Source organism: Mesoplodon densirostris, chromosome 3 (assembly GCF_025265405.1).
Source record: "Mesoplodon densirostris isolate mMesDen1 chromosome 3, mMesDen1 primary haplotype, whole genome shotgun sequence".
Classification (NCBI taxonomy): Eukaryota; Metazoa; Chordata; class Mammalia; order Artiodactyla; family Ziphiidae; genus Mesoplodon; species Mesoplodon densirostris.
Window position 1 is genome coordinate 32,232,336 of NC_082663.1, and position 576,716 is coordinate 32,809,051.

The 576,716-nt window shown below is 41.8% G+C and overlaps 2 protein-coding genes and 1 pseudogene across 5 annotated transcripts; 1 reads left to right on the plus strand and 2 right to left on the minus strand.

Moving 5' to 3' along the window:
* The first annotated feature begins 44,580 nt into the window (after nucleotides 1–44,580).
* Nucleotides 44,581–234,782, plus strand: EGFLAM (EGF like, fibronectin type III and laminin G domains). Of its 3 annotated transcripts, XM_060091647.1 has the most exons (24): nucleotides 44,581–44,677; nucleotides 99,613–99,722; nucleotides 100,903–100,986; nucleotides 104,260–104,286; nucleotides 112,368–112,485; nucleotides 113,704–113,839; nucleotides 140,209–140,375; nucleotides 183,207–183,322; nucleotides 183,918–184,236; nucleotides 184,902–185,002; nucleotides 186,264–186,364; nucleotides 188,382–188,526; nucleotides 191,799–191,988; nucleotides 201,479–201,604; nucleotides 202,723–202,966; nucleotides 206,241–206,352; nucleotides 211,184–211,300; nucleotides 213,688–213,868; nucleotides 219,509–219,532; nucleotides 222,045–222,123; nucleotides 225,118–225,261; nucleotides 231,879–231,962; nucleotides 233,485–233,588; nucleotides 234,628–234,782. In XM_060091647.1, exons 1-24 carry the CDS (start codon nucleotides 44,581–44,583, stop codon nucleotides 234,780–234,782), a joined length of 3,081 nt encoding a protein of 1,026 aa, XP_059947630.1. The 3 variants fall into 3 exon arrangements, with proteins under 3 accessions (XP_059947630.1, XP_059947633.1, XP_059947634.1); XM_060091650.1 differs by lacking the exon at nucleotides 219,509–219,532; XM_060091651.1 differs by lacking the exon at nucleotides 104,260–104,286.
* LOC132485763 (protein PRRC2A-like) lies at nucleotides 138,489–139,664 on the minus strand (annotated as a pseudogene).
* Nucleotides 234,783–251,741: 16,959 nt separating the features above from the next.
* LIFR (LIF receptor subunit alpha) lies at nucleotides 251,742–340,964 on the minus strand. Of its 2 annotated transcripts, none has more exons than XM_060092822.1 (20): nucleotides 340,694–340,964; nucleotides 310,987–311,147; nucleotides 308,993–309,107; nucleotides 306,428–306,564; nucleotides 300,154–300,317; nucleotides 295,149–295,323; nucleotides 292,668–292,922; nucleotides 289,180–289,309; nucleotides 288,567–288,736; nucleotides 286,416–286,561; nucleotides 279,580–279,742; nucleotides 277,371–277,441; nucleotides 266,678–266,891; nucleotides 264,258–264,437; nucleotides 261,467–261,568; nucleotides 260,722–260,889; nucleotides 256,575–256,736; nucleotides 255,243–255,336; nucleotides 253,525–253,603; nucleotides 251,742–253,142 (listed from the first exon to the last, which is right to left on the minus strand). In XM_060092822.1, the coding sequence occupies exons 2-20, from the start codon at nucleotides 311,126–311,128 to the stop codon at nucleotides 252,519–252,521; spliced, it is 3,291 nt and encodes a 1,096-aa protein (XP_059948805.1). In that variant the 5' UTR covers nucleotides 311,129–311,147; nucleotides 340,694–340,964; the 3' UTR covers nucleotides 251,742–252,518. The 2 variants fall into 2 exon arrangements, with proteins under 2 accessions (XP_059948805.1, XP_059948804.1); XM_060092821.1 differs by lacking the exon at nucleotides 340,694–340,964 and adding an exon at nucleotides 321,018–321,059.
* Nucleotides 340,965–576,716: the final 235,752 nt, after the last annotated feature.

Here is a 576,716-nt window from a genome sequence, read left to right on the forward strand (position 1 = left end):
ATACATGGACATTTCCTGCAAATAGAGAACACGAAGTGGCCAGGGTTCAAGGTTCCTGGGGTTGAAGGAGAACTGAAAGAGAAAAAAAGGAGGATGAGGAGGGAACAACACAAAATTTTAAGTGTCAGTCAGACCCAGGATTGGTATGAGTTTTAAGGTTAAGGATGTAAAAGAGAGAGGTTGAGCATTTTGTTATTTTTGTCAATTCAGTTTGAAAAAGATTCAACTTGGCACCAATAAAGGTGAGGGGTGGGCAACAGATATTATTTGAATTGTAAGCATGATGTGTTGTCCCCATAAGCCATTTATTTTTTTCCCTTCCCATTTTTTGTGAGAATACCTTCAGGTTGCATTCTTCAATTTACAGTGCAGGACATCTGATGGGCACAAGAGTCCTGTGGCTCATATGGGTAAACTTTCACCACATTTGGGCATTGGGTGGAGTTATTTTATCAATACAAGTTGGAGGGCTTTTGCATGGTTCTAGAATGGGCAACTAATGTCTGTTTTAAGATGAGCCATGGGCCATCTAAGGTGTAGGTGGCCTTTTGTGTGACCAGCAAAGCCAAAGCCAAATGGCAGCCACATTAGAGGGCCAGGTGTCTGAGCAGTGGACGAGCCACGTGACTGTGCGAGCTGCTGCCCTGACCCCTCCCCAAGAGCAGCAAATGTGCCCTGAGCACCGACGCTGTGACAGCAGACAATCCTCCTCTGAGAATGTTGGCTGCCAGGCCCCATGATGCACAGCTCCCAAGGGACCATCCACTTTTGTTAAGGGCTGCATTGGTGCTCTTCAGACAGAACGCAGCCTGAGTGTGCTCCTGGGAGTTGTACAAAGTAGTGACCTTTGTCTCTAACCTCTTATGAGCATCTCACCTCCCAGATACCATGGATATTGACAAGCTTTTACAAGCCATGGGCCAAGTTTCCAAGGCCAACTCTTCTGGGGTCAAGGCAGGAGAGAGAGGGGTCTCTCAAGAAACTGAGTGGGTGGGAAAAGATGGAGTGTGACCTTGCACTCATGTTGTATATAGGAGACAAAGGAGGCTCTAGGGCTAGAATGGGATAAGAGGCTTTGGAAAGTGCAGGAACCCCCTCCTTCCTGAGCAAAGGTGGAGGCAGGAACCCTCCTGGGAAAAGTCTCAGGAGTCAGGACACTATTTCAAGGTATCCAAATGAGTAGTACATGTGGCTAACATATTTCAGGAGTTTCGAGGAATGAGAAGGCTTTGTGGACTAAATGATGTCATTCCTTCAAATATTCTCTAAAATTTTTTTTTTTACCTTTTGTATATATTGCTTTTATAATCAGAGATGGCAATAGCTACTCCTTTTTGACAAAATTAACTCGTGTGCTGAAAAAAGAGGTGGCAATGTAATATATACCATTAATTCTTTATTAATTATTTACATTGTTTTATAATAATGACAATAATTATACATGCACATAATTATACATAATTATAATTTTAAAATAATTATTAAATTAATAATTAAAATAGTTAATTTATATGAATTATTGAGAATGCTAAGAATGAATGAGCATTAGCTATGGCCTGGGATGTATCCATTTTTTCCAGATGTGTACTGAAGGGTAGAAAGTATTTCTGGCATCTGGACCATCAGGACATGTGAGCTTCTTGCTTCCAAAAGTTTGTCATATCATGTGAACATCTGTGCTTGGTATATCCAACCCCTTAGTAATTATTAACTGAACTGAAAAGCACAGTTTTGCTATCCAGTAAGCCTCTGGTTTGAGGCAAGTTTTTTGTTATGGAAATTTGTTTTCCTGACCCACCAGTATTACTCTGATGTGCTCTGATTTGAGATTTAGAGACCTAAATGCTACCCACGTTTCTATAGAAAGCTGACAATCTTTGCAACATCTAGTATATGCATTTGGAAATGTGAGCTTTCATATTAATAAGATTTTGCCTTAGTTGTTTGAACTCATATTGCATCCCATAACAAAGAGAAGAAGCCCCATCATGTCTGAAGCCCTGGGAAGGTGGGATTTTTAGCTCACACTATTCTCTTGTGGGGCAGAATTTCTTTATATCATTATACACATGAAAAATGTGAAAAAGATCTGCATTTCCTGTCATTTCTCCCTTGCATTTCCCCCACCCTCCTTTCTCCCTTGTTTCTATAATTCCGTAATTACAGATGCTTTGTAAGGTGCTTAGAGATACGGTTTATAAGGAAGATGTCATATAAAATGAAGTTGCCATGCGTGTGGCTCTACTATCTTAATGTGAAGCATTTTGAGCACGAGGAGACTTTTCAACAGCAAATGAAAATGAAATGAACAAAATATTTTTGGTTCATTCTAATAACACTGGTGAGTGATTTCCTGTAGCACCATGAGGTCAGAAAACCATGCTTAGTTTCCTCTGCAAGATGGATCAGAAATGTAAAAAGAAATATTAAGCCTGGAATGGTAGTAACTTCCAAATTTGGAGCTAAAAGGAAACTTGAATTCATTCAACCTTTTCATAGATGAGAAAATCAATACCTACATAAGTCAAAAGCTTTGCTGAAGATTGTGCAGGCAGTGGGAGAGTCAAGCTCAGAACCCTGGGCTCTTAGTTCCCAGCCAAGTATTTGTTTCAGTAGACTATATTGCCTTGCTTTACCTGCAGCCAGGGTTTGAGGTCATACAACCTCTCTCTTCCACTAGGATCTCTTCACTGTGCTTCACTGCAGAATCAGAATTTGGGGATCATCTTGACCTAAACCTTAACAGATATAGGCTTCCAATCTTTGTATGTTGCATAAAGGGCATTGGAAAAAGAAATGCCACCCTGCTGGATAAACCCACATGATGGGAAAAATGAGGAAGAATTATGAAAAAAATGAAGACATCGGGTTGTAAGAAGTATGGATATCAAAGCTTTGATTTATGCTCATGATCATTTCCAAGCAAATTTTTCATGTTTTCAATTTTACTTCTTCACAGACTGAAATGTGCACCAGTTGGATTCCATTTCAAAGTTAAAATTCCAATTCAGTGAAGTTAAGATGAAGATCTGAGTTGACTCTTGTTTCAGTATGACCTAAGTCTCCTATCCATGCCAACTTTTTCATTTTTTTCTTTTTTGTGCATTAATGATGGCTTCTTTCCTCCTTGAAGTTGAACTCCATAAAATATCCTCTATAACTGTTCTACTTGTCACAGTCTAAACAATTCTCCAATCAAATTGTCCTGCCTAGCACAATACCTTCTCTCAGAAAGCCAAAAAAATAGTTATGGAGCAAACAAAGTGCAGCTGTGTTGAAGTTGTTTAATAGCCCGCCAATGTACAGTCCACCAATTGCACGGTGGGAGATGGGGGACGGTCAGAGGTTGGGGGAGGGGTAGAGAGACTAGCATAGACACCCAAAGAAAGAGTAACAATTTTGATTTCAGAAACAAATTAAAGAGCACCTTTTTTTCCAAAAGATACTTGGGGTAAGAATGCAAATTGTGATCTAATAATATAGGCTCCAGCATCAGGACTGCCCAGGGAGAAATCTTATCTGGAAAAGTTAAGCAGGTGGGTGGCTGTTTCCATGGAGACTGTTAGCTGCCTAGGGTGAAGCTCTCTGGGAGTCTTTGTGACATTCTGTGGTGTCCATTAGATGGGTGAGGGTGTCTTACCAGCCCTATAAGATCCCATTGGCATGGCCAGACAGTCTTAACGTCCTTGAAATTAGCTGCACATCATCAGAAAGTTAATTCTTTAGTGGTCAGGAAAAAAGAAAGGAATTTTGGTTGGGGGCAGGGGAATATGGAGCTGGCTGGTAAAAATGGCCTGAAGCTACAGAGAGTATTTTACAATAATCCATTGATGTTGAAGAATTTCAGAGCTGAGGCAGAGACGTTATTAGCCCATGGATGGGTTGTGAGACAAAGCAGAATGGGATTATAGCAAGTGCCCCCAATACGAATACTGTTCTGGCTTTTCATCTTTAGGTTTCTGTGGAAATGTATGCTTCCCGATTCACATGTGCAAATCAGCCAACTGTCAGAGAAAGAGATGTGTCCTCTCTCCTATTGAGTTCCATGAAGCACTAGATGGAGGGGTGTTTTGAAATCAAACTGTAACCTTTCTTTTGGTAAGATTCACTTGCTGAAAATAACAAAAGTCTTCAAATATTGTTGAATAATGTTTCAAGGGTAAAAATTGAATTCTTAGAGGTTTAGTTAGTCACTTACGTTCTATTTTAAGGAAACTTAAATCTTTATTTTTTTCTTCATTGCTAGAATATCTTTCCACTTTATTTGATGAGCTTTGTCCAGGTGACTCACAGATATTTGTGACAGTTTTGCTGGTTTCATATTTCTGAGCCAGGCTCAATTTTATAGGCCAGTTAGTTTTACCATCTGTCTCAGTAATTCTCAAATATTGGAATGTGTCAGTACCCATTGAAAGCCTGTTTTCGTTTGTTTGTTTTTAAAATTTTTTAATTGAAGTAGAGCTGAGTTACAATATTGTATAAGTTTCAGGTGTACAGCACTACAATTCTGTTATACATACATATATATATATATATATATATATATATATTCTTTTTCAGATTCTTTTCCCTTTTAGGTTATTACATAATATCGAGTATAGTTCCCTGTGCTAAACAGTAGGTCCTTGTTGGTTATCTATTTGTATAGAGTAATGTGTATATGTTAATCCCAAACTCTTAATTTATCCATTCCCACTCTCACTTTCCCCTTTGGTAACTATAAGTTTGCTTTCTATGGTTGTGAGTCTCTTTCTGTTTCATAAATAAGTTGATTTGTATCTTTTTTTCTTTTAAGATTCCACATATAAACAATATCATATGATATTTGTCTTTCTCTGTCTGGCTTACTTCACTTGGTATGATAATCTCTAGGTCTATCCATGTTGCTACAGGTGGCATTATTTCATTCTTTCATATGGCTGAGTAATATTCCACTATATATATACACACATATATATATATATATATATATATATATATGTATATATATATACCACATCTTCTTTATCCATTCATCTGTCAATGGACATTTAGGTTGCTTCCATGTTCTGGCTATTGTAAATAGTGCTGCATTGAACATTGGGGTGCATGTGTCTTTTCGCATTATGGTTTCCTCTGGATATATGTCCAGGAGTGGGATTGCAAGATCATATGGTAGCTCTATTTTTAGTTTTTTAAGAACCTCCACACTGTTCTCCATAGTGGCTGCACCAATTTACATTCCCACCAGCAGTGTAGGAGGGTTCCTTTGAAAGCCTGTTAGATTGTGGCTTCTTGAGCCCTACTACCAGCAATTCTGATTCAGATGTGGGACCAAGGAACCTGCATTGTGACAAATGCTCTAGGTGATTCTGATTCTGATGCAGTTGGTCCACCAGCGGCACTTTGAGAAACCCTGCCTTGCCTCCGCCCCTTCTACTTGCTGTCCCCTTCTGCATGTCCTGCCCTCCCTCAATTTCCCACCGCCAGACAGAATTCTTTCAGGATTCATATCAAGGGGAAAGCCAGGGGCTCCAAACTTTCTCAAAGTCCATCACTCATATCATCAGAACCCAATTTCCCAATTATTCCAACTTCAATTCTTCCATTCTTTGGAATCAGTCTCTAACTCCCCCTGCTCTAGAATGTCCTCTAGAAGCAGGCAAAGTGAGAGATTAGGAATAGCTTTTCTTTAGGCAAATCACAGTTATCTCTTTATTTATTTATTTTTATTTTTTATTTTTTAATTTTTAATTTTTTAAATTTTTTGCTTTATAACAAATTTAATCAGTTATACATATACATATGTTCCCATATCCCCTCACTTTTGCGTCTCCCTCCCACCCTCCCTATCCCACCCCTCCAGGCGGTCACAAAGCACCGAGCTGATCTCCCTGTGCTATGTGGCTGCTTCCCACTAGCTATCTACCTTACGTTTGGTAGTGTATATATGTCCATGCCGCTCTTTCACTTTGTCACAGCTTACCCTTCCCCCTCCCCATATCCTCAAGTCCATTCTCTAGTAGGTCTGTGTCTGTATTCCTGTCTTACCCCTATGTTCTTCATGACATTTTTTTTCTTAAATTCCATATATATGTGTCAGCATACAGTATTTGTCTTTCTCTTTCTGACTTACTTCACTCTGTATGACAAACTCTAGGTCCATCCACCTCATTACAAATAGCTCAATTTCATTTCTTTTTATGGCTGAGTAATATTCCATTGTATATATGTGCCACATCTTCTTTACCCATTCATCCGATGATGGACACTTAGGTTGTTTCCATCTCCGGGCTATTGTAAATAGGGCTGCTATGAACATTTTGGTACATGTCTCTTTTTGAATTATGGTTTTCTCAGGGTATATGCCCAGTAGTGGGATTGCTGGGTCATATGGTAGTTCTATTTGTAGTTTTTTAAGGAACCTCCATACCGTTCTCCATAGTGGCTGTACCAATTCACATTCCCACCAGCAGTGCAAGAGTGTTCCCTTTTTTCCACACCCTCTCCAGCATTTATTGTTTCTAGATTTTTTGATGATGGCCATTCTGACTGGTGTGAGATGATATCTCATTGTAGTTTTGATTTGCATTTCTCTAATGAGTAAAGATGTTGAGCATCCTTTCATGTGTTTGTTGGCAGTCTGTATATCTTCTGTGGAGAAATGTCTATTTAGGTCTTCTGCCCATTTTTGGATTGGGTTGTTTGTTTTTTTGTTATTGAGCTGCATGAGCTGCTTATAAATTTTGGAGATTAATCCTTTGTCAGTTGCTTCATTTATAAATATTTTCTCCCATTCTGAGGGTTCTCTTTTGGTCTTGTTTATGGTTTCCTTTGCTGTGCAAAAGCTTTAAAGTTTCATTAGGTCCCATGTGTTTATTTTTGTCTTTATTTCCATTTCTCTAGGAGGTGGGTCAAAAAGGATCTTGCTGTGATTTATGCCATAGAGTGTTCTGCCTATGTTTTCCTCTAAGAGTTTGATAGTGTCTGGCCTTACATTTAGGTCTTTAATCCATTTTGAGCTTATTTTTGTGTATGGTGTTAGGGAGTGATCTAATCTCATACTTTTACATGTCCCTATCCAGTTTTCCCAGCACCACTTATTGAAGAGACTGTCCTTTCTCCACTGTACATTCCTGCCTCCTTTCTCAAAGATAAGGTGACCATATGTCCGTGGATTTATCTCTGGGCTTTCTATCCTGTTCCATTGATCTATCTTTCTGTTTTTGTGCCAGTACCATACTGTCTTGATTACTGTAGCTTTGTAGTATAGTCTGAAGTCAGGGAGCCTGATTCCTCCAGCTCCATTTTTCGTTCTCGAGATTGCTTTGGCTATTCGGGGTCTTTTGTGTTTCCATACAAATTGTGAAATTTTTTGCTCTAGTTCTGTGAAAAAAGCCAGGGGTAGTTTGATACAGATTGCATTGAATCTGTAGATTGCTTTGGGTAGTAGAGTCATTTTCACAATGTTGATTCTTCCAATCCAAGAACATGGTACATCTCTCCATCTATTTGTATCATCTTTAATTTCTTTCATCAGTGTCTTATAATTTTCTGCATACAGGTCTTTTGTCTCCTTAGGTAGGTTTATTCCTAGATATTTTATTCTTTTTGTTGCAATGGTAAATGGGAGTGTTTCCTTGATTTCACTTTCAGATGTTTCATCATTAGTATATAGGAATGCCAGAGATTTCTGTGCATTAATTTTGTATCCTGAAACTTTACCAAATTCATTGATTAGCTCTACTAGTTTTCTGGTAGCATCTTTAGGATTCTCTATGTATAGTATCATGTCATCTGCAAACAGTGACAGCTTTACTTCTTCTTTTCCCATTTGGATTCCTTTTATTTCCTTTTCTTCTCTGATTGCTGTGGCTAAAACTTCCAAAACTATGTTGAATAAGAGTGGTGAGAGTGGGCAACCTTGTCTTGTTCCTGATCTTAGTGGAAATGGTTTCAGTTTTTCACCATTGAGGACGATGCTGGCTGTGGGTTTGTCATATATGGCCTTTATTATGTTGAGGAAAGTTCCCTCTATGCCTACTTTCTGCAGGGCTTTTATCATAAATGGGTGTTGAATTTTGTCGAAAGCTTTCTCTGCATCTATTGAGATGATCATATGGTTTTTCTCCTTCAATTTTTTAATATGGTGTATCACGTTGATTGATTTGCGTATATTGAAGAATCCTTGCATTCCTGGAATAAACCCCACTTGATCATGGTGTATGATCCTTTTAATGTGCTGTTGGATTCTGTTTGCTAGTATTTTGTTGAGGATATTTGCATCTATGTTCATCAGTGATATTGGCCTGTAGTTTTCTTTCTTTGTGACATCCTTGTCTGGTTTTGGTATCAAGGTGATGGTGGCCTCGTAGAATGAGTTTGGGAGTGTTCCTCCCTCTGCTATATTTTGGAAGAGTTTGAGAAGGATAGGTGTTAGCTCTTCTCTAAATGTTTGATAGAATTCCCCTGTGAAGCCATCTGGTCCTGGGCTTTTGTTTGTTGGAAGATTTTTAATCACAGTTTCAATTTCAGTGCTTGTGATTGGTCTGTTCATATTTTCTATTTCTTCCTGATTCAGTCTTGGCAGGTTGTGCATTTCTAAGAATTTGTCCATTTCTTCCAGGTTGTCCATTTTATTGGCATAGAGTTGCTTGTAGTAATCTCTCATGATCTTTTGTATTTCTGCCGTGTCAGTTGTTACTTCTCCTTTTTCATTTCTAATTCTATTGATTTGAGTCTTCTCCCTTTTTTTCTTGATGAGTCTGGCTAATGGTTTATCAATTTTGTTTATCTTCTCAAAGAACCAGCTTTTAGTTTTATTGATCTTAGCTATCATTTCCTTCATTTCTTTTTCATTTATTTCTGATCTGATTTTTATGATTTCTTTCCTTCTGCTAACTTTGGGATGTTTTTGTTCTTCTTTCTTTAATTTCTTTAGGTGCAAGGTTAGGTTGTTTATTCGAGATGTTTCCTGTTTCTTAAGGTGGGATTGTATTGCTATAAACTTCCCTCTTAGAACTGCTTTTGCTGCATCCCATAGGTTTTGGGTCGTCGTGTCTCCATTGTCATTTGTTTCTAGGTATTTTTTAATTTCCCCTTTGATTTCTTCAGTGATCACTTTGTTATTAAGTAGTGTATTGTTTAGCCTCCATGTGTTTGTATTTTTTACAGCTCTTTTCCTGTAATTGATATCTAGTCTCATACATTGTGGTTGGAAAAGATACTTGATACAATTTCAATTTTCTTAAATTTACCAAGGCTTGATTTGTGACCCACGATATGATCTATCCTGGAGAATGTTCCATGAGCACTTGAGAAAAAATGTGTATTCTGTTGTTTTTGGATGGAATGTCCTATAAATATCAATTAAGTCCATCTTGTTTAATGTATCATTTAAAGCTTGTGTTTCCTTATTTATTTTCATTTTGGATGATCTGTCCATTGGTGAAAGTGGGGTGTTAAAGTCCCCTACTATGATTGTGTTACTGTTGATTTCTCCTTTTATGGCTGTTAGTATTTGCCTTATGTATTGAGGTGCTCCTATGTTGGGTGCATAAATATTTACAGTTGTTATATCTTCTTCTTGGATCGATCCCTTGGTCATTATGTAGTGTCCTTTGTCTCTTCTAGTAGTCTTTATTTTAAAGTCTATTTTGTCTGATATGAGAATTGCTACTCCAGCTTTCTTTTGGTTTCCATTTGCATGGAATATCTTTTTCCATCCCCTTACTTTCAGTCTGTATGTGTCTCTAGGTCTGAAGTGGATCTCTTGTAGACAGCATATATATGGGTCTTGTTTTTGTATCCATTCAGCCAATCTGTGTCTTTTGGTGGGAGCATTTAGTCCATTTACATTTAAGGTAATTATAGATATGTATGTTCCTATTCCCATTTTCTTAATTGTTTTGGGTTCGTTATTGTAGGTCTTTTCCTTCTGTTGTGTTTCTTCCCTAGAGAAGTTCCTTTAGCATTTGTTGTAAAGCTGGTTTGGTGGTGCTGAACTCTCTCAGCTTTTGCTTGTCTGTAAACGTTTTAATTTCTCCATCAAATCTGAATGAGATCCTTGCTGGGTAGAGTAATCTTGGTTGCAGGTTTTTCTCCTTCATCACTTTAATTATGTCCTGCCACTCCCTTCTGGCTTGTAGAGTTTCTGCTGAGAGATCAGCTGTTATCCTGATGGGGATTCCCTTGTGTGTTATTTGTTGTTTTTGCCTTGCTGCTTTTAATATGATTTCTTTGTGTTTAATTTTTGACAGTTTGATTAATATGTGTCTTGGCGTATTTCTCCTTGGATTTATTCTGTATGGGACTCTCTGTGCCTCCTGGACTTGATGAACTATTTCCTTTCCCATATTAGGGAAGTTTTCAACTATAATCTCTTCAAATGTTTTCTCAGTCCCTTTCTTTTTCTCTTCTTCTTCTGGGACCCCTATAATTCGAATGTTGGTGCGTTTAATGTTGTCCCAGAGGTCTCTGAGACTGTCCTCTGTTCTTTTCATTCTTTTTTCTTTATTTTGCTCTGCAGCAGTTATTTCCACTATTTTATCTTCCACCTCACTTATCCGTTCTTCTGCCTCAGTTATTCTGCTATTGATCCCATCTAGAGTATTTTTTATTTCATTTAGTGTGTTTTTAATCGATGCTTGATTCATCTTTAGTTCTTCTAGGTCCTTGTTAACTGTTTCTTGCATTTTGTCTATTCTATTTCCAAGATTTTGGATCTGGGAAATAGAATCTTGGATCATCTTTACCATCATTATTCTGAATTCTTTTTCAGGTAGACTGCCTATTACCTCTTCATTTGTTAGGTCTGGTGGGTTTTTATCTTGCTCCTTCTCCTGCTGTGTGTTTTTCTGTCTTCTCATTTTGCTTATCTTACTGTGTTTGGGGTCTCCTTTTTGCAGGCTGCAGGTTCGTAGTTCCCGTTGTTTTTGGTGTCTGTCCCCAGTGGCTATGGTTGGTTTAGTGGGTTGTGTAGGCTCCCTGATGGAGGGGACTAGTGCCTGTGTTCTGGTGGATGAGGCTGGATCTTGTCTTTCTGGTGGGCAGGTCCACGTCTGGTGGTGTGTTTTGGGGTGTCTGCGGACTTTTTATGATTTTAGGCCACCTCTCTGCTAATGGGTGGCGTTGTGTTCCTGTCTTGCTAGTTGTTTGGCATAGGGTGTCCAGCACTGTAGCTTGCTGGTCGTTGAGTGAAGCTGGGTGCTGCTGTTGAGATGGAGATCTCTGGAAGATTTTCGCCGTTTGATATTGTGTGGAGCTGTGAGGTCTCTTGTGGACCAGTGTCCTGAAGTTGGCTCTCCCACCTCAGAGGCACAGCACTGACTCCTGGCTCCTCAATTTGGGATGATTTGTTGTCTATTCATGTATTCCACAGATACAGGGTACATCAAGTTGATTGTGGAGCTTTAATCCGCTGCTTCTGAGGCTGCTGGGAGAGGTTTCCCTTTCTCTCCTTTGTTCTCACAGCTCCTGGGTCTCAGCTTTGGATTTGGCCCCGCCTCTGCGTGTAGGTCGCCGGAGGGTGTCTGTTCTTCGCTCAGACAGGACAGGGTTAAAGGAGCAGCCTCTTCGGGGACTCTGGCTCACTCAGGCCGGGCGGGAGGGAGGGGCACGGAGTGCGGGGCGAGCCTGCAGCGGCAGAGGTCGGCGTGACGTTGCACCAGCCCGAGGCGCGCCGTGCGTTCTCCCAGGGAAGCCACCCCTGGATCCCGGGACCCCGGCAGTGGCGGGCTGCACAGGCTCCCGGAAGGGCGGTGTGGACAGTGACCTGCGCTCGCACACAGGCTTCTTGGCGGCGGCAGCAGCAGCCCCAGCGTCCCACGCCCGTCACTGGGCTCCGCGCTTTCAGTCGTGACTCGCGCCCATCTGTGGAGCCCCTTTAAGCAGCGCTCTTAATCCCCTCTCCTCACGCACCAGGAAACGAAGAGGGAAGAAAAAGTCTCTTGCCTCTTCGGCAGCTCCAGAGTTTTCCCGGACTCCCTGCCGGCTAGCTGTGGCACATTAGCCCCCTTCAGGCTGAGTTCTCGCCGCCAGCCCCAGTCCTCTCCCTGCGCTCTGACCAAAGCCCGAGCCTCAGCTTCCAGCGCCGCCCGCCCTGGCGGGCGAGCAGACAAGCCCCTCGGGCTGGTGAGTGCCGCTCGGCACCGATCCTCTGTGCGGGAATCTCTCCGCTTTGCCCTACCCAGGTATGTGGGGAGTTTCTTGCCTTTTGGGAGGTCTGGGGTCTTCTGCCAGCATTCAGTAGGTGTTCTGTAGGAGTTGTTCCACGTGTAGCTCTATTTCTGAGTCTAGTCCTGGGGTAAGGGACGCTCCTCTCTCGTGGTTCTGTACCTGGTTCTAAGTCCACAGTTATCTCTTTAGCCTTTTGGTCCTTCAGCTACAAAATGAATCGGTTGGACAAGATCAATGGTTCTCAAGATTGTTTGGGAGGCAGAGTACCTATGAGCCTTTGTGGAAAGCTATAGAATACAGAACTATTCAGTTAAGTCCAGGAACAATTTCACTAAAAGAAAACTTGGCCATGCAATATAAAATCACAACCAGGACCACATGAGGAGCAGACTGTCTTTCCCAAACATGGCCACACCCAACTACACATCCCTTCCCATCTGTTCTTTTTATAATGTGTCTGACACTCCTTTCACTGAGAGGTGGGCTCTGTGTTAGCTCCCCTTGAATCTGGGCAGAAATTTGTGGCAGCTCTGGTCCACAGAGTACGGTGGAAATGATATTTGTGAGCTCCAAGTCTAGGTCATCAAAAGAATATACTTCTACCTGGCACTCCCACCTCCCAGTGTACTTGTACCTGTCCCAGCCTCCATACTGTGAGGAAGCTCAACTATAACATGAGGCAATCATTCTGCCATTAAGGAAGTGGTGCCACCCAGGTGTCATGGCTGGATTAAGGGAAGGAGAATTTTTGCTCTGCCAGCATTAGGACAATCTCTTGTTATCTACATCTTTGCTGCTGAGCTTAGGAGTTTTCCAATTATATGCATTTAGGAGTTTTCTATGGTAGGCCTGGTCATCACAATAAGGAGTTTTTATTTTATTCTAAGTGTAATGGGAAACTGTTGGTGGATTTCAAGAAAAGGCATGACATTATTTATGTTTTAAAAAGATAATTCTGACAGGTTCATGAAGAATAGGTTGCGTAGACAAACATGGAATCTGGGTGGCCTGTAGGAGGTTATTTTAGGAAAAAAATTATGGTGGCGTGGACAAAGGTGGTAACAGTAGTGATAAAGATAAGTAGATGGATTTGGGATGTGCTTTGGAAGGAGAGATGACAGGATGTCCCAGTGGATTTGTCATGGGAGGTGGTGAGAAAATCAGCGTTCTCTTAGCTTTTCATCTTGATTACCCAGTTGGAAAATAGCGTCATTTACTGAGATGGTTAAGAAGGAGGGAGGAATACCTTTGTGTTAGGGAGAGGTAGAAATCAATAGTCATCTTTTGAGATCCTATTAGTCATCCACACAGATATATCAAGTCCAAAGAAGGATACAAGTGTGGAGTTGAGGAGAGAGGTGAAGGCTAGAAATGTAAATAGAGGCATCATCAGCACATTGATGCTATTTAAAGCCATGGGGCTGGCTGACATCAGGGAGAGAAGGGTAGCTGGGAAAATCAAGTGGGTCAAGGCAAAGCCCTGGATAATCCCTGTTTGGAGAATTGGTAAACAAGATGGAGCTGGCAAAGGAGGCTGAGAAGGAGATGCCATTGACAGGAAAACCAGGAGGGGTCAGCATGTTTACACGTGCTTAGAGCATGCCGATGGGAATAGATGAATAGAGGGGAAAAAAAGGCAGAAGAAAAAGGAAATAACCACAGAAGCAAAGTCCTTGAAAAGGTGAGGGAGGAGAGATCCAAGCACAAAGGAGAGTTGGTCTTTCATAGGAACAGGGAAAGCTTTGTGACTGACCAGAGTGCAGACAGACTGTGCATGCGCAGAGGCTGCAGACTGGTAGATTTGATGTGGGAAGATGAGAGGGTTTGACTTGAATCACTTGCTCTAAACCCACTTGGTTTGTTTATTTGATAATCCTATGGGAAACCTGTTTATAAAAGTCAGCTATTCTGGGAGAGTTCCATTTGGCATTGCTCAAGGCGTTTGTATTGCAGATGAGCTCAAAGCTAAGATGGGCACTGAGCAAATGGTGAGGTAGATAAGGCTTATCTTTAGAAACCCTCCCTCCCCCAACTCCTTCACCTCCTCATCCCTTTGTTCAGCATTCTCAAAGGACCTTGGTAACTCAGGTCAAAAAGAAAACATCAGGACTTCCCTGGCGGTCCAGTGGTTGAGACTCCGAGCTTCCACTGCAGGGGGCACGGGTTTGATCCCTGGTCGGGGAACTAAGATCCTGAATGCCAAGGTGTGGTCAAAAAAAAAAAAAAAAAAAAAGCATCGGACAAACTTCTCTATACCAAGCTATAAGGGCTTAAGTGACACCCTTCCCAGGACTGTTTGACTTTATAAAGAGAGTTCTGGGAAAAGGGAAGACAGTTCCCAACCCAAATTCCCATGGGGAAGATTTGGGGGGAGTGGCTTTCCTCCCTCGAATCCCAGTGGGGACAACAGTCATAAACAATTACAAGACTAAGAAACAAAACATCAACCAAACTGCTGTTTACAAATCTGATGACTGCTCACAGATGCTTTCTGTTTCATCTTTCAAGGTATTTAACTGTGACATACTGTGAACCCTCATGATGGGGGGAAACAATAAGGGAAGGAGGAAGGAAGCAGGAGGGAGAAGAGAGGAAGGAAAGAAAGTATATTGTTTGGCATAGTTTGCGGCTCTGTTATAATACCTCTCTAACAGTCCATTTGTATATTTAGCAGCAGTTCTAGTTGGAGTATCCAAGCACTGGGATTATAAGGTGATCTAGAGCAAAATGGACTTTTTATGAAAGTTGGTTTAATGATTACCATCAGTCACCACACTAATCTTTAATAATAAAATATAAAATTTCAGTTAAAGCATTTGTGTGCCATATCAGACACAAAGGAAAGAAACAGAGCTTGGCTTTTGCATAATAAGGAGGAAAGCAGAATAATTCTAACAACAACAGTAATGATAATGGCAGTAGTAGCAGCTATGATATCGGGCATCTACTATGTGCCCAGCACAGTGTTAGGTAATTGATATTACCCCATTTAATTATTCTTGTTTCATCTTGTTGATATTTTAAAAGCACATACTTTCATAAAATAAGTAGCTGTAAAGTTTGCAGACTTGGAAAGATCAGGAATAAGGTGGCTCTCGAGACCTACAAAGGTAAAGGGAGGGACAGTGATCTTTAACAGTAGGATTTTGTCAAATTCAAAGAACATATGTTCTCTGTGTTGATTTCTGCCTCAACTGTCCCTTCTCCACTCAAGTCAGAGGAAACAACACTTAGCATCTGCATTCACTATTCTGTCTCAGGTCTAGATATTTCCCAGACTCTCCATGGATGGTGAATGCTGTGGAATGAAAATAGCTTAAGGTCAACCTATCCTTACTGCAGAAAGTTATCACTCAGCATAAACCCACGCCTGGCTCCCCCACCATTAGCCAACAGGTGACACTGAGGTTTATGCTATTTTGCATGGGGTGGCTCTCTGGTGGACTGAAGTCGGCAGCAGGTGTCACACCAAGCCTGCATTTGCATCTCATCTCTGCTATTTATTAGCTGTGTTACCTTGGGCAATTTCCTTAGCCTCTCTGATGCTCAATTTCCTCATTAGTAACATAAGGAAATCCTGGTTTCTTGTTAGGATCAAATCAGAGAGTGTATATGAGCATACAGAATTTGTAAATGGAGAAGGAACACTGAAGGAAGTGGGGCAACAAAGAAAAGGAAGGAAGGCGGGGAGAGAGAGAAGAAGAAGAAGGAGGAGAAGAAGAAGAAAGAAGAAGAAGAAGAAGAAGAAGAAGAAGGAGGAGGAGGAGGAGGAGAAGGAGAAGAAGAAGAAGAAGGAGAAGAAGAAGAAGAAGAAGAAGAAGAAGAAGAAGAAGAAGAAGAAGAAGAAGAAGAAGAAGAAGAAGAAGAAGAAGAAGAAGAAGAAGAAGAAGAAGAAGAAAGAAGAAGAAGAAGAAGAAGAAGAAGAAGAAGAAGAAGAAGAAGAAGAAAGAAGAAGAAGAAGAAGAAGAAGAAGGAGGAGGAGGAGGAGGAGGAAGAGAGAGAAAGAAATTGCTTTGAAGACTGTAAATTGTTTTGCACATATGGGAAACATTTGTTTACTGGCTAAAATGCTGAATCAATTTCAATGAAAAGAATCATAATGAATAGCTAACAGTTTTCTCTTTCTCTCCTTTATCCCCAATAGTTTCCAATATCTGTCCCACCAAAACGTTTGTAAAGAGGTAAAATCGCAGTTTACAACATCACCGTCTTGGGGCAATCCTAATGAGGGGAAAAAGAAAACAGTATGGAGGTTTTTGATAAGTCAAAAGCTGAACAATCAGCCCCTGAATAATTGAGAGCTGGCGGCTTCTGCAGCACTGCTTCATGCTAGTAAGAGAGCTGGACACACAGTGAGGCATTGTGTACCCACCCCCCCTCGCCTGGCCCCAAACACAGGGATGAGTATTTGACCTTGGTGCAAACTCCACCAAGTCCAGAACAGTCTGATCTGCATGTGGTGCAGCATGCTCTGTGTGTGTTCATTGTGTATACTTCATACATGTTTAAAATATAAGTCTACCATGCTCTCTAATGACTGCAGGGAAAATCAGGCTACCTGTCTGCATACATCACTTACTTGAAGCAGTATTAAGAAAATATTTCCACTTGACTTCCTGAAAAAGTGTCAATGGAATGATTTTTAGGCCATGAATTTAGTAACAGGCAATAGTATAATTATTAAGTGAAATCTATAATATGTATTACATATATATTATAAATCTAATTATAAATTAAATATATATAATACATCTAATTATAAATTAATATAGATTTAGAAAGTAAATGAATATATAATTAAGTGAAATCTATTTAGATTTTACTGGAGTTGGTTTTGCTATCTTGACTTCTGCATAAAAATGGGTATTTAAACTCCCACAAGAATCAGTAAAAAAAATAAAATCCCTCCAATTCTTATATTCTTCTGGACACTACTGCAATGGAATAAATAATCCTATCAGTCAATGCTTGTGCTATGAAGGCTGTGATTTCTTTTACTCTGCAGCAGAAACCACGTGTCAGCGGGCTTATTAGTACAGGGCAGATGCCAGTACCATTCCAGAAGCGTGTGGGTACAGAGAAGTAAATGCTTTCTGAGAATAAATGGGGTCAGCAGCCACTGCTACATTTCCAAATCTTTGGCCTTTCTCCTTAGTCTGGGAATGGAATGAGGTGTTTTTCTCAGAGGTCATTCTGTCACCTCCTTCATCCCACAGGAGGTGAGAACTCATCCCTGGGCTGGAGGTGAAGACGGGAGCAGGGACTGGCATGGTCCCAGATATCGGCATGAGGCTGGGCTCATGATTTCCAGGAAGCCCAGCTCACGTTGTGTAGGGCTCCATCACTGCCTTACTCCCTGGTAATTCTCTTCTCTGCTGATTTGTCAGGTTACGGGAGAGGCAACAACTTTGGAAACAATACAGACCTACTAGAGATGGACTTGAGGATATGGGGAGGGGGAAGGGTAAGCTGTGACAAAGTGAGAGAGTGGCATGGACATATATACACTACCAAACGTAAAACAGATAGCTAGTGGGAAGCAGTCGCATAGCACAGGGAGATCAGCTCGGTGCTTTGTGACCACCTAGAGGAGCGGGATAGGGACGGTGGGAGGGAAGGAGATGCAAGAGGGAAGAGATATGGGAACATATGTATATGTATAACTGATTCACTTTATTATAAAGCAGAAACTAACACACCATTGTAAAGCAATTATACTCCAATAAAGATGTAAAAAAATAAAAGATTGGATACACGTGTATGTATAACTGATTCACTTTGCTGTACACCTGAAACTAACACCAAGATTGTAAAGCAACTATACTCCAATAAAAAGTTTTTTAAAAAGAATAAAAAACAAACACTGGATTGATGTGCCACAGACTACCTTCTATCATGTGTAGGAACAGGGATAACTGCTGAGGGCCAAGAAGGGATAGGATACGGGGTCTATTTGAAATGGAGCAAGTGTGTTTGCTGTGGAAAGAAGTCCCCGGGGTTCTAACACTGGCTAAATGGTGGCTGAAATCCTAAAGCCCGGGGCAGACGCCCCTGCTTAAGGTCTTGACCCTGCTGCATCCACAAATATTTCTGTGATCAGAATCATGCTCTGTCCATGAATTAGCCTATAGAGAATTACTAAACATTCAGACTATAAAAGAGTCAATGACCAAAACACACACGTTCTTTCATTGTGAGAATGAGAAGGGAGGCCTTCAGATTTAGTCTTCAAAACAGCTCAGTGTCGGTTCACTCTGTTGTGACCCTCATGTGTTATTTCTTTGAAACCATCGGGTCTTGCCAAATGCAGGGCAGGGCAGGAGTATCAGAGGGAGACCTTGGCAGGACGAGGGGGACCAAGGACAATCTTGAATAAGTATCGATCAAGCCCTGAACCTTCATCCTAGGGCTCAGATTCTTCAAAAATGGCTCCTTGGTATCTAAATTACCAAATTTGGATAAATTCTTTTTAAAAAACAGTTCATACATATAAAATAATTTTCCTTAAAATCAAAGTATCTAGAAAAGAGGCTTGTTGTTTATAGAAGTATGTTTCCTCCCTGAAGTGCACAGTAAGCACCACTTTAGGACTTTCTTCTACTCTCTTGCTTGAATCATGAAGTCTCTTGTGGCAGAGACTATGTGATCTCTCACCAAACCATTTCCATTTTCCTCCCAGGCACGCGGCTGGGGTGCGTGTCCCAGCCTCCCCTGCAGTCAGGTGCAACCATGAGACTGAGCTCCACGCAACGTGGGCAAAAGTGATGTTTGCTTCCACTGCCACCCCCAAGCCTGGTCCATAAAACCTCCTTTGCAATCTTCCAGGCTCCCTCTTTTACTGATCACTGGCTGGAAGCAGAGTAGTCAGGAGAAGATGGGGGGTTTAACCTGGGGTTCTCAGACCCCCAGAGAGGTCTGTGGACAGAGTTCAGGAGACCTGAGAAGTTGAAAGGGGAATTAATATGTATCTTTATTTTCTCCAGCTAACAGACATATAATAGTTTCTTCAATTATGAATGAAAGCAACAAACCACAGTAAAATTAACAGCATCTGTAGCTTTGTCACTAATAGAAATGACAGATAGTTTCATATCACATTACAGTGGTTGATGAGATCCCAAAATGCTGTGTGATCATCACCACTGTGACGTTATGGTAGTTCTTATTATAACAAGTGCATATATCACCATTTCTTTAATATTTTGATAACTATCTCAGTCTTTTTGATGTTGCTATCTGAAGTCATTCACTGTATGCATTTAAAAATAATATTTAAAAAATATTATTCTGGGGTTGGTCCTTAAGCTTCACCAGACTGCCAAGTGGGTCCATGACACAAAAAAGTTTGAGTTCCTGCCTTGTGGGGGGTGGGCCCATGAGATAGAAGGACCCTGGAGTCCTGAATGACTGCTTGGAGCAGACCCCTCCCTTTCTCCTACTCCCTCGCTCGTTCTTCCATCAATTCACATTAACCTGTGATGTGAGAGGGAAATAAACCATTGCTTCAACAGTTAGTCTACTACCGATTTGCTTCCACAGGAAGGTAAGTAAGGAGGAAGTTAACATTCGTGCTGAGGTTAACATTGTGAAACTCAGGTTGCCAGGTCTCACTGGCAGGCATCCCGCTGCTGGACTCTCACCTTTGTGATGCTCAGCCAGGGCTCCTTGGGCTTCAGCAGGATGAGAGCACCTCGTTCCCCAACATTCTCAGACTGTGTTCTCCCTCAACTGCATCCAAGTTCAGCTTGGGAAGGGGCATAATGCAGCTGGTGTGATTGCTCATGAAAGTGGCCTATGTACACCACAGTTGTGTAAAATCACCCAGCTGACCAGCTCTTTAACCAGGAGACTTAAAGCAGTGAGCCATGGAGCACTCCATAGCTCTCTGTCTTTTTCCTTTCAAAGTTAATATTTCTTTCATTGGGGAAGCCATTACTTCTAAAAATTATATACACTTATTTATTATTTTTTCTTTATAAATTTATTTATAAATTTTTATAATTTTTTATAAATTTATAAATTTATAAATTTATTTATTTTATTTCTTTTCGGCTGCATTGGGTCTTTGGGCAAGCAGGGGCTACTCTTCTTTGCGGTGCCCGCGGGCTTCTCATTGATGTGGGCTCTCTTGTTGCAGAGCATCGGCTCTAGAGAACAGGCTCAGTAGTTGTGGCATGTGCGCTTAGGTGCTCCGCAGCATGTGGGATCTTCCCAGACCAGGGCTCGAACCCATGTTCCCTGCATTGGCAGGCAGATTCTTAACCACAGTGCCACCAGGAAAGCCCTGTATTTATTTTTTAAGTTGGTTTTAAAGCAAAAAAAAATTCTGATGTGTTCATCAAATTTGGTAATTAAATGAGTGAAGAGATTGTGATGACCAGTGGCCAAGCATACGCTTCTTGTTACAAGTTTAGCTGAAAATCGCTTTTTCTTTCCTTTTCTTTTCCTGATTTAACAGAATATCTTCCCACAATTCTATTTTAATGGGCTCCTAATGATGTTCTGTGTATTTGCTTGTACGTTATTGGAGGGCAAGGGGTTTATAAGCTTAATGAAGTTGATGATTATAGAAGTTCAAACCAAAATCACATCTGTAACATATGCAGTTCTTTTTTAACCTCAATGTACTTGGCAGTAGCTAAGGCATCAATATTGTTTGACTTTTAGCCTTTTACATAGGCATATGGGCAAACAAAATACTGTAACTACATTCCTAGGTTCCCAACAGTTAAACTTCAAGGAAGCATATGACACACTTAAAATTAGTTTTATAATTTAATTTATTGTTTGAATATATAATGTAATGCAGACAATATGCAAACAACATAAAAGATCATCTAGTGAAAAAGCAAGTCCTTCTCTTTCCCTTGCCTTCTAGAAACCCAATTTCTCTGAAAACTACCACTATTACCCATTTCTTATATATCTTTTCAAAGGTATTCTATATATATTTAAATAAGCATGTATATATTTATTTTCCCACACAAATATGATATTATACTTAAATGCTTTTTTGGAACCTTTCTTTTTTAACCTAACAATATCATCCAGAAGTTCTTTCCATATCAATGTATAAAGAACTTTTTCCCTTTCTGTATAGTATTCCATCCATTTTAGGGATGTACCATGTTCTGTTTAACCAGTGCCTATTAATGGACATTTATGTGGTTTCCAATCTTTTCCTATTATAATATTGCAATGGGTATATTTGCCCAGTAATGTCACTTTGCACATATGAGAGTGCCTGTCTGTTAACCAAATACCAAGGAGCAGAAGATATGAGCATTTTTATTCTGAGAGATACATAAAGGACTATGATTATACAATCATGTCTTTATAATGACCAATGTTGGACTCTTCCACTTGGGAGGAATTCTCATGATGCAAGGAGCCAGCAATTCGCTTGGCCTCTCTGGACCTTGCTGAAGGGCTAAGTAGGTACAAGAGTCTAGACCTAATGATGGTCAACCAGAAACGAATTTGAAGGACACAGAGACATCTGGGAGCTTGGGGTGGGGAAGCTAAGACAGGGGTGAGAGGAATGGGCTAATGACATATAGAATTAAGACCACCTGGCTGAAGATGCCAGGAAATGCAAGGGCAGCTACCTGGAAAAGATCATTGTGCCGTTGTGGTGAAGGGGAGAGACAGAGAGAGACAGAGACAGAGACTGAACACGGAGCCTGGAGTTACAAGACCCAGCTTTGAACTCCAGCTCCACCACTTATGAGAGCTGTGTGAATCTGGGACCAATTATCAAGGCAAGGTTGTTGTGGGTGATACAGAAAGGGTGCATGTGAAAATGCTTGGTTAACAGTTTGAACTCTTTTTTCTTTTTTTCTATTTACTTCATTATTTTTTTTTTATTGAAGTAGAGTGGATTTACAATGTTGCATTAGTTTCAGGTATACAGCACAGTGACTCAGGTATATCTATATCTATATCTATATATAAATCTATATCTATATATATATGTATATATGTATTCTTTTTCAGATTCTTTTCCCTTATAGGTTATTATAAAATGTTGAGCGGAGTTCCCTGTGCTATACAGTAGGTCCTTGTTGGTTATCTATTTGATATATAGTCGTGTGTATATGTTTTTTTTGGGGGGGGCGGTTTGCGGGCCTCCCACTGCTGTAGCCTCTCCCATTGCAGAGCACAGGCTCCGAACGCGCAGGCTCAGCGGCCATGGCTCACGGAACCAGCTGCTCCGTGGCATGTGGGATCTTCCCAGACCGGGGCACGAACCTGTGTCCCTTGCATCGGCAGGCGGACTCTCAACCACTGTGCCACCAGGGAAGCCCAGTCGTGTGTATATGTTAATCCCAAACTCCTTAGTTATCCCTCTCCCCCAACCCCGCACTTTCCCTTCTGGTAACCATAAGTTTGTTTTCTATGTTCGTGAGTCTCTCTGTTTTGTAAACAAGTTCATTTGTATCTTTTTTTTTAGATTCCACATATAAGCAATATCATATGATATTTGTCTTTCTCTGTCTGGCTTACTTCACTTAGTATGATCATCTCTAGATCCATCCATGTTGCTGCAAATGGCATTATTTCATTCTTTCTCATAGCTGAGTAATATTCCATTGCATTATATATATATATATGCACACCACATCTTCTTTATCCATTCATCTGTTGATGGACCTTTAGGTTGCTTCCGTGTCTTGGCTATTGTAACTAGTGCTGCTATGAACATTGGGGTGAACTTAACAACTGTTAGTGGAATCTGAATGAATTTACGTTTCAACATGTTTAGGCACAAAGGAATACTAACTTCAGAAAGTTCATCGGGACATCAACTCCATAAGAACTGGAGCTGTGTCTGGCTTGTTCACTGCTGTGTCTGCTGTGCCCAGAATTGTGGCTGGTGCTGAACAGGTGCCCGATGAATATTCTCTGAAGGAGGGAAGTTCAGGCCATTTCTACTTCACTGAGGAAGGAAATGAACCAGAGAGAGAAGGAAATTAACCAGAGAGCCTGGTTAAGGCTGGAGATAGAGTTTTGAGAGTTACACACTCACAATTATTAGTCCTAATCATTTTTTTTTTTTCTTTTTTGTGGTACACGGGCCTCTCACTGTTGTGGCCTCTCCTGTTGCAGAGCACAGGGTCTGGATGCGCAGGCTCAGCAGCCATGGCTCACGGGCCCAGCCGCTCTGTGGCATGTGGGATCTTCCCGGACCGGGGCACGAACCCATGTCCCCTGCATCGGCAGGTGGACTCTCAACCACTGCACCACCAGGGAAGCCCTTTTTTTTCCTAATCATTCTTTATAAGGAAAACCTAACAATGCAGGTATTTTATGAAAATTTGTCGATTGCATAAATGAATGGATGCATGAATGAATGAACTTTTCAGAGTACTTTCAGAAAATATTTCATGAAGTCGATGAGTTCCCCCAACCCGAGAGGAAGAAAAAGATTATTTTTATTTGAAATATTTATGTTACAGTGACTTGAACGGTTGACAAAGTTATTCTATATTTTACTTTTTTGTATGTTTAACTATTTTTTGACCTATGTTTTGCTTGGGATAAATTAACAGATATGTTGTTGGCCACATATTTCTAAAGTCTGTTTTATGTCTTAATGTAGTTTGTCTCCATATGGAAATACACAGATAAGGAGGAAATTCCTCAAACTTTCTCACAGATTAGGGTTGTTTTTTGTTTTTTTGTTTTTTTTCTGCGGTACGCGGGCCTCTCACTGCTGTGGTCTCTCCCGTTGTGGAGCACAGGCTCCGGACGTGCAGGCTCAGTGGCCATGGCTCACGGGCTCACGCTCCACGGCACGTGGGATCTTTCCAGACCAGGGCACGAACCCGTGTCCCCTGCATCGGCAGGCGGACTCTCAACCACTGTGCCACCAGGGAAGGCCCTGATTAGGGTTTTTGAAATTAAATGAGGAAATTGAGGTAAATGATCTCAAATGACCACTTTTGGCCTAAAATTATAGAATTTTGAGAATAAAAGCACAAGGGGAGAGTGGAGGTTAAAAAAAAAAAAGCCCGGGATCCCTGTGGGACAGAAGTCACGTTATACTTGGAGGATGATAATAAACACCTCACATTTATAGGGTGTTGACTAAAGGCCAGGCCTACATACCTTGTTTCACTTAATCCTTACAATCCCTATAAAACGGGTGTTGGAAATTCTGCCTGGTGTCCAGCAACTGGAAGGGAGGAGATCATTCTAAGCACAGACCACGATTCGAAGCAGCAAAGTTGCCAACAATAACATGCTTTGTAAAAGTAATTGCTGCCCCAAGTCAAAGAACTGTTCCCCCCACCCTTCCCCCAGCTGAAAGGGCTATTAAATCTGGGGGTGGTCTCTCCAGCTACAAAGACACACAGAGATAATGTCATCTTTGACTCTGAGGGACAGGGTTCTGTGTGGTTATGACTTCATGGAACGGGGCTTTTTTGCTTGCTGTATCCCTTTCTCTAGAATCAGTTCTTTCCTTAATTGGTGATACTCTTTCTCCTTTCTAGTTTCTACTTCTGCTGTGAACTGACCTAAGCCAATGTAGCAGCATAGAGTTCTCAGGTTCTTTTTATTCACAGGGGGTGTATATCAGTGATCAGAAGTAGGTGAGGACTGCAGATCTCTGAGCCCATCATCACACTACAGGTAATAAAAGCAAGGCTCAGACAAATTCTGCTCCCACACAATTATTTATTATTGATAAAATTTAGTTATTGACAAACAGGCATCAAAGCATGTAACTTAATGACTTCTAGTTCTTGCCCTTCCTGATGCTCCAATTACTTCCTGTTTGAATGGCACATTTGGGGCAAATGCCGCAACATCCTAGAGGTGCAGTTCAGTTAACCTTGTAGTTATCAGACAACCAGAATCCTCCAAGCCAGCAGTGGACTTGGGACTATTCTGGAATTCAGCCTTAGGAACCATTTTATTGTGTGATGAGATTTATATTCTTAAACCCTGTCCATTCAAGGACAGGCAGTGTTTCTACTTATTCTAGCCTAGTAGCTGGCAAACTTGGTGCAAAGGCCCAATCTGGTCTGTGCCTATTTTGTAAATAAAGTTGTACTGGAACACAACCATGCCAATTCATTTAGTATTGTCTATGGCTGATTCTGTGCTATAACGGCAGAGTTGAGTAATTGTGACAAAGATGGTTTGCCCGCAAAGCCAGAAATAATTTACCATCTGACCTGTTTCCAAAAAAAAAAAAAGTTTTCTGACCCCTGCATTAGCCAATCCACATATATTAAGCACGACTGTTTTCATCAATGAAAACCCATTGCTAATATCCATTTTGCTAATTAGCAAAACCTCTGGTGCAGATCAGAGATAAATATAGCTGAAGTGCTTACAGCAGCTGCTTCTGGAGTGTGGCCTTCTTATTAAGTATTAGAGGACACCCCCAAAATATGCAAGTTCTACTAGCGTAATAGTAGACTCAGAGTATTTATTAAAACTAACACACATTTATAGAACATCGTCAATTTTGAAATTTTAAAAGTAAGTTGCAGTCATCATAAGACTTTCTTTTATTGCTTCTCAAAGCTCATTTTTGTTAATGATTATGATTAAATTTTCAGGTACTCTCATATCAATATTAAGCCCAGAGTTTGAAAACTATGTTATCCAATTGGATCTCAATGCAATAACTAAGATAGAGCAGTTTATTATTATCCCATTTTACAGAATGCAAAACCTAAGGTCCAAAAGTATATCTACTTTTCTCACAGTTGCAGAACTGATGAGTGATAGAGTGAGGCTTGAATCTGAAGCTTTTCATTTTCCATATCTTATCATCTCTTCTCTACACCATGATAACTTTCCAATAGCAACAATCAATTGATCTTTTTTTTTTTTTGGGAGCAAACTGCAGATTCTAACTTCAGCCAATAGAAATATATTCTGTCTTCAGAAAAAAAAGAAAAACATTCTCAGAAACTTCTTGATTATTTTGCAAACAGACTTTGTCTCCCTTCTCCACATTGTTTATTCTTAAAGTTGTAGAGCCACCATTGGGTTGCGGGATTGGTTACTAGAGGTGGGGAGAAATTTCCCAGAGGAATCAAAGGAATGAAGGTAAATACTTGAAAATGGATCTGTTTCAGCAACCCCATAAAATGAGACCCTACAGAGTCAAAGAAGTCTTTGAAGGACCACCCGGACTTAGAAATCTGTAACTGTAGCACAGCATAACAAGGCTCCAGGGCTAGTCATAGACTCAGACATGTTAGAAAAGGAAGAAGCTCATTATTAGGTCAGCGAGTTCACTCCACCTCGCTGTACAATGCTGGGTTGTTCTCCCAGCTGTGCTGGGCTGCATGGGAAATTCATTTATTATTGATTAGCGGGGGTTATGAGAACTGGTGTGGCATCTCCTCAGCCTTTTCTCAGCCACTCTTCCCCATGACTGTGACCTGCAATTCCCCATAATCTATTCCTTCCCATCCTATGGAATCATCTTGGTTGGATTTAAGCCCATAATTGGTGCTGGTGCATTTTGCTTCTTCTACCTGCAGGTTCTGAGTTGGAGACGGGAGAGTCTTTCCTCCAAGACTGTCCCTTCATCTACATGGGCTCTAATAGGCCTCCATCATTACCATAACTGGGGGAGAAGAAAAAAGGGCAGGTATTGTAGTCAGGAATAAGAATGTTAAGCTATGAGCCCAAGAAGGAAGCTAGAGGGCATCTTTCCAGACCCTAGTGTGATTGTCTGCAGGCGACTTGGATGACAAGTCATAACCTTATGGATTCTAACAGCCATTGAGAACCCGCATTGGAGACTTTTAAAAACAACTTTAAAGCAACAAGTCAGTAGTGTAAAGAGACAAAAATGAGTTCAGGTGTAAGTCTACCAGTAGATGGTAAAAAAGCAGTAATGTTAGGAGAAGTCCGTGTGTGTGTGTGTGTGTGTGTGTGTGTTGAGAAGACTCTAGTCTTTTAAAGATAGCTTCTCATTTCTGAACCTCTGAGAATCTTCTTTGTGATTCTTCTAGTTGACTTTTTGGTGATGCGTGGAAATAGCAGTGCCAATGTTGGGAGCAAGACAAGGTTTTCAAAAGTTTGAGTTTGAGATTAAATATTTATGATCCAGCCTAAATAGAAGAGTGGAGGGGGAGGACAATGACAATGTTGGGAGAAAGACAAGACTTTCAAAAGTTCGGGATTGAGATTAAATATTTATGATCCAGCCTAAATAGAAGAGTGGAGGGGGAGGACAATGAAATCTTGAATACTGATTTTGGGGGAGAAGACTTATTCCTCTTTTAAAGATAATTTACTTGCCACATAATACTAACTTTAGGACTATGCAGTGAATCATTCAGGATGGGTTAGGTTGTCCTGTGAAAATACACAACTTCAAAATCTCAGTGGCTTAAAACAACCAAGGTCTATTTTTCATCCATGGAACATACCCATTATCAGTGTTGACTTCGCTCTGGAACACAGGATTACAGAACAGCTGCTCTATGGAACAGGTCTGATCATTGTGACAGAGAATAAGAGCTTTGGAAGGACTTGAATCAGCAATTAAATGCTCCAGCCCAGAGTAACTATGCTCACAACTCACAACTCATTGGGCAGCAGTGGTCATGTGCTCCATTCAATCACAAGGGCCAAGGAAGTATAATCCTACCAAGTACCTGAAAGGCAGCTGAGAATATTTGTAAAATAGTACTAATGACTTCCACATGTCATTAAGATTGACAGGGCAAATTTTGACCTGTAGTATATTCAAAATCACACATGTCAAATGCTTCTGGTAAGGCTGACTTTTAAAAAGCAGACACAGTATCTGGAGGATCTACCCGATGGTTCTCTGCACTTGGAGAGTAAACATGGGGATCTCCTGGCAAGTTTGCAAAACACTGATGCCTGGGTCCCACTCCAGGGATTCTAATTTAATTAGTTTGAGGTGCAGCTTGAGCATCAGGATTTTTTAAAGCTCCCTGAAGTGATGCTAAGGTACGCCCAGAGTAGAAAGTCAGTGATCTCTTCTTAGCATCAGGGCTTTACCGTGATTTTCAACTCCAATACTATCTGTCCATCTGTGTGGTCTTAAGTCAATTAACTACTCTGGGTCTCTGTTTTATTATCTGTGAAATTAGGGGTGGAATACAATGACTTCTACAGATACTTCCAGCCTTAAAAATCTCTCCTAGACTACTGATATCTATTTATACGGAGTTTCAGAGCTCAAGTTAATGTGTAAGTGCAGCTAAATTACTCTGTAAGTTCATCTGGTTAAGCTCCTCTATCTTCGATAATGGAATAAAGGCAATAATTGGCAGGAGTCTTTACCAGGTAAGTAGCTGCGTTTTTCCAGGAAACCTGGCCAGACTTGGGGATAAAGTCATGTTATAAGAAAATATATGCAGTTAACTTGATCTCTTGGTTATTTGTGGACTGAGGGTGAACTTCCTGCTCTAAGATGAAAAACTTGTATGACCTAAGGCTATTCAGATAAAAATAAATTTTAAGAAGCCACTTCCCTCAATTCTTCTTGCTGAAAATGAAAGTTAAAAGTTTCACAATTTCTTCACCATGTAATCCTATCTCAGTGCTGTCAGTGTCTTAATAGCGTATTGATTGTCTCGCACTCCTGCTATCTTTAGAGAAGCATTATTACTCTGTTGGGCCAAACATAAAAAACTACTTTTAAAGACCCTTTTAAGAGTTTTTTTGATTTTTCAAAAGCTTCTTAGGGGCGTATTGAGCTTCCCTGGCAGCTGGAATTAACTCTACAATGCTCCTTCTCTATTTCTGACACAATGAATTCATCTGAAGCCGGGCAGGTTATCAATGACTCACAGGCGGGAGAAGATAAGGGGGTCCTGGAGATAAATTAATGTGGTAATTAGTTACACGAACACCTGTATTTTTAGGTTCTTTCTAAGTGCTACCATTGCATTGGAAACTCGTGATAATTATCAATAGCCATCTTAAATATGTGAAGTTGAGTAGTATTAACAGGTAGGAAGTGAGGAGAGGAGAAGATGGATTGTAAAAATGAAAACTGTTAGTGTGTAAAATAGCATTAAACTGCTTTTCAATTATCAAAATGCCTGACAGCTGAAAAAAGACAAACTTCATTTATAGCTCTCCTATATTTATTCAACGTCTGCAGCTCTCTTCTTCAGTTATTAGAAAAAAGCATCAGAATAATTTTTATTGAATGCTTAGAAAAATATTTGATGATAATACACCACCAGAATGTTATCACTGTGGGCGATGGTATTGTGGGTGAGTCTTTTTTCTTCTTTTGGGAATCTCTATGTTTCACTACTTTTCTCTGTTAAGCAAAACATTTTTTACCTTCACTCCTTCACTGTGTTTTGGGAAAAATTACTTAACCATCTTGAGCCTCATTCTGTACCTCAGAATGAAGATAATAATAGTATCTACCTCAAAGAGTTGTGGTATTAGATTAAATCGCATGAAACAGCTGATACTTGATCTTTTTTTTTTTTGGCGGTACGCGGGCCTCTCACTGTTGTGGCCTCTCTTGTTGTGGAGCACAGGCTCCGGATGCGCAGGCTCAGTGGCCATGGCTCACGGGCCCAGCCGCTCCGCGGCATGTGGGATCTCCCCGGACTGGGGCACGAACCAGTGTCCCCTGCGTCGGCAGGCAGACTCTCAACCACTGCGCCACCAGAGAAGCCCCTTGATCATCTTTTGACCTATGAACTTGGCAACTTGAAATGGTTCAATGTAGTAGTAAACATTTAGCATTGTGCCTGCTAAATACTAAGCACTCAGGTACTATTCACTGTGAAAGAATGTTAAGGAAATACAGAGAGAACAAATTTAAAAATAGATAGGATATAATATGCAATTTAAAACATTACGTTTATGGAGGTATCATTTGCATATAGTATACAGTTCTAGAAAAGCTGACAAACGCATACAATAGGATAACCACAGTCAAGATACAGAGCAATTCCATCATCACCCCCAAAATGCATCGTGCCGCTGCTAGCCAGCCCCTCCCCCTCCCCCCCTCCCCAGCCCCTGGCAACTGATGATATTTTTCTGTCCCTATAGTTCTGCCTTTAATATGAATTTCCCCCCTTACTTGAATTAACTAAATGTATTCATTTGCCTCCTTCCTACGTGGACCAACACTTTCACAGGCAGAAGGGAAGTGCCGTCACTCTGGCCAGCCGCTGATGAAGTTCCTTGAGAGAAGCCACTTTTAATTTGCTCTGAAGGGTGAAGGATGCTGGGGTTCAGGGTGTGAAGGGGGCAGGGACAGGCATTTGCTGAGGCTCGACTTCCAGGAGTAGAGGTTCATTCCTCGTGAAAGGAGGCGAGAATGTGCCCAGGCAGCCCGTTTTGGTTACTTTTCCTGGGATCCAGTGTGGTTTTGGACTCGATTTTTCTGTTGATTGTAACATATACACAGCTTGTTGGAGGTCTCAGGACCTAGGGGTCATTTTAAATTCTGTATTTCCAAATAGCGTTTAGCAAAGAGCCCTCTTCAGTCCGGTTCGCCTTTTAGAAAAGTGCCCAACCTGTGGATGTAGGCGAAGCTCTCCTTTCTTGGATGCTGGGGCACTTTTATCAGGGTCAAGCTCATTGTCATGCTCTTTAAGGTATTTTTTCTTGCCCTCTTAGCAACTCTTCATGATATCACTTGGCTGCATATTATTGGCCATAGCATCCAGTTGACTGATCTTTATCATCTTGAAAATAGAATGTCACTCCCCTGTGACAAGCCTGCAGTGCTCCCTTGGGCTCACAGGATGAAACCTGGCTTCCTTTGCCTGGCAAATAAACCCTTCACCATCTGACCCCACCCGGATTTAAACAGCACCATTAATCAGTTTGATTTGGGGGGGCATATAGAGCCCAGTACCCACCAAATAGAGAACCTGGAACTTTTGCAAGCATAGGTCACTTATTAGCTAGAAAACAAATTACAATAAAATTTTTTGGTATCACAGAGACTGCTTCCCATAGTGGAAAAGTGCACCGACTTGGGAGCCCACCTGCTTTTCTTTGGATCCTGACCATTCCTCCTACTAGGCCTATGAGCTTGGGACAGTTACATAACCCTCTATGCCTCTGTTTCCTCATCTGTGAAACTCAAAGGCTTGTGGTGAGGAAAATGGTAGTCCCTTAATCATGTCACACTCTCCAGGATTCTCTACCTTTGTACTTGCTGTTTCTGCCTTGGAACATGCCTTCTCTGCCTCTTTGAACACACAGGGAATCCATCTGGCAGGTTTATTGTATGGAAGTTGCTGGGATTGTTGTCTTCCCACTGATCTGTACCCTCCCTGAAGTAGGAATAGCACCTAGAACTTAATGAGTATTTACTGAGTGCTTATTACAGGCAAGGCATTATTTACCTTTTACATATATTAATTCATTTATCTCCATAAAAACTCCAAGAGCTGGGTACTATCGTTTTGCCCACTTTACAGATAAGGAAACTGAGGCTACGTAATTTACCTAACTTCACCCAGCTAGGGAGAGTTTAAGATGGATTTCAAAGAGTCTACATTTGTAATCATTGGGCTGTATCGAGAGTAGGATCAACTAACTAAATAAAAACTACAGTCCAGTGCTTCTCAAATAATTGTGTCCATGAGTCACCTGGGGACTTTGTGAAAATGCAGATTCTGATCAATAGGTCTGAAGCGGCACCAAGATTCTGACTTTCCAATAGGCTCCCAGCCAGTGGACTACACTTTGAGAATCAAGGCCCTAGACTTGTGGTTCATAGCTTTGTTTGTTGTTTTTTTTGGTCTCAGGACCCTTTTACACTATTAAATATTATTGAGGACACCACAGAGCTTTTGTTTACATGGGCTACATATGTCGATATTTACTGTAATAAAAATTAAAAATGAGAAATTGAAAAAGTATTTTTAAAATATTTAAGGAAACCCATTACATGTGAATAAAAATAATGCATTTTAATGAGAAATAACTATATTTTTCAAAATAAAAGATTAGTGAGAAGAATGGCCTTGTTGCACATTTTTGCAAATCTTTTTAATGTCCAGTTTAATAGAAGATGGCTGCATGCTCACACCTGCTTATGCAATCTATTATCATATGACGTGACATGCAGCCTCTGAAAAACCCCATTGTGTTCTCAGGAGAGAATGCAAATCAAAAAAAGCAAATGGCATCTTAATATTACAGGAATAGTTTTAACCTTACAGACCCCACCAGAAGGTCTCAGAGACCCCACCCAAGGGTCCCCAGACACTACCTTAAAAAAAACACTGCTCTAGACCACTCTTAAGAATCCGAGAAAACTCTGAAAGTCATTACGTTCACTGTGGAATTGGACTATTGACATTTCGTAAAATTTCTGACTTCTAAAATTCTGTGAGGATACTCTTTCTGAATCTAGATTTTGTATCTATTCCAGTTGCAGTTTTCATCCTCATCTGCATCCTCTGATGGTGCCTGATCATAGTCTCAACACAGAGAAGACTCTCTTCAGAAAACCATCAGCCAAAAAGGTAGTACTCTCTCTCTTTTTTGAAAAAATTTTCTTTTCTTTATTTATTTATTTGGCTGCGTTGGGTGTTCATTGCTGCACGTGGGCTTTCTCTAGTTGAGGTGACCCGGGGCTACTCTTCATTGCGGGGTGCAGGCTTCTCATTGCGGTGGCTTCTCTTGTTGCGGGGCATGGGTTCTAGGTGCGTGGGCTTCAGTAGTTGTGACACATGGGCTCAGTAGTTGTGGCTTGTGGGCTCTAGAGTTCAGGCTCAGTAGTTATGGCGCACTGGCTTAGTTGCTCTGCGGCATGTGGGATCTTCCCAGACCAGGGCTCGAACCTGTGTCCCCTGCATTGGCAGGCAGATTCTTAACCAGTGCACCATTAGGGAAGTCCCGGTAGTACTCTCCTTAGATAGAATATTGATAAAGAAGAAGGTCAAGTGGAAAAACATATTTTATTGAATTCCTTAAAGATTTTTAAAAATTGCTTTAGAATAGATCATCCTAAACTAATGTATTAAATGACTTAAAGCTAGTAGGATTTTATGCTATATACATTTACTACATTTATCTTTAGTTTTTTTGTTCACACATAGTTTCACAATTTTTAAAATAAAAGATGTAAATTGAAATCATTTGATATGCTTAAATATCATATACCCACTTCTTTTCCCTAATTTTTAATAGCTTACTCTTATGCCTGGAGTTCCAAGTTTATAGCAGGTGTTCTCAGGAGAACATTTGAGTAGGTTCCTGGGCTGTTTGATTTGCACTCCCCTTTGAGATCTGAAATGTTTCCTTAACACATTTGCTTCTCCGCTGGGTCTGTATCAACTGACTCCTCTAACTGTATGTCGAAGGAGTTATGCTCATTGGCAAATCTGTTCATCATTATGTTAGGGCGAGGAAAATAGGACCCTGTGAGTTCAAGCCTTCAGGCTGTCTCTGGAAGAATATCTCCTCAAGCCTTGATGCTCTCAATTCAGAGAATCATAGAATCTTACGATGAGGAGTGATCTTCAAGGTCATCTAGACCCTTGCTACTCAAGGGTCAAGGCACAGGCACCACCTGGGAACTTGTTAGAAATGCAGAATCTCAGGAGCCACTCAGACCTACTGAATCAGAATCTTCATTCTAAGAAGATCCAAAGATATGAAGTATGCATGTTAGTGTTTAAGAAGTGCCGCTCCAGACCAGCCCCCAATCCAGTGGAGAAATCCTATCTGCAGCGTCGTCTGCTGGGGCTGCCCCTCAGTGCTCATAAGTCTTTACCTTCAGGCTTTGGGATACAAATCAAAGATTCTAGATCAATGATTCCCAAGTTTGATTACACATTAAAATCACTTGGGGATCTTTTAAAAATCCCTATGTTGAGGCCCTATCTCTGACTAATAAAATCTGAACCTCTGGCATTGGTATTTTATGAAGTTCCCACAATACTCTAAATGTGTAACCAAGTATGGACTGGTGATCAAGAGCTATCCATTTGCATCTTAAGCCATTTACTTCATTCCTTGCTTTAATTTTCTGTGAAAATGCACATATCCCCTCATTTTGCCTGGAAGTAGTTTTTTTAAAATCAGCATAAATAATTTATTGCAAACATTTTCATATCATACACTTGTAGGCTTGACAATTCACACAGCAGTATTCTGGGTTGGAGGAACCAGGAGTTAGGGAATGAGAAGAAAGTATATGATGGGATGTTAGGTTGCTGAGGGGCAGACTTCATGCCTAGTTCTTGGTCATGACCAGTTCTTGGCCAGCTAAGCTGCCTTGGGCAGGAAGGGGCTAGGTCAGGCCAAGAAGGGGAAGTTCTCCTTTGGCCAGCCCACTTCTGGTTTCCAGCCTTTCCTCTTGCTTCTGCATTCGTGGTTCTCTGGGGGTGAGGGAGGTGTAAGGAAGCAAGAACCTCTACAGCTGTCGGGTAAGTGGGCTCCATCAGCTGAACATGGGGTGCCCAGTCTAGTCCTTGGCCTGATGGGTCTAAGAGAAATTTTGCTAATGTCATAGTCTTGCTGGCCTCAAAAGTGACCGGATGTTTTTCTCCACTCAATAATCCTCTTGAGTAATAAGCACTTTCATCTGTGACATGACTGTTTAAGAAACCGAAAGCTGCATTTTTCCAAGATTATGGGAGAATGATTTTGTTGACGTTTATTACCTTTTAAACTATCTAGTTTTATTTTAATAGTGCTGCATTAGACTAATTGTTGCTTGGAAATATATAAATCTTGTTAACAGTAATTCTGAACAGACTAAATACATGATCAAGTCAAAAGTTTGAGGAGTAGGGAGAGAGTGTTATTTTAAAAGGAAATTCAAATTACTACCCATAGTGATTTTAATTTACTATTACTAAAAATATAACACAAAGTGAACTCAATAATAATTAAGTTTGGAAGTTCTAACATTCTAGATTCTAATGAGTATCATTCACATATTAAAATAAAATTTAGAAAATGTACAACTTACAAACTTTCCTTTTTACATATGTGTTTTGAAAACTAAATAATAGTCAAATTAATTTGGATATTCGAGGAGGAAGTGCCATCACATCTTCTTCTCCCTCCCATCCCTGCTTACCTAGGCTTCAAATCTGGATAAACATATTCAAGTGTTGTTTAATCATGAATATGACACATTAGACAGATTTATAGATACATGAAGGATTTAAAAATTTGATTATTCTCAGTTCTTTAAACATCCCAATAAGTAATCTAGAGATAACATTGACGTTTACTCTGTAGACTAAGCAAGTATTGTAGGAAGAGAAGATTGTGTTTTGGATGCCTGAAAAGTACAGAGAATTTTAGAGTATTTCTGTTCTCCATTAAGGAACATGTAATTTGGCTTCCTAAAAAAATGTGAGAGAGGAAGATGGAGAACATTTTAAGAAGGATATTTTTTCTAAGTATAATTCTTGTCTTCTATTACTGTAACATTTGTATTTAATATGTTTTTAATGAAATCTCAATTTTGGTACATATTTTCTAGTTTCTTCACTGGCTTACATTTTCATTTCAATAATACTTTATTTTTGGACTTCCCTGGTGGTGCAGTGGTTAAGAATCTGCCTGCCAATGTAGGGTACACGGGTTCGATCCCTGGTCTGGGAAGATCTCACATGCCGTGGAGCAGCTAAGCCCGTGCACCACAACTACTGAGCCTGTGCTCTAGAGCCCGTGAGCCACATCTACAGAGCCCGTGTGCCACAACTATTGAAGCCTGCGCACCTGGAGCCCATGCTCCGTAACAAGAGAAGCCACCGCAATGAGAAGCCTGCGCACCGCAACGAACAGTAGCCCCCGCTCGCCGCAACTAGAGAAAGCCCACGCACAGCAACAAAGACCCAATGCAGCCAAAAATAAAAATAAATAAGTTTATTTTTTTAAAGACTAATGCTTTATTTTTACATTTGAATACAGATAAATTGAAACTGAAGCTAACACTTTAGTTTGTCTATTCTACTTTCAATTAAAACATTTGGGAAAATTTCCCTGTAGTGACTACTTTGTAAAATTGTTTAAAAATTGTGAAAAAATCCCAATCATCCCCCAAATGAATATTTTACATATATTCAGATTTCTTAAAGAAGGGCACACCTGTAAAGAGCCACCTATTTGAACTGGTAATTTTGTTTATCTACTTGACTGGTTGTTAATATGTTAAATTGTTAAAATTTGAAGTCGTGCTATCAAACTTGTGAGCTAATTCTGTGGACTTTCGGGAACATCTGTGAGAATAATGCTCTTCCCATTCTCTGTATCTTCCACTTCATTTCCTTGACTTCTGGGTTTCTTCTTTGTCCTAATTTCCTTACATATAGCTCTCTACTGTTTGAGACGGGCCCAGGTATATACCTGCATGGGTGGGGATCCATGGGGACACTTTCTTACATATTCAAAGTCATTGTATTGCTGCTGTCTGATTTTCACCTCAGTAAAAGTGAATAGCTTGAATTGTGTGTCATTATTATTGTTGTGTCCACTAAACCCATGATTATAAATAGAGCCTAGAACCAAAGAACAATTAAAGCCATCCCTCTCTGTTCACCACACAAATACTTTCAGGACTGCCGTCTTCATGCAAGTCAACATCTCCACATTCTCCAACTGCTTCTTGGTTTTTTCCCCATCATCTGGACTCAGCAACCACTTTGGTCTATTCCTTTAGCTCAGACACCAGAGCCGTGGCAGCATTTCCCAGGATAAGCCATTGGGGTCTGGACATAATTGAGGAGGATGTGCCTGGGGCCATTATGCCCAAACGTGGATTCAAGAATGTCCAAGTGGGGAAAGATCTTGTGCTCCATTCAGTTCAGCTCAGGAAACTGATGTCAGGGAGGCAATGTGACTCATCCAGGGAATATAATAAGTAATAAGCAAGGAAGAAAACAGGGAACATGGAAAGTATGCATACTGGATCAATTAAGAGACACTAAAGCTGAAGGAAAATATGAATGGGCCTCAGTGTTCCCAGGAGCAGAGAGGACTAATTGGCGGCTACCAGTGGTAGTTGTATCCTGTGTGTATCTTTATTTGTTTTGATGGCTCAGCCATTCTTCCTTCCCTGGAGAATCCCTATCTAGTATATCATTATCTTTTGGGAGATATCTTTCATTGTCCCAAAATACACAACTTGATTTTCCATTATTTCCAGTTCACATTGAAAGTATCTGGATCAAAGCTTTATCTTTGGTCTCGAGTCTTATTTGCCATCCTAGCAGTAATCCACTAGTGCTTCTAGCATTTAACTCTGGAGAGGACTTAGCTTGTCTCTGTGATAAATGTGAGAGCGACGGAATGAAATAAAGCCAACATTTAGTGAATGCCAAGGGTATGGTATGTATAGTGCACTGGGTTATCCCATCTGATGGGCACAGCCTTTAAAGTGGGTGTTACATCCCATTATACAGGGGAGGAAACCAAGGCTAATTTCTCCCTCATCCTTCACCATTGATCTTTCTTTATGTCAACAATTAACTTAAAAACATGGATCTAAGCCATCCCTCTTATTTTTTGGATTTTCCTTTGAAGCTATCCCATTCCTCTTTGCTTCCAGCAGCCCTGCTATCCTGACGGGCTACACGACTTCTTCTCTTGCTTAAACCTTTTCCTTTCACACCTCTCCTCCCTGGGGGCTGGGTACAAGCCAAGTCTCCTCTTACTCAGCTACTTTGCACCTCCTTGACACCTCCCACTTGGTGACATCAGACTGTATCTTCAAATCTCCCAGTCCTCTCCTCATTTCCTCCTTTAAGAAACATCCAAATACAGATATAACCAAACTCAGATGGAAAAACTGGCCTTTCGCTTCCTTCCACAGGTTTTCTCTTGGCATCAGAAAATCCGAATTTTCTGGTTACTTAATGCACTGTCATTAAATAACCCCGAAACTGAGCCAGCATTCCTCTGCTTCCTACACCCACCTCCCCACACTGGTCTCCCCTGCCCCTCCTTTCTCACACCTCCCCATTTCCTCTGTCTGGATGGACTGGATATGGCCTGCTTGGAAACTGTGAATCTGCATCCTAAGCCTTCTCAGAGGCTTTTGTCCTGCTTTCTTTCTTTCTTTTTCTTTCTTTCTTTCTTTCCTTCTTTCTTTCCTTCTTTCTTTCTTTCTTTCTTTCTTTCTTTCTTTCTTTCTTTCTTCTTTCTTTCTTTCTTCCTTCCTTCCTTCCTTCCTTCATTCTTCTCTCTCTCTCTTTCTTTCTCTCTCTCTCCCCCCTTCTTTCTTTCTTTCTTTCTTTCTTTTAACAAGACCCTGCTTTCCAAATTCAAAGTTTTTCTGAGAAGAAACTTTTTGCAAGAGTTCTTGCTGTTTTTAAGTAGTGACATCTGTCTATCCTGGGGAAAGTAAAGAGGTTCTTCCACGATGCTGAGACTGTGAGCCCCAGGACTAGCGAAGACATCCTCTCATCCAACACCGTCATTTGATAGAGGAGAAAAATAAGGTCTAAAGAGGTTGATTGAATCACTAATGTCCCATTGACTGTTCATGACAGGGCTAGAGCCACAGGGAAGGTCTCCTGACCTCTAGTCCACCGAGATTTTCTTGAGATTGTGTCATTTCACAAACAAGCCCTGCATTTTGAAGTTGCATGCTGGCTCTCGAAATAGATGCCCGTTAGTATGCTGAGCACTTGCCTGTGGGCACTTCAGGCTTCCTGCATTTTGTTGTGTTGTGTGTGGTTCACAGGTCACTGGAGACCCCAACATCGTCAATGTTCTGCGGGTTCCCTGCATTTCCAGGAAGACGGTAGCTCCAGCTCTCTCTTTCTTACATTAAATCTGGCAGCACCAGACAGAATCACATGATCTGTGAGGTCTGCCTTTCATGCCCCCTCCTCTTTGAAGGGACTGCCTGTCTCAAACTTCTTCTCTCCTTCTAAGATGTCTGGGGTCTGTATCTCTTCTCTTGGTTTCTCAGTCCCTGCCATTCCTCCTGTCCCACCAGATACTCCACCTAGGCTGCCCTATATTCTTTTAAAATTCATTCATACTTTCTTTTTCTTTTTTCTTTTTCTTTTTCTTTTTTTTTTTTTGCAGTACACGGGCCTCTCACTCTTGTGGCCTCTCCCATTGCGGAGCACAGGCTCCGGATGTGCAGGTCCAGCGGCCGTGGCTCATGGGCCCAGCCACTCTGTGGCATGTGGGATCTTCCTGGACTGGGGCACGAACCCGCGTCCCCTGCATCGGCAGGCGGACTCTCAACCACTGCGCTGCGAGGGAAGCCCCATACTTTCTTTCTAACCCCAATAAAGACATTCCTATGATTAAAAATATAAGTAGTAAAAACATCATCCCAGACCCCTCAGTCCCCTTCCCACACTCAATTAACACTTGCACTCTGTTCTGCATCTTGCTTTGTCCACTTTGTCCACAAGTTTGGGAATACCAGGTGATATACCTTGGTAATTCCAGTTCTGTCCCTGATGAATCCTATTATGTATATAAGCATGATTTAAACACTCATGATGCTGAGTGCTGTATTTTATAGTATAAGATTACATAACTTATTATTTGAAATACAGGGTCTTCCTCTCCTGACACACAACAGCATGTTGCACTCTTACCTGGTGCTTCCTTTGCTCTGCTTTGTGCGCAACTGTCTTCTCTCAACAAAACTGTGGTCTTCTTGAGTGCAGAAGAAAGACATTGTTGTCTTTTCTTTCCTGTAGTCATTCTGTTCTCAGCACAGAGCCTTGCACATAATGGGATCACATCTTTATTAATGCTTGTTTCATACTGAGGATGGGAAGTGTTTACACTTTTTGCTGATCTATTTTTATTTGTGTATTCTAATTAAAAGTGAATGGGAGGTTTGAACTCTCCTCATTCTTCTTCTTCAAAAATATATACATCTAGGGCCTCCCTGGTGGCGCAAGTGGTTGAGAGTCCGCCTGCCGATGCAGGGGATACGGGTTCGTGCCCCGGTCTGGGAGGATCCCATATGCCGCGGAGCGGCTGGGCCCGTGAGCCATGGCCGCTGAGCCTGCGCATCCGGAGCCTGCGCGTCCGGAGCCTGTGCTCCGCAGCGGGGGAGGCCACAACAGTGAGAGGCCCGCATACCGCAAAAAAAAAAAAAAAAAAAAAATACATCTAGGGGCTTCCATGGTGGCGCAGTGGTTGAGAGTCCGCCTGCTGATGCAGGGGACACGGGTTCATGCCCCGGTTCGGGAAGATCCCACATGCCGCAGAGCGGCTGGGCCCGTGAGCCATGGCCACAGAGCCTGCACGTCCAGAGCCTGTGCTCCACAACGGGAGAGGCCACGACAGTGAGAGGCCCGCATACAGCAAAAAAGAAAAAAAAATGTATATATATATATATATACGTATATATATATATATACACACATCTAGAGATGAAGCATGAGGAGGGATTACTGGGGGTGCTGGTCATGCTGTAGTTCTTGGTCTGGATGGTAGTTATACATGTGTGCTCACTTTGATATAACTCATCAATTGGCACAGTTCTTATTTGTATACTTTTCTTCATATGTTGTATGTCTATTAGAACATGTAATATGTATGTGTATAATATATAGTTCTAGTTTGATAAGATACTGTGTTTGTGAGAGTTTGTGGAAATAGTCATGCTTGTGTATTGCTTGTGGGAGTGTAAATTGTATAATGTCCTTGGGAGGAAATTTGGCCAAACTATCATAATGAAAAGGCGCTTACCCTCTGGCTGAGCAATGGCTAGCCTAGAGATGTATCCTACAGTCTATTATAACATGTGCAAACTGTTATACATTCAAGATCATTTACTTGTCTATAATAATAAAACTGGAAACAACAGAAGGAAGAACAAACAGATTGCTGTACATCCTACTATAAAATATTATTCAGCAGTTAGTAAAAGGGAGGCAGATCTGTTACTTCTGATTTGGAAGCATCTTTGGGTTAAAAACTGTGTACAAGATGCTCCTGTTTGTGTTACGTATGTGTATATATATTTGCTTGTATGTTCATAGAATATCTCTAGAAGGATACACAAGAAACTGATAATAGTCATTGCTTCTGAGACAGGAAGCGGTAAAAGGAAACTTATTTTTCACTATACACTCTGCTTGATGTACATTTCAAATTTTATATGTACCTGTAACCTATTCAAAAAATTAATTAAATCCAAAGCTGCTTCTTTGCAGCTGACTTTTCTTCATTCTCATTTACGGGCTTCCTAAACATTCTAGAATTGGTGAGTTTGCCTTTATTTTCTTCCAACAGCCTCCAAAACAATTCCATGAAGCAAAGATCATACTCTTCTTCCATGATATTGAGCAAAGCAGGCAGGTCACTCTTCTGCTGGTGACCTTATTAACTGAGTTTAGACCTCAAGTGAATTTGAACAGATTTTTGTGTTTTTTTAAGGAAACATTCAAAGCCTCTTTGCCCTCTTTAGTTCCTCTCCTCCCAGAAGGCAGGAAGAGAGTGAAAGACAAGTGTTCCATTTGTCTTTAATCAGATTTACAAGTGCCGTAAACTGGCTGTCAAACTAGAAGAAGAGAAAACCTTGGGGGATGTGGTTTGAGTAGCAAAGGAAGGGAATAAGTCGGGTCTAACACGTGCCCTAGATTTATAACAAGTAGATCTCAAGAAGTAAGGTTTTATCTCAATAGCCTGAGAATCCAGAGCGTTTGGAAGCCCTCAAAAGTAAAATATAACAATATAATCAAAGGTAACCCTTGCAAAGAAGAAACAAAGGGGCCTCTGAAGAAGCCAAGCCAGCTTCCAAATTGCCCATGGTCATCTGCAGAAGATGGAAGGGAGGCCCGGGGCCAGGGATGAGGAGGTGGTACGGGTGCTTGCTGAGGATTTCAGCAAGAAGGCTGAAACTCAAGCTTGCAAAATTCGCCATGGACAATTTGTACAGGTCTTTGAAAAGGCACATCCAGAGCAAAAATGGCTTGGATTAGATGGTGCTGTTTTATTAGATAATAAAGAGAAAGCAAACCCTGAAACTTAGCGATGATTTCGTCCGGCTCCTTCATTTTGCCAAGATGCACTATAGGCAGAGCCTACTATTAAACACCCAGATCTCATGATTCTTGGTCCACTGTTGCATCTGCTCTCCACCTGTCTTCTTAAAAGTCTGGACTCTGGAACCAGACCACCTGGACAGAGCTCTGTCTCTCAGGAGCTGCATGATTTGGGGCAGGTTACCTAATTTTACATGCTTCAGTTTCCTCATCTGTCAAATGGGGATAATGCTAATAACAGTAACTACCTGGTATGGTTGTTAGTGGGATTATAAAGCCCTTCAGAGGGTCGGGTACATGGGAGGTGTTATATAAATTCTAGCCATAATATTAATGGTTAGTATTACTTCCAATTTCTACATCAGGGAGAATCATTTTTAAGTGGGAAAGACCACAACACCAACATGGGAGGTGTCTTCATGGTAATAGTTACTTGGCTCTGGGTGCCACCTGAGGTCTGATATAAGAAATCCCTTTCTCATAAAAAGAGCTATCCAACAACTTCTGGGCTGGTGGTAAGGTAGATGCTCTTTGTCACAGGTGGAGTTCAAGCCAAGGATGCAGAAGGCAGATTCCTGTGTAGAATGGAGGCGGGACCCAGATGACCTCTAGGGGCTCTGATCCTAAGGGTCTAGGATTCTGCTACCTTTGAGACTAGTAGCCTTGGGGACAGTCACATGGCTGGTCTCCTGGACATGGAAGTGAAGTGCACAGTTTGTAAGACTTTTCTCCTCCAGCTCCGTGTAAAAGGACAAGCTCTGGTGTGACATCTAAGACTTCCAAAGACTCATGACTTTGAATTTCTTTATGGAGAGCTGCACAACTGAGAATGCCAACACAGAAGGGAACATATTCTTAGATCTGGCTCAGTACAAACCCTCTAGCCAGGGGGGATACTTCATTCCTAAAAGAGGAGTAGAAATCTTTGGGGGGTTGGGGGGAAGGGAGATACATTGGTCAACATTGTTCCCTCCGGGTCCCCAAACCCAGGTTAACAGTGAAGGGCCAGGATGCCAGGAGCCTCTGCCATGCTGCCAGGTGGGGCCAGGCCAGCACGAAGTCCCATTCCAGCGACCTCGGCTCCCTCTGCGGGGTACTTCCTAGGGCCTTTAATGTTTCCCCAGGAACTGGCGAGGGTTGCTTTTCTCTCAGGGTTTATTCCCTCTTGGTTTATTTATTGTATCTGCCTTCTCATCTCGCTGGCTTGAAGATCAGCACGCAGGTGTGCAACGGGACTTAAGTCCACGGGTCTCCTCTAGCAGCGCCACCTGGAAACCCGGCAACAGGCGCATTTTACTGAGTTCTCGGGCAGCAAATCCGGAGGGGAAGGGGTCTTTTTCGGGCCAGCTAGCCGATCTGGGAACCCTGGTCCCAGGATCAGTGGCCAGGACTCCCCGTCGGCCTCCAGCCCCAGCGTGGCCGGCGCGCGCCCCCTCCCAGCCGGGTCTTCTCGGTCTGCCAGGGGGCTCGAGTTCGCTTCCTCCCCCCCCCCCCAACCCCCCGCAAAGCCAGGCTTAACCCAGAGCTTCATCTCCTCCCCTGGAGGGTCTCAAGTTGCCTTCCTCTGGTGGGAGGGCACCACACTTCCCCGTGCCGGGCCCTAACCTCCACCCGGCGTTTCCAACAGAGTGGCAGGCTTCAGCTCTCCATCTGCGCGCCTTAAATCCCATTTATCTTCTTAGCGCCTGTGTCCTGGCTGGCCCCGCCCCCTCTTCCTCCTACGCACCCTCCCCCCTCCCCCCCCCGCAAATCACAGACCCTCTCCTCCTCCCTCTGCAATCCCCCTTACTCCTAGTGCGGTGGACCGGCTAGAGCAAGCTTTGGAGGTGTTGGGTAAAGTACCCGAGGAAGGTGGAAGCGACCTAGAGGGGCGCGGCCGGAGGAGAGTATACCAGGGGAGGGGAGGCGCCGCACGATTTCAGGCTCAGGACTAAGGCAGAGGGTCCTGGACTCGCAGTCACCTAAATCCTGCCCTGCGTCTCTAGCGGTTGAAGTCGGCCCCTCCTAGCGCCCCAATCTAGGTCACCAGCCGGGAAGGGCTGCGCTGGGGGTCGCTAGAGGGGTGATGCGCGGGCTCTCTGCCCTAGAGATGGGCGAAGAGTAAATTGTCTCAGGGCCTGCCCCTCTCACTTCCACTCGATTGTAATTCCATCCCCGGGTCTGTCGAGCCTCCCTCCCTCTCTCCTGCGGCCAGCCAGTCCCTCCCCGTCGGCTTCCCTCGCCGCCCCCATCCCCGCCCTCCAACCCCCCACCCCGCCCGGAAAGCCCTGCTGCTCGAAGCCCGCTTCACTCCCGCACGCGGATCTCCCGGCTGCTGTCCTGCCTCCGTGGACTCCTCCGTGGTTCCCGTCCAGCTCCCTCAGCCCTTCACCTCCTCAGTTCGGTCAGGGGATCCGCGGGGGCCGCGTCCTCCGACGTATCTCAGGAGACGCCCTTTCCCTGTGCGCCCAGGACTTGGTGAAACTTCGCAGGCGCCCGCGGTGAAATGGATTTAACTCGAGGCGTCTTGCTCCGGCTCTTGCTCCTGGCTTCCAGCCTCGGACCCGGCGCTGCGCCGCTCAGAGCAGCTCTCAGAAAACCAGGTAATGCTCTCGATGCTCCCGGGAGCACCACGTCCGGAGCGCCCAGGTCCCCGTCTCTAGCGAGGACCCAAAGCGGGCAACGCACCGCCTCTCTCACCCCTGACCAGCGGCACTTAACTAGGTTCTTCTCGGCCCAGAGCCGAGAAAAGACGCCAGCCTCGCCCTCCCCGTCCCAGGCCAGGCTGTTCCAGGGATATTTGTTTGTTAAAAGAATGATCTATTTTCCAGACGCAGTAGAGGTGGAGGGTTCTGTATTTGACCACAGGGAGCTGAGAGTTGGGGCAGCGATCATGCTGTCTCAATTACAAGGATTGCAACTGTGCAAGAAAAGTCAAACAGCTCCTCCTGTGTCTCTAAACAGCTTATTGAATTCATATTGTTCAGAGCCCAGCGATTTCCTGTTAAGTGTCTGAAGATTTGCCTGGTGTACCCTATGCCCATCTCCAGCCCTTCCCACGCACTGTGTAGGGATGTGGCCTCTGCTGTTAGGATCCTCTTCCACTCTGGGGCCGTTTTCTCAGAAAGGAGCACCCAACGGGTTAATTTTTACCGTGATTTGAGCTCCTGTCTTTGCTCTGCGATTTAAACAAAGATGTACAGCGTTGTGGGCTCTTACAATGAACTGCTGAGAACCCGAACACACTAACTTGCATTTTCTCTAGTTACACAGGCAGAAAGTCTTACTGTGTTTTTGCCTACTTTGGTTTGGCCTGTGTGGTGAGATTATTCAGAGTAGAACATTCTAAGCAAGAAAGTTCTAAACATTGTTTCTCGGATAATGAGTTTTATTCCTCTTTGCTGAGACTATATTTAGAATTCTGAAAAATCTGTTTTTTCTTAGTTTACTTTGCAAGCGGGGTTGTCTTATGGTAGTAATTACATCGTATGAACAATGGAAAACAATATAACTTTATTTGAATACAGTCTGCAAAACTTTGCAGAAAGCACAGTTTGTCTTCACAAATAATGTTGCCGTTAGAAAGAGGCAAACAGGGGAAATTTATCAGAGGGCAAAGAAAATAATCTTGGCAGGTTCCCATATGGCTGCTTAAATATTTTCACTGCTCCGGGATCTCTCCACTTGGAAATATGACTTGTTGCCTTTCTGCTCTGGAAGATGCCTTCACTCTTCAAGCTTCATCTATTATCACCTGCGCCTTGCTACCTGCCTTGGAATTTATAATTGTTATTATAATCTGAAGCCCACTTAAATTATGAGCTATTCTAGTCCCACTGATCATTCACTTTGGAGAAAATAACAGCAGTCCCAGGTGATATTATATTAAATTGTTTCTTTCCTACACGCACATAGACACACATCTTCAAGGATTTCAATGAAGGACTTCTTTCTAACTTTCCTCCTTAAAATACCCACACGTGATCATCTGCATTCTGTGGGTTTATTTACATAAAATCATCTAGTCACAATTTTTGAACAATGCATAGTTATACCTGTAGTTCTTAAGCATGAGCAGTGTATGTAGTGTTCTTTTAAGGATAGATTTCAATTCGTTTAAGCAGAATTTTTTTAAAAAGTATTTCACGAAAGCCTGCTGTGTAAAAACTGCTCGTATGGTTCACCATATTTCCTTTCTTATTTTCTGTAGTTCCTCTCCTCCAAATATTTCCTACCTGGTTCATCCAGGGTTTCACTCTGTTATTCATGCCATGAATATGCCATGTTGGTCTCTTTGGTTTTATTTGAAGCATAGATAGGGAGTTGATAGTGGAAACTCTACATTTTAAATATTTTAGCACATTAAATATATCAAATTTGAGGTAAAAGGAGTGTTTGGACTAGGTTCAGCCCAGGAGAGTTTTTCATTACTTGATAATTTTATCCAGACACTGGCTTTCAGGTTGGAAGGCTGCTCAGATTAAAATGACAGCTACTTCATAAACTTTGGGGGCCAATATCCTCCTGGGCTCATTTACAACCCTTGGAAAGATTAGTTTTTGATCCAGAGAATTGGTCGAGATTAAAGACTGAATGTGCCCCACTTGGCTCTGATGTGAACAGCAGCCAGCTGATTTATAATCTTCCCCAGACACCAGCAGATCCTGCTAGTATCCATACAGGAGTTTCTTTGTACCTTGTTTCCTCAATAGAAATTGATTTGTGTGCAGTACATTGAAGGTAGCATGGCTACCCCTAAGGTGTACTGCAACAGTCCTGTTTTATTTGGCTGACCCTGTCTTTCTCCTCACACCCCTAAATCTCCCTTTGACAAGTTCGGCTTTGTTAGAGAAGTCTTGGATTCAAAATCCACCTGAAAATTTCCCATCCCCATCTACTCCTGGTGAGAAAAAACCAAGCAGCAGCTTCAATTGTGAGTCTCATTTGGGTCCAACATGGACAACTTTTCCCTCCACCCCAAGATAGATACTCCTCTGTCACCGAGTGTTAATAAAGAAACCTCTGCATTTGCTGAGACTCACAAGAAAGAACAGTTCGCAAGTTAAGTCAAATTAAATAATAAAAAGGAGCATTAATTAATTGCTTTCTACACTGTCCTAAGAACTTGACACATACTGATTTATTTAATCAACCCAACAGGTCTGCGAGATGGGTACTATTACTACCCCTGTTTAACTGAAGAGGAAATTGTGGCTTAGAGAAATTAAATATCTCGCCCAGGGTCACCCACCTAGTAAGAGCCTGAATGGGAATGCAGGCTCTGATACCCAGGAGCAGAAAGGAGTCCTTAGCAGCCCGGTTAGGAGAGGTGTGCAACCCCTCAGGGAGGGTGTCTTCCCCCTGGATGAATGGGGCAGGGCTCCCAAATTCGAATCACAGACCTGACAGGAAGTGAAACACCCTATTGTACAGCTGGGCTGAGCATGACCAAGGGACTTGCCCAAGTTAACCTCAGAAGCTCAGCTGGGACTAGTACCCAGACCCCCTTGAGCGGTCTCCAGTTCTTCCCTTACCCAGAGTCTCACCAGGACCTGTAGGGAGGACTGTTGTGCCTCTGATGTAGGGCAGGGGGGAGGGAAAAGGAAATCCAGACACATCTGCTGGGACCAGCATGTGTCAAGCCACGTGTGTTCCCACAGGCAGATTGGTAACTTAACGGTGTTAGCTTAACTCTCTGGCACAGAGAGAGGGGCTGGAGGGCTGCGTGAGGGCCCTGCCTTTCCTCTGCCTTTCCGGCTGCCTGAGGTCCCAGGGTCAGTGGGACAAGGTCAGGTCAGGGTTCAGAATTCAAGGCTTTCCCCTGGAGGACTGGAGATCCACAGTCATTTTGGGGGGGAGATGCAGGTCTGTAATCTTTTCCTTTCCACTTTTTCCTCAGTGTTTCTCTATCTGAAAAAGTGGACTAAAACAAAGATCCAGGGAAACTCAGAAAGAAAAAAAAACAAAAGCCTGGAGGACCAGAGCACAGTTAGCGCAAGGGCAATGTGCCTTGTCGGTTGCTGGTGAGGAATACATGCGCCTCTAGGTGGTTTCTGCTGCTACTAGTGTGAGGCTGAATGGCTAAAGGGTGAAGCAAAGGTCAGGGGTCATCCTCTTCTACGTCCCCCACCCACCCGGGATAACCTGAAATTCACAAGAGACTGGTTATGTCCTCACTTAAAGCTCTCACCCAAGTCTCTTTCCCAAAGCATGTAATCTGGGGGGACTCAGCTCTTCCGGATGTCACCACCCCCTTTCCAACCAACCCTACTCCTCCGCAAGGCTGATCCAGATTGTCTTGCTTCTTGATGAAAACTGGAGCGACAAACGCCCTAAGGGGGATTATATATATTTCTCCCCAGCACCTAGCTACTAGTGTCCTATGCAGTTCTGGCACCATAGCAGAAATATTTCCCTCTGATCCTTCCTTCCATCAGCCCTCCTACCCTCCCATTTGTTTCCACATCATACCTCATCCCTATAAGGAAGCCCCTGCCTCTCTTTCTCTTTCTCTTTCCTTTGATCCTCTATGAGGTAAAGGGACAGAGAGGTCACGGTCAGGAGTAAATGTGTATAACACGAGGCAGTACTTTTTTCTCAGAATTCTTTCTCATGGGAGAGTGACTTGACCAGAAAGGAATTGAGTGGTGTTTTTCTTTTTGGCTTTGTTTTTGTTTTTGCTTTTTGTTGCTTCCCTGAGCCCAGGGCTTTAATAACCTTAGAATTCTTTTGGGAGTAATTGTCCATCTGTTCATGGGTTACTGTAGCTCAAAAGTGGTCCAGTGAACCAGAGCTAGATTTCTGGAAAACAGGGACTCAGGTGTCTGAGGTGGAGGTGGGATCTCAACTCCTGCAGTGTTATCCTGGGGAGCTCCTGTCTTCTCCTACCTGACCCACTAGGCAAGCAGGACTGTATTTCTCCCAACGGACTAAATGAGTGACGTGATATCATGATTGCAACAGAGAATCTTTTGAGCTGGTCAAGACCCTTGCCACTTGTTTTGGTCACAGCAAGTTGCAGGTAGTAGAAGTGCACCTGCTATTTCAGGGATAAAAAAGGGAAAGGGTGAGGAGATGCTGCAGAGACTAAATGGCAGTTTGTAGGAGAAACCCCCCAAACCCATCTTTGATTGCACTGGTTGTGAACCGTCGTTTCGAAGAAGGACCCCAAAGTGTGCTTCAGCCTCCTGAAATGAGCTGGAAGACATTTGCTTCCTTGAAGAACCCCGATCTCATGGGATGGGGGTCTGGGCCTGGGGGCAGAGAGAGACTCAGGTGAAAATCAAATCAAATTTCTGCCAGCAGAGGGCGCAGTTTCCAGAGCTGGCACAGAGCCGATCTTAGACTTCTGACCCAGGCGAGTCACTGCTGAACTTCTATGTGGATAAGAATTCTTGGAGTGCATCCCAGACATCTGCTTTTTTAAACAAGAACCTCAGGTCACTTGGTGTATGTGGTTCACAGTCCACACTTAGGGACGTGACGGAGGAGAACTTGGGCTCCTCCCATAGCCTCCCTGCCTCCACCCCAGGTACTCTCCGGTACCCCGACAGCCTCCACTTCGACAGCAAGCATCTGTATTTCAGCCAAAACAACCCCAGTGTTTAGACTCTCTGCCAGGTTTCCGAATGTTGGATTCGGGACTTGAGGTCCTCTGAAGGACCCTGAATCAGGACATCTCTTCTGGGCAGGTCATCCTTCTACTCACCCTCTTTCCCAGTAACCCCGTCATTGAGAGATGGCTGCACACGGTGGGGACACCCTTCAGTAGCATCAACCAGAAGCCAGGCTGTATATGACCAGCCCCTGCCCCTCATTTCCCCCAGGCCCATTCCATCCCTGCTCCCACGCAGCTCCTTCTTTCAGGCAGGCTTCTCCTGGCCGAACCAGAAGGCTTGGGTGAAAGCACAGACTCTGCTATTCGACAAATTTGGGTTCAGGTTATGACACTTTTTAAAAATTATTATTATTAGTTACTTGGTGACATAGGGCTAGTTATATTAGCTCTGTAAACCTGGGTTTCCTTGTCTGTAAAAATAGGATAAGGAAAGAACCTACCATTTAAGGATTAAGTGAGGTAATACATACACCAAGGCATTCAAAAAGGATTAGAAGCCTGAAGCTTGAAAACAATGTTTATGAAATTGGGATTGTTTAATCTGGAAGGGGGTGTGGGTGGGAGAAGAATGTGTATATTTCCAGGCATCAGAATAATGAACATAGACACTTATGAGTGCATGTACTTTTATCCTTTCTTGTACATGTTAATGTATGATTGACAACACAATTTTAATTTTACTGAGTTGTACAATTTTTTAGATAAACTGACAAATAAGAAAGACTCTTTGGTCAACCACATGCCTTGGTTTGGGGTTTAGAAATGTGGCTGTGAGGTTTGTGGTCTTGCTTGAGTAGATTCTTTTGAGAAACAGTATCCCCAAGGGTGATGGACAATTTTTGTCTCGTAATTGTCATGTGGAGGTTTCGTTCCTGAAAGAGAATTATCCAGACTGACATGTGACTGGGAGTCTGTGAAGATCTCCATGAAGCTAGAGAGCTAAGAAATGGTCAGGGTCTGCTCATTGATCATCAGTTTGGAGTAATTTATGAGCCACTACCAGTGACATAGAAAGATAGAGACTGGGCTCCATTGGCTCTTCCGTTCTTATTAATGATTCGTGCACTTCCAGAGCTGTAAAAAAAACCCACTTACCCCAGATAACCCCACCAGCTTATTTTAAGAATCAAAGGAAATAAAGCAGACTAGGGCTTTGAAAGAACTGAAGTGTTACACAAAGATGGGATGTTACTATCTAATAATACTCATACTAATTATTATCACCTTAACCAACCAGACCAACCAAGGACACACTTTCTGAAGCTTTGATCTCTTTTCCAGTCTCTTCCTCCCCATCCCTGTAAAGACACTTGAAGATTCTTTCTTTGTCTGACTCTGCAAATCCTGAGCAATTTAAATCTTAACACTTGTGTTTGCTGACAGGGCACCCAAAATCCCGAATCAGATTTAATGCAGTGTTAATGCTATTTATTTTTCTTGATGCAACAAGTGTATATTAGCCGGTTAATGGTTTACATTGTGCAAAAGGAGTTGTATCAGCAGGTACTTTTCTGTAACATCTGGGCAGTTGGAAACATAATACTTAAATACAACCTGAGTTTAAAGCCTTCTTTGGACAGATGGCTAATTTTATTGATCTAATCTTACACTTAGGAATAGGTCCCATGATCCTTTGCTGGTAATTCTTAGAGTGAGCAGAGACGTAAATAAGCTGGATGACGGCTGTGAATTAGACGCTTGTTTGCTTGTAATTTATTTTTTAAATACTTCAGTATAAACAGTCATGGTGTGAATTACTTTAATCTCTGCCCTAAGGGTGCTTAATTAACATTTGAAGTAAACCAGGATAGAAGGTACCTCTCTGGCATAAGAGTTTACATCGTTTTTTAATGCCTTGGTGGCTGTGTCATACCAGTGGTTAAATATTTTGAATTCACCTCTGTGCTGGCCAAGAGTCTACACTCCAGGGCTGGTTAGTTACCACTTGAAGAGCTTTACTATGATGTCTACTCTCAAAGGTGGCTGGGAAGATATTTCAAGTGATGCTATCAAAAATCCAGGCTAGAGGGATTGTTAATTGGCACAAACAAATTATGTTAGAAATAATGTTTTCATTGGTGAAATATGTGATTGGCTAGAAAGATTGTACATGCCCCTCTATTTTTGCATGGACAAAGAGTAACAATTCAGTAAGCCCAACAATCAAGCTGCTTTGGCATTGGGCCAGAGCTCCATTCAATCCTGTATCTTCCTCACTTAACAGTAGATTCCTTTGCCTGATCACTCTGGATGATTTGTTGATTCTGCCCTTAGAACACTGATGCATCTGCCTCAGCAAGGTGCTTGCAGCTGTAACAAACAACTCTAAATCTCAGTGGCTTGACATAAGATTTATTTTTCATTTACTCCAAGCCCAAAGTGAACGTTTCTTGTTGGGCAGCTCTCCTGGGCTGCCCTTCTCCAAAGGGTGACTTGAAAACCTGAGTCACTCTGTCTTTAATACCTTCACCTTGTAATGCCACCATCTTTATTTTTTTATTTTAATTAAATTTTTTTTTAATTTTTAAATTTTTGGCTGCACTGTGTCTTTATTGCTGCACGCAGGCTTTCTCTAGTTGCAGCAAGCGGGGGCTACTCTTCATTGAGGTGCACGGGCTTCTCATTGTGGTGGCTTCTCTTGTCATGGAGCACGGTCTCTAGGCATGCGGGCTTCAGTAGTTGCAGCATGTGGACTCAGTAGTTGTGGCTCGCGGGCTCTGGAGCACAGGCTCAGTAGTTGTGGTGCACAGGCTTAGTTGCACGGGCTTAGATCTTTCCAGACCAGGGATCAAACCCATGTCTGAATTGGCAGGCTGATTCTTAACCACTGAACTACCAGGGAAGTTCCTACCATCTTTAAAATGGGCCTCCAAGGTGTCATGGAAGGTAAAAAGAAAGAAGGCTTGTGTGGGAGATGTTTATGTGTCGGGCCAGAACGCGGTCACAGGGCCTCAACCTAACTGTAAGGAGGTCGGGAAATGTAGTTCAGCTGTGTACACAGCAAGACAAGGACCAGACGTTGTGGATTGTCTCTCATGCAGTGCTTTGGAGTTCCTAAAAGAACAAACAGGGATGTTAAAAGAGTAAGTTATTTGAGAATTTTTGCAACTTCCTGCCCATCAATTGTTCATATATATGGCAGAATTTGGCCTAGAATTTGCTTTCATTGTAGTGTACAACGTGGCTGAAAAGCAGATAGTTACCACCTATCTTGACTTGTTGGAGGCTACCATGATTTAATAAAAGATCCTAAAAACCAGGCAGCCAAATTGACTTATATCAGTTTGCAGTAGGGTCCAAAAATAGGTATATGTTTACGTGACTACATGCTGTTTGTTGCTACATATTTCCTACATTTTACAAAAAGTAAAATAAATCCCCTTTAAAAGGTAAAATAACTACTCAGTGGGTTAGAGTGAATTTCTAAGGAACGTCAACTAGAACTTCAGTTTTTACCACAGTTTTCTAGAAGCTCCTTCTATTTGTATCCCATAACAAAAAGGAGTATTCATGGTAGAATAATTTATTCAGTGAGAGATGCATCTTAAAATATAAAAATCATTTTTTAGACACCACAGCCTGCTTTGATGGGGATGAAGATGATCCCCCCAAAATAAATTGATATGTTTTGTTGAACCACTGCACTTTTCAAAGCACTTTTAGAGAAATGATCTCATTTGATCTTGTAACACTTGCCCCACTGGGAAGTCAAGAGCTGATGACTTAGCAAAGAGGAAACAGGCACAGCCAGGACATGAGCCCAGGTTGTCAACCCATAACCCCTGATGCTTCCCATCAATCCAGAGGTTTTCTTGCAGCTGATGGATAAGAGCGTGATCACTGTGATGGCCCTGAGTCTAGCTCTGCAGCCAGGAGGGACCCTGCCAACAAGACTTGCCCACGTTTTACTTGCAGAGGCTTCATGCGTATCACAAGACACTCTGTAGAATGAACTGGTACTGCTTTCAGTCATACTCCTGACCAGTTGGTGTGTGTTTTGCAGAATATGTGATGACTGAGGGACTGTTTGCAAATGCGAAGCAGCTGTAGTGGCTGGAGGATAGCTCCAGAATCCTCCCAGTGTCTCCTATAGAAGATCCTTTTGGGGTCTCAGGGACACCCAGGATACTCAGGCTGGCTTTGTTGTTCCTCCCAGCTTCCCATTCCTCCACTATTTAGCCATCTTCTTTAGTGGAAATAATATTTGCTACACCTTCAATGTGAGTATTTCAAGGTTTATCATTCAAGTCTCAAGGCTTTCTGGTAGCTTCTTCAGCATCTTTTTGATGTTCTAGGAGTTCCTAATGGCTGTAGTTAAACAAGTAAATCATTAGGTTGGAAAAAGAAGTCTTCCTTTGATAGCTATTTTAGAGTAATTGGTGGGCTTTGGCCACAACCTACACACATAACACACATCCCTGCAGCTTGGAGGAATTGTAACAAGAATCCAATCAAACAGACAAGGGTTTGAATCCTAGTTTTAAAATTTATGGCTGCCTGATCTCAGACAGAGTATTTAATCTCTTTATACCTTAGATTTCTACCTGAAATATAAGGCTCATAATACCTACCACAAGGGTTTTATCTGATAAATCAGTGAAATAATATGATGACTGGAAATGCAGCTAGGTAAGTACTTAAACATTTGGTACATAATGGGCACTCCAAAGTTAGTCCATATTAACTAGGTTCTTTTTGATTTATAGAGTTTATGTAGTAGTAGAGATGGTAGTTTTCCCATATTTGATATAATCCCAAATATTGACAACATTGACACAAATGTATAATTGAGCTTAGGCTCCCATGAAAATGGAATTGAAAGGAATTTCATTTCCTTAATCTCATATTATAGATTCTTCAAGTTTATATCATCAAATGATGACTTTTGGTGTCTAGATCAGTCATAAAGTTCATTTTATTGATAAAAGATCTGGAACCAGCATCGAGTTTAATAAAAATAGCTCACATCCTTTTTGGCCTTTGTATAAAACCAAGAAGAAAGATCCTGTATCAAGATTATATATAGCTACTATAGTAGTGATAGATTTTCATGTATCAGCTATATGGCTCTGTACCCCAAAAGAGGTTATTTTCAGTTGGAATATAAAGAAAATTTTCCTTAGCTACCTTCTTTACTGTGGTATTAAGATAACAAGTATAAAAGATGCTACTTCTATGATATCTGCTCTCTCCCCATTTTGAGTTAACCATACTCTCTGCCAGAATACTCTTTCTAAAATGCAGTTCTAATCCTGTCACTCTTGGGTTTAATATTCCTTTCTGGCTCTCTACTGCCTTCTAAATTCTAAAGCTGAGCATCCAAGGTCTATTAGAGTATGGCCTCCACTTCCTTTTCCTGTCTTCTCACTGAATACATAATCTGTATTCCAACCAAGCTCGATTATTTGCTCTTCCACAGTCTTCCTCTTTGCTTCCCAGTGGTGGACCTGTCCAGTTGATCCATCCCCTTGGAACATCCTTCCCTCATCTCTGCCCAAGGAAATGCAGTGACTCTTCCAAGCATGGCTCAGTGCCATTCTGTGAGGTCTTCACGTACCCTCCCAGCCAGAAGCCCTTACGCTTTTCTTCCATTTTGTCTTGTATTATGTTTTTGATGTACTGACCCATGCCTTGTCTTAGATTTGTAACTTGTGGAGGAAAGCCCTATGATGTCTTCACCTGTGTGTCCCCTCCATCGCCTGCTGGAGTGTCTTGCATTCACCTGGTCTTTCCCAGACAGCTATGCAGTGGAAAACGATGGCCTCATTTGGGGCAAATACTTTTTAACATGGTGTGATTAATTTGATCATGTTCCCAGCTCCCAAATTCACTTCCTTCCTCCCTCATGATACAGAAAAGGTGTCATTTCTCTGTGCCAACATTTTTTCTCAGCCTGAGAAGACATTTGAAAACCCACACTGCCGTGTGATTTAGAGAAGGAAATGGCCCAGGAGTCAGTCTGTAGTAGTATATAATTTAAATCCTACCTCCATGCTGCCAGAGGCTATTGGAATTGTGGGTTTTTAAGGAGCGTCTGATCAAGTCCATACTCTGAAATATGTCATTTTCAATACCCAGAGAAGAGGTAGAGTTGGAAGTAACATGTGGGGCTGCCTTAGACCTGCTTTTTATCATGTTTTGGAAGGTTAAGAAGCAAAGGCAATAATGCTGTTTACTCATACATCAAAAGATAGTGGGGGAGGATGAGCTAAAACAGTCCAGTGTTCAGTTCCCCTCCTTCTTCCAGTTGTCTTTGAAAGTAAAGGAACATAAGATGTGTGTGGGAATGGCATTGGCGATATGATAGAAAACGTCAGGTTGCAGGGGAAGGGATAAAGCCAGTCCATCTCTCATAACGAGATCTGACTGTGAGTTTGGGAGGAAAACAGTACTCAACAGTTTTCTTCAGTTTTATTGTGCTGACCCTGGCTTACTTACGAAGATCAATCCTTTAATCCCTGGAAAGTAAAGCAGCCCAATGCTAGAGTGTTTGCAAAGGTTTTTCTGGTCTTTGTTTTGTAAGGACTGTCATACCTGATAAAATGAATGCTCCTGGGTGGCCCAATTGAAAGCAACCAATTGATTGACCCATTCATTGATTAATTTCTTGATATATACATACACATACATACATATATATATATATGTGTATGGAAAATAAACTGCATTGTAGTAGAATTAAAAATGAACAAAGTAAATGATATGATGCTGAAGTATTTAAGGGGAAGTAATGTCTGAAATTTACTTTGAAATACATTAAAAATCAGATTCACTGATGGAGACAGGGATAGATTGTTGATATAGGTGCGATCAAAGAAGTATAGTAAAATGTTTATGGTAGCATCCACGTGGTGATTATACACATGTTCATTCTAAAACTCTTTCACTTTTCTGTAGTGTCTGATTATTTTCATAATAAAGTGATGGAAAAATGAACTAAGTATTAAGAAAACCAATGAAATGACTACAGAGTTTTTCCCACACAGAGTGAGGTTCCAACATGCTCTGCCCTGCACCCAAATAACGATGGGTTTTCTACTTTCGTCCTGCTCTTCCCTCCACATTTCCTCTCTGTCCTTCTCTGCCCTGCTCCTTGCTGCCTGGGGCTGGCCTTACTGTATCACTCAGGCTGCTTTGCCCTTTGGCTTTTTGGGGTTCAGCTAACGAGAGGCATCGGAAGGAGATCAGAGGAGAGCAGCGGAGAGACTCTGGTGTACGTCTTACCTGATTCCACCCTGCTTTGGTACTGCTTTGCTGGCAGCAGTTGCATTTCTCTAAAACTGCATCTCCTGGCTGTCCTTGGCTTCCAACTCTGGCTGGCGCCAGGAACAGTATTTTCTGCTCTTGTACTTTCTGCCCTGGGTACCGGCAGCATTTCACTGCTGCTGGTCTCTGGGTGCATCAACAGCCCTAGTTGTTTCTCAGAGCTGTTCTTACCTCTGTAAGATATCTTTTATTTTTTTTTTTTTTTTTAATTTTTTTTTTTATTTTTTTTTTTTTTGCGGTATGCGGGCCTCTCACTGTTGTGGCCTCTCCCGTTGCGGAGCACAGGCTCCGGATGCGCAGGCCCAGTGGCCATGGCTCACGGGCCCAGCCGCTCCGTGGCATATGGGATCCTCCCAGACCGGGGCACGAACCCGTATCCCCTGCATCGGCAGGCGGACTCTCAACCACTGCGCCACCAGGGAGGCCCTGTAAGATATCTTTTAATTACAATCTTTTTAGATTAAGTAAATTCTTCTTCCTGCTGGGACCCTAATTGCTACCTTTGGTACCACTGCTTTGTGATACATGCTCTGTTTCTACTATTTTCCTCCTTAGGTGTAACCATGAGGTTTTGATTTGTGCTCAGCTTGCATTCAGAACTCTCTGAGGATCAGGTCTGATTTAGCTTAAGGATGCCTGCTGTAAATTCATGAAGCAACTGCAAGAGCAATAGAAACCTTGATCTTTTGAGAATGAGCTTGTCCTCTGGGCCCAAATCTGCTGGCTTCTTGGCTAAGAGCACATTGAGATTGACCTATTCATTGCTGTGTGGTATTGAGAAATGATTGCGGTGATGTCCAGGGTTCTTAACAGAAATTCTAGGAACTCAAAGGTTTCTGGAACACATATGAAATGAATGGAAGATAATTCTTCATCTCTTGAGAAAACCCCCTGAACCCAAATTAACCTCTTACAACTCCAGGGAATTTGACCTAAAGGGGAAGACCACAGTGAGCTTGGACTTTCTCCCACTTCTGTTAGGTTTGTTGCTAGTTTTTATGATGATGATATTTTTTTCAACTCTGTTCTGATTTCTTGGCTATAAATATCTTGTACCTGATATTCTACAGATCAATGCTTATTATTCAAACTTTAAAGAATTAATTAGGTAACACCTATTGTCTTCATTTGGATTTCCCAGGAACAGACCATAGGATAAAGATTTGAATTAAAATAAGTTATATGAAAGATAAAACAAAACAAAACAGAACAAAAAAAGAGTGGGAAAGTGAGACAGGGAGTCTACTGAAAAGGCAGTCAATGAAGGTTTTCTCATCAAGTGAGTTAACACTGTGATGATTAGAGCTTATACTCATGGGAGAAACTGTGGAAAATGGAAGAGAACACATAGCACAGAGTTTTCCTACCTGAGGGGTGAGGGAGCTGGGGTATTTACATCAATTCCATCTGTCACCAGGGGAGGGCTGCTTCAGGGATGGGTGTTAATTTCCTGACACTTCTGGCCTGCCAGGCTTATGGGTAGAGCAGTTTTCTATGTCTTCTGAGAAAATTCTTAGGACAAAAGGTACAAAGATTGGTAGCTAGAAGTGGGTTGGCCAGCTTTGAAGTGGTAAAGCCTGAGGGATTATGGTGGGTACTAACAGTTCTTCTACACCCATAATTGACTAATTATATTTGGAAACTCAAGACTGAATGTCATTTACCATTTTGATGGACAACCTTGCCCCCTCCCCTGCCCCCACAAGGAGTTTAATATATTATGAGAAGAAGGGGAAAGATGTTTGGATGCTCCAAGGAATTCGAGTTCTTAGTCTCAACCTATATCAAGATTTTCAGGGGAAAAAAATTTATATTGCAGTACAAAATAGACTTTTGATTAAACCAGTTCTCCAATTGGAGATATTCAGGAAGGGTGACTGTTTGGGTTTTAGATTCAAGAACTACCATCACAGGGCTTCCCTGGTGGTGCAGTGGTTGGGAGTCCGCCTGCCGATGCAGGGGACGCGGGTTCCTGCCCCGGTCCGGGAAGATCCCACATGCCGCGGAGCGGCTGGGCCCGTGAGCCGTGGCTGCTGAGCCTGCGCATCCAGAGCCTGTGCTCTGCAACATGAGAGGCCACAACAGTGAGAGGCCCACGTACCGCAAAAAAAAAAAAAAAAAAAAGAACTACCATCACCACCAACCACCCTCTACCCCCCACCCCAAAAAAGCTTTATTTATTTGTGCTAACTGAGAAGGCCAGTAGACATTGGAGTCTTCATTGCTTATGGTTATGCTCTGTTATTTATTTATTATTATTATTATTATTATTTTGTGGTACGCGGGCCTCTCACTGTTGTGGCTTCTCCCGTTTCGGAGCCCAGGCTCCGGATGCGCAGGCTCAGCGGCCATGGCTCACGGGCCCAGCCCCTCCGCGGCATGTGGGATCCTCCCAGACCGGGGCACGAACCCATGTCCCCTGCATCGGCAGGCGGACTTTCAACCACTGCGCCACCAGGGAAGCCCGATGTGCTGTTATTTAGAACTTGAGTTTAGGTTGTTGATTGTTACAGTGGGGAAGAACCCACATTTACATTTAAAGGCATGCCTTGTGCCTTCACAAAGCAGTAGTGACAGCTAACATTTATATAGTGCTTGCTATGTGCCAGGCACTGGTAACAGCACAGCCTCCTAAGGCTGGTATCATAGAATCCAAAAATTTTAGCACTAGAAGGGACCTTAGGGGTAGCTGTCTAAACCTATATGGCTTAGTGAAGGTAAGTCACTCGCCTGGGGTCATGCATCTTGTTAGTATCAGAATCAGCACCAGGACCCAAGCCTTCTGACCCCTGACCTAGTGCTCTGTCTACTAGACCCCCCACCCCTATGACCATGGGGTAGGTAAAGACTCATGTTCTATTTTCATTGACTATCTCTTTCTTTTTGAACTTGGTCTTGCTTGTATGTTTAGAGGTAATGAACCCTTAGCCCAGGCTCCTGTGACAGTGCCATGCCTGGAGAAACAAATGAGCTGTGAAAAGGCAGCCCAAGCTACCTTCTCAGCTCAGCTCCGAAATACAGGGTCTGTGAGAAGCACCATCTTCTAAGCCACAGAGACCCACAGGTAGACAGACAGTGGTATTAGGGCAGAGAAAAGAGTCCATTTGTATAGGATCAAAATTCCCATCTGAAATTATTTCCACAGCATGATTTTAAGTGAATCCTTCTAGGAGGCACCCTTGAAGGGGAAATTGAGGGGAAATTTGTGTCATAAGACAGTGTCAGTGGCTTAGTTAATCACTTGGCTTGCTTCTCATTGTTGGGGATAACCTTGAGGAATTAATCCACTATGGCAAAGTTCCAGGACATTTTTTTAAAACACAATTACAGTCATACTTTGTCAAGACTGACTTGTACAGAATCGATCCTTTAGAGCTGAGGTTAGCAAACTTTTTCTGAAAAGGGCCAGATAATGAATATGTTATTTATTTCATTTTTATTTATTGGGTCTGTATCACAACTACTCAGCTCTGCCATTGTAAAGCAAAAATAGCCAAGGGCAATATGTAAATAAATTTACATATGTTTCAATAAGGCTGTTTCAATACAACTTTATTTACAAAACAGGCAGAGGGCCACATTTTGCCAGAACCCTAGTCAGCCTAAGCCTTCAGATAGTGTACATCACCAGGCCTGTTGCTTTCTTTTGTTTGCTGCCTCTATGGTGTCTGTATTCATTATTAACATTATTGATAACCTTTTTTTTTCCTGATGAAAGTTTCCTGTGTCCTGGCAAATAGCTTGGTTCAATTCCCAAACACAACAAAGATGGGGGTATTACAGCAAGTCCAGGGGAGTTAGCCTTAGAGAGATGTGAGGTCTTCCCTCAAGCTCTCCATTTGATATAGGTAATGGGCCATATATGACTATGTCCAAAATACACACACATAAAAAGCATTGCAGATTTGACCCATATCCTATAACCCCCATTCTGCTCATATTTTAAAGTAATGACAATAACTCTGTCTTAAAGGAAAAATAAGGGAGTTCCCTGGCGGTCCAGTTGTTAAGACTCCTCGCTTCCACTGCAAGGGGTGCCGGTTCGGTCCCTGGTCAGGGAACTAAGATTCCCATATGCCTCGAAGTTGTTATCAAGAGTAACTATTCTCATAGAATTATGGTAGAAACTCTCCTATCTGCTCCAATTTGGATTGATCAGTTAATTGGAAGAGTCAGTTAAGTGGACAATTTAAATATAGTTACATTTTATTTTCAGTTGAGAGATAGTAGTGGGAGACTTATTTGACAATGCTTGGATGTAAGGATAATGCTTCTTCTTCTTTTTTTTTTTTTTAACATGGGCCCACTGATTGGAGTTCTTAGTCATCCTTCAAGCATAAACTGCAGCAATAGGGCATTATCTGAGTATAGCAAGGCTCCAGATTTTTCAGTCTTTTAGAGTAGCTGCAGGTGTTGCTTAGAAAACACCTTTATTGAGTTATCCCAAAGCAGTCAACCTAGTTTTTATAGAAACAATTTTTTCTTGTTATGTTTGTATTTCATCCATTTACAGAATGGAAGGCCATGTAATTAAAATAACAACCAGGAACAATGCAACTGACCTTTGGTAAGCATACCACTCAGCTGTGGGGCGAGTGGATGCCCAAGGGCCATACAGAGAGTGGAGCCCTGCCAGCGCAAGCCTTCCGGGGCACTGGGGCCATCAGTATCAAGGACACTTGAGAGGGAATCTAGGATGTTGGTTAATACAGGAAGTAAGTAGGACTTTCTTTTGCTCACAGTACTTTAAAAAGTTGTTTCATTTGGGTTTGTTAAGACAAGTTTCCTGCCCACTTGTTCAAACTCATATTTTGCACAGGTAATTTCTTTGCAGTAGGCTGTACACAAGCTTCTGCCAAACGCTGATGAAATTGTCAACTAACTTGGCCTTGGTGGAGTTCAAATCAATGAAATGCTTTTCAGTGAGTTGAGTACCCTTTGTCCGTGAACCTGTGTCTTCTCTAATGACACATGTAAAAAAAAAATACAGTCATTAGTAAACTATTTCAGAATTAAAAAACCTTAAGACTCATACAGCTCTACTACATGCCAAGTATTATTTCAAGTGCTTAGAAATAATATACTATTATTCCTCTTAACATCCCTTAAATGTAGATCTTATCTCATGACCATCTTGCAGATGAAGAAACAGGCAGAAACTTGAGTGACAGAGCTGGGCTTTCTTCTTAGTCATTTCTTTCTGCCTCTCCAGAGCTGAAGTTGCCTGCAGAGGATGGGTTGGAAACTTGACCCAAATGAGTACTCTGACAGTCAGATCTTTTACATCTTATAGTTCTCTCCAATAAGCACAAATGATGGGTTGTCAGCCAAGTGTATCATGAGGTATCAGCCCAGGGGTGGGGTGTAAGGTAAACACAACTTCCCAAATCTCCAGTTCCACAAGGAAGACACATTTGACTTGGTGGCCAAGTCAAGAGGAGGTCCTGCCAGGTCATGAGAAGCCCTGAGTAGGAGCTGACAAAGCCTCTTTAATCCTCAGCCAAAGACCCTGAAACTCCAGGATACTTAGCTTTTATGGATATAAAATTGCTGTTAGAAAGCTAGATCACTGGACTGAATATCTGAGTGCAGGGTACTGTGTCACCAGCACCATCTTGCTATGCTTGACCCAAATTTATAAAATCGTGAGTAGGCATCACTCCTGAACAGTAACTTGGCACCAACATGACCAACATATGAACATGCTCAGACAGTCAGGTCTGATCTAAACAGACCAAGAATCGGTTGAACACAGCAGGCCTGGCCAGAGCCTACCACAGAGATCAGGCAAATTAAGGACTCCACCAATATATTAAGTGATTTTCGTTGCCATCAGACAAGAAGTATCTATGAAGGCAATGATAGAAATATAGGAGACTGACAGATTATGATGATAGTGCTTATGTGTATGGTGCTCAGAGTTGGCAAAACTCTTGTCTATATCATTAGCATTGCTACTGATGATAGATTTTGGAGTCAGATAGAGCTATTTTACAATCCTGCCTCTTAGACTTGTGACTTTAGGTCAAGATCCTTAATTTTTCTGAAGGTCAGTTTTTGTTTCATGTGTGAAATGTGAATAAATCCTTTACCTTTTGGAGTTTCATGAGTTAAAGCCTATAATGCCTATGAAGTGCCTAGCACAGAGCCTAATTTGTAGTAGGTTTAATGATCTCCTTTACACATCTCTTTACACAGAAAGAGTCACAGGAGTGGCAGGACCTGACCCTATGTCTTCTGATTCTTAGGTCAATCGTCCTTGTCCTTAATCACATGTTCTCTAGAGGCAGGCACATTTCTGTTTAATGAACTGTAAGGCAAAGGATCGATCCAGTCAGAATGGGCACCCAACTGATAGAAGAAAATAAATCAGTGCTCTGAGTTGAGACACAGAAGTGAGTATCATTCATCCCCTGAGTGGGGCGAGGGGAGCAATGACAAATGAACGTGCTTTTGCCAATCACTTACTCATGATTACATATTCATTTATTTATTCAGCAATTGTTTATTTAGCAAGGACCATATGCCAGGTATTGTGCTAACTAATGGGAATAAAGTGAATAAGAAATATAGTCATTTCTCTAAAACTCATTAACGCTCTGCAGAATTCCAAAGGTATAATGATTGCTGTTGGAAATAGAAATTACTTAGTCTGTAATTTAACTATATTAGATTTAAATCATCTGATTAAAGATTACAGAACTAATTATAAAGCTGAAAGATACATTATGAACTTCTTTTTCAGTATAATTTCTTAATATATACCATTATTAATTTATTTTTACATAAATGGGAATTCAGTGCACACATTAGATGGTCTAGAGATTTAAAAAGAAACTGTTAAAGATAAAAGGTCTTAAATATATGGTAAGGCTGTTTTATTGTATTACTCAATTTTCTTGACATCTTCTAAGACTTTTAGTGTAATTAGTAAAATAGCTGTAACTTCTGAGGTTATGAAAGAAAGACGGTCATTTTGAAAATTGGAAAATGAAAAAAACATATTGCTGGGAAAGAAAAGACCTCCACTTTAGTATTATTTATTTTCATCTTCTGGTCAAATAGAAAGCCCTTATTTTGCAATTGAACTTTAACTAGGAAAACTAAATAATTTCATAAAATTTTATCAAAGAGTCTGATTGAGGAGTCCATATTTAAGGTTAAGAGTGGAGTTTTCAATTCCTGAGACTTTGGTCCACAAGTTGAGAAAATATAGGGCTCCTATCAGTTCTTAGAGAGAAGTGGTAGTTTTTGGTTACAGAATAAAGCTTAGGGCAACCTAAATGCTAATTTTTCATGTGGTAAAACATTTTCAACTATAAGAAGGAAAAAGATGACAAGCATTTGCTTTATTTTCCTTACAAGTTACACAATTCAGTTGTCTAGACAATATTACATTAACCACATTGTTGAGTAACCCCTCCTCTGGTTGTGTAGACCAGATGTGTGTTATTTCTTCAATACTGGGGCAGTTTTAAGGGATAGGAAGAGTACTGGGTTATAAGCCAAGAGCCCTGAGTACAAGCTATCCCATCATTATGTCCTATAATTGGGTCCATGATCACCCCACATTATTATGAGGGAAATACTAGGGAAACCCTTTGTTGCTTACCCGTTATTAACCCCCAATTCCTGCCTTCTGTGGAGAGAGGGCATAGGAAGGCTTCTTTTGATGATACTGTATAAAGTAGAACGTCTTTAAACTCATGTCTTATATCAAACCAGCCTCTCCAAGATCCACTCTTCCTCTAGACTTGCCCTTTTCTTTTAAGATACCATCTTCCAGTTTTCCAAGCTTGAATCCCAGGAGTCATCTTTAAGTCCGTTTCTCTTCTCCCCTACTTGCTGATTTGTCTTCCTTGGAAGTTGCTCTTTTATTTCCCTCCCTCCACGTTCCAGTTTCTAGATCTTAGTTCAAACTCTTCTTACTCGAGGCTTACCATAGACTCCTAACTAACCTGCCTTCTGTCATTCTGCCTCCTTGCCATCTGTATTAGTCAGGGCGAGCTAGGTTATGCTACAGTGACAAACAATTAGAAAATCTCAGTGGCTTAAAACAAAATTTACCTGTGGTTTATGTTACCTGGTTATCATAGATTCTAGGGGTTGACTTCCATTGCCTCTTTACTCAATGACCCAAGCTCCACTCTTTCGAATTTCATCAGTTTTCCAAGGAGAAGGGGGTGTTGGATGATCTTACTCTGACAATTAAATGTTCTGTACCAGAAGTGACACACTAACTTCCACTCACAGACATTGGCCAGAACTAGTCACATGGCAGACATGTGGAGTCCACTCATGAGCTTGCAACAAGTGGAGAAATGGATATTGAGGAGCACTAGGGGGCTGCACTCTTCCATCCTACAGTAAAGGCCAGAATCCTCCACTAAAGACCAAGTCCTCCAATGAAGGCCATTGGAGTTTCTACAAAGCACCCCTTTACCTAAAACCTTTCAGCCATTCCCACTCTATCAGATGGCCTAGAATTCATGGATCTCTAACATGTATTGAATAGCCAGTAGTTCTCAAGCCTTTGCTATGTCAGATACCCTGCTACATTCTTTAATCCATTATCTTATCTATCTCTTACAACAAATATTCAAAGTAGGCTTTATTATCCCCATATGACAGATGAAGAAACTGAGACTTAAAGAGTGTCCTAGTTTGGGTTTCTCCAAAATCCGACCACTTGGCAAGGACTTGGGTACCAGAAAGCCCAGTGAGGGAGGGGGCTTGTGATAACAGCAAGAGAAGCATGTCAATAATGGGACAATGAGTGGGTTACCACAGGGGGCAGCTGCAGACCCTCTGAGAGACTGCAGAACAGGGCTCTACACTGCGGGCCAAGGAACTCCTATACGTCATTGCTTGAGGGCTGCTCTTGAGACGTGAACTCCCCAGCACCTTTGCCCTACCCTACCCGCAAGCCAAGCACATGCTGTCAGCCTTCTGCAGAGGCAAACAGGTTGCCAATTTTCTGGAACAGTGTTGATTCCCTGAGGGGATATGGGCATTGGCAGCTTCTGCTACAGAGAGATGAATCTACTTGCCCAAGGAATACAGTGAATAAGATTTAAATCCAAATACTCTTTTCCCCCACTGTCCACATGGACCTCTCACTATTTACTAACACTGGAGGTGGATCCGGGCTCGAGCCAAAAATGTATCACTGACCACTCTCCAAGCCCTCTTGTCCTTTTTCTTTCTATCCCTGGATTCATACCATTTCTTTCTTTTTTTTAAATAAATTTATTTTACGTGTTTTTATTTTTGGCTGTGTTGGGTCTTTGTTGCTACACGTGGGCTTTCTCTAGTTACAGCGAGTGGCTACTATTCATTGCAGTGCACGGGCTTCTCATTGCGGTGGCTTCTCTTGTTGAGGAGCATGAGCTCTAGGCGCACCGGCTTCAGTAGTCGTGGCTCGCGGGTTCTAGAGCACAGGCTCAGTAGTTGTGGCACATGGGCTTAGTTGCTCCACGGCATGTGGGATATTCCCAGACCAGGGCTCGAACCTATGTCCCCTGCATTGGCAGGCAGATTCTTAACAACTGCACCACTAGGGAAATCGCATACCATTTCTTCTGCTGGGAATTCTCTCTGTCCCGTGCCTCCTATTTAAGTTCTATCCATATTCTCTGCTCAGCTCAAATGGCACCTTCTCCATGAAGCCTTATTTGATCATCAGAAATCCTGCTCTCCCCTCTCAACCCTACTGTGGTCAGCTTCACTCTTCTAGCACTTCCCCTGTCCTTTCTTGCGTGGCAGAGATGCATGGACAGGTCTCTCTGTGGATTAGACTGTAGGCTCTTTGAGGGCATGAATCCTATTTTATTCAGTTGCTTCAAACACTTGGTGGAATAAGGCAGATAAATATGACTGTACATGTGCGCACGTCCACATGCACACTCATTTCACATTCAGTCCAGGTTGGCTGAATTTGCCAAACGTCACACTGAAGTCTGGATTCCGGAGGAGGTGGTTTTCTGCTTTTCTGCTTAATGCGCCACCATCAGCTTCTCTACTCACCTGACTTCCAGCCCCTGTGTTGCCACTTGCCATGTCCGCTCCAGAGAGGGACAGGCGAAGGAGCTGACCGATGAGGACAGAGTGGCCTCCAGCAGTTTGTACACGTCGTGTCTGGGGGATGCGTACTTGTCATTATTCCCATTTGAAATGGCAGCAGAATGAAGATGCTTTGCCTAGTTCAGGTGACATGACCAGGAGAGTGTAATTAACCTTCAGGGGACACACCATATCACCATAAACTATGTGCCAAGAGTTTCTAGTGGTTGGGAGGCAACAAAAACCTTCAGCTTTGCGTGTTCAGAACTTGGTTTACCTGCAGTCTCGGTGGTGCGGTGAAGAAGGGAATTCCCCTGGGCTCTCCCTGGCTTCCAAAGAGACACTGTCCTGTTGCTGAATAGCAACTTTCAGATTTCCATTGCCCACTGGAGCTCCTTGACAAGAAATAACATCAGAATAGATGGCCCTGGCCTCCATGGTGTTGCTGTTCCCGTGAGGTTTTCTCATATGGCAATCCCAACCCCTCCTTGGGAATAGTACTGTTCATTTCTGAAACGCTAAGCCCAAGGAGGTACTTTGGCTACAGGTGGTAGTTCATTCTAAACAAAGATAGGTGACCTTTCTCATCTTCCCCCCCGCCCCCAATTATGGAAACAGATTATATTCTTAGTCAAATCCTTTTTGAAAAAACTATGTCTAATAACTTGCCTTAACAATTTTCTGCACAGAAAATTCTTAATTATGCAGTGGACCAAAAAAAAAAAAAAAGGCATTTTCTTTTATCTGTTTTGAACGAGTTGCCTTTTAATTTCATTGACTGCCCCTTTGTTCTTATAGGGCTAAGAGTTTGTTTGAAGAATGGCTTCGTCGTGTTTCCTATGGCTGTCTCCATGGCCTAGATAAAAAGTCTACCAGAAAAACACTGAAAAAATCAGCTTGTTAGTTGTGAGTCTCTTGCAAGAGCAGACAACCTAAAAGTTTGCTTTTATCTTTCAGATTCTGAAATCCATCCCATTTATAAATCGCTCATGTCCCCCCATTTGCTATTTGGCACTAACCAAGTACCCACAGTCAGTGAGTTAATAATTATTTCTGTATCAAAACCACAAAGATTTCAGATGTACAAAGGGGACAGTGCTCACATGTATGTGTATAGGCAATTTAAGTCCACTTTGCAAAGGTATGTGTTGATATTAGGAGAATTTTGTATATATGTGTGTAAGCAGATTGGCCAGGGCTGGGAGGGCGGGCAGTGATTCATCAAGGTGAACTTTCTGGAGGAGTCAAAGTCTGTGCCAGTGTTGGAAGGAAAGGGCATAATTCCATAGCGAGTCATATAAACATTTATTATTATTATACTTGGTGAGACAGTTGATATTTCTATGGAGAACCATTAACAATTGTTAAAAGTAAATCAATTCCTGCTCTCGGTCTTCTCCTCTCTCTATGGAACATACAACAGAGATTTGCCGTTGTGAAAAACTGCTCTGTTGGAAAGCTCCTTTCCTGTGTTCTGTTTGTTTTTAGGTTGCAGCTTTTATTTCTGCCTTTAAGCCTCTGACTCCATATGTTTTTCATTTCCACTCAGAGGAGTTAGGACTGCTGTTGACCGAGAATGTCTAGTCTAATAAGGCTTTTTATTTTTGACCTTTTAATTTGTCTAGTGTTTCAAACTACGAAGACCCTTTGCTTTCTAATCTAGGCTGGTTTGCAGTTGTCCTCGTAGGTGGTGTGGTGGGAAGAACATGGGATTTGAAGGCAGAAGACCTTGGTTTGAGTCCCAGTCTCAGCTGTGTGACTTTAGACAAGACCTTCAACCTCTCTGAACTTCTGTTTCCTTGTTTGCAAAGTAAATTAAATAAGGAGGACAATACTTATTGGCCCCAGAATGACAGTAAGGATTACATTTAGTCACATACATTACGTAAATTTAAATGTGTTATTTTAAATGATCAGTGCTATAATTGTACAGGCACTGAACGGAGACTGGGCTGCCAAGAATTTTCCCTTTAAGGTCTTCTTCCATTCCTGAAATACTTTAACTGTAAACAGTTACACCGAAAGCATATTTTTCCTTAGCAGTTGTCCCTTGTCAGTCCCCAAAAGTGTCTTCACATGTGGTTCCTCAAGATGTAAGTGCTGGAGTTATAGGTTTTATGGGATTATTTCCTAATGTTAGTGCATCATATCAAAATTGCACAAGAAGCCAACATTATTCTTGAAAGTCTTTATTATTATTATTATCCATAAAGTGGAGTATATAAGCTTTGATGTCTACACATGTGACTCCCATTTAGGGAGCCATTTGTAGGAAAAGTATTTCTCTTAAGCATTCTGTGGGGTTGATACCCACACTGGGAGATGCATGTGGAAATTGATACCTGTTAAGGAAAAGTAGATTCCAGACCCCCATCTCACACTCACTCCATGTGCTCACTCATTAGGAACGCTTTATATTGATGTTTCTTTCTTTTTCTTTTTCTTTATTACTCCAACTGTCAGTTATTACTGGATAGCAAACCACTCCCAAACTCAATGATTTATAAGAGCTATTATGTATTCTCACTCATGTCTCTGCAGGTTGGCTGGCATCAGACTGATCTTGGCTGAGCCCAGCCGGGCAGTGCTGTTTCAGGCTGCAGGTTTTTCTGGGCTTGATGCGTTGTAACAGTTTAGGTTCAGGTCCACCCCACGTAGGTCTTATGTTGATTCTGGTTGAAGGGGTTGTCATGGCAATGACAGAGGCACAAGAGGCAAGTGCAGGACTTCCCTGGTGGCACAGTGTTTAAGAACCTGCCTGCCAGTGCAGGGGACATGGGTTTGAACCCTGGTCTGGGAAGATCCCACATGCAGTGGAGCAGCTAAGCCCGTGCGCCACAACTACTGAGCCTGTGCTCTAGAACCCGCGAGCCATGACTACTGAAGCCCGCGTGCCTAGAGCCCATGCTCTGCAACAAGAGAAGCCACCACAATGAGAAGACCACGCACCACAAGGAAGAGTAGCCCCCACTCGTTGCAACTAGAGAAAGCCCCAACAAAAACCCAATGCAGCAACAATGGTCATTGTAAAAAAAAGCAGCAAAAAGACCCAATGCAACCGAAAGTAAGTAAGTAAATAAATAAATGTATTAAAAAAGAAAAGCAAGGAGTATTAAAAAAAAAAAGAGGCAAGACCAAGGGCACAGAACGTATCAAACATTTTATGGCATCATGTCTGCTAACACTCATTGGTCAAATACTGCTAAGCTTAAAGACAAGTAGCAAGGAAATAGATACACACTGCTTACCCTGAAACCAAAGCAAAGCACATGGCCACGCCCAGTGTCAAAGGGGCGGGGAAATATACTCTTTTCATGTTGGAGCATGGGGAGGTTACATATTTTTTGTCAATAATCTAATAGTCCTACTGCCAAGTACATACATTGAATTCCTATACACAAGATACATATGTGTGGTGCAACTCTACAGTATAAACATGGAAGTTCCAATACCCCTCTACAATGGCCATCCTGAAATGACACATAGAGGATGATTCTCCTGTACAGAACCATTTCCACTGTTAAAAAAAGATAAGATAGGCTATAGATTTTATAGGTTTGTCTTGGGTCTATCTATAATTCTACCATCCTGCTCCCTTTCTAAAAAGTATATCTACCTTGATTTATTGATTTATTTATTTATTTATTTATTTATTTATCTATTTTGGATTCCTTTTATTTCCTTTTCTTCTCTGATTGCTGTGGCTAAAACTTCCAAAACTATGTTGAATAAGAGTGGTGAGAGTGGGCAACCTTGTCTTGTTCCTGATCTTAGTGGAAATGGTTTCAGTTTTTCACCATTGAGGACAATGCTGGCTGTGGGTTTGTCATATATGGCCTTTATTATGTTGAGGAAAGTTCCCTCTATGCCTACTTTCTGCAGGGTTTTTATCATAAATGGGTGTTGAATTTTGTCAAAAGCTTTCTCTGCATCTATTGAGATGATCATATGGTTTTTATCCTTCAGTTTGTTAATATGGTGTATCACATTGATTGATTTGCGTATATTGAAGAATCCTTGCATTCCTGGAATAAACCCCACTTGATCATGGTGTATGATCCTTTTAATGTGCTGTTGGATTCTGTTTGCTAGTATTTTGTTGAGGATTTTTGCATCTATGTTCATCAGTGATATTGGCCTGTAGTTTTCTTTCTTTGTGACATCCTTGTCTGGTTTTGGTATCAAGGTGATGGTGGCCTCGTAGAATGAGTTTGGGAGTGTTCCTCCCTCTGCTATATTTTGGAAGAGTTTGAGAAGGATAGGTGTTAGCTCTTCTCTAAATGCTTGATAGAATTCGCCTGTGAAGCCATCTGGTCCTGGGCTTTTGTTTGTTGGAAGATTTTTAATCACAGTTTCAATTTCAGTGCTTGTGATTGGTCTGTTCATATTTTCTATTTCTTCCTGATTCAGTCTTGGCAGGTTGTGCATTTCTAAGAATTTGTCCATTTCTTCCAGGTTGTCCATTTTATTGGCATAGAGTTGCTTATAGTAATCTCTCATGATCTTTTGTATTTCTGCAGTGTCAGTTGTTACTTCTCCTTTTTCATTTCTAATTCTATTGATTTGAGTCTTCTCCCTTTTTTTCTTGATGAGTCTGGCTAATGGTTTATCAATTTTGTTTATCTTCTCAAAGAACCAGCTTTTAGTTTTATTGATCTTTGCTATCATTTCCTTCATTTCTTTTTCATTTATTTCTGATCTGATTTTTATGATTTCTTTCCTTCTGCTAACTTTGGGATGTTTTTGTTCTTCTTTCTCTAATTGCTTTAGGTGCAAGGTTAGGTTGTTTATTCGAGATATTTCCTGTTTCTTAAGGTGGGATTGTATTGCCATAAACTTCCCTCTTAGAACTGCTTTTGCTGCATCCCATAGGTTTTGGGTCGTCGTGTCTCCATTGTCATTTGTTTCTAGGTATTTTTTAATTTCCTCTTTGATTTCTTCAGTGATCACTTCGTTATTAAGTAGTGTATTGTTTAGCCTCCATGTGTTTGTATGTTTTACAGCTCTTTTCCTGTAATTGATATCTAGTCTCATAGCATTGTGGTCGGAAAAGATACTTGATACAATTTCAATTTTCTTAAATTTACCAAGGCTTGATTTGTGACCCAAGATATGATCTATCCTGGAGAATGTTCCATGAGCACTTGAGAAAAATGTGTATTCTGTTGTTTTGGGATGGAATGTCCTATAAATATCAATTAAGTCCATCTTGTTTAATGTATCATTTAAAGCTTGTGTTTCCTTATTTATTTTCATTTTGGATGACCTGTCCATTGGTGAAAGTGGGGTGTTAAAGTCCCCTACTATGATTGTGTTACTGTCGATTTCTCCTTTTATGGCTGTTAATATTTCCTTTATGTATTGAGGTGCTCCTATGTTTGGTGCATAAATATTTACAATTGTTATATCTTCTTCTTGGATTGATCCCTTGATCATTATGTAGTGTCCTTCTTTGTCTCTTCTAGTAGTCTTTATTTTAAAGTCTATTTTGTCTGATATGAGAATTGCTACTCCAGCTTTCTTTTGGTTTCCATTTGCATGGAATATCTTTTTCCATCCCCTTACTTTCAGTCTGTATGTGTCTCTAGGTCTGAAGTGGGTCTCTTGTAGACAGCATATATATGGGTCTTGTTTTTGTATCCATTCAGCCAGTCTGTGTCTTTTGGTGGGAGCATTTAGTCCATTTACATTTAAGGTAATTATTGATATGTATGTTCCTATTCCCATTTTCTGGGAATTTTTTGGGTTCGTTATTGTAGGTCTTTTCCTTCTGTTGTGTTTCTTGCCTAGAGAAGTTCGTTTAGCATTTGTTGTAAAGCTGGTTTGGTGGTGCTGAACTCTCTCAGCTTTTGCTTGTCTGTAAAGGTTTTAATTTCTCCATCAAATCTGAATGAGATCCTTGCTGGGTAGAGTAATCTTGGTTGCAGGTTTTTCTCCTTCATCACTTTAAGTATGTCCTGCCACTCCCTTCTGGCTTGTAGAGTTTCTGCTGAGAGATCAGCTGTTATCCTGATGGGGATTCCGTTGTGTGTTATTTGTTGTTTTTGCCTTGCTGCTTTTAATATGATTTCTTTGTGTTTAATTTTTGACAGTTTGATTAATATGTGTCTTGGTGTATTTCTCCTTGGATTTATTCTGTATGGGACTCTCTGTGCCTCCTGGACTTGATTAACTATTTCCTTTCCCATATTAGGGAAGTTTTCAACTATAATCTCTTCAAATATTTTCTCAGTCCCTTTCTTTTTCTCTTCTTCTTCTGGAACCCCTATAATTCGAATGTTGGTGCGTTTAATGTTGTCCCAGAGGTCTCTGAGACTGTCCTCTGTTCTTTTCATTCTTTTTTCTTTATTTTGCTGTGCAGCAGTTATTTCCACTATTTTATCTTCCACCTCACTTATCCGTTCTTCTGCCTCAGTTATTCTGCTATTGATCCCATCTAGAGTATTTTTTATTTCATTTATTGTGTTTTTAATTGATGCTTGATTCGTCTTTAGTTCTTCTAGGTCCTTGTTAACTGTTTCTTGCATTTTGTCTATTCTATTTCCAAGATTTTGGATCATCTTTACCATCATTATTCTGAATTCTTTTTCAGATAGACTGCCTATTACCTCTTCATTTGTTAGGTCTGGTGGGTTTTTATCTTGCTCCTTCTCCTGCTGTGTGTTTTTCTGTCTTCTCATTTTGCTTATGTTACTGTGTTTGGCGTCTCCTTTTTGCAGGCTGCAGGTTCGTGGTTCCTGTTGTTTTTGGTGTTTGTCCCCAGTGGCTAAGGTTGGTTTAGTGGGTTGTGTAGGCTTCTTGGTGGAGGGGACTACTGCCTGTGTTCTGGTGGATGAGGCTGGATCTTGTCTTTCTGGTGGGCAGGTCCACGTCTGGTGGTGTGTTTTGGGGTGTTTGCGGACTTTTTATGAATTGAGGCAGCCTCTCTGCTAATGGGTGGCGTTGTGTTCCTGTCTTGCTAGTTGTTTGGCATAGGGTGTCCAGCACTGTAGCTTGCTGGTCGTTGAGTGAAGCTGGGTGCTGGTGTTGAGATGGAGATCTCTGGAAGATTTTCGCCGTTTGATATTATGTGGAGCTGGGAGGTCTCTTGTGGACCAGTGTCCTGAATTTCGCTCTCCCACCTCAGAGGCACAGCACTGACTCCTGGCTACTCAATTTGGGATGATTTGTTGTCTATTCATGTATTCCACAGATGCAGGGTACATGGAGTTGATTGTGGAGCTTTAATCCGCTGCTTCTGAGGCTGCTGGGAGAGGTTTCCCTTTCTCTTCTTTGTTCTCACAGCTCCTGGGTCTCAGCTTTGGATTTGGCCCCGCCTCTGCGTGTAGGTCGCCGGAGGGCGTCTGTTCTTCGCTCAGACAGGACAGGGTTAAAGGAGCAGCCTCTTCGGGGACTCTGGCTCGCTCAGGCCGGGCGGGAGGGAGGGGCACGGAGTGCGGGGCGAGCCCGCAGCGGCAGAGGTCGGCGTGACGCCGCACCAGCCCGAGGCGCGCCGCGCGCCCTCCCAGGGAAGCCGCCCCTGGATCCCGGGACCCCGGCCGTGGCAGGCTGCACAGGCTCTCGGAAGGGCGGCGCAGACAGTGACCTGCGCTCGCACACAGGCCCCTCGGCGGCGGCAGCAGCAGCCCCAGCGCCCCACGCCCGTCTCCGGGCTCCGCGCCCTCAGCCGCGACCCGCGCCCGTCTCTGGAGCTCCCCCACGCGGCGCTCTCAATCCCCTCCCCTCGCGCACCGGGAAACCAAGAGGGAAGAAAAAGTCTCCTGCCTCTTCGGCAGCTCCAGAGTCCCCCCGGACTCCCCCCCGGCCAGCTGCGGCACACCAGCCCCCCTCAGGCCGAGTTCTCGCCGCCAGCCCCAGTCCCCTCCCCGCGCTCTCCCTTGATTTATTTTTTAAAAAAACAACTCATGGAGCTCAATAGCAAAAAAACAAACAACCCAATCCAAAAATTGGCAGAAGACCTAAATAGACATTTCTCCAAAGAAGATATACAGACTGCCAACAAACACATGAAAGGATGCTCAACATCATTAATCATTAGAGAAATGCAAATCAAAACTACAATGAGATATCATCTCACACCAGTCAGAATGGCCATCATCAGAAAATCTAGAAACAATAAACGCTGGAGAGGGTGTGGAGAAAAGGGAACACTCTTGCACTGCTGGTGGGAATGTGAATTGGTACAGCACTATGGAGAACAGTATGAAGGTTCCTTAAAAAACTACAAATAGAACTACCATATGACCCAGCAGTCCCACTACTGGGCATATACCCTGAGAAAACCATAATTCAAAAATAGTCATGTACCGGGCCTCCCTGGTGGCGCAAGTGGTTGAGAGTCCGCCTGCCGATGCAGGGGATACGGGTTCGTGCCCCGGTCTTGGAGGATCCCATATGCCGCGGAGCGGCTGGGCCCGTGAGCCATGGCCGCTGAGCCTGCGCGTCCGGAGCCTGCGCGTCCGGAGCCTGTGCTCCGCAACGGGGGAGGCCACAACAGTGAGAGGCCCGCATACCGCAAAAAAAAAAAAAAAAAAAATAGTCATGTACCAAAATGTTCATTGCAGCTCTATTTACGATAGCCCGGAGATGAAAACAACCTAAGTGTCCATCATCCGATGAATGGATAAAGAAGATGTGGCACATATATACAATGGAATATTACTCAGCCATAAAAAGAAACGAAATTGAGCTATTTGTAATGAGGTGGATAGACCTAGAGTCTGTCATACAGAGTGAAGTAAGTCAGAAAGAGAAAGACAAATACCGTATGCTAACACATATATATGGAATTTAAGAAAAAAGAATGTCATGAAGAACGGAGGGGTAAGACAGGAATAAAGACACAGACCTACTTGAGAATGGACTTGAGGATATGGGGAGGGGGAAGGGTAAGCTGTGACAAAGCGAGAGAGAGGCATGGACATATATACACTACCAAACGTAAGGTAGATAGCTTGTGGGAAGCAGCCGCATAGCACAGGGAGATCAGCTCAGTGCTTTGTGACCACCTAGAGGGGTGGGATAGGGAGGGTGGGAGGGAGGGAGACGAAAGAGGGAAGAGATATGGGAACATATGTATATGTATAACTGATTCACTTTGTTATACAGCAGAAAGTAATACACCATTGTGGAGCAATTATACTCCAATAAAGTTGTAAAAAAAAAGCAAATCATTCTTAAACTTTGGTACTTTAGGTGTGATTAGTCATTAATTGCTTACAATAAAGCTCATACTGATGACAGCATGCCGTGACTAAGGACCACAGGTAGATTCCACTAACCACTAACCAGAATGTGTGGATAGTTTATTACAAAAGGACGTCCATGGAACATTGTAGTGATCTGGGCTTTTTTGATGGACTTTTTATTTGGACTTGAAAAGGGAAGCATGTTTGTGCTAGTAATCAAGACAGAGAGGACCATGTTTGATCTTTGAATAAGTAGGTATTTTAACATAATATGCTTGAAAAATTTTAAAATGTATATGGCTAATGAATAATATATAGATGGACAAACTGTCTAATAAGGATGACCAAATAGAACATCCCTTCTCTTCTTTAAGTTGTATGTTAGAAGAGTCCCAGTATATCAACACATGGAAAAGGTTAGAAAAGTATCCTTTACAAATAAGAATTTAATTGATTTTTTAAAAATTTATGCTGGAACTGAGAGGGGGATCCTGATTTGACTTGGTAAGTAATATAACTGTATACCTTTCTACATTCCCGAAATGCACCCAAACAATAAATAAGATTATGATGATAGTTATCAGACAACTAGTGAAGGCTACCTTACACATTTCTAGTAGGAAAAAAAAAAAGCCTATGTAAAGCAGAATGTAATCCATTGCTAAGCCAACCTCCTTTTTCAATTGATACTGGGTTGAAAGACCACATAGCTTTACACTACCTACATTGTGAAGGCAGTATCACAGTTTAGGTAGTTCAAGTAGCAATTCTGAAATGTGGAGGAATACTTGTTATATATTTAGCATTTGTGCTATTTAAACTGCAAAATACAATCAGAAACAAGAATAATTGTTCTGATTTTTGTTTCCAAGAATAATTGTTAAGATACTTTGAGGAGTTTAACAAGTCTACTTCTGGCTAAACACAACACTCCTAGACGTGCAATTCTTTTTTTTTTATTTAACATCTTTATTGGAGGATAATTGCTTTACAGTGGTGTGTTAGTTTCTGCTTTATGATAAAGTGAATCAGCTATATGTATACACATATCCCCATATCCCCTCCCTCAAACGTGTCCCTCCCACCATCCCTATCCCATGCCTCTAGGTGGTCACAAAGCACTGAGCTGATCTTCCTGTGCTATGCGGCTGCTTTCCACTAGCTATCTATTTTACATTTGGTAGTATATATAAATCCATGCCACTCTCTCACTTCGTCCCAGCTTACCCTTCCCCCTCCCCGTGTCCTCAAGTCCATTCTTTACATCTGTGTCTTTATTCCTTTCCTGCACCTAGTTTCTTCAGAACCTTTTTTTTTTTTAGATTCCATATATATGTGTTAGCATACGGTATTTGTTTTTCTCTTTCTGACTTACTTCACTCTGTATGACAGACTCTAGGTCCATCAACCTCACTACAAATAACTCAATTTCATTTCTTTTTATGGCTGAGTAATATTCCACTGTATATATGTGCCACATCTTCTTTATCCATTCATCCGATGATGGACACGTAGGTTGCTTCCATATCCTGGCTATTGTAAATAACACTGCAATGAACATTGTGGTACATGCTTCTTTTTGAATTTTGGTTTTCTCAGAGTATATGCCCAGTAGTGGGGTTGCACGGTGGTATGGTAGTTCTATTTTTAGTTTTTAAAGGAACCTCCATACAGTTCTCCATAGTGGCTATAATCAACTTACAGTCCCACCAACAGTGCAAGAGGGTTCCCTTTTCTCCACACCCTCTCCAGCATTTATTATTTGTAGATTTTTTGATGATGGCCATTCCGACTGGTGTGAGGTGATACCTCATTGTACTTTTGATTTGCATTTCTCTAATGATTAGTGACGTTGAGCATCCTTTCCTGTGTTTCTTGGCAGTCCGTATACCTTCTTTGGAGAAATATCTATTTAGGTCTTCTGCCCATTTTTGGGTTGGGTTGTTTTTTTTTTTTGATATTGAACTGCATGAGCTGCATGTAAATTTTGGAGATTAATCTTTGTCTGTTGCTTCGTTTGCAAATATTTTCTCCCATTCTGAGGGTTGTCTTTCATCTTGTTTATAGTTTCCTTTGCTGTGCAAAATATTTTAAGTTTCATTAGGTCCCATTTGGTTTATTTTTGTTTGTTTTTATTTCCATTTCTCTAGGAGGTGGGTCAAAAAGGATCTTGCTGTGATTTATGTCATACAGTATTCTGCCTATGTTTTCCTCTAAGAGTTTGGTGGTGTCTGGCCTTACATTTAGGTCTTTAATCCATTTGGAGTTTATTTTTGTGTATGGTGTTAGGGAGTGTTCTAATTTCATTCTTTTACATGTAGCTGTCCAGTTTTCCCAGCACCACTTATTGAAGAGGCTGTCTTATCTCCACTGTATATTCTTGTCTCCTTTATCAAAGATAAGGTGACCATATGCGCTTGGGTTTATTTCTGGGCTGTCTATCCTATTCCATTGATCTATATTTCTGTTTTTGTGCCAGTACCAGACTGTCTTGATTACTGTAGCTTTGTAGTATAGTCTGAAGTCAGGGAGCCTGATTCCTCCAGCTCCATTTTACATTCTCAAAATTGCTTTGGCTATTCGGGGTCTTTTGTTTTTCCATACAAGTTGTGAAATTTTTTGTTCTAGTTCTGTGAAAAATGAGACCGGTGGTTTGATAGGGATTGCACTGAATCTGTAGGTTGCTTTGGGTAGCATAGTCATTTTCACAATATTGATTCTTCCAATCTAAGAACATGGTATATCTCTCCATTTGTTGGTGTCATATTTAATGTCTTTCCTCAGTGTCTTATAGTTTTCTGCATACAAGTCTTTTGTCTCCTTAGGTAGGTTTATTCCTAGGTATTTTATTCTTTTTGTTGCAGTGGTAAATGGGAGCATTTCCTTAATTTCTCTTTCAGGTTTTTCATCATTAGTGTACAGGAATGCAAGAGATTTCTGTTCATTAGTTTTGTATTCTGCAACTTTACCAAATTCATTGATTAGCTCTAGTAGTTTTCTGGTGGCATCTTTAGGGTTTTGTATGTATAGTATCATGTCATCTGCAAACAGTGACAGTTTTACCTCTTCTTTTCCAATTTGGATTCCTTTTATTTCTTTTTCTTCTCTGATTGCCATGGCTAGGACTTCCAAAACTATGCTGAGTAATAGTGGCAAGAGTGGACATCCTTGTCTTGTTCCTGGTCTTAGAGGAAATGTTTTCAGTTTTTCACCATTGAGCATGATGTTTGCTGTGAGTTTGTCGCATATGGCTTTTATTATGTTGAGGTAGGTTCCCTCTATGCCTACTTTCTGAAGAGTTTTTATCATAAATTGGTGTTGAATTTTGTCAAAAGCTTTTTCTGCATCTGTTGAGATGATCATATGGTCTTTCTTCTTCACTTTGTTAATATGGTGTATCACATTGATTGATTTGCGTATATTGAAGAATCCTTGCATCCCTGGGATAAATCCCACTTGATCATGGTGTATGATCCTTTTAATGTGTTGTTGGATTCTGTTTGCTAGTATTTTGTTGAGGAATTTTGCATCTATGTTCATCAGTGATATTGGTCTGTAATTTTCTTTTTTTTGTATTATCTTTGTCTGGTTTTGGTATCAGGGTGATGGTGGCCTCGTAGAATGAGTTTGGGAGTGTTCCTACCTCTGCAATATTTTGGAAGAGTTTGAGAAGGATGAGTGTTAGCTCTTCTCTAAATGTTTGATGGAATTCACCTGTGAAGCAATCTGGTCCTGGACTTTTGTTGTTGGAAGATTTTAATCACAGTTTCAATTTCATTATTTGTGATTGGTCTGTTCATATTTTCTTTCTTCCTGGTTCAGTCTTGGAAGGTTATACCTTTCTAAGCATTTGTCCATTTCTTCCAGGTTGTCCATTTTATTGGCATAGAGTTGCTTGTAGTAATCTCTTAGGATGCTTTGTATTTCTGTGGTGTCTGTTGTAACTTCTCCTTTTTCATTTCTAATTTTATTGATTTGAGTCCTCTCCCTCTTTCTCTTGATGAGTCTGGCTAATGGTTTATCAATTTTGTTTATCTTCTCAAAGAACCAGCTTTTAGTTTTATTGATCTTTACTATTGTTTTCTTTGTTTCTATTTCATTTATTTCTGCTCTGATCTTTATGATTTCTTTCCTTTGGCTAACTTTGTGTTTTGTTTGTTCTTTTTCTAGTTCCTTTAGGTGTAAGGTTAGATTGTTTATTTGAGATTTTTCTTGTTTCTTGTGGTAGGCTTGTTTTGCTATAAACTTCCCTCTTAGAACTGCTTTTGCTGCATCCCATAGGTTTTGGGTCATCGTGTTTTCATTGTCATTTTCTCTAGGTATTTTTTGATTTCCTCTTTGATTTCTTCAGTGATCTCTTGGTTATTTAGTAACATATTGTTTAGCCTCTATGTGTATGTGTTTTTTATGTTTTTTTCCCTGTAATTGATTTCTAATCTCATCACGTTGTGGTCAAAAAAGATGCTTGATATGATTTCAATATTCTTAAATTTACGAAGGCTTGGTTTGTGACTGAAGATGTGATCTATCCTGGAGAATGTTCAGTGTGCACTTGAGAAGAAAGTGTAATCTGCTCTTTTGGGGTGGAATGTCCTATAAATATCGATTAAATCTATCTGGTCTATTGTGTCATTTAAAGCTTGTGTTTCCTTATTAATTTTCTGTTTGGATGATCTGTCCATTGGTGTAAGTGAGGTGTTTAAGTCCCCCACTATAATTGTGTTACTGTCGATTTCCTCTTTTAGAGCTGTTAGCAGTTGCCTTATGTATTGAGGTCCTCCTATATTGGGTGCATATATATTTATAATTGTTATATCTTCTTCTTGGATTGATCCCTTTATCATTATGTAGTGTCCTTCATATCTCTTGTAACATTCTTTATTTTAAAGTCTATTTTATCTGATATGAGTATTGCTAATCCAGGTTTGTTTTGATTTCCTTTTGCACAGAATATCTTTTTCCATCCCCTCACTTTCAGTCTGTATGTGTCCCTAGGTCTGAAGTGGGTCTCTTGTAGACAGCATATATATGGATCTTGTTTTTGTATCCATTCAGCGAGCCTGTGTCTCTTGGTTGGAGCATTTAATCCATTTAAGTTTAAGGTAATTTTTCATATGTATGTTCCTATTGCCATTTTCTTTATTGTTTTGGGTTTGTTTTTGTAGGTCCTTTTCTTCTCTTGTGTTTTCCACTTAGAGAAGTTCCTTTAGCTTTTGTTGTAGAGCTGGTTTGGTGGTGCTGAATTCTCTTAGCTTTTGCTTGTCTGTAAAGCTTTTGATTTCTCCTTCGAATCTGAATGAGATCCTTGCGGGGTAGCATAATCTTGGTTGTAGGTTCTTTCCTTTCATCACTATAAATATATCATGCCAGTCCCTTCTGTCTTGTAGATTTTCTGCTGAGAAATCAGCCCTTAACCTTATCGGATTTCTCTTGTATATGATTTTTTGTTTTTCCCTTGTTGCTTTCAATAATTTTTCTTTGTCTTTAATTTTTGTCAGTTTGATTACTGTGTGTCTCAGCATGTTTCTCCTTGTGTTTATCCTGCCTGGGATTCTCTGTGCTTCCTGGACTTGGGTGGCTATTTCCTTTCCTACATTAGGGAAGTTTTCAACTATAATCTCTTCAAATATTTCCTCAGGTCCTTTCTTCTCCTTCTGGGTTCCCTATTATATGAATGTTCTTGAATTTAATGTTGTCCCAGAGGTCCCTTAGGCTGTCTGCATTTCTTTTCATTCTTTTTTCTTTATTCTGTTCCACAGCAGTGAATTCCACCATTCTGTCTTCCAGGTCACTTATCCGTTCTTCTGCCTCAGTTATTCTGCTATTGCTTCCTTCTAGTGTATTTTTCATGTCAGTTATTGTATTGCTCATCTCTGTTTGCTTTTTGTTTAATTCTTCTAGGTCTTTGTTAAACATTTCTTGAATGTTCTCAATCTTTGCCTCCATTCTTTTCCCGAGGTCCTGGATCATCTTCACCATCATTATTCTGAACTGTTTTTCTGGAAGGTTTCCTATCTCCACTTCATTTAGTTGTTTTTCTGGGGTTTTATCTTGTTCCTTCATCTGGTACATAGCCCTCTGCCTTTTCATCTGTCTACCTATCTGTGAATGTAGTTTTTGTTCCACAGGCTGCAGGATTGTAGTTATTCTTGCTTCTGTTGTCTGCCCTCTGTTGGATGAGGCTATCTAAGAGGCTTTTCAAGTTTCCTGATGGTAGGGACTGGGGGTGGGTAGAACTGTGTGTTGCTCTGGTGGGCAGAGCTCAGTAATACTTTAATCTGCTTGTCTGCTGATGGCTGGGCCTGGGTTCCCTCCTTGCTGGTTGTTTGGCCTGAGGCAACCCAACACTGAGCCTTCCCAGGCTCTTTGGTGAGGCTAATGGCAGACTGTGGTAAGGCTCACACCAAGGGGTACTTCCCAGAACTTCTGCTGCCAGTGTCCTTGTCCTCACAGTGAGACACAACCACCCTCTGCCTCTGAAGGAGACCCTCCAACACTAGCATGTAGGTCTGGTTCAGTCTCCTATGGGGTCACTGCTGCTTCCCCTGGGTCTCAATGTGCACACTACCTTGTGTGTGCCCTCCAAGAGTGGAGTCTTTGTTTCCCCCAGTCCTGTCGAAGTCCTACAATCAAATCCCGCTAGTCTTCAAAGTCTGATTCTCTAGGAATTCCTTCTCTTGTTGCCGGATCCCCAGGGTGGTAAGCCTGACCTGGGGCTCAGAACCTTCACTCCAGTGGGTGGATTTCTGTGGTATAATTGTTCTCCAGTTTGTGAGTCACCCACCCAGCAGTTATTGGGTTTGATTTTATTGTGATTGTGCCCCTCCTACCACCTCATTATGGCTTCTCCTTTGTCTTTGGATGTGGGGTATCTCTTTTGGTGAGTTCAAGTGTCTTCCTCTTGATGATTGCCCAGCAGTTAGTTGTGATTCCAGTGTTCTCACAAGAGGGAGTGAGAGCAGGTCCTTCTACTCTGCCATCTTGATCCAATCTCCTTTTTCATTTTTTTCTGATCTGATCTTTATGATTTCTTTCCTTCTGCTAACTTTGGGGTTTTTTTGTTCTTCTTTCTCTAATTGCTTTAGGTGTAAGGTTAGGTTGTTTATTTGAGATGTTTCTTGTTTCTTGAGGTAAGATTGTATTGCTATAAACTTCCCTCTTAGAACTGCTTTTGCTGCATCCCATAGGTTTTGGGTTGTCATGTTTTAATTGTCATTTGTTTCTAGGTATTTTTTGATTTCCTCTTTGATTTCTTCAGTGATCTCTTGGTTATTTAGTAGTGTATTGTTTAACCTATATGTGTTTGTATTTTTTACAGATTTTTTCCTGTAATTGACATCTAGTCTCATAGTGTTATGGTCAGAAAAGATACTTAATGTGATTTCAATTTTCTTAAATTCCCCAAGGCTTGATTTGTGACCCAAGATATGATCTATCCTGGAGAATGTTCCATGAGCACTTGAGAAGAAAGTGTCTTCTGTTGTTTTGGGATGGAATGCCCTATAAATATCAATTAAGCACATCTTGTTTAATGTATCATTTAAAGCTTGTGTTTCCTTATTTATTTTCATTTTGTATGATCTGTCCATTGGTGAAAGTGGGGCGTTAAAGTCCCCTACTATGATTTTATTACTGTCGATTTCCCCTTTTATGGCTGTTAGCATTTGCCTTATGTATTGAGGTGCTCCTATGTTGGGTGCATAAATGTCCACGATTATTATATCTTCTTCTTGGATCGATCCCTTGATCATTATTTAATGTCCTTCTTTGTCTCTTGTAATAGTCTTTATTTTAAAGTCTATTTTGTCTGATATGAGAATTGCTACTCCAGCTTTCTTTTGGTTTCCATTTGCATGGAATATCTTTTTCCATCCCCTCACTTTCAGTCTGTATGTGCTCTTAGGTTTGAAGTGGGTCTCTTGCAAATAGCACATATATGGGTCTTGTTTTTGTATCCATTCAGCCTGTCTATGTCTTCTAGTTGGAGCATTTAATCCACTTACATTTAAGGTAATTATCGATATGTATGTTCCTATTACCATTTTCTTAATTGTTTTGGGTTTGTTTTTGTAGGTCTTTTCCTTCTCTTGTATTTCCTGCCTAGAGAAGTTCCTTTAGCATTTGTTGGAAAGCTGGGTTGTGTAGGCTTCCTAGTGGAGGTAACTGGTTCCTGTGTTCTGGTGGATGAGGCTGGATCTTGTCTTTCTGGTGGACAGGACTGTGTTCAGTGGTGTGTTTTGGGGTGTCTGAACTTATTATGATTTTAGGCAGCCTCTCTGCTAATGGGTGGGATGATGTTCTTTTCTTGCTAGTTGTCTGGTATAGGGTGTCCAGCACTGTAGCCTGCTGGTCGTTGAGTGGAGCTGGGTCTTAGCATTGAGATGGAGATCTCTGGGAGAACTTTCACCATTTGATATTACATGGGACTGGGAAGTCTCTGGTGGACCAATGTCCTGAACTTGGCTCTCCCAACTCAGAAGCTCAGGCCTGACACCTGGCTGGAGTACCAAGATCCTGTCAGCCACATGGCCAGGTACGTGGGGAGTTTCTTGCATTTTGGGAAGTCTGAGGTCTTCTGCTAGCATTCAGTAGGTGTTCTGTAGGAGTTGTTACACGTGTAGATGTATTTCTGATATGTTTTTTGGGAGGAAGGTGATCTCCACGTCTTACTCCTCTGCCATCTTGAAGGTCCCCCATGGTGGCTAGTTTTTTATGGGCTGCGTAATTTCATAGGCTAGTGAGTAGGAGGATTATTCCAACTAATTTGCATAAGAGGTGAGATTTCCAGGAATTGGGCCACCACCCACTTTTTGACCTTGTGTGGTGGCCCTTGGAACTGTCATGGTGCCTATGGGTGTGTCACTTAGATGCTAATGTATTACGATGAGCATATAATGAGGTTCAAGGTCTACTGAAGGTTGAACCTTCTGCAGTCTTAGGCCTAGTTGGTTCTAACCAGTTTTGTCATGTCCTATGGCTATGTCATTCTTTTAGAGGTTGTGCCCTGCCCCCTTCCCTCCTATTTCACTTCCATACCCTCTTTGGAAAGATGACTATGTTTCCTGCAGCAGACCCCTGCTGCTTAGGGGTATCTGTGTCTCTATCTGAGGTCTATCTCTTTAGACCTCACATTGGGAATGACCCACAGGTCTCAGTGGGTCTCTGACCTAGAGCAAATGGCCTCTGGTCTCAACCAGAGATCTAGTGATGGAGATGTGACCCATTCTTGCCACCATGATTTCTTTTTTCTAGCAGTCCTTGTGGTAGCTTGCGTACCTGGGAGAGCAAATTCAGGTTTGTAGCTAATTTGGGGATGTTAGTACAGTTTGACAGGAGGCTGAACTAAGGTCATGGCAGTAGCACTAGAAGGAAGATGTGGATTTATTCAGTCAGTCATTTAGTCAATCAGACAGCAAATATTTCTGTAATGCCTATTATGTTCTAGAGACTACTATAGGTGCCAAGGATAAAGGATGATCACAAAAGACCTGGCCCTCATGGAGCTTACATTCTATGGTCTACTGGGGACAGCATGGTGGGTGGTGTTGTATCTGGAACGTAAGAGAGAGGGAGGAGTTAAAGATGCTCCCAGATTTTTGGATTGTGGAGAACATGGGAGAGGAGATTTGGAGACTGAAGTTGGTTTTAATCTAGAACATTTGGAGTTTGAGGTGTCTGTGAGCCATCAAGGCTGAGATGCTTAGTTAGATATGCAGGGCTTACTTGAAAAGATACACTGGGCAGGTGCTTGGAGATACTGTGGGAATGGATGAGACCACCTGGAAGAATGGGACTCACAGTAGGGCTCAGCCAGGGGCAGGTGTACATCAGGACCACCTGGGGAGCTTCTTCAGACTCTGTGCATCAGTGTCCTTGACCCAGACATTCAGATATTTTGAAATACCCCATATGGGCATCCTCCCTAAACTACCACCATTGAGATGTCCTCTAAGGGGAATGCAATTACACTGAAGCAACAAAGAGGGTTGAGAATTACTGGTACAATCTGCGAGGAGGCCAGCATCCAACTGACAGCCTCTACATCTTTGTGAAATTTGGAGGTACATGCCAGAAGCTCCAAAGCTGCTGACTAGGGACTGAACAAATCAAGGCTTTAGTGTCAGTTTTTCACTAGCTACTGAGATCTCACACGGCACTTAGCTGCTCTGTGTTTTAATTTCCCCATCACTAAAATCGGGGTAGGCCAAACCAGTGGTTCTCACCCTGTGGTTTAGGAACTAGCAGCACCAGTATCCCCTGGGAACATGTTAGAAATGCAAATTCTTGGGCCCCATCCCTTACCTCCTTAATCAGAAATTCCAGGTGGGGCCAGCAATCTGTTACTCCAGCCTGTCAGGTGATTCGGATGCTCCCAAAAGTCGGAGAACCACTGGATGAGATGAATTTGGAACTCCCATCTAGCTTAAAATCTTCTGCTCTATACTTTTTTTTTTTTTTTTTTTTTTGCGGTATGCAGGCCTCTCACTGTTGTGGCCTCTCCCGTTGCGGAGCACAGGCTCTGGATGCGCAGGCTCAGCGGCCGTGGCTCACGGGCCCAGCCGCTCCGTGGCATGTGGGATCTTCCCGGACCGGGGCATGAACCCATGTCCCCTGCATCGGCAGTAGGACTCTCAACCACTGCGCCACCAGGGAAGCCCTTCTGCTCTATACTCTTGTCCAGATGCTTTGGTCAAGTTTCACAGTCTAAGTCTCTTTGTCCCTCTCCCGTGTTAAATGATCTTAGCATTTAATCACTGTTAATAATGAATCATTGTAAAATGATTTAAATGATTTCTGCTTGTGGTGGGGAGGATGCGCATGTGTGTATGTGTATGCCTGTGTGTGCATGCGTGTGCACGTGTGTGTGGCAACAGGAGGCTGGCGAGTGGAGACTCAGCCTTCCTGCTTGCTTTTTCGGATGATGTGGTCAGAGTGAGCCCGCACCAGTGAAAGCAAAGTGTCACAAGGTGTGGTCGACCACAGTAGGCACTCAGAGGCTGGTTTTGGCCTTAACCCCCTCTAACACACCTGGAGTTAGGGGAGCGCGGGGCCTCGAAGTTCTTACTAATTGTTACTCCAGTAGGTGGCCAGCTCTCTGGTGATACCACTGTCTCCAGCATCCTTCTCCATTTCTGGCACGTGTGCTTTGTTTGGCTTGCTGACTGTTACTGGGAACGGCTGTTAGAGGCTCTCAGCTAGATTTCCCTTTGCTGGAAGTCCACAGATGGGCCGGAAGGACTCCTCGGCAAGATCCCCTCACAACCCAGCTGAGCCCAGTTTATGAAGCTGCGTGATGCTCGAGCTGGGCCTGCCCCTAATGCGAGTGCATCTAGAGCAAGAGTTCAAATGGACACCTACATACCACCTGTCAAAACTTATAGTTCATTCACAAAATAAACAGTTAGATGCAAGATTTTCTCTCCTTCTGACTTGACAAATATACTTTCATAATGACCTGGAAGACCAGGTTCAAATTTAGATTTCTCAGCCTCCCTGAATTTCCACTTTGAAAGAGGCAGTGTGGACAGGACTGGTCCCTGAGGCCCGGTCTGCTGCTCTGCTTGCTCCGCCTCTCCCTGGAGGCTGCGCCTGTGCACACACGTGGACACCGCAACCAACAGCCCAGCTCCATCCACTGGCCGTCCTGGCAAACAGCGACCCACTGGCCACCCCATCACTGAGGGTGCACACACCGGCAGCACAGGTCCCCCTCAGAAGGACAGACCCAGGGAAGAGGCCACTGAGGACCAGGATGCAGGCTCAGGACTATCCGGGCAGGGAACCCAGCATCTTGTGTGCTCAGGGAGTGGTCCACAAGCGAAGGGCCTCAGGCTCTTCTGGCCTGGGACACACACTCCAGCCAAGGGGCACGGTGTGGCCAAAGGAGGATCCAAACTGGGTCTTCTAAACCAGGGCCCACGTTTGTCTGGGTCTAATTGTGCCAGGAACTGCTCTGAGTGATTCTCTTCCCTGTCATCTTTAGTGTTCTGTGGATGCTTCCCCATGTGCTATTCAGGGAAGTATGAATGTCAGAGCAGGAGGGACATTAGAAATCATAGAATCCAGCCCATTGGTTAGCAGACGAGTAAATCGAGGCACTGCGCAAGGGTGGATTACATTCTGGAAAGATGCATTACTCCCTGGAATTGTACTCTGGAGTGGTGGATTGTGGAATTACATGCTGGAACGGTGGATTTCAGAGGGAAGTATGATTGTGAGGTGAACCATAAACCCCCCACTAAAAGAAGCTGGGAGGGCTCTGGAAGACATTTCATGCTGCCCCTCAGTGTCTGAGAATTTCCTGAATCCCTAGGTCACTAGAGCAAATACTGTTCTGTGTCTTAAACCCACATTTTTACTACTGCCTTGAAGGCATCACCTTGAAAGTGGCTCTAGTGGCGGATCCTGGTTACATTTTCATAGTGCTGCTTTAGTAATATTAGTTGGAGCAAGCTTCAAAAAGATGGAGATAAGGTTTCTTTCCTATTCAGAATTTCCTGATTATTTTTAGTCAGTCTGGGCATTTTCCATTGCATCAGTGAATATAACTCTGTTCATTCCATGAAAATCAAATAGCTAAAAAGCGAGCAATGTATTTCTGTCGCAGATGACATTTTTGTTTGCATTTTGGAGTGTTTTTATGAATTGGATTACAAAACTAATTGAATCGGAGATGAATTTTACGCAGGAAGTTGAAGTATTTTATGAAATAAAATTACCATAAGAAATCGACTTAATCATTCAGAAGTTTCTAATGCAAAAACATGGTTTTGAAAGCCCTCCAAAGAAGAAAGCCCAAGAATACAGCTCCCTCATGGCAAAGAAACGCACTTTTTATTTATTTATCTCTTAAGAAGTATGGCTTTTAGCTTATAAGAACACAGCTTCAGGATAGATTGTATAAATGCATTATACTAGTTTTAAATGCTACAGTTCTTCAAAACTAGTTTTTTATTGCATAATATATAATCCAACATTCTAACCATAGTTGCTTAAATATGAGTTATTCTTGTATTTAACTGCTTAAATCTTGTTTAGTCCACATGTAAGTGGCCTACCATTTTAATTTTTTTTAATGTTGAGGAAGCACTAATACATTTTTATATCATAATAGATAAAAATCCCAGAAGACCTCAGTGTTATAACTATTATCAACATTTTTTTGCTTCCTTAAGAGTTTTTAGAGAGAGTAACTTGGGCTCGACTTGCCCTGTCAAATGACTGAACTTTCTCCTGATGACTCAGAGGTTGTAGAGATGTGAGGAAAGTCTCTTTAGTTTCACTCCTAATCTTTCATTCCCTAGCTGGAAGAGACTGAGAGAACTAGTTTGCTTGGTTCATTCCGGTTGGGACTATACTCCGATGTCTCTTTATCTCCAAAGCTGATACCAGGCCAAGCCTCAAGACTTCCCAGCTGGTTTCTCTGGCCTTTCCAGGTCTGCAACCGCCTGTCTGGAATCTATCTCCAGCTCAGAGGGGCCCTACTGGGTGGTTTACTCCTGCCTTCAGCTTGCCCGCTCTATAGATACTCCAATAATAATACAAGGTCTGTATAAATATTGTGCTTGCCCTACAAATACAGCTTCAGATGGCCCCCAGCTGGACACCTGCCTTTCGTTCAAGGACACCCCAGACAAACTCACAAAGAGAAAAATGCTGTGCTCACGATGCAAATATGCCTTAAGACAAGGCCTCTGATGCTTCCTTCCAACCAGACGGCCCTTCACACGCCCCTCCTACTCATACGATTTAGTCACCAATCCTATGGCCTTCAACTGCTTTGCTGAAAAAAGTTCCATTTAGTTTACTAACACACATTCTTCTGAGGAGGGCGCAGGCTGAGGGAACTGTGGGAGGGAAACTATATCCCTTAGAATCTGGAAAGGCCAGAGAAACCTTGGGGGAAGTCTTGACAAATGGCAAATAAGTTCCATTGTGAGCACAGCTCTGAACAGTTGGTGGTGCTGCTCCAGGCACTGGGTTGAGGAGGATTCTGAGGCCTCCATGAATAGGAGAGAATGGACTTCCATGTGATCAGTTTGATGCCGAGGGTGACTTTCAGGTTTCTGGACATCATGGTGGATGATGATACCACTTACCAGAACAGGGATTACTGGAGGGGCTCAGGTTAAAGAGAAAGATGATGAATTCACTTTTGATCTGTTGAATTTGAGAGGCCTGTGTGACATCTGGGTCCACTTGGCAGTTGGGTACGTAGACCTGCCCTCTGGAAGAGAGGACTGGGCTGGGGAAATGGAATGGGGGGGAGGGGGGAGCCCACCAGCATATATGTGGCAATGACTGGCAGGGATGAGAGCACCCAGGAAGAGAGTGTAGTGGAGCTGAGAAGAGGGTGTTCAGCAGAATCACCAAGAACACAAACTTTAAGGGGTTGAGAGAAGAAGATCATCTCTTCTCTGTTACTACTCACTGTCTCTATCCCCTGCCCCGTTGATAAGATCTTACATCAGTAGACTCTAGACCTCAGTTTCTTCATCTGTAAAGTGGGAATAATGTCTCCTTCCTCTATCCCATACTCTTATGAGGATCAGTTGATTTCTGGTGACACGTTGTAGGTTGAACAAACATATTTACTACCGGTCCCTAAAAAAACCCACTAAAATGCTTGTCAGCTGGGGCAAAGAGCATTAACCAGCAGGACAAATGGATCAGCAGATGGCAGTGATGAAATTTTGGAAACTGAAATGCCCATGGACAAGTGGCAATGTATTTGTAAACCAAAGAATGGTGGTTGCTAAGCCAGCAGTGAGGGGAAGATCAGAAGCTGGCTAATACTTGAATAGTGCTTTAAAATACACAAAAGTTTTCTTCTCTCTCTTTTTCATTCTCTCTCTCTTTTTTCTCAGATCTCTTTTTCTCTTTTTTTTTTTTTTTTTGCGGTACGCGGGCCTCTCACTGTCGTGGCCTTCTCCCGTTGCGGAGCACAGGCTCCGGACGTGCAAGCTCAGCGGCCATGGCTCACGGGCCCAGCCGCTCCGCAGCATGTGGAATCTTCCCGGACCGGGACACGAACCCGTGTCCCCTGCATCGGCAGGTGGACTCTCAACCACTGCGCCACCAGGGAAGCCCCTCTTTTTCTCTTTAAAGGAATAAATGTTCAAGTAGAAAAGATACTGATACATTGTATGAATAAACCAGTTTATCCCTTCCTTTACCAGTGGACAATTAAGTTATTTCCAGTAAAAATATTAAATAAGAAATGTGCAGATAAAATCAGAGTACACAAACTCACATGGGGATAGGACACCAAATGGTTGTTACCTCTGGAAGAGAGGAATGGAGAATGGCGTTTCAGCTATATTTTATCCCATCCCCCAACATACATTTATTTATTTGTTTATTTATTTATTTATTTATTTCCAGCTTTATTGAGATATAATTGACATATAACATTGTGTAAGTTTAAGGTGTACAGTGTGGTGGTTTGATACATAGAGAGAGAAATGATTACCACAGTAAGGTTAGTTGACACATCCATCACTCACATAGTTAGCATTTGTGTGTGTGTGTGGTGAGAACATTTAAAATTTACTGTCTTAGCAACTTCCAAGTACTATTAACTATAGTCATCTTGCTGTACCTTAGATCTCCAGAACTTACTTATTCAATTTATAACTGAAACTTTGTATGCTTTGACCACCTTCACCCACTCTCCCTGCGCCCCCCCTACCTTTTCACCTTCTCCCACCTCTGACAACCACCAATCTACTCTCTGTTTTTATTATGTTTGGCTTTTTTTGTATTTCACATATAAGTGATATAATATGGTATTTGATTTTCTCTGTCTGACTTATTTCACTTAGTATAATGCCCTTAAGTTTCACCCATGTCATCACAAATGGCAGGATTTCCTTTTTTATGGTTGAATAATATTCCATTGTATGTATGTGTGTATATATCTATATCTATATCTACCACATATTCTTTATTCATCCATCAATGGACACTTAGTTGTTTCCACGTCTTGGCTATTGTTAATAGTGCTGCAATGAACATGGGAGTACAGATATCTCTTTGAGATCCTGTTTTCATTTCCTTCAGATAAAGATAACTGCCCAGAAGTGGGATAGCTGGATCACATAGTAGTTCTATTTTTAATTATTTGAGTAACCTCCAGACTGTTCTCCATAGTGGCTGTACCAATTAACATTCCCACCAACAGTGCACAAAGTTTCCCTTTTCTCCACATCCTTGCCAATCCTTGTTATTTCTTGTCTTCTTTTTTTTTTTTTTTTTTTTTCTTTTTGCGGTATGTGGGCCTCTCACTGTTGTGGCCTCTCCCGTTGCAGAGCACAGGCTCCGGATGTGCAGGCCCAGCGGCCATGGCTCACGGGCCCAGCCGCTCCGCGGCATATGGGATCCTCCCAGACCGGGGCACGAACCCGTATCCCCTGCATCGGCAGGCGGACTCTTAACCACTTGCGCCACCAGGGAGGCCCTTGTCTTCTTGATAGTAGCCATTCTCGCAGGTGTGAGGTGATATTTCCTTGTGCTTTTGATTTGCGTTTCCCTGATTTATGATGTTGAGCACCTTTTCATGTATCTGTTGACTATTTATTTGTACATCTTCTTTGGAAAGATGTCTATTCATGTTCTTTGTCCTTTTTTTTTTTCCTTTTTTTTTGCGGTACGCGGGCCTCTCACTGTTGTGACCTCTCCCGTTGTGGAGCACAGGCTCCGGACGCACAGGCCCAGCGGCCATGGCCCACGGGCCCAGCCGCTCCATGGCACGTGGGATCCTCCCTGATCGGGGCACGAACCCGCGTCCCCCACATCAGCAGGTGGACTCCCAACCACTGCGCCACCAGGGAAGCCCCTTTGTCCATTTTTTAATCATATTATTTGGTTTTTTGCTATTGAGTTGTATGAGTTCCTTATATACTTTGGATATTAACCTCTTATCAAATATATGGTTTGCAAAAGTTTTGTCCTATTTTGTTTCTTTTTAAAAAAGATTTGAAAATTCAAATAATAATAATAATAGCATTACATGTTAATTATTTTGAGAAAGGGAAAAGAAAATCTTCCAATCAGTATTCAAGGATACCTGAATGAGTATACTATAAAGGCAGCATGCTCAGAGCACTGGCTTCCTGACCAGCTCTAGTTTAGAATCTTCATGAAGCTGTGAGGCCAAGACCATGGTCGTGACCCCATCTCTCCTCCCCTACACATCGTGAGATCTGGCTGGGCCAGCCTCTAGGCCTTCCTGTCCTGTGAGGCCCTGTGTTGATGCCCCCTTGGACACAGTTACATCCAAAGGGACATAATTGTGAGATGTAATTTAGAATCAGAACTGTCTGAGAACTGAGGGCATAGGGAGCAAAAAATTGGGGGAAATACTGTTCTAGGTTATGGCCAGCCACCAAAGTAGGGCGGAGCAAGAGAGTGCCTGTTCTGTGTCCTTTATAATATCAGTTCCCCCCATTAGTGCTTCAGTCACTGTTGATTGACAAATCTGTGTGGCACTGTTTTCGGCAGCAATAGCCTCTTTCCTGGACACCTTCATTTTACTGTGATGTTGACTTGTGATATGGGAATATTATTTTATGCAGGTACATTACCTTTGGTTAAAGAGCTAGTAAATCTGCTTCTTTAATTACAAACTATTTTTAACTTTACTGTTAGATTGAGAGACAGACAACAAACATGAGACAATGCAGCCTCCCCTAAACCGACTGGTATAAACTAGTACAAAGGCTTCATGAAGCGTTATTTTATAGATTTCCTTTCGTTCTGAAGGAGCCTGGTCATACTGGCACCCATGCAACATTTGGTCTTTGAATATAAAAATACTTTTCCAGGTAATTTTTTCAAATTATGAAAAACAATATAATAACATTCTGTAAAGCTTACTAAATAGAAGAAAACAGGAAAAAAAATCATCCTTAATCTCAACTACCTTAATATAACAATTAGCCTTTTACTCTTGGCTTCTAGTTATTTTACAAATGAGTATTTCGTATGACTCTAATAAGAGTATTGATGGTAATTAGGTATACTTTTTATTTAACACTACATCCTAATTGTTGCTACAGAGTGATACAAGCCTCATTCTTAAAATAAACTTTTAATTTTGAAATTAATTTAGATTTATAGAGAGTTGCAAAAAATAATAGAATTCCTGTCTTTTACCCAGTTTCTCCTCATGTTAACATATTATATAACCATGGTACATTTGTCGAATCTAAAAAATTAACTAGTGCTAGTACTAACTAGTAATAGTACAATATTATCAAATAAACTACTGACTATTTAGATTTTACTCATTTTCCCACTATGTCCTTTCCCTGTTCCAGATCCTAAGAAACCATAATGTGTTTAGTCAAATCTCATTTTTGATGTTTGTATAACAGTCCATCTTGGTAATGTACCATTACTGACTTGACTTTTGCCCTGTTTCTAAATATTTAGATTGTTTATGGTCTTTCCATATCACAAGTGATCCTCTAAAGAACATCTTCAGGCGAGCAGCCTTCTCTTCTTTTAAGATTCTTTCCTCACGACAGACTGTAATCCCACCTCAGAGAGTCCAAGGGAAGGAACATACCTGTGGCTCTGGATATTGCTGCATTTTGCCAAATTGTCTTCCAAAATGCCTGCGCTCATTTACTCTGCCATAAGTAATTTTTTGAGACTAGCACATTTATGTACTCTTGTCAGCATTAGTTACTATCACTTAAACATTTTTGGCTAATTTAATAGGTGAAAATGACATCTCAATTTTAAGAAGTTGTATTTATTTGATAACTAGCAAATTTGAATATTTTGCCATGTGTATTTATCAGCTATATTTTCTCTTATGGGAGTTGTCTTTTCATATTTTATTTATTAGAGCCTGAGTATGTTTTTTCTCAGTATGTATGAGTTTTATAATAAAGGGATCCCTTAGCCTGCATTTTGCTGCAATTATTTACCTTTTGATCAGTTGTTTTTATTTTTTCTTTTGTAATCTTTGAAGAGCATAATGAAGTTTTATGACGTGGATCCATCACTTTTGATTTATTTTCTTTAGCACTTTTAAGCTTAGAAAGGTTTATCTTCAAAAAAAAAGTATCTGATTTTAAAATTCAATTCTTTTCCATAATTTGATTTCCCATCTTTAACCATTTGATTCATCTGAGATAGTTTTGGTGTTTGGCCCAAATGTCTGACCTGGCTACCTCTCACTCACCAGCTGCCGACTACCACACCTCCTACATCAGCAGCAGTCAAAGCTGCCTTTGTGATCCTAGATGAGTCGATGACATGCACCCCTCCCCTGCGCTGCCCAAGGCAGAATCCTTGGAGCTTTCATGACTCTCATTCATCACCCCACCCACATCTACTCAATCATGGCGCTCTGTTATGTGGTGTTTCCCCCGACTCTTTGAGGAAGAGTGTATACTGCTCCCTCTGCTTGGGACACTTCTCCATCCCCACTTTGTCACATTCTTATTAGTCTGCCAGGTGGAGTCAGGTGTGTCCTTGCTATGTGCCACCAAAGTGCCCCATCCTTCCTTTATGTTACTCACACCCAATTGTAACGTCCTGCTAACTTGTTGATGGTCCCCTGTGTCTCTTCATTATTAAGGTAGCCTCACTGACTAAGCCAGTGCCTGATACATATAGGAGCTCAATAAATATATGTTAGGTGTGTGGAAGATTGAATAAATGAAAGACTATGCCGATAAAAATAGAAGTCATATCTAGCTGTGTTCCAGCAGGGCTTGATTTGAATACGTTCTTAGAGAATATGAACATAAAGGGGATAGTATATTAGAATTCAGGCTTTTCATGGTACCAGCATGTCACAGATACTGTGGATTGGCTTGTTCAACAACATCCATTTTACCCCCCTTCTAGGTGTCATTACTGTAATGCAAAGGCTGGAGAAATAAAAACATTTCCCAGACTGCCTTGCAGTCAGTATTCTGGATGTAAATTAGGTCCCATCAATTAGATGCATTCTTAGGACTTACAGAAGACAGGAATGGGAGGAAGGCCACTTTCTGGCTGCTGTTTCTCCTGCCAAGCAAAACCATCAAAACATGACAACTCATCATTCCAAGGTTCACCACCACTTTCATGTGTGTCTGGAGGCAATTGTAGTGGTAAGAATGGCAGGATCAAGTGTGAAGGCTGGGGTTTCTTGCTTTTGAATCACTGCAATAGCGAATTAGCTAGTCATCGTCTATCTACCTATTATCTCTCTCTCTTTCTCACCTATTTATTTACATATTTATAAAATAGAGCTAATGGAGACTCCTGAATTCCAGTCCCCTAGTCTTTCCACCAATTTTGTAACCATGTTTCTGCTTAAAATACCAAGAGAGTTTTCTGTTTTCTGTACTGAACAGATCCACAAGGGATACAAGGACTGGTTTCCCACTCACTGACCCAAGTAGCCCAACTTGATAAGTTGTAATTTTTCCTAAAATGAAGAGAGTAGTGCTATTCCTAGGACCTAGGATGAGATTGTGCTTACTGGTTATTCTGTGCTCTGTGAGGGTTCTGTAAATCATTTCCACTATCTTTTCCCCCATTCCCAGCTTCCTTTGAGATTTTGATAGCATAGACCTCAACTCAGCAATAAAACTGCCTAGCAATAAATAATTATACAGCTGGACCCAAATGTAAAACTACACAGGAAAAAGTATAGGTAAATGACTCAGATCTTTGAACATATTAAGAGCTCTTTTAAATCAGTGGGAAAAAAAATAACCCAATTGAAAAATGTACAAAACACATGAAGGGAGGAAGAAAAATAGCCAAAGAAGAGATTAAAATATTTCTCTTTCTTTCTAGTCAAAGTAGCAACGATTTTAAAGTAATACTCAGATCTGGGGAAGATGTGTTCCTTATACTGGGCATTCTCATACACCTCCATAAGCTTCTAAATTGGTTAATTTTCTAGACGTAAGTTTGGTTATATTTATAAAAATCTTTAAAACATTCATTCTCTGGATCAACAGTTTTCAGCCGGAGTCAATTTTGCCTGCCATGGGGCATTTGACAATGTCTGGAGATGTTTTCGGTTTCCACAGCTACAGTTGGTGGGTGCTACTAGCATCTAGTGGGCAGAGACCAGGGATGCGTCTCAACATCACCCTACAATGCACAGGACAGCCCGCATGAAAAAATATACAGCCCGAAATGTCAGTAGAGTGGAGGTTGAGAAATTCTGTCTTAGACACAAAAACTCTGCTTTGAGAATTTACCCAAATGAAAAAATTGAATGTACTTCTAGATTCATTTATTAAATCCTTTTTGGAGAGCAACAGGTCAGTAGCTATTAAAAATTAAGATGCATATGCTCATAATTTTTAATAGATATCCATCCTAGAAATGCTCAGATTTTGTGCATGAAAAGGCACACACACAGATGTTCTTCTCAGCCTTATTTTTAACAGTGAAGTTCTGGAAACAACCTAAATGTCAATTACTGGAGTAACAGTTAATGTCCGTGCATGCTCTGCATAGCAGAGTATTTGGCCATCCCACTGCCCACTACTCTTTTCCTATCATCCTGTCCTCCTTTGGGAAACTCCTGTACAGTGGATAGGCTTGGTGGAAGAACTATTTCCGGGACTCCATTCATCCTGTCCGTTTCCAGTTTGGAAACCAGAAAAAACTGATCTTTCCTCTCTGATCCTTTGGTCACATGACATGTTTGTCACATGACATAAGTTTGGCCAATCAGATGGGACTTTAAATCTTGAACCAAGGCAGAGCCCGAGAATAGTTGAAGATCAAATCCCTGAGTGGCAGCACTGGTGGCAGTGGTAGGTGTCTATGGCAGTTATTGCCAATTGATGACACTGAACCTCTGTTACTTGGTCCACCAGAAAGGCCTTCGATTTTGTTATTGAAAATATTGGTGGTGGAAGGCCCCAGCAGTAGCCCAGTAAATAGACACATTAGATCTCTGTGAATTGCAAACAAAGTATCTCAGCTGATATGCTGGAGAATTATACACAGTCACTAAAAAGAAAGATCATCAGGACATATTAGTAAGTGGAAAATCAAACTGACGAACACTCGTTCACTAAAGGAACGTTTATTGAACTCTTCCATTTATTAGTGTCTGTGCTCTGAACAGGACATACCTAGTTGCTGCCCTCATGGAGCACTATTTTAAAAAGCAAAATATCAGAAATAAATTGTGTCTAACAATAGTGGAATGAGAGACACTATAAATTATGGCACATGCATTATATGGAAGAGCTAACAGCCATTAAAAATAAAAATAATTATTTTGATTAGTAAATACATACTATCAGTTTATATATATATTAATATTTATATATATACACTATATATACTAAGTCAAATAAGAATATATATGAATATATATTGAATATATATTGAATATATATAATATGAATATATATGAATATCATATGTAATGAACACAATAAACAATTAAAGTTATATATACATTATATAAATAAAAATATACATATGTTTGTATGTGTGTGTGTGTATATATATATATATATATATATATATATATATATATATATATTTCAAAAAATTCCATGTAACCAAAAGGAGGTATACTATATAAAAATGTTGGCAGGACTCATTTCTTCTTTTTTTTTGCGGTACGCAGGCCTCTCACTGTTGTGGCCTCTCCCACGCTGCAGAGCACAGGCTCTGGACGTGCAGGCTCAGTGGCCATGGCTCACGGGCCCAGCTGCTCCGCGGCATGTGGGATCTTCCCGGACCAGGGCACGAACCCCTGTCCCCTGCATCGGCAGGCAGACTCTCAACCACTGCGCCACCAGGGAAGCCCAGGACTCATTTCTGAATGATGGAATTTTTTGTTTTTGTTTTCTAAATTTTGAGATCTGTGTATGTTGTTTTTATAGACATAAAATTTATTGTTTATAACCATAAAATTATTTAAGGTAAGAATACAGTAAAACGTTTGAAATTTCCTAACCCCATTTTATACTAAACCACATTTTTGAAATATTCAGCAATAAGAATATACGAGCTATATAAACAGAATCTATATAACATATCTATAAAACATATATGTTACTGAGTAAACCAAAAAAAATTCACTATCTTGCTTTAATACATTCCAAGCGCCTTGGTCTGTGCTGCCCTGAATCTCCCTTTGCTGGTCCTTGAGGTATTAGGAGTTACAGAAGGGACTGTGGGCGATAGCTGGGCTGATTTCCCTCCCATTGCCAGTTCGGGAGGGGTCCGTAGAGGTCTGGTGAAGTCAGCTGCCACAGGTGTGGCCTCCTGGAGAGATGTCTGAGTTTCTGGCCTGTGAAATCATCTTTAAGTATGCTCTCCATCTATAAGCACACACTCTTATATCTCGTGTTAAGTGTCCTCAAGCTGGGATGCGTGGAGCTTTAACACCATCTCTTTTGCTTTGGGGCAGGCAAGGTGGGGCCGCCTCTTGATATCATGCTGGAGGCACTGAACTGTACAGCTTTCAGCGTCCAGTGGAAGATGCCAAGGCATCCTGGGAGCCCCATCATGGGGTATACTGTGAGTACCTGGCACGGGAATTTCTGTAGTGGGTGTGTTGGGGTAACTTCCTCCTTCCCATCTCCTGTATACGGCCTCCTGATACCAGCCTTCCCGTGTGGGACTTCATTCTCCCTCCGTGAAACCAGAGGAGATGTTTCCTTTTAAGGTCATTTGTAAGTGCCCTGAAATTCAGTTGGCTCTACTGAGTCCTTGCTCTGTTCAGGGATGGGAAAATATAAACTCAGTAGAAGACATGCTTCCTGATCTCCAATTGCCCACAGTTAAATTTGGAGACTAAAGCAGAAACATGGGAAATAATAGGGAGTCACTGTCCTATTTTGTCAATCAGACAAAATAATGTAAAATCTGAATGAAAGTGACCGGGTGGACAGGCAAAGTGGAGAAGGGAACAGAGAATGCATTCCTACCTCCGAGAGTTTACAAACTGACCCTTTTTCAGTTTACCAAAATCTTTTCTTTGAACAATGTTTTCTAAAAATGAGTCAACTTTTAGAAGTTAGGATTGGGATTGACATATATCCACTAATATGTATAAAATGGATAACTAATAAGAACCTGGTGTATACAAAAATAAATAAAATAAAATTCCAAAATTCCAAAAAAAAAAAAAAGAAGTTAGGAGATTTCAGATAAATACCTGAAAGGCTGAAATCTCTGGGACTATCCAGAGAGCTGGCCACCCCAGGCTCACCTTCCTATGGGGCGCCAAGCCCACTGGAGCTGAGCTGCCCACCGGGATGTAAACCCCCCATAAGACCCCAGACCCACCATTCCCTCCTGTCTCCCCTTCACCAAGGGAGAGAAGCCATGTATCATGACCCTTGTCCTGTTGTCCTCTTAAAGTAGAGAAATGGATTTCTAGACTCAGGTAGAATCAAAAGTGGGAAAATGAAAGATTACCTGAGAGAATCATGGCTTCAGGGAAAATACTAGGAGCCGGGTCCAGCCCTCTCCATTCCACTTTACTCCGTGTCTTCCTCTGGGTCTCGGCAGGCTTAGGAGTTTGCAACTCTGGCCAGGTATGTCTGATGTTTGCTGACAAGGGACTAGTGTGAGAGAGGTAAGGCAGCGTGCCTCAGGACCCGCTGTGGTTGTGAGTACAGTTCGAACCACGGGCCCTTGGTCTGGTGGAGACGTGCTGGCCCCGCTCTCACCCGGATGTCTGCATCTTTTCCAGGTCTTTTACTCTGAGATCGGTGTAGATAAATCCCTGCAGGAGCGGTCCCACGGTGTGCCACTTGGCCTGGATACCCTGACCACAGTGAGTAGCTCCATCCTGGAAGCCTCCTAAAAGCACATCCCTGGTTGGCATTTCATTGATATTCAGAAGGATTTCTAATTTGGTGTGTATATGAATGTATAATAATAATAATAATAGTGACAACAACGAAAACTAATATTTGTATAGTCCTTTGGAATTTAGAACGTCTTTCGTGGCCATAAAGCCATCACGTGCATGTGTATCTCCAGAAAGGCAGCCATATGAGGAAAGCTTCCAGAAAGGCAGCTTCCATGCTGGACTCAGCCCACCCCATTTATCCTGCGAGAAAACAGCTATCTTACAGCTGTTTTTTTCCCCTTCTTTTCTCCATAAAATTCAATTCTGATTTTTTTTGAAATCCCAATAAAGCTTTATAAATAAATATGACACATTTGTATCTTCTCAACTCCCTGCAGACACAATGCAGAAGAAAACGATGTAATTGGAAATGTATATTCAAACGGTGCAAGTTGTTTATTTTTCTCCCCCAGCCGGCATCCTGTCCTTCCACTAACCAGTTGCTGGCTCTTCATCTATTTCTTTTCTGTTTCCTGTCAAGGTCTCTTGGGGTGAATTTCTCTGCCTTAGGCACGTTCTGTTTTCTTTTCTTTCACTCGCAGCCTCCTTCCCCATTCTACTACAATTATTCTACAGGCTAGAGCCTTTCTAATTGCTCTACAAGGAGTCAGCATCAGTGCCCAGAATACCGTAGCTATAATGGTGGAGGAAGAGGTGGTGTTTGTAACTCCTATTTAGTAAATGCCTGCGGGGCACAGCACCTAGAAACTTATTTGTCATCCGTGAATGAGTAGCTGTCACTTACTGAGAGTCTGTTACCTGCCAGGCACTCTCCCTCATGCTTTTACATTTGTTCTTCCATTTCATCTTTACAACTATCCTGTGACCGCATTTTCCTGACAAGGATGCTGAGACTCAGAGAGGTGAAGTAACGTTCTTCAAACCATACATCAGCAAGTAACCGTTGACTGTAAACCTAGGGCAGACTGAATTCTGGGTCCTGCTCTGGCTATTTTTACCAAAGCTCTCATGACTCAAAAAAGAAGAGATGCACGTGTTCGGCTTATTTGTATTTTGCATGCTGCTTTTATTCTCAGACTTTTGCTTAAGTACCCCTCATTTGCCTCAGGAGCCCTCAGCCCCAGCCTCTGTGGTTTAGTCTATCCTGAGGTTGGGAGATCGGGTTGGCTGCACCTAGGCCACCACGGGTTGAGGTGCCATCTCCCCTTGACAGTACTGGAACTTTCAACGAGCCCCTGGACCCCACTTTGGGACTGACATCATCCCTAGTGGTGTTCCCAGCTGCCCAGCCTCCTGTCCTGCAGTGAGTGTGGCTCACGCACAGCCTGTGCAGAGAGGGCACAGTGCTGGTGACAGGGGTCCTGGACCCCGCATAGTGCCTCTGAAATCAAGATCCTGCCCCATTACATGAAGCCCGGCCCGACACTCTGGCATTTCTGGGAAGGCCACTGCAGTGCCAACAGAAAGCAGAGGCCAGGAAGGGAGACAGGCACCCTGGGCTTCCAGACCTCCTTCCTCCACTTACAGGTTGGGTAACTTTGGCCAAAGCTACTTAAACTATCTAAACCTCAACTTTCTCCCATGAAAGGGGTGTAATACTTATACTGTTGTGAGTGGCAAATAAAATTGTGCATGTAAAAGCCTTTAGTAAAAAGTAAGAAGCCATATAGATGTTAGTTGTTATTCCTGATGATCATTGCCTTTATGTTAAATATATTCTCTCCATTAACTACACCGAGGTGTTAGAATATGCTACCAAATTATAGCATTTGATTACCTTGCCGATTTCAACAAACCTGCACGGTTGCTACTCTCTACCCAGCATGAGATAACACACGGTCGCTGTTCTTGGGCAGCTTTTGGTCTCATTGAGAAAACCACACTTACATTGATAAAACAATTAGAGAGCAACATGAGACCAGATGTCATTTACATGCCACTTACTAGACAGACTGAGGTTTTGAAGACGGAGAGATTAGTGTAGGAACAAGTGGTCAAGAGGTAAAAGTGGGGGCTGAGAATTGAAGCAGGGGCAGTTTCTGGAAAGGCAGAGGAGAGAGAGGGGCACTCAAGTCGAAAGGAATGGTTTGAACCGAGGGAATGAACACATATGTGTAGTACATGCTCGTGGGCTTGTGTGTTTGGGCAGAGGGGCAGGGGAGGTGCAGAATACAGAGAATGGAGAGAGGAAATGATGACTAGACATAAAGGCAGCAAGTCAGGAAGGGGGAGGGGAGTGGTCTGGTACAGCAGAGGGGGCTCTGGATTTAGATGACTTGCATTCAGATTCCTGTATGACGACAAACCAGCTGGGTAACCTTACGGGGTCTCAGTTTCCTCATCGACAAAACAGGAACTGGAATAGGAGCTATATCACGGGTAGCGTATCTGTGGTTCCCAGCCTGTGTGCTTCAGGGCTCTGCAGCAAACTCACAGGGGTCTTGTGGAATATTTGAACTTTGCACGGGAAACAGCAACATCTGTGTAAACTACTACTACCAAATCTTTTGGGTATAACTATTGAATAAATGGAACTGTTAAGGATTTTTTCTGGATTAGAGGTGCTTTAAAAATAATACTGTGGGGGCTTCCCTGGTGGTGCAGTGGTTGAGAGTCTGCCTGCCGATGCAGGGGACACGGGTTTGTGCCCCGGTCCGGGAAGATTCCACATGCCGAGGAGCGGCTGGGCCTGTGAGCCATGGCCGCTGAGCCTGCGCATCCGGAGCCTGTGCTCCGCAACGGGAGAGGCCACAACAGTGAGAGGCCCGCGTACCGCAAAAAAAAAAAAAAAAAAAAAAAAAAAAATACTGCGATACTAAAGGTGCCATGAACAGAGAAAGTTTGGGAACCTCTGTACTCCATCACATCATCCTGTAGCATCCTACAGACCTCAATCTGTCTAGTAAGTTGCATGTAAATGACATCTGGTCTCATGTTGCTCTCGAATTGTTTTGTCAGTGTAAATGTGGTTTTCCCAATAAGACCAAAAGCTGCCCAAGAACAGCAGCTTTTAATGTTGTGGGCATTAAACAAGGTCATGGTCGTAGAAGCCTCAGCACCACATGCAGCACAGAATAAGAACTGAGTGAGGGTTCAAGAGAAACCACATTGCCAAGGTATGTGTTTGCTGCCGTTGGCAGTACGTGGTGGAGGGGCAGCTACTCTACGTGTTCATTTTAGTTCCTGCAAGCTTTCCTTTCCTTTTCATATTGTTCTGTTTTTTCTCCTCTCCAGGGACGATTGGATCATCAGATGATTTTTGTAAGTATGCTTGCGAAAAGTTAAACCCTTGTCCCAACCCTGGATTCAGGGGGTCTCTTTTCATCAAAATGTTGATTTTTCTGCATCTCCCTCGCTGATGAAGGCCCACGGAGAGTGCTTGGTTCTGGTGGAAGCAGCAGTCGCGGAGCGTACCGGGTGAATTTTGAATCATTTAGAGAGAAACTGGTTTTTTTTTTGTTTTTTTTTTGCGCCATGCGGGCCTCTCACTGTTGTGGCCTCTCCCGTTGCAGAGCACAGGCTCCGGACACGCAGGCTCAGCGGCCATGGCTCACGGGCCCAGCCGCTCCGCGGCACGTAGGACCTTCCCGGACCGGGGCACGAACCCGCGTCCCCTGCATCGGCAGGAGGACTCTCAACCACTGCGCCACCAGGGAAGCCCGTAGAGAGAAACTGTTTTATCTCACATGGTAGAGTAAGGTTAAGAGTAACGTTTTTAAAGGTTGAAGTAATTTAAGTTCTGTTCCAAGACGAGGTGAAAAAGATTGAAAAGGAGAGAAGATATTTCAACTAGCGAGTCCCACTGTGAGGGGAGCTCCTTCACCCCCTTTTCTAGTGAGCCCCAGTGCGAGGGGAGCTCCTTCATCCCCTTTTACTTCTTCTTTCCTCACTGCCTCTAACAATCCTAGACCTTCTCAATGAGGCAAAACCGGGTCACCTAAACCTGGTTGATTGACTTCCTGGAAGAATGCAGAACAGAGGATTGGTTCGATTCAACTGAAGAAATGACCAAAATAACCTGGTGGATTATGTGGAATCCTGATGCACTCTTTGATAGTCTGCCTATATAAAGGCTTCTGATTTGATTAGCATTTGACACTTAACCTTTTCTTAGAAGAACAACCAGCAAGTTTCATCCCGGAAAAATAAACAGTAAAACAAATCAGGACAATTTGGTGATGTTTTTAGAGTTAGAAATAGAAATGGATGCTTAAACTGGTGGTCTTCAACACTTTTTGTTCATGCATACCATCAGTTAAAAAATATTTGAACATATACCAATATATGTATATGTATGTATTTGTAAATTATACATCTGCTACTCTACATATATATTGTGTACATTATAAAATCCCACAGCATTTTAAAGGAGGAGATAAAATAGAAGCAGAAAGTTCTTATGTTTTCTTCCAACATCTCAGTAGATTGTCTTGCTCTCTCAGGGGGATGCACCACTGCCCTGCTTTGGAGTCCACTGGTCTGGCTGACCCAGAATAGTGATTCTGTTTGGGTCTTATCCAGGGTTAAGGGATAAAGCAGACAGGAATCATGAGACTTGCATCTAGTCCCAGCTCTGTCACTAGAGCAAGGGTAACTGTGGGCAAGGTCACTAAACCCCCTTGAACCTCTCTTTGACTATAAAATGAAAAGGCCAATTAGTAATGGTTGCCAACTGGGCGATTCTTTGTTCCCTGTGGGCATATGGAAATAGGTGTGGGCGTTCGAGTGAACTAGCTTCAGGGATACTGACTCTCCTGCAATATGCAGGGTAGATCCATACGAGGAAGATTTGTCCAGCCCCAATGCTGCCCCTCTTGCAAAACCCTGGAAAATACTCTATGTTTCTGTGACCACTCAGGGAATGGAAATCCCTCCACTCTGGCCTGCACAGCCTTCCTCTGGACCTTTGGAAGAAGGCTGTTTGGAAGAGAACCCTTTTCTATTTCCCTGTGCCTTCCACCTAATGATGCTAAATATTCCCAACTTCTACTAAGGCAGCCGAGGCACAGACTTAACTTACAGAGTCAACTGTGAAGTTGAACCCAAGGTTACTAGCTACCAGTGAAGGTTATTTTAGAACAATTGTAGAATTTCCATGTTGAAACTTTGGCCCAGAGAAGTTAAGTGACATCCCGAAACCACACAGCTCTTTGGCTCTAGAGTCTGGGTCTCCTGGCTCCTAGTCCAGTGCTGTCCCACTTCATGCCTCCTCTTCGCTGTGCTCACTGGATGCCCTCCCAGTGTAGGGGCTACTTGTCCAGACTAGTGAACAAGACAACATACAGCTTCATTTCTGGAAACAAACCACCTGGGTTTCCAGCAGTAGGAGAAAAGTGCAGCATGGAAGCGGGTAAAGGTGAAGTTTGATTCAAGGTCAGAGATTTAAGTTCAGAGCCATTCAACACGGTTTCATCATTGCAAAGTGAACAGAGATTCAGTTAAGAATTGTCCCATCTTTTCAGGGGCTCCTCTTACATAGCTATCCAGGTTGTTTTTGAACACTGAGTCTAGCATGAATTAGAATGAAAGTTTAGCAGTCCCCAGATCCCAAATAACAGTGATCTTAACAAGATGTGCATTCCTGTTCTGTCATGTAATGGTCTGGATATAACCAGTTTAGGGCTTTTCTGGTGGCTTCCTTGTGCCAGGTTTCTTCCATCTCATTGCTTTGCCAACCCCTCTGGCCTGCTTCCCCATCGTCCAAAATAGCTTACTGCCTCATCCACATTCTAGCCAAAAGATGAGGAAAAGGGGAAAGGGAACATATCACTATTGAAGGAATAATTCAGAAATTGCCCTCAGCGTTTTTGCTCACATCCTATTGGACAGAATTTAGTCACATGGGCACATCTAGATGCAAGGGAGGCTGGGAAATGTAGTCTTTGAGTGGCTGTGGTCCAACGAAATGTACAGGGGTTCTATTACAGGAAAGGAGAGAATGGATACTAGGGGCAGAGCGTCATTCCTATCACAGACTGTGAATGGAGGGAATAGATCTGGTGCAGTAGACATGGAAAAGGCAGTTGGACATCTGAAAAACAAGGTGCTAGCCTGAGGATTAGATGTACTCCTTTCTGAGTCAGGCAATCGGAAGCGTATTAAGTCGTGCATTTTATCAGTGAAACCAGACCCATTTTTTTGCCCCACCCAGAGTGTAGTTATATAAACTTTCTGGATCCAGTTTCATCATCTATAAAATGAGGAGGATAAGACTGACATCTCAGAGCTGTTGTGAGAATTAAATGTGGCACTGGTACACAAGGATTTTATAAATTCCAAAATGGAGTATAAGTTATGATTATATTATGATTATACAATCATAAGATAAAAGTTTGTTGCTTCTGGTAGTCTGTGAGGGAGGCAAGTGTCCTGGGGATAGCTCACTTGGTTGTAAAGTTGTTGGAGCTTTCTTCCTGGGCTCAGTGAACTAACCAACTAGGCTTGCTTTTATCTTCTACAAATATAAATTTTCTGATCACAGGACAGCTACTGGTGGTGTTAAAAGACAAAGGAGGCAACCTTTGGAAGGGGTTTTGTATTTCAGAAAGGGACACAAAGTAGGGTTATTTTGCAGCAATGCACCCAACTTTGCTCCCTGCCCCCCCAAAAAAGTATGGAAGGGGCCAGAGGAGACTGTGGAATCACTCTGGCTTCTACCCCAAGAAAGCAATTTCTCTGACTTTGTTTCTCACCATCTTGTGCAGAATTAGGTCCAAGAGAGATAAATATTTTGACTCATTTTCAAACTTCCACAAGGTAAAAAAAAAACACTTTTTCTACTTTGAAAAGGGTATATTTAGCATCTTATCTAGTTTGATGAAGGCTGAAGTAGTGGCCATAAGACATTGAAGGACAGAAATAGAAAGACTTGTGGAATTGTGCAGCATTTTACTAAAACATTCAAGGGTTATCACAAGTCACACTCCTCTGAGGGATTCCATTTGGAAGGAGAGATATTAGAGGAAGAAGTGACAGTTAAATCACTGAATCCAGCCCCTCTTTTTACGACCCCAACTACTCAGTCCCCTTGACCCTTGCTCTCTTATGCTAATCTACCAGCCTGTCAGCTCAGGAAAAGACACCAGAAAAGACTGGAAATAGTTAGCTTCTGGGAGGGTGACCCTCCACCTCTCAGAATATACCTGGGCTAAAGGTAGCACTGGTCTTCAAACAAAAAGATTAGTTGTTTTTTAATCCACATTAAGAACTTCTACAAGTGTAGTTTCCCTTGGTTTTCAGTGATCACTTTTAAATTGCCGATACATACCTTTCCATGTTTATAGATAAAATAATTATCTGGTCTTCAGTGTTTATGATAAGAACTTTTGATTCAAATATTATTTAATATTTTTCATTCATGTATTATCCAATTAGAACTTGGTCCCTGGAGTCAAACAAAACAGGATTCAAATCCCCACTTTGCCGCTTAATAAATATACAGCCTTGAGCAAATCATTCACTTTTCAGAGATTCAGTTTTCTCCTCTGGAAGTGAAAATAAGAGTGATACCTACCTCATAGGCCTGATGGAAGGCTCGGGCTATATATGTTCCTGGAACAGAGAAAACAGTCAATAAATGGTAACTAATGGTAGCTGTATTTGGTATTGGTGCATAGCTAGTATCTACAATAATCTATGAAACCACATCACTACCCCTGTACTTCATACAGTGTAATGACATCACAGGAGGAAGGGATTCTACAGCAAAGGCTGTGAGAGCATTGGGTTGGTTTGAAAGTGTGATTCTGCTTCCCTGGGAAAAAGCCTGGGAGTGGCAGTTGGTAGAGGAGGGAGACAGGAGTCTTGTATACACCTGGGGCCCCCAGCCTCCTAACCACCCAACTTGAAATGAAACCAGGAGACAGATGGTGGAATTAGGATGCACAGTTGCAGAGAATTAGAGCAGGAGTGAGGATGGGGGACAGGGAGAAGTGAAAGCAGGACCATATGTTCAGCAAAGACCCCTTGTGCAGTATATGTAGGATGCAGTCAGGGGGAGAGAGAAGGAAGGGAAGATTGGAGACACTCTCTTGGAGGCTGTAGAAATGGCCCAAGTAAGGATTCAAGGGAAGCAGAAGAAGGGAACAGGTCTGAAAGGCATGTGGAGGTGGCTGGGGGGAGGTGGGTAAGAGGCAGTCAGCCTTGTCTCTGGGGTTACTAACCGGGGTCTGGGGCAGAGATACAGATGCTGTTAATCAAGTTGGAGGGGTCAGTAGGAGAAGTTGGTTCTTGATGAGGTAATCTGTTTATATCCTACATCTTGGTTTGATTTTTTTCATTCTCTCAGTAGTTCATTTATTCATTCATCCAAAAGCACTGTTCTGAGCATTTGCTACATGTCAGCTAATGCTAAGCTTTGAGATGCCGGAGGAATAAGAACTTGCTTCCTGCCCTCAAGCGGGTGGGGAGAAGGTGACCAGTAAACAGAAAATGACAGTATAAGGCGAGTGTTGCTACGATTGAGGTACACCAAGGACACCAGGGAAGCATAGAGGAGGGACGCCTAACCAGACTGGGGGCTAGGGGGTCAGAGAAATGAGGTAATGTCTTAGCTGAACTGAGTCATGAAGGATGAGCAGGGGTGAGCCAGGCAGGAGCAGGGAGAAGGACATTCCATGGAGAGGGAGCAGCCAGTTCAAAGGCCCAGAGGCAAGGAATTGAATGGCATAAACGTGAGCCCTGCCAAGTTCTTAAGTATGACTGGAATGTAGAATGTAAGGAAGGGAGGTGGCATGAGATGATGCTGGAAGGGTAAACAGGGGGATGCAGAGATGCTCTTGTAAGTGGAAGTGACATGATCAGATCTGGGTTTAGGAAAATAACTTAGCAGTGTGGAGTACATATTGGATGTGCAGGAAGTATTCATGGCCGGGAGAGTCAGAGCCATTGTCATCATTATGAGGGCTTGGACTTATGTGGCTGTGAGGATAAAATGACATAAACAGATTCAAGTGGTACGAAAGAGTATTGGTAACTGATTGAATGGTGGTTAGGGAGGAGGGGTGGTGAACATAGAGAGGAAAGTGTTGAGAATTTCTGGTTTAGGTAATGAGAGAGAGAACACAAAGGGTGAAGCAATTTCTCATTTTGTTTTTGGTAGTCAGAGGAGGGATGGTTAGTTGAGCTTTGGTTATGTTGAACTTGAGTTGCATGGTAGTTGCTGGGTAGAGAAGTTCAAGAGGCAGTCACAAACCCATGTCTGGAGATCAAGAGGCAGGTTAGAGCTGGAGATGGTGGGAGATGTCATTCAAAGGTGCTAGAATCTAAGGGAGTGGTAGATGAGCTCACCTAAGCAAGGCTACAGAGTGGGAGGAGATGGTGAGGGGTGAACTTCTGGGAAAGACCAACACCTAAGGAGCCAGCAGAGAATGGGGAGTGGGTGGAGGGTACTTGGAAGGAGCAACAAGAGAAGTAGAAGGAGACATGGAGGAGCAGTCACAGTTTCCAAGGAAACCAAGAGATTTCAGAAGCAAGGGTGGGCAACAGTGTTGAAAGCTGCAAATAGGCAAAGATGGAGACATTCCCACTGGGTTGACTGCAGAGTTGTTGTGGTGACTTTGGTAGGAACATCTCAGTTGTTTGCAGCGAGGAGAGGCCAGACGGGAGCAAGTTGAGGAGTGAATAGGAGGCGAGAAGGTAGAGACAACTTCTTTAAGAAGGTTGCATCTCTGGAGAGGAGACAGGGGCACATGCGCAGTGGGGAATAATTGATTGTCTAAGATAAGAGTGACTTGAGCACAGTAAATACTTATGGAAGCATCAGGTAGATAAGGGAGAGGTTGGAGATACAGGAGAAAGAGGAGGGGAGACAGATGGAGTTCAGAGGCCAGGAGGTGAACCAAGCCCTAGACCAGTGGTTCACAAACCTGGCTGCCCATATTAGCATCACCTAGAGAACTTTAAACAAACTGACACCCAGGCTCTTCCCCCGCAGCGGTGCTGATTTAAGTGGTCTGGAGTGGAATCTAGCACTGGTATTTTTTTAGATCTTTGAGTGATTCTAACGTGCTTTCAGGGTTAAGAACTACTGTAGTAAGTATTCAATAACTATTTGTTGAATCTTTTTAAAAGTTTTGTTGATCAGTTGATTAGTTCTTAGCAACAATGAATGTTTAATCATTTGCAGAGGATGTTGTGAAGAAATATAAGACAGGATACCTGCTCTCAAGTGGCTTGCAATTCCATGGGAGAAATAGTAATAATTTTTAATATGTATAAGTGCTAATTTAGTGGCACAATACTTGGTAGGGTAATATCAGTTCTGTGTGGTCAGCTGTCAAGGGGAAGATTTTGGCCTCAGAGAAGGTGGAACCTAGGTAAGTGGAGAAAAAGAAGGGTTTCACATGCCTAAGACAATAATCATTACAATCCTGTTTCTTGAGGACATCCTTGGTACCAGCTACTTTACATACATTATCCCAAATATTGTAACTATGCAAGATAGTTATACATCATCCCCATTTTACAGAAGAAGAAACTAAGGCTCAGGGAATTTAATATCAAGGCCATAGCTAGCAATAAGTGACAGAGTCAGAATTCAAGCCCAGGACTGATTGATTCCAAAGTCAGTATCCTTTCCACTACAGTGTACTGGGACCAGTGGCACCAGGCTCCCACTATTTGGTACTGTAGTCTCAAGGTGGAGCAAGTCATCTTCAGCTGGGACTTTTTGGTCAAGGCTGTTTGTGCAGGTGAAGTTCACACACACATCCATCATCAGTCCTAGTGGTTCTCAATGTGGGCGTTGAACCACCAGCAGCATCACTTGGGAACTTTTTAGGAATGCAGATTTTCAGACCCCTTCCCAGATTTAATGAATCTGAAACTTTGTGGGCCAGGCTTAGCAATTTGTTTTAAGAAGCCCTCCTGGTGATTCTGATGCAGTTTAAAATTTGAGAACCAAAGTTTGAGTCCCTACTTTGTGGATATAAATCAAGAACCTCAATTTGCTGTTGTGGCTAGTCCCTGAGCATCTGTGATATGCAAATGGAAAGAAAGAACTGGGGGATTCTAACCCTGGAAAAGATTGTTACCTGAATTCCATCAGCCTAGTACTCTCATTGAAGAACTCAGATGTTATGAGAAACATCTGATAGGGTGAATGAGTCCCAGTTCTACGACAGTATATTGATTCCAATAAAGGATAATTCATTAGTCTTGGGAAATATGTCATGGTGTTTTCCTCTTTGCAAATTAAAAAACTTGGCCAATCCTAGAGGAAAGCAAAACAATCTCCCAAGCAAATTTCACAGGGGCCTCAAGATGCAGCCCTCATGAGATTGTCTGGTTTGCCTCAAAAGAACTTCTGATCATTGACACATTTCCTGTTTGGTCATTAACAGGAGGAAGTGATCGGAGATTTGAAACCAGGCACTGAATACCGAGTAAGCGTGGCAGCTTACAGCCAGACTGGCAAAGGGCGGCTTAGCTCTCCTCGGCACATTACCACTTTGCTCCAAGGTAAAATGCGTTCAATTCATTAATAATAAGAAAGTGATGGGTGCTATTCATTCATACCTTCATTCAGTATATCAGTGAGGACCTACTACGTACCAGGCACTGTGCTATGCTAGGCTCTGGGAATTCAGTGGTGAACAAAAACAGGCACAGCTCCTGCCCTCTCAGAACTGAGTGGCGTGGGTCAAGACATTATCTGATTAATGTGTGGCCGTGGATAGTGAGAGGTGCTTCCCATAATGCTGTAAGATCTTCCGTTGTAAGATCCGATATAGGGGTGCGATAAGGATTCCCTGAGGACATGACTGCTAAGTGGGAATTAAGTAAGTGGGAGTTAAGAAGGCGAGGAAAGGGAGTGAGAGAAGAGATCTTATAGGCCAGGGGAACCCATCAAAGCCTCATTGAGGTGGTCTGCACTGGACACTGGGGGACAAAAGTGGCTTGAAGACATCGTTGCTCATAGGAGCTCCTTGTGGAGGGAGAAGCACATGGTAGGCAGGTAGATCCAGTGCATCCGAGGTCTGCCCAGCTGGCTCTGGAAGCACTCAGACGGAGCGCGTTCTCCACCCCAAGGCTCAGGGGGTGTTTCAGAAAGAACCGTATCTTTGGCCCAGTTTTTGAAACCTGCATAGGGTTTTGCTAGGAAGAGAAAGCAGAAAAAATATTTCTGGCCGAAGCAATAAAGAAAGGCTGGGAAATGTGAACGTCTAGATATGAAAATAGTAACAGCAGTTACCTTGGGATGATAGGATCATCCTAAATCTTTACCCATAAGGCTTTTTCCAAATGTCCTACCATTGATATGTATTGTGATGATAGGGGGCAGGAAGGGATACGCAAAAGAATTGAAAGTAAGTGACAGTAACGCTAAGCATTTAATTTTCCTTGTAGGTAAACATCAATTCCGACATGCTAACAGAGGTTCTAAAGGGTACACATCATTGTGTGTCCTGGGGTCAATAGTCTGGACATAATGTAGTTGGATTTCCAGCCTGGGGTGCTTGAGGAGAAGGGAAGACCAGCTCTCATTGACAAACCTTACATGAATCCAGTTGAGAATCCAGTTGTGATTTTGTGTGTGTGTGTTTATTTGGTTTGAAGTGTGTGGCAGTTCTGAACAGAGACGTTTAGGCTGTAGAAAGCACACATGTTTTTTTATACATGAAACCTCTCCAGCAGCAAAGACCACAGCCAACTCTAGTTGTTCGCTGTCCTGCCTAGATTCCTGCCTGCTTCCAGTAGCACCTCAGCAGCTGCACGTCACTGTGGTTTCTGATTCCGAGGTGGCCCTATCTTGGAAACCTGGAGAGAGTCAAGGAAGCTCCCCTATTCAGTACTATTCCGTGGAATTCATCAGGTAAGTTAGTGGGTCACATTCAGAAGCCAAATGTACTGACCTCAGTCAGTCCAAACACAATAGAAGACTCCATTGCCTGTGAATTTAAGAGACGACAAAGGCTTGGAGGCCTATATTTATACTCTGAGTTGGGCCAGCACCTGTCCCCAGCCCTCTTTGAGGGTGGGTCATCTGGTTAACCTGTCTGTACCCACCTGACCTCTTCGCCACTTCCCTGCCACAGTCAGACTGTCCTAGGCCCTGAAAACTCCCGAGGGACCACTGCCAGCCTGCCTGCATTTCAAGCTCAAAACTTGCCTCCCTGGTTTTGAAACATTATGTCTGAAGTATATATTTGATGGTGACTTTTCTCGAGGGAGAGGAAAAAAAAACCTTTAAAAACAAGTGCAATGTATTATTGCCTTTGCATCCATATTGCCGTGGGAAAAGTTTCTTGGTTTGGTTTCAGCTTTCTTCTCTTGTCTACCTCTCCAGCTCTCGTATTCAGCTTATCAGAGGTAGAAGAGTGATTAGAAGTTCTTCTAAGAACTTACAGATGTAAAAACATGGATTCTCAATGCTTCTATGTAATTTTAAGCAAGAACAAAACTGAAAAAACACCCACCCAACCAATGAGCAAAAATAATTCCCCATCTAGGGCTCTTCCTCTGAACTCTAGTTGCAGTTGAAGTTTGAATTGAAGCCCCTAGCTGATGAAACAATGTTGTTCTCTACATTAAAGGTGATTGGGTTTGTCTGAGACCAGTTGCTTCATGGATTCATAAAGTCTTGCTCAGCACCTCATTCCTTAGGCTCTCTGAAGCTGGGGCAAAGGATTCTGCCATGATTTGATTAGCTCTGCTTCTGTTTCTTGACTTCCTAGCCTATTTTTTGGTAGTAGAAAACAGATATTTGTTTCTTCAGAGAAGTACTGCACTGAGTCTCTTTAATGCTTGAGTACAGAGCTCGTTTCAGGCAGGACTGACTGAATTGCAAGTGGCAGAATCTTGAAAGAAGATGAGGCCGTAATGTATTGGCCCCTATGAGTGTCAAGTCCTGTGACAACTCTAAATTTGGGGAAGACTTGTTCCATATCACATCAGCAGTCTGTCTCCATCCATCTCTGTGCTATGATCCCCCCTTTATTGGCTTCAGTTTCACGCTCTTCCAGTATGGTGGCAAGATGGCCACCAGGCACTGAAGGCTTGCTGTCTACTAGCTCAGCTCCCCACTGGAAAAGAGTGGCTCTTTCTCAGTGGACCCAGTAGAGTCTCAGTATTCATTCTAGCTGGCCAGGCTCTGGTACCTCTTCATTCGCTGAGCCAATCACTGCGGCCAAGGAGAACAGTACACTGATTGGGCAGATACTCATCATATTCTGAGCTCTGGGACTAAAGAATGGTGGGTCATTCAGGCCTGAAGTACACAGATTGAGAGTTCAAGAGGGTTGGTTCCTCAAAGCGAAGTTGTGCAATTAATGGAAAAGGGAGGAAGAGATGCTGGGAAAATTAAACAATAAATAAATAAAAGATGCCCCCAGCCAAGCTCCAGACCAATGCCCTTCAGTGAGGATAATCTACAATCCTGTTGTTGAACAGATTTGGTAGGCAAAGCCCAGAATGTGCCTGGAGTAGAAAAGATTCTAAGCCTGGTTCCAATAGTAGTTAAACTGCAACAGTGAAAAGTCCTAAAACTTCAGCTTTCTCATCTGTAAAACTTGGAATGAAACTTAACATTTCTAATTTACTTATCTAACATCAGCAAAGCAAAATGTAATACTTTAAAATTTTGAAAACTGAGCAACGTTTTTCATAGTAGCCCAGCAGGTCATCTGTGTAACCCTCAGCAAAGATGATGGTTATCCTTTACTATTTTTTTTAACATCTTTATTGGAGTATAATTGCTTTACAGTAGTGTGTTAGTTTCTGCTTTATAACAAAATGAATCATTAATTTTGTGGTAAAACATGTATTTCTTTTTTAAACTTCAGTCTGGCATATTGGTAAAAGGTGGAAATTGCAGTTTCTTAACCTGTGTGTACAACTGAAAGTAGAAAATGAGATGGATTTAGAGCCAGAACTGGAAGGGAGTGCTTGCTGCTTCCTCTACTGCCAGCAAGGGGCCCTGTGCAAGTCACTTTGCCTCTGTAGTCTCAGTGCCTCACATAGTTTAGGGTCTCCAAAAGGAGAGCGTTTTACAAGGACTTGGGTGCAAGTAGTTTATTTTATTTTTTTTGTTTGTTTGTTTGTTTTTTTATTATTATTATTTTTTTTTACAAATTTAATCAGTTATACATATACATATGTTCCCATATCCCCTCTCTTTTGCGTCTCCCTCCCACCCTCCCTATCCCACCCCTCCAGGCGGTCACAAAGAACCGAGCTGATCTCCCTGTGCTATGCGGCTGCTTCCCACTAGCTATCTACCTTACGTTTGGTAGTGTATATATGTCCATGCCGCTCTTTCACTTTGTCACAGCTTACCCTTCGCCCTCCCCATATCCTCAAGTCCATGCTCTAGTAGGTCTGTGTCTTTATTCCTGTCTTACCCCTATGTTCTTGATGACATTTTTTTCTTAAATTCCATATATATGTGTCAGCATACAGTATTTGTCTTTCTCTTTCTGACTTACTTCACTCTGTATGACAGACTCTAGGTCCATCCACCTCATTACAAATAGCTCAATTTCATTTCTTTTTATGGCTGAGTAATATTCCATTGTATATATGTGCCACATCTTCTTTACCCATTCATCCGATGATGGACACTTAGGTTGTTTCCATCTCCGGGCTATTGTAAATAGGGCTGCTATGAACATTTTGGTACATGTCTCTTTTTGAATTATGGTTTTCTCAGGGTATATGCCCAGTAGTGGGATTGCTGGGTCATATGGTAGTTCTATTTGTAGTTTTTTAAGGAACCTCCATACCGTTCTCCATAGTGGCTGTACCAATTCACATTCCCACCAGCAGTGCAAGAGTGTTCCCTTTTTTCCACACCCTCTCCAGCATTTATTGTTTCTAGATTTTTTGATGATGGCCATTCTGACTGGTGTGAGATGATATCTCATTGTAGTTTTGATTTGCATTTCTCTAATGAGTAAAGATGTTGAGCATCCTTTCATGTGTTTGTTGGCTGTCTGTATATCTTCTGTGGAGAAATGTCTATTTAGGTCTTCTGCCCATTTTTGGATTGGGTTGTTTGGTTTTTTGCTATTGAGCTGCATGAGCTGCTTATAAATTTTGGAGATTAATCCTTTGTCAGTTGCTTCATTTGCAAATATTTTCTCCCATTCTGAGGGTTGTCTTTTCGTCTTGTTTATGGTTTCCTTTGCTGTGCAAAAGCTTTGAAGTTTCATTAGGTCCCATGTGTTTATTTTTGTCTTTATTTCCATTTCTCTAGGAGGTGGGTCAAAAAGGATCTTGCTGTGATTTATGTCATAGAGTGTTCTGCCTATGTTTTCCTCTAGGAGTTTGATAGTGTCTGGCCTTACATTTAGGTCTTTAATCCATTTTGAGCTAATTTTTGTGTATGGTGTTAGGGAGTGATCTAATCTCATACTTTTACATGTCCCTGTCCAGTTTTCCCAGCACCACTTATTGAAGAGACTGTCCTTTCTCCACTGTACATTCCTGCCTCCTTTATCAAAGATAAGGTGACCATATGTCCGTGGGTTTATCTCTGGGCTTTCTATCCTGTTCCATTGATCTATCTTTCTGTTTTTGTGCCAGTACCATACTGTCTTGATTACTGTAGCTTTGTAGTATAGTCTGAAGTCAGGGAGCCTGATTCCTCCAGCTCCATTTTTCGTTCTCAAGATTGCTTTGGCTATTCGGGGTCTTTTGTGTTTCCATACAAATTGTGAAATTTTTTGTTCTAATTCTGTGAAAAATGCCATTGGTAGTTTGATAGGTATTGCATTGAATCTGTAGATTGCTTTGGGTAGTAGAGTCATTTTCACAACGTTGATTCTTCCAATCCAAGAACATGGTACATCTCTCCATCTATTTGTATCATCTTTAATTTCTTTCATCAGTGTCTTATAATTTTCTGCATACAGGTCTTTTGTCTCCTTAGGTAGGTTTATTCCTAGATATTTTATTCTTTTTGTTGCAATGGTAAATGGGAGTGTTTCCTTGATTTCACTTTCAGATTTTTCATCATTAGTATATAGGAATGCCAGAGATTTCTGTGCATTAATTTTGTATCCTGCAACTTTACCAAATTCATTGATTAGCTCTAGTAGTTTTCTGGTAGCATCTTTAGGATTCTCTATGTATAGTATCATGTCATCTGCAAACAGTGACAGCTTTACTTCTTCTTTTCCCATTTGGATTCCTTTTATTTCCTTTTCTTCTCGGATTGCTGTGGCTAAAACTTCCAAAACTATGTTGAATAAGAGTGGTGAGAGTGGGCAACCTTGTCTTGTTCCTGATCTTAGTGGAAATGGTTTCAGTTTTTCACCATTGAGGATGATGCTGGCTGTGGGTTTGTCATATATGGCCTTTATTATGTGGAGGAAAGTTCCCTCTATGCCTACTTTCTGAAGGGTTTTTACCATAAATGGGTGTTGAATTTTGTCAAAAGCTTTCTCTGCATCTATTGAGATGATCATATGGTTTTTCTCCTTCAGTTTGTTAATATGGTGTATCACATTGATTGATTTGCGTATATTGAAGAATCCTTGCATTCCTGGAATAAACCCCACTTGATCATGGTGTATGATCCTTTTAATGTGCTGTTGGATTCTGTTTGCTAGTATTTTGTTGAGGATTTTTGCATCTATGTTCATCAGTGATATTGGCCTGTAGTTTTCTTTCTTTGTGACATCCTTGTCTGGTTTTGGTATCAAGGTGATGGTGGCCTCGTAGAATGAGTTTGGGAGTGTTCCTCCCTCTGCTATATTTTGGAAGAGTTTGAGAAGGATAGGTGTTAGCTCTTCTCTAAATGCTTGATAGAATTCGCCTGTGAAGCCATCTGGTCCTGGGCTTTTGTTTGTTGGAAGATTTTTAATCACAGTTTCAATTTCAGTGCTTGTGATTGGTCTGTTCATATTTTCTATTTCTTCCTGATTCAGTCTTGGCAGGTTGTGCATTTCTAAGAATTTGTCCATTTCTTCCAGGTTGTCCATTTTATTGGCATAGAGTTGCTTGTAGTAATCTCTCATGATCTTTTGTATTTCTGCCGTGTCAGTTGTTACTTCTCCTTTTTCATTTCTAATTCTATTGATTTGAGTCTTCTCCCTTTTTTTCTTGATGAGTCTGGCTAATGGTTTATCAATTTTGTTTATCTTCTCAAAGAACCAGCTTTTATTTTTATTGATCTTTGCTATCGTTTCCTTCATTTCTTTTTCATTTATTTCTGATCTGATTTTTATGATTTCTTTCCTTCTGCTAACTTTGGGATGTTTTTGTTCTTCTTTCTCTAATTGCTTTAGGTGCAAGGTTAGGTTGTTTGTTCGAGATGTTTCCTGTTTCTTAAGGTGGGATTGTATTGCCATAAACTTCCCTCTTAGAACTGCTTTTGCTGCATCCCATAGGTTTTGGGTCGTCGTGTCTCCATTGTCATTTGTTTCTAGGTATTTTTTAATTTCCCCTTTGATTTCTTCAGTGATTACTTCGTTATTAAGTAGTGTATTGTTTAGCCTCCATGTGTTTGTATGTTTTACAGCTCTTTTCCTGTAATTGATATCTAGTCTCATAGCATTGTGGTCGGAAAAGATACTTGATACAATTTCAATTTTCTTAAATTTACCAAGGCTTGATTTGTGACCCAAGATATGATCCTGTAGAATGTTCCATGAGCACTTGAGAAAAATGTGTATTCTGTTGTTTTTGGATGGAATGTCCTATAAATATCAATTAAGTCCATCTTGTTTAATGTATCATTTAAAGCTTGTGTTTCCTTATTTATTTTCATTTTGGATGACCTGTCCATTGGTGAAAGTGGGGTGTTAAAGTCCCCTACTATGATTGTGTTACTGTCGATTTCTCCTTTTATGGCTGTTAATATTTCCCTTATGTATTGAGGTGCTCCTATGTTTGGTGCATAAATATTTACAATTGTTATATCTTCTTCTTGGATTGATTCCTTGATCATTATGTAGTGTCCTTCTTTGTCTCTTCTAGTAGTCTTTATTTTAAAGTCTATTTTGTCTGATATGAGAATTGCTACTCCAGCTTTCTTTTGGTTTCCATTTGCATGGAATATCTTTTTCCATCCCCTTACTTTCAGTCTGTATGTGTCTCTAGGTCTGAAGTGGGTCTCTTGTAGACAGCATATATATGGGTCTTGTTTTTGTATCCATTCAGCCAGTCTGTGTCTTTTGGTGGGAGCATTTAGTCCATTTACATTTAAGGTAATTATTGATATGTATGTTCCTATTCCCATTTTCTTAATTGTTTTGGGTTCGTTATTGTAGTTCTTTTCCTTCTGTTGTGTTTCTTGCCTAGAGAAGTTCCTTTAGCATTTTTTGTAAAGCTGGTTTGGTGGTGCTGAACTCTCTCAGCTTTTGCTTGTCTGTAAACGTTTTAATTTCTCCATCAAATCTGAATGAGATCCTTGCTGGGTAGAGTAATCTTGGTTGCAGGTTTTTCTCCTTCATCACTTTAAGTATGTCCTGCCACTCCCTTCTGGCTTGTAGAGTTTCTGCTGAGAGATCAGCTGGTATCCTGATGGGGATTCCCTTGTGTGTTATTTGTTGTTTTTGCCTTGCTGCTTTTAATATGATTTCTTTGTGCTTAATTTTTGACAGTTTGATTAATATGTGTCTTGGTGTATTTCTCCTTGGATTTATTCTGTATGGGACTCTCTGTGCCTCCTGGACTTGATTAACTATTTCCTTTCCCATATTAGGGAAGTTTTCCACTATAATCTCTTCAAATATTTTCTCAGTCCCTTTCTTTTTCTCTTCTTCTTCTGGAACCCCTATAATTCGAATGTTGGTGCATTTAATGTTGTCCCAGAGGTCTCTGAGACTGTCCTCTGTTATTTTCATTCTTTTTTCTTTATTTTGCTCTGCAGCAGTTATTTCCACTATTTTATCTTCCACCTCACTTATCCGTTCTTCTGCCTCAGTTATTCTGCTATTGATCCCATCTAGAGTATTTTTTATTTCATTTATTGTGTTTTTAATCGATGCTTGATTCGTCTTTAGTTCTTCTAGGTCCTTGTTAACTGTTTCTTGCATTTTGTCTATTCTATTTCCAAGATTTTGGACCTTGGAAATAGAATCTTGGATCATCTTTACCATCATTATTCTGAATTCTTTTTCAGGTAGACTGCCTATTACCTCTTCATTTGTTAGGTCTGGTGGGTTTTTATCTTGCTCCTTCTCCTGCTGTGTGTTTTTCTGTCTTCTCATTTTGCTTATGTTACTGTGTTTGGGGTCTCCTTTTTGCAGGCTGCAGGTTCGTATTTCCCGTTGTTTTTGGCGTCTGTCCCCAGTGGCTAAGGTTGGTTTAGTGGGTTGTGTAGGCTTCCTGGTGGAGGGGACTAGTGCCTGTGTTCTGGTGGGTGAGGCTGGATCTTGTCTTTCTGGTGGGCAGGTCCACGTCTGGTGGTGTGTTTTGGGGTGTTTGTGGACTTTTTATGATTTGAGGCAGCCTCTCTGCTAATGGGTGGCGTTGTGTTCCTGTCTTGCTAGTTGTTTGGCATAGGGTGTCCAGCACTGTAGCTTGCTGGTCGTTGAGTGAAGCTGGGTGCTGGTGTTGAGATGGAGATCTCTGGAAGATTTTCGCCGTTTGATATTATGTGGAGCTGGGAGGTCTCTTGTGGACCAGTGTCCTGAATTTCGCTCTCCCACCTCAGAGGCACAGCACTGACTCCTGGCTCCTCAATTTGGGATGATTTGTTGTCTATTCATGTATTCCACAGATGCAGGGTACATGAAGTTGTTTGTGGAGCTTTAATCCGCTGCTTCTGAGGCTGCTGGGAGAGGTTTCCCTTTCTCTTCTTTGTTCTCACAGCTCCTGGGTCTCAGCTTTGGATTTGGCCCCGCCTCTGCATGTAGGTTGCCAGAGGGCGTCTGTTCTTCGCTCAGACAGGACAGGGTTAAAGGAGCAGCCTCTTCGGGGACTCTGGCTCACTCAGGCCGGGTGGGAGGGAGGGGCATGGAGTGCGGGGCGAGCCTGCAGCGGCAGAGGTCGGCGTGACGTTGCACCAGCCCGAGGCGCGCCGTGCGTTCTCCCAGGGAAGCCGCCCCTGGATCCCGGGACCCCGGCAGTGGCAGGCTGCACAGGCTCCCGGAAGGGCGGTGTGGACAGTGACCTGCGCTCGCACACAGGCTTCTTGGCGGCGGCAGCAGCAGCCCCAGCGTCCCACGCCCGTCTCTGGGCTCCGCGCTTTCAGCCGCGACTCGCGCCCGTCTCTGGAGCTCCTTTACGCGGCGCTCTTAATCCCCTCTCCTCGCGCACCAGGAAACCAAGAGGGAAGAAAAAGTCTCCTGCCTCTTCGGCAGCTCCAGAGTTTTCCCGGACTCCCTCCCGGCTAGCTGTGGCACGTTAGCCCCCTTCAGGCTGAGTTCTCGCCGCTAGCCCCAGTCCTCTCCCTGCGCTCTGACCGAAGCCCGAGCCTCAGCTCCAGCGCCGCCCACCCAGGCGGGGGAGCAGACAAGCCTCTCAGGCTGGTGAGTGCCGCTCGGCACCGCTCCTCTGTGCGGGAATCTCTCTGCTTTGCCCTACCCAGGTATGTGGGGAGTTTCTTGCCTTTTGGGAGGTCTGGGGTCTTCTGCCAGCGTTCAGTAGGTGTTCTGTAGGAGTTGTTCCACGTGTAGCTGTATTTTTGGTGTATCTGTGGGGAGGAAGGTGATCTCCGCGTCTTACTCTTCCGCCATCTTACCCGGAAGTCCAGTTTATTTTATTTGGAAGCAGGGATGAGAAGGTTGGGAGAGGGATGGAGGACATCTGACTGTGTGTTACAGAAGTCACTTCTGCATGCAACGGGGACCCCTATAGGGGCTTAATTCTATGGAGATCTCTCTGGAGCACACAGAATTCCTCTCTCATTTGCCTATCAAAAAGACAAGAGCCATTTACCCGCTGGCTTCTGTCCTCTTTTTGTTGACTGAAAGTTTCCCCCAGGGGTACAACTTCCCACCCTTCTAGGCTCTGCTGGCTCTTGGATTAAGGAGGCAGGTCCAGGGAAGAAGGAGGAGTGATGTGAGCACAGCATGTGCTTGAGCTTCGACGCTGGCCTTGCGAGGCAAGTTGGGCTCACGTGAAACTCTCCACATGACAGCCACAGCTGAAATCAGAACTGGGAGAAGGGGAGGTGACACAGGCCCCAGAGACATTGACTACAATGTCCTTACAATGCAAAATATGGGTGATAACTTCTTCCAGCCTTGTAGCGTGTCCTCATTAGGAGGATCAAGTGAAATCGCATATGAGAAACAGCTTTCTACAAAGCTCTTTTGAAATGTCCATGTCAAAAACCAAGCTAACGAAAAGGAAACAAACAAGCAAAAAAGCAAAAGCCCTATACACCTGTAAGGTATATATGGGTGTTATGTACCTACATTTAACAATTTTAATTCTTCTCCAACAAAAATACATCTTAACATTCAAACCTCTAACGTTTGAGGGGCTCAGACCCCAAATTCTTATGTATAAATATTTTTAAAGTATATACCATTTTAACAAACTGTTAAATATTTTTTGTATCTGTTTATCTTAACAAATATACCTCTACAATGTCCTGGAGACATTGTAGATGTCTTCATATTTAGAACTCCTGGATATCTCGGTGTTCCAAATGGAACATGGTCGCATAAGGAAAGCCAGCTCCTGGCTCCAGCCCATATACTAGGAATTCTGCTCCTGCTATCTCTTCCAGAATATGTAACCTCGGTCAAGTTATTTAATCTCAGGACCTCCATTTCCTCATCTGTAACATCAAGTTCATGCGACCCTCACAGCAGGGTTGTTGCTGATAGTCTTCATAAAGTGTTTATACATAGTAGACATTCAATATCTGTTTATTTCCTTCCCCCCCCCCCCGCTACCACTATTGCCCCTTTACAAAGAAAGAAATTGGGACTCAATTGCTTAAGTTGCTTTGCCAAGGTAAAATGACTGGTTAGGGACAAAATTAAAATTAGAACTGAACTCTCTCGACTTCCAGCCCAGTGCTCCTTCTACAAAACCCCCTGTCCCCTTCATGTCTGTGATCCACCTTCAGAGATGGAATGCTGGACTCAGCCCGCCTGGAGCTCTGCTGGCTGGGGAAATGGGAAGCCTCATCTTAGGCTGCTGTTTGCCATTATTCCAGAAGGAAAGCTCTTGCAGCTTGTCGTGGCATTTAATGTTTGGCTGCAAAATAAATCCCCACATTCATTTGTAAACATCTCAGAGTCTATCCCATTTCAGTTGAGAGCCTGAGGATATGTGTTTAAAGAGAGCTTCCCTGGGCTCTAAATCAGAAACTGCAGTTAGTGTGAAAAGCTTTGGGGGCCTACAGTTATCTATTTTTCCCAGAGAGGTCTGTTTAATGTTTAACACTGAATTCTTTTTGCCCAGATACCTACCGTGTACACAAACACCTGTGACAGGTCTCTGGGTGAGCCAAAAGTGTCTTTTCCTATCCCAGAGGCAGGCCGTTGACAGGCCAAGGCTAGGAAAGTGTAGAGATCAGTGTATTGCCAGAAGTTATTCTCAGATTTCACCCATCTGAATGTGAAGTTCTTGTCTGAGTGCTGTCGCTGGAGGATTAGCTTCCAGTCCTCTGTCTCGGTAGGTGCTTATTCATCAGTTGCCCTTATTCAGTGAGGATAACGGTGTCAAAGGCATTGTTGGGGAATAGTCTCAAAAAACTTTTAAGGAAAAATGTAAGTGGCTAATAAGAGATTAACCTGAAAAATTACACTAGACCAGGGTATGGGGTCTCATATGGAGAGGGTATGGACTGCTTACTTGCTAGTTTTGTTCATATTTTGGGTGGACATTCCATGTGTTTGTGATGCTGTCTTAGGTCATGGGCTTAGGACCAAGCAAATTTTTGTTCTTCAGCCAGCTTCTGCCTCCTGTAAAATGGAGGATGCCCACAGGGTGAGCACCTTGAAAGGTGCTCTCAGTGATTGTATCAGAGAGGAGACTTGGTCTCTGGCGCAGGCAGGATGAGAGTAATCTTCATAATGTCTCCCAAAGTTGGCCTGGGGACTGTTCATCAGCTTCCTTCTTTACAGTAGATTTAAAATTTTTAATCAGTGTAGAAAAGACTTGAAGAGGCAAATTCTAAGTAAGCCTGCAGGCTGTAACATATTTTGCAAAGTTTTTAAAACTTTTTCTTCCTGCTTTTCTAAAACAGAAAAAAACATGCACTTGAAGTAGGAAGAATATATATGTATATATTTTTTGCCTGCTGTTGGGTCTTCGTTGCTGCACACGGGCTTTCTCTAGTTGTGGCGAGCGGGGGCTACTCTTTGGTGCATGGGCTTCTCATTTTGGTGGCTTCTCTTGTTGCGGAGCATGGGCTCCAGGAGCGTGGGCTTCAGTAGATGTGGCACGTGGGCTCAGTAGTTGTGGCACGTGGGCTCAGTAGTTGTGGCTTGCGGGCTCTAGAGTGCAGTCTCAGTAGTTGTGGCATGTGGGCTTAGTTGCTCCGCAGCATGTGGGATCTTCCCGAACCAGGGCACGAACCCGTGTTCCCTGTATTGGCAGACGGACTCTCAACCACTGCACCACCAGGGAAGTCCCAGGAAGAATATTTTATTTCTAAAGTGATACTGAAAATTTCTTTGTGGGCAGCAATCTTAGTGTTCATTAAAATAAGAACCAGGCATAAATATAGCTACCTATGTTTTGAAATATTTTGTCTATAAATATCTGAGAAACTTTCCTCCTTCTGCCTAAGAATTTCCTCAGGGTAAGTGCTTTTCTCATAAGTGAAAAATATATACTATGTTGGCAATGAAAACCCAAAGGCCTGGACAAATAGTCCTTACCAGTAATGTTTCAATTGGGGTGCTGTGTTCCATATATGCTATCTATCAGGTTGGTTAAAAGTGAAAACAGTTTTCATTTAACTTACCTATACAGTTAAGTCCCCTACATATGAATGAGTTCCGTTCTGAGAGCACGTTTGTAAGTCCAATTTGTTCGTAAGTTCAACAAAGTTATCCTAGGTACCTAACTAACACAATCAGCTATATAGTACTGTACTGTAATAGGTTTATAATACTTTTCACACAAAGAATACATAAAAACAAACACAAGAAATGAATAAAACATTTTTTAATCTTACAGTACAGTACCTTGAAAAGTCCAGTAGTACCAGCTATATCACTGCTGCTTTAACACTTGCTTCCGGACATCCTGGGCTTGAAATAAAGATACTGTACTACCGTCTCTATACAGTACTGTACGGTTAAGTACACAAAAGCACAACCACTTGTAGAGGATGCATGCATGTGACAACGTACGCCAGACACATGAACTAGCTTACATGATTGGACAAGTGAACGCATGTTCGCATCTTTGAAAGTTCCCAACTTGAAGGTTCGTATGTAAGGGACTTACTGTAGCTTTTCTCTAGGTGTAACCTGATTGGTTAAAACTGCTTCAGTGTTTTGTATTGTCAGTTTTTGGAAAGGACAGATTAAAGCTTTCAGTGGCTATTTTTAATATAAAGTCCACCAAGGCTAATTTTGGGTGCATGTGAAAGTTCAAAATATTTCTGTGTGTTTTAGGGACATAGGTCAAGAAATGATCTCAAAATCTCAGCCCAAGACACTAATACTAATAAATATGAAAGAGCAATGCTTCCTTTCTTTTCCCTTTCACACCTTTCTGCCTAAATAATTCCCTGGTCCCTTGCAGATGCCTTCTATAATAAGACTTGCAAAATTCATCTTCACGCAGAGCTGCTTTTAAGCTGATGGCAATGTCTACATATTGGTTTAACTTGAGAATCTCAAGGTCATGCACACCTGGCTGGTACATTGAAATTATTATTTCAAAATAATTTTGAAAATTATTTTACAGATTGATATTTTTGTCAAAAGTCATCTGTCTTTCCATCCCATCATCAGCCTACAAGTAACAAATGAATTTAATTAGTTTCCTCCTAAGAAGTGACCCTGCAAAGTCTGTTACTGACATGAAGATCAAGTCCGGGATTCAGAGCGGAAGCTGAACGGCTTATGGATTCTCCTTGAACAGTTTTAAGGGGTGATGTGATATGACTTATGGTCAAGGGCACAGGCTATGAAAGTTAAAGAAGTGTTTCATTCAGAAGCGAGACTTACAGTCCAATGCTTGGTATCATCTCTCAGGTTTAAGTTTGTCCAAATGTGGAATCAGAAGACACAGCTCTGAGCTGGCCACTAATCCTGGGGACAAATGGCTTGATTCCAGTTTTAAGCTTCCTTACATATGAAATAAGGCTGGACTGCTTGACCTCTAAAATCTGGTGGCTCTGATTTTCTGTCCTCATGACAAAGGTGAGGAAGTATAGGCGGTTTACTACACAGGGCTCTGGACCTAGCTTCCTGGTCCAACCCTTACCTCCACCACTTTTGAACCATAAGATTTTAGTTGCATTATTTAACTTCTCTGTGCCTCAGACAGAAGAATGGGGATAATAATTTACTTACCTCATCGAGCTGTTGTGAGATAAAGTGAATTGATGCACACAAAATGCACAGAAGAGCACCTGTTATACAGTAAGTGCTCAATCAATGCAAGCTGTTCTTATTAAGGCTTTTATGATAGGTCTTTCCTGCTTTCCTTTATAGCCATGTTCTTTCTCCGCTAAAGGTCTTTATGCTTGCTATATCTGCCAGGATATATCTTCTACTTCTTTACCTAGTTAACTCTTGTTCATCCTTCAGTTCCCCTGCTTAAGTACCACTTCCTCCAGGAAGCCTGCCCTGAACCCTGCCCCCCACCTCAGACTAGGTTAGGTACACCTGCAACATTTATGAGCAACACTCAGCACACTTGTAGTTAATTACTTGTTCGAAGTCTGTCCTCCCTGCCAGGACATGAGGGCAACGTCTTGACTGGCTCCCTTCTGTGGAATATGGCACCTACATGAAGTAAACATAGCACGTGTCAAGTAGGTGCTGGAGAACATTTGGATACAGGCAGTGATGTGATTGAATCCAGATAGTGACAACTAGCTGCCACCTTGTGCAAGGCCCTTGACCTCTCTGAGCCTTACTTCCCTTGGCTGTAAAGTAGGGATGATAATAGTGGACACCTCAGTAGGGTTGTGAAGATAAATGATGTCTGTACAGTACTTAGAAGAGTGGCTTATGGAAGAATATATATATATATATTTTTAACTTATTTATTTTTTTTGCAGTAAGTGGGCCTCTCACTGTTGTGGTCTCTCCCGTTGCGGAGTGCAGGCTCAGCGGCCATGGCTCACGGGCCCAGCCGCTCTGCGGCATGTGGGATCCTCCCAGACTGGGGCATAAACCCGTGTCTTCTGCATCGGCAGGTGGACTCTCAACCACTGTGCCACCAGGGAAGCCCTGGAAGAATATTTTTAAGTGTCAGTTCTTTTCCTTACCTTGAGCCCCATGGTAATGGAAGTGTATTGACATACTAGTCACAGGAGATTGAATGAATCCTTTACCGCTGATTTCCAAGGCCACGGCAGAAACCAATATCATTCCTTACTAACTGCAGAAATAAAAGGCAAACAAAATCCAACCTGGATCTGCATGCACGTCCCCTTTCCTTCCCCCCGACCCAAAGTTACTTATTGCTTTTGTTTTCTCATCATAAAAGGGATAGTGGTATGTGGTAAAGCTTCAAATAATACCTAATGTATAAGACTAACTGGAAAGCTGCCATTGCGATTTTATTTCATATTAATGATAACTTGTGTTTCGGAGCCCTTCATACCTGCAAGTGAATTGCCAACTTTTTCCATAGTGTTTTACTAGAACTTATAGCAATAACTGGGCAAATGGCTGCAATATTTAACAGTGATGTAGCCCTGTGTTGGTTTTCCTGCCCCCCAAAATTATAGAGCTTGATATACTTAAAGAATTGTTCTTATACAATTAATCAATTTTGAGGAGAAAGGGAAAAAACAGCAACAAAAATCTCCCTTTCTTTTCAAGAAATTGTCTAGGAAGTTGTGCTGTTTAAGTATAAGCCTTCCTTACAGCCAACAATAGAATTAGAAATAAGCAAGAGTGGGCTTGTTTGGGTGTCAGCTGACATTTCATATTAACAAGTGGTGTTTTGTGAAAAATTCCTTTTTCTTACCTTTAGTTTCCAAATTGAAAATCTCAGAACCACTTTCCAGAGTGGTAGGTAGTCCCAGAAATTCTGGTAGCCATCAAGTTCCTCCATTCAGGATCAAATGGAAGGGCAATTCTGAACATTTTTGCAGAAGTTTGACCTAGAGTTCTACAAATTGATCCCTTAAAGCTTCAATTCTTCCTACCGTGAGCTTTCCTGATGTAATCCCTGGTCAGACTGATGGGAGTTGACACAAATTGAATTCTTGGGTACCAGTGTTGGGAGCCATTTGTAAACTGTAAATGAAAGTGTGCTCTGCAGTTGCCCCATCAGGGACAAATTGCCAGCTGAGTTTATCATTACCTCATTTTATCCATCTGTTTGTCATTTGGTTGGGTGGAATCAATTCATAAATAAAGAAATATGGCTGAAAGCTGCAGGTCAAATAATACATCTTTCTTTTTTTTTTTTTTTTTCTTAACTGTGATTACTTAGTGGTTTTGGACTTCCCTCTGCAATTTATTTTAGTGTAGAGCAAATCCTGCATAAAACCAAGTCTGTAAAATTGAGAGAGACTTGGAGGCCTTTCCGAGCAGGAGGTTTTCTTTCACTCCTGTCGTATTTACCCTGGATAACTATGGGATCTTAAAGCAGGCTGCTTAACCTGTAGTCTGTGGATCCCCAAGGGGCTCATGGATGGAAGTCAAGGGGTCCCTGAACTTTGGTTGGACAAAAATTACGCTCTTAGTTTTACCGACTGAAATGTAATGTTTTCTTCAAATATGAATGTAATCAACAAGCTGCAGTGGCATTAGCAATTCCTGTGACTTTGTCACCATTAGAATCACAGATATGTTCTTATCCCATTACAATTGTTGCACATATCACTCACATATTTATGGTTATCACTACTATGAAATTATTAAATCTATTGCTAAGTATTGTTATTTAATGTGTTAATGAAGATGTATATTAATATATCATAATTTTTTATTGTTGTGGTAATTGCTTCTAGTATAACTGGTTTCCTTTGTGATCCTATGCATTTAAAAATATTATTCCAAGAAGGGATTCACAGATTTCCGCAGACTGTCAAAGTAGCACAAACAAGGTTAAAGACTGTTGTCTTAAACTTTTTTTTTTTTTTTTGGGGGGCTGCATTGGGTCTTCGTTGCTGTGCGCAGGCTTTCTTTAGTTGTGGCGAGCAGGGGCTACTCTTCATTGTGGTGCGCAGGCTTCTCATTGTGGTGGCTTCTCTTGTTGCGGAGCACTGGCTCTAGGCGTGTGGGCTTTAGTAGTTGTGGCATGCGGGCTCAGTAGTTGTGGTGCACTGGCTTAGTTGCTCTGCAGCATGTGGGATCTTCCTGGACCAGAGCTCGAACCCTTGTCCCCTGCATTGGCAGGTGGATTCTTAACCACTGTGCCACCAGGGAAGTCCAAGACTGTTGTTAGACCAGGGGTTGGCAAATTTTTCTGCAGGGTCAGGTAGTAAATATTTTGTGCTTTGCCAGCTATGTGGTCTTTTTCTAAACTATTGAGCTCTGCCACTGTAGCAGGAAAGCAGCCTAGACAATACCTAAACAAACAGTTGCGGTTTCATTTCAATAAAAGTTTATTTACAAAAACTGGCAGGCAGCTGAAGTTTGCTACCTGCTGGTTTAGGGCATTGTGTTATTGCTAATGTCTAAGTTTGAAGATATTTTAATTCAGCTCAATTCACCCTTTACTGGATACTTACTATGTGCATACATTCATCCAAACATGTATGTATTGAGTATCTTCCATGTGCAAAGCATGTGCAAGAGATTTCGGGGTGAATCAGCTATTGCCTCTCCTTGGACAGTCCAGTGGGGAAGGCAGGTGAGCAGAGTCCAGAGCTGTGAATGTTGTGGGCAGGGGTGGGGGCCAGGGGCCTAGAGGAACACAACCTTGACATCTAACCCAGTTTTGAAGGAATCTGGGAAGGCTTCTTACAGGAACTAAGGAGGACATATCAGCAATAACCAGGCACAAGGGGAGGGAGGAAGCCATGTGAAAAGGCTCAGGCCAGAAGAAGCTACTCAAGCAGTGGCTTGGAGGCAAAAAGAAAATGTTCTTGGACTTGCTCAGAAGCCTGGAGCTCTGTGTAGTGAGAGATAAGGCTGGGTAGGTAAGCAAGGTTTGGAGCAGGAAAGTCTTTATAAGGATCTCCTTTTGTCCTGACAGGAATAGGGAGCTATGGGAAGGGTTAAGCAGAAAAGGAATTGGTAGTATTTGCATTTTGAAAGATCATGCAGACATTCCAAGGAGCACGGAAATGAATAAAACAATCAGCATGTTAATGCACTCACAGCCTAGTAGGGAAGACAGAAATGTAAAATTCCATTAGAAGGTGGAATATTCAGTGTAATGGTAGAATCAGATTTAAGCGGTAGGAGAATCCAGAGAAGAATCTTTTCAATTCTGTGTCTGAAATGATGCTTAGAAGGAATAACATGAAGGAAAATATTGAAGGAAGGAGCCTCCAAATAGCCCAAGGTCCTCCAGAAAACATTAAACCATGGAATGCTAGGTCCCATACTGAGGGAGGGAGGACACACATGGTCCCGTCCATCTCAGACCTACAGAGTGATCTCCACTGTCAAGGCCATTCTGGATGTTCTGTGGATCCCCTAGAGGGCTATTTTCTTCTCCAAAGAGTTCCTCTCTCAGAAGTATTTTCTTAGCTGGATTTAACCATTCCTAGCCCAGTTTCCTAGTTAATGTCTCTAACATGCTTGAATATCACTCCCCACCTCAGCTTGAACTTTCTAGAGAAGGGGTTCTCAACCCCGTGGGCTCATTAGAAGGTAAAGAAATCAGCTGAGGGGGTCCTGACCAACAGGTTTTCAAAAGTAAAATGAAACAGAAAAAAAAATATCAGAAGGCATCACACGTAATAAAAATAAGAATTATTTTGTGAAACTTGTGTTTCAGCTGTGTGTGCATATTTGTGGTGTGTACCGGGTCACAATGTTCAATGTATGTCTTATTGTGGATCATTCACAAATGTTGAAACACAGTGCTCTAGAGAGTGATGTATCTAGAGCATACTTGGAGTTTAACAGGCTGCATTTCCACTTTATGAACATTTATCTGTAAGTCATAAATTTGTCTTCATGGCTGAAAAAATCTGTTTTCTTTATTCTCGGAGTTTTAGAGTTGGAAGCACCATCTAAGTTATTCTAGAAGAAAAACTTCTTGTCCAGTGTTTTTCAAATTATGGGTCACAACACTTCAGTGGGTGGTGAAATCAATTTAGTGGGTTCTTCTCAGAATTTTTAAAAAAAGAAGAAAAGAAAGGAAAAGAAGAGGAAATAGCAAAGTGAATAACATAGTAAGGATAAGTATTTTTTCTTGAAACTTTTCTTTCAGTTTTGTACTCACATGTGAGTCATATACATATAGTATACATATATGGATAGGTATATTGGGTTGCTATACAAAAATATATTTCCTACTGTGAGTTGAGGTCAGAGACATTGAATGAAGTCCAACCTCTTACTGTGTTCAGGAAGTAGCTGGTTACATTTCTGATGGATGGCCACCCAACCTCTTCTTCAAGACAGCTGCTGATGCAGAGCTCAGCCCTTTCATGCAGTTGACTTTGTTGTCAACCATTCCTAATTGCCATCAAAGGGTCTTCTTTATAACGCACTGCCATTGGCTTCCCTGTAAGGAGCCATTGGGCCTCCTAGTCCAATATGGAAAACACAGAAGGCATCTTCACCATCTTCATTTGACTGTCTATCTCTTATCTAACGACACTGGCATATGTTCACTATATCCTCTCTACCCCAAGCCAATCAATACCAGCCCTTTGAACTCTGCCTCAAGTGGAGATGGGTCTAGAGCACTTCTGCCAAGTGATCAACCTAGAAAACCACTTTTTCCTAGGATATGGACACTAGGCCTTTTCAACAGCAGGTAGTCCAGAGAATTCATATTGAGTTTGTGATCAATGCCCCCTGCCTTCCCCATAGATCTTTGCCACACCAGGTTTTCTCTGCCTTATTTCTAGGCCATTGGCTTTTTCAAAAAACCTGATATAAGATTTTACATTTATCATTTGAGTTGGCTTTGCCCTTGTGTTTCTGCACACGGAGGTCATTTTGACGTTTTATTCTGTCATGAATGTCTTGTGAGGTCACGTCCCAAGCAACTATTTGCATTTCCTAAAGTTCTTCTTTTTCAGATAGTTTGTTAGTGTATATAAATGGAACTGATTTTTGCTTTGTTTTGTTTTTTGTATCTTGCAACTTTATTGAATTTGTTCATTAGTTCTAACAGTTTTGGGGTGGAATGTTTAAGGTTTTCTATATATGATACCATGTCATCTGCAAACAGAGACAATTTAACTTCCTCCTTTCCAATTTGGATGGCTTTTATTTCCTTTTCTTGTGTAATTGCCCTGGCTAGGACTTCTAGTAGTAGGTTTCTTAGAAGTGGTCAGAGTGGGCACATTTGTTTACCCTTGTTCCTGATCTTAGAAGAAAAATTTTCAGCTTTTCACTGTTGAGTATGATGTTAGCTGTGGGCTCATCATATATGGTCTTTATTATGTTGAGGTAAATTACTTCTATACCTAATTTGTTGAGAGTTTTTATTGTGAAGGGATGTGGAATTTTGTCAAATGCTTTTTCTGCATTTATTGAGATGGTCCTCTGGTTTTTTTCTTTCATTTTGTTAATGTGGTGTATCAGATTTATCGATTTGACTATGTTGCCTCCCAGGGATAAATTCCACTTGATCCTGTAAAATCATTTTAATGTGCAGTTGAATTTTGTTTGCTAGTATTTTTTATATTTCTGTGAAAAATGCCATTGGAATTTTAATAGGGATTGCATTGAATATGTAGATTGATTTGGATAATATGGACATTTTAACCACACCTTGAAGGTATCACCTACAATTTCTACTTATAGTTTTTTCAAGTTAAAATTTTAAATTCACTTGCAAAGTTATCTGACTACAAAATCATTCTAGAATTTTATAATCTTCTTTTCACTCTTTTACAGTTGCCTTGCTTTCACTTACTTCAAAGGAAATTATGTTTTAATGGTTCAGCTTTACCAAGTCTTTCAAAACCATTAAACATAGCTATCACTTATATTTTTTACTCATATTCACTAGTTTATATAATATGGCATTAAATAACATAATTACAATAACAAACATGAAAGTCATAAATAAATTTAGAAATAAACACAATGGACTCTTGATAAGCCAACACCTGAATTAGTGGGAACTAATGAGGATCATTGGTTAATCTAACAAACTGGTAGAGGCTGACAAGGAAAGCTTTGACTCTGTGTGATATGCAGAGGTGCCGTATATTCATTTACCTACTTACTTATGGCTAATGTTTTTATATATTATACCAATCTTTTATATAGGTTTATTGATCATTCATGTTAGGAACCCATATTATTTATTCTCTTTGGATATTCCACACTATATTTTACATGTAGTTGGTGCTTAATTTATCCACATTCATACATAGAGCTAATGCTGCACTCATCTCTTCTCCACCCAGAGATGCCCTATTCCTTTTCAGTTATCACAACTCAAATATATTTGAAATCTAACTTAAATTCTTCTTGGTCTCATATACGTTCCCCAGGATGCCAGTTCACATTGACCTGTTCAAATATGGCTCTTGAAATATGCAACTTTGCACTGGCTTCCTAATGGTCCTTAGATGTATTATCTACCAATTAAATTATAAATTCCCTGAGAATGGAATTGTGTTTATAGTTCCTTAGAGCCTCCCAGAATATAACTTCTGTGATGGATGCATGGTTGATAAACATTAATCACTTGCCAACTGAATAGCCCAAGGCAGTCACCTACTGAGTTTGATGGTACCAAGAAAAATGATTGTCCACTAAGGGTGAACTTGGCAATAGTTGAGGTGGTCAAAATGCCACAAGAAAGGGAAGAAAACAGAAAATATACCACCCTGTGGTATTATGACTTTGGATAAATTATTTTCCTTCAGTGTCCACGTGGGTAGAATGAGAGAATGGACTAGACAGTGACTCTAAAAGTTTTGGGATCACGATTATCTTTGAGAATCTGATAAGAAGCTGAGGACACTTTTCTTAGGAAAATGAAATGAAGTTCACACATAGAATCTTGCATGTAATTTCTGAGAGCCCTCAGACACTTGGACCAAACAATCTCTAAGATTCCTGATAACCAGGTTGGATGCTAATATTGCCAGTGGTAATGCTTCCTCCCACCAAAACGAACCAGTGGGTGTTTTGATTACTTGAATCAGCTAACTGGGTTTTGAATAGTCACTGCTGACCGTATTGTATCTGTCCCACCTGAACTCCCCCGCCCAACCACCTTCCAAAGGTGTCCTACAGAACTCCTGAGATACAGGATGCACAACCAAACCCTATCCCGCTATTTGGAAAAGTTTTTAAGAGCCTGCCCTACTGGTGGCTGCCCATCTTTACCTGGGATGGCTGCACTTTCTTAGGCTGCTTCTTCCCCTCTAGGCTTTTCCTGGTTGGGGAAATTGGGAGGCTAGTGTTGCTATGGTGATTTGACTGGCAACTTTGTAGTTAGGATGATTTTCTTTAGTGAAAAAAGATAAAGTTATTGTTTGAGGATGAACTAAGACAATACTTTTGCCTGATTATCTCTCTCTCAACCTTGCCTTTGCACTTTTGTACCTCAAGAGACTCTAAAAACATTTAAATGCAAAACCCATGACAAAATCAGAGGCAAAATATTAAAGGTTTTGGACTGGTATTCAATCTACATGAGCTTTCCTCTCTCACTGTATGTAATGAAATTAAATGTTAATGATGTCAATCTCTTATTCGCTGAAAATGTAGCTTTCGTTCTTGCATTAAATGAGCAAATAGAAAATAATCTCTTTTTTGTGGGGGATGGGAAGCTGTGATTTTTTACATGAAAATTGTTGCAGATATTTGCAGGTAGCCCTGGGTAGACAGTGGCACACTCTGAGAGCAGTGACAGGTCCTTTCCTCTATAAATGCCACAAGGGAAACTTAGCAAAGGATAACAGGAGAGTTTTATCTAAAGATCATATCTTTCCTGACGTTACTGTTAGGCATCCCTGTGGCTTTCCTCTGTGAAGTGATTTTGTTCTAATTTGAGTTTGTAAATGTGTTTCCTTCCACTCACTGAGGTTTTCTCTTTGATGACAAAGTTAGTTTACGTGAGAAATCCATCTTTAGGGAAAGGATACCGAGAAAGAGAAATGAGCCCTACATCCTAGAGTGGACATGCTTGTGACCTCTGCTCCTCCAAACACTTGAATTCTTGTGAGATATGTGCCCCATAAACTTTTCTTCAGCACGGTGAGCCCAAGGAAGCACCTTTTGCTGGGCTTAAGGACTCCATCTGGCTTTCAACAATTCTTGCTAATGAAAAACTAGGAGAGCACATATTAGAGAAATCCTTGTACCATCCAGGCATCTCCTTTTAGCAAAATGAGTCTTTACCTCCTTGCCTATTAAGTTGTTCATAAAGGGCAAACATCAATATTTTTTGCTTCCTGCCTTCCTCTAAATATCTGTGAGAAGAGGGGTTTAACAATAGAAGAGCTGAGAGGTTGGTCGGGGAGCAAAGTAAAAGATGGAGAATCCCCCAATCCCTATCACCCCAATTTTTCATTCAGCATCAAGGATCTTCTTAATCTAATCTTCCCCCATCAACCCAATTTGGCCTCACCATTTATCAGCTGTGTGACCTCAGGCAAGTTACTTACCTATTCTGTGCCTTAATTTCCTCTTCAAAGAAATGGGGGGCTGTTTAATATTAGTATTTACTGTATAGAGTAATTGTGAGAAGTAAATGAGTTAAACTATTAAAAAAATGCTTGATATGCATTGAAGAACATGATAAATGATAGCTATTATTAGTTATTAACAAAACCTCTCCACTCCAGTTAGGCCATTTGCACTCTCCCCCAGCCATGCACAAACATTCCCAAATTTCATTTTGTAGTTCTTATTACCTGGAAAGCTCTCCTTTCTCCCTCCAACTAGGAAGTCCATATAGAATAGCACTGGCCAATAGTAAATGCAAACCTATATGAAATTTTAAGTTTTTTGATAGGGGCATTTAAAGGGTAGTAAGAAACAAGTGAAATTAATTTCAATAATATGTATTTTTAACTCACTGAATCCAAAATATCATCATTTCAACATGTAATCAATATAAATATTAATGAGATATTTTACACTTAAAAAAAATCCATTGTACATTTTACACTCACAGCACATCCCAATTCAGACAAGCCACATTTCAAGTACTGACTAGCCACGTGCACTAGTGCTACTGCATTGAAGCTCATGGGTATAGAGTGAGCAGGTGGCCAAGGGTTGCCTGCCAGCTCTGTGAGGTGGGTACATCCCTTACATAATGGCTAATCCATGCTGAGCATTTACAGTGTGATGCTGTTACCGCACCAAACTTGGGTCTGCTTGCCCGAGCGCAGTAAAGCCGATCTACTGACACCAGGTTGTGGTGAAGGAAAGTGCAGCATTTATTGCGAGGCACCAAGCAAGGAGTCCAGGTAGCTAGCACTTAAAAGACCCGAACTCCCCGAAGGCTTTCAGGGAAAGGATTTTAAAGGCATAAGGGAAGGGGGTTGTGGGGTGTGTGATCAACTCATGGACACTCCTCTGATTGGCTGGCGGTGAGATAATTGTGAGTCAATATCATCAACCTTCTGGTTTCAGCCAGTCTGGGCTGTACGTACCTGTGAGCAGCAGACAGTTAACTTCTTCCACATGGTGGGTGTTTCAGTTTCTGCAAAACATCTCAAAAGATGTGGCTCAGAATATTATCTATAGCCCTTGAGGAGGAACTAAAGGACTTTGACTTTGTTGAATGGCTAAACTATTATTATTTTAACTTGTTTGACGTTTTTTTCTCCTTTCTCACTTTTCTGATTAAATTTATTCTTTGACTAAAGTTTTTCTACAGGCAAAAGGGAGGCTGAGGACATTGGGAAGAGGGGGCTCCTGTTCTGGGAGGGCCCCATAGGGCCCTGCTCAGTTACATTGCCAGGCACTGTGCTGGGATACAGAGCTCATTTCTCCTTTATGACGGCCCTCTTAAGTAGGTACTTTTATCACCCCATTTTACGGATGAGGAACTAGAGACTTAAAGAGGTGAAATAGCAGCTAGTGATCAATAGAGGCAGGATTTGAACAGCTCAGCCCAACTCCAGAGTTTGTTCTCTTACCCCCTGTATGCTGTCCCCCAGATGGAAGCTGGACTTTTTTTTTTTTTAATCCTTTTATAATTCTTTTTTAACAAATGGCTCCAGGGATAGGGGACCAGGGGAGGGGGGAGGAGGGGAAGCAAGGCCCCAGCCCCGCAACCCTTCCCCACCCACCCCTTTCCCCCTTATATATTTATAATCTATATACAAGCCCCAGGAGGTGGGGGCAAAGGGTGCTCCCTCAGTGGGGTGGGGGCAATCCAGGCTCCTTGTCCCATGGGGACCCAGGCTCCTGTGCCCTTCAGGACAGTGCTTCTTGAGAAGGTGGCCCTGTCCGCTCCCAGTGCTTCAGCGTCTAGCTTAGGGCATCCGGTGGGGAGGCCTGCTGGTAGAGGTCGATGCTCTGGCTGTGGAAGACTCCACTGTAGGTGGAAGGTGAGACCTTGAGATGGGAATTGAGGCCAGAGAAAGACCTTCCAGCTGGAGGAGTACGTGATGACCCAGGTCCCCCAAGGTTGCTGTTCAGATTTCGATAATCCTGGAATGGCTTTAGTTCTACTGGGTGCAGCTCTGCTTGCCCCAAGCTAGGGCCGAAGGGCCTGGCAGGTGAAGGCAGCACCCATGTAGCAGGAGCAGGCAGGGGCCACACAGCCAGGCTGGAGGGCCGCAGAGCAGGGCCCACAGGTAACAGAGAAAGGGGGGGTCAGGCAGGAGGCAGCGCTGGTGGCAGGGAGCCGCAGTTCACCACAGGCAGCTGTGAGTCCACCGTGGGTGGAAGCTTCTTCTGGGCAGGGGCCCCGGAGGGAAGGAAGCCACTTTGGCTGCCAGGTTGCAGAGGAGGAGAATAAAGATCTGAAGGGGATGGCAGATCCTGTCGCACCTGAAGCAAGGGTAGGTCTGGCAAAGGGCTGGAGCAGAAAGCTGGAGGGTGGAGGAAGGAAGGTGGAGGGTAGAGAACTCCTCCAGCTGGTGACTTCCCCAGCTCTGTTGCTTGCAGTGTGGAGAAACCCAGAAACTGGCCCTTGACAGCTACCCCAGAGAGCAGTGCCGAGGGTCAGGCAGGGCCTGGGAGGAGGTACGGGGCTGTGATCTGCAAGGGTGCAATGAGGGTGTCCCAATGGTGGAAACCTCCGTCTTTGGGATATAGCTGAGAGGCTGTGGCTCCCCCTGAAACCTGAGAACTGGGAGGCCCAGGGCTTCCATAGAAGACCTCAGGGTACAAGCATTGGCCTGATGAACTGGTCTCTGGGCCACAGTGCCCGGAACCCAGGTGCTTGGATTGTGGATCCGCTGAGGCAGAAGCACTGGGGAACAGCTCCCAGTCTCGGGCGATGCGAATGGCCTCAGTGACTGATACCGTTAGCTCCTCCTCTGCTTTTCAACCGTCTCCCACCACTAGGCACAAGTCCGAGTCCATGCAAACATTCGGCAAGTTGGCACACTTGTAGTTTTGTGAAGAGTAAGAATGGCCGTGCTACAGAATCTTCTTGGGTTTTCCCATGGCAGTTCACTCAATTAGTCACCCTAGAACATTTATATTTGTTTATTTTGTGAACAGATTGTGAATAGATGGAATCTGTGCTCTCCTGACCCCTGGGAATGGGAACTATCAGGGGAAGGCTTGTTTACGAAACATCTGGAAGGCAGAGTCCTTGAAACCAAATTCCTATGTGGGGATCTTTTTACCACAGTCAAGGCCATGCAAGGAAAAGTGGGTGATCTTTAAACAGTGCTTAAAACTGGCCCTAAAAAGGATCTACTTTCTTTTATTGGCAAGAGCTTAAAAATCATGACCTGGGATTTCAAATCCAGATCACTTTTAGGTGGGAAATGTTCATTCATTTTGATGTCTTGCTTCCAGAACTCAAACGCTGTTAGTTGACATAGCCAGCAAACTTTCCTTCCCTCTGCTGTAACTGAACTACTGCTTCTCATTCTGTTTTGTTTTTTAATCAACAAAGGCCAGATTTTGACAAGAGTTGGACCTTAATCCAAGAGCAGCTCCAGATGGATTCCATGGTCATCAAGGGCCTCGATCCGGACACCAGCTACCAGTTTGCCGTGAGGGCCGTGAACCCCCACGGTCTCAGCCCCCGTAGTCAGCCCAGTGACACCATCCGAACCGCCCGTGAGTACTGCGGTCCTTCTGAAGGACAGACAGACGTAGCTGCATTGCTGGGATTGACTCCTGAGGACCCACTTGACGGAGGTTGCTTAGCACCCCACAAAAGGGCAGTCTGGAAGGGGGTGTCCTCAGCCTTTCCTGCTGTGGTTTTCCCAGGTCTTTGGAAGTTAGAGGCTCTCCACAGGGCCAGGCTGCTTCCTTGTATGGGAGGTCAGCAGAAGGTTTATTTCTGCATTATCCTTAGGGAGTTTGAGGTCAGTTTTCTTTCATGGGTACAAAACAGATCACATACCAAGATGATATGCAGCCCCTGCCCCTTTCCATCTTTTGGAAAAAATGGGTTCAGCTTAGAATCATAGGAGAAAAAATGTTGCTCCCAGACCCTTCAGGGTTATTCTTCACTGGCAAATCAAGGACGCTCAAGTAACATCAGCCCCTCGGAAGGATGGTGAAGGAGAATCCAAGTTGCTAGCATGCCGATGTATAGCTGGGGGCCTGTAGCATAGGCTCTGTCATAGTGCCTCTCTGGGGGCCTTGGGGAAGCTTGGGCCAGTTCATCAAACCATCTGGAATTTTGTGAAAAGTCAGATTCAGATTGTGGTCTGGGGTTTAAGAGGCTCCCACACGATTCAAGAACTATATTTCGATTGCTTAGTCCACCTTGCCAATCTGGCTTAGAAACCTCTGTCTTTTGGAAGTGGGAGGTACATGTACACAAACCTAGAACCCTGTGTCGTGGGGAGATCTCAGAACTGAACTGTTGGCAACTTCTTTTGTTTGAAAACTGTAATCTTTTCAATTTTGCCAGTAAATTCCTCCAGGTTCTTGTGTCTGAAGAGCCCCACTACCATCCCTGGGTCTCTTCAGCCAGGAAAGGAGCTCTCAGAAAAGAAGCCTACGTAGCACCGCCAGAGGCTTGCCTTGGCCAGCACAGAGCCCTGCGTTCATTGGTTAGCTGATCTTTCTAAACTCCTCCCCTCTGCTTCACAGCAGCCCTACAGCTGACTTCCGTGCCCACCTGCTGTTTCCAGGGGTGGAGATTCACCAAGTTCCCTAAGTCCTAGGAACTTTGGCTCTTCTAAAACCAGCCCTTACCCTAACCTTGAATGTTAGGACTCCATCCTTCAAATTGAATTGTTGCGGAATATGGGGATGTAGTGAGTCCACACCCTACATACATACACACACACACACACACACACACACACACACACACCTACATACACAGTAACTACCATCACCCAACAATTGTTTCACTGCTTTTTAGAATTTAGAAGCTAAAACTCCCCATTCATGCGGCAAGGGATGAAGCTCCTTCTTTCTAGAAGAAATGTTGACAATTTTATTTCAAATCAAAGGAGGGCCACCTTCCACTCTTGCTGGATGAGATCTACTCTGTAATCTTTGGTTAAGCTTTGTGATGCATGGCCAAAAGATGGGGCAACAGTAGCTGAGGCAGGCCTCAGGATCTGACTGTGTTTTGAAACACGTAGTTTGTCTCTCTGTATTATAAACCCAGCAGGCACTGTGTGCTGTGTGCCTACCCACCCTTCCCCAACGCTGAACTCGTCCGCTCCCATTTTGTGAGCTGCCCCAGGTTCACTTCTTTCCTTCTATCCCCTAGTATCTCCTTCTCCACAGAGGCAAGAAAGTGCAAAAAGGATGAGCTCTAACACCTCAGCTGGCCCTGGACGTGGATGTGGAGACTGGAGTCAGGGGAGGGGGCGTGGAGGGGCATCTCTTGAACTTTTTCTTTTTAAACTGAAACACTAGTCTGGTCTTGGAGTTTCTGATAATTATTTCCCCTTTGGTAGATGCCAGCTCTGTGAATTAAGTGGGATAAGGTATGTGAAAGTGCTTTACAGATATGTAACATTTTGTTACAATTGGTCTCCTTTGTGAAGTAAACTTTATCCTTTCAAAGTAATTGTGTGCAAGAGATGTGGCTGATTCAGTGAAAGCTCTCAATTATGAAATATTCTTAAATAAGTCAAATTTAACTGTTTATGTATATACGGTTACTCAAATCAGGATAACAGAAATAGAATTTATTAGATAGCCTGTTTCATGAATATATAAGAATGCGCTGTCATTGGTATTTCAATTGTGATTTTTTTGGTCATGACCATTTCTAATGTTTTAGAAAAACCTGTATTCTGGCAAATTCATACTTCTTATTCTGCTGTTTGTCTAGACTATTATTTTACCTCCAAAACCCACTTTTCCATATATAAAAATGCCTAATTACCAAATAGCCCTTATTGGAATTATAATAAATTCTGAATATCAGAGCTACCATTGGGAAAGTCTCCTATGAGCCAGCAGCATCTCGAGCACTTACCTGGGCAGCCCCATATTAATCCTTACAAAAACCCTGTGCCACAGGAATAGTATCCCTTTTTAATAGTATCCTTTTTTAAAAAAAATAGATTTTAAAAAATTGAGTCTTTGAAAGATTACGTATTTTCCCAAGAATAATAATTGTAAAGGCAGGATTTGAACTTGGGTTTGGCTGACTGCTAAACCACTTCCCTGAGGGAGATTCAAATTAAAGAATGTTCTTCTTCTTCTAGTGCAAAATGGCATGAGAAAGGTAAGGTCAGCAGTTAAATAAAGTACAGGGGACAGTCCTTGTAGAATCTATGGACTAAGGAAGTTCTGACAGCACAAAACAAGAATTTTAAGAATTTTTTTTCTTTTAAAACCTGTAAGGCGTATTGCACATACCAAAAAGTGAGTAAAACATACATACAGGTCTGAAATGCTACCAGCAAGCATCAGTATAGCCCTGGTAGTTTACAGCTGGCAGCCCTTGTGATTGGTTAGACCCAAGCCAAGAAGTTGTTAAATATTTTGAACACCTCCTGAAGGAATTTGTGAGATGAGTATTTCTACATGCTGGGCTTCCCCTTTCTCATAATTCCTACTCCTCCCCACCTCGGGTCCTTCCTTCATGGATGTTTTGCGGGTTGATGCTCCCCGAACCGTGAACCTCAGGACAGATGTCAAGTGCACTACCAAGGTGCAGCGGGCTCGATAGGAACCCTTGGATCACACCCCAGACACTGCCACTCGCTGAGCTCCTCTGTCACCTGTTTTAGGCTTGCATCCACCTCCTTTCATAAAAATATAACACAGCACCTCTAGTTACTCACAAAGCATTGACTTCCCCTGGACCTATTAGGGCCCGACCCTGTTAGCAGACCTCGGGTGCTCTGTGTCTGTAGTTACTGAAAGCCAGAGCCCAGCGTTTTCCTTAATTGGTGCCCAGCCAGAGTGAGGAAGAGTGAGGGTTTTGATGGCTTCAACGGGGAATTGTGAGGTGTGTTCAACGTCCACATCTTAGCTCAGCTCCACAACCTTACAGGTAGAAAGGGAAGGAAAAATTAAGATGTTTTAGTGTCCAGATCCTCTGCTGAGAACTAGATCATTTCCGACGTTGACTAATAAAGACGCTACCCTGTATTGACTCCCAGCCTCTCAGCAGAGATTTTCCACACGTCAGCACCTCTTCTCTTCCTCTAAGGAAATACAAGAAAGACAAAGATCATGATTCCTCATTCTTTACCCCATTCTACTCTACTTTTCTTCTTCCAGAAAGAAATGCCAAAAACATTATAATTTGCCTATTATTCCATGGCATTCTATTTTCCCTTGGTTGATCTTATAAATTAGTCAATCAGAACTGGACTGCTGGAGCCTCACGAACACAGGGGCACATATGTGGCTTTGTAGTAAGACACGTATTCGCCCCGTCTGGTGGTCACTTATTCTCTGAGATCCAAGCTTAGCTTGATCAAGAAGGATGGAACAAGTAATAAGGGATATGAATTGTAAATAATAGAAATAGCAGAAGTCAGAAAGTCATGTGTTTTCTTTCTTTTTCCCAAAAACAAATGAAATGAAATGAAAAATCACTCATACGTGTAACCAACTCTAGGATTATATAACCTTCCCTGGGTATGGAACTTGGTCCTACCACCCTAAAGCATTTAATTTCTCGTGTTCTATCCTCATGATACAAGCAGAGAAAGAACCAGTAAGTTTTTCACTGAAGTGAAATTGGTATCCTCAGGGAAGTCCCCAGTAGAAGGTGTTCTTTTGTTCCCAGCAAAAGTCATTTTGCTCCTTTCTGCCTCAGGGCTTTTGTACCTGCTGTTTCCTCTGCTTGGAACTCTCTCTCCCCAACCTTTCTATGTCCCTATGACCTCCCTCCCTTTCTTCTTTTATATCATAGCTCAGATGTCACTTCCCCAGACAGGCTCCCCTAAACTTCACACACTGTCTCCTCAGCCCCGTTCCCTGCTTTGCTGTGGCCCTTTCACTGCCTGAAACTCTTTACTTATCTGTCTCCCCCCTTCAGTATAAGCTCCATACTGGAGTTGGAGCTACTCATTCAAGGTTGTGTTCCTAACACCCTGCACAAAGTAGGCTCTCAATAAAATATTGATTGAGTACATGAATGACTGAATGTGACTTCACAAGCCAAGAGCCCGTGACTACTTTGGTGGCTGGATAACTTTCTACTGCTGCTGTCTGGGAAATTTGAAGAGAAGATGTGAGGAGAAAGTTGGTCTAGAGACCCACCAGGCCAAAAATGGGTTTGCCCATTGGCAAGGTTTATAGGCAAAGTTGAGCTCCCAGAATTGCAATGAGACACAAGTAAGAACAACTTAGAGTGAAAGAAGGAGGGAAGAAGGAAGGGAGAAAGGAAGGAAGGAAGGGAGGGAGGGAGGGAAGGAGAAAGCAAACCCAGGGAGCTTAAGCTCAAGGCAATAAGGATGGAAAAGAGGCCTTTGAGAGAGATTTCAGTGATCAGTAGAGTTCCATTTGCTAATAAGGAGGTTGAGGAAGGGAAAGACATTTTCCAACTCTTTTGAATCAAGCCCTTATTTTACCACTGTATTCTTTTTTTTTTAATTTTTCCATTATGAATTATGATCATTTTCATAATTGAAAAGATGATGGATCTGAAGATTTAGGAAGCTGGTTAAGGATATTATTACATTGATATTTTCCATTTTCCTACTAGCAGTAAATTTTTGAAACCCTTATGTCTTTTTTTTTTGAATTTTATTTAATTTATTTTTTTATACAGCAGGTCCTTATTAGTCATCAGTTTTATACACATCAGTGTATACATGTCAATTCCAATTGCCCAATTCATCACACCACCACACATAACCCCCACCCCCGGCTGCTTTCCCCCTTGGTGTCCATACGTTTGTTCTCTACATCTGTGTCTCAATTTCTGCCCTGCAAACCGGTTCATCTGTACCATTTTTCTAGGTTCCACATATATGCGTTAATATACGATACTTGTTTTTCTCTTTCTGACTTACTTCACTCTGTATGACAGTCTCTAGATTCATCCACGTCTCTACAATTGATCCAATTTCGTTTCTTTTTATGGCTGAGGAATATTCCATTGTATATATGTACCACATCTTCTTTATCCATTCGTCTGTCGATGGGCATTTAGGTTGCTTCTATGACCTGGCTATTGTAAACAGTGCTGCAATGAACATTGGGGTGCATGTGTCTTTTTGAATTATGGTTTTCTCTGGGTATATGCCCAGTAGTGGGATTGCTGGATCATATGTTAATTCTATTTTTAGTTTTTCAAGGAACCTCCATACTGTTCTCCATAGTGGCTGTATCAGTTTACATTCCCACCAACAGTGCAAGCGGGTTCCCTTTTCTCCACACCCTCTCCAGCATTTATTGTTTGTAGATTTTCTGATGATGCCCATTCTAACTAGTGTGAACTGATATCTCATTGTAGTTTTGATTTGCATTTCTCTAATAATTAGTGATGTTGAGCAGCTTTTCATGTGCTTCTTGACCATCTGTATGTCTTCTTTGGAGAAATGTCTACTTAGGTCTTCTGCCCATGTTTGGATTGGGTTGTTTGCTTTTTTAATATTGAGCCGCATGAGCTGTTTATATATTTTGGAGATTAATCCTTTGTCCGTTGATTCATTTGCAAATATTTTCTCCCATTCTGGGGGCTTTCTTTTCGTTTTGTTTGTAGTTTCCTTTGCTTTGCAAAAGCTTTTATGTTTCATTAGGTCCCATTTGTTTATTTTTGTTTTTATTTCCACTACTCTAGTAGGTGGATCAAAAAAGATCTTGCTGTGATTTATGTCAAAGAGTGTTCTATGTTTTCCTCTAAGAGTTTTATAGTGTCCAGTCTTACATTTAGGTCTTGAATCCATTTTGAGTTTATTTTTGTGTATGGTGTTAGGGAGTGTTCTAATTTCATTCTTTTACATGTAGCTGTCTAGTTTTCCTGGCACCACTTATTGAAAAGACTGTCTTTTCTCCATTGTATATCCTTGCTTCCTTTGTCATAGATTAGTTGACCATAGGTGCATGGGTTTATCTCTGAGCTTTCTATCCTGTTCCATTGATCTATATTTCTGTTTTTGTGCCAGTACCGTATTGTCTTGATTACTGTAGCTTTGTAGGATAGTCTGGAGTCAGGGAGTCTGATTCCTCCAGCTCCGTATTTTTTCCCTCAAGACTGCTTTGACTCTCCGGGGTCTTTTGTGTCACCATACAAATTTTAAGATTTTTTGTTCTAGTTCTGTAAAAAAATGCCATTGGTTATTTGATAGGGATTACATTGTATCTGTAAATTGCTTTGGGTAGTATAGTCATTTTCTCAATATTGATTTTTCCAATCCAAGAACATGGTATATCTCTCCATCTGTTTGTATCATCTTTACTTTCTTTCATCAGTGTCTTATAGTTTTCTGCATACAGGTTTTTTGTCTCCCTAGGTAGGTTTATTCCTAGGTATTTTATTCTTTTTGTTGCAATGGTAAATGTACTCCTGTGTTCTTTCTTGATCATTAGAATAAACTTTAATATTTCTATGCTAAGTTAGAGTACATTTTCCCTCTGGTCCTCATGAGTCTAATTATGGTCTCAGATCCTTAGAGATTGTGTAGGGAGGTGTGAGAGGTGTCTGGTTGGGGTTTGGTCTTTGCCATACTCTTCTCCCCACAATCCATTTTCTTCAACAGTTTCAGAAACTTCTTCTGCTGAGCTGAGACAACCCTCCTTGACCCCAATCAATCAAATTTCTACAATAAACCTGATTCCATGATGTTCTTTGCCTCCCCCACTCCCCCATCCCCCTTTTCTTGTCTCTACGGTCCTGCTTACTCAGACATTGCTCTGTTCAGCTGTTGTTGGGTGTGTATCTGTTTATGTCCTTTTGTCATACAAGTGTCCATGTGTGAATCTGACCTAGTTTTGCTCTGAGATTTGGACCCTTGTTTTTAATTGCCTGCCTCTCCAGAGACCAGCTTGGCATGCTGGGTCTCCTGGTTTCTCATATATGTAACCACAAAATAGATTTCCTTTATCCCCAGTCACTAGAAATGGCCCCTATTTGGTGTCAGTGCCCTGAACTGCCTGCATCTGTGAGCAGAGGGGAAGCAAGTGGGGGCAGAAGGCAGTGACATCCCTAGGGGTGGGAGGAACATTCAGGAAGGGACTGGAAGTAGCTTCTTCCAAAATCCCCATGACTTATCATCACCCTCCTGCAGCTTCCATACAACCTGCTCCCTCCTTTGGTCAATGTCTATGGAAAGTCCTCGGCAACCCTTGAAAACTTCTTATTGCCCCCAAACACAGTACCTTTGGACAGGGCAGAATCTGGCAGCCATGGCTGCACCTGGAGAACTGTCTTCTTGGACAGACACAACAGGTAATAACCTTGTTGTGAGACCTTCTTGGAAAGTCACTTTATCTCCTTAGGCCTCAGTGTCCTCATCTCTAAAATGGGCACAGTAATGTCTGAGAGAGATGATATTTTCTACTTCTCAAGATTATTTTGAGGAAAATACATGTGAAACAGAGATTATGATGTCAGTCCACTTTTCAAGATGAAGGAGAGGTTGATACTTGTTTCCTCACATAGTTACTGAAGGATGGTATAACTGACCTCGGTGACCACCAGCTGGTCTGTTGCTTTTTCTTTATGACTCTGTGCCCTGAGCTGTGCTCTTGGGACTTGAAGTCATTAGAATGTAAGATTTTAGGAACCAAGGGTCAGGAGCGAAAACATTCCTGACAGAAGTGGAAGAATAGAAGAGACCACGTGAGTTAAGTCAAGCAGAATCATTAGGATGGGTTTTGGTTGGTTGGTTAGTTAGTTTTAAAAGACTGCAGATTTAGAAGACATCAGAGAATTAAAACTGCTAGGCACAATGAGCCATGCTAACAATATAATTTCATGTCTCTCACCACTCAAGCACATCTTGGATTCAGGCAAAGAGAAAAACAAAACAGAACCCCTCAGAGTTATAGTACTGTACCTCTAGTTTTCGTTTGTTTGATTTTAACCTTCCAAAAACTAGACTTTTCCCTCCTTCTTCTTTTTTTTTTTTTTTTTTTTTTTTGCCGTACGCAGGCCTATTACTGTTGCGGCCTCTCCCATTGTGGAGCACAGGCTCCGGATGCGCAGGCTCAGCGGCCAGGCTCACGGGTCCAGCCGCTCTGCGGCATGTGGGATCTTCCTGGACCGGGGCACGAACCAGTGTCCCCTGCATCGTCAGGCGGACTCTCAACCACTGCGCCACCTGGGGGGGAGCCAAAACTAGACTTTTACTTAGACAAGGTCAGCAACTTTTTCTGCAAAGTGCAAGATAGTAAATATTTCAGGACTTTGGGTCACCTTTGCTGTTGTAACCTGAAAGCAGCCATAGACAATAAATAATGTGTGTGACTGTGTTCCAATAAAACTTTATCAATGGACACAAAAAATTGAATTTCATATAATTTCTACGTGTCACAAAGGATTATTCCCTTTTTAACCTTTTTCAGCTATTTAAGAGTATAAAAACCCTTCTTAACTTGCATACTGTTAAACATGGTTAAAGAAGACAATTTAGGTAATACAAACAAACTTAAACATTTCATGAAGTAAGCAGTGTCCATTCTCGAAGGACCAGAGGACTGCAAAATGAGGCAGGAGGCAGGAAGCTTTTATAAGATAAAGAATGAGGAACAAGGATGAAAAAAGCAGAAAATGAAGAAAGAAGAAGGACATGAGTATAGAGCTCAGAGTTGCCTTGGCATTTGGAGATTGGCTGACTGGATACAGGCAGATCTCGAGACATTGCTGGTTGGGTTCCAGACCATCATGATAAAGCAAGTATCATGATAACTCGAGTCACAAGAATCTTTTGGTTTCCCAGTGCATATAAAAGTTATGTTTACACAATATTGTAATCTATTAAGTATGCAAAGGCATTATCTCTAAAAAAAACAATTTAAGTACCTTAATTAAAAAATACTTTATTGAGGGGCTTCCCTGGTGGTGCAGTGGTTGAGAATCTGCCTGCCAATGCAGGGTACATGGGTTCGAGCCCTGGTCTGGGTAGATCCCACATGCAGCGGAGCAGTCAGCCCCGTGAGCCACAATTACTGAGCCTGCGCGTCTGGAGCCTGTGCTCTGCAACAAGAGAGGCCGCGATAATGAGAGGCCCACACACCGCGATGAGGAGTGGCCCCCACTTGCCGCAACTAGAGAAAGCCCTCGCACAGAAACGAAGACCCAACACAGCCATAAATAAAATAAAATAAAATTTAAAAAAAAGCAAAAGAAATCTGAATGAAGTATGGTCTTTAAAAAATACTTTATTGTTAAAAAATGCTAGTCTTCAATTTGAGCCTGCAGTGAGTTGTAATCTTTCTGCTGGTGAAGGGTCTTGCCTCAGTGCCGATGGCTGCTAACTGATCAGGCTGGTGTGGTGGCTGAGGCAATGTCTTAACATAAGACACAATGAAGTTTGCAGCATTGATTGACTGTTCTTTTCACGGTCGATTTCTCTGTAACATGCAAAGCTATATGATGGCATTTTACCCACAGCAGAACTTCTTTCAAAATTGTAGTCAATCCTCTCAAACCCTGCTGCTACTTTATCAGCTAAGTTTATGTAATATTTAAAACAATTTTTAAACATCTTTATTGGAGTATAATTGCTTTACAATGGTGTGTTAGTTTCTGCTGTATAACAAAGTGAATCAGCTATACATATACATATATCCTCATATCTCCTTCCTCTTGCATCTCCCTCCCACCCTCCCTATCCCACCCCTCTAGGTGGTACAAAGCACCAAGCTGATCTCCCTGTGCTATGCAGCTGCTTCCCACTAGCTATCTGTTTTACACTTGGTAGTGTATATATGTCCATGCCACTCTCTCACTTCGTCTCAGCTTACCCTTCCCCCTTCCCGTGTCCTCAAGTCCATTCTGCACTGCACGTCTGCATCTTTATTCCTGTCCTGCCCCTAGGTTCTTCAGAACCATTTTTTTTAAGATTCCATATATATATGTTAGCATACGGTATTTGTTTTTCTCTTTCTGACGTACTTCACTCTGCATGACACACTCTAGGTCCATCCACCTCACTACAAATAACTCAATTTTGTTTCTTTTTATGGCAGAGTAATATTCCATTGTATATATGTGTCACATCTTCTTTATCCATTCATCTGTTGATTCTTTGTTGTCATTTCAACAATTTTCACAGCATCTTCATCAGGAATAGATTCCATCTCAAGAAATCAGTTTCTTTGTTCATCCATAAGAAGCAACTCCTCATCAGTTAAAGTTTTGTCATGAGACTGCAGTAATTTAGTCACATCTTCAGGCTCTACATCTAATTCTAGTTCTCTTTCTAATTTTACCACTTCTGCATTTACTTCCTCTGCCGAAGTCTTGAACCCCTCAAAGTCATCCATGAGGGTTGGAATCAACTTCTTCCAAACTCCTGTGAATGTGGATATTTTGACCTCTTCCCATGAATCATGAATGTTCTTAATGACATCTAGGATGGTGACTCTTTTCTAGAAGGTTTTCAATTTACTTTGCCCAGATCCATCAGAGAAATCACTATCTATGGAAGGTATAGCCTCACAATATGTATTTCTTAAATAATAAGACAAGTCAAAAGGACCTTTTAATCCATGGGCTGCAGAATGAATGCTATGTTAGCAGGCATGAAAAAACATTAATCTTTTCTTTTTTTTTTTAAAGAGGCAATGAAATTTATTGATTGTTAGGAATGAAATAAATAGGGAGGGAGGTGCAACTGTGTTATGTAAATTGCCCACCACTCTATACACTGGCAGCAGCTATCCAGTTCAGGGTTTGTGTTTGTTTGTATTCACAGATGTGCTCATATTGTGTCTTTTCTAATATTTTGTCATCCCATGACTTTGAGCTTGTAAATGGCTTCCTGTGCTCCTTAGGATGAGAGGAGAACTGCTTAAAATCATGTACAAACCTGACTGGACAGACCCTCACTTATCCCCAACCCCCCAGTCCAGCTCACAGTATTTTGGAAACAACATTACTCTTGTCTGTCTCCATCAGAGCTCTTGGGTGACCAGGTGCATTGTCAGTGAGCAGTAATATTTTGAAAGGAATCTTATTTTGTTTTTTTCTTCTGAGCAGTAAGTCTCAACAGTGGGCTTAAAATATTTAGTAAACCATGTTGTCAGCAGATGTGCTGTCATCTGGGCTTTGTTGTTCCATTTATAGAGCATAGGCAGAGTTGATTCAGCATAATTCTTAAGGGCCCTAGGATTTTCAGAATGATAAATGAGCATTGACTTCAACTTCAAGTCACCAGCTGCATTAGCCCCTAAAAAGAGAGTCAGCCTGTCCTTTGAAGCTTTGAAGCCAGGCATTGACTTCTCTTCTCTAGCTATGAAAGTCCTAGATGGCATCTTCTTCCAATATAAGGCTGTTTCATCTACATTGAGTATCTGTTGTTTAGTGTAGCCACTTTCATTAATGATATGAGCTAGATCTTCTGGATAACTTGCTGCAGCTTCTATATCAACACTTGCTGCTTCACTTTGCACTTTGATGTTATGGAGACAGCTTCTTTCTGTAAACCTCATGAACCAACCTCTGCTATCTTCAGATTTTTCTTCTGCAGCTTCCTTAACTCTCAGCCTTGTTCTGGATTAGGCTTTGACCTAAGGGAATGTTGTGGCTGGTTTGATCTTCTCTCCAGACCACTAAAACTTTCTCCACATCAGCAATAACACTGTTTTGCTTTATCATTTGTGTGTTCATTGGAGTAGCACATTTAATTTCCTTCAAGAACTTTTCTTTTGATTCACAACTTGGCTACCCATTTGGCACAAGAGGCCTGGCTTTGGGCATATCTCAGCTTTAGACATGGCTTCCTCACTAAGCTCAATCATTTCTAGCTTTTGATTTAAAGCGAGAGACATGTGACTCTTCCTTTCACTTGAACACTTAGAGACTATTGTAGGTTTATTAATTGGCCTATTAGGCCACTGTTGTGTCTCAGGAAATAGGGAGGCTGAGGGAAAGGAGAGAGATGGGGGAACAGCTGGTCAATGGAGCAGTCAGAACACACACATCTATCGATTAAGTTCGCCGTCTTATATGGGCACAATTCATGACCCCCCCATTACAATAGTAACATCAAAGACCACTGATCACCATAACAAGTATAATAATAATGAAAAACTTTAAAATATTGCAAGATATGTCAAAATGTGACACAGAGATATGAAGTGAGAAAATGCTGTTGGAAAAATGGTGGCAATAGACTTGCTCGGCAGAGGGTTGCCACAAACCTTCAATTTGTAAAAAGTGCAATATCTGCAAAATGCAATAAAGTGAAGCACAACAAAACGAGGTGTGCCTATAGGCTGTATTTTTGGTTGAGTGGAACATTTTCAGGGACATGAAAGTTATCTGAGTTTTGGTTTACTGATGTGGTAACCCTGGCAGAAGTGGCTTCATCTTGGGCCTAGAAATATATTTCACCAGTACAAAAACAGGTGGCCTTCCAGATTTGGCCTGTGAGATGTAGTTTGTTGACCACTGTAGTACATTGCTGGGAGTTATCTCCCAAATTTTGGGAGATTCTCCAGGAAGTCTGGGAAATCCTCTCTTTGGTAGTAATTTTGTCAAAATTGGAAGGAATCAATTAGTGCATACTAAGGAAATTGTCCCCTTGATAGAAATCCCTGCCATTTAATTTTCACATGAATGTTCTGAAATAAATAAGAGGCCTGGAGAGCCTGCAACCTAACTATATTCAGACAGGTTTGTACTGCTGTAAACAGAGAGAGAGGAGAGAGAGAGAGAAGAGGCATTGTTTGGTGTTACTCCAGGGACTTGGGATGGACCTATTAATTGGTGAGCTTCGTGGATTTGTAAATCTTTAGAATGTAAGATGAAAAAGTGAACAGGAAGAAATCATTTGTTTCACTCCTCGCCTAGACAAATCTGCATTTTAAATGTGCAGTTTGTGCATAAACATAATTTCAAGTGTGATTTTACACTCAGGTGCCCTCCAAGGTAACCTCTCCATTGACTTGCTGACGCTATGATGCCTGTAAAGCTGAGGAACATTCATTTGTGCAACTTTATTGGTTCTAAAGGGAATGATTCACTTTGCTGCTTAAATACCTGCTACCTATTAATTGCTCTTCTGAGACCTTTATACATCCTACGTTACCATACATTTACTTACCATCGGTGCACCGATATTTTACCGCCTCTGGCTAGATATGGATGAATGACTAAAACAAATGATAAAAAAACATAATTTTCTAAAGAAATGGCACTCACGGTGCTCTAGTTTCAACTGTAGCATCTCTTTGATCAGTCAGCTAGTGTTTTGCATTCACACGGTGAATATGCTATTTATTCACTCCGTCTCAATGGATTTTTAAACGTTAGTATATTGAAGTAATACACAAATGTTCTTAACTATTTTTCCTTTTGTTTCCTCCTACTTGCTTATTATTCGTTTTGTTCTCCTTCTTTTATACTCATCATTTCATGGTTAATCTTTTCTGCTCTTTGGAACACTTCTTGCTCGTCCACAATTCTCCACTGGGATCGTTTCTTAGCATCTAAATCCCTGAATCACTTAGGTGCTCTGATGAGGAAGGAGGGCTGCATTCGTGGTTTGGCACAGAGAAGGGGGTGTAGGAAATCAGCTTGACCCAGTGACAGACGTGTGGGAGGGACACAGTGCACTCTGGCTGAGTCTGGTGGATCTCGTCTGATTATGCAACCACATAGGAAACAGATTTGTGCAAGTAAGAAGCAATGAAGGGAGAAAAGATGACTTTTTTAATGATCTCAGGTGTCACCAGGCTCCCAATGGGGAACAGGGGCTCATGCAGTTTGGTAATTTTTTTTTTTTTTTTTTTTTTTTTTTTTTGTGGTACGCGGGCCTCTCACTGTTGTGGCCTCTCCCGTTGCGGGGCACAGGCTCCGGATGCGCAGGCTCAGTGGCCATGGCTCACGGGCCCAGCTGCTCTGCGGCATATGGGATCCTCCCAGACCGGGGCACGAACCCATATCCCCTACATCAGCAGGCGGACTCTCAACCACTGCGCCACCAGGGAGGCCCCAGTTTGGTAATTTGAAGTGAGTTTAGCAAAGGGACTCTTTGCAAAAGTTTGAGTAGATGTAAGGAAACCAAGAGGGGGCAATTACCAGCATCTGGAGACAGACAGGGAGGGCAAGTGCTGCGACCTTCACACACGTGTTCCGTGACAACCACCTAGGGAGGAAGTAGGAGAACAAACACTCTGACTCTTTTCCTCCCTCCTTCACTCCCCTCCTGGGGCCTCTGGCTGGGCAGACACTGTGGGAAGCCAGACAAGTCTGCCTCCCAGGGCCCAGGGCAGAGGTAGATCAGAGGGAGGAATCTCCCATAAGAAGTAATAGGATCATCTCCCATAATAAGAGGATGGTGCCTTTTAGATGGATTGCAAAAATATTGATTATTTTTGGTCTTTCGCTCTTAGAGAGCACAGACCTCATCTCGTTCATCTTTGCCTATTTAGTTTTGTTGACTGAAAAAAAAATGTACAACGTGAGAGTTGTGAGTTAATTTTTATTTGGGGCAAAGTGAGGACTGTAGCCTGGGAGACAGCATTTCAGAGAGCTCTGAGGAACCGCTCCAAAGAGGTAAGCGGGGGAGGTCAGTATACATGTGATTCTGGTGAAAGGGGAGTCCATGCACTCAAGCACATACTTTTTGCAGAAGGTTGTTGCTAATCTCATGAAGGTTCCTGCTGGTCACCAGGAGCAGACGTCACCTTGAAGGATTTTAGTGCTTTTCTAGATATGAGGAGATGCAAGAATTGGGCTCATCAAATTTTCTCCTGAGAATATCTAACTATCTGAAGGCCTTTTCTTCCAGGTCTTCCCAGAGCACAGAATGCCTCATTCCTGATCTCCACCCTGAACTCCTTTCAGGGGGTGTTGAAGGTCAGAGGCTGCAGCGGTTCATAATTTAATCCTCGTAGAGGTAGATGGCAAGTGCCAATCTGTAGCTGGCAGCTTATTTCCTTGAACATAGGAGATAATGAGGTCTCACAGCTAATATTCATTTACTGAGGATTTGTAAACTCATAGAGCTGGAAAGGACCACCTCCACCTTCAACACATGGGGAAACTGAGGCCCAGAATACCCCAGCAGCCCTCTCAAGGTCACTTGGTGGCAGATCCCGGGCAAGAACCCAGTTTGGTGATCACTTTGTTTTCAACTTGATTCCCAATGTTAGTGGGATTCCTATTTTCTAAAGAATCAGTTTCTCAAGTTATTTTATGATATCTCCATTTCCTCTTTCAAACAAATATTTCATGCCCACTATGTGCCAGGCACTGTTTCAGATGCTGGGGATTCAGCAGTGAACAAAGCAGGCAAAAGGAATTCCTGACCTCACAGATCTTACGTTCTAGTCAGGGCAGACAGAAGGTGAACAGATAACATTAAAAATGTAAATAGTGTGTCAGTTGGTGAAAAGGCTATGGAGAATAACGAAACAAGGAAGGGGATGGGCAGTCAGAGAAAGCCTCCTGAGAAGGGGACATCTGAGTAAGAAGGACGGGGTGATAAACCTGGATCGGTTGATCTATGTATCATCTATCCATCCACCCGGGGGGAGAGCGCTCCAGGTAAATGCTGAGGCCTCGTTAAAGGAGCATCCTGGGCTGTTCATGGAAGAGCAGGGCTGCCTGTGTGGCCGGGTTACGGGGATGTGAGGGAGAAGAGTAGAAGATGAGGTCAGAGAGGGAGGTCACAGTCGGTGGAGGCTGATTAGGACCTTGGAGGCCAGTGGAGGCCACTGGACTTTGCTTTTTCTCGGAAAGAGATGGGTAGACTGGGAGAGTTGGGAGGTAGGATGGGCTTGACCAGAGGGGCAAAAAGACCTTACTTAGGTTTCAACAAAATCACTCCTCAGTGGTATGTGAAAGAAGGACTGTAGCTGGGCAAGGGCAAGAGCAGTGAGACTGATTAATGAAACCTCTGCAATAATCCCAAAGCAGAAATAGCTTTTTTGTTGTCTCTAAATAGTAAACCATACTTATTATTAGGAAAAAAAAATGAACAACATATAAAATGCAAAACAAAAACAAATCAAGATGAAAATTATCTGTAATCTCAGCATCCAAACATAACCACTATTAACAGTTTGGTATATAATCATCCAGAATTTTAAAAACTCCAGTATGAGATCATAGAACATATACTTCTTCTGTATAACAAAATACGGTACACATCTTTAAATATAGATTAATATAGATCTACATCATTAATTTTAGTGACCACAGTATATATCATTGTAAATCTCTACCATTTATTTAACTAATTTATTATTGATGGGCTTTTACATTGTTTCACTATTATATACAAAACTAGGCCACTTGATGGTTCCCTTACTTATCTTTTGTCTTGTCCAAGTTTGTATTTACCCTTTTGATATCTCTATGAAGGAGGGTGGGTCAGGACTTTTAGTTGTCTCTCCCTAATGTTTATCCATGGGTAGACCAATGTGTGCAGCCAATTTGCACTATGGATGGCATTTGAAGCCCAACTGTCTTCCTGCTATTCTAACCATTATTAAATGTTTTGATAGATAGCATCCATACTAAAGCATGGTGTTCATACACACTTTTGAGACAAAATCTTAAAAAAAAAATAACCTGCTGTAAGGATGAAACTATCTAGTTTTGAAGTTTAGGTCTCATATTGGAGGTTTTGGTGGTTCCAGCTTCCCTTTCCCACTTGCAAGGAGAGTCATTAGTGTTGCCATCTAACTCCAACCATACCATTTCCCATATTTTAAAATGTAAATGTATGTCCATTTTGGCCCAGTGAAATGTTTCTTCCATCAGTAGTCTTGATCACGTGGTCATGGTGGGATTCCAGAGACCCACAGATTCTGAGGATCACAAACACGTAGGGAATGACCAGCTGCTCCTCGGGAGGAAGGACGAAGACTGATGCCCAGGTGGTGGTAGTTCACAAGTCAGCCAGCAGATGGCGATAGTTCACAGACTTCCAGAGCCGGAAGAACCCTTTAGAATCAGTTTGGAGTCCCTTGTGGTGGTTGAGATGAGGACAAAACGGAGAGGTTCCATTATGTTGCCTCAGAGGACTGACTTCTTCCATGGTTAACTAGTCCCACCAAAATGGGAGAGGGCAGCTAATTTTAGATTTTAGTTTTTGCAATGGAAAGAAAAGTTCACAAGCAGAAACTGAAGTCTCTTCAGTGATCTGAGACGTTTATAATATCTTACTTCACATCAGTGCTGAGCCCTAATGGTAAAAAGAACTGATACAATAAATTTATCTCTAAAATAAAATGAAATAAAGGGCTGTGAAATTCAGAAAGAATTTAAACAATGAAAAACAGAAGAGTGAGAGAGAAGAAAAACTGCAAATGACTGGAAGTTAAGTCAGGCCTTTTTTGATTGTTTTTGCATCAAACATCACCACTGGTAATTATTTACATTAATCTGGAAAATGTTTTGGTGATGCTCAAGAAAGTAAAGAATTTAGTTTCTGAGTCTACAGTGATTATTTCTCTTGTTTAAACATTCATTTGCCAATTCATTTTTTATAAATGTATTTATTTATTTATCTTTAATTTTGGGTCTTCGTTGCTGCATGTGGGCTTTCTCTAGTTGTGGCAAGCAGAGGCTACTCTTCGTTGCCGTGCTGCGGGCTTCTCATTGTGGTGGCTTCTCTTGTTGCGGAGCAGGGGCTCTAGGCATGCAGGCTTCAGTAGTTGTGGCTCACAGGCTCTAGAGCTCAGGCTCAGTAGTTGTGGTGCACGGGCTTAGTTGCTCTGTGGCATATGGGATCTTCCCAGACCAGGGCTCGAACCCGTGTCCCCTGCATTGGCAGGTGGATTCTTAACTAGTGCGCCACCAGGGAAGTCCTGCCAATTCATTTTTTTAAATGTGTATTTAATACCAATGATATGCCAGGCAGTTTCTAGGTGCTGGGTTCTTAGCAATAAGTAAGATAGACAATCTCTGCATTCATGGAGCTTATATGTGGAAGAATAAGTCTCAATAAATAAGTAGATAATAAATACTTATTACATTATCCTACATAAATAATATGTTAAGTGTTAAGAGGAAAAGAGAGGGGATGAGAGGGCATAGAGGATGCAGGAGCTGCTGTTTGGAATAGGCTACCAAGGAAGCCTTCTCTTAAAAAGAGGTTTGAGCAGAGTCCCTCCTTGTGGGGGGAGCAGCAAGTGCAAAGGTCCTGGGGTGAGTGCAGGCTTGAGATATTCTACAAACAGTAAGGAATATGGTAAGTGAGACGAATGTTAGGAAATGAGGTCAGAAAGGTAGCCAGAGGCCAGGAGTCAGATCATGTCCAGTCTTGTAGGTTCTGGTGAGGACTTTGGGTTTTATTCCAAGTTAGATGCAAAGATCTTGAAGTGTTTCGAGCAGCAGAATGATCTGATCTGATCTACTTTTTGAACAGGATCACTATGGCTATGGTGTGTGGACCCCAGCAGAGAGGAAGGGAGACGAATAGAGAGGCAATATATTGCTCGAAGGAGCATATATATGAAAAGAAAAGGTAGAGAGCCAAACCCAAATCATGGAATTTTGGAACCAGCAGCTTGTTTAAGGACCTAGCCAAACTTCCACAATTTTCTGATAAGGAGCTGAACTATCACCAGATTATGTGACTAGTTCTAGGTCACAGTTAGTTGCTGTGAGTATTAGATTCACAGGACTCTCTGTCCAGGGTTCCTGGCATTCCCTACCCTCCTCCCTGTGCAGAGATACCACTTGCATGCGTGGTTGTGCCCTTCCGTGTAAGAGCAGTGCCACTTCTTAACATCTGATACTTAATTTGTCACCCATCTTCTGGATGCCTGTAGCTCCTTTTTAGAGCAGGGGGACTGTTGTTTCCATGATCCCAGGTGCAAACCTTACACGTGAGCTTCCTGAGATGCTTCTTCCATTGCAGGGCTTTATGTCTTTCAGCCAGAAGTGCTGGGATTCCTTCTCTTCTCTTGGTGCTTCCAAGAACACCTTCTGACCCTAAACACATTCTGGGTCCTACTGCACAGCCCCCAATGGAAATCCTGTGCTTAGACCGTTAGCATTCTGTGCAGTCAGACAGTGGTCTACAGGTACCTTGTTGTAAACCTGATGGAGATTAAGAATCTGTAGGGATCAGTGTTCCCAGATCTTCTGTTGCAATGGGCTATTATTTTGGGCACCATAGGGTATAGTTCTCAACTGGGGGTGATTTTGCCCCCTATAGGGCTCTTGGCAGCCTCTGGAGACATGTTTGGCTGTCTCAGCTGAGGGGAAGGTGCTCCTGGCATCTTGCAGGGAAAGGCCAGGGATGCTGCTAAACAGCCTACAATGCACAGAACCCCACCGTCACCACACACACACACACACACACACACACACACACACACACACACACACACACACCAAAAAGTGATCCAGCCCCATATGTCAGTAGTGCCAAGGCTGAGAAATCCTATTACAAGACAAAAGTAAAATTAGAAAATCTAAGCCTTGCTCAAAATAAAATGGCAATCAGGCTGGAAAATTAACTGACATTCAAAAAATCAACTCAAGTGAAGACTTTTTCTCAAACTTTTTTGGGACTGCAGCACACAGTAAGAATATGCAATTTGTACTGCAGCCCAGAGCACACAAACATATCTAGAAATACATGTGTGTACGTGCAGATGCCTCATCGAACAATACTCACCGATGCTAAATTCAGAGCTTTATATTTTCATACCATTTGGTTCCATTTTTGAAAACTGTGGTCAGGCCCCAGTGAGTTATTTTTACTCGCCCCTAATGGGTTTAAAATGTGCAGCTTGAATAATACTGAATCAGATATATAAGGAAATTGAATAGTTTCATATAAATGACATATCAGCACTGAAAGGCATAGAGTGAGGGTAGATTCTGTATAGAAGCCACCAAAAGGATCAGCCATTCATTCCACAAATCGTTATTTCTGCCACACCCTTGTCAGAGTTGAGCCAGTCCTTGCTTTCCAGGGTTCAGGAGCCAGTCCAGTGAACAGACACGTGGCGTGCGCTCTACGGAGGTACTCTGCAGCGTGGGGAAGGGGAGGGGTTGATTTTGTGGGTGTGGGAACTGAGAGGTGGGTTGGCAAAGACTCCACAGTGAGGTCACACTGGGCATGGCTGGGAAGAATCGAGTGGGATTTCTCCAAAGGGACAGTGGAATAGGAACAGGAGAATCCAGGCAGAAGGATTTCTGGGTTGAGTGATGAGGGAGATCTTCAAGGGTATGAAGGAGGCCAAAAGATACAAGCGTGCGGAGGGAGAAAGTAGAACCTCCCCTGCACCCCGTGTTGGGTAATGTAAAGCCACCTTCATTAGCGTGTTGCTCTCCTGCCCCCTCCTTGTTTACAGGATAAAGGCCACACTCCCTAGCCCAACGTTCAGTATCTTCCATGGTCTAGCCCCAGCCAACCTCTCTCCCTTACCGCTCTTGACTTCATAGCATGAGGCCTCCATCCCGGCAGATGGATCCCAGCTACACCCACTGTGCCCAGGAGGCTGCCTGCTCTGTCAGTTCCTTCTCCTCCCTTGCTCAGCAGATTCTAGGTGGTATCTTCTCAAGGTGTAGGTTTCAAAACCCTGCAGAAATTCTTCCCTTAGAAAGCGACCCATGGCAATTCCACTGGATAATTCCATTCAGTGAATTCTCAGCATTGGCATTTCATGAGTTTCTCTCTGATGAAGAAAGGTTTGTGAGGCTTCAGTGCTTGGAAACTCTCAGGGCACCCCGGCTCCTCCTCGACTCTCTGTGTCTTGGTTTAATCAATCTGCCACAATGTCTACTGCAAATGAGAACAGATTACTCTTGTTTTCATTCATTTTGAAAAGGTTTCTTAGGCACCACTAATCTCATGGCCCAGAGAGAGGCTGGCTTGCTTCTGTCACAGGCTCTTATGGAGTTGTCGATTAATTGTTGGGCAGGATTGCGGGTTGGACTGCCTCCCCTGATTTAAGACTGGTTCTGCTCCCATGACAATATTCACAAGGTAGGAGCTGTTTTCATCATGATGGGACCTCCCCAGCTTAGTTATCACCAACAATCTTGTCCACAATATGGCTATCTTCTGGGGCCATGCAAGCTTTGGGAATGTGAGTTTACTCAAGACATTGGAATGTATTTTTTTCTTCCGGTTTTATTGAGATATAATTGACATACACACTGTGTAAGTTTAAGGTGTGAGGCATAATGATTTGCCTCACATACCTCATGAAAAGATTATCACAATAAGTTTAGTGAACATCTATTATCTCATACAGACACAAAATATAAATTTAAAAAAATAGAAAAAAGTTTCTTTGTCTTGAGAACTCAGGACTTAACTCTCTTACTAACTTTCATATATGACATCCAACAGTGTTCATTAGATTTATCATGTTGTCCATCACATCCCTCGTACTTATTTATCTTTTAACTGGAAGTTTGTACGCTTTGACTGCCTTTATCCAGGTCCCCCTCCCTCAGTCCCCACCTCTTATAACACAATTCTGATCTCTTTTTCTATGAGTTTGTTTGCTTGTTTGTGTTTGAAGTGTAATTGACCTACAACACTATGTTAGTTCCTCACACACCATAGTGATTTGACACATCTAGTTATGATGTGTCACCATACAAAAATGTTACCTGACCTAGAAGGTATTATGCTAAATGGAATACGTCAGACAGAGAAAAACAGTTACTGTCTGACTTCACTTACATGCGGAATCTAAAAATCAAAAACAAACAAACAGACATAACAAAACAGAGTTGTAGATACAGAGAACACACAGGTGGTTGCCAGAGGGGAGGGGGAGCGGGGGGCAAAGAAATAGGTAAGAGAGGTTAAGAGGTACAAACGTCCATTTGCAAAATACATGAGTCACAGGTATGAGATGTACAGTGAATGTATTTTTAAGTAATTTGTATTTCACCCATGCACAATACCACTTTGAGGAAATTTACGTACATACACACACACACTGTCTCACACACACACACACTGTCTCACACACACTCATTCACACACACTGACACACACTGACACACACACACTGTCTCACACACACTCATTCACACACACACTGACACACTGACACACTCACACTCACACACCTTAATTAAAAAGAAATATGATAAGATGATCAGAAACCAGATAGAGATAGGTAACATAATTGTATGAGATGAGACAGTTAAGTCCTGGATGTCACTAAACGCCAAACTTCTTATTAGCAAAGACAAGAAAGAAATCAAGGTCTTATAGAACTCTCAATGTCTGACCAAAGGATGCAAACTAGTTTTTCAGTGAAAATATTTTTTTTTTCTGGATACAGTTACAGGAAGAAATTACGGAAGAAATCATTATATGAAGAATATTGAACATTATAATGAATACTGACTGTAATGGTGTTTTTAATAGTGGTTTAATGATGAGGAAATTTTTTTTGCATGGCTCGATTTGGACTGATCCTCCTAAAAAATTGCATTGTTGAGTAATGGCCTGTCTATGGGAATGATCAAAATTGACAGAAAGAAAAACCTTCGAAAATTAGATGCAGGGATAATATGTCCCTTAGAATTATTCAGTAAATTCCTTGATTATATATATATATATATATATATATATATATATATATATATATATATATTTTTTTTTTTTTTTTTTTTTTTTTTTTTTTTTTTGCGGTACTCGGGCCTCTCACTGTCTTGGCCTCTCCCGTTGTGGAGCACGGGCTCCGGACGCGCAGGCTCAGCAGCCATGGCTCACGGGCCCAGCCGCTCCGCGGCATGTGGGATCTTCCCAGACCTGGGCACGAACCCGTGTCCCCTGCATCGGCAGGCGGACTCTCAACCACTGCGCCACGAGGGAAGCCCTGATTATATTTTGAAGACCAACACCTAACATACATTTTGCTATTGAATACCAGAGATTTTTTTTTTGCAGTACACAGGCCTCTCACTGCTGTGGCCTCTCCCGTTGCGGAGCACAGGCTCTGGACGCGCAGGCTCAGCGGCCATGGCTCACGGGCCCAGCCGCTCCGCAGCATGTGTGATCTTCCCAGACCAGGGCACGAACCCGTGTCCCCTGCATCGGCAGGCAGACTCTCAACCACTGCGCTACCAGGGAAGCCCAGAGATTTTTCTTTTAAACTGGAGTTCAAAAGGATATTTCAAAAGTATCTTAATTCTTTTTCTTTCGTTTATTATTTTTGTATGGTGGTAAAATATACATAACGTAAAACTGACCATTTTCACCATCTATAGTGTACAGTTTGGTGGCATTAAGTTCATTTACAATGTTCACAACTGTCACCATCATCTACCCCCCTGAACTTTTCCCATCACCCCAGACAGAAACTCTGTCCATTAAGCAATGTAATAATTCTCCATTCCTTCCTCTCCCCAGCTCCTGGTCCAAATTATTTTGTCTTTTTTTATTGAGGTATAGTTGCCATACAATATTATATAAGTTTCAGGTATACAACATAGTGATTCACAATTTTCAAAGGTTATGTTCCATTTATAGTTATTATAAAATATTGGCTATATTCCTTGGGTTGTACAATATATCTGTGTAGCTTATTTATTTTATACATAATAGTTTGTACCTCTTAACCCCCTACCTCTGTCTTGCTCCTCACCCCTTTCCTCTCCTTACTAGAGAAAGACAAATACTGTATGATATCATTTATATGTGTAATCTAAAAAATAAAACCAACTAGTGAATATAACAAAAAAGAAATAGACTTACAGACATAGAGAACAAACTAGTGGTTATCAAAAGTATCTTAATTCTTTTTAGTTCAGACACACTCTCTCTGAAGATAGTAGAACTTCCGTTGCCTTCCTAATTTGTCTTTACTAAACCAGAAACAATCTGTATAAATCACCTCCTGTACTATGTATTTCAGCATCAAGTATTTCTTTACTTGACCAACTGCTTGTCTACACAGAAATCACCATCTTGATTCCTGAAGTTTTTCTTTATCCTGTCGAAATTTTGCCAGTTTATGTCTAGGTGCAGATCTTATTTCAGTGGAAATATTAGCCCTTTCAAAATATATTCTCCTGCTTTTGTTCCAGCTCAGACAAGTTATATTTTTATATATATTTTTTATTTGTTTGTTTGTTTGTTTGTTTTGTGGTACACGGGCCTCTCACTGTTGTGGCTTCTCCCGTTGTGGAGCACAGGCTCCCGACGCGCAGGCTCAGCAGCCATGGCTCACGGGCCCAGCCACTCTGCGGCATGTGGGATCCTCCCGGACCGGGGCACGAACCCGTGTCCCCTGCATCAGCAGGCGGACTCCCAACCACTGCACCACCAGGGAAACCCCTATTTTATGTTTTTGATTCTCATTTCTGTTCCCATTATTCTGGTAAATACCAAAGAAACACCCATAATCCCTCAGTTTGGATCTTGTGCTCTATATCCACATCCATATCTATTATTTTCTTTCATATATTTTTTAATCTCTTTGACATTTTTCTCAGCATTCTGGGATAATTCCTCAGGTTCATCTCCAAATCACTGGTTCAAGTTTCTCCAGTATCAGTTTTGTTCCTTATTATCTTAGGTGTGGATTTTCAATCTCCTAATAAAATTCAGTCTTTGTTACATTGCTTTCTTTTTATTATGGATAGTTTCAAGCAGAGTGAAAAATATCAGGAATCCTTTGGATCCATGACTTCCCTGGTGGTCCACTGGCTAAGACTCTGTGCTCCCAATGCAGGTTCGATCCCTGCTCAGGGAACTAGATCCCACATGCATGCTGCAACTAAAGATTCCACATGCTGTAACTAATGATCCCTCCAGCCGCAATGAAGATCCCGAGTGCCACAACTCAGGGCACTGGCAAAGCTTTCTTGCCGAATCTTAACAGTTGCCGTATTTTCTTCAGTGTTACCAAACAAACAAAAATTACAGATATTGGGGCAGCCCCTGTGTACCCCTCCCCACACCATTCTTCTCCCTTCTTTCTGAGAGGTATTTGTATTTAGAGTTTATGATTTCCCTACATTTTAATCATTATATGTAACATGTATATATATATATATATATATATATATACATACAATATAAAACAATGTGGTGTTGTTTTGATTGTTTTTACATTTCTTATAAATGCAATGACATGGCAAGTATCCTTCTGTGACTGATTTTATTCCACTGCATTATGTTTTTGCAAATTAAATTGTAAAGTTCTACTTCATGCAGTGTCACTGCTGTATAGTGACACTGGTGTATAAATATATCATAGTTTATCCATCAATTATTTTGATGTTGGACATTTAAATTGTTCCAATTTTTTGCCATTACATTGTTGCAATGAACAATCTCATATGTTTCCCTGAGTATGTGCTTACAAATGGAATTGCTAGGTTGTAGTGCATGCATATCTTCAGCTCCATCGCCTTTGAGAAATTTGTTCCTCAAAGTGATTGTAGCTATCTTCACTCCCCCTGGAAGTGTGTTCAAAACTCTTCTTGCTGTATGTCCTTGCTGACACTTGGTATTAGTCAGACTTTTACACATGGTTAGTCTGATGGATATAAAATATGTCATTATTGCTTTGATTTGCATTTCTCTATTGTTAGTGAAGTTAAACATAATTTTATAACTATTAGTCATCTTATGACTTTTTATATGTTTTGCCTATTTTTATTGGAATAAACATGTACTTAATTATATATATAGTGTACATTTACATATAAATAAATATTAATAAGCATTAATATATGTAGAGTTAAATTCTTATCCTTAGCCAATAATGTGTTGCAAATATCTTCTAGTCTGTGGCTTATCCTTCACTTCACTGATGATATCACTTATGATATCAAGTATTGAATAAAAGTATATTTTAATGTAGTTAAATATCTCAATTTTCTTTATAATTTATGCTTTCTGTATTTTTTTTAGAAACTACTTCCTTTCCCCAAGTTCATTAAGCAAAATCTTCTGTTTTATTCTAAAATTTTGAAAATTCTGCTTTTCATATTTAGAATCTTAATGTATCTAGGATTTAGTTTTAGGCATGGAGAAGTAGGAGACTAATTTAATATTTTTTCCCATACAGACAACCACTTGCCCCAGCACCAATTATTGAATTATTCATCTTTTCTCCTGTTGATTTGCAACAGCATCTTTCTGATGTATCAGATCTCCATACATCTGTGAATCTGTTCCCGAGTTCTACAGTCTATTTCTTTATCAGTACCACACTGACTTCCCTGGTGGTCCAGTGGTTAAGACTCCATGCTTCCACTGCAGGGTACATGGGTTCCATCCCTGGTCATGGAACTATGATCCTGCATGCCACACAGTGTGGCCAAATAAATAAAATAAAATAAAATAGGATACCACACTGTCTTAGTTTCTACAACTTTATAAAGTCATGATATCTGGTAGGTAATTCTACTGCACTTTGTTCTTCAAAATTGTCTGTTCTTGACCCTTTGCTCTTCAATATAAGTTTTAGAATCAGTTTTCCAATATGGTGAAAAACCTGAAGGGATTTTAAAAATCAGACTTATGTTGAATTTTAAAAATTAGAATTATATTAAATTTATAAATAATTTTTGAAGAATTAGTATCTCTGTGATATAGAATCATCCACTTCATGGCTATATCTCATCTGTTCATTTGGATATTTTTCAAAGGCTTTTAATAGACTTTTCACATTTTTTTCGTAAAAGTCCTTCATAGCTTTTGTTAGATTTATTCCCAAGGCTCTTATATTTAGAAGTCTGTTTTACATTTTTGGAATCTGTGGAATTTTCTTTTCTTTTTCTGTAGTTACAATTTTCTTTTCATGCACTTTTCCCATGTACTTTTTTTTAAATTAATTAATTTATTTATTTTTGGCTGTGTTGGGTCTTTGTTTCTGTGCGAGGGCTCTCTCCAGTTGCGGCCAGCGGGGGCCACTCTTTATCGCGGTGCATGGGCCTCTCACTATTGTGACCTCTCTTGTTGCAGAACACAAGCTCCAGATGCGCAAGCTCAGTAATTGTGGCTCACAGGCCCAGTTGCTCCACAGCATGTGGGATCCTCCCAGACCAGGGCTCGAACCCGTGTCCCCTGCATTGGCAATCAGATTCTCAACCACTGTGCCACCAGGGAAGCCCCCCCACCATGTACTTTTGAAAAGAATATGCATCCTCTTATTTTGGTGTCTAGGGTTTTATATATGTCCTTTTGATCAAGCTTTTTAATATCATTGTTCAAATCTTCTATATTATCAGCTTGATCTAACAATTACTGAGAGAGATATGTTAAAATTTTCCATTGTATCTCCCTGCACCTCTCTCAATTTTTTTATTGATATATATATGAGGTTGTAATATTAGATATGTACACATTTTGTATTCCTGATGGTTTCTTTACTCATTACTAAGTAAGAATTATTGTAATTAATAATACTTCATTTTTCCCTTAAAGTCTATATTGTCCAATAATAATGTAGATCCACGAGCTTTCTTTTAGCTATTGCTTGAAACATCTATTACTTTTTTTTTTTAAACATTTGATCTCTCTGTGTCTTATGTTTTAAGTACTTTTGGGAAACAACCTAATGCTTAACTTTTAAAATTCCAGTCTGACAAGCACTGTCTTTTAACTGGTGAGTTTATTACATTAATAGTTATTATAATTGTTGACATTTTTTTATATCTACCATCTTATTTTGTACTATTTACTCTGCTTTTTCCATTTTCTTGGAGAGGGCATCTTTATCTTTGCTCCTTTCCTGTCTTCTGTAGAATTGACTGTATTTTCTTTTTTTTTTTTTATTACATTTTTTTATTTTTTTTATTTTACAAATTTAATCAGTTATACATATACATATGTTCCCATATCCCCTCCCTTTTGAATCTCCCTCCCACCCTCCCTATCCCACCCCTCCAGGCGGTCACAAAGAACCGAGCTGATCTCCCTGTGCTATGCGGCTGCTTCCCACTAGCTATCTACCTTACGTTTGGTAGTGTATATATGTCCATGCCGCTCTTTCACTTTGTCACAGCTTACCCTTCCCCCTCCCCATAGCCTCAAGTCCATGCTCTAGTAGGTCTGTGTCTTTATTCCTGTTTTACCCCTATGTTCTTCATGACATTTTTTTCTTAAATTCCATATATATGTGTCAGCATACAGTATTTGTCTTTCTCTTTCTGACTTACTTCACTCTGTATGACAGACTCTAGGTCCATCCACCTCATTACAAATAGCTCAATTTCATTTCTTTTTATGGCTGAGTAATATTCCATTGTATATATGTGCCACATCTTCTTTATCCATTCATCCGATGATGGACACTTAGGTTGTTTCCATCACCGGGCTATTGTAAATAGGGCTGCTATGAACATTTTGGTACATGTCTCTTTTTGAATTATGGTTTTCTCAGGGTATATGCCCAGTAGTGGGATTGCTGGGTCATATGGTAGTTCTATTTGTAGTTTTTTAAGGAACCTCCATACCGTTCTCCATAGTGGCTGTACCAATTCACATTCCCACCAGCAGTGCAAGAGTGTTCCCTTTTTTCCACACCCTCTCCAGCATTTATTGTTTCTAGATTTTTTGATGATGGCCATTCTGACTGGTGTGAGATGATATCTCATTGTAGTTTTGATTTGCATTTCTCTAATGAGTAAAGATGTTGAGCATCCTTTCATGTGTTTGTTGGCTGTCTGTATATCTTCTGTGGAGAAATGTCTATTTAGGTCTTCTGCCCATTTTTGGATTGGGTTGTTTGGTTTTTTGCTATTGAGCTGCATGAGCTGCTTATAAATTTTGGAGATTAATCCTTTGTCAGTTGCTTCATTTGCAAATATTTTCTCCCATTCTGAGGGTTGTCATTTCGTCTTGTTTATGGTTTCCTTTGCTGTGCAAAAGCTTTGAAGTTTCATTAGGTCCCATGTGTTTATTTTTGTCTTTATTTCCATTTCTCTAGGAGGTGGGTCAAAAAGGATCTCGCTGTGATTTATGTCATAGAGTGTTCTGCCTATGTTTTCCTCTAGGAGTTTGATAGTGTCTGGCCTTACATTTAGGTCTTTAATCCATTTTGAGCTAATTTTTGTGTATGGTGTTAGGGAGTGATCTAATCTCATACTTTTACATGTCCCTGTCCAGTTTTCCCAGCACCACTTATTGAAGAGACTGTCCTTTCTCCACTGTACATTCCTGCCTCCTTTATCAAAGGTAAGGTGACCATATGTCCGTTGGTTTATCTCTGGGCTTTCTATCCTGTTCCATTGCTCTATCTTTCTGTTTTTGTGCCAGTACCATACTGTCTTGATTACTGTAGCTTTGTAGTATAGTCTGAAGACAGGGAGCCTGATTCCTCCAGCTCCGTTTTTCGTTCTCAAGATTGCTTTGGCTATTCGGGGTCTTTTGTGTTTCCATACAAATTGTGAAATTTTTTGTTCTAGTTCTGTGAAAAATGCCATTGGTAGTTTGATAGGTATTGCATTGAATCTGTAGATTGCTTTGGGTAGTAGAGTCATTTTCACAATGTTGATTCTTCCAATCCAAGAACATGGTACATCTCTCCATCTATTTGTATCATCTTTAATTTCTTTCATCAGTGTCTTATAATTTTCTGCATACAGGTCTTTTGTCTCCTTAGGTAGGTTTATTCCTAGATATTTTATTCTTTTTGTTGCAATGGTAAATGGGAGTGTTTCCTTGATTTCACTTTCAGATTTTTCATCATTAGTATATAGGAATGCCAGAGATTTCTGTGCATTAATTTTGTATCCTGAAACTTTACCAAATTCATTGATTAGCTCTAGTAGTTTTCTGGTAGCATCTTTAGGATTCTCTATGTATAGTATCATGTCATCTGCAAACAGTGACAGCTTTACTTCTTCTTTTCCCATTTGGATTCCTTTTATTTCCTTTTCTTCTCTGATTGCTGTGGCTAAAACTTCCAAAACTATGTTGAATAAGAGTGGTGAGAGTGGGCAACCTTGTCTTGTTCCTGATCTTAGTGGAAATGGTTTCAGTTTTTCACCATTGAGGACGATGCTGGCTGTGGGTTTGTCATATATGGCCTTTATTATGTTGAGGAAAGTTCCCTCTATGCCTACTTTCTGCAGGGTTTTTATCATAAATGGGTGTTGAATTTTGTCAAAAGCTTTCTCTGCATCTATTGAGATGATCATATGGTTTTTCTCCTTCAATTTGTTAATATGGTGTATCACATTGATTGATTTGCGTATATTGAAGAATCCTTGCATTCCTGGAATAAAGCCCATTTGATCATGGTGTATGATCCTTTTAATGTGCTGTTGAATTCTGTTTGCTAGTATTTTGTTGAGGATTTTTGCATCTATGTTCATCAGTGATATTGGCCTGTAGTTTTCTTTCTTTGTGACATCCTTGTCTGGTTTTGGTATCAAGGTGATGGTGGCCTCATAGAATGAGTTTGGGAGTGTTCCTCCCTCTGCTATATTTTGGAAGAGTTTGAGAAGGATCGGTGTTAGCTCTTCTCTAAATGCTTGATAGAATTCGCCTGTGAAGCCATCTGGTCCTGGGCTTTTGTTTGTTGGAAGATTTTTAATCACAGTTTCAATTTCAGTGCTTGTGATTGGTCTGTTCATATTTTCTATTTCTTCCTGATTCAGTCTTGGCAGGTTGTGCATTTCTAAGAATTTGTCCATTTCTTCCAGGTTGTCCATTTTATTGGCATAGAGTTGCTTATAGTAATCTCTCATGATCTTTTGTATTTCTGCAGTGTCAGTTGTTACTTCTCCTTTTTCATTTCTAATTCTATTGATTTGAGTCTTCTCCCTTTTTTTCTTGATGAGTCTGGCTAATGGTTTATCAATTTTGTTTATCTTCTCAAAGAACCAGCTTTTAGTTTTATTGATCTTTGCTATCGTTTCCTTCATTTCTTTTTCATTTATTTCTGATCTGATTTTTATGATTTCTTTCCTTCTGCTAACTTTGGGATGTTTTTGTTCTTCTTTCTCTAATTGCTTTAGGTGCAAGGTTAGGTTGTTTATTCGAGATATTTCCTGTTTCTTAAGGTGGGATTGTAGTGCCATAAACTTCCCTCTCAGAACTGCTTTTGCTGCATCCCATAGGTTTTGGGTCGTCGTGTCTCCATTGTCATTTGTTTCTAGGTATTTTTTAATTTCCTCTTTGATTTCTTCAGTGATCACTTCGTTATTAAGTAGTGTATTGTTTAGCCTCCATGTGTTTGTATGTTTTACAGCTCTTTTCCTGTAATTGATATCTAGTCTCATAGCATTGTGGTCGGAAAAGATACTTGATACAATTTCAATTTTCTTAAATTTACCAAGGCTTGATTTGTGACCCAAGATATGATCTATCCTGGAGAATGTTCCATGAGCACTTGAGAAAAATGTGTATTCTGTTGTTTTTGGATGGAATGTCCTATAAATATCAATTAAGTCCATCTTGTTTAATGTATCATTTAAAGCTTGTGTTTCCTTATTTATTTTCATTTTGGATGACCTGTCCATTGGTGAAAGTGGGGTGTTAAAGTCCCCTACTATGATTGTGTTACTGTCGATTTCTCCTTTTATGGCTGTTAATATTTCCCTTATGTATTGAGGTGCTCCTATGTTTGGTGCATAAATATTTACAATTGTTATATCTTCTTCTTGGATTGATCCCTTGATCATTATGTAGTGTCCTTCTTTGTCTCTTCTAGTAGTCTTTATTTTAAAGTCTATTTTGTCTGATATGAGAATTGCTACTCCAGCTTTCTTTTGGTTTCCATTTGCATGGAATATCTTTTTCCATCCCCTTACTTTCAGTCTGTATGTGTCTCTAGGTCTGAAGTGGGTCTCTTGTAGACAGCATATATATGGGTCTTGTTTTTGTATCCATTCAGCCACTCTGTGTCTTTTGGTGGGAGCATTTAGTCCATTTACAATTAAGGTAATTATTGATATGTATGTTCCTATTCCCATTTTCTTAATTGTTTTGGGTTCGTTATTGTAGTTCTTTTCCTTCTGTTGTGTTTCTTGCCTAGAGAAGTTCCTTTAGCATTTGTTGTAAAGCTGGTTTGGTGGTGCTGAACTCTCTCAGCTTTTGCTTGTCTGTAAACATTTTAATTTCTCCATCAAATCTGAATGAGATCCTTGCTGGGTAGAGTAATCTTGGTTGCAGGTTTTTCTCCTTCATCACTTTAATTATGTCCTGCCACTCCCTTCTGGCTTGTAGAGTTTCTGCTGAGAGGTCAGCTGTTATCCTGATGGGGATTCCCTTGTGTGTTATTTGTTGTTTTTGCCTTGCTGCTTTTAATATGATTTCTTTGTGTTTAATTTTTGACAGTTTGATTAATATGTGTCTTGGTGTATTTCTCCTTGGATTTATTCTGTATGGGACTCTCTGTGCCTCCTGGACTTGATTAACTATTTCCTTTCCCATATTAGGGAAGTTTTCAACTATAATCTCTTCAAATATTTTCTCAGTCCCTTTCTTTTTCTCTTCTTCTTCTGGAACCCCTATAATTCGAACGTTGGTGCGTTTAATGTTGTCCCAGAGGTCTCTGAGACTGTCCTCTGTTCTTTCCATTCTTTTTTCTTTATTTTGCTGTGCAGCAGTTATTTCCACTATTTTATCTTCCACCTCACTTATCCGTTCTTCTGCCTCTGTTATTCTGCTATTGATCCCATCTAGAGTATTTTTTATTTCATTTATTGTGTTTTTAATCGATGCTTGATTCGTCTTTAGTTCTTCTAGGTCCTTGTTAACTCTTTCTTGCATTTTGTCTATTCTATTTCCAAGATTTTGCATCATCTTTACCATCATTATTCTGAATTCTTTTTCAGATAGACTGCCTATTACCTCTTCATTTGTTAGATCTGGTGGGTTTTTATCTTGCTCCTTCTCCTGCTGTGTGTTTTTCTGTTTTCTCATTTTGCTTATGTTACTGTGTTTGGGGTCTCCTTTTTGCAGGCTGCAGGTTCGTAGTTCCCGTTGTTTTTGGTGTCTGTCCCCAGTGGCTAAGGTTGGTTTAGTGGGTTGTGTAGGTTTCTTGGTGGAGGGGACTACTGCCTGTGTTCTGGTGGATGAGGCTGGATCTTGTCTTTCTGGTGGGCAGGTCCACGTCTGGTGGTGTGTTTTGGGGGTGTTTGCAGACTTTTTATGATTTGAGGCAGCCTCTCAGCTAATGGGTGGCGTTGTGTTCCTGTCTTGCTAGTTGTTTGGCATAGGGTGTCCAGCACTGTAGCTTGCTGGTCGTTGAGTGAAGCTGGGTGCTGGTGTTGAGATGGAGATCTCTGGAAGATTTTTGCCGTTTGATATTATGTGGAGCTGGGAGGTCTCTTGTGGACCAGTGTCCTGAAGTTCGCTCTCCCACCTCAGAGGCACAGCACTGACTCCTGGCTCCTCAATTTGGGATGATTTGTTGTCTATTCATGTATTCCACATATGCAGGGTACATGAAGTTGATTGTGGAGCTTTAATCCGCTGCTTCTGAGGCTGCTGGGAGAGGTTTCCCTTTCTCTTCTTTGTTCTCACAGCTCCTGGGTCTCAGCTTTGGATTTGGCTCCGCCTCTGCGTGTAGGTCGCTGGAGGGCGTCTGTTCTTCGCTCAGACAGGACAGGGTTAAAGGAGCAGCCTCTTCGGGGACTCTGGCTCACTCAGGCCGGGCGGGAGGGAGGGGCACGGAGTGCGGGGCGAGCCTTTTGGGAGGTCTGGGGTCTTCTGCCAGCGTTCAGTAGGTGTTCTGTAGGAGTTGTTCCACGTGTAGCTGTATTTCTGGTGTATCTGTGGGGAGGAAGGTGATCTCCGCGTCTTACTCTTCCGCCATCTTACCCGGAAGTCTGACTGTATTTTCTTAGTCCCCTTTCCTCTCCATTGGGATGAAATTATATATTCTTTTATTTACTACCCATAAATTGTTAACTTTCAAACTTTTATGGTCTAAAGCTAATAAACATCTATTACCCTCTTCACAAACAATAAAAGGACCGTAGCAGCTTTGATCCAAATCAATTCCTTCTTGTCTTACATGTTACTTTTCAGCATTTTTGTCACACTTTGTTTAATAGGTACAAGTTTAGGCTTTTTATTTATTTATTTTTATAGTAATGCTTGTTTAGATTTATCCATACAGTTTCTCTGCCCACTGCCCTTTGCATCTTACTCTTTCCTTCTTCCTGAAGTATACTTCTCAGTAAATCCTTGAAGGTCTGTTAGGGACAAACTCTCTCAGGCTTTGCGATCATGTTTTTGTTTCACTCTCACTGCTGAACAATCATGTAATCAAACACAGAATTTCGTGATGGTAATTATTTTCTCCTAGCACCTTTTCTCAGAGGAGAGAAGAGGGATGATAGGGTGTAAGTGTCTTTGGTTTAAACCATTTGCCAATCAGAATACCTACAAGAGAACTGAACCACAGTTGGTGCTCCACTCTGAAGCCACTTTAAGGAGCACAGAAAATCCACAGAGACACTGGAGCTCACTCTCACAATAGCATCAGTCATCTTGCCCTGCAGTTGTAGGTACATGTGTCTTCCTCCTCACTGGATTGTGAGCGACTGGCGAGCTGCATCTCCTCTCTCTTTCTCATCTCAGTCTCTCTATTCTACCTCCTGATTCCCAAGTGCAAGATCTGAACCAAGCCCTGTCCTGTACAATACTAAGCCAATTGTAGATCACACCAAATACATCTTTTTTTGTTTGCTGCCCCCCAATCTCTCCTACATGATCCATCCTTTACTCTCTGCTTTTCTAGATCATTCCCATCAGCATGCAACCATGTATTCCACACTCACAGAAAAGACTTCCTAGATCCCACAACCCTTCCATCTACCATTTCATTTCTCTGCTTTCCTTCAGGCTACAGTTATTGTGTTGTCTACATTAACGATTACTACTTTTTTCCCAACCTCCTATTAACTCTTCAACTCACTCCAATGTGCTTCCAATCCCACCACTCATGTAAAGAGAGCCAATGACCTCCATATTTCCAAACACAAATTCATCCCATGAACATAGAACATGCCATTAAATTTCTTAAAGTAATGTTTAAATGATGAATGTTTTTATACATCTGACCATTTTCTTAGGACAAATTCCTAGTAGTAGAATCAGAAAATCAAATAACTCAAACACTTAGTATATACTGTCAAATTATCTTGCAGAAAGAGAAAAAGAGGGGTGGGGTGGAGAGAGAGTAAACTCTCACTTTTTAAGCCCTGTTATCTTCCTGACACTATGGACAGTAGTTTTCTGTTATTAATAGTTACCTGAGAATTACTACTAAACTCCCAGTGAAAATGACTGATTAGACACTTACAGCATTGCCAATGACCAGATTAAAGCTAGGGTCTTTCAACAAACATTTTTTTTTGCATTTGTCATGTGCAGAGCACCTTGTAAGAAGATTTAGCTCTTATAGAGAACATTCAGTCATTCACCCACTCTCTTATCTAAGTAATACGCACTGAGGGCCTGCTGTATACAAAACCCTGCCAGCCACTATTTCAGCTGTTTAGAACTATTTTACTTGCCTATCTAAATTGTACACTGCCCACTCCACCTCAAGTCCTGAGTATCCCCACAGAATGTTGTCAACAAATTAGTATTCATTATTCTCTGAAGTTACAAAGAGTCCACACCTGAAATTTTCAGCACACCATGATGAAAACATGGCCATAGGTTGTCCTGCTGTGTTCACAGCCACCTCTTGCGTTATGCTTTGCCTATGTATCTCCTCCATCAGCAGGTAGTAGAGAAGCAGGTACCTAACACTTTGGTTTCTGGCCATCTGCTTAGCTTTCCACAGCCCCATTATCTTTAGAAAGGGAGACTCCAAGGGAGAAGGCTATAGCAGGTTGTGCTTGGTTGACTGGTTTGTGTTCTTTAAAAGACAACACTCCACAGGGGTTGTGCAGTTGATGCTTCCCCTGTGTGTGCAGGCATAAAGATCATAAAGGTAAAGGAGTCAGGGAAGTTTTGAGGTGGGGGCTCTAGAAGTCATTTTGTGCCTGGGGTGCCATTCTTGGGCTGTTGTCAAGTAAGGGTTTCATGAAGCATGATGAATGGAAAAGAGCAAACATATCTGCCTATAGCTGGTTCTCTAGAGCCATTCTCTCCCAACCATCCCACCCCTACCACCACAGAAACGTATCCTAGGATGATTTAGTTTCACTCAGGTGGAAAGAAAAGAACCAGACAGATTATCTGTGGGAAAGGGAGGAGCAAAGGAAACCATTCAGCATTCTTGCAGAGCCTCTGAGTCCCTGTTGCTAAGGCTGATGTTGGGGTTTTGAGGATACTCAACTAATAACACTTCTTCTCTTTGTCCATTTTCTGAACCAACTGAGAAATAAGACAACAAACTCAGATGATAAAGAATCAAATGCCATCCTCATCCTTGTTTATGATAAAGGCTAGATCAGAGAACATAGTTTACTCTAAGGCACAAGCTCCCTTTTGCAAACTCCCTTTTGCCCAATCCAGGCCATGGAACCCACTTGAGGGAAAGTTTGGGTTTACAGAGAGATCACGCCTGCCCAGGTCACTGCTTTCCACTTGTCGAGGTAGAGAGGGAAGGTGGGAGAGACCAAATTTGCCCCAAATTCCTCCTCCCTCCCCCAGGTCCTTTGATAGATTAGCTTCACTCAGTTCAGAAATATGGACCAAATGCTTCTACTCAGCATCTAGTTTCTGTCTCTACCTCTGTAGGGAGACGAAAATGTTGGACGAGCATTCAACAGTATTTCAGGAAGCTCTTCTCATGATTGCAGCTTCAGGAGTGAAGAATAAGTGCTCCTCTCTCATCATTGCTAAGAGCTGTTAAGAGACCCAAATACAACCTGGTCCTTATGAATGAAGATGAATTCTGATAAATGATAACTCACATCTTCTGGGAGGCTTATATTATTGAACACAAAGTTACAATCCCCAAGGCGTGTAACTTCCATGCTGAACTAACTCCTTTTTTCATCCACATAAGTGAAATTCCCTAGTTGTTTCTTTTTCAAACTTCACTTGGAGTAACAGATGCTTGCAATGTGTCTGAATTAAAAGTGTAAACTTTAGGGTCGCAGAATGTTAGTGCCAGCAGGTCATCAAATCCGGTTCAGTTCCTTGTTTTATTAGAAAACATGAGAACCGGTGAGATTAAATGACTCATTCAAGGTCACACAGTCATTTGTGTCCATCTCTCTCCCAATTTTTGGTTTCCATGACTAGGGGTATTTCCAACTCTACCACGATACATCAGAGAAACTTACTGTTTATAGAAAACCGGTGATGCCTCAATAAAACCAAGCATACAGGTTTTTTTTTTTAAATAAAAGTCATCCTGTAATATAGTAATAGAAATTTGTCCTTTCTGTATTAATTTTTCTTGTAGTGGAATAACCCTTGAACTTGTTTTGTATTCAGTTAATGGTTTGACTATTCTGGTTCTAAATAAATGACTCCTTTTTAATGTTCTCTTTTCCTAATTTACAAAGTGTCAAGTAGAGAGAGATGAGTTATGCACTTTAATTATAATAACCCCAGGCTACTGGGAGAATTCTTATCAGTGGCTTGGACTGTACATTCTGTGCTCACTTAGAAACAGCATTGGTAAAATCTTCAGGAAAGCCATGGATTTGAGATCTGAGGTGGTGGGGTCATCAGGAAACAAGAGTGGGGAACTTCATTCCAGATGTCTTCACACCATACTGTGTCTGGTCCTCTCTCTGCTCATTTCCTTCCTGTTAAAAATGGGAAATGACAATTAGCCTGGATAATTATGAGAAACAGGAAGAGATGCTGCAAAGAGTATTGGAGTGCAGCATCAGGAGTCCAGAATTCTAGACCAGCTCTGCCACTGAACTGTCTCTGTGGGCTAGTCGCATGGTCTCTCTGAGCCTCGGTTTACTCCTCTGTAAAATGGACTTGTGCTAGCTGATCACCAAGGCCTTTCTACAAAAGTCAAGATGTCTTTGACTCTAAGTCCTTCTAATTCCATATTCTTATCCTATCCTTATCTCATACCCTTTGTTTCCCCAAACTGAGCAGTAACCTCGGGCTTCAAAGAGATAGGTTATATGCAGTATCAAACAGAAGCAATGATTATAAGACCCAAAGAACCTTATTCATTGAACAATATATGTCTTATTTTATTTGTCAAAATGAGCAGAGAAGGTAGAGTCATTTCCATTCTCATCATGGTACCATTTCATAGCCGAAGCAATTCATTTGTGGTCCTTTCCTCTAAGAGTTTCCTTCAAGGTAGACTTCCTAGGGTGGGTTAAAGGACAGGACGAGAACTCAGTTACCCACACTCCAACCCCTGGTTCTTCTATACCCTTCTGGCTAAAGTATATTAGATACTCGGTGTCAAAACATGTGTATGTTATTTTGCGTATTGAACTAAGGGTCATATGGTTTGGTTCTGGTCCTGAATTTTCCACTAATGAGATGCATGACCTTGGTTTTAAGTCACTTCTCTTCTGTGGCCTGAGTTTCCACATTTATGAAATGAGACTTTTGGACTGGATGGTGTTTAAGTCCTCTTCCAGCTCTAAATTTCTTGCTCTGAGTTGGGGAAAGAGACAGGGATGGTGGCAGTTTGGGGAGAATGTCTTTGGATTTGGGGACAAAGTCTCACCATACAAGGATTTGTCCCCAATATTCCACCACTTAAACAGGCCTGCCCAGCTGGGCCAGGACAGGACAAAGTCCCACCATAGTGCAGCACTGTGGTAGTATCTCCCGTGCCTGGTGGAAGCCTTGGCTGTTGGTGAGCATGTGAAGTATTAGTTAAATGGAGGATGGGGAGGCATATCAAGAAGTCTAAAATATGGTTCCTGCCCTCAGGGGTTCACAATTGAGTTGAGAAACACAAGGGCAACATTCCGAGACCAGGAGTCCAGAAGATGTAAAAACCATCTTAAATATCCATTGAGTTCAATAAATTGTGGAAGCTTATTCTGAGCTCATGATTAGGGACATATATTCGTGGGTGGATGGCACCATCCAGGAGGAGTTGGAAGAATGTCCTACAGGCCTTGGCTGCTCCATCTTTTCTGGAGTCACCATTTTTTTTCCAGAAGAGTCTGTTGTTCTCTTTTTAAAATATCACTTGATTTTGGTCTTTGGATGATACACATTCAGCTCTATCTCCACAGAATGCGTGCAGCTGGAAGGATGGGTAGACTATGTATAAGGACACACAAGAGGGAAAAGGAAGGTGATGTGGACAAGAGCATTAACCAAAGTCTTGGGGTAGGAAAACACAAGACGTGTTCACAGGTCAACTGTTAAACCAGTTTGGCCATTAAGACTTTGGAAGAGGGGAAAAAAAGAGTCAAAACCATGATTTGGAGTCCGATTATAAGTGGCATGATGTAATCAAAAAAGAGACCAAGGATAAATCTAGTGCTGCTGTTTATTGTCTGTGTGCCTTTGAGCAAGTTATTTAATCTTTTTCAGTTTATACCTTCACATGGTAAAATGGGAGTAGTAATACCAATTTCACAGGATTTTATGAGAATTAATAGAAACAATCTATGAAAAGCTCTTGGTACAGTAAAAATGAGCAATAAATGTTAATTTTCTAAATCCCAGGCTCTTCCTCTCTCCACAGTGATTTCTTCTCCTACAGGCACTGGGAAAGCAGCAACCAGACAAACTTGGTTTTGAGTTAGGCTTGGCCAGTTACAAAGGCTTTCATCTTGATCAAACGACTTAACTTCCCTGACTTCAGTTTCTTATCTACCAGATGAAATTTACTACACTTACCTTTCAGGATTATTGTAAGGTTTAGAAATGTATGATATGAAGCAAACAACAGTACCTGTCAGTAGGAGAGAGGCAGTGGGTTTCAATAAATAGTGGTGATAGGAGAAGGGAGGGAAAAGAGGAGTTGTGATCATTGGGATTCTCGACCAAGGAGCATGGACATCTATCTTGTTGGCAGTTGAGGTCTTTGAAGATTTTTTTTCCAGATAGAGTATTATAAGATGAAATGCAGAGAACCTTGACATGATGAGAATAGTACAAGAATGGCTAGAATGTGCAGGGAAGCTGTTTTCAAGGGCCTCTGGCTTTTTGTGTGAAGACATCTGGCACACAGCTGTGATGGCTGGATGCAGGTGGCTTAAGAGAATTTTCATCCAGGTATAAATCTGACATCAACAGGCTTGGATTTTCAGCTGACATGTGGGCTATTTTAAATAAAACTGGGGAATTGGTGTGGAGGTGGTGAGAACACCTCCACCAAGATGTGCCTGATACCTGAGAACAGGACCTTCTCTGATGCCTTTGGATCACCTGCCGACCACGTCTCCCTCTTCCTGGTGCAGGAGGAGATATCCAGTCAGCAGCGTGCCCACTGAACAGGCATCCCACACTCCCTTTCTGACATTTCCTTTAGTTTCGTGTTCAATCTGCTTGCTCTTTGCTTAGAAGAGGGTGAGTTTGCTTTTGTGAGAAAGGTGTTTGGCTTAGCTTATTCTGAAAGCAGAATTGTCTTTAAGTTCAATTTATGTTTTTAATGTCATTTTTTTCTTTTTTTAACTAATCATTCAATAACTAATGGGCATCAATGACCTACAAAAGTCAGTTGCTGTTGCCAGAGTTGTTACAGCCGTAAAGCCTGGTGTCTGGTTGTGACTGGATTAGAGAAGACAGCTGGTACCTGTGCCTACCCAAAGCCACCAGGAGGAAATGGGGGCGCTATGGAGCAGCACTTTGAAAGACTCTCAGATCCTGTGGGTAGGGCTTCCTGTGTCTAGCCTAAGTCAGGACTTCTGTGGATCAGTAGACTTTGTGGATGACAACTGAATAAAATTGTTCATCTGACCATCCCCAAAGAACAATACCCTGTATTGTCCCCTATGAGTTTTTCTCAGCCCACCTTCCAGTTCTGAAAGATCCTGTTGTCCTGCTAAGAGGTTTGGAAATGGTTGACCTCCAAGATGCCACCCAGGGACACTTTTTTTTTTTCTGGGTGTGGGAGTGTTTGCTCTAGTATAATGTCTCTTTCTTATTTTGAAGAACTTTTAATGAAATATCTCATACATCAAAAGTATATATATATATATATATATATATATATATATATATATATATATATATATATATATACTTTTATATATATGTGATATTACTTTTATGTTTTTATATAATATATAAAAATAATATGAACACTTATGGGTACCCAGCATCTATCTTAAGAAATAGAATATTATAGAGTACTATCAAAGGCCCCTGTGTGTCACACCTCATTCATATCCCTCTTCTAACCTTTCCCATGTATTTTTGGTCCTTGCCTTACTTTTCTTAAGAGTTTGAATATAGTTGGCCATCCATATTGATCCGTGGTTGGTTGAATCCGTGGATGCAGAATCCGCAGATACCAAGGACCGACTGTACTCTGCCATGTTATATAAGGAACTTGATCATGTGGAGATTTTGGTATCTGAGGGGGTCCTGCACCAAAACCACCCCTCAGATGCCAAGGGAAGAGGGACAACTGTATATATATATATACTTAAATAATATATAGTTTTTCTTCCTGTTGACTTTTATATAAATGGCATCAAACTGGATATGCTCCTGTGCAACTTGCATTTTTTGCATGAAATCTTGTGAGATTAAACCATGTTGATTCATTAAATATCCATTTATTCATTTCCTGTGTTACATAGTATCCCATTCCATAGATATACTATAATTCATTTATCCATTATCTGTTGATAGATTTTTGGGGTATTACTTGATATTATAAAAATAGCAAAGTTGGGTTTTTTTACAATTACAAATTCTGATGCTATGAATGTGTTATGCACATGTCTCTGCACATGTGGAAAAGTTTCTCCAGATTTTGTAAGTTGGGGTGACATTGCTGCATCAAAAGGTATGAACATATTCTACTTCATTAAATATTTCTAAGTGTTTTGCAAAGGGGATGTACCGGTTTACACACCTAACATCAGAGTGTGAGTCTGCACTGATCCCATCCTTGGTAATATTTTTTATTGCCCAACTTCTGTATTTGCCAGTCTTGTCAGTATAAAATGGCAGCAGCTCTTTCTGGTTTTAACAGGCATTTCCTTGTTTTATTTTATTCTTTTTGTGGTACGCAGGCCTCTCACTGTTGTGGCCTCTCCCGTTGTGGAGCACAGGCTCCAGACACGCAGGCCCAGTGGCCATGGCTCACGGGCCCAGCCGCTTCGCGGCATGTGGGATCTTCCCGGACCGGGGCACGAACCCGTGTCCCCTGCATCGGCAGGCAGACTCTCAACCACTGAGCCACCAGGGAAGCCCTAACAGGCATTTCCTTGATTACTTATGAGATGAAATGTTTTTATATTTTTTGCTCAGTGCTGCTTCCTCTTTTGTGTTCAATTCCTTGTGTATTTCCGATACATCTCCATCCATTCATCACAGCTCTGTATGTGTCTGCATTAGCATAAAAAAGGGAGTGAAGGCACGTGTTGACTGCGGTGTGCTGCTTTTCTCTGTGAAGGCCCCGAGGAATCAGGAAGTGGGAGCTATGGACCCCATTATATAACCGACACAGAAGTCAGCGAGGATGATGACACATATGAAGATGACTTAGATTTGGATATTTCCTTTGAGGAGGTAAAGAAAAGTACTGCTTTAAAACCTGGGTGTTTTTGTTTCCTTGCTGAACAAGGTGATTTAGTCAATGGACCACTAACGTTTTACTTAAAACTTACTTAACTTGGCTCATTTGCTTTTAACACGTTTATTCCCTCTGACGATTAGGCACCAGGTGATCATAAATTAATAGTAACTAAGTACCAACCATGCTGATGTTCTGTAGTCAGCTCCTGCCTGCTGACTTCACAATCTGGCAAAAACATATTTAGATTCCCACCAAGTGAAATTTTATAAATTCAGTTTTTATAAGGAAATGAACAACTCCTTGACAAGGTAAATACATCTTTGTGATATTGTAATAATAATAAATCACATAATATCAGCTTTAGCACTGATTTTCTGAGTAAACAGGAGAAGGTACTTAAAATCCTTGAGCCTCAAGTTCTTTCTCCATAAACTGGAGTCAGTACTATTTGCCCTCTGTACAGCCCAAGGTTTTGGTAAATATCAAAATTGACTATATTTTCAAGTATTAGGCGTCAGCTATAAATAAGGCAGTCTAGTTACTGTGCTCTGTGTTAATCCTGAACTTCTTTTCCTTCTCTGTCTTTAGGTTAAACCGCTTCCTGCTATCAAAGAAGGGAATAAGAAATTTTGGGTGGAATCCAAGATGGCGCCCAGATTGAACCCAATAACCATTTCTAGGCTTGTCCCCGCTACTCCAGCATCTCTCCCCATGACTGAGGTTGCTCCTCAGCCCGCTCCAGTGGAGAGGAAAGGGAAGAATGGTGCAGCTATGATGCCAAGGCTTTTTGACGTGTCTTGTGATGAAATTCTCTGCTCTGCTGGCAGCTTTTGTGTCAATGACTACACCTGGGGGGGCTCTCGATGCCACTGCAACCTGGGCAAAGGTGGTGAGAGCTGCTCAGAAGGTAGGCCCTTGGGGGGTGGCGTGGGGAACATGGTGGTGGGTTGGCCCTACTGGGAGCCAGAGGGCAGGTTTGCATCCACACGTGGTTCCTTCAAGTCCTTTTTCTAAGATAAGCCCCTTCTCCCATGTTTTAGTCACTAAATTAGCTAGTTAGCTACACAGGGCAAATGTGAGGCAACTTCCATTGCTTCTAGTTAGATAGCAGCCCTATTCTTATATCTGCCAAACATGTAGTCCTTTTGGAGCAATTAATAAGTCATCCTGATGGCATCTTAGGGGTGGGTTTACTTTTATCACACCTCTACTAAGAAAATGCAGCAGAAACATGTGTGTGAAGGTTAAGAAGGATAATAATTGAGCCAACTTATATTACACAGATGTTCAGCTAGAAAGCAGGTGTCAGTGGCCTTAAAGCCATTGATTTCTCTTTAGGGTGGCAAGTAACCATCTCCAAAGATCCAGTTTCTCCCTAAGAATTTCAGAAACTCAAAGTCCCCAGGAATGAGAATCCTGGGGGTAAAGAGTAGAGTGAAGAAGACGGTAAGCTAGGTTTAACAGACTGTCAGGGGTTTTTACTTAATAACATCCAGGCAATGGTGTGTACTGATTTTTTGCATTTGAAGTGAGGAAACAGCATGCTTTTATTTTGTCTTTTTCTCTTTTCAGATATCGTTATACAGTATCCTCAGTTCTTTGGCCACTCCTATGTAACCTTTGAACCTCTGAAGAACTCTTACCAGGCATTTCAAATTACTCTTGAATTTAGGGTAAGAAGGATTAATCCTTTGATGAGTGCTTACTGGACACCGTAACACAGCAGTGTGCTACATCAAAGGGAGGAGGAGAGGGGAGAGGAAGCAGGGGGTAAACCCATTCACAGGTTAGTGAGAACGATGGGCACACTTACACACTCAAGGGCGGCAGCAAAGGGAGGGTGGGTTCTGTATGTTACTGAACTATGGAAATGGTTGGCCTGAAGGTTCCCATGAAGAATATTTGGGTCCCACACATGTTGCTCATGTTGACTGAAAAAAAAATGCACAACCTAAAAGTTGAGAGTTATGTTTTATTCAGCAAATTTGCTGAGGACTTAAGCCCAATAGCTCTAAGGGACTGTTCCCCAGGCTAAAGTCCTCAGCAAGTCCACCAAATAAAACATAATTCTCAACTTTTAGGTTGGGCAATTTTTTTTTCGGTCAACACTCATAATAGTGACACTTCTCAGGCCAGGATTTCAGAAGGTATAAATGCATTCTCCAGCCCCAAATTCCTTTTAAAGGAAGCCCAAACAACGTTCATTATTATGACTGTAACTGAACAGATAGAAAAACGACTATATGCAACCCTGGCACACAGTGAGGGCCCAATAGATGCTCTCTGATCTGAATCAGCTGTGGATCAGAATTCATTGCCTTCAGCTTAAAGTGATTCTTTTGGGTATCTCAGATGACAGGAAAAGGTTTGGAGATATGGAAACAAGTCCCCTTCAGGTCACGGTCAAAGTGTTGATGGTCCCAAAGATGATCTGTCCCAGTCTAGGACAGACAACATGGGTGAAAACTAAACAAGTCCATGGGCTGTTTGTATTGCCATGTTCTCCTAATGGAAGGAAAGAAGCAAATTTACATGGGAAATTTAAAAAAAAAAGGAAAAACTAAAATGCTCTTTGGTGAGCATAGAATTTGATGAGCATGAGAGCAGCCCCTGTGTGACTGCGGTCTTTGTGCACATGGTTTCCCAGAGCCTCTGCTGGTGGATCCATGAAGCCAAGTAAAGAGTGGGTCAGGTATGGGGCCACCTTCCTCTCACGTCACTGCAAAATTCCTCAGACACTGTTTATACTGCTGCCCTCTGTTTAATTGAAAGTGAACTGGGACTAGGTACCTGGGAAGTAATTGGAGTCCACATGCTTGTAAATAGGAACACAGTGGAGATGCTCAAGTTTCGTATTCATGAGTGTTTCCAGGTGGCCCTTTATGGAAGAAGAAGTGCTCATTGTTCGTGTGACTTTCATTCCTATAATAACAGGCAGAGGCGGAGGATGGCTTACTGCTCTACTGCGGGGAGAATGAGCACGGGAGGGGGGATTTCATGTCCCTGGCTGTCATCCAGCGCTCACTCCAGTTCAGGTAACTCCTGCCAAAAACCCCTCAGATTTTTAATACTACCCTACGTTATGTTTTCCTTTTTATAGTGTGAACAAAATCTATACACAATGGATCCCTGTAAATAAAGGAACAGTGTGTATAAGATGAGCGTGGACCAGTTTACTAAATCCTGGGGTATCAGGATTGCAGGGTTACCCCTCGAATTTGAGTGTAGAACCTTGTAATCATTTATTCATTCAACAGCAAATGTTTCTGAGCCGCCACAGTGTACCAGGCACTGCTGCAGCGCCTGGGAATGTGGCGGTGAGCCAAAGCGATCGAGTCCTTTCTCTCCTGGAGCTTTGGTGGATGAGATGGGAAGAAGGCTGGGACTTCCTCCTTGTCCCCTGCGGTAGATACGGCTGACAGCGTGGAGCCCAGAGAGGAGCCCATAGCCTCCTAAGGGTTTCCAGAGCCTCAGACCCCATCCTTGTCTTTCCTCAGGGCTGTGGTGGACTATTTGACTTACCTCCTCTGCCCTGATCATTTGTGTCCCAACGCACCTTGGAAGCCACCATTGGTTTATGTGTGGTTTTCTGCATGCAGAGTTCTGTGGACGTGCGAGTGTTTTAACCACCCTCATGGAGGTGCACACGGCACCTATTTGAGGACAACCAATGGGGATCAGCTGGGTGCTTCTCCATGGCTCACTGATTAAGATCCTGAGGACACTATTCTCCTGCAGCCTGACCGTCAGCAAATGACTTAACCTCTCCGAGCCCATGTTTCCTGCAGGACTACTGTGAGCATTAAATGCATGAAAACATAAGAGTACTTAGAGCAGTGCCTGACCCATAGCAAAAGCATTGAGTAAGCACCAACCATGATTGTCTTTTGACTATTTTAACACAAAAATTACTTTTGGTTAAGAAGGATAAGACTGTCAAGCATCTCACGTGGGGTAGAAAATGCCCCCACTCCCGTCCCCACATCCTTTGCTAAACGCGTTGATTGATGGGAGATTGAGGTCAGCCAGCAGGATCTGGGCTAACCTTATGCGGATCTAACCCTTGGAGGATCTGATTGACTCCCACTAGCCCCGCTGGTTATTTGCTGGTAGCACCTCTCCATCTCTGCAACTCCTACTGCGTGATTCTGAGATGCCCCCTTCTACGTGAGCCTGTTTTGCAACGCCTCTCCACCCCATTCCACTCCACTGACGATCAGGAGACAAAGGGAGGCCATGAGAAGTGGGCTGCAATTAGTGCACATCCTGATAAGGACAACACCCACCATGCTTCCTTCCCCACCGGCAGTCTCAGAACCCATGGTGACATGGCATGGTGGCTGCTTGGAGGTTGGCTGGAAAAGGTCAGAATCCTACATGTCACGCATAGTGACCAGAGGGCACCCCAGGCCATACGGAGGTTGGGAAAAAAAAACAAGAATAATGCAACTGTCTGAGAATGCTCGTTCTCCACCCACATGCCCTCTGAGCTGGAGACTCCCATGGAAACCATCCCTGCACTCAGGCCCAGCTGAACACAGATGGCAGTGCTGGCCAGCTTGTCAAAACAAGTGTGAAGACTTGGTTTCTTTTTTTTTTCTTTTTTTTTTTTTTACATTTTATTAACATCACTGAGCCTGTCATTTCGGAGCTGTGGGAAGTCCCCAGAGAAACCCCCGGAAGCAGAATGGTTCAAGCTCTAATCCTCTGAACCTTGAGTCCATGTTCAGCATCTGGTCATTGCTGAGAAGGAGAGGGAAGATCTTAGTTGCCCAGGATTCTCTAAGCTGCAGAGAAAATTGGGTTAAAGGAGACCCCACACTGAAAGTTTCTATAGGCAGATTAAAGACAACCAGGCTGAGGAGGTCTCAGGGAAGGAGGCGTCTAGCTCTTCCCTGTGTAGATTTAAACAGCTCTTGATATTTGTAAACCTAACTCTGAACGGACTGGCTCTCAAAGAAGCCATTACCCTGGAAGTGATGTCCATGGAGTCTGAAAACATAATGAACTGGTTGATCTAAGAATTTTCCTTTTCTTTTCTTCCCCCACCAGGTTTAACTGTGGAACTGGGCTTGCCATCATCGTAAGTGAAACCAAAATCAAACTAGGGGGCTGGCACACGGTTACGCTCTACAGAGATGGGCTGAACGGGCTGCTGCAGCTGAACAATGGCACCCCGGTGACAGGCCAGTCCCAGGTGAGTGCGAGCCTCACTCCCTGCCCCCCTGCCCAGCACGTACCACAAGCACCCTGGCAGGGTCCCACTGCAGAGAGCTGGCAGCCCTGGCAGATGGGCTGCTTTTCATGGCAAACCCATGCAACCTGGCTCTGATGTGCCCCTGCCAGCTTTCCACCCTAGGTGGGCTTTCAGGGCACGTGTCCATCCCACGTCTACCGAGGAGGAGGATGACTTTGCCAGCATCATAGCCCTGGGTGCACAGGGACGTGCAGTAGGCTCTGTGCCCGGGGACATGTTCTCTTTCTACAAGGACATCAATGTCAGGGGGTGGAGGAAGGCCCATAGTGGAGGAATTGAAGGCATTATTAGTGCCAAGCACAAAGCTTGCTTATAAGGCAGAGGTGTTGCAATCCTGTGGCTTTAGAAAATCGTCCCGGGGCTTCCCTGGTGGCACAGTGGTTGAGAGTCCGCCTGCCGATGCAGGGGACACAGGTTTGTGCCCCGGTCTGGGAAGATCCCACATGCTGTAGAACAGCTGGGCCCGTGAGCCATGGCCACTGAGCCTGTGCGTCCAGAGCCTGTGCTCCGCAACGGGAGAGGCCACAACAGTGAGAGGCCCGTGTACCGCAAAAAAGAAAAAAGAAAGAAAAAAAACAGAAAATCGTCTCGAAAGGTTCAGTTGGTTCAATATTCAGGAGTAATCCATTCATCCACCTTTTTGGGGCCATGATTATAGGAAGTGGTAAAGCAGCGTAACTGTTGGGCTACTCAGCAAATCACCTAGGTATTCACATATTTGTCATGCTCTGAGCAATTTTAGGACTGTGTTTAGAATAAACAGTTGGGATTAGCAACCTGCCAAGGAACCGAGCCTGTAATTCTAATCAGGCAGGTATCTGTATTCTCTGAGGAAAAAAGTAGCAAGAAAGCCTTTGTGTATATGTGTATAGCTTTCTCCTTGCCCGGGCTCTTCACTATTCTTTGCTGACAAGACATGTTATATTAAGGGTCATGACTTGCTGATTAAAAAAAAAAAAGAATAGAAAAAATAAATCTCACTCATTTGAATCCCAGTGGTTCCAAAAGAACAAGAATCCAAATATAGTGAATGTGAATCCAGGAAGATCATTTATGCAGATATGCATATATTTCTAAGGAAGGGAAAGATGGGATAAATGCACTGCAGAATCACATAAATGCCAGAACAATAGGCCTACTATGGTTAAAATTAAATTTGACAGGAATAAAGAAACTTTGAACTTGGGTCCAAAATACTAACATGAATACAGGTGGAGAAGCTGTAACAGAAGTAACACATGTGTAAATGTCTATGGTTTAAAACAAGGAAATTCAATAAAGGTTAATAAATAGGGCCATGTGATAACAACAAGCTAAAGAAATTATAGGCTGCATTAATAGAGGCATAGCATCTAGGAAAATGGAGGTGATAATCCTATTCTATTCTGGTGCCTATGTGTGTAGTTTGCCATACTCTAACAGGGACTCTAATCCTCGAAGAGGATTGCCTTCAGAGTATATGATTTTAATGCATGTAAGCATTAATTACAAAAAGCATATAATTTTGTGGATACTCAGGGCAACATCTGCCTCTCGACTACCAAGACTTGCTAAGCAAGTTGTATAAGCAGGACTGCAGATGTGGAATGTTTGAGAAAACTGTCTCAAGAGATAGTGACTCTGTCTTAAGTCAGGGTTCCCCCAAAACAGACCTGAGATGAGGAGTCTTATGCAAATAATGCACTAAGAAAGGGATCCCATAGGAAACCTGTAAGAGAGGGGATTAAGATGAATGGGGGAGGGGCAGAAGTCAGTAAGAGCGAGATCTCAGGCAAAGTTCATCAGGGTCTGGCTTTAGCCTGATCCCACAGGGGAGCTCTGGAGTGTAAGTAGTACCACGGAGTGATGCCAACCCAAAGCAAGGGAATTGGACTTTCACACTTAAGCACCCGTTAAAACTTGTTAAGGACTGTGCCAGGGGACTGCAAACTCCAGGATGCCACCAGTTCTCTGCACAGGCAGGCAAAGCAGCCTCCAGAGGCCCAAAGACAACCCTCATTAGAGGAAGGTAAAGGCTAGGCTCAAAGACTATTGCCTGGGATGTTGTGAAGGGAGCTTCAGAGGAGCTATCCACCCCTCTGATGCACTTAATGTTCCAAAAAAAGAGAAAAGGATTTAGCTGTCGGTCTCCTGCTGTGGTCCTGGATCAGGGAATAGGGCCAGAAGGGTGAGGAAGGGATCCAGAAGAAGTAAATCCTGAGGATCTTGGTGAAATAAGCCAACAGGGCACTCAATTCATCTAACGAAAGCTATATGCCAGTGGCTGGCCAATAATTAATCCTTAAAATCCACTGTAAATAATTTAAAGCTGCCTAGCTCATATTTAATATACTATTTACAAATGATTCTTATCTATTCATTAGAAAAGATAAAGCAATGATTAGATGTTTTACTTATTGATAACAAAAGGATAAAGGGTAAAGATTACATTTCAGTGGCTTACATTCTAGACATTTTATAACTTCTGGCAGCATACCTTTTCCCAACCTCCTTCTATACCCTTTAATCCAAGCAAATGAGATATTTCTGCCATAAAAATAACAAATAACCAAGAGCACCTTAATTCTGTCCCACCTAATGTTCAGCTCTGTATTTTGTAACCTCAAAGTCTACAATCCAGGTTGTGGTTTAGTCTAAGATTGGAAATGTCCCTACCTAGCTGTAATAACACTTTAAAAAAATTGTATCCATGAGCAAATTTCAAAATATTTTGCAACTCAGTCTTGGCAATTTCCCTCTCCCTCACAAATGCCTCTTGCAGGATATAGTATAAAGGTGACTAGGACCGTAAAATGGTAAACGTTAGCCCACGTATACACAAAATTAGTATTATCACCTTTTGAGACACAGAATAGCCCTATGACCTATCCAAGATACACAGTACATTGGTGTCAGGACTGGAAAGAGAAAGGTTTTTTTTTGGTTGCCCATCATGGTACACTGACTGTTGGGTTGCTCTTGGCTCCAACCCACCTTCCCTTCCCTTCTAGGTTCCAAAATCATCCCTTCTCGAAAGACAGCCCTGTGAGAAGCTCTCTTGAGTTTTCTATGGTAACCGTGGGTTTAATTTTCCAGTAGGACAGCGACTTAAATACAGATGGAAGAAAACACTGGCGCTATAAATTGCATCTGAACCATGTCCCTCATGAAAATCTGTTGTGTTTTAGCTTTTGACTTTGTGTAGTGAGTTACTGTTTCCATCTTTCTTAAAGGGCCAGTACAATAAAATTACCTTCCGGACGCCTCTCTATCTTGGTGGGGCTCCCCGTGCTTACTGGTTGGTGAGAGCAACAGGGACAAACCGAGGCTTTCAAGGCTGTGTACAGTCACTCACTGTTAATGGGAAGAGAATGGACTTGAGGCTCTGGCCGCTGGGGAAGGCACTCAGTGGGGCTGATGTGGGTAAGTGGTTGCCCAGTGGGTGGGATGCTCTCGTGGGACTGCCTTTCTGCTTTGGGCCAGGGTGGGGAGAAGCTTCATGGGCTACAACCCTAGGCAGATGGTTACTGCAGAGCTTTAGGAGGGAGGTGGGCCTGAGGGGTGAGGTTGGTGCTCTGAAGACGTGATGACCTTGACTCTGAACACTCAGACGTGGTACATAAGACCAAGGGTGGACCAAAACCTTGGTTGTGTCCTGCTCCCATCTTGGCCCTCTTCATGAAACGTAGCCTGGTCTCATCTGACAAGGCAACAGCAATTCAGCCCTTTCACCCTTCCTCACCCAGTCCAGTGGAAGAACCAACACAATAATGTAGAAAGATCGTTTGTATACTCTTTGCTTCTAAAAGAAGTGGCCACATTCCAATTCTTGACCACCGTGCCAAACACGTTCTTGACGCCCTCTCATTTATTCCTCATACTGACTCGAGGAGGTAGAAATTATTATTATACTTATTTTACACATGAAGACACTGGGACTTGTAAAAGTTAAAGAACTTATCTAAAATAAGGCAGAACTAGGATTGTGTTTTTTTTCTTTTTCTCTATTTTCCTTTTTTTAAATTAAGATTATTTTTTGAGTAGTTTAAGGTTCACAGCAAAATTGGGGGGAAGGTACAGAGATTTCCCATATGCCCTCTGGTCCCACACACACGTAGCCCCCCACCCCCCAATTATCAACATCCCCCATTAGAGTGGTATATTTGTTACAATTGATGAACCTGTTGACACATCATAATTGCCCCAAATCCTTAGTTTACATTATGGTTCACTTATAGTGTTTTATGTTCTATGGGTTTGGACAAATGTATACTAACATATATCCATCATTATGGTATCATACAGAGTATTTTCACTGCCTTAAAATTCCCCTGTGCTCTGTTTATTCATCTCCTCCCCCCATCTCCAACCTCTGGCAACCACTGATCTTTTTATATTCTTTATAGTTTTACCTTTTCCAGAATGTCATATAGTTGGAATCATACGTTATGTAGCCTTAATAGATTGGCTTCTTTCAGTTAGTAATATGAATCTAAGTTCCCTCCATGTCTTTTCACGGCTTGATAGCTCATTTCTTTTTAGCACTGAATAATATTCCATTGTCTGGATGGACCACAATTTATCTGTTCACCTACTGAAGGACATCTTGGCTGCTTCCAAGCTTTGGTAATTATCAATAAAGCTGCTATAAACATCCAGGTTTTTGGGTGGACATAAGTTTTCAGCTCTTTTGGGTAAACACCCAAGAGTGTGATCGCTTGATCATGTGGTAAGAGTATGTTTAATTTTGTAAGAAACCACCGAACTGTGGACTGTATCATTTTGCATTCCTGCCGTGAATGTATGAGAGTTCCTTTTGCTCCACATTCTTGTTAGCATTTGATGGTGTCAGTGTTCCATATTTTGGCCATTCTGATAGGTGCATAGTGGTATCTTGTTGTAATTTGCATTTCCCTGATGACATATGATATGGAGCATCTTCTCACATGTTTATTTGCCATCTGTATATCTTCTTTGGTGAGGTATCTGTTAAGATCTTTGGCTCATTTTCAATTGAGTTGTTTGTTTTCTTATTATTGAGTTTTAAGAGTTCTTTATTTATTTTGGATAACAATCCTTTATCAGATGTGTCTTTTGAAAATGTTTTCTTATCTGTGGCTTGTTTTCTCATCCTCTAAACATTGTGTTTCACAGAGCAGAAGTTTTAAATTTTAATGAAGTTCAGCTTATCAATTATTTCTTTCATGGATCCTGTCTTTGGTGTTATACCTAAAAAGTCATTGCCTTACCCAAGGTCATCTAGGTTTTCACCTATGTTATTTTCTATGAGTTTTATTGTTTCATGTTTACATTTTGGTCTGTGATCCATTTTGAGTTAATTTTTGTGAAGGGTGTAAGGTCTGTGTCTAGATTCTTTTTTTTTTTTTGTATGTGGAAGCCCAGTTGTTCCAGCACCATTTGTTGAAAAGACTAGGATTGTTTTTAAAGCAATAAGGACATTTATTCCAACACTGAAGGCAGCAGATAGATAATTCTAAGGTTGGTTAACTCAGTGACTGTTTTAGTCAGCTAGGGCCACCATAACAAAATACCACAGACTGGGTGGTTTAAACAACAGATATTTATTTTCTCACAGTTCTGGAGGCTGGAAATCCAAGATTAAGGTGTTGTCATGTTTGGTTTCTCCTGAAGCCTCTCTCCTTGGCTTGCAAATGGCCACCTTCTCACGGTGCCCTCACATGGCCTTTTGTCTGTGCTTGAATCCTGTGTCTCTCCCTTTTCTTATAAGGACACCAGTCAGATTGGATTAGGACCACTCACATGACCTTATTTAACTTTCATTACCTCTTTAAATGCCCTGTCTCCAAATACGGTCACATTGGGAGTTAGGGCTTCAACCTATGAATTTTGGGAGGACACAGTCCAGTCCCTAACAGTGACTCAATGATGTTAGAACTCTGGGTTGGTATCTCAGTGGTTCTCTTGTTTTTCACTCATAATCCCAAGATGGTGCCCCAACTGTGAGCATCACATCCTCATATGACATTGTTATTGCAAGAAGTGGCAAGCTCCTTTCTTGGGTCTCTTTGTTCTCCATCTTCAAGATGTCATTTTGAAAGAATGCATGGTGAATACCACGTGCGCATGATCTTGCTTCTACCATTCACATTTGGCTGCATTTGCTCTACCACATATGATCCTATTCCTCCCTCTCTCCATTTCTGAGTCAGAGCTAGGATTCGATCTTCATGACTCCAAGTACAGTTTGTTTGTTTTGTTTCTTTGTTTTGAAGCTAATATTAGTTGAGTACCTACTACATGTAGCCACCATTCAGAACTACTTTAATCTTCTCGAGATTCCTACAAAGTAGGCGCTATGATTAGTCTTAGTGTTTACAGATGAGAGCTGGTGGTTCAGAACAGTTAAGTAACTTGCCTAAGGTCACACAGCTAGTAGGTGGTAAAGCTGGTAAATGGGGACCTCAGCAATTCTGGCACCAGTGTCTGCCCTCTTAACCACATCTGCCACATCAGAGGCTCCCAAATTGGTTTCAAATTGCTTGCTTCTACTTTTCTCACTCCTAAAGGTGACAGCATTGTTAAAACTACAAAAGATGGAGTTTACTTGAAAGGAAAAGGTTACTCTCCACCTGTTATTCCCTATGTTACTTTTTCCCTCAATTGATCACTTGGTCAAGGCAAGCAATCAACAGTAGTGACTAAAGCTATTACAAAGGCTCCCGCTGTGGTAAGGTGAGAACCAGCAGGCCCACGAGAAGTCTCCCGTGGTGTTGAAAAGTCTGGACTCTGAAGGCAGATTGCCTGGATTTGGCAGGTCAGTTAACCTCTTTGAGACTCAATATCCCCATCTATAAATAGTAACTGCCTCATAAGATTATTTTGTCTGGATGAGTCACGGTGCATATAGAGTACTTAGAATAAAGCCTTGCACATAGGAAATATGTTGTAAATGTTTCCTGTTGTTGATATTCTTATTAATATTCTGACTCTACCAATCCACAGGGTATAAGCTGTTTCTTCTCTCTTCATTGGACTAACAGGGAAACAGCCCTGAAGGACAGATCTGGCAGTCTTGTAATCTCTGACCGGTAGTTAAGAAGTTGCAAAATTGAGTAAGGGCCAATTTCTGACAGCGTTTTAAATTCTCACCCGGTACAATACTAACCTCTCCATTGAGCAGATGAACCCGGAGGACCCACCTTGCTGGCTCTGGGATCCCTGGGGGCAGCTATTGGATTATTCCATGGCTCTCTGTCAACCTTAGTGGCAGGCATTGGTCACATGGCCTTTTTTTTTCCATTTCTTCCCATTTTCCCCCCTGGGTACAAGAGCAGGGCTGGCCATCCTTCCTCACCTCCATATTTGCTTTCCTTTGAATAAGTCCTCTGGAAGTTCAAGTTCCTATAACTTAAATGCAGTCTCACCATGGAGGAGACTGGGCTCTTGGAAACAGCGGTGAATTTCCCATGGAGATGCAGGCTTCCAGAAGAGGGTGAGGACAGTTGCACGTCATGGCTCCTTCCCTCTGATCTCTAACTTGGCCTTGCTGGCTTCAACCACAGTTTTTTCTCTGTCCCACCTCCCCAAACCCAAGAAACTTGTTTCCAAGGGGCCTTTCATTACTCGACCCCTCCCACCTCATCTCCTTCATTAAATTATTTCCAGCTATTGGATTCTCTGTGAACTCACATTCTAGAATAGTCAGGAATCTCAGCAAAATTTTGTATTCTCTGGCCCAGACTTTTCTTTTATTATTTCCACCCAAATTCTCCAACCTAAGCCACCACCACTCATTTTTTTCAATCCCTTCTTGGATCCCCGCCCTGCAGTGTCACAGAGCCAACTTCCCAAGTTATTCGAGACTCATGAGGTCTGCAGGGGCCACGGGTCTCACTATGGCTTATCACTCTCTTACTCTTTATTCCATTTGGTAAATACTTATTTAAGCTCCTGTGCTGGTCACAGCACTGGGTGCTTAAGATAAAGCAATAAACAAGACAGGATCTCAGCTCATCCCTCCTGTCATAACTCTCCCTAGGAGAGACCAAATTAATCAAATAAACATCCCAGAAATAGATGTAAAATTACAATTTGGAGTGTTACAAAGGGGACGTGCAATATAATGTATAAGAGGGAGATTTATGGGCTGGGGGTCAGGAAAAGCATTTCTGAGGCTGTAATGTGAAGTTGATATCTGAAGCAAGAGTAGGAGTTAAAAAGCAGAGAGGAGAGGGAAGTGCACTCCAGGCAGAGGAAATGCCCTGTCCCATGGGAGTATGAGGGGAGGTGGGTCTCATGATCTTGTTTGTGTTTTGCAACGATCCCTCTGACGATAGACAGCTTTTTGGAAAGGGTCTTCATGGGGGGCATGTAGACCAGCTGGGAGGCTGTGCAGGAGTTCAGATCAGAGACGATGGTGATTTGATCCAGGGTGTAGTGGTGACACACTTCACAGATCCTTAGGAGGGGAAGTAGACAAGGACGAGGCACAGGGAGGCTGCTCGCCATCCATGGTCTCCTCAGTGTATTCCACTCCACCTTCTCTTCCCTCCCTGGGAGCCTGATCTCTCTCCTGCCCCTCACTTCATTATCTTGCGTAAACTTACATAACAGCTAGTGTATAGGAAGTATCAGTGTCAGTAAAAGTTATTTTATATATTGATGACGCGGTCCTGCCAGCTCCCTGTACACAGGATCTGACACCTCCTTCCTCCTACTCTCAGAGTTGAGAGTTCTCCTTTCTCAGACTAACCTTTTCATCTACACTCTGCACCCATCCTCCCCTAGGTTCCTGGGACCTTGCTGCCGAGGTTGTCGCTTCTCAATAGCCCAAGGCTTCTTTTTTTTTTTTTTTTTAACGTCTTTATTGGAGTATAATTGCTTTACAATGGTGTGTTAGTTTCTGCTTTATAACAAAGTGAATCAGTTATACCTATACATATGTTCCCATATCTCTTCCCTCTTGCGTCTCCCTCCCTCCCACTCCTCCAGGAGGTCACAAAGCACTGAGCTGATCTCCCTGTGCTATGCAGCTCCTTCCCACTAGCTATCTATTTTACGTTTGATACTCTATATATGTCCATGCCACTCTCTCACTTTGTCCCAGCTTACCCTTCCCCCTCCCCATATGCTCAAGTCCATTCTCTAGTAGGTCTGTGTCCTTATTCCTGTCTTACCCCTAGGTTCTTCATGACATTTTTTTTCTTTTTTATTTACTTTTTTTTTTTTTTTTTTGCGGTACGCGGGCCTCTCACTGTTGTGGCCTCTCCCGTTGCGGAGCACAGGCTCCGGACGTGCAGGCTCAGGGGCCATGGCTCACGGGCCCAGCCGCTCCGCGGCATATGGGATCCCCCCAGACCGGGGCACGAACCCATATCCCCTGCATCGGCAGGCGGACTCTCAACCACTGCGCCACCAGGGAGGCCCCCATTTTTTTCTTAAATTCCATATATATGTGTTAGCATACGGTATTTCTCTTTCTCTTTCTGACTTACTTCACTCTGTATGACAGACTCTAGGTCCATCCACCTCATTACAAATAGCTCAATTTCGTTTCTTTTTATGGCTGAGTAATATTCCATTGTATATATGTGCCACATCTTCTTTATCCATTCATCCGATGATGGACACTTAGGTTGTTTCCATTTCCTGGCTATTGTAAATAGAGCTGCAATGAACATTTTGATACATGACTCTTTTTGAATTATGGTTTTCTCAGGGTATATGCCCAGTAGTGGGATTGCTGGGTCATATAAGCTTTCGTATGCTATGGACCCTTTTGGCAGTCTGGTGAAGTCTATGGACCTCTTCTCAGAAGGATGTTTTCAAATGCAGATAATACATATACATGATAGGAAAAAATTATATTGAAATAAAGCTATATAATAAAGTTCTGTTATTAATGTATGTGCTTCTTTATAAAGCATTAAAGAACAGGATTCTTCAATGGTGGGTGCAATAACGACCATGCTGTCAAAGGAGTGATGAGAATAAATGATGTTTTGAGATACCCGCAGCAAATGGAAAGTGATTCACCCCGTTCTCAGGTCCATTGGGCACAATTCACAAGAACTGCTAATACTGGAGATTCGTTGCCTCCATTAATAAGTAAGGGAAATACTCAAGTCCAGTTAGAGATCATGGAAAATAAAGATAAAAGTTTTTCCTCATCAAAGTTCATGGACGCCTTGCTCTAGCTTATTCACACCCACTCAGGTCCTCTCCAGCTTCAACCAGTGCCATGTTTGCGTGACCCTGGACCCTTTTGATTCGGGAACCCTGTGGACTTCTCTCCTCTCTTTCAAAACCTGAGTCCAGCAACCTTCCAGGCCCCCTGTCTGAACTTCCTGTGATGGGGTTCTGCCTTCCACTGCAAAGCAAAGCTGCTCCCCTGAAGCTGTGAGTGGTTCTCTCTTTGCAAACCCCTCCTGGACCTCTCAGCGGTATTCACTTGACTTCTCTCTTGGCTTTTGCTTCCCCTGAGCTTCTGGGAACCCACCTTGTCTGGGTCCTCTGTGTCCTTCATCTGTTCCCCCTTTGTCTTCTCTGCCAGTTCCTCACCCTCCTTTGGTGCACTGGGATTTCCAGGGGCCCTTCCATCCTGTCCTCTCTCAAGGAGCGCATATGTTCTTGGTATCAGGGTCACCCCTACCTTGCTGTGGCCCCTCCAGCCCTCACCTGTGTGCAGGAAGGGCTCAGCAGCAGATATTTCCACCATCACCTTATGCTTAAGTTGAACGAAAGCCAGCTGCTCTGCTCATTGGAAGCCAGGTCCTGTTCCCAGCCTCCCTCGTTTCCTTCCTCTTGCCACTCTCCTTTCGGTCTTCCAAGCTAGAAGCCTTGAGGTTATGCTGGAGTCTTCCTCCACCTTCAACTTCTAGAATGAACCGGCTACTCCTGCTTGCCCTGTGCCTCTTTGATTGTTCACTTTCTCTCCGTTTCCTCTGCGATCACCCTCTCCAGGCGCAGTTTACCTCCCCGTAGGATTTCTCTCCTCTTTCCCACCCCCATGGCTCACAATCTATCTTGTATACCATTGCCAGCACAATCTTGCTGAAACACTGCTTTCATCAAGTAAACGTCTCTGGCTGGCTTTCAACCCCCCTCCCCGTCAACTCCCACCTATAAAAAATAGTTACAAAGCAAATTTGTAAAATAATTTTCCCCATGTGTATCTAAGATAAGCCAAGGACTCCACTTCCTCCTGTGGGACAAGACCTTCTCTGAGAAAGCCTCCCAGCCCACAGAAATCGGTGGAGCATGGGGACCTGTGAGAGTTTGGCTCTCCAAATTCAAGTTGGCTTCTCTATGGAGGCTGTGGTTGCTGGAAATGTTCTCAGGGCTGTGGCTGAAAAAAACAAGAGACCACTGTCACTTCTGCCTGAACTTCCGGTGGCCCCCAGCTGGAATTCATAGAGGCCAGCCCACCTGGCTGGAGGGGCAAGCCATCTGGAAGGGCTGTAATTAAATCTGTTATCAGCTCCTGGAGTGGGTCTCCTCTCCTGGGTACACAGTATGCCAAGCCCTTCCCCCTCCTCCTGAGGAGGCTTTCGGAAAAGAAAAGACTGGATGCGTTTTAAAAAAACAGATGACTGATGATGAAAGGATGAGAGAGTCACCTGTTGAGATGACACAATCAGGCCACGGGGGTTCCTCATCTCACGGGGTGGTGGGGGGTGGGGGGGAGGGGTGTAGGGGGGCGGCTACCAGCTCCCACGGGTGTCACATTGGAGACTGTGCGATGCAGAGCTGGACCCCTCGCGGCTCAGCCAGAGATGCACCCCCTTTGCCTCCATCCCAAGGAAAAGGGCTTTGGACTCACCTTTGTAGTTCTGGGCCAGGTTGTGGCCCATCTACCTAATTTATTTCTTATACACAAGGAGAAAAGGAAGAGCAAAGGAGCAGAAGAAAAGCAGCCCAGGAGGGCTTCCCTGGTGGCTCAGGGGTTGAGAGTCCGCCTGCCGATGCAGGGGACATGGGTTCGTGCCCCGGTCCGGGAGGATCCCACATGCCGCGGAGCGGCTGGGCCCGTGAGCCATGGCCGCTGAGTCTGCGCGTCCAGAGCCTGTGCTCCCCAACGGGAGAGGCCACAACAGTGAGAGGCCTGCGTACCGCAAAAAAAAAAAAAAAAAAGAAAAAGAAAAAAACAGCCCAGGAAAAGTCAGTTTGTTTTCACTTCATCTGGTGACCTACACTTGAAAATGACCAAGTGTACCTTTCACGGGTCTCTCCGATGTGTGTTTGGTAGAGAGAACTAACCCATCTGATGTTGAACCTTTCGGCACTTTTTACTTCCGGTCACCTTGCTGGCCCTCATAAGACTATAACCTTGAGTTTAGAAGTAGAGATTCTGGAACCCCCTGCTAAGGTATTATGGAGCGCCCCCCCTCCCCTCCCTGCTCCAGACAAACGAGTTGAGTCCAGGCCAGTTAATAAGCTTCTGACGAGTCTCCTTACCTCCTTCTGTGCTTATCTTGCTTGACCCAACGTTCAACCAACAAGGCGGGCAGCACTTAAGGTAATTGGGGCCAAACAAATGAGACCGCTTTTAACATAAACACTCTGGTGACATTGGAGGGACGGTAACACACTCTTGTGAGAACAACAGCGAGATGAGTTACCGGCAGAAACAACTCTGTCATCCCTGTCAGTGGTCATAAAATTGCCCAGTTATTTATTGTTTGATTTCCTGTGTCCACCATGCTTGAAAGCATCCCTGTTCTAAAGCTCTTCATAAAGAGTAAACCAAAATCAAATTAAAATGAAGGGAAGTTCCACTTATCCTGAAAGCTGGTTTGCAGTTCTGCAGAGGAGGAAATCAACAGGAGTGGGGCATGAACTGTATTTGTTCAGAATCGTGAGCTGTCCGCGTGCTCAGTCTCGGACTGGCTCACGTGATGAATTGGCTTTGTCGTTCCCGTTCTGTATTTAGGGGAATGCAGCAGTGGAATCTGTGATGAAGCCTCCTGCATCAATGGTGGCACCTGCACAGCAAGCAAAGCCGACGCCTACATTTGCCTCTGTCCCCTGGGATTTAGAGGTCGACACTGTGAAGATGGTGAGAAAGAAGCAAGCTGATGGCGATTTCTGTCTGCATTGTTAATTCATGTTGATGTACTTTTTCATCAATGTACTTTTAGCAAAGTCCCAGATATTTTTATGGGATTAATGTTGCTTTGTTGGGAGGGATGGGAGAATCTTTTCTTTAACCAGCTTGGAGTGTCTTCAAGTGTCAGAGTGGCAAACCAGCCAAAGACAAGTCCTCTTTAAGATGGTCCTGGGCCAGGCTTTGGTGGGCTCATCTTGGCCCTCAAATAGCTTTGAAAAGCCTATATTTGTGTAGTTTGTGTCGGAATTTGAAGCATTCACAGCTCAGGCTCCTTAGACTATCTGATGGTTTCAGAGAAAATGTTGGGAAGGTACACACAGAAACATTAACAACGTGATGTTTCTTTTTCTTTGTACTGTTCTGCTGAATTATTCTACCTCTCAATACTGTATATGTTGATTATATTTATATATCTACACATATGTATACATACATATAAACACGCACACACAAATACACACATATAATAATGGAAATTTTGAAAGAGTTAAAAGATTTTGGAGAAACCAAGCAGGGTTGAACATGTTTTAACTTTTCTGCCAGTGATTCAGATTTGGCCCTAAGACACCATCCGGGGGAAAAGTTTTTTTTAAACACTGTCTAATCTCAAATTTCTCGTCACCTAGAAGAGGGCGTTGTGAGTCAGAGTAAGCCAAAGCTGTTACACACCATCTTCATATTTCTGTAGCCTAACACACTAAGGGTTGATCTTTGCTCACGTCACTGAAGGCCAGTGGGAGGACTGTACTCTGCCCCATGTAGTCATTCGGGGACGCAGACGCCTGCCTTCTAGTGGCTCTGCTGGGGCCTTAGAATCCTCCACTGATTCCTGCATCCAGCCAGCAGAGGAAGAAGAAAGAGCAAGTGGAGGATGGAGGGAAGCTTTAGGGGCCAGACCTGGAATTCTGTGTACTACCGCCACCCACATTCCAGTGGCCAGAACTCAGCTACACCACCCACCTATCTTCAGAGCAGCTGAGAAAGAGAGTTGAGTTCTGTTCCCAGGAGGAAAAGAAGATGCTGCTTCTGGCACGGAGGGATTTCTAACCACGTGCTCGTTCTTTCAGCTTTCACCTTGACCATCCCTCAGTTCAGAGAGTCTCTGAGGTCCTATGCTGCAACACCCTGGCCACTGGAGCCCAGACATTACCTTTCCTTCATGGCATTTGAGATCACGTTTTGGCCTGACTCAGACGACGGCGTCCTCCTGTACAGCTATGACACGGGCAGCAAAGACTTCCTGTCTATCAACATGGCAGGGGGCCACGTGGAGTTCCGCTTTGACTGCGGCTCTGGGACTGGTGTTCTCAGGTAAGGGCTGAGACCGTCAGGGTCCCCCTCCCCTCAAAAGCCAGACAACAGTCACTTTGAAGAAAGAGAAATTTGTCATCTACCAGCTTGCTCTCTTCCTGTCTTCCCTACACAGTTATCTTTTCTGAAACCTGTCCTGATTCATACAGATGACGTGCTTCCCAGAGATCATGCTCTCCTGCTGGCAAGGTTTCCTCTTCTTGAATAACTACCCAGTCCTCTCCACCTAAGATCATGCAACGCAATCAGCAGAAACGTGATAAATTGTCAATCGGCGCCTTGCTCAGAGCATCACTTAGTGGGCAAATATATGACAACTGGTTTAAAAAGTACCAATAGAAATGTAATGAACAGAAATGTCCTTGGTGACCTCACTTTATTTATTTGTTTATTTTGTCCATTGGAAGAGGTGTGTATCAGAGCCACAATCACTTAAAAACATCAAATTATTATTCATCTGCCCTATTCCCCACAAACGTCCTATTGATAGAAGCTTAACAAGTTGTTTCCATTAGATTAAGAGGATTTCAAAAGGACACCGGCTTCCTCACCAGCACTGGGTGAACACACTGTGGCATTGCATTACACGTGCTCCTACGTGAATAAATACAGAATTGTCACGTAGTCATTCACTGCTATGCATCAATAGATTGGGGTGGCCTCACTTTAAATTTTAACTTTCCTCTTGCTTTATTTCTTTGGTAGCAACTAGTTATCTGGCATGGCTCTTGTTCTTCTGCATATAGAGAAGCTGATAGCAAATCACCAGCAACTGCAAAGACCCTTCCCAGACCAACGTGCTCGTGAAGGCTGTGTGATGACTGGTTTCAATGGCATGGAGTAACTAAGTGCTTCTGAAGCGCTTGCTGGTGTCTGCAGGTTGGGTCCTGGGTTATCAAAACTTTCCTTCTGTGATCTAGTTTGTACTATTCATTGTGGCAGCATCTTTGTGAATCCCTCAGAGCCTTCAGTTGGGAGGTGCAGATATTTTTCTTACTTGTTTATGTCTCCCTCTTCTCACCGTGTTCCTCCCATGGTAGTTTTTACCTTCAAGCAGGAGGCCTGCTAATCTAATGCAGGCATGCCTCTTGTTCCTACATTTGGCGATTTCTTCGCTTTTGAAACACACTGCGGTGTTTTGTTCAACACTGCCCTGCAGCAGGAAATCGGTTAGTCTTTGTTGTTGTTTTAAAGGAAATCCTGGGCTGTATTGAATCACAATTCATATTGCTAGACTGTCATTTCTAGAAAGAGTTTGTCGCTGAGATCTTAGAGCCATGCGTTGCCCTTAATTGCTGATCATTTTTCATGGCTGATGGGAAGTGCTTACTGCATTAGGTTTCAACAGTTCTTTAAAAGGACAGTTTGTTTTTGTCCTTAAGGGCTGAATTCCTACACATCAGTGAGCCCTCCCACCTTAGGGAATGGACAAACACTTTTGTACTTCTGGTTATGCAAGAACATCCTGTGTCTCAAGACAACTTTGGTGGGTATTTAATTGATTTAATTTACATATGATTATGCAAAACAGTCTAAGCAATTCACTTAGAACTATTTGTCAGGTCGAGAAAGGAAGACACCTTGAATATCACCTTGTACTTTCAAATGGCCTCTTCCTGGATGAGGAATGAACAGAAAGGGCTGGGGAGGGTCGGGGCTCATCAGCCCTCCTCCTGCACAGATTGCCCCCTGCCCCCTGCACCTCGACAGTGGCAGCTCCAGCTACGGGGTCACAGTGGAACCTTAGAAGTCCAGCATTTCCCTCTTTCATAATTCTGTTTCTATTTTTGACAAGAGGTGTTTTTCATTTTTTTCCACATAAGTTATTGCTTCCCTGCCTGTCAGGAAATGCTCCTGGAAAAAGAATTCTTTAGTATTAGGTGTGATGAAAAGGAGGCAAGAACTCAGAGATTCCAAGGAACAGACCACCGTCTGCTCCCCTGGGCCATCCCCTCTCCAGTGTAACTGACCGATCACCGTTAGTGTTTCAGACCGCGCTTTGGAAGATGTTTATTCTGAAAACCACTTCCAAGACTTCCTGCTTCATTAAGACAATTCAGTGAAACACTCAACTACAGGAAGCTGCGGAATTGGCCAGATCATTTTAACTTTAGGAAAAGGATAAGGTGGTCTGATTTGTGATGAACTTGATTCAAAAATCGAGACAACGGCCGTGAGCTCATAATGGCCACAATCAGTATCACTCTGCTGAGGGAAGCCGCGTGTCGACAGGGAGTGACCTCTACACAACAAGAACAGGCTCAGGCACCGTTAGTTATTATGGAGATGGGCTGCGGAACAAGATCTTTATTGCATATTGATTGAGCCAAGGTGATTAAATTCTAATTGCTAAGGACAAATGGCAAAAGCATTTGCCAGAGCAAAAAATCAAGTGAGGGGGTGGAGACCTTTCAATAATTGTGCCTATTGGTATTCCTGGTGGGTTTCTAAAGAGAATCCAGGACCAAAAAATAACTGGGAGGTTCAGTGAAGGCCACGAACTATATAGACATCTTTAGAAACACAAATGCAATACTTATACCCTTTTACACACCTCGCTGTAAAGTGTAACCTGTAAAACTCTTATCAATATCATTTAAACTTCAAGTGTTTCCATCTTGAATTAATAATTGAATTGTTAAAGTACTTTTAATCCTTTTCACAATATCAGACAACATGGAAACTGTCTCCCCAGTATTTTATTATGAAACATTTCAAACATATAGAAAAGTTGAAAGAATTGTGCAGTAAAATCCTTATACCCACCACCTAATAGTCTACAATTAACGTTCTACTGTATTTGCTTTATCATGTATCTATTTATCCTTATAGTCCCCATCCATCCATCCACCCATCCATCCATCCATCCACTCATCTTATTTTTATGCATTTCAGAGGATGCTACAGATATCAGTACATCAAGGAATCTGTTTTACATCATAGCCTATATAGTTTTCTCTTCTTCAAAGCTTGTATGCAACTCTGATCACACTTTAGCTTCATGTCACCCCTCATCTTGAAAACCAGACTAATCCTACCCCCATTTCAGACCTGTTGTAAGGAATAAGTAAAATGGTAAGTGAGATACTTACTCCTCCCATGAAGGGGTCCAATAAATGGAGCTATAGCACTGCTGTGTTTACCAAGAAGATTTTACTTTTTGCTGAAGGGAGTGAGGTGCCTAAGGTTGGCACGTTTCACGTGAGCCAGATTGGTGGACGTTATTTCTAACGCCAGTGATGCTAACCCATGCTCAGTTTCCTTCCTTCAACAGGAGTGAAGAGCCCCTCACCCTGGGTCAGTGGCACGAGCTGCACGTGTCTCGCACAGCAAAGAATGGTATCTTACAGGTGGATAAACAGAAAGTAGTGGAGGGAATGGCAGAGGTAAGAAGGATGTCACCTCCTGATGGCTTATGTGAATGTGGTTACTATTTCCTTCCTGTCTTGGAGGTGAAAGTGGCAGCATAATGATTAAACACAGTGCCAGTTTACCTGGGCTAACAACCAAGCTTCCCACTGGGCAAGTTACTTAACTTTGCAATTCCTCAACTGTGAATGGGGATGATGATAAGAGGGGCCTCATAGGGTGGCTGGAAGGATGGAGTGAGCTCATACAAATGTAGCGCTCAGAAAACTGCCTGCCTACGTCCATGCCTCCCAACCTCTGCCTTTGTTCATGTCCGTGTATAAGGAAATTCAGAACACAACTCCAAGGCAGGGCCAGAGATGGGGTGGTCGCACAGCTGACAAGGACACAGACTCTGAAACCAGACTCACGGGGCTCAAAATCTAGCTCCATTCCTCACCAGTATGTGAATTCAGAGCAGTCACTCGATCTCCCAAGTTGGTGTTTTTGCATCTAAAAAATGGGGTAATGGTGACACAATAATGATGTCTTATAGAATTGTGAGAATTAGAATAACTGTGTTTATAAAACACCACAGAACCTGGCATATGATCAGCACTTTGTAGCTTTACTTATTGTTAATAATGTGCTATCATAATAGCCTCAAGAGCTCAGAATTTCCACTCAAGTTTATAACGTTCATCCATGATTTTATTTCCAAGGTCATGTTCAAAGGAAAATGACATTTTTAAGGAGCGATAAGAGAGATTTGCTTTAAACTATAACCTACTGCGATTCTGTACACACATGAAATTTACAGACCTCTAAAGCAGAGGGGACTTTAGATTTGCCAGGATGTTCATTACAACAGTCTTCATTTTGTGCCTCACAGATTTAAAGGGGGGCATTGATGAATGTGGGTGTTCTGATAAGGAAACGAATTGATAGAAAAAAGAAAAGGAAGGAAAAGGGACCCTTGGTGGTAGGAGGTATTTGGTTGAGGAGGAGAGAAGAAAGAAGGACACACATGTCAAGAAGGCAGCTTTGGGGACAGCAATGGTGGGTGGTCCTATCAGAACCAAGGACCTCCTTGGGAATTAGAAGAATCAGAGACTGGGCTCTGCTTCAAGAGGCGAGTACCTTAGAAAATATCCCATATATATTTGTGGAAGGAAGGAAGGGAGAGGGGAAGGGAGGGAGGAAAGGTGGAAGGAAGAAAGGAAAGCAGGGAAGAAGGAAGGGAGACAAATAAAGGAAAATGGATTTTAAAGGGAGAATGGGAGTCACTTCTTGTACAATCCAGAAAACTCTAACAGCTGACTTTAGTCCAAGACAAGATTGGAAGCTCACAGGCATAGATCTGACTGTGTGTTGACTTAATAATATAAATTCAAAAAAGCATTGTATCGCTTTAGGCTCTAGTTACCAACATCTGTAAAACAGTAACAAAAACTTAGGATGAGCCCGTTTGTAAATAGGGAGCTTAAGGCCTTTGATTCTAAATAAGGAACTCTTCAGGAGGCAGTATTTACCATTGGGATCCTACAGTGAAGAGGTAACACAAAGGTAGAAACCACACCTCGGGTTCTGTTACTACCACGCCAGGAAATGAGAATTAGACAATATGGTAAAACCAGTGTCCTCCCTATTGGCTATTTGAACGGATGGAGCTGACCGGAGGGCTGCCCACCTGGAAAGCAGTATAAACATGTGGGAGGGAGGGCGTGGCTGTTCTGTGTGCATTTGAGGGTAGTTCTTGTGAGGCTGCCTTGAGACAGGAGTGGGAAGGCCCAGTGCTTGATCTCCAGGAGTTAAAGCTTAATCAGACCACCCCGCAGGGGTCTCTGCCCCCGCAGCTGTCCTGTCCATACCGTGTTCAAAGGTGTGGCTGAGAGGGGCAGAGGTCTTGGAGCTTAGAGATGGGTGGGGACGGGGATTAGAGGATACTGCTGGGGGCTAACCCAGCCCCTAAGTATCCAGGCTACACTCGAGGCCAGATTGCTGGCTGCAATGAGAAACATCAACAGTGCAGGGTGAGCCAAGCTATGCAGACTCAGAGGAAAGGCAGTGCTTCCCAGGGCTTCAGGAAAACCCAACCAGGCCGTTTGCTCAGGTTTTCCAACCACTCCCAGCCCGAACGGAAGCGGGAGATCCAGTCCCAGAGCATCCCAGGGCAGAACAGGCCCACCTTGGTGGCTCTGTTTGTTTATCTCCTGCGGTCCTGCGTGGGCGTGGCCGCTGCAGCCCCGCCTCTTATCCACCGGCCGGTGGTGGGGGAGAGTTTTGATGGGCAGCCAAAAGGGACGCCTCTCACCCCACGAGACCCCGCCCCGTTCTCTGGACCCAACCAAGAAACTGCAAGTGTTTTCTAAACGGCCTGCTTCTCTGAAATCCCTTTGACCCTGCAGCCTTCCTGCTTTGCTCCTAGTACTTTATTTTAAAGACAAGATGGAGATGGGTTCATGGGGGTGTGTGCTGACAGCTCCTGTCTGGTTCCCTGTTTCATGGGGCCACAAGAATTCGCGAAAGCCCTTCTTTGATGACCACCCTGCTCCACCTCCCCGCTAGCTAAATAAGAACCCTCGAAGCTGCCTGAAGGTTATTGACGGAAGGCAGTTCAATCTGTCTAATCCAAGACCTCTCTGCTTCTACCTGGCTGGACCCCGCCACCGTGAGCGCTCCCCTACATGGAGCTCCCTCCTCTCTGTCTCCATCGCAACCAGATCCCAAATCAGTTCTCCTCCCTCTGGCCAGTTATATTCCTAAAACACAGTCTGACTGTTCTCCCTCCTGCTGAAAACTCATTGCTTTTGGGGTGAAGTGCACAGTTCTATCCATGCATGATCTGGTCCCTCCTTGCCTCTGCCCTATACCTACATGCCCTCTAAGCCCTGACTTGTCCAGTTTCTTTCTCAGTTCTAACTCTCCCTCGTGCACCTCCCCACTCCTTAGGTCTGGGGTAGAGTATGCGATGCCCCCTCCCCGCCAGGTGCACCCATAGTCACCTGGACAGTCCTCACAGGGTTAATCTTACCTGCCCAGTCACTTGTCTGTGTTCACCCCAGCATAAGCCTCTGGAGGGCAGGGACCTGGGCTTTTGTTTTACATCTTTATTGGAGTATAATAATTGCTTTACAATGGTGTGCTAGTTTCTGCTTTATAACAAAGTGAATCAGTTATACATATACATTACATATGTTCCCATCTCTCTTTCCTCTTGCATCTCCCTCCCTCCCACCCTCCCTAAACCCACGCACATGTGGTCACCTTATCTTTGATAAAGGAGGCAGGAATGTACAGTGGAGAAAGGACAGCCTCTTCAATAAGTGGTGCTGGGAAAACTGGACAACTACATGTTAAAGTATGAGATTAGATCACTCCCTAACACCATACACAAAAATAAACTCAAAATGGATTAAAGACCTAAATGTAAGGCCAGACACTATCGAACTCTTAGAGGAAAACATAGGCAGAACACTCTATGACATAAATCACAGCAAGATCCTTTTTGACCCACCTCCTAGAGAAATGGAAATAAAAAGAAAAATAAACAAATGGGACCTAATGAAACTTCAAACTTTTGCACAGCAAAGGAAACCATAAACAAGACCAAAAGACAACCCTTAGAATGGGAGAAAATATTTGCAAATGAAGCAACTGACAAAGGATTAATTTCCAAAATTTACAAGCAGCTCATGTAGCTCAATATCAAAAAAACAAACAACCCAATCCAAAAATGGGCAGAAGACCTAAATGGGCTTTCTTATTTACTGTTGTTTGCGCAGCACTTTGTACCTGGGACATATAGTATGTACCCAATAATATTTGTTAAATTATTAAATGCTGCTACTGTTTGTATTTCTTTTGATCATAAATCAAAGCAAACAATAACTTATGTTACCCAAAGTGTGTTCATCCCCCAGAGGTCTCAAATGTGTATGTTATCTTAGGACATTTTAACATTTTGCTTAATTAAGACTCATGTTTAAAGGAGTTTAGACATTACATCTCACACACTGCTTGTTATCTAGCCCAGCTGTTGGGTTTAGGCTGTTGAAATGACCAGAAGCAGGGGAAGCCTTTGGGGATTGACAATGGGGAATTCTCTGAGAACCTGGAAAAGAATTTCTCTGCCCTTGTATTTGATAACAAGGAATGCCTCCCACCTGCCATACCTTCCCTTTCTCTTGGCCTAAAGTGATTCTATCTTTACCATTAGTGAATATAACAATAGCTGCCATACTGGAACGCAGATCCTGCATCCAACTCTAGGCAAAGTGCTAAATCAGTGGAATCTCAGCCGCCAGGACAGGCTAGACTGTACTGCAGTCAGCACACATAAGCCCAAAATAGCAGCACCTTATAATAAGGAGTTACTTCTCACTCACACTACATGTCCGTCAATGGTCAGCTGCAGCTTTAATCTGAGACCCAGGCTGAAGGAACAGGGCTTGGGGAAAGAGGGCATGGTGAACCACTCCTGGCTCCGAAAGCCTCTGCCCAGAAGTGATTAACTTCTCTTCTGCTCATGCTTTATTGACCAAAGCAAGTTACAGAGCCCCACTTGAGATTGACAGGTTGGAGGTAATCTTCCTGCAGGGAGAGGGGTATTGATGATGGAACAGTCTACCATATTCACTCGCATTTTATAGATGATGAAACTAAGTCTCAGAAATGTCAAGAAATTTAAACAGGTGGTAAGTAGCAATGCAAAACAAGGCAAAGGTCAAGCCAATGTGTAGACAGATTGTCATGATGAGTCTTGAGTCTCTGCCATTTGCTCCCTGACAGGGAACCAAAGGTACCTTTGGTAATCTTAACCATTTTTTTCTGAAGTTGCACCGTGTTTTGTTTTTAATCTGTTGGCAGGGAGGCTTCACCCAGATTAAGTGCAACTCGGATATTTTCATTGGTGGGGTCCCCAATTATGATGACGTGAAGAAGAATTCAGGCATCCTCAAGCCATTCAGTGGGAGCATCCAGAAGGTACAGGCTTCCCTTCCTCATGTGTATTGTGTGACCTTGACGGCAGACAATGGAATTGAGAACTGTGATCAGTGCAACCTGCTGCACCCAAGAAAGAAAGCTTGAGAAATTTTTAACATTTTTTAAATTATATTTTTTAGTGCTCAGAGCATACCTTTCCAACCCCACTTTCTTATAACGTCTGCTCCTAGCTGTATCCTGCAGACATCCCATGAATGCAACTCAGTGGAGATGACTTTGTACAGCACATCCACTAAAATATCCTGGGATTGTTGAGGGAGGCACCTGGCACCAGGTCGCTATAGACACTTCTACAAAAGGGAAGGAAGAGGATGGAGTCTCATAGGGACTCCTGCTTCTCTTTGGGGTCACTTTGCTTTTTGCTCAAGGCAAGACCCAATTGTTTTCGCCACCTCCCCTCCTATCCCCACCACCATGATTTAACAGTTGTTCGTCAATCATGTAACCATATTCTTGAGCACAGATTAGAGTCCTTCTATAGAAGGTCTGGAAAAAAATCCACTCAGCTAGTAAAAGAGACAGGATGCTGACCCCATTCATATCTGTCTCTTATTCCTTCTCTTGGGGCTGGCCATGATCTCTCCAGTCATGAGATCATGTTCTGTCTGCAACAGATATGCAGGTTGACCCACCAACCCAGATGTCCAGGACCACTAAACACTGGGGGACAAGAATTTGAAGAAAAGCACCGCCGGTTCTTGGGTGTTAGCAGTATCCTGTTTCTTTAGCAACCACTGGAGGAATGGGGGCCACTGATCCCTTTCACACCTGCAGCAAAGCAAGGAGAGTCTAAGAGGATGGAGGGACAGTGAGAGAGGAGGGTCCTCTCACGATTTGCACATCGGACTCTGGGAAGCGCCCCTGGGGCTCTGTACTCTGTATCCCAGTGTAGGGCCCAGTCAATATTTCCTCTCTCTGGTGTGCTTCCCTTTGTTGCTGAACTGTGATATCAGTGACACGTCAGTTCGGATCATTGTCCCTCCAGGAATAGAACAGGGACATGGCCCCCATCGGCCACGTGTGTAATCACGGGTTTGAAATGAGGAAGCGGGCTGAGTTGCTAAGAGGCTTCACCTTCCTTCCTACTGTGTCAGGTTTTGCCCCGTCTTCACACAGCACACACAAGCCTTTCCTCCTTACTTCCTGGAAAGGCCCTCCTCCCCTCCCAGTGACCCAGTCATTGGCTCTGCAGTGGGCCGCGCCATTCTTGGCTTGTTCAAGTCCTGCATTCTCAGCAAGAAAAGGAGGAGACTGCGGAAGAATTCTGGCTCTTGTCTGGCAGCTTCTGAGATTCAGAGCTAGGGAAACGTTTTCTCCCAGCTCTCCTGACACTCTCTAACAACTAGGCAAACCTGTGGAAACATGGATTAGTGGCTGGAAGTGCCATTGCTAATCTCTTAGGACCCCCTGCGTGGTGGACCTTCCCCTGGGATGTGTTCTCTCTGTCTCTGAGTTCAGCCAAGCCCGTGAGACTTTGAAATACCAACAGCTCAGGGCCAGTGCACACTCCGTTTATTTGTGGCCGGGGAGACCAGTAACCTCACCCTATAATTCATCAGTTTCACTAAAGCCCCATTGCAGGGACAAAGGGTGACAGCAAAGATCTCTCTCATCCAGTGAATATGCACAGCAGTGCTAAGAATGTGACCTGAGTTTCACTCCAGGGAAGAGGATGTGGAGAGGAAGGGGATTCCAGAGTGTCAGGGGAGGCAGGAAGCAGGAGGGAGGGGGGCGATTGCGGAGGCCGAGATGGTGGAGCTGGAAGAAGCTGCAGAGAACTCTGGCCAGGGAGACACAGCAGCACAATTCCACCACCTCCAGGCGCAATCACCCGCCCTGGGATTCCTGCCTGTGTAGCATTTTGTGTTGGATTCTTCCTTACTTCGCTTTACTAGTAGCATCTCTCAACCTTGGCTGCACCTTAGAATCACTGGGAAGCTTTTTGAAGTTACCGATGACTCCATTTCACCCGCAGAGGTTCTAGTTCACTTGATCTGGGTGGGGCTTGGGCATGAGTATATTTCTTAACCCTCCCCCGCTCCACCTCGGGTGATTCTAATATGCAGAATTAGAACCCTAATTTTGTGGTTATTGGGACTTCTTTACAACCTCACTGAGTAGCCAGGTCTTCCAGAGACAGAGGAAGCTGCGTGTATAGTCTTATAAATGACGCAGAGTGTCCCAAACACCAGGTGTAATCACTTCAGTCCCTGTGTCACTTACAAGACTATAAAAGCAGCAACCGGACTTTCTCTTTTGTTTAAAGCTCCCTCACTAGGCATAGTTCACGTTAGCTGAGGAAAGCTGTAGAAGACCGAAAAGACGTTTTCTGAATTCCTGAATTTCTTCACATTTTCTTTCCTAAGATCATCCTGAATGACCGGACCATCCACGTGAAGCATGACTTCACGTGGGGCGTGAACGTGGAGAATGCAGCCCACCCCTGCGTGGGAGCCCCCTGCGCCCACGGGGGCAGCTGCCGACCCAGGAAGGAGGGCTATGAGTGTGACTGCCCCTTGGGCTTTGAGGGGCTGCACTGCCAGAAAGGTACACCACAGGGAGGGTAGGGGGAGAGGGGACTCAGGTGCTGCTTCTGGGAGCAGAGGGAATGGACGGACCATTTGGGGGACCAGTTGATAACCCCGGGACGGCCATACCAATTATTTTTATCAATGATGTCAATAGCATATTAGATGATGAATTATATATAAACTACTATAATTACTTAATAAGAATTAAAATGCTGAAACAGTTCTGTAAACAGTAAGTAAATAGTTCCCCCCCTTCCCCCAACCTACCATGGCTCCTTCCCTGAGAATCCCCTCATGGTCTAGCAAATCAAAAGGTTAACTCATAGGGAATTCCCTGTTGGTCCAGTGGTTAGGACTCGGCACTGTCACTTCTGGTGCCCAGGTTCGATCCCTAGTTGGGCAGCCAAATTAAAAAGAAAAAGTTTAACTCATAATATGGGTGAGGGAGGTTTCCAGGACTCGTACATCTGAGCCACTCCCAGAGCCTATCCTGACAGTTGGATGCCTGGGCTTTATAGACCGATAAATATCTTGACTAAATATTTTTGACTCCTACCTGTGAATGCTGTAAAGAGAAATCTGAGAAATCTTGCCAAGTATGGCAAAATATGAATTGTACATTAGTTGCTCCAAACAAAAATATGAATAACCTTCTATAGACTGCTATTTTCCATGCTGTCTATGTTTCCTCTGTACCTCAGTTTCCTCATTTGTAGAATGGGAATAATAGAGCAATGTTGTCTAACACAGAGAATTGTAGCGTAGATTAAATGAAGCAGTGCATATTCCTTAGAAGAATGCCTGGTAAGCACTCAACCAATATTAAACATCATTATTCTTGGTGAGAAAAATAAAATGCACCAGCAAGTGCTGTGAGCTGCTCAGCTTTCAACCTGCCCTCGTGTGAAAGCAGAGCAGGTCCCAGACCACAGGCCCTGCTGGACTGAGCTTTCCACACTAGCTCAAGGAGGCGGAGGCCACGGCGGGTCCAGAGGAGGCCTTTGTTGTGCAGCTGTGTCATTTCGGGCCACACGGGCCTTCTTGTTAGAATGCCAGGTGACTTCACCTGTCTGAGAACTAATTTAAAAAGGTAGACAGGCCTGAAGGAAAGAAGGCAGCCATCCTAAGTGAAGGAACGTGCTCTTTCTCTTTCCTATTTGTTTCCAGGTTCCTGATTTTAATGAGAAGTGGGGCTTAGAGGAAAACAGGTAGATATTTCGGTACATGGAGTGCTAGGAGAGGTTGTTTTGCAGCAGTCTTGGAAAATAGGAAAGGTGCCAGTTTTCCAGCTGGAAGACTAAGTAGTAGTATACTGAAATGAATTGTGAAACCTGCATGGCAAATCATACGAAATATATTCATTAACATAGCTCACCTTGGTGACGAACCCCCAAAGAAGAAGAACATTTGTGAATGAGCCTGATTATAATTCTAACAAGCAAATCACTGTTTAGCTAATAGCATGTACTTGAAGAGGTTTAGCTCGAGTGGCCCGTTCATTCAGAAAACTGGATCTGGATTTCACACTGCAGCATTTGAATCTCCTAGGTCTTCCAATTTTACTGCAGGCAAATTCAAGCTTGCTCCTGACTTAAATGCTAACACGAATGGCCAATATATAAAGTCCAAGCTTAAGTGAACATTTAGCTTTGGGAATTAAAGGAGGAAGGAAAGGATAATTTGTGATCTTGTTAACCCTGCTTTCCTGTTACAGAACATTAGCCATACAGATATAAAGTGCTCACGGGTACAGCTTTGTAACTATAGGATCGGGTTCAATGAGAAATAAATCTCCCCAGAATGAAGAGTCAGATCGCTGATGAGGGGCTGGGCCTCCTGGCAAGATCCAAGGGAATGGACAGTGGCAGGGGGGCTCTGGGGGGGTTTGGGGCTCTTTTTCTTCAACATCCTAGGCTCGAGCCAAGAATGAAACCCAGACAGAACATCAGCTGTCCTTGTGTTATATCAGTATTTCCTTGTGCTTTGAAATAAAGATGGTGTTTCTGACAAAAGGGCAGCTGTGGCCAGTCCTAAGAAGATTCATATGTAGGAGGGATGGCCTGTATCCCATAACTTCTTCTCCTGTTATATGGCTTGAGAGGATTAATGGGACGCTGGGTGCAGGTGAGGACTGTTAAGGACAATTTTTCCAGGCCCCAGCAGGCTCTCAGAGGAGCACAGTTACCAAACAGACTTTTGAGGTGAGCATCTAGTCCTGCGTAAGGATCAGAAAGAAAGGGAGGAGCGCTGGTTCCACAGAGACGCAGGAGAACAGTCTAAAAGCTGGGGTATGTTCTTCGTGAGAAAGACAAAGAATGGTTAGAAGCCATCCTTGGTTGTCAATGAGGATCCTGTCCGATCCAGCAAGGTGATTCTTAGCCTCGTATATTTAAGGGTTGTTTCCGTCCCTGATTAACAGATCATGCTTCAAAAGCACGAACCTTGGGGCTTCCCTGGTGGCGCAGTGGTTGAGAGTCCGCCTGCCGATGCAGGGGACACGGGTTCATGCCCCAGTCCGGGAAGATCCCACATGCCGCGGAGCGGCTGGGCCTGTGAGCCATGGCTGCTGAGCCTGCGCGTCCGGAGCCTGTGCTCCGCAACGGGAGAGGCCACAACAGTGAGAGGCCCGCATACCACACACACAAAAAAAAGGACGAACCTTTCCTAGCACTCCCCCACAGAAGTTAAACCAGTCCTTTTCCAGCGGGCAGCACGTTGTAGAAATCCCCAGGGCCAGGCCTTGCTTAGTCCATCCCAAGGCGTACCTTCTCCGTCAGGAAATTAGCTTCTGGGATCCTCAGTGAGTCTGGTTCTTTCTACCCTCCTCAGAGGCAAATTCCACTGGGACCTTAGTCGGGAGACTGGAAACTTGTTCTCACCTCTTGGTGGTGCAGACAGGCTGGGGCCAGAAACTCAGACAAATCCTGGAGCGGCCCAGGCTCCCGGACCATCAGAACGTTGGGACCCCCGTCCTGCCCTTTGTCTCTGGCAAAAATCAGAGGCAGGAGCAGAGCCTGAGCCCAGGTGGAGGTGGGCACCGGGCTCCCACTGAAATGTAGAAAGGTGAGCCTCTCTGTCCCCAACCGGGGCAGGAGGGGCCAGAGGGTCTTCCGACTCCCAGCCGCGACTTCAGGGGCCAGCAAAACCCACAGGGCTTGGTGGTCCCCTCACCTTCCGTTTGGGGGCTGTCACTCTTAGGTGCCTTCTTCCACCTCAAACCTCAGCACTCCATGCTGAGCACCCCCAGTACCGAGGCCCTTTTCTCATCTCACCAGAGGGGTGTCAAAAAGCCGCCCTCCTGGGCCTCCCTGGTGGCGCAAGTGGTTGAGAGTCCGCCTGCCGATGCAGGGGATACGGGTTCGTGCCCCGGTCTGGGAGGATCCCATATGCCGCGGAGCGGCTGGGCCCGTGAGCCATGGCCGCTGAGCCTGCGCGTCCGGAGCCTGCGCGTCCGGAGCCTGTGCTCCGCAACGGGGGAGGCCACAACAGTGAGAGGCCCGCATACCGCAAAAAAAAAAAAAAAAAAAAAGCCGCCCTCCTCAAAAAGATACTCCCCATGCTTAGAGATTTCTGTCTTCTTTCTCTCTGCTCTCATCCACATTTACCCACCTGCGTCCCAGTCCCTCAGGGCTCTTGTTTTTAAGCTACTAACAAGTTAAGGCAGAGTTCCACGAAGCACATGTAAAAAATTAAGTTCCAAGGAATACTGATGGCTGTTTTGTGCTCACACAGAGAGACAGACAGCATACATTCATAGGCACAAAATGGGAGGGGGCTTCTGGGGTCGAATAAATCTGGGTAATCCATGGTAAACAAACCACTGTCTCTTCTGTGGCACTTCTCAGAGCATTTGCTATGTTCTGCGTGTCCACGACAGGGGTGCAGGATGCAGCTGTTTCCTCCTGGGGTTCCCCCAGCCCATAGCAGACAGGCCACTTGGGAAAGAACTCTGAGCCCGGTCCTCCTCTCCCTTCCCTGCATTAGTTTGGGCTCAGACCATGCAGGACCCTGCAGGCCACTAGATGGGGTTGTTTCTCTGTAGCAGCTGAAGCTGCTCCACACTCACTACCGACCCCAAAAGCTAATGGCTTAGGTCACACATTTGTCAGAGATGCGCAGCCCTCAGAGATGGGAACCTGCCTGATCCATACTGATCTCCCATATTCTGGACATTTTATGTTGTGTTTAGTAAATTCACATCGTATTGCTGGGTGTGATTTGGGTGATTTTTTGGGCCGGGGAGAGGGGTCCCAGTGCATAAAACACATAGCATCATTAAGTATGGGCTATAATTTAAGAAAACTCAGTATGAAAAAACACAAGTGGATAAGACATAGAAATTGTGCATACTACAGGGAATTTGTTTTTTGATGGCGTATCATAAACAATGGAAAATTTGGGGGGGTGTTCAACCTAGATGTTCATGTTTAGATAGCTGAAGACTGGTAGTGTTGAAAAACATTTTTTTGCTGTTCTTTATGGCTGCAGAGTCAGTTTCATGGAACCAAGACATCTGCTCCAAGTAGAGCTGTCCAGCAGGGGAGGGTGCTGCCCTATGGGCGAGAGAGCTACCCATCGTGGAAAGTGTTCCCTGGGGCTGGATGACCATCTCTCAGGGGGTTGTTGAGAAGAGTCCTGGCCGCTGGGAAAGCTAGGTTACAGCACCTCAGGTCCTTTCTTCACTGGTGCTGGGACTGTATGAAGGAACCAGCAAGCTCCCTTTAACTCGTCATGGTCCATTGGGAATTTCAAGTCCCTGCAGTGGAAAATGCTTTGCCTAGCTTGCAGGCTGCTATTCATTGGGGTATTATGTGTGTTACCAGAAGGCATGAGCTTTTAGGTCTAAATGTGAGGAAGCACCCAAAACACTTTTCAACTAGTGCCTTTGCCACAGAAAAAAAGACAATATAGAAGAAATTGGATATAAAGGGTTAGGGTCAAATATAGTTGTGCTTACAATATTTAAACAAACCACAAAGGGCCAGAAAGGGCTAGATGGTCACTTCTAGCTGTACTGTTGTAGGACGGAATTAATATCTATCCACATATGCTGACAACACTGAGTATATTTTCACTGGTTTTGTACTCAGTGGTGTCATTTCTAGAGCGTTCCCCTGATCTTTGTTAGTCGCCACATCACCAGAGCTCTGGAGTATTGCAAAGGGGGTGGGGTGGGAATTAGGGTGATATTTTCCACTACGGAGAGAAAAGAGGCAGCTGGCTGGCTTATCATTCCTTTTTCACACATAGCCTGGAGCCAAGAAAATAAACGGTCATTGACAAGGTAAGTAACTTTAGCAAGGAATTATTTCTCCAGGTTTAGATTAAATGGGGATTGTCAGTACAAGCTCAGGGGAGCCTCAGAGGTGTCAGACAACTTATTACATACATCTTCTTGGTCCACCACCACCTGTGCCTCCACTTGTGAGCTGGGACTGGGGAGGTGTGTTGGGTGGCTTGGTGGTAACCATGCAGATTTCCAGTGGTTCCTGTTGGGAATCAGATTCACATTCCGTAAGAGGAATGTGAATTCCTGCAGGGCTTCACGAGGACAGCAAGGCTGGTTCCCAGAAATCTGCAACCAAAGTAATTGGGATTTTATGAGGACTGTGAGATTCTGACCTTCCCTGTTCTGTTTCATGCTGGCACCTGGCAGAGTGTGGGAACTATTGCCTCAATAGTAAGTACAGTGAGTCCTCTGGGAAGCTGTGGCAGTGCCCTGGGCTCATGCCAGGGCAGGCTGCGGGCACAGTGCAGGCCAACCACCTGCAGAGGTAATGAGGGGGACACACCTCCCAGGGTGGTGGGCATCCTCCCACCAAAATCGCCGGCCCTGGGGACACACGTGTCTCCCAGATGGACCTCGGGAAGCCCTGAGCTCCTGAGCTGGCGGGGCTTAGCAGGCACCTGGATGGGGCTCCTACACACCCCTTTGAGGGTCCAGGTGCAGAGCGTGCCCTGACCATTTCAAGGAGTCCAGGGGAATGATGACTGTTGGCCACACACCCACATCCATGGCCAATAACAGCAGGGACAGGCTCTGCCTGAGGCTCAGCCAAACCCAGCAGGGGCGCCGGGGTGATGTTTAGCTCTGGGTGGGATAGTCTCTCCTCCTGTCTCAGCACTAGCAGCCTGCAGTCCGGGGCCTGCCAGCCCAGCTGAGAGCTCTCCTGCCCTCCTGCATTTCCGCACTCTTACTTCTCATCCCCCCTTCTGGCCCTCTCCTTTCTATTTCTGCTCCTCTGGGTGTCTCTCCCAGCCTCACTTTTCCCATCCCCCTCTCCTTCCCCTGCCCGGGGCTGCCATCCAGTTTTACACCTTCTCCACGTTTTCTTTTCTCCTCTTCTGGCGTCTACTTTCCCCTTTTCCCCTCTTCCCACCATCTTTCTGCTCGTGCCATTTTGCATCTTTTTCCTTCTCTCGACGTCCTTGTCTTCCTTCTTCCTCCTACTTGCTTTAAGCAGAGGAAGACGGGCCTGTGGTGCAGCCCAGAATTTAAGATGCAAGAGATGTTCATTTCAGTCTCTAAAAGGCCCTCCGGTCAGCAGGCCCTTGTCGGGCTGTACTGCCTCAGGGGACAGTGAAGCAATTTCTGGGATAGTCACCTCAGAAACTGTCTTTAACATTTTTTACTTCTGTTCTGCATTTCTTGTTTTCTTTCTTTCTCCCTTCCTCCTCTCCTTCCTTCCTTTATTTTTTTATGAAGAGAATGGGAGCATGCTGTGGGTGACCTGCTAACATAGGAACCTATATTCGGGGGCCCAATGTCATTGGGTTTGGGGTTTTGCTTTCCTTCCTTCCTTCTTTCCCTCCTTCCCTCCTTCCTTCTTATGTTTAGAAGTTGAGTTTAAACTCTCCTGTCGTGTGTAGTGTCAATAATTGTACGTTTCCTCCCCTGGGTACAGAGTCCTTAGTTCAGTGTCTTCTTTGTACCAACAACATATTTTTGTGAAACTAGAGCTCGTTTTCTAAGCTGGCTTCTTCCCTCTCGTTTTGCACATTTCTTTAACATGAGATTCACTCTACCTTAATTTATTTAAACTGCCATTTGTGTCTTTCTAAAGAGAAAAGAGATATTGCTATCATCTCTTTAGAAGAAATCCCCTAAATTATCCCTAATTTGTGACACCAAACACAACTCCTTAGCCTATTCTTTTACTGACTGTATGGAAGAAGGAGATTCCTCAAGAAAACAAAGATGAGAAGTTGGGAGGAAGGAAACACACCTCTAAAATACTGAAAAGTAAAAAGTGGGCACAGGACCAGAACTGGGGAGAGCCGGTCTGGCTCATGGTCTATTGCTTTCTTAGCTGTATGATCTTGAGCAAATCCTTGATGATTTTATGCCTCATTTTCCTATTCTGTAAAAATGGGGGCTTCCCTGGTGGCGCAGCGGTTGAGAGTCCGCCTGCCGATGCAGGGGATGCAGGTTCGTGCCCCGGTCCGGGAAGATCCCACATGCCGCGGAGTGGCTGGGCCCGTGAGCCATGGCCTCTGGGCCTGCGCGTCCGGAGCCTGTGCTCCGCAACGGGAGAGGCCACAACAGTGAGGCCCCCGAACCGCAAAAAAAAAAAAAAAAAAAAAAGTGGGAACAATCAAACCCTCCCATCCTCCCCCGACCCCACTCCCTGCTCCTTCCTGTCATTGTGGTGGAAATCTTGTGAACTACAACACCGGAGGAAGGTGATTTGCAAACAATTGTCAAAGCCTCATCCCCTCTGCTTCACCAGTGTCTGAGGTCATGGCTGAAAGGGCTCGGGACCAGATTGGCTTCAGCTAGAGAAATCCTGGTGGGTTTTGTTGGGGGGATTGTTTTCTCTGCCTCCCTTGGAGAACGGGGTTTTCCCCAGCTGCTCCTAGCATGGCCCAAGACCTGCCCTTTGGCTTCCAAGAATAATTGGGCACAGTTCAAGTTTTGGCATATTGCAAGGCCTTCTCGGCAGTGCTGAGACCGATAGGAGTGACGGCCAGCCCCAGAGAGGGGACAGCAGGGAGATGCCAATTACAGGCCATCAGGCCGGGCAGTCCCAAACCAGGCCAAGTGCCTGTGCAGCCAAGAGGAAGGGGCCGCCAAGTTGATAAATGTCCTACCTCCAGGAGCTGGCTTTCTTTGTATTTTCCTGCCACGTGGTGGAGTGCTGGGGTCAAGAGAGCCATGTAGCGTGTAACCTCCATTTTCTGTTCTGTCTCAGCCATCACAGAAGCCATTGAGACCCCTCAGTTTATCGGCCGCAGTTACCTGATATATGACCATCCAGATATCCTCAAGAGGTAAGAAGCTTCCACAGGCACCTTCCTTATCTCCTGGTAGGTCAACTTCTCAATATCTTACCCAGAGCATTTCCTTATCTTCTGTGCCAGAAGATAGTTCTCCAAAAAGGCACGAGAATTTAGCCATAGTCCCAGGGGGGACAAACATACAAAATAAACATAGAAACTAGAACAAAAACAACACAAAAAACAAACTAAAAAATGCAACCTTTGAAACAAGCCCATGACAAACGACCCAAAGCCTTTCTGGTCCAAGGGACGTTCCCAGAGAAAGGGACGTGCCCAGCCCTGGGATTTCTAATATTCAGGCTTTGAGAAGTAGTGAGAACTTGATGCTCCCGAAGCCAGGGTTATATGAGTCCGATTCCCCAGCAGGGCAGTCAGCGTTATGCTGCTCTGTGGCCATGGTCTGAAGAAACCAGCCGAGGAAGGGTTCTGGGGCACCCTCCACCAGACAACAGCCCCAAGTCCGTGTCCTACTTTGCGTCTCCATCGACGAGGTCCACTGTCCTCTTCAGGCTCTTTCCAGTTCGGTGGGGGGCTCCTCAGCTCTCTTCACATGGATACAAGAGCATGATCTAAGGAGATGCCTGAGTCACAGCTGTGGCTTTTAATTGCTGGTGGTAGACGCTCCTGCCCTGCTCCGGGCTCCAAGCTCCTGGTCTGGAATAGCCTATTTTTCATGACATGGGAAAGACTGGCTCTAGGCAAAGTCTTCAATCTAGTGAAGCTTGGCTTTGGCGCTTTCAGTTTACCCTTTTCTCTTTCTTTTCCTTCCCCCCTAGCTCTTTGTAGTTTAGAGTGTGCCATCCCTCACCCTACTGCCAGCACAACCATTCTAGAATTTTTCCATCGTCTTCAGGTTGATCACATCTTCACAGACTAAGGCAATGCTTTAAGCCAAAGGCATCCAGTTCTTAGGGTGGAATTTGGTGGCTTTTCGAGGAACAAAAGAGGTTGAGAGACATTTTCCTAGGGCACTGGATGTCCCTGGTGACTCTGAACACACACCAGACAGACAGGGCTTTGTTTCTCTAATCCCATGTTGTGTTTATCAAGGTTGTCTTGCATGGGCCTTAGGCAAAATGGATTCCCAGCCAAGAAACCCTTTTCTTTCTTAAGCCCTTTTTGCCCAGAGATGGAAGGGTGTTCAGTCCCCAGAAACTGGGAGGGTGTGAACAGGGCCCAAGTTTCTAGCCCCCTGGTGCTTAGTGAGAGGCACTGGGTGGTTGGGAGCCGAGGGGTTTGGTGAAAGTAGGAGGTGCAGTGCCCCAAAGCAGAAAGCCCAATGGCACCTTTGTGCATATATGTAGGTTCATGTACGTGTGCATGTGTGTGAAGCTGCAGGTAAAAGTCAAGTTCAAGGTCTGTTTCAGTTAGATGCCTTTGGCGGCAAGTAACAGGAAACTCAGCTCAAAATGTATTAAACATGGAGGGTATTTATTATTTCGCATAACAAGCTGTCCAGACAGACTGGATCCTGAGTTGATTAAATCAGATAATCAACTGTATTATTCAAAGACCCATTTTCCTGCCTTGTTATCCTCAGCATATTTTCCAATGGTTATACCTTTTCTGGTTATAAGACAGTTGTTCATAAATGCTCATTAAATGGCTATAAATCATGACAATATCCCATGCAAGTAAAAACAACTTTTTTTTTCATGTGACTCTTTTAAAAAGGAAAGGAGTCTTTTCTAGAATCCTCCTGATAAATTTCCTCTGTCTCATTGGACAACAGTGGGTCACATGCCCACCCCTAAACCAGTCACTGCAAGAGAAATGGAACCATTGTGACTGGCTTGTACCAATCAATGTATCCAAGGCAAGTGAGGGAAAGAAGGAAACTTGGACAAAAGATTGGGAAAGCAGCTCTCTAGGGAACAGCCTGGGGCTGGATCACTCTGCACCTGGCCTGGTGAAGAAGTCAGTATCATGGACCCTGCTTCTCGTTCACCACTCTGAGACCCTGCCTGGGGAGGGCAAACTTGATCTCCTCCTGTCTAGCTCAGGCTCTGGGAAGCCTCAGACAAAAGTCCCCTCCACTGTTCACTACTGAATGCACTCTGCAGCTCCAGGCCATGTTCGTGAGACAGAGGGATGGTTCACATGACAGGAAAATGGACAAAGAGCTTTTTCCAATAGTGCCATCTTAGGAGCAATATTAGATTATGTTTACTCTTATCTCACCTTTTATTTAAGGACCTCATGGTTGCTTTTCTCCCTATTGCAGATGAAACACTGGTCACTTTCTAGGGAAACTGGATCTGTGAACTAGTCTATTCCCAAGAATTGTTAAGAACATCCCAGAACTGACAGGGACACATCATCACGTGATCCTATTCCCAGCCAAAGTAGGGCCGGGACCTGACCTTCCTGACCACCCCTTCCTTCCTCTCATCTTCCTGTCCCTCTCCACCCTGCTTTTGCCCCAACACCCCTCGAGACCATTATCCCATCAAGGCACCTTCCTTGTCTGACACTCTGCCCCTTGTCCAGTCATTCCTCCTCTGCCCTCAAGGATGTCACCTCCAGAGATAACCATCCACAGCCACGATCATAGCCCAGAGAAGCTGCCAACTTGAACCTCTTGGTAATTAAGGAAACCACTTCCTTTTGAGGAATAGGGGACACTTTCCCAAGGACCGGGAGTGGTAGGACAGGAAAGAGAGAAGACTGAGGTGTGTATTGGGGGTGCAGGCTGGGACCGTGGCATTGGCCACAGTCTGGCTGGCCTGTGACTCATCAAATGCTCTCTTGTGGCATTTGACCACACCTGGGGAGAGAGAAAGACTCCAAACTGCAGAATGAGGAGGTCAGACCTTTAGACCCGTGGCATGACCTGTGCTGGTGATGCCTTTTCTAATCTCCTGGTAGTAAGAGCCAGAAATGTCAGATTATCCTCATAATTGGCAGACAAGACTGGGATTCCTCAGAAATGAAAGTTGGTGGAGACTAGTTGATTTGATGTAATTATCTGTGTATTTCCTCCAGGGTGTCAGGATCCAGATCAAATGCATTCATGAGGTTTAAGACAACTGCCAAAGATGGCCTGTTGATGTGGAGGGGAGACAGCCCCATGAGACCCAACAGTGACTTCATTTCCTTGGGCCTTCGGGATGGAGCCCTGGTGTTCAGGTAACCCCGACTCCAGCTGCTTTCTACATCACCTTGCGATTTTTCTCAGACAATACAGATCGTGCCAAACAGAGGGTTGCAGAGGGAGCCAGAACACAGTCTGCTAGAATTAACAGCTGCCTGCAGCTCCGAGTTAATTTGAGGCTCCTGGTCTTTCTTTCCAATATCCATCCCTAGAGCAGCAGTTGGTCAGCTATAGCCTGACGGCCAAATCTGGCACACCACCCATTTGTGTGAATGAAGTTTTATCGGAATACTGCCACCCTCATTCACTTATGTATCGTCAACGACTGCTTTCATGAGACAGTGATATACTTGAGTAGTTTCAATAGGGACTGCATGGCAAAGCCTGAAATATTTATTATCTGGCCCTTTAGAGGAAAATTTTGTGACTCCTGTTCTAGTAGGTTACTGCCATATACTCCCCACTTACAAATTAGGAAGTAGTCGAAAAAGGACTTTGATCCTGCCAAGCATGGACTCGGGTACTTGGCCCAGTGCTCTCCAGCTCAGGAAGATCTGAAGATTTAGTCTAGAGACCTTTCTTTATATTCCGATTCTGCTCCCTATTCACTCTGGGGCCTTGGGAAGGAGAATGCCTGCTTTGTCCAATCTCCCACTGCAAAGAACAAAGCACAGATTCATATCTCAGTAGGGCAACCCAACATTTGGATTTTTAAAAGTGCTTCTTGGGTGATAACGGATAAGCCAGTTCCAGAAGTTCTAACATCTTTTACGTCAGTTTAGACTGCTCTCAAATTTGTCAGATGGGTACCTATGAAGTAGCTAAAGGATTACCTGGATGACTTCTCACCACCAGAAGCTGGGTGGCAGCTGGGTGCCAGCAGGATTCCCAGGGGGCAGACACCAGCTGTGTACTATGAAAAAGCTTCTCTACAGATTGTGATAGCACAGCCTCACTTGAGGTTAGAAATGTCTTGTTTAGACCAGTGATTCTCAAATCGTGGTCTCCGGACCCACAGCATCAGCATCTCCTGGGAACTTATTAAAAATACAAATTTGCAGGCTCCACCCCTGACCTACCGAACCAGAAAAATTCTAGAGATGGGACCCAGCAATCTGTTAACTGTTTCTCCATGTGATTCTGACGCCTGCTAAGGTTTGAAACCCGTACTCACCATCTGTTCCATGGGGACAGGAATTTCTCTGGCTTTTCCTTCTTTAATCCCCCCTCTGGTGACTAGCACAAGTGCTCATTAAATGATATGGAATTAATTGGGATTGAAATAGACAGAAAGTGAGAGTGGAACTGCAGAGAAGATGAAGGCTTAATTGTGGGGCTTCAGTGGCTCACGCTCTGGGATTGCTGACAGCCAGGGTAGAATGCTATGTCTCTGCAATTCTAATAAAAGGCATTTTGAAAGGACATGTCACTTGTCCAACAGCACGCTTGCCCCCCCCCCCAGCAGAGCGTGCTCAGCGATGCGACCCTATGGTGTTGAGGACTTTGGGGTGCCGCGTGTGGCTGAAAGCCGGAGAGAGCCGTTCTTACCACCTCCGTCCCCTCCCCCGGGCCCCGAGGTCAAATGCTGAGCTCTTCACACCCCAGTTTCAGGTTGGCTGCCGCAAAGCCATTTTCTTGTGGTTTTCCTGTGGTTAACCTCGCCAAGGCCTCAAGTACTTGATTGTGCCCAGAAAAGGGAACTGAAACAGTAGCTCAGCCGTGGGTGGGAGGCCCAACTTCCCCCTAAACCGCCAGCGAAAACCCAGCTGGACAGGGAGGCTCAATCTGCTCGGGGCCCCTCACAGCCCCCGCTGGCTCTCACACCGGGCCCTGGGCAGACCCCCAGGCCCCAGGGCACCCTTCTTACAACTCCACGCCATCCCGATGTATTTCTTTTCTTACCATCTCTTTCTCAGGTTTCTGGAAATAGGCCCCGTGTTTTCCTCTTAAGCCTGGAGTTCTGGCTGTGCTCTGCGTAACGGGCACACCACTCAGTCCCCACCGGAGGCAGGCAGACATCTGAACTCTTCCCTGGGCCCCAGGCCCGGCGCGGCTGCTTTGCTGCATTTCCTGCCTCTGGGCAGCCACTCCCCCCAACATTACTCACCCAACACAAAAGTATGGAAGCCCAGCAGGAGGCTGGGCACAGAGAGGAATCAGAGTGTGGCCACTGGTTTGAAACTGTCAGCATACAGAGAGTCAGCTGTGGGGCTCGTGTTAGAGGTTACTGGATTCCTGGGCCCACACCAAGAGATGCTGGTGGAGGAAGTCCCGCTGAGCGCCGGAATCTCATTGGAAGCCAGCAGGAACCACCGAGCCCTGAGAAACAGGGTCTGAAGTGGTCACAAGCATGGGCTTCAGAGTCAGACGTGCCGGATTCCCACGGCCACGTGATCTCCTGCAAGTTACCCGACCTCCGTAAAAGGAAATGGTTAGTCATGAGGACTGAATGAGTTAATTCATAGAAAGGCCTTAGTGCAGGGCCTGACATATCTAGTTATTAGTGATGATGATTATCCTTGATCGGGTGTTTTCTATGTTCTAAAAACTCCGATCGCTAACATATGTCAGGAAGTTGGCACGATATATCTACTAAATAAAATTTAACTATTATTATTGTTATGGTTGTTATTATTCTGAATAAGGCCCTGCCCTCAAGCAGCTTACATCAGTGGAACCTAGAGAGTGAACTGGTTGATTGGGTAGAGAACCATTTTTGAGGTTTTGGTGTTTGATCCAGGTCCAAAGCAAACAGTAGGGAACCTAAGATAATACAATATAATCTCAGCTTTCTTCACCTAAATGCTTGTCCTTTTGCTAAGTTAGTGCTCAAAGCACTTCAACCAGATAATAAGGAAAAACAGTGGAATTCTAAACAAAAAATTATGTATGGTTTTGGTGCAAGGTTAAGTGAAAGAAAGGGAATCAAAGTGCTCAGCGATGAGTGTGGTTTTTGCTGTTTGTTTCGTTTCATTTTGTTTAATGATTATGTTTAGGGCATGAAACCAGGTGTGTGAATATCACTTTACGGGTGCTCTTTCCCACTAGTTTTCCATGTGACCTTGATAACATTTTCATGTAGCAGAGAAAGGAAAGCAGTCTGACATTAGCAAAGTACCCTGTGCTATACTTTAAAGGAGGCCTAAGTATAAGTGCCACCATAAGGACCCCACCTGATGGCATTTTCTGGTGGCCCACCTTGGTGCTCAGCCTCCTAGCCTTCCGTGAGCACCAAATTGAGTAGGTACGCTTGGATCAGGATAACCGATTCACGCTAACCGGATACACAGGACATTGATAGAGAAACCAGGTGTGCATTTATTTGTTCATTTATTCGTTCATTCACATGTTTTTACCTTTTTAAAAAAATGGAGGTATAACTAAGTGAAGTGAGTCAGAGAAAGACAAATATTATATGATATCACTCATATGTGGAATCTAAAAAAAACATGATGCAAATGAACTTACCTACAAAACAGAAGCACACTCACAGACATAGAAAACAAATTTATGGTTACCGAAGGGGAAGGGGGTTGGGAGGGATAAATTAGGAGTTTGGGATTAACAGATACACAGTTCTATATATAAAATGAACAACAAGGTCCTATAGCACAGGGAACTATATTCAATATCCTGTAATAACCTATAATGGAAAAGAATCTGAAAAAGCATATACATAGACTGGTATACACTTCACTGTACACCAGAAACTAATGCAATGTTGTAATTCAACTATACTTCAATTTTCAAAAATTGAGGTATAATTTACATAAAGTGCAAAATGCTAGGTGTACAGCTCAATACATTTTTAAACACGTAAACTCCTGTGTAATCACCCAGAACAAGGTATAGAACATTTCCCCACCCACACCCAGGAAGGCTCCCTCATGCCCTCTCCCAATGAAGGCAACCACTATTCTTGGTCATTTATTATTTAAAAGAAAGAGAAGTTCCAGGGTGATGTATCAGGTATCTGGGGGAGCAGGAGGTTATTCGGAGGGTCTGAAATCAGAGAGAGTGGGGGGGCGGTTGGAGAGTCATGCCAGAGATGTGCCAACTGGGCCACACCACCACCTGCAGTGATGGCTGGATTCCTGTCTGCTGGGTTCAGCGTTTGCTCCCTTGAATACAACCTGGCTCATTGCATGAACAGGCGTGTTATCAGGCTGGAGAACAGAAGAAGAAGGCCCGTCCTTTGTCCGAACACAACTGAAAAGCTTTCCATTCACTTGATTACAATCACATTCCAGTCTAGTGCCACTGCAGCTATACCCAAGTCACCTTGATTCTGAGACCTGGGTGTTTCTGGATGTTCTGGTTACATATTTACAGCCTGTTGGTTTACTCACACACATGACTACTCTTCCAGGAGAGGCTTGATAAGTTTATCTCTTGGCGGCAACTTTCTCCTATTGCTAGTTTCCCCAGCTTGTATTGTTTGATGCTATATCCAAGCTGCATTAAATACTGTGTATATTTGGGGCAGTGGGATTATTTGTTTGGCTCCTACTATGTGCTGCACTCTTTACATATGTTATCTTACTGAATCTTCCCTAAGATCCTTCAGGGAAGGTATTATTACCCCATTTCACAGATTGGAAAATTTAGGCTCAGAGAAATGAAGCAAATTGCCCAAGATCACAGAACTAGTAATTGGCGAGGCTGGGAATTGAGGCAGATTCATCTAATCCAAGTGTCTAGGCTCTTCTATCACCCCGTTCTGCCTCTCATAAAAGCCCACATAGTAATTCAGCTACGTTTCTGCCAACCAGCTCTCAGCCCTTCCTTATACTCATTCATTTCTTCAACAAGCATTTGGCCACTAAATAATGAAATCTGAAAATTCCACCTCCAGGCTGCTTCATACAAGGAGACACTTGATGTGGGAAAATTCATTAGAAAACAGTGGATTTTTCTGGGTCAGAGCAACAGCTTTGTCTCAGAGTTTGTCAAGTCACCCGAGTTCTATTCTTGGTTAAATGTCGATGGGCTGTGTGACTTCTTTGAGGCTCCAGTATTAAAGAAAGGACCCACAGTGCTTTCCCTGGGGAAAGCCAAAGCTTTCTATTCTTGCTCCTTTCTTATACTGAGTGCATGCAAGAGCTCAGTGACTAATGTGGGTTTCCTCTCAATATTCCTATTTCTTGGCCAATGAGCTAAAGGAGAGACATGTCCTCTTACAAGATGAGGAGAGGGTTGTCCAGGTGGAATACATTTTCCTTCAAAGGCATGATTACATAGACTTTATTATTTTATCAAGGGGAGGTCTAGGCAGCTGGCCCAGTGCCCGGCCTAGAATCGTCGCTCACCAAATATTTGTTGTATTGAATTAAATTAGAATGATTGAATGAACACTGGACTAAGAGGGTTATTTCTCTCTGGTAAACAACAAACGCATGTCTTCTGATCCCCTTAGCGTATCACAGTATCTGGCAACTGAAATAGGAAATAGAAAGCTACCGAGTAAAATGTGGCAGGGTGGGGGGCAGGTAAGACACCAAGTTCAAGTCCTATATGTTAGCTTTGAGATTTTAGGCAACTTCCCGTAAATTCTTTGGGGCTCAGCTGGCTCTGCAATGTTTTGTCTTTTGAAAAGTAAAAACACATGAATTAGTTTCTGAGGACTGCCATAATAAGTTACCACAAATTGGGTGACTTAAAGCAATAGAAATGTATTCTCGCACAGTTCTGGAGGCTAGAATTTCAACCTGGAACTGTTGGCAGGGTGTCTTCCTCCTGGGAGCTCTGAGGGAGTCTGTTCTATGACTCTCCCCTGGTTTCTGATGGTTGCTGGCAATCCTTGCTGTTCCTTGGCTTATAGATGCATCGTTCCAGTCCCATCTTCATGTGGCGTTCTTCTCCGTATGTCTTTGTCTCTGTGTCAAAATTTCCCCTTTTTATAAGGACACCGGTCATATTGGATTTAGGGCCTCCCTAACCCCATATGACTTCCTCCCTAACCCCATATAACCCCCGTATAACCCCTCTTAGCTAATTACATATGCAAAGACCTTGTTTCCAAATAAGGTCACATTTTGAGATTCTGGGTGGACATTAAATTGGGGGGATACTATTCAACCTAGTATTGATACAACACATTTCAAATGATAAAGCCCTTTTGTTCCTTATACTCTAATACTGTACATAGAGCCTAAAATAAATCAAACTTGAGGACATTATGCTAAGTGGAAAAAGCCAGTTACAAAGAGACAAACACTGTATGACCCTACTTATACAAGGTGCCTAGGGCAGTCAAATTCATAGAAACAGAAAGTAGAATGGTGGTTGCCAAGGGCTGGGGGAGGGCGAAATGGGAAGTTGTTTAATGGGTAGAGGGTTTCAGTTTTACACGATGAAAAAGTTCTGGAATTGGTTGCATAGCAATGTGAATATACTTAACACTATGGAACTGTACACTTAAAATGGTTAAGACTGTAAACTTCACCACAATTAAAAATAAAAAACCAGTTTTGGTCACTCATGGCCTAATCTGGGGACCTAGTGTCTTTATAACATTGTTTTGTTTTGTGTTAAAGAAATGACATCCTGAGCTCCAAAGAACTTCCGCAGTGAGAACCATTTGTGAACGACCCTCAGTCTTACATCAGTGTTTTATTCTGTTCTCTGTCTTGTTCTTCTCCAACGCCTTTAGCTATAACCTGGGCAGTGGTGTAGCATCCATCATGGTGAACGGTTCATTCAGTGACGGTCGGTGGCACCGAGTCAAGGCTGTTCGGTGAGTACCTGCCACAGTGTGTGACAGAGCTGACGGGATGTACTCTCCAATTCCCTTTAGTCCCATTTTCTGTTCCCCATCCTGGCCTGGCACCCAAGTATCCTTGATCCGGGTCATTAGGGCATCTTGGTACCAACTCCCACCTGTGCCCTTTACTAACACTAGCAGACCAGAGAGGCTGAACTCCCAAATCTTCACTCAGCAGAGATCTTCTAGAGAAAGAACTTTGATGGCTAAAGTTGAAGAAGCCCTCACCTTCCAGGGAGATCTAGATATCTCTAGTGAGATAAGATTTCAGGGCAGGTGGACTTTGAGGAGATTCCAGAATGCTGGGAGCCAGGTCTATACCCCACAGTAAGAAGAATAGGAAATCCAGGTATTCCCCCAAGGAAATGACTGAGCCAGATCACAGCACTTTCAATAAAAGCCATCCAGCACACAGGGCTTCCAGTCTGCTTCTTGGTGCTCAACACTTATCTGTGTGGCAGTTGAGGATCACTAGGCATTTGAAAAAAGTTTCCAGTATGAAAGATGGATATCAGAACAAATAGATATAACAAAGCAACTTAGAGGAAACAGAGACTATGAATGAAAAAAATGATGAAAACATGAATATCATCAGTGAGATAGGAGAGGTTATGAACCCAAGAAACAAGAAGTGATTGCTGTAAAAAAGGAACATTAAAAGACCAATAAAGAACTCGTTAAAACAAGAGGAAGAAAAGAGGGAGAAGGAGAAGAAGTGTGGCTGGTTTTTGGAAACCACCTTAAAAAACTGCAAAGCCCTTGCCACAGATGAACACCTCCATTCCACTGTCCTCAGAGTCACTTTTGGGTGACTCTCTGGGTCCTTTAGAAACCTCAAAGCCATTCTTCGTCCTCCCTGAGAGTAATCTTCTACAAACAAAGACTACTGCAGTGGCTTCCCATTGTGCTTAGAATCACATCCACACTCACCATGTGTCACCACGTCACCACCACTCCTCCTGTTAAAGTTCTTCTTCTGGTTCCCTCTCACCTTCAGGATAAATTCTAGCTAAGCTCCTTATGCTCTTCACCATCTGCTTCTGGCTTCATCTTTTATACTCTACTCCCACCTCTAGAATGCTCTATGCTCAGTCTGTACCAACCCCCATGTCTTTTCTCTCATTGCCGTTACCACTTCCTGTCTGCATTAGCCTTCTCCTTCACCTGACCCACCCAGCCTTCAAAACGCACCTCAGAATCTTTTTTCAGAAGCTTTCCCTGGGCTTCTGTTCTCTTCCCGTAGAATTCCACAGCTCCCGGCCATTCTTCTATCATAGAGTGGTGACACTGTGTGATCACCGGCAATTTGATTTTTTGTTTCTCTGAGGAATTTCGGTGGTTTTTTTGTTTGTTTTTGTTTGTTTCATTTTAGCAGCTCCATCATTTAGTATAGTGCCTGGTGCTTAGTAAGGACTTCAATAATACATTTGTATTAAAATGAATGCATGACTGAATTATTGAATGAAGCTCCAAAAAATGGTGGCGGTTTTTACAGGGATGGCCAATCAGGAAAGATAACTGTGGATGACTATGGGGCCAGAACAGGCAAGTCACCTGGCATGATGAGGCAGCTCAACATCAATGGAGCTCTGTATGTGGGTAAGTGACCTTGACCTTTGACGAAACCTAAATTATGCCAGTGCGTTTTCTTCTTAGCCTTCCCTGTGTCATGCTGGGGCTTCCCAAAGCTGTGTACTTCATGAGATCAGTCAAATACTTGGAAATCAGGAAGCTCTCCAGATATTCCATTCTTCCTTTTTCTGAACTTCTGACTCATGGCTGAGGGGTCAGGAAGCACTTAGATGATTTTGTGCTGTGGACCGATCCACCAGGAAAACCCTGCTTTTCTTGTTTATAGAACAGGAACCTGCTAAATATAGCTCCTTGAATTCTCCCTGAGGAAGGAGGATCTGTCTTTCCGGTCCCCCTCAGAGTTAGAATGAGTGGTGTTTTTGTAAATAGCTTAGAACCCACTAACACTAACACATCAACATGAAAAGATACCTCTATCTGTAGGATATTTCCTAAAAGTGAACTTAATCGAAAGCATTCAACATCAGTGTATTTCTCGTGGTTTAAGATAACATCACTTCGGGCTTCCCTGGTGGCGCAGTGGTTGAGCGTCCGCCTGCCGATGCAGGGGACACGGGTTCGTGCCCCAGTCCGGGAAGATCCCACATGCTGTGGAGCGGCTGGGCCCATGAGCCATGGCCGCTGAGCCTGCGCATCCAGAGCCTGTGCTCCGCAACGGGAGAGGCCACAACAGCGAGAGGCCAGCGTACCGCAAAAAGAAAAAAAAAAAAAGATAACATCACCCTTACCACACATACTACATTTTGTTGACATTATACAACATTTCAAAATTTACCAGGTACTATTTGGTTTTAAGTGGTCAACTAGGTCAGAAATCACTTATGAGGTGGATACTTATAGACTCTGATTGTGTATCATATTGATCCAAGTCAGCTTGTCCTTCAAGGACAATTATAAATTAGACAGCTGCAATGTCCTGAGCTCTAGGTACCACAGCCTCACCTATCCTGTCAGCTGAGGGATGCCTTGGTGAGTAGACACTCAGGCAGACTGAAGAGACATCCTTCCCTTTGACTCACGTCATCTTCCTTTGGCTTCCTGGCAGGTGGAATGAAGGAAATTGCTCTGCACACTAACAGACAGTACATGCAAGGCCTCGTGGGCTGCATTTCTCATTTCACGCTGTCCACCGATTACCACATTTCCCTCGTGGAAGACGCCGTGGATGGGAAAAACATCAACACTTGTGGAGCCCAGTAACACCAGTTGGCTCTGCCCAAGGGACAGAACCTTCTATGCTGAGAATCCCGGGGGCCCCAAGACCTTGCCTGACACCACACACAGAGGCACGGGGACCAGGTGTGTTTCCTTTCATCAAGGAGCAAGTACACCCTGATGGGAAACTAGGACCGAGACAAGAGTCCCTGGGTGGCCTTTCTTGCTGACATTCCTTGGGCCAAACCCAACGGAATGCTCTGTGTAGGAAGCATCGGACTTTGTCCATTGAATGTGTAGTGGCCACCAGAGATCACACATCACGGCGAATTTACGAGCCTGTCTGCTGTAGCTCAGTGACTGTGTTGTGATTCATAGTTTGTAAGAAAAAAAAAAAAAGAAAGAAAGGAAAAAAAACAAAGAGAGAGAGACCCAAAGGGCAGTATTAAAATACGTCTCTCCTCCCCTGACTCTTGACACTCTTACTGACAGCAGAATGACTGTAAGACCTTGAACCTCAAATTTCTCTACTTTGGCCCATGGATTACTAGGATTAACCCCTTCCCCTCCTCACTGGCTGGTTCAATGTGCTCTATGAAAATAAGGATTATGGGAGACTAGAGATAGAATCATAATTATAAAGCTACCCCCTGAAAGTTTACCTTTAATGAGAAATCCTTACTTTTTATAATGCAAATCTAAGAAAATGGGCACCATGACTTTGTAGCTGTCCTTTTGTTTTTTTGTTTTTTTGGTTTTTTTTTTCTTGTCCTTTTGTATGTGTATATTTTTATAGCTACAGATTGTCCACACAGTATACTTCTGCAAGTTTGGGTGGACAACCCTGAATTCTTTGCACACTTCCTAAGAATTTTCTCCCAAAGGAGACTTGTCTGGGCCCTGTGTGGCATCAGCAGAGCGGGGTAGGTAACTTGGGGTGGGCACTTCGGGGAGCTGACTGTTCTCTCTCGGTAAATGATGACTCAAGGAGGTGACTGTGAAGCTTCCAGAATAAGCAGATGGAAAGGCACATGTATTACTGAGGTGGGTCACTGTCATTCTCGTTTTAAGTGGGGGGGGGGTGTCTGTAGTGAACTTGAATAAAGAAGATGAACAAGGCTACAGCACATTCATTTAGTCGTTCGTTCACCTGTGTAGGGGTTACTGATCCCTCCCGAGGCGGTGTCTATAAATGGACATGAATACAGTCAGTGTTTCTCAGGCTGGGCTGGGGGCGCCCTCAGCCTGGTCTGAGCATCTGGGCAAGAACCAGAGAAGCAGGGCTGCTTCCTTCTGAGCCATCACAGTGCCACTTTGCTACTCACGCGGTGACCCCGGAGACAGCTGGCTCACTGGCAGATTCCCATGGCAGGACTTGCTCAGGGCAGGTGAGATGAATGCTACCACCAAAGAGGCGGGAAATGTGATCCACCTCACACAAGCGCCTGTAATTAGTCCCATCATGACTCTGCTCTTGTTTGTGCAGCAGGCGGTCAGCGAAGGCTTCGAGCTTTGTGCCAAGCACAGTTTTAGGCACATTAAGGGTTCTAGAAAAATGAATAAATAAACTAGAGATGTTCACCTTAAGCATCACCCTTCCGCCTCCTGTCTTTGGGAACCTTCGATGACCAGGATCCTTCCTCTCAGAGCAATAATGCTCACAACGACAGCAATTCCTCCTCTCCTGCGCACGTCACCTGTGAGTGCGGAGTGGAGAAAGCCACGTGGTAGAGAGTGGGTGTCACCCACAGGTGACCTCCCTGTCACCCTCACCTCAACACTGTTTCCTTGGAGACATCCAGGGTCAGTGCTTCCCAAGATATAACGGAGTTGCTTTCACAACCCCATTTGATTCACATTTTGAATCGATTGCCTCCAGTCAAAAAAAAAGTTGCGTTGATTTTGGCAAAATGTCCAGTTGAGCTGAAGCCAGAAGAGTTGTGCTGTGGATGGGCTGTTATTTCCCTGCAAGTGTCATCCTGAGAAGAAGCCCAGTAACCCGGGGCTGGGGGCCCGGGAGTGATGAGGAGGAGGAATTGCCTTTCCCTACGTGGGCTAGAAAAAGAGGGGTGACACATGATGAAGTCAGAGCCATAGAGAGGCTGCGGGTGAGAAGGCAGCAGAATAGGGGGACCCAAGAGGAGCTGATCATATGGGAGGGCTCAGTGTGGGAGAACAGGGTAAGAGACAGTATATCCCAAGCTCTTTCACCTTCTCAGTGGCCGAAATTCGGGAAACACGGGATGAGTTTATAGCAGAGGTGGTTGGGGGAATATAAACTTTGTCCTGAAGCTGAGGCACTAGACCTGGGTTCAGATGGGCAGGACAGCCGAGGAGAACTCAGCCTGGTTTTGTGGGTCCCCCGGTTTCCTCTGTAAGTGTATCTGCTATCTACCGTCACAATAATGCTGCACGACAAACAACCACAGAACCTCAGTGGCATACCGCAAGGTGTGCTGATTGCTTCCATGCCTCAAGTGGTCAGCTTGGCATTTCTGCTGATCCTGGCTGGGCTTGACTAGGCGGTTCTTCTGGTCTCAGTGGGGCTTGTTCACACGTGTAGGGTGGCTAGCTTATTGTCGCCTTGGCTGGGATGGGGAGGTGACTTGGGTCTGCTCCACCCTCCTGCTGGGACCTGTGAGCTAGGCTGACATGCCCTGCCTTCACACGGTGATGGAGGAGGGTGAGAGCGCCGGAGCTGAGGTCTAAGGCGTTTTACAGCCTGGGATTGGAACTGCCTCGTGTCACCTTTGCCACGTTGTGCTAGTCAAAGTCCGTACGTTCAAGAGATGAAGAAATAGACTCTGTCTCCATTGTGAGAGCAACTACAAAGTCACCCGGCACAGGGCATGGATTCAGGGAGGGTGGAAAATTAGGGCCATTAGTGCAACCAATCCCCCACCGCAAGTCCTGTGCTGTTGGGGAAATGGTGCAACAGGGATGAGGTGACCCCTGACGGGAGTTCATCCGTGGGGTCCCTGGGGCTGGGCGGAGGCCTGGGAGGTGGCGGTCACGGGCCCAGCAGGGGGAGAAGGGCCTGCCTCTTCCAGCCCCACCTGCTGTGCCCCCTTCGTCCACGTGCTGCCTGATACCTGGCAGCCGTGTTGTCATCCTGAGCAGGAGGGGCTGGCAGGGGATGGGATCTGTGCCACGGCTTTTGGGCAGCGGCTCTGTGCAGGTCATGTCGGGGAAGGCTGGCTGCACGCTTGGCTGAAGGAAGAGCTTTAAGGAGGAGCCAGGGAGCCTGAAGATTAACGCCATCCCTGTCCCGCCCACGAAGGATATTATGAAGCCTGGGTTACTGAAAAGCTTTTGTCCCACGATCAGCATCTGAGAAAATTCTCCAGAACTTCCCATGTGTTCTAAGCAAGGACGGCTGGGGTGTTGTCAAGAAGGGGAAGGGTAAGCTGGGACAAAGTGAGAGCGTCGCATGGACATATATACACTACCAAACGTGAAATAGATAGCTAGTGGGACGCAGGCGCATAGCACAGGGAGATCAGCTCAGTGCTTTGTGACCACCTAGAGGGGTGGGATAGGGAGGGTGGGAGGGAGACGCAGGAGGGAGGGGATATGGGGACATATGTATATGTATAACTGATTCACTTTGTTATAAAGCAGAAACTAACACACCATTGTAAAGCAATTATACTCCAATAAAGATGTTTAAAAAAAAGAAGGGGAATGTTCTTGCTTTTCCTACAAAAACTGACTTGCACACCGGCATGTGCTTCCTCTAAGCTCGCCTGGCGGCTCTTTCTCAGAAAGGTCTGCGGGGTCATCTTTGTCCCCGTGCTGCCCCAGGGCCCGAGGAGCGGCAGCTTGGTGACCCTGCGACTCAGGCACCTCTGAGCGGCTGCCGGTCTCCCGCCCTCTTCTTTGCCTTCCATTTCTGGGCCCAGGCCTGTCCAGCCCCCAGGCCCCTCCAACACGAACAAGCCCTCCGCTTTCCACATGCCCACAGCCTGGGCTTCAGAGGAACCGGCGCTTCCCTTCCGGTCTCCTCGCCTCCCTCCCTCCCTCCACCGCCCACCTCTTCTCTCCCCCTTGCAAGGAGCCGGTCTCCTCCCTGCCGAGTGGGTGGAGGGATCTCGGAAATGTGCCCGGAGCTGGCGGGCCCAGTGCTTTCCACTTGGAGGAAGTGCTGCATTTTTCACCTTTCACCCAGAAAAATAGGATTCTCAGCAAGCTTGTTTTTAGCACAGAGAGCTCCCAAAGGAAAGAGAAGAGCGTGTGGGAGGGGCTCGCTGCCCCTCTCAGAGCTCTGACAGCCAACCCCCTGCCAAGGCTGCTCCCCCCTGGGAGGGAAGCACCAAGGGGCAGCCTGGTGGGGGGGGCTGGCTGAGGGGCACAATAAAGGCAGAGAATTCCAGCTCCACATGGAAAGACGATTCACCCTTGAGGGGCTTGGACGGAGCATTTACTGCTTGCTTCCCCGTCCCTGCCTGGTCTCTTCTAGGAACACCCAGTCGCTGCCCTTGCAGGTGGAGGGGGGGTAAGGTGTGTGCCCTGAGACAGCCAGTCCCTTAGCTGCGAAGGGTGTGTGTTTAGCTTGTCAAAGGCAGGAACGAAGAGCTCTAGGACTACCATCCAGAAGGAGTCCAGAGGGACGCGGGCTGCCAGCAAGGAGTCCAAGATCAGAATCCAAAGGAAGGGATTTGTGCTGCTTTCAGCCCAGTCTGCATAGTTACTTGCCAAGATGGAAAAGGGGGGTCATTCAAGTGCCTCGGCACTGGGTATTCTACAGCTCGCACGAAACAAACAAGGGAAATATCAGTGGCCCTGCGTCAGCCTCGGGGAGACTGTGGAGTAGGAGGTCTGAAGGCATTTAAGCTCGTGCATCCTGGTGGAAGTGACAGGCTGTCATTAGGAAGTTCCAGTCTACAGGTGGCTATATTCAGGCAGCAAAATGACTAAGCCAGTTCTACAGCATGGTCTGGCTGCTGAGACAGACCCTGTGAGTAATTGCACTTCAACCTCATGTTCAAAGAATGTTCACGTATTTGATCTCGGCACCAGCCCTCCTCTGATGACAGCCAGAGCACATGGGCAAGGCCAGTTTGACTCACAAAGACGAAAGCTGGCCAGAAAGACCGAGTGACTTGCTCCTGGTCCCACCACAGGACACAACCATAGTGCTTCACTGTGGAACTTTTCTACCCCTTACCCAACCTTCAGTCAGATGCAGCGGCCCGTGGACCCCAGGCTTGTTCAGGGGCTCCTGGGGCTCCCTCCGGTTAGCTGTCATTGGCAAGAGAGTCTTGTGGGTGAGGGGGATTTGGGCAGAGGCCAGTCCCCTAGTGTCTGCCTGCTGGGCTCTCATCATAGCTCCAAGTCTTCTTTCTTCCAAAGCTCCCCCATCGCAAGGACTCTGGGTTGAACCAATCTGAAAGCAGAGACCAGAGCCACTCCATCAGAGAGGGATTCAGGGCCCCCGACGGGCAGTGAGGTCTGGGCTTGAAGTCTTTTCCTTCTCTCCTCTGGCTTCTCCTCCACAAATAACCTCCAGCCCTCAGGGGAGTTCCTGCAAGCTATTTCCAAGTAGTGGTGTGCTCCCCTGGGCCCCTGCCCAGCCCTGGCCAAGCTGGGAGCAGCAAGAGCAGGGCAGGCAGCAGAAACAAACTCCCTGCCTCTCCTCCTGCCCCTGCTAAGACATCTGTATCCTAGAAAGTGCACGGCTCCCAGGAGCACTCGCCTTTTCCTGGAAAGACGTGCGAGGAACTATGTGTCTCAGCGCTTGGGCTGCGTTTGCTGCCTTGCTCGTTGTCCTCTTTGTCCCTCTGACTTGCTCAAGATCCAAAAGGTTTACCAAGGCACAGAGATCTTTGACCACGTGGTAAGGCCTCCCTCACCATGTCCCAGCTGCCCACCTTCAAGCCAGGGCCCGGCCTGGGGCTCTGGCCGCCTCGAACAGCCTGGTGCTAAGGGGCTGCACCTCCAACTTGGCTAAAAGAGGACTTGGATGGGAATATCTGTGAGAAGGAAGGCCAGGGAAGCGCAAGGAATCTGCTCTTCTACGCTCATTTAGAAAAAAAAAACCACCGGCGCCAGGCCAGAGGATTAGCTATGGAAAGCCCTGTTAGGAAATTGGCTGAAGGCAGAGTAAAGGGACTCTCAGACGAGAGGACTGTGGGGGAGAGAGGGTGAGGGTACAAGGCCTGCTGCATGGTGACTCCCAGCCCTGGCGGCAGGCATTCCTTGCTCTCACAGGCCTTAGGGTTCACAGGGCAACTGTGGGCAGGGTGGGTATGAAACGGGGGGCACTGTCCAGTAGAGTAGAAAATGTGCCCACTAGTTGTCCAGGCCACATATTCGCCTCAGAAATAGAATAAGCTGTGTGATCTCCTGGTCCAGCGCCTCAGAGGATTTGCCCAGGGTTGGGGCCTGATTCATGGTCACATGACTACCTCTGGCCTGGAAGCCTGAGGTCCTTAGAGTTTGTTTGGAGGCTTTGGGGTCGATAGGATGGGGTGGGGATGTGAAATGATTTCCTGGATCCTCACAAGCACTGCTGGAGCAGCCCCTCTGTGGATACTCACTGTATGCAAACCAACCTGGACGAGGCACTGGGGAGAGGCCAGTGAAGTCTCTGTCCCTCAAACCAGCATCGGCCAGGCCTGTGGGGTCCTTGGAGACTCGGGCCCTCTTCCAAGCCCACTGGGCACCTGCTTCTTCAAAGGCAGCAAGAGACCGTCTTTCTGAGAGGCCTGGTCTCTCTTGTAAGAGCTCTCCTGATTAGATTAGGCCCAACCTGTGCAGCCTCCCTTTTCATTAACACAGGGTCCACTGATGAGTAACCTGATTGTGGGAGTGCCTTCCTGTCATAGGCACAGGCCGGGCCACACTCCAGGGGGTAGGATTGTAGCAGGTGTGTAGAGCCGGGCCCAGGAGTCCCAGGGACCATCTTAGAATCTGCCTCTGCCAACCCTCTTCACCTCTGACCCCAGTCTCTCCCACCTCCAGACCGTACTTCACCAGAGACCTGCTTTGTTTCCTTCAAGTGCACTTTACGTCATGTGCTATCCCATCCGAAGAATGTGCCACAGTCTGCTACTTCCCCAAACCATGAGCCAAACCAAGACTCCCAGGATAAGAGAACTTCTATTCCCAGAAGCATGGCAGTCTTTTAAAATTTCTCTTTATATCAATAAATATTGCAATATCCTGTTTCCCCTGGGTCCTGGAACCGTCACCAATAACTAGGGGCCCAGCTTGGAGTTCAGTGGATGAGCCCTGAGCAGCCCCTGTTCCAAGCTCCTGCTGGCCGCCCCATCATCTCAGAGGAAACGGCACGTAAGCAGTAGAACTCTGCATTAGGTCAAAATCTTCACTAGTCACTCAGTGGTGAAAACCACATATGACAGCATAGGAAAGCTGGTTTGGGAGTTCTTGAGCATCACGGGCCAGTGGCACCTAGTGTGAATTCAAGTGTGGCTTCTTAATGCTGAAAAAAATCAGTGCCAAACAGCTTCATCTGAGTTTTAAAGTCATCCATTATTTAATGAAAAGTGTGAACAGTACAAATGTCCAGAATGCTGAATTTAAAGAATTCATCTATACTTTGGAATCTTATATATCCATGAAAGAATAATGCCATAAAATATCCTATTGATATTCAAAGATTTTCAAAATGTTATATAAAAGAATCAAGTTTGGGCTTCCCTGGTGGCGCAGTGGTTGAGAGTCCGCCTGCCGATGCAGGGGACACAGGTTCGTGACCCGGTCCGGGAAGATCCCACATGCCGCGGAGCGGCTAGGCCCGTGAGCCATGGCCGCTGAGCCTCCATGTCCGGAGCCTGTGCTCCGCAACGGGAGAGGCCACAACAATGAGAGGCCCACGTACCACACACACACAAAAAAACAGAATTACAAAAAAGAATCAAGTTCCAAAATAGAATATACAATATAATTTTATATATATGCATACAGGTACAAACATATGAAAATATGTGTAAATATATATAAACATACACATTCACATAGAAAAATGTCTGAAAGGACAAAAAGTAAAACGTTAAAAATAGCTAATGCTGCATGAGAAGGTTGAGGGATTATTTTTCCTTTTATCTATTCTCAAGCTTTTCTTCAGGGAGTCTGTAGTGCTGATTTATTGTTCTGTTCACTCAGAATATCACCTTCCTTCTTTTGGGGGACTGGTCCTCTTCCAACTCTAACGATGTGGTACTTGTGGAAGTGGCCCTTGAATAGAACTTCTGTTGGGCCACACGACGGGACCAGTGATGGACACGTGACACAGGCCAGGCCAAGCAGAGTCCTCCCTGGGAGCTGGGAGGAAGGCGCCCTCTTCTCCCTGAACGTAAGGCTGTAGACTTGGAGGAGCCTGGAACCACGGGTCCAGCTCTTTGGGGACGTCTGACCTGAGAGTTTTGGTGTAGAGGAGAGCAATGTGTCAGTTCTGGGTGGAGTATAGCCCAGTGCAGCCTGCAGCAAGTACCAGGGCACCTGCCCATCAAGTAAATGCCTGGGAGATGGGGCAAGGATTGTCTCCTAGAGAAGCAGATATGCGACTGGGGAGAGAGAGATGGGGGCAGGAACGAATCGCTTGATGATGCAAATTGTCACTTGGAAGGATGGAGAGAACCCGACAGAGAGGGTGAAATACATTTTAAAGTGGGAGGAGGTGGGGAATGGGCAGTGGGTGGGAGAAGGGCCCTAACCTGTGGTCACTTCCAATAAAGCCCATTTATCCCCTCTCTGCTCCTGTCAAAGAGATAACAGGATGAGGGCAAATCTCCTCTGAGGAGAACAAAGGGTAGCTGCATGCAACAAATACTGGAGCATCTGCCATGAACAGCAGGATCTTCTCCCAGATGACCTGGGAAGACTCCTTCCTCTTCCGAGGCATGCCAGCTCCACGAGGACTGCCCTGTCTTGCCATCCTTGGAGACTCTTCCACAGGCGTGTCACCTCTCTGTAAGATAACATTTCTAATATCTAGGGAAACATATTAAACTGCTTTTTCTTTCAAGGCGCAGTTATTTAAAGAATATTCATCAAGCACTTGTGATGTGGCGGACACTACGCTAAGTAAGCTCTGTGGATGCAGCCGTTCGACTCCTGCTATCAAACGAAGCCTTAGGATTGTGCTCGGAACGCGGAGAGGTGGGTGTGCTGGGAAGGCAGACGACGGGGCTCCCAGGAGCCTGGAGAGACTTACTCTGAGCAGCGCCGCTTAGACGGAGAGGGGAAGTTACCCAAGTGAAGAAAGGTGAAGGCTACAGCATCGGTCCCGTGGGAAGAGATCCCGTGCTTTAATTAGCAGGGCTCCTGCTGGCTAACTCCCCTCTTGGGTACCTGAGAGATGTCACTAACCTAAGGTGCATCTAAGCCAGTTTTAAGGCATTTACATCTTTAAGGTGCTGGTCAGAAAGTCCGAGGTGCTCCTGAGGTTTCTCAAGGGATAGAGGAGCGTGTAACAACCCGACATCTGTTCTGTCGGGAGCGTTGTGTCCGCTACCCGGCATCCCCGCAACTGCGCAAAGCTAGGTGATCAAGACCCACAGCTCGGAGCTGAGGACAATGAGGTGAGAGGTGGAGGAATTTCTCCAGGGTCGCCCAGGTAGTCAGTGGTGGTGAAACTGGCCGGGAGCCAGGGCTGCGCAGCTCACATGAGGCAGCCGCTGCCCGGGGCGTGACACCTGCAGAAGCCACAGAAAAGGAAAGGAGCCACAAAAGGTGATTGAGGAAGTCAGACTCCAGGTACATCTCTGAAGAGGGTGCGTTGTCTGCACTGGTCTTTGGGCCATTTGGGACCAGGAAGGGCCACGTGTTGTTAATGCTCTGCTTCTTCAAGGCTTCCCGCCTCTCCATCAACTCGAGGAAAATGTGGGTAGGGTGTGTGTGCAAGGCCTCTAGTGCCAGGAAGAGAACCAGACCCGCCCTGCTTCTGAAGGCTGAGTCCAGAGTGAAGACCCAGCTCTGCGGCCGAGATCAAGTTGGCTGGGGACAGCAGGGGGAAAAGGTTTCAATGTCAGCTGAGACTTGAAATTCTTTCACATCTTGCAAACGTGTAGGGATGGATAATTACGAGCTCCATGCACGGCAGTTGTACTCGTTTTAACATGATTCCCACTTAACAGTTTCTATCAAAATCATCCTTAAAAGCTTTTCTTGTTTCTTTAATCTGAAAGTAATTACTCTGGGATAAAAATCATCTCAGGTTTAATCCCAAATCAGTTTAAGACATTCTCTTGTTACTTCAACTTCATTGGTTCTTGCAGACTGACTAAGTACTTTTAATTCAATTCTATTATTAGTCACTCTGGGGGAAGGGTAATGGATTAAATTTATAGGCCATTGAAAACCAGTTCTTACACAGGCCTTTTGTAATGAACTTGTTTGTACGCTAACATTTTAGTGTGATGGTGAATACCATACATGAAAAAACATTACTCATACACCTCTATTTTGCTTTCCCCTAATAACTACATCATTCCTCTCCTTTTGATCCTTTCAAACTTCCTGGGGTTGATGGTGCTATACATTTTGGCTCAAGAACTCACCATCTGGGAAACTAGATATGCACTGAGGTCTCCGTAAAGGACAGACCACAGGTATGAGCTCTTAAATAGTAACATGTGTTTCACAGTTAATTTAAAATTGGTCTACAGTTTCTTCATAATACATCAGTTACTTTGGGTGAGAGTAGGCTACATAAGACTGAAGACTTAATTTCTCTCCTTATGAAATTCTATTTAAGATCACTTCATCCTTTAAAATTACTGAGGTTTTGCTGAATCAATGACTATATTTCCAAATTCAAAAACTTGATAATAAAATTTTGATATATTTCTAGAATTTTAAGAAATGTTTAGGTTATCCTCAGAGGAGAACAATTTAAAACCATACTTTAAGGGCCAGTATTTATTTAGTATGTGTTTTATAATGTTGGCTCCCCACTATCTGATTATTTTCTGGTAACCTGTCTGGTAAATAGAATATAGGTTTAAGAAAACTTATGGAAGGTTATATCAATGGCATAGCCATATATTAAAATATTAAAAATTTAGTCAGAGCCCTATGTGATTGCTTCATAACAACTATAATTCTTATGAGATAGAACCAAAAGTATTAACAACAACAAAGCAGGAGCCACTTCTCCTAAGTGCCTAAAACAGGAGGAAAAAAAAAAAAACCCAAAATAATGTCCAAATCTGTCAGTGTAAGTTGTAAGAAAATATATTTATTTTTCCATGACAATACTATGATAAAATTGTTAAATACATGCATGTTTTAAAAACAAACATAAGTAACATCTTTAGAGTTAACAGCCAAGCATACTAGTTTTACATTTAAGGTGTCTTAGTAATAGGTTACTTATATTCTATGTTCTTGCTATTAACCATGTCTCCCAAAAGATATGGAAACTAAATTCTGAAATTCTACAATGATATAAAATGTCCAAATTTTTCCTTCTAACAGCAACATAATCTCTAAATTTTCATAAGGTAGAAAATACTTCAGTTGTCTCTGTAAGCAGAGTTGTTTTATTCCATATTAAACTCGGACTTTTGTGAATCAGACTGAATATCACACAAATATACTGCAATCTATAGTCTGCTTCCTGCATATGTATATTTAAATGTTTCCTGATATGGTTAAGCACGATTTTAGGTACAGAACATCACAACTGATCAGATTAAAAAAAAAAAAAACGTCTGTAGTGGTAACATTTCAAGAAATGAAGAATGAAACAGTTCTGGATTTGCAGTTTCTCCCTATCTTTCAGCTACATTTGCACACACCTGACCAAACAAAAATTAGTAAACAGTTACTAGTATTTATAAAAAACTGAAAATATTTAACATATAACATCCCCTTTAAAAAAACACTCATTCTACAAACAACCTTATAAAAGACAAAAACTTATATCTGTTCACAGTATGTGTATTTTGTAAACAGTAATTCACTATAATGCAATTTTGAAAGTAAAAAATGGTAACTTCCTAGCATTATAAGGACCTCTGACTTGTGGCCAGCTAATGAAAGAGAAAGAAAGGTAACACACTCCTACTAGGAAAACTGAGTGTTCTAACATGACTTTACCTTTGGACATACCTTAAGGTGGCACCATCTCAAATTTAGGATGTCTCTCTATCCAGGCCAAACTTTTTCAAGCAATTCTGAATTGAAATGTAAGAAAATGCCTTACTCCTTTTGGAGAAAATAATTGGATAAAACAAATCCCAATCCCAGGGTATCATGTAATACCTACCCTTCCACAACAGTGAATGGGATAGGGTTTCTTTTTGTGTGTTGTATTCATAACGTATTCACATTTTTCTGAAACATTATGTTGGAAGGAAAAAATTAAGTTGAAGGATATATCATAAATAATGGGAAAAAGTACTGAAAATCAAATTGGGGACAGAGTATTTGAAAAAAAATTATGAAAATCATTATTCAGTACTGTTTTCTACGATCAACTACAAACATACTAATGTTAAGGTGAAACCTAACAGTTAACTTGTCCATGTTTTTTAATGACAATTGCATTATCACCTAGAAATCTTCCGATCTTTTATAATATACCACCGGAATGCTGAGGAAAAATAGTAAGTTCAGAAATTGAAAGGTACCCATTTAAAATGGAGTAATTCTTAAGGGAAGTACTTTTTAAATGTATAAGGAAATTCAATACATTTAAGTGAGCCATTCAGTCAGGTATACGAAGTATTTTTGGCTTAAATGCAGCATAAGGTCTACATTGTTAGTTTTTTTGTTTTGAAGTTCTGATTGGCTACTGCAAAGGCAATCTTAGAAGATATATGTAAATGTAATAAAAACCAATTCTTTATCAAATTAAACATTCATTTTTTCCCCCATTCACAACTCTCAGTTTTTAGGGTATCAGTTATAGCAACCAAAAAGTAATATGTTATTACTGTTTTGTATTTGGTTAGTATTTAAGAGCTTTTGAATTTATTGTTTCTACGTTTCTTCAACTAGGCACTTGCACATAGGAAAAAAAATTCAGAGGGTTTCCCTCTTAAAAACATCACTTTTCATTTTCATAAAAATGTTGCACAGTTAGAATTTGTCTTGTGCAGGTAAATTCTCTTGACAACATGGACATGTATAATCCAAAATATTAACATTCTTAATAGAGGAAGAAACAAATGTTACCCATGGTTAAAATTAATAGAATCCTGTCATAACTCAGTATCATAATTATAAGGGTTTGGATATATTCAAATCACATCCCCTGAAATTTTACCATATACAGTAAAGCCTGACATTTCAGTGAACAGAATGTTGTTCTTTAATCCATTATCAGCATTAAAAATAGTTCCTTTGTATTATAATTAGCATGAATATGATCATGTAATAGTTAAGACAAAAGTACTAACTGAAAAGGAATAAAAATCTCACCACCCTATTGAAATAAGAGGTTTAAATATTAATAGCCCTGGTACATAATCCACGGAGGTATAAATAGATCAAATTCAAAACAAGCCATTAACAATGATATTCTAAGGTCATGTCTAAAAGCTGCATTTCCAGTAAGTTTAGTCACAACTTATTTTCTTTTGTGAAAGATCTTCTTCTGGATATAAAAAATAAAGATGGGCATGGTACCATGATACATTGTTTCAGCAGGAAATACCAGTTTAAAATAATGCTTTGAAGAGTTTATCAGGAGAATGAGTGCTTATCCTAGTCAGTTAAGCTCACACATCAATGTGTTGTTGATTTACTAGGAACACTTGGTTGGTACAAACATGTCTCATGTTGTGTACCCATCAAATAAAAAAGATACTGTGAACACTTAAAATTAGGTTGGAATAAGGTATCTAGTGATGCTTTTGCATGAGTCTTTCTCAAGTTTTCACTCAAACTGTGGAGTCACTTCTAGAGTAGATTTGAATCTTCAAGCCAATGGTCTCAGATGCACACAAGCTAGATCTTGACACACACCACCTTTCAGGAAAACTCTGCTGAATCTGCACATTCTGGGATGGAACTCAGTCAATAAAAAAATGGACTGAACTTCCATTGATTAGCTAATGATCCTACATTTGACTTCTGCGATGCCCAACTTTATACTTTCAAAATAAGGATAAAAAGGCATTTTAGAAAAGATATACAAATTTTAACATGGTTCAAAACAGAAAACAGTAAAAATTAAATAGAAAAAAAAAGTTTTATCTGGTTATGTGCCTGAGCAGTAGAAAACTTTGAGCTAACATTTTCTGCATATTGACAGGTTAGGGAGTACTTTCATTTCAAGCTATCATAAAATTGATTCCAAATTCCTTTTGGAAGAAAATGTTCCCTAGTCTCCTTCACTAAACTACATCTAATTATTCAAATACAGAAAGGCCTGTAATGTTCTCTAAATATGGACGGTATGAAGACAATTAAGAAATTACAGGACTAATTTCCAACAAGAATACAAGTTGCAAGAAGGTTTAAGAATGTGACTTTTACCACAGTTTCCGAGAGGGCAAGAGGAGTAGACATTCTAAGTGCAACCCTTCAGATCCATGAACCATGAAAGCAATGCTGGTATGGAAAATGAGGCTGAAACTTTTCCGTGAATGGCTGCCTCTGTGTCTAAGCTGCAGGAACAAAGCACCTCTATCACCTAAGCACATAAACACCCAATTCAACTATCCAGATACTCGGGCCATAATGTCAAATCCAGGCTTCTACAGGTTCAGCACACTGAAGACTTCAATCGTATACGGATGCTAATCCATGCAATACATACTTTACAAGGTCTAATGTCAAAAGCCTAGCTAAGTCTTCCAAGAATACTTTTATGTTAAATATTGTTTATTTAAGATGGACACTCACAAGAGAAATGCAGTCAAAATGACCACCAGAATCTCCATTCCTCACAAGGGAAGCTTGATCTGAAACTGGCTGATAAGTTAACTGGCTTGTAGGAGATGTGAACATGTATCCTTTACACAGCACTAATCAAGACACAATGGGATATACTTCTGCTTCAGACATTTAGAATTTTCTAACCAATGACTGGGCTCTAGTTGGAAACTTTAGCAGGAAAGAGGGGTTTCCCAATTATTCTCCCAGTCAGGAAGCGCTGGAGGGAACACATCTAGCCTCCCCTTCTAAGCAGCCTTTAGTTAGCCCTGCCCCAGAAAGAGGCGCTAATGTGACTGGACAGAGAAAGGCCCTATTAGACCACCTGTCACCCGTGTGCATGGTCCTGGCACCAAAAAGCAGTGAACGTTTACCAGGGTCTCCAGTGCCACAAGCAGCCAGAGATATGTGACAGAGGGTGTTTTCTCTCACCCCAGCTCCCTCCCCTCGCCCTGTCCCCATGTGCCCAGGTGGGGCAGGGGTTGGGAAGTAATCCCTTCCCATCTGCAGAGCAGGTCTGGCTATCCTCAATTCACCGGGAAAAGATAAGGAAAACTGTTTTGACCTCAGACCTAAACCACACTCTTCTAAGCATATCACAGGTTCTAAGGAGCCTGCCCAGACTAACAGAGTGATACCCTGCTTCTCACTAACCCAGTGATCCGGCGTATGGATCTCCAGAGGCAGGGGAGAGGTGGGCTGCACTCTGAATCTTTTTCATGCAGAAAAAGCTGTGAAGTCTTGGATGGAGTGATAGGACTCAAGAGCCCCGGTGATATTCACCATTAGCCAAACAAATGAGTCATAATGTAGGTTAGATAGGGCTCTGGATACAGATGGTCACCGTTGAAACGCATATGCATTAATGGCAGAGATCAAACAATCTCTTCTGGCCTTTTCCCGTTACCTCAGGTTTGTGGAATTTAGATCAGTAAACTTCTACCTTGGCCAACACTTATCCTAAAGAGAGGAGGTACATGATTGGTGAGTTTTGATGGGGAAAAGGGCATGAGTTGGGGGCAAGAGGGGTGTGGTAACAACAAGCTTAAGCAGGGAGAGAAGGCAGGCCCAGGTCTGAGTGTCTGGGGTGAAAGCAAAGGGAAGGAGCCCAACAGGAGAAATGAGAAGACAGAGTGAAGTGTTTACAGGTGGCTCTGGTTTGATATAATTTTCATTGTTGAAAATTTCTGTGAGCTATTATGTAGTTTTACTACACTATCTGTATATATAATTAATTGTATTTCACTCCACATGTTCATAAATCAAGAAGCTCAGGAATTTAACTGAATCCTAGCAATTAAAATCAGGATTCATAAACAGAGTACCTAAACAGACTTTCTCCCTTGTCACCCATATTGTGGCTTTTTTCCACAACATGGTTTTTACAACGATACATTATGGGCTAGAAAAAAAAATAACTGATCCATTATGTGCAAACACATTACAGAACCTTAGATGATAAAAAAAAAAGGCATATCTTGACTTCTTTAGATCTTCCAAATTTTCAAGTACTTTGGCCTTAACTCAAAATACATAGACAACCTGAGGGCAGGGAAAATATACACTTTTTAGATTTTCAGTTTGCTTTTCCACGAACTACATTCATTCTAGACATCACTTATGAAAACCAGTGGTGGGCAGAGGATGCTGTGAGGACACAACTCTGGACGACTCCCAGAGCAACTGCTGCACCTTTAATACGGGTATGCCCACGGATTCAAAGCCATCTTATGATATTCCACATAAAATAGTCCTTGAGTAACTGTCCCTATAAGAAGCATTATCTTTTTAGTTTTACATGTAAAAATCTGAGGACTGAATCAGATAGTCTGGACTGATGACCCTTTAAGAGGGAGGAACTGCTAAGATGCACAGTGAGGAGGAACACCTGCTAGAAGGTGTCCGAGATCGTCACTGCCTGGGCAACCGGGGCTCAAAGCGTGGTCTTCTCAGGAGGGACTGAGACCAATCCGAACTATACAGATGGCTAATGCCGCCAGATATTGCTTAGTAGTCGTCTCAAATAGTAAGTCACTGGAATTACATGCTTATGAGGAATATTGAATTTGCTCATATATTTATAAAGCTGACACTGTCACCAAAAAACAAAACAATGAATTTTTTTAAAAAACTTAAGATCTATAGTCCTAGAAATTTAGTTTTAAATATTAGGGCAACCTAATAAGGGAAGCTAGCATAAAAGCTAAAAAATAATGGAACGGTGTGAAAAATTTTCCAAAGCAAGAAAACAGGATTCTGATTTGAGCTGGTCAGTGTCATGCTTGTTTTCCAAGTTTGTACCCCTGAGAAAACTGTTTGATAACCATTATACAGTAGGCACAGAAATCAACATACTTTATCAAACAAAACACTAAATAGGTGTTGCTGTTGGTACATTAAAAATTATATTAGTTTTCTTAAATGCTGTGGATAGAGAATAATGTTAAAAGTTTTAAAATCTGTGCTTGTTTTTCATCTAGAATGGAGCAACTGTCAGGCAAATAAACATCATCTGCTACTCTGACATTTTTCTCCCTTGCCTGCAAATCTGCTTACAATTCCATAAGGTATATGCATGAGAAAACCTGATGAACAACAGAACAGAATACAGTTGCTGTGGGATTTGTTTTGCACGTATGGACCAGGCAGTATCCGTTACTGAAATGCTTCCTAAAGGTAAAGCAATGTGAGAATTCTTTGGCTCGAATCACAGATAGCTCCAAACTGTGAGTTGTGTGGACTGAATTTCGGAGTTACTGTGTTTTGGCTTTGAGACCACATCAGAAGCACATTAATGCTTTCAGTGTAACTTGCATGAGTGAAGTCCACCTGGCTTAGCAACACTTCACAAGGATCCCTCCAAGGCGCCCAGTGCTGACCCGGCAACAGGAGCTCATTGAGATGGTAGACTGAAGTGACAGGGAGACACTGTTAATCGTTTGGTTTGTTCTGAAAAAAGTTTGTGAAGGACCAGCCTCCTCCATTAGATTTAGGAGAATCTTCATCTTTAGGAGGAATCAAAAATTGTCGGGAGTTAATGGAGCATGGACTTCCAAAAGAGACAATTTCACTGTTGCTGTCTGTGGACCTAGGTGAGTCTGGAGATACTAAGTTCCAAGTATTTACATTTGCCTGAGGTCTGTATCCTGCAGTTTTGTCTAAGTCATCATCTGCAGCCAGATCTTCTACAGTAGAAGTAACGAGGAGGTGCATTTGTGGCTTATAGCCCGTCCCCCCTACAGGGTCATTTTCGGGTTCTTCCTCTGGTTTTGCCTGAGGCTGGTACATGGACTGAATGTCAATGTAAATGACTTGTGAGGCCCCTCCGGCTTCATCCGCTCCTGGGTTCACTATCTCTTCCTCAATGACCGGTGGACAATAGGATACAACCACATGGTTTTCCGGTTGCACATCAGTGCTATCTTCTGGACGCTCAGCTACTGGAGAAATTATTTCTGTATCTTCTATTTTAGGAACTGTTGATCGAGTTTCCAGAACCTCGACATTATTTGGGGTACAAGGATTCATTTCCAATGTTTTAAGAGTGTTGTTTCCCTAGAAGTAAGTTTTAAAACAGGGATTAGGATGCCACGAAAAGCTGCTGCAATGCCTCTCCTACAAAAAGAAGCATTGTTTTATATTGTTTTTCACAGCTGCTTATAAAAATGTGTCTCTACTATTCTGTAGTGCATACTAGAGCAAAGCTACTTTCTTTTCTACATATCAGTATTTTCCTTGGTCTTAATAGTAGTGAAAAAAAGACCATGTACAAACAATTTAAAATTAATAATTTTAGAAGTTCAGCAGATGTTCAAGCACTGCTATTTTCTCAATACATTTTACTCTGGATGACACTGACATGTTAAAAACTTTTCACAAAAAACTAAAAAAAGGAAGTCAGTACTTCAAAGGCAAACGTAAGAAAATAAAGGATTACCTCACAGACACTCTTTTGAAACTGTAAAGCTTTACAATTTTCTGGATTTGGAATATCAGGGTAGAAGGTTTCTTTAATCCTTTAAATAAAGATGATTAAGTACATTTAATAATGATAAGATTATCAATTAGACAATAAATAAGTTAATAAATTATCAGGCTTATTTTGACGTTTCATATGAATACTCTAATGAATATCTGAGATAAAAATGGAAGATCATTTTCAGCGTGATCAGTCACTAGAGCTTTCAATATAATGCACTGAGAGGTTCCTATCTGAAAAGCAGAAACAGTACTTCTATTCCTAGAACTACAGTATCTTATGTATCTTATGGAAATGGAAAGCAAAGAATTAAAATGGTGATTGTGCTATCAAGTCAAAAGTCAAATACAGGCATTACTCATGACCAAAATATTCATACTGCAGACTGGATTCAGCGCAGTCAACTACTTGGGAACATGTTTGCATTATGTAGTTCTCTACTGCTCAAAACAGGCTCTGGATTATCAGAAAAAGGAAGGCTATTAATCTTGAGCAAAAACTAAACACAAACAAAAATGAAATTTGCTTAGTGCCCTATCACATTTATAGCTGTTAAAAACCTTTATTATTTGAAATTCCTGCAGGAAAAAGAAATGTTGTTAATATAAGTTCGAAATGCTCTAACTTCTAAACTATCTCCTAACTTTATCTTTTTTTTTTTGTATTGAAATCATTTTTAAAATGTGATTTTGGGTAATGAGAAAATGGTTACCAAACAGGGTATTCTACAGTTCTAAACTGTTACTATTTTGATTTATAAGCCAGGATTGCTAGAGTACATTCTCTTCTTTATCATGAATGACGGCATTTTTAAGGCCAGTGAGGACAGTCTATGCATGGACATAGCCAGGTGCCCCAAGCCCAGCCCAGGGCAGCTCCGCTGGCTGGCCACGAGGCGCTCTCTCCTGAGCCCCATGCTTACCCTACCTCACCTCACTCAGCTCACACCACTCCCTCGGCTGCTGCACCCAGACACACACTTCTCACTTCCTCCAGAAGATCAAGCTCTTTCCAGTTTCTGGGCCCTCACGGAATCCATTCTCTCTGCCTGGTGCATTCTCTCCCTCTCCTTCCCCTTTGGGACCCTGCTGCAGTGGAACGTCCACAGGGAAGCCTGACCACCTCCTGTGACGTGATTCCACGCTATTGTCCTCTTGCCGCCCGTGCCCTTCCTAGCACCCACTCACAGTCTGTACCCATATATTTATTAAATGCTTACGGGTTTCACGTCCATCCTCCCCACTATCCTATAATTCTAATGGCCATTCCTATTTAGTTTGCCACTATGTCCCCCTTCACATGGGAGGGGTCATTCTTATTTGTTGAATAAATGACCAGATTTTCTAAATAGGTCACCAGGACAAGTGATACCTCAATCATTAAACTACATGTAATCTTGCATATAGCTATTCACCTATTTATGCCTATAAATATTTTTTTAGTCCAACTGCTATTACTTTAATTAGTAAATATAGTAGGGAAAATTTTACACTTTTACTTTGTTAATTTTAAAACCTTTAAATAATGTGCCATGTTCTTGCCTAATTCCAATATTAATTCTGACCAATACAAATATTTTTACTACCTTGTTTCCCCCAAAAAGTTGTACTTATTTTTTAACACATAAAGTAAATAATCATGCCCTTAAGAACAAAACAGCAAGAGTAAATCATTACCATTCTCGTTTCCGATAGCAAAGGATACTCGTTACCACTCCGACAATGACAGCCACTGCCACGGGGATGAGAATGGCAATAATCAACGCCACAGCTGAAAAGAGAATATTGCAGATATAAAGTCAACATTTTTAGTATGAACTAGAGAATAAATTTGCATTATAAGATATTTAAGTCAGTAGATTATTTGAAGAAAAAATCCAAACTGCTCCAGGGAAACTGAAAAACTATTAAAATATAACCTTAAAAAGTATTGTAGGGGCTTCCCTGGTGGCGCAGTGGTTGAGAATCCGCCTGCCAATGCAGGACACACGGGTTCGAGCCCTGGTCTGGGAAGATCCCACATGCCGGGGAGCGGCTGGCCCCGTGAGCCACAACTACTGAGCCTGCGCGTCTGGAGCTTGTGCTCCGCAACAAGGGAGGCCACGATAGTGAGAGGCCCGCGCACCGCGATGAGGAGTGGCCCCCACTTGCCACAACTGGAGAAAGCCCTCGCACGGAAACGAAGACCCAACACAGCCATAAATAAATAAATAAAAATTAAAAAAAAAAAACTTAAAAAAAAAAAGTATTGTAATAATTTTTATACTAACACTTAAATTCTTCAGAGCAGTGTTTCTCTACCTTGGCACTACTGACGTTTTAGGGCAGATACTTCTTTCTTGTGTGCTTTGCAGGGAGGAGGCTGTCACATGCATTGTAGGAAGTTTAACAGCATCCTTGGGCTTCTAATGACCAGATACCAGTAGCACCAACCAAAAATGTCACCAGACACTGCCAACTGTCCCCTAGGAGGCAAAATCACCCCCGGCTGAGAACCATCTCCACATGGTCCTTTATTTAACGGCATACGTGAACTCCAGCCCAGGGCTAGAGAATAAGCCCATGATCAAATGAAAGTTGTTTGCTGTTGACAAGCTAGTCAAGTCCGTCACTCTTCTCTACTTTCCATCTCAAATTTATGAGTGCTGTGCTTTATGCTTTTTCTTAAGGCTATTTCTTACACTCTTCCCTGGATATGTCAAAAATCACAGAATATTTCGGGTAAAAAAATTTTAAACCAGTTGACCGTTATATAAGTTCAACATGAATTTAGAACTCTAGACTTCAGAGGTACCCTTAATTCATTAATTTATTAAGTACGCATTAGGCAATAACTGGTAAGAATAAATATGAAGTCATCTCATGGCCTTTCATTACTGCCCTCCACCCACTATAAAAGTGTAACAAAATGTGAAATTTTAAAAAGGGGCGTTCCTATATAAACAAAAATCACTAGAAATATAATGCACTTAAGTTCGGAAAGCAGCTCGATGACAACATTTAACTCACAATTTTCCTTTGTCACCACAAACATGCTCTTCTCTGGCCCCATTCCTCCATCTGTATAGGCTCGCAAGACCAGATGGTAACTTGTTTTACCTTGAAGATCAGCAATTCTCAGTGTCTTCTGGGATATGTCGGTAATATTCTTAACCTTTATGTCAGAACGACCTATTTTTAAAGTGAAGAAGAGTATTACTGATCTCTATACCATTTTCATCACATGGTTACTCAAACCTGTCACATTCACATCCTTTTTAAATGAGTCTGAATGCTGGTCGCCCAGCCAGAGCCATGTTCAAGTACTACCTCGGCCAGGTAGTAGCTATGTTATCTGTACCTATTATTTAAACACCTCTAAACCTGAGTTTCTCTAACTATGAAATAGAATATCATGACTTAGCTCTCAGGGCTCTGTGAAGTTTTCGTGCACATTCTCTAAATAATACCTGGCCTATAGCAGGCAATCAATAAAAGTCTCTTCTCTTTCTTTTACTAACAGCATGAAAACCCACCACAACCAAAACCCACGGGGGCAGCGACACTGTCACTCCGGCTGATCGTGCCTGTGAGTCAAGTGAGAAACTCAAGGAAGCAAGATCATAAGTCAACAGAGATCGCTCCAAACCACGCAGGAAATGAGGCAGTGCATCTGAGTTCTCAAATGAGAGATCAGAGAGGACGCCCTTGAACCATTTTGAAAGGAAATGTGGAGAATTGTTTACATTATTAAATTATTTTTAAAATTTTAACCAAAAGAATGCAGTTTAATAGCTTAAAACTAAATTGTATTATATGGCTAAAAACAAAAAGTAGCAGTTCCCTGCCAGCATCTTTCCCCACCACGAACAATCACTTCAAAATCAAGTTACCGGTCTCTTTGGGTACTGACTTCCATATCTTGAAATAAACTTAAGTTGACAGTGCTTGATTTTTAAATATTAGACATTAGTTCTAACACACAACCACTACCCCTTCTCCCCTCGAGCCCACATCATTCATAGAGAAACATCAAAAAATTTGGTAACTTCAGTGTTCACATTGTAATGATCATATAAATACAAATGACTACTAAGACAAACTGCTTGATATGATCATATTTCCTTTCTTATTTTTCTGTTGTTATAACTGCTTTTCTTCCTTATTTGCTTAATGTACCAATTACTGATTCGTCCAACACCCTCCAATGAATATTCCATACAAGTTTCCATGTGGTCCAAAACAACATCATCCCAGGGCCGCTGCTTCCCCCACCTGCTGCCCACTCCCCCCAGGCTGCTTCCTGGGGCGTCTGCTCTGGACTGCAAGTCTTCTAGGTGCTCTCATCCTAGAACTCCCTGCCCCACTATTTCCTCGTATTGACACACGCTCTTCTAGGAGCTTCTGGAGAAGGGATACATGGGGGAAGTAATATGTGCAGCCTTCCATGTCTAAAAATGTCTTCATTCTACACTCATAGATAGTAGTACAGATACTACTGTATCTGTAGATAGATTGGCTGAGTACAGAATTTTAGGTTGAAAATAATTCTCACTCAGTATTTTGAAGATGTAGCTGTGATATCTTCTAGTATCTGGTACACTGTTGAGAGGCCTGCTACCATTCTTATTCTTGATCCTTGCACAAGAGATGCTTTTCTGTTTCTAGGATTTTTTCTTTATATATCAGGTGCTCTGAAAATTCAGGGTGACATACTTCAGCATAGATCTTTTTCTCTATTTATTTTACTGTGTGTTTAATGGCACCTTTCACTGTATATACTGAGGTCTTCCAGTTTTGGGAAATGTTTTTCTTGTGCTATTACTTTGATAATTTCCTTCTCTCCATTCCACTCTTCTCTCTTAACAGAACTCATATAAAGGAGGACAGTGCAGGTCTTTGACTCAAACTCCAACTTTCTAATCTTTTACCTCCAAGTCTTCTCCTTTGCCTTTGTCTCATTTTCAGAAGAATTTCCCCATTTTTCATTTAATTTCTCCACTTGTATTTAATTCCTTAAAAACTTCATTGATCACATTTTTAATTCTGAGGAATTCTTAACTGTCTTCTGTTTGTTCCTTTTTATAACATCATGTCTTTTCAATAAATACAGTATACGTCAACTATCCAAGCATAGTTTTGTTTTAAATTTCTGTTTTCCCACATTGCATCCATTTCCTCTGGTTTCTCCTGGTGTCTGTCTTTCAGGTTAGAAGCTTTCTCAATCATCTGGTTATCCCTGGCTGCTCGTCATGTTCGAGAGTGAGCCACTAAAAGGCTCACTGGAAGCCTGGTGTACACAGGTGGGGTTTACTGGGGGCTGGGCTTCACTTATATCATGAATGAGGAATGACCAGGTGGGTTCCTGGCTTTTCACTGGGATAATCTCCCAAATATCAGCATCTTTTATGTCTTTCCTCAGGAACCACTTACTCTAATCCTCTCATGTCCTGCCCAGAAAACAGGCCTAGCTGAAGATGTCCTATTAAGCAGGTGGGAAGGAGGAAGAGGGAGAGTCCCACGGTTTGCTACAGTGTCCCTTGTCTGGAAGCTCTCTGGTCCAGGATAAACCTCTTGTTCTCATGCAGGAGAGACAGCACTCACGTGAGCTACATGAAGCTGGTGTAGGACTTGGGGGTTCTACCTGCTCCTTACAGACTTACAATCAACTCCCGCTGTCCAGCCCAGATTCATCCTAACCCTTGGCCTCCACTTCTGGTGCTGCAGGATGAACCAAGTTACTTCTCACTGATGCCCAACTGTCCACCTAGACTGCCCCGCCCTCCACTCCTCTAGGTCACTCGGCCCTCTTCCACACCCAGTGTTTCCAAATCCTCTTTTGTGCCTCTCCAGTTCTCTGTGTCTTTGTGGCTTTATGCATTGTTGTTGTTTTTTTCTCTACTTTGCTCTAACTTTAGTGACCAATCCACCCTAATTAGAAGTCTACATGTTAGAATTTTAACTGGTTCAAGTGTAAACTTTCTGAGCACCTGAGGGAAATTACACTAGAGTCTGGATGTTTGCAGAATCTGATATTTAGGGTTTCCCTCAACTTTGAAGGTTCAGGAAATGCAGAACTTAGTGGTCTGTGGGAGGCTCATGTTTACGCAGCTGCTCTCGGGACGTGACTAAGCTAATGCCCAGTTGGTCAGCATCTCCCCGTGGCGTTGTTGTTCTCTACTTCTCAGGCATAAAATATTATAATTAAAATGGTTTCTTTCCAAGGAAAGGTCATTAAGGAAAATAAAAGCTCTCAAATTGAAGAGATGATACGTTTGTGTTGTTCAGCCATGAATAAAAAGCATCTGGCTTCCAACAGAAATGTAATTTAGGGTTTAAAGCCCAAAGTCTGCACAAACATTTCTGTATTTGTAAATTTGAGGATTCTCAAAGGTCTGTGGACATACACTTACCACTTGTCAAGGACTAACTGTACTTTTTAAGATTTAATAGATACACACATCCCCAATCAAGTCAATTAAGTTTCCTAGCTCATTAAGGTTGTGGCTAACTGTGTGGATGGCTCTTTGTCAGCTAAAAGGAGACTCTGAAGCCATTCTTTAGGTTCCTGAGTTTTCTCTTCCATTAGTATAAGTACAGGAAGACCTTTTTTTTTTTTTTTTTTTTTGTGGTACGCGGGCCTCTCACTGTCGTGGCCTCTCCCGTTGCGGAGCACGGGCTCCAGATGCGCAGGCTCAGTGGTCATGGCTCACGGGCCCAGCCGGTCTGTGTCATGTGGGATCTTCCCGGACCAGGGCATGAACCCGTATCCCCTGCATCAGCAGGCGGACTCTCAACCACTGTGCCACCAGGGAAGCCCAGACATTTTTTTTTTTTTTTTTTTAAATAACCTTCATAAAATGCTATGTTATGGATCATGCAAGATTAGAAAGAGATACTCTCTGTCCTGTAGGGCTCATGATCAAAGGCCTCAGAATAAATGATATAAATGATTTCTGAAAGACTACATGCCATTGATCACATAATAAAATCTTAAAAATCTCATATTCATCAAATGACTGCATTTTCACTTCCTTATTTTTCAGAGCGTTCTGGAAATCTGTATAAACTACTCAGTAGCTTCTTTACTTCTTTTTTTTCTTTCCTCCTCTTTTTTTTTTTGTAGTTAATAAAGAACTTCTAAGAAACAGTATACTTATTCTAGTAATTTACTTACCCGATTCCAAAACCCTCATCTTAGCTGTGTCTCTCTCTCCTTTTTCAAAGTAAAATAAATACCCTCTTAAAAAGCCTCTAAGCTCTTCCACAGGAATTTCTTCCCATTTCACTAATATCGAATCTGCAGACGTATCCTCAACAGTAAAATTTGGTGCAACAGTTGGAGCTGTAAAAGGAAAAAAGTCAATAGCTAAAGGAGGGTTTACTAATACAGAGCAAGATATTAAGGTTTAATGAGATTTCTAGCCTCAAAAATAGCTAAACTTGTAATTAGAACTTTACTTAATCATAAACTTTCACAGATATTATCACAAGCACTTTTGCTGTGAAGATACAAAGGCAGAACTTACAACTTTCAGACATAAAACATATCTAGGGAGGTAACCTATGCAAAATTTTTAAATGGCTACTAGAATAGGCTTTACTAATATTTCCCCTCTTTACTGATAGTCTTGAATAAGTTAATAGTCTTAAAACTTTGTATAAGTGTAAATTAGTATTTTTGACATCCAAATTAAGATTTAATTTTCTTAATGACAACAGTAAAATTATGAAACATAAACATTAAACAAATGAAAAGTAATTATAAATAATTTTACAGTTATCATATAAATTATTTTTCTTCCTTGAACTAATAAACATCTCAATTCAATCTATTTTTAGAATTCAATCTTAAAACTGATGTTGTTTTATAATTTCTCATATTACCTTGAACTCTAAGAAAACTTACCCATTTAACTTACCCAATTCTTCTACATATCCAATTATAGAACGTAGTAATTGATATCCTTGATTTCTGCACCCATACACGAAAAAATTGTATCTTACACCTGGTCGAAACTGATCTATAAGATGAACACAACCAGTAAACGTTCCTAAATACATATTACTAAAAATATCTATTTTAGAAATATAAAATTTATAATAACTCACTTTGAAATTTCTAAAACTAATTTTAAAAAGGTTACAGAAAATCCACATTTTCAAAATTGGTAAATATTCAGAGTGAAAACTGACTCAGCAAAAATTAAACTCACTTCTGTTGTAATGAAAAGTTTAGTATTATAACGACATTACCTTGAAGGGAAAAAGTGGTAATCAAGGCTTTCATTTTGTTCCTTCAAATTAAGCAATGACAACTTCTTCCCAGATTTGGTCTAAGGTCAGTTTTCTAACCAATCCCAGGCCCATGTCATGCCTCTGAAAACGCCCTTCACTAACTAGTGTTATTTGTGGGTTGGAAAGAACCCACTGCTCTTCCCTTGTTCCAAGAAGCAGATACTAAAATGTCCACTCTACTTGGACACTTCAGTGTTAAAGGAAATGGGCCATAGAGTCTATTCCTCTTTATAGCATCAGCATTTAGTGCCCTTGAGTTAACTCCACAAGACATACAAGAGAAGCACCATAACTTCGATCCAAGTTAATCACTTTTAAATGCCTCCTCGATACAATGCAAGGTGTGAAGTGTTAGGACCACAGAGGTGGATATATAACAAGGCCCCTGGCCTGGAGCAGTTGGCAGAGAGGTGGCAGGACAGATGAGGAGGGGTAAGCATAAGACCCTGTGTTAGACTAGAGGGGTCTATCACAGAGCCTGTGGCCCCTTCAGTGAGGGACCAAGTGAGCCTAAGAAGATCAGAAAAAGCCACCAGGAAGTGAGCCTTGAAGGGTACTTAGTAGCTCACCTGCAGTGATCAAGGAAAAAGACACTGCCTGGGGGAAAAATGGCAGCCTATGGGATTGCATTTAATTTGTGGAATACAATTATTCTAGTGTGGTTAAAGCACTTGCTCTCGGAATCAGAACACCAGTGGTCTTCAGGCTCAAAAGTGAGATGGTTACCTCTAAAATCACTCTGCAACTTTTTCTGGGGGGGACAAGTATACTTGAGGTTCTGATTTTACACCACATGTATGTTAGTAAATCTGTACCTAGCTTTATATTATGGTTATGCATACCAATATTCTATGGGGTTCTTCCGCCTGAAAAAGAAAAAGAGCCTGAGGGGTTAGAGCATCAGGAATGTGTTTTGAGATCATAAAAGAGAGAGGATAGTTGAAAGAGTGGGTGACTGAATAAGAAAGGAACAGGAAACGTGCAGGGTTTGGCCACACCCTGTCCTAGCAGCAACAAATAAGAGACAAAATCCCCAGCCACTTAAAGCTCTGAATTGCTTTAAAGTTAAATCCTGGTGTGATCACATACTAGTTTCGTGACCTTGGGCAAGTTACCCAACTTCTCGGAGCCTTTGTCTTCTGAGCCACTACAGGGCCTTTGTTCACCTGCCTCAGCATCAAAAGTGCTCCTTTTCATCCTACAGGTCTCAGCTTAAACGCACATCCCAGATATTCCATCTAAAGAGACGCCTCTTCACATCACTCCACCCTGCCCCAGTCCATTCTCATTATTCTCAAAGCCCAGGTGAGAAAGGAGGGAAGAGGGCTCAGAATTTATACAGAGTACACTACAACTGTGTAAGGCTCAGGCAGCTACACATGTTGCTGGTTAGTGACGTCAGCTGTAAAAAGGATAAAGGCGACCATCAAGTCAGTGGCTAGTTATCCACGTGAAGGAGTTTGGCTGTATTCCAAGTAGAACTGGAAAATAATCTGAAGCCACATGTAGGAATCCAATGACTGGGACTCATCCTCACCATCTGACAGTGAGCAAAGTAAACGAGTGGAACGTGTTCTCTGGAGGGACGGGATCAGCAGCCGCTTGCTCGCCTGAACTTCACTAACACGAGGGAGAACCGAGAGCGGGAATGACGTCAAGAAGCTTCACTACCAACTGGTTCCAGAATTCCCACAGGTAAAGGCACAATCCACCCTCACCAGTTACTCAGAAGGAACAGTGATAGTGGAGAGAGGGCCAGAATTCCAAAGGTCAAGGCTGGTTCAGCCTGTAGGTTACCACATACCCCTCCTGGTTGCGTCATCTCAAGGGCAGCCCACTGTGCGGGGCTCGCGGCTCCTGAGCAGTCAGGCACTGGGAGCTGCCCCTTCCCTGTCACGCCCGTGCCCGCCCCCCCCCCCCCACGCCCTACATCAGGGTACATGGGAACGGCTGCAAGTCCTTTGTGCTCAGTAACCTGGGCCCTGGGCAAACAAGGGCAAAAGGATGGTGAGTGACGTCATTACAATGATAAATAATGCTGTGTTGAACACTCAGGTGTAAATCTGTGCTGCCCTCGGATTATTTCTTAGAATAAACTCCTAGACCAGTAATGACTAGATCAAAGCCTATGAGTCGTTTCACACACATACTGCCACAAACTGCCTTCCAGAAAAGTTAAACCAATCCACACCCAGCCCAGTGGTGAGGGGAACAGTCACTGCATTGCAACCAGTCACTCCGTATGTTGCTCTTTTTAAAAATATTTTTTTGGTGGGGAGCATGCTGTAGTGTATACAGAAGTAGAAACATCATGGTGAACACATGAAACTTACATAATGTTATAAACCAACATTACCCCAATAAAAAGTAAATTTAAAAATTATCTTTAAAAAACTTCAATTGTGAGACACTCACCGGATTCTATTACAGTTTCAGTGCTGTTTGAAGGGACTTTTTTCCAGTCCATGAGACAGGGTTCAGACCGAGATGAGTTACACCATTTAATTACATAGTCACAAGTCACGTTGGGGTCATAATTCCAAGTGAGCAGAATCCCATTTCCCATTCCAACAGCCTGCTCTATTTTGAGATCATCTTCAAGAAAGAAGGATATTTTACCAGTGTTAAAAATAATGTTTTAAAGTAAATCTCATGAAAATGGGCAAGAGTTATAAGAATCACTTCACCGTGCAGACATTGCAAAATAGTGCTAAACTAGATAAACCTTTAGCAAAGTTAGAAGTGCTGCTCTGTTGTTTTCTTTTTAACGATGGCAATTACCTGTGCATATATATTAACTCAGCAGCTGGGGAAAAAAAACAATGAAAAAGCACCTAGGATCAGGCAGTGACATAACTGAGCCGGGACACGAGGATCAAGAGCCATGAAGGATGGGGCAGGGGGAATACAGGCACTAGAGGGTGGCATGGCAGCTCGGGGGCGGGGGGAGAGGCAGGCGGGAGGCTGGGTGTCAGAATCCCCCGTCTCCTCGTCCACTGTGGGTGTGAGCTCCACGAGGGCAGACGGGGGCTTGTGCCTGCAACTCCAGCCCTGAGCACAGGCCATGCAAAGCAGGAGCACGATGATATGCAGTGAATGAGTGGGTGGGCCAGCCCCTCTCTTCCTTTCAAGGGAGACTGTTACCCCCATGGGTGGGCTGAAGGCATTGTGGAGACAGGACAGTGATGAAATGCTGTGGGGTGGGGTGGGGTGGGATGGTCGGTGTGGGCAGAGAGGGGAAAGCATCCGCGAGCACGGATGGATGAGGTGCAGAGGCTGGCAGAAGGGGGCCGTGCTGAGGTTTGGCTTCCTCATCCTGCCAGATCTCAGCCTAGGCGATAAGGGAGGCCCAAGGCTGGGGGTGAGGAATTAGCATGGGTTAGGGCAGCGTGGCCAAAGGGAGAGGGAAATTTTCCAAGAAATAGGGGAAAGAAGTAATTTCTCTAACTGATGTATATTTAAGGGTTCAGTAAAAAGCCATGGAAAGGTTTTTTGAACAAAATTTGCATTCATAAGCAACTACTACTGGACACAGACAACAACTTGGCTGGGAATACAGAAGACTTTGGATATGACAGCTTCTTGATTCAATGTGACTAAAAATCCACAAGGTAACCTGCGCTGAGGCTGCAAGGCCTCTGACTCGGGAAATCCTCAAGGAACAATGATTTGTTCTGAGCTGCAGTAACTGTCTGAAAGCTGATAGCCAGACCATTGCTAGTTCTGTAATTTACTGTGTCCTGACGGACACACAGAAAAGGTAGGAACATAGTTCTTGAATTAAAAGAGAACATAGCGAGAGCCATTAAATACCTAATTTAAATCAGCAGGTTATCTTGCTATGGGCGTTCACATCTCTCTCCCTTTTCTTTTGACTCCATACCACTACCTGCAGACCTCTCTTCTCCGGTATGCACTGATACCTGGGCTCTGGACGATACTGTGTGTCTCAGAATGTACGGTGTGTCCCCAATTCCTTCCTTCTGATGTGCCCACAACTGACTGAAATGAAGAACCAGTTACATAACAAGCAGTAAGACACTACCTCAAGCAAGAACTGGGAAGATACTTAGGACCCAAACTGGACCAATTTTTCTGCCTCTCCGAGTGGGTAGTCATAGAAAGGTGCTCCCATATTAGGGTGGGATAGCAAGGGGGACCAGGGAATGACTCAGAAGAGGAGTTAACTAGGAGAAGAGGCAGGAGTGGCCACTGAAAACTTGTGACTCAAAAAGCTGTCAAGGCAGCTAAGGAGGAATGGACTAGTCACTGGTAATCCATCAAATTTACAGGGGGGGCACTAAGGAATTTTAAAATTACACTGCAGTTGTTTTCTTAAAGCTTACACTGAAGATCTAATTTAGACTTTAAGAAGAATTTCTGATCAATAAAGGCTTCCTATTAATAAAGAATGCCTTATCAACAGAGCTGCCATTTAAAATGAGTAGTTGTTCCTGCCTGACAGTTTGAAAATAGCCCAGCTGACGTAAGTATCAACTGTCATGGTCTTGGGGAGCTATGTGAAAAGGGTATCTGACTAAACTGTTAAGACATTTCTAAGAGTAACATCCACTACCATAGCTCTACAACATTACGTGTTCAAGTCGCTGGGTTTAGTCATATTTTATCCATCCGTGTAGATGCTTCAAGTCAACACTAATGACCGCTGCCTCTCAACATCAATACGTGACATTAATCTGCCTGTTCCTCCTTACATAGCAGCAGCAGCAGGGTATATGAGAAGAAAGCTGACATTCACGAGAGCAAGCAACACCTTCCAAATGTTGCACCTTAATTTCTTTTTCTTATATACTACTTTTATCTTAAGTACTCACCATTTGGAATTTCCATACTAGCTATTTTAGAAGGTGGTGATGAGCCCACAGAATTTTTTGCCACCACACTGATGATGTAGTCACTTTTATCAAGTTGTATTTCTGCCTTATGTTGAGGATCAGGAATTTCAGAAAGGGACTGTGTTTCCTCGTCTGACGAACATGATACATTATAGGAAAGTATTTTTCCATTAGCTTCATTAATGGGTAAAGGCTACAAAAACAGAAAAACAAATTCTGTTATAAAAACGTGCGAGGAGTGATTACATGACAAGGCCAAGGCCATCGAGTCTAAACTGGACACTCTGCTAATCCTAACAAAGTAATGTTAGAAAAGATGAAGTCGTTAACAGTGCACAACACAGATTTAAACTCCACTGAGATAAATCAGGAAGATGATTCTGAAGAAACACTACACCTGCTGTAAGCAGTAAAAGCACACAGAAATATAAAAATTAAGTAACAAAATATTTAGCCTCATATTTTTCAGAAGTAAACCAAAAGGAGTGATGAGCAACATTCTTCTACTTAAAAAATAAAATATTAAAAAGTATGGCATCATGTTTTTTTAAACAGTTATTGCTGTCTCATTTTAAAGGAGTACTTGCTCATTATAGAAAATGTGCAAAATACTAAAAAGTTGGAAGAAAGCAAGAAAAATCTCCCATATTCCCATCTCTTAAATACTCTTACCTTGTGATATTTCAAGTTGTTTGCCTAGATGGAGATTTTTATTAAAATTGTTTCAATCATACTATACAATTTACATTTTTCACTCTTCTATAATAAAAACTTGTGCATAATACAGTTATATACATTTTAATAGCTTTATATTTCACGTAGCATTTTTATCACTTTACTTGAATATTCCTTAAATAAGTGAAATTTAAGCTGTTCCCAATTTTTCACAATACTAAAATGAATCTTTTGGTGCAACATTTTTTTTTCATGGCTAGGATTAATCCTTTAATGTGAGTTTCCAAAATTGGACTTACTGGATAAAAGGAAAAAAAAAAAAGAAAGAAATTTGAATGTTTAATATCTTTACTGGAGATTACTTTACAATGGTGTTAGTTTCTGCTTTATAACAAAATGAATCACCTATACATATACATATATCCCCGTATCTCCTCTCTCTTGCTTCTCCCTCCCAACCTCCCTATCCCACCCCTCCAGGTGGTCACAAAGCACCGAGCTGATCTCCCTGTGCTATGCGGCTGCTTCCCACTAGCTATCTATTTTACAGTTGGTAGTGTATATATGTCCATGCCACTCTTTCACTTCATCCCAGCTTACCCTTACCCTTCCCCATGTCCTCAAGTCCATTCTCAACCTCTGTGTCTTTATTCCTCTCCTGCCCCTAGGTTCTTCAGAAACATTTTTTTTTTAAGATTCCATACAGATGTGTTCGCATACGGTATTTGTTTTTCTCTTTCTGACTTACTTCATTCTGTATAACAGACTCTAGGTCCATCCACCTCATTACAAATAACTCAATTTCATTTCTTTGTATGGCTTAGTAATATTCCATTGTATATAAGTGCCACATCTTCCTTATCTATTCATCTGTCAATGGACACTTAGGTTGCTTTCATGTCCTGGCTATTGTAAATAGAGCTGCAATGAACACTGTGGTACATTACTCTTTCAATTATGGTTTTCTCAGGGTATATGCCCAGCAATGGGATTGCTGGGTAATATGGTAGTTCTATTTTTAGTTTTCTAAGGAACCTCCATACCATTCTCCATAGTGGCTGTATCAATTTACATTCCTACCAACAGTGCAATAGGGTTCCCTTTTCGCCACACACTTCCCAGTATTTATTGGTTGTAGATTTTCTGATTATGGCCATTCTGACTGGTGTGAGGTGATACCTCATTGTAGTTTTGATTTGCATTTCTCTAATGATTAGTGATGTTGAGCATCCTATCATGTGTTTATTGACAATCTGTGTATCTTCTTTGGAGAAATGTCTGTTTAGCTCTTCTGCCCATTTTTGGATTGGGTTGTTTTTTTGATAGTGAACTGCATGAGCTGCCTGTAAATTTTGGAGATTAATCTTTTGTCAGTTGCTTCATTTGCAAATATTTTCTCCCAATCTGAGGGTTGTCTTTACATCTTGTTTATGGTTTCCTTTGCCGTGCAAAAGCTTTTAAGTTTCATTAGGTCCGATTTGTTCATTTTTGTTTTAATTTCCATTTCTCTAGGAGGTGGGTCAAAACGGATCTTGCTGTGATTTATGTCATAGAGTGTTCTGCCTATGTTTTCCTCTAAGAGTTTGATAGTGTCTGGCCTTACATTTAGGTCTTTAATCCATTTTGAGTTTATTTTTGTATATGGTGTTAGGGAGCATTCTAATTTCATTCTTTTACATGTAGTTGGTCAAGTTTTCCCAGCACCACTTATTGAAGAGGCTGTCTTTTCTCCATTGTATGTTCTTGCCTCCTTTATCAAAAATAAGGTGACCATATGTGCATGGGTTTATCTCTGGGCTTTCTATCCTGTTCCATTGATCTATATTTCTGTTTTTGTGCCAGTACCACACTGTCTTGATTACTGTAGCTTTGTAGTATAGTCTGAAGTCAGGGAGCCTGATTCCTCCAGCTTGGTTTTTCTTTCTCAAGATTGCTTTGGCTATTCGGGGTCTTTTGTGTTTCCACACAAATTGTGAAATTTTTTGTTCTGGTTCTGTGAAAAATGCCCTTGGTAGTTTGATAGGGATTGCAATGAATCTGTAGATTGCTTTGGGTAGTAGAGTCATTTTCACAATGTTGATTCTTCCAATCCAAGAACATGGTATATCTCTCCATCTGTTTGTATCACCTTTAACTTCTTTCATCAGTGTCTTATTGTTTTCTGCGTACAGGTCATTTGTCTCCTTAGGCAAGTTTATTCCTAGGTATTTTATTCTTTTTGTTGCAGTGGTAAATGGGAGTGTTTCCTTAATTTCTCTTTCAGATTTTTCATCATTAGTGCATAGGAATGCAAGAGATTTCTGTGCATTAATTTTGTATCCTGCTACTTTACCAGATTCATTGATTAGCTCTAGTAGTTTGCTGGTAGCATCTTTAGGATTCTCTATGTATAGTAACATGTCATCTGCAAACAGTGACAGCTTTACTTCTCCTTTTCCAATTGGGATTCCTTTTACTTCTTTTTCTTCTTTGACTGCTGTGGCTAAAACTTCCAAAACTATGTTGAATAATAGTTGTGAGAGTGGACAACCTTGTCTTGTTCCTGATCTTAGAGGAAACGGTTTCAGTTTTTCACCACTGAGAACAATGTTGGCTGTGGGTTTGTCATATATGGCCTTTATTATGTTGAGGAAAGTTCCCTCTATGCCTACTTTCTGGAGGGTTTTTTATCATAAATGGGTGTTGAATTTTGTTAAAAGCTTTTTCTGCATCTATTGAGATGATCATATGGTTTTTCTCCTTCAATTTGTTAATATGGTTTATCACGATGATTGATTTGCGTTATTGAAGAACCCTTGCACTCCTGCGATGAAACCCACTCGATCATGGTGTACGATCCTTTTAACGTGCTGTTGAATTCTGATTTCTAGTATTTTGTTGAGGATTTTTGCATCGATGTTCTTCAGTGATATTGGCCTGTAGTTTTCTTTCTTTGTGACATCTTTGTCTGGTTTTGGTATCAGGGTGTTGGTGGCCTCGTAGAATGAGTTTGGGAGTGTTCATCCCTCTGCAATATTTTGGAAGAGTTTCAGAAGGATAGGTGTTAGCTCTTCTCTAAATGTTTGATAGAATTTGCCTGTGAAGCCATCTGGTCCTGGGCTTTTGTCTGCTGGAAGATTTTTAATCACATTCTCAATTTCAGTGCTTGTGTTTGTCCTGTTCATTTTTTTTTTTTTTTAAAGAAACTGCTTTATTTATTTATTTATTTATTTTTGGCTGTGTTGGGTCTTCGTTTCTGTGCAAGGGCTTTCTGTAGTCGCGGCAAGCAGTGGCCACTCTTCATCGCAGTGAGCACGCCTTTCACTGTCACAGCCTTTCTTGTTGTGGGGCACGGGCTCCAGATGCACAGGCTCAGTAGTTGTGGCTCACGGGCCTAGTTGCTCCGTGGCATGTGGGATCTTCCCAGACCAGGGCTCGAACCCGTGTCCCCTGCACTGGCAGGCAGATTCTCAACCACTGCACCACCAGGGAAGTCCCCATATTTTCTATTTCTTCCTGGTTTAGTGTCAGAAGGTTGTGCTTTCTCAAGAATTTGTCCATTTCTTCCAGGTTGTCCATTTTACTGGCATACAGTTGCTTGTAGTAATCTCTCATGATCCTTTGTATTTCTGCAGTATCAGTTACTTCTCCTTTTTCATTTCTAATTCTGTTGATTTGAGTCTTCTCCCTTTTTTGCTTGATGAGTCTGGCTAATGGTTTATCAATTTTGTTTATCTTCTCAAAGAACCAGCTTTTAGTTTTATTGATCTTTGCTACTGTTTTCTTCATTTCTTTTTCATTTATTTCTGATCTGATCTTTATGATTTATTTCCTTCTGCTTTGGGGTTTCTTTGCTCTTCTGTCTCTAATTGCTTTACGTGTAAGGTTAGGTTGTTTATTTGAGATGTGTCTTGTTTCTTGAGGCAGGATTGCATTGCTATAAACTTCCCTCTCAGAGCTGCTTTTGCTGCATCCCATAGGTTTTGGGTTGTCATGTTTTCATTGTCATTTGTTTCTAGGTATTGTTTGATTTCCTCTTTGGTTTCTTCAGTGATCCTTGGTTATTTAGTAGTGTATTATTTAGCCTCCATGTGTTTGCATTTTTTACAGATTTTTTCATGTAATTGATATGTAGTTTATAGCGTTGTGGTCGGAAAAGATACTTGATAAGATTTCAATTTTCTTAAATTTACCAAGGTTTCATTTGTGACCCAAGATATGATCTATCCTGAAGAATGTTCCATGAGCACTTGAGAAGAAAGTGTATTTATTCTGTTGTTGTTAGATGGAATGTCCTATATCAATTAAGTCCATCTTTTTAATGTATCATTTAAAGCTTGTGTTTCCTTATTTATTGTCATTTTAGATGATCTGTCCATTGGTGAAAGTGGGGTGTTAAAGTCCCCTACTATGATTTTGTTACTGTCAATTTCCCCTTTTATGGCTGTTAGGATTTGCCTTATGTATTGAGGTGCTCCTAGGTTGGGTGCATAAATATATACAATTGTTATATTTTCTTCTTGGATTGATCCGTTGATCATTATGTAGTGTTCTTCTTTGTCTCTTGTAATAGTCTTTATTTTAAAGTCTGTTTTGTCTGATATGAGAATTGCTACTCCAGCTTTCTTTTGATTTCCATTTGCATGGAATATCTTTTTCCATCCCCTCACTTTCAGTCTGTACGTGTCCCTAGGTCTGAAGTGGGTCTCTTGTAGACAGCACATATATGGGTCTTGTTTTTGTATCCATTCAGCCAGGCTATGTCTTTTGGTTGGAGCATTTAATCCATTTACATTTAAGGTAGTTATCGATATGTATGTTCCTATTACCATTTTGTTAATTGTTTTAGGTTTGTAATTTTAAGTTTCTCCCTTTTCTTGTGTTTCTTGCCTCAAGAACTTCTTTTAGCATTTGTTGTAAAGCTGGTTTGGTGTGGTGCTGAATTCTCTTAGCTTTTGCTTGTCTGTAAACGTTTTAATTTCTCCATCAAATCAGAATGAGACCCTTGCTGGGTAGAGTAGTCTTGGTTGTAGGTTTTTCCCTTTCATCACTTTAAATATGTCCTGCCAATCCCTTCTGATTTGGAGAGTTTCTGCTGAAAGATCAGCTGTTAACCTTATGGGGATTCCATTGTATGTTATTTTTTGCTTTTCCCTTGATGTTTTTAATATTTCTTCTTTGTATTTAACTTTTTTTTTTTTTTTTTGCGGTATGCGGGCCTCTCACTGTTGTGGCCTCTCCCATTGCGGAGCACAGGCTCTGGAAGCGCAAGCTCAGCGGCCATGGCTCACACGCCCAGCCGCTCCGCAGCATGTGGGATCTTCCCGGACCGGGGAACGAACCCGCGTCCCCCGCATCGGCAGGCGGACTCTCAACCACTGCGCCACGAGGGAAGCCCTGTATTTAACTTTTGATAGTTTGATTAATATGTGTCTTGGAATGTTTCTCCTTGGATTTATCCTGTATGGGACTCTCAGCACTTCCTGGATTTGATGACTATTTCCCTTCCCGTATTAGGGAAGTTTTCAACTATAATCTCTTCAAATATTTTCTCAGCCCCTTTCTTTTTCTCTTCTTCTTCTGGGACCCCTATAGTTCGAATGTTGGTGCATTTAATGTTGTCCCAGAGGTCTCAGAGACTATCCTCAATTCTTTTCGTTCTTTCTTCTTTATTCTGCTCTGCGGTAGTTATTTCCACTATTTTATCTTCCAGGTCACTTATCTGTTCTTCTGCCTGAGTTATTCTGCTATTCATTCCTTGTAGAGAATTTTTAACTTCGTTTATTGTGTTGTTCATCATTGTTTGTTTGCTCTTTAGTTCTTCTAGGTCCTTGTGAAACGTTTCTTGTATTTTCTCTATTCTATTTCCACGATTTTGGATCACCGTTACTATCATTACTCTGAAATCTTTTTCAGGTAGACTGCCTATTTCTCTTCATTTGTTTGGTCTGGTGGGTATTTACCTTGCTCCTTCATCTGCTGTGTATTTCTCTGTCTTCTCATTTTGCTTAGCTTACTGTGTTTGGGGTCTCTTTTTCGCAGGCTGCAGGTTCATAGTTCTCGTTGTTTTTGGTGTCTGCCCCCATTGGGTAAGGTTGGTTCAGTGGGTTGTGTAGGCTTCCTTGTGGAGGGGACTGGTGCCTGTGTTCTGGGGGATTAAGCTTGATCTTGTCTTTCTGGTGTGCAGGACCGCGTCCAGTTGTGTGTTTTGGGGTGTATGTGACCTTATTATGATTTTAGGCAGCCTCTCTGCTAATAGGCGGGATTGTGTTCCTGTCTTGCTAGTTGTTTGGCATAGGGTGTCCAGCACTGTAGCTTGCTGGTAGTTGAGTGGAGCTGGGTCTTAGTGTTGAGATGGAGATCTCTGGGAGAGCTTTCGCTGTTTGGTATTACATGGGGCTGGGAGGTCTTGGTGGACCAATGTCCTGAACTCGGCTCTCCCACCTCAGAGGCTCAGGCCTGACACCTGGCCTGAGCACCAAGACCCTGTCAGCCACATAGCTCAGAAGAAAAGGAAGGAAAAAAAGAAAGAAAAAAATAAAACAAAATAAAGTTATTAAAATACGAAATAAAAATGATTATTAAAAATAACAAAAATTGGGCTTCCCTGGTTGCGCAGTGGTTGATAATCCATGTGCCAATGCAGGGGACACAGGTTCGAGACCTGGTCTGCGAAGATCCCACATGCCGTGGAGCAACTTAGCCCGTGTGCCACAACTTCTGAACCTGTACTCCAGAGCATGCGAGCCACAGCTACTGAAGCCTGCGTGCCTAGAGCCCGTGCTCCGCAAGAAGAGAAGCCACTGTAATGAGAAGCCTGCACACAGCAACAAAGAATAGCCTCCACTCTCCACAACTAGGGAAAAGCCCGCGCACAGCAAGAAAGACCCAACGTAGCAATCAATCAATCAATCAATCAAAATAATAATAATAATAAAGAAAGAAGGGAGCAACCAAACCCAAAAACAAATCCACCAATGATAACAAGTGCTAAAAACTATACAAAAACAAAGAAAACAAAAAACCCCAGAAAGACACACCCCTAGGAGAAATGGTAAAAGCAAAGCTATACAGACAAATTCACACAAAGAAGTATACAAATACACACTCACAAAAAGAGAAAAAGGAAAAAAATATATATCTATATAAAAAAAGGAAGAGAGCAACCAAATCAATAAACAAATCTACCAATGATAATAAACTCTAAATACTAAACTAAAATAAACATAAAACCAGAGACAAATTAGACGCAGAAAGCAACCCCCAAGTCTACAATTGATCCTGAAGTGCACTGCCTCAACTTTGCGATGATTCGTTGACTATTCAGGTATTCCACAGACGCAGGGTACATCAAGTTGACTGTGGAGATTTAATTCACTGCTCCTGAGGCTGCTGGGAGAGATTTCCCTTTGTCGTCTTTTTTCGCACAGCTCCTGGGGTTCAGCTTTAGACTTGGCCCCGCCTCTGCATGTAGGTCACCTGAGGGTGTCTGTTCTTAGCTCAGACAGGACGAGGTTAAAGTAGCAGCTGATTAGGGGGTTCTGGCTCACTCAGCCTGGGGGGAGGGAGGGGTGCGGAATGCAGGGCAAGCCTGCAGCGGCAGAGGCCTGCCTGATGTCCCACCAGTCTGAGGCGCACCGTCTGTTCTCCCAGGGAAGTTGTCCCTGGATCACGGGACCCTGGCAGTGGCGGGCTGCACAGGCTCCCGAGAGGGGAGCTGTGGATGGTGACCTGTGCTTGCACACAGGCTTCCTGGTGGCTGCAGTAGCATCCTTAGTGTCTCATGCCCGTCTCTGGTGTCCACGCTGATAGCCGCGGCTCATGCCTGTCTCTGGAGCTCATTTAGGCGGTGCTCTGAATCTCCTCTCCTCGTGGACCCCGAAACAATGGTCTCTTGCCTCTTAGGCAGTTCCAGACTTTTCCCCATACTTCCTCCTGGCTAGCTGTGGTGTACTAGCCCCCTTTGGGCTGTGTTCACGCAGCCAACCCTAGTCCTATCCCTGGGGTCTGACTTCCGAAGCCCGAGCCTCAGCTCCCAGCCCCCACCTGCCCTGGCGGGGGAGCAGACAAGCCTCGCAGGCTGGTGAGTGCTGGTCGGCACCGATCCTCTGTGTGGGAATGTCTCCGCTTTGCCCTCCGCACCCCTGTTGCTGTGCTTTCCTCTGTGGCTCCAAAGCTTCACCCCCGCCACCCCCTATCTCCACCAGTGAAGGGGCTTCCTAGCGTGTGGATACTTTTCCTCCTTCACAGCTCCCTCCTAGAGGTGCAGGTCCCGTCCCTATTCTTTTGTCTCTGTTTTTTCTGTTTTTCTTTTGCACTACCCAGGTATGTGGGGAGTTTCTTGCCTTTTGGGAAGTCTGAGGTCTTCTGCTAGTGTTCATTAGGTGTTCTGTAGGAGTTGTTCCACGTGTAGATGTATTTCTGATGTATTTGTGGGGGGGAAGGTGATCTCCACATCTTACTCCTCCGCCATCCTGAAGGTCTCCCTCACATTCAAACTTCTTTATTTATATAGCTAAACTGCTTTTTAAAATAATTGCTCCAATTTATATAGCAGTGCATGGGACCCTCTGCTTCAGACTGACACTGACATTAATACTCTGTTGCAGACACTGCTCCAACAGATGTCCCTGATGGCTCTCCAATGGCCTGGTAAACTGGACATGTTACCATCCAAAGACTTGTGGGTTTCATTTGATACTATTCATTCCTTCACACATCCCCCTCCCCTGGTTTCTACAAAAGCTATTTTCTTCTGGTCTTCCTGCCTCTCTGGCCTCCCCAGTCTCCCCGGCTGGATCCTCCTCCTTTGCTGGTCCTTTATATCCTGCAATCACCTACAGTTCCACTCTTGGTCTCTTTCTACCCTGCGTGCTCTCCCTGAGTGATCCCATTTATATGCTTACTCACGGCTACGTCTTTAGCTCAGACCTCTCCCGAGCTCCAGAGCCTTACATCAAACCACCTCCTACTCAACTGTACTCAGATATCCTTGTGGCACATGTTTAAAAAACTCAACATGTCCAAAACAACTTAATTTTCCAACCAAATATGGCAGAACCATCAACTAGTCACTGAAGTTAGAATCCAAATCGCTTCAATATTTTTAATCCTTGGTTCAACATTTATCTCGTTTGAACAATATTCTAAACTTTCTCACATTTAAGTAATTTATATCATTGTTACTATATTATTGTGAAATCTGACAGACAGCTGAGAGTAGCCAGGGGATTTGCTAATCAAGAGTAAGAGGGGATGCACAGTCATATACAGTCAACCTCAAAGCAATGGAATGTGTATACAACTTGCTCACAGACTTCAAAGATTTACTTTACTTAAAGCTGTAAAGATGTCAAAAAATAATAGTTTAAATTTCAATAAAAAAATTCACTGTTTAAAAGAATCTGGTTATAACTGTTCCTATGAAATCTGGTGTAGAAGACAACTGTTCATGGTTTTGATGTTCATAAATCAGATTAAAAAATACAGCAACAAAAACATCTGCTCTGGTAAGGAAAAGCTAGTAAAACATAATGCAATTCATATTTTATCTAAAATTTTAGAAAACTATGTAAAACTTTATAATTGTCATATTATAATGCAACTTACTTAGGGGACAACAAATTACACATGATATATATAAAAAGTTGGTTTCCTAGTCATTGAATTGAAAATGCAACATAAACACTTGAGATTCTAAGTTGTGGTTTCTGGCTGCATTTCTGACTAAAGTGAGAGAGATGGAATTCATGAAATCCTCAGTCCTTTACAGGCCTCATAAAATCAAACTAAAGAATGCTCAGCTCTTGACACAGAGATCCTCACTACAGTGACTGTGGTGCATCTGCAGTGATGTGGAATCTGGGGCTTTTAGAAGCCAGGTTACATTCTCAGCAATACTATACGCTAAGCCAGTCTGGGAAGTCCTGGCTGCCTGATAACCCAGGTACCATATGTAAGTTAAGTAGTTCAGCATAATAAAGTTATTTAAATATTCAAGGAAGAATTAGATATTTACCTTCCAATATATTATTAAATTTTTTCCGTCAGAGCTCCACTCTCTCCAAGTATCTGGTCCCTTTGAAGGAACTAGAAAAGAGATTTAAAAGTTAGTATTTGAAGATGCATACTATGTAAGTTGATAAGATCAACAAGTGGGATGGTGGTATTTGAAATTTTTGTCTAGGTTTTTGAAATTCTCAATAAAAATGTGAAGAAGTCAGTGGCTTCCACTTAGAAAATGGAGCAATGGAAAAGCTGAGCTCCAAATGTCTACAAAACACAAGGCCCCTTACAATGGGTTAAAATCACCCTCAAGTCCCTCAAAAATGGGTCCAAGGCTGCCTCTCCATCTCACATCCGTCTCTTCCCCCTTACTCAAGCTGGCTCTGGCTACACACTGGTTTCCTGGCTGTTCCTCAGACATGCCAAGGACACCTGCCCCAGGCTTTCTGCACTTCCTATGCCCTCTCTTCCTCTGCCTAGAACTTTTCTCCTCTGAATTAACCACGTAGCTTCCTTCACCACCTCCTTGATATCTCAGATCAAGTGTTACCTTATTAGTGAAGTCTCTTCCAGCTACTCTATTTAAAATTGCAACCTCCCTCCTCAACCGCCTGGCCTTCATTCCCTAGCCCTCTCTCTAGGTTTTATTTTTTTCTGTGGCACTCACTACCATCCAATACGCTATTATATACATATTTTAAAAACTCATTTCTAGTCCTCTATCCTATAAACTCCATGGGCAGAGATTGCTGTTTTATTCCCTGCTATATTCCTAGTAACTAGAACAATTCCTGACACATGGTGGATACTCAACAAGTATTTGTTAAATGAATTAATGCCTTCATCTTAATGAGGCATAAATAAAATGTTTCCTCTTGGCACCAACAGCTCATCAACTGAAAGCAAAAGCAGCCAGTCTCCACAATGACCAATGATATTGGTCTCGCTTCCTGACATTCATGCCCTTGTGTGGTCCCTCCCACACTGTATCAGCGTTGGCCTGTGTGACAAGTAGGGTATGGCAGATGTGATGTATGTCCCTTCTGAGGCTAGGACATAAAAGACATTGTGGAGGCTGACTTGTTCTCTCTTTGATCACTAAGTCTGGGAGTTGCTGGTTGCCATGTTGAGGACACTCCAGTAGCCCTATGGAGAGGCCCGCATGGTGAGGAACTGTGGCCTCCTGCCAACAGGCATGTGACTGAACCATCCTGAAAACCAATCCTCTAGCCCCAATCAAGCCTGCAGCCCCTACCCACATCCTGACTGTAGCCTCAGCTAAGCTGTCTGAATTTCTGATCCACAGACACTGTGAGATAACAAACGTGTGCTGTTTTAAGCCACTGAGTTCTGAGGTAATTTGTCACAGCAATAGATAACTAATACACTCTCTCCCTGGACTCAAGCATGATCCAAATAATTCTTACATGTACTGTAAGGATCCTCTCTCATCTTTCTAGTCTTCATGTAGAGAGACAAAATCTGGGTTAATACCTGTCATTTTTTATCTTACTGTTTGTTAAATTTTTTGGAAGAAGTTTTATATTCCCTATATTATATAGTTCAAATAAAGCTTTTGCTATCTTTTGTTGAATGATTTCTGAAAATCACACCTATTTCTAAATTTTTTGCTTTGTTTTAAAGCTGACATCTGCTTAATCAAGAATAGTATCTCATTCTGTCTTTAGAAATTATCATACTTAGAAAACCAGTTACCTGATTTTATAGATATATTGACCTGGGTGTACCACAGAAACTAAAGTTCAAGAACTTGTAGTCCCATCCATTTCTCAGGCCTAGGTCACAAATAAAAATTCCACCAAATTAGCTTTATTAATAATTGTTTTCAATAAAGAGACACTCTAAATACATTATGAAAACTCCAGGAATAGGAGGAAAGAGTGTGAGAAAAATCACTCCATAATCTTACTACAGTTTCAAGTTTGGTTTCCTATGTATCATTTTAATACAGTTGCAATCATATTGTGGATAGGGTAGCCTAGTGCTTTCACATAACACATGCCAAGGATTTTTCCATATTATCACAAAACTTGAAAAACCATCATTTAAAATGTCTGTCTGATATTTTACTAGCAGATATTATATAGTTACACAATATATCTAAACATTCTCCTGCTTTTAGTCACTTTGGTGACATTTTCTTTTAAAAGCAAAATTTCAGGATCCATAGTAATTAGCCGTAAATCATTCAGTTAACTTACTGGCTTCTGTGGTTAAATACTGTTTTTCATTGCTCCACTTGCTCCACTTCCAGAAGGGGTCAGTACAACAACGAATCCGGAAAGTATATATAGTATATGGATTTAACTTATCCACAGCAGCAAGATAACTTGAATTTTCTATTCCTCTCATTGTGACATTCCGCTATTAGAAACAAACATATATATTACATATATAATATCACATGTATATGAATACATACATACACTCATATACTTTTTTTAGAAGAAAGCCTCCCAAATTTGTAACATAAATTGACTGAATGTCACAAGAGTTTACCTCTATAAAACCAAAGACAGTTCATCCACTATATTTTAATTCTTATATAAATGCCAAATCAGTGAAATTATGTTCTGCAACAGCAATAAATAAAATTGAGGTATCTTTTTAGTCCAAATGTTGGATCAAAGTAATAATGGTCAATTAATTATGCAGAGAAGATGATATTCAGTCAATGGTTAATGGTAATGCAATATACCTTAATATAACTTAGTAATCTAAGATGACCTTGAGGATTAAATACATTATTCAGATGATATTTGGAAACTGACTGGAGGCAGGCATCATCTTATGCATCTTTTTTTATATGGCACTTAGAACCTCTAGTGTGGTGCTAAACATGTAAACTATTCAATATTTAAACTAAATAAATTAAGATGAAGCAATTCTAAACAAATTTGAGAATTTGCATGCCTCAGGAAAGTCTCTGAGTTCCCAATTACTTATTGCAAAGAAGCTTTCTGGGTTACGTTTTGCAGGTGGACTGATTTTCTAGAAATTATCAGTAAGTTTCCAAGTGACTATTTAAGTACATCATTTATTTTGGACCTACTCCAAATTACAAGACGGTGCAGCATAAAAGTCAACCTAAGTATTTAAAATGTACTAAAAAGCCCTGTTTTGACTTATAACGCCCAATTATAACTTGCTCCTATTGCTGCACTTAGCAGTTTTAAAAATCACATCTTCTCTTTGGTGCCAATTAGTCCATTAACTAACACCAACGGTTACAGCAAAAACTACTAATTCATTCATAAATTTATTGAGCATCAGTAGCAAGACAGGAACACAACGCCAACCATTAGCAGAGAGGTGGCCTAAAATCATAAAGAGTCCGCAGACACCACAAAACACACCACCAGACGTGGACCTGCCCACCAGAAAGACAAGATCCAGCCTCACCCACCAGAACACAGGCACTAGTCCCCTCCACCAGGAAGCCTACACAACCCACTAAACCAACCTTAGCCATTGGGGACAGACACCAAAAACAACGGGAACTACGAACCTGCAGCCTGCAAAAAGGAGACCCCAAACACAGTAACATAAGCAAAATGAGAAGACAGAAAAACACACAGCAGGAGAAGGAGCAAGATAAAAACCCACCAGACCTAACAAATGAAGAGGTAATAGGCAATCTACCTGAAAAAGAATTCAGAATAATGATGGTAAAGATGATCCAAGATTCTATTTCCCAGAACCAAAATCTTGGAAATAGAATAGACAAAATGCAAGAAACAGTTAACAAGGACCTAGAAGAACTAAAGATGAATCAAGCATCGATTAAAAACACAATACATGAAATAAAAAATACTCTAGATGGGATCCATAGCAGAATAACTAAGGCAGAAGAACAGATAAGTGAGGTGGAAGATAAAATAGTGGAAATAACTGATGCAGAGCAAAATAAAGAAAAAAGAATGAAAAGAACAGAGGACAGTCTCAGAGACCTCTGGGACAACATTAAACGCACCAACATTCGAATTATAGGGGTTCCAGAAGAAGAAGAGAAAAAGAAAGGGACTGAGAAAATATTTGAAGAGATTATAGTTGAAAACTTCCCTAATATGGGAAAGGAAATATCTAAACAAGTCCAAGAGGCACAGAGAGTCCCATACAGAATAAATCCAAGGAGAAATACGCCAAGACACATATTAATCAAACTGTCAAAAATTAAACACAAAGAAATCATATTAAAAGCAGCAAGACAAAAACAACAAATAACACACAAGGGAATCCCCATCAGGATAACAGCTGATCTCTCAGCAGAAACTCTACAAGCAAGAAGGGAGTGGCAGGACATAATTAAAGTGATGAAGGAGAAAAACCTGCAACCAAGATTACTCTACCCAGCAAGGATCTCATTCAGATTTGATGGAGAAATTAAAATGTTTACAGACAAGCAAAAGCTGAGAGAGTTCAGCACCACCAAACCAGCTTTACAACAAATGCTAAAGGAACTTCTCTAGGCAAGAAACACAACAGAAGGAAAACACCTACAATAACGAACCCAAAACAATTAAGAAAATGGGAATAGGAACATACATATCGATAATTACCTTAAATGTAAATGGACTAAATGCTCCCACCAAAAGACACAGAGTGGCTGAATGGATACAAAATCAAGACCCATATATATGCTGTCTACAAGAGACCCACTTCAGACCTAGAGACACATACAGACTGAAAGTAAGGGGATGGAAAAAGATATTCCATGCAAATGGAAACCAAAAGAAAGCTGGAGTAGCAATTCTCATATCAGACAAAATAGACTTTAAAATAAAGACTACTAGAAGAGACAAAGAAGGACACTACATAATGATAAAGGGATCGATCCAAGAAGAAGATATAACAATTGTAAATATTTATGCACCGAACATAGGAGCACCTCAATACATAAGGCAAATACTAACAGCCATAAAAGGAGAAATCGACAGTAACACACTCATAGTAGGGGACTTTAACACCCCACTTTCACCAATGGACAGATCATCCAAAATGAAAATAAATAAGGAAACACAAGCTTTAAATGATACATTAAACAAGATGGACTTAATTGATATTTATAGGACATTCTATCCAAAAACAACAGAATACACATTTTTTCTCAAGTGCTCATGGAACATTCTCCAGGATAGATCATATCTTGGGTCACAAATCAAGACTTGGTAAATTTAAGAAAATTGAAATTGTATCAAGTATCTTTTCCGACCACAATGCTATGAGACTAGATATCAATTACAGGAAAAGAGCTGTAAAACATACAAACACATGGAGGCTAAACAATACACTACTTAATAACGAAGTGATCACTGAAGAAATCAAAGAGGAAATTAAAAAATACCTAGAAACAAATGACAATGGAGACGCAACGACCCAAAACCTATGGGATGCAGCAAAAGCAGTTCTAAGAGGGAAGTTTATAGCAATACAATCCCACCTTAAGAAACAGGAAACATCTCGAATAAACAACCTAACCTTGCACCTAAAGCAATTAGAGAAAGAAGAACAAAAACATCCCAAAGTTAGCAGAAGGAAAGAAATCATAAAAATCAGATCAGAAATAAATGAAAAAGAAATGAAGGAAACGATAGCAAAGATCAATAAAACTAAAAGCTGGTTCTTTGAGAAGATAAACAAAATTGATAAACCATTAGCCAGACTCATCAAGAAAAAAAGGGAGAAGACTCAAATCAATAGAATTAGAAATGAAAAAGGAGAAGTAACAACTGACACTGCAGAAATACAAAAGATCATGAGAGATTACTATAAGCAACTCTATGCCAATAAAATGGACAACCTGGAAGAAATGGACAAATTCTTAGAAATGCACAACCTGCCAAGAATGAATCAGGAAGAAATAGAAAATATGAACAGACCAATCACAAGCACTGAAATTGAAACTGTGATTAAAAATCTTCCAACAAACAAAAGCCCAGGACCAGATGGCTTCACAGGCGAATTCTATCAAGCATTTAGAGAAGAGCTAACACCTATCCTTCTCAAACTCTTCCAAAATATAGCAGAGGGAGGAACACTCCCAAACTCATTCTATGAGGCCACCATCACCTTGATACCAAAACCAGACAAGGATGTCACAAAGAAAGAAAACTACAGGCCAATATCACTGATGAACATAGATGCAAAAATCCTCAACAAAATACTAGCAAACAGAATCCAACAGCACATTAAAAGGATCATACACCATGATCAAGTGGGGTTTATTCCAGGAATGCAAGGATTCTTCAATATACGCAAATAAAACAACGTGATACACCATATTAACAAATTGAAGGAGAAAAACCATATGATCATCTCAATAGATGCAGAGAAAGCTTTCGACAAAATTCAACACCCATTTATGATAAAAACCCTGCAGAAAGTAGGCATAGAGGGAACTTTCCTCAACATAATAAAGGCCATATATGACAAACCCACAGCCAGCATCGTCCTCAATGGTGAAAAACTGAAACCATTTCCACTAAGATCAGGAACAAGACAAGGTTGCCCACTCTCACCACTCTTATTCAACATAGTTTTGGAAGTTTTAGCCACAGCAATCAGAGAAGAAAAAGAAATAAAAGGAATCCAAATCGGAAAAGAAGAAGTAAAGCTGTCACTGTTTGCAGATGACATGATACTATACATAGAGAATCCTAAAGATGCTACCAGAAAACTACTAGAGTTAATCAATGAATTTGGTAAAGTGGCAGGATACAAAATTAATGCACAGAAATCTCTGGCATTCCTATATACTACTGATGAAAAATCTGAAAATGAAATCAAGGAAACACTCCCATTTACCATTGCAACGAAAAGAATAAAATATCTAGGAATAAACCTACCTAAGGAGACAAAAGACCTGTATGCAGAAAATTATAAGACACTGATGAAAGAAATTAAAGATGATACAAATAGATGGAGAGATGTACCATGTTCTTGGATTGGAAGAATCAACATTGTGAAAATGACTCTACGACCCAAAGCAATCTACAGATTCAATGCAATCCCTATCAAACTACCCCTGGCATTTTTCACAGAACTAGAGCAAAAAATTTCGCAATTTGTATGGAAACACAAAAGACCCCGAATAGCCAAAGCAATCTTGAGAACGAAAAATGGAGCTGGGGGAATCAGGCTCCCTGACTTCAGACTATACTACAAAGCTACAGTAATCAAGACAGTATGGTACTGGCACAAAAACAGAAAGATAGATCAATGGAACAGGATAGAAAGCCCAGAGATAAACCCACGCACCTATGGGCAACTTATCTTTGATAAAGGAGGCAGGAATGTACAGTGGAGAAAGGACAGTCTCTTCAATAAGTGGTGCTGGGAAAACTGGATAGGGACATGTAAAAGTATGAGATTAGATCACTCCCTAACACCATACACAAAAATAAGCTCAAAATGGATTAAAGACCTAAATGTAAGGCCAGACACTATCAAACTCTTAGAGGAAAACATAGGCAGAACACTCTATGACATAAATCACAGCAAGAACCTTTTTGACCCACCTCCTAGAGAAATGGAAATAAAGACAAAAATAAACACATGGGACCTAATGATATTTAAAAGCTTTTGCACAGCAAAGGAAACCATAAACAAGACCAAAAGACAACCCTCAGAATGGGAGAAAATATTTGCAAATGAAGCAACTGACAAAGGATTAATCTCCAAAATTTATAAGCAGCTCATGCAGCTCAATAACAAAAAAACAAACAACCCAATCCAAAAATGGGCAGAAGACCTAAATAGACATTTCTCCAAAGAAGATATACAGACTGCCAACAAACACATGAAAGGATGCTCAACATCTTTGCTCATTAGAGAAATGCAAATCAAAACTACAATGAGATATCATCTCACACCAGTCAGAATGGCCATCATCAAAAAATCTAGAAACAATAAATGCTGGAGAGGGTGTGGAAAAAAAGGAACACTCTTGCACTGCTGGTGGGAATGTGAATTGGTACAGCCACTATGGAGAACGGTATGGAGGTTCCTTAAAAAACTACAAATAGAGCTACCATATGACCCAGCAATCCCACTACTGGGCATATACCCTGAGAAAACCATAATTCAAAAAGAGACATGTACCAAAATGTTCATAGCAGCCCTATTTACAATAGCCCGGAGATGGAAACAACCTAAGTGTCCATCATCAGATGAATGGGTAAAGAAGATGTGGCACATATATACAATGGAATATTACTCAGCCATAAAAAGAAATGAAATTGAGCTATTTGTAATGAGGTGGAGGGACCTAGAGTCTGTCATACAGAGTGAAGTAAGTCAGAAAGAGAAAGACAAATACTGTATGCTGACACATATATATGGAATTTAAGAAAAAAAAAAGTCATGAAGAACATAGGGGTAAGACAGGAATAAAGACACAGACCTACTAGAGAATGGACTTGAGGATATGGGGAGGGGGAAGGGTAAGCTGTGACAAAGCGAAAGAGTGGCATGGACATATATACACTACCAAACGTAAGGTAGATAGCTAGTGGGAAGCAGCCGCATAGCACAGGGAGATCAGCTCGGTGCTTTGTGACCGCCTGGAGGGGTGGGATAGGGAGGGTGGGAGGGAGACGCAAAAGGGAGGGGATATGGGAACATATGTATATGTATAACTGATTAAATTTGTTATAAAGCAAAAAATAAAAATTAAAAAAAAAATCACATCTTCTCTTTGGTGCCAATTAGTCCATTAACTAACACCAACGGTTACAGCAAAAACTACTAATTCATTCATAAATTTATTGAGCACCAGTTACATGCCAGGTACTATACTAGAGCTGGAAATATTCTGAGTAATAAAAGTCAAACTTATGTTCTATAATATCCGGTATTATAATTGTTTTTAAGCGCTAAATATAATGCTGATATTGATACATAATGTCTTCACTCTTAGTAAATCTCTATAATAAGTAATCTGAGCACTTATGCATACCAATTTACCTAATTCTTTTTGAAAACTAAGTATTTTATCCAAAATAACCTCAAAGGAAGTTTATAGAAGAATCTTACTCACCAATTCATGTACTGAGTTAGTTTTATTAATTTCAATTTGACATAACAGTTTAATCTTTGCAAAGCTGCCCGGTAAATGCCAGGAAAGTGTAACAGCTGTTGAACTGATATCCTTCACTTTGATTGAAGTAGGAATACGGAGGTGAACTGTAAATACAATTTTCAAAGATTACTTTAAAAGCTCTTTTCTAATATGACAAATGAGAGTCAAAGAAAACAAAAAAAAGAAGAGATGTCATCAGTGCTGATCAACAATGTTCCACCCACTGTTGTGTGGAATACAAATCTCACCTTTACTGCTGACACCAGGCCAGCATTGTTTAAGAACCATTCACACTCAAGGTTCCTCAGTTGGCATCAGAAATACTAAAAGGTAGTAAGTCAGTCTCTACCTTTAAGGAGCCCCTCATTTACTTGGGGACTGACAAACAGAAAGAAGGAAAATCAACAAGAGTATATACATTAAGTCCTAAATGCATGGTACAGATATTCACTGCTCCAGGAATTTAGATGTAAGTGTAGATGTACAGTGGAGATAGGACTTAAGATGAGCTCTGAAGGATGAATCAGAATGAAACTGGCAAAACAGTTGCAGAAAATCATTTCAGGCTGGGGTCTTGGCAAGAACAAAGGTACAGTGAAGCAAACTGCACATTACACTGGTGATAGTGCATATACCACATTGAGTGACGGGAAAGAATCCCGTGGAAGATATGGCTGAAATGGCAGAGGGCAGAAAACCATATATAAAACTGCCATGCAAGTATAAGATGTAGCTTTTATGACCTTATGGGAAAAAATCAAGACATAACAAAGATGATGAGAAGGAATAATTGATAAAAGTGACTTATATTCACAAGTAAGGCAACAGGAGCATCTACTGATCACTTGCCAGGCTGTATTATAATGCATTTGGTTTAAGCCCTTACGCCCCTGACTGTCTCTAAGAGAAGGCCTCTACACCACTGCTCTGTGTGTTGCAGAGCCTGGCACAGAGTAGATACACATGGAATGACCACAGGAATGAGTGCCAAAAAGACAGGACTCTTTCATTTCTATTTTGAGCTGTACGTTAATAGGGTTGGTAAAATTTCAGAAATCATCAGCAGTAAAAAGGAACAAACTATTTACTGATACATACTTGGATGGATCTCAAGGACATCTTCCTTAGTAAAAAATGCCAACCTCTAAAGGTTAAATAGTGTACAACTCCATTTACACACCATTCCCAAAATAACAAAACAATAGCGATGAGGAACAGACTAGCTGTTTTCCAGGAACAGAGATTCTAGCACGCGCCCGTGTGTGTTGATGGGGGTGGGGGTGGTGTCGCTACAGTGACAGCGGGAGGCGGTTCCTGTGGGCGACAGAGTTCTGTATCTGAACTGTATTGGTGGGTTGCGTGAATCTGTACGTGGATCCGACTGCACAGAACCACACACACACATACACACACAATTAAATGCATATAAAAACTGGTGAAAACAGAGCAAGGTCAGTAGTCTGGTTCAGTGTTGAACCAGGGTCAACTGTCTAATTTGGATATGGTACTACAGTTACATAACATGCTACCACTGAGAAAGTCGGATGAAGGACTGTAATTATTTTTGCAACCACCTGTGAGTCTACAACTATTTCAAAATAAAAAGGTTTTAAAAATTGGGCAGGGTTTCCCTGGTAGCGCAGTGGTTGAGAGTCCGCCTGCCGATGCAGGGGACACGGGTTCGTGCCCCAGTCTGGGAGGATCCCACATGCTGCAGAGCGGCTAGGCCCGTGAGCCATGGCCGCTGAGCCTGCGCGTCCAGAGCCTGTGCTCCACCGCAGGAGAGGCCACAACAGGGAGAGGCCCGCGTACCGCAAAAAAAAAAAAAAAAAAATTGGGCAAAAAACTATTTTCAGAAATCAAAAACTATCAGATAAAGCCACTTACAATTTCTATGAAACAATTAATTCAAATTTTTATTTGAACTTAATAAAACAGTGAAACTTGAAATTATAAAGATTTTTAAATGAAATTTACAAAATTAGTATTAAGTAACTATAAAGGAAATAATCAGTAAAAAGAAATCCCTAGAAGCACTTTTCATTAATCTCAAGACATTTTACCACTTCTAAAGTTATTTTTAAGACACTGGTTTATGCAGCAGCTTACCTTTTTCAGTTATGTTAACTAAAAGTGTTGATTCTGATTGACCCAGAGGATTTCGAGCATTCAACGTAAAATTGTATATTTCTTGATTTGGAAGCATTTGAAAGAACAACTGATAGCTTTGATTTGTGGACAACTCAACTCTTTTAAATCTAACATATTTTCCTGAAAAACTGAATTAAGAGAACATTAAGGAATATTAAAATAATTTCAAAATGGCAAGAGATTTATTGCAGGAAAAGATGAACGGGTAAATTTCTAATAAACGTTTTTTTAAAAAAGTTTGTATTTCTAATTATAGATATACCACATATTCAGGGAAGAAAATATATACAATGCAGAAAACAGAAGAAAAAAATCAGCCATTAAGCCCACTACCCAGAGACAGTCTCTATTCATATTTGAGGGTTCTTCCTTCTAGAGGCTTTTTAAAAAAGACAACAAGATATCGAGTCTGCATGTGTTTAAAGTGCAGTATTTATAGTATACCCAATTTTCTACAGCATATTTTGTTTTATATTTGTTCTCATAAATGAAACAGAGCATCTTCTTATGTCATTTAATATCCTTCCAAGGTACCCCTCACTGTTTGACAACCTTTCCCAGAGACCTTTACCTTTCAAATAAAGTGTAACTTGTATTGCGTGGGCCCACCAAGAACGTCGGTCTTCCTGGATTCCAAGTGCATATAATCTCTTTTAAGTCATATGTCTCACAGTTCAGTTTTTGAGGAATATCAGGTGGATCTAATAAAAAAAGGTAGTTACTTTGATTATGTACATTTTCTCTGAAAACGTTATGTTTCATAAATGTTAATTACATTTTGGACAATTTCCTTAAAAAATCATTTGCTTACATTCCGAATGGTGCAGGAATTACCATTTTTTTGTATAGCATGTTGTTTCAGAGTTCATATTACATTAGGAGTGATGGATTAACATAGACTTAAGAGTGGCCATTAGCTCATTTGGAAACTCCCCAATAGCAACCTGAAGAGATCAACTATCATGTTTTTCCCTTAAATCCCATTTCAGAGTCCATCAAAGCTCTCAAAGGAACCTTTGTCCAACTAGTTAAATCAGAAAAATCTACAGGTTAAAAGTATTATTACCTATCCTTTTTATACTGTGATTTGAAAAGAAGTACCAAATCATAAGTCAGTATAAGCCATGGTACAAGTTTCAGAGTTCTTAAATAAGTTATAAGGACTATTATTTACAGAGTCACTCTCGGTAAAATTCTACATATCCCTATATTCCAAGTGACTACTGATCTTTTGTTGTTTTTCTTCTTTAATGAGACTGTTCTGTTTTTGTAGGGGCAAGACTAGAAAAAGAAAAAAAGTTGTTTTGTTTTTGTTTTGTGAGACAGAGTGATAAATAAAAATTCTACAGTCTGACACTGATTACAGAAAGTGATATTTCTGTAATCTTACTTATCCAAGCATATACAGAAACTGATATTTCCTACTGTCATATTTATCCAAACTATCTTCCATGGAAGTAAGTTTTGTTAAACGACTATCTACTCATTGAAAAAGTCTAAAAGATCACTTTATTTTTAAAAACTTGAATTTTTAAAATAGTCCTTAGTTTATCAAAAAGAGTTAGAAAATTTCACATACTTTCCCCAGAGATTAGCATTACATCCTTCAAATATCTTAGGTAACATTAAGAGCAGTAATGAGTATTTATATGAAAGTTTACCAACTGGATAATAAAACTAACACTGACATATTTATTTTGAAAACTGTTTTAAACTTAAGGACAAACTTTTGGTCATTTTATTAAATTCACATACCCCAAATTTTGAGGATATTTAAAATGCTGATTATTTTAGGATCTGGCTGATATATTAAGTTGAAATTCTTAAAATCCAAATAACAGGAGCAAACTAGACAGAAGTAGAAGGAAAAATTGAAGGAGAAAAAAATATGAGAGGGCAGTACTTGAAATATACTGATTTTCTTTTCAAAGAAATTCACTTACAAAAGAATTAGTTGAAGCTAGGTAAAAGCTCGGTATAAATCAATTGTCTTTCTATATAGCAGTATATAGAAAACTCAATTTAAAAACATCAATTTTTAATGGCACCAGAAAACATCAAACACCTAGGAATAAATTTACCAAAAGATATAAAAGACCTCATATCACTAAAATAAATCAAAGAAAATGTAAATAAATGGAAGGCTATACCACGTTCATGGTTTGAAAGACTCAATATTGTAAGAATAAAAATCCTCCTAAATTGATAGATTTAATGTAATATCAATCACAATCCTGGCACATTTGAATGTGTATGTGTGTGTGTAGGGGAAAACTGACAAGCTGATTCTAACATTATTTTCAGCCTTTTCAGTAAATGATGGGATAACAGGCTACCCATACGGGAAAGGAAAGTAAATCTGGATCCCTAACTCACACCGCAGTCTGCCCTTGCTGCAAGTTTCTAAAGAGCTCCCTCTGAAGTGAAATGTTACTGCTGTTCCTGAATTGACAAATATTGATCAATATTTCAACCTCCAAATGTTATAAATGAAAGTTAAATTATGAACTAAATAGGTTTGCTCTAGCACTATGATAAAAGATTAGAACATTGTTAGAAACAATAAAAACAGTGAATATCTCATCTTTTAAGTTTTATTTCATTCTTTTAAGTGAGTATCTCACTTTTTGATATCACTTATCAAGGAGTTTCACTACACTGGTTCTTTACTTAGACTCCATGATCATTTGTGAGGAATGCTGCACATCACTTCCTAAAATTCCATTTAGGAAAGAAAATTTAATTTTTTAAATTTCTAAAATTTAAATTCGAATATATCCTCACTCTCACTTGAATTCCAAAATGCCTTACTGGAAGGCAAAAAGAGAGTAAGGTTACAGCCATCAAGCTGAGAAGGGCACCTAATCCCCTTCCTTTGGGAATCTATCAGCAACTGAATGTAATTTATCATAAATTCCTATGGAAGTAAAAAAGTGACTGAAAGCGGCTGATCCACAGCATAACTGACAATCATAAGAAAAATCACTGAGTGAGCAAAAGAAAATGACAAAATCCATTCACTACATTTCACACACTTTATTCATGAGACCCTCGGACCACCAGAAACGTTAAGTTCTGAATGTGAGCAGGAAGGGAAGCACTGCTGGAGGCAAAGCCATCAGTGCACTATAACATTACAGTTACCACAGGGGAGGGGACAGAAAAACTCTAAATACAAAAGTATCTGTGGGGCTTCCCTGGTGGCGCAGTGGTTGAGAGTCCACCTGCCGATGCAGGGGACGCGGGTTCGTGCCCCGGTCCGGGAAGATCCCACATGCCGCGGAGCGGCTGGGCCCGTGAGCCATGGCCGCTGAGCCTGCGTGTCCAGAGCCTGTGCTCCGCAATGGGAGAGGCCACAACAGTGAGAGGCCTGCGTACAGCAAAAAAAAAAAAAGAAAAAAAGAAAAAAAGTCTCTGTGGATGCACAACACAAGCCATATAGGTAGGGCAGTCCACCCACAACAACTTTTGGAAACATCATGGAATGTAGAAGTGACCATGTTAAAAGATGCCCCTGCATACGGAGAGTACATCAGACACAGAACACAGTGAGGGGGGACTCTTCCTCCCACCATGTCCTGCAGCCACCTTCCTCTCATCAGAGAAGCGTAGGTTATGCTTTTGAAAGATTTTGTGTAAAATCATTACAATTTCTTTAATTCAGGTACTTAAAAAAAAGGTATGCTTTAATTAGGTGGGAAATTAATTTATATGAAAAAATTCCTAAATGATGTAGGAATAAGAAATATTATATACTACCTGCCCTTGACTCAACAAAGCTGTTAACTAAGAATTTAAACTAAAAATTAGCAGATGAATGCTTCAAATCTTATTACAAAAGCTACAAATTATACAGATACACAGGTATGTAGAAAACAAGCTTAGAACTCACCTTAAAACAAGCAAATATGCTGGTACCCTCATATGTCATTTGTATCAAAGAATAAAAAAATAAGAAATAAATAAAATCATCCCCCCAAAAAAGCATTAAGGCTTTCAAAGAGGATCAAAACATATTAATAGGAACTCTTTTCTTAAAAAAAATAATTATATACTTACATCCTGCAAAAATAACTGTTCCAAACATGTTATCTTCTACGGAGAAAACCACATTTGTTCCACTACTTTCGGAAGCAGAAATATTACGGATCTTGATTGCAACATTTTTCCCATCAAGATGGATAAGGGGACAATATGTACTGCCAATCTGTGCTGATAACACTTTTTCTTGAGTCACACAACATACTGTTATATCTGAGCCTACAAGTAGCACTCTGTCTTGAGGAAAAACCTTAGTCTGAGGATCAGGAGACCCTAGAAAGAGCAAAAGGAATTATAAATACTTTAGAAGTCTTTTACATAAATTAGCCCAGTGTACATAAAACACACTGTTAGGTACTTTGTAATTATGGTGGCCCAAAGATAAGGTATGCCCCCCAGGTTTCAAAGGAGCCAGACATACACAAGAAATAAAAATGTGTGTGGTTTTATTTACTTATGACGGGGTGATGGTGGGGGAGTAAAGGGGACTGCAGGTCACCATGTAAGGTCACAGATTAATATCTAAGAAATCTAAACATTCAAATTAAGTGGGTTTATCCACATGTGAAAAATCCACACCAAGAAAAAGGTACACATTAAATAATTCCATTCCTCTGAAATTATTCTATGTATTTAGATCAGATATCCTACTTTCCATCAGCTTACATGCATGGTTAAATACTCCACATCCTAAAAAGCGCTTTCTAAAAAAATCCCAACTCTGTAGGTTAAAGCCACCCCTTTGTTTTTATTTTCCTAAATAGCCAATTTAAAAATATTATCTCTAGTCTCCTTCCTACCTACTCACTCTTTAATCTACTGCAATCTGGCTTCTACTCTGGCCACTTGACTAAAATGGCTCCATGGCCTAACTGCTCAATCCAATGGCCACGTCTTAGTAATCTTTCCTTCAACTTCCACAGCATCTGGTATGTTGCCTAAAGTCTTCCTTCTCCAACTCCCTTCTCTCTTGGGGTGTAGACTACTTACTTTTGCTACTCTTAACCCTCCGGCTGCTGTTTGCTTTGCTGGCCTCATTTTCTTCCATCCTCCCCTCCTCATACAAGCTTCTAAGAGATGTGTCCTTGGTCTTCATGCCCCTTTCCTTGAGTTATGTTAACCTCCAAGATTTAAAAATTTTCACATCACGTATGTTAACGATTCTCAAATACACAGTTGACCCTTGAACAACACGGGTTTGAACTGCATGGGTTCACTTATGTGTGGAGTTTTTTCAATAGTAAATACTACAGTACTACAGGATTTGCCGTCGGTTGAATTCTTGGATATGGAACCACAGATACAGAGGTTCCACGGGTATGGAGGGCTAACTATAAATTATGTGTGGATTTTCCACTACATGGAGGCTCAGAGCCCTTAACCCCCAGTTGCTCAAGGGTCAACTGTGTATCTCCAGTTCGAACTAATCACCTGGATGCCGAATTTATATTCCCAACTGACAATGAGAAATTGCTCCCAGGCACTTCACAGCTACCTCAAGCTCAACACATTAAAATCGAAATTTATCTTTCCCACCTAGTTTGTTCATATAGTTTCTGTCTCATTGGACAGCATCACCAGCTACCCAGCTGCCCAAACTAATAGTCATCTTTGGCTGTATTTCTCCCCTACCAAAAGCACAGTCACTAATTCTAATTCGGTCTCTTCAGTGTTTTCATACTTCTTCCCTCTTTTCATTTTTAAACCCAGGTGTCCTATTTTATACCTTCACTGTCTTTTGCTGAACTACAAGATTCTCCTTATTAATCTGCCTGCTTCCAGTCCTTCCTCCCTCTGATCCATTTCTCCACATTGTCACTAGAGTGAATAATCTACAGTGATTACCAGCCTTTTAAAGCACTTTATTTTATTGTCAACAATTTTCTAGGCCCTCTCTCACACTGCAAACATTATACCTGCATGAGTTTTATTCAATGTACAGATGATTTTTGATATACTTGCAGAGTCACACTGTTAATTTAATTTTATTTTTTTGTCCACACCACATGGCATGCGGGATCTTAGCTCCCCAACCAGGGGTCGAACTTGTGCCCCCTTCATTGCAAGCTCGGAGTCTTAAGCACTAGACTTCCAGGCAAGTCCTATACTTGCGGATTCCCATGTTCTCTGCAGTAACTGCAGCTCACAGCGGTCTGCTCTATGGGCAAGAAATTGGGAGCTATATTTTAAAAACATGGACTTGATCTCATTACCGTCTACATAAAATTTTTAAATGTTCTTCCAATGTCTATTCGAAGTGATTTTTAAACCTGGATGTTTATCTAATCACTCAGTATGTTCTTTAAAAATACAGATTCCTGAAGCCTATCTCAGAGTTTTTGAATCAAAATGTTCTGGGGTGGAAGACTTGGAAGATCCCCAGGTGACCCTCATGCATCCAAATGGGGTTCAGAGAACTAAAACCGTGAGCTAAACCCTACCCTTAAGCAAGAGTAATCTAATTCATCTGAAACGAAAATTCTTTAAATATGCACTTACAAGAGATGTTCTTCAGTGGGCTCCAGTCGCTCCACTCTTTGTGACCAGAGAACTGAGGATCATCAATGTAGCATCTAATTCCCACATAGTGAGTGGCACACTCCAAGGGCATGTCTGAAGTCCAGCTCCAGTGATGAATTGTATCTCTGCCATTCAGAGTTGTGTTGTGGGTCACCTACAAAATGAACACAAACACAAAATTCTATTTCCAAGTACTATGTCCTGCTTTCCTTTAGGGTTAAAAAAACACAACAGACTGTATACAATTACCAGCTAAGTAAATCAAAGCTTTGTTCTTTTGTAAAACTATCTGTTTTCTATAAGGCATAAAAGGAGAGTTGTAGTTACAATAATTATGATTCATTTATGTCTACTTCTTCAACTTTAGGGCCTACTTCATCATTACACAAGATGTTAATATTCCAAAACATTCAATACAGTTCACGAGAAAATACATCATTGCCTAAAATGGTCCCATTTTTCATGGAGAAAAAACAGTTAATGCTTTTTTATCTCCAAGGGTTAAAGTCAAAGAGAGGAGAGCATTTCAACAAAATAAACTATTATTTTAGACTGGATTTTTTTTATATAAGTGTCATATATTTCAAATTTTATTTTTAAATATGCAACCTATAATAATATAGAAAGCTTAATTTCAATTGTGGAAAATGGGCAAGATTTCAACCAAATATATGAGGATATACTAAAAGAGACCTTGGGACTTCTGGTTAAAGACAATAGATTAAATAAATGTACTTCCTTCTCTTTACTTCATGAAGTTCCTCTAGAACAAAAGTACAAGATTTTTTTTTTTTTAAAAAGGCACAGATGCACAAGGGCAAAAAATTGAAGAAACAATACCAGTAAGATTCTGGACACTGGAAAGCAGATGGGCAATGGTAACTAACTATGCATTCTAAAGGCTGGGGCACTCCTGCCTTCTTCCCTACTCAGCCCCCAGGATACTGATGGCCAGGTACATACTCACCAGGTAAGAGTCTAAGCAAATTTTTCTAAGGAGCACATGAACAGGTCAAGGTAAAAACCTAAAATAATATTAAAATTTTTCCAGCTTGACAGCCCATCCTTATCAGATACAATGATGCCCCAGGCAACAAGTCCCACCCAGGCAAACAAAAGTTCCAATTAGACTTGTTTTATTTTTCAAGAACCACTCACTTAAATATGAGCAGCAACCAGGATGACCAGAAAGTGGAGAAAAAGTTCGAATGTGAAAGTCAAAGATCAAAATAATAATAAAAAAAAGCAATGTGAAAAAACAGAATGCACAGAAAGAAAAAAAAATTTAAATCACTGATATCCTCAAAGATAAGAGATATTGCATCCATGAAATAAGAACATGATAATTTTTTTTTAAAAAAAGGACTAAGACAAGGGATCTCTTGCATATTAAAAATTATATTAATAGAAATTCAAAAGTGCAAGATAAAGTTCAGGAAAAATTGCTCAGAAAATAGAGCAAAATACTGACGGAATGTAAGAATGATAAGATAATTAGAGGAAAGGTCAGAAAGGTACAATTTCTAAAGAACAGAAGTTAGGAGAAAAAAGAGATGAGGAAATCAAAGACATAAAATAAGAAAATTTCCCAAGCTGACAGGCATGTGTTTTCAGACTGAAAGGGGCCTAATGAGTGTCCAGCACAACAGATGAAGATAGATCCACAATGAGAAGCAAATGGAACAATGCCTTCAAAATCTTGAGAAAATTTCCCAACCTAGGATCTTTTACCCAGCTAAACTAGCAATCATGAGTGAATGCAGAACAGACATCTTCAGAAATGTAGTATCTCAATGTATTAATCAAGTAGCATTTTACATTCCCACCAGAAGGGTATGAAACTTCCAATCCTTCTGCATCTTCTCAATATTTGGAATTGACAGTCTTTTAAATTTTCCTGGCAACTAATTTAATTTTTTTTAAGTAAAATGTATCTGTAAGCTACCACTGCAGTTAGCAGAGAGTATCTACAAAAAATAGCAAATAACTACTAGAATTTATGCTTCCACCAAAATGAGGAAACAAGGAACTCAGGAAAAAGAGGATCCATCATAAGACAACTATAAAAGGAATCCTCTGGAGGAGGATGAACCATAGCTTCCTAACAAATGTGTTGAAAAACATAGAGGTTTGTCTTGAATGAGTTACAGGTATACCCAGGTATTAATCTCTTCAAACCAAGGGTTGGCTACTGGGAGTGGAGGCTGCTGGAGCTCCTGAGAAACCTCAGAATACTCAGCTATTTGCCACACTTTGTGCTATACAAATATTGGCAGCATCCACATGAGCTCTTATATGAAAAGGGTCAGGAAGTAAGTCAGAAGGCCCTCAGAGAGATGTATTCAGAAAGACAAAACTGATGTTTGTTTGAACATTTCGACAGATTTACATAACCTAGAAAGAATTTAGGATTGAATTAATAAAGCAGACAAATAAAAACTAAAAGTACAAACAATACAAGAAGATGTACAAAATAAAGGAAGTAAGAATAGTAAACACTACTTGGTTCAGTTATAAATAGTGTTTACATAACTGTAATCCAAATAATGAATACTGGTCTACCAAAAATTATAACATAATGATATTGGAAAAAAATAAGTGGAGAGAGAGAGAGAGCGCACACGTGCATGCACATGCATGTGAGTGCACATACATGCGAGTGCATGTCCCTTGGCTGGGAAGTGAGACAGGACTAAATTCTCATTTTCCGTTGTGGGAAGTTAATAAAACATTGCTCAAAAAACTAAAATAATAATAATAATAAAAATAGCAACATAAGTGTGTTATCTGGAAACATGGAGACAAATAATAAAAGAATCAGTTAAAAGAATTCATTGTTTACAAGAGAGAAAAATGAGAGGAGGAGAGAGGGCTGCATAACTCCCAGGCATCATTCACATCCTGGCTTGCCCAGTGCAAAGCTTCCACAGCTGTTTGTGAGGCTGCGGGCGGAAAATGTCAAGTTATAAATGAAACACTATAAATTAAACTTATAAATGAAACTCACATTTATAGTGTTTCATGATCTTTAATGATCTTTAAGCTATTACAAAATAATAGCATTATAACTTATAAGCAAATCTACCTTAAATACTAATACTAATAATATAATTATAAATAAAAATGTCATATTTTACTATGGACAGGAGTAACTTTTTAAAATTAATTTGTTCTAGCTCTATTTTTCTTGCCTCTTGCTATTTTTCCCCACAGAAAGATTTTTCTCCAAAGATCATATTCCAAAAAGTAGGGAATTACTATCTTGCCATTGCTGTCTTGTTACACATCTTGTGGCAATGAGTTACATGACCTTAAAATAATATTTCCATTCATTTATGTTTGATTTCACTTACATGTCAAAGAGTATCCCTCTTACTCTAGCATCCCTAAGTCAGTTAAAAAAACAAACCAACCATCTAGCTCCCAAAGGAAGTAATAACAACTAATAGCTGTTTAGTAGCTTTATAAATATCATATCATTTACTACAGCAAATATTAGCACCATTTTACAAATAAGAAAAAGGAGGTTTTGAGAAGTCGTCCTAAGCCAGTAAGTAGTAACGTAGAATATAAAATGTTAGCCATAAAAATAGCTACACAATACAATTTTAAATAAGTAATAGTTTTAAGACAACAATGGTAGAGCTATATCAAAGTTAGTTGCAAATCAGACTGACACACAAGAATTGCCATTAAAACTCAAGAAAAGAGAGAGCATTTTTACATTGAGGTAATTAGAATGGGCTTTAAAATAAGGGATAGGATTTGACCTGGGTCTTGAAATGTGTATTCAATTTGCATAGGTGAAAAGGAAAGGGAGGGCATCTTAGATGAGAATAAGTATACTGATTATGTAATACAATACAGATCGTACTGGTTAAGGAAGAGCACAGACTCTGGAATCAACTGTCTGGGTTTGATTCCTGGCTCCTCCACTTAATGTCTTCCTGTGACTCTCTATCTTCATCTGTAAAATGGGGGTGATGCTAATAGAGACTCCCCCAGGGGCCTGTTGTGAAGATGCAAACTATTAACATATAGAGAGCTTTCACAATAGTGCCGGGAAGGGGAATGCCAGAAGCATTGGATACAAGATAACTACAGTTATGGCTGCTATTGTTTCAGGATGTAATACATAGGCTGTCAAAAAGGAAAACTAATACAGTGACTATGAAATACAGGATAATCCTATTTATTATCTTTACTATTTTATCTACGTACTTAGGCAAATAAACTGTAAAATCATTGTCTTCTAATTCTTAAGTCTATAACTAGGCATATTTCAAGTGCATTAAAGAGGAAAAGAGTAAAAGGATGAAAGAGGGAATTCCCATGTACTAGCTGTCAATACTTTTCACCTCTATTTCTCACTATTCCTTAGATGAATAACAAACTAAAGATGGATCATTAGGAAACTATTCATAAACAAGATTTTAAAAATTAGAGAAAAAAAACCATGTACTATTAAATATAAGAATGTTATTTTGGATTCAGATAAATTCAAACTTACAGATTTATTCAAACTTATAGATTTATACAAACTTATAGATTTATACTTATAGATTCTCAACAATTACTATGGCTAAATGTGTTGCAAAACATTTATTTTTATGTCTATAATGTTAGATAATTTATAGTAATATGTAAATTAAACTATATGTATATTTTTAATTTCATTTATGTAAAAACATGCATATAAAAAAGGTTAGACAGGAATACACAAAGATATTGTTTACTATGTTCAAGTGGCAGAATCATGGATTAATCCTCCCTTAATTTCCTAAACTTCCTATAATGGTTACACATTATTTCATTAATTTAGTGGGTTTTTTTGGCATAGCATACAGTTTTTAATGAACCCCCAAAGGATATCTGATTTACTTCTTTAATAATCTAAAGGTTCACTGTTGCCACTTTAAAATTTAAAAAAAGTATTCAGTTTCTTTAATGGCACAGGAAAAAAACTATTTTTGTTCAAACTTACTAATTTTACGATTTCCATATTCTTTTTACGTAGAACTTTGATTTCCCAGATGACATTTGAGTGATGTGGAAAAACAGAACCCTTGTCATTCCACTTTAGGTGTAATGTAGAAGTTGAGAAATCAGCAGACAAATCCAAGATCTCTGGAGCATCTGGAATTAAGGCTTAGAAAAAGGAAACAAAAGATAAAACTTTTTACTCAAATGAGTAACTATTTTTCATATTATAATCCCACTAATCAACTAATCTTAAACTCTACTTCTTGATCAAAAAACAATTAAGGATTAAAGTACATTCTTGCACCTCCTACTGAAAAAAGAGAATAAATATATGTATTTATTTGTATAAGCAGCTCCCAGTTGCTCATCAGCCAAATCTGAGAAAATTATTTACCTGCCTGCTGTTTCAAATCCATAATACATCTTCTAATACAAACAGTAACTGAGTTCCCACCACACTCCAGTGTCATTGGGTCTGAATCTCCAAGCAGATGACATTGGAGAGAAGTAAAAAAGCTCCCTTTGTATAGATTATGGACAGCTGGCCTTGGTAAACCTTTCCATCTGTTTTCTCTGCACCCTTCCCCACTCATCTCCAGTCACCGCCTGCACCCTAGGGAAAGTTACCCACTTGAGGATGCAATGAGCTACTACTGGCATAGGCAGCAGTAAACAGCAGCAAAGGCCGTGGTAGTGAGCAAAGCATTGAGTTGAGGAAGCCAACAAGGTTCTAAGAAGTACTTGGCAAGATCTGGGAAGTCCTTCAGAAAGGCTAGTTTGCAGTGGTGTGCAACAGGTCTGCAGGTGATTGAGAAAGAGATAAGGTGAGCCAGCAGGAGACAGCTGGAGAAAGCCTGGCTATAGTAATAAGGATGTGACTCAGGACGCCATATATGGAAAATAAAGGACAAAATCTAATGGGCATTTCAAAGAAATGACTGGATCAAAGAAATGAAGGATTAGTAATAACAAGACATGAAAACATCTAGGATTTCTTCAAGTCACTAGCCCAGAAAGCAGGAAGAAAGGCAAAAGGAACCAGGGACAATTGTGAAGAGATGTGGGAGTCTGGCCACGGACGACTAAGTACTGGGGAAAAAAAGACCATCAGTGGAGGGGGGAGGTGCAGACAGTGAGAATGGGGACCAATCAGAGCGTACACACAGTCTCAAGAGGACTCGCTGAGTGCAGCTCAAGAAATGAACATAACACACCAACACAAAACAGCCGAAGCTTGTTTGAGAGCTAGTGACACAGTCACACCTTCAAGGAGCCAGAGACCCCAGCAAGAATCCCGAGAGGGAATGACGTAGAAGCAGAAGGAAACCAGAGAAAATCTGGGATCGCAGAGATCAAAAGAAATGGGTTGTCGTCCAGGCCCAAGAAAACAGAGTTCAGAGAGGAAGGCTGAGAAAAGACCACTGGTGGTCTTTTGATGCTGGTGAGGGTACCGTCAATTCCTGAGAAAGAAGGCTGGCAGGGAAGTAGGCTCTGAAGCTGTAGTACAAAAGGTAAAGAGAAAAACCATGCTCAAGGATAGAGCCTCTCACAGGGAGAAACTGGTAAACTTAAAAAAAAAAAAAAAAAAAAGGGAGCCGCAAGAGTAAGATATTCTTCAAAATCTTCAAGTCTTCCTACCTAGAAGGAATGAGTATGTTAATGAAAAATGTGGGGATCAGTGGAAAACACACAAGGTATGAGCCTGTCCTGTTCTATGAAATTCAGGCTTTCTGGTAGGAAGGGCTCTTTCTTGCCTGTGCTCTCCTCAAATGACAGCAAGGTGAAGGTAAGTTAAAAGAAATCCAGAGTCACAGGCTCTCAGGCCCCATATCTATCCTAGTGCTGCCCCAGGAAGTTCAAGGACCATAAAGTCAAGTCACGTCCAGCACAACTGCGGGAGCTGACAGAGGGAGGCTGGCTGAATGTGCTGAAGAACAAAAATGGCAAAGCAGACTAATATAAATTATACGTAACATAAATTAGTCTTGGAACTTAAAAATAAGTTTTTACTAAACTTACTGAAAATGTGCTGATCACAGCGCTCTACGCTGGATTTATGTACAATGTTTAGGGTCGCACAGGAAATAGAACATGTGGATTAAAGCCTGAAATATGCAGCAGTCAACAGTTACACAGCTACGTAAGGACAGTGGAGGATGCTTTACACGAGAAGTTTAAGTGGGAAACTGCTTTTAAAAAAGAAGGAGCAAATGAGGAGTAACAAGCTGATTCAGTGCCAGGAGGGACAAGTTCAAGGTGGCAGGGCAACCACACAGAGCAGAGGCTGCCAAGAACACGGATCCTTCAAATGTTCCAAGATGTAACAACGCAGTAACTTAAAATTGTTAAACATGAGAGTACTTTATTAAGGCAAGACTCATCTATTAAAATGCTTCCCTCCCTGAGAAGTACACATAATTAACATTTTATCTAAATAGCAGTGGGCTATTCTTCAAAACACAAGTCATATCTAATATTTCCAGCTAAAGACAGTAACAGCCATAATTACAAATGAAAAGATTAAACACAGTTTTTTCACGACTTCATAGTATACTTCTTCATTGTGTGCCAGGGGAGTTCCCCTAAGCTCCCACGAACTGTCTTCTGCATTTTTCTCCAGCTAAAATACACTTGAGGACAATGTTAGCTTGCTTTCTAGAAACTAGAAACTTTTCAGCTAGAAAAAATTTCATCAGTCTTGTTTATTTTTTAAATAAAGCTGGTTTATCTTTACCCATAACCTCCATGCCCCTTCTGCCTTAGAACATCAGAAGATGGGAGCTTTCCCAGCTCTTTTATAGGATCCATGTTATTTATTCTGCCTCATACAGATGCAAATTTTTAAGTTATTTTAAGAAACTTAGAGATTAAAAATCTTACAAAGACTTATTTTTGTGCTTGCCCTTGTCAATTAGAAGCTTATTAGAGGGGACTTTCCCAGTGGCGCAGTGGTTAAGAATCCGCCTGCCAATGCAGGGGACATAGGTTCGATCCCTGGTCCGGGAAGATCCCACATGCTGCAGAGCAACAAAGCCCGTGTACCACAACTACTGAGCCTGCACTCTAGAGCCCGTGAGCCACAACTACTGAGACCGTGCGTCTCAATGACTGAAGTCCGCGTGCCCTAGAAGCCTGCACGCCACAACTACTGAGCCTGCATGCTGCAACTACTGAAGCCCACGCACCTAGAGCCCGTGCTCCACAACAAGAAAAGCCCGCGCACCAGAACAAAGAGTAGCCCCCACTTGCCACAACTAGAGAAAGCCCACATGCAGCAACAAAGACCCAACACAGCCAAAAATAAATAAAATTTTAAAAAGCAGCTTATTAGATATTAGATATTAGATATTATTAGATATACATATATGTGTTAAACATCTTCTTTGCTTTATATGTATACTTTTGAAAGCATCTTAAGATTTGGAGAAAACTTAATTTCTCATACTTTTATTTAGTAGCAAACTGCCAAAGAACCCAAATCTTCTAATGCACAGCTCCACTATCATTTCACAGCATCTCTTGCATATGACAGGTGTTCAAAGGTTTGCTGATGGACCCACCTCCCTCTCTTATATTCATTTAATTTGCTTTCCATTTTCTTATCAGTATTTTTCTTATTTGAGTAGCAGTAGTAATATCTTAGTGTTGGGATACTGTTAATCTAATATTCAAATCACAATGAGGCCCATTATTATTAAAAATGCTGTCAACAAATTACATGCTATGCAAAAACAGTGAACTATTAATCAAGTAAGTCACCTAGAGTCTGTCCTGATTTGCCTTTCTAATTCTAACACTGTTATCTTCAAGTAGCTTCCCAGACAGAACGTTCTCAATCCCTACTGAAAAAGCAGACAGCACAAACTGGCTCTCTGACAGAGTCCTGGGGAAGTTTTTAAAAATCTGGAATAAAATTAAGTTAGATTCCCTCATACCTTAGTACAAAATAATTCCAGATGGATGAAAGATTTAAGCATGATAACAAAACCAAAAACTCATGAAGAAAAATATCAAGAGATTCTATTATATAAAAATGAAAATCGGTGGTATGAAAGAAACACCACAAAGTTTAAACTTTAAACTTGGAAAAGTATTTGTAGCAAACAGAAGTGATAACCATACTATACAGAAAGCTCTTGTGAACTAATGAGGAAAAAGATGAATTTCAACATGAGAGAAAACTTACAAAGTACATAAATAGTTCAGAAAAGAATAAAAATGATAATTTAAACAAGTAATCACAGAAATATAAAAACAACAGCACTATAATTTGGGGGCCATCAGATTGAAATCACAAAACTAAGAGAGATAGACAATACCCAGTCCTGGCAAGGATGCAGACAAGCAGGCATGCTCTAATATGATGTCTGTGGGAATGCAAAAAGATTCAAAATGTGGGGGAACAACTGGTAGCGGACATCAAGAGTCATAAAAAGCGGATGTCTTTAATGTAGCATTCCCAATTCTAGGAATTTAGTCTAAGAAAATCATCACACAAATTCAGCAACATATATGTGCAAAAAATGTTCATTAAAGCATTGGTAATAATGCTGAAAGACTAGAAATAAAAATCTCAATGTTAATAGTCAGTGACAATCCCGAACTCCCTAGCTATCCCACCCCCCCACACTTCCCGCCCCCCGCCCCGCCCCAGTTTGAAATTGACATGTACACACTGCTGTATTTTAAATGGATAACCAACAGTAGGATGGCCTACTGTATAGTACAGGGAACTCTGCTCAGTATTATGTAACAACCTAAATGGGAAAATAATTTTTAAAAGAATAGGTACAGGTACATGTATAACTGAAAAAAAAAAGACATCAATCTAGTTCAATTTTATAAGGCCTCTATTTAAAATGATGTGGTAATTGATTATAATAAAATAGTATAAGTAAAAAAATTTAAAAAAATATATATATAATTTGCTAAAAATAAAATCAAATAAAATACAACTTGCTAAAAAAAAATCAAGGACAAAGTAATTATGGTACCTCCATTCAACGGAATACTAGGCAGCTATAATGTAGATTTATTTACATAATAACTTGAAAATCTATCTATATCTTCTGATAAGCCTATCATAAAGTAATATAAACTTTACTGTTTATATATATATATATATATATATATATATATATATATACACACACACACACACACACATATATAGAGAACACATGTAAGTATTAACAATATTTCTTCCTGGGTATTGGGATCATGGCTGATCTGCACAAAACAATCTCACATGTATCTCACATACAACTACAGAAAGAAAATAACAAACATGGCTCTTCTCTATCTTGAAAACAGCCCTAAGTAGCACTTTACCCGGACAATACTTCAGCCAGAAAATGAGACCGGTTCTAAGTTCCTGGACAGCATGCTTTGCTATTATTCAAAATCTGTGCTATGTCAGACACAGACCACTCCAAACATGCACCTTGCCTGTAAAATTGGAGAGATCACCAAGTTGCTTATATTTTCTTTCCCTTGCTTCAAAATAAGTCATCCTTATAAGACTCACTGTAATATCATTATGATGCCATCCCATAATAGTTGTCAGAAGGCAACAAACCTGCCTACCCCACCATTAAGAGAGTCAAGACCACTGGAGTTTTTAAGGTCTCATTGCATGGCAAATTCTCCATCTCCAAGAGCCTGGATTTATTTCATGCTTCCACCCAGCTTGTAGCATACGTCCTAGGCATTCGGTCAACACATCTATAAAAGATGCCTGCTATGTGCAAGGCACTGCATTAGACACTAGGTGTAGAAGACAAAGTCTCTGCCCTCAGGGAACCCATTTTCTTGTAGAGGAAACACACAGGAAGCACCTAATTATATAATAAATTATTTATGCAATTGTGAGAAATACCACAAAAGAGAAATACAGACTGCCTAAAGGAATGTTAAGAAAGGAATGGGGTCTCCTCTGGGAGGGGACGGTCAAAGACTATTTCCTAAGGATGGCTGAGGAATTCTGAAAGGCATGCAGGAATCAACAAAGTAGAGGGGTAGGAGAAGAGAATCCAACCATGGGAAGGACCTTAACTTGTGTGACGTCTATTTGACTGACCAGAGGAAGAGTTTGCTTCCATCTTGATCTTGGCTATGCTCCACAATTGGAAGTATGGTCGCCGGGTAAATGAGAATATTAGTTTAACAAAATATATAAAAGAATGCTAAATTCCTATCAATTATACAGCAGCACAATACTAACAAAGGCACCATTCTGAGTTATTTTCAAATCAATTTTCTTTTCAAATACTTACAAACGTTTTTTTCATTTAGTGTGAATTTACTTATAAAACTTCGAAAATCATGTAAAGGGTTTATTGTTATTTCATGATCACCAGGTAAAAGAGCTGGGATTTTAATATTTTTCTCCAATCGATAACAAGAATGGGACCTGCAATATAAGAAATCAAATTTTAATTAGAAGATAAAATTGAGCACAATTTTCATAAAAACTTGATTAACACAAAATCCAGTGGAAAATACTTTGTTCTTTTGTATACAAAAATATGACAGGTTATATCGCATTTTAAGACTGCCAAAAAGCGAGGTAAATGGTAAGTCCATTAATGTGTTGGTGGGAAAAATAACCAAGACTGTATCAGAAAGTCAAGAGAGTAAGCAGAGACGATTCTATCAAGAAACTTAGGGCTTTAGCATGGCCTTCAAACCCCGCCCAACCCTGCCTTTGCACACACCCTGCCCCCCACACCCCCCTTCTGGACCGACCACTACAGGGTCCCCATCACTGAGACCTCAACCAGCTTGTCTGCTCCTCTGTCTTGCCTCACGGTTCACTCGTACAAAACGTTCTCATGTTCTCATCAGCTCCGCTTTCAAAGTGCTTCTAGTTCCCACCCATTACCTCTCAGACAAAAGTGAATTTTTCTTCTGTGGTTCCATGGCCCTCTGTATCTTTATAGGGCATGTTTACACGCTTTGTTATTCACATACATTTCTAATTTCCCGTAAAATTTTAATTCAAGCAAAAGGACTTTGGGTGTCTCCTGCATCACCGCCCTGCCCCACACAGGCCTCTTCACATTCCTAAGTGAATTAGGACTGAGGACTTGAAAGGGTCGGCTAACCTCACGTGTGTGGTTTCTTTGCGTGCCAGCAACACAAAACCACCCAAATTCTCTAAATCATGCTTTTTCATACATTGATACCATTGTACCCAATATTCTCTCAGGTTGGAATGGCTTTCTGTCCTATTTCTGCTGAGAAAACTGAGTATTCCTACTCCACCACCAGGCTTCTGACAGCCTCTCTGGACCTCACACTCCTTAGTCAACGCTCCCTCAGACCATCACAGACAATTAGCATCAGCACTTAATCCACAGCATCATTATGTCTGCTTCTCGTGAACTCCTGGAGCCAGGATCACTTCTTCTCTGTAGGTTCTGCAGTAGTCAGTAGTGTTATTTACCAGATTTTTCGGATTCTCCCCTTCTGGATTCACAGGAGGATTGCACTTCCCTGCTCCTCTGAAACAAGGCATGGCCATGGGATATTAGGTGTAGAGAAAGTGAGTGAAAGTCACAGTTTCTAAAAGCCAGGAAGGCTCTAAAAGCCAGGCAGGCTCTGCTACCCTCCTGTCCTGGTGCACTGGGAGATGAGGGCCCCCTGGCCTGTGGCCCTGAGGGAGGGAAAAGGGGCAGAGATGCCAGCTGACCTCAAGATAGACACAAAACACAAGCAGGAGTAATCCTTTATTTTCACTGCAGAAAATAAGGACATAAGATTCGAGGGTTGTTTCTGCAATAAAACCAAGCTCGTCCTGGCTGATAAATTACCATCACACTTAGACTAATGTTCAACAAATGTACACCGACTGGGAAAAAAATCTGAGTGTATTTAAATCCACATTTATGTCAATTTACATTAGGACCACTTATCAGCACACTGGTGCTTGGAGCTCTGCACTGAACTTCTCTGGCGTTGCTAAACAACTCAGAGCCCTGCTGGGATCAGGGAAGGGCAAGGAGAGTGCTCTGGCTAGCAGAGGGCCCGACGGCTTCCACTCCAAGCTCCGGGACTTGCAGCCACTCCAGGATTACCTGAGAGGGTAAGGCAGTGTGACGGAACCTACCACTTGCCTCCTAATGTCCACTTCCCCCTTTCCTTAGTAACGCTCCCCCAGGTTTATCCGAGTACATGGCCATCAGCTATGAGAACACATCACCTAGCCTCTTATGCAAATAAGTTTAGCCACTGCACTAAGTTCTGCCAATGAGATGTGAGCAGAGGTGCTGTACGGGACTTCTTAGAAGTCTTCCTAAAGCAAACCACCTCCTTCCTGCTTTCTGGAAGGCAGACATGACAGCCACTCCTGAAGCATCATCTTGAACCATGAGATCACACCCTCAAGATGGCTGAGTAGCATGAAAAAGAGTAACCTGGGCCTCTCATGGCCATGTGCACCCACGTTGGCCTTGAACCGCCTACTCCAGACCTATCACATGACAGTAAACGCCTGTCTATTACTGACGTTTTCTGTTAGGCAGAGTCAAAACTTGAACTTCATTGATACAGGTAGGCACTGGTTTAGGACAGACCAGTAAAACTTCCCCACAGACGATCAGAATCCCATGAGAAGCGTTTCCCATACTCAAGAGTCACATGATAAAAGAATCAAAGTTGTGGCCAGGAGACGGGTTTGTTTCCATCCTGACTGAAGTAAGATTTAGATTTTTAGAAAACAGAGAGCTAAGATTTAAAATTTCTTTAAAAAATTTCCAGAATAAAATCTTTATATTCTAAAATTAAAGACAAAGCGCCTTTAGATTGTAACTATAAATTAACCGAAGTACGTCCATTACCCGTGTTCAAAGCAAACTTCGTAAGCAGCACCATGGCTGGCTCCAGAGGGGGCTCTCCAAGAACAGTCCCACACTTGTAAATTGTTAGTTACACACTTCAAATCACGAGGAGTCCCTGGAGAAGGAGAAACAAAACACACACACGCACACACAATGCTTATTAATTTAACTGCACTGTAAAAGTCAACAAGTGAAACCGTCCCCAGCCGTAAGTACAAGCGTATGTGTCTGCTGAAGGCCCATGCTCTTTATGCAGAGATGAACCTGCAGTCACGGGAGGTGACTGGTTTTATATTTCTTTCTGTAGCTTTGGTTTAAAAAATCTAGTGAGGGGCCTCCCTGGTGGCGCAAGTGGTTGAGAGTCCGCCTGCCGATGCAGGGGATACGGGTTCGTGCCCCGGTCTGGGAGGATCCCATATGCCGCGGAGTGGCTGGGCCCGTGAGCCATGGCCGCTGAGCCTGCGCGTCCGGAGCCTGTGCGTCCGGAGCCTGTGCTCCGCAACGGGGGAGGCCACAACAGTGAGAGGACCGCATACCGCAAAAAAAAAAAAAAAAAAAAAATCTAGTGAGTAAACTGATGAAAGTGGGTCAACCACTAGACCACTCAGGGGTTAGGCCTCTCGCAAAAATTCCACTTCCAGAAAGCTAAGATAAATAGAGGGAGTGGCTATATGGACTCAATGAAGGGACCAAGAGAGCGCCTGGGAGAATTTTAGCCTCCAGTGACCCCATTTGCAAAAAAGTAAAATTAAAAAAAAAAAACAAAACTCTAAGACTTTAAGTAAATTCTATGTATCTCCTGTGCCACAAACACAGCTTCTAAGCACTCCTAACTACTACTGCTTCACAGCTTGTTACCAGACTGCCACCTACACAGAAATCCCATAGCCGATCTTTAGATCTTTATGAAGCACATCACATAAACAGTAATAAACTGACATGAGTCTCTGAAAAATATATATTTTGTGTAGGCCTAAACAACTGAAAAGTAACAAATAATTCAGAAGGTTACAGTCCTAATAGTATTTACTCACATCTATAAAATAACATTAGATCATGGAATACATAAGCACTATACAATGAAAAACTGTCATTCTAAAAAGACAGTGAAAAGAAAGAAAGGAGAGGACTTGAGGGAGGGAAAGAGAACAAAAGGAAGGAAGGAAAAGAGGGAGGGAGGCGAAAAGCAATTAGAGTGTGAAAAAGGTATTCTATCTCAGATTCTCTATATAAATGTCTATTAAAAAGGTTTTTTCTTTAATTTTTACATGTGATTGGTATATTTACTACAGCAATGAATTATAAAGCTATTTATGTAAGACAGAAAACAAAAACATTAGAAACACATTAGAAATCATTAGTAATCATAATAAAGTTATTTAGTAGTAATTTGGGGGGAAAAGAGAAGATCTCTTTAATTATGCAAATAATATAAAAACTAAACTCAGAGGCAGAAGGGTGAAAATGATCTTTATAGGGTAAGCTAGATTAACCCCTACAAACATTCTTAACGTTTTTAAACAAAATGAAAACAAATCATATATTTCTTAAAGCAGATATCTGGATTTAATTTATGTGACATTCTGAAAGGCAAAATTACAGACAGAAAATAGATGAGTGTTGGCTGGAGGTGGGGATGGCGGGCTGACGGCAGAGGTGCAGGAGCATTTTCTGGAATGACAGACTGGTCTGTATCTTGATTGTGCAGGTGGATATATGTCTGTAGGCATCTGTCAAAACTCACAGAACTTTATCCTAAAAGGGTGAATTTTACTGTATATAACTTATACCTTAATTTTTTAATGGGGAAAGAATACTTAGATCTATCTTTATGGGCCTTTTTAAAAGAAACTAGAAGTACATTAAAAAAAAATGACATAGAAATGGATTTTAACCACAACCTGAAGGGTTCAATAAAGTCTCAAGATTGCTTCTTAAGCAAAACAGTAATGACATTGCAATCAGTTCATTTTCTCTGACTCTGACGCACTTACTTCTTTTCTGGCTGTTTACTTGATCCATTAAATATAGAAGAAGAACTGTTAATAAGAGCCACTGGAAATTTGAAGTCATCCTCATTCTTTTACTGTCCCCCATCCGGGATGGTCGTTTCAAACATAAGGAAATGTCCATCATCTGTGCAATGTAGTCAGTTCTGCGTGAGGAGAAGAATTTCAAATGGTGTTCAAACTGGTCCAAGGACACTCCTTATCTTGTGCACATCAACACTGAAAATGGATACTGACAAATACCAAAACATGCTGCACATTAAAGCCATGGAGACACCAGACTCAGCTACCCTGGCTTTAGGAGATGTGACAATCGGACACAGCTGTTGCTCCAGGATCCATTATAGGGTCAGGATAGGCTTCAAATTCAAGATTACAACTGAGCACATACTTATCAACACTCCAGTACTGCTAGAGTATAGAAAAGCAGTGCATAAAACTGAGGTTTTGACAATTTTAAGTGATATATGAAATGGCATTTTTAATTTTAATTAGTATATATTAACTTTTATAGTCACTTATTTACGACAAGTAATGTTGGTTTTCTTTTCCATGTACACTGTGATATTAAGTTTCTATTTTACATAAATTTAAATAGTTTAAAGAAAAAATTAGGGTCATTAATCACATATGGGGGATTGCAGATGTGGCAAAAATATTGACAATGACATACAAATGACTAGAGTGTAACAAACACTTCAACAACTATAACGGGGAAGGGACTATCAGTAGACGAGAGATTTCAACACATTTCTGTTGAAAACTGAGAGCACGCGGACGAGCGGTGACTGCATCCGGCGGGTGGTAGGGAGGGGCTGCAGTGGAGGGAGGCATTGTTCAGCCCAACATACCCATCAGCCTAGCGAGTGCCAGGCCCTCCTCCAGGCACGAAAGGTGCAACACCGAGCTAGACGAAGTCCCCCCCCCTCAAGGAGCTTAGACGCTAGTTCTAGAGACACATACATAAACAAGTAAGGTCCTGATACGAACTTTAAAAACTCGAGTAAGTCAATGTGCGTGAGAGTGTGTGAGTGAAGGTCTAGCATCTGAGCTGGGATCTGACTAATGAGAAGACTGCCATGGTAAGATACGGGAAAGAGTAGCAAGAGCAAATACAAGGACCCTAAGACAAGGACAGCTTACCAGGTTCAAAGGTCAGGAAGAGGGGCTGAGAGGAGGTGGGCTGGCCAGGCCACAGAGGGCCTTTGGTCATCAAAAGGATAAGGGCTTTAACAGGTCGAGATGAGCAGCAGCCACTGGCGTGTCTTAATCAGGGGAGACCCATGATCCGATCTGCACTTTGGGAAGATTTCTCTAGGTGCTACATGGAGAACGGACTCTAGGGGAGAAGAGAGGCAGGGGAACCAGAGTCCAAATGAAATAATCAGTGGTGAGGACCCTCTGCTAAGGTTTTCAAGAGCGGAGGTGGTGATAGGTGGTCAGATTCAGGATCTGTACAAGAGATGGAGGGTCTTATCAATCCATTATAGGCAGGACAGAGTGGTGGTTAAAAACACAGGCTCTGAATCCCAGCTTTTGCACCTACTGTGTAACCTTAACCGCTCTGTGTCTTGGTTTCCCCATCTGTAAAGTAGGAATGATAACTGTATTTTTCTCATAAGTTTGTTGTGAAGATTAAATGAATAAATATATGCGAAGCACTTGTAATAGTGCCAACAACATATACGTGCTATAAGTGTACTTTGTGTATTATATGAGGTATAGGGAGAAGAGAGAAGGCAAATATGACTACTAGATTTGGTGGAAAAACAATACTGGATGGATATGGTGCCACTTAAATCCTCTGGGCGTGCGTGAAGGAGGATGCAGTGGTTCATGGGGCTGAAGCTCGAGGATTCCAAGATCTGTTTATATAAGTCAACTCTGACATGCTCCTACACCCCACTCCCAACAGCAGTGTTCTCCCTACAGAACATAAAAGAATTGTTGAGGACACAGAGCAGCTAACAAAGACATGGGTGTCACAGAGGAAAGCCTTCCACACCTGACCCTGAGGGATTCCTCCGAGTAATGATGTTGGCATCCACTCTTGTTGAATGAAGCTTGCCAGACAACAAGTCCTCCGAATGTGCTGAAAACTCCTTGTCAGACCTAATATTGCCTCATTTTTATACTGGAATAGATGACTAAGGATCATAAAACATATAAGAAAGCCTAAATCGTTGAAGAGAAATTCAGGATAAACAGGATCCCCAAAAGGAAAATAAAAATTACTCCCAGAGGAAATAGGGATAATGTGAGAAATAGGAAAAGTAAAAAACAAAAAAAAAAAAACAAAAAGAAAATCACTTCTAGATAGTACTCTCTGAGCAGGCATGGCACAGTCATAAAAACAAGAAGAGGATGCAATGAAAAAGGAATAATCAGAAATAAAAATAACTCTTACACATTACATACATTGGCTGATAGTAAAAGATTTCTAATGACAGATAAAACATTGAGTAATCTTTCAGAATACACAAAAGACAGAAATAGAAAATGTGAGAAGAGATGTGAGAAATAGGAACTTGAAAAAGGAAAGGCGATCGAACATCTAAATAACTGGAACCTAACAAGAGGATTCAAGAAACATGTTTCTTAGTGAAAGCAAACAGCAAGATGGCTGCTTGGCTACTGCTGAGCACTGTCACAAACCGGGGGAGTGAAGCCCAAATAGCACAAATGATCATAAGCAAACATACACGAGGCACAAGCATACATTTCAAAAGTGTTCACAATTATTTTCTGGATGAATAACTCCCTCGTCCATCACAGTTTCGCCGAGCTTACTTATTAAAATGAAAACGTGTTCATGGAATGTCTAAAATGCCAATTGCTGAAGTTATAGAAGTACGTGGCGTGTACAGGAATAATAAAGGAGACCCAACCATGACTCAAATAATCACAAACCATATTCACTGACTGGCTAAACATTATCTTGAAATGAGACAACCCCTCACTCCAAGTTTACAGTTGTCTAGAAAAGAGTGTGTCCCACGAAGCGGCAGGCGGGGTACCGTGGACCAAGGCTTTCATCCTGGCTCCGTTACTGATGAGCGGTGTGAACGAGCGCAAATCACTTAACCCCCCCCCCCCGCCCAACCTCCCTGGCTGCGGCCTCAACCAGGGTGGCATGGAGGCAAGCTCTGCCCAGAGTACCTAGGAGAGACTTCCCCAGGTTAAGTTGGGATATTCTACTGCTGTTGGCAGGGGCACAAGCACAAGGTCGGCCGTGCCAGCAGCACCGGGCCAACAGTGCCAGCCCCACCCGTGAGGGACATGACTGAGCAGGTCTGCGAGGGTCAGGGTGGGGTGCTGGGGAACAGAAGAATCAATGGCACTGTCGCCAAGTCCAGCTTAACTGAAAACAGGCAGGAGGATAAAGAGGACTTTCTTGTTATAACATGTACACAGAAAACTTGGAGCAAGTCATCAGGCCGAATTATATTACGCTTGTAACAGATCTGACTTCTCTATCAAACGGACTTATGTGAGGCCGGAACAATACATGAACAGAGCCCTCCAGTGCACCTCCAGGAAAACAGAGACCCATGAAACTTGTCCCTGCTCCCTCCTGATAGATGCATTGTCAGAACTTACTTTTTTCCCACCAATGGCTTATTCTTTAGAGGAAAGCACATTTTTTATCCAATTTCAGGAGCTAATTTTAAAAATTAGAGTAGCTGTCTTTTGACACCAGAAGAATGCAAATGTAAATTTCTAAAGGGGTGAGACAGGGAAGAAACTACTCAGGCAGGTGTCAACCGGAGCCCTGTGTCCTTGGTGGGGACAGCCACCTGCTCTAAAGGTGGCAGCAATGGGCCTTGTTTTGCCAGATTTTCCCTTTTCAAGACTAGGTAGAAACCTGGGATTTTACATGAAATACTCAAATCTGTAAACATAAGCAACTAACTCATATTTTTTATACATTCTAAAGGCCAAACAAAATACGCCTTCAGACTGAATCCTGCCCAAGGGCTACCAGGTTCGTATCCTGCTCAATGTAATTATTTTAAAGGATTCAAAAATGTCAATAAATCCTTCAGTTTAGGAAAACTGATCATGCAGAATCAATGTATAAAATTGTTGAACACAAAGAAAAAAATCTGCCTTTTGCTTGTTAGTTCTTGTGTCTTTGCGTGTATCCTGCCCTCTGTCTTAGGCGTCTGAGCGTCCAGGGCTCGGCCACCAACCTCATAGGCGTGGTCCCTCCCCTGAAAGTGGGCACAGAGGTGCTCTGTCTGCTTTCTCATCGGCTTTGAGAGTTCTGCCTCTAGGCTACGTGAGGTTCTGGACTTTTCTGCTGAGGATACAGTAGTTAGAAAAAAGAGTGGAGAAAAGTAAAGCTAAAGGCAGAGGAGTGCCAGAAGCTGCAGTCCTGATGTATTTTGTTTAGTTGTTACGTTTGTTTTCTCTTTTCGAGGGGTGGAGGGGAGACAGGTGGGCAGAGAGGGAGCAGGAACATGACAGAGAGTGAGTGAGCGCGTTCTGCTGGTGAGACTCTACTGCGGCCTGGAAGGGGGCTTGAGAAACACCTGCTCAGGCACAGAGAGGTGAGCAAAGACGACCCAAAGCGTCTTTATTCCGACCCTCTATTCTTGTCGCCACAGTGAGATAACTCCCTTGTCATTAACACACAAAGGAATGAAACACTGGAAGGAGAAAAGCTGCTTAATCACAGCACAGCAAGTAGTTCGCTGAGCCTACAGGAGAGGAGGTGCCTGGGTGGTCACCCTGAGCAACCAGGTGGGAAAGCAGACAGTGTCCTACTGCTGAGTCCCATCCTCCTTAGTGTCCCCTTTTTTTTTTTTTTCCCCTCACTGTTTCCTGTTAGGGAACATAAAAATCATTAAAAAACTCTGACCAGCAACCACTCTCCTAATTCCACTCCCCAGTCCTACCCGCCTACTCACAGGAGCTTAAGTTCCTCAAGCACCGCCCTCTGAGGAATGCTCTTCCAGGAACAGAAACTTTGCAGGCAGGTAGACTCTACTGTATTATTAAAGTGAAGCATGGGGATTTAAGTAAAATAAGAGATGTACCTATGGAAAACCCCAACCTGGCCGGACTGGAAAGCTCAGTTTGGGAAGGCAGACGGAGACCAGACTGTGTAGGGAGACGTAAAGGTTTAAAGGAGGGGGAAGCTTGAAGGCAGTGGTGTTTAAAGGAGACTGATTAAGAGACAACTGCAATAATAAGAACATACACAGAATCCATATTCAACTTAAAAAATCTAGTCCTCAAAGATGCCACCAAGTACCCAGCACAATGAATTTAAAAAGACTCCTTCCACAGTACAGCACCCATAATAACTGCGTAAAAGAAGCTCTGAAAAGCTTCCAGGGAGGGGGAGGGGGAGGTCCCACCCAGGGCCCAGGAATGAGCGTAACATGGGAGCAGCTCCCTGAGCCAGGACTCTGCGACTGCCCTGTGAGCCCCATGAACCCTCTACTGTCACATGGGGAAGGTGACGGCGGTATCTCCAGAGCGGGCCACGGGTGTACAGGAGACACTGGGTGTGTGGTCAGTAAACACTCTGGGGGAGGAGAGGGGAGGTGGGGAGGAGAGGAAAACACAGACTTCTTAGCACTGAAAGCTAAAGAGAACGTCTTCCAAAAGCCGAGTGAAAATTACTTTCACGCTTGACTTCTATACTCAAACTATTAATTAAGTGAGAGAATAAAATACATTTTATAAAGATAAGCCAGATCTCAAAAGATATTTCTTCCTTGCAGCCATTCTCTGGAGACTACTAGAGGACATGATTCACCAAAAAAATTAGGCAGAAAACCAAAAATGAGAAAAATGATCCATGAAACTGTTTTAACCCAGGAAAGAAGCCCTGTGCCTCCCCTCCAATCTCATTCCAGGTTACACTGAAATTGATTCCATTCTCCAAGCTGCCGGACCCCTTCATGACTCTTTACATTTGCACACGTTTTCCCTTCTGCCCGGAGTTCCCTCTGTACTCCTTTCTGCCACCCTCTCCTCAAATCACCTGGGAGACTGCTGGTGGGAGTCAGGAAGAGCTCATTACCACCTTTGTGATACCTTCCCGTTCCCCAAAGGTCTGATGCTCGTCCTTCTGCTTCCAGGACACTTTAATTACATCTCTATTACAGGGGTTGCACAAACTGTGACCTGTGGGCCAGATTCGACCCACCTCTGCTTTTGTAAATAAAGTTTTACTAGAACAGAGCCACACCCATTTGTTTACATACTGCCCAAGGCTGCTTTCACATCCTCATGTTGGGACTGAACAGCTTCCCCAGAGACTGCAAGGTCAGCAAACCTAAAATATTGACGACCTGGCCCCTACTAGAAAGTTTGCTGATCTCTTCCTAACTCTGTAATCCTCCAACAGACTATAAGCTCCTTGAGAGGAAATGCTGTCTCTCTGTTCACTGTAAGGCACTTCCCCCTTCCCCCCCAGCCCCCATCAGTGTCCAAGCACAGCTCCTGGTACTCAGCACTCAAAGCTCAAGCTGGCTAATAGGTGAGTGAACACCAAGATGTAAATGAATATGTATATGTCTGCACACTATGCTTTGATTACCAGGCTTCACCACTAACCCAAGTACTGCCAACACTGGGAAGCTAAGTTCGAGGTGTAGTTCCCAAACCATGCACTAAGGTGCCCCAAGGCACAGAAGCAAATGAACTGGGGTACCACAGTATATTTTAAAATTTCAGAGGAAACAGTGACATCTATCCAACACTATGAGAACCTTTAGCTAAAGGGAGTTTGGTTTCAACACTAGGTCATGCCACATTCCTCTCAATGACATCATATCTTTGTGAAGGGGGAGGGAAGACTTGTCAGATGCTGTGATAAAACACAACTACCAACCAAAAATCAATGTAAAGGTGGAAACAAGAGTGGCAGTGCCAAATCTGTTTCCAAGGTTTGAGAAGCTGTGCAATACCCAGGCAGGTGCATATACGTGGCTTTTTAAGAATAAAATAAAGATATTATTTCATTTGCGTTGATATGCATTATTTTCTCACACTGCTACTAAACTGTCAGGTCATAAATACTCATTAATATAATTGGACCTACAACTTCATAAAAAGAACTGTTAGGTTATCTTTTTTGCCCTGGAGATACTATAAGAACATTAATGAGAGAAGGCAGACAGCAGAAACAAGAAGAACTACAATCCTGCAGCCTGTGGAACTAAAACCACATTCACAGAAAGACAGATGAGATGAAAAGGCAGAGGGCTATGTACCAGATGAAGGAACAAGATAAAACCCCAGAAAAACAACTAAATGAAGTGGAGATAGGCAACCTTCCAGAAAAAGAATTCAGAAGGACCTCGGAAAAAGAATGGAGGCAAAGATCGAGAAGATGCAAGAAATGTTAAACACAGACCTAGAAAAATTAAAGAACAAACAAACAGATGAACAATACAATAACTGAAATGAAAACTACACTAGAAGGAAACAATAGTAGAATAACTGAGGCAGAAGAATGGATAAGTGACCTGGAAGACAGAGTGGTGGAATTCACTGATGCAGAACAGAATAAAGAAAAAAGAATGAAAAGAAATGAAGACAGCCTAAGAGACCTCTGGGAAAACGTTAAACACAACAACATTTGAATTATAGAGGTCCCAGAAGGAGAAGAGAGAGAGAAAGGACCAGAGAAAATATTTGAAGAGATTACAGTCGAAAATTTCCCTAACATGGGAAAGGAAACAGCCACCCAGGTGCAGGAAGGGCAGAGAGTCCCGTCCAGGATAAACCCAAGGAGAAACACACTGAGACACATAGTAATCAAATTGGCAAAAATTAAAGACAAAGAAAAATTATTGAAAGCAGCAAGGGAAAAATGACGAATAACATACAAGGGAACTCCCATAAGGTTAACAGCTGATTTCTCAGCAGAAACTCTACAAGCCAGAAGGGAGTGGCATGATGTACTTACAGTGATAAAAGGGAAGAACCTATAACCAAGAATACTCTACCCAGCAAGGATCTCATTCAGATGGAAAATCAAAAGCGTTACAGACAAGCAAAAGCTAAGAGAATTCAGCACCACCAAACCAGCTCTACAACAAATGCTAAAGGAACTTTTCTAAGTGGGAAACACAAGAGAAGAAAAGGACCTACAAAAACAAACCCAAAACAATTAAGAAAATGGTCATAGGAACATACGTATCGATAATTACCTTAAACGTGAATGGATTAAATGCTCCAACCAAAACACACAGGCTTGCTGAATGGATACAAAAACAAGACCCAGATACATGCTGTCTACAACGCACCCACTTCAGACCTAGGGAAACATACAAATGAAAGTGAGAGGGTGGAAAAAGGTATTCCATGCAAATGGAAATCAAAAGAAAGCTAGAGAAGTAATACTCATATCAGATAAAAGAGATTTTAAAATAAAAAATGTTAAAAGAGACAAGGAAGGACACTACATAATGATCAAGGGATCAATCCAAGAAGAAGATATAACAATTATAAATATATATGCACCCAACAAAGGATCACCTCAATACATAAAGCAACTGCTAAGAGCTATACAAGAGGAAATTGACAGAAACACAATAACAGTGGGGGACTTTAATACCTCACTTACACCAATGGACAGATCATCCAAACAGAAAATTAATATGGAAACACAAGCTTTAAATGACACAATAGACCAGATAGATTTAATTGCTATTTATAGGGCATTCCATCCAAAAAGAGCAGATTACACTTTCTTCTCAAGTGCGCATGGAACATTCACCAGGAGAGATCACATCTTTGTTCACAAATCAAGCCTCAGTAAATTTAAGAAAAGTGAAATCATATCAAGCATCTTTTCTGACCACAACGCTATGAGATTAGAAATCAATTACAGGGAAAAAAACATAAAAAACACAAACACATGGAGGCTAAACAATACCTTACTAAATAACCAAGAGATCACTGAAGAAATCAAAGAGGACATCAAAAAATACCTAGAGACAAATGACAATGAAAACACGATGATCCAAAACCTATGGCATGCAGCAAAAGCAGTTCTAAGAGGGAACTTTATAGCAATACAATCCTACCTCAAGAAACAACAAACATCTCAAATAAACAATCTAACCTTACGCCTAAAGGAACTACAGAAAGAAGAACAAACAAAACCCAAAGTTAGCAGAAGGAAAAAACTCATAAAGATCAGAGCAGAAATAAATGAAATAGAAACAAAGAAAACAGTAGCAAAGATCAATAAAACTAAAAGCTGGTTCTTTGAGAAGATAAACAAAATTGATAAACCATTAGCCAGATTCATCAAGAAAAAGAGGGAGAGGACTCAAATCAATAAAATTAGAAATGAAAAAGGAGAAGTTACAACAGACACCATAGAAATACAAAACATCCTAAGAGACTACTACAGGCAACTCTATGCCAATAAAATGGACAACCTGGAAGAAATGGACAAATTCTTAGAAAGGTATAACCTTCCAAGACTGAACCAGGAAGAAATAGAAAATATGAACAGACATATCACAAGTAATGAAATTGAAACTGTGAGTAATAATCTTGCAACAAACAAAAGTCCAGGACCAAATGGCTTCACAGGTGAATTCTATCAAACATTTAGAGAAGAGCTAACACCCATCCTTCTCAAACTCTTCCAAAAAATTGCAGAGGAAGGAACACTCCCAAACTCATTCTATGAGGCCACCATCACTCTGATACCAAAACCAGGCAAAGATACTACAAAAAAAGAAAATTACAGACCAATATCGCTGATGAATATAGATGCAAAAATCCTCAATAAAATACTAGCAAACAGAATCCAACTACACATTAAAAGGATCATACACCATGATCAAGTGGGATTTATCCCAGGGATGCAAGGATTCTTCAATATACGCAAATCAATCAATGTGATACACCATATTAACAAACTGAAGAATAAAAACCATATGATCATCTCAATAGATGCAGAAAAAGCTTTTAACAAAATTCAACACCCATTTATGATAAACACTCTCCAGAAAGTGGGCATAGAGGGAACCTACCTCAACATAATGAAGGCCATATACGACGAACCCACAGCAGACATCATTCTCAATGGTGAAAAACTAAATGCATTTCTTCTACGATCAGGAACAAGACAAGGATGTCCACTCTCACCACTGTTATTCAACATAGTTTTGCAAGTCCTAGCCACGGCAATCAGAGAAGAAAAAGAAATAAAAGGAATACATATTGGAAAAGAAGAAGTAAAACTATCATTGTTTGCAGATGTCATGATACTATACATAGAAAATCCTAAAGATGCCACCAGAACACTACTAGGGTTAATCAATGAATTTGGTAAACTTGCAGGATACAAAATTAATGCTCAGCAATCTCTTGCATTTGTATACACTAATGATGAAAAATCTGAAAGAGATATTAAGGAAACACTCCCACTTACCACTGCAAAAAAAAGAATAAAATACCTCAGAATAAAACTACCTAGGGAGACAAAAGACCTGTATGCAGAAAACTATAAGACACTGATGAAAGAAATTAAAGACGATACCAACATAAGGAGAGATATACCATATTTTTGGATTGGAAGAATCAATATTGTGAAAATGACTATATTACCCAAAGCAATCTACAGATTCAGTGCAATCCCTATCAAATTACTGATGACACTTTTTACAGAACTAGAACAAAAAATCTTAAAATTTGTATGGAGACACAAAAGACACCGAATAGCTAAAGCAGTCTGGAGGGAAAAAAACGGAGCTGGAGTAATCATACTCCATGGTTTCAGACTATACCACAAAGCTACAGTAGTCAAGACAATATGGTACCGGCACAAAAACAGAAACATAGATCAATGGAACAGGATAGAAAGCCCAAAGATAAACCCACGCACCTATGGTCAACTAATCTATGACAAAGGAGACAAGGATATACAATGGAGAAAAGACAGTCTCTTCAATAAGTGGTGCTGGGCAAACTGGAGAACTACATGTAAAAGGATGAAATTAGAATTCTCACTAACACCATACACAAAAATAAACTCAAAATGGATTACAGACCTAAATGTAAGACAGGACACTATAAAACTCTTCGAGGAAAACATAGGAAGAACACTCTTTGATATAAATCACAGCAAGATATTTTTTGATCCACCTCCTAGAGTAATGGAAATAAAAACAAAAATAAACTTACGGGACCTAAGGACACTTCAAAGCTTTTCCACAGCAAAGGAAAGCATAAACAAGACCAAAAGACAACCCTCAGAATGGGAGAAAACATTTACAAATGAATCAATGGACAAAGCATTAATCTCCAAAATATATAAACAGCTCATGCAGCTCAATACTAGAAAAACAAATAACCGAATCCAAAAATGGTCAGAAGACCTAAATAGATATTTCTCCAAAGAAGACATACAGATGGCCAAGAAGTACATGGAAAGCTGCTCAACATCGCTAATTATTAGAGAAATGCAAATCAAAACTCCATGAGATATCACCTCATACCAGTTAGAATGGGCATCATCAGAAAATCTACAAACAACAAACGCTGGAGAGGGTGTGAAGAAGAGGAAGAGGGAACCCTCTTGCACTTGGTGGGAATGTAAATTGATACAGCTACTATGGAGAACAGTATGGAGGTTCCTTAAAAATCTAAAAATAGAATTACCATATGATCCTGCAATCCCACTCCTGGGCATATACCCAGAGAAAACCATAATTCAAAAAGACACATGCACCCAATATTCACTTCAGCACTATTTACAATAGCCAGGAAATGGAAGCAACCTAAATGCCCATCGAAGGACAATTTATAAAATATTCACATGAGAAAGAAGTTTATGGTCAGAAATCATAAAGGACAAAATTGAGAAATCTGACTTAATGAAAGTCAAACAAAAACCTCGCTAGAAAGTAAGAGAACTGGGAAATATATTTGCAGTGTATATAACACGGTTAATATGCACACTGTGACATTTCTTTCTAATTGAGCAGTAAGGAACAGATTAATGCCTAATTAAAAAGGTAGACAAAAGATAGAATAAGCAGTATACAAATAAAGCATTGTAAATCACCAATAAACATGAAAATGTATTTTGATTACATAAGGAAATGAGATTTATGGCTAGCAGTTGGAAGAGATTAAAATTAAAAAAAAAAAAGATAACCCTTGATAGTAGAGAGTATGGGGAAGTGTGGACTGGGGAATGAAGCTGTTCCTGGTTCTTTTTGAAAGTGAGCTTTTATCATGCTTTCTTTCATGTTAAAAATCTTTTGACATGTTTTTGAACAAGAAGGAATGGTCTTCAGGTCGTTTCTTTACTATAATCGTAGAGTGTTTCACCTTTGTGATAGAAGGAAGAAACGAGTTCATTTGTCTGACAGACGCTTATTGACATTTCTTGAAGGCTGTTGAAGTCACTCCTATTATAGCAGAGCTGAGGTGAGACATGAGTGGATAGATGTCCCTCTTTGGTGGGGTGGGGTTTCCAGGGGCCTCTGAAAGATGGGAAGCATTGGCGAGTGGAGACTGTTGGTGGGTGGAAAGAGCCATTCCCTGGAGCTGTGGTTTGAGGAGAGGCCTAAGGCCTGTGGGAGTGAGGAGGTTTGGGGAGTCACTGGTCTTCAGCTGTACTGTGGAGGGCATGGAGGCAGACTGCTGGTGGCCACTGGAAGGGCCTGGTCTACCAGGCAGAGCAGGGAATTGATGCTGGAGCAGCAGGGGCCTTCGAAGGGTTTTAAGCACCTGAGTGATGTGCTCCAATTTGTTATGACATGCTGAAGTTGATAAGGAACAGGCTCTTGAATGAACAGGGAAATCCTCACTGGAATGATGACCAAAACTGACAGAGAGGAATGTCAGGATCCCGAGAAACAAAAAATCTGGATGACAGTGTACAAAAAATTCCTAGGACGTTCAGAAAAACATAAGCTAGATTCTTATAACACAGCAAAGGTTGAATTTCAGTATTATTCTCCTGCATGCACAAGGCAGACTAAAATATGATACTGGAATCCCTAAGCACTTGATCTGTCCTCTAATTTAAATCCCAAACTTTTTTTGTTCATAGTGCCCTTAGTGTTTCATTAATGTTTTTTTGGGTTTTTTTTAATACAGCAGGTTCTCATTAGTTATCCATTTGATACACATCATTGTATATAGGTTATACCTTTCTAAGGTTATACCTTTCTAAGAATTTGTCCATTTCTTCCAGGTTGTCCATTTTATTGGCATAGAGTTGCCTGTAGTAGTCTCTTAGGATGTTTTGTATTTCTATGGTGTCTGTTTTAACTTCTCCTTTTTCATTTCTAATTTTATTGATTTGAGTCCTCTCCCTCTTTTTCCTGATGAGTCTGGCTAATGGTTTATCAATTTTGTTTATCTTCTCAAAGAACCAGCTTTTAGTTTTATTGATCTTTGCTACTGTTTTCTTTGTTTCTATTTCATTTATTTCTGCTCTGATCTTTATGAGTTCTTTCCTTCTGCTAACTTTGGGTTTTGTTTGTTCCTCTTTCTGTAGTTCCTTTAGGCGTAAGGTTAGATTGTTTATTTGAGATGTTTGTTGTTTCTTGAGGTAGGATTATATTGCTATAAACTTCCCTCTTAGAACTGCTTTGGCTGCATGCCATAGGTTTTGGATTATCGTGTTTTCACTGTCATTTGTCTCTAGGTATTTTTTGATGTCCTCTTTGATTTCTTCAGTGATCTCTTGGTTATTTAGTAATGTATTGTTTAGCCTCCATGTGTTTGTGTTTTTTACATATTTTCCCTGTAATTGATTTCTAATCTCGTAGTGTTGTGGTCAGAAAAGATGCTTGATATGATTTCACTTTTCTTAAATTTACTGAGGCTTGATTTGTGAACAAAGATGTGATCTATCCTGGTGAATGTTCCATGCGCACTTGAGAAGAAAGTGTAATATGCTGTTTTTGGATGGAACGTTCTATAAGTATCAATTAAATCTATCTGGTCTATTGTGTCATTTAAAGCTTGTGTTTCCTTATTAATTTTCTGTTTGGATGATCTGTCCATTGGTGTTAGTGAGGTGTTAAAGTCCCCCACTATTATTGCGTTTTTGTAGATTTCCTCTTTTATAGCTATTAGCAGTTGCCTTATTTATTGAGGTGCATGTATGTTGGGTTCATATATAATTGTTATATCTTTTTCTTGGGTTGATCCCCTTATCATTATGTAGTGTCCTTCCTTGTCTCTTGTAACATTCTTTATTTTAAAGTCTATTTTATCTGATATGAGTATTGCTACTCCAGCTTCCTTTTGATTTCCATTTGCATGGAATACCTTTTTCCATCCCCTCACTTTCAGTCTGTATGTGTCCCTAGGTCTGAAGTGGGTGCCTTGTAGACAGCATATATATGGGTCTTCTTTTTGTAACCATTCAGTGAGCCTATGTCTTTTGGTTGGAGCATTTAATCCATTCACATTTAAGGTAATTATCCATATGTATGTTCCTATGACCATTTCCTTAATTGTTCTGGGTTTTTTTTTTGTTTTTTTTTTTGTGGTTCACGGGCCTCTCACTGTTGTGGCCTCTCCCGTTGCGGAGCACAGGCTCTGGACGCGCAGGCTCAGCGGCCATGGCTCACAGGCCCAGCCGCTCCGTGGTATGTGGGATCTCTCCGGACCGGGGCACGAACCCATGTCCCCTGCATTGGCAGGTAGACTCTCAACCACTGCGCCACCAGGGAAGCCCTGGATTTGTTTTTTTGTAGGTCCTGTTTTTCTCTTGTGTTTCCCACTTAGAGACGTTCCTTTAGCATTTGCTGTAGAGCTGGTTTGGTGGTGCTGAATTCTCTTAGCTTTTGCTTGTCTGTAAAACTTTTGATTTCTCCATCGAATCTGAATGAGAAACTTGCCAGGTAGAATAACCTTGGTTGTAAGTTCTTCCCTTTCATCACTTTAAATATGTCATGCCACTTCCTTCTGTCCTGTAGAGTTTCTGCTGAGAAATCAGCTGTTAACCTTATGGGAGTTCCCTTGTATGTTATTTGTTGTTTTTCCCTTGCTGCTTTCAACAATTTTTCTTTGTCTTTAATTTTTGCCAATTTGATTACTATGTGTCTTGGCGTGTTTCTCCTTGGGTTTATCCTGTATGGGACTCTATGCCCTTCCTGGACTTGGGTGGCTGTTTCCTTTCCTATGTTAGGGAAGTTTTCGCCTATCATCTCTTCAAATATTTTCTCCAGTCTTTTCTCTCTCTCTTCTCCTTCTGGGACCTCTATAATTCAAATGTTGTTGTGTTTAACGTTTTCCCAGAGGTCTCTTAGGCTGTCTTCATTTCTTTTCATGTTTCTTTATTCTGTTCTGCAGCAGTGAAGTCCACCATTCTGTCTTCCAGGTCACTTATCTATTCTTCTGTCTCATTTATTCTGCTATTGATTTCTTCTAGTGTATTTTTCATTTCAGTTATTGTATTGTTCATCTGTTTGTTTGTTCTTTAATTCTTCTAGGTCTTTGTTAAACATTTCTTGCATCTTCTCTATCTTTGCCTCCATTCCTTTTCCGAGGTCCTTCTGAATTCTTTTTCTGGAAGGTTGCCTATCTCCACTTCATTTAGTTGTTTTTCTGGCGTTTTATGTTGTTCCTTCACCTGGTACATAGCCCTCTGCCTTTTCATCTCGTCTATCTTTCTGTGAATGTGGTTTCATTTTCACAGGGCTGCAGGACTGTAGTTCTTCTTGCTTCTGCTTTGACAAAATATTTTGATGCTACATATCCATTGAGATATTTCCCAGATTTCTCAAAAAACTCCACATGTGCAAAATAAACTCACCTTCTCTTCCAAACCTGCCCCTTGAGAAGCCCATCTCCATTCATGGCACCGGTCTCTCCTGGGTCACACTCAACTACTCCTCCTTCTCACCCCTCCCACCTACTCACCAGTTCTACCTCCAAAACACACCTTGACTCTCTGCCCTAGAACCTACCCCTACTTCTATTCCCACTGCTCTGGCAGGCCCTCATCAGCATCTCTGGCATAGGTCATTCACATCAGTTCTTAATTCATCCCATGGTCTCCGGCAGGGCCCTCCCACAGTCCATCTCCCACAATGACTCACCTGGCTCTGAGCAGCAGCTCCATCTCAGTCTCATTATTCATCCCAACCCCAGGCCAAATGTCTGGAGGCTGCCACACCCACTGCCCCTCGACTCCCGTCCCTGGGGCAGCTCTGCCTCTTGGCTCTCAAAGACCATCACATCCAGATACTGGTGGTCTCTGCATGTTTCTGCTGCACTGTGGGGAACCTCCACTTTGGTCATTTACCATATCATACCAAGTATTACAAAGATTATTCTTTCCCTCCCTCCCACTCTCATATCCCATTAATTATAAGTTCCCTAACAGCAGAGATTTGTCTTTCCAACATTCCTGCATCTAAGCGGGCTTTACATGCACTACATATTCCAGATTCATTTAGTCAATTAAACAAATCCATCCAAATGACATCTCTGGTAAGGACTTAAAATATTTTGATAACACCCAGTTATTTCTTTACATGCTGAAGAGAAAGTTGAATGCTATGCTTTTGAATGCACCTGTCTGCTACAGATAAATTTATGAATAAAGAACCAATATTGGATCAAATTGCTGGAGGCTTTTTACAAAATAGATGAAGTAAAACTATCCTTAATGCCCTTTCTAAACTCTAAGAGGAAAAAAATTGATAATTATGTAATAGTTTTAAGTTTTTGAAATGCTGGTTTTAGCTAAGTTTACCATAATACAGAATTCATAAATACTACTTTTGAGATACCATGCACTGTTTACGTATTGTTTATTACAGGCAAGGCACTGTTTTAAGTTCTTCAAATGCAATATTGGATTTTAATCCCTATAACGACCCTATGGAGTTCCATATCATTATTGTCCCCCTTTTTATAACACAGAACACGAGGCACAGAGAGGTTTTTGATGCTTGCTTGAGGTCCGGCAGCTAGACAGGGGCCGAACTTGTATTTAAATCCACATCTGGCTATAAATCTCATCTCTAGACTATTACACTAAACTGAAAAACGTGGAGCAGAAAACTCACTGAAGTGGAGTCAGGAATCCAGGGCTCCAGTCTCCATTCCACCACTGACTGGGTGGCAGGCATGAGACCTCGGGCAAATCCCCTCACATCTCTAAAACCATACAGGTATGACCCAGGGCCTACTTGCCCCACTTTAAATGTCATAAGAAATTTATAGCTGTTTTCTTCTCAGGACACCTTGCTTGTCACATCTATGAACTCGGATATCTAGAATGTGAGCAGGAATGCTGCTCCCCCCACCCTGCCCAGCTGAGTGCCATTCCTGACAGAAATACCACTTGCTTTACCAAGCCCTTCCAACCATTAGAGTAGGACAAAGGTCAGGCAGTCGATGTCAGGAAACAAAACAGCAAACAGCTACCATCTTACTGTTCTCCAAACTCAAAGTACACTTCCGATTGGTTAGCTCTTGACTCAGCAGGTGTAAGCCCAGACATCCCTTGAGGGCCAGGCCGATGAAAGGGGTGACGCTGGCCGCAGGAAACACAGTGAGGAGGATGGGAGGGCTGTGGTGGGCGGCCTCCAGCTAGCGCCTAACTCTTGTATTACCACCGGTTAGGAACACGTGCCCAGTGTAGTCACAGACTTTCAAGGTTTTCAAAAACAGCAGAAATGCAGGGGATTTTTTTCTTTAATGTGAAATCACCTTATTTTTAAACGCTGGCAACTAATTCCAATTTTTCAAAAAAAACAGTATGTGGGCCAAACAAAACACATTTGCGGGCCCAATAGAATTCCTGGGGCGCCAGTTAACAACCTGTTTCAAAATGTATGGGCATGAAAAAATTCTTGTCTTGCTGTTGAAATAATCTCAAAATATAAACTGTTTGAAGACATATATTTCAGGGCACAGATATTGACCAAACTGTACCCGAATGTTTTCTTAACATTCTTTAGGGCTGGAATCTGAAAGTTCTGTTCTCCAAAAGAATTCGAATGGCTTTTTCTTTCTTTTTTTAAAAAATAAATTTATTTATTTATTTATTTATTTATTTTTGGCCGCACTGGGTCTTTGTTTCTGCGCGCGGGCTTTCTCTAGTTGCAGCAAGGGGGGCTACTCTTCGTTGCGGTGTGTGGGCTTCTCACTGCGGTGGCTTTTCTTGTTGTGGAGCATGGGCTCTAGGTACACAGGCTTCAGTAGTTGTGGCACACGGGCTCAGTAGTTGTGGCTCGTGGGCTCTAGAGCGCAGGCTCAGTAGTTGTGGCGCAGGGGCTTAGCTGCTCTGCAGCATGTGGGATCTTCCCCGAACAGGGCTCGAACCCGTGTCCCATGCATTGGCAGGCAGATTCTTAACCACTGCGTCACCAGGGAAGCCCCATTGAATGGCCTTTTCTTGATTGGTCATATTATTCAATCCCAGATCTAAAAATCCTAAGCATCATTTTAGAATACAAATGTTTCTCCAAAAAAACAAAAACTAAAATAAAATCTTTAGCATTTGACCAGGGTTACAAGGTCTTCTAAGTATGTGGAAGCACAGCATTCACCTAACGTTCACTTGAGTCTTCTACATAAGATGGAACAGAGAATGAAAAATACAACAGAACCTGAAATAACTATCATTTGTCAAAACTATCTTGGAAATGGGCATCTTATCAAGACAGCAGATTCTACAGACCAGAAACATGTGAGCCTGACGCTGATCCTGGATAAGATTACAGAACACATTAGGAAAGGGACCCTAATCCAATATACCCCAGCCCCACCTCACCCCCAAATTGACAAGGCCAATGAACTGGGAAAGCCAGCATCAGAATCAGACATGAAGTGTCTGGCTTTGAAGAAGACCTTTCCTGACGTCTGAAAGATGTCTATGAGCAAGATGAAGGTTGTATAAAAAAGAATGAAGGGGGCTCTTTCACCACGTGATCAATGCTACTCAAAGGGTGCTAATTAATTGATGATGCCAACCTGGACGAAGATTATGGACAGATGTGACAGAGTTCTGTTTTTCTTAACATTTTCATTAATGAAATGGAGGAAGACACAGGAATCACATTTCTCAAATTTGTGGACCAAAAAATGGGCAAAGTAGCAAATATATTGCACATAATAATGAGGATGCTAACAAATTAATCTAACAAACTAATCCAGTAAGATAAATTTAGCATTGATAGTTTCAGGGTCCCAAATAAAATGGTTATGATGATGACAATAACACACAGAAGATAAACAAATACAGTTTGGAGGAGATATGATTTAACAGCAGCATGTGGGAAAAACACAAAAGACTGGTTAGTGAAATGGGCCAATAATGTAATGTAACTGCCAAAATAACAAGAAGAGGGACAACTCTCTTGTCTCCTCATTTTATCATAATATCTAAAATCCTGTCCTCTGGTGGTATTAAAATTGAGGGATTCATTTTTAGTCTAAAAAATGAGTAAACAGGTAATCTAACATTAAAGTATTATTAATATGAAACATAAGCTATTATTATTGTCTTTATTACTGTCCAAATTATTATAAATTCTTGCTTCAATATAAACCTTACTCAAAGTATTCTTATCCCTTCTCTCCATAGGTGCAACCTGCTCCCTATTGTTTTTCCCCAGCTTTACTGAGGTACAACTGACAAATAAAATTGATTGGATTTGAAGTATACAGCATGATGATTTGACGTGTGTATATGTACGCTGTGAAATGATCACCACAACCAAGTTAATAAGACATCTGTCACCTCACAGCTTTCTTTTCCATGTGTGGTAAAAATGCTTAAGATTTACTCTCATAACAAATTTCAGGTATACAATACCGTATTATTAACTATAGATCCCCGGAATTTATTCATCTTATAGCTCAAAGTTTGTGTCCTCTGACCAATATCTTTAGCTCAAGCGGCTACTTCATTACTCCCACTTCACCTACTCCCTGTTTTATAACCACCCACACTTAGGATCTCTCAAACTTTTAGCAACGTAAGGGTAAGGCATCAGTAGATCTGTGTTTGATAGCTTTAAACACATTGAATGCTTTCTCACCATTTGAGTTTAATCAAAAGCTTTAAGAAAAGGGCATGATGGACTGAGCATAGGAAGAGCAGAGTCATTACTGCTGCACGTGTCATTATTAGGAAATAACGCCTCAACATTATTAGGAAAGTAAAGACAAACTTCCAGGGCCGGGCCTGGCTGGGGCCTTGCTGGGGCTTCTTCCCCTCGGTCTGCACTCCTGCCAGGTTGCTCCCTGGTCTCTGGATTCCCAAGCCTCCATGACACAAGTTGGAGGGCCCCTTCTGAATCGTCGGTCTCACATGCCTGAAATTTTCCATGGCTCTCCCTGGCCTACGGAGAAGGTGCCAGCTGTCAGCATGGCATGAGGCTCTCTGCTGTTCCAAGCTGCCTAACTTCAGTCCCACCTACCTTTGCCCTTGGCCCCACACTGGCTCTGTGCTCGAGTCCCAACAAACGCGGCAGGCTCTGCTGTCCTCTGTGTCACTGACACCTTACCCTCTACCCAGAATGTCCTTCCCACTCCACTCCTCCCTGTCCATTTAACAAACACCAACTCGCCCTTCAAAACTCAGCTCACATCACCTCAAGGTTGCTCCAGATCCAACCTTCCTCTGTGTCTTTCCTTATTGGTCCCCAAAACTGAGACAAATTTCAGTTACCATTCATCTAGACTATCAGTGTTGTCTATCTTGTAGTAGGATTAGGAAGTAAAATATTCCTTATGTTTTTATCAGAAGCATAAAGACAAAAGGCAGATCAGACCCACTCAGCAATGTCTGTGACCTCTTCTGTCCCTGTAAGCATTTGAGTTTTTGATCCCTGCAATACAGCCCATGGAATGCGTGAGTACAGCAATCATAACTTTGACTATTCGTAAGTGAGCTGAAAAGTTCCAAAACAGAGTCACCTGTACTTTTATTGAAGCTTGCATTTGAGAAAGGGTAAGTTGGCTAAACTCTACGTCTACACAACAGCCTAAGGTCTGCAGGTCAACACAGTTTGGTTGCTCTCCCTTTACTATTACATACTCAGTACATCTCAAGAGAGATAAAGGGTATTTCTTTGTGAAAAGAGATCCCCCCACCACCACTAAAAAAAAAAGAAAGCTAATTGCTGGTTCCAGCGGAGGCCAATGGAGTGGAATAGGCCATGGAAAGCAATGGTGTAGATGGAAAAAATGTGAGATAAAGAAAGAATAAAATGTTGGCTTTGCTAGTGGCTCCAACCTGTGACATGACTTCTACATTCTTTCTACACAGGAACAAGAAAAAATGATTTATGAAACTGTCTTCTTTTATTAGGCTGTATCAGGGAAATAAAATACACGGTCAGTATTTGTCATAAAGGTCCCGAGACACTTCTCATGAACACTGAGGGTGTACTTTACATCAAAACATTTACAGCTGCTGCCAAAACTGTCCCTACACAAGGAACAAATTACAAAATTAATGTATTCTTATATACCGTCAAATGGAAACCGTAAACTGCAGGCTTTTTGCCCTCATCCTCAGTGAGACCACGTGCTGGAATATCTCAAATGGGGTATCGATAAATTCTATCCACCCTAAGTGTATTAGTAGGAACCCACAGCAGTAATTTTACACTAGATAATCTCAAAAAGGCATACCCTTCACAGAGGATACACAGTAGCAATTTTAATACTATTAGCCCAGGATATTCTCACAGATATATAATGCAAGTCATGACTAAATCATCAGTAAATGTCAAGGTGAAATAACCTAGTCTGCTCCTCATGTACTTGGTAGAACAAGCAAGAGGCAATGTTTGTGTTCATTGAAAAGTAACATCACAACATACTTTCTTTTAAAATCGAAGGAGAGGAAATGAGGCCCACTTGATTGTCAGCTGCTGTAACACACCTTTTACTGAGTGGGTGTGCCTCCTGGCCCTGAAGTGCTCTGGTCACCTTCCTTGTCATGCGAATAGTGGGGGCGTGTCTGCCCTGCCCACTGCTGCATATCTGATGCCTATCTGATGCCTACCTGCTGTGGGGGGGGGGGGGGAAGGCCCTTAATAGTTGCTGAATGAATGAATCACATTTCATTTTAACAACTCTATAAAAGGAAAAAAGATCGGACCCTGACTTTTGAGAACGTATCATACAGAACTACGGAAACCGATAACAGAAGGAAACAAAGGGAAAAAAAAAGCTTTTGATTCAAAATAAAATTTCTTGGCACTGGAAAGCATTTCAGTTTTAAAGTAAATAATAACTCAACAAAATATTTCTCAGTGACCAGAAGCAGTGAAATATTTTGTCAGAATGTCATGAAGTGCTTCTTACAACAGTTTATATGTTATTCTGCTTAGAAATCCTATATTAGTAGGAATATTGGCCTTAATCATAACAGAATAGTGAGGGAAAGGTTACATTTATCTAACACATATTACTCACAGGCACGATGAGGTGGATACTATTATTCCCTTTTACAGGTAAGAAATCAGACACAGAACTTGTCTAAGTTCTGTGGGTTGCCTAACCAGTAAATGAAAAAAGGAAGCTGCTCTCATTCTCTTTACTACATAATATGCTCCTTATGTTGGAAATACAGGAAAATAAAAATAGTGGTCACCTGTAATTTCAGCACAAGGAGATATTCTCACCTAACACCTGGTGTACAGTCTTCCCGGCATTTTCCTACACAGCAGGTAGAAAACTGCACACTCCTGCTCGCTCGCTCTGCCTTTCTCCAAAAACAAACAAAAAAACCTCAGATCCACTTACACATGCTGTCTTGCAATCTGCTTTTTCAGTTTACAAATTTTGAGTACCTTTCCAAATCAATAAATACTTCTTACCTCACTGTCAATGAAGAAAGGGTTTTTCATTACAAGTATTGATATATAATACCACAATTTATGTAATCCATCTCCCTATTATTGAGCATTTAAGTTGTTTCTAGCTTATAACTATCATAAACAAAGCTACAAAAATCATTTTTGCAAACTAAAGGTTGGGTTTTTGGTGTACTTTTAGTGGAGGTCACCAGAATCTGGAGATGAGTTTCCAAGCTTGGGGGAGCACCCCACTCCTCGCAATTTGAGACACCCCACTATGTGGACTTCCCGCCAAGTGAAGAATCATTGTGCGGGGAGAGAGCTACTGACAGGAATACGGTGCCCACAGGCACCGCGTAGGCGAGGACCACTGCTATAGACTGGTCTCTGTGCACACACTTTATTTTTTTTTCCTTAGTTTAAATTCCTAGTGGTGGAAATGCCTGACTAAGGGACATGGCACATTTTTGAGGCTTTCGGTGAGTAATAAACAAAATTGCCCTCCTGGAAAGTTATAACAATTGAAACACCCACCAGCAGCATTTGAAAGTGACAATCCCCAAAAACCTAATGGTTAGCTAGATTTGTTTGTAAACAACCAAATCCCTATATGGCTCTAAGTTTTAATAATAGTGAAACTATTGATAAAACATATCTAGAAAAATAGCAAACAATTCAGACAACAAATGCTAAATTTTAAAGTACATATGTTTTCAAATACAAAATATAAAACTTAAATGACACCGGATCCCAGCAGACTGAACAGAATGAATATTACAAGATCTAGTGACATCAGGCTCTGAAAATTGCCAAGCTAGTAAGTAAAACACATCTTCATTTGTCCATCTGGCTAATATTAAGCTTAATAGTTTGGGCTTTAATAGCAACATGCTCTATTGTTTAACAAGAAAAGAAACTCATGAAATCATGTATTCTTTCAAATTTTATAAGTATTATCTTATAGCTAATGTGCAATCTTCAGTTCTCAAAATTCTCTTACGTATTCATTTATTCAACAAATATCTGGGCTGGGCACTGTTCTACGGAGACACAGCAACGAACCCCACAAATTTCCTGCTGTTCCAGAGGGGAGCTCAGAACCCTGCAGTTAGGAATCAGCAAATCGTGGTTACAAACACCAGTCTGGAACTACTGGATTATTAGGCAAATTAGAACACCTCTGGGGCTTGGTTTATCAGTAAACTTAAAAAAGTTGACCAGATGATCCGAGGCCCCTTCTGGCCCTTAAATTCTATACTTTCTTTGGTTTTGTCTGAATGCTTAAGCTCCTATTACTCGTAAATGCTTTGCATTTTAAGTTATATACAGGACTATATATAGTCCTTCCTTAGAAATCAGAATGAAGCTCTCAGCCCCTTCCTCCCAAATTTTACATCTACAGTAAAACTTTGGTGATCCAGGTAACTTCAAGGAATGATACAGGATAAGGTTCGTGTTAGATGAAGACTTATGCTCCCAATTTTAACTGTGTGTTTGAAAAGGATCCTGAGATGTTCTTGCCTCCTTCGCTTTTGAACTGCACTATAAATACTACAGCATGAAACATGAAACAGGACCCACTGGTGTGGCGGCAGGTCTCCAAGCCTGGGGCTGGGAAGGCTGGCACCCAGCTTTAAGGTGGCACGCTGGCGGCTGCAGCACTCAGTCGTGATGGTGGAGTCTCACCTCTCTCCAGCTTACCCTCATCCCCAGTTCAAAGGCACATTCTGTCTACAGAATGTCTACAATTCACTGCCCCACCAGCATTTTCAATATGAGAAATGGGAAGCATTACTTCTGCCACCATTTGTTATTTTCCACCACATGTTCCCACCACCACTGTTTCAACTGTCCTCCGATCCAGGGTTTCCTTGGAGAAGCCTGCTCCTGCAAGCAGTGAGAAGAAGGCAAGGGGCCTCAGTATCCCAAGTCACCCTTAGGGAAGAGCCACACACTTTATGGGAGTGTTAGCGCCTTCTTGTGGTCTTCCAGGATACTGCCACTTAATAATACAGATGAAGATTCTCGGCTACAGGCACATACTGATTCCAAGTCTTCCTCTGTACCTGCCCTGCAAACCAGAAGAATGGGAAGAGGCAAGATTTTCTCACCTCTCTGCAAAAGTACATGAAAACTTCACCCACCAGAAGGTTTTCTTCAACTTCCAACATAAAAGCATAAAACAGTATTTGATAAACACAACCTTTGCTCACACGAGCAACAGGAGCAGCAAGGACTGGTAAGGAATGCATGGGTCGCAAATTTTAGGCAATGTAAGACAAATCTGGAACTGCTGCATCTCTGTAGTTCACAAAGGAAAGGTAAAGGTAGCAGTAAAAGTACTTTAACTCAAGCATCTAAGCCTCAATGTACCGGTGACCTATAAAACAGATGCTTATGGGCTTCCGCAATTTGCCTGAAGACCTTTCACTGCAAGGAGAGTGACGAAAATCAAAGGTAACTTGATTTAAGATTTTGGAATCACAGAATCCATCCTTTACAGAGCATGTGCACAGAGCTTAAGAGAGAATGCTGGAAGATAAAATTATCTTACATGGGAACAACTTATTGGGTTCAGGTATCAACCAATTAGGATAGGAAATAAAAAATCAACCCCCCTCATTCTGCAAGATCACAACTCCTGATATCGAACAGGACCTCAAAAGTCACAGTTAAGAAAAAAACAACAGATTCTAATTAGGCATCTACAACAATTGCTTGGCACAAAACTCATTTCCCAAGCTTTCAGTTAATATAAAGGAACATATATTTAGAATGACAAACAGATTAGAAGTTGGGAAGAGGAAATACCACAGTTCCTGATACTCCCTAAAATAGAACACACACACATTCTTCCTGTGAGAATAAAAGTACCTGCATAAAATACATACATTTTATGTGCTCATTAGTCGGTCATCTGCCCAAAAGGGTTCAAACATTCACTATACCAAAAAAGGCATCTCTGAAATTTTTACCCTTAGGCAAATGGCTAATCCACGAAAATCAAAGATGGAACTTCTAACTAAATTACTCAGAAATCACTATAATGTCCTGGAAAATTAGGCATGCTTTTAAGGCTTCATACTCTAATTTCAGGGAATAGAAATCAAATGCAACTGACTTAAAGCAACAATTTGAGAGGATGTGTTAACAGTAGACCAGATTTGGTAATGTCAAGGGCCAGAGCCAAGATGGAAAACTCAACTAAAAGACTCCCAAATCTAGGTATTTTGACCAAAACCAGGCAAGATTATTTCTTAAACTCTCTAATTATTCATTAATTCTATAAATATTCACAGCCCATTCTGACCAAGGCTGTTCCTGGCACGGGGGAAGCAATGAGGAACAAGTAGATCCGTGCCTGCCCTCCTGGAGCTTCCAGCAGGTGGAGGAACTCCACCACCCAAGGTCTCCTTCCCACTTCTATAAATGTGCCTTGACATATGCAAATACACAGGACACTAATCCCAGTGCCTGCTCTCTCCTGCCAGCCACTTTTTCATCATAAATACCAGCCACACAGGCGGCCCTCTGTTCCTCTGGCGTGCAAGGCTCAGCCCCACTGCAGGGCCTTTGCATGTGCTGTTCCCTCTGCCTGAGTCACCATTCTCCAAAAACACACTCAACTCTCAGTTCAAATCTCTCCACCTCAGAGAGGCTTCCAGGGCCACTCAGTCTAAAACAGCAGCCCCTACCCTGCCCCTGTTTGCCACAGCAAACCTATTTTATCACTTGTCTAGCACTTATCACTCTCTGATATTACTGCCTTTATTGCATCTCTGCTTTTTATCCACCTCCCTCACTAAGATGTGAACTCATTAGAAGGGGATCTGTCTGTCCTGTGCACTGCTATATTCTTAGTTGCTAAAAAGTTGCCTGGGATATAACAGATGCAATATTAGCAGTTTTGTAGCACAACGACAGGTACTGAATAACAAAGGAAAAAGAAAACACCTTAAATGTGAAAAGATTTGTTTGGTCAGTTAAAAAAAAAGATTATTACAGTACAGTTTCTTACATTAGTCCTAAAATCATTCTCAGAAATAAGCATAATGGAAATATAAAGCTTAACACTGGCTAATACTCAAATTATATACTGTATTTGGTTCAAGTGCTAGCTGGCATTAGTCTTACTTTTACAATTTACTCTGTTTTAAAAGCACTCTAAGAGACCTCAAATTTTAATTTAAAAGGGCCAAATACTTTCTAAAAGCATACTCCCTCTTAAAAGTTATGAATAACCTTCTCCCAAAGTGTACAATTTATAACTATACTATAGCAACATTAAAATATGAGATACTGGTGATAATCTACAGAAGGCAGGGATGTTAGTGCCTAATGGCAAACAAGTTTTACAACTGATAAACTGCCTTTATCTTCAACTTAATCAAAGGTACGAGCCTCTTCTCCATGTTCAAAATTTTCAAACTCTTAAGAATTTTTCTTACAGATTATTCTTTTTTTTTTTTTTTTTTTTGCGGTACACGGGCCTCTAACTGTTGTGGCCTCTCCCATTGCGGAGCACAGGCCCAGCGGCCATGGCTCACGGGCCCAGCCGCTCCGCGGCACGTGGGATCTTCCCGGACCGGGGCACGAACCCGCGTCCCCTGCATCGGCAGGGGGACTCTCAACCACTGCGCCACCAGGGAAGCCCTCTTACAGATTATTCTTAACAATTTATATCTATTCTTTTATTTCTTTTGTTGAAACAAAGAGCTAAGGTGTTAATCAAGGAATATGACCTTAGTAACTGGCCTTGATGTCTCATGCTTCACCACAAAGACACCAAAGATCCTTATGGATTGCTTTGAAATTATATAAAAGGAAAGGGTGTACATTGGAGAGAAGGGGCATTTATTTCCTGGACATGATGCAAAGGAGTAAGTCACTACTGCCTTTGGCCCTTTGGGAATAACTGAAATCCACTTACAAACCTCAAAAACTAATGTTTTACAATAATTCTAGAGCAAAATAGTAGAAACAACCTACCGCAATGAAGAAGAAGTTAAATAAATTACGGTTCATCCTTAATGGTACTCAGCAGCTGTTAGAGAATGAGACAGCTCTTAGGTACTGATGTAGAGACTGCCAAGATTTAGTACTCCGCGGGGAGGGGAGGGCAGGGAGCTGGTGCAGTACAGAGTATACAATGCGTCCTCATTTGTGGAAACACAAATAAAAAGAACACATACAAAATGTTTACACTAGCATAGGCTTTATCTGGAAAGATATACACAGGAGTTAGTAACCCTGGGTCCTGGGGAGAACAGGGTGCAGTGAGGTCTGGCGGCGGGGGGAGGGAGGTATACTTTCCACTCTATAGCTTTTTATACATCCTGAATCTTCTACAGCGTGCATAGGTTGCCTGCCCCACAAATTAACATGATAAATCTTAATGTTATAATAAGTTATACTATTGCCAACATATTATTCAGTGAGGACCATCAATAAGCAAAAGCTTTCAAAAATCACAAAAGTTTGTTCTCTTCAACAGCGAAGTTCCTGATCCTTATTTCCCAGAAAAGAACCCCAGTCTCCACTAACTAGAGAGAAGCACTTGTGATCTCACCTATTACAAAGCAAATAAGCCTCAATTCAACCCTTGGAAGGGAAATCTAAATCGAGCTTGTACCTACCTAATGAAGCCTCCAAATCAACAGTTTCCCCTTGGCTCTAAAACAGAAAGTCAACGTAAGAAACAAGTAAGAGGACAGTGTTTTTAAAAACACACACGCTATACTTAGGTTTCCTTTCCCCTGCCAGGCTTAGACAAGGAACCCTCCGATACTAGTGAAATGTGAGTTCAGATCTGTGGCAAAATCAGCATTTAAGGGAAGGGGCAAGCATCATTTGCACTAAACGAACGCTTTAATTTTTCTCTTCTGGGGAGGGGAATTTGCTTTAAATTTAATTTAAGAATCATTTTTGGACCCCTGACTAAATGATACTACTAAGTCACTTAATTTTAATCCAAGCAAATTTCTTTTAATTAAAGACAAATCTGAAAGTGAAAACGAACAAATCAGAAGGCAAACTTTAAACTGAAACCTTTCTGTTGAAGAATGTATCTTAAAAGAACACATTAAAAAATGCAAAAAATTCATTTCCATACAAACGCCATTCAGTATCAGTATATATGCTATATCAATATTTGACTGCAGTAACACACCCATACAAAAAGGAGCACACAGGTACCCAACCGCAAATAAAACACCTCATATTTTTGGTAGCCAAAGGTGGGGACGCGGACGGTGGAGGCCAGAATCATGTTATTCAAGGCGTAAATTCACAGCATTTGAAGCACAGTTTTCTGTCAGACACAACTCAGGATTCCTGCTCTGTCTTTTGAAATGACGCATTAAAAGTGTCATCTTTTACGAAGCCTAACTTTGATCGCCAACTCTTTAACTGGTTTTCATCAGTATAGCGCCTTCGGATACAAGCACATAAAATACAGGTGAATCAAATACACCATGAATACGGAAGGGACAGAGAACTAGTTTAATGAAAAGTTGAGGCACGGGGTCACGAAATCACTTGGTTGATTACATCCCTTAACAAAAATAAAAATTCAAGCTCGTTCCCATCCCCCAGGTAGCCTGTGGCCTCAGAACTCGCTGCCCTACGTGGGGCAGAAGTTCGCAGCCGGGGAGTCGGCGTCCTCTGGGAGCCGAGGGTGGCCCAAGGGTGCTTGGAGAGCGGCGCGACCTGGCGCGCCCCACCCCCCGCTCCCGGTCACTCCTCTCGGACGCTCCCCGACACCCGGGCCGAAGCCGGCCGGAGCGCTGCCCCCCGCCCCCCGCGGGCCGCCGGGCGCTCGCGGCGACGCGCCCACGGGACTGGGCTCCAGGCTCTGCGGCTCCCACTCCCCGCGCCTCGCGCCGCGCCCACCCGCTCCCCGTACTCACAAGCCGCTCCCGCGCCGCTATCTCGCCATCCCCGGCCGTCAGCTTGGCCGCCTCGGCCGCCGCCCGGGGGCTGCCAGGAGTCCGCAGTAGCGCGGGGGCTGGAGGCGTAGAGGAGGGGGGCCGGGCACAACCCGCCGCCTCCACCGCCGCCGTCTTGCCTCCCCGGTCCCAGCGCTGGGCTGCTCCAGGCGGCCACGGGCGAGGGTCGGCCCGCTGCCCTCCGCGAGTCTCGGGAGCCGCCGCCGCCGCCAGAGCCGCGCGGAGGCAACAGTAACGGCCACGGCCAGAGGCGAGACGCTCCAGCGGGGACTGCGGCGCGCGGGGGCGGTGCCTGCACGCCGCTCGGCGGGGGGCGCTGCTGTCCCGGCCCCGCCCCCGGCTCCGGCCCCGCCCCGCCGCCCGCGCGCCCCCGCCGGAAGCCTCCCGCGCGCCCCCGTCGCCGCCCCCCGCGGCGGGGCCGCGCGCGTCCGGCGCTCGCCGCGGGGCCGCCCCTGGGAGCAGGAGGGGAGCGGCAGCGCGCGGGGGCCGAGCACCGAGGGAGGTGCTTCCGCGGAGAGTCCAGTCGCGAGGCCAATCTCAGGAGGTCATGGAAGAGTCGGGGAGAGGAGCGGCCCAGCTGGTGCAAATGCTCGGGGAAGGCCGGCCTAGCGTGCGGCGGCCCTGTGTGGAGAGCGGCCCCCAAAACGCTGTCAGTGCGCTTTGCAGACATTGCATAGAGGAGAGGACGACGCGGGGCCGTGTTTTAGCTTCCTTTGTAAGGACACACGAAAACCAGCCTCTACGCCTGGGCGGGGGTAGGGGGAGCGATTGCTTAGATTTTATGAGTTACCTAAAATGCCCCCGTGGCTGGGGCGCTGCCACTCAGCCCACTTTCCTCCTCCCCGATGCAGGGCTCCCTCAGCCCGAGAGGGCCCGCGGGATCATTCTGAGAGTATCCTGGAGCCATCTAGTCTTGCCTCCAAGGCGTGGTGGGCTTATTTGTGCGGAGAAAAAACGGATCCCTTAATGGGGTGAGATTTTTCCTCCTTGCATTGTTCCCATTTCCGCAGTTTCACTTGGCCTCGATTTTCTTCCAGAGTAATGCACCAAATGTAATTAGCTGGAGAGCGTTTGATGGCGCAGAATCGTGGTTTGAAGATGTTTACGCTCTATGCCGGACGCGTTTGATGATGTTCTCTTCGACACAATTAATTTTGCAACGTTCAGAAATGTGCCAGATGGAGCCCCTGGCACGCAGAGTCACAGGGCACTGCAGACACACCTTCAATAGGAAGCCAGCTTGTTTGTTTCATTTGTGATTTATTTGATGCACCAGCACCAAGGCCAACGTGTTTTTTAGAGACCTTTGGATGAAATTCCAGAGCAATTTCTAAATTAGCAAAGCGAAGCTTATTTTCTGAGATAACATTTCCCTGTTGATAATGTAACTCAAATGGGCGCAGAACACCAGCAAGTACATTGATTGAAAAGTAGGCTCCCTAAATGAAAATATGTGTTTCACAATAAGACATGGTCCCCACTAGACTTCTAAGGGCCAGCTTCATCTGTGTGCATATTTTGAACGCCAAAACTAAATGCTTCCTATTATCCCTAAGACCTAGTTTGCAAAACAGTCTTCTACTATGTGTACTGGAACCCCTGTTTAAGATGTACAACGTTGCTTTTTCCGTTACCCTGGTTCTTGAGTCCTTGGTGGTTTGGGAAATTTATCTTATTTTTAAATTTTTTAATGGACGAAGGGGTTCAACAAAGGCACAAGGACCTAGGGTCTAAGAAAATCGTGATGCAGCCCCTACATGGAGTTGAGAAATTCCTTTGGTAGGAAAAATTTGTAGTTAATTTTAAGCATATTACATAGAATGCTAACTTCTGTGACTTTGTTTTATATATATAAAAAGAGAAAAAGATACAAAGAAAACAAAAGAGAGACATAGAAACATTTGGGGGAATAATAATGCCTAGCATCTATTGGATACATACTGTGTCTGGCACCATCCATCACCTCATTTGATCTTCACAACACACCTGTAAAATAGGTACTGTTATCACACCTAGGGGTTGATGCAGGTTTTAGGAGAAATTTACACAATTTGGGTGGTCCTCCCAAAGGAAAAAGAAAAACAAAACAATATAGCACATCCAAGCTGCTCCAGCGCTACCCAAACCAAGGGAAAGTGACAAAGGGAAAATCCAAATAGAAAGAGACCTCAATCTCAGCTGATGGTGGTTAAAATATCTTACTTTTGCCAGCTGTACAAAAACGTGACCACCTGAATGTATTGCTAGGTCTCCTGCCAGGGTCTTGGATGTGGAGCTAGAAAGATGCCTTAAAGCTTATGCTTTGATTAGCTAATTGCCTCCGATGTATACCCTCATTTCATAGGCCAGGAAACTCAGGAACTTGCCACAGCTTCTAAGGAGCACCTCGGTGCCCGCACCATGCTGAGGTCTGAGGTCTGGTTTGAAAAGCGGTGTTAGACACACTTTTCATGAGAAATAATGGATGTTATAGTTCCATAACAAAACCAGGGCTTTAAAAATATGTTAGCAATTTTCTGATTATGACCAGAAACTCAGTGTGCAGTACTTGATATGGTCCTGCTATCTGAGTTGATAGTAGTAAAATTTCCTTAACTATTGTTTAAAAGGTGAATTAATCACTGTGGATTCTTAAAGGAATTTCAACTCAATTTCGTGTGCCACGGATTGACACCATTTTTATTTCCCTTGTCATAGACCAGTCTATGTTGTATATACTATTTTATATAATAATTACTTTTTTTTTACAAAAAAACCTAAGATGTTGCAAACTAAGTATCAGAACATAAAGTTTCGTTTGAAGTTTATGTTGTATAATATGAAGAGTCTGACAGTAGTTCTCATTCAATGTTTGTTGAACAAATAAAGAATGAAATGGAAATGATTACATAATTAGAAGTAAGAAGGTAGATTATATAATAAGCTAAAATTGAATGGGAATGAAGCAGCAAAAAAAGTTGAACTTAAACTACTTGCTGGATAAGCAGAGCTGATTTCTTTGTTAATTATTTTATGCCCAAGATTTGTGCTCTTCTTTCTAGCTATTGACTTTTCTTTTCTCCCTGCATTTCTGTTTTATTCATTAAAAAAAAAATGTTTTTGTAAATAAGATTTCATTTGAAATGCTTAAATATATAAAAAAAAATCTTTAAGTGAAAGAAAAATCATAATCACACCTGTAATGAAAATTTTGGAAATGAAAGGCTTTATTCTTGAAAGGATCAATCACTCACAAAAGCAGCAAATGTGAGATGATGGGGTTTTGTTATTAAATTACTCATATCTTGGCCCATACGCAGGCTTCTTGGGATGTGTGATCTAACATGAGTACTGTTTACCAATCAGTGGGACAAGATATGGCTTTGTTCCTGGAAGAAATTTTGGAAACAAATAAAAATCTACAAATTAAGCATAGTTATTAGCCAGTGAATAGTTGAAATGAGTGAAGCTGTTCTTCATTTTAAGCCTGACTAATAAATGTAGATTTAAATTGGTTTATTTTAGAGCAAAGTTTTGGACAAGATACAAAATTTAATTAGATATATGACAAGAAGATACATGAGAATAATCAGCTAATTTTCTCTAGATGTTATGTTCTTTACCCAAAGTGGTTTGGAATGTTATTTGAGGGGCAGGAAAAATGCAATAAACACCATGAAAGATATTATCTTCCCCGGATTCTGTTTAAAATATTCTCTTTCAAATAGAAAGATTTCAGGGGTGTTATGTAAACTATTTTGGTAAATTATTATATCCCCAGCATGGCCACAGCAGGATTGCATTTTGTCTTTTGCTTAGTTATACTGTGCCTTCTTTCAAAGAGACTTAAGGTGGTTTACAATGAAAGACAAATATTAAACAAAAAAAACAAAAACAAACAAACCTTCTGGCTAAGACAAACAATAGCATTTGAGCACAAAACTTAGCTCCAGGTTTCCCCATAGCCAAATGAAATAGGGGAAATGAAGGTTTTTGTAACTCTCATTGTCAAGTGCAAGGAATCACAAAGCAGAATTTACTTAGGAGAAAGTCTTTTCTAGCTCAAGCTTGGAGAGGAATTTGTCATTAGGGTCCTTATATGACGGATATTCAAACGTCTAAGTTAACAGGGACACTGCACAACACATCATTGGTTTTGGCCATCTTTTGATGACAGGCAGAGCTGATATATTTTTTCTGGTGAGTAACTTTGAAATTGCTATTGTTGAAAGTAAGTAGTGAGACTCCTACAGAGTTATTATTTTTTTTTTATTCTGCCCTATGAAGGCAAGCCAAGGACATAATATCAAATCTTGGTTTTCCCAGTTTCTTTCTTTATAAAAAGGACTAATTGAAAGTACCTATCAGAGGGGGGCAGAGAGGACAAATGAGTTAATTTCTATAAAACCTCTTACCATGCTGCATTGAATATTCTATAGTTTTCCTCAGGCAAGGGGTGTACATAATAGTTTTTCCTCCCCTCTTATAATGTCTTTCATGGTATACCACCTCAAATCCCTCTTGGAAGAATGCATGGTGTATGTGCCTGACAACAAGTAAGCAGTAACTATTAGCTACAGATAGTATCATTATTACCACTTCTAAATCTATCAAAGCAGGTAGATGAGCCTGTTTGGGGCTACATGTAGTAGGGAGGTGGTTATAAATCCTGTTATCCTCAATGGGTAAAGCTTAGGAATTAGAAATTGTTTGATTTGAGAAGCACTGAGTAAGGGGTGTCCTTTCCACAGAGAGACTAACATTTAGTTAACTCCCTGGGTCCTAAGACCAGTCACCTGAAGAATCCTGTTAAAATTCTTATACTTCTGAGAGGTTCAAAGTCTGTTAAGCTGTTAAGGCTAACTCCCAGAGCCAGAGCCTAGGGTTGGGGAGGGAGTACCAGGAGTGTGGAGAGAGCCACTGAAGGCAGGAGAGGACACCACTAGCAAATCCTCTCTTTCTGGAATAAACCCTGCCTGTCCCCTCTGCCTCCTTCTCCATCCCTCCCTTTAGGTCCCAATGAACTGCTGTCTGACTGAAACTTCATTTCAAATCCTTGCCATCCTCTCACTCAGTCACTTTCCTGTTTCTCTTCCTGCCTCTCCCATCTTCTCTTTTCGGCATATGTGTCCACTCACATCACACGTCTTATCTTTTGGTCCTCCATCCCTTCAACTGTTATCGTTTCCTTTTGACTTACCAGGCTCTCTCCTCTGTCCTTGCTTTTCTCTTTCTTTCCCTATATTCTTTATGTGTTGTCTAGAGTCACTGAGGGGCAACACAAGACATTCAAATTGATGCTACATTATTCCTTATAGTTCATCATAGACCCAGAATCCTGTGCTCATATTCTCAGTTGAGCTAATGGATCCCACAAAAGAGCTATTTGCTCCAATCTCGGTGGCGATATTAAGCCCATTATTTAATTTGTTCCTACAGCTACTGCACTCAGTGTGTTGCCAGAGGCATCTTGCACAGATGGAAAAAGAGGCCAAAACATTAAGGAATTGAGCTGCGGTCAAGCCAGAGGTAGTGGAGTGGTTCGAAATCAGACCCAGACTCCTTAAATCCTTGAATGTATTATTCTAACTAGTGCACTTAATCCACAGCCTTCAACGTACTGTACAAGACCAAAAAATCTAAAACCGAAAGAGAGTGAGTTGTTGCTTCCAATTTCTGACTGTGGAGAATTTTCAGTGGTTACACATTTGCCAGCAGAATTAACTGAAGGTCTCTAACATCGGGTAGCTGAAAAATAACAAGTCAGTTAAATAATTAATTGTAATAACTGCAATGTCCCTGGAGTTTCCTTTGTGCACGTAATCTGGTACACCGCCTGGGTCTCATGTTGGAAAACAGAAGTGGCCATCACTGTGGCAGCCCCGGCCAACAGCGACATTGCTGTTGATGATTTCCCTGCTGGAACTTAAGGTAACGGAGGACACCACTCTCAAAGAAGTCTGCAGCTCTGAGATTCTTTTCGGTGACATGCCCAAGAAATCTGGGTTTCCTGGCTGTTTAATCACAGACTCTTACACTCAAAGAGCTGACAGAAACCTTAACGCTACCTAAATTAAGATACCATCCAATTCAAACTCGAGTGCTCATAGAATCTTATTCTACCCACCTAGATAGGCCTAACCTGGACTACATCAATTAATCTAAGCTCGCTAGATTTTTCTCTTAACTCTAGGAAAGAGAAACAGGTGTACCTGTGACCCTCAAGTTGAGATATGAGTATTGATGGGTGATTAACATGAGTAGTCTCATCTCTGGGCACTTTCTTTGTGTTATAGGTATTAGTCCCACTTACAGGTGAAGAGACGGAAGCTCAAAGAAGTAAAATAACAAAGATCTGAATTCCAGTCTAATTCGAACGTCAGTATAGTGATTTAGAAGACACTGGCTAAAAGTAGGGTTCAGAACACTTACTTGCTAGATACCAGCAATGAACATTTATTGAGCACTTGCAGAGTGCCAGGTACCGTGTACCACCTCACTCCATCCTCTCTGCAACCCCGTGAGTTGCAGGGAGGGTTGTCACCCCCATTTACAAAGGAGGCCACACGGACATTGACAACCGTGTAATTCAAGCCCCAGCAGTCTGCCTCCAAAACCTACACTCCTAAGTACTGGATGCTGTGTTCCACTATCAGTGCCAGTCTGACTGCTAACCCTTTTGCCGCTTCTAGTTTCAGGAGCTTCACTAGGATCTCACCTACAGTTTGCTGCTGCTGTAGGTGAGGTTCTGACGAAGTTGAGCTTTGACCGAGTGCTAGACAGAGCCCTTCTCAATCTGAAGGCCTGGTCTGAATGTTCTCCAGTCTCTCCTTAACGCAATTTGCTCCTCTCATTTGCCTCTGTCGGCATGAATCTAACTCTTTCTCTCATTACACCCCTGTTTCGGATTTTATTACTCAGTGAGATAGATGATGTGCTATTTCTTCTGGGTATTATTTGCATTCTGCCACGTCGTACAGGACTGCGTCTGCAGGGCCTGGCCCATCCCACTGTCCCCAAGCTTCTCCCCTCTGCACTGAGACCCCACGATCAGATTTTCACACTACCGTTTACCTCTGTGGGGTTACTGCTTCCCTCCAAATGAAAGTGTCTCTGTATTCAAAACCCCAACGGCCAGGAGCATCCCCAGATGCTTCCAACGGATTTAAAGAGAGTGTAGGTTTTGCTTCTGCTGTACGACAACATCTTTACACACAGCAGTTTTGTTAGGAGTTTCTTAGAATTACACAAGAATTATATTTATTGAGCCCTGGATTTTCAATACATTTGTCCATCTTTAGGAAATAAGAAATGTCAGTTAAAGAATAAAGAATATCAATAATTCACAAATACAGTTTTCAGTATAATAAACATCAGTGAAGACTGATCAATGACGATTCCTTTCCTGCAAATGGTAGAAATGCAACCCTTACTAAGTTTAAATGCAACCCTTACTAAGTTTGCAACGCAGGGCAAAAAAGGGGTTGGGGAGAGAGCATGAAAAAACATAAAATCTTTTAGATGGCCGTGGAGATTTGTGATCAGGTCTGTGGAAGGAAGATCAATCCTAAATGAAGGGATGCGTGACGGGCAGGTTTACGAGGAAACATAAGATGGGATAAAAACATTCCTCTGTCATCAATTTTAGATTTTTAAATTCAATATTCAATACATACTCATTGAGCGCTTACTACATACAAGTGCTAAGGATACAACAGTGAACAAAACAAACAGAGCCCTTATCCTCATGACGTTTGCATTGTAAGACCCTTTCAAAACATAGAGTATAATCAATTTCCTATTAGTTACGTATAAATAGTTTTCTATTGCTCTCTGTTTTTCATTTTTTGTTCCTATCATATCACTAGATTAAGTTTCATACTTAAATGCTTAAAACCTTAACATTTGATTTCTCGAAGACACACGGTTAATTACAGCTTGTAAAAGTATTAGAAATTAACATGTACTATCCAGCCTAAAATATATAGGAAATTTGTTGTTCCTTTGATTTTAAACCTTTTTTATTGGCTAAAAGTCAAAATAAAATATGCATACATCTTAGCTGGCTTAAAATCAATGCTTTCTTTACTTTAGGTATTTTCTAATTGCTATTCAAGGGAGAGGGAAACAAAAGAATTGTTTTTTTTTTTCCCAGCCACTAACACAGCAATAGATCTGCATATTAATATTATTTTTATTCTTAGTTCCCTTATCTGCTGTCTCTATAGTCTGGCTCACTAGTTTCCAAAGATGTTAAGAAGTTAATCTGAGTTTTATGAAAAAAGGGAATCCCTAATCAGAGATGTTTGGGTGACAATGGGTTAAATAAAGTCACACAGCTTTTTAGATTATAGGCCATTGTAGAGCCATTAGTTCATTACAGATCTCCAATTATAATATAATGTGATGTGATGCAATGTGATAATACAATATAACATAATATACGGTGTAGAGGACACCGCCCAACATTCATTCTCCCATCTTTCTGTAACAATATCCTGATTTCCCATTAGAGAGCCACCCCCTACCCCATTCTTAGTCCTTCAGTTCTGGAGGTCCATTTCCCATTGCTTTGTTTTAGAAATGGTCATAAGATGAGTGATGTACTGGTAAGTATTTAACAACCAATTCTCCACAGAAAAAAACCTTGATTTATAGCATTTGCCAATTTCCATGGTGTAAATACTCCCACCGTGGCCAGTTTCAAGCTACCAGGTGAAATTACTGAATGTGGAGTTGGGAAGAGATGTGCAGAGTTGAGTTGTAGGGGCCTCTAGCACACCATATCAGATACACCCCAGACTCAGAATCAGAACACATCCTTCTGGGTGCATGACTCAAGCCAGACCAGCTCCTTAGGCCTGATTCCTTAATTTTTTTTTTTTTTTTGGTGGGGGGAAACTGTTGTGGAAGAGGCAGTGTGTTTAGCTGGGTTTGCTGATTGAAGGAATTGGAACCAATTCTGGTGATCTACTTGCCATCTGGTCCATTTCAAAGGAGGCTGGCTGAGAGTGCAGTAACTCAGAGAAGAGAAGGACAGAGCTGAGAGGTGAAGAGAGACCAAGTTCTGGTATCGCTGTTTGAGCCCTGGATCTGGACCAGCCTGAGCCTCTGGACTTTGCAGTTATGTGAGCCAGTGAGTCCCCTTCCCCTTCCTTCCTTTCTCTGTCTCTCTCTCTGTCTCTCTGTCTCTGTCTCTTTCTTTGCTTATTTATTTACTTTTCTCTTATTACATCTGTTTGGATTGGGTTCTGTTCCATTGAAAGAATATGGCCATGCTATTCTTTTTTTCAAAGAGCCTCTCATGAGACTAATATTCCCCAGAGAAACTTGGGAACTGCTGTTCTAGCTTATTCTCCCCCATTCACTTTACAGGGTTCTGGACACTCAGAGGAACTTCCACTTCTCTGTCTTTACCTAGAAACCTGAATTGGTAACTGTCTTCTAAACTTCTGATGTGACTAATCTAAAGACTGTTCAGATTCAACGTATTCAAAATGAAACTCATTTTTCTTTCTACTGAAAGTACACTCCTCCTATGTCCCTGGTTTTCATTAACTTACACACAAATTATGTTCCTGACCAGAGATATAACAGAGAAGGACACAGTTCTTGTCCTCATGGAGCTCTCATTCTAGAGGGAAAAACACACCATCAAATAGGTAAATAATACTATGTCAATGTCAACTTGAAATAAGTACTTTGGAAAAAAAATAAAGTGGGTTTGAGGGATAGAAAATGACAGAGGTTGCTATTCTAAATGGGGTAACTGGGGAGGCTTCCCAGAGAAGGAGTTTTTGAATGAAGAGGTATAAATTAAATGAGAGATGGAACCTAGGGCATATCTGGGGACCAATATGTGCATGGCTGAATGTTTCAGAAATGCAAAGAGGTCAGGGTGGCTGGAACGTGGGTAACATGGGAAGCATGGAGAGGTTGGAGAGGTATCAGGGGGCCAGGTTAGGGGGTGCATTGTAGGGAGGATAAGGACTTTTTATTTTCTTCTCTATGTGATCCCTCTGGCATATGTATGAAGAGTGGATCATCCCTGTGATGGTCAAGAAGAGAAACAGGGAGGTCATTAATGGGCCTTTTACAGTTGTCCAGTGGAGACACCATGCTAGCTTAGACCGGGATTCTTCTAGCTACCTTGGTTGGGCATCTTTGACTTGCCTTCTCTTTCACTTGCTACATACCCACAGAGATACCCAACTGTGGGTTTTGTTCCTGCAAAGCACCGTGCAGCCATTGGAAGCAGGTTGAGTTTCCCAGGATGAAGACTTAAGGCAGGAAGGAGGAGGTTGATTAGGGAGTGCTCTTGGGATAACAGCCTTTCGAAGAGAAAAGGAAGGAGGCAGGATTGGGCAGAGAAAAAAGTTCAACTGCAGTGCAAGGAGTTCTGAAGCTGGGATGATCCTTCAGAGCTGTCCCCAGCTGGAGTGAGGGGTAGGGGCCTTTATACCCCTGCAGCAATCAGTCACTGGATGCCAGTCATCCAGCAAGAGGGCATGACCTTGGATAAAGGGGCTTGACAGCTGAGGGCTCTCTGATGGCAGCATTCCCGGTGACTTGGAGAGTAAGACCTTTGTTCCTGAAGTGGGGTCTGGGCACTATATCACAATATCCACTACACCATCCCTTTTTACATTTGTTACTGAAACTGCCCAGATTTAATTTCTCATTCCTCCTGCTTAGGCTATAGCCCACTGTGCTATCTCCAGAATTATACTCCAAGGAAAAGCCAAATTGCTCCTTGTTGCCTATAGAATTACATTTAGTCTCCTTAGCACAGTGTTCAGAACCTTCTAAAAGCCACCCATCAACTCCTTACTGCCCATCTCACAATCTATGCAGACAAGCCTATTTGGCACACCATATAATCCATGCTGTTGCTTGAACCTGAAATGTTTTCCTCCCACTTTATCTATCAAAATTCCATCCTTCAGGACTTGCTCAAATTCTACCTTCTTCTTTCCCCAGAATTTCTATTCTGGTAACTCATTCCATTCTGCCAGGACGGAGTTGCTTATTTCTTAGCTGGGTAAACACAGTAATGAAGTCCTCATCATTTCACCCCCCTCAGTTCCCAGCAGCATTTAGCAGAGTGGGCTCTCCATAAATGTGGGGTGACTTGGACTATTTCAGCTTTCATCAAAGGCTAGACAATAGCCTGAGATGGCAGTAGAACAGAGTGGTCAAGCAGGACTTCTAGATCTCTACTACCTGGGTTCAAATTTGGCTCCATCACTTACTAGGTCCATAATCCTGGGCAAATGTAACTTTTTATGCCCCAGTTTACCCATCTGCAAAATCCTCATTTTCATAATCATTACACCTACTTCACAGGGCTGTTGTCAGGATTAAACGAATTAGTATAACTAGAGCATTTAGAACAGTGGCTGCTACTTAATAAGCACATATAAGTGTTGGGTCCGTGTCACACCAGTGCCCTTGTTGACCCATGCTTACCCGTGCCCATCAAGACAGCCACAGAGGAGACCGCTGCCCTCTCTAAGCATGATATATTTAGTGAAAGGGCCTTCACACAGCTCTTCTGCAGGGAAATCTGTTAACAGAGCTCTTGTTTTCCTCTTATGAACATTCCTTTAATGAGTGAGGATATTCTTGCAAAATGTTCTGGAATTCTCTGCTTTCCTGGGGCTCTTTCAATCTGGACTCAGACCTGGTTTTATAATGAATATTATGCACTTTTCCAATGTTGCAAGCGCAAAGCATAACATTTTTTTTTTTTTTTTTTTTTTTTCCTTTTTGCGGTATGCGGGCCTCTCACTGTTGTGGCCTCTCCCGTTGCGGAGCACAGGCTCCGGACGCGCAGGCTCAGCGGCCATGGCTCACGGGCCCAGCCGCTCCGCGGCATATGGGATCCTCCCAGACCGGGGCACGAACCCGTATCCCCTGCATCGGCAGGCGGACTCTCAACCACTGCGCCACCAGGGAGGCCCAACTTTCTCTCTTTTTTTTTTTTTTTTCTGTTGTGGCCTCTCCCATTGCGGAGCACAGGCTCCGGACGCGCAGGCTCAGTGGCCATGGCTCACAGGCCCAGCTGCTCCGCGGCATGTGGGATCTTCCCGAACCGGGGCCCGAACCCGTGTCCTCTGCATCGGCAGGCGGACTCTCAACCACTGCGCCACCAGGGAAGCCCCCAAAGCATAACATTTTTAAGTGAACAGATTCACAGACACTTTTGAACTGAAAAGATCTTTAGAGGTCACCTAGTCCAGGAGACAAGAAAACAAGGAGATTATGTGATTTGTCTAATTGATAATACAAACCTATCCAAGTTATTAAAGGACAAAGTTACTCAATAACATTAACCAGTTTTTGCCCAAAGACACTACTTTCTTCAGTATGTATAACTCAAACAAGAGTAGATGTAACTTGCTAATTCTCCATAGAACAAAAAATGAAATGTTGTTTATTTCTCAGACTTATTGTTTAATTGAAAATTTCTCCTTGATTTGGTACAATATCTAGTAGTTTCATACTTAGCTTTTCTTCTGAGAACAAATAGTGTCCATTATTATTCAGTTACGTATTCGTTCATTTACTCAAAAGATATTTGTGGAGTGCCTTTTATGTACCAAGCAGTGAACTGAAAGTCGGAAACTTTTAAAATGAATCAGCCCTAGTGTTCTGAGACTGACCCACATCTGTGGAATCTGTGTGTCTGCTGGGTCATTCAGATTCAAGGGACTTCAGAACATGGGTTCAGGCTAGGAATTGACCTTTATCAGCCAAAGGTTAAATATCGTCAGTAGCAAAGTCATACATATACAACCAATATACAATCGACATACAACCATATATACAACCAATTCTTACTAAGTGAGAATGGTTCTTTACAAACAAGTAAATGCTGCAGACTTGTCTCTTCCTCCCTCTCTTTCTCCCACTGATTGAGCTCCACAAAATCCAGGACCAAAAAAGATGGTATTCCAAATTTTGTAGCACAGCCTCATGTTATTATAACACAATACCAGTGCAGATGTTATCATGTTTCTCTGATATGTTAATAAGTGTTAGATGAAAAAGAATTTCCACGGTCACATCAATTTGGAAAATTCTGGTGCAAGAGCATTAAAGAGGTTTCGTGCAGTGTGCTTCATTTCCTGCACCTTTAACTTGCTGATATGCATCATGGATCTCTATGAGGGGATAAAGTATTTGACCTAAGTCAAATTAATTTGCCTGTGGAACCCTCTGTTTGCAATGCATTGTCCATGAATATTTCTGAACCCAAAGTCAATTCTGTAAGCCTGTATAATCCACCATCCATTAGTTACTGCTTTTTTTTAATTAAAAAGAAATCCTTTTATAGTTTAAGCCTATCTTTCATATCATATAATATTTCATGTTGTATTTTAATATTATTTTTATAGAGAAAAATGACTCAAAATCATCAGTGTAAGAATCTTATCTGTACTTGAAGATCGTTATTAAAGCACTCCTCTGCATATGCGCTACCAGCTGCTGATCCAGCTCTCACGGCAGACATCTCCAATCCATCAAAGAACTCTTTCCATGCAGATCTGCAAGAGGTACGAAATCTTTCTCAATGCCAGGCTTTAGACAACAATTTCCAATCCGTGAAATTTGGCCTGCTAGGTTGAAATGATCTTGCCTTCATTGTTAACAATATCCACCCCCTACACTGTGCCTACTATGTGCCAAGCATTTTGCGAGTCCTTTTACTTAGAATCCCTCACTTCATCTCCATTTTGACTGCCATCACACTGGCCAGCATCTCTCACCCAGACTATTTCAGTCACCTCTTAACCAATCATATTGCTTCCTTCTGCACTAAGAGAACAACGTGAAGGACTTCCATGGTCTCCAAGGCCAGCAGGATTTGGACCCTCCCCCATCTCTACACTTATCACTCTCCTGAGGTGCAGTCATGGATCCACAGCTGGATTGGCAAGTCTGAAAGCTCAGCCTTCTTAGTCCACTATGAAGGGATGAAGCCCTAGGGAATCGAGTCATGCTAATCAGCTCACCAGAGATGAATGTGTACTGCACAATGTTAATTTATTAATTTACAATGAGAAGTGGAGCAATCCAACCAACCAGATGTTCATATTGGCACGTTTGTGACCTCTTTCTGGAAGCTATAAAGAGTAGTCATTGAGAGCTTGTGGGCTGGAATCAGACTGCCTGAGTGTGAATCCTGCCTCTGTGCTTACTAACTGGGTGATTTCAGGCAAGTGGGTCAGTGTTCCTTTCAGTGTCTACTTCCCCATCAGTAAAACGGGGATAGTAATAAAACATACCTCCCTGGATTGTTGGGATGAGGATTAAATGAGAATATATACTTGTTACGTCCTGCTCAGAATGGAAGTTGGTACACAGTAACACAATAAGTATTAGCTACTGTTACTAGAGTGGAGATCTACTCAAACTAAGTTAATATCAGAGCAAAGAAAATTAAACAATATTAAACAGATTTTTTTCAAGTTGTGTTAACTTCATAAATTACTATTTATGTATTCATCCATTTAATAGTTATGGATACTCAAATAATTTCATACACTATGAAATTCACTTGGTAATCCCACATCCCATAAATGTAAATGAATTCATGGATAAATATGGAAATGCACAAATCAATCTGTATCTTTGCACTTATCCGATTTTGTCCATTTCCCAGCTCTCTCCTTGCTTTCAGTTTAAAACCTTTAAAAATCAATTGTTGGGCTTCCCTGGTGGTGCAGCCGTTGAGAGTCCGCCTGCCGATGGGTCAGGGGATGCGGGTTTGTGCCCTGGTCCGGGAAGATTCCACATGCCGCGGAGCAGCTGGGCCCATGAGCCATGGCCGCTGAGCCTGCACATCCGGAGCTTGTGCTCCGCAACGGGAGAGGCCACAACAGTGAGAGGCCCGCATACCGCAAAAAAAAAAAAAAAAAAAAAAAAAAAAAATCAATTGCTATAAATTTCATCGCTTAAAAAGTCTGCCTGCCCCTCCATGTGCCTTCTGTCTGCACACTCACTGTCTCTTTTCCTCACACCTGCCAAGCTTCTTCCCTCCTTAGATTTCCCTTGTGCTGTTTCATCTGCCTGCAATTCTCACCCCAACCCTTGTCCTGGCTCACGTCTGCTTGGCCTCAGAGAAGCCTCCTTGACCCCCAGACTAGGTTTGATCCCTTCATTGAACTTACCATAGTTGTAATTAACTGATCATCATTCAGTGTATTATTCCCAGTAAAATCAATGAGGACAAGGACCCTTCTTTTCTGTTCACCGTTGAGTTCCCAGTACCCTGCACATAGGTATTCAATCAATAGGTGTTGAATGAATGAGTTTAATCTTCTCAACAGCCTGTATTTCCTGCAATGGAAAAGTCAAAGTTTCGAGCTGTCAAGTGATGCACCCAAGTCACACAGCCATATTTGGTAGAGCAAGGTTCACACTCAAGTCTTTCTGACTCCTACCCAAGCCCCTTACTACCCCACATAGCTGCCACTTGATTTCTGCAAGTTACATGCCTATCTACACACATTGTTCTCTGTAGCTTCAACTACATTCTACTTTGCATCCTTGCTGTCGCAGTGTTTTCTATCCTGGGCTCTGGGCTTTTTCTTTCATTCTTGAACTAATCCAAACCTTCCCTATCATATTTATACAACTTGTTTACTGGTATAGCTATAATATGCTACATTTCATCTTATTAAGACATCTTTTCTCTCCTATAACCCTGCAATTCCACTCCTAGATGTATACCCACCAGAAATGTGTACATGTGTTCACTAAAAGGCATGTACTGGAATTTTCATAGAGCACTACTCGTAATAACCTGAAACTGGAAACTATCCAAATGCCTATCCAAGTAGAATAGACTAACTATTTTATCTTCACACAATGTCATATTATGACAATGAGAATGAACAATCTTCAACTTTACGTGACAGTATGGGTGAATCTTACAAACATAATGTTGAGGGAAAAAAGTCAAGTACGTATTATATGATTCTATTTATAAAACGTTCAAAAACTGGCAAACTAATTTATAGTATTACAAGTCAGGATGGTGGCTACTCTTGAAAGAGTAATGATTGGAGATTGGAGGAAATGGTGAAGGTTTTCATGACACCGATGATGTTCTGTTTCTTTCTTTTTTTTTTTTTTTTTGCGGTATGCAGGCCTCTCACCGTTGTGGCCCCTCCCGTTGTGGAGCACAGGCTCCGGATGCGCAGGCCCAGCGGCCATGGCTCACGGGCCCAGCCGCTCCGCGGCATATGGGATCCTCCCAGACCGGGGCACGAACCCGTATCCCCTGCATCGGCAGGCGGACTCTTAACCACTGCGCCACCAGGGAGGCCCGATGTTCTGTTTCTTGATCTGGGTGCTAGTTAGGTATTGGTGTTTTGCTTGTGGAAATGCATCAATATGTGCATTTATAATGTGTACATTGTTCTTTATATATAATAGGCTTCAGTAACAGGTTTTATGAAATGACTTCATATCTGTTTGTTTCTGACTACTTCAATTTACAGAGACTATTTTGAAATCTAATGCTAGTGTCCAAACTGCTGGCCACTATTTGCCCGGATGGGAGCTTCCTGTGCATGTAAAGAGCCCACTTTGAATTGTTTAAAGTCTCACTTGGAAAAAAAAAAAAAAGCCCCCGGTGGTGTCAACCAAAAATGTCTCCAGATATTCCCAAATGTCCCCTGGGAAACAAATTGACCCCAGTTGAGAACGACCGGCTTAAAATGGCTTAGATGATTTCCTCACCTGCATCCCTCACCGGCTTCCTCTCTCATCTTCCTTTCTGCCCCTCACTTGTACAAATCCAGCCATCTGTCCTCCTTGCTGTCTTCTGAATACACCAGACACACTCTCACTCACTTCTGCACCAGCTGTTTCCTCTGCCTGTAATGGTCCCCTCCAGGTATCTGTGGGCTCACCCCCTCACCTCCTTCAAGGATACGCCCAAAGGTCACCTTCTCAGTGAGGCTTTCCCTGGCCTCTTTATTTAAAATTTGAATCCTCCAGACTCCCTGTCTCTCCACCTGGGTTTATCTTTCTCCAGAGCACTTACTGCCTGATAACCTGGCAAAAAGTTTACTTATTTTGTTTGATGTCTGTCTCCCTTATGAAAATATAAGATCCAAAGGGGCAAGAATTTTGTTTTCTTCCCTGCTCTATCCCATGCCTCAAACAGTGCCTGACACATAGTAGATGCTCAATTAAAACTTGTTGAATAAATGAATGAATGAATAAATAAATAAATAAATACAATCTAGAGCCCAGTTCAGTGACTGACATTCAAATGACATCCAGAATGCTTTAGGATTTAATCACTGTGCTTCTTCTGTCTTACTGTTCTTCTTGTAACCCCCATCCCCCAAGATTAGGGTCTACCCCTTAACTCCAGATGGCACCATGACTTTGGTTGACTAGCACTCTTGATTGTGACTACTCCCTTCCTTCCCACCACCTCTGGTCATGCTTAGCCCACCTGCCAGGATATTCACCTGCTCATCCCTCACATCCACCTTCCTAGTGCAGGCTACCTGTCTGGATCACCACCTTCCTGTCCCTAGGTTCTCCAGGTGTTGGGACCCTCTGTTGCCTCTCCTTCCCTGCCCTGAACCTGCACACTGTCCTCGTCCCTCCTCTTCTCCCAGCAACACCCTCACCCACCACCTTCCCAGAGGTAGAGATGGGTCTGATTCCCAGTTCTGACATGACCTACTGATGTCCCCAACTCCACAACTTCCTTCTGTCAAAATCTTGGAAAACTCAAGAGATGATGTCTCTCATTTCTCTGTTTGTTTACCACAAAACCTGAAATTGTGGCAGGCCTTTCTTTCCATGAAAAGCTGCCTGAGTTTTCTTGCTTCCACTTAACTGTAATGTGAGCCAGCACTCAGAGCCGTAGAAACCTGACACCATTCAGTAAGCAAACAACTGTAAATGCCAAGAGTCAAGATGCCTCAAGTGAAGGAGAAGTTGGAGTCAAGGTTGGTCATCATTTTTGTTGCGTTAACGTGACGATAGACAGTTTCCTTGGCAGACATCACAATAATGTTAGCAGGCACTTCAACTTTATGTGACAGTATGGGTGAATCTTACAAACATAATGTTGAGGGAAAAAAGTCAAGTACGTATTATATGATTCTATTTATAAAAGGTTCAAACACTGGCAAACTAATTTATAGTATTACAAGTCAGGATGGTGGCTACTCTTGGAAGAGTAATGATTGGCGATGGGAGGAAAGGGTGATGGTTTTCATGACAATGATGACGTTCTGTTTCTTGATGTGGGTGCTAGTTAGGTATTGGTGTTAGTAGTTAGTAGTTAGTTGCCTGTGCTAAGCAAGAATCAAGTAAAAAGACACATAATATTTCTACCTCAGGTTCGCTTGCATGCCTGTTGTGGGGAGGCATTTGGGGCAAAAATCCAGATATACCCAAAGTAGAAACCTGTAAAAATTGGCAAAGCAATACTCTTAAAACTAAATTTCTACCTAGAAATAGATCTGTGGACACTTTCCCTAAGTGCTCACACAAACAAAACCATTGATGGAAGCATAATGCGTTTGCCTGTGATAAAATTGAAGATCATTTATCAAACTGTCCATGGAATCCATGATTTGAACTGACACTGATGACATGAACAGATATTCGAGGTTATAAGAATCACGAACAGCTCAAGGAATTCAAGGACAATAGTTGAAAAGATGATTATGATTTGGCTTCTGGACATCTGGCCATGAGATCCAGCCAACCCACTCTCCTCCCTCCTCTCTCTTCCCATGCTGACTTCTAACACTTTTCCTACAAGCTACCAAAGGAAGGAGCTGACAAACATAAGCCCTCCATGCCCTTGAACTTTTCAGTGCTTGAGTGCTATGCAGGAGGACAGCCATCTATCTCCCTCACAATGGCCAGGAGGCTGTGGGGGCAGGACAAGAGTCTGCTTTCCTGGCTGGTTCTCTGTTTTCTACACTGATCTGAAAATGATAAATACACTTGTTACTGTATCAGGCCTGCAGAGGAGGAAATGTGACGTGAGAAAGGGCAGAAATGGCTCAATCTCTGTGATCACACAAGTTATGTATGGATTATACACATTGGAGCTACTTCTCTGCAGTCAGATGTTGAAATCTTGAGTGCTAAGTTTGTCAACATCTAGATAGAGTTTAATGGTCTTCTAAATACACCTCATTTTATTAATTGTGCTCCCTTTATGTTTTGAGCATTAACAAATAAAAGTGTTATGTTTTGGGCTTCCCTGGTGGCGCAGTGGTTGAGAGTCTGCCTGCTAATGCAGGGGACACGGGTTCGAGTCCTGGTCAGGGACGATCCCACATGCCGTGGAGCGACTGGGCCCGTGAGCCATAACTACTGAGCCTGCGCATCTGGAGCCTGTGCTCCGCAACGAGAGAGGCCGCGATAGTAAGAGGCCCGTGCACCGCGATGAAGAATGGCCCCTGCTTGCCACAACTAGAGAAAGCCCTCGCACAGAAACGAAGACCCAACACAGCAAAAATAAATAGATAAATAAATAAACTCCTATCCAAAAAAAAAAAAAGTGTTATGTTTTGATTTTTTAAAAAAAGGAAGTGATATTTTTAAAAAAAATCTCATGTGTGGAATTTCCCAAGACTCTGGTAAAATGCCCAAATGTCTAGAACTTGGCAGAGTTCCAAATTGCCTCAGAAATGTCTCCACAGTGCTTCAGTGAATGGTGGCATAATGCAAAACATGTTGATCCTGTGTTGAGTCATTAATTAGTGACACTTATTGAACACTCATTGTATACAAGGCATTATACTAACACAGTATACAAACAAAAATAAGAGAAAGGGAGCCTAATTATACCAGGGGGACAAGCAGAGGAAGCTTTCTTTAGGTAAAAGGAGAAGGGTAATGGAGAAACAACTTTACTTATAAACTTCCTTACCTTAACGTTGTTCCCTGATAATGAATAAGTGAAAATACAAGCTATTAATAGAAAGACACAGCAAAATCCAAAACCTGTTTTTGTCAAGAGACTTGATGCAGAGCATCTTGGTTAATACTCATAAGTGAGTCAGTAAAGGTCATAATAAAGACTGAACTGCTTTTCTCTGTGATATTTTGAGAACTCTGTAGCAAACAGCTCTGATCTCAGCCTTTGGTAATTGACTTAAAGGGACAAGAGGTTGCCAGCATTTTTTCCCCTTAAACTTTATGCATCTATAGAAAATCTGGCCTCCATCAAACTAAATAATTGTGAATTTCAAGCAAAATTAATTAGGTATGTAGGCTCAACATACCTAGTGGAAAAAATTCATTAACACGCAACCTTGAAGTAGAAAACACAAGTTCCTATGACTGCACTTAGACCTAACTGCAGTCTGTAACATTGGGTTCCTTTCTGATATTTTCCCAAGAAGGAATAGGCACAGTTTGCTTAATTCAAACACATTGGAATAAAATTGCTTGCTTTATTCATTTTAGAAAAAAAAAATCCCCTTTGGGGGAAAGGAAAATCCAGTGTGTGAGTTCCCTTCCCTGTCAGATTGCTGATGCAGAGTAGGAGAAGTATCATCAAGTCTATGGTAGACAGATTGAATTTTCCCTGCCCGGTTTTCATTATCCCCTTCCTGCTGGGAATAGCAGGAAATTTTTTCTTTTGGGGAATATTTGTGATTCAATAGCTGTAACCCATTCCTGTCTCCAGAGATGAACACATGGCCCAATAGGGCATTTCTGGCCACAATGACTGGGTCAAAGATTGGCCTTGACCCAAGCCAGACCAATGAGACCCAGTTTGGGGATTACTAAATTGGTGGCCACCATCTTGCTCCTCATGGGAGAATCTGCCTGAGAGTGAAGCTAACACAGAGGAAAGCAGAGCTGAGAGATGGAAAAAAACAAAACAAAACAAACAGACAGACAAAAAAAAAAAAAAAACCCAGGTACTTGAAGCTATCTTTTGAGCACCTAGATCCAACTATAAGTGAAACCCTGATTCTGGCTGACTGACATTCTTTACTCTGTCTACCTCCTTATTCCTTACCTGCTGGTCATTCCCTGTCCAACTTCCAGGACTTCTACCTGATCACATCCTGCCAAACTTCTCTGGTGCAAATCACCTGCCTAGACTCCCCACTGCCCCCGTCCCCAGACCCTCCAGGTAGTGACCTGCCTGGTGGGTCTTCCTCCCATGAGGACCTACACACTACCCTCATTTTGCCCTCTTACCTGCAACATCTCCCACTCCCAACACCTTCCCAAAGGCAGGTCTGGTCTCCAGTTCCAACATGTCCACCATGCTCAACCAGCAACTAAACTTCATTCCCTCAAAACCATGAACATTTTAGTTCTGTAACCAATAAATTTGGTTCGCTTCAGGCGGTTTGAATTCGGTTTCTGTCACTTGTAACATGAAAGTCCTTGATCTTCATAGGTAACAGAACTTAATTTTTTCAAGCAGATTGATTTCTTTGGAAGAATCAAGGGTTACCTAGAGTCAGGCTTTTTGAATATTATAGGCATTCAAGCACAGAGTAGCATTTTGTACACAAAATATTTTTCAGTAAAATATAATGAAATATAATGCATATAAACTAAAATGAGATGAAACTAATTATATATGCATCTAGTAATTCAAAAGAGGAGTCTCTATGGTGCCTCTTTAAATTGAAATGGCATTTCTTTAAATACATGTTATCATACAACTGGTAATTAAATGAGTGGCTTTAGAGCAACACACTCAATTGTGGCTGACAGACGACCTGCACTGGTAATATCTTGGGAGACTGGTTTAAAATTCAGATTCCCTGGACACATTCCAGGGCCATTGAATTACAATCTCTGGGAATTAGGTCTCAGAATGTTCATTTTGTTTGAAATTCCAGGTAATTTTCTAGGTATACAAGAGTTTGAGCACCATTTGCTTTAAGTCTTATTGCATATATATATATATATATATATATATATATATATATATATATATATATATATAATATTTAATAAACCTTCAAGTGTTACTGTCTGAGCCTAAAGAATAATTCAAAGAACAACTCATCATTGATAAGACTGAAACTGGGGGCTTCCCTGGTGGCGCAGTGGTTGGGAGTCCGCCTGCCGATGCAGGGGACGCGGGTTCATGCCCCGGTCCGGGAGAATCCCACGTGCCGCGGAGCGGCTGGGCCCGTGAGCCATGGCCGCTGAGCCTGTGCGTCCAGAGCCTGTACTCTGCAACGGGAGAGGCCACAACAGTGAGAGCCCCGCGTACTGCAAAAAAAAAAAAAAAAAAAAAAAAAAGACTGAAACTGAATGGGCGCACCTATAAAAAGCAGTAAGGTTTAGGTAATTTATAAATGCTTACAGGCTGGATGTAGTCAGCTCAGGCTAACTTCACTGTGGTAACAAATAACCTAAAATATTAATGGCTTACAACTTCAAGGATTTATTTCTTATGCATTTCCATTTCCAACACAGGACACTCCAGAACTCAGGGCTATTGGAACAACCTTTCTCTAGGACATAGTTGAGTTGGTCTTGTAATGGAGGGTAAAGAGAAGAGGGTGACTGCAGGCTGGCTCTTAAAGTCTCTGCTTGGAAGCGACACACGTTACTTGCAGCCATATTCCATTGACCAAAGCAGGTCACATCACCATTCCTGTGTTCAGTGGAGTAGGGAAGGATCATCCTATAGAAGAGGATACTAAAGGGAGGAACAGCAAACATTTTGAACAGAAATATAATCTACCGCATAGGACATTTGATAAAGAATTTCTTGTGTTCTTGAAAAAAATAATGGGGGGATCTATGGTTAGGTAAGTCTGGGGACTGCTGCTTACTCTAGCCCTCCCTGGAGCTGCACAATGTAAAGCAGCATACTAAAGGCTCTCAGAAGTCCTGCAATGGAAAAAATGTTAAGATTATTTAACCCCATGTTTCCAAGCTTTGTTTCCATGGAGGCCTTTTTGAACACCATCTCAACACACCTCAACAATCTGAAGTTCACTGGATGAAGACGTCATTTGTGTGGTAGACAAAATAACATTTTCTTCGTCCTCTACTACAAAGCATGCATGCGGGATGTTCCTAGCCAAATATTGTGTAATACTTTCTGTGTAGCTTCAAGCTATTCGTGCGTTTAAAAAATTCTGGTATTTTACTAAGTCATCAAAAAACCTTAGTATTTTACTAAGTCTATGCAAATATCCTTCATGTTATTCCAACTAGTTACAGGCTGTTGAAATTTAGTAGCGTTACTGGAGAGCACTTAAGGAGTGAATCTAATAAGCCGGTTCTTCCAGGTATGATGAGCGTGTTCCAGAAAATATTTTACTTTTAAATCTTTCTCATTACCATGTTTGGAATTGTGCAATTCCTGTAAATTGAAGCAATGCACTTTTTTTCCATTTGCGGGAACCTGTCATTTTACAAGATCATAAGCAGTTCTGCAGTTATTAATAAGCATAAAAGTACTCAATTCTATGAGTGTCATGATGGGGGAGATCATGTCCTACTTTTTCTCTACCTCCACCCAATGCATCCTTGCACCTCCACTGGGATGCTGGTGATGTACAAGGTTTTTGCTGCTGTGTAAGTGGAGGTTCTTGTTTCTCAAAGTCATTGTGTGGCTGGAGCATGCCACAAGCAGAGGTGGTTGTGGTCATCTCCCTATTTTTCCAGTGTTAACACTTTTATGGTGTTCACCGGTGGTGAACACCTTTATGAAAATCCATCCTCTGTTCTCTGATGTTTTTCTCTCCTGTATCACTGCCTCTCCGTCTTCCCCTGGCTCTTCCTCCTGATCTACTCCTTAAATTATTGGGTTCTTCTGATTCTTCCCTTGGTCTTCTCTCAACTCGCTCTACACCTGCCAAGATGAATGAGTCCACTCTCTTGGCCTTCTGCCTCACCTGGATCTGTCTCCCTCCACCTTGCTCCTCAGCTTTGGTACCATACCCTAAGTGCTGACAAATCATCTCCACCTGTTGTTGCGTATCGGCCTCACAATGAATGTATCCCAAACAAAACTTTTCATTTTCCTCCTGAACTTGTTCTTATATTCCCTGTTTCCATTCATTGCCTCACTACCTATTTAGTCTCCTGAGTAAAAAATGGGACGTTATCTCTGACCTCCCCGTTTCTTCTACCCAAAGCTCCAACTCATGCCCACATTCTGTGCAATCTCAGAAGTATGAGACTTGAGACTTCCGCTCTGTCTCCACGTACTGCCTTGGTTCAGATGCTGGCCCCCATCTGCCTGGATTCTGAGTGTGTGGTGTCACGGTGAAGAGTATGGATTCTGGCAGCCAGACAGCTTGGGATGGAACTCTGACTCTAACTGCTTCTTGTAGACTGACGAAGTCAAGTTATTTAACCTCTCTGTGCCTCAATTTCCTCTTCTACAGGGAAGGATCATTGCAATACCCACCAAGTGGGGTTGTTGTGAAGATTGCTTTGGTAAATATATACAAAATGCCTGGCACAGAGTAAATGCACAATAAATGTTAGTTACAAGTATCATAACAACTTTTTAGCTAATTTCACTGGTAATAGTATTTTTCCACTCTCATTAGACTCATCTTCCTAAGAAACAAATCTTATCATGTTGCTCCTTAACTTCTACTGGCTTTCTACCATGTAAAGAATAACATTCAACTTTCTTAGCAGGACCTGTAAGACCCTTCAAAAATCTCTTCCTAACTACCGTTTTGGGTTCATTTCTGGCCACCTAGGCTTTAAACACTGAGTCTACACTAAATTTCTCACCATTCCTCAAACACTCCATACCCAGGGATAATTCTGCACCTTTGCATGTTCTACTTCTGTGTTAGTCAGCTTTCTTAAGTTATGATGCTATAACGACCATCCCCAGGTCTCAGAGGTTTCCAACCACACGGGTTTATTTCTTACTTACATTACATGTTGTCTGCAGGGTAGCTTCAACTCTACTCCAGGAGTCTTCTTTACTCTGAGATCCACACTAAATGAGCAGTCCCTTTCTGGAAATGGTTTTATCATGTGGCAAAGGGAAAAGAGTGACTTTGGAACGTCATGATGGATTTTAAAGGTTTGCTCAGAAGTGGCACAAAATACTTCTACTCAAATTTTATTGGCCAAAGTTAAGTCACCTGGCCAAGTGTGACCTTAATTGGGGTGGGGAAGTATAAACCTCTCCTGTCCCTGTATATCTTTCCCTATACTAGGGACATGAAACAAATAATTAGAAACAATAATATAGTCTCCCGTCATTCCCTATATTTGAAATGCCATCACATGTCCCTGCACCAGGCAGTTAGTTCACTTCCCAGCATCCTCTCAGAACTCCACTCCCACTTTTAATAAAGTGCTTGTCAGACTATACTAAAAGTATCAGTTTACATCCCCCTTTCTCTTATGGGCAAAGGCTACAACTTCTTGATTTCTCTATCCCTGGTACTAAGCCTCCTAGGACTCAGAACATGTCAGCAGAATGAATGAATGAGGCAGTTTGTTGCTTGGCCATTTATAGGCAAGGTTGGTTAAGATTTTCTGCTAATATGCAGTGGTAAATGGCCAAGTAACTAAGTAACTCTTTCATGCAGGCAGAAACAAGACTTGACCAGTGATAAGTCAGTGTGTTTTTTTTTCCTCCATGCCCACCAAATATTATGTCATTTTCTTATTTTGCTCTTAGTCCATTGCTATGTACCAAGAAAAAAATGCCTTGGAAAGATACTATTTCTGCATATAGTCTTAGAAATTTATATACATGTAATATTCAAATGAAAACAGATTATGTCCATATAGTATTTGTCAAAACTTTGTTTCAAATCCAGTAATCTATTGAAAAGACTATACCAGTAAAAACCATCTTGATGAAGCATCAATAAGTATCATCTTTGGTAACCTTCTGGGAAGATACTAAATCAAATTGCTAAGATATTCAGTTTTACCTCCTAAGTATTGCAAACTCATCCCTCGTCATCTCTCTCCTCCAGCACTGTCTTAGTTTGGGTTCTCCTTACCTGCACTTTTACTACAGGGTCCTACTTTGTTTCCCTCTGCCCAGAATACTCTCCTGCAATCAAGAATGCCTTGATTGATGAAAGATGCCTTTGCATCAGGCATCACCTTCCTTCTGAACTCTCCCCAAAGCCCTCTCTTTAGCATCCACCAACGGGGTTAAATCCTGTCCCTGTATATCTTTTTATCATTGTGTTTTATCACATCACATTGTAATTATTTGTTTATGCATGTTTCCTCTTTATGGAATGAGTCTTTTGACAGCAGGTATTGTGGTGTCCAGTTCTTAATCAGAGCAGAGTGCCTTTGCACATACATAAGGTGCCCAATTAATGTTTGTTACATTGAGTTGCTGTTGAACTGAAGGCAAAAATTACGGCTTACACATTTTGTGCTAAGTAATACAGTACAATTGAAAACACTTTTTTGATCTGGTGCTTTAATGTGTGATCATATTTTCATGATTCATGAAGAATGTAGTGTTTCTTATGTTTTGATTTAATTAATATGAATTTTAACTTTTATATATAAGCTTTGTGGAAAACTTTTTGGAAATGAACCAATTCTTATGAGAATTTATTAGTATCCTAAGAAAAAAGTCTTTTAAAAATATTCTTCGTGGGACACTGTATGGCTAAAGAAAATTTAGAAGATACAATGTCTCTTTATTATCCTTGCCACCAAAAACAAAAATGAAACTTTTACTGAGACATAAAAACTACAGAAAGAGAATTTAAGCTATGTGTGTCTTAGAAAAACAGTACAACATGCTAATTTGACCAGGTCTTCCGAGAGAAAGGAAGCCAAGTGCCAATTACATTTACCTAATTTAGCTCAAGAATGAAATTTTCAGTTTTGGTAACTCTAACACATGTTATGTAAGAGATCATGAGTATAAGAGGGAGAGAAAAAGGGCAAAAGAGGTTGTAATTAAAGTAAATCTTCCCAGAACCCTGGATTGCACCAGGAACGTGGCCAGAATAAGCAAGGCTACTGACTTTTGCCAGGGTCATGTTTAGAGGTTACTTTATCATAGCCCTTGCTTGAAAAACATAATTTGAGCAAAGAAGAGCTCCCAATGTTCAGTGATCTCCATGTGCTTCCCATTAGGGTCGGAAGAAGAAATGCTGTGGTATCTTCCGCAAATGGAATGGAATGGGAATTTTCAGATCTCTTTCCGACTTGGCAAGAGATGCCACGCTGGACATCAGGAAGATCCAGCTATTTCTAGAGTACAGGGACACACAGTCACACAGAGTCACCTAGGAACCATCGTGAATGGTTACTTAGTCACTTGTCTTCTGTGTCGGAAAGCATCTAGCTTAGCTCAGAATGGCTATCTACCTTAATCTAAATAACATCATCATTTTTATTTAAATTTATTTTTGGCTGCGCTGGGTCTCTGTTGCCCGGCATGGGTTTTCTCTAGTTGCGGCGAGCAGGGGCTACTCTTCCTTGCGGTGCACGGGCTTCTCCTTGTGGTGGCTCCTCTTTGTTGCGGAGCACGGGCTCTAGGCACAGGGGCTTCAGTAGTTGTGGCTCGTGGGCTCTCGAGTGAAGGCTCAGTAGTTGTGGCACACGGGCTTAGTTGCTCTGCGGCATGTGGGGTCTTCCCAGATCAGGGCCATGTCCCCTGCTTTGGCAGGATTCTTAACGACTGTGCCACCGGGGAAGCCCAACATCATGATTTTGAAAGTCTAAAATATTAGACAAGCAAAATATTATTAGTGAGTTCCTTTGCTAGCTGAGCTCAGATTTGGAAGCTCCTTGAAATGGCCTGTCAAATCTTCACTTATTCACCCAGCCTTACTAAGAGAGCATGACAGATCACATAGGAGTGTCGGTGCCCTTCCCCACCTCCCACTGGCAATCAGTATAGTGTGAAGACCAAGCCAAGTGTAGCATCACTGTCAGTTTCTTATCCAATATCCACTTCCCTCTTTTTCCTCACTAAACACTTGTCCAGCTAAATATTCTCTTTCCCAGCCCATAAAACACAAGTAGATATTTGCCTGGGAGTTCTGATAAACCTCTGATTTCCTGTTAAAAGAAGACAGAGATAACACTCTCTTCCTGCTTTCAAAGCACATGTGATGTCTGAACTATGGCAAACATCTTGGAACATCTTGAAACATGAGGTTATAAGGATAGCAGAGCAGAAAGATAGAATGACTTGGGTCCCTCATGGCATTGTGAGCTGCAAACAATGCCAGCAATCGCCTAACTCTGGATTTTTGTAATGTGTGAAAAAGAATCCCCTATTTCTTTTTTTTTTTTTTTTTTCTGTACGCGGGCCTCTCACTGTTGCGGCCTCTCCCATTGCGGAGCACAGGCTCCGGACGCGCAGGCTCAGCGGCCATGGCTCACGGGCCCAGCCTCTCCGCGGCATGTGGGATCTTCCCAGACCGGGGCACGAACCCGTGTCCCCTGCATCGGCAGGCGGATTCTCAACCACTGCGCCACCAGGGAAGCCCCAGAATCCCCTATTTCTTGAAGTTACTATTGTTTGGGTTTTCTATTACTTGCAGTCAAACATAACCCTAACTTATATACCAAGTCTATTAACAGAAGCTCAATTAGGGATGCTCAGAGAAAAGCCAGTCTCAAGCTACTAGTAGTAGAGAGATAATAGTTTAGAAGAGGTAACAGATAGATTTTTCTCCCCCTTTCCAAATGTTCCTTCATTTCCCCTGCAACATACTCATGAAATTTTGGACCAGTCATAGAAGATGGAATTAAAAGTTCCCATTTTAAAACATCAGTCCTGATACATGACATACCAACATTATGACTTCATTTTTTGAATCATGAAGTTTCTTCCAATACTAAGAATCATCAGCATCTATCCTACCCATGTTAGACTTCAGCAAAGTGTGTAACTTAAGAGGCCTGGTCAGTTGAAAATAAAAGAAGTCTCACACTTATTTATAATTTTTAATAAAAGAAGATACAACTTTATTACATCAAATTTTATATAATCTGGTCTTCATTATGAAAATCCTCTTTAAATTCCAGCTGGAGGTACAGTATTCACCTTTTATTACTCAAATTTAAGACTCAGGTATAAGACTTTCAAGTGTATTCCATACTTATCTTTTGCAAATTGTATTTTTATATATTGACTACAGTCATATTCCATGTGCTAACATGTAGGTTTCTATAGGCATAGATCATATTTCTGTTTAAAAAAAAAAAAACTCCCCAAATTGGTAACATCTGGTTGATGGACTTGGTTATGAATGTTTGCACCTGGAGCATATCCAGACCTGAGGTGCCTGCAAACATACAATTACACTCGATCCGTCACATCAAAGCCATTTTCTGTCCTGGCTCCAATTTTGGTTTGGCACATTGTTTCATCTTGTTCTGCTCTAAAACTCTCCAATTGTATTTAGAAGAATGGGTACAAATGGGCAGCTTGCTTATCTTCCTTTAACTCTCCCATTTGGAGAAGTGCCCACCAAAGAATTTAGAAATGAAACAAATTCATCACTTAAACATTTCTATTAATGATAATAGCCACCAATGGCTGAGAAATTTACCAGGTGCCAAGAGTGGTTCTGAAATTGATACAGACATCATCTCCTTTAGCCCTCACAAGTCTGGGAGGAGATCTCAGACTCCTGATACTCAGTCCTTCACGCATCCAGTCAGTGTGTGTTACGAGCAGTCACTGGGCTGGACTCTGGGACTGCAGTAGAGAACAAGGTAAACCCAATGCTCCCTGCTCTACGCTGGATTCACCCTCTACGTGTACACGGATATCTCATGGAGTCTAATGCGGGGGGAAGAGACATCACAGTGCAGCAAGACTGAAGAAAGAGGGAAACAAAGAGCACAGGAGGAGCCCTAACCTAGGGTGGGGCGGGAGGTAAAATCTCACTCAGAAAATGATGCTTAAGCCTAGACATTCAGGGTTATTCACTTAATGGGGGAGGAGGTACTGGTGCTGGGGATGAAATCATTCCAGGCAGATGAGACAAAATGTTGTTGGATCACACAGGGGCAAGACAGGGCCAGACAGCACTTCTGAGGGGACTGAAAAAGAGCACTATTGATGGAGCTAAGAGAAGCAGGGATAGAAGGGTGAGAGGGGCCAGATCTCGTGTGCCGTGCTTGGGACTTTATCCTAAAGGCAAGGTGAAGCTATCTAGAGTGGTAGCTGTCACTGTTTTGTGTGACTGGGAATGTGAGTGGGGGGGACGGGGATGGAGAGGGAGAAGAATGATCAGATTTTAATGCAGATTCAGAGAAATTAGCACCTTTGTCCAAAGTTACTCCAAAGCTAGAATCTGATCCCAGCGTGCTTGATTCCCATCCTTTGCTCTTAACCCATCATTCTTTACCATCTTTTAACTTTACCAGCTTCATGCTAGTCAGGGTACCTTATTTCTATCGAATCCACCCGAAGACCATTCAAAAACACATGCATCTAGTGCTTACTATGTATATAAGGTGTAGGGATTCAAAGGCCCTGCCTTCTGTTCCTTCTCCATGGTGACAGTGGAATTTGGAATCTGTATTCTGACCCCATCCATTTATCCATGTCCCAAGGCTCATTTTTTTAAATTTTATTTTTTTAATTAATTAATTAATTTTTGGCTGTGTTGGGTCTTCATTGCTGTGCATGGGCTTTCTCTAGTTGCGGTGAGCAGGGGCTACTCTTCATTGCAGTGCATGGGGTTCTCATTGCAGTGGCTTTTGTTATGGAGCACGGGCTCTAGGCACGTGGGCTGCAGTAGTTGTGGCACGTGGGCTCAGTAGTTGCGGTGCACAGGCTTAGTTGCTCCGTGACATGTGGGATCTTCCCAGACCAGGGCTCGAACCCGTGTTCCCTGCATTGGCAGGGGGATTCTTAACCATTGCACCACCAGGGAGGTCCCTCATTTTATTTTTAAAAAATTTATGTACACTAACATTCACCAATTTTTTTTTTTTAATTTTGGCTGCGCCTTGTCTTCGCATGCCCAACTAAGAAGTCCTCATGCTGCAACCAAGGCCCATTTTATTTTTGACCGATAGCAACATTATGTCAGAGTGAAAGTTAACTGCAGCTGGGGGCAGTGAAGGAAACCATTCTCCTGCTAGCAAAATCCCCACCATCCGATTTAATTCTGACAACAACCTTGGGAAGTGGGTACCCTGCTGCAGATGAGTAGACTGGGGTTCAGAAGGTTAAGTCACTAGCCCAAGGTCACACAGGTAGAAAGTTCCAGAACTGGGAGACCAGCATCTGTCCTCTTGGAACCAAACTCTCAGGGCTACACAGTCAAGCAGTTTCTCTCTGATTAGTTCACTCCTGATAAGGGAGGTAGGGAGACAATGGGAAGAGGAAGGGGCTTAAGGGAAATTATTTTAACACAAAGAATATTGTACAAAGCATGGTATGAGACTGTCCAATTATTCTCCATGGCTTTAAATATTTTTAACCAAACTTTTTGTTATAAAGCCCCATAAAAGTCATTACTACATAGAAAGGAAATGGATTTTCAATTCTAACTAAATCCCAAAGCACATTTTTACTTTCCAATTTTTTTTCTTTAGGTTAAAAGTTGCACCTAATTAGGGTTGATAGTAGGACATATGATTTTGCTCAGACAAATAAGTAAGGAATAAAATATTTACAAAATTCAGAGGTAATATTTGCTTAGGTCTTTGAGTATCTTTTTTAAAAGGCCTTAGATCCCTGTGGATTAATCAAGCACCTCTCAGATCTTGTCTTTTCAATGCTCAGGAAAGGAATGGCTTCTAATAGGATAAAAGGTATATTAAGACCTGAACTTGGGAATTTGCCTGAATGTTTTTCTTTAGAACTAGGTTTGCTTTGGCAAGTTTTATAAAATGCTCTGAGCTTTTCACTTTATTTATCATCTACCCCATCATCTATCTCAACCATTTACTATAGGTTAGCAATGTTTTTATATACTCTACCTATCAGAATTAAATGGATCAGAATATGCATATATTTCTTAATATTAATTGTGCTTTTACATTGAGGAGATCTATGATACTGTTGTCATTTTTTACAATTATGCTCTTTGGAATACTGCCTTCTTTAAATGTCATGCTAACCCCTCTCCCACGTTTTTTTTTTACAAGTAGCTATTGATCTTGCTAGACCATGTTTAAACAAATAGTAACGCGTAGTGTTATACTTCAAAGAACTATGAATATTAAAGTGAATGCTCCTTAATTGTAAAAAAAAAGAATAAAATGGATCAAAGTGATTTTACTTATTAAAAACAATTAGATTTTTAACAACAATCAATTCTCAAATAAATGAAATTGAACCTCAAGTTATATGGGAAACAACCTGTCCCTGAAATGCTGTAAAATTCAAATCTAGAGTCATTAAATTCAGAAAATTAGGGGAGAGGGTAAGGATAAGAGTTGATTACCTTACTCAGTTAAAGAAGAGTATATAGAAAATACTGGAATGGAATTATAGCATTATTCAAATTTTACTTACAAATTAGAGAAAAGGTCAGAGAGCAAAAAAGAAAAGAAAGTGTGTGTGTGTGTGTCCTTCTCCACCTCTCCTTTGTCCTCAGATAGGAAGTAGCCCCACCATTTAAAAATGGAGTCCCTAGGGAAAGGAAAAAACCCCCTCGCTAAATCTCCCAGATCAGTTTGGACACTCAGAATGACTGGAGTTGGAAGGGTGGCAAAATTTGTCCTTTTCACAATTTAGAAACTCTCTTCTCTTCATTGGAACTAGGTCCTTTGCACGCTTATCTCATTTAATTTTCATAAGCCCAGAGGTAGATCACATATTGATTATTCCCGTCTAACTGATATTATTCTGAGACACAATCAATCAAGTAACTTACCAGAAGTGGCTCAGTTAGTAAAGGCAAGATCTAGAATTAGTCTCAAGTCTTTTTTCTTATTTTCCCTTCCTGTCCTGAATATAGAAATATAGGTTTTTATCATTTACTTTCTGGCAATAAATTATTTCCACAAGAGAATAGATTGCTGAAAAGCATCCTTTAACGGTGATGGGTAGAGACAGATCCTATAGGGGAGGTTGCTTTGCAAGCTGGGGACTTTCTGGGACAACTGGCCAAATAGAGATGAGGGGAGGGTACCAGGAGGTGAGAGAGGGATCCTGTAACATACGGAGGTGGGAAAACATTTTGTCACTTTTCCCTGGACCCTAGAGACCCATGTACCATTGTGAACATCATTTTGGTGTTTCTTTTGACATGGTGTGTCCACACTTGTGCCTGGCATAGCATACAAAGGGAAAGCAGCCTTCCTAGTATAGTAGAATACGTAACTGAGGACCTCCATATAACTGCTATTTCAAAGGGCAAACACTCTTTCAAAAATGATAGTAAATAATAAGAACTGTCATTTATGAAGTGCTTACTACACATCAACTATCATCGATTTTTAATGATTAAAAATCATTAACATTTAATGAGTTCTCTCTATGTACCAGACACTATTCTAAGATCTTTGCATATATTATCCCACTCGACTCTCACAGTTATTCAATCAAGTAGATACCATCACTATCCTCCTTTATAGAAGAGGAAACGAAGGCACAGGCTGAAGAGCTACTTGTCCAAGAACACAGGAGCCAAGCCCGGGGATTTGACTCCAGTGACTCGAAATGATTTACATGTTTTTTTCAAAAGATTTGTGTTGACTCCCTGCTACATGCCAGTCTCTGAGCGAAAGGTGACAAAAACTCTGCCCTCTTGGAACTTACAGTCTAGCAGGCAGAGACAGCAGGCAAGTGATGATATAAACAAATGCATAATTGCAACAGTGCAGGGAACTCTGAAGGGTTTACAGTGCTATGCCCTAGTTTCCTTTAGTCATCACAACAACACTATTCCTATTCTTCACTGCAGAAGCAAGGTTTAGGGAGTGAAAGAGAAAATGTTTAAGCGTTTGGCTGAGGACAATTGACTCAGACCCTCCCAAGTTATGAATCAATTACTTCTTCTGGGGGTATGTCGCATTTTAGTTGCCATTAGCAAATCATTTAGCTTGCAAGCCTAAGCGGTAATTACAGTTACGTGCACATTAAGAGTTCCAGAACACGAATTTTACTTTAGCACAACTTGCCCTATTTTTATATGCAAAGATTTCTTACTACTTATATAACAGAGACCAGGCATTTAACTGACCACTCACATGGGCACACAGGCAAGAGACACTCAGCCAGGGAGTCTGTGCTTATACTTTAAATTTTCATCTGTTTTGTGGAATGTAGACTTTGGATTAAAGACTGTTTATTTCTGTTCAAAGCACTGGAAATAAAAGGTTTGTGCAGATGTTTTAATGACACCATATAGATTATTCACAAACTTTTGTGGTCAGTTGAGCCACTATAGTCAGGACCAATGACTCACTCTGAACTAGGTTTTGTTGGTTCTTAAAATATTGTTTCAGTCTTGTCCTTAGCAAAGTTAATGTGTTCATCACAAACATTGCTAGCTGGGGAAGCAGTGGTAGGGGTGAGATTGTGTGAAATATTCCACGTGACCAAGTCTGTTTCCAATGTCCCAGTCATTCTCAGGCTACTTTTGACCCAAGGAGCCTTCTAAGCTGGGAGACACCTCGAACTGGAGCCTCTGGTCCAAACCCTTCATTCCATGAAGGAGAAAGCTGAGTCCCTGATATGACCAATGTCATGGGCCTGCTGGTGGCACAGATGTGCTCAGAATGCCAGCCTCCCGACAGCCACCATCCACATCTCCTTTCTCATGCCGTGCTGAGTGCTGGACTGAAACTCTTCATTCTCTTCATTTCCTTTGATGTCATTGTTTCTTCTCTTCCCACTCTTTCAGCCCTTAAGTGTTGTGTCACAATCATCTAAAATGGCATGTATTAACCCACTTACAATGGCTTGTAGAAACTGCTAACTAAAGCATGAGTTATGTAATTCTACTCTGTTTTCCAGGGGTATGGAGTTTTAAACAGAAAACACTTAACAGATGGAGACATAAAAAGGCATAGACAAGGAACATGGGAGAGCCTCATAAATAAATTTTACAAGACACCTTAATGTTCTGTGTAAGAAAAGAATATATTGGATGGTGATAAACGTGACAGATGTGGGAGCTCTGTATTTCAGCAATGAACAGAGTCAGGCAGAATTTAGTTGCTTTTCTAATTTGTCAGAGAAGATTCAAGAGGAAAGGGAGGATTTCAAGTATAAAGGCAGGGGAATGTTTATGAATGCTATCAGGATGGGTGATCTGGCATAGGCAAAAACTTAAATCTGTGCTGTCCAAAATAGTAGCTATTGGCCACATGGGGCTAAGTTGAAATTATTAAAATGAAATAGAATTTAAAAATTCATTTCCTCCATTGCACTAGCCACATTTCAAGTGCTCAGTAGCCACATGAAACTAGTGGCTACTATATTGGGTGGCATAGGTATAGAACATTTTCATCATTGCAGGAAGGTCTTTGGGACAGCATTGACATAAAAGATGTATCATAGTAGGGGAGGAATGGATGAATGGAGAAAGGGGACCATAAAGTAATGTTTACCAAAAACTAAGGTTGTACTAGTTAAAGAGGAACAAGGGAGATGGGATACACTGAAGTCATCCAGAACAGGAGCCTAAATTAGGTTTACTCTTAGACTTAAGTCATTGGCTAAATTCAAAAAAAAAATTGTGCATCTCTGGGCAGAAAAAACCCTGTGGTTTTAGCTGGTAGATATTCCTTTGTACAAAGAAAAGTATACCTTCCACCAAACTATAAAAACAGTAAAACGATCAGTGGTTTCCAGGGCCTGGGGAGGGGAAGCAAGGGAAGGAGGCATGGGGAAGTGAAACGCAGGGAGTTTTTTTTTTTTTTTTTTTTTGCAGTACGCAGGCCTCTCACTGTTGTGACCTCTCCCATTGCGGAGCACAGGCTCCGGACGCGCAGGCTCAGCGGCCATGGCTCACGGGCCCAGCCGCTCTGCAGCATGTGGGATCTTCCCGGACCGGGGCACGAACCCGTGTCCCCTGCATCGGCAGGCAGACTCTCAACCACTGCGCCACCAGGGAAGCCCCGCAGGGAGTTTTTAGAGCAGTGAAACTCTTCTGTATGATACAAACATGGTGAATACAAGGCATCATATATTTGCCAAAACCTGTAGAATGTACAACACAAAGAGGGAACTCTAATGTAAACTCTGGACTTTAGTTCATAATAATGGATTAATATTGGTTCATCCATTGTAACAAATATACCCCATCTAATGAAAGGTGTTGATAATAGAGGAAATGGGAGGTGGGGTGGGAGGGAGTGCGTGGGAGCATGTGGGAACACTGTAATTTCTGTTCAGTTTTTCTGTAAACCTAAAATGCTCTAAGAAATAAAACCTATGAATTAACCATTTCTCATAAAATAGTTTCAAGCACTCTGAAAGTCTTCATTTTCACATAAACACTGAGATGACAATAAAACACATAAATCTAGTGTCAGCTGCTAATGTGATTGTGTTGAGATAGATACATAGATAGATATAGACTTGTCATGTAAAAAGAAAACAAAACAAAACTGTGTACCTTCTTCCAGCTGTCCACAGCACAATGTCACGCACTCATCTTGGTGAGCAGAACACGAGCTGGATTTCAGTCCACACTTGCCGCCTTCCTGAGGTGTCTTTGTGCAGTGCACGAACTGCACAACTGTACACAGTGGCTCTAGTGGACCCCATCCATTGCTATTTTGGGGCTCCAAACAGTGACTGGGGACAAAGAAGGATCCTCTCTCTAGGGTGCCAGTGACTCACTGGAGGAAGAGTCTGTTGAGAATAGATCACAGTAAACTATATAAGAAATAAAGAGCCCAACACTCAGAAGCGCCAGAAAAGTTGAGTGGTAAGATGCCAAAAGGGACACAGAAAACAAAGCCAGGAAGACAGGAGCCAATACTGTACCTCGAAGCCTACATCTGACATGCAGCAGCAGCAGCAGCAGCAGCATTTCCCTCTCTGAGCTGGAATTCAGAGCTGATAGTGGTCTTGGCGAACTCAGTTCTGCAAGGTGAAGGCCCGGGTATCTGGTGGGAGAGACAGCTTTGGGAGAGAGGGTTAGGATTTGAGGATGGTCAACCCAGCAGGCTGTATATGCTCATATGGCATAGGCTGGGGGCTGGAGGGAAAGAGGAGAAGAAAAACGCATGCCAGCAGTGCCTGGAATGCATCAGCTCTGCAAAACAAAACTCCTGGGAAAACCAAGCTGTGTCTTGGATTGTGGTTCAAGGAAGTAGTAAGGGGATACAGAGCTTTTCCTTCTAAGCTATCTGTGCGAGCCCAACCCAGGTTAGGAGTTAGCAACGTGCTTCAGATGTCAGCGTGAAAGGAACTGATGGGGCCAGTCTGACCTTGTAGTATTGGAGTAATCCTGAAAAGAACCACCTGTCGCAATAGGTAACCCTAGCAGCCAGCTTCACGGGATGACTGGGAATGGAAGCTGAATTGTGACACCTGCTCATTCTCAGCCACGAGGGGAGTCTCTTCAGAACAGGAGTGGAGCGCTGTGGAAATTTTGTACTGCCCCTGGGTGTCTAAGTCAGATCTTCCTCAAGCCTGGCTTTGGATCCTGCATCCAAATCACCCTGGGATACTTATTATCAAGGCAGACTTCCCAGGGCCCAACCCGGACCAAATGAAGCTGTATCTTTAGGGATGGAGTCTGGGAACCTGCATTTTCATCAGCTCCCTCAGTGATTGTTAGATACTCGGAAGTTTGATGGTTATGGATAGAGACTGGTTCTCCTCAAACTCTAGCGTGCATTAAAATCACCTGGAGATGATTGTTAGCACAGATGCTGGCCACACTACCAGAGCTGACGATTCAGTATCTGGGGTGGAGCCAGAGAATCTACATTTCTAACAAGTTCCCAGGTGATGCTGTTGGATTTAGGGCCTACACTTTGAGAACCACAGCAGCACATAGAGAATCTCTCTTCCCCTGGTAATTTCTTAAAAGCTACGGAAGTAGAAAATTCCACTTATCATTCATCCGCATAATTGAACTAATTCCTACCACCTTGTTATTCAGGTGACTAATACCCATGACATGTTTCTCACCTTGTCAGATAACTTGGAGCTTTAAATTGACAACATGAAAAGGGATCTCACCTGGCCAGCCCTAATCTTGTCTCTTGTCCTGCTTGCAAATGTTTATATTATTATCAGCCCTGTCCTTTTCTCCTGTTTGGTTGTGACCTGCAGAAAACCATTCAGCTTTGTGTTTCTCTGGCCTTCAACAACTAAGATCAGCCCCTTTCTTTACTTGCCATAAAGAGATACCCTGCAAAAAAAGAAAAATGCTTACAAAAAAAGAGAAACCTGAAAATATTCTGAAATTCAAAAAGTGTTATTTTGGGGAGTCTTCTGGGACAGGATGTCCCCATCATCAGCTAGAGGAAGCCCAGCTGCTGACAAACACTATTTTGCCTTGCACAGATCAAAGAGAGGCATTTATTGAAGGAAGGGATGGAAGTATTTGATGAGGCCCTTCTGCAGACTCCTCGTAAACAGGATAGGCCCTATCAATGAAAGCTTATACGCAGCCAGGCCACCATGCCCAGGAACAATGGAGCAGCGCAAGCACAGTGGATGGCAAGGAAAGAGCCTCAGGTCCTGACAAGATTGTTCTGCCAAGAGAACGCCGTAAACAGGATTAGCTGTAATGAGATTATCAACTCAGGACCTGGAGGTCTGAGCTGGAGAGTTCAGTGTTGCCTAAGGAAAAGACACAGAAGTAGCTTGTAGGGTGAGAGGATTACAAAGCAAGGGGCAGGGGCTTTCCCTTCCTGGACCCCTCTGGACCAAGGATGCCATCTCTTGTGGACTGAAAAATTAGTGTGCTTGCAAATATTGCTTTGCAGGAGCAGAAGAACCTGCAGCTAAAGCCTTAAAGAAGTGGTTCTCAGGCTTCCCTGGTGGCGCAGTGGTTGAGAGTCCGCCTGCCGATGCAGGGGACACGGGTTCATGCTCCAGTCCGGGAAGATCCCACGTGCCATGGAGCGGCTGGGCCCGTGAGCCATGGCCGCTGAGCCTGCGCGTCCCGAGCCTGTGCTCCACAGTGGGAGAGGCCACAACAGTGAGAGGCCCGCGAACAGCAAAACAAACAAACAAACACAAAAACCAAAGAAGTGGTTCTCAATCAGAGGACACAGGCAAAGTCTGGAGACATTTTTTGGTTGTCACAACTGGTCGGGGGGTGCTATTAGCATCTAAGGGCAAAGGCCAGGGAAGGTGCTCAAAGTCATACAAGGCACAGGACAGCTTCCCCCTTCCAACAAAGAATTACCCAGCCCCATATGCTTGAGAACACCTGTGCTGGAGTGATTAAGAGGGAATCCAGATAGGATTTTGATAAATGACAAGCTGGATCCTGAGCATGGGAAGGGGGAAGAGGCGGGGGGTGGGGGTGGGTGAGGGAAGGGAGGGGCGTTGGGAAGAGCGGGCAAGCATTTACGGAGCCTGAATCTTGAGAGACGTTATAGTTCCCCAGGAGGTGAAAACTAATTCTTGGGGAACGAAAACACATAATCATTTATGTATAAAGCACAGTATGTCTATAGTACCTGAACACTTGAGCTGCATTTTTATGATATTAAAATTTCATGGGAGGCAGCAAAGTGATTAGGGGAAAAAAATGTCTCAAAAGACTCCTTAGGGAGATGATAATGAAAGAAAGGTCAAGAAACACTGGTCTATATTAGAATCTGGATGGACATGCATTCTGCAGCTGAATCCAGGAATCACGTGGTGGGAGCCTTCTAAGAGATGAATGGGTGGCCGTGGCTTCGGGACTTAAGACTGGTTCCTTTTTGCCTTAGGGATAAAATGTAAATAGCCTTGTGTTTGAAGGCACACTTTCTCAGTGGCCACCACCGCAGGGAAAGTCAGCACTCTTATTCTCAGCCACAGTGAATCACTCCTGTGCTACTCCCACCTCACTGGCCCCTTCCTCTCCTTCCCCCAACATCCTTCAGGGGCTAACTGCAGCTCCTCCACGAAGGCAAAGGACTGACAGCAGCTCTAACTCCCTCACCCCCTGGCTGCCTGTCTCTTCCCTGTGCTTCCCTAGAGGAGAACGGTAGTTTATTTTTATTGTAGCATCATTTCCACTTTATTGTAATAACTCACTGTCTCGAGGGCAGACATCTGCACCCAACACAATGTCTGGCCCATAGTAGACCCTCAATACTTAATTGTTAAAATATGAGAGAATTTGCACTCACTACCCTCTTTGAGATAGCAATGATCATCCCCATCCTACAGAGCGATGCCTGGATGAGGAATGGGTGTGCCCTTCCATGCCCCTTTTTGGGTCCTAACCCTCACCCAGATCTTGGCCAAGAAAGAGAGGAAGAGCAGGCTTCCCAGGAGCTGTGCTTCCAGCGAAAGAGCATCACTTAGAAATGGGTCACAGATAAAACAAAGAGCAAGGACAGAAAGTGAGTCAGAGATATGAGGTTTAAAATTCAAGGCTTTTCCTTTCTCTTGACTCCAGGGGACGAGTCAAGATGGCGGAATAGGAGGATGCGGAATTTGTTGTTCCTCACAAGTACATCAAGAATTCATCTACAAATGGAACAGTTCCCACAGAGCACCTGCTGAACATTAGCGGAAGACTTTCAACACCTAAAAGAATGAAAGAAAGAAGGAAAAAAGAAAAGAGGAATCATAAAAAGGACCAGCAACCCTGGCAGGAAGCTGAAGGTGAGGTGAGGTCTCCACACTCAGAAAAACTCCCTCACGGTGAGGAAATCAGCTGGGACAGAAAAGGACCTTCAGGGGATCAAAGGAGAACACAGCTGACAGTCCACAGAAGGTAGGACCAAGTAAGAACTGCACGCATGGTCTACACTGCAGCTCTGCGCATTCCAGGCTGAATCATGAGTCGTCTGTTGTGAAAGGGAGCTGGCTGCTGGGAAGTGGGGTTTGGAGCGTGAACCCAGGGAGGGGACAGCTGTTGGCTGTGAAAAGACAGCCTGAAGGGACAGGAGTAAGGAGCTTCACAACCAGGAAAGTCTGAGGGAAAAGCCTGAGATACCATAAAAGCAAGGTGTCACTGTTGAGTGGTACGCAAAGGGTGGAGCCCTTTCCCCAACTGCTGGCTTCTTCAGCCTCTGTGGGCACTGGGAGGGCTCCCACCTGAACAGGCCTGCTCCCCTCTCGGGCCGGGGTCTTCTCCACCTGCGTGGGCTCCGGGGGCCTGAGCGCTGCCCATCCCAAAGCCTCCTTGGGGATCAGCCCTGGGTGCCCCTGCCTGGGACGAGAGTCCACTGATGCTGAGTGCTAAAGCGTAGGGTTGGGAGAACGGATCTGGGGAGAGGAACACCGTTGGCTGCGTGGATACAACAGAGGGGATGGGAGTGAGGGGCTCTGCGGCCAGGAATGCCCCTAGATGAAGCATGGTCTGCCTGAAAAGCGAGGCGCCATTGTTGAGAGGTTGGGGAGCGGGGCCACCACAGCTCCCACACACCAGCTCCTGCCTCTGTGGACACCGGGAGGTACTCCCACCAGAGCGACCATGCCACAGTCTGTTCCAACTGCCTGCCGGTCTCCACTGTCACAGGCAACTTGCAGACACTCCAACTGTGGCCACGGTACCCCTGCCCTGGCCTGCGTGAGTAAGTGTGCCCCAAGCAGCCTCTGCTTTTGCTCCCTCTCTCCTGGGCGGGGAACAGACACCTGAGGGCGGCACACGTGCAGAGGTGGGGTCAAAACCAAAGCTGAGTCCCAGGGGCGGTGCGACTAAGGAAGAGGAACGAAAATCTTTCCATGTAGCTGCACAAGCTATGGATTAAATCCCTGAGATCGGCTGGGTAAATCCCACCTCTGTGGCATACCTGAATAGACAACAAGTGTTCCCACCTCTGAGACCAGTCTAGCCTTTGCAGCAGTGGACTTTGGGGGCAAGTACACATGGGAGTTGGGCCAGGTCAGAGTCTGAGCTGCCCCTACAGTGCTCACAGAAGGTGCAGAGACCTACCTAGAGGTGTTGGAAGGCCTCCTGGGGAGGCAGGGATAGGCTCTGGCTCACTGTGGGAGCAAGGACACTGACAGAGGAAGCCCCAGGAAAATAGTCTTATTACTACTATTCTTTCTTTATTTGCTTCTTTTTGCTCAGTTGTTGCTTTTATTATTATTATTATTTTTTATTTATTTATTTTTTTTTTGCGGTACGTGGGCCTCTCACTGTTGTGGCCTCTCCCGTTGCGGAGCACAGGCTCCAGATGCACAGGCTCAGCGGCCATGGCTCATGGACCTAGCCGCTCCGCGGCATGTGGGATCTTCCCGGACCGGGGCACGAACCCGTGTCCTCTGCATCGACAGGCGGACTCTCAACCACTGCGCCACCAGGGAAGCCCTGCTTTTATTATTTTTTATCTGTTATTTTTAATTTTTATTATTTAAAAAATTTAAAAATATATATATAATTTAAAGTTTTTTCTATTTTTATTTTACTTTTTTGTTGCTTTGTGGTTTTTTTCTTGTTTTTTCTTTTATTCATTGTTTTTGATATGCCTATTTTGTTTTCTTCACTTTTTGTTTGTTTGCTTTCTGTTTTTGTTTTATTTTTCATTCTTTGTTTTTTTAGTTTAGTCCTTATTGACTGTTCTCATATTAAAATTCTTTTGTTTGTTTGTCTGTTCCCTTAGTGTTTTTTTGTTTTTGGTTTTTTTCTCTGTTTTTTTTCCCTTTCTTCTGTGTGTGTGAGTGTGTGTGTTGTGTTGTTGCTGCTGTTTGTTTGCTGTTGTTTTTGCTATTTGTCTTGGGTTTTGTTTGTCTTTTTTCTTTTCCTTTTTTTTCCTTTTCTTTTCTTTTCTTTCTTTTTTCTTGGGCTGCACTGTGTGGCTTGCAGGCTCTTGGTTACCCAGCCAGGGGTTGGGCCTGGGTCTCCCAGGTGGGTACATAGAGTCCAGGACGCTGGACTGCCAGAGAATTCCCAGGCCCAGGGAGTATTAATCAGCATGCATGCTCCAGGCGGTATCTATATCAACACCAAGACCCAGCCCCACACAACTGCCTGCAGGCTCCAGTGCTGGACACCTCATGCCAAACAACAAGCAAGACAGGAACACAACCCCACCCATCAGTAGACAGGCTGCCTAAAGTACTAACCTCACAGACACACCCAAAACACACCACCTGACAAAGCCCTGCCCTTCAGAGGGAAAGGACTCAACTCCACCCCCCAGAGCACAGGCACCAGGCCCTCCCACCAGGAAGCCTACACAAGCCCCTGAACCAACCTCACTTACCAGGGGTCAGACAACAGAAGCAAGAGGAACTACGATCCTGCAGCCTGTGGAAAGAAGACCATAAACACAGTAGGTTAGACAAAATGAGATGACAGAGAAATATGTTGCAGATGAGGAGCAAGGTAAAAACCCACAAAAAAACAAAAACAAAAAAAACTAAGGGAACAGACAAACAAACAAAAGAATTTTAATATGAGAACAGTCAATAAGGACTAAACTAAAAAAACAAAGAATGAAAAATAAAACAAAAACAGAAAGCAAACAAACAAACAAAAAAGCAAAGAAAACATAAATAAAAGAAGAGGAAATAGGCAATCTACCTGAAATAGAATTCAGAGTAATGATAGTAAAGGTGATCCAAGATCTCAGATATAGAATGGAGGCATGGATCGAGAAGATCCAAGAAATGTTTAACAAGGACATAGAAGAACTAAGGAACAAACAATCAGTGATGAGCAACACAATAACTGAAATGAAAAATACACCAGAAGGAATCAACAGCAGAATAACTGAGGCAGAAGAACAAATAAGTGAGCTGGAAGATAGAATGGTGGAAATAACTGTCGAGGAGCAGAATAAAGAAAAAAGAATGAAAAGAATTGAGGATAGTCTCAGAGACCTCTGGGAAAACATTTGAATTATAGGGGTCCCAGAAGAAGAAGAGAAAGGGAAAGGGCCTGAGAAAATATTTGAAGTGATTATAGTTGAAAACTTCCCTAACATGAGAAAGGAAATAGTCAATAATATCTAGAGGATACACCAGGGACCATGCTGAGGTTCCACTTAACACAGTTTGAAAATCATTGCCTTAAAGTCCTAGAGCTAAGATAAGCATTTTTGGTAAAGTGCCCCCAAATTTGATTGTCAGTGTTCTGGCACCAGTACTAACAGGGTCACCAGCCCAAGTATGTAGTCCTTCGGGCAGAGTAGTAACAGTGAAGATGGAAGGCCTCGGTGGGCAGGCAGAAGTGCCCAGCTGGAGAGTGGAGGGCAGGTCACAAGCTAAGGTGCAGCTCCGTGTTGTCATTAGTAGAGAGAGGACTGCATCATAGGTGGTCCTTGAAACTGTGGGAGTGGGTGCAATCACAGAGGGATGAAAGTTTATAGTGACATCAGGGCTGAGTGTGGAAGATGGCAAACTCAATGTTTTGTATTTTCAGTTAATTTTTTAGGTTCAGCTTATTGTCTCAATTAGATCACAGACTCCTTGGTGTTGTGGGGAGATTTGGACACGTAAAAAATTTTTTTTGGGTCATCTTAGTGCCTTGGACCAAGTAGATGCTTAAGAATTAAATAAATGAATGAATTAAAACTGTTTCCTCCATCATTAAACTTCTGGAAAGAACTTTCTTTTTGCCTCCACTTCCCTTACTTTCAACAATTTGGGTTTTCCACCGTCTTGTGACTGACATGTCTCTTTAACAAGTTGCCTATGACTTCTGTGTTGCCAAATCCACTGACCTCTTCTCGAGTCAGAGTTACCAAACTCAGGTTCAGCTGCTCACCACTCAAAAGCCAAAACTTCAAGAGGCAAATGTCAATAGAAAGGAAAGGTGCTTTAATCAGAAAAGCCAGCAATCTGGGGAGAAGGTGAACATGTGTCCCGGGACCAATTCCGAAGATTCTGCTCAGCCATGACAGTTTTTAAAGGGAAAAAAAGGGAAAGAATCCCAGTGAGTCACTGAGGCAGGAGGTTGGATACTGTATCATTATCCATTGCATGCAGACTGGTTGACTCTTTCTTCAGATATTATCTTGCCTGTGTGATCTGCCTGCAGGATTGCTAAGGGGGCTGTTGGGTGTAAGGAGCTAGTCATTTTTTAACTGCTTCGTTCTTCATTCTTCTTTTTATCTAAGAGAAGAATCAACAGGTTAAGCAAGGCGTGGTGTGCCTTCAGGAGCCCATAAGTCAGGAGTTAGGTTAAATTGCCTAGTGATCTCATTCCTATAATAGGTTCTTTTCAGGTTAGAGGAGAATAGAAATGGGCAAACAAGAAAAGAGCAAAAGAGCCGCTTTCACCATTTTCTGCAAACTCTGCAGCATTCAGCACTGAGACCACTCCTCCTTCATTTACTCTCACCTCCCATGGTTTCCATATCACCACATTCTCTTGGTTCTTTTTCAATCTTCTTGAATATTACTGTATAGCCTCCCTTGCTGGCCTTGTCCCTCTCTTAGTCCCCTGAAAGCAAAGGCTAACTTAAATTTCTTTTTGTCTCTCTCCTTTTCCAAACTCTACCTTGACAATGGCATTCATGGTCTTAGGGACAGCTTCTATGAAGAATCCAAGACTGAATCCAAGTCTTCTTTATTTTTTTTTTTTAACCCCACATTTGTTTATTTATTTATTTTTGGCTGTGTTGGGTCTTCATTTCTGTGCGAGGGTTTTCTCTAGTGGTGGCAAGCGAGGGCCACTCTTCATCACAGTGCGCAGGCCTCTCACTGTCGCGGCCTCTCTGTCCTTGTGTAGCTCACCAGACCAGTGCTGTGTTTCAGCATTAAGCCTTTGCGGAGCACAGGCTCCAGACGCGCAGGCTCAGTAGTTGTGGCTCACGGGCCTAGTTGCTCCGCAGCACGTGGGATCTTCCCAGACCAGGGCTCGAACCCATGTCCCTTGCATTAGCAGGCAGATTCTCAACCACTGCGCCACCAGGGAAGCCCTGAATCCAAGTCTTCTGAATCCAAGACTCAAACTCTGATGTCTTTCCTGATCATTTTGGACCTAGTCCTCTGGACTTGAGTGAAGAAGCAGAGTGCAGGCTCCCTTTCACAAAGTGGCCAGCAGCCCTGGGTTAATGCTGAAACACAGCACTGGTCTGGTGAGCTACACAAGGACAGAGGCAGAGTGGGGGGGAAGCAGCAGGAAGGTTGACCTTAGAGGGAGGGACCAGTCAACTAGGACACAAACTTGAAGGACTGGAGTAAAGATGGGAGGAGGAAGAGGTGAAAGGTACAGGCAGATCTGGTGTCACCTCAAGTTTTCTCTCATGGACCTGGAGTTCTGACCATGGCACAGCTCTTCCATGGGTTAGTGCACCCCTGAGAGGATCAGGAACAACACTTAGGTACTGATTTCCAGATCATATTTCCATGAGGCTCTGCCACACCACTGCACTGGGACCTCCTTCTTCCTTTAGGCTCACTTGGCATCTATTCTCCAGAGTTCTGCATTTGGCTCTCCTCTTTTTATTTCCAATGTCACTTTGCTGGGTGATCTCACCCACTCCCATGGCTTGAGACATTATTTTTAGGTTGACAACACCCAAATATATATCTCCAGCCTAAAATCCAGACCATTAATTCTACCTATAGATTCCATAAAAACCTAAAACATCAACATGCCCAGCTGGAAGCTGTTGTCTTCTCCTCCAAGCTGACTTGGTTCCTCTACCGGTCTTCTCTCTCCTGATAATGATACAATCGGCCATCTGGTTATTCAAACCAGAAACTGCAGAGTCATCTTTGACTCATCTACCTTCTTCCATTCCTAAGTCAACTCTGCCTCTTAATCATTTGTTCATTTTTCACACTTTTCCTTCTCCACTGCCAAGGTCTTGGTTATCCCCCATCGTCTCTCACCTGGATAGTCCAACAGTTTCCGAACCAGTCACTTGTGTCTTTTTACAACCCCCCAATCTGTCCTCCAGGTCACTCTGTAACTTCCTTTTCAAAGAGGGAAGTTGATGAGCTTTCTCCACGGTTCAATAACTTCTCACTGCACACTGCCAGATAAAATGTAAACACAATGCCTGGCCCACAATCTCCTTCCTCATTTGCCTTCTTCCTTCTAGGTTTATTTACAGCCATTTCCAAGTAGTACTTCAGGCCTCATCTACATCTAGTGGCAATCTCCCCAGGAGCCTTTCTCTTTCTTAATTCCATATCTTTGTGCGTGCGTGCCATTAGCCGGCATGCCCTTTTCCTTTATCCTGGTGGATGCCAACTCATCCTTGAATGCTCAGGTCTTGTATCAGCTTCTCTTTGAAGCCTTCTCTGACGTCTTCTTATTTCTCTACACCCTTCCACCACCACATTCCTGTACATACCTGGAATCTAGCACTTAGTGGACTGAATTGTAATTTCTCCTTGAGGCTTTTATCTTCCCCACTAAAATCTGAGCTCCTGGAGGGCGGGACCCTGTCTTGCGATTTCTCTCTACTCCGCAGCTAGCACTGGGCTTCTAAAACTGTGTTCTTCAGAATTCTAGTCCCGTGAGTTATTGAAAGGTGTTACTCACGGGAGGATGTAGGGTCAAATATGTTTGGGGAAAGCTGCATATTGACAATACACAAGAGCTCAGGGCAGGCTTTCAGCAGAAACCTGTTTGATCTGGTTTAACTCAGTCCCTTCAAATTCCAGGGCAAGAGGAGACCTTTAAACAGATCCTTATAACATATGTGCAAGGGACAAATGTGGAGATGTGCCTTGGGTGACATGGAGAACAGAGAAGGGGCTGAACCAGGCTCAAGGGGCTCAGGAGCACATCTGGAGGAAGCAATCTCCATCTCTCACAACAAGATAGTCACCAATTTAACCCCCAGGAGGGAAACTCTCTGGTATTCTAATACTTCCAGAGAATGACCTTCAGAATTGAATGTGAATATCAGAAGCATTTCATTATGCAAAGCAAGTCAAGTCCTCCAGGATGGCCCCCTTTCTCTTCAATGCTGTGGTCAGAATCAACTTGGAACTGGCCTTCCCCAGGCTGAATCCCATCCCCAAACTCAACTCACTTCACACCTTCCAGCTATTACCCTATGATTGTTTATATTTTCTTGTGTATGACCTAGTGGTCTTTAATCTCAATACTCTAGGTTTCCTGAGGGCAGGCATTGGTTATTTACACTGTTCTCCTGCAGCCTCTGAAAGTCCCAAGCACATAGTGGGTACTCAGTGCATGTTTACTGAATGTAGTAAACACAAGCATAATTTAATATTTGAGGGAGCAAAAATGCAAATGTGAACACAGCCCCTGAGCTTGGATACTTGGGGCCCTGGGGGATGGGACAGACACTTTTTGTATTGCTTCTACCCAGAAGAAAGTGAATTCACTAGTTCCAATTTTTTAACTCCCAGACCCATGGAAGGGAGAAAGGGGCAGAGGAGCATCTGTGACCTGGATATCCAGCACATTCCCCCAAAGAAGGCCAATCGTTTTAAAGATATCGAGCTGTATTTACAGCTTTGCACAGAGGCAGCGCCACATAGGGGTTTAGGGCAAGGGATGTGCTCAGTGCATGGACTGCAATCCTGGCTTCACCATTTGCTGCTCTGTGACTCTGGGAAAATTACTTGACCTCTCTGTGTGTTTTCTCATCTGTAAAATGGGGATGATAATCCTAGTAGCAACCTCCTGGGATTCTTATGAAGACGAAATCTCCTCCTCTCCATTTGACATACAATGAAAGCAATGCCCAGAGAGGGTAAGTAACTTTCCCCAAATCTCACAGCAAGCCAGTGGTAGAACCAGGATTGTTGGAAGACTGGTAAAGTCAGGTGCATGGGGTTATATGCAGTAGTATAGGTAACAAGAGTCACAAACTTGGAATTGACTTAGAGGTGATCATGATGATAACAACATTATCTTTCAACTTGCCAATCAGAATATGGGACTGTGCATCAACCCTACCTCTGTCTCTAGAAAGGATGTTTCTATCAGACATAATCTATGCATTTATAAACATTTTTTAAAATAGACAAATGAGATCATAGTTTCATAGTGATACAGGCTTCATCCCCAATGCACAGATGAGGAAAAAGATGTACAGTGAGTGACTCAGCAGCTCACCACTAGAATCTCCTGGATGCCTGCCTGGGCTTCTGTCAGATGCACTTGGGTGAATTTCTATTCAGTATTATTACTGAGGTCTTATTGTTAAGAACATGTTCTTTGGGTTTCCTGCTTATCTCTAAGCTGAAGAAAATGAGTGCGTGTTCTTTTTTTTTTTTTTTTCTGTTTGCCTTTTCAACCTTCAGCTTCCATGACCTTAAAAAAAAAAAAAAAAAGGAAGCACAAGCTGAACTGGTCTAAAAGCAGCCTGTTTGCAACATGATATGGGACCTGGACCGTGAGAAGCTAAACCCTGGTGTAGGGTTCTCTAAACACATTTCAACCATTTTTCCAAGTGGCAATTGGTTTATTTCCATCGAAACACTTGAAGATGATGAATTTACAGTACATTTCCTACTCCACTGAAGGAGCAATGGTAAAATGGTAGGTACGTATATCAGAAGGGAAAATAGCTCATGGAAATTTTTTTTTTACTTTGAAGAATAGGCACACTTTAACAGTCCTTGTATTTAGCCAAATGCATTGTTAATGTTAGAATCGGTTAATGCAACATTCTCATAGTCCATAGTTTTTATTAAGGTTGATATTTGATGGACCAGATAACCTCTAACACTCGGACATCACTTTCTGCTTTAAAATGCATGATTCTGTATAAAAATAAAGTCATTTGCTCCCTAAACCTGGGAAACCTGGTGCATATGTGAACCAACTCTGAAAACTGTTACTGAGTTGTTTTTGTTTGTTTCAAAGAATTTACTGTACATATGTAAATATATGTGTGTATATATAGTATTATCCATTGTTTTGCCAAAAGCCATAATCCCCTTTGTCAGTATAAGCATAATGAGGGATCTTTCTGTATGAGAATGGCATAGAGAAGCACAGATAACGTGATGGTCCCTCCCAAGTCTAAATGGTAGAACTCTATGATTCAAACTGTGGAGTCAGGACTAATCTCGTAGGCTTTGGCAATTGCTCCCTCTCATCTTCTCTAACCTCTTCCTCCTCTTTTATCTAAGGAGAGTGAGGTCGGTACATATGACTAAATTTATGAGTGGAAAGAAATGCAGTGTAACTTTAAGGTCCTTCTTTAATACCTATGACTAATGAAACATTCATTATGGTGTTAAATAAATCTTCAGGGGATTTCAAAACAAAGTTGCTCTTCTCTTCATTCCATTAACTTACCATCCAGGGGTCCCCACCTTATCAAATGTCGCTCCTTCTCATTGGCTGTCCTCAGTAGTCCAACCCAAATACAACTGTTTTGTCCTTTAAAAGTGGCATTCGAGTCCCCTCCCAACCCTTCTACAAGCCTCCCATGTTTCAGTCCATTAGCCCCAAGGTTGAACCGACATCTTCCCTCTTCCTGAAGTCTGTTACTGCTACCACCTCCTGGCTGTGTGGCATTGCTCCCTTAATCCAGATCCTTAGTATAACCAGCTGAGGTCTCTCCCACCATCCTCTAGCCCACAGTCACACCACTATGACCACCTTCAGGGTTCTTCTTGCTGCCTTGGCCAAAATCCCCATCTCCATCAATGTCTTCACTGACACAGCCATACTTGCCTTCCTTTGCCAATACCTCCAAAAGCCATGCCCTCCCAGTCACCACCAAATTCTCCATCAGAGCTTCCACTGCTGCATCTCTAAAATATGTCAACCAAGAGTGATTCTGCACGCCCTCCCCGCCACACCACTGGGGGTCATTTGACAACGTCTGGAGACAGTTTTTGGTTGCCACAACTTGGAGAGGGGAGTGCTATTGGCATTTAGTGGGTAAAGGGGTGCTGCTAAACTTCCTTACAATGCACAGGACAGTTCCTTGCAACAAAGAAGTATCCAGCCTCAAATATCAACAGTGCCAAGGTTGAAAAACCCTGCTCTGGGAAATAGTGGAGGCCTCTCTTCTCTTTTGGTACCTTTGGCAGAAAAACAAAACAAAACGAAACAAGACAAAACAAAATCTATCCTCCTGGCACACACAGGGGAACCCACTGTTCTTTCCCCTACTCCTCAGCTCAGGACTGGAGAAAACAAGCAGGATCTTGTAGAACCAGCCTCTTCATTCCTCATGTGGGTTCTTCTCCCTCCTGGGCAGGAATTAGGAAAGAGGGGCTCCATCTGGGCAGAAGAACCCATTCAGACCAATGGTTTTCAAACCAGACTACATCACACATTCATGTCATTTCAAATATTTTAAATATTTAGAATGCGGATACTCAGAACTCAAACTGAACTGGTCAGGGATGGAGTCTGGGTGATATATTTTTTAAAACACCCCCAGATAATACCAATGTGCAGCCAGGGTTAATAACCCCCTGGGCTGGCAGCCTGATCATGGTGGGGAGAGCAAACCTCCCCAAAGAACTGTGGGAAATTATTCTTCTGGGGCCTTTTAGCATTATAGAGCATCCCGCCTTCCAGCAGGAGCGAAATCTTCCAACAGTGCGGTCAGCCTTGGTCATCTGGGCAAATGTAGATTGTCTGAGGGTCTTTACTCAAAGTTCTTCTATATCTCACACTGGGGCTTACTCTAATTTTTAATATTTATCAAAATCAGGAAAAGACAGTAAATCAAAGGTTAAAAGCTATCTTCATAATTAAGCACTTCCTGCTAGCTATTTATTTGTCTTGGGGAAAAAATGCCTCTTTCCTCTTGCAGAAAGATAAAATAATCCTAAATTAAAGTTTAAGATGAATTATGGCTTACAAAAAATAATGGGATAGTATCATGTCACAAACATTGTCTCTATGAAATATAGCCAGTCTAATTCTGTACATTTCCTCCTTGTTTCAAAACAATGGAGTCTTTACAAGGCAAACTCATCTAGCATTAACTTTGGAATCATTACTGTGCTCTCACTGATGAAATTGATAAAATAAAAATACTTTTCAATGCTTAAAAATCTCATTAAATAATCTGTAACTTAATTAAATCATATCTAATTTCAGTTTCTTCCTTATTCTTCTGCAGCCACACACTCAGCATCCTAGAGTAGAATAAACATTGGACCCCAAGTTGAGAAGCCTGAAGCCTAGTTCACACCATGGTATCACTTTAGCAAGTCACTTTCTCTAGACTGTTTCTGAGTCAGTATAGTGATGGTGCCACCAGGTGATAGGTAAAATCCTTTTGAAGTTAAGGAATTAGCAAGAAGGCAACTTTAAATAACAATGAGGTGCCTGATTTTCTGCCTTGGCATATAGTGTGGAAACGTGGTATATATCACTCAACAAATATTTACTGAGCCCTCTTGCTATGAAAAATACGGGGCATTGCTATGGAGAATTCAAAGAAATAGCTATTATATCTCCAAGGTTTTACTATAAATAAGATTGTAACTTGGTTGGAGAGATACAGTTACTTCAGATAAAGACATTTAGAAATGCCAATTGGTATTTCATTAAATCAGTGAACATTTATTGGAAACCTATTGCATGAATTAGATCCTAACCTAATGAATATCACAGGTAACAGTGCTGATAGGTTTAGGGAGCGGTCGAAACGTTGCCTTTACATAAACTTCAGTAACACCCTCCATTAACACTGCAATTTGTGGCCTGGTGTTATCTGCTGTCTCAGGTATCTTTCAAGTACCTAACTTACTGCTGTGGAAATAACATCTGTTTCTCCTATTCCTGGGTAATTCTAGAAATTCTCTCCCTGTCATCTGCTCCAGCTGAGGTGATCACCTCTCCTGTGAATGTTCCAGTGAACGTTTCTAAGTTGAGAATAATAATCAATAATTTGGCAGCGAATTTAATTAAATATGCATGACTTGTGTACTTAGTAGGATACGCGCATCCCAAGCATTGTGTTGAATGCTGGCAATACAGAAAGTACCTATTATTTATAACTGGCCTATGTAGCTCATAGTCAAGCAAGGAAAAATGCATGGAAATAATTAAATTGTGGTACACTGTGATAAATAAGGTCTGTTCAGTGTTCAGAAGTAGCTCATTCATTCATTCATTTAGTGCCTATTTCCTCTGGTCAGTATCCCAGACATGTGGCATACACTGGGGAAAGAAACAGACACGATCCATAGCCTTAAGGAGCTTGCAGCTTAATGGAAGAATAGACAATAAACAAGTGAATGAACAAATAAGAACTGTATGTAATTTCTAATAATAGTAAGTTCTATAAAGGAAACAAACAGGTTGCAGTGATAATGGAAGAGGTGGACCTACACTTTTTTAAAAAAAATTAATTTATTTATTTTTGGCTGCGTTGGGTTTTCGTTGCTGTGCACGGGCTTCCTCTAGTTGCAGTGAGCGGGGGCTCCTCTTCATTGCGGTGCACGGGCTTCTCATTGCAGTGGCTTTTCTTGTTGCGGAGCATGGGCTCTAGGCACATGGACTTCAGTAGTTGTGGCACACGGGCTCAGTAGTTGTGGCTCACGGGCTTCACTGCTCTGTGGCATGTGGGATCTTCTCGGAGCAGGGCTCGAACCCGTGTCCCCTGCCTTGGCAGGCAGATTCTTAACCACTGCGCCACCAGGGAAGCCCTGGACCTACACTCCTGAAGTGGTACCTAGAAAGTTTTCTCAGACATCTCAGCTGGGACCCCACAAACAGAAGAGTCCATCATGCCAAGAGCAGAGGTGAGATGCCCCCAGCCCAGGGGGCACAGCACGGGCTAAGCCTCAGAGACAGGAGGGAGTGTGGTGTGTCGGGGGCCTCAATCAGGTGCATGGCTAGAGAGGAGGGTGGTGGAAATGAGGTTGAAGGCAGAGCACACAGGGCTCTGTGCACCATGGAATAGAATGTAATATAAAGCCCAAGGAAAAGCCATTAGAGGCTATTCAATCAGGGATGGTGAGGATCCATTTAGGTTTTAGCAAATAACTCTGGGTGCTAAATGGAGACTGTATTCAAGTGGGACATTTGTGGTTCTGGGAAGGCCATAGGGGAGGTTGAGTGACCCGGACTGGGCTGGTGGCAGTGGGAATCCAAGAAAAAAAAACAATAACTCTGGAGTTGAGGTTTATTTTGAAGAAAGAAGCAGTAGGACTGTGATGGATGGGGGGAGAGCAAGGGAAAGAGAAGGTCCCCGTGAAGGTGTCAAGGAGGTCAGTGCACACACATGCCTGAAGCTCGGGGAAGGGCTCAGAGCTGGGGACAAAAATGAACAAGCCTCTGGCAATGGCCTGGTGTCAAAGAATAGGAAGAGGTAAAGTCAGTTACAGAACTGGATCGAGAGGGAGCCCTGTCCCGAGTGATCCCAACATTCATGTGCTCTGCGCAAGGTCCCTGAATGGTTTCACGTCACCACGTATAGGAAGCAACGCGGTGGGGATGGATTGATCAGGGTACAGCATTGACTGTTGTCTGTTTCCATAAGCAGAAGGAGTAGAAAACAGAAAGCTCCTTGATCCATAAGAGAGGAGTGGGTCAGACTCCTGGGAAGCTAAGGAAGCCCATCTTCCAGCTCCTGCGCTAGTACCAACGGACCCCTTACAAGGCCCTGGATATAATTTTGTATTTGGAAATTTGGTACTTTTGGGGGGGAGGACCCCCAAATTACGTAAGCTCAAGCCTCACAGAATCTAGCCCTACCTCTGATGGAGAAAATTAAGGAACAGAGCATGAAATCAAAGCCCCCAGTGACCTGACAATTTGACTCCTGATGGGGCCTTTTGATGCGACTGAGTGCTGAGTCAGCTAGAAGTTGTGGCAGAGTCTTTAAGAAAAGCTTTATTGTTGAAAGCTACTTCCTGACCTATTCACATGCACCTCAGCCAGAAGCGTGGTGACCACATTGTGCAAAAGAAGGGAAAAGCCTAGGTCAAGGTTGGGAAAACGGAGTTCAGCCCTGGGCAGCAAGGTGGCCACCAGAACACCTTGCGTGCAACTGACAGAACGTACCCATCCCGCCAACAGAGAGAACTTCTACTTATGCAAACCCAAAAAGTTTGAAAAAGAGGAGGAAGAACAAAAATGGATAGGCAGACTAGCTACATAATTTGCAGGACCCAGTGCAAAATGGAAATGTGGATGGGCTTCTTGTTCAAAAAGTATTAAGAATTTCAAGATAATGACAGCAGAGCATAAAGCCAAGTGCAGGGGTGGTTCTAAGCAGGGGCCCTATATGGCTCTACAGGTCACATGCCCATGAAGTCAGACCTGGGGACAGGAGAAAACTTAGGGATATCACATCTATTGGGAATGTACTATACTGCAGACACAGGGCAAGACATTCATAATTCATTTTATCTTCATAACCACGCTGTAAGAGAAATACTACCAACATTTCACAGGTGAGAAATAGTCTCAAAAAGTTAGTTTTTTTGCACAAACACACACAGGTAGTATGTTTGTGTGAGTTTAAGGGGAGGGAGAAAAGAGACCAGAAGTCATTGCCCAGTGACTTCAGAACCAGGAACATATGGGCTTCTATTATTAAGCTCAGTTAACAAAGCCAAGATGTCAAAACGGCTTGATTACTATTCTTGCGAACCACAATTGAGGCAGTGAATGGGAAATTGAAAACACAGTTGTCCTTTACCATTTCCTTGAACCGTTTAGCTTTGTGCTACTGCAGGGAGGTTGTCATTCCAACAAAAGCAGACGTGTTTGGAAGCTTCTAGGCTTTCGGCTTTTGTATTTAGCTACTCTGGTTGGCACAGGGTTAAATGACTACTGCTTTATTTGCAATTTATTTATATTAAAAGTGAAATGTCAAGTTCACACAGGGTGAAATAAAGGCCACTTTATAAACATGCAAACAAACACAAGTGTTCGCTGCCAAAAATATCCAAACAAACCAAACCAGAGACAAGAAATATCTCCTCAGCTCAAACAGTACAGTCCTTCCACTGCCTCTTCAACAGATGAAAGAAAATCCTGAAATTCAGGACCAAACTTGATCAAATGCTAATTTAATGTTGTCCCTTAGTGGACACCAAGTTAAAGGGGAATTGTTACTTATCCAATTAATGTGAGCACTGTGGACACCCACATTACAAACTGAGGGAAAAAAAATCTAATAAGGTATTGGAATTTTTAGTATTTTGCCAACAGTCTTTAGTGGCTTGAACACGTTCCTATTGTCACTCATGCTTGTCTATTTACACACACCTATAAAGCATCATTAAGATTCCTTTTATACAAAGAAAATTGTTTACTTGAGTATAACCATATACACACATGCTTATATGTGAACTTCAAACATAGGTGTTCTTAGCCTTTATGACGCTTTAGCAAAGAGGGCAAGAGTAGGACCTGCATACTCCTGAATCCCAGAGATGACAGATGTGTGACTTGTAAGGTACATGGGGATCTGACATGATTATCACCAAGGAGACACGACCTGGTATCGGTACAAAGAGCTGGAGTTGAGCCTGGAATTTGCCTGTGCCAACTCCGTGGCCCTTGAAACTGGTGAAACGGGTTTGGCACTTACTTTGTTCTATACCCGTGAAATTCAGGGACTCCACTGAGAGGAGAGTCTATGGGATCGTGGGTCTGGTCCCTTTTCTGAGAAGGGAGGAAATGGAAACTGGCATCTTTTCTTTCACCCATCACCTTATATAAAAGTAACAGGGAGGCCTACCAATTCAATCTCTCCATGTGAGGAAACAGTCCCCCATTGGTATGAAAACAGCAGGCATAACATGTTTGGTGAACTCACAGCTCTGGTCTTAAACAAGGAATTTAGGTTATTCTTACAGCCTGGTCACTAACTGAGATACGTTTTGGCCTACTCCATGAGTAAGACACAGTTGAGATCTTGTTCCTAATTCCAGAGGTAGGGGAAACCCTGCATTTCTTAAGCAAATAGCACAACATGAAACAAAGCCCAATACTTATTCCAGTAAAGCTTGAATCAATTTATTAGCATATATGTGGTATAAAATTTGCTGACTTACCTACAGGAAGGAAGTCACTGGAAGAACAATCTTTATTGATCTTGCAAAAAAAGGAGGCCAGAATATCCTCGTATCTGTTTTTATGCAATGTCACTACCAATGATGTGCAGGGGCCCAGCGCTCAGAGCAGGTGGTTTCTGCTGTAGTGATAAAGTGCACAGAGGCCAGAGTTAGGCAGCTGGTTCAAATCGCATCTCCGCTAGTTTCTGACTTTGCTAACCTCTCAGCCTCAGTTTCATCATCTGTAAAACAGGGATATTAATATCATCCTCTGAAGGTGCTGCTATTTCCTACTTATAATCTATGCTCTCTTTCTTCCTTTTCAGAAGCATGATTTTCTTCAGTTTTGTGATATTTTGTTAGAACTTTGTTTCCCAGACTTTGATAAAGTTAGGGTGGCACGTGACTCTGTTCTGGTAAATGAACACACGCAGATGTCATTGAGTGGGGCTCTCCCGATGGAGACAGATTCAACTGGCAAATGCTTTTGCTCTTCACATCCCCCCTCTTCCTGCCTGGAATGTGCTATGGCACTCAGAGATGGAGCAGCCACTGAGAAATGAAGTCCCACCCTAAGAGCGAAGGAACAAGGAGGCTTAAGAAGCCTTGCTCCTTGAGCAGTTGCACATATCCTGGATTGCCTATTCCTGAGTTCCTTGTTATATTGAGAGAAGAAGGAGGAGGAGGAGAAGGAGGGGGAGGGGGATAGGGTGGGAGGAGGGGCAGGGGGATAGGGTGGGAGGAGGGGCAGGGGGATAGGGTGGGAGGAGGGGGAGGGGGAAAGGGTGGGAGGAGGGGGAGGGGGAAAGAGTGGGGGGAGGGGGATGGGGATAGAGTGAGAGGAGGGGGAGGGGGATAAGATGAGAGGAGGGGAGGGGAAAGGGTGGGAGGAGGGGAAGGGGAACAGGGTGGGAGGAGGGGGAGGAGAAGGAAAAGGGAGAGAGGAGAGGAAGGGAAGGAAGGAGAAGAGGAGGATGCTGCCGCCTGTTAAGACAAGCCACATGCAGTCAAATACAACCCTGGCTGATATTACCTATCAAGGTTGGTGTGAAGAATTTATACAAGTGACATTCTTAGCACAGAGCCTGGAACAAAGACTTTAGGAATAGTGATGTATACTGAGTTACTTATAGGAAGAAACTATTAGCAGAGTAACATGAGGGCCATCCCCAGCCATAGAGAAATAATTCCCTGCTAAGGTAGGTACCTACCTCCATCTGAACGAGTTGACTTGCCTTCTGGCTGCATTGTTCCTCCCATGGCATTGGGGAAGCCTGTGGAGTGCTGCTTCCCTGGCAGCTGCACAGCCCCTGTCATTTCTCTTGCCCCGTAATTGCCTCTAGGAGTGGTACCATGTCCAATGTCATTTCAAGACTGGTGGATCCAGTATGATTTTGAATCCCATTAAAATTCTTGTCTGTTTTCTTTTAATTGCACTTCATAGGGAATGCTAATTAAACTCTTAAAAGAACCAGATGTGGTACCTGGCACAGGAATTTGTCTGAAAATCTAATTTAATGACTGTTTCCCCTAATAACTTCCACACCCAAAGAGTCAAGAAAGTTGGTCTTCCCAGGAATGGAGAGAGTCTTCTAACACTAGCAGTACAAAAACTGTGATGGTAGGACCTCAAAGACCCCACACGTGTAACATATGTGATGAACATGGGATGACCTTGCCCTTCCTGGTTTCATCACAGTTTCAAGATGACAAAAGCATTTACAACTCGAAGTAAGCTTGTATTGCCATTCAGATGTAATGTTAGTTTGGTTCATTACAAAGGGAGCTGTTTGTCAAAGGCACAAACTTTCAGTTATAAGACGAATAAGTTCTGGGAATCTAATGAACAGCATAGTGATTCTGGTTAATAATTATTATATACTCGAAAAGTTGTGAAAAGAGTAGATCTTTAACGTTCTCACCACAAAAAAAGAATTAGCTATTACGCATTAGCTAACACTATGGTGGTAATCAGTTTGCAATATACAGGTGTATCAAATTAACTTGTTAAGTGTATCAAATCAACACCTTAAACTTACACAATGTTATATGTCAATTATATCTCAATAAAGCGAAAAACAATCACATAAAAGAAAAAAAAAACAGAAGAAGAAGAAGAAACTGCCAAACTATTTTCCAAAGTGGTTGTTCTGTTTTGCATCCTAGGAGCAGTGTATGAGAGTCCCAGTTTTCTTGGTTTGTTTGCATAAATTTGTATTTCCACCTGGTATCATTTTCCATCTGCCTGAAAGACTTCTGTTAACACTTCTTGTGATGAAGTTCTGGTCTGCTGGTGATGTATTCTGTCAGTTTTTCTATGTCTGAAAGTCTTTATTGCACCTTTGTTTTAGAAAGACAATTTTGCTATTGACAGCTTCAGGACTTTAAGGTATTGCTCCACTGACATCTTGCTTACATTTCTTATAACAAGAAATTTGCTGCCATCCTTATCTTTGTTAATGTGTCTTTTTTACTGACTGCTTTTAAGATGTTCTCATGATCTCTGGTTTAGAGTAATTTGATTATGATGTGTCTTACCGTGATTTTCCTCATTGTTTTTGTGCTTGGAGTTAATTGAGTTTCTTGGATCTGTGGGTTTCTAGTTTTCACCAAATCTGGAAATTTTTGGTCATCATTTCTACCAATATTTTTTCTATATGAGTTATTAAATGCTGTGTGACAAATAACTCCAAAATTTAGCAGCTGAAAACAATGCACACTTATTATCTCACACTTCCTGTGGGTCAGGAATCTAGGTACAGCTTAGCTGGGTGCCTCTAGCTCTGAAGCTCTCATGCAGTTACAACCAAGGAGCTACTGGCTGATGCCAGAAGACCTGATTCCAAGCTCACTCACATGCTTGCTGGCAGTCTACATTCCTTGCCAGGTAGACCTCTCTACAAGAATGCCTCATGATGTGGCATCTGGCTTCTCCAGAGAAAAGACATCCCAGAGGGTGAGAGAGAGAGAGAGAGAGCTCCCAAGATAGAATCCAGAATCTTTTTGTAATCTAATTTTGGAATTTATAGCCCATCACTTCTGCTATATTTCCTTTATTAGAAGTGAGGTAATAAGTGAATCCTACACTCAATAGGTGGGGATTAAAGAAGGTCATGAATGCCAGGCGGCAAGGATCACTGGGGGAGCCATCCTAGAAGGTGCCCACTACCCCCACTTCTCCTTCGGGAACTACAGTTACACATTTATTAGGCCATTGAAGTTGTCACAGCTCAGTGATGCTCTGTTTTGTTTCTTTGTTTTTTAATTCAGTTTTCTCTCTGTACTTCATTTTGGATCATTTCTCTTGCTCTGTCTTCACATTTGTTAATCTTTTCCACTGAAATGTCCAGTTAGCTATCAATCCAATCCAGTGCATTTTTCATCTCATTCATTGTACTTTTCATCTTTAAAAGTTCAATTTGGGTCCTTACTATATCTTCTACATCTCTACTTAACTTTTCAAACATATGAAATAGAGTCATGGTAATTGTCAATTCTGGGTCAGTTCCAACTGGTTGCTTTTTCTCCTCATAGTTTCCTGCTTCTTGGTACTTTTTTATTAGATGCTACACATTGTGAATTTTACCCTGTTGGATGTTGGATATTTTTGTATTCCTAGTAAACATTTTTAGCTTGTTTTGGGACAGAGTTAAACTCCAACAGAGTTACTTGGAAAGAGTTTGAGCCTTGTGGATACGCTTTTTAAGATTTGTTAGGTGAGAGTGGAACAGTGTTCAGTGTTCAATGATTAAAGCTAATTACTCCCCACTGCTGAGTCAAGACCCATCTGTGTGCCCCACCCCATTCCGCATGAATCAGGATGGTGTTCAGTCTATAATGTAAGAACAGGTATTATTTCTGGCCTCATATGGGAGCTGAGCATTGTCACCTCTTGCCCTTTTGGATGGTTCTCCTCTGGCTTCCAGTAGTTTATGCCATACCTGAACTTATCAGCCAAATACACTCAAAGGAGCATCTTTCTGGAGTTTCCTCTCTGTGGATCTCTCTCTCCTCTCTAGTGTTCTGCCCTGAGAACTCCAACTGCTTTGCTCTCCTCCGTATCTTAGATGTATCTCCTCAACCCAGGGTGTCCTCTGGGTTTCCCTTCCCTGCACTATGCCCTGTAAATTATCTCAAAGCAGTGAGTTGGGACAATGACAGGTCTCACTTGGTTTTATTCCTGCCTCACACAGATCACTATCCTTTGTTGCCATATTCAGTATCTTGAACACCATTGTTTCACAAACTGTTAAAGGTTTGGGTTTTCCCAAGAGAGAGAGAGTCATTCTGGTCCTTGTTACTCCATCTTGGTTGGAAGCAGAATTCTGGTCTCCAGGCAAAACATTTTGAGTGGACATCAGCAACATTGCTGAAGTAGCATGCTGATGTTTGTTCTTTCCTTTCTTTATAGTGGATAGGGATAAATGAGAAACCCTGGTGTGTATGGAGACAGGTTAGGGGAGAAGGAAAGGAAGGGTTAATTTTTTCTCCACGTTTAGAAGCTGCTTTTTACAACCCTACCCACATATTATTTCACTAAAACTCATCTCTCATGCTGCCATTGGATTTTTTTAAATTAATTTATTTATTTGTGCTGTGTTGGGTCTGTTTCTGTGCAAGGGCTCTCTCTAGTTGTGGCAAGCGGGGGCCACTCTTCATCGCGGTGTGCGGGCCTCTCACTATCGCTGCCTCTCTTGTTGCGGAGCACAGGCTCCAGACGTGCCGGCTCAGTAGTTGTGGCTCACGGGCCTAGTTGCTCCGCGGTATATGGGTTCCTCCCAGACCAGGGCTCGAACCCATGTCCCTTGCATTAGCAGGCAGATTCTCAACCACTGCACCACCAGGGAAGCCCCTGTCATTGGATTTTGGTCATAGGCTATCCACCCATGGTTTTGAGGCTCACAAATGTTCAAATCTTTTTCTTACAACTGGCACTAAATTAAGGCCAGATTCTGGCTACAAGTGTCTTAGAAGATAATCTTTCTTGGTTCATGTCTACGTTGAAAATTAAGAAGCTGATTCATCTCTAGTAGTTACACCAAACCATTTGGTGCTGTTCACCAATGGCCATTAATATGTCAGCAGCATCTCTGTACAAATCCCATCCTCTGCCTGTGAAAAGAATACTAATTAGTTTGACTATACCAGAATCCAATTAGCATTCCCTCTTCTCATCTAATTTTTTTAAATGTAATTTTGTTAATGTGAATTTTAATAGTGATTTATGGTCACCGCATCCCTTTAGCTTCTCATGTAACTAGGTACGTCCTTATTGAGGTCAAAGTCCAACAAGAGCTGCCTTGCTCATAATTCTCGTTCTTTTCCATTTCCTGTTATAATATTTTTGTAATATTTGTAATCTTCTAGTTTTAATCATACTTAACTACACCCCATTCTCAGGCTGACTTAGTGCGCTCTTAATGGCAGACTCCACAAAGCACGTTTCCTGGAAAGGCTGTTCTGCATTAGCTGGGAAGGACAGGAAATGTTCATGTCAACACTCTGAGAACCATAGTCTCCTACCACCAGAGGAAGCGAGTTCACACCAAGTTATGTAACCCAGAGGGTCTGTCAAATGCTTTAGTCAGGGGAGGGGGACAGTATCAGCTTAAAAGCAGCTTGGACATTTCTGAAAGGGGGAAAAGAGCCTTGATAAGCACATGTGATTAAATATTTTTTTCTGCCCTGGAATTTGTTATGAACCTGACATTTTTCTTAGTAATACACTGACTTCCACAATCTACATAGATAAGTACCAAATAATTACCAGAAAAATAATGCTGCAGTGTGGGAAATGGCACCCTCCCAATCTGAAGGAGTCAATGTGCATTCCTAAACCCTTACTGGAGAATCACTAAAGCACATAGGAGAAACAGATGTGACAGGCTTGAGGTGAGAGGAAGCTTCTTGGAGCTCTAAGAATTTGAGGCAATCAAGATTGTTGTGGGTAAGAGCACAAGTTCTAGGGCATGACTCTCTGGGTTCAAACCTCAGTTCTACTACTTTCTAGCTCTGTGAACTTGGGAAAATTACTCAACATCTCTGTGCCTCGATTTTGCCTTCTGTAAGACGGGAACATAATAGTATCTACTTCATAGAATTGTTGTCCTGTGACAACTGGATTAAAATAAGCTAATAAATGGAAACTTTTAGACCAGTGCTTGACATATAACAGTGTTAGCTTCTATTTTTCCTTTTTTGATTAATTGAAATATTTTTGAATATAACATCGTGTAAATTTAAAGTGTACAATGTGTTGACCTGATACATTTATATATTGTGCAGTCAGACCTTGAGATATTGCTGATTTAGTTCCAGACCACAGCAATAAAGCCAGTATCACGATAAAGCGAGTCACAAGAATTTTGTGGTTTCTCAGTGCATATAAAAGTTATCTTTACACTATACCATAGTCTATTAAGTGTGCAATAGCATTATGTCTAAAAATACAACAGCATACCTTAATTAAAAAAATACTTTGTTGCTAAAAAATGCTAACAATCATCTGAGTCTTCCAAAAGTTGTAACCTTTTTGCTGGTGGAGGTCTTGCCTCCATGTTGATGGGTGCTGACTGATCAGGCTGGTGGTGATTGAAGGCTGAGGTGGCCGTGACAATTTCTTAACATAAGACACAATGAAGTTTGCAGCATTGATTGACACCTACTTTCACAAGCGATTTCCCTGTGGCATGCAATGCTGCTGATAGCATTTTACCCACAGTAGAACTTCTTTCCAAATTGGAGTCAATCCTTTCAAACCCTGCTTCTGCTGGATATGCTAAATCCTTTGCTGTCATTTCAACAACCTCCACAGCATCTTCAGCAGGAGTAGGTTCCATCTCAAAAACCCACTTTGTTTGTACATAAGAAACAATTCCTCACCCATCAAAGTTTTATCATCAGATTGCAGCAATTCAGCCACATCTTCAGGCTCCACTTCTAATTCTAGTTCTCTTGCTATTTCCACCACATCTGTACTTATTTCCTCCACCGAAGTATTGAATGCCTCAAAGTCATGCATGAAGGTTGGAATCAACTTCTTGCAAACTCCTGTGAATGTGGATATTTTGACCTCTTCCCATGAATCATAAATGTTCTTAATGGCATCTAGAATGGTGAAAACTTTCCAGAAGGTTTTTAACTTACTTTGCCCAGACCCATCAAAGGATTCACTATCTATGGCAGCTATAGACTTATAAACTGTATTTCTTAAGTAATAAAGTGGAAAGTCAAATTATTCCTTGATCCTTGGACTGCAGAATGGATGTTGTGTTAGCAGGCATGAAACAACATTAATCTCACTGTACAACTTCATCAGAGCTCTTGGGTGTCCAGGTGCATTGTCAGTGAGCAGTAATATATTGTTTTTGAATTTTTGAATTTTATTACATTTATGTTTTTATACAGCAGGTTCTTATTAGTCATCCATTTTATACACATCAGTGTATACATGTCAATCCCAATCTCCCAAATCATCACACCCCCACCCCCACCCCCCTGCCGCTTTCCCCCCTTGGTGTCCATACGTTTGTCCTCTACATCTATGTCTCAATTTCTGCCCTACAAACCAGTTCATCTCTACCATTTTTCTAGATTCCACATATATGTGTTAATATATGATATCTGTTTTTCTCTTTCTGATTTACTTCATTCTGTATGACAGTCTCTAGATCCATCCACGTTTCTACAAATGACTCAGTTTTGTTCCTTTTTTATGGCTGAGTAATATTCCGTTGTATATATGTGTCATGTCTTCTTTATCCATTTGTCAGTCAATGGACACTTAGGTTGCTTCCATGACCTGGCTATTGTAAACAGTGCTGCAATGAACATTGGGGTGCATGTGTCTTTTTGAATTATGGTTTTCTCAGGGTATATGCCCAGTAGTGGGATTGCTGGGTCATATGGTAATTCTATTTTTAGTTATTTAAGAAACCTCCATACTGTTCTCCATAGTGGCTGTATCAATTTACATTCCTACCAACACTGCAAGAAGGTTCCCTTTTCACTACACCCTCTCCAGCATTAGTTGTTTGTAGATTTTCTGATGATGCCCATTCTAACTGGTGTGAGATGATACCTCATTGTAATTTTCATTTGCATTTCTCTAATGATTAGTGATGTTGAGCATCCTTTCATGTGTTTCTTGGCAATCTGTATATCTTCTTTGCAGAAATGTCCTTTTAGGTCTTCTGCCCATTTCTGTATTGGGTTGCTTGTTTTTTTGATATTGAACTGCATGAGCTTCTTGTAAATTTTGGAGATTAATCCTTTGTCTGTTGCTTCATTTGCAAATATTTTCTCCCATTCTAAGGGTTGTCTTTTCATCTTTTTTATGGTTTCCTTTGCTGTGCAAAAGCTTTGAAGTTTCATTAGGTCCCATTTGTTTATTTTTGTTTTTATTTCCATTTCTCTAGGAGGTGGGTCAAAAAGGATCTTGCTATGATTTATGTCATAGAGTGTTCTTTATGTTCTATGTTTTTCTCTAAGAGTTTTATAGTGTCTGGCCTTACATTTAGGTCTTTAACCCATTTTGACTTTATTTTTGTTTATGGTGTTGGGGAGTGTTCTAATTTCATTCCTTTACATGTAGCTGTCCAGTTTTCCCACACCACTTACTGAAGAGGCTGTCTTTTCTGCATTATATATCCTTGCCTCCTTTGTCATAGATTAGTTGACCATAGGCACGTGGGTTTATCTCTGGGCTTTCTATACTGTTCCATTCATCTATATTTCTGTTTTTGTGCCAGTACCATATTGTCTTGATTACTATAGCTTTGTAGTATAGTCTGAACTCAGGGAGTCCGATTCCTCCAGCTCCATTTTTTTCCCTCAAGACTCCTTTGGCTATTTGGGGTCTTTGGTGTCTTCATACAAATTGTGAAAATTTTTGTTCTAGTTCTGTGAAAAATGCCAGTGGTAGTTTGATAGGGATTGCATTGAATCTGTAGATTGCTTTGGGTAGTATAGTCATTTTCACAATGTTGATTCTTCCAATGTAAGAAAATGGTATATGTCTCCATCTGTTGGTATCACCTTTAATTTCCTTCATCAGTGTCTTATAGCTTTCTGCATACACGTCTTTTGTCTCCCTAGGTAGGTTTTTTCCTAGGTATTTTATTCTTTTTGTTGCAATGGTAAATGGGAGTGTTTCCTTAATTTCTCTTTCAGATTTTTCATCATTAGTATATAGGAATACAAGAGATTTCTGTGCATTAATTCTGTTTCCTACAACTTTACCAAATTCATTGATTAGCTCTAGTAGTTTTCTGGTGGCATCTTTTGGATTCTCTGTATATAGTATCATGTCATCTGCAAACAGTGACAGTTTTACTTCTTCTTTTCCAATTTGTATTCCTTTTATTTCTTTTTCTTCTCTGATTGCCATGGCTAGGACTTCAAAAACTATGTTCAATAATAGTGGTGAGAGTGGACATCCTTGTCTTGTTCCTGATCTTAGATGAAATGCTTTCAGTTTTTCACCATTGAGAATGATGTTTGCTGTGGGTTTGTTGTATATGGCCTTTAGTATGTTGAGGTAGGTTCCCTCTATGCCCACTTTCTGGAGAGTGTTTATCATAAATGGGTGTTGAATTTTGTTAAAAGCTTTTTCTGCATCTACTGAGATGATCATATGGTTCTTCTTCTTCAATTTGTTAATATGGTGTATCACATTGATTGAATTGTGTATATTGAAGAATTCTTGCATCCCTGGGATAAATCCCACTTGGCCATGGTGTATGATCCTTTTAATGTGTTGTTGGATTCTGCTTGCTAGTATTTTTGTTGAGGATTTTTGCATCGATATTCATCAGTGATATTGGTCTGTAATTTTCTTTTTTTATAGTATCTTTGTCTGGTTTTGGTATCAGGGTTGTGGTGGCCTCATAGAGTGAGTTTCGGAGTGTTCCTTCCTCTGCAATTTTTTGGAAGAGTTTGAGAAGGATGGGTGTTAGCTCTTCCCTAAATGTTTGATAGAATTCACCTGTGAAGCCATCTCATCCTGGACTTTTGTTTTTTGGAAGATTTAAAATCACAGTTTCAATATCATTACTTGTGATTGGTCTGTCCATAGTTCCTATTTCTTCCTGGTTCAGTCTTGGAAGGTTATACCTTTCTATGAATTTGTTCATTTCTTCCAGGTTGTCCATTTTATCGGCATAGAGTTGCTTGTAGTAGTCTCTTAGGATGCTTTATATTTCTGTGGTGTCTATTGTAACTTCTCCTTTTTCATTTCTAATTTTATTGATTTGAGTCTTCTCCCTCTTTTTCTTGATGAGTCTGGCTAACAGTTTATCAATTTTGTTTATCTTCTCAAAGAACCAGCTTTTAGTTTTATTGATCCTTGCTACTGTTTTCTTTGTTTCTATTTCATTTACTTCTGATCTGATCTTTATGATTTCTTTCCTTCTGCTAACTTTGGGTTTTGTTTGTTCTTCTTTCTCTAGTTCCTTTAGGTGTAAGGTTAGATTGTTTATTTGAGATTTTTCTTGTGTGTTGAGGTAGGCTTGTATAGCTATAAACTTCCCTGTTAGAACTGCTTTAGCTGATTCCCATAGGTTTTGCATCGTGTGTTGTCATTGTCATTTGTCTCTAGGTATTTTTTGATTTCCTCAGTGATCTCTTGGTTATTTAGTAACGTATTGTTTAGCCTCCATGTGTTTGTGTTTTTTATGTTTTTTCCCCTGTAACTGATATCTAATCTCATAGTGCTGTGGTCAGAAAAGATCTTGATACGATTTCAATTTTCTTAAATTTACCAAGGCTTGATTTGTGACCCAAGATATGACCTATCTTGGAGAATGTTCCAAGAGCACTTGAGAAGAATGTGTATTGTGTTGTTTTTGGATAGAATGTCCTATAAATATCAATTAAGTCCGTCTTGTTTAATGTATCATTTAAAGCTTGTGTTTCCTTATTTATTTTCATTTTGGATGATCTGTCCATTGGTGAAAGTGGGCTGTTAAAATCCCCTACTATGATTGTGTTACTGTCGATTTCCTCTTTTATGGTTGTTAGTATTTGCCTTATGTATTGAGGTGCTCCTATGTTGGGTGAATAAATATTTACAATTGTTATATCTTCCTCTTGGATTGATCCCTTGATCATTATGTAGTGTCCTTCTTTTTCTCTTGTAATAATCGTTGTTTTAAAGTCTATTTTGTCTGACATGAGAATTGCTACTCCAGCTTTCTTTTGATTTCCATTTGTATGCAATATCTTTTTCCATCACCTCACTGTCAGACTGTATGTGTCCCTAGGTCTGAAGTGGGTCTCTTGTAGACAGCATATATATGGGTCTTGTTTTTGTATCCATTCAGGCAGTCTATGTCTTTTGGTTGGAGCATTTAATCCATTTATATTTAAGGTAATTATTGATATGTATATTCCTATTACCATTTTCTTAATTGTTTTGGGTTTGTTATTGTAGGTCTTTTCCTTCTCTTGTGATTCCTGCCTAGAGAAGTTCCTTTAGCATTTGTTGTAAAGCTGGTTTGGTGGTGCTGAATTCTCTTAGCTTTTGTTTGCCTGTAAAGTTTTTAATTTCTCTGCCAAATATGAATGAGATCCTTGCTGGCTAGAGTAATCTTGGTTGTAGCTTGTTCTCCTTCATCACTTTAAATATGTCCTGCCACTCCCTTCTGGCTTGCAGAGTTTCTGCTGAAAGATCAGATGTTAACCTTATGGGGATTCCCTTATGTGTTATTCGTTGTTTTTCCTTGCTACTTTAATATTTATTCTTTGTATTTAATTTTTGATAGTTTGATTAATGTATCTTGGTGTGGTTTTCCTTGGATTTATCCTGTATGGGACTCACAGTGCTTCCTGGATGTGATTAACTATTTCCTTTCCTATATTAGGGAAGTTTTCACCTATAATCCTTCAAATATTTTCTCAGTCCCTTTCTTTTTCTCTTCTTCTTCTGGGACCCCTATAATTTGAATGTTGGTGAGTTTAATGTTGTCCCAGAGGTCTCTGAGACTGTCCTCAATTCTTTTTACTTTTTCTGCTCTGCAGTAGTTATTTCCTCTATTTTATCTTCCAGGTCACTTATCCGTTCTTCTGCCTCAGTTATTCTACTATTGATCCCTTCTAAAGAATTTTTACTTTCATTTATTGTGTTGTTCATCACTGTTCTTTTGCTCTTTAGTTCTTCTAGATCCTTGTTAAACATTTCTTGCATTCTCTTCATTGTATTTCCAAGATTTTGGATCATCTTTACTATCATTATTCTGAATTCTTTTTCAGGTAGACTGCCTATTTCCTCTTCATTTGTTAGGTCTGGTGAGTTTTTACCTTGCTCCTTCATCTGCTGTGTGTTTCTCTGTCTTCTCATTTTGCTTAACTTACTGTGTTTGGGGTCTCCTTTTGGCAGGCTGCAGGTTCGTAGTTCTCGTTGTTTTTGGTGTCTGTCCCCAGTGGCTAAGGTTGGTTCAGTGGGTTGTGTAGGCTTCCTGGTGGAGGGGACTGGTGCCTGTGTTCTGGTGGATGAGGCTGGATCTTGTCTTTCTGGTGGGCAGGTAGGTCCACGTCTGGTGGTGTGTTGGGGTGTCTGTGGCCTTATGATGATTTTAGGCAGCCTCTCTGCTAATGGATGGGGTTGTGTTCCTGTCTTGCTAGTTGTTTGGCATAGGGTGTCCAGCACTGCAGCTTTCTTGTCATTGAGGGGAGCTGGGTCTTGGTGTTGAGATGGAGATCTCTGGGAGATTTTCACCATTTGATATTACATGGAGCTGGGAGGTCTCTTGTGGACCAGTGTCCTGAACTTGGCTCTCCCACCTCAGTGGCACAGCCCTGACACCTGGCTGGCGCACCAAGAGCCTATCCTCTACATGGCTTAGAATAAAAGGGAGAAAGAAAAGAAAGAAAGAAAGAAGATAAAATAAAATAAAATAAAATAAAAAATAATTTTTAAGGAAAAAATTTGTAAATAATAAAACAACAAAAATAACAACAACAACAAAAAAAAACCGGACAGACAGAACCCTAGAACAAATGGTAAAAGCAAAGCAATACAGACAAAATCACACACAGAAGCATACACACACTCAGAAAAGGAGAAAATGGGGGAAAAATATATATATCGTTCCTCTTAATGTCCACCTCCTCAGTTGGGGATGATTCATTGTCTATTCAGGTATTCTGCAGATGCAGGGTACATCAAGTTGATTGTGGAGATTTAATCCGCTGCTCTTGAGGCTGCTGGGAGAGATTTCCCTTTCTCTTCTTTGTTCGCACAGCTCCTGGGGTTCAGCTTTGGATTTGGCCCCACCTCTGCGTGTAGGTCTCCTGAGGGCGTCTGTTCATCACTCAGGCAGGACGGGGTTAAAGCAGCAGCTGATTCAGGGGCTCTGGCTCACTCAGGCCGGGGGGAAGGAGGGGTACAGAATGCAGAATGAGGGGCGAGCCTTGGCGGCAGAGGCCAGTGTGATGTGGCACCAGCCTGAGTCGCACCGTACGTTTTCCCAGGGAAGCCGTCCCTGGATCCCGGGACCCTTGCAGTGACGGGCTGCACAGGCTCCCCGGAAGGGGGGCATGGACAGTGACCTGCGCTCGCACACAGGCCTCTTGCTGGTGGCAGCAGCAGCCCCAGCGTCCCACGCCCGTCTCTGGGGTCCGCGCTTTAAACCGCGGCTTGCGCCTGTCTCTGGAGCTCCTTTAAGCAGTGCTTTTAATCCCCTCTCCTCACGCACCAGGAAACAAAGAGGGAAGAAAAAGTCTCTTGCCTCTTCGGCAGCTCCAGACCTTTCCCCGGACTCCCTCCAGGCTAGCCGTGGCACACTAACCCCCTGCAAGCTGTGTTCACGCCGCCAACCCCAGTCCTCTCCCTGGGATCTGACCGAAGCCCGAGCCTCAGCTCCCAGCCCCGCCTGCCCCGGCGGGTGAGCAGACAAGCCTCTCGGGCTGGTGAGTGCTGGTCGGCACCGATCCTCTGTGCGGGAATCTCTCCACTTTGCCCTCTGCACCCCTGTTGCTGCTCCCTCCTGCGTGGCTCCGAAGCTTCCCCCTCCCCCAACCACCGTCTCCGCCCACGAAGGGGCTTCCTAGTGTGTGGAAACCTTTCCTACTTCACGGCTCCCTCCCACTGGTGCAGGTCCTGTCCCTATTCTTTTGTCTCTGTTTTTTCTTTTTTTCTTTTGCCCTACCCAGGTACGTGGGGAGTTTCTTGCATTTTGGGAGGTCTGAGGTCTTCTGCCAGCATTCAGTGGGTGTTCTGTAGGAGTTGTTCCACATGTAGATGTATTTGTGATGTTTTTGTGGACAGCAAGGTGATCTCTGCATCTTACTCTTCCGCCATCTTGAAGCTCCTCTCAAAGTCTTGTTGAAAGATTTAACCAGGGGTTAGGTCTGAGTGGTTCAATGTGGTATCCACCAAGCACATGTAACTATTAAGTGATTCAAGTGAGTCTAAGGTGACAGAATAATTCAATTTAAATTTTTTTTTTATTGAAGTAAGGTTGATTTACAATATTGTATTAGTTCAAGCTGTACAGCAAAGTGATTCAGTTATACATACATGTAAGTTTTCCATTATAGGTTACTACAAGATATTTAGTATAGTTCTGTGTGTCCTTGTTGTTTATCTATTTTATATATAGTGGTGTGTAACTGTTAATCCCAAGCTCCTAATTTATTCCTCCCCCACCTTTCCTCTGTAGTAACCATAAGTTTGTTTTCTATGTTTATGAGTCTGTTTCTGTCTTGTAAATAAGTTTATTTATGTCATTTTTTTACTTTCCACATGTAAGTGATATCATATGATATTTGTCTTTGTCTGACAATTCACTAAGTATGATAATCTCTAGGTCCATCCATGTTGCTGCAAGTTGCATTATTTCATTCTTTTTTTATGGCTAAGCAGTATTCCATGGTATATATGTACCACACATCTTCTTTATCCATTCATCTTTCGATGGGCTTTTAGGTTTCTTCCATGTCTAGGTTATTGTAAATAATGCTGCTGTGAACATTGGGGTGCATGTATCTTTTTGAACTAGAGTTTTCATCTTTTCCAGACATATGCTCAGGAGTGGGATTGTTGGATCACATGGTAATTCTATTTTTAGTTTTTACGGAACCTCCATACTATTTTCCATAGTGCCTGCACCGATTTACGTTCCCACCAACAGTGTAGGAGTGTTCCGTTTTCTCCACACCCTTGCCAGCACTTATGACTTGTAGACTTTTGGATGATGGCTATTCTGACCATTGTGAGGTGATATCTCATTGTAGTTTTGATTTGCATTTCTCTAATAATTAGCGATGTTGAGCATCTTTTCATGAGCCTGTTGGCCATCTGTATGTCTTCTTTGGAGAAATGTCTATTTAGGTCTTATACCCATTTTTTGATTGAGTTGTTTGTTTTTTGATATTGAGCTGTATGAGCTATTTGTATATTTTGGGAAACTTTGTTTATTTTTTGCTTATTTGGTTTTTTGCACTCTAATCCTAGGTTTATTCAACACAATTCTTTTAGTCTACACAAAAAAGTACAAACACGACATTATCTAAAATGCTACAAATTTACAAAACTCAAAGCAGAAAATTTATAGTACTGATTGTACAATAAAAGCCAAAAAAGCAATGTACACATTGCCAAGGTGACCTGCACGACCACCATGAATACTAGTACAACAGGACTCTCAACTTGCTCACCAGTTTCAGAGAGAAAGGGAGACGTGGGTGTGAGTGTGTGCACGCACCTGCACGCACATGAGTACATGTAAAAAGAACCATTTGGGGCAGATAACGGGGTATTTGACCCTAGAGTTCAGAAGAGGACTCAAGCAGTGGAGCAGGGCCAGACTAATGGGAATGGCAGTTGCATAAAAGCACACCCTTTCTTAATGTTTTTTGTTTTGTTTTGTTTTGTTTTGTTTTTGCAGTATGCGGGCCTCTCACTGTTGTGGCCTCTCCCATTGCGGAGCACAGGCTCCAGACGCACAGACCCAGCAGCCATGGCTCACGGGCCCAGCCGCTCCGTGGCATGTGGGATCTTCCCGGCCCGGGGCATGAACCCGTGTCCCCTGCATCGGCAGGCGGACTCTCAACCACTGCGCCACCAGGGAAGCCCAGAAGCCCTATTTTTAATTGATTTTAAACTAATACTTGATTCAGTTATGGAATAATTTTAAGTATGTTTGGAACAATTTGGATATGTGAATTTATTCTTTAAAGTATAAATTTTATTAAATCTAAATACGGATCAAGTATTTCTGATAAAAATTTGGTGCCCAGATTTTGTAGCTAAAGTATAAGAAAAAAAGATGGCAAAATATTGATATTTTAAAAATACTGATTGCATGCTAAAATGATAATATTTGGGATATTGAGTGAAATAAAATATATTAAAATTATTTTCCCCTTTCTCTTTTTACTTTATAAATATGGCTACTAGAACATTTAAAATTATATACATGGCTCATATCATATTGAACAGGGCAGGGCTAGAGTATGAGGAGCTTATTTGCTCTGCTTAAATGTTTGGGTTTATCCTGAAAGCAATGGGAAGAAACAGGATCGAATTTACATATTTCATATTTACCTATCAGAAAATTTACCCTGGCAGCAATTTTAAGGAAATGGATTTGAAGGAAATAAGATCAGAGCTATGGAGATCATTCAGCTGAAGAAATGTAGGCAAGAGAAAATCATGGTGTGAATAGTGGACGGCAGTGTGGATAGAGGAAGCAGGCATATTGTAGATTGCATACTGGGGTAGATTTCCTCAGTAAGACTGAGTGAGCAGTGTCCAGGTTGACTCTAGGCTATGAGCACTGGGGACCTGGATAGATCCTCTGGGACGGAGCCTAGAGGATGAGGAATGGAACTTAATTTATGTGTCAGACTAAGTGCCACCCCTGATTCCTTCAGCTCATTTAATCAAATGGCACTGGCTTCCACAGCCAAAATATTGCTTTTAGGAACTACTAGCTTTCCTATACTCTCCCAAATATGCTCCTAAGTTAAGAAGCACAAAATTAAGTCCTGAAACTATCTCTCTCGACCTCTCCTTAAAAACAACAACAAACAATCCAGATATCTTGCAATCTCATCACTAGATGAACATAGTTAACAGCCCTCACTTTGTACTCAAAGAGCTTCTGGAATGCAAAGGGAATATTTTTAAAATGAGGATGAAAGAGAAGGTTTGGGGGAGACATTCCTCCCCAAGGGAAGCAATGCAGTTCCATGGAAACAACGGAGGCTTGGAGTCCAGACACATCTGCCCTTGGATCCTAGTTTTTCTCCTTTCCGGTTCTAACTCCTGGCACATGAAAGCCTCACAGTGAATATCTGTTGAACAGATGAAGTTTATGTAACTCCTCTGAGCCTCAGTTTCCTGATCTGAATAAACGAGGCAATGATTTTCACTATGAAGAATTGTTTTGCACATGAGATCAGCCTGTATATAGAGTCTGACACTTAAAACTCATTAAATGATATCATTTTTGATTACATCTTGGAATAAAATTAAAATAGAAGGCAAAACTCAAATGCTGTACATGACCCACTTTCCATTCAGACTACCATTTTGCAGATTTCCAGGGCAAGGTGGGCATGGCTGGCATATATCACCTAAATCATAAGGTGATCCTAAGCCCCAAACTCTTGTGAGCATCAACCTTCAGCTTTCTCTCCAGCACATCTCCAGGCAGCACAGTGGGATCACTACCATGGCTTTTGTTAGTTGTCTTCTTTTCCTTGTCCTCTCCCCAACCTACATGCCCCCTGGGGAAGAAATCTTAGAAACTCAAAATGCTAAAAAGAGGACACGAGGGATCTGAGCCAGAACAAAGGTGTTGGATTACCCACAGACTCATCAACTAAAGTTGGCTGTTCCTGAAATGGCAGCTGACGCTATTGTGTATTAACTGAAAAGATCACCGCCTGTGACCTGCCCTCCTTTCCATGCTGAGTGTGCGGCAGCCGTCTCCAAGTTTTGCTTTTTATCACAGCTTAACAAATATTTAGGCGTAAAGTACAAAAAGCAGGCCAATCACTCTTCTCTGTCATCTAAGAACAATACAACTCTTCTTCCCAAACATTTTGCAAGGAACTAACCCACTCTCACCCACTGGGCTGGAAAGGGGACATCTAAGAGCCATTAAGAAGTATGAGGCAGGCTGCATGGCCAATGAAATGGCCAAGAAATGGAAAGCTTGTCCAGACATTGGCATGATAATGTTCCCAGAGAAACAAGGTCCTGAACCTTTCATCCATCAAACCAGCATTTGCAAAGTGGCTCTGTTGTATCCTCTTACGTCTGATCCCACTGGAAGATATGATCCTGGTCCTCGAGAACCTTATCATTTATCAAGATCAGCAAAACACACACTTGAAAGAAATAGAAGTCAACTAAGCACTTAATGGGTGATATTGACTCATAAGTGGAAGAAGTGTTTCCAGAAAGGAGAATCGATGCGGGCTGCTGATGCTGAAAAGGTGTACATGAAGGGGATAGAGATTACACGAGGCTATGAAAGGTGAGTAAGATTTCAGTAAAGAAGGAATGGAGGGAGGATGTTGGAAAGTTCTGATGTGTTTGGGGTGGGACTGGGGAGGGAGATTCAGAGGCAAGCAGGTGCTGATAAGTAAAGTACATGCTACCCACTCAACACCCTCACCCTCACACTATATTTCACTCAATCCTCTCCTCAGTTTCCCTCCTCTCTCAAGCCTCACCTCACACTTTTCTTTTGTTAACCTTAAATTCCCTCTTTCAATATCTGTATCCACCACCCTTGCTCGTAAATGGACTTAAAATCACTTCTAATGTCTTGTGTATGGAATTCTTAGCTTCCAAACAAAAGCAAAGACCCTTGTGAGTTCCCAGCACAAGGCAGAACACATGCTCAGTGAATACTACCCAGGGGCTGAAATTGAATTTATTTCCCTCCACAGCAAGCCCCTGAGAGGACCAAAGAGTTCCATGACTGCTGTCCTGGCATTCTGGAGAGATGTGGGGGACCAAATTTTGCTAAAAACTGCGAAGGAATCCTTAGGGGAGACAAAAGCTCTGAAATTGTAGGGTCATTTGATAGCTAGCATTGAAAGAACTCAGTTTGTCTGTCTCTGTTTCTTTTTCTTTCCTGCCTTCTCTTTATTTATTTAAAAAAATTTTTTTTCCAGAATTTTCCACAAGTGGGTTCATTCACAAAGAGAAAGCCAAGTTTTGGGTACAACACCTTCACAAAACAGAGGCCTTTGAAAACATTGGTCTGGATCCAGACACAATGCCCTTCCCCCCCTCACTCCATCCCTAAATTACTCCCTATAATTTGTTCAGCTTGATGCTGCCCTGAGTGTCCAGGTGGTTGGGACCCTCAGCCCCTTTGGGACAAGAAGGGAAAGGAATCCTTCCTCTCCTCTCCTCTCAGAGGCTCTGAGACAGCTGGCCCTCTGCCTGGCTATGCCAGAAAGTGGCATGACCACCAGGGTGACTGTGGTCAGCTCAGGAAGAAAATCTCGGGTATTCACAGCTAAACTATGGTTTGAGAAATGCTGGCGACTGAGGGTTGGCTGGGTAAAGGAGCGAGAATAGCAGCAGAAATGCACTCTTTGACTCTGCTTCTCCCCGAAACAGGCTCTGCAAGAACCAGAGAAAGGATCCCAATGTTCATGGCGGGGCTGGGCAGTGGCGGCTCCACAGTGAATGCCAGTGCGGGCTCAGCAGGGCTCTCCTTTGGGGTCTTGTCGAGGGTACCAGCGATTCTCAAGGTCCTTTCCATGACATGGGAGTAGCATGCTTTGACCCTAAGAAAGATCCCCCTGGAGCCCAGGATTTTCCAGTCCAGTAGAAAATCCCAGATGCCTCTTCCACTGGAGACACTGCTCCCATTATTTCTGAGCTCTAGTCACATCAGCTTGTGCTGCGGAGACCCTAGGACCTGCGTCACCGAGTTGAGTAAGGAATCTACCCATATTAGTTGGATGTTTTCTTTCAATTGCTCCTTTCCACAGTGGAACAGCAGTAGGGAAGGTTTCTCTCATGGTACACGTGTCTGGCCTCTGCATAACTAAACTTTTCTGTCCTTAACTCACCGCCTTACGTGGGCCCTAAAGACCTGGGAAACAGATAGGAAGTTTGCTCTTTCTCCTTCACCCCCTTTCTGTTTCATCTTGTTCTTTAAAACAAATGAGCCTGGACGTGGACAAACATATTTGTAGCAGAAGCTTGCACCCTGGGACAGGGTCATGTGCTCCATGCTCCTTCTTTATTTTTATTAAGAGAATCAGAAAAAGCACAGGAGGCCCTCAGGACATACAAATTTAATGTGGCAGCTAAAATTGGCATCTTCGGGAGCAGCTCAAGCAGGCTGGCACCCCCCAGGCAAAGCATTTCAAAGAAGTTGAGGCTGCTTGGCCAAACTGAGGAACACCTTGGGGTGGGAGTAGGGGTGGCAGTTGAGAGGAAGCAAGTCCTCTCTCCTTAGAACTGAGCTTTGCACACTGTCCTCCAGCTAAAGAAAACAGGAGGGGGGCTCACTTATCCACAGGCCTGCAATGTGGATGATCGTTTTTTCCTTCCGTAAAGACTGATGTTTAAAGAAAATCCTCTGGCGGGCCGACTGCAGTTTTGTTTGTACCAGAGCAATAGAGCTCTTGGTTATAAATATGCGAAGCATAATGAAAAGATTACGGCTCCGTGGCCAGGGTGCAAATTGGTCTGGGTTGTTTACTGCCTGAGGAATGCCTTCCCTCCACCCTTCTCTCCCAGTGCAATCCCACACACAGAGGAGAGTCCACGAAGACAAAGACCTTTTCACATCCCATTTCTCTGCTTCCCAGAGCTTGCTCCATTGTGGATCTGGCCATGTCAACGTGAGGATCCACCCCTGGGCAGGAGGGGCAAGGTGGAAGGGAGGCAGGGAAGGAAGCGGACTCCCTGATCCAGGACTGGCCAGTCTGTTGGAGGCCTCATCAGGTTCTCTACAATGTTTGGCTCACACAGAGAGGGTTGGTATTGGACTAACCATGGATTTGGGTCGGCTTCAGTGATCTCTGAGAGATAAGAGGAGGACACTGAACTTTCCCAGTGTCCATACTGGCGTGGATGTACATCTTTAGGGCCAGGCTAAATCTGTTCTAGAAGAGGGTGATTGAATGGGTGATTAAATCCCAGGCTTGGAATCCTGGCTTTGTCATTTACGAGCCCTGGGTTCTTGGACACGTGACTTGGCCTCTTTCCCCACATTGGCTTTCTCTGCCCTGTGAAGCTGAAATGAGCCAAGGAACACAAAACCTCATGCCCGGGACATGGGACGTGCTTAGTCAGTGAAGGCTATCACCAGAGCACCAGATACAGGAGTGATGGGGAGTTAGGAATGGCCTTTCACTGTCTGTCCGTGGCTTCCCAGGAGCCTGAGTTTACCTGACATCTCTTTCCTGCCTTAGCTCTGCTGAAGCCTCTGGTTTCAGTCTCCCATCAGCCTGGGACTGCTACTACTTGCTGCCGTTCTTACGCCAAATCTTAGAGTTCACCACTCTGTCTTCATGGGCAGCTTAGAATTTTAATCCTTCTCTTCTCCTGCCTTGTCACTTTCCTCAAGAAAATAACATCATGTACCGCAGCCCAGAAATGAGGCAGAAGAGTTTCCTCACTCGATTCAGAGTTAGGTTTTAAACCTTTGCATTTGATCCTAGGGGTTTCCTCGGCTAGATCAATGAGGCGATTTGCACATGGATGCTTAGCTTGTCTGTAAAAGCCAGGTCTGGAATTTAGTCTCCTAAGCATGAAAGAGATAAAGGGAAGATAATTCTATCAGGGCCCTGACGGTAAACAGTGGCGCGCTCAAACTGGATAATATGAGGGCTTGATGCAAGGACTATTGACAAAGATGTGGGTAGGGTGTAGGGGAACCACAAGGGATAATGCAGTACCTCAGAGCAAGTAACAATGGGGATAGTTAGCACCTCTAAGCCAGAAGGAGCCGGGAGAGGGGGCTGTTACCAGAAGTGGATTCACAGAGCGGTGAGGAAGGGGCTGTTTGACAGAAGCTGTGACCCTCAGCTGAGCGATCCAGGCTTGGCAGCCCCACGAGATAGGAGCAGGGGGAATAGTGACCCCAGCCTTGCTCTCCTCCCTCCTCCGTATCTCCTGCCCATGCAGAGCTCCCCTCTGGCTGAATCTGCTCAGGAGCTGGAAGGGGTGAGACCCATGTGGGAATCCCTACTGGTCAGCCTTCCCTGCTGTGGGCAGAGAGCAGGGTAGAGAAGAGCACATTAGGGAAACAGAAGACAAGAAGCCTTGTGTGTTGGAGCAGGGGTGTGGGGAGTGGGAATCAGTAATACACAGAAGAGCTGCACTGATCTCAGTAAGTATAAAATCTGGATACCCTTGTCAGTGAGCCCTCACCCTCTCAATCTACAACCTACTGATTCCTACTAATTTCTCTCCCTCTCTCTCTCTCTAGCAAAATATCCAATTTCCATGGAATTATTTCTTCTTTTAAACAGGCTACAAGTTGTTTAGTAATATATTATGACATTTACAAATAATGAATAATTAAACGAGAGTAATCACAACAAAACAAAACTCTGTATGGTAATCATATCAGTAAGACTTGCAGTAAGAAAGAGCCTTACTAGAATGTTTTTCCATATTGCTCATCTCCCTCCAGAAAGCTGAGGCATGTGAAGTACACCTACGCCCACCACCTTTCTCCTCTCAGTGCCCATCCACGAAGGAAGGAGACACAATGCTTCCAGCCCCTTAGTGCTTTCAGGACATGCTCAGTTACTTTTTCTTGGTGGCCACCATCAAGTCAATCAGACTCACTGATGCCAGCATTTTTCTCCTTCTTGCCTTCATCAAAACATTTGCCCTGTGTCCCATGCCTTAGAGAACATATTCTCCCAGAAAACTACTAAAATAACTTGTGAACAAGATTTTAGGTCCAATAGTACTTTCTGTAGTATCTTCCTTTTTTTTTTTTTTTTTTTTTTGCGGTACGCAGGTCTCTCACTGTTGTGGCCTCCCCCGTTGCGGAGCACAGGCTCCAGATGTGCAGGCCCAGTGGCCATGGCTCATGGGCCCAGCCGCTCCGCGGCATGTGGGATCTTCCCGGACCAGGGCATGAACCTGTGTCCTCTGCATCGGCAGGCGGACTCTCAACCACTGCGCCACCAGGGAAGCCCTGTAGTATCTTCTTTATTCAAACTTCTTTCATATCTTTCCACCTCAGAGCTTGTCATTTTTAGTTGTCCTGTCTCTGGGGTTAACAGTGAAGAGCAGAACTTCTCTCTGGCCTCCTTTTTTCACTGTGTTGACTGAAGATTAAAATCCTTATATGGAAGTTTTCCTTAGGTTGGGTTCCCTGGAAACAGATTCCGAGGCAGAGAGTTGCAGGCAGAAAATTTATTGGGGAAGTATCTTGGGAGATGGATGTACCCATAAGAACCTGGGAAAGGTAGGACTGGGGAAGGCAGAAGCTGAGCCACAGAAGCCTCAGCCATTCCTAGGGAAGCTCTGGAGCTGGGATGGACCTTCAGAGATGTCCTAATTGAGGCAAATGTAACAACATTTGCAGCTTCACATCAGCCAGTCATTGGCCACTAGCTGTCCCTGGGAGAGAGGATAACCTTAGGTGAAGTGGTTCTCTGTAGCCAAGGACAATTCTTAGTGAGCCAGGTAGCTATGACCTGTTAGCAGCTGATAGTCCTAACACCCGGGGCATGCTGTTCCTGAAGAGAGGACCTTGACAGAGTCCTGCAGAATCCATTCTAGGCCACTCAGATCCACTTGCATCTCATAGTAATTTTGCCCCATCTGGAAACAGCGTCTCCAGGGTTATGGTTAGTCTTGTTTCTTGTTAAAATTTAGAAGCACTAATGGGATGAACAATAGCCCAACAGCTTCAGTTGACCTTTCATTCATAACTGATACTCATGGTCCTTATCCTCTACCACTCACCATAGGTTTCTCTCACATTTGGCCAACACATCTACTTGTCCAGGTAGATCATGTAGTGGGGGTCTTAGACCCTCTTTGCTGAGTTACCAAGTCCTTCTCAGATTGTGGCTGGTGCCTGTGCATAAACCACTAAATCCAGGTGTGGGAGCACCAAAGGACACCCATCCAAGGCCCTACAAGCAAAAAAGGCAAACCCATACCTAGAACGTGTGTCAATCCTAGTCAAGATAAACTACTCCTCCACCTAGAGTGGAAAAGATTCAAAAGAATTGATTTGATACCAAACTACTGATTGGTCTACTTCAGTGCCATATTGGAGACCCAGCATTACTCTTTGTTACAGGCAGGTCAGATGGACATTCAACAGCAACATTAGCTAAACCAGCCCTTGTAAGTGAGTATGCTGTTGGGCCCATGCATAAGCCTTCCTCTCTGCCATCATGGCAGCTCTATTCATGAGTCCATTGTACAAGCATTGGGCTGAAGAGAACAGAGGCTGGATGACATCTACTAACAGAGCCACTTGGTTATTTAGTACCTCTTCTGCAGTGTATGCTATCTGGTAGTGCCACCACCACAGTCCCAGCCAAGTGCCTCCTCCAAGACATCTTTGTCCCCCATCTTTCAGTTGTTCTCTTAAAAACCCTGGCACACTAGCCAGGCCATCTGCCACATGCTCTGCTTCCAAGGACCATTCCAGATACCAACTGTTCTAGGTGGGGTGCCCTGGAAACCAGACTCTGTGATAGAGTGCAGAAGGTTTATTTTGGAGTGCACTAAGGAGACACATTTTTAAGAAACTGAGCAAGCAAAATTGGGGAGAGGGGCAAATTGAAGCAAGGAGTGCAAACTTTTTTTATTCTCACATCAGTTAGTCGTTGGCCACAAGGTGCCCCAGTGAGGAGGTCATAATCTTAGATAAGACATATCTTCAGCAGAGGGCGATTCTTAGTAAGGGATATAACTATGTGTGGTCAAGAGAAAATATTTCCAGTAGCTTGGAGATGGTTATGCCAGTCCTGAAGAAGAAACTTAGGCAGTGAATCACAGTAGCCACTACAGTGTTAGACCATCAGTTTGTTCTAATTTAGGTTCAAGTTTCCTCTAATTCTGCATAAGAAATTACCCAAAACTTAGCGGCTTAAAACAATATGAACATTTATTATCACACAGTTTCTGTGGATCAGGGATTTAGGAGCAGCTTAACTGTTTGGTCCTGGATCAGGGTCTCTCACAGGTTGTAGAGAAGATATTGGCTGAGCCTGCAGTCCTCTGAAGGCTTGACTGAGGCTGGAGAATCCACTTTCACAATGACTCACAAATATTGCTTGCACATTGGTGATGGCTGTTGGCAAGAAGCCTCAATTCCTGGCCACATGAACCTTTCCATAATGCTGCTATGAGAGTCCTCATAACAGAGCAGCTGACTGATCCCTGGGCATGTGATCCAAGAGAGAGCAATGCAGAAGCCACAATGTCTTTTATGACCCAATCTCAAAAGTTATACACTGTCACATCTATAAATCCTTTTGGTAATCACATTGTCCCTATTCATTGTGGAAAGATGCTATACAAGGGCACGAATACCAGAAGGCAAAGACCATTGGGATCATTTTGGAGACTAGCTACAACAAAGAGGTAGCTAGTCTACCTCTACTTCACAAATCTAGACATCTTGAACCAAAGGTCCTTCTGTCAAATGCTCATGTCATTTTAATATTAACTCAGTGTCTAAGAGGGGTAGGGGCTAAAGAGCTATGAATAGCCAGGACTTGAAGGTGGTTGGAATCCATCACTTCCCTCCCTGCTACATTGTTTAATAAAGTACATGTAACTATGTTCCCAGAAAGCAATCCATCACCTTAATAATATTCTTGTGCTGCAGATTATACCAACATTTAAAATATATTATTTATTGCCCTAGAAATAGGTTGAAAAATCATATTATTGTGCTCAAAGAGCTTGTGCCAAAAAAAATCACATTGCTTCTGATTGGGGTCTTCTCATATTTTCCAGGATTCTGTAGAAAAGCTTATATATCATCATCTTGGAAATCCAAACACTAAATAGCGGTTTTATGATTATTTTACACTTTTATTCAAGACAAAGTATCTAAGTTAATGATGGGTGATTATGCTCATAAACAATTATGAAGGCCTGTTAGCTAGTGCTCCAAAGGTAAAGAGCTAAACTTGGCTTGAGGGACACTACAAAGAAAGAAAAATACATGGTTCCTGCTCTTAAAGACATTGGTATCATGTGAGGGAAATAGCACAAACCCATAATGATCTCATAAGAACTAAACAGATGTAGAAACCAAACTGGAAACTTCCAAGGAAACAAAATCTTAGCAAAGTTCTCTCTGGCCTCCATTGATCATCAAACACTTTTCTAACCTAGAAACAAGCCCAGTTTGAAAATTGAAGAGCAAATCCCTCCTGCTAGCTTTATGTCAGGGATGAAATGGAAGAGGAGAGGAGGGGTTTGTAGTCCTTACTGCCCATCACCTTAGTGGCCCAGAGGAGTCAACCCCAGCTATAAATGGAATGTTGCCTCCAAGATACCCTCTCTATCCACCAGATCACACCACATCCCCTTGACTGAGGGATGCTCTTTTGCCCAAGGCTGTAATTCATTTCCATGACTACCAGGAAGGCCAGAACAACACATTCCTCCCAACAGGAACTACATTTATTTTGTAGGTAGAAAATCAATATCCTTTATTTTGTGGAGATGTGTACACTGGTTTAAAAGCATTGTACTCGGGTCTGATAGGAAAAGCCTATGTGACATGAACTTAGCTGACATGCTGGGCTTGGAATCAAGTGGACTGAGATCTTTCATTTATTTACTCACCCATTCAACAAATTTATTGCTCATGCAGGTACTGTGTTAGGCAAGGAGAACACAGAGCTTAAAAGAATAAATAAATAAAAGAGTCCCTGTTTTAAGATCCTCAAGTTTAAAGGGAAAATAGACAAATATGATATTAATTCATAAACCCTGTGATAGAAATGTGCCATGAGCTTTGGGAGAAAAACCTTAGACTTTGTTAGGTAAGGATAGGGAAGAAAATGTGCTCTAAGCAAAGGAAACAACATTTTCTAAGACACAGAAACCAGAAAGAACATGATTTGTTCAGTTAATTGCTAACTCTAGCTGGACTTTAGGGAATTTGTGGAGAACAGGTAAGAGATAAAGTTGACAAAAGTGTGATCCGGACAGATTTGGCGAGCCCGGTCTAGGAGTTAGGGTTTATTCTGAAGGTAATTGAGAGCTTCTGAAAGATGTTAAGTGGAGTGCAATGATTATATTTGCTTTAAAAAAATCACTCTGGGAACAGTAAAGAAGAAGGATAAGAATGGATCGGAATGGATCCCCAGGGGATTCCCACATTTACGAGGGAAAACAGAGCCAAGAGGAAAACCGAGATGGAGTAGCCAAAGGATTAAGAGGAAATCCAAGTGAGAGTGGTTTTGTGGACTAGAAGGAGAGTATTTCAAGTAGGGAGAGACAAGAGCATCCAATATCATACAGAGGATAAAGAAGGCAAGGACTGAAATATGTCCATTAGAGTAGCAACCAGGAAGGCATTAGAGACGTTAGTGAGAGGAATTTTGTGAAGTGGGAGAGGTAGACTGTGGGTAAGGGGAAAACAGGAGCCAGGAAGAAGAGACAGAGAGGACCACCTTTTTAAACACCCTGGCTCTGAAGCGATGAAAGTCCCTCATTAGAGGAAACATGCAATGCAAGGATTTTATTCTTTTTTTTTTTTTTTTGAAGATCAGGGAGATTTGAGCATATTCCCATGTGAGTGAAAGATACAGGAAAGAGCACAGGTAATTAAAGGGGCAAATTCCTGAAGGTGTGGGAAGGAACAGGATCTAGGGAATGGTCACAGGGCTTTGCCTGAGACTAAAGACGCCTCTTCCATGGTCTAATGAGAGTGCAGGGGAAAGATGGTGGTGCTGAAGTAGAGAGGTCTCCCTCTGACACCTCTGCTGCTGTCTGTGAAGTAGAGAGTAAGGTCCCTGCTGGGAGTGTAGGGGCAGGTGTTGATGGGCTTGAAGACTTGGGACAGGTAGAACAGTTGGAAATAGGTACTGTGGAGAGTGGGAGAGAGAGCCTGTCTAGGTGAACTTGGAAGAAGTCTTGTGTTAAGAGGAGGGCTTCTCTCCTCTGATATGGGAGGAAAGAGAAAGTCTGGTGCTGCGAGATTCTGTGATGTCGGGGAATTCAGGTAACTTCCCAGACTTCCTTCTTCCTTGTGTGAATTCTCTCTGAGGTTTCTCCCATGTTAGCTCTCAGTTCTGTTTCTTTTCTTACTCTTTTTTTAAAAAAAGTAACTATACATCAACAAACTGGCAGTGTGTCATAACTGAGGGGAGATGGCACTTCCTCTCTATGTGCCTGAAATAACAAAGTGATTCAGCTTCTGGTGTATTAATTAAAGTCCAGTTAACTTCCATGAAAATAGAATCTATTGTACCATCTTTATATATTTAAACCTTTAGTGACAGCAACTTCTGGAACACATCCAGAGCAAAGCCCTGGCAAGGTCCTCAATCTACGACAATGCTTGTTTTCTGAACACGTTAGATAGTTGCACTCAATTCAATAAGCATTTAGGAAGCAACATCGTGTACCTGCAACTATCTCATCAAATCTAAATAAAATTCTCCTGTTTTGTTTGGGGCACAAATAACAACTCTATGTCATTGTGTATCTCATTTATGGAAAATTCTATAACCACAGTAATGGTATAACTCTTAGAAGTTTATTTTTGACAATTCTTTCTTCCAAAATTCTTCCATGATTTAAAAACAAAACAAGAACACACACACAAGCAAAATGCAAGCCCTCCTCTAGCTAATTACTGCTCACTCTGACACCCCAAGGACTGAAATGGGGGGGAAAGGCTTGAAGATGAGATCAGTTTATGAGAATGGAGAAGAAAATAATAAACTCAAATCCCTCAACCAATTATTTCTCAGAAACAAAACTTGTGTCTCTTTGGCCTTGCATTTATTTTGGGAAATGCAGAAGCCCTGGGCAGGGGTGGCCTTTCCTTTGACTTGGTGTTTGGGCCATTCCCACTGAGAGTTCAGGGAACTGGTTCTCCTCCCCCCACAGCTATTACTCTTTCATTTGGAGAGCCTGACACCCCATCATGGTGGGAAGTTGGGACAATCACTTGGCTTGTGCAGCCAGCACTTTCTCATTTTAATTATACTACAGGGAGAAGCATGCAGCTTGCTGCCTTCAGTCCAAGGGCAGCCATGGTGCTGCCTTCAATCCAAGGGCAGGATTGGAGAATGGGCTCTTCTGCTTTTCTCTTTCTGATGACCTGGGTTCTATTGTTCAAGGACCACATTCTTTCAAAACATTTTACATTAGCAGCCATACTCCATATCATTTATCTAGTCATTTGTTGAGTTTACTCTCTGTCTTCCTGTGAAACTGTATAACCAAGAAGATGGCATTAGCCCTCTTTTCTTTACTCCTATTTCCCCAGTACCTAGAACGGTGCCTGGAACAAGTAGGTGTTCAGTAAGTATTTGCTCAGTAAGTATCTGAGTTAATTAAATGAGAATTAAACTGAAAGAACTCATGTTGATTCTCTTTCCACAATCATATATTCCCAGAGGTGGGAAGGAGGTAAGAATGGTGAGGGCTTCTTTGATTCCTGAGCATCTGTAAACTATGAAGTTCCCAGCTTAAATGGTGGAATAAAGTTTTCTCTCCCCTGAAACTCATGGCTAGAAGTATGAGGATTGTTATAACTCCTGCCTCTTCCAAATGAGGCTGAAGAGACCTATGGGTGGCTGTTCATGTCACTCTCATGGGATGAATAACTGGTGTTTTGAGTAATGTCAGCAGCATTACAGAGTCATACAGTTTGAGCCACTTTTTAAGAGTTTAGCCTATGGAATCCTTATATATTTCTAAAATCAAACTATGTTGGCTCTTATTGGGATAATCATACACATTGTTTTTCAAATGGGATACTCAGAGATTGAAAGGGAAGCTATTGATTACACTGGACAAAAGGCATAAATTGGGACTTTCCTAGAAAAACCAGGTTGAATATATGATTACTTAGTAATGGAATTTATTTATAAGACTTTTAGAAACATGAGGTCTGTGGAGAGCAAAACATATTAAAGTGGAGTGAAGAAGCCTTTGAGAAGTCTTTCTTCGTCTGCTGTTGGGCACAGTTTTTCACAAATTATCCCAAGTAGGAAAGACCAATCCTCAATCACTGTTGGGAAACTCTCCCATCTCAACAAGTTCCTTGACACTCACACTTTCTTTCCACATAAATCATGCATACTTGATGTGAAGACAGAAACGCCAGCTATGAGCAATTAGGAACAACCTTTTTTTTTCCCCCTTGAGCCAAATAATTCCAAGGCCTTCATATCAGTTTCCTTCTTATGTTATTTTCCAGTCACTTTATCAGATTTCCTGGTCTCCTCTGTGCCTTTTCCAAGGTTCTCTTTGGGTGCCCCTAACATTTGATACCCAGAATCAAGCCCAGTATTGCAGGAAGGATCTGGTTGACTTGATTTACAACTGTACCACAGCTGCGAAAACGATCTCGCAAGGGAATGCAGCCCTGGTGCTCAGTCTCTGTTACAGGTCAACATTCATCTCTGAACATTCCTTTAAGAATTTAAAGCCCATCAGTGCTACCTGTTAGGCCTTGACCACATTGTCATCTCCCAGACAGCAACAGCTTGTTCTGGAGTAATCTTTTAGTAATGAGCTACCACAAAGACCTCCAGCTTATCTTGTCTAAACATGAGAAGTGAACGACTTTGCTAATTCTGCCATTGTAGAGTCCTCCTTTCACAGGCATTTTGCACAGGAAAAAGTGAGCAGGCACTTGAATGCCACAAACAATGTTGAGAATGTGGGAACTGTCTCATGCCGCTGGGACAGTCAGCGCCCAGGAGGCCCACTTGGCAAGAGGAACATGCTGGTTGAAAGCACGCATTGTATCATCCTTGATTCTTGCTTGGCCGACCCAGACACACAGACTCCAAGACTGACAGGGCCTAAAGGGCCCCTCCAGGTGGGCAAATGCACCCCCTCACCTTATGAATGACAAGACTGGATGGCAGGTTCTTCCTGTCAAGACAGGCCTTAGAGACGATGGAACAATGTGTCTCTAAACATCATTTGGGGTTTTAGTAAAGTCTGTGCCTCTTTCATCTGATATGATTTCTTCCAAAAAGCAAGAGCTGTTCCTAACTTCCGTATCTCTTTCAACACAGTTGCTTTAATAAGGAACAAAAGAAAAATGAGTTTAACATCTCTTTCCACTGAAATCTTCTATGGGGGAGATAAATCAAGCACTCCTCATTTCTATTCAAGATTCAACAAGCTGCAAAACATTGAATCTTACCTCCACCAGGAAAAGTTTGGGGAGAGTTGAACTATCTCACAAGACTGAGGGGAGCTTCTTATTGAAATGATCCCTGCAGAAATCTTTCTGTAAAAGAAAGAATTCCTCATTCCATCCTCTTTTCTTTCTTTCTTTGATGTTTTGTAAATTATATTTTCGGAGATTGTGGCTGGGCAAAGTGATGACTTTTTGTACTTTCTAAGTCTGGAGTTTATACTAAAAATAATTGGTATTAGACCAAAGGATGTGGAGGTATTTCTCCCTTCCACATGGGCTCTCCTTCTGAAGAGGGTTATATCCGTCCCTGTGCGCCACCCTTCCCACGCTCAACTCAAAGCCAATAATTGTAGCAACAATCATTTTCATTGTATGCTTTCCCTATCGTTCTTAGCTTCTGTGGGCAGATATCTGAAAACTGGGCTTTGCTTGGTCAGTCACACAAACTGAAAGTACATTTTTGTCCTGTCATTGACTGATAGCTTATTCCTGACAGCAAGAATGACCCCAGATCTTGTCAGAAATAGAAACACGGAAATTGAAATCATGTGGCCTCCCTCTGCAGAGGTTTTAAATGGGGCCAAGAAGGATCAGGCTTCATCCTTGAGGGGAGTATCACCTCCAGGAGCCCAATCTCTCACTCAAAAATATCTGGTATTTATCGGGCAATAAACTAGCAATTGCAAGTAAGTCCAGCAAATGCTGATGGCTCTTCATTTTACATTCTTAATATCAACACTATATTCTGACAGACCTGGTTCAGGAAGTCTCCCCAGCTTGAGTGAATCAGATGCATGGGGATTTCTGTGTTTGCCTATAAGCTGAAGTGCATTTGCCCCCTTCCTTCCTTCCTTTCTTCCTTCCTTCCTCCCTCCCTCCCTCCCTTCCTTCCTCCCTCCCTTCCTTCCTCCCTTCCTTCCTACCTTCCTTCCTTCCTTCCTTCCTCCCCTTCCTTCCTTCCTTCCTCCCTCCCTCCCTTCCTTCCTTCCTTCCTCCCTCCCCCCTTCCTTCCTTCCCCCTTCCTTCCTTCCATCTCTCTCTCCTTTCCTTCTTTGCACTTTTTTGGAAGAGAAAATTGTGGTGATGGACAGTGACTAGAAGGGAACTCCAGTCTTTGGCAAAACCTTGTTAGTGATGTGGTAACAAGAGAATTTGTCAAACTCTACGGAGGCCAGCTGAAGCCAAAGTTATGGATTGATTCCTTTTATTTTCTCTAGAATAAAAATACTTAGAAGGCAGAGAACAGATCCCTTCTATATGAGATACAATATTAGTAGATTGTGGGAGGTTGATAAACAAAGTTAGCTGAAGTTAGTAGCATTTGTTAGTAGCCTCCCAAGCTCCCATATACTAATTTGACCTTCCCATTTCCGAGTTGGGAATCCATATCATCCCAGGGAAGCTAGTCTAAACTAATCCATGTACCCATACTCCTTTCTACGGGGATCATGGGGGTGAATGTGCAACTTAAGCTAGTCCAGCAGATTCTAAGGACTTCTGTTGGGAATGCTGGGACAAAGATGCTCTCTCCTCTGGATATGAACAAGGATTCGCATATTATAAAACAGAAGCTGCTAGCAGCCATCCTGAGACAGAAAGTATCACAGGATAAAGCCAATTTCATGGGAGGCAAAGCAGACAGAAAGAAATCAGGTCCATTTTGGCATCCTTGAGCCACTGGATTGAACTGTACTTGAAACCAAACCTACAACTAGATTTTTCGGTTATGTTGAGCCAATAAATCCCTTTTATTGTTTAAGCTGAGGTGAGTTGAATTTTCCTGTATACACAACCCAAATATTTTTAATTTAGAAAATCCACATCTTTGACTAAAGGAAACAATGTGGGGCAGGATGGTACACACACACACACACACACACACACACACAGAGAGAGAGAGAGAGAGAAAGAAAGAGAGAAAGAGAGAGAGAGAGAGCACTTGGTCTCTGCACAATGCATTAGAATTCTTTGCGGAATACACACTGTGTAAGACACATCCTTAGCTTGGTAGTCTAATTGTAAAATAAAATCAATGCATATGTTCAGAATTAGAAACTAATATGCAAATGGCATGCAGTGGTACAAAATATGGTGCTCCCAGAGAGGGGGGAAGGTCAATGAAAGAGGATGAGAGGCTTCATGGAGGAGGTGAGATTTAGTCAAGAACATGTGGGAGACAGCTGGATGAAGAAGAGAAAAATAAGGTGAGAAACGTGAGCCAAGAGACCCTGAGCTCTAAGGCACCTTTAAAGGATTGTGACCCTCAAAGCCCCAAGCTCCATCAGTTTGCTCTGTATACTATTCAGCATGGTTTCTGGTGATGCAATAATAATAAGCTGAAACTGACCCTTTACTAAGAAAACCAATATAAGCTCTCTCTGGGCGCACGCCATCACTTTCCCATGTGCAAAAGTCTAGGTGAAATTCAGCTGTCTAGGCTCTTCCCTTTCAGTTCCCTGCATAATTTGTGCCTCTGAGTTACAGGAAATTTCTTTCTGAAAAGCCATTTGGAGACATATTGTAATATAAAGCTCTTGAGCATTCCACTGTAACGATCAATAAAGGCAGCACTCCCTGCAGAAATAATCAAACACAGGATGGAATCTAATATGCACAGAGCTGATATTTTAACAAAACTCAAGAAACTCACTGACTCTTTGCTTGAAGCTGTGGCCCGGTTCATCTTCCTGCCTTTGTCTTATATTTTTATATACTTTTAAGGTCAAGCTTTTTGAAGTTGCTTATAGTTATTTTATTCTATTTTAGTTGTTCAAGGCTGCAACCAAGGTCAAATCTACATAAAAATAAGCATGCTGGCAACCAGCAAAGAGTCTGTTATTCTAGGAAGAAATAACATGGCATCATGACCCTGGGTCCCCCATACACCCTCCTCACACTCTCCTTTTGACTCTTTAAGGAAGAGGCTGAATGCTCGTGGCTAGTATGTGCCAAGTAAACCAGAAGTGCTTTCTTGGAGAAGATAAGCTTTTCTAGTAAAAAGACATCCTGTCCATACTGAATCACCGTGGAGTGGAGGATGGGAGATCCTGGCGGGACATCATTTTCATTCTATTAACTGGATTAGGAACAAGATGAAAAACAGTGTCTCTCATTCTTTCTCTTCTCACCATGACTGTGTTTGCCTTCCCTTTCTGGAACTGTTCCCTGTGGATATGTCCCACAGTCATCAGATCAACATTCTGAGCTTGTGCTTAAAAACCACCTTTGGAGGATGCTTAATGCATCTTAAATGATAATGAGTCATAAACAACAACAACACCCTCTGCATAAGATTTAAAGAAAATCATTCTCACTATGATGGTTGTTTTTAATCTTTAGAAAATATGAAGGAATTTATATTATAGTAACTAAAGAAGTAGGATCCTTCAAATATTCCTTAGCTCAAGGCATCATTCAGAGCTTCGATAAAGGGATTTTGGTGTTATCTTTAAGTGAAAATTGACATTACTACAATTTATTAAATGGATGTTACTCTTCCCACCATCCCACCCATGGTGGCCCCCACCCCCTACATATTCATATAATTATAGGAGTAGAAAAAGACAGTGACTTCAGAGCCCCGTATGACTGAACTGGGGTCAGGGGTGTTCAAGAACGTAATGATAGTGCAAGCATTTATTCTCTTGGGAGTAGGTTTATCAAGAACGTGTCATTTGCCCCAGGCCGTTGAGAGGCCAGTACCTCTTCAAAAGTACTAAAGACATTAAAGACCCATTATTACTACTCAGCAATAAAAAGGAATGAACTATTGACAGTACAACACTGATGAAGATCAGAATAATTATGCTCAATGAACGTAGTCAGATTCCATTTATACAACTTTCTAGAAAATGTAAACTACTCCACAGCGATAGAAAGCAGATCAGTGGTCGTCTGGGGTAGGGAGGAAATGCAAGTAGGGGCACAAGAAAACTTTTCAAGTTGAATCATACAATCATTATATTAATTGCCAACTAAACAATTGGCACTTGCCATCTACCTCTACGAGAATTAAATCATGAGCTACTGCAGCCGCTGAACTTCAACACCCCCTGAAAGAAGTTCAGGGTGGAGATCAGGAATGAGGCACTCTGTGCTCTGGGAAGAACTGGCAGAACAGGTCTTCAGATACTTAGATATTTTCAGGAGCAGATTTGATGAGCCCAATTCTTGCATCTCCTCTTATCTAGAAAAGCACTAAAATCATTAATGGTGACGTCTGCTCCTCATGACCAGCAGCAAGTCTCTGCCAAAATGTGTGCTTGACTGCACGTCCCCCTGCACCCAAATCATATACAGCACTGACCTTCCCCCTACCTCTTTGGAGCGGTTCCTCAGAGCTCTCTGAAATGCTGTCTCCTGGGCTATACTCCTCATTTTGCCCCAAATAAAACTTAACTCACGACTCTCACGTTGTGCTTTTTTTTTTCAGTCAACAGATTGTGGTGATGTCTTTACAGGTGTATTCATACCTCAAAGTGTATCAAATTATACATTTTAAATGGGTGCACTTTATTGTTTGGTACCTCAATAAAGCTGTCTTTGAAATGCAGTGATAGAACAAATAGACAACAGGGGATGAGGGAATGATGAGGAGAGAAAAAACAGTGAGGGACTATTTCTCCTTGTGCAGCCCAGACACTTTTATTGGGGTGCAGTTCCTTCCAGTTTCAACCTAGTGTCTCAAAAATGAATTCGTGTCTTGATACTTTATATCTCTAGAAAAGAACCTTACCTAAACCACAGCAAATGGTTTACAAGATAACCACTTGTAACTAATTAATTTATTTCAACATCTAAAGAAATCCTCTCTTACTTTTTGGATATATCTTATCACCTACACACCGTATATACATTAATAATATCTTTCTTCTGGATACTTGATACTCCTTTTATATATATATATATATATATATATATATAAATTTATTTATTTAAGGCTGTGTTGGGCCTTCGTTGCTGTGCATGGGTTTTCTCTAGTTGTGGTGAGCGGGGGCTACTCTTCGTTGGTGAGCGGGAGCTACTCTTCGTTGCTGTGTGCGGGCTTCTCATTGTTGTGGCTTCTCTTGTTGCAGAATGCGGGGTCTAGGTGCACGGGCTTCAGTAGTTGTGGCATGCGGGCTCAGCAGTTGTGGCTTGCGGGCTCTAGAGTGCAGGCTCAGTAGTTGTGGCTCAGGGGCTTAGTTGCTCCACGGCATGTGGGATCTTCCCAGACCAGGGCTCGAACCCATGTCCCCTGCATTGGCAGGTGGATTCTTAACCACTGCGCCACCAGGGAAGCCCGTGGATACTTAATACTCTTTATTGGTTGCCATAAGAGTTTTGATGGGAAAGGTTTTACAATGCTCAGTCCTCAAATAATACATGTAATTGTGGGAAAATAAATGGGCACTTGGATGATTGACTCGGTTCCTCCAAAAAACAAAAAAAATCTGTGGCAGGGAAGAAAAAGATAAACACAGATGGAAGATATGTAATAAGCAAATGCAATGAGAGGCCCTTGATGGGATCACTGTTGAATCAAATCAATTGTAAATAGACTTCTTTGTAACAACTGGGAGCTTTTAGGTATAGTGAGTGGGAAATTATATTAAAGAGCTTCATGAGCGGGAAAATGGCATGGCTGCACATGAAAATACCTACAGTGCTTAGAGCTGCGTACAGAAGTACGAGGGGGAGATATGAATGAGGTCTGGGATTTACCTTAAAATTCTTTAGCTGAGGAAAGTGGGGAAGGCATGGAGCAACTGTGGCAAAACTCTTAATAATTGTTGAATCTGGGTGATGGCATTGGGGGATTCAGTAAACTATTTTTTTTTTTTTTTTTTTTTGCGGTACGCGGGCCTCTCACCATTGTGGCCTCTCCCGTTGCGGAGCACAGGCTCTGGACGTGCAGGCTCAGCGGCCATGGCTCACGGGCCCAGCTGCTCCGCGGCCATGTGGGATCCTCCCGGACCGGGGCATGAACCCGTGTCCCCTGCATCGGCAGGCGGACTCTCAACCATTGTGCCACCATGGAAGCTCTAAACTATTCTTTTTACTTTTGTATATATTTGAATGTTTCAAAATGAAACATTTTTCAAGACTTTGTTAAAGGACTTGTTACATTTAGAAAGAGGAGAGGGGCATGAATTAAAGAGGTGACCAAAGAAGAAAGGAAAGAATTGACCTGTGAATGAGCAGAGGGATTGAGAGAGTGGGAGTTGCGGTGGGTGGGCTGTTGGGTGGTGGGTATGGAACTGCCTCAAATCTATTTCTAGACTAGAAATACAGCCTGCCTGAGTGACATTGGGAAAACTGGAGAAACTGCTTGACCTCCCAGGTGTGTGGGAGGAGTAATGGCCTTGTCTGCAGCCCCAGTGGATGCATTGAGTTATTCAAGGGCCTCATATTCTCCCAACTGCCCTTCTGAGCTATGACGGTTCTGCCCTCTCCAAACTGCTCCTGGATCAGATGACAGGAGGCCAGCCCGCATGTTCTGCTCCTGTGCCCAGTGACGTTGATTTTCCAGGAGCCATGTAATCTCAGAAACACTACCATTTTCTCTGATGCATTTGAAGTTGGAAATCCGTCTCTCTGTCTTGGGGCTCTTTATCCCTGGTGGTCCCCCTCCCAATGGCACCACAGACAAGGACCAGGCGACAAGAAAAAGTGAGATGACCCCAAACAAGCTCTCCCTCTATGTTTACAGGGCAAATCATGACTTCTCAAGGCCCACAAATTATAGGGAGAGAAAGGGTGGAAAAATCCAAGAAAAAAACACCCAACCATACCACCCATAAAAACATGCCAGATGGGAGGGGAAGATGCCTATAATTCTACTGGTTTTCAAATGTATTTATTTAGTTCAGTCACTTATGAAACAAAACCCAGAAATTCCAGGCATCTCTCCTAAACAAAAGAACCACTAATGTTTGTTTCTGGTCAGCATGTAAAACTTGGTTAGAACCCAAATGTTAGACATAGGTTCCTAAGGAAGGTTCCTTACAGCCAGGCCTCAGATATGGAGGGCCTGCCATGCACATTCTTATCTAACTGTCAGAGTTCAACCCAGAGTTACCAACAACTGGAAAAACATTCAAGAGATGCTCTTCCTACCTATGTCAAGGGGAAACTTCCTCCAGAACAGTCACCAAAAAAGAAGTAAAGGTAATTATTCAAACCACAGCACTGCTAAATTTTCTCACTGCCCTGAGCCCCTCAAAGAAATCTTCATTCAGACTATCTAGATTCTACAATGTTATCAGTCATCAACAGATTTCAACCTTCCTTGAAAGTGCTTCCAATTGTTTCAGTGGCTAAAACAACCTAAATCAACACTGGATATAGCAAAGAAAACAAACCACTTATAAACGTTCTCATACCTGCCAAAACTGGAAAGCTATAAATAGGGCAAACACTGTTCAAAAATATTTCTCAGGGAGAAAACAGGCGGAAAAGAGTGAATAATTTTCAAAGAAGGATTTTTTTTAGTTAGTTCATTTTGCAACTTGGAATTTCTGTGGCCATAAAGAAGGGAGGAAAACATAACTCAGCTATGGTAATATGTTTCCTACACCCATAGGATGTTAAAATGCCGTCAGCTTGATGAAAGCAATTACATTGCATACAATATTGATAGAGTGTTTCAGTCAGTGTGTCATTTCTCCTATAGCTTCTGAGAGAAAGCAATTGTGTTAATACAATTAGTAGCCCTTTTGTACGTTTAAGAAAAATAAGCTGTTTTCTTCCCAGAGAAAGCTTAGTTTGTCAAGGTCATATAACTACTAAACCAGAACCAAGGTTCAAATAATATTGAATTGATCAACTCTCTCATTAATAATGCAACCTGTTGTATTTGTTTTTCAAGCATTTAACTCTATTGTTAAGTGGTCACTATTGTAGTTCTAAGGAACAGAAATCTTCGGAGTTTAATAATTTTGAGTTAGAATCTTGCTTCTGCCATTACTAGCTGTGTAAGCCAGGGTAAGTTCTTAAACTCAACCTGCCTTGGTTATTCCAGAAGTGTCCCATGTGGTTTGCTTCTTCGAACCTTGTGACTAGTTGATCTGGCTACTGATTCAATGATTGAAAATAAGTCTATTTAGGGAAAAAGTCTGAGGGGATAAAATTATGTCTTTTGTGTGCAGAATACTACCACACCACTAATTTTCTCTTCTGTAAATTGAAAATTAAATGAAATAGCATATGTAAAGTGCTCAACATAATGTGTGGCGATACAAGTATTCAGTAAATGATGTAGTTATTGTTAATAAATACCTTCTGATTAGAATTACAGATCCATCATTTCCTAGATTAAAAGGACTTCATTTATATGTACATATATGAATATAAAATGACAATAAATGCCATATACATGTAAACGACACCATTTTTCCAAGGGACGATTTGATCCAAAAACGCTGGTGAAGCCAGGAACTTCATCTTCCTCCTCTACAGCCCAGCCTTGGCAACCTTGCTTCAAAATAGATGCTTTGTTCATTCTTTCACTAGTTTCCTCCCTTCGGTTTGGAATCTGAAATATTCTTTTTTTGGTTTCTGACCCTATGAAGGAGAAGAGCTACCAGACCAAGAGTATTCAGAGCCTCGGATTAAATGCTGAGGTGGCCCTGCCTTTATATGCGAAACTGTAATCTTGCTGCAGACCCTGAAGGATTTGTCACTCTAGGAAATGTTTCTCAAGGTCAAAAAGAAAATCAACAGGACTAAAGACTGACTATGGACCCCAGCATGTTGAGCTGTTTCATTCCTTTTGAGGGGCATTTTTAGAAACATGCCATTGCTTAATTTATGTAAGAAATACATACTGTGTGTGGTCCCCCAACATGCATATGTGCTACCCATGTGTAGGTTTTAATATTGTTTTTCATTCTTTCTTATCTCAAGGTCTATATGTCCTAGAAAAGCATGGTGGGAAGGCTTTGTTTCTACTAAGCGAGCTGCTCTTCCAGAAGAGACGGGTAAAAAGATGTTATCTGGGTCCTCTGAGAAGCAGATGCCAAGATGGGATTAAACATGCTAGGATTTAATAGGGGAAATTTCTGTGACAGACCACATGTAGGCAGCTGATGTGGCTGGGAGTGTCCACGTGAGACCGATTCCAAATAGAGAGGAGGAAAGAAGTGTGGGCGGATGCATCCTAGATGGCCCTGCCGGCTACAGAAGTTTTTCCGGGTCACCAGGGAGTCCAGGAGTGAAAGTCAGCTGTCAGAGGAGTCCTGAGTCACCCAGGAACAGGCCTGCCTTGGAATCACTGCTGTGTACAGTCATGGGCTAGGCTTAGCCTGAAGACAGTGTGACCTTAGTGCAAACAGGAGCTGGATCTCAGATCACAGCAGCTGGAGTCAGTTCTGCTCCCTGCAGCTGGAGGTTTCTGAGACACATTCTCATGGCTGCTCCAGGAGAAACGAGCACTAACTGCTGCAGAATCTCTTACAGAGAACTCAGGCCACTGGAGAAGGGAGAGAGGTTGCCTGCGGAAAATAGGGGCTGACCCCTTCCCCCCCACCAGGACACACACATACACACACACACACACACACACACACACTGTGAACACATATACAGTGTGGGAGACCTACATATTCTGAAAGGCACAAATACACCTCTTTCTGCAAAATAGTATGCATCAGAGAAAGTCTCCGCAGTTCTGTGGGCTTGGGGTGCTGGCATGGGGACCACTGTCATATTGACCTGGTTACTTACAGCCAGCTCCGAAGCAGAGGGGACAATGTGTCTTTCTATGTGTCTTTCTTCTGGACAGGAAACATGTCTTAGAGGGGGAGTTAGTTGAAGAGATGAGGAGGAGAAAGAAGAAGGAAGAAAAGAAAGGAGAGAAGAGTAGAGAGAGAGGGTGAGAGAAAGCCAAGAGCTTCTGATTCACATTCGGGCCTCCGTTCTGTGCTTTGCATGAACCAGAGAAAAGGCCAGGAGAGCCCAGGGAGCTCAGTCAAATTCCCCCAGAGGGAGGTGACGTTGGCAGCTGGGGGCAGGAAACCTTCTGCAGTGGGTCAAGTCAAGTCAATGAAATGTCTCTGGCGAGGTCGGTGGGGTCTCAGCAGAGCAGTGATGATCTGTTAGCACTGGAACCCACCCTCCATGGGAGGCACAGAGCTGAGTGGAGGACAGGCCTTCCACAAGGTAGAAACTGGATAAACTGAGAAGCCAGGCCGAGCTGGAGGGGAAGAGCCCAGAGTGGGAGCAACCATACCCAGGCAATGCCCTGCTAGTGGATGTTTGAGGAGAATCTTGCAATTCACTCAACAAACAGTATGGATGACCTGCCAATCTTTATGCCCGGTACAGGGGATGCAATTCACTGTGAGAAAAAATAGAGGTTGTCCTTGCCCACATGGGGCTACGTTTTATTTGGGGAGATAGTATTAATAAAATAACCCACAAATAAGGGTCAGATTGTGACTATGGTAAGTGCTCTGAAAGGGGATACGCACTGGTGCTGTGAAAAGATATAACGGGGAGACTTGGTTTGTTCCAGAAAGTCAGAAAAGGTCCCTTGAGGAAGTGACTGTCAGCTGAGATCTGAAGTGTCAGACAGCCTTAAACTTGCACACAGGAGAGGGCAGAGTGCTGCAAGCAGAGAAAACACATACGCCCCAGCCCTGCGGTGGGAGCAGAAATGGTGCGTGGGATGCTGGAATAGAGACAGAGGCCGGGGGAGCCTCCAGACAAGATGCTGGAGGTGCAGCAGGGGCAAGATTAAGGTCTAGCGGGCCATGTTAGTGTCTTCATTTTTGTCCCAGGAGCAGGCGGAGGCTATGGAAAGGCTTTAAAGTGGAGAAGGGATATGATGAGATTGGCATTCTGAGGGAAAAAAAATCATTCTAGCTGCAGTGTGGAGCTGAATTGGAGAAGGTGAGAGAGAATGCAGGCAGAATAGTTAGTGCAAGGGAGGCTGGTGGACTTGAGCAGGATGGAAGTGAAGGGGATTCAAGGGATGATTAGGGGACAAAATCGAAATGAGTTGGCAATGACTTAGACATGGGCTGAGAGAGCAGGAGTGCTGCTGAGGTTTCTGGCTTGTACATCTGGCTGGTGGGGATGCCTTCAATGAGAGGGGGAACCCAGCAGAAGGACCAGGCTTGGGATGGAGATGGGAAATGTTCCTTTGAGACATCCATGAAGAAATATCAAGTAGGCAATTGCATTCATGGCTGTAGCTTCTGACAGTCAGGGTGGGAAGGTAGCTTCTGTTGCATTCTGCTGCACTCTCCTTAGGATGGATGTATGGGGGAGAAGGGATACACTGGCAAAGACAGTCAGTGGGCCTGGGCATGTGGGTGTTTGCACCTCTGTGCCTCTCTCTCCAGGACAATCGGAGCCGCTGTCTATCCTGGGTGCTTGAGTTAGGCTGCTCAAGAATTTCTGACACTGGGTAAACAGGGCTTGAAAGAACCGGTTAGCAAAGGATCAGAGGAGACCTAGGAGGGGGCTCTTGAGTCCTTGACAGAAGGAAGTTCTGGGGCCTCATATTTGTCCTTCATACCCCTAATGTGAGCCACTCATAGTCCAACAGCACTGTTGACCTTTGCTGTGATTTGTTTTCCTGGGAACCTTGAAAAGCACAGCATGTTCCTGTACGTGGACACAGTGTTACCTTTGGCTTGGCCTGAGGTTACCCCAGGTGCAGAAAAGTGCAGGTGGTGCTCCTATCACTTGGAGGACAGAAGCGGGGACATAGCCTGGTCCTCCTGCTTCCCTCCCCCAGGGTGTGGGGTACAGAGGCTCCATGAGGAGAAACAGGGAACTGGTTTCCCCATGAAGTTGTACAAATGAGTATCAACGGGTCCAACAAGGGTTCCAGGAAGTCGAGTACGGGCACCAATGCATTGCTTGAGAGCCCGGGGGGCAACTGGACCCCCTTCTCCCATAGAGCACCCCTGGGTGCTACTATCAGAAAGGGAATAATGGGTGGCTGAACCCTGGGTCTGTCTGATTGGTCTGTTTTTATATTTCCTTAGATGTTGAAACTCTTTCCATCTGGGGATGGGGACAGACTTAATCCCCTGAACTTGGGAGAAGGAATTAAGGATGGTGTCTCAGTCCCTGCTTCTCCTCTTTTGGGGTCTATTTGCATGAAACATGTATTTCCATCTGTTAGAGAGTTTAGCAGTAAAGACCCTGCCCCTGTGGGCAAGACTTGCAGTTTTCCCTCCTCGTATCTGATGGGGTGGGTAAGTTGTATTCTGCAGCATCCTCCTAGGAAACCCATTTGGCCTTCCTATTAAACTCCGCTTTCTAATATCAGCTTTAGCAATACTAAATGTGACTTTAAAAACATCTCCATCTTCCCACTTTTCGTGTCTATGTTGAGCAGAAAACAGGACTGTCACTGTTGGGCCTTTTAAAACTCCAACATATACAGAAGACTATGGAGAACATCAACCCTAGGGGAGCTTTCTACAGCTTAAAAGTGAAGCATCCTTCCAGTTGAGAGAATTTACCCCATTGAGAGAATTGAGCTGAACCTGCCAACTACTATATCGACTATGATCTGGTACAAGTATATAATGGATACTTTTTTTCCATCAATAAGTGTGAAGTGGTCATATAGCGATTATAATGCAGGGAAAACTGAAGAAAACTCTTTTTGTGTCTTTCCTGCACTCACAGACTGGCCAGGCAGAATACTTTTCCATTTGCTCCTTCAGGTCCATTTCCACCCTTCTCCACTCTGCCATGTGCCCCAGGAGGCTGGCCGGGAAGAACAGCATCAATGGGCTCCTGTTGGGTTCAGCCAGTAAAAGGCACCAGAAGGAGGAGAGAGGCTGACAGAGAGGTCAGGGTATTTTTGACCTCAGTCTCTGCTGTTGTGGTCCTGTTCTTCTCCTGAGGGTCAAACTCCTATCAGATGTCTCCTCTCCCATGTTACAGCTCTGACTAAATTCCAATAACTCCACCTTCTCTTTGGCCTCTTCAAGCTTCAGGGCAGTAATGGCCACTCCCCATCATCAGCCCCCTTGGTGCTGTACCATCCCTTCTGACTCCATACCCCTGGCCATGCCTCTACAAATAGTCCCCTTTTTAATACTCTTAGATTACAACCTTGAACACACTGTTTTCTTTTGAGACCCGAGCACTTCACTACGTTACCATGAGTGGATCAAAAGACATCTGAATTTCAGTCCAGATTCTTTGCCGTGTTCACACATTCGCTGCCGTGTATGCAACCAGTTACCATTTAGGGAGATGTCTCTCTGGGACACTCTGCCCCTCGCATGCCTATCTCCCTGCACAGACAAAGTTCCCAAGCTGTCTCCAGTCAGGTTACAGGCAGGGGAGAGCATTTAAGCATCGTGAGTATCTGCATTAGAAGCACCTGAAGCTCCGTGTGACTTAGAACCTTTGCCACTCTAGAAAGCCTCAAATCTGCCCCACCCCATTAAATTTAGAGATGGAGAAAAGTTATTAATGTGATTATAAATTTCACAATGCCTTATTTGATTGGAAACTCTCTTACTCTTTGCTGTGTCCAAGACTAAATAAATTATTGGGATCAGATATGGTATTCATTAGTCTTAGTCCATGGGACACCCAATTTGCTTTTATAGTATCTGGTGAATACCCCAGAGTTAGGCAGGGGCAAAAACTTAAGGATGATTTTCTTTATTGGACATTTTCCTGCTGGTCCCCAAAGTAGAGGAGTTTGGCTTTACTGATTCTGGATAACAGAGAATAATGCACTTAACTAACATTTATCCAACACATATTGTGAGGTAGATTCTATACTAGGCATTTTACATGTAAAAGCTCCCAATATCCACAGCAATGGTGCAAAAAAGTTATTATCACTTCATTTTACAAATGAAGAAACTGAAGCCCAGAGAGGGGAAATGATTTTCCTAACAAGAAAGAGCTAGTATTGACCAGGATTTGGACATGGGTTAAAAACTTCTAAAACACTTATTTCATCTGCCATTTTGGTCCCCTGTTTGGGCAGACATAGGGTTTGAACTTTGTCATTAACCAGCTTCATGATGTTGGACAATTCTCTTTACCTCTCTGGGCTTCAGTTTCCTTATCTGTGAAATGAAGAGGCAGAGCTAAAGAAATTTAAGCTCCAGGGCTTCCCTGGTGGTGCAGTGGTTGAGAGTCCGCCTGCCGATGCAGGGGACGTGGGTTCGTGCCCGGGTCCGGGAAGATCCCACATGCCGCGGAGCAGCTGGGCTCGTGAGCCATGGCCGCTGAGCCTGCACGTCCGGAGCCTGTGCTCCGCGACGGGAGAGGCCACAACAGTGAGAGGCCCGCGTACTGCAAAAAAAAAAAAAAAAAAAAAAAAAGAAAGAAATTTAAGCTCCAAAATTACTGGATACTAATGTGTATGTAAACATATTACCCCATAATGGGTTGTTTCAGTCAGGGTTCAGAAGTCACTCTAGTTACTTAAACAGAAAGAAATTTAATACAGAAATATAGGTGCTTACAAAGGCAATTGGAAGGAAGAGAGGAGCAGGAACTGGGGTGATCTGCCAGGAATGATGCCCAGAACAATCCTGCTGAGATGTGGGACCCCTGGGCTAGAGGCAGGTGATAAAGCAAAACGATTATGGGCTTGACATCAAATAGCCCTTGGTAACACCTCCAGCTTTCCCACTTATGAGTGTGGCAATGTAGATAGCCTTTCTGAGCCCTATAAAATCAGATAACAAATGTGAAAATATCTAGCACATAGTAGGTAGTCAATTAAGTTGTGCTCTTGTGCCCTCTTCCCTCCTCCTGAGGTAGAAATATGCTTATCTGGAAGTGGAAATATGCTTATCTGTAAATAGAAAGAAACATGTGCAAGCTGGAACAATGAGAAATAATGATAAAGAGGTAAGATGGGGCCAGAGAATAGGTTTTCCTAAAAAAAACAAAAAAACAAAAAAAAACAAAAAAGGTAGGTAAACAAGCTTGAATTATATAGGCAACTGCTGATGGCAGTTTTTATATAGAAAAATGATATGAGAAATTTGGTGCTTTGGCAAGGTAAATGTGACAGCCATATTCAAGAAGTAAGTTGTTCTCTCAATGGTTAATAAGAGATGCATTCCTTTGTCAGTCTCTTTAAAAGAATGTTCCTTCCAATTTCATGGAAAATGCCCCTTGGGAAGGCACGGCATAGACTATAATCCTTGTTTAGTGGGAAATATTTAATTGAAACAATGCCTCTCTTTGTTAAGCATAGAAGAATATTGTATCCTTCCAATAGGTGTGGTACTGTGGGCCTGGGACATAGGGTCCCTGAGTCCTAGACAGAGGGCTGAGAAATAGAGTGGTCATGGTAAGAAGACCTAACTCCAGTAAGATAGTGTCCCTCAAAAGGTACACAACTGGGAAGCCACTGAACGAGAAGTTACATCAATCAGGAAAGCTAAAGTATACCCCATCCCACAACTATGTGGGAATCACACAGATGAGAAAACAGCAGAGATCCTCCAATCGGCCCAGGCATGAGTTTTCAACCTCTTAGTAACATGGCATCTGTAAAATCACTTAGGATCTCAAATGATTACAACTTGAGTGACCTTAGACATAGAAAAAAGTTTGTAGTTCCTTCCAATGTCAAGAAATTTTAGAACTAAAATCTACCTTGGTGTGTATCTAGTAGTTGCTTAAATACACATCTGGTGGATGCTTACTTAATAAATTTGGAGTGAACAAATTATCTACCAAAAATCTCTCATGATTTTTTTCAGTTCTATTGAGATATAATTGCCATACAACATTGTATTAGTCCAAGGTGTACTAAACATAATGATTTGATACATGTATGTATTGCTAAATGATCACCACAATAGGTTTAGTTAACATCAGTCACCTCACATAGTTGCAATTTTTTTTCTTGTGATTAGAACTTTAAAGGTCTACTTTCTTAGCAACTTTCAAATGTGTGATAGAGTATTGTTAACTCTAGTCACCGTGTTGTGCATTACTTCCCCAGGACTTATTTATCTTATAAATGGAAGTTTGCACCTTTTGACCACTTTTACCACCCTGCTCCCTGACCCATTCCCTGCCTCTGGCAACCACCAATCTGTTCTCTGTTTCTGTGAGTTTGGTTTTTATAGATTTCACATGTAAATGAAGTCATATGGTATTTGTCATTCTCTGCCTGACCTACTTCATTAGCATAATGCCCTCAAGGTCCATCCATGATATTGTAAATGGCAGGATTTCCTCCCTTTTTATGGCTGAATAATATGTATACTATATTTTCCTTACCCATTCATCCGCTGATGGATGCTTAGGTTGTTTTCATGTCTTGGCTATTATAAATAATGCTGCAACAAACATAGGGATGCATATATCTTTTCAAGATAGTGATTTCATTTCCTTGGGATATATACCCAGAAGTGGAATTGCTGGATCCTATGGAAGTTCTATTTTTAATGTTTGGAGGAATCTCCACCGTTTTCCATATCAGTTGCACCAACTGACATTCATACCAACAGTGCACAGGGTTTCGTTTTTCTCCACATCCTCACCAGCACTTGTTATCTCTTCTCTTTTTGGTAAGAGCCATTTAACAGGGGTAAGGTGATATCTCATTGTGTTGAGTTGCATTTCCCTGGTGATTAGTGATGTTGAGCACATTCTCATGTACCTGTTGGCCATTTGTATGTCTTCTTTGGGAAAATATCTATTTCGTTCCTCTGCCTATTTTCACTCAGATTAGTTTTTTTTTTTTTTTTTTTTTTTGCTATTGAGTTCTGTATGTTCTTTATATATTTTGGATATGAAACCTCTATCAGACATGTGATTTGAAAATTTCCCCATTTCGTAGGTGCTTTTTCATTTTGTTGTTTCTTTTGTTATGCAGAGGCTTTTTAGTTTGGTATACTTCCATTTGTTTATTCTTGCTTTTGTTGCTTTTGCTTTTTTTTTTTTTTTTTTTTTTTTACAAATTTAATCAGTTATACATATGTTCCCATATCCCCTCCCTTTTGCGTCTCCCTCCCACCCTCCCTATCCCACCCCTCCAGGCAGTCACAAAGAACCGAGCTGATCTCCCTGTGCTATGCGGCTGCTTCCCACTAGCTATCTACCTTACGTTTGGTAGTGTATATATGTCCATGCCGCTCTTTCACTTTGTCACAGCTTACCCTTCCCCCTCCCCATATCCTCAAGTCCATGCTCTAGTAGGTCTGTGTCTTTATTCCTGTCTTACTCCTAGGTTCTTGATGACATTTTTTTTTCTTAAATTCCATATATATGTGTCAGCATACAGTATTTGTCTTTCTCTTTCTGACTTACTTCACTCTGTATGACAGACTCTAGGTCCATCCACCTCATTACAAATAGCTCAATTTCATTTCTTTTTATGGCTGAGTAATATTCCATTGTATATATGTGCCACATCTTCTTTACCCATTCATCCGATGATGGACACTTAGGTTGTTTCCATTTCCGGGCTATTGTAAATAGGGCTGCTATGAACATTTTGGTACATGTCTCTTTTTGAATTATGGTTTTCTCAGGGTATATGCCCAGTAGTGGGATTGCTGGGTCATATGGTAGTTCTATTTGTAGTTTTTTAAGGAACCTCCATACCGTTCTCCATAGTGGCTGTACCAATTCACATTCCCACCAGCAGTGCAAGAGTGTTCCCTTTTTTCCACACCCTCTCCAGCATTTATTGTTTCTAGATTTTTTGATGATGGCCATTCTGACTGGTGTGAGATGATATCTCATTGTAGTTTTGATTTGCATTTCTCTAATGAGTAAAGATGTTGAGCATCCTTTCATGTGTTTGTTGGCAGTCTGTATATCTTCTGTGGAGAAATGTCTATTTAGGTCTTCTGCCCATTTTTGGATTGGGTTGTTTGTTTTTGTGCTATTGAGCTGCATGAGCTGCTTATAAATTTTGGAGATTAATCCTTTGTCAGTTGCTTCATTTGCAAATATTTTCTCCCATTCTGAGGGTTGTCTTTTGGTCTTGTTTATGGTTTCCTTTGCTGTGCAAAAGCTTTTAAGCTTCATTAGGTCCCATGTGTTTATTTTTGTCTTTATTTCCATTTCTCTAGGAGGTGGGTCAAAAAGGATCTTGCTGTGATTTATGTCATAGAGTGTTCTGCCTATGTTTTCCTCTAGGAGTTTGATAGTGTCTGGCCTTACATTTAGGTCTTTAATCCATTTTGAGCTTATTTTTGTGTATGGTGTTAGGGAGTGATCTAATCTCATACTTTTACATGTCCCTATCCAGTTTTCCCAGCACCACTTATTGAAGAGACTGTCCTTTCTCCACTGTACATTCCTGCCTCCTTTATCAAAGATAAGGTGACCTATAATCTTTTTTTTTCTTGTAGTGTCCTTGTCTGGTTTTGGTGTCACAGTAATGCTGGGAGTATTCCCTTCTCTTCTGTTTTTTTGGAATAGTTTGAGAAGGACCAGCATTAATTCCTCTTTAAATGTTTGGTAGAATTAACCAGTGAAGCCATGTGGTCCTGATCTTTTGTTTGTTGAGAGATTTTTGATTACTGATTCATTCTCCTTACTAGTAATTTGTCTGTTCAGATTTTCTATTTCTTCATGTTTGTAGGTTATGTTTCCAGAAATTTATACTATGTTGTCCAATAGAAGAAGAAAGAGAACAAAAGAATTACAATACAGCCAGAAAATAATTAACAAAATGGCAATAGTAAGTCCATACCTATCAATAATTACTTTAAGTGTAAAGGTACTAAATTCTCCAATCAAAAGACACAGAATGACCAAATGGATAAAAAAAACAAGACTCAACTCTATGCTGTCTACAAAAGAACCACTTCAGCTTTAAGGACACACACCAACTCAAAATAAAGAAATGGAAAAAGACATTCCATGCGAATGAAACCAAAAGAAAGCTAAGGTAGCTATACTTATATCAGACAAAATAGAATTTAAAACAAAGAGTATAGTAAGAGACAAAGAAGGTCATTATATAATGATAAAGGGATCAATCCAACAAGAGGCTATAACATTTATATATATTTTTGCACCCAACATAGGAGCACCTAAATATATAAAACAAATATTTGACACACCTGAAGGGAGATATATACAGCAATACAATAATGTAAGAGAATTTAATACCTTACTTTCAACAATGGGTAGATTATCCAGACAGAAAATCAATAAAGAAACACTGGACTTAAGATACATTTTAGATCAGATCAACTTAACAGACATTTATAGAACATCCCATTCAAAAGCAACAGAATACACATTTTTCTCAAGTACACACAGAACGTTCTCCAGGATAACTTATATGTGTAGCCAAAATAGAAGTCTTTAACTTAACTTTACATCTCAAGGAACTAGAAAAAGAAGAACAAATAAGAACAAACAAACTAAGCCCAAAGTTAGTAGAAAGAAGGAAATAACAAAGACCACAGCAGAAATAAATAAATAGACTAAAAATACAATAGAAAAGATCAATGAAACTAAGAGTTGGTTTTTTGAAAAGATAAACAAGATAGATAAGCCTTTAGCTAGACTCACCAAAAAAAAAAAAAGAGAAGACTCAAGTAAATAAAATTAGAAATGAAAGAGGAGACTACAGCTCATACCACAGAAATACAAAGGATTATAAGAGACTACTATGACCAATTATATGCCAATAAAAGTCTTCATTTTTCAAATGAAGTAGCCAAAAACTGAAGTGTTAAGTAATTGGACCAAGGTCACCAACTAGATAGGGGTAGAGCCAGGTCTAAAACTCAAGTCTCCTGACTTTCAATTGAACGTTTTATCTTATTCCATGTTGCCTTTGGCTCTTGTGTCTGAGGGAATTGGGTGTACATACATCATGGTATTGCCTATGAGAAATGTTTAGGATCAAAAACAGATAATTATAGCCATCTTCCTGGGGCTCTGTTAGGTTCTTGTGACCCACAGGTCTCCATGGTGACATCCAGGAGTGGAAGCACCACTTCTACGATGCACTCAAGAGAGTCATACCAAGAACATGGCTTGTAGAGCCAAGCCAAAGGACCAGTTATGGGGTAGGGGCTGGCTCAGTACGCATGGATTTCTTCTGAACCCTCAATTTTTACTGAAAGTACTAAACATCTCCTCTGGCTTCCTCTGGTGTCAAAACATGAACACTACAGAGGCAAAGTGGGGTCTTGAAATACTACTAACACATCTGACACACATACAAAGGACCAAGAAAGTAAGAAAGAAAGAAGTGAAGAGATAAAAGAGGAGAAAGAGAGAGGGAGAGGGAGAGAGACTGACAGAAAGAGAGACAGAGAGGGAAAGTAAGAGAGCAGAATAGAGCTAGGAGAGGGAGACAGTAAATAGATGCATATGCCAATGAAGCCATTTTTTCCTGGGCCACACCCTCCATCAGAAATCTGAAAGCTGGGCTCTTTTTCAGGATCTCTGAAGCTGTTTTGAGTTTCTTTCCATAGTTTCTAGGTGGCTATTTTTTACCAGGATCCCTGTGGGGAAATGGTTATTCTCTCAGCTCAGTGAGGGCTATTGACAAAGACTTGTTCTTCCTTGGAGGTAAAGAGTGACTTCTGTGAGGCCGAGGGAGAAAGTCTAACATCTCTAAGAGTTAAGACACCCCAGCTTAACAAGCTGTCACAGCTTCCACTCCTGCCAGTGGGAGCATCTTGCCAGTTGCCTCAGTAACAGCAGATGCTTCACAGTGTGGCCCTTGGCGACAGTAACAAGGAGCACTGACTCTGCTCACCAAAAACAGAAGCTCCTAGGATGAACCATGGAGATAACTGTCGGCATTCACTTACATCAGTGCCTTTTTTAAGCCTCAGCATCTCTCAACTCATCTAGCAATTTCTGCGCTTCTCAACAGGAAGAAGACTGCATACAACTCTCTAAGCCCCACCTCTAGAGGCCAACTCCTAGCAAGTTCCTGGTGCCCTTTGGCCAACCATTTCACATTTTCATATACATCTTAGAAAAAAGTCTCATATATGTTCACAAGGAGCCCTGCAAAGTGATTCACTGAAGCATTCTTTGTGATGGAAAAATCTTGAAAACTACTTAAACATTCATCCACAGGATATGGGATAAATACACCTTGCTGCATTCATAGAGTTTACATTAAATAGAGTAGATAAAACGAACAAAACGGAGCTAAATGTAGCAACCAGGATGAATTTCAGAAATATAATAATGAGGAAGAAAAACTATATACAGAAGGATACTTTTTATATAAAGTTTGAAAGCATGTACACTTATGCTTTTTACTATACATGGAGAAACTGGGAAGGAACCTGAAGAAAGTGAGAAAAAAATCATGGCAATATTTGGGGAAAGAGGGTTCAAAGTAGAGAAAAAAGCAAGGGCCTGAGGCCTGAGGTGAAAATGTATTTGATGAGTTTCAGTAAGAGCAAGCAGGTGGGTGTGGCTGGAGCAGAACATGTGGGAGAAGGGAGAGTATAGGAAATAAGGCCAGAGAGGCAGCCAATTGTCAGAATGTGAACGCCAGCCTTGCAGTTGCCACTGGAAAGTTTTGGCCCAGAAGCCTGTGGTACGAGGCCTAAAATTAAGGCCCAATATTATGCCCTGCACTGACATGGGGGGGGGATAAGAAGGCCTCCAATGTCACACCAGAAGGGCTGCCCCCATTCTGCTTCTGCAGAAAAGATCCCCTTGCCAAACACCCCTCTGAACAACTGGACCAGTTAGAGTTCCCGCTTACCCCGGAATTATTCAAACAACCAATCACATCCTCCTGTGGGAACCAGTGGGCACCTTTCCCTCTTAATACTACAAAGCCTCCCTGTTACCACTCCTGGTGCTTCACTCTGCTCCTGAGTGCAACTCCTATGCGGCCATGTGTGGTGCGCAGTGGACTCCTCCCCTACACTGTGAGTGAATGTGAATGTGCTGTTGTCAGGCTCATCTGTCCAGTGCCCAGGAAATGGCTACAAGGGTCTGTGTTTGATCCCAGACACAGAATCCCCCCCTCACCAATGGGGTGAATAGGAAACCATGGTAACAGAGTCACATGATTTGACTTATGCTTTAAATGGATACTGGCTTCTGTTGAGAATGAGCTACGAGGAGGTGAAGACAAAAACATAACTACCAGATATGGGGTGGGGGCCTGATCCATACATGACCATCATCTCACACAGAGGACAGTGAAAGAGGTGGTGGGGAAATGGGCCTGGATCTGAGATCAAATGTAGGTGTGAAAGAAAACGTCACTGCTTTTGTTCTGATAACTGGTTGCCATTTTTTCATGCTGGAAAACTGGGAGAAGGGCTGTTGTACAGTGAATCACCCTGTCTTATACAAGTTGTCACACAAATCAGAAAAAAAGGGAAAGAGTCTAACTCATTCGGTTTTAATACCATATCCAGGGCAAGAAGACAAAATTGTCTATAGATACAGCTTCACTGATGAACATGCACATGAAAACCCTAATTAAAATATTAGCAATTAGAATTCAATGATGAAGAGGAGCTTCAAGATGGCGGAAGAGTAAGAAGCAGAGATCACCTTCCTCCCCACAAATACATCAGAACTACATCTACACGTGGAACAACTCCTACAGAACACCTACTGAACGCTGACAGAAAACCTCAGACCTTCCAAAAGGCAAGAAACTCCCCACGTACCTGGGTAGGGCAAAAGAAAAAAGAATAAACAGAGACAAAAGGATAGGGAAGGGACCTGCACCAGTGGGAGGGAGCCGTGAAGGAGGAAAGGTTTCCACACACTAGGAGCCCCTTCGTGGGCGGAGACTGTGGGTGGCGGAGCGGGGGAAGCTTCGGGGCCATGGAGGAGAGCACAGCAACAGGGGTGTGGAGAGCAAAGCGGAGAGATTCCCCCGCACGGAGGATCGGTGCCCTCAGGCACTCACCAGCCCGAGAGACTTGTCTACTCACGTGCTGGGGCGGGCGGGGCTGGGAGCTGAGGCTCGGGCTTCAGTCGGATCCCAGGGAGAGGACTGGGGTTGGCGGCGTGAACACAGCCTGAAGGGGTTAGTGTGCCACGGCTGGCCGGGAGGGAGTCCCGGAAAAGGTCTGGAGCTGGCGAAGAGGCAAGAGACTTTTTCTTGCCTCTTTGTTTCCTGGTGTGCGAGGAGAGGGGATTAAGAGTGCCGCTTAAAGGAGCTCCAGAGACCAGCGTGAGCCATGGCTATCAGCATGGACCCCAGAGACGGGCATGAGACACTAAGGCTGCTGCTGCCGCCACCAAGAAGCCTGTGAACAACCACAGGTCACTGCCTCCCCTCCCCTCCCGGGAGCCTGTTCAGCCTACCACTGCCAGGGTCCCGTGATCCAGCGACAGCTTCCCTGGGAGAACGCACGGTGAGCCTCAGGCTGGTGCAACGTCACGCCAGCCTCTGCCGTTGCAGGCTCGCCCTGCATCCGTACCCCTCCCTCCCACCAGCCTGAGTGAGCCAGAGTCCCCGAATCAGCTGCTCCTTTAACCCCGGCCTGTTTGAGCAAAGAACAGGTGCCCTCAGGCGACCTACACAAATCCAAAGCTGAACCCCGGGAGCTGTGCGAACAAAGAAGAGAAAGGGAAATCTCTCCCAGCAGCCTCAGGAGCAGAGGATTGAATCTCCACAATCAACATGATGTACCTGCATCTGTGGAATACATGAATAGACAACGAATCATCCCAAATTGAGGAGGTGGACTTTGGGAGCAACGATATATATATTCTTTTTCCCTTTTTCTCTTTTTGTGAGTGTTTATGTGTATGCTTCTGTGTGTGATTTTGTCTTTATAGCTTTACTTTTACCATTTGTCCTAGGGTTCTGTCTGTCCGTTTTTTTTCTTTTTAAACTTTTTCTCTTAATATTTTTTATTTTAAAACTTTATTTATTTAATCTTCTTTCTTTCTCTTCTACCTTTTATTCTGAGCCATGTGGATGAAAGTCTCTTGGTGCTCCAGCCAGGCATCAGGGCTGTGCATCTGAGGTGGGAGAGCCAAGTTGAGGACACCGGTCCACAAGAGACCTCCTAGCTCCACGTAATATGAAATGGCGAAAATCTCCCAGAGATCTCCATCTCAATGCCAAGACCCAGCTTCACTCAATGACCAGCAAGCTACAGTGCTGGGCATCCTATGCCAAACAACTAGCAAGACAGGAACACAGCCCCATCCATTAGCAGAGAGGCTACCTAAAATCATAATAAGGCCACAGATATCCCAAAACACACCACCAGACGAGGATGTACCCACCAGAAAGACAAGATCCAGCCTCATCCACGAGAACACAGGCACTAGTTCCCTCCACCAGGAAGCCTACACAACCCACTGAACCAACCTTAGCCACTGGGGACAGACACCAAAAACAACGGGAACTATGAACCTGCAGCCTGAGAAATGGAGACCCCAAACACAGCAAGTGAAGCAAAATAAGAAGACAGAAACACACACAGCAGATGAAGGAGCAAGGCAGAACCCACCAAACCTAACAAATGAAGAGGAAATAGGCAGTCTACCTGAAAAAGAATTCAGAATAATGATAGTAAAGATGATCTAAAATCTTGGAAATAGAATAGAGAAAATACAAGACATGTTTAACAAGGACCTAGAAGAATTAAAGAGCAAACAAACAGTGATGAGCAACACAATAAATGAAATTAAAAATTCTCTAGAAGGGATCAATAGCAGAATAACTGAGGCAGAAGAACGGATAAGTGACCTGGAAGATAAAATAGTGGAAATAACTACTGCAGAGCAGAAAAAAGGAAAAAGAATGAAAATAATTGAGGACAGTCGCAGAGACCTCTGGGACAACATTAAATGCACCAACATTCAAATTATAGGGGTCCCAGAAGAAGAAGAGAAAAAGAAAGGGACTGAGAAAGTATTTGAAGGGATTATAGTTGAGAATTTCCCTTATTTGGGAAAGGAAATAGTTAATCAAGTCCAGGAAGCACAGAGAGTGCCATACAGGATAAATCCAAGGAGAAACACACCAAGACACATATTAATCAAACTATCAAAAACTAATTACAAAGAAAAAATATTAAAAGCAGCAAGGGAAAAACAACAAATAACACACAAGGGAATCCCAATAAGGTTAACAGCTGATCTTTCAGAAGAAACTCTGCAAGCCAGAAGGGAGTGGCAGGACATATTTAAAGTGATGAGGGAGAAAAACCTACAACCAAGATTACCCAGCAAGGATCTTATTCAGATTTGATGGAGAAATTAAAACCTTTACAGACAAGCAAAAGCTGAAAGAGTTCAGCACCACCAAACCAGCCTTACAACAAAATGCTAAATGAACTTATCTAGGCAAGAAACACAAGACAAGGAAAACACCTACAATAACAAACCCAAAACAATTAAGAAAATGGGAATAGGAACATACATATCGATAATTACCTTAAATGTAAATGGATTAACTGCTCCCACCAAAAGACATAGAGTGGCTGAATGGATACAAAATCAAGACCCATATATATGCTGTCTACAATAGACTGACTTCAGACCTAGGGACACATACAGACTGAAAGTGAGGGGAGGGAAAAAGGTATTCCATGCAAATGGAAATCAAAAGAAAGCTGGAGTAACAATTCTCATATCAGACAAAATAGACTTCAAAATAAAGACTATTACAAGAGACAAAGAAGGACACTACATGATGATCAAGGGAACAATCCAAGAAGAAGATATAACAATTGTAAACATTTATGAACCCAACATAGGAGCACCTCAATACATAAGGCAAATACTAACAGCCATAAAAGGGGAAATTGACAGTAATAAAATCATAGTAGGGGACTTTAACACTCCACTTTCACCAGTAGACAGATCATCCAAAATGAAAATAAATAAGGAAAAACAAGCTTTAAATGATACATTAAACAAGATGGACTTAATTAATATTTATAGGACATTCCATCCAAACAAAACAGAATACACATTCTTCCCAAGTGCTCATGGAACATTCTCCAGGATAGGTCATATCTTGGGTTACAAATCAAGCGTTGGTAAATTTAAGAAAATTGAAATCATATCAAGTATCTTTTCCAGCCACAATACTATGAGACTAGATACCAATTACAGGAAAAAATCTGTAAAAAGGACAAACACATGGCAGCTAAACAACACACTACTTAATAACCAAGAGATCACTGAAGAAATCAAAGAGGAAATGAAAAAATACTTAGAAACAAATGACAATGAAAACACGACGACCCAAAACGTATGGGATGCAGCAAAAGCAGTTCTAAGAGGGAAGCTTATAGCAATACAATCCTGCATTAAGAAATAAGAAACATCTGAAATAAACAAGCTAACCTTACACTTAGAGCAATTAGAGAAAGAAGAACAAAAATACCCCAAAGTTAGAAGGAAAGAAATCATAAAGATCAGATCAGAAATAAATGAAAAAGAAATGAAGGAAACGATAGCAAAGATCAATAAAACTAAAAGCTGGTTCTTTGAGAAGATAAACAAAATTGATAAACCATTAGCAAGACTCATCAGGAAAAAAAGGGAGAAGACTCAAATCAATAGAATTAGAATTGAAAAAGGAGAAGTAACAACTGACACTGCAGAAATACAAAGGATCATGAGAGATTACTACAAGCAACTCTATGCCAATAAAATGGACAACGTGAAAGAAATGGACAAATTCTTAGAAATGCACAACCTTCTGAGACTGAACCAGGAAGAAATAGAGAATATGAACAGTCCAGTCACAAGCACTGAAATTGAAACGGTGATTAAAAATCTTCCAACAAACAAAAGCCCAGGACCAGATGGCTTCACAGGCGAATTCTATAAAACATTTAGAGAAGCGCTAACACCTACCCTTCCCAAACTCTTCCAAAATATAGCAGAGGGAGGAACACTTCCAAACTCATTCTACGAGGCCACCATCACCCTGATACCAAAACCAGACAAAGATGTTACAAAGAATGAAAACTACAGGCCAATATCGCTGATGAACATAGATGCAAAAATTCTCAACAAAATACTAGCAAACAGAATCCAACAGCACATTAAAAGGATCATACACCGTGATCAAGTGGGGTTTATCCCAGGAACGCAAGGATTCTTCAATATATGCTAATCAATCAATGTGATAAACTATATTAACAAATTGAAGGACAAAAACCATATGATCATTTCAATTGATGCTAGAAAGCTTTTGACAAAATTCAGTACCCATTTATGATAAAAACCCTCGAGGAAGCAGGCATAGAGGAAACTTTCCTCAACCTAATAAAGGCCATATATGACTAACCCACAGCCAACATCATCCTCAACGGTGAAAAAAAGAAACCATTTTCACTAAAATCAGGAACAAGACAAGGTTGCCCACTCTCACCACTCTTATTCAACATAGTTTTGGAAGTTTTAGCCACAGTAATCAGAGAAGAAAAAGAAATAAAAGGAATCCAAATTGGAACGGAAGAAGTAAAGGTGTCACTGTTTGCAGATGACATGATACTATACATAGAGAATCCTAAAGATGCTACCAGAAAACTACTAGAGCTAATCAATGAACCTGGAAAAGTAGCAGGATAGAAAATTAATGCACAGAAATGTCGTGCATTCCTATACAATAATGATGAAAAATCTGAAAGAGAAATTAAGGAAACACTCCCATTTACCACTGCAACAAAAAGAATATAATATCTAGGAATAAACCTACCTAAGGAGACAAAAGACCTGTGTGCAGAAAACTATAAGACACTGATGAAAGAAATTAAAGATGATACAAATAGATGGAGAGATATACCATTTTCCTGGATTGGAAGAATCAATATTGTGAAAATGACTGTACTATCCAGAAGCAATCTACAGATTCAATGCAATCCCTATCAAACTACCACTGGCATTGTTTACAGAACTAGAACAAGAAATTTCACAATTTGTATGGAAACACAAAAGAGCCTGAATAGCCAAAGCAATCCTGAGAAAGAAAAACGGAGCTGGAGGAATCAGGCTCCCTGACTTCAGAGTAAACTACAAAGTTACAGTAATCAATGCAGTATGGTACTGGCACAAAAACAGAAATATAGAACAATGGAACAGGATAGAAAGCCCAGAGATATACCCACGCATATATGGTCAGCTTATCTTTGATAGAGGAGGCAAGAATATTCAGTGGGGAAAAGACAGCCTCTTCAATAAGTGGTGCTTGGAAAACTGGACAGTTACATGTAAAAGTATGAAATTAGAACACTCCCTAACACCATACACAAAAATAAACTCAAAATGGATTAAAGACCTAAATGTAAGGCCAGACACTATCAAACTCTTAGAGGAAAACATAGGCAGAACACTCTATGACATAAATCACAGCAAGATCCTTTTTGACCCACCTCCTAGAGAAATGGAAATAAAAACAAAAATAAACAAATGGGACCTAATGAAACTTGAAAGCTTTTGCACAGCAAAGGAAACCATAAACAAGATGAAAAGACAACCCTCAGAATGGGAAAAAATATTTGCAAACGAAGCAACTGACAAAGGATTAATCTCCAAAATATACAAGCAGCTCATACAGCACAGTATCACAAAAACAAACAATCCAAAAATGGGCAGAAGACCCTTATAGACATTTCTGCAAAGAAGATACACAGATGGTCAACAAACATATGATAGGATGTTCAACATCACTAATCATTAGAGAAATGCAAATCAAAACTACAATGAGATATCATCTCACACTGGTCAGAATGGCCATCATCAAAAAATCTAGAAACAATAAATGCTGGAGAGGCTTTGGAGAGAAAGGAACCCTCTTGCAGTGTTGGTGGGAATGTAAATTGATACAGCCACTATGGAGAACAGTATGGAGGTTCCTTAAAAAACTAAAAATAGAACTACCATATGACCCAGCAATCCCACTACTGGGCATATACCCTGAGAAAACCATAATTCAAAAAGAGTCATGTACCAAAATATTCATTGCAGCTCTATTTACAAGAGCCAGGAGATGGAAACAACCTAAATGTCCATCAACAGATGAATACATAAAGAAAATGTGGCACATATATACAACGGAATATTACTCAGCCATACAAAGAAACGAAATTGAGTTATTTGTAGTGAGGTGGATGGACCTAGAATCTGTTATACAGAGTGAAGTATGTCAGAAGGAGAAAAACAAATACCATATGCTAACACATATATATGGAATCTAAGAAAAAGAAAAAAAATGGTCATGAAGAACCTAGGGGCAAGATGGAAATAAAGACACAGACCTACTAGAGAATGGACTTGAGGATATGGGGAGGGGGAAGGGTAAGTTGTGTGAAAGTGAGAGAGTGGCATGGACATATATACACTACCAAACGTAAAGTAAATAGCTAGTGGGAAGGAGCCGCATAGCACAGGGAGATCAGCTCTGTGCTTTTTGACCACCTAGAGGGGTGTGATAGGGAGTGTGGGAGGGAGGGAGATGCAAGAGGGAAGAGATATGGGGACATAGGTATATGTATAACTGATTCACTTTGTTATATAGCAGAAACTAACACACCATTGTAAATCAATAATACTCCAATAAAGATGTTAAAAAATAAATAAATAAATAAATATTAAGAATTCAATGATGAAATTAAAACATAAAGCATGATCAAATAGGGCCCATTTAAGAAAAATGGTTTAAGAAATGAAAATATAAAACTATTAAAATAATTCATCACATTAATTGACTAAAGAAGCAAAATTACATGAGTATCTTAACAAAAGTCGAAAAAGCACTGGATAAAATTCAATATCTATGTTTTTTTAATAAACTCTTAGAAAATGAGCAATAGAGGGAAGCTTCTTTAACCTGAGAAAGGCTTTCTACCAACCATCTACTGCAGTCATCAGGTTTAATTTAAAAGTTTAGCTGCCATTTCCTTAGGGTCAAGAACAAGACATGAATGACTTGGTATCATTGCCACTCTTTAACAGAGTACAGGAAGTCCTGGTCACTGCATTAAGACCATGAAGGAAGGAGACCAAATTGTTATTATTTCCAGTTAAAATATCATGATCAAATGCACAGAAAACCGAAGAAATCAGTAAACTGCTAAAATTAAAAGGGAGTTCAGCAAGTTTGTTAGGTATAAAAACAATGTGTAAAATTTAATAGTGTTCCTATGAATAGGCAATAACTCGATAGGCAATATAATAGAATGTAAGATACTATTAATGGTAGCAACAGAAACTATAAAGTATGTAGACATCAACCAAAGAAAGAACATCTTTATAGAGAATAAATTTTAAACTATTAAAGCACAAATTAGAAAACCTAAACAAATGAAACATTAAACAACATATAGTTTATCACCTTGCTCTGACATCATCGAATGAAGTCTTCCTTGATTAGTTTCTAAGTTCAACGCAATTAGAATCAAAATCCCAGAGTGAAATTTTTAACATGAAAAACAAATTCCAAAATTTATGTAGAAAAATAAGTATTTTCAAAGAGTTAAGGCAAAATCAAAAAAGAAGATATATCAGATATCGAAACACATTACAAACAAAGGAAACGTTTATTGATAAAGCTAACAGAAGTGGCAGACTGGGAGAAAATAATGACAACAGCTAAAACCCACAAATAATTAAATTTTAAAATACGTGAAGAAACTTTTGTAATTCAGTTAATATGAAAATGAAGTTCACAACAGAGAGTGTGGGGAGGATAAGCCACCCTATCAGATAATATGACAACTTATAAGCCATAATTATAAAAGCCAGCAAATTTGGACACATAGTAAGAAAAAAAATGGGCGAAAGTACATAAAGGTAAATCACACAAGGAAAAGCCAAATGGCTAATAATTAGTGAAGAAAGTTCTACCTCCCTAGTTATCAGATGAATGTAAATTAAAGCCACTTAATAACAGAGATTAGCAAAGATTAGAAAGCCAGATAATAAAAGTGCTGGTGAGGATACGGGGACACAGTAATCCTCATACACCACTGGAGAAAATGCAGAGCAATGCAGTCTTTCTAGAAAGCAAACTAGCAATGCTTAGTGAAATTAACAATGCATACATACGACAACCTAGCAATGCTTAGTGAAATGAAGAATGCATACATACGACAACCTAGCAATGCTTAGTGAAATGAAGAATGCATACATACGACAACCTAGCAATGCTTAGTGAAATGAAGAATGCATACATACGACAACCGTAAAACCTACTCCTGAGTTTATATTGCAAAGGAGCTCTCCTCTAAGTGGGTACAAAGCTGTATCAGAGGATATTCGTGCCAGGTTGTTGGTGGTAGCAAGGATTTGGGGACGACCTAAATGTCCATGGATAAGGGAAACTGATAAAGGTAATGTGTAATATGATATGATGGAATCCTAGGTGACTATCAGACATAAGGAACAAGATTTACATGTAGCAACATGGATGGACCTCAAAACAAAGCGTTCAGTAAAAAAAGAATAAAAAGGATGAGATTCAAAGCTTGTTGGCATTTATGTAAATCAAAAACACTGGCACAAAATGACATTATTTTTCAAGGATATATATGTCTAAAGAAACATAGGGAAAATGAATTATAAAGACATAGATTAGGTACGTTACAATGAGTGCACATAGGAGGAAGGGGGTGATATGGAGGATGAAGGGGAAAAGTACAAAAGTAATAACAGGGGCCTCATATGCACTGCTGTTGATAATGGGTCATGAAGAAAAGAGGTTTACTAACTCAACTCTCTGGGTAAAGAAGATGTGGTATATATATATATATGTGTGTGTGTGTGTGTGTGTGTATATATATATATATATACACACACACACACACACACACACACACAATAGAATGCTACTCAGCCATAAAAACGAATGAAATAATGCCACGCGCAGCAACATGGATGGTCCTAGAGATTATCATACTAAGTGAAGTAAGGGGAGTGGGGGAGGGATAAATTAGGAGTTTGGAATTAGCAGATACAAACTACTGTATATAAAATAGATAAACAACAAGGTTCTACTTGGGAACTATATTCAATATCCTGTAATAAACCATAATGGAAAAGAAATATAAAAACAAACAAAAATAACTCAATTCTCCTCACCTGAGACTTATGAAAGGCAAAGCAATGAAAAGACATAAAAGGAGTGTTGAAAAACGCTCTAGCTGATCTGTCTCTTGGTGTTCTGAACCATCTGTCTCACTTCTTCAGAAATGAATTAACCCATTAGCTAGGACCCAGTCAAAGAAGAGCTGTCTTCTCTTGGACAGTCTCTTCACCCTTTAAGCCTCAGTTTCTTCACTTGTAAGAGTACCCATCTGCCAGTTTTGATGGGTGAATTAAAAGAGCTGACCCATGCACATCTCTGCACAGTGCCTAGTTAGGGGTAAGTGCTGAGCACCCAGTGGCCACCATGATTTGGACATACAAACTTAGAACTTGACAAAACCTGATAGGTGAGTGAGTCAATTCTTATTTCATGAACATGGGACTAGAGGACAAGAGGAATTACGTGAGTTTCCCAGGGTCCAGAGATAAGAGGGAGAACAGAAATGAGAAGGCAGCTCAAATCATTCTTCATCCAGTCGTGTCCACTACCACTCACTGCCTCCTCAGGCGTCCTTGAGAAGATCTATACAAACTAATTTTTCTGGGATGAAGAGCAACTTTTATTCATGGCATGTTTATTTTTTTAACATCTTTATTGGAGTATAATTGCTTTACAATGGTGTGTTAGTTTCTGCTGTATAACAAAGTGAATCAGCTATACATATACATATATCCCCATATCCCCTCCCTCTTGTGTCTCCCTCCCACCCTCCCTAACCCACCCCTCTAGGTCGTCACAAAGCACCAAGCTTATCTCCCTGTGCTATGCAGCTGCTTCCCACTAGCTATCTATTTTACATTTGGTAGTATATATATGTCCATGCCACTCTCTCACTTCGTCTCAGCTTACCCTTCCCCCTCACCGTGTCCTCAAGTCCATTCTCTATGCCTGCATCTTTATTCCTGTCCTGCCCCTAGGTTCATCAGAATCATTTATTTTTAGATTCCATATATAAGTGTTAGCATATGGTATTTGTTTCTCTCTACTTCACTCTGTATGACAGACTCTAGTCCATCCACCTCACTACAGATAACTCAATTTCGTTTCTTTATATGGCTCAGTAATATTCCATTGTGTATATGTGCCACATTTTCTTTATCCATTCATCTGTCGATGGACACTTAGGTTGCTTCCATGTCCTGGCTATTGTAAATAGTGCTGAATGAACATTGTGGTACATGTCTCTTTTTGAATTATGGTTTTCTCAGGGTATATACCCAGTAGTGGGATCGCTGGGTCATATGGTAGTTCTATTTTCAGTTTTTTAAGGACCCTCCATACATGGCATGTTTAAATCCATGTGGCTGTCAATATTTCTGGCCAGTGGAACACGGTGAAAGGAATGAAAAATACAGATAATAGAAAAGGTCATTTATCCACATTGACTCTTTTTAAAAGATATACAATAATGCAATTTCCAAATAATGCCAATGATTGTCCAAAATTAGAAGGAAAAGTGCCTACAGAGTTAGGAAGAGGAAATTACAAAGTGGGGTTTTAGGTATCAGCATGTACTAAGCCAGGTAAGCAGACTGTGGACAGTACCTCGAGGGCCATCATTTTGAGACCCTGCAAAGTAGATAAGGAAGGGAAATTTAAAACCAGGGCTCTCCACCCATCCTCTAGAAGAATGCTTTAATTTCTTTGTCTCTAATATCAAATGTGGAGGCTAGTAAGCTGCTGCCAACAGCTGGAAGCCTGCCATTCTGATGGAATGCTGCTATCCCTGTGAAGGCATCAATATCATGAACAATTCTGAACACGAGAAGAGCCACCAAGGCCATACAAAAATCTGGGGGCCCAGCCAGGATTAGAACACCAGCCTCAGCCACAATGTTAAATACAGTGAGAGTGTATATGGGGGTGAGAGTCAAAACAGGATGGTTTCCAAGAACCCAATGCTTGAAAGCCCAAAGACAGAATCTTGAGGATGCCCTGGTGTAAGCAGCATTGTTATTCAACTAAATAGACCCCTGCCTTCTTGCTTACTTTCCTTCTCTCTCTCTTCCTCAGCTTTGTCCTACTACTTTTTCATGCCCCCAGATGTAGAGCTTTTTGGTATTGGCTCTGTAATCCAGTGCATATGTTCCTATCTCTAGGGGCAAACAATTGCACTGTATGTAAATTTTCCCCTACTGCATGCCAAAAAAAGTCAAATGTCTTCTGTTTACTGTCCGTTACTCTGTCTTTCTGTTAAATTTCTTCCTGTGAACTCTGACTTCTGCTGGTAATCTATTTTCACCCTTTCAACAGCAATGAAACCTCAGAGTGATGTTCAATCTTTGTGGGGTAACAGAGAGCAAATCATTAACTATGAGTACACTCAAATGCCAAGCAAGGTTTTCCCCAAAGTCACTCCTTGGAAAAAAGAGGGAATTGCTTTATATTCTGAGTTTCTTACTATAGGATGTTCTCATCCTTATTTTATTTCTAATAACACCATTCTTTTCAGGGAAGACACATTATCCTGAAACACTCATAATCAATGCAAGATTCTGATGTTTATAAGTGGAATCGGTGAACTTTCATATTTATTTTTTCTTTCCCTTGTATGAATGGCCTCATATTTGCAAGAGTGGATGTTGATGTGAACACGCCTTCTAAATATCACTTTTAAAAATATTACAGTAAGTGGTTACATAGTGGATGTCGAAAATATGTAACTGCAGGATGAAAGAAAACAACTGTCATAGTACTATGCTGTGGCTTGGAATAAAACAGAAATACGATAGTGGAAAAAATATGACTATAGTAATATTATGTAAAATATGAAATAATATATAAAGTGATATTAATATATCAATTTTATAAGTGTACAAAATGATTAAATATATGTAACTAAATTAATAACAAGTATTTATACGTAGGTGATTGGTGCTTTTTAGGTACATCTCTAAAATTTTTGGTGAGGGGGAATGGGAGGACTTATTCAGAGGATGGCAGAGGGTCTCATGTTTGGCATTGCCTTCTACTAGGGCATGTACAGTAGATATACAGACAATGGCTGAATACTAACTATGGTTCCTGGGGAAGAACTGCCAACACTTCACAGCGAGTTCTTTTCTTTCCTCAGTGTTATTGTGAAAGTATGTTTGCCTAACAGTCCTTATCTTGATTCCAGATCCTTAGTGAATGTTGGCTCTATTCTACACATGACCATGGTAGTTTTTCAAAAAAGCACTCTGGGTCCTATACAAGGAAATGTGTGTTTGAAGTATTACTTCAAAAGTAGCCACTTTAGGAGACTCTATACATTTATTCAAAGAATGCCAGTCACGGGCCAAAGCTGCTGGGGAAGCTGTTTGGAGGACTGCCTTCCAAGAGTCAGTTCATAGGCCAAATGACAGAGCCAGGCTCTGCACTTTATAGGCAGCCCCCTTATTCTAGTTTTTAACCCCAAATGGTTACACTCACGCCATTTGCCAGATTGGCCTCTGGATGACTTTCAGCTCTTTCCAGAAATCATTAAATCCACTCCCTTCCACTGGCTCCCATCCCCCAACCCCAGCCCAAAGGATGAGGACTTGGCACAGAGCAGGACGCTCAGAAAAATGCTTTGCAAACGCCGAAGACAGTTCCACAAGAGGAGTTCCAAATGTTTAGAGGAAAAACAACACAATTAGAGTAAGTATATGACCTCCCAATGAGAATGAGCTGAAAAGAGACAACATTCCTTTGAGTTCTAAGTACAGGGAGATTTGTTTTTAAAAATCACTTTATATTCTTACCTCATGTTTGAAATGTGCAAGCCTTGCATTTCATACCAGGTCGTCAGGTATAGCAAATACTTGTATCTGCTTACTGTTTAATCAAAATAGAAAGCCTTAGGCTTTTTTTTTTTTTTTTAGGGACTAACCTTATAAACCAAAGCACAATTTACAAACCCGCTATGTACTTTAGCAAGAATCAGTGAAGTAAAATGAATGTGCAAACTTGGATTCTTTAGCAAAACAGTGAAATCATCATCTCAAGTAACAATGCTAAACATGGAACTATAGGCAAGGATGATGCAGTATAGAAGTAATGAATCATCATCTTCAGTTATTCATTAATAGAGGGTCTGAAAGTTAAAGTTATATGGACTTGTCTCATTTGCAGCCCAGCCCTGGTTAATAACATTAACATCTTTCCTCCTACATTTTTGTTCCAACATGTTACATTCTCTTTGTATATCATATTCTGGTTTTATCTTTACTGGGCAGTTATTTTGTTATAAATTTATTAGTATTCATTTTTTGACACAATCTCCCAGCACATAACCTATTCCCTGTTTGGAAATTACACTTTTTTAGAAACTTATTTTTATTCTTTCAAGCCACTAGGGTATCTTTTAGTAAGTTCACTGAGGTAGTAATTTCCCAAGTAGGAGTAGCTGACCCTTTAAATATTGTCAAATGGCCAACTTGTGAGTTGATAGGAAGATCCAATAAATGCAGACATAATGCAACCCAAACCAGTTAAGAAATATGACTTTGGGGATTTAAAAAGAGAAAGTGAGTCCAGGGAAATGTGCTAATTCTTTTGGAGAGAACTGTAAAATTAGGGAATGAAGGAAAACAAATTAGAATTTACATGTTTGGATATCAGAAGAGCATTTGATTCAGAAGAGGAATCTTACGGTTAGATTAATTCAAGCTGGGTTGACTATTTGAAGAGTAAGATGCATAATTCTAATATGGTACTGGTTAGACTCACAGTTCTCAGAGCCTCTAGAGAGAGCATAGGGGTGCCAAACACAGACCATGAAGGTTAGTCCTTTCACTGTGCAGTAGTTTTAGGAAACTTCTTCCAGGAACTTCACCCAGAGGAAAACCCAAAGGAAATAAAAACAATTTACATTTGTCCACACTATAGCATTTCTCTGGATTCTACCAGGTATTTTTTAGATATTCTCAAATCAATTCCTCATTCTCACCTCTGGCACCTCACTGCAGCAATAGCAGACATTGAGAGTGTGTTTGCCGTTGTCAAATGCTTTCCGCATACATGATCGGCTCAGATCCACACAACCATTTTTTGGCTTAGATTTGTTTCTCCACTTGAATGTAAGCTCCAGGAGGGAGGTATTTTGTCTCTCTGACCTACTGTTATATCCTCAGAACCTAGAAGAGTGCCAGGTACGTGGAAGGCATCAGCAACCATTTGTTGACTTTTATGGGTGAGGAAACTCAGGGACTTCCAGAGAGTAATAATGACATATTTGTTAAGCTCCCTGAAGACTTCAGACAGCTGTTCTATTTATCCTGTTTTTGCAGACTCCCATATTTTATGAGGGCACTACCTTCCTTTTTTGTCATAATTACTCTACACACCTACACTAATACATATATATTTGCTATTGTTTCTTGTTTTTTACTTAACCCTTCTCCTGAGCAATTACATCTAAGAAATCTTGAGTTTGGTGTGCTAGTTATATAATAAAGTGTTTTCTAGTACACATAAAAATGAATACTAAGCTTTAAATTTAAAAAGGAATAAAAACTTTGGGCATGTACCACCAGAAATCATCTCACATAGTACAAGGCGCTATGTCTACCACATTTGGGCCAACACTGTTATACTGGGTCCTTATAATAACCCTGTGGGAGAGGTCTCATGAGCAAAGCAGAGTAGGCTCTGTTAGCTCATTTACCAGTGAGTTAACTGAGGGGGATGGACAGAGGGTCACACAGCTAATAAGTGGTAGATTTAGAACTATGAACCCCTCAGTATTCCTCATTGCCAATTTACTCTCTTCCACTATTTTACTGCTCCCCCAGCATTCCTGGAGAAATCTACAGCTAAGCTGGTATCTGCTCTTTCTTAGGGTGGCTGCCTATACCAAGGGTCTAGCTTAGAGCTGTTTGAAAGCAATCTTGAAAGTGTGAAACAGACACCTTAGGCAGGCCTTAATTTGTAATTGTAGTCAAAGGAGGAAGCACACGTTAAAAAATTGTTGGTGAAAACTGTGTCTGATTGGTAATAATGAGCACAGGACAGAAAAGGGTAGAGAGTTGGGCAGTGAAAGGAAAAAAATCGAAATTAGCTTAGAAAAACATACTCCCAGGATGCTTATTTGCATGTACTATAAAACCAGGTAAGGCTCATTTGACATAATCATGTCAACCACAGTTCAAGTAGATGAGCCTCCCTACTACGTACCAGGTCTGTTACCTGCACTATCTCATGTATTCCTCATGGCAGGTAGGTTTCTCACTCAGAGTAACCTTCTCAGGATCACAGACCTGAGAGAGAACAGAAACAGACTTTGAACAGGGTCTCTCTAGTACATTCTTTCCTTTCCCTCTCTGCAGTCGTTACCTCAGTGGTGGTGAAGCATTCATATTAACCTTCAGTACATGCTTACATTTTGGTCGGATGATGAGACCAAATAATGCTGTACACCAAAGCTGAAAGCTTACATGAACTATAGGCCTGTTGGGATGGGCAGCTCTGAGATGTGGTCATGGCTTTGTGGTCCATATTCATCTGAGGTCTGGCCTAAACCTTTGGATGACTATGCAGCATCTATAGGAGCTGTTTTATACCAACTTACATTGAGTGGACCAAGGGTCCATACTGAATTGTGCAGTAAAGTGCTGAAGTTGCCTACGGTGCCCACAAAACCCTTAGGACTGGTCTGAACGAATAGAGTGAGCCAAGGTCAAGTGGCTAAAAGTCCAAAAAAGAAGCCTTCCAAGGCTGCCATAATATTGGCCCATATTTTTTAAAGTGACTGGAATGATCTTTCATCTGAGTTCAAGAAAAGATGATAAGGGAAGTGTCAAAATCTGTCCTCCCAGCTATCATTCTGCTGACTGATAGCTTTGTGTACTATATATACAGCTCTCAGCTCTGCCATGCATTTAGCATCATATTCCGATAGATGGTAGATGTCAAAGAATAGATGGTCTAGGGAGCCAGAGATTTTTTTTCCAAATACATCCCCTGTCTTTAAACTTTCAGCAGGCTACGATGAAAACACCTTATAAATCTATTTTTTTTAAACCACTTAATATTTTAAACCAAAGAGAGAAAGTAAAAAACAAAACTCTTTAGCAATGCATCTCAGTTCACACACCTTAGGATCAGGAAGTCTTGACCAAAGTCTAAACAAAACACCCTCTGTAATTCCAGCCCATTACTCTATCTTCAACAGAAACTAAAGAGAAAGCTCTCACAATGGGGAAAACACCCACATTTTGAAGGGTCAGAGAAGGAAGCTCCAGTTGACTACCTATGGAGGAGTGGAGAGAAATTAGGAATTCACACGAGGCTGGTGGCTTTATATGGCAAGGAAGAAACATCACAGAACAGTTGGATGTACAGAGCTGCAGATAAATGAGTTCCCTATGGAGAGAGGAAAGGAATAGAAGGCCTGCCTGTGTTTCTTCAGACAGTATCTCTTTAGAAAAGCAAAGCTTGTAATTAGGGTCATAATTTCTTAAATTCTCTCTTGCAACTGTGCATCACTTCAGGGTGTTCCTTAAAGGTTATTTAGCTATTTTTAAAAACTTCCTTACTCTAGTTTTTTTTTTTTTTTTTACTGAATTCCTTTAAAAAGCCAACTGTTCCCTTGAGAAGTCTAGCAATTCTAACTCAGAAGCTCTGGTCCAAATCACCACTGTTCACCTGATAACACACAAAGTACCTAGAAGGAACTGTGAGCTTTCTAACTTCTGCTATAAAAATGGGATCAACATCACAATCCTGTGTCAAAGCATTAGTCACTAAAATGTACCCCAAGACCCCCTTGAACACCCAGCCTATGAGAGGACATTCAAAGAAAATAGGTAACAGTCAGCAACAATCAGTAGCTCTTGTTGGCTCTTCCATGAGGGATTCTAAGAACCAGGCTCCCCTAGGTGTTTCCCTTCCTGGAGGAGAGCAAGGTGATTTGGGTGGCGTTTAAGTTCCCCTCCACCTCCTGGTGACTTCACTTAGTTGCTATAGCTGCTCTTACTTCTACGTGATGGTGGAGTTAGCCTTCTGGCCATTTCTGTATCACCTCATTCTTCCCATTTCTGTGGCTTTCTTTTCCACTCCCTCCCTCATGGAGGGCTCAGGATGGCTTTTTCTTTGCCGTAACTGCTGCTGTTTCGCTGAGATGGAGAAAGGAGGAAGGGGATGAGAGGAGGGAAGATTGAGCTGTCAGGATTTTACTCTTCAGTGTTAAAACTCTCATGAGGCTCCTCAAAGGCTAGTGTTACTCTCCTGATTTCTCACTGTGTCTAAAACAGACCACTAGGGTGTCCATTCTTTCACAAATCACTATTTCCAAGAGGGACTTGGAAAAATTCCCTTGGACATTTGGGACTCTCTACATAATGTCAGAATCCTAAGCTTTTAAACGAAACTCCCGGGACTTCCCTGGTGGTCCAGTGGTTAAGACTCTGTGCTCCCAATGTGGGTGGGTGGGGGGGCTGGGGGGCCTGGGTTCGATCCTTGATCAGGGAACTAGATCCCTCATGCCGCAACTAAAAATGATCCCGTATGTCCCAACTAAAGATCCCATGTGCCACAACTAAGACCCAGCACAGCCAAATAAATAAATAAATATTTTAAAAAAATAAATAGATAAAGTAAACTTCCCACAATCAGCCAGATGCTTGGCACCTTTTCTCTCTCCTGCTCAGGAGGAGTTGTCACTCCTGTCCAATATGCTACTACATCCATTCCCTATATGCCCCAATATCTTCAACTATCAGTACAAGCATCCAGCCCTTTCTCCTTAAGTCTCCTTTACTCCATTAGTGTTTCTCCCAGGGATCTATAAGGTTCTCAAGCAAATGGGACACTCAGAAGCATATTGTGAGTCATGATGTTTTCTAAACTGGGTGTGTAGATTAATTCCTCACTTTCTCCCAGGGCTCTTAAACTCTAATAGCAAAAATTTTGTAACCCAAAGTGGAAGACCATTTAGAAAGCATGCCCAGCCTCCTGCCATGACTATCAGCTTCCTTCAGCAGGCAACCTGGCTTCCTTCTGGCCACCAGCCATACCTGGGGACCTCATATTGCAGGAGGTAGGATTGAGAGCAACTGGCAAGTCTCTATTATTGAACTACTGGTGATAAACCTATTGCGTCACTTGTGGGGACCTGCCCTCTCATCTTGGAGCCATTCTTCTTTGTTGTAATGTGGGTCTCTCCTCTTGACCTTCCCTTCTGAAATCATATTGCTTTCAGTATTTTTTGAGAATCCAGCTGGTGACTCCAATCTGCTTCCATAGAAACTGCTTCCTGTCCTCAAGAAACCCTCAGATTCCAAATTCATGGAGTCAAGAGTAGGCCCCTCTTTTTAGTGGCTGTCTTCTTGATTGAGATCCTGTTGAAATGCAGACAGCCAAAATCTGCCTTCCCCAAATGGGTCAATTGACCTACATCCCTGGCTTCTCCTGTGCTGCCACCCAGAAGCCTGGGTGTTGATATACTGGAAAAAAAACAAACTACCACAAAACAACCACATTAAAGTATGTGTGTGTGTGTATCTACACACACACACACCTCATGCATTTCATTGTGTTGTAGTGGCCAACAGCAGTCTTTAACCTTTAAGAATTGGTGGAATCTCTTTAATTAGTAACATTTAAAACTAGAAGAGACTCAGCATCAAAAGGAAATAATGACAATTTTGAAATATTAACACTTTGAGCTTATTAGAGTCCTCCCATAGCTCTGAGAGGACATCTTGGGTATGTTCACTTTTTTTTTTTTTTTGGCCATGCCGTATGGCTTGCAGGATCTTAGTTCCCCAACCAGGGATTGAACTAGGGCCACTGCAATGAAAGCATCAAGTCTTAACCACTGTACTGCCAGGGAAATGCCCCGTATGTTCACATTTACTCTTTGATTTATTTTAACTTTTCGCTATGGTGCTTTTCACACATAAACAAAATTGAGAAAGTAGTGTACTGAATCCTTGTGAACCCAACATCCAGATTCAACAACTATCAACCCAGACACAGTCCTACTTCATCTATAACATACACACATATTCCTCTTCCACCCTACCTGGATTACTTTTTTTTCATTCAATTGGATTTATTTCATAGTTCCAAAGTGTACTATTGAAATGAATGGCACAAAAATGAGCATCGAGTTAAAATCTTACAAAACATCATAATCTCTGCAAAACCTCATAATTTTATGAGTTTTTTTAAAGAAAGAAAAAGTATAATTGACTTATAATATTATAGTAGTTTCAGGTGTACAACATAGTGATTTGATATTTTTAGATATTACAAAATGATCACCACAATAAGTCTAGTTACTATTTGTCACCATACAAAGTTGTTACAATATTATTTCTATATTCACTATGCTGTACATTATTTATTTTATAACTGGAATATATCTTCTTGTTGGATTGATCCCTTTATTATTATGTAATGTCCTGCTTCGTCTATTACAGTTTTTGTTTTAAACTCTATCTTGCCTGATATAAGTTTTGCTACCTCAGATTTCTTTCATTTACATTTCAGGGAATACTTTTTTCTAACCCCTCACTTTCAGTCTATGTGCATCTTTAGTTCTGAAGTCAGTTTCTTGTAGGTAGCATATACATGGGTCTTATTTTGTCATTCATTCAGCCACTCTATGTCTTTGGATTGGAGCATTTAGTTCACTTACATTTCAATTATTGGTAGGTATGTACTTATTGCCATTTTGCTAATTGTTTTCTGGTTGTTGTTTTAATTCTTTTTTGTTCCTTTCCTCTTTTGCTCTCTTTCCTTGTGATTTGGTGACTACTTTTAGTGTTATGTTTGGATCCCTTTCTCTTTCTCTGTGTGTGTATCTATTACGGAGTTATGGTTGTGGTTACCATGAGGTTCGTATATAACAACATATGTATATGTGGTTATTTTAAGTTGATGATCTCTTAAGTTCTAATGCATTCTAACAATCCTGCCATTTTACTCCTCTCCTCTCTTCCATGTTTAATACTTTTGATATCATATTTTACATCTTTTTGTTTTGTGTATCCTTCAACTATTTATTGTGGATATAGACAATTTACTACTTTTGTCTTTTAACCTTCCTACTAGTTTTTTTTTTCAATTAATTAATTAATTAATTAATTTATTTATTTATTTTTGGCTGTGTTGGGTCTTCATTTCTGTGCAAGGGCTTTCTCTAGTTGTGGCAAGCGGGGGCCACTCTTCATTGTGGTGTGTGGGCCTCTCACTATCGCAGCCTCTTGTTGCGGAGCACAGGCTCCAGACGCGCAGGCTCAGTAGTTGTGGCTCACGGGCCTAGTTGCTCCGCGGCATGTGGGATCTTCCCAGACCAGGGCTTGAACCCATGTCCCCTGCAGTGGCAGGCAGATTCTCAACCACGGCGCCACCAGGGAAGCCCTTCCTACTAGTTTTATAAGTGATTGATCTACTACGTTTACTGTATGTTTGCCTTTACCAGTGAGATTTTTCATTTCATAATTTTCATATTTCTAATTGTAGTCCTTTCTTTTCCACTTAGAAAGGTCCTTTTAACATTTCTTATAAAGTTGCTTTAGTGGTGCTGAACGCTTTTAGCTTTTGCTTATCTGTAAAACTATTTATTCTCTCATCAAATCTGAACGATAGCCTTGACAGGTAGAGTAGTCTTGGGTTTTTTCCTTTCATCACTTTGAATATATACCATGCTACTCCCTCAGGCCTGAAAACTTTCTTCTGAAAAGTCAGCTGGTAGTCTTATGGGACCTCCCTTGTACATAACTAGCTGCTTATCTCTTGCTGCTTTTAAGATTTTTTCTGGATCTTTAATTTTTGTCATTTTAATTGTAACATGTCTTGGTGTGAACCTCTTTGGGTTTATCTTGACTGGGGCTCCCTGTGCTTCCTAGATTTGAATGTCTGTTTCCTTCCCCATGTTAGGGAAGTTTTCAGCTATTATTTCTTCAAATAAGTTCTTTGTGAATATTATTAAGCTGATGTTGTCCCAGAAGTCTCTTAAACTATCCTGATTTTTTTTAAATTGTTTTTTCTTTTTTCTGTTCAGCTTGGGTGATTTTCACTACTTTGTCTTCCAGTTCACTAATTTACTCCTCTGTATCATCTAATCTACTATTGATTCCTTCTAGTGTATTTTTTACTTCAGTAATTGTATTTTCAGCTCTATTTGGTTATTTTTTTTTATATTTTCTAACCATTTGTTAAACTTCTCACTGTATTCATCCATTTTTCTCTGAAATTCACTGAGCATCTTTATGATCATTACCTCAACTTCTTTACTGGGTAGATTGCTTATCTCCACTTTGCTTAGTTCTTCTTCTGGGGTTTTGACCTGTTCCTTTGCTTTGAATGTATTCCTCTGTCTCTTCATTTTATCTAATTCTCTGTGTTTATTTCTATGTATTAGGTAAGTTGGTTACATTTCCCAGTCTTAGAGAAGTGGCCATATATAGAAGTCTTTGGGGTCCAGCAGCACCTTCCCTCTGGCCACCAGATCTATATGCTTTAGAGGCACCCCCTATATGGGCTTCATGGGCCCTTCTGTTGTGGCAGGACTGACTACTGTGGGCAAGCTGGTAGGTAGAACTTGCTCCCAGCCCAGTTGGCTGCCAGGCCCTGCCTTGTGCAGTGGCTGCCAGCCCATTGGTGGGTGGGACCAGGTCCTGGGGCTACTAGATTATTTTGAAACAAATTCCACATTTTATACCATTTCATCCATAGGTATTTCAGTATATATCTCTAAATGATAAGAATTCATTAAAAAATTACACCTAAAACATTTGAAATAATTCCTTAAATGTCATAGTAGATCCAGTTAGTATTAAAATTTCCCCTATTATTTTATAAAATTGTTTTTAATAGCTGCTTTGTTGAAATCAGGATCCAAAAAGTTCTACCCATTGCATTTGGCTGATGTCTCAAGTCTCAAAAAATACAGCTCCTTCCCTCTTTTCTTTCATCTTTGCAATTTATTTGTTAAAGCCACCAGGTTACTTACCCTGCATAGTTTCCCACTGTCTAGATTTTGCTAATTTTATTTCCAAACTGTTGTGTAAGATGCTCCTCAACCCCCTTATTTCTTGTGAACTAAAAATTAGATCTAGAGTGTCACCTGATTTAAGTTCCATTTGTGTGTGTGTGTGTGTGTGTGTGAATACTTCACAGATGGTGTTGTGTACCATCTTCAGGAGGTATGTTATTATTGTCTCTCTTTCTGTGATGTTAGCAGCCATTATTTATTAAAAACTGCTTAAAACCAAATTTTTTTCTGAGGTGATATTATACATACTTTAAACTATTCATTAGAAACACCTTCAAGTTTTATTGCAGTCTCAGCCCATTTTCATTTCCATTAGCTAAATAACATTCTTTCTTTTAATCATCAGCTTCGAAAATTTCCATCAGTCATGCTTGTATGTCATTTCTTCTGCAGTGAGATGGTTACTCTTGCCCTGATTCTTCCTCCACCTCCTTCCCACCCCTTACATCCCCCAGGAAGGGAATATGAATATCTTGATGGTACATTTTGTATTTTATAGCAATACCTTTAGAATACTGTCTTGTTTTTACAGCATTTTTCCTCTGCCTGTCCCATAGTGACTGTTTTCCTAAACTATTAAACTTGCCTCTAAGATTCTGATTACCAATTACAACGTGTGGGTTTTTTTCCACATACCACTGAACAATTCTCTGACTTGTCAGATGGCTTACAATTCAACTCAATTCTGAAACTATCTTCCTGGAGATAGCATCAGATTCTAGAAATTAAGGGCTCAGTCCCATAAGATCGCCCTACCACTTCAGATGTCAACTACAAGTCTAGTTTTTTACCTGTGATTTGGACTGACTGGTCATGAATCAGAGGTTCCCAGAACCCCTCCTTGGCTTTGATTAATATGCTAGGCCAGCTCACAGAGCTCAGGAAACCAGTTTACTCACTAGATTATCATTTTATTATAAAGGATATTAAAGGATACTAATCAATAGCTAGATGAAGAGATATATAGGCAAGGTCCCAAACAAAGGAACTTCTGTCTTTGTGGTTTGGGGCCTGGCACAGAGATACATGGAAGTATTCTGGTTTGAGAATGTTCCTCAAACCCTGTCCTTTGGGTTTTTATGGAAGCTTCATTACATAGGCATGATCAATTATATCATTGGCCATTGCTGATTGATTCAACCGCTAGCCTCTCTCCTCTGCCTAGAGGTCCAGAGGGATGGGACTGAAAGTTCCAACCTTCAGTCATGCGGTTGGTTCCCCTGGCAACTAGCATCCATCTGTAGATTCTTTCCAAAAGTCACTTTTATATAAACTCAGGTGTGGTTAACAGGGATTTGTTATGACTATCAAGACAACTTTAATGTTCTTATCACTTATGAAATTCCAAGGGTTTTAGGAGCTCTACGTCAGAAAAGGAGATGAAGACCAAATATATATTTTTTACTATAAATCACAATATCACATCTTCCTTTTCTTTCTCATTTTGACTTCTGCTCATGCACAGTATTCACAATACATGAAAGTTTTGTTTGTCTGCTGCTGATAACCTAAAGTCCCATAAGTTGGAGGTCTTGGCTCAACCTTCTCTTTTGTTTTTCTTCAGCCTCTTGCCTAATCCAGGCAATGTTGACCACTCTTACTTACTGAAATGCCCTTCCTTTTCTAGGATCACTCTCTCTGGTTTTCCTCCTACCTCTCATATTACTTTTTCTTGGTCTCCTTCAAAGTCACCTCTTCCTCTGTCCATTCCTGAAATGTGAGTTTTGCCCAGAACTTTGTCTTTGGCCCTCTTCTCCTTTCACATGATGCTGAGTGAACTGATTCATCCTCTTGGCATCAACAACCAACATAGGAGCATGACTCCCAGTTCTAGATCTTCTGCCAAGCCTTCTCTTCTTAGCTGTAGGATTGCACATCTGGCTGTTTACTAGAAATCACTCCCAGATAATGCCACCTCAGTAGGAATGGAACAGAGCACATTACCTCTCATTTCCAGCGTGCCTTGCCCCCCACCCTCCCACCCCAACCTCCTTACTTCATTCTCTAGCTCTGCGAATCACACTACTATCAACCACAGTCATGAGCTCAGAAACCTGGGCTCCTCCTAGGCTCCTTTCTCTTCCATCACGTCTGATCCATCACCATTCATGCTAACTGCTCCTATTCATGCTTTCTCATACTCGTCCCCTTTGCCATTACCATTACCCCTTATTGCCTAACTTGTTTTCCTGCTTCCTAAATTCTGCCCCTTCCATTCATCCTTCACACTGCTGCCAGAATAATCTTTCTAAAACACAAATCTGACTTATGGTAATTTACACTTAAATTCCAAACTCCTTGATATGGCAGTCTTCATTCAATCTTTGGCCATGGTTTCTGTAGCCCATACGATGTACATTCCAAAGATTATATGCAGTAACACATGTCAGTTTACTGATACATTGCCTGGCTCGATATACAGCAACTAGTTTCCATTTTTGGCCTAAATATTTGCCTTCCTTCTTGTGTCATATGCCATTCCATGTCATTGTGTATTTGTACATGCTCTCCCATCCTCCCCAACCCCTCCTGGCCTGTCTTCCCTTTCTCCACCTGGGTGGTACTTACTTATCTTTTAACCCTCAGTTCAACTCTATTCACTTCAGGAAGGCTTTTTTGAAATAATATGTAATTAAACACCTCTTCTCTGTGTTCCTAAAAATTCCTCCATTACTTCTGTCATGGCCTCTACATAGTTCAATATTGATTTACTTGCTTCATAGACTGTAAGCAATGTGTAGTAGTTCTTGAGGTTTAATATTTATATCCCCAGTAATAGACTCAGTGCCTGGTCCATTGTGGGTGTTCAGTCAAGGCAAAAATGAATGAAGCCCAGATAAAGACAAATACCATATTATATCACTTATATGTGGAATCTAAGAAAATGATACAAATGAGCTTATTTACAAAACAGAAACAGCCTCACAGACATAGGAAATAAATTTGTGGTTACCAAAGGGGGAAGGCAGGGAAGGGATAACTTAAGAATTTGGTATTAGCAGATACACACGACTATATATAAAACAGATAAAAAGGACCTACTGTATAGGACAGGTAATTCTATTTGATATCTTATAATAGCCCATAATGGAAAAGAATATGTATATATATAAATATATATATGTATATTTGAATCACTTCACTGTACAACTGAAACTAACACAATATTGTAAATCAACTATACTTCAGTTTAAAAAATGAAGCCCAGTCATTTCTACCTCTATATACTCATAGTGTGTTCAGGCCCTCATCATCTCTACTTGGATAACCATAATTACTTACAAGTTGCTTTTCCTGATTTCAGTCTCCATCCCAGTGAATGCATCTTTCAGCTCTGATCATACCATTTTCCTCCTTAAAAGTCCACCACTCTCCAATACTGATATGGCCCCTCAGTAGAGCAGGGGTCCTATTGAAAGCTGGGATTGTTGTACTGTGCATATAAAAGGTGTGAAAGCAGAAAACTGGTTGAAAAACACTAGCCTATAAAATTAAATCTAGGATTATCAGCATGGTTCCAAAATGTCATCTGATTTGGTTTCTCTTCTAACCTCCAAACAGCCTTGGACCTTCACTCTTTCATCCAAACCAGGATGCCCTGGGCTCTCCTGCATTGGTTTTTCCATAATATGAAGGCTTGAATTTCTTTCTTTCACAAAATCTTCATCCTTCAAGATCCATTTGAAATGCCACCTCCTCTGTGAAACCTTCCTTGACTCTGTGTCCTCCAGCATGTTATGAGTCTCATCACTCTTCCACTTAAGGTCCAAATTCCTATTTCAGTGACTGCATTTTATCTTTACTCCACTCTGTATCATGTAATGGAGGGAGGTGCTGATATCACCATCCCTCAGTAGGGTATAAAATCCTTAATGAAGATGGAAGGTGTTTATTGTACTTATTTTGTAGCATCATACCTGGCTACACCCTCCTCTAGCCCCAAGTACCTAGCACAGTTCTCAACTGTCAATATTTGCAGATCTGATTTGCATTTTTCTTAGTAAAAGTGGTTCTTCTCCTACAGTCCAGTTACTGGAACTCACCATTCCCTCCATTTGTGGATACTGATTCCTAAAGTCTCTTGTTTTTTTTCTTCTCATAGTGAACCTTTGGCCTTACCTCACCTTGAATCCTTAAATTCTTCATATTTCCTTCTGTCAGAACTTTCCTGGGGAAAAAACATTCTACCCTAATCCCTTTAAGAAATACTATCATTTTAGCATGCTCAAGATTTCTTTCATCTCCTTCCCCTATATTCAGACTTCAGACCCCACATCTGTTTCCTTGAAGAGACCAATCATTCCCTGCATACCCTGCTTTCATATACTAAGCCTTTAAGTCTCTTCATTTCTGCTTCCCACCTCCAGTGGAACACCTTCAGAATCTCTTTTTAAAATCTCGACTCTTTAAAAACCCTTATTCTCCATCCATTCTTATGTTGTCTTCCCAACACAAAAATAAGAAATGGAACACTTATCGCTGGTTAAAAAAACCTTGCTCAGATAAAGCCCAGGCTTCAGCATCCCAACTTCATCCACTAGAACTGAAGTGTCGTTGTTGCTTTTAATCACATTTATTTTATTGCCTCCATAAAGCAATAAAATATTTCAATCCACACACTATGCAAACAGTTGGCTGCAGCCAGCTATAACTTAGGAAGAGAAGAACTTGACCCAAGCTATTTCATGAGGTGGGTTTGGGTTGAAGAAGACATTCCTCCTGTGCTTTTCTTTTCCTCTCACCTTCTTCCTGAGTCCCTCTGTTGTCTCTACTTTTCCCAATTTGCTTTTGCATCCTGCTTCCTCTCTATTTGGATTCTAATTGGGCCTTCCTTTCCCTTTCATTCTCTTTAAATAGCTTCTGCTTTTGCACACCTCAGTCTGTACTGATGTGAATTATCTTATCATCTCCTTCTTCTCTGCACATTCACTGTACATTTTGTGTGGTCTGTTTACTACCGTATGTTTGCAAAGGGAGTACATCATGGAGATCAGTGTCCTGGCTGGGGCATCAGGCTGCATTTGGATGCTCTGCCCAGCCTCTTTCTAGTTGTCTAATCATGGGCAAGTTGTTTAACATCTCTGACCCCCAATTTCCTCATCGGTAAAGCAGATGTAACAGGAGTACTTAGTTCATGATGAAGATTAACGTTAGCACTCATTATCATCACTCTTTGGCTCCAACTGGATTAAGGCACATGGGTCTTTCACCCAGATTTGCATAAACATATAGGCTCTATTCATCACCTCCACTACCATTTTTTTTGAATTTTTAAACTTTATTTTATTTATTTTTTTTATACAGCAGTTTCTTATTAGTTATCCACTTTATAGATATTAGTGTATACATGTCAATCCCAATCTCCCAATTCATCCCACCACCACCACCCCCACCACTTTCCCCCCTCGGTGTGCATACGTTTGTTCTCTACATCTGTGTCTCTATTTCTGCCCTGCAAACCGGTTCATCTGTACCATTTTTCTAGGTTGTACATATATGCATTAATACACGATATTTGTTTTTCTCTCTCTGACTTACTTCACTCTGTATGACAGTCTCCAGATCCATCCACGTCTCTACAAATGACCCAATTTTGTTCCTTTTTATGGCTGAGTAATACTCCATTGTGTATATGTACCACATCTTCTTTATCCATTCATCTGTCGATGGGCATTTAGGTTGCTTCAATGTCCTGGCTATTCTAAATAGTGCTGCAATGAACATTGGGGTGCACGTGTCTTTTTGAATTACGGTTTTCTCTAGGTATATGCCCAGTGGTGGGATTGCTGGGTCATATGGTAAATCTATTTTTACTATTTTAAAGAACCTCCATGCTGTTCTCCATAGTGGCTGTACTCAATTTATATTCCCACCAACAGTGCAAGAGGCTTCCCTTTTCTCCACACCCTATCCAGCATTTGTTGTTTGTAGATTTTCTGATGATGTCCATTCTAACTGGTGTGAGGTGATACCTCATTGTAGTTTTGATTAGCATTTCTCTAATAGTGATGTTGAGCAGCTTTTCATGTGCTTCTTGGCCATCAGTATGTCTTCATTGGACAAATGTCTATTTAGGTCTTCTGCCCATTTTTGGATTGGGTTTTTTTTTTTTATTTTTTTTTTATTTTTGGCTGCATTGGGTCTTTGTTGTTGTGTGCGGGCTTTCTCTAGTTGTGGCGAGTGGGAGGTACTGTTCATTGCAGTGCGCGGGCTTCCCATTGTGGTGGCCTCTTCTGTTGAAGAGCACAGGCTCTAGGCGCATGGGCTTCAGTAGTTGTGGCACACGGGCTTAGCTTCTCCGCGGCATGTGAGATCTTCCCGGACCAGGGCTCGAACCCATGTCCCCTGCATTGGCAGGCGGACTCTCAACCACTGCGCCACCAGGGAAGCCCCTGTTTTTTTTTTTTTTAATATTGAGCTGCATGAGCTGTTTATATGCTTCAGAGATTAATCCTCTCTCCATTGATTCATTTGCAAATATTTTCTCCCATTCTGAGGGTTGTCTTTTTGTCTTGTTTATGGTTTCCTTTGCTGTGCAAAAGCTTTTAAGTGTCATTAGGTCCCATTTGTTTATTTTGTTTTCATTTCCATTACTCTAGGAGGTGGATCAAAAAAGATCTTCATGTGATTTATGTCAAAGAGTGTTCATCTTATGTTTTCCTCTAAAAGTTTTATAGTGTCCAGTCTTACATTTAGGTCTCTATTCCATTTTGAGTTTATTTTTATGTATGGTGTTAGGGAGTGGTCTAATTTCATTCTTTTACATATAGTTGTTCAGTTTTCCCAGCACCACTTACTGAAGAGATTGTCTTTTCTCCACTGTATATCCTTGCCTCCTTTGTCAGAGATTAGTTGATCATAGGTGTGTGGGTTTATCTCTGGGCTTTCTATCCTGTTCCATTGATCTATATTTCTGTTTTTGTATCAGTACCATATTGTCTTGATTACTGTAGCTTTGTAGTTTAGTCTGAAGTCAGGGAGTCTGATTCCTCCAGCTCTGTTTTTTTCCCTCAAGACTGCTTTGGCTATCTGGGGTCTTTTGTGTCGCCATACAAATTTAAAATTTCTTTTGTTCTAGTTCTGTAAAAAATGCCATTGGTAATTTGATAGGGATTGAATTCAATTTGTAGATTGCATTGGGTAGTATAGTCATTTTCACAATATTGATTCTTCCAATCCAAGAACATGATATATCTCTCCATCTGTTTGTATCATCTTTAATATTTTTCATCAGTGTCTTATAGTTTTCTGCATACAGTTCTTTTGTCTCCCTAGGTAGGTTTATTCCTAGATATTATATTCTTTTTGTTTCAATGGTAAATGGGAGTGTTTCCTTAACTTCTCTTGCAGATTTTTCACCATTAGTTTATAGGAATGCAAGAGATTTCTGTGCATTGTGTATCCTGCTACTTTAACAAATCCATTGATTAGCTCTAGTAGTTTTCTGGTGGCATCTTTAGGATTCTCTATGTATAGTATCATGTCATCTGCAGTGACAATTTTACTTCTTCTTTTCCAATTTGTATTCATTTTATTTCTTTTTCTTCTCTGATTGCCATGGCTAGGACTTCCAAAACTATGTTTAATAATAGTGGCGAGAGTGGACATCCTTTTCTTGTTCTTGATCTTAGAGGAAATGCTTTCAGCTTTTCACCATTGAGAATGATGTTTGCTGTGGGTTTGTCGGATATGGCCTTTATTTTGTTGAGTCAGGTTTTTTCTTCATGAATCTGGCTAATGGTTTATCAATTTTGTTTATCTTCTCAAAGAACCAGCTTTTAGTTTTATTGATCTCTGCTATTGTTTTCTTTGTTTCTATTTCATGTATTTCTGCTCTGATCTTTATGATTTCTTTCCTTCTACTAACTTTGGGTTTTGTTTGTTCTTCTTTCTCTAGTTGCTTTAGGTATAAAGTTAGATTGTTTATTTGAGATTTTTCTTATTTCTTGAGGTAGGCTTGTATTGCTATAAACTTCCCTCTTAGAACTGCTTTTGTTGCATTCCATAGGTTTTGGATCATCGTGTTTTGTTGTAATTTGTTACTAGGTATTTTTTTTATTTCCTCTTTGATTTCTTCAGTGATCTCTTGGTTATTTAGTACTGTATTGTTTAGCCTCCAAGTGTTTGATTTTTTTTCCATTATTTCCCCTGTAATTGATTTCTAATCTCATAATGTTGTGGTCAGAGAAGATGCTTGATATGATTTCAATTTTCTTAAATTTACTGAGGTTTGATTTGTGACCCAAGATGTAATCTAGCCTGGAGAATGTTCTGTGTGCACTTGAGAAGAAAGTGTAACCTGCTGGTTTTGGATGGAATGTCCTATAAATATCGATTAAATCTATCTGGTCTATTGTGTCATTTAAAGCTTGTGTTTCCTTATTAATTTTCTGTTTGGATGATCTGTCCATTGGTGTAAGTGAGGTGTTTAAGTCCCCCACTATAATTGTGTTACTGTCGATTTCCTCTTTTAGAGCTGTTAGCAGTTGCCTTATGTATTGAGGTGCTCCTATGTTGGGTGCATATATACTTATAATTGTTATATCTTCTTCTTGAATTGATCCCTTGATCATTATGTAGTGTCCTTCCTTGTCCCTTGTAACATCCTTTATTTTAAAGTCTATTTTATGTGATATGAGGATTGCTACTCCAGCTTTCTTTTGACATCCATTTGCATGGAATATCTTTTTCCATCCCCTCACTTTCAGTCTATATGTGTTCCTAGGTCTGAATTGGGTCTCTTGTAGACAGCATATATATGGTTCCTGTTTTTGTATCCATTCAGCAAGCCTGTGTCTTTTGGTTGGAGCATTTAATCCATTCACGTTTAAGGTAATTATCGATACGTATGTTCCTATTACCATTTTCTTAATTGTTATGGGTTTGTTTTTGTAGGTCCTTTTCTTCTCTTGTGTTTCCCACTTAGAGAAGTTCCTTTAGAATTTGTTGTAGATCTGGTTTGGTGGTGCTGAATTCTCTTAGCTTTTGCTTGTCTGTAACGCTTTTGATTTCTCAGTCGAATCTGAATGAGATTCTTGCTGGGTAGAGTAATGCTGGCTGTAGGTTCTTGCCTTTCATCACTTTAAATATATCATGCCACTCCCTTCTGGCTTGTAGAGTTTCTGCTGAGAAATCAGCTGTTAACCTTATGGGAATTCGCTTGTATGTTATTTGTTGTTCTTCCCTTGTTGCTTTCAATAATCTTTCTTTGTCTTTAATTTTGGCCAATTTGATTATTATGTGTCTGGGCGTGTTTCTCCTTGGGTTTATCCTGCCTGGGACTCTCTGAGCTTCCTGGACTTGGGTGGTTATTTCCTTTCCCGTGTTAGGGAAGATTTTGACTATAATCTTTTCAAATATTTTCTCGGGTCCTTTCGCTCTCTCTTCTCCTTCTGGGACCCCTGTAATGCAAATGTTTTTGTGTTTAATGTTGTTTCAGAGGTCTCTTATGCTGTCTTCATTTCTTTTCATTCTTTTTTCTTTATTCTGTTCCTCAGCAGGAATTCCACCATTCTGTCTTCCAGGTCACTTTTCCGTTCTTCTGCCTCAGTTATTCTGCTATTGATTCCTTCTAGTGTATTTTTCATTTCAGTTATTGTATTGTTCATCTCTGTTTGTTTATTCTTTAATTCTTCTAGGAGTTTGTTCTTTAATTCTTCTAGGTCTTTGCTAAACATTTCTTTCATCTTCTCGATGTTTGCCTCCATTCTTTTTCTCAGGTCCTGGATCATCTTCACTATCATTATTCTGAATTCTTTTTCTGGAAGGCTTCCTATCTCCACTTCATTTAGTTGTTTTCCTGGGGTTTTATCTTGTTCCTTCATCTGGTACATAGCCCTCTGCCTTTTCATCTTGTCTATGTTTCTGTGAATGTGGTTTTTGTTCCACAGGCTGCAGCATTGTAGTTCTTCTTGCTTCTGCTATCAGCCCTCTGGTGGATGAGGCTATCTAAGAGGCTTGTGCAAGTTTCCTGATGGGAGGGATTGGTGGTGGGTAGAGCTGACTGTTGCTCTGGTGGGCAGAGCTCAGTAAAACTTTAATCCATTTGACTGATGATGGGTGGGGCTGGGTACCCTCTCTGTTGGTTGTTTGGCCTGAGGCAACCCAACACTGGAGCCTACTGGGGCTCTTTGGTGGGGCTAATGGCAGACTCTGGGAGGGCTCACGCCAGGGAGTACTTCCCAGAACTTCTGTTGTCAGTGTCCTTGTCCTCACAGTGAGCCACAGCCACCCCCTCCTCTGCAGGAGACCCACCAACACCAGCAGGTAGGCTTGGTTCACTCTCCTATGGGGTCACTGTTCCTTCCCCTGGGTCCCAATGTGCACACTCCTTTTGTGTGCCCTCCAAGAGTCCCCACCACCATTTTTAACACAAGTTCGTGTGGGGGATGTCTCTGGCAAAGAAAAAACTGGTACATTGTACATCATCCCTGTCTTAAATGATCTAACCCAAGGACTTGGGAGTCTGTTAGGTTTCTGAACATTCCCATAAGCTTTATAGCCAACCGGGATGCCTTTGGAATTCGTTCCTGGTTTGCTAAGATCCCCTGAGAGTATATAGTAGGCCACTGTAGTATCCATGAGCAGCAGGACTAGGGGTGGAAAGATCCAGAAAATTTCTCCCTCTGTGAGGTGTCACCAGTCCTCCAGGAAAAACAAAAAAAACAAAAACCAAAAAAACAGAGCTCTAACTTCCAGGGGAATCCCATCATCCATTAAAGTATTCAGAGCTGGGTCCAGAACAAGCACCAAGCTGAGACAACAAGCACCCTCAGCCAATTTCCCAAGGACCAGGACACTAAGTCTTCAATTCGGACAGGAAAAAAAAAAAACAATTCAAAAGGTTGGATGACCTGGGCATATTAACCGTGTGACTCTAGGCAAGTCGATTGCCCTCTCTGGACCTTTGTTTCCTGATCCCCAGAGGAGAGGGCTGGATCTATGAGTAATCGGAATTAGTTGATTGTTAAGATCTCTTTCATCATGAGCATTCATAATTCTATAAGGCAGCTCTTCCTCAGCCAGGCCAGTAATGTGCCCAGGTACATAGGTATCCATACCCATCCTGGATTATCCAGTACAGCAATGACTTCAAATATTTTCTCTAATTCTCAAAGCAAGTGCACATTATTTACTTTAGAAAATATTGCGAATTTGAGAATAGCTCCTGCTCATTGACAATAACACCAGCTTATTTCCTTGCATGTGTTCAGTCTCAGCCCTCTTGATAGAGACCAGTGCTTGATAGAATGTGTGACCCCAATTATACCCTCATCCCCAGCAGCTGGCTAAGCCCAGATTGGGAACAAAGCTTTTTTCAAATTTAACCAGCACTTATCTGGCATTTACAGTATGCCAGGCACTGCTCTAAGACTATGCAAATATTAATTCATTTAATGTTCACACCATATGAATTGAGAATTTTTATGATTCTCATTTACATATGGGAAACGGAGGCAAAGAGAGGTTAAGTGAGGGCCCAAGTCACACAGCCAGTGAGTAGCCAAGCCAGCTCTTAACTGTACTCTACCCCGCTACTGTCAGCTGCAGGCACTTGGGTGGAGCAGTTAGTGTTGCTGAACCCTCTGCCCTGGCTCATGGTCCATGTTTCTTCCTTACTTTACTGTCTCCAATTTCCAAGGGCTCATCTCAGTGAATCTCTTAGCAGATCTTCAGGCTTCGATCTCTACGTGACGGTGATGTCGTGGAAGATGCTCTGTTCTCCCAGTCAAAGCACATGTGTCACATCCCCACCCCACCTTTTACTGGTTCTGTTACTTCAGACACCCATCACCTGCCTCTACTAGCCTCATCTTAAAATGAGACTATTAGTACCTGCCCAGCAACAGAGGGGAAATCCACTGAGCCCACACCTGGGAAAGTACCTTGACAGTTACAAAGTGACATATAAATTAAGAGATAATGTCAGCATCTGGCACCTCGTACGTGATAGTCATTTATTACACATTTGTTGAATTGATCGTAGGCGAGAAGCAACACAAAATTTAGGAGAGCGTACTGATTCAGGAACATGTCTAAGCCCTAGCTAGGTTTGCAATAGAGGAAACCATCAAATCGTTATTTCCCTAAGCCCTCGTATCTCTAAAATGATCTGCTCTAAACAGGCACATTTTCCTCAAAGAAGCTCAGAAGCCAGAGGCTCTGGAACACACGTGTGTGTCCTGTGGAACTAGGGATGAGTTGGGCCAAACCACAGGCCTGGGTTCGGGGGGATGGGTGGTAAAGGAAGCGGCTTGGGGAACTTAGGTCTGTGTCTACTGAGGCCAGTCATCTGCTCAGGGTGTCCTGTAAGCTTGATGACAAGGACCAAAATGGGTGCCAGCCAGAGTCAAGTTTTAGCTAAATCTAAATAAGAGACTTAAAATACCTACCTTCTCGATCCCTGAAAATAGAAACTTGAAATCAACAGCCCCTGATTCCACCCTGAGTCTGAGACGGGTCCAGCTAGTCCCCACTGAGGACAATGGCAAACGCTCCAGCCACCACGGGCACTGGTGGGGCGCCTCAGGCTTCAGGTGGCTCTCAGTTCAAGCTCTGCTCAGCTCTACTGACTTGGAGGAATTAGGGAGCCTCTGAATGTCAGCATTGTCCCCCTTTCAATGAAAAAACCGTTGTTCTAAAAAAATAATCAAATAAACAGGACCCGCTGGCTTAGAGGAATCTCTGTGAGCTTCCAGGAAACAACATTCCCACCACTGGCTCATTTTCATGGGGGAAGCACAGCCTGCGGGCAGAGTGGAGACTTGTTAGACACCATCTGCTCTGTGTACTGGAGAAGTAGGAGCACTGGGGCAGCCAGGGCTACTGAGAAACTGCTGTGCCCAGGAGGGAAATAAACACTGCCCCACATATATTCTAGGAAGAGAAAGTATGGGCTTGATGTGAGAAAGGCAGAATCCGCACCATTGAATCCCCAAATATTTTTATGGGGGGTTGAAAGCAAAAAAAAATTACCAAAAACTCCCACAAGCCCAAATAAAGCTTCAGTGTGTTCCCATTTACAGCCAGCCTGATAATCACACCCTTCGTGTCTTCTGCAGCTGGGCTGGAACTCAGCGAGTGGAAGGCGCTTCCTATATACAAAGGCTAGCAGAGAGAGATCGCCTTGCCTTCCTCCTGTTCCCGGGCTTCCACCTCCGCCCCTCTCTGCAGAGCCAGCAAGTCAAACAACTGCTTAACCTCTTGGCTTAATTAAAACTTTGGCTCCCTCTTGCAAACTAAGAGCCAGAGATAAAGGAGAAATAAATTGGTCACTGGAACTCGTGAAGGAAGCTTGCATGCAGGCAACGGGCTGCTCTGTGTCCTACCCACCCCCGAAACTGGATCTGTGCAAACTGAGGCTGGCTGAGATACCCTCCAAGGCTGCAAGCCTCTGCTCTTGGGAGAACACAGCATCACTCTGCCCACCTGAGCTCCAAGCAAGGGCTGCAGTTCTTGGAAGATGGTTTTCCGTAAGATGGTAGAAACTCAGAATTCTAATCCACAGCCAAACCATGGAATCAGTGAATGCCCATTCCAGACCTTTGTTTTTCTCCTAGTCTTCGCTCCTCCAAAGGGAGCCCTCTCACTCCATTCTCCTGACTGTTTATTTTATGTACCTTCCTCCTAACCCCCAAAGTTTAGCTCAGCTTCCCCAGCCTTCACCCACTTTCTCACCATCCCTGCGAGCCCCTGTGTCCTCGCTCAGTTCTGAACTTAGAACTCTGGGTGATGTGGCTCTTGTGTGAGCTGTATAGATCATCTCTTGGCTTCTCTGCTGTCTCCTCTGTTACTTCCATCTTCCTGTGCTCATCACGCTTTGCCCTTCTTCTCCCCCACCCCGCCCACAGTAAGTGTTTAAAGTCCATGAAAGCAGCAACACAGTCTATAAGATATCAAAATCTTTTAAAGGTTGAATACCTCTTCAACCAAATGTTAGCTATCCATAGTTTCTCCCTCTCTCAAGGTCAAGCTTGGGTTCTGTTGCATCCATGCGTTTCCCTGCCATGATCCAACCAGCACCCATCTCTCACTTTCCTGTCTACCTTATTCTCTGCCTCTTTGATGCATCTTGTTTCATAGGTTCTAGCAGGTGTAAGGGGTCTACAGGGTCTTCTCTCCACCTTTCCAGCAACCCATGGACTTCACAAAACCTGGTCACCTAGCTGCTGCTTTATTATTTGCAACTCTATAAAGCATGGGATTTTGTTGTGATAACTGCTTTCTGTTTTCTGTGTGTGTGTATAAATTTTGTTTCCTTTAGAAGACTGTATGGCAGTGGCTGTTTGTCTACAGCACGTATAAGTATCCCCTGGACGCTTATTAAAACATAGAGTCCAGCCCCCTGCCACAGACATTCTAAGAGATCATAGGCTTAGAGTCAGGCCTAGGAACTTAGGTTGGATTTTGAGAAAGTTATTCTAAAGCTACTCTCTGTAGATCAGGTCTTAACTTGTTTCTATGTTGTCCATGGTATGGGACAGAACTGAGCCTGGTGAAGATGGCTGCCCCACGGGGTCACCAGATAGTTGATTTAAATGAGGTGGGATTCCCATCTGAGCTGGTTTTCTGAGCCAGCCTGTCTTCCACTGCAGGGTTAAAACTTTTCACCTGCACCCCCGCTACCCCCCAGATAAATGACCTCCATAAAACACAGCAGGAAAATCCCTCAAATTCCAAGCTAATTGACAGAGATTCCGGGGATAGTTAGCAAATACTTCTCTCTTCTCTACTGACAATCAGCAAGAACAATAGCTGGCCCTCAGCCCACCCAGTAAATATCATTCCATCAGGATTCTCTGCAACTTTGTCTCTTACTACAACATCTATGAGAATCGAAATTCTCTAAAATCAAATTCCAAGCCTAAAAGAGAAAATGTTATGATACCTGGAAGCAGACCATTCAGATGTTTTGAGTTAATTTGGCATGACTGAAAGAATTTTCACACTTGCAAAAATATCAGAGTTCATTTTTGGCCTCCAGAGAACTGAAATATAGCTCTGTTTTCAAACTCTAATGAATTTGGCATGAACACTGTTCTGAAAATCAGTGTGAGTTTTGGAAGACCCAAAAAGTGAAGTGTGAGCTCATGTAATAACAGATTTCAGAATCACAGATTGCTGACACTAAAACAATGCTAGATAGTACCTCATCCAGACCCAGCTTTTAGAGTTGAGGAAACTAAGGCTTTGCCCTATATGCCTAAGTACCAAAACAACAATTAAACCCACAGATCCCAAAGGCTACTTTATTCCAGGTGGGGGTTTCAGCAAAACATAAATGAAGATAACAGGAAGTACTTTTAGTGGGGCAGGATGGTCTGTGGATGCAGGGTGTTCATGGAGGCTGTAGCAGTGCAGAAAGAACAGCAGACCAGGAGGCAGAAGACATGGGCTTTGTGTCCCGTCTTGGCCAAGTAAAACCTCAAGACCCTGAACAAGTCATGACTGAGGGTTAGTGTCTTCACCTGTAAAATCAGGGCTGTATTATTGATGAAGTGAAGCCAAGTGTGTGAAGTACATTACAAACTCTCCAATTCTATTGTCCCAGCAATGCCCACAGTTGTACCCAGATGGTCTGCTTAAAGTCTCCGTGTCCCCTTACTTCAACTCCTTTTGCCGAACCACTAAATCCAATTTGTGATCCTGGTTCTTTGTGGCTTTTTTGCCCTCTCTGATCTCACCCTGCCCAAAAAGGAACACCCCTGGGCCCAGAGATGCCCATTTCCAGTCTGGAACTAGCAGAGCAGAAGTACAAGGCAATTTCTTCCATTTCTGTCTCCCAGGATTACACAGTTCCCTGACCCACAACAGTTCCTTGGTGTTTATTAACTTGTACCAAAGGAAATAGAATAGAATGGAAAAGAATGGAATTGAATTTTGTAAAAATGAATTCAAGCCCATCCCTCCCAAAGTTCCAGTCTCCCTTACAGAGAAGACTTAATTAAGAAGGTCTTATCTGGTGAGATACAGATTTTTTAAGAGGTGAGTTCTACCTATTGCCAGAAAGTGAGGAAGATTTTTTTTTAAACTGCACTTTTCCCAGGTCTACTATCTACTTTTCCCAGTAGAAAATGATCCTCTTTCTTCCAAGAGGAAGTGTATAGGTTTTCTATGTGGGAGGATGGTGCTGATTTGCTACAACATTTTATTTGCAAACTCTCATTATGGGCAAAATTATTATTATTTCTCTTTTGTGGCTCTGAGGTTTTTCTAAGAACCATAATGAGGAGACTCCTAGAAAAGGAAGACAGTAACTCAAGCAAACTCATTTTTCTGGTTTGCTTTTATGGTCCAGTCTAGAAACTGTGGCTCTCTCCACATTCCTGTCTGTGGGTCCAGTTGACTTTCCCCAAAAGGAGGTCCTCACTTAAACAGCACCTCAATGCAAACACAGCTCAGCAAAACCTCCAACAGGAGGTACCAGACACTGATTATGTCTGAGTCAAAGATGTTACAAAATGTATAAATGCCACAAAGTCTATCGGCTATTGGAGTTAGACTGTATTTATCACAGCAAGGGGCAAGTAGAAGGGGGTGGTCTCTCTTTGAAGATCTCAAGTCTTGGCCTGTGGGGTGAACTCCTCCACCTTTTGGAATACATGGAATATTCTGGAATGTTGTGGGATGCCCTCCATGCTGGCAGGAACCCCTCCTGGATTCCCTGGGATGAAGTCTTCGTCAACACTTCCACCTAACCTCTCACCTTCTCCACCCGCTAGAGAATGAGGCCCATTAGGAAAGGAAGACTAAGCCATGATCTGAAAACATGTTAGCAAACATTTTAATTTTACCCAAGAGATCATCAGAAGCCACTAGAAGAGACGAGAGTGACACCTGAAGAAGATAGTTTGGGCTCCTCTGTTTAACGACTGAAGCCATTATACGTTTTAATGGGATTGTATATTTGTAAAGCACACTAGAGTCTACAGAATTCTTTGCACAGGCATGATCTCATTTGATCACGGCACCCTGAGACATAAGGGGATTGCTGCCCTCACTTAGAGATGAGGAAGTCAAAGCTCAGAGGGTCTTCAGACCCAGGGCTCTTCATCCCATACCCAGTCCCCAGTCCTTCAGCAACCCCGGTAGGGCAGGTGGCTGATAAATGCTGATTCAGAAGGTCAGCTGATGGGCCATCTCTCAGCAACACTGTGAAGGCAGGAAACGAACCCTCAGTGGCAGGCAGGAGCTAGATATTTTCTCTACATTTTCTCACTGAATTCCCCCAACTCAGCCTTCTTGGGTTCAAATCCCATCTGCAACAATTGTCAGAAGTGGGGCGCTTTAGGCAAAGTGTATGCTCAGTCTGTGCCTCAGTCTCCTCATGTGTAAAACCGAGATAATGTTATGCCTTCTTTTCAGTGTTACCGTGAGGGTTAAATGAAGCAACCCGCTAAAACACAGAGCTCTGTGCTACGGACTCATCGCATATTACCTATTACTACCGTGGTTATTTCCCTTCTTTTTATACATGAAGAAAGAACGCTCATAAAGTTTAAGTGGGAACGTTGCTGAGATTGGAATCTAGTTTGACCCCAAACACCTTATTGTTTTTACTGCCTCCTGCTACCCTCTGCTTCCTCACGCTCTGCTCTTCCTTCTCCTCCTGGCCTCTTCCTCCTTGGCAAGCAGCCTATTATCCTTCCAAGCATTTCTGATCCCAGGCTGCCTGCATCAGAATGAACTGAGACCTTCCCCATATGGACAGAACCAGAATTTCTGGAGTGGAACCCCGGGAATCTGCATTTTCCACAAGAAGCCCAGGTGACTCTTCTGCACCTTGACGGAGTTCGAGAGTCGCTGACTCAGAGGGACCACTGCAGCAGCTGTCACTGCCCAGACTGCCCCACCTCCCCCTTCACCCAGGAAGTGCTCCAAAGCTATGCTGCTGTGGACCCTCCCTCCCCTGCACATCCCCCACCTGCTCTTTCAAGATGGGCAGTTAGAGATACAAGGCTGATGCAGCTCACTCTGTGATGACTGGTCATTCCAATCCATTTTGAGTATGGCTTATTGAAGTAATGCCTTATTTTGCCTCAGAGTCAGGCAGGCTCATCAGAGTGGTTAGCGGGTAGAGAGCGGGGAGGAGAGGCAGGGGTCAAGCTACATACATTCTCTGCACAAGACACCCACCATGCACAAAGATGTAACAACTACCCACCTAGAAAATCACAAACTGTATCAGGGTCAAGCCTACAAAAATGAGATAACACAGCAGAGCAAGCAAGTGCAGAAGGGGAGAAACTAAACCAGTATTTGTATTAGAGTTTTATCTTATCTCACAAGTGCAGCAGACACTTTCCAGAGAGGAGGCTGGGTGTCATTGACCATTTGCTCTCATTTGTTCCAGCTTTGCAGAGGCTAGTCAACTGCCCCACCCCCAACCCAGGTGTCCATAAGAAGCTTTTACCAGATGCTTCTCTGAGGCTGCTAAGCCTGAACCTCAGAACGTAACCCCAAGGCAAACAACATTTCTGCTTTCTTATCGTGATGACTGTTTTTTTTTTTTGCCCAAATTTCTTCTTAAATTGGACTTAATCTCTGGTTATGTAAACAGCTGAAGATATCCTCATTCCTGGGAGGATACCAGAGATCAGTACTTGAGTAGGGAAGGAGATGACGGAGTGGAGAAGAATGAAAGGAAAACAAGTACTAATTATTAAACATTTACAAGATTTACAGAATCACACACCATCTGGCACTTTTTCCCTCCACGTGCTCTGTGCCCATTAAAGGCGAGGAAAGACAGGCTTCTCACCATGGAGAATTTGCCTAATTATGTTTTCTCTCTTCTAAGGTGGGAAGGGTTTCCATGGCTGGGTTTAAAAACATGCGTCCTATGGGCAGCCACCTTTGCTACGAATGGAAATGCAGTTGCCCTATCTGCCTTGATTTGATGCGATCTCTTATTTTACAAACCGGACTTGGAACCACTTCACAAAAGGCACTATGCAAATATATGTGAATAACAGGCAAACCACCCAGGATTCTGGGCATGTTTTTATAACAGGCTGGAAACCTTGCCCCCAGCTTAATTTTGCCTGCTGGTGTTTGGGGCAGGGGAGCAAGCAGTTCAGGGTCTGGGTGTGGAAGGAGAGGTGGGGTGATAGAAATAAAGAAGTTCCTGATGTGCCTCACCCTCCCTAAGAGGGTAGGTGTGGGTTACCCACCATGTTTTCCATATACTTGAATTTCTGGAGCAGGTTTAATGTTACTATTACAACTTATTGTCACCCAATAGTTCGGTTAATGGGTGTTTTGATTTGGGACTTGGAAATCCTGTCATTGCAATTGTAAGTGCTGTCCTCCCAATCCTCAGATCCCAGGTGGGGACAGTCCAGGTGAGTCATGCACCAGAGCCCCTCTTAGACCCTGGGGAGTCACCCAATATTAGTGGCCGAATCATCCTCAGGTACCATCTAGTCCAACTGCCTCATTTTACAGATGGGCAAATTGAGGCTCAGTGGCCCAGTGTCACTGTGATATACTGAGTTGGTGGCTACACAAAGGTAAGAATTTGGGCCCCATGAGTCTTGGTCCAGGAACTGCCTTGTTGCTCTTTAAGAGTTTACAAAGTATAGACAAGATATGAATGTACTTTCTGAAATCATCATTTTAAAAAGGAGAGAGACAAATGGACAAAGGTAAAGAAGGAAGCTACGTCTAATAGTGGGGCGGGGGGCAGAGTGGTCCGAGCTTGAGCTCTGAGATGAGACACAACACGGACCAGCTGCTCAGTTGATGTGTGGACTTGGAATCTGACCTAACCTTGCTGAGACTTAGCCCTTATCTTTAAAACAGAGAACATAGTGCCTATGTGCCCGGGTTGTACAAGGATTAAAGGAGATAATGCACAGGTCCTGGCACACACAAAATGCTGGCTCTCGTTCTAACCCCAGTGCAGCCATCCAAGGATTTGAATAGACTGCCAAGGCATCAGTCCTGGGGGGCCTGTCCTTCAGCCAGATTTCCTCCCTGCCAGCTCCTCTCTTCCGGCCCAGGACCCTAGCTGCCCAAACCCGCCCCTCTATCTCCCTCAACAATTAAGACAATCATGACAATTTTAGCACTCAGCTCTACGGATCTCTCCAGAGGGTAGCAGGGCACTGACTAGATATGAAGTTGCGAAAGGACACAGGTTAAAGGGTCCTGGTAAGGAAAAGAGAAAGGGAAGAAAAGGAGAGCCATTAGGGGGTTCCTTTCATCGGTCATACCAGTGCTGGATGATGTAAGAAAGCCTTTACAAGAATGGGGAAGGTGAGGTACAATCACCAGCATGTCAGTCCTCCATGGAAGTTACATGGCAGCAAAATGAATGCCCATCACTTTTCTCTTGCTTTGCCTAAGTTACTAAATACCTTAAGTTAGTGCAAAAGCTTGGCTTTCCCCGCCCCCAGGACCATTGGAACCATGTCCCATGAAAGCTGGTTTAAATAACATTCTAATCGTGGACTGCTCAGTCATTATACAATGATAATTAGTATTTTATAAAGATCCTGATTCAACAAAGAAAGATCAAATAATATTCAGTATAGTTTTCATGAGAAATACATTTACTCATGTTCTGAGTCTCTGGAACCTGGCCTTTCATCTTTCATGCATATTAACCAGAACACCCTATTTTCTGGCTGTATCAGAAAGGACAATCCACTCTCTTTCTTAACTCTAGATCTGCAGTTTTCCTTTTGAGTCCCTATTTATCTTCTTGCGAAACATGTGCCCAAAAGAACAAGAGGATAACATTTTCTCAAGACAATATTTGTTTTGCAGAGTGTATCCCTGATACTGGACATCACCCAGCTGTTGGAGACCCTGGAGGCCGAGAGTCTGAGGTTCCGACATTGCAATTCAAACCCCAAAGCACAGTGGATCTTCATCTTGGTTTCAGAAAAGTCGTTATCTTCATTTTTTTTTTTTTTTTTTTTTGGACACTGGAGCTGACCCCCAGAGATAAGAACGAACAGAATGTGTTCCGTCTTCCCCAAGACTGCTGCATCAGCATATATTTTCCACTTAAAGCTTTTAAGTATTTGACTTATACGTTGACGAACACCCCCAGTGGACTGTTAGGGTTTGGTTTAATCTCCAAGAAAACTGGCATTAAAATAGACCTTTTCCCGGCAATAATCATCTCATTTACAATAAATTATTCTATTCTCAGTACCTTTGAGACACATGAGAGCTTTCATGTAATAAAGAAGCCATTTGTTCCTGAATATCTTAATGCATGTTTCCATATTTTTCTCATTTTTAATGCAAGTGCCATTGACAGTATTGTAAGAGAATGTCTTTTAAAAGAAAATTTATGGCAAACGTTCCAGTGAAATGGATGGCAGCATGCGTCATTGCAGAGCTATTCTGCTGAAAGGAGCAGGGCAGAGATGTTCTAATTCTCATTTATGTGCATAAAAGAGTAACCTGGACAGAGAAAGACAATGTTATTGGGCAAACTGATAAGATATGGGAGATCTCCATTCAAGGTGGGCACCATCCTTTGATTTGCTGTATGTACTTAGTCATTGCTATGTTTCAGATGCCACCTCTGAAATACAGGTGGAAAGGGACAGATGTTGGAGAAGGCCATGGTGACTGCTTAGAAAGAGTTGAGTCTGAGCTTTTATGTGTTAACTGGAAAAAGAGGCTGTTTTGAAAGGACAGAGAATTCAGGAGCAGACAGTATGGTCTTTGCTAGAAATTTGACTATTTTGGTTTTCTAAACTTCCATTTCAGAGCTGCTTATTTGGCTACTATCTGTCTGAAAAGCCACCATGATGGTGGTTCTTGATTGGGAAGGTGGTAACAGGGTCTGGAAAGGGAGACAGTGTCAGAATCAAATATACCTGTCCCTGCTTCTATGATTTTAATTTATGCTAGACTCTTGGGGCAGAAAAATCTTTTGAGAAATCTCCTCAGATACATAATTCTGATATGCTTCCTAAGAACCACTGCATTACTATAAGTATGAGATTTAACCTCAATCATATGTACTGACAAGAAAATGCATTCTTGACATGAGCGATATAGCACTTCTGGGATAAGAAGCCAACTCCCACGGACAGCTAATGATGTTCTTTTGGTAAAATGCTCAGTTCATTTTTTGGACATTAATACTGTCCATCAGTAAGAGTGAGCCATTGTCTAGGGTCAAGCTAATTCAAAGTCACACTCTGGCGAAAAGAGTTAAAGTCTTTGGGGTGAAGAGTTTACAGAGTAGGGATCTAATTTTAGTTTTGGACAGATGAGCTATTTTGGCCTTGGGGATGATGCCTAACTCTACTCTAAACATTGCATCTAGCTCTCAAGTCCCTTCCAAGCACCTGGAAAAAGGAGAAAAAATACAATAAGAGGGAAATGATGAGTCGCTGTGAAGATGATTTAATAGAAGCCAAAGCCAGAAGGAAAGAGTAACGCATGCATTGCCCTCCTACTATGTGCCAGGCACTGTGTTATATGTTCCCACTGTTAGAATGGAGACGTGTAATAGGAAATGTCTAAGGATGCTGGATCCTGGGGACCAATGGCTCACATCTGCTCTAATATGGTAGCCAGTAGCCATTTGTAGCTATTGAACACTTGAAGTGTGGCCAGTGCAAATTAAGATGTGCTATAAGTGTAAACTACATGAGAGATCTTAAAGACTTGGTTCAAATAAAAAGAACATAAATTATCTCATTAATAATTTTATACTGAATACATGTTGATCTGTTAATGTTTTGGATATTGGGTTAAATAAAATGTATCATTAAAATTAATTCACATCTTTCTTTTTTTATCTTGTTTAAATGCATGAGCACTAGAAAACAAAATGACATAGGTGAGGCTTGTGTTTGTGACTCTTGTTATACTTCTGTAGGGTTGCACTGGCTCAGACTGTTAATAAAACTCAGCTCTGTCATCAAGAAGGGGAAAAAAAGACCTCCATTTAACGTGATAATCCACTGTTACCCAGGGGCAAATGTTCCAAACTCTTCATATGGACCAAGCCTCTGAGTTGCTGAATTTAAGTTGAATCTGCTAGGGATACATCAATGGCACAGGCTTTGACCAGGGGCTGCAGGGAAGACCCCAGACTCAGCCCCAGATGGACAGAAGAGCCAAGTCCCTGTGGAACAAAGGAAGTGGTGATATAAAAGTGTGAGCACTCACAAGCCATGTGAAATGGCTGGGGGTAAGGGGGTGGCACTGAAATGGGGAAAAGGGAAAGAGGACTTGGAGAAATCAGGAATCAAAAGGGAATCTGTTTGCTCTGTCCAACCTCAAGATTTCAAAAACTGAACAGGAATTTTATGCACAGTAAAAGCTGATATTCACTACATCTTCCAGAATGCCCGTTACTGTCTTAAATGTTCTACATGTATCAGCTCCTCTAATCCTACGAAAAGCCCTATTAGGCAGGCATTACTATTATCCCATGGAAGATGTAGAAACCAAGCCTGGAAAAGTTTAATAACTAGTTGAGTTTTCTCATTTGCTAAGTGATGAAGCTGGGCTTGAAGTTGAAGAGTCTAAGTCTACCTGTATGGCTTATGCCCTACACCACTGCGTGCCTGAAAACCCAAGCCCTCCCATCTCACGGGGCTGTGAGAGCCTTGGGGAGAAGACAAGGGGTGGGAATGGGTCCCGGTCAAATTCCCTTCCATTATTTTCAAGATAGCCTGGGAGCTGGGACCACAAAGAAAGCACATTTACACAGGTAGCTGGGAGTTGAGAATCTGTGTTTGGGTGACTGGGCAAGAAACGTGGTACAAGGTAGCTAATGAGGGTGTGGGCTCTGTGAGCCAGCTGTCAGGGTTTGAGTGCCAGCTTGACTACTTCCTAACTGTATCCAAAGGCACAGTTTCCCCATCTATAACATAGGTTAATTCCAGTAGTTGCCTCAAAGAGTTGTAGAATTAAATGAGATGCATGGAAAGTGCTTATTAAGTACATATAGTGAGTCCAGCAGTAGATATTGGCTGTTATGACAGTAGAGGAGATGTAGGATACAGCTCTAAAGGCTGCCACCCACAGGTGAATCAGCACATTGAGAGTCGATGAAATGTAAATAGAAATACTCCTGAGCAAGCCAGCTTTGCCCTAAGGCAGAGGAAAGATATGCAAAAGAAAAATGCTGTAACCTTGGATCTTCTTCCTCAGGAGATGAGAGGCTGTTGAGACCCTTGAGGACATCTCCTTGATGCTCATCAGTACAAGAAGTTAGGGTTAGTTTGACTTCCCTTTGCCCATAGTAAAGAAAGAGTCCTTTGCCTTGAGTGGTGAAGCACCTCTCTAGGGAAGAGGACCTCCACCCTGGACCCCTAAGACATCACACTGTGGGCCCAGCCTCAATGGACTGGCATAGCAGGCTGGGCCAGAAGTGCACCCAGGAACTGCCTGTATCAGACATCAGCTGGGTGGGCTGGAACAGCACAAAGGGTTGAAGCAGGATTGGAGAATTTCTGCTCATAGTGGTCAAGGGGCAGCATGTCCACAGCAGGCTACAGAGAAGCAGGAACACAAAGAGCTTCTGGAAGCTTCTTGAGTAGAAACTTCTATTTACAACGCATCCAACCCCACTTCCCTGTCTTTGGGCGGTATGCTTAGAAGCTAGAGATATTTAAATGTGGTTTTCCTAGATTTGGTGTGTCTCGTAGGAGGTGTTCCTCTGAAGCTCAGGCCAAGAGGACCACAGGGAAGGAAATTTTATTGTGGCCAATGGAAGCCAAGGGAGCATTTCAGAATGAGGGCATTGGCTGTTTCACTACATTGCAGAGTAGTCAGGAGGAGGTTGACCTTGGATTGGAACTAAGGGGAAAAAGTTTGGGGCAGACCTTGAAGGGTGGGCTCACCTTCCTTCCCATTTCTCTATCAAAATGTTATGGGCAACCTAGTCTCTGAGCAGAGAAAAGCAAGCCCTTGGATATTACTGGCAAGAATTATAACATCCCATTGAGGAAGACATTCTCTACCACAACAGGGAGTCTCGAATTAGTCAAAGACTTGGAATGGTTTCTTGATAAATGAAATGTAGTCAATTTTAGTGACTTCTTTGGGGGATATTACATGTCTTGTTCCTTTCTCTTTGTTTACTTTGGATTGCCAGTGAGGTCAAGTGCACAGATGTTGATCTCATCCCAACAGCCCAGAATACGTGAGCACATCTGCAGCCCAAGAAACAGCACTCAAGTGACCAGAAGTAAAATGTGGTGCTAAGTGACCCAAACAATTGAGAGGATACAATCTGGCACAAGCTGTAGCCATTAGAAAGCCATATATATATATGGTAGTGTCATTTTAAAAAGAGATATAACAGTACAAAATGTTGAACCAAGTTTAACTCATATGTTGCTGGTGGAAAGGTAAATAAACACCTTAGAAAACTGGGCTGAGCATATAAATACGTTATGCTCCAACAATTCCACTCCTATGAACATACCTAACAGAAATATATACACGTGTGCACCAAGACACATTTTCTCATTTCCACACTATTCAAAAAAGCTAATATAGGGACACCTCTTTTGCACGACATCAAAATCTCCCTAGTCCTACCTTTGCTGTTGCAACTGATTTCATGCAGGCTTTGGCTACTGCAGGTACAATCAGTATAACACCTTACCTAGGGCCTGCACCATGTACACCTGACTTCCTGCAATGCAGCCTCTCTGACTTGGGATTCCCTTGGAAAACTCATGCATGCATGATCTGGGAGAACAGGAGAATTTATGCTGGTGGGACCATTCTTGGTCAATGGGAGACAGGAGCCAATAAGCAATGGATAAATATTTCTACTTCTGTTCTCCCTGGTAAACAGTTCTGAAATGCATTTCAGACGGCCCCTTAGAAGATGCTGATAGGATTGAACAGCAGCTAACTGTACGAGTAGTTAACGTAACAAAATATCCATATATTGGCCTCCCCTCTTTTCCGATTTCACACTCCCTGGCCTGCGTGCCTGTTCTCAGGGAAAATGTTCCCAAATGAAGTGTCCACAGGCAAACCTCTGTCTTGGGGTCTCCTTTTAGGGGAACCCAAGGCTAAGATAGCTCAATTTGGAAACTACCCAGTAGTAGAATGAATAAATAAATTGTGGAATATTCATAGGAAGAATTGTTGAATTCCTTTCCCCAAAAAATTAATGGATTGCACAAATATCATGTCAAATCAAAAAGCTAGCTAGAAAAGAATATATGCTCTAGAGTCCATTTATACAAAGTTCAAAAGCAGGCAAAAGGAAATCATGGTATTAGAAGTGAGGAGAGTGATTACCTTTAGTAAGGAGGAAGGGGGCAGTCATTGGAAGAGGTTATGGGGGGACTTCTGGGTACACTGTCAACATTCTCTTTCTTGAACTGGTATTGTTATGCGGTGCTCACTTTATGATAAATCCTTGCACATTTGTGCTATATGTGAATAAACATGGTTTTAAAAGAGCTTAAGATCAAGAAATTGTGATGACCAACTCTTTACTCAACAGTGTGCAATCTTGTTTTAGGAAGATCACTATTTATGTATACAGTCTATTGTAGGAGATGCCAATTCCAGTTCCTTCCCTAGCTGGCAAGGTAACATGGACAAGTGAAAATGGCCCAGCGGGACTGTGATTTTCTAAACAGGGTGGGTTCTCTTCAGTTCCAGCCAGTGTTGTGGTAGTAAACTGGTAATCCAAAAAAGCAAAAAAGCACAAGTAATCGAGCAACTAGGGTTTGGAAAATTAGATTCTGGTCCCAGTTTTAGAATTGAAATTGTTTTGTTTACCAGGGCCTCAGTTTCCTCATCTGTATTAGGATGCCTTCTGAAGACATTCTTCTCATATCAGAACTTCTAGGTTTATGTAATGAGCAACAAACCATGTGAAGCTATCCTTTGGGACTGGACAAACTTCACAACATGGCAGGGACAACTTAGTGGTGCTGGGCCATTGACAGACATTCCAGGTTTGAAGGTTGCCACTTTCTCTCCTTCCACTCCTGTCACTTATCAATGGGAAGGTGAGGCTTCCCCAAGCCATCAGCCTAACAACGTCCATTGGCTTTCTGGGGAAGTCCAGTCCTGATGCTCCATAGTCCTTGAACTTCTTGATTTCTGGGGGCGAATAGATCCACTTTCTTGAAAGGAAACAAAGTAGAGCAGGGAGACTTCACCTGGGCTTGTACTGTGGCTCTGCCACGTGATAACTATGCATTTCAACCTCACTTTCCTCCCCTGAGTTCCTGCCTCACAAGGATTGTGACAAGAAGCATCAGCCGCTTAAAGTGTCTATATCACAGAGTCTCTGAAACAGGGTGTCAAATAAATGTTAATCACCATGATCAAGGCACCTCTTTAGAGGTGCTGAACAGCCAACGGCTCAGATCCTCATTAAAATTTAAACTTGTGTCTCCTTGTGTTTCATTTGGTCTCCTTTACTCTGTTATTTTAGAGAGTCAGCCAGAGCCAATATTTCTGCAAGATCCAGACAGGTCTAGACACGGATATTCTAATCTAATCCCAAACTGCAGATTCAGGAATGCTCACAGAAAGATGCTGTTATGTATTGTGCTGGAGAAAATTCACATGCCAGGAGGCAAAAGATTCAAACTTTGAATATCTGAGAAGGCAATTAGGTAGTTTAATCTGTGCTCTTTATTTATTTTCAGATAATATGTATAAGTTCTCTCGACAGGATCAGTAACTATATCAGAGCTTGAGATAAAGGGGAAAATATAGGTCATACCAATTGTTTTAATTTGAAATTTTGATATTTTGTTCATCGAGGGCTTTTTAATTACTTTTGATTTTAAAATTTTGCATTAAAATCTTACGTATCGTGATCACTGAATTTTTTGGCGCCCCTTTAAATTTTGCACTTGAGGCAACAGTGCCCCACATGCCTCACCCTAGTCTTAGCCTTACTCACAGTCCTGCTACTGCCCTAAGTCAACAGGCGCTTAGTGGAAAATTTTTTTTTTTAATGTATTGATCACTTCTGGTTGAATTCAATCAAGAATATGATTCAAAGGCTTCCCTGGTGGCGCAGTGGTTGAGAGTCCGCCTGCCGATGCAGGGGACACGGGTTCATGCCCCGGTCTGGGAAGATCCCACATGCCGTGGAGCGGCTGGGCCCATGAGCCACGGCCGCTGAACCTGTGCGTCCGGAGCCTGTGCTCCACAACGGGAGAGGCCACAACAGTGAGAGGCCCGCGTACCGCAAAAAAAAAAAAGAAAGAATATGATTCAATATCTTCACACAATGAGTCAGGTTTTCGTGGAGAAATCACTAAACTGGAGTCAGAAAGCCTGGCTCTAGCTTTAATCTGGGTGTACTAAATTGCTTGAGTACAATACTAGACTTCTCTGAAATGCTGTTTCTTTGACTTTAAGATAAGTACAAGCAATACATACAGTTTTGGTGTAGGCTTGGATACCTAAATGCTTTAAAATATTATGTTAAAATATTCATTTTGATTACTGAGTTTTTTGGCATCCCCTATATGTGCAAGGAGTATTAGTAAGAGTTCTTGGTTGCAAACAACAGAAATCACTGCAGTTACCTCAACTGTAGTCACTGGACTATATTGGCTATTTCACCAAATATCATTGAGGGCTAGATAATTAGGTTTGGACTACTCAGCTATGACCAACACTCTAATTATTACCCCAGGAAAGACACTGCCGTTACAGAGCTGCAGGGAATTGCCACTAGGACCATCGCAACCTCTGCCTCTGCATACCACATGTCTCCCTGTCACCCACAACAGAAGTCTTCCACTCAGCACTCCTGACTCTGCAAGCTCTCCTCCAAATCAAAGTTTTGCATGGGTACATCTGAGGAGGATCGGCCCATGCCTCTATCTAGCTGCAAAGGAATTTGGGAAAATGAGTTTCTGGCTCCTAACTGGGGAAAAGGGCTCATAAATCTGGAAAATTTCAAACTAAGGAAGGGTACTGGGTAAGTGCTGGGCATCCAGATGGCATGATGCGTGTCCACTGCAATAAAGTGGTTCTTGCAGGCTAGGGTAGCATTCATGGGTATATGTACAAACATGGGGCAAGGGACTAAAAGTTCACATGGAAAATCACCTCCCTCTTCCCTGAAGTTACACTCACACTTGAAGCCACCCTTTTTCCCTGCCTCTCCTGGAAGCAAAAGTGTTTATGAGAACTCGGGCAGAGATACTCACTCCTGGTGTCCCCATCACTCACTTAAACCCCTAGATTCCCCCATTTCCTTTCTGTAATCTGGTAATAAGTGACTGAGCTGCCTCAAGGGATGCTCTCTGGACTCATTAAATCTGAAAATGCTTGGGAAATGCATCTGCTCAGGCCTGCAGCCAACTATCATCATGGTCAGCTTACAGACAATCTCTCAAGCAGCAAAATATTTTCAAGTTCTAAAATCCTGACCCTAGCCCATCCCTTTATTTCCATCTTACCTAGCCTGGTTAAATTCTCTGTATAGGACACAAACATTCAAAATGAAAGTTCTGCCTATCTCTCTTTTTATAGATTTCCAGGGGCCCATGGCACCAACACAGGGAGGTGTGCTGTGAAAAGAAACAGTGAATTTCCCGGGAGTGCTTCCTCCTCTGAACTGATCTAACTTAAGCTCTCTGAAGCTCTTCTCTTCCTTTAGCTTCTGAGAATGGGGTGCTGGACTGAGAGGCAAGGATCTTTCACTGGCACAGCCATTTATCTTAATTAATATGGACTTCTTGTGTCCTGCTCTAGTTTGAAATCTGTGGCTACCTCAGCGTGTGTCTGTGTGTGTGTGGTTGTTTTGCTTCTCCTTTTATATTGTGAATTGACTGACAATGGAGACCAAGACTCATCTCTGCCTTCCCCCCAACAATGCCTAAAGAAAAAATATCTTTAAGAATAAACAAGGGCAAATCTCACCACTATTATTCAACATAGTTTTGGAAGTTTTAGCCACAGCAATCAGAGAAGAAAAAGAAATAAAAGGAATCCGAATCGGAAAAGAAGAAGTAAAGCTGTTACTATTTGCAGATGACATGATACTATACATAGAGAATCCTAAAGATGCCACCAGAAAATTACGAGAGCTAATCAATGAACCTGGAAAAGTATCAGGATACAAAATTAATGCACAGAGATCTCTTGCATTCCTATACAATAATGATGAAAAATCTGAAAGAGAAATTAAGGAAGTACTCCCATTTACCATTGCAACAAAAAGAATAAAATACCTAGGAATAAACATACCTAAGGAGACAAAAGACCTGTATGCAGAAAACTATAAGACACTGATGAAAGAAATTAAAGATGATACAAACAGATGGAGAGATATACCATGTTCTTGGTTTGGAAGAATCAACATTGTGAAAATGACGATACTACCTAAAGCAATCTACAGATTCAGTGCAATCCCTATCAAACTACCAATGGCATTTTTCATAGAACTAGACCAAAAAATTTCACAATTTGTATGGAGACATGAAAGACTCCAAATAGCCAAAGCAATCTTGAGAAAGAAAAAAGGAGCTGGAGGAATCAGGCTCCCTGACTTCAGACTATACTACAAAGCTTCAGTAATCAAGACAGTATGGTACTGGTACAAAAACAGAAATATAGATCAATGGAACAGGATAGAAAGCCCAGAGATAAACCCACGCACATATGGTCACCTTATGTTTGATAAAGGAGGCAAGAGTGTACAATGGAGAAAAGACAGCCTCTTCAATAAGTGGTAGTGGGAAAACTGGACAGCTACATGTAAAAGAATGAAATTAGAACACTCTCTAACACCATACACAAAAATAAACTCTAAGTGGATTAAAGACCTGAATGTAAGGCCAGACACTATAAAACTCTTAGAAGAAAACATAGGCAGAAGACTCTCTGACATAAATCACAGCAAGATCCTTTTTGACCCACCTCCTAGAAAAATGGAAATAAAAGCAAAAATAAACAAATAGGACCTAACAAAACTTAAAAGCTTTTGCACAGCAAAGGAAACCACAAACAAGATGAAAAGACAACCCTCAGAATGGGAGAAAATATTTGCAAACAAAGCAACTGACAAAGGATTAATCTCCAAAATATACAAGCAGCTCATACAGCACAATATCAAAAAAACAAACAATCCAATCCAAAAATGGGCAGAAGACCTTAATAGACATTTCTCCAAAAAAGATACACAGGTTGTCAACAAACACATGAATGGATGCTCAACATCACTAATCATTAGATAAATGCAAATCAAAACTGCAATGAGGTATCACCTCACACCAGTCAGAATGGCTATCATCAAAAAATCTACAAACAGTAAATGCTGGAGAGGGTGTGGAGAAAAGGGAACACTCTTGCACTGTTGGTGGGAATGTAATTGATACAGCCACTGTGGAGAACAGTATGGAGGTTCCTTAAAAAACTAAAAACAGAACTACCATATGACCCAGCAATCCCACTACTGGGCATATACCCTGAGAAAACCATAATTCAAAAAGAGTCATGTACCATAATGTTCACTTCAGCTCTATTTATAACAGCCAGGACATGGAAGCAACCTAAATGTCCACCGACAGATGAATGGATAAAGAAGATATGGAACAAATATATATATATATATATATATATATATATATATATATGGACCTAGAGACTGTCATACAGAGTCAAGTAAGTCAGAAAGAGAAAAACAAATACCGTATGCTAACACATACATATGGAACCTAAAAAAAAAAAAAAAAAAAAAAAGGTTCTGAGAACCTAGGGGCAGGACAGGAATAAAGACGCAGACATAGAGAATGGACTTGAGGACACAGGGAGGGGGAAGGGTAAGATGGGATGAAGTGCGAGAGTGGCATGGACATATATACACTACCAAATGTAAAATAGATAGCTAGTGGGAAGCAGCCGCATAGCACAGGGAGATCGGCTTGATGCTTTGTGTCCACCTAGAGGTGTGGGATAGGGATGGTGGGAGGGAGATGCAAGAGGGAGGGGATATGGGATAGATGTATATGTATAGCTGATTCATTTTGTTATACAGTAGAAACTAACACACCATTTTAAAGTAATTATACTCCAATAAAGATGTTGAAGAAAAAAAAAAGAATCAACAAGGGCAGTTAATGAAAGCTTTTTCAAAATAACTTCTATTTTTATACAATAATCTTCCTTTGCTCCTTTCTGCTTTTCATCATAAATTAGTTGGTTTTTCCACAAAAACAATGTAATAAGTGGTGATTATATCTTAAGGCTAACATCACAGATGGCTCTTTAATCAACAATATTGTTGGGAATTTTTACTGGAAAGGAAAGAAATAAGAAAACCCCTTTTTTTCTATACTGCTACTTAAAAACCCATAAAAACAATAATTCCAAGTAAGAAATTATTTTGGAAAGCGTCTATAACTTGAAGGAGGCTGGAACTCAAGGAATATCAGGTTGCTTTGGGGAGGAGGCAATGGAAACATCTGTGGGGATGCTTAAAGGACTCTGCAGACATGAAGTTCTGGCAAACCAGAAGATGCCAACATTGGGTCTTAGTTCAATCTAATTTCATTACAAACACCAGGGTAGTTATATCTCTATAACTCTTCTCAGGTTTATTAGACTTAATATAGCTTGCCTTTTGGCTCACAAATGGGACCAATGAAGAAGAAGAAAGAACACGTTTCAGGGTAATAGGTAAGAGTTGAAAGAAAGTGGGAAGATTAAAGTGCATGTGTCACCGTGTGTGAGAAAGAAATTCCCCGGCATGGAACTAATGGAAGTAGAAGAGTGTATTATTCTTCTACTGTGTATGTTCTCCTCATAAAGATTGCTCTTAATGTAAGGCCTTATAGAACATGGGAGATAGGAAGAGCATAGGTGTGACAAGCTGTGATTTATATTCTTTAAGGGATCCCTCTTGCTGTTGTATCTGTTGGGGAAGGTGAGCAATGGACTGGGCAGTAGCAGGGGAGGTGGTGTGAAGTGGTCATATTCTGGATATATTTTGAAGGTAGTATCATCAAGATTAGTGGATGGTGGTGATACCTTCAGCCCAGTGGATTGGTTTACTATAGAAGATAAAGTCAGGAAGAAGCTCCTTGTCTGGGGTATATGGAAAATGCAGATGTTCAGGGGCTTATTGTCCTATGTTGACTCAGTGGCAGAGCTGCAGCAGGGTGGATCGAGGAAGCATCTGGGCTCTGGACTAGACTCACCAACTGGCACAATGGAAGAGAATGCTCATCGCTCTAGACTTACATTCAGTAAATACTTACCGCAAGCCGACTGTGTACCAGGCACAACACTGAATCCTAGGAATAGAGACAAGCTAGTGAACAAGGTTCTTGACTTCACAAAGTTTATAATCTATCTACTAGATTGCTTTATGGATCTGGGTATAAGACCTCCCAGCCTACTTTGTACTTTCTTGCTTCTATTCAATTTTTCTCATGTCCTTTCCTCTTGTTAAAATACCTTCCTTTTCTTGAGGTCTATTTTCACCTATCAAAGCCCTCTCTGGTTCATTTCCCGGGCTGCCTTCTTCATGAAGCCTCCTTGATTTTTTAGCTTCAATTTTCAAGGCCCTTTTTGATACTTTTCCTGTAATACTCACTACACTAGAATATGCTTTTCATATACCTGACTCTCCTCTCTTACTAAACTGAAAATTCCTTGAGCCTGAGTCTTGCCACTCATCTTTACACTGGCCAAAAAACTCAGCACATACTTGATACCCAGGAAGTGACCAAAGAAAGAATGAATACATTTTCCCAAGGGAGAGAGAACCCAGAGAGAAGTGCAAAGGATCAAGGGTGTATGCACTGATAGGGGGAGCAGAAAAGAGAAGTCAGAGGAAAAGACAGAGAAGGAGCAGCTGTGAAAAGAGCAGATACAGAAGGAAACAGGGTCAAGGAAGGGAAGAGGGGCAACAAATCAGCAGAGTTGCCACTACGGTGAATCTCTGCAAGGATGGCGTCACTGCATATCAATTAAAGGACGTTGGGTGGTGGAACAGAGGCCAACTTGTAGGCGGCTAACAAAGGGATGCAGTGAATGTGGCCATGCCCAAATCAGCTGTAACTTTGTCTGCATTACTCTTTATCTGTAGGACTGGTTCACTGGTTATTCAAAGTATCTGTTTCTCAGGGTTCAGTGCAAGACACAGAAACCATTCTAGGTATTCCATATTGAAATTGCTACAGGAGAAGTCAGGGGGCTGCCAATGGATTTTGGTTTCAAGATCAAATCACTGGTAGCATCCAGAGAACAGGCTACTGCTCCTGCTGTTATTGAGATGACCATTGTTGTGGTCCCAATTGCCTCAGCCCATGAAGCTGGACCCTGGAGGCCAGGTTGCAACACTCAGATCTCTTGGAGTTGACTCGTAGGCAGCCACTGCCTCATGTCTGCCTTCCAAATCTCATGCAAGGGCAGCTGTCAGGTGGAGTCCAATTCTCAAGTAGAGCTGTAGCTGCAAGGAAGTCTTGAAAAGGTCATTTTCAGCTTTCCAAGCTCTCCAAATAGAAAGAGGGTCAAATGGGGGTTGAGAGCACTCATCCAAATATGTCCCACAGCATCCCAAGTGGTCAGCTAAGGCATGAGAGCCACAGCCAAGTTACTGTCACTTTGAGTGGAGGTTGGGTATGCCAGGGGCTGCCAACTCATGTGTTTGCTAGGAAGACTTTCCTGCCACCCACCTCCAACTTCAAAATTTATGTCTTTGTCCTGTGCAATTCTATAGCTCTTTGTTATAATATTGCTACATTCTCCCATGTTTTATTGTTAATTGGGTATATGTGGTTCTTCCTCACCAGATTACACATTTCCCACAAAATATAAAAGCTTGTGTCTTAATCTGTTCAGACTGCTATAACAAAATTATCATAAACTGGGAGGCTTATAGAAAACAGAAATTAATTTCTCACAGTTCTGGAGGCTAGAGAGCCCAGGATCATCGCACTGGCAGATTTGGTGTCTGGTGAGAGTTGGCTCCCACCTTGATGGCTGTCTCCTGTCTGTGTCCTCGCATACAGCAAGGAATGAGGGAGCTCCCTGGGGTCTCTTTCATATGGGCACTAATTCCAGTCATGAGAGCTCTGCCCTCATGACCTAATCATCTCCCAATAGCCACCCCCCACCAATACCATCACCTTGTGAGTTAAGTTTTAACACATGAATTCGGGAGGGACACAAACACTCAGACCAGAGCAGCTTGGGATAGAGTTTAGTCACAGAAAGTGCTCTATTATCATAGTTATTATTGTCTTGATTTATCTCATTCCTAAATCCTAGTAGTTCTATAGGTGCTCTATCTTGGCTTTTTAATGAGTGGATTCTTAATGCTCTGTCTGTATAAATAGTAACTTCTCCTCCCAACACCCCCTCCCCTATTTCCCAATCCCCCCCCCCTGCCACCAAGACTTCCCTCACATCATTCATCCTACCCCTAGGTCCCAGATACATGTTGTGGGAAAATAAAAGAGAGTACTACTATACAAAAAAGTGAGGACATCTATTTTAATGAAATAAGATGCTTAGTTTTCCCTGGGTAATGAAACGTTATCAGGCTGCCTTGACTCCCGGGGTCTATGTCTCTGGGGAGCTGACTTGCTGAGTAAGACTTGCACCCACACAGCTGTTGCCTTACTCCATCTTTGGGGCAATATTGCTGAAGATGAATGACAGGTTTTTTGAGATCAACATCACCTCCCTTGTCCCATACAAAACCTTGATGTGGCTGCCAATATTTCTCAAATTAGTTTACGACTGAGTTGCTTTAACATAGTTTTCTAAGGTGACTTGTTGTAAGTTCTGTATACTGAAAACTGTATGAACACTTTATACTCTGAATAAAGTACAGTTATATTGGACAGAGAGCCTTTTCTCTAACTTCACGTGTGGCTAGCTAAGACAGTCTTCCACACGGTGAGGAGAGCAGAGAAAGGCCTTCAGAGGGCAGGATCCAGCCCTTCTGTTGAGTTTGGTTCCAGGACCTTTGCACAGTTACTCTTACAAGACAAGCATCATGGTGTTTTGTGCATTTAAAGTGCCTCAAAGTGGCTTCCCTGGTGGCGTAGTGGTTAAGAATCCACCTGCCAGTGCAGGGGTCATGGGTTCGAGCCCTGGTCTGGGAAGATCCCACATGCCACAGAGCAACTAAGCCCATGCACCACAACTACTGAGCCTGCTCTCTAGAGCCAGCGAGCCACAACTACTGAGCCCACGTGCTACAACTACTGAAGCCCACCTGCCTAGACCCTGTGCTCCGCAACAAGAGAAGCCACCACAATGAAAAGCCCGCGCACCACAACTAAGAGTAGCCCTAGCTTGCCGCAACCAGAGAAAGCCCGCATGCAGCAACAAAGACCCAACACAGCAAAAAATAAAAAAAATTATTAAAAAAAAAAAGTGCCTCAAAGATATTTTCTTAGTGTCAGAGGATAAAGCAATAATACACTGAAAGCTGAATTTGGAGGCAAAGTCCAGACAAAGTCCAGTTGGTTATGATCTCTCTGACTGAGATGTCTGATTTGCCAGTATATAAATTTAGTTCCAGCTGGAGGTGGGCATCTGCTGCATTTGAGGGCTCTTGACAGACAGCTCATTCCTTTGAATGAGAATCAGTAAGTCTAGATCAAAGGCAAGTCCTTGGGGAGGGCCCGCTTACAAAGTGGTTTCATCCTGAGGAAAGAGACTGTCTCCAGCTGGTGGGAAAGGAAGCCCACAGCCATGCCACCGGCAGGCAGGGGTGAGGCCCAGCGCGTCCACGGGACTCGCTGCCTCGCCCTTTCCCCTTGGCAGTGCCGCTCTTTCTCTCAGTCCAATGCAGAAGCCTCAGAGGGAGTCGGCTGGCCTCTTCACATCTGCTTGTCTCCACTGGGTTCTGAAGCTCCTCTAGGTCCTCTTCATGGCAGGCATTCATCCCCTAGGCTGAAAAGGAGCATGGCTCCAAGGGAGCTCCGTGGGATCAGGGCCAGGGACACCAAGGAGTATACAAGACGGAGAGGGTGCCTTCCTTTGAGAACTGAGTTCCATGGCAACCCACCAGGATGTCCCTGCTCCGAGCCCACTTCCCTACTATTGCCTTGAATTATTCATACGCTTTTGCAGAGGAACAAAAGGCAGAGTCATTTCATCTCTCCAGAACTGACTGTCCTCAAAGAAACTTAAAATTCACCACGAGCATCCTGAACTCTCCCACGCACTTTGGCAAGTGACAGAAAAGTGCCCCATCGTCCCCCGCCACCGGCCCCTCCTCTCCTGCCTGGCTGAGTCCTGCTGAGCGGCTGTCTCTGGCCACTTGGTCCTTCATGCTGCACTGTGTTCCTCTGCTCACTGATCATTAGGATGGGCACGTATCCCAGGCATCCCACTGGATGACCTTGACATCTTGATAGGCCCCAAGGGTTGGGACGGATGCCCTGGCTGGACCCTAGGGTCACATTCAGTCTCCTTAGGCCTCCCTTCCCTCCCGTTCCTTGTCCTGGATAGCCCTGATTCACATAAGAACACAAATGGGAGAAACAAAAGAGCCTTTGTCCCCTCACCAGGGACCTCACCCCCTTTACTTTCAACCCAAGTCCATGATTCCTAGTTCACCAAGGAAATACAATCCACCAGGCAGAACCTGCTTACCTTCCTCTGCCTCTGAACTTACTCAGAGAGGCACCCACTGTCTTCACACCACTGTGTCTTCCCTTCCCGATTCCAAGGAATCTTACCTCTTAAACACTACTGTCTCTAGCTATGCTCTTTGCTTAAAAACCTGGCCCTTCTGCTAATACCTCACTCACTTATGTTCAGGGTGGCAGTGTAGCCTGTGGATTAGAGAGCCGGAGGCTTGGGCTGAGCACCCGTGCTTCCCACTACCAGCTGAGTGAACTGGGGCAGGTGCAGGCTGCCCCCAGCAATGGGGTAGTTCATCAATTGTCAAGGTTTCTGGTAATAGTACCCTCTGGAGATCAGAGGTAGGACAGTCCCCAACAACCTCACTAACAGGCACATGTCACCATGGCCGCCAATCTGAGATCAAATTCTGAAACAAGTACAAACATTTATTGGCAAGCAGGCACAAAACTGTCACCCCAGATCTGTTTTTGCAAGCTTGACTTGGCCCTGCTCCATCCTCAAACACTCCAAAAAGCACCTTGTGGAAAAGAGTCACTTCAGGGTGTGGAGAAAAGAGAATCCTCCTACGCTGCTGTGGGAACATAAATCGGTGTAGCTGCTATGGAGAACTGTATGGAGGTTCCTCAAAAAACTAAAAATAGAATTGCCATATGATCCAGTAATCCCCCTCCTGGGCATATATCCAGACAAAAGTATAATTTGAAAAGATACATGAACCTCAATGCTCATTGCAGCACTATTTACAATAGCCAAGACATGGAAGCAACCTAAATGTCCATTGACAGATGAATGGATAAAGAAGATGTGGTACAGGGACTTCCCTGGTAGTCCAGTGGTTAAGACTGCACTTCCAATGGAGGGGATCTGGGTTCAATTCCTGGTCAGGGAACTATATCTTGCATGCCACAACTAAAGATCCCACATGTTGCAAAGAAGATCCCGCATACCACAGCTAAAGACCCAGCATAGCCAAATAAATAAATAAATAAATATTTTTAAAAATGGGCAAAAGATTTGAACATTAGAAAAGAAAAAGATGTGGTACATATACACAGTGGAATATTACTCAGCCACAAAAAAAGAGTGGAATAATGCCATTTGCAGCAACATGGATGGACCTAAAGATTATCATACTACATGAAGTAAGTCAGAGGAAGACAAATACCATATGATATCATTTATCTGTGGAATCTAACATATGATACAAATAAACTTATTTATGAAGCAGAAACAGGCTCACAGACATAGAAAACAAACTTATGGTTTTCAAAGGGGAAAGGAGGTAGAGGGATAAATTAGGAGTTTGGGATTAACATATACACACTTCTATATATAAAATAGATTAAAAAAATAAGGACCTATTATATAGCACAGGGAACTTTGCTCAATATCTTATAATAAACCATAATGGAAAAGAATATGAAAAAGAATTATACACACACACACACACACACACACATATCTGAATCACTTTGCTATACACCAGAAACTAACAAAACATTGTAATTCAACTATACTTCCATTTAAAAAAGAGTCACTTCAAGTTAGACGGAACAATACTCGGACAGCACGACAAAGATTGGGGCGTGGTTTGGGGGACACAACTACCTCTGGGGCATGAATTCCTGATTAGCAGACATCAACTGCTAACTACCTACCCTGAGGCTAAGGTTAAATTACACATACAAACATCATACTGAATTTTATCCTGAAATATCTTAAAGTAAATGGTCACACATTCAGTATAATGGTAAATGACTTCACCTCCCTGTGCCTCCATTTCCTCATCCTGGAAAATGGCAGCAATTGTGATAAAAACCTCACAGGGATATTGGGAGGATCAAATGAGTTAGTTAATACACAGAAAACACTTAAGATAGAGCCTGGAACATAGTAATGACTCAATAAAATTTGTTTGTTATTATTGCACTTCTTGAAACTCACTTATTCCCATCAACCTACAGTACTGTTCCTTACACCTTTCCTTTCCATCCATTTATACCCTTTGAGGCTAAACTTCTTCAAAAACTAACCTTTACTCTATGTTTCCACTCAATCAGATTTACGTCTACATCAGTTTTTCACTTGACTTTACCTTTTCATCACATTTCTTACTCAATTCCTCAAACATTTGTTAATCTCATAACAATTGCATCCTGTGCTAAGTGCAGGGAGGGATTTCAAGAGGTATATTTGACAAAATCTAACCCCTTCAGAGGCTCATGATAGAGTTGGAGAAAAGAAGGCACAACTCTAAACGCCTTGAAGTTCAGGGCCTCCTCCTAAAATGTGATTTTAAAGTAGAAGGAGGACTGTTCATGTGTCACATGTGGAAATGATTCACTGTCCCCAGTAGAATACACATCAGCTTCTTCATATTCCTAAGAATTGTGAGGTTCTAAAAATAGAAGAGATCAAACATTGCAGGATTCTCACAATTTCAGGGTGTTTTATGTTTGACACAAAATACTTTTTACATATACTTTTAAATACTTTTTTAAGATGCCCCCCAAAACAAAATCCATTCAAATGACATGTTTGAATGGAAGTTAAAATTTTCCTTGAGTAGCAGCAGAATTAGTTATTATCTAACTTTAATGTAAAAGCCATGCCTGGGGACACCACTTTGAGTGTTCCTGACATCAGGGCAACAGATAAGGGTCTAGTCAGTATCTGGGCCAAAATCACTGATTACTGTGCAACCTCCAGCAAACTGAGAAAGCAACCCTAAAAATTCCATAGGAAGGGAACTCCCAGAATATGGCAGGATGATCTAAATTATTCCCTAATTTGTTTTATTTCAGAAAGAGTTAAGATTGGTATAAGAATATTAACAAGTATCAAACAACAGTATTCATAGTTTGTGTTAGGAATCTGTACATATTTGGTATTTTAGATATGTGAACATTTAGGATAATTTGGCCTATTTGAGTTATATATAGGTCAGTGTTGAAATTTCAATTTAAAATCTTAACTGCGTAACTAATTTTGACTTTTGATTTTAAGTAGAAATCTCATTGTTTTATATAGTATTGAAACAGCCAAGAAAACTTAAGCCTCATCACACATATAAGATTGTGACTTGTTAATTCTTTCAGAGGTTATTTAGGATGTTTTGTTATATTAGGCAGTTGAGTAACTTAAAAGGGAAATCAAATGTATTAAGTTTATACATGCATTTTAATATGTTTAAAGTAGTTCAACTGAATTTGTAAGTGATACAACATTTAATCTAAGGCCTTCAAAAGTGATTTTTCAAATTTGCCAGATTTACAAATCCTAATCTATTTATAAGCAGATTTGAGAAATGAACTTGAGTTTCAAATGTGTAGCTTGAAAAATTAAACCTTAAAGAAATAACAAACACAAAAAAGTAACCCCGAATATTTTTTTTTCACAGAAACTCCCCTCCAGTAATTAAAGCAATTAAACAATTACTTTATACTCACCTAGCCTTTGCCTTCTAAATCCTTACAATACTACTTGGGCATATGTCTCAGCTCTCTAACAAGCTCGTTTGTGGCGTAGACTAGATCACCTGTTTCTGCTGTATCCCCCAGAGGACGAGGCACAGGGTAGATTCCCAGCAGATTCTTTGCTCACCTGGCTCTGTGACTTTAGCAAGTCACTTCACCTTTCTGAGCCTCTGGCATCTGGAAAGGAGGAGTTGGACCATCCTGCTAGAAGGTGGTCTCCATGAGAGAAGAGTCTGTGTGTGTCTTGCCACTGCTGTACCCCCAGAGCCCATACCTGTGTGAGACACATGGCAGGTACTCAACAAACACCGCTGAATGAATGGGCAAATACACTAGATACTTCTAAGGCTCTAACTGCCATGCTCCACAAGGTCTGAAAGGGCCTCAAGAGTGGTACATTAACAGAAAGAAGATAAACTTAGTCCCAATAGACTAGGATCACAAGGTTAGGATCCAAGAAATGAAACAAAATAGACCTTGACTGTTTCCATCTGGTCACCTTTCAGTGCAAAGTGAGTCTGCTGCAGACCCATCTGCCTTGCTCTGCTGCTTCATCGTACCTGCTCCGTCCTGGACCGACCTGCTCCCGGCTCCATCCAGGGAAACCTAACATCCTTCCGAAAGGACCACAGACAAACTTTACTTTTCCAGTCTTGTTACTGCGAGTGGTCTCCTGTAGTGTTGTTCTGTTCCATCCTCTTACACTGAAAGATCCCCTCTTCCCCGGGGATGGTGGGGGAAAGGCAGGAGGCAAAAGGTGCACATAAGGCCCTGCCCCATGTACTCGGTGGGAAGTAAGGGATTATATGAGAATAACTGCTTTGGCGAGTAGTTAAGTAGCAAAGTGACCTGGGCACCGTGGTGTGTACAGAATTTTCTGCCTGACTCTGCCTCAAGCTCTGTGTGATCTTAAGCAAATGATCTCCTCTCTTTGGGACCTTGTTCTCCAAATCTACAAAACAAGTGCTGAAATACAAGCTCCAAGACGGCAAGTCTTTTGGCCTCAGGACTTCTTAGCACTCTTAGAAATTATTGGATATGCCAAAGATTCTGTTATACCTATTGGATTATATCTACTGATATTTACTGTAATAGAAATTAAAACTGAGGAGCCTTTAAAACATACGAACACAGAAGCACACATTCTATTTGCCATCAGAGCAAAGATGTCATCGGATGTTATGGAGCCTCTGGAAAATTCCAGGGTACACTTGAAAGAAACCAGAGTGTGTCACTCCAAAATATGCCTCTTTGGCATATCTTGAGCTGAAAGCAATTAAGAAGCAGTAAACATAGAAAAAACTCCCCCCTATCTGCCTAAAGGCAGGAAATAATTTCTTTTACTGGATATAGACTCTTATCAGCCCAGTGATGTCAGTAGAGGAATCCGCAAATAAACCTTATTAAACTAACGCTTATCTTTCTGGTCACTTTTTTTTAACCATTCTTATGTCTAGACCAAACTTCTTTGCCTTGTCAATTTGTCACCAATTTATTGTTTCTTTGTCTGAAAGGTATAAAAGCTTCCTGCTCTGGGCACTTCTTCAGGTCTTTAGTCACTTGTGAAGGTCCCATGTACATGTAAAAATTCAAGAGACTGCGTATGCTTTTCTCCTGTCAATCTGTTTTTGTCAGTTTACTTTTTAGACCAAGCCAGGGACCCTAAGAAGCCTGAGGGAAACATTTTCCTTTACTACACACTAATGAGAGAATGAATATTAAAACAGAAACTTAATGTCATTCTGGGAATAGTTTTGACCTCATGGACCTCACATCCCACCCTGAGGACCTTTGATCTAAAGGCCATGGTGCAGTGAGACCCTCCCATCATAAAGGTGACTTTTGGTTTCATTGAGGAAAGGGCAGACTGGGAAAGTTACTATTTTAAGTGCAAACTGTAGATGCCACTTCACACCCTCCTGCTTTCTCTGTGGCCTTCAGAGCTGTCAGGACCCCATGGTTGTGAGTGCCTGAGAACCCCCTTTGTTTCCACATGTCTTGTTTGTTGTTACCAGCAGGGCATCCCAGCTGACCTCAGATCATCCCTCCCACCTGCCCTGTTCCTGCCAGGCCAGGCCCGAGGTCAACACTCCTGGACACAGCCTGTCCTTGTGACAACTGGGAGCCCCAGAGAAAGGAACTTCTGGAGCCGCTGGGAAACTGACTTCTAAAGGGACTGGTTTTCCTTAACTCAGAGAACCCAGTGTACCTTCTGCCAAAACAGGCTTTGCTGGCAAACATCCTATGCAAGTGGCGAGACTCCAGTGAGGTGTAAGCGAGGATGATGAAATGCACCAAGCAGGCAGCACCAGCAGAGGGTAGATGAGGTCAGGAGAGGGGTGAGCCGTCAGCACTGACAGGGGTGCCAAGGGGTCCATCTACGCCTGGGAGCCTGAGCTTGGAGAAGCCTAAGTCCTGTGCTCAGAGTCACCTAGGGCTCTAGGCCCTGAAGACTAATAGGATAACCCATGTTCTCCTACCCATTCCATCATGCATTTTTAACACCACATCTTTTCAGTTAAATGGCATCTTCAACAGATATCTCTTGCATTCCTATACACTAATGATGTAAAATCTGAAAGAGAAATTAAGGAAACACTCTCATTTAGCATTGCAACAAAAAGAATAAAATACCTAGGAATAAACCTACCAAGGGAGACAAAAGACCTGTATGCAGAAAACTATAAGACACTGATGAAAGAAATCAAAGATGATACAGACAGATGGAGAAATATGCCATGTTCTTGAATTGGAAGAATCAATATTATGAAAATGACTATACTACCCAAAGCATTCTACAGATTCAATGCAATCCCTATCAAACTACCAATGGCATTTTTCAGAGAACTAGAACAAAAAATTTCACAATTTTTATGAAGACACAAAAGACCCTGAATAGCCAAAGCAGTCTTGAGGGAAAAAACGGAGCTGGAGAAATCGGACTCCCTGACTTCAGACTATAATACAAAGCTACAGTAATCAAGACAATATGGTACTGGCACAAAAACAGAAATATAGATTAATGGAACAGGATAGAAAGCCCAGAGGTAAACCCACACACCTATGGTCAACTAATCTATGACAAAGATATACAATGGAGAAAAGACAGCCTCTTCAATACGTGGTGCTGGGAAAACTGGACAACTGTATGTAAAAGAATGAAATTAGAACACTCCCCAACACCAGACACAAAAATAAAGTCAAAATGGGTTAAAGACCTAAATGTAAGGCCAGACACTATAAAACTCTTAGAGGAAAATATAAAACATAGAGAACACTCTATGACATAAATCATAGCAAGATCCTTTTTGACCCACCTCCTAGAGAAATGGAAATAAAAACAAAAATAAACAAATGGGACCTAATGAAAGCTTTTGCACAGCAAAGGAAACCATAAAAAAGATGAAAAGAAAACCCTCAGAATGGGATAAAGTATTTGCAAATGAAGCAACTGACAAAGGATTAATCTCCAAAATTTACAAGCAGCTCATGCAGTTCAATATCAAATAAACAAACAACCGAATCCTTTTAGGCAGAAGACCTAAACAGACATTTCTCCAAAGAAGATATACAGATTGCCAACAAACACATGAAAGGATGCTCAACATCACAAATCATTAGAGAAATGCAAATCAAAACTACAATGAGAGGGCTTCCCTGGTGGCACAGTGGTTGAGAGTCTGCCTGCCGATGCAGGGGACACGGGTTCATGACCCGGTCCGGGAGGATCACACATGCCATGGAGCGGCTGGACCCGTGAGCCATGGCCGCTGAGCCTGCATGTCCGGAGCCTGTGCTCCGCAACAGGAGAGGCCACAAGAGTGAGAGGCCTGCGTACTGCAAAAAACAAACAAACAAAAAAAAAAAAACCCAAAAAAACTACAATGAGATATCACCTCACACCAGTCACAATGGCCATCACCAAAAAATCTACAAACAATAAATGCTGGAGAGGGTGTGGAGAAAAAGGAATCCTCTTTCACTGTTGGTGGGAATATAAATTGATACAGCCACTATGGAGAACAGTGTGGAGGTTCCTTAAAAAAATAAAAACAGAACTGTCATACGACCCAGCAATCCCACTACTGGGCATATACCCTGAGAAAACCATAATTCAAAAAGAGTCATGTACCACAATGTTCATGGCAGCACTATTTACAATAGCCAGGGTATGGAAGCAACCTAAGTGTCCACTGACAGATGAATGGATAAAGAAGATATAGCATATATATGTATATATATATATATATATATATATATATATGTGTGTATATATATATATATATATATATATATATATATACACACATATATATAGTGGAATATTACTCAGCCATAAAAAGACAAGAAATTGAGTTATTTTTAGTGAAGTGGATGGACATAGATTCTGTCATACAGAGTGAAGTAAGTCAGAAAGAGAAAAACAAATACCATATGCTAACACATATATATGGAATCTAAAAAAAAAGCAGTTTCTGAAGAACCTAGGGGCAGGACAGGATAAAGATACAGACGTAGAGAATGGACTTGAGGACAAGGGGAGGGGGAAGTTTAAGCTGGGACGAAGTGAGAGAGAGGCAAGCACATATATACACTGTCAAAGAAGAATCAATATTGTGAAATATTGATTTATAGGACATTCCATCCAAAATAGCTAGCTAGTGGGAAGCAGCTGCACAGCACAGGGCGGTCAGCTTGGTGCTTTCTCATCACCTAGAGGGTTGGGATAGGGAGGGTGTGAGGGAGACGCAAGAGGGATGAGATATGGGGATATATGTATATGTATAGCTGATTCACTTTGTTATAAAGCAGAAACCAACACGCACACACACAAAAAAATGGCACCTTCACCAAGACGTTAGCAACCCAGGGAGTCTAATTAGCTCCCCCACTCCCATATCCCACTCCCATTCTCTTGTAGGATTGTGAGCACTACAGGGTGACTGCAGGGCACACTTACAGTCACGATCCACAAGCAGAGTCCATGGTCACGCCTGTTCACATCTGAGCAAGCACTCTGGAGAATGAAGTATTCCAGCTCAGGTCCGTCTGCTTCATATCCTCTCAGAAAACCAGACAAGACACCCTGAAAGCAAAGCAGTGACAGCTCAGAAATGACATGGGGCACAACCACACAACCAGGCAAAATGGTAGCATGGGTTGGCACCTCTCCTGCTACCCCCTTCCCTTTCTGCATTCATCCCCCACATCTTAGGGCAGAGATCTACAAAATACTTTGTTCTGGGAACTCTTAATATTCTTGGAAAAATTATATGTCCTCACACATTTTTAAGTTAACATATAAAATTTTTATCGCAAGTTTAAATAATTGAGAAATACATAACTTCTGGTACACTGACTTTTAGAACTGTTAAATCACTCAAATGTATGAAATACCTACCTTCACCTATTTGAAAAACACATGAACAAGCTCTTTTTTAACAGCAAGAAATTATCCATCAATTATTGTTCCTCCTTGAACTCATATTTCCATCTATGTTACCCACGGAATTTTGTTTTAGTAGAATATACTTTTAAGCTTAGAAATATGCTATTGATCACCATATCATAATTCTTGGCAACAAATATGCACATAAGTTAATGTTTTACATATTAAATTTTTCTAGATGGAATATTTATTACGATTATTATTACTTCAAAATTGAAAAAGTTGAATGCTGTCCTGAAGACGGTGGAGTAGAAGGACATGCGCTCATTCCCTCTTGTGAGAGCACCAGAATCACAACTAACTGCTGAACAATCATCGACAGGAAGACGGTGGAACTCACCAAGAAATACACCCAACATCCAAAGAAAAAGGAGAAGACACAATGAGATGGTAGGAAAGGCACAAGCACAATAAAATAAATTCCCATGACTGCTGGGTGGGTGACTCACAAACTGGAGAACACTTATACCACAGAAGTCCACCCACTGGAGTGTAGGTTCTGAGCCCCACGTCAGGCTTCCCAACTTGGGGGTCCAGCAATGGGAGGAGGAATTCCTAGAGAATCAGACATTGAAGCCTAGTGTGATTTGATCACAGGACTTCAACAGAACTGGGGGAAAGAGATTCCACTCTTAGAGGGCACACACAAAGTACTGTGTGCATCGGGACCCAGGGGAAGGAGCAGTGACCCCATAAGAGACTGAACCAGACATACATGCTAGTTTTGGAGGGACTCCTGCAGAGGCTGGAGTGGCTGTGGCTCACCATGGGGATGAACACACTGGCAGCAGAAGTTCTGGGAGCTGCTCCTTGGCATGAGCTGTCCCAGAGTCTGCCATTAGCCCCACCAAAGAGCCGGGTAGGCTCCAGTGTTGGGCCGCCTCAGTCCAAACAACAAACAGGGTGGGAACACAGCCCCATTCATCAGCAGACAACTGGATTAAAGTTTTCCTGAGCTCTGCCACCAGAGCAACACCCAGCTCTACCCACCACCAGTCCCTCCAATCAGGAAACTTGCACAAGCCTCTTAGATAGCCTCATCCACCAGAGAGCTGACAGCAGAAGCAAGAAGAACTACAATCCTGCAGCCTGTGGAACAAAAACCACATTCACAGAAAGACAGACAAGATGAAGAGGCAGAGGGCTATGTACCAGATGAAGGAACAAGATAAAAACCCCAGAAAAACAACTAAATGAAGCAGAGATAGGCACCCTTCCAGAAAAAGGATTCAGAATACTGATAGAGAAGATGATCCAGGACTTCAGAAAAAGAATGGAGGCAAAGATCGAGAAGATGAAAGAAATGTTTAACAAAGACCTAGAAGAATTAAAGAACAAACACCTAGAAGAATTAAAGAATAAACAGAAATGAACAATAAAATAACTGAAATGAAAAATACACTAGAAGGAATCAATAGCAGTATAACTGAGGCAGAACGGATAAGGGACCTGGAAGACAGAATGGTGGAATTCACTGCTGTGGAACAGAATAAAGAAAAAAGAATGAAAAGAAATGAAGACAGCCTAAGGGACCTCTGGGACAACATTAAACATAACAACCTTTGCATTATAGGGGTCCCAGAAGGAGAAGAGAGAAAGAAAGGACCAGAGAAAATATCTGAAGAGATTATAGTCAAAAACTTCCCTAACATGGGAAAGGCAATAGCCACCCAAGGCCAGGAAACCCAGAGAGTCCCAGGCAGGATAAAACTAAGGAGAAAAATGCAGAGACACATAGTAATCAAACTGACAAAAATTAAAGACGAAGAAAAACTATTGAAAGCAACAAGGGGAAAATGACAAATAACATACAAGGGAACTCCCATAAGGTTAACAGCTGATTTCTCAGCAGAAACTCTACAAGTCAGAAGAAGTGGGATGATATATTTAAAGGGATGGAAGGGAAGAAACTACAACCAAGATTACTGTAACTGGCAAGGATCTCATTCAGATTCGATGGAGAAGTCAAAAGCTTTCCAGACAAGCAAAAGCTAAGAGAATGCAGCACCACCAAACCAGCTCTACAACAAATGCTAGAGGAATTTCTCTAAGTGGGAAACACAAGAGAAGAAAATGACCTACAAAAACCAATGCATAGGGGCTTCCCTGGTGGCGCAGTGGTTGAGAGTCCGCCTGCCGATACAGGGGACACGGGTTTGTGCCCCGGTTCGGGAAGATCTCACATGCCGCGGAGCGGCTGGGCCCGTGAGCCATGGCCTCTGAGCCTGCGCGTCCGGAGCCTGTGCTCCACAGTGGGAGAGGCCACAGCAGTGAGAGACCCGCGTACCACACACACACACAAAAAAAAAAACCCAATGCATAACAGTTACGAAAATGGTAACAGGAATATACATATCAATAATTACCTTAAACGTGAATGGGTTAAATGCTCCAACCAAAAGACACAGGCTTCCTGAATGGATACAAAAACAGGACCCATATATATGCTGTCTACAATAGACGCACTTCAGACCTAGGGGCACATACACACTGAAAGTGAGGGGATGGAAAAAGGTATTTCATGCAAATGGAAGCTGGAGTAGCAATACTCATATCAGATAAAATAGACTTTAAAATAAAGAATGTTACAAGAGACAAGGAAGGACACTACATAATGATCAGGGGATCAACCCAAGAAAAAGATATAACAATTATAAATATATATGCACCCAACATACGAGCACCTCAATAAATAAGGCAACTGCTAATAGCTATAAAAGAGGAAATCGACAGTAACACAATAATAGTGGGGGACGTTTACACCTCACTTACACGAATGGACAGATCAACCAAACAGAAAGTTAATAAGGAAACAAAAGCTTTAAATGACACAATAGACCAGTTAGATTTAATTGATATTTATAGGACATTCCATCCAAAAAGAGATTACACTTTCTTCTCAAGTGTGCATGGAACATTCTCCAGGACAGATTATATCTTGGGTCACAAATCAAACCTCAGTAAATTTAAGAAAATTGAAATCATATCAAGCATCTTTTCTGACCACAACGCTATGAGATTAGAAATCAATTACAGGGAAAAAAACATAAAAAACACAAACACATGGAGGCTAAACAATATGTTACTAAATAACCAAGAAATCACTGATGAAATCAAAGAGGAAATAAAAAAAAATACCTAGAGACAAATGACAACAAAAACACGACAATCCAAAACCTATGGGATGCAGCAAAAGCAGTTATAAGAGGGAAGTTTACAGCTATACAAGCCTACCTCAAGACAGAAGAAAAATCTCAAGTAAACAATCTAACCTTACACCTAAAGGCACTACAGAAAGAAGAACAAACAGAACCCAAAGTTAGTAGAAGGAAACAAATCATAAAGATCAGAGCAGAAATAAATGAAATAGAAACAAAGAAAACAATAGCAGAGATCAGTAAAACTAAAAGCTGGTTCTTTGAGAAGATAAACAAAATTGATAAACCATTAGCCAGACTCATCAAGAAAAAGAGGGACAGCACTCAAATCAATAAAATTAGAAATGAGAAAGGAGAAGTTACAATGCACACCACAGAAATACAAAGCATCCTAAGAGACTACGACAAGCAACTCTATGCCAATAAAATGGACAACCTAGAAGAAATGGGCAAATTCTTAGAAGGTATAACATTCCAAGACTGAACCAGGAAGAAATAGAAAATATGAACAGACCAATCACAAGAAATGAAATTGAAACTGTGATTAACAATCTTCCAACAAACAAAAGTCCAGGACCAGATGGTTTCACAGGTGAATTCTATCAAACATTTAGAGAAGAGCTAACACCCATCCTTCTCAAACTCTTCCAAAAAATTGCAGAGGAAGGAACACTCCCAAACTCATTCTATGAGGCCACCATCACCCTGATACCAAAACCAGACAAAGATACTACAAAAAAAGAAAATTACAGACCAATATCACTGATGAACATAGATGCACAGGAAAAATGCATAGATGCATAGAACATAGGAAAAATCCTCTAGAAAATACTAGCAAACAGAATCCAACAACACTTTATAAGGATCATACACCATGATCAAGTGGGATTTATCCCTGGGATGCAAAGAATCTTCAATATACACAATTCAATCAATGTGATAAACCATATTAACAAACTGAAGAATGAAATCCATATGATCATCTCAATAGATGCAGGAAAAGCTTGTGACAAAATTCAACACCCATTTATGATAAAAACTCTCCAGAAAGTGGGCACAGAGGGAACCTACCTCAACATAATAAAAGTCATATATGACAAACCCACAGCAAACATCATTCTCAATGGTGAAAAAATGAAAGCATTTCCTCTAAGATCAGGAACAAGACAAGAATGTCCACTCTCACCACTATTATTCAACATAGTTTTGGAAGTCCTAGCCACAGCAATCAGAGAAGAAAAGGAAATAAAAGGAATGTAAATTGGAAAGAAGAAGTAAAACTGTCACTGCTTGCAGATGACATGATACTATACATAGAGAATCCTAAAGGTGCCACCAGAAAACTACTAGAGCTAATCAATGAATTTTGTAACGTTTCAGGATACAGTATTAATGCACAGAAATCTCTTGCATTCCTATACACTAATGACGAAAAATCTGAAAGAGAAATTAAGGAAACACTCCCATTTACCACTGGAAAAGAAAGAATAAAATTCCTAGGAATAAACCTACCTAAGGAGACAAAAGACCTGTATGCAGAAAACTATAAGACACTGATGAAGAAAATTAAAGATTATACCAACAGATGGAGAGATACACCATGTTCTTGGATTGGAAGAATCAACATTGTGAAAACGACTATAGTACCCAAAGCAATCTACAGATTCCATGCAATCCCTATCAAACTACAAATGGCATTTTTCACAGAACTAGAACAAATAATCTTAAAATTTGTATGGAGACACAAAAGACCCCGAATAGCCAAAGCAGTCTTGAGGGAAAAAAACAGAGCTGGAGGAATCGGACTCTCTGACTTCAGACTATACTACAATGCTACAGTAATCAAGACAATATGGTACTGGCACAAAAATAGAAATATAGATCAATGGAACAGGATAGAAAGCCCAGAGATAAATCCACACACCTATGTTCAACTAATCTATGACAAAGGTGGCAAGGATATACAATGGAGAAAAGACAGTCTCTTCAATAAGTGGTGCTGGGAAAACTGGACAGCCACATGTAAAAGAATGAAATTAGAACACTCCTTAACACCATACACAAAAATAAACTCAAGATGGATTACAGACCTAAATGTAAGACCGGACACTATAAAACTCTTAGAGGAAAACATAGGAAGAACACTCTTTGACATAAATCACAGCAAGATCTTTTTTGATCCACCTCCTAGAGTAATGGAAATAAAAACAACAATAAACAAATGGGACCTAATGACACTTAAAATCTTTTGCAAAGGAAACTACAAACAAGACTAAAAGACAACCCTCAGAATGGGAGAAAATATTTGCAAAGGAATCAACAGACAAAGGGTTAATCTCCAAAATATATAAACTGCTCATGCAGCTCAATATTAAAAAAAACATATAACCCAATCAAAAAATGGGCAGAAGACCTAAATAGACATTTCTCCAAAGAAGATATACAGATAGATGGCCAAGAAGCACATGAAAAGCTGCTCAACATCTCAACATCACTAATTATTAGAGAAATGTAAATCAAAACTGCAATGAGGTATCACCTCAGACAAATTAGAATGGGCATCATTAGAATATCTACAAACAACAAATGCTGGAGAGGGTATGGAGAAAACGGAACCCTCTTACACTGTTGGTGGGAATGTAAATTGATACAGCCACTATGGAGAACATTATGGAGGTTCCTTAAAAAACTAAAAATAGAATTACTATAAGACCCAGCAATCCCACCACTGGGCATATACCCAGAGAAAACCATAATCCAAAAAGACACGTGCACCCCAATGTTCATTGCAGCACTATTTACAATAGCCAGGTCATGGAAGCAACCTAAATGCCCATTGACAGATGAATGAATGAAGAAGATTTGGTACATATATACAATAGAATATTACTCAGCCATAAAAAGGAATGAAATTGGGTCATTTGTAGATATGTGGATGGATCTGGAGACTTTCATACAGAGAGAAGTAAGTCAGAAAGAGAAAAACAAATATCATATATTAACACATATATGTGGAACCTAGAAAAATGGTACAGATGAACTGGTTTGCAGGGCAGAAATAGAGACACAGATGTAGAGAATAAACTTATGGACACCAAAGGGGGAATGTGGTGGGCGTGATGTGTGGTGGTGGGATGAATTGGGAGATTGGGATTGACATGTATACATTAATATGTATAAAATGTATGACTAATAAGAACCTGCTGTACAAAAAAATAAATAAAATTCTAAAATTCAAAAAAAAATTGAGAAAGTTAAAATTTCCTGTCACCATAAGACTCTACATGTTAATCAATATTCTAGGTTGATTTATCATTACAATTTATATTGGTATATAATTGAGTGAAATAAATAATTAGAATATAAAATTCAAAAATAATCATTAAACATACAAAAGGAAACTAGCCTTTTTTAAAGATCAATTTATGTATCACAGATGAATTTTGCTCATTGCTAGAATAAGACAATATTTTGTGGAAATTACCATCAAAAAGAAGAGAAGCTTTTGGGTCACTAAAGGTGTAGAAAAATTGAAGCAAACAGAAAACTTGTACCCAAATTAAAAAATAAATACAGATGTATAACACTCAATAATCTTCAGGCAAAGCTAAAGGAACTTGCTCCCCCATGAGTTTGAGTAAATATTTAAGAAGATAACCCACATAACTTACTTTAATTTGAAACTCTAATCTTAATCTTTCACGTCCTCCTACTTGAAATCAATGCAAAATGTGTACTTGAGACCCAGAGCCTTTATTTGGCACCAAGTTGACCCTTTATTTGGTGCCCTGGAGGATTTTTCTCTGCGAGGAAGTGCACCATAGTAAGGTGCTACCTGCATGACAGGTAGAACTTCCTTTTGAAAAGTACCACAGGACCATGGTCAAAGGTGAGGTGGGGAATGAGAGCTAGCAGGATACCTAGGATCTGCCCTCAGGGGGATCATTTTGGGAAATAACATGTAGGGAAACAGGGAGCTGAAAATTCTCTTGAAATTACCCATGTCTGTGTACTCTTTGATGGGATTTTGTGTGCCCCTAATGGTGGGTTGTTCTGGGTGCCCTCTGTCCATCATCTGTCACTTGACTGCACCCACCCCAATGTCTATTTCCTTCAAGCCAAAGATCTCAAGCCCCCCATTTCAACAGGCCAGCCAGAGCCATCTTCCTCTGAGTTCCAGTTGCTCATTTCTCCTTTTTCTTCGTCTCTCCCCATCCTCAATCTTCCAGGCTCAGTTCTCATTCCCAAGGACCTCAGATCTTGCTTTCTGATTGTTGCACAGTAAGATGTGCAGGCTGATGAGTTGAGATTGTCCAGATACACCATTTGCAATCCAAAGGGAGGCCATTGCTAAAGGCCTTGCCCTGGTTGGTGAAGTAGGTGAGGACACTCCTATCTTCTTACCTCCTGCGTTCTTTCTGAGTTCTTTCCCATCTCCTGGGGCCTCTTCAGTCTCTCAGAGTTTCTAGGCACTATAAGCTTCAAATGCCAGAGGTGCCAACCAGAAATTTCTCCTGAATATCACCTGTTTGCTGGGCAGAGAAACCCCTGTGTCCCTAGCTCAAAAGGCTCTCCAGAGCCTAGCTTCTGGAGGAGGTGGCGTTGGAAGGGGGATGCCACTCAGTAAAACCAGGTTTCCTTGGCATCCTCTCACTTTCTCTCCCAAACTCCTCCCATCACATCTCCACACTGCTTCCTCCCTCCCCTGCCCCAGCTCCCTCCTGGGCAGGTATTTCTAGGCTGAGGGGCCTCCCTTGCTGGGAAGCAGAGAAGAGGAATACCCAAGCGCTTGGATCCCCTGGGTGTCCTTTACTCAGAAATCCAGGGGTTCCTCCTTCTTCAATTCTCATCCTGACAGCTCAAGTAGTATCAAGAAGTTTCTGGAAGTGGTGCCATTAGATCTGAATGAGTGATCTGTTGAATAATTTTCTAGCTATAAAATGATTAATTCATTTCTAATTTTATCAAGTGGTAGTTTGTAGACTGCTTAGCAAGGCCATTAGCCATACTGAACCATATGTTTAACAACTTTTGTGGGGCAACAAGACATTTTTATGTATTGAGTGAGATGTCAGTATCGGTATCATTATCCTCATTTTACACATGAGAAATTAGTTGGCCAAATTCCCACAGTTAATATCTGATCAAGAAGAAATGTGAACTTGGGTATTTCTTTTACCTGCTTCTAAGACCACACTTGTCCATGGCACCCCACTGGCTCTCAGCTTTCTAGCCTGACATTCGGGGCCCTCAACAATCTGGCTCTCTCCTGCCTTTCACATCTTCTTTTCCTATAGCCAGGGTATACCTGGGGTAAGAGGCAAAATACATAATAATCAACATAGCAGGCACCACCTAACAATAGACAGTTGGAAAGGCCCACATTTCAGCCCTGCACACACCCATGCAAATTCCACCCGCCACCCTGAGGATGCCTGCCATCCTACTTGGATTCATACTGTCCCCTTGACCTTGACATTCATCCCAACCCCACTCCCCATGCACTTTAAGTCAAGGGCTGCTCTGAGCCACTCTAAGGTTTCCCGTTTGTGCTTGATCCCGTTTGTGCTTGATCTGCTAATTGGTTTTCTTCCACTCTCCAACAGTTAAAAAGGCAGTTAAAAGGTAACTTATTAACATTTATGTGTGTGTTTGTCACCTACAAGGCTAAAGCTTCTTGAGAGCCACATCCCCGTCTGATTCACCTTGAATTCCCCAGAGTATCTGACCCCACACCATCTCACCTGGTCGGTAGCAGGCACTTGATACATATTACATATTTGTGAATAAATGGGCAAATATTCCTTTTTTATGAAACAGAGTGTTACATCTTGATTATCAGACAGAATCCTCCAGTTTGCCATACACTTAATGTATCCCCGATATACAGTTTCAAGCCACATGTAACAATTTTCAGAAGTAAGTTCTTTGATATCTCTAAAGCAGAGCTGTGGAATTCAAAACAAAACAGCAGAACAAAAACATCATATTACTAAGCCCCAAATGTTCTTAGCCTGTTGCCATATTTTTTGTTTACTGACTGGAACTGATGGTGTAAATTAATACTTGATGTCTTCTTGAGCAAATTACATTCACTGGATTTTTCAACCTTGGATTCCCCAAAACAGGATATTTGCAAGTAGGCAGGGATTCCTAAATTGAGATAAGAGAACATGGAAGGGTGATGTCCACTGAAAAATGTAAGGTACTATGCCTGCTTTCCATAAATTTATAATTTCTTTGTGTCGACTACACGTGGAGAAATGATAACAAGATCTATCTTGGTGCCTAGGTCCAAATAAGTAGTAAGCGCTTGGGCTGGGAAGGAAAGGCTGCAGAAGGAGTTCAGATCTGAGCTGGGTCTTGAAAAATGTTGAGAATCTGCGGGAGGAGATGAAAGGTCTATAGGAGAGGGCTAAGGGTTAAACACCAGGAAGGGTTCAGGATCAGAGAAAACCTGATTCCCCTGGGTGAGATTTTCTACAAACTCATCTCTCTGTGCCAGCCTGAGTCTTGGCACCTTTGCTCCCTTATTCCCCATTGAACAGCACCATTGCTTCCTCCCACTGTTGCTACTTTCTCAGCCCTCATGGGAGATGGAGACTGGCTGTGTGTGGCAGGGACTGCTAGTCAACGCACTGTCTGTCCTCCCTTTTTTTCTGGAAATAAAACTTAGTGCTGACCAAGGGGATATAAACAGAAGTGGTGTGCACCTTCTGGAAAATGTCCTTAAAGGGAAGTGGCTTATCCCACCCTCACCCACATCCCCTCATCTCCTTCCTGCCAACTGGAATGCAGATGCTGTTGCTAAGGGTTATCGAGCAATAACATTGACCAAGCCGGGGTCCCTGACAACTTGGAGTGCCTGGCAGCACTGAACTGCTCCCAGACTTCTTTTATGTGAGAAAGAAAAAAAACACGGTTAAATTTTTTGTCCTTTGGACTTTCTTGTTTTTATCATTTGAAGATGAACGTAACATTAATTTTACACTCTACAACTGGCGCAGACTCCACACAAGAAAAATGACTCTGGGTAGTTTAACAGAAGGAAGAATTATTGCTCTACTTAGAAGTTACAGGAATGGAAATTAAAACCAGGAGAGGCCATTTTGTCTGCTATATTCTAAAAAAGAAAAATGATAAAATTCAATGATGATAAGTCTTCAGGGAAATAGGTAGGCTGATGACAGTGTTATAAATTGCTACAACCCTTCTAGAAAACACTGGACACTTAGCTCACTTGTCTCAAGTATGTTTCTATACTATTAACCAGTGATCTAATTCTTAAAAGATTGGAAAGTGTATCAATCAATGAACTCAAAAGTAAAAATTTATAGAGATGATGATAGCAGAGTTATCTTAATAGCAGAAAACCAAAACTGCCTAAATAAGGTACTACAGGGGACAGGTAAATGATGACATATTAATTTGATGGACAACCATTTAAAACAACATATGACAAATACCATAAAATAACTTGCAAACATACATGTAAGATAATGTTAAATTAAAAAAATACTTCAGGAAACTGAATATACCTTGGGACAGCACCTGTCAAATTATGGCTGTTTGCCCAGTCTTGTGCCTTCAATCAAGTTGAACCCACTCACACAACATCCGGTGAGAACGGAGTATCCCAGATGGGATTCGGTGCAAATTCCCAGTCTCTCTCTGTGTTGTTACCCTTCCTGTTCTTGCAGAAACGATTCCTTCCCATTCTTTTTTTGAAACTTACTTGTTCATGAATTTGGGGTTTTGGGTTTTACAAGGTGGTTTCCAGTGGAATATCTCAGGTGGAACATCTTCTAAGAACCTTAGGGTATTGTTCCATAGCAGCCAAATATGCTCAAAGTAGAGAGATTCCAGTCTCAGAAAGAATTATCGATGTGGCTTGGAACATGTACTGGACATAAGTTACAATAATAGAACACCTATGACATTTTAAAGAGAGTTGTACTAAAACAAAAAAACAAAAACAAAAACCATAGTAACATTCTGGAAAAGGCAAAACTATGGAGACAGTAAAAAGATCAGTGGTTGCCAGGGTTTGTTGGGGATGAACAGGCAGAGCACAGAGGATTTTTAGAGCACTGGAAATACTCTGTCTGATGCCATAATGAAGGATATGTATCATTATACATTTGTCCAAACCCATGAATGAACCCTATGTAACTGTGGACTCTGGGTGATGAAGATGTGTTAATGTAGGTTCAGTGATTGTAACAAATGTACCATCTGCAGGGGAAATGTTGATAATGGGGGGCAATGCATGTGTGAGGGCAGGGGTATATGGGAAATCTCTGCACTTGCCCCTCAATTTTGCCATGAACTGAAAACTGCTTTAATAGAGCCTTAATTAAAAACAAACAAACAGCAAAACCATAGCCAGCTTGGAGTAAAAGGGTCTGAGATTTCACAAATTGCAAAGTGGCCTTTGAGCCCCCAACTTCCTTTTTTTGAGTAAGAGGTAGGCTCAGAAAGCTACTCAGGGGCCAACACAGGCTGCTTCTTTTGGAAAAGGAAGGTTGTCTTAGAAGGTAAAGCCAAGAGCTGGACAGAGGCGCCAAGAGCAATGCAGAACAATGGATTGGGAAACTACTCCCGGGGAGCAGATCTGGGTCCTGCTATCAGAATAGGGAAACTTGGCAACATGTGCCTGGCAGGATTCCAGAATTCTTAGGAGTCAGTGTGTCTATGTGTTTTCCTTTAATTCCCTTTTTGAATGGAAATATTTACTGCAATTGTCCTGTCTCTGGCTTGCACTGTTTGTTGAGTGTGTGTACAGCATATAACTTGTCTCTTTCATTTACAGGTTTCTGGATCCAAAAAAGTCACAGCCAAGGAACTGCCTCATCCTCATTTGAACTTGATAGAAATCACAAGACTCTAGACTCTGAGCCTAACACTATAGTTAAATGAGACTTGGGGGGCGGGGTGGGGTTCAGAGGAAGACAGTAGAATTTGTACACGAAAGGAGCATAAATAATTGGAATTAGGGGGAAGGCTATAGTCTACTTTTGTAGTAATAGGCACCAGTGATTTATGCCTTTAAATAGCCCCTTCCCACATTGGCTTTAGGTTTGGCCAGTGACTTGCTTTGGTCAATGGGACATCAGCAAATGTAGTGCAAGCAGAAATTTGAAGAAAGATTTGCTTGTTGGGGCTTGCCATCTCTTGTTGATTCTATAGAGCCCTTCCACCACCACTTGAAGAAGCCCAGGCTGACCTACTGGAGGATGAGAGAGCACGTGGAGAGAGGGCCCGAGCTGTCCCAGCTGTCCCAACTGAGGTCTCAAAGATGTGAGTGAGCCCCACTCCAGCCGAGCTGGTCCAGACTAGAAGAAACATCTACTTATCCCATAGAATCATATTTGTTGTGTTAAAGCTGTAAAGTTTTAAGGTGGCTTTTTAATCAACTAATACAGGAAGGCTCAAGCTGTGGTAAATCCAGCATATGGAAGATGGGGGAGGTGAATCTGAAGAGGAGAACTCTCTGGGAAGAATGGGCCTAGTGTGTGGACAGTTTCCCAAGGGAAGCTAAAGCAGGTTCACTGAGGGAGATCATACTATGGTGAATGAAGAACCAAGAAGAAAATGCCAGAACTTAAGTCCAGTGGGAAAGTTGAGGACGGAAAAGAACATGAGCAATACATTTGGACGTTTGTGGGATTAAGAAGAGGCAAAGTGGTGGGAGGAATGAGTGGGTCAGGACAAGTGATTCAGAATTAAAGCCTTGAACAAGAGTGAGCTGTAGGTCTTCTTTTTATGAAGTAGCTGACTGGTAATTAGCATAGTGTGCAATAGAAATACTGAATCAGAATCTCTGAGGGTGTGATCCCGGAATTTGCATGCTTAACAAACTCCCCAGGAATTTTTAATGTATAATTTCTTCTCAGTGATCCACCCCATATCAAGGGGTATTGGAAGGGGTAAACTTTGTCAAGTTCCTGTTATACCCCCCTGTTCCAGGACAATGAGTGCCCCATTCCCCCAAACATAACCAAGGATGATTGGTGATTCTCCAGTGTAGGTGCACATATATATATGAATGAATGCCTAGGCCCTGCTGCACAGGAATTCAATCTGAATCTCTGGGAGTAGCATACAGGTGATTAGATTATGGGGTAGAGGAAGACTCTGGAAGAGATGATGTAATCCCTAAACCAACAGCCCCTAAAGTTTCTGAGAAATGAGTAATAAATTCAGAATCTCTCTGAATCTCCTCATTTTCATATATTTTGTGATTGATCTAAACTGCTACTAAACTCAAAGAGCAGTGTTAGGAATTTGGTGACTAGTGGCTATTTCTGAGTCAAACATGAAATAGCACTTATTTTCATGATGTAATAAAAGTCAAGTGAACATTTACTCAGACCCAGTGAACCAGTGAATGTGATTATTTGAACAGAGTCTAAAATCAAGTTATCTATGAAAACATATTTTGCTTAATTTGTTGCACAAGATTTCAAGATTTTGGTAGAAATGTTTATACTACTAAAAAACATTTTGGTATTATAAATGAGTAAAATTAGCCTGATGTTTAAGATAATAAAGAGTAGTTGGGAACTGTGACAAATCCAATTTGTGGGGATGGGAAAACCTTTGTGCCAGCCAAACATAAAAATGATTGAAGGTCAATTTAGCTTACAGGCTGTCAGTCTATGAACCTCTGAGTCATAATAGAAACTGTTATAATACAGAAGTAAACATACTATGGAATTATAATAATTAAGGGGTAAGGAAAAGTTTTAAAGAAGGGGTGAGCATGGAAACATTTTAAAGGCTGAGGATTTGTTTTCATTTTTTAAAAGTTAATTTAAAAAATGTTAAACTCTTCATCTTGAAATGATTTCACTTGCAAGCATGTTATAAACATACTACAAAGACTTCCTGTGTTCTCTTCACCCAGATTCTCCAAAAGTTAACATCTACCATAACCTCTGCACAAAGATTAAAATCAGGAAATTTTCTCTAATACGATACTGTTGTCTTTTACAAATACCACCGATTGTCCCACTAATGTCCTTCTTCTGGTTCAAGACCTAATCCAGGATCACACTTTGTGTTTGGTTGTTATGTCTCCTTAGTTTCATTTAATCTGGAATCGTTTTTTCTTTTGTCTTTCATTATCTTGACATTTTGAAGCGTGTTGGTCAGTTATTTTGTAGAATGGCCCTCGATTTGGGTTTGCCTGATGTTTGCTCATAATTTAAGCTCAGGTTATACATTTTTGGAATAAGTAATGCAGAGTGGTGCTATATCCATCTGAGTGCATCATAACCAAAGACAAATGATGATGACTTGGACCATTACACTGATGAAAACTTTGATCACTAAATTAAGGTGGTGCCTGCCATCTTTCTGTATAATAATGTTACTATTTTCCCCTTTGTAATTAATAAGAAATTTGGGGGGAGTTTCTTTGAGATTATGTAAATATCCTGTTTCTCATTATACTTTTGTTCACTGGTTTTAGCATTTATTGATAAATCTTGCTTGAAACAATTATCACTGTGGTGTTTAACAAATGTTTGACATTATTCCTTCTACATTTATTAGTTGGAATTTTACTTTTTCTTCTCTCTCACTTATCTGCTGTCTGTTTGTTTATATCAGTATAGTTTGTGGATTATTATTTTATTCTATGATTTATAATCCATTACTAGTATTATTTATTTTGTTGTTCAAATTGTCTCAGATTTGATAGTTGGAAGCTCCTTCAAGTAGGCTCCTGTGCCTTTTTGACATATTCCCATCATTTCTTTTTTAATACTTCCTTATTTTTGGCATCATGAGACATTTCCTGAGTATGTTATACTCAGGAATCAGCCTAGAATCAGCCATTTCTCCATGGAACTTTTATTGGAGAATAGTGTTCAGAAACCAAGATCTGAGCAATTAGTGTGTTTATTATTACTGGCATCGCTTCTAGGCTCTGTCTGCAGATTGAGCTAGGAAATAAATGTGTGAACACAGAGGCATATATTTATGTCTATTTCTATATGCATCTACAGATTAAAAGCCATGAGTCTATGTTGATAACCTCCAATGCTAATCCAACACTACATTCACTCTAGTCTTTCCCCTTTCCTTATTTATAACTTCTTTTCCTGACCATGAGAAACCTGGTTCTCATTTTCCATAATATAGTAACTTATTTGCTCAATTCTAGGATACACATTAAGTGGTTTTAGACAGTCCACCCCTTTGACTATGCAACACCTACATACACCCATCTTCCCACACATGCATTTTTAAAAGTCTTCATTCATACCTACATACAGTACACTCATCCTGTCCCCCAAAAGAGACAACTAAAGTATCATCCAATTACTACATCTAGTTCCAAGTCCAAGACTTCTGGGTGATATAAAAACTTTTTCTTTCAGTCTGGGTGTAGCTCTTCATGCTTTATTAAAACAAATGTATCAGTCACCAACACATTCAATATATAAGAGTAGAGAAAGAATATAGGTAAATTCAATTAAAGAAATCTCAATTATAAAAGAGGAGAATTGGCAAAACACACACTCGCATTAACACAGGCACACATTGGCAAATAATAAAAGACACAATTCCCCTGGGATGGGTATGTGACCTGGGGATGAGAACATGACTTAAACAGTCTAATCAGGGGGAGTCTAAGGACTCTGGCTTGGAAATGCTGGTACTAAGGATTTTCTTCCTTTTCCTTAGCATCACGGTTTGATAATGCTTTGTCAGTGGAGGAGTAGTTAATCAATCAATCTGGCAGCCTCTGGTTCTCTTCTTTTGGAGGCTTTTCTTTGTTCACTGACATATCTAGAGAAGTTTCTCTTTCCAGGGGCTACATAATTTTAGCATCCCCTTTTCTGTGTGTGTGATTTCAAAGAGTCTGAAATTGCCATAGGGTTTGAGCAGTCACAGAGTGTGGTTGTCCAGGATTGAGATGTCTTTGGTAATACAGCTCCTTTATAGGTTTAGTTACCCTCAAGATATTTGACTAGTCACTTCTGCAGGCTAGAAACCATGGACAGAATGCTTGTCTCTGGTTGTATTTGAGTTTAGGAAGTTCTATTGTCTAACAGCAGGCCTCTGTTGTATTACCATCTCCTTAGACCTCAATGTAATGGCTGCAACTTTTATCCTGGCTTCTGCTTCCAGACAATTTCTGACAATAACTTGGAGTGGAATGATTTGTTGCCTGTCCTTGATTCCATCACAGCTGCACTTGTTTGTTTTGTCAGGTGGGGACTGTTTCATAGGAAGTATTTAAGAGTGACCTAAGTGGACAGGCTTGTCTTTTGCCCCAGCTTTACCTCTTGTCTTTACCTGTATAAACCTTAACTTAGAGTTGAGTATTTGGTCTTTGTAACACTGCTAGATTCCAGTAATTTTTCTTGCAGTCATACCCAGAGAGGGCCTTCTAAGCAAAACCATACTTTCTTTCTTCTGCTCTCAGACAGGTCACTTCATCTTAAGATTGTTGCTTTAACCATTTACAATAGCCAGGACATGGAAGCAACCTAAGTGTCCATCAACAATGAATTGGTAAAGAAGATGTGGCACATTTATACAATGGAATATTACACAGCCACAAAAAGGAACGAAACTGAGTTATCTGTAGTGAGGTGGATGGACCTAGAGACTGTCATACAGAGTGAAGTAAGTCAGAAAGAGGAAAAGAAATACCACATGCTAACACATATATATGGAATCTAAAAAAAAAGAAAGAAAAAAAATTGTCAGAAGAACCTAGGGGCAAGATGGGAATAAAGATGCAGACCTACTAGAGAATGGACTTGAGGATATGGGTAGGGGGAAGGGTACGCTAGGACAAAGTGAGAGAGTGGCATCGACATATATACACTACCAAATGTAAAATAGATAGCTAGTGGGAAGCAGCCGCATAGCACAGGGAGATCAGCTCGGTGTTTTGTGACCACCTAGAGCGGTGGGATAGGGAGGGTGGGAGGGAGGGAGATGCAAGAGGGAAGAGATATGGGGACATATGTGTATGTATAACTGATTCACTTTGTTATAAAGCAGAAACTAACACACCATTGTAAAGCAATTATACTCCAATAAAGATGTTAAAAAAAAAAGAAATGAAATTGAGTTATTTGTAGTGAGGTGGATGGACCTGAGTCTGTCATACAAAGTGAAGTAAGTCAGAAAGAAAAAAACAAATATCGTATGCTAACACATACATATGGAATCTAAAAAAAAAAAATAGTTCTGATGAACCTAGGGGCAGGACAGGAATAAAGATGCAGACATAGAGAATGGACTTGAGGACACAGAGAGGGGGAAGTGTAAGGTGGAACTAAGTGAGAGAGTTGCATTGACATATATACACTACCAAATGTAAAATAGATAGCTAGTGGGAACTAGCCGCATAGCACAGGGAGATCAGCTTGGTGCTCTGTGACCACCTAGAGGGGTAGGATAGGGAGGGTGGGAGGGAGACACAAGAGGGAGGGGATATGGGAATATATGTATACATATAGCTGATTCACTTTGTTATACAGCAGAAACTAACACAACATTGTAAAGCAATTATACTCCAGTAAAGATGTTTAAAAAAAAAAAAAAAAGATTGTTGCTTTATTGTAGGACCTTACTGTAATCCCAGGTCCTAGATTTTTCCTACCATTTTCCCTGATGTGCCTTAAAGGCACAGGCCTGAGTTCCAGCAGACCACTGCTCTTCACATCATCACCTCTGCTCAGACAAGTCCACATTTTAGGTTTGTGTTTACTGCACCCTACTCCTGGAACCAAATTCTGTATCCTTTATGAATTCTCTGGTGCAAGAAACAGAAAAGTTGGTTCAAATTAGCTTAAGCAATACAGTAAAAGAATTTATTCACTTTTATCACCTGAAGTTCAGAGATAAGGCAAGTCTCAGAGTCAGCTTACCTCCCAGTGGGATCCACTCACTGCACCCTTCTCTTCTTGTTGGCTGCATTCTTAAGCTCCTTCCATTTTAGTGGCAAAATGGCTCCAACAGTCCCTGTCTTTATATCTTCATCCTCTGATTCTGAGAGGAAAAGCACAAAAAACAATGCTCAGGATTGCATGCCAGAGTCCCAAGATTTACCCGACTGGATTGTTTAGCTTAGGTAGCTCCCCCAAACCAACGGGGAGTTGAATATATTTGGCTAAGTCAATCAGTACCCATCCCATGGGTGGTATACGGCAACAGTAGACATCAAATTGAAAACAGCATACCATTAGAAAGGGGAAAGTGGACTCTGGGTAGACAACCAATAATAATCCATTACCAACCCTCTTAAAATAAACTTGCTACCAAGCCTTTTAAAAATAACTTCATGTTATCTTTTTTTAAAGGTGGCATTAATCTGTGTTTGAAATTGTCTTATTTATTATATGTCTCTCTTTGAGGAATCTCAGGCTCCACGAGAAGCCTGACTTTATCTATCTTGTTCATTTCACTTATAATTCAATGGCTGGCATTCAGCAAATATTTGCTTAAATGAATGAATGAATGCATTGTGTTTATCTTGCATCTCTGAGACCTTAACAGCATAATGACCCAAACCTCTAGGGCATGAATATTTTACTTGAGATGCTTGGGCTTAAAGCTTCACAGCTGGTAAGTGAATGGCCAAAGCCCAAACTCAGGCTGGCTGACCCCACATATCGTGCATTTCTGACCATTCCAAGCTGCTCTCGTGTGATGAAATAAGCCCTCAGTTTTAGCACAGCTGCGTTCAGAATACATGTAGGAAATATATAAAATATGTTGACAGCTAATGTCCAAATAATAATTTGGAAGAATGAGAGGAGTCTAAAACTGGCATGAATTGATATTTGTTTTTCTGATCTGGAACTATCAACATGCTCTGAGTTAAACTCATTTCCTGCCTAATAGTACATGAAAGAATGGGGTTGATCTGTTGTTAATCCCCTTTCATTTTCCTATGGCAATAATATAAGGCACATTATAATTTTGTTTATTGCATGTTGCTTCTGTTGAAGATAGCAGAGAGGTCTGATCAACAGAGAGAAGTAATAATATTAATTGATTGTTTACTATGAGCTAGGTACTTCATTCATTCATCATTTACTCATTCATTTACATCTTTTCATTCTTATTCATTCATTGAATATTTATTGAATACCTTCCAAGTGGCAGGCGTCATGCTAGGGGCTAGGGATACAACATTTAGCACAGTCTAGGGAAACATTGTAGTGCATTGATTCAGATAATAATGAACTCTGGAGTCAGCAAGATCTGAGTTCAACCCCTGGCTCTGCTGTGGTCTGTGAGATCCTGAGCATACAGTTAACTTATCTGTGTCTTATATGCTTCATTGCATGAAATTGTTCTTTGACTAACATGGAGTTGTTTTGTGAGGCTTGAGTGAGATAAAATAAATGTTGTATTTGCTGTGTCTGTCACATAGTAGTTGCTCAATTCAATGTTATTTTAAATTACCAGATGGTCCCTATCCTCAAGTTGCTTACAATGAGTGGAGAAAACAGACATAAGTCTTTACACTTAGTTTTCCCCAAAATGCTCTGACATTAGTGTTATTTTTCCTGTTTTATAAGCAAGACAATGAGAATAGTTTGTCCAAGCCCTCAGTTAATGAGTAAGTGAGGCAGAATCCAAAATTCAAAGATGTCTGAGTCTGAAGCCATGTCCTCTCCAACTGTCTGGATGAGATATTGAGAGACAGTGGTTCTAGTCCTGATTTCCTTCCAGTGGTTCTCAACCCTGAAGAGCTTTTTATAAAGCACCAAATGCCAGGACCCTGTTGCAACTTAATTAAATCAGAATATCAGCATCAAGGCTGACTAGGCATTGAGTATTATCAAAATCTCCTCAGAAGATTTTAATGGGCAGCCAGAGTTGAGGCACATTCAACTCTCTCAAGACTCTTCCAGCCTTGACAGTCTGATCCTTCTATATATGGCAGCAATTGTCAGGATGAGATCAGCCGGGTAGAAGCAGGGACATTCCAGGACTTTCCTCCACTGGGGCTCCATGGTCACCACTGTGTACTTTAAGGGAAAGGCCAGTGTTGGTAGAGCTCCCTTTGCCTAAGGCCACCGCCATGGGGTTATAAGACACAACAGAGTATCCATATGGCACACCCGGCAGCTGGGTGAGTGCTGCTGAAGGACATTGGTGAGAGCTCAATCTCCCTCTTCAATGTTGGTATGACAGATCAACAGCATCCTTCACACATGGAGAAAGGAGCAGCCTGGGACATGTCCCAAGTAAATGCATCTGTTCTTTGTTTCTGGAGAGGATGCCAATAATCTTTTGTTCTTTGGGGTTCTCAAGAATGAAATCCTGTGCATAGCTATAGAAACAAACAAAGCTCTAGGGATAATTATCATACTAACCAATACGTCATATAGACACTTATTTAAGTTAATTAACCACAACAGGTATTTTGATCTATATTCTCCTAGACTTTATATTGAGATATTCAATGAAGGGGAGAAGAAGAGTTTATCAGCCACTGGATGTCCTCTGGGACATTTTAGTCAAAGTGAAAGCTTCTGCATCTCCCTAAACTGCGGTCATTTCAGGAACTCATCCCAGAGTCTGGTCCACGTAAATCCAACCTGCCCACTCTCTGATTCACTCCTCATAGCAGTTCTGTGGGATACATAGTCAGGTATCACTGTGCTCATTTCACAGGGTTGGAAACTGATACTTAAAAGGTTAAGTGACTCACTCAATGACTAGAAAACGCATATCCTCCATTCAAGCATACATCTCTGGATTCTAAATTCTCAGGTTATTCAACTGAGTCAGGAGGAAATTACACTACTCAGGCACATCATAGACCGAGAAACCAACCAACCAAATGAAGGCAAAGACATACTAGTTAAAACACTGATGTTGGATTGGATTCTGATTATTTGTTACTGACATGTTTCAGCTTTAACTACTTTACGCCTGCTCTAGGAAACAAGAAGAGCATGTATCAGGTTAGCAGGTGGGACCCAGACTCTGGCTGAGTCAGATCTTCCTCCTTTCTTGTTACCTCACCCCAGTCTCAACTAGCAAGTGATGCGGAGCCTTCATGTATCCAGTCTCTGGCACAGGACAATTACCCCCAAAATGTTCAGTTAGAGGTTGAATAGGAAAATTACCACCCGTGAGAGACAGTTGAGAAAGAGCCATCATAGCTAAGGATGGGTGTGAGAACTCTCTAGACCAACACTGCCCAATAAAAATATAAGCCACATGTGTGATTTAAATTTTCTAGCAGCTATGTTAAAAAGAGTAAAAAGAAAAAGGTGAAATTTATTTTAGTAATATATTTAGTTTTAGTCATATATTATAAATTCATTTTAGTAATATATCCAAAATATTTCAACATGTAATTTATTAAAAAATTAGTAATGAGATGTCTCACATTTCTTTTTTTTTTTCTTCTTCTTCTTTTGTACCAAATCTTCAAATTCTGGTATGCACGTTACACTGACAGCACATTTCAATTCAGACTGGCTGCATTTCACATGCTCAGTAGCCAGACATGGCCAGTGGCTACTGTACAAAACAGTGCAAGTCTCGACCATCTCCACAAAATTATTAGGCTGTTCTATTGAGACTTACTATATAGAATCAGTTTTCTGAAGCTTTCTTATTATTTGGGGTTTAATTTGCAGCAAGTTAGATTTAACATGAAGGATAGGGTTTTGGTTGGTGAAGCAGTAGAGTTTTATTGAGTACTGTAACGCCAGACACTGTGTTTGGCTCTGAGAGCACAGAAGTGAGCAAAATCAGAGCCCTGGAACCCTCTGATTGAAGCCATTTAAGAAAAGGATAACTATCCATCCATCTGAAATTCTGGGGGTACAGTTCTAATTTGAAGCTCATGGGGATTCAGGGAGAGATATTGAATAAAGGAGATGATCTAAAATTAAAAATCAACAAGTACTGGAACTCCTATTGTGAGCTCTGCAATTCCCATGGGTTGTGGGTGATATGAAAAATATATAAGATAGAATTTTAAGCGTCTAGAAGACTTACATATAAGAGAGCTGTCTTAGTTTTGGTTTCTCCAATGCTCCCACTAAGCTAAGGATTTGTGTTTAAGTCATTTATTTGGGAGGTGATCTTAGGAACCATGAAAGAGGAGGGGGGAAGTGAGGGAGAAGAGAGGCAAGCCAATACACGATGCATTAATGGATGAGTTACTGCTGTGGATGACTGGGGCTCCATCCCACTGGGGATCCTCTGAGAGCTTGTGTGGAACATGCCTCAGAAACCACTCACTGAGGCACAAGGGAGCTGGGGTATTGATCCTCCAACCCCAGCACTCATTGATGACGGGTCCCTCCTGGGGTGTTAACTGCTGGCACTTCTGACCTGCCATACACTTGGGCTGAGCTCATCCGTGCTGCCAAAGAACACCCTCAGGAAGAGAAGAAAGGGACAGGAAGCTATGGGTGTGTGTGGGAACTAGCACAGGCAATTGTGGAGTGCCAAGAAGATGTGACTCGGGGGAGACTGGGATTGACATATACACACTAATATGTATAAAATAGATAACTAATGAGAACCTGCTGTATAAAAAAATAAATAAAATAAAATTCAATAATTCAAAAAAAAAAAAACAACAAAAAGAAGATATGACTTGGGCTCTGACACAGTCTGCAACAATGTTTAGCATTCTAAAGTGCTTACCATGGTACCAGACCCTGCTCTAAGCACTTTACATGTTGTAATCCACTAAATCCTTAAAACTCTATGAGATAGGTACCTATTACCATCTCCATTTATAAAAGGAAAGAATTGAAGAATAGAGAGGTTATGTAGTTTGCTCAAGGTCACACAATTAGGAAGAGACACAACCAGTCTCTGAGTTTGGTGTCTTAATTATTGTGCACTCATTTACCAAATACTAGGATTCTATTAAAAATGGAATCTTCCTTTCAGAGAAAGCCTTCCCAGTTGTGCTTTAAAAATACTTGATATTATACTTGAACAGAAAACTTGCCTTTCGCGGTTTCAGTTTTACCTTCTGGACTATCTACACAGCTCTTAATAGGAAAGTCTCTTCAGAGTAAGTGGAAGAGAGAAGCTCTTCAAATCCAGAACTAGACTAGATCAGCTGATCAAAGACAGAGGTTTGCCAAGGTGTGTGCTGAAGAAAGGAAAGCAATATTTTTATAAAAGTCAAGTACCAAGACTGCATGTCTCCAAAGTGTTCACAAATCCACGGTATGCAAAGATGCCTCTTTGTGGAATCCTCGCTCAGATAACTGAAATATTAAGGGGCTGAACCCTCATGGAACAAATCCATTTTTCTCCCACCCACTGACTGCTAACCTTCTCTGTCGGTTGGGTCTCTTTTCCTCACACCTTGGTGGGAACTCAAGTTGACCCCTTGTGTTTTCCAGTCAGTCACGTTTCAAGGTTGCCTCCTTCTCAGGTAAGCGGTCCAGTTTGTCTGACCCAAAACTTCAATCTCATGCATTTTGAAGCTTCTCTCCTGCCCTACTGCAGGCCTGCCCTGGGCTCAAATACTTGAATTAAGGAAGGGAGGAGGGTACTGATCGGTTCCTTATTCACCCTGTAACACCCTCTCCCCAGCTTCTGCTTCTCCTAACTCCTCCAGAGCCAGGGTAAGGGGAGGGCGGAGGAGGACAGGGGCAAAGCCTTACTGACCAGTGCTGTAGCACCACGGTTGTGTGCCCTCTACATAGCAGATCTTGGCTTTCTCTTTCATCCTTCCTTTTTGCTTGTTCTTTGGAGACCTCCTTGCTGGGCACATCTCCCTGAGGAGATTAATGTCTCCTGGCTGACCACTCATGACCCCCTCAGCTCCTACCTGAGAGTTGACCCTTCAGTCTCTTTCTGCTGGGTTGTCTAGTCCCTGTGGACAGACCCTTTGGGTGGGGTGCTTTCAAGGCAAACACAGCCTGGCTTCCACCTAAGGTGCCCCCCCTGACCCACAGATGACAGGATGATGCCTACCCTTGCCCACCCTAGAAGGCAGTGTTATCTACTGTCCCACCAGCCCTCTCTCTTCTCCCAACCACTGGGGACAGTTCCACCAATCTTTCCCCTTTGGAATTTTGTAGGCCCTGTGACCTGTCCACTCTGGAGAATACTTGTCAAACTTTTCTCAAAATTCTTTTTAGGGAGTTCCCTGGTGGTGCAGTGCTCCCAATACAGGGGGCCTGGGTTCGATCCCTGGGCAGGGAACTAAATCCCACATGCCTGCTGCCACTAAGAGTTCACATGCCACAAGTAAGGAGCCTGCGTGCCACACCTAAGGAGCTGGTGAGCCACACCTAAGGAGCTCGGGAGCCGCAACTAGGGAGCCCCCCTGCTGCAACTAAGACCTGGTGCAACCAAATAAATAAATAGGTATTTTTAAAATTTTCTTTTAAAATCCATGGCAGCCCTTGGTTTCTATAGTAATGCAAGCAACTAGCTCAGGGGTAAATGGGCAAGATTTATTCTGTCCTCTTGGCCCAAACCCCAGTATCCTCTATCCTTCCTCACTCCCATCACACATTTGATTTGAGTAGGGGAAGGGGAGGAAATATTCTGGGCTCAGAGAAATCCTCTCTTACTAACTTTCTTTCAGCATTGTTGCCTTTTATATGGGCAGGGGAAGGTAGTGATGCACTATGGGTTGGAAAGTTGGTTCCAACCTCACAGCAAGTCCTGCTGATGGTCTAGCACCCACTGCCCTCAGCTTTGGAGCTTGAGCAATAGGGCCCATCTTATTTCATATCCTGCTACAGAAGTAAGAGAGCTGATCACCTCTGTAAGCAGCTTAAAGGCACTTTAGTCACGCTGGGAGTAAGCAAATTACCTCAAGATGTCTTCCAACATCCGGTTTAAATATTCATAATCTTAAGCTTTGCTTGCTGTTTTTTCTAACCACAGGATAACTCCTAACATTGCTTGAAAAGTGGGGGAAAAACTTTTCTTTCTTTTAGGCATATGGAAAAATAAAGCAGGTATAATAGAGAAAAAGCAATTCAAGGATCCTTAGTTCTACCAATATACTGATCGTGACGATAAAGAGGACTTAGCAAAAGTGTGATCGGAATATGAGCTTTTGAAAGCAGTCCCCACCCCCTCCACTAGTGCCAAGCGACAGAAGAACTTGAATTAACATGAATTCCTAGAATAAATAAATTCTGTTTCCACGCCTGGGGAGGGAGAGGAAGAGAAGTATCATGGGAATATATTATGAAATGCCTAGTGAAACTTCAAATTCAAAGAAATACAAAGAAATATAAATCTCTCTCTCACACACATTACAGAGAGACTGACAGATAGATAGATCGATAATCTCTCCTACTTGAACAGGTTGATCTACAAGCTGTTCTTTCCATGTCATCTTTTTGCCTTCTTACAGGGACTCTGTGTGAATCATCACAGCCATAAAACTATGTGACTGAACACTGATAATTACATGACTTTTAACTGGAAGAGAACAATGGCTTTAGTTCCCTTATGGAGCCGTAGATTTTCTGTCAATGTGCAGCCAAGAATCGTGCTTTGCTGGTCAGAGGGTCTATTTATCTGTCTTTGTGGAAGATTCAGGCTCAGTAACAAAGACTCCAAGGGGCAGCAGCTGCAGATTTCCCGGAATCCCTGTCCAAACCAAGGGGAGCAGCCCATTCCCAGAGCTGGCAGTGACCCAGGTCCCCCGTACCCCTGCCGGCTCTCCGTCTCCTGGGGCCAGATCCCTTGGCCTGAGCCTGGATGGTGGCAGGAGGCCAAAGCAGATAGGGACAAACTTTCCCCCCTTTCACTCTCACATGACATCAGTCGGCACAAGAAGTGCCAAAGTACAGGAGATTGGCTTAAACTGTAATTTAGTCTCTTCCCTCAAAATAAAAATAATGTGCCTTCAAATTACAACATGTTCCCTGAACAATATTGAACAGAATATTTATGGAACAGCAGCTCTAGCTGTGGCATCCAGCTCAGTATCTTCCTTCCAAGCATCTCACATGCGTCAGCTTGTTGGGACCTGACACCCCTAGTGGGTAGATGGCACTAATATTATGATCCCTCTTTTAAGCCATGGACTGCTCCACTGGATGTGACTTTCCTCCAGTCACACAACTGATTACTTTCAGGGTCACGACTGAAAGCCAGTTTCCTCACCCTCAGAATTCTACTGCCTTAATTGAGGAGAGGAATGCTACACAGAATTTTTGAAAGGATTTTTTTTTCTGATTCCAGAAGTAATCTGTATTCATCTAAAACAAAAATTGGAAAAACACTAGGAAGCACCAGGAAGCAAAAAAAAATCACCCATATTCCCAGTCAGACATGATGACTGCTATTAACATTTGGTTGTGTCCATTTCATGTGTCCATTTTCTTTTAAAAATAGTTTCATACTGTGAATACTGGTTTTTTAGGAAGTTTCTTTCATTTTCTTCCCAGTCATAAAGGTAATATATGCTGATTATAAAAAACCCAGAAAACACAGACAATTATAAAGACCATCAAACCCACACCATAATCCCACCCACCAAGAGGTAACCATTAGAAAGCAATTTCATTGAATGTGACATTTAGAAAGCCCATAAACTTGCAACATGCCTCTAAGGCGAGAGTAAGGTGTTTTAGGGAAAATGAAGAAACGAATACTTTGCCATTATCCTTGTTTAGAATTGAGGCTGATTTGTCTAGAATGAACGTCTCTTCATTTCAGCCTCCCTATTTATATATAGAGAGCCAAGAGTTTCCAATTAACTTCATAAGAATATTTTCAGGATCAATCTTAAAACGTTGGTTGAGAATTCAGACTGTTCTGAAAGAAACCTACACTCTCCAGGCCATGAGCCACGCTCATTCAGTTAGAGTTTCTCCCTGCCAGGCCAGGCCACACAGAATTGGGGTCACATGAAAATAGTAGAAGGTGGCTTGGCTGGAGATCACACTCGAGCTTTATCTGGGCCCGAGAATAGAAGGAGCTGACAAAGCAGAGGAGGATGTGTAAGATCGCTGTTCCTCTGGACAGTCAAAACCATCCAAGGCACATCCATGTGCAGGTGCTAAAAGCTTTGGGAGGGAGAGAGCTCTCTTTTTCAGGGCATTTATATTGACTCTTCTTTGAAACTATTTTGTTGCTATATCTCAAAATTGCCTTGAAAATAGCAGTCAGCCGGGGGAATGGTCCACCATCTGACTTAATAACTCTCTTAGGGATACGGCTGTACCTACAAAAATTGAGTATTCTCCATGGCTTAATCAGCCCGATGGCAGCACTAAGATTGGAAGAGGAAAGTGTTCTGATGCTACAGAACAGAAAGTCTCCATGGTAACTTACAAGACAGGTGGAATTTTGATTATGGCTGCACAGAGGCCCCTAGAAGTAAGCACTCAGGTATGTGCTACCTTGCTAAAATACAACAGAACCAATCAAATGGATGAAAACCTCAACCACACTCCTGACGTGTACCACTGTTGTCTCAGGTTATCCTCACTCCGTGTGCTCCCCGCCCCTTCTCCTGCATGTCCTATGCGTATATGGCAAGTGGCACCGCTATCTACCCGGCTGCCCCCAATCCAAATTCCTTAGCATCATTCTTGACTTCTCCCTCTGTCTCATTCCCCTAATCTAATTAGCAAGTCTTGTTGATTCTGCTTTCTAAATATGTCTCAATCCTCTACTTTTTTTCCATTCCCACTTTGTCCAAGCTGCAGTCATCTGTTAACTGGTCCACTGCTATTGACCCCTCACTGGGGTCCCATTTCCATTCTTGGTCTCCCCTAGGCAGAGTAATCCTTTGGAAACACAAATCTGACAGTGTTACTCTCCCGCTGAGAACTCACCCATAGTTCTTTCAATCAAAGAGTAATTTCCATGCAGTAAAAATCACTCTTTTGAGTATATGATTATGCAGATTTTCACAAACACACAGTGGTGTAACCGTCACAGCATTCAAAATATAGAACAGTTATTTTGGGTAATTAAGAATAAAGCTGTCATAAAAATTCACGTAACGTCTTTTGTGTGAAAGTAAGTTTTCATTTCACTTGGGTAAATACCTAGGAGTGGTATCTTTGGCTTGTATGGTAAATGTATTTTTAACTTCATAAGTAACTGCAAAACTGTTTTCCAAAGTGGCTGTACCATTTTGCATCCCTATGTTGGTAGGATAAAGTCCAGACTCCACATTAGGTCTTCAGAGCCCTCCACACCTGCCTCCTACCTGTCTCTCCATTCTCAGCTCTCTCCATTCCCCCACCCTTTCCATGCTTTATCACCCAATCACACTCAACTTCTTTCACTGTTGTGACAAACTCTTACTAATCTCTGGGACTTCCCACATGCTGAGTCTTCTGCCAAAGATACTAGTGCATCTACCTCCCTTCTTTACCTGAACAACATTTCTCTTTTTGTAGTTCAGATCATTTTATTTATTTTTTTTAAACTGGGGTATAGTTGCTTTACAATGTTGTGTTAGTTTCTGTTGTACAACGAAGTGAATCAGCTATATGTATACATATATCCCCTCCCTCTTGGACCTCCCTCCCACCCCTATCCCCCCCATCTAGGCCACCACAGAGCACTGAGCTGAGCTCCCTGCACTATACAGCAGGGTCCCACTAGCTATCTATTTTACACATGGTAGTGTATACATGTCAATTCCAATCTCCCAATTCATCCCATGCCCCCTTCCCCCCTTGGTGTCCAAATGTTTGTTCTCTATATCTGCATCTGAACAACTTTTTAATCTGACAGACTCACTGGCTTAAACATCACTTCTGACAGGAAGCTTTCCTTGAAACTCAATTAGGATCCCCCATGCATTTCCCTCATTCACTCACTCAACAAAGGTTTGATGAATAACAGCCAGGGTCTAAGATCTGTTCTAGGCACAGGGGAGATAGCAGTGGATGAAAGAGATAAAAGTCCAGACTCCCAGGAAGCTGACAGACAATGAACAGTAACAACAACAAAACAAACATATACTAGAACATCAGGTGGTAGCCAGTGCTATAAAAAACTAGAGCAGAACATGTGGGGTTGCTATTTTAGATAGGGCAATTGGAGGACATCACTGAGTAGAGGACACCTCTCTGAGAACAGGTATGAGTGAAATAAGGGAGCAGCTCTGCAAATATCTGGGGAAAGATAATTCCAGGCAGAGTGAACAGCAAGGAACAAGATGTTAAGACAGAAAAGAGGTGGGCATGAAAAGGCTGGTGTGTTCAGGAAGCAGCTTGAAGACTGGCAGTGGGAACCTAGGAAGCTGGGGAAGAGGTGAGGAAGATGAGCTTGGATCTTAGGGTGTTTCCATAGTGCCCTCCACCCCATCAAAGTGTTTGTCACACTGCATTGTTACTGCTTCCAAAGTTGTCTGTCCTTCCCTTTCAACTGTGTGCTCTTTGAGGCCAGGCACTGTGTTTGTTCTGCTTATTACCGGTTTTAAGTACTTAAACACCGTGTCTGCTGCGTGGTAGGTTCTTTTTTTTTAAATTTTATTGAAGTATAGTTTATTTACAATGTTGTGTTAATTTCTTCTATGCAGCAAAGTGACTCAGTTATACATAGACATATATATATATATATATATATATATATATATATATATATATGTATGTATGTATATATCCTCTTCCATTATGATTTATCACAGTATATTGACTATAGTTCCCTGTGCTATACAGCAGGACTTTGTCGTTTATCCATCCTATACAAACTAGTTTGTATCTGCTAATCCCAAACTCCCAGTCCTTCCCTCCCTTACTTCCTCTCCCCCTTGGCAACCGCAAGTCCGTTCTCTATATCTGGAGTCTGTTTTTGTTTCATAGATATGTTGATTTGTATCGTATTTTAGATTCCACATATAAGTGGTAGGTTCTTAATAAATACTCAGATGCATGAATGAGTGGATGGACTACCTCAACAGCACAAAGTCTCTTGATTGAACGACAAATCCCTGAGAAGATGGCATGAGCCCATATTACCAGCGGAAAGAAGGAGGCTCAGATTGCTGAAATGACTTTCTCAGAGGGAGAGGTGAGTATGTGGCTGGAATTCAGCTTCCTCATGATCACAGCTCCCTCTCACAATACCTGCACAGTCTTTCCTGAACCAGGAAGTAACAGACTCTCAAATACAAACATCCTTCTGGGGGCTTCTCTGGCGGCGCAGTGGTTAGAATCCACCTGCGAAATCAAGGGACACCGGTTGGAGCCCTGATCTGGGAAGATCCCACATGCCGCCGAGCAACTAAGCCCATGTGCCACAGCTACTGAGCCTGCGCTCTAGAGCCCACGAACCACAACTACTGAGCCCGCGCACCACAACTACTGAAACCCACATGCCTAGAGCTCGTGCTCCTCAAAAAGAGAAGCCATCTCAATAAGCCCGCGCACCGCAACAGAGTGGCCCCCACTCGCCACAACTAGAGAAAGCCCGCACGCAGCAACAAAGACACAATGCAGCCAAAAATATAAATAAAAATAAATAAATAAATTTAAAAAACAAACGTCCTTCTGTCCATCCTCATTCACTATTTCTGCTGACCTTAAATTTGAAAGAATATCTCTGGACCATCCTTTAGGGCATCAGTTGTTGTTGTTGTTGTTTTAAAGCAGCCCAGGAGCCCACAAATGTTTTTTTTAAAAATTTATTTGACCCACAGAATGATTTCAAAAAACTGGAAAACATCATCATTAAAAAGCAAAATTTCTGGCTTATTTTGAAAAATCTGAAGATGTGGCAGTGCTAGCTCTGTAATTTCCATGGAAACACCCAGCAGACTAAGGAGCGACTGTCCCTTTAGGCAGGATGTGTTCTCTCCAATTTGCCACAGCTCTCAATGCTCTTTGGTGCCAAGTACCTGGTCCATGTCACTAGGTGAGGTTACTTGTTTGGAGGGTGATAAAAGGTGGTTTAATGCCCCATAGCACATGCAGTCAAGGCCCATGGTTGAGGGGGTTTGAGGAGCAGGGCCAGACCCCTGTGTATTCCATTTCTCTTTCCAGCACATGTAGGTGGTTGAATTCAGAATGAAATGACTAGGTAGAGTAGCCCAAAAATCAGGAAGTGAGGAAACAAAGGTGATGCTCCAAAGATCTGCATGCAGCAGAAGAGATTATGAGAAGGGCATAGGGAAGGCAGCGGTGAAGCCTGCAGGGGAGACTGCATCCCTCCACCCAGCTCAGGGTGCCGGCCTCGGGTCTTACCTGTACGTAAGTCCACGTGGTTTGCAATGCCAGCTGACAGAGCCCCTGCTTCCCCTTTGATTATATAACTCAGTACTCCAGTCATTGCACACTGTCTACATTACTGTTCTGTCAAAAACATCATTGCATATCAGGCAGTACCAACTCAAGTCATAGTCTGGCTTAGGAGAACTCCAGAAGAGAGCTAGAAGGAATTTTCCATGCCAAGTTATGTAATCCAGGGTCTACCACAAATCCTGGCATGCTGTCGCTGAATAAATACTTGCTGAAGATGAATGAACCTCGTGCGAGTTGCTTTTCCTCCCACTTCATCTATAAAGTGAAGGGTTCTCGTTTAACTATTCTTTAAGACCTCATAGAGCTCAGACATCCTGTAGTTCTATGGATTTCTAAGTAGTTACAAGCAAAGTAGAGGTCGGCAATAAATACCGGGGTCTCATCCATTTCCTGAGCAGAATAAAACATTTTAATGACGGCAGAAAAAGAATCAAGAAGGCTCTGATTTTCCACTGCTGAGCTGAGATCATGCCATTAGTCACAGCTGTGTTTCTCAGCATTGGTGTCAAACCAGGTCCATCCAGAATTTAGATCTTGCATGTGTGTGGAGTTTATTGGCCCAAAATGAATGCATCAGAAATTTGCCTCTGGGACTCAAGACGCGTGGCTGTAATGGGTGTGATATACAGGTGAGGCCAGCCTGCACAGGCCAGCCAGGTGGTGGGGGCCGCCCGGCTGCTATAATTTAAAGAGCCGTCCTGGGCCCCTTGCCTGATGATTTTCTTCTGTTAGCCTGCTTCGGTGCCTAAGATGCCCACTATTAATCACACCTTTGAGTTAAGGCCTTGAAAGATGGCCTCCAGATACTCCAATATGCAAAGAGGGATTTTAAATCAAAACATTTGCATTTATTACCGTGTTGGAAGAGTAATTTTCTCCAGCAATGATGATGATATTTGCAATATATTATTGAGCACTAATCCTGTACCAAGCACTTTACACACTGCTGAAGGTTTTTTCATTTCACCCACACAATCCCCTCTGCAACGAGTACTGTATTTAGCCCTATTTATAGGCTTGGCAAGAGCCAGAGGTCATACGACCCTAAGTGGAGTCAAACGCAGATTCTAGATCTTCTCTTTCTCTCTCTCTCTCTCAGGATATAACTTACACACAGTGCAGTGCACAATCTTAAATGCACAGCTGGGTAAATGTCTACATATGCATACCCTCCTATAACCATCACTCAGACCAAGGTAGAGAACATTTCCAGCACCCCAGGATGTTCCTTCGTGTCCCCTCCCAGTTGGTCCCTCAGCACCCCTCCTCCTGCAAAGGATTCAGAACCCTAACATCTACCTATGGGAAGGGAGGTGGTAACCCAGACAAACTCGGAGCGGGGGTGGAATAGTCCAAGAAAAATAATATCAGGAGGGGGCAGGGTAGAGAGGCAACAGCAGGGAGCTGTCTCTGGGGAGAGGCGAGGGCTTGTCCTCAGGTGTCAGTGTTCCCTGCAGCACACCCAGCTACTGCCCAGTTGGCTGGGGCAACCAGCAGCATCTCCAAAGCATGAGGACCTAAGTGTGCAGAGACCATTGTGGGAGCGTGGGTCCTGCATATCAAGCAGTGCTGGTCTCTCCCACTGCCAGGAATCCCAGACTCTAACAAGAAACAGAATGCTGACAAATGAAAAGGAGATGTGTTTGCTGGCACAGAGTCCACGGAGTGGGAAGGCAGGCCAACGCGGTGCTCCCACAGGAAATTTCGAACCCACTTTCTAATTCTTAGTTTAGCTATCATCAGCTCTTCCCAGATCCAATGTTGCTGTTTTCACTTTGCTGTGTTTAAATCGAGCTTCTCCTATTGTCCTTCTGTCTGCCCTACAGTTCAGGATGCTAGTTTCGGATTGTACAGCCTCCCCGGGGCTTCTGCGCGGTGTTGACTGCATTCCCTTTAAGAGAGCTCTTCTGCCAGCTGTCAAGTGTTGACCGTCAGCTTGTATTTGATTATTGTTACCAGTTCTTCTTTAACTCTGCATCACCCTATCTCCAGATCTGAAGTCCTAAGTAGTTGGCAGGCACTAGGAGACACACTTCAGGGAAACCCTGTGACTTAACTTGGAGGGCAACCACAGATAAAGGTTAAGAGCTATGTACCTAGGTTTTTGCTAATAAGAAGAGTGAGATTTCACAAAGGGAGGGAAGGCTGAAGAAAGAGGGAAGACAAGATGGAGGAAAGGAGAATGAAGAGTGGAAGGAGAGAGGGAGAAGGGGAAGGGAGAAGAAGAAAGAAACAGAGAAAGAGGAGCATGAGAGGGAGAAGGCTGGAGGAGAGAAAGCGGAGGAACGGAGGGAGGGAAACACTGAGAACAAGTGCAGGAGGGAGTGGGCAGCTGGAGTTCAGACTTTCAGAGGACAAGAGAGGAGTCTGTGCCAAGAAAAATGGGCTTCGGAAGGCCTGATTATTTTCGTTAATTGTTTACGATAACCGAGCAGCTAAACACTGCCAGGCATCTACATCAATGGATGCCTATAGAAAACTAGACGTCAAACGTTGCAAATATTAAATATTCTGTCCTGTGATGTCCCCGAATGCACTCACACTTAGCAGATACTGGGTTAATTATGCAGATAGATCAGGAAATACGTTTGGCCCTTGTCAGTCACGTCCCATTTCACACAGCTGAGAAATTATAAAAGATGGGAGAAATAGGTGCAAACAGAAACAGTGGGGCTGTCCACTCTCCTCTTTACAAATTCAACTGGAGAGATTTCTTTAGCTATAACCAACCATGCTACAACTGGACATGCGGCATTTTCAGAACATTCCATCTAAGGGGTCAGGGAAGCATGTAACGCATCTTGAAAATATTTCTATCTAAACCATTTAAAACTTTTGTGCCATGATTATAGGGGGTAAACCCTCAGGTAAAAATGAGTTCCCCAGATGGTGCATCCCTGCCCATTTTCCTCGAGGAGTTCTAGAGGACCCACGTTTTCTTGCATGTGTTTGTCATCAAAATTAGAGAAGCCCTGAGAGACCTGCTGAACGATACATTTGCTTGGTGAAGTTTTGGGGGCAAAACAAAACCATTCATTTTTCAGCATTTATTTATTGTTCAGTAACATTCCTTGCTAGTCAGAAGATTCCTACAGTTCAAAAAGTTAAAACTCTACCAATAAAGAAACTCATTTTTAAGCACATAAAACTAATGGTTCAGATGTATAATGATACTCTATTTGCATTTTTCCTAAATTTATAAACATAGTGCTGATAGCCATCATATAGAAATTAAAATTCTGAATCTAGTCATCTAAGTTCAAATCTTAGAAAGCCTGTTTAAAGAAGGCATCTTAGTGAACTAGAAAAACTAGAAATTAGGTGAGTTTAGTTTTAGCACTTCCTCATCCACTAAATGAATATTGCTCTTTGGATAAGTCATATATTTATTTATTATTAATTTATTCATTAATTCCAAAAATCTTTTGTTGAACTTAGTATGTGCCAGAGTCTACTAATCTCTGAAGATATGGAGAGGAAAGGCTCATTGCTGCCATCGTGTACTTCCTCACAGAATGTAACTTCAAAAAGTACTTATGTAATATCTGTCTCCTCACATTAGATTATTAACTTTACAAATGAAATGACTGTGCTATGGTTTACCTTTCTCTCTCCATCACTAGCCCAACACTGAGTACGTGGCATTTACTCAGCAAATATTCATCCAATGAATACATTTATCATAAGTTAACATTTAAATAGCACTTACAGGGACTTCCCTGGTGGCGCAGTGGTTGAGAATCTGCCTGCTGGTGCAGGGGACACGGGTTCGAGCCCTGGTTTGGGAGAATCCCACATGCCGCGGAGCGACTAGGCCCGTGAGCCACAGCTGCTGAGCCTGCGCGTCTGGAGCCTGTGCTCCGCAAAAAGAGAGGCCACGATAGTGAGAGGTCCGCGCACCGCGATGAAGAGTGGCCCCCGCTTGCCGCAGCCAGAGAAAGCCTTCGCACAGAAACGAAGACCCAACACAGCAAAAGTAAATAAATAAATTAATAAAACTCCTACCCCCAACATCTTCTTTAAAAAAAAAAAAAAAACAGAAATAGAGTCACAGATGTAGAAAACAAACTTATGGTTACCAGGGAGAAAAGGGGAAGGGGTAAGTTGGGAGATTGGGATTACATATACACACTACTATATACAAAACAGATAACTAATAAGGACCTACTGTAGAGCACAGGGAACTCTACTCAACATTCTGTAATGGGTTATCTAGGAAAAGAATCTAAAAAAGAGTAGATATATGTATATGTATAACTGATTCACTTTCCTGTACACCTGAAACTAACACAACATTATAAATCAACTATACTCCAATAAAAATTAAAAATAAATTAAAAAAAAGAAATTTGCACCCCATTCTGTGGTAGATATTAATACTGCTCACAAAATATTTTTAGTTCTTCTGGGCACATAGTAGGATTGCACTTCCCTGTCCCTCTTTGAAGATAGGTGGGTCTCTATGACATGCTTCGGCCAAGGAAGTGTGTGTGGACATGACAGGTGCCACTTCCAGATAGATGTATTAAGATCTAATCCATGATTTACTGTAGTTGTCTTTTCTTCCACTAAGAAAATAGGCAAAGTTCTACAGAGAGACTGCTCCTTCAATCCAGATCCTATAATGAAGACAATGTGAAACACAGGCCCTAGCTGACCCTCATGGATGTGTCCCATGCATAAGAAATAAGCTTTTCTGTTTTAAGTCACCAAGACTGGAAGTTTTTTGTTATCAGAGCATAATCGAATCTATCTTGACTAACACATATTCCATGATGCATCTTACTCATTTAAATACGTAAATATATCCCCCTCCAAATTTGCAGATACACTTAGCACCCCAGAGAGACACACCACATTGATCTAGTGACTTTGTGTGCTGCCTTCACTTTCGTCCCATGTGAGAAGCATAGAACCAGAAGCTTTGGGACCCCTTCAAATGCTGATGTTATGTCATGCTGTGTATGAGGAGAGAACAGGTACCCACGAAGACTGTGTCTATGTCACTTAACTAAACCAAATAAAATTAAATTAATTTGATTGGAGAGCTGTTATATCTGATTGTGGAGCAATTGATTAGATTTCCATTGAGTCAATCTGATTTCATTGTTACTGTTTAGTTGTCTTAATGAGGGAATTGGATTGCACAGTGGTCCAACTGATCATTTTGGCAATTGGCCTGCCAACTGTTGGCCATTTAGCCAGAGCACCACTGTTTGACCCTAGGACAGGATGTGTAATTAATTCACTTGAATGTTGAATTCAAGCATTTTTTCCTACAAGCTGCTATGTGTCAAGTACTGTCATATACTGAAAAATATTTATCAGTTGTAAATATTTAAAATGTACAGTCCTCCCTGAATACACGCCATACCAAGAGATCTAAACATTGTACAATGCTATAAACTTTGACTGAATCAAGCTTCAATTTTAAACTCTGTGCAGGCCTCTACTTCCCTGTAGGGCTTCATTCCAACATTGCTTAGGATCAAAAATAGATTGTTCCTGCCCCTTAAAAACAATTGATTCTGATTCCATTGATTCAAAGTGAAACTACTTTTGCAATCATGGAAGAAAAGACTCTGGGCTTCAGGAGACCAGTGACTTGTATATTCTATACATTATTGTGTGCACTCAAACAATGCCTGAGTTTGTTGTAGGTACTTAACAATATTGGAAGAATAAATGAATGAGTAATTAACTAATGATTGAAGAGCCCCAATATTCCTTTATTTCAGTTATTTTCCAGAAGTGAAAGAAGTGCTCTTCTGAACATGTGAAGCAATATTTCTTCACAGTTAAGTTCTTTGGCTTTGCAGTTTGTTGAGTCTGAATTTGATTTCTGATTTTGCCATTGTTGCAAATTGCACTTTCAGAAGATGGTCACAATGATATTCCCATTCCACACATTCTTTTGCAATATGAACTTGACACGCCCCCATAACAAAGTAGCCAGTTTCTCCACTTTATTGAATCTGGGTGAACCTTATGACTGGCTTGAGCAATATAATTTAGAAGAAATTATGATGCACCAGTTACAGATATAACCCTTAACTGGCCTGAGAGTTTCTATTTCCTCCTCTTGGAAGCCAACCACCAGGTAAAAAGCACAATCCTTTGAAACCCAGCACAAGGTTCTGGCTGGATTCCTGAAAGGATGATGAAAACATAAAGGGATACATTTTGAGAGAAAATTGGATGGATTCATTATTGGGCATGTTGAATACACCTTGTCTTTGGGACACACAATTTTAGTGGGGAGTTGGCTTTTCAGGTTTGAAACTCAAAAGAAAGATATAAATTAGAGATATAAATTTGGGACTCAACAGCAAATAGATGGTGACTGAAAACATGGACACAAATGAGAGTATCTTTTAAAAAAGCATATAGGATGAGAAAAGAAAGTGGGTTTGGGGCATAAATATGAGGAATATCATCATTTAAGAAAAGGGTAGGGGGCTTCCCTGGTGGCGCAGTGGTTAAGAATCCTCCTGCCAATGCAGGGGACAAGGGTTCGAGCCCTGGTCTGGGAAGATCCCACGTGCCGCAGAGCAACTAAGCCCGTGTGCCACAACTACTGAGCCCACATGCCACACCTACTGAAGCCCGCATGCCTAGAGCTTGTGCTCCACAACAAGAGAAGCCACCGCAATGAGAAGCCTGTGCACCGCCATGAAGAGTAGCTCCCGCTCACCACAACTAGAGAAAGCCCGAGCATAGCAATGAAGACCCAATGTAGCCAAAAATAAATAAATAAAATAAATAAATTTTAAAAAAAAGGGTAGGGAATGAACAACCACAAAAGAGATAAGAGAACAGAGGTCCAGAAAGGTAAGTGGAAACCCAGGAGAGTTCTGTACCATAGACACAGGGGAAGGGGGTTTCCAGAAAGAAGGTGTATTCATCTAAGTCAAATGCTGCTGAGATGTAAAGAGAGTTGAGGACAGATCTATCTGGAAAGGCTGAAAAGCTAAAGTCTCCATCTGCCAGTCTCCCTTGCAGCTAGGGTTTCACCAGTTAGGTGCACTTGCTTGAGATTTAGAAAGTGGAACAGAGCAATCTTTCTGGAGCTTTTGGCTGTTTCCCTGCCCTTTGATGGTACATTTATGAAAGCTGCCACTCAGTTCTATTTCTAGAGGACACACCAGCCAATAATGTCCTGATTATCAAGGCCATCAAAAGCCAAGTCAAAACTGGTGAAAATGCTTTTTAAAAGACAGTATGGATATAATGCAACAACAAATGCTGCCAAACTCAAGGTCCACAGAGTGACTCTTCATCAGGCTTTGAGATCTGGACATGCCACACGAAGAGGCTCTGGAGTATCATCAGTATTCAATTCAAATAACAAGACCCAGTTAAGCTGTGAAATGCATCAGTTTGCATTAACTTACTCTTTCAGCAAGGAGAGCTGAATATGGAGGAGCAAGATGGGGAGAAGGAAGGGTGGGCATGCAGAAACCCAGCTCCAGTGATGCAGCAGGGCTTTGGGCTGTAAAGATCTACAGCAGCAGATAGGTTAGTGAGAGAACAGCAGACAGACTCAGGCTGGCTTCTATGGTGCCTCACAGAACTCCCACAGATAGCTGAGAAGGTACCAAGTTCAGCAGATGGTGGTTGGTGAGTGGAGCTAAAGGGTGATGCTCACTTGTAAGGTGTATAAGTGCCCTTGACAAATACCAGACTTTTCAGCTGCTATAACTGGTGACAATTTCCAAAAGAAATCTAGAATTTACAAAGTCTTCCCATTTAATATCTCTCTTCCACAGCTGTCTACTGAGAGAGAGAGGAAAAGGAATTAATAATCTCATTTCTCCTTGGGCTAAATCATGGTAAGGCTAGGTTGAAGAATTTCCCAAGGTCCTAAGGAGAAGCAACCTTAAGACTCACATGAGTTGTTAAATAATTCGGAGGAGACCTCCCCAATACATATATAGTTGTTTACATTTTTTAAAGGACTCTCTCATTTCATGCTTGTCACCACCCTGGAAGGAAAACAAGGCATTTCCATTTAACAGATGAGGAAACTGAGATCCTATGGAGTTTAACTTAACCAGTTCATCTCACTAAAAACAGCAGAGCAAAAGTAGAACCTTGCTTTTCTCTCTCCTAGTCTTCGGGTGAATTCTGTCGATTGAGATAAAGCACACTGCAGCTTGATCTTCAAAAGTTGGAGCTTGCACAGTTACTGAGCCTGCACAGTTCATGGAAAATAACCAAGAAACACATTCTGGGATAGCCTGGGACTTCAAGGTCAAGAGAAATATTCAGTGCTGTTCTAACCAAGCTGTGCAAGGAACAGCTAATTTGACTTGCTGAGAACATGATAATATGCAAATATAGTACTGTAGTTAATGGTTCAGCATTGATGATTAGCAAATATTTCTTTGTAACCCAAGTTTTCCCAGTCTGGTGTGGGGCTGGCCTGGAGGCTCAAGAGGATCACGGGTGTCCCTAAGAAAATGGCCATTGCTCTCATGTGTTTCCTCTCTGTGGGTCCCTTCTCACCTCCTTGAAACTGAAATATAATGAAGACTGTGCAATCATTTTTCATTAATTTTCCCTTTGCCTTTACCAGAGATCAGAGTTTTGGCATCTTTATTGTATCATTAATTTTAGTTATGCTCTGAACGTGGAATAAGGAGGTCTTCAAGGCTACGGGTGACTGACAGTGTTCAGACAAGTCCAATTAAGCTTCTTATGTTTGGAGAGTCTTGGAAGGATAAATAAATCACTGAAACTTTCATTATGAAAACCGCCATTTGGCCATGGCAATGCTTCTCCTGGGAAAGCAATGAAGATTTATGTCAGGAGGAAGGGGACAGCCAGTAAAGCAGCCTCTGCCAGGAGTAGATTCCCACTGTGGACTGAACTGACCTAAGCATCCAGCTGAACTCTGAGCGTGCCCCTGTTTTCCATCTCCTCACACCCCCTTTGCAGTTTTGTTTTCCTTGGTAAATGTGTGACCTGAAGAGACTTCCTGCACTCATGTTGCTGGCACAGGCTCGTGGTGAGGAAACAGTGTCCAAAGGCAATCAATCGATAATGATTTGGCCAACACACCTGAATCCTGCTGTTTGATTCCCAGGGCCTCCCACTACCCTGTGTCTGCCCTTAAAGCCCCTCTCTTCTCCCAGGAGTCCTTTCTAACTCTTTTCTAGCCTTAAGACAAGTGAAACTGACAGGGGGTTTCTAGTTCTTTAGGAATTCCCACCTGGAGCAGTTCCCATCCTTCCATGTCCCTTGTTCCTGTTCCCTCCCTACACCCCAAGGGCATCTGTGAATGATATTTATGAAGATCTCTGAGGTCACTGGGAAGATCAAGGAAATTTGCATACACACTAATTATTAAATGGAATTGAGGAATTACTGTTAACTTTGTTTGTTAATGCCATGGTGGTTATATAATTTTCTTAAATGCCTGTAAGTTGGACATATATTCTGAAGCACTTACAGATGAAATGGCATAATGTCTGAATTTGCTTTTAAAATTAAGGGGTAAGAGGTAGGTCAGTCAGGATCTTGTCAGGAGACAGAATCCATGCCACGTATTGTAACAGAGAATATACCACAAAGAATTATTAACCAGGTCACTGGAAAGCAAAAAGAGAACCTAAGGTATCATGAAAGTAGCAACTGCAGGAAGTAGTTACTGCCCTAAGGTTGGGGAATAAATGGAAGGGGTTGCACCTAGCAAAGCCTAGAGGCTTGGAGAAGGGTCCCTGCTCAATGGGAACACAGATCTCTGAGAGGATTGCCAGTGTCTGAGTTCAAGGAGGGGCGCTGAAGGTACTCCCGGACTCCAGACAGTGCTCTGGCCAACTGGGGCTGGTGCCTTTGAGGGGGGCAATGAGGCTGGTTGTGTGAATGTCAAAGGAACTGCAACTAGATACCACTGTTAGTCTGGAAAGGGATGGCTGTCTCAGGAAAGGGTGGTGGTGTTGGCAGGAAGCCAACAGGAAGAGGCAAGTCCCTTCCTCCTCCAGCCATTGGCAGAGTCCAACAGGGAGCCAGCTGGTAAAACAAAAGTGGGGTTTGAACAGCCCCAGATTCTCAACGAGGACACAGAAGTATGGGCCTGAAGCTGAGGTAATAGCTTAACAACTGGCGTGAAGGGGGTACACCAAAGAAGACTGGCACTAGCTATCTGTTTTACATTTGGTAGTGTATGTGTGTCCACGTCACTCTCTCACTTCGTCCAGCTTACCCTTCCCCCGTGTCCTCAAGTCAGGGAGGTCAGCTCAATGCTTTGTGTCCACCTAGAGGGGTGGGATAGAGAGGGTGGGAGGGACACATAAGAGGGAGGAGATATGGGGATACATGTATACATATAGCTGATTCACTTTGTTATACAGCAGAAACTAACACACCATTGTAAAGCAATTATACTCCAATAAAGATGTTAAAGAAAAAGACTGGCAAACAGAGGCTAATTGTTGAAACTCAGTGGTGCACTCATGAGGGCTGACATACTATTCTCTCCATTTCTGTATATATTCAAAATTTTTCTATAATATTAAGATAAAAAAGGAGCTGACAATTTCACTTTAAAAAGACTTCTTTTAAACAGACTCACAGACATAGAGGACAGGTTGTGGTTGCCAAGGGGGAGGGGTGTGGGGAAGGGATGGGTTGGGAGTTTGGGATTAGCAGATGCAAACTATTATGTATACGTATAACTGAATCACTTTGCTGTACACCAGAAACTAACACAACATTGTAACTCAACTATACTTCAATAAAATAAATATTTTAAAAACTTCTTTTAAATTGTTGGTCATATTATTAACATTATATCAAAAATATCAAAATAATTTTAATGGAAATCAACAACAAATTAAAAGATCTATCTACAATTATGCCATTCAAAAAAACCCCACCAATTTTCTGATTTTTCTTTTTTTTTAACAGCATTTTCAAGATTTGCTTTATTAAGAAACTCAAACCCCAGGGGTAACTGGCCCCCTTAGTATACTGAGAGTTAGGTTTTAACCATTCCCACCCTTTCTCTATCTATAGTCACTTTTCTGCTTTAAGACAGAGTGAGTTCTCAACCTCCATATCCAGTTAAAGATATGACCTAAAGACAGATAGATGATAGACAGATAAATAGATAGATAGAGAGATATCTCTTTAACTTTTCTCCACATATCTTTTCTTTTCTTCCATTCCTCTCATCATTCCTGCTCCCTTTTTGAACTCCCTCCAGTTAGTCCATGGACATAACATAATCCACAGGGTTCAGTGGAATCACAAACAAACGCTGTTACTGGACATGACTAGTTAGCCCAAACGGTGCTCTCCATGTCTCCCAGGCAGAGGTGGGGCATTTCATTCTTTCCAGGCTACAGGCTGCCTCTCAGGTCCAATGCAGAAATGGTCAGAAAGTGGTTAGATGGCAACTGGAAGAATATGAAGGATTCTATGCAAACTCCTACCTGTTGAATTTGAACAGCTTAATATTTCAGAAAGATTGCCCTTGCTGAAATGCAGAGAATGGATTAAAGGGGAGCGAGACTGGGGCCAAGAAGGAGAGTCAAGATTCTGCAACAATGATCCAGGCAAAGTGGATGGTAACCTGAATAAGATTATGGCAACAAATGGAAAGAATTGAGGGGTCCAAGAATATTAAGGAGATGGAATCCATAGGACTTGAACGTGAATTGCAAATGGAGCAGTGAGGTAGAAAGAAAAGTCAAAAATGACATCCACACTCCCTGTGTGTGCAATCAAGTGAGTGGTGACGTTCTCATTCACTGAGAGAGGAAATACAGGGCAAAAAAGTGGAGAGGAGATGCTGACTTTATCTGGGGGGACACTTTAATGTAAAGATTCTGAGAGATATCCAAGTAGAGGTGTACAATAAGCAACTGGGTGTATGGTCCTAGAGCTCAGGTTTTGAAGGATCTGGGATGCAAATAGAGATGGAGAGTTATTTTTTGGTATCTGTGATTGTATTTTGTTTCTTTGTTTGGCCACGTCGCACAGCTTATTGGATCTTAGTTTCCCGACCAGCGATTGAACCTGGCCCCAGCAGCGAAAGGGCCACGTCCTAAACACTGGACCTCCAGGGAACTCTCAGACTGTATTTGTTTTTAATTCAACAAATATACATAAATATATGAGTTGTAACAAATTAAACAGCACATGTGAATTAAAGTATCTATTGAATACTCTCTCCACATGCCAGATACCTCCCTAAAGATAGCTGTTATTGTCATTTTCACCTATATTCTTCCAGAATGTTTTCTCTGCCTTTATATACATATATGAGCTTCTGGAACTATGTTTTGTTTGTTTGTTTACCTGAAAGGTATTAGGCTGCCTTACGTCAGTTTCCCCAAGAAATAGACTCTGAGATGGAGGCTTACATGCAAGAGATTTAATGGGAGGAATGAATTGCTGGAACAAGGCCTGTAAGGGAGTGAGGGAGCGGTGCTGGACAGAGGAACAAGTGAACTCTGATGCATATCCAGCTGATGTCTCAGCTAGTCTCATGGGGCACTCCAGATACGCCTTCAGATTTGACCTTTAAGGTAAAGGGACTGGGTCATCGTACTTTCATATTAACCAGTCATTGAATGGCAGCTGCCCCTGAGAAGGGGATGTACTTTAGAAAACATGGCTCTCTTCAGCTGAGGGCAATTTCTAAAGCAAAACTTCACTGTGATCCTTCAGCAGCCAATGTTCCTGGCAGCTGGAAGAGTAAGTGCATTGATCCTGAAGGACCTGAGAGGCACAGCACATAGCCCCCACTATACAGGCTCTAGTACAATTCTGAAACTTGCTTTTAAACCTAAGAGTATTTCCTGGTACTCTCTCCTTTTTAGTAGTCAGGTTAATCTTATTCTTTTTAACAGCTACGTAGTGTTCCAGCGGATGATGGACAACAGTCTCTTTAATCTTTCTCTGTTGATGGACATTCAAGTTGTTTTCAACTCTTTACTGTTAGAAACAATCCTGCAGGTCAAATGGATTTCCAGCTTCTGATAGTGATGGAATAAGTCCCTCCCAGAGGATGCCCTTTCCCCTCTAGAAACAATGATAAAACCTGGATATGATACAAAAGCAACTATCTGAAGCAATTGGAGAGGGAACAGAAGCAGAAAGACTCTTGTGGGGAGTGAATGCTTGGAGTGCTATGGTGTAAGTGCCCCAGTTCTGTGGCTTTTAGTTCGAGATTGATGTGGTCCATTTAGCATTTGGCAGCCTAGTGGTGAGGGCACTGATTGAAAAATGCAGTCTTTCTGGTTAGCAGAATCAGAAAAGTGAAGCTGGGAAACTGTTACTGAAGTGAATGGAAGAATTCTGGAAGGGAAGAGAAAGGAGACAGAGAAAGGATCCCTAAATTCTTTCTAGCCACATCTCAGGCTGACCTCTGAACTGTGAATGCATGGAACAGAATAAAGCAGCTCAGTTACAGCGAATGATTTGAATCAAGACTAGAGCTGCTGCCCAAAGAAACAGAATTTGCAGTTCGAGCCTAGCCAAGAAAATTGCCTGCTAAAGCCAAGGCAACAACACACACTAGAGAAAAAGAACAAAACCCAGAAACGTCATAACTTTACATTCATAATATATGTGACAGATTCACAAATAACTTGACATACAAAGAATCAAGAAAATGAAGCACATTCTCAAGAGAAAAGAGAATGAACTACATCTGACCCTAAGATGAAGCAGATGTTGAAAGTAACAGATAAGAATGTTAAAGCAGCTATTTTAACTATCCTTGATAAAGTAAAGCAAAATATGTTCTCGATGAGTGAAAACATAGGAAAACTCAGCAGAGATACTTAAACAATAAAAATGTGAAAATTCTAGAACTAAAAATATATCTGAAATTCTAAAATTATTGAATCAACTTAATAACCAAATAGAGATGTTTAAAAAAAAAAGAGTAAGTGAACTTGGAAATAACTCAATGAAATTATCTAGGTAGATGAACACAGAGAAAAAAATTTTAAAAATGAACATGGGCTGTCTCAAATAATATCAAATGATTCAACATACAGGCAGTGTCAGAGGAAGAAGAGAGAAAGAATAGGGCAGAAAAAAATATTTGAATAAATAATGGCCAAAAGTTTCCCAAATCTGTTGAAAAATAAAAACTTAGATTCAAGATGCTTTGTCAACACCAATTAGAATAGACATGAAGATACTAACATTGAAATACATCATAGTTAAACTATTGAGCCAAAGATAAAGGACAAACCTGGAAAGCAGCAAAAGAAAAATGACGCATTATATACAGGGGATCAGAGTCCAATTAAGAAATGAATTCTCATCAAAAACCATGGAGGCCAGAAGAGAATGGAACATCGTAAAGTGCTGAAAGAAAAAAAAAAAAAAAACAAAAAACTACCAACACAGAATATCTTATCCAGCAAAAATATCCTTCAAAGATAATGACAAAATAAAAATTATTTCAGATAAAACAGAAGTAAGAATTTGTTGTTAGCAGATCTACATTATGAGAATGCTAAGGGAAGTTCCTTAGCTGAAGGAAAAGATTCTAGATGGATATCTGTATTCTCAGAAAAGGAAAAAGAGCATCAGAAATGTTTTTTTAAAAAGCTGGGGAAATACAAAAGATTAATTTTTCTTTTTTCTCTTAATTTCAAAAATAAATCTGTTTAAGGCAAAAAGTATGACATTGCCTTGTGGGATTTATAACCTAGGTATATGTAATACACATAACAACTATAACAAAAAGGACTCAGCAGGGGTGGATATGGCTCTATATATTTGCAAGTTTTCAATATTTTACACAAAATGTTACCATGTTATCATGTTAACTGTGAAAAGTTAAGAATATATGTTGTAATTACTAGTCAATCACTAAGAAAAAAATGCAAAGAAGCACATCTAAAAAGCCAATAAGAAAATTTAAATAAATTAAATTCAAATAATTTTTAAAGGCAATAAATGAAAAGCATAGGCTAAAAAAATAGAGGAGACAGGTAAACAACAAAAAATAAAATGGTTGGCCTACCCAAACATATCAATAATCACATTAAATATTAATGGATTCAATAATTTAATCAACAGAAAGAGATTGTCAGAAGTAATTTAAAAACTACTGCCTAAGAGACATACTTTAAATCTGAAGACATAGAGAGTCTCAAAGTAAATGGATGGAAAAAAATATATGTACTATGCAAATCAAAAGCATAAGAAGGCTGCAGTGGCTAGCTATATGAATATTGGACAAAACAGATTCCAAGATGTTGTGGGTTGAATTGTGTTTCCCAAAAAGATATATTGAAGTCCTAACCCCTGGTACCTGTGTAGGTGATCTTACTTGGAAATAGGGTCTTTGCTGATATAGTCAAGTTGAGATGAGGTCATAGCGCATTAGGGCAGACCCTAATGCAATGACCAGTGTCCTTATAAGAAGAGGAAAATTTGGACACAGAGACATGGAGAAACACAGGGTGAAGAAGGCTATGTGATGACAGAGGCAGAGATTGGATTGACAGATCTACAAGCCCAGGAACGCCTGCAGGCAAGGACTGCAGGCAACCATAAGAAGCTGGAAGAGGCAGGGAAGAATTCTTGCCTAGAGCCTTCAGGGAGGATGGCCCTGCTGATACCTTGATTTCGAACTTCTAGCATCCAGAACTGAGAGGTTATAATTTCTGTTGTTTTAAACCACCCAATTTGTGTTACTTTTTATGGTAACCCCAGGAAACTAATACACAAGTCAAAAAGTATTATCAAAGATAAAGAGGGATATTTCATTATAATAACAGGGTCAATTCATGAGGAAGGCATAAACAATCATAAATATGCATGCAACTAAAAAATATCTCAAAATACATGAGATAAAAACAGATAGAATTAAAAGGAGAAATTGAAACTTCCACAATCTTAGAGATTTTATCAATCTTCTCTCAGCAATTACTGGAATAACTAGACAAAAAAATCAGCAAAGACATAGATGATCTGAGAAAAACAATACCAACCACATAAATATATAAAAGAAAGAAGAGTTGCTAGCCTTGGAACATTCTTTTCTACTTTCTGCAATTTTCCTAGTGTCCTCAATTATAGACTTGGTCTTTCTTATGATATGCAATGTATTTATCCTATTTCCCCCTCAAATTTGTGGTTGCAAATGTTTTAATTTACTTTAAAAAATATCTTTCATCTTACATCATTTATGCAGCATTTCTTTTTTTCTTTCTTCTTGGTCAATCATTTTAAAAGTTCTCTCTTCTTATCAACATTTATCTTCCACACATTTCTCCTTTTTGTTCTGTTTTAAATTTGTACTTCCTCTTTTATATTTCTGGTTTTCTTAAAATAATAGTAGCAAATACTTCCAAATGCTCTAAATATACTGTCTTTTAATCCTTTACCACAACCCTATGAAGTAAGTTCTGTGGTCATTACCATTTTATAGATGAGGACATTGAGGCACAGGGAAGTTACGTAACTATCCCAGGTCACACAGCCAGTAAATGAGGAAGCCAGATTCTAACCAGGCAGCTGAGTTCCAGCATCTCTATGCTCTTAACTATTGGGCTATGGAGTTTGGCTCCCTAGATTGCCAAATTAAATATTTTAGTTCCTATTTTATAATAACTTTTATTTCCTCTTTATCAACTTCCTCATTTTCAAAGGCTTTGCTCATTTTATGACATATTATTCTTCATCAAATTACTACTTCTTGTTAACTCTTTTGTCATCATAAAAAAAATTTATTTCTAAGCCTCCTGTGGTAGACTGAAAAATGGCCCCCCAAAAGATATCCATGACCTAATCCTTAGAACTTGTGAATATTATTTTATACAGTAAAGTCTTTGTAGGTGTGATTAAGGATCTTCAGGTGGGAAGGTTATCCAGAATGATCTGGGTGGGCCCTAATGAAATCACATGTATTGTTAAGAGAGAAGCAGAGGCAGATTTGACACACACAGGTAGGAGGAAGCAATGTGAAGACAGAGCAGACAGAGATTTGGAGATGCTGGCCTTGAAGATGGGAGTGATGTAGCCATAAGTCAAAGAATGTTGGCAATCACCAGAAGCTGGGAAAAACAAGGAACAGATTCTCCCCTAGAACTTCTGAAGGAAGCACAGCCCTGCTGATACTTTGATTTCCACCTAGTGATACTGATTTCAGACTTCTAGGCTCAAGAACTGTGAGAGAATAAATTTCTGTTGTTTTAAGCCACCCAGTTTGTTACAACAGCCACAGGAAATTAATACATCCTTTCTCTCAGTCACACTGTTAAGATCTCACACTGTTAAGATCTTTTCCTTGCTGCCTCTTTCAGGAAGAGAGAGACGTTTATAATATCATTTTTTAAACATATTGAATATAGGCCTACTGTGTGCTAGGCTCTAGGGATAAACATGTAAAATAGATAGTGTCTTTATTCTGAAAGAGCTTGGATCAATGTTGGGCAGTGCTCTGCAGGGTAATTTCAAACAAAATACAATAAAGACTGTATTTTGAGACTGAGAAAGTCTATGAGATCACAGAGGAGGGGTATGAACTTGAGAGGACCGAGGCTGGCTTCTTCAAGGAGGTGACATCTAAGCTGAGTCTTGCACAGGAAGTAAGGGTGAACCAGGCACATAGTGGTGTTCCAGACAAAGGTAACAGAATGTGCAAAGGCATCTCTCAGGTCCTTTGCATCTTAAGACACCCTTTTCCCCCCCTTCTATTAACTCATTAGGCCCATAGAATGTCTTTTGTTCTGTACCACGTGCTTGGTAATGCTCTATACATATTTACTAATAATTCAAAGGATAAAGCATAATTTTAACATAACCAGTGTCCTTGTTTTCTCTTCTTATAACGTTCCTCAGTTAAGGGTTGGAGATGGGAATTCTAGTTCCCATTTCCATTTCTCATGGGCCCATTTTCATAAAGTAGTTTCCCCCCAGTTCAGAAGTTTCCTGATAGGACAAACGGGACATAGTAAACGTGAACATGTTTCCAGAAGTATAAAGTGTGGCTCAATCCCTAAAGATGAACTTCAGAAACTGGCTTTTAATTTTCAGTACTTCCAAAGACCCAGGAAAGCCACAGGGTGATTTTTCTACTTCTATTTAAAAGATTTTAACCATCCCTAACACTGGCATGACCTTGCCATCCTGCTAGATCATTAACTCATTGTGGGCAGGAATTGATTCCCCCATCCTGCTGGTATCTAGCCCTGGGTCTCTGGCCAGAAACTGCACATAGAAGGTGAAGAAAAAGTGTGTATCAACAGCTGTGTTTTCTTTTTTCTTGCCTTTGTTGAAAGAGAGAGAGAGACTCGTGTCTGAGTCCATGTTCTGCACAGCTCTTAGCTCATGAGGGTCCTTTATCAACGTCCACTAAGATATTTAAGGTGTTTGTTCACTATTATCATTAACATCATTATAATAATGTGACTTTTATATTTAAAAAAGCAAGAACAAAAAAAATTAGACACTGTGCCTTTATGTGCTTTGAACTTGCCAAGTGGCTTTGAAGATCAAAGGAAGCAGTTTGATAATAATGAGACCAAGAATTAGAACGCAGTTTCAAACTTTCAGAATTGAAGGCAGTAGGGGTGGGATATGGAAATTCAGGAAATGGATGATGGTGTAGAGAGAATGGTGTCGTTTCAGAGTACAGCTGAATATATAGAGCTAACCACCCCCCCCCTTTCCTCCTCATTTTAACAAACATTTGCTTAGCTGAGTTCTACAGCTTCCAGCTCTGCTTCAGAAGGTCTTTGTTGATCTTTGCAAGGACAATTAAGTGACAGGAATGTGTACTATAGTGAAGCACTGCCAAAACAAACAGCTCTCTTAAAACGTTATGTCAAAGTGGCCATTGTTGCTGGTGTTTCTGCAAGAGTCAGAAACCACTTGCTAATAGCTTAATTCCATCTCTCTGCAGACAAGCCGATCTGATTGCAGGAGAGGGACCCTGTGGTCTGCTGGTTAGAGAAAAGTTCTGGAAGCCTGAATGGGTCCACAGTTTACAGCATAGCTGAGCAACTGACTCACTCTGGAACCCAGGGTTACATTGCTTAACCTCATGGGGCTTGTTGTCCATCCAGCTGGAAAATGTGGCAAGATGTGAGGCTGGACTGAAAATCATTTGTGGCCCAGCTGATTTGCTGGACCACAGGGTACAGTTTGAGACTGCCAGGTTGACTGAGTAATAGTCCTGTGGGCCGTGATTGGTAAAGGTACATCTCTCAAGAAGTAAGGAGAGTTCAGGCTGGTGAGAATATCCTTTAAAGGAGAGCGAAGCCTCTCTGCAGAATCAGTGGGTGAGTATTTCTAGTCTCTGTCCCCATCTGGCCTCAGTCAATCATCAGATTTCCCTAAAATGGACCTTAAATAGATCTTAGCAGTATCTAGATCCCAAGCTTGCTGGCACATAGTGACTGTGCTTAGCAGGGCAAGTACTCTGCAGAGCCTCTCATGTGCTTGGCCCCAAGGATCTGCAGAGTCTGGGGGGACTTAGGGTGAGATCAGCTATGCTGAGACAGGATGGACTTGAGGCAACTGAGGAGCAGGCCCCAGTCTCCAAAGGGGACAGAGTTTACATAAAACACATGCACTTGAATGGAAAGAAAATTGATTGAAAATTGATGAGTTAAGTTAAAAGGAAAAACAATTCGAGGAAGGGACTGTTGATCTCATAGGAAATTGCCTTTTGGTATTGCCTTTGGGTTTCTGAAAGGCATGAAATGTATCCCAAGGATGATGCCTTCAGATCCAGGAACTGACAAAATTTTGGTAGTGCAAGACTGGCTTTTGAAGGTGAGACTTCTGATAAAACCTACAAAAGTCTAGATTGGTAATAGGTAGTTTACTATAAGCCACAAGGGAGTGTCCAAACTGCCTGGGAACCCGATAAATTTTGCTTGAATTGACTCTTTTATTCCCAAGGCTAAAAATAGTTGGTTTGTGTTTAGAACACTTTTTAGCTTGGCTAGTCCTAAGCAGGTCAAAGGAGAACTGTTTGGGGTAAATAAGCTTTTAGAAGTGGAGGAGAAGTAACAAGACAAACATGGCTGTTTTCTGTACTAACTGTTCACAAATCCACATACAGCAGCTGATAGAGTTGAACATATTTATCCCTTCATCCTATCATGGATGAAAACGGTCATCTCTATGAGTGGCTGAAAAGACACTCAGAACCCACGTGAAGTCTGCCCTCTGCCTCATGATTCTGGACATGACTTTCAGGGCCTGGCTCAATGTTTGAAGCCTTTGATGTCCTGTATAGGAGAAGTACTAGGTTCTACCATTAATTCCCAAAGAATCAAGAGGAAACCATCGCTATCATCCTGGGGTGAATGAGATTAATGAGAATGATAAGAATCAAGAAGGAGAATAAGAAGATGAATTCAGAGGAAGCCAAAAACATAAATGCTTACTGGTATTTTGAGCCTAACTTACCTGAGTAGAGAGATTGGGATGACAGAGGACTTCCCAAGAAATAAGAAATGAGGAAGACTTCTGAACACTCCTGACAGAAACAAAAGTACACTTGAACAAACAGAAAACATCTCTTGTTTTGGAGAGAACAATTCAGCCCATAAAAATGTCATTTTTCCCCAAGTTAACTTATAAATTTAATGCATTCCCAACACCAATACCAAAAAGGCTTTTTCACAATGGAGGTACACAAGTTGATACTAAGACTAGAAAAACACAAAACAAGAAAAGTTACAAGAGAGGATTAAGGATATAAAAACATTATAATTAAAACAGTATGGTACTGGTGTGTGAATAGACAGACCAGAATATGATTGAAAAAAACTAGACCCAAGTACCTGTGGAAAATTAGTGTATGGAAAAGTATTTCAAATCACTGAAACAAAGATGAGTGTTTTAATTAAGGTGCTGAGACAAACTGGATAACCATTTGGAAAAAGATACAATTAGATTTATATCTCACACCATAGATAAGAATAAACTCCAAATGAATCAGAGAGAAAAATGTAAAAAATGAAACCATATAGATGGAATAAGTACACACAGGTGAATTCCTCTATAACTTTGGTGTAAGGGAAGACTTTTGATTATCACTTGAAATCCATAGGCAATAAAAGAAAACAAAAATTTAACTACAAAAAAAAGTTACATGGCAAAAAAAACACCATAAATGAAGTTGACAAAAACAAACTGAAAGATATTTGCAACACATAGATAATTCTAATGTATTAAGAATTCTTAATATATAAAGAAGTCATTTAAAAGTCACAGAAAGAGACCTGATAAGCTTGATTTTTAAAAACTAGCAAAAGACATGAACAGACTACACACACACACACAAAACACACACATACGAACACTGCTTAACATAAGAAAAGTAATAAACGTTAAACTACTCTGAGGTACCATTTCTCACCCATGTGTTTGGCAAACATGTTAAAGTTTGACCATACATTTTGTTGGTGAGGCTTTGGGGAAACAGGAACCCTTAGACCTGGCTGGTGGGAATGAAAATTGGTACAACCTCTGAGGAGGAGAATTTGACAATATTTAATGAAACTATATATGTGTTTATCTTTTGACTTGGCAGTCCCATGTCTAAGAACTTACTTTGAAGGTACACCTCTAAAAATATAAAAATATATATGCAAAAGGTTTCTCAATACAGCATTGTTTGTGATTGTAAACATTGGAAATATAAAAAAGTCATTAAATGAACTATGTTGCATCCACATAATGGAGCACTATCAAGCCATAAAAGTTATTGAAGATGGTATTTATGAACCACATTTGTCAAATGAAAAAAAAGCAAAGCACAAACGGACTTGAACTTGTAATCCAATTTAACATTGCCAATAATGGAACAAATTGAAGTCACGTACCTATTGATGTGATACGCTAAGAAGGACCTAATGTGAGATCTATATTGTGCCACCTTTTCTGTAAAAAAAGTGGAGAATATAAGATAATATCATGTATCTCCTTAATTTCACAAAAACAAAACAAAGGATACATCAGAAATACAAGAGTAGGTGAGAATGGGTTAGAAGAAACAAGAGGTAAAGGAGTGACACTTCTCTGAATATTTTTGACTTTTGGAATTATGGTTATATACTCAAAATAATTATACAATGATAAAATTTAAAAGAATGGGGAAAACAAAACCTAAAATGGAATACAAACAAAAACAAATAAACAACTGTATTCCAAATCAATAACAATCTTACTAAAGGAGGGTAAAAACAAATCCAAGTAATTTTTTTTTTTTTTTTTTTTTTTTGCTGTACGCAGGCCTCTCACTGTTGTGGCCTCTCCCGTTGCGGAGCACAGGCTCCGGAAGCACAGGCTCAGCGGCCATGGCTCACGGGCCCAGCTGCTCCACGGCATGTGGGATCTTCCCAGACCAGGGCACGAACCCGTGTCCCCTGCATCGGCAGGCGGACTCTCAACCACTGCGCCACCAGGGAAGCCCCCCAAGTAATTTTTGAACACAGTTTTTTCTATATACCCTCAGACTGAAGATAATAAGAACTGTAAACAAATATGAATTCTAGTTAGTTGAATTGTTTGTCACAGTTGTATAGGTCAGTAAGTATGAAACTGCTTTTAATATATTATAGGATTAAAATGTAAATATAGGGCTTCCCTGGTGGCGCAGTGGTTGAGAGTCTGCCTGCTCATGCAGGGGACACGGGTTCGAGCCCTGGTCTGGGAGGATCCCACATGCCGTGGAGCAACTAGGCCCGTGAGCCACAACTACTGAGCCTGCACGTCTGGAGCCTGTGCTCCGCAACGAGAGAGGCCGAGATAGTGAGAGGCCCGCGCACCGCAATGAAGAGTGGCCCCCGCTTGCCACAACTAGAGAAAGCCCTCACACAGAAACGAAGACCCAACACAGCAAAAATAAATAAATTAATTAATAAACTCCTACCCCCAACATCTTCTAAAAAAAAAAAAAGTAATAGTCTTCTCAGCTGTAAACCAGGGACAATAGCGCCTACCTTATAAAGTCACTGCACTCAATTAAAAAAAAAAAGTAAATATATTGAGGATAATGGGGCCAGGTTTCTCATTGTCAGAGAAGGTTGTGTTAGGTTAGAATTGGAAGTATCAGTGTGACCTCATGGTTTATTTTATATCTATATCATTATAGATATATATTTTACTTCCATATGTTTATGGGTGGATGTGTATATACATTATCTATTACTTATGTCCACTGAAAAGGCCTAGAAGCAACGATACCCCAGTAGCAATGAACACACCTATCACCCAGATCCTAGTTTCTAAATACCATACCACTCTCCACTAAAGCAGGGTCACTTGAAGAAACGGCTGCTTTCACAGCTAGGACAAGAAAAGTTCAAGGTGAGTCTGGAATATCTTCTTGTATAATAAATTAAGGAAATTCTCAAAGAATAAGGGCACAGAAGGAAGTTTAAAGAGGCTCACTCTGCCAAATCTGGGATAATTTGAGCATGAAAATACATGATATTTACAGATCACCTATTGAATAAAATAGAAATCCGTAAGTTCATACTGATATGAATAAATTGAGTAAATGAAGTAGGAGGAAAAACTATTCCCTATTATAGATTGCCACAAAATAAATATAAAAGGAATAAAAGAGTTTAAAAAATCATTTCACAAACATCCTTATAAAAAGCAATTCAGCAAGAAGCATCAATAGATGATAAAACTGGTAGGTGAAAGTTTGAGAAGTTTGATTGATAATGGTACATTTACAGAGTCTCAAAATATCTTCTCACAAAATACTTACTAATGGCAAAGGGAAATGGTGAGTTCAATGAGAAGAACCTGCCGAACATCTCCTGAACCTTGTAATCCAACTTAACATTGCCAGTAATGGGACAAATTGACATTATGCACCTACCGACGTGATGTGTTAAGGACACACGGTGACCCCTGCAGTGCTCCTGCCAAAAATACATAAGCTCACGCTCATCATGAGCAAACATTATGGACACCTGAGTCAGATTTTCCTCTTTGGTGTGTTTATATTTTTCCATGAATATTTGTAGCATTGCATTTATCACATGCACTATAAATATGCATTGATGATACTTCTCCTGGACTGTGATTCTTAGGGTCAGGGACAGATATTATTTCTCTTCGTATACCTCGAAGTATACTGCCTTCCCATGCGTAACTCAATCATCACATATATTGTATTTAAAATACTACTTTGTATGGCTTTCTCCCTTGTTTTAGTTAGAAAACCCAACTAATAATGGCTTAAACAAGAAAGGCACTTGATTACCCTACAGAAAATTAAGTCTGGACATGCACAGTTCCACAGTTGGATCAGCAGTTCAATGATGTCATGGCACAGTGTGACTGCATCACGCGCATCTCTGATTCAACTGGCCTTTCCTTCAATTTCAAGATGGCTGTCGCTGCTCCCCACATCACAGGACCCCAAGAAGTAAGCAAGTAGGTGATTGGCTCATGCCTTTTATCGGGGAGATAATTCTTCCCTAAATACTCAGTAGAATTCCCCTTAAGTCTCATTCATCACATGTTCACTCCTAGACAAATTACAAATCATCTCCTCTGGCCCGGTATATTACTGTCTGAACAAAATTGGGGGCCTGTTAAGAAGAAAGAACAGGGGTTATCTACTGAGTGGGCAGCATTAGTGCCTGCCATACTCCCCTACTAGACTATAAATTCGCTGACGGCAGAAACATTCTTCCTCAGTTTTTTGTACCTCCAGGGTATAGCATAACATCTGATAATAGATGCTCAATAAATATTTGTTGAATAAATGAAAATGACCAAACATGGTATAGTGTAAAAAAATAACAAGCATGGGAAATAACAAAGTTACATGACTGTACAGATCCTTAGCATCTTGGACCCTGGTCTTTAATTCTCAGTTCCCTTCACGGAAGATAACTTGAAGAGAGGAATGAAGTCATAAAGGTTTTTGCGTTTTAGGATTGTTAGTCTGGCATGAGTAGGATGAAAAGTGGGAAGTTTACAGGCAGAGAGGCTGGTGTATCTGTTGAGATGCTTTGTATTTTAA

Bases quoted from the DNA above. Each gene is read 5' to 3' on its own strand.
- EGFLAM (XM_060091647.1), top strand. From the start codon at position 44,581: ATGGATTTAACTCGAGGCGTCTTGCTCCGGCTCTTGCTCCTGGCTTCC. The intron at 104,287-112,367 runs GTAAGTATGCTT...GGTCATTAACAG, and splicing joins TGGATCATCAGATGATTTTT to GAGGAAGTGATCGGAGATTT. The intron at 188,527-191,798 runs GTGAGTGCGAGC...TCTTTCTTAAAG, and splicing joins CGGTGACAGGCCAGTCCCAG to GGCCAGTACAATAAAATTAC.
- LIFR (XM_060092821.1), bottom strand. From the start codon at position 321,037: ATGGCCTTCATTATGTTGAG. The intron at 311,148-321,017 runs GTAGGTTCCCTC...CTCCTCACGCAG, and splicing joins ATGGCCTTCATTATGTTGAG to AACTGACTACATTGCACAGA. The intron at 253,604-255,242 runs GTAATGATTTAC...CTTTATTTAAAG, and splicing joins TGCTATCGGAAACGAGAATG to GATTAAAGAAACCTTCTACC.